Source organism: Papio anubis, chromosome 14, assembly GCF_008728515.1.
Source record: "Papio anubis isolate 15944 chromosome 14, Panubis1.0, whole genome shotgun sequence".
Lineage (NCBI taxonomy): Eukaryota > Metazoa > Chordata > Mammalia > Primates > Cercopithecidae > Papio > Papio anubis.
In genome coordinates, this window is record NC_044989.1 from 48,504,255 (window position 1) to 49,060,748 (window position 556,494).

Consider the following 556,494-nt stretch of genomic DNA (forward strand, 5'->3'; position numbering starts at 1 on the left):
GGAAGTCACAAATCCTGTAACCTCTGGCCACATGACTCCCGGGAAGTAAGGGATTACAGAAATTATGCCTACATTTTAGCAGAATTCAGGCCCCTCTCATAATCCTAATCCTACAGCTTTTCATTAGTTTTACAAAGGTTGGTTTTGGTCCCTGAACAAGGAGTGGGTTAGTTTTAGGGAGGGACTATTGTCATCTTCGCTTCAAAGTTAAATTATAAACAAAATTCTTCCTATGGTTAGCTTGGCCTATGCTCAGAAATGGGTGAGGACAGCCAGTCTGTGAGGCTAGAAGCAAGATGGAGTCAGCCATGCCAGACTTCTCTCACTGTCATCATTTTTGCAAAGGTGGTTTCAAAAAAGCATTATGTACAACTCCCAAATGGTTCAGGAAAAATGATGCATACACGTGGAAAGAGAGGTGAAGCAAATGTTGCAAAACATTTATAGTTACTCAGTTTATACAATTTATAGAACTGACTTAGAGGATAAGTGCTAATTTTTATTTCTCCATTATTATATTAAAGATAACTAGCAGGGTAAGTCAAACAAATATTTGAATGAAGCATTAATGATTCTATCACTTGAATACTAGATATCAGCTAGAATCTCCATCTAGAGGTTTTCAACTTTTTTTTGGTAACCCATAACCTACAATATTAGGACTCAGGACAAATTTACACAGAGAGAACGGCAGAACGCTCATGATCCCCAGGCCTTCATCTATCCACAGAGAGGCTTGCAATGGTGGTACAGCTGGACCACGTACCCTGGGACAGTTTCCAGCAGAGAATCTTCTCCCTTTCCCCAGCCCCTCCAAGCTCAATCCTCTATCTATTTATAGGGACAAGTGTCAGGGAGCATGTCTGTGAGTGTGTAATAATGGAAGTTCCTTGGTAGAGAAGTGGCCTTGTGAGAAAAGAGTTCTAGGCCAGGCGTGGTGGCTCATGCCTGTAATCCCAGCACTTTGGGAGGCTGAGGCCGGTGGGTCACTTGAGGTCAGGAGTTCAAGACCAGCTTGGCCAACATGGTGAAATGCCGTCTCTACTAAAAATACAAAAATTAGCCAGGCGTGGTGGCATGCACCTGTAATCCCAGCTACTTGGGAGGGGGATAGGAGAATCGTTTACACCCAGGAGGTTGCAGTGAGCTAAGATGGCACCACTACACTCCAGTCTGGGCGAGAGAGTGAGATTCCATTTAAAAAAAACAAAAAAAAAACCAAAAAAACAAAAGACAGTGAGAGAAAGGAGCTCTAGAGCTCAGCACTTACTCACAGTCTGCTTTTCCACCGAGTTAATTCAGACCTGCTGAGCCTATTGTCTCCTCAGTTACCAAAACTGGAAAGAAGTCAGTCTCCAGGACTATCTGGATTTCTCTTTGCTCACACAATGCACAGCTAAAGCCTGTGTTTTCTGATACCATTTGTATCTTGGTGTAGTCATATAACTGAGCTGAAGTGATTGATTTTGAGCAGAAGTGACATTTACCCCATGATGTCTTTCAAAGGAAGCTGCTTGCCCCCATCTTGGTTTCTATTCCTTTGCATACAGTGGAATAAAGATGTGGTGACCATGAGCTAGCTTCAACTAAGCGGATGAGGACAACGCCCAGGAGAGAGAGGAGCAACCAGATAGAAGGGACCTGGGTGCCTGCATGGCTGCATGAAACAGAGATGCCTACAAGCTCAGACGTGTATGGAAGTGAAATTAAGCTATCGTTACCTAAGTCTCCACTATTGGGTCTCTGTTAAGGCATTAAATCAATATCCTAATTGATATGATACACATACACATTACTGAAAGAAAAGTTTCACACAAAAAATTATCTATTCTCGTAACTTGAAATGCCTCCGACATTTTCTATTCTAGTCTATTTCATTTTTAAAAAATACTGATCTCAGCTGGGTGCAGTGGCTCACACCAGTAATCCCAGCACTTTGGGAGGCTGAGGTGGGCAGATCACTTGAGGACAGGAGTTGGAGACCAGGCTGGCCAACATAGCAAAATGTCATCTCTATTAAAAATACAAAAATTAGCTGGGTGTCATAGTACATGCCTGTAATCCCAGCTATTCTGGAGACTGAGGCACGAGACTCACTTAAACCCAGTAGGCAGAGGTTACAGTGAGCTGAAATCATGTCATTGCAGTCTAGCCTGGGTGATACAGCAAGACTTTGTCACAAAAAACAAAAAATGCTGATCTCAATTTATTTTATTTTATTATTGTTTTTTTGAGACAGAGTCTTGCTCTGTCGCCCAGGCTGGAGTGCAATGGCGTGATCTTGGCTCACTGCAACCTCCAGCTCCCAGGTTCAAGGGATTCTCCTGCCTCAGCTTCCCAAGTAGCTGAGATTACAGGCGCACGCCACCACGCCCAGCTAATTGTTGTATTTTCGGTAGAGGCGGGGTTTCGCCATGTTGACCAGGCTGGTCTCGAAATCCTGACCTCAGGTGATCCACCCGCCTCAGCCTCCCAAAGTGCTGGGATTACAGGTGTGAGCCACCATGCCTGGCCCTCAATTTATTAAATTGATTTCATTACCCACTAATAAGTGTAAAGACCACGAAGTTGAGTGACATAAAATTGCAGGTTTTATATTCTAGAAACACTCAGATATTGACAATTTCACATAGTTGAATAAAATCTATGTCTATGACTCAGACAAATAGCATTTGCATTCTACAAGTTTATAGTCTCAAATGGACAATAACAACAAGTTAGTGAATGTGTCCTCACAAGTGACTCTGCAATTCCTAGACAGTGGACCTATATGTGTCGTGTATACATAGACACACAGACTTGTGAGCACACACAGGGGAAGAAGTTTGTTGGTATAAGAGTGTTCATTATCCAAAGGTTGCTTGTTAAAGCAAAAGTAATCAAAACCTGGAAATAGTCACTAATAAAGTGACCACTTATAAAATCAGTTCCTATTCCAAACAGCCTTCCTTTTGTACTAATAATGCCTAACCCTTCTTGGTCAGTATCTCACATGTTGTTAGATACAGATTTGACAATGCATTACAAATATGAATGGAAATCAATGGCAAAGTGAAGTGGCAATCTTATAGAAGATACAAAACTCCATTAACTGAAATAAAATGAAAAACAACTACCTGAAACACAAGCAAAGCCACTGTTAAAGCAAGTAGTAATTGATACAATCCACAAAGATAGTAACAAAATAAGCCTTTTAAAATATAAGAGAAATCCTTGGAATACTACTGAGGAATAAAAAGAAATGAGCTACAAATGCTCAACAACATAGATATATCTCACATACATTATGCTCAGTGAATGAAGCCTAACACAAAAAAGCTATATTTTGCATGAATCCATTTATTTGCAATTTGCAATTCAAGAATAGGAAAAATTAACCTACGGTGATAGGAATCAGATCAGTGATTACTTGGTGCTGAGAAGGTGCAACAAGGAGCTTTCTGGACTGATGGAAGTGTTCTGTCTCAATATGAATTCCTGAAAACTGATCGAATGGTATATTTAAGATTTGAGCTTTTCACTGTATATAAATTATATCTCAATTAAAATTTTATTTATTTTTAGCATACCAAGAGAGAAAGAGAAGTACTTAGAAAAACTGATAAAACTTCAAATATGTTTGCAAAAGATAACCCTTTTTTATGGTTATACTGTGAAAGTCAAATAGCTAAGCTGGCCAGGCTTGGTGGCTCACGCCTGTAATCAGGAGGTCAGGAGATCGATACCATCCTTGCTAACATGGTGAAACCCTGTCTTTACTAAAAATACATAAAGAAATTAGCTGAGCATGGTGGTGGGTGCCTGTAGTCCCAGCTACTCGGGAGGCTGAGGCAGGAGAATGGTGTGAACCCAGGAGGCGGAGCTTGCAGTGAGCCAAGATCGCCACTGCACTTCAGCCTGGGTGGCAGAGCGAGACTCCGTCTCCAAAAAAAAAAAGAAATTGGTCTAAGTTATATCATGCTATCAAACAATTTTCTGAGAAAAATTTTGTCTGGAACACAGCCTTCCAAATAAGAAACACTTGGTTCATTCTTTGCTCTAATAATTATAATAATTATAATTATAAATGACATTTTTATGAAACATATATTAAGAGACACTTATAATTTTTCTCTTTTTAAAGGTAAATTCTCAATCAAATTTTGTTACTCATTTTAAGTAGATTCAACTTAAGATTCATTTACTCAACAAATATTTATCGAGAGCTTACAATGTGCCAGGCATTGTTCTAAGTGCTTGTGATGTACCAGTGAACAAAACAGACAAGGAGCCCGGCCAGTGTGGAGCATATATTCTCACAGGGAAACAAACAACATACATTCTCACAGGGGAAAAAACATACATTCTCACAGGGGAACAAACAACATACATTCTCACAGGAAACAACATACATTCTCACAGGGGAACAAACAACATACATTCTCACAGGGGAAACAACATACATTCTCACAGAAAAACAAACAACATACATTCTCACAGGGGAAACAACATACATTCTCACAGGGGAATAAACAACACACATTCTCACAGGGAAACAACATACATTCTCACAGGGTAACAAACAACATACATTCTCACAGGGAAACAACATACATTCTCACAGAAAAACAAACAACATACATTCTCACAGGGGAAACAACACACATCTCCTACAGGGAATAAACACATACATCTCCTCACAGGGCCAAACATACATCTCCCTACACTGAAACAAACAACATACATCTCACAGGGAATAAAACAACATAAGACTCACAGGGAAACAAATAACACATATCTCCTACAAGGAAATAAACAAATATACATTCCTACAGGGAAAATAAATATTACATTCCTTACAGGAAAATAACATACATTCCTTTACAGGAAATAAACAACATACATCTCGCTGGAAACAAACAACATATATCTCCCTGAAACAAACAATATACATTCTAAGAGGGAAAATAAATATACATTCCCTACAGGGAAATAAATAAATATACATTCCCTACAGGGAAATAAATATACATTCCCTTTACAGGGGAAACAACATACATTCTCACAGGGGAACAAAATAACATACATTCTCACAGGGAAACAACATATATTCTCACAGGGAAACAACATACATTCTCACAGGGGAACAAACAACATACATTCTCACAGGGAAACAACATACATTCTCACAGAAAAAAACAAATAAATATCTCATGAGGAAATAAACAACATACATTCTCACTAGGGAAATAAATACCATACATTCCCTATAGGAAACAATATACATTCTCACAGAAAATGATCTCCACACAACCCATCATGCAACGTTCCAACCCCCATGTCACCAACCCTCATGGAAATAAATATATTCTTTACAGAAAATAAACAACATACATTCTCACAGGGGAACAAACAACATACATTCTCACGGGGAAACAAACAACATACATCTCATAGGGAAACAACATACATTCTCACAGAAAAACAAACAACATACATTCTCACAGGGGAAACAAACAACATACATTCTCAAGTAGGGGAAATGTAACCATATACATTCTCATGGGAAAACAACATAAGCATTCCCCTTTAAGCAGGGGAAATGCAAACTATACATCTCCAAAGAGGGGAACAAACAACATACATTCTCATAGGGAAACAAACAACATACATTCTCACAGGGAAACAACATACATTCTCACAGGGGAAACAATACATTCTCACAGGAACAAACAAACATGGCCCCTGTTATAAAACAAACAACATACATCTCACAGGAAACAAATATACGTTCCCACAGGAACAAACAACATACATTCTCACAGAGAAACAACATACATTCTCACAGGGGAACAAACAACATACATTCTCACAGGGGAAACCACATACATTCTCACAGGGAAACAAACAACATCCATTCTTACAGAGGAAACCACATACAGTCTCACAGGGGAACAAACAACATAAAATAGATGAGTAAAATAAGAAAACAGAGGGGAATGAGGGGGATGGGAGTGTGATGTGGGCAGGCACTGAGATTTCAGGAATGACTTGAGTGAAAGGAGGTTAGGAAAGTGGCCGTCTGAGGGAGGCCTATTCTAGCAGAGGGAACAGCTAGAGCCAAAGCCCTGAGATGGGAGTGCACTTGGCATGTTCAAGAAACAGGAAGGAGGCCAGCATGGCTGGAGCAGGGCAAGCTTCAGGGGCAAACAGGAGAAGGGTCTGAGAGGGACCAGAGGCCACATCATATGAGGATTTTTTGGCCTTTTCCAGGTATGGGTTCCTCAAACTTCCTATCCAATTAGCCTTGGAAGATGGGTGTGTGTGTGCATGTGTGTGCGTGCATGCATGTGTGGGTGCACGTGTGCACGTGTGCATGTGTGTAAATTTCTTCCCTTTCTCGTTAGATACATTACCTTGAGGTCCTGCAGTCACCTCAAAGCAGTAGGTGTGAAACAGAATTCCCCAACCATTCAGAGCTTTCCTTCCTCCTCTACTTTCCCTCTCTGTTAAGAGCATAAACTTCTACCCCACTAAACAAGCTAGAATCTTTCTTCTCTCTCATTCCCCAGAGTCCTACCAATTCTTCTCCCACCTGACTCCTGAATTCACCCCCTGTTCCCCATCCCCATCCCCACTGCCTCTGCCACTGTCATCTCCTGCCACAACCTTTTACAGCCATCTGCCTCCAGTTTCTCCTTTCTTAGCTGTCAGACTGACCTCTCCCAAACCTCAGTTAGATTCCATAACTCCCCTGCTTAAAACCCTCTGTGGCTCCTCACTGGCCATGGGACAAAGCCCTCACTCATTAGGATGGCTCCCAGGCCCTTCTCCATCTGACTCCTGACCACGTTTGTGGTCTCATCTCCATCATCCCAGCCACCAGCCACCATAGACAATCACCATCTCGGGAAACACTTTGCATTTTTATGCCTTCGTGGACGCGATTTCTAAATCTTGAAAACTCCCCTAACACCTGTGACCATTTGTGCATCCTTCAGGATCAGGCTCAAGGGAACGCCACTGTGACTCCCTCCAATCCCGTGATCTTCCTAGCCAGCGAGTCCACACCACCAGCACACTTGCACACGCCTCTGTTCTTGCCCTTACAATTGTGAGTGTAACCACATTTCACTACTGTATGCCCTCCCCTGCTAATACAGGCCTCAAGCCTTTGCTGCCTCCCTGCGTGTTCCTACTATACCACACCCATATTTCTAGCACTTCCCAGGAGCTCAAACAAAGCTTAAGTCCAGCTGATGCCACTGAGGGTCCGAGGTTTGTTTTATTCCACTTTTCCTGCTGCAATGAGTACAATCCTTCCATGAGCACAATCATGTACGTGTGGGGTGGCAGAATTGGAACTTGAACCAATTCCCAAGTCTTGAGTTCTACTCTCAAGATGCAGATGTAGATCTATATTTATGTATTCATTTATGTATATTCAAAGTTAAAAAAACTCAAGATATATATGCTGCATAGATATGTATAAATATACATTAATGTATCCTAGAGGAATTCTATAGCTTACATGTGTATATACCCACATATATAAAAGGAAAGTTCCATCCTTAGACGGTTGTTTATATATAACACTTCTGCCAATAGATATTTATAGATATTGTCATCACTGCATTAATATGTAACTACATATTTATTGCCATATGAATATACCATAATTTTGGGATCTCAGCCACTACTACTAATCAGTGACTGCTAATACATCTAGATACATAAGTATAATTTTAGAGTTCCAGTAATAACTAGTAATCTAAAAATTGTCAATCATTCTATCTCTAGACACCCAGTATCCAAAGGAAAATTTGCTTTTCAAACAAATGGTGTTTCTGTCTCCCCAGTGCAACAGAAATTTCTCTCACTATCTCAGCAGACTCAGGTCCCCTGTCCAGCTCCTCTCTTTGAAGGGATGACAGCTGTGTTCACCAGTGGGGAGATCTTCTGCTCATTTCCCCTGGGGTCCTAAAAGATGAGAGGTCATGCTAGTGCTGGGCCAGCTTCCTGGAAGGCTCCATAGTGTCCAGGAGGGGCCTCCGGGGAGGAGGGCAGTGGCCTGAGGCACCTCCTCACACCTCCACTTCTGCTGTTGTCAGAGAGCTTCCTGGCTTCCTTTTGTGATCAGCTGGTCCTGGAAAGACTGCAGCAGATGGCTGATTACCATAATGCGCAGAGCTTTAGAGGGTCCTGGGTGCAAACCCAGGCGTGACCAAGCCAAGAGCAGCTGCATCTAATGCAGCATGTGGAGCCAACATTAGGCTTTACCCACACACCCATTCTGACCTTTCCAATGAGAAGCCGATGGCGCAGTTCAGAACAGATGGCCAAGAGAAACACTAGGGAAAAGCCCTCCCAACCAGCTGTAGTGTCCCTTTTCCAGCCTCCTAACCTAACAGCTTCAGAGCTGACATGAAGCTCATTATCCCCATTGTGTCTTTCTCCATGGCGTTTATTCTCAGGGCAAGCACAAGCCCTGGTAGTTCCATTCTTAGCAGTCCCAGCTATTGGGAAACTTGGTTTCTAAACCAAATGATGCTTGCAGCGGGTAAGAGTCTGCCAGACCCTACCTGGCGCCTGACCTTGGCAATCATCTCTCCCCACAGGTAAACTCCAGGACCCCCACCAGCTGAATTGGCCCTCCTGGTTGTCACTAAAACTGACTCTGAACTTGGAGGGATGAAAGAAGCTCTTGCCCATACTTGGGATTTAACATCAAATAATATTAGCTACTCAGCTGGTGTTTAGAGCTGAAAAAGAAATATATTATTGTAGCAGAGTAAATAATTGTTTCTAGAAAATCAGGATTCCTTTTAAAGAATGAAACCAAATTTTTGCTTAGGAGAACCCCTTGATACTTGTCAGTGGGTGGTCTGGATAAAATTACAAAGGAGGCCCGCATACTATAGTTGTAACTATTTAAACTTATAAATAAGTTAACAAACGGTTAAAATTCTTAACAGCCTCAAAGGCCCGGTTTGAATTTGGACTGCATGAACTCCTCAGGGTTCTGAGTCAGAACACGGTGTCCTGCGGGGAGCTCCTGGCCCTGGAATCCCCACCTCCATGCTTTCTTCCCCAATTCCAGCCCTCACACAGGGAGCCTCTTGCACACATGTGAGGACACCCCATCCTTCACAGCCAAGCTCTGAACACACTTCTGCCCACTGCAGCCACTTGGCTGAGGAGGCTGCACACAGGCACCAAGAGTTGGGAAAGAGGGCCCTGGCAGCAGGCCCAGACCATTCTGGCAGGAAAGTGTTGTGTCCTAGGTACCTGGCAAGTGGTCTAGAACAGTGATCAGAAACTACAGTCCCTGGGCCAAATCTGGTCCATTGACTATTCTTATCAATAGTTTTATTGGAATATAGCTATGCCCTTTTATTTTTTTATTGTCTAGGGCTGCTTCCATGCTATCATGGGATAATTAAATAATTGCAATGGAGACCGTAGGGCCACAAAGCCTAAAATATTATTATTTGGTCTAGAAGGCGGGAGGAAGGTAAGCTCTGGGCAGGCAAACTCAAGGCATCCTTGGCCAGCTGGACACCTCAGCATATAGGCATGGGCACAGCTGTAGGACAGCCAGAGCAACCTCCTCTAGAGCACAGTGCCCAGAGCTAGGGCCTCTCTTCTCTGGGTCTAAAAGCAGTACTGCTTCTGGATAAGCCTCTTGTGGTGGAAAAGTGCCTCAAACCTGGAAGGCATGAGAAATTAATAGCAATTTCGGTGTTAGCAGAGAAGGGAGGGGATTGAGCATCATGCCAGAGTAGTAAAGAACTTTTAAAAACAGCAATAACATTTTCTTACCATGAGTTACATGCACTGCTGCAATGTAAACCCTTTGTCACCCCAAGTCTTCAGTAAAGTCTGCTATACACACAATAGCTTTGTACTGGCCAGGCGAGGTGGCTCATGCCTGTAATACCAGCACTTTGAGAGGCTGAGGGGGGCAGATCACCTAAGGTCAGGAGTTCAAGACCAGCCTGGCTAACATGGCAAAACCCCATCTCTACTAAAAATACAAAAATTAGCCAGGCATGGTGGCACATGCCTGTAATCCCTGCTACTTGGGAGGCTGAGGCAAGAGAATTGCTTGAACCTGAGAAGCAGAGGTTGCAGTGAGCCAAGATTGTACCACTGCACTCCAGCCTGGGTGACAGAGCAAGACTCTGTCTCAAAAAAAAAAAAAAATTGCTTTGTACAACTCAGTGGTGGTGAGCAGGTGATAGGAACCAAGGACGGGGGCTGGTTGCAAGTCTTATAGTAACAGAGGCAGTATGTCTGGAGTGGCAAAATAATCCCCAAACAATTAATTCTGCAGAGGCAGAAAATGGGAACTAAAATTGACTATTAATTTGCCCTTGGGATTTTACCAGAAAAATTGAGGAAGACGCTGAACTTTAAGCAATTTGAAGAATGAGTCAATCTTGCGCAGCTGTAAAGGGCAGGGTGACCGCAGTAACATTATAGCATACATTTTAATACTTAGATATTTAAAAATACACCTTTCTAAAACATGTCTAAATTATGTCTATTTGACATATTGAAAGTACAAATCCTTTTAAAAATATGTAATCTGTGTCTGACAATGGGACCTCCAGTTTATTCTCCCAAGTTTGATCCTTGCTTTAGGGACCCATCCAAAACTCTGATCCTCTCCATCCAGGGACCTTCCTGGCTCTTTCCAGACCAAGATCCTGCTACAAGATGATAATTTCAGAGGTGACGCAGCTACCTGCTCCCCGGCTCCTGACCATCAGCAGTCTGGATTGCCCTGGCTGTATTTGACTAGGATTCATGTCTCATATCATCATTTCTGCAGTAACTCACACAGTCCCTAGCAGATAGTATGCACTTAATAAGCGTTAGATGAACTGACTTGAACAGAATTCACTCCTCCCCGCTTATAATGATACAACACAATTCCAATCTGGTCTAGCTGTATCTGCTTTCTTAGGGGCCCCAGCCTGCCTCACTTTGCTTATCTCCTGCTGACAACACCTCCTGCTTAAAGGCCTCCATCCAAAGGGTTAACTGGACCCTACTATTCACCCAGAATAAAGCCTGCGCTTATCATGTCCCTCGGGACTCCACACCTTTAGGCTGCGCGCCTATCTCAGTGCCAGGGGTTTCCTGGAGTAGTGCAGTGCATTCCCTGTTTTCTACCTCTCTGTCACAGTGAGCTGTTCTTTGCAGTCGACTTCTTTCCCACCCGGCAGTGACCAGCTCCCTGGCATTTACTTCCCCTGATGCTGGTGCTTATCCAGCTTTAGTTTTAGGCTGGCTCCAGGCTATGAGTCCTGCTCCTTGGTCCTAGGCCTAATAATTTCCATTTCTTCCTCGGCTCTCCTCAGTGAGTATGATACAAAAGTTCCACTGGGGGCCAGGTGCAGTGGCTCACACCTCTAATCCCAGCACTTTGGGAGGCTGAGGCAGATGAATCACTTGAGGTCGGGAGTTCAAGACCAGCCTGGCCAACATGGTGAAACCCCATCTCCACTAAAATACAAAAATTAGCTGGGTGTGGTGGTGTGTGCCTGTAATCCCAGCTACTCGGGAGGTTGAGGCAGGAGAATCGCTTGAACTCAGGAGGCGGAGGTTGCAGTGAGCTGAGATCCCGCCACTGCACTCCAGCCTGGGCGACAGAGTGCAATTCTGTCTCAAAAAAAAAAGTTCCACTGGGTAAATGCCATTGTCTTAGGATCTCATTCTTTTAAAAAAAATTTTATTTTTTGATACAAAAGAAAATAATCTAAGTGACTTTATATTTTGTGCATATATCTTGGTTTCATACGTGACAAAACAATCATTCATGACCAGATAGTTGTGTGCTAAGATTCTTCCCAATCAAATTATTGTTTCTTAAAAATCTAACATCCATTCTATCACAAGAATCTAAAAGTATTGGTCTTCTTCATTGCACAAAATGAATTTCATCTGGTCTCTATTTCTAGACCTTCCAACTTCTTGAAAAGTCTCATGGAATGTCATCAACTTGTTCATATTTTTAGGGGGCTAAACAGGACACTGACCAAATTGTCAAACCTAAATGCTATGTGTGGAGTGAAAAAAAAAAATTGTATCACACCAAAAGTGTGTTTAATTGCTTTACCTTAGGGTGATTGGAATTTCAGTACATAAGCATAACTTTTATGCAATCTTGGTTGCATATTTAAATGTTTGTGAAGGCTTTTTAAAAATACAAATTCTAAGGCCCCATCCTAGGAAAACTGAATAAGAACCTCTAAGAGTAGGGCCTGGGTATTTGATTTTTAAAAGCTCCTCAGTGGATCTCCATGGGCAGGTAAAATACAAATAGGTGAAAAGAAAAACATATGGATACACAACTTAGTCATGGCACTCAGCTTTACTTACCTTAAAAATTAAGTCAGGCTTTCCCCTCAGCTTCTCAGTGAGTCACACCAAAACCAGTCAGTTGCTCTCTTTTTGTTCCTGGTTTTTGACAAAAGCAAGGTCCTTTCTGGCTTATCTCAGGTAAAACCTCTGAGTTGAAATGGAAACTGCTCACTTCCTACATCACATTGTTGTGTAGCTGTGAAATGATTTTAAACATTTACATCGTTTTCTATGACATGTTTTACTGTGAAACATGGAGTATAATCCCCACCCCTTTAAGAATGTTACATTATACCTTATCAGACCACATATGTGAGCTATTGGCTTCAAAAACTAGACTCCAAAACACATATAAACCCAAGATTTTGAGTGAGCTTAGGCTGTGTCAGGGCTACCCTCTGCCAGTCTTTGAGCTTGTCACTGAAGCCTGGCCTGCCAAACCTGGCACCACTCTCTAGCGTCCAGGAACCCTGTGAGTAGTCATGGATCTCTGCTGTGTTGGTCAAACTGTGTGTCTCTTCCAAGAATCTCTCAAAAAAATCTCCTCAAACTTCCATTAGACTTGACATCCACAGAGGCTTGCTTCTATCCTAATTGAGCAACTAGACTTTAATAACGAATGACTCATTCACTACGTGGTCAATGTACCTCATCCATTGGTACAAATCCCTGTGAGATTTGTTCTCATTATCCTCCCCCTTTTCAAGCATTGTGAAAATAAATTAAAAATGTCTTCATATAGCAATAAACTGTGTGATTTATGAAATCATACATTCATTATCTCCTTACTTTATTTATTTAGAGACAAGGTCTTGCTCTGTTGCCCAGGCTGGAGTACAGTGGCACGACCATGGCTCACTGCAGCCTCAACCTCCTGGGCTTAACTGATTCTCCCACTTCAGCCTCCCTAATAGCTGGGATTATTAGGTGCATGCCACCACACCCAGCTAATTTTTAAATTTTTTGTAGAGATGGGATCGTGCTATGCTGCCCAGGCTGGTCTCAAACTCCTGGGCTCAAGTGATTCTCTCACTTTGGCCTCCCAAAGTGCTGGGATTACGGACATGAGCCTCCATACCCAGCTATCTCCTTATTTTAATCATGTCAAACAAAATGCAAACTGAGCTTTTTCTCTTTCCCAATCCTATTCCCTCTATCCCCATTGGGTAAAAGACAAAGTCTTTTAATTGCTTTACCTTAGGGTGATTGAAATTCCAGTACATAAACATAACTTTTATGCAATCTTGGCTGCATATTTAAATGTTTGTGGAGGTTTTTTACAAATACAAATTCTGAGGCCCCATCCTAGGTCAATTGAATGCCGAAAATGCCAATCAGTCTAAAGTCATGCTTCCTCATGCATTCTGTTAGCACCCTGTTAATTAAACTGCCTTTCTCTTCTTAGATAAAAGTCTTTGATTTGAATTCCTGGCTATAATTTTTTTTCTTTCCTAAATGCTTCCCTCAGCACCTGTTATCTCGAGTTCTTATTTCCTACCTTGATCCATTTTTGCCCCAAGGTGCCTATCCCACAATTTTAGTAGCCCCAACCCCTTGACTTCTGTTTTGTTATAGCATTGTAGGGGAGGGGAAGCTTTCCCTCTACACTCTGAGGGCTCAATAATTGAGTGCATGAAATAAACTGACAGCAGGCAGATTAACAGGAGAAAAGGTATACAAATTTATTACATGCACTGGGGTATCACATGAAAGAAAAGCGAATATTCAAAAACTCAATGAGATCTAGAACCTATATACCCTCTTCATAGCAGACAGGGGAGGGGAGATATAGGCAACTTAGGGGAAAGTAAATGAATTGGAGAAAGATTAGTGGGTCCTGAGAAGAATAGGTGACAGCTAGTGACAAAGTCTCTCTGGGTGTAGTGTCACCTCCAGTCTCCCATGATATGAGCCAATCTTCCCTAGTTGAGGAGATTTTGGGGATTCAGGACAATTTTTGAGTGGCATTTGCTGAATTCCTTCAACACGTACTTTTAACTTTTCCATTGTTTTTTCCAAGTATTTTAGTGCTTGGGGAGAAAAATCAACCATTAAAATAAATATATGAAAACTAGTATAAGGTGCCTATTTTTCTCTTTGCCATAGTCTCCAGTATGAGTTGGCCCAGCATTGTTGGATTCTATCTTTATTTAAAATTTTGATATTTTGGGCTGGGCACAGTCGTTCACACCTATAATCCCAGCAGTTTGGAGGCCGAAACAGGAGGATTGCTTGAGTCCAGGAGTTCGAGACCAGCCTAGGCAACATAATAAGACCTCATCTCTACAAAAATTTAAAAAGTAAAAAACATTAGCCAGGCATAGTGGTGCATGCCTGTAGTCCCAGCTACTTCGGACTGAGATGGGAGAATCACTTGAGCCCAGGAGAGCAAGGCTGCAGTGAGCCATGATCGCACCACTCCACTTTAGCCTGGGTAATACAGCAAGATCATGTCTCACAAAAAAGAAAAGAAAAACTTGATGCTTTATTTATCAGGCATTTTTGCATTAACTTTTATTTTTAAAAACATTGCATTAAAATATTATTTATCTTAATGACTTTTTTGGAGCTTCCTGAAATTTTGTACCAGAAACAAGTGCCTTATTCCCTTCACTCTAGAGCTGGCCTTGAATCACAAAAGTCCCAGATCTGCTTAGGTAAAAATGAATACTTCAGAGTTGAATTGGAGAATATCAGTAGGAAAAAACATCCTTTTAATCAGGCTAAGAGTAGGGAGGGAAGAAAGTCTGAAAACATTTGCACATTAGTAATTTCTTACTCTGTCACATGTTTACTGGGGTTCCAGGTAAGAGTTCAAAAGTTAAAAAAAGTTTGAAAACCTCTGATTCCAGCTCTGCTCTTGTTATTAATAGGTTAAAAAGTTAGAAACATGGGTTACATAAGAAATTAATGGGCGGGCTGGGTTAAAACCCATTGTCCTAATTGAGATTAGCAAAAGCTATGAAAAATAATATTCCTTCACAAGAATAATTGTAACTAATAACTCTCAATTTCTCCATCCTCCACCCACCCCTACCAGTAAAAGACAATTAGGACACCTCTGCAAAGGCTTTTAATGTATTAACTTTAAAAAAAAAAAAAATAAAGGCTGACTGTGTACTGAGCTAAAAAGTCAAAACATGGCCCTTGGCTGTGTGTGGTGACTCACACCTGTAATCCCAGCTCTTTGGGGGGCCAAAACAGGAGGATCATTTGAGGCCAGGAGTTCAAGACTAGCCTGGGCAACATAGCAAGATGCCTGCTTTACAAAAAATTTTAAACATTAAAAAATTACCCAGACATGGTGGCATGCTCCTATAGTCCTAGCTACTTAGAGGGCTAAGGCAGGAGGATCACTTGAGCCGAGGAGTTCAAGGCTGCATGAGCTATGATTATGCCACTGCATTCCAGCCTGGGCAACACAGCAAGACCCCATCTCTTTTTTAAATTCTTTTGAGACAGGGTCTTGCTCTGTCGCCCAGGCTGAGTATACTGGCACAATCTCAGCTTTCTCATCTCTTAAAACACACACACACACACACACACACACACTCAAAAAGGCCCTTGTTCTTAAATTTGTAATTTTGTAGGGGACACAGATACATAACTATACCACCACCACCAATTAAAGCACAGTGCCGTCAGTGCCATGATAGAAGGATGCATACAGAGTACTGAGAACACACTGAGAACAGGTAGTGTTTGAGTGGAATTTTGAAGGGTATTCCATGCATTTGCCTATTACATACATTTCCCTGATAATCCAGGCTAGCCTTCTACTATTGATTACAGACACATAGCTCCAGTATACTTGTGACGCTGATGGGGAGGAAAGGTTGACCATAGGTGAGTGAGGTGGGCCTCGAACCTGGAAATATCACTCTCAGTGGGTTGGAGCAGTTGGAGGAAATCCAGTTGAATGGGCAGCCAGTTTATAGACCAGGCTGAGACCAGCCTCAGGGATGTCCAACACGAGATAAAGGATGGATGGGGAGAAGGGAAAACTTGGAAATCAAGGAAACTGCTGGAAAGCTCATGGTTCATATCAGCAGTGGGAAAGGGAGGTGGGTTAGAGAGAATAGAGGTAGAATTGGTAACAGCAAGGCATAAACTTACTCTTAGAAGGCCTGGCATCCTGGGTGGGTCAGGTATCAGAGTTGAAATATGAGGCAGAGACTGGATACTCAAGGAAAGTCACTATCCAGTCACTAAGATGGGGCACTGAGCAAAGCAGGACAGGCAGCAGGGAAGCCCTGAGGGTCCCCTGAGGATCAAACCAGGGTGACTTTAATCTCTCCAAACTGAAGCCAGGGTTTGGTCCTGGAGAGCCTGCAGGGAGAAGTCACCTGGCCCAATTATGGGAATAAGGGAGGGTGTGAGCTGAGGAACCAGGTAGGCTCTGACACCACCATGAGGCTTCATACCTTCAAGTTCCATGGTTTTCGAAGAAAAAAATTGAGATCCCAGAAATAAGTTTATTGACTTCTAATAGCTGATGACCAGCTCTGCCTATGGTGTCTTAGTACCATTCAAGAGTTCAAAGACAGGCTCCACCCAGCTGAGAGCTGTTGAGCATAGCTGTGCTGTATATATAATGCGATGTAATGACTGGTTGGGGTTAATCAAATATAATGCCCAACCCAGACCTATTAAATTTCACCACAAAAGAGGCTTTAATCAGTCTTTTATCAGCTTGGTGCTTTGGCCTAAGAAGACTGCTTTTGTTTGCCCATATAAGAGACAATGGGAGAGTCAGGATCAGCCTGCACGCTGGAATACAACAAGCGAATTGTCCACAAACAACAGACCATTCAAGGCCATGAGAGAGGAAAGGCAGGAGAGGCCGCATGAATCTACAAAAGTGTCCACTGTTAATGGTTACGGCCCAGTGTTTAAATTCGGGCCACATTCCTGCTGGAGCTTCCAAAATATAGAGGGGACAGAAACAAAAAGACTCCAGTGTGCTTCATGTAAGTCTATCTGGCTTTGGCCCTCTGCAGGACATTCTTGTTTGCTGCCTGCTGAAAGGGGAAAGGAAAACTGACATTTGGTTCTCTCCCGAAGCAAAGCTCAAATCTGTTGGGGGTTAGATATGCTTCACAGGGCCATGGATTAAAGTTATGAGTACAGGTTCTACGCGAAACTGCACCCGTCCTACTACCCAAGACCTCTTGGGCTACGGAAGGAACAGGAGGAGAAGGGAGACAAAAGGCAGGGAAGGAGAGAGAGAAAAGAGGGGGACATTCCCTGCCCCAAAGAGGGAATAACATTTAAGCCATCCAATTTAATTCTGTTCAACAAATATTCGAATACTTTTTAGGAGGCAGGCTAGGATGTACCCAGATACAGAAAGAAACACATGAATTTAAAAATCCACTATTTCTGCTCAGAATCAGAGAAAGTTAATACTGGAAAGCTCCTAGGTCATCCTACTTTATATTATGGTCTTCTAATCAGAATAATAATTTTTAAACCCATGAGAGCATAAGTTAAAAAAAAAGGAAACAAAGAAAGAGGAAATGAAAAGACTAAAAACACTGTCTCATTCCACAAGAGTAACCTCAAATTCTGGTATGATCATGGGACTGTTATGGGAATGTGTCATGCATGATGTGCCACTGAGGGAAGAATCCTTGAGAATGACTGATCTAGTCTCACTTAGGAACTTAGAATAGAATTTTAAGGAACAAAGTGGCAGGGCCAAGATCACTATGGCACTTACTAGCAGAGACAGGATTACAGCCCACGTCTTCTAATGCCCAACCGAGGACTCAGCCACTTGCATCATAGTGTTGTACCACTAAGGTTAACTGGGAAGATGCAAATCCTGAAAATCCTTAAATACATAATTGAGTATCGTAGATCTAGCTATCCTCACTGATATGTCGCCCATTCACTGCCAAGCTTTGGGTCCAACACTTACAGTCATCAGAGTTTAGATCTTGTCTGTAAACCAAGATTTCCCCTTCAGCTCTAAATGGAATTTTGCTTGGACCTGGGAGTCTTTAAAGGAATAGGAGGAAAAAGAGTAGATGGAGTTAGATTGACAGCAAAGGGAAAAGAGGAAATCTTTCCTTATAAGACCAAATCTGTGGTGCCTCAGCTTCCGTTCAGTGTGGAGGCAGGAGTGGCAGCTGCCTAACTTGTTCTTTCTCATTCAAATATGCTGCATTTAAATACGTTTGGGGGCTGACAGTGATAGGAAGACATTCCTATGGCCAAGTAGGACAGAGATCTGGGAATGATTCTGTTTATGGAAGGTTTACTGGATGCACATATCTGAAGGTAAAATAAAAATGCCTAGTCTGGATGGTCATTTGGGGTGAGATGGAAGGGAGATAAGAAAGGGACCAGGGAAAAATGAAAGTCATTCTGTGCATTGTGAGGGGTGCCAGTGGTCAGAAGTATTTTGCCATTCTCATTTGTCATCCAGTGCTGCTGACCCGTGCTTTGAAATGGCTAGAGATATTCTGAGCTGCAATTGCAGATTTCCATTTTAGGTTCTTGTTTTCTCCCACTCTGCTCTACACAATCAATTCAAAATCCTTCCTCAGGCAATGTGCAAAATGCCTTTGCAGAGCTGATGAAGGTTCTGTGGTGTGGCCCATGTGAATGTATCAATTTTTTTTTCTGCATGTAAATAGGAGTGGTTATGTTAAAGTGGTTATTTGCTACATTAGATCAATGATTTGGGCTGCTGGGGCTTGTTGACAAACCTTCTTTGATAATAACTTTTTTATAAATTATGTTAATTATGACTTTGCCTTGGACTGCAGTAATGGGACTGGAAGCTTTCTATTTTCTTTCAGGCTTCAGTAGTAATTCTGCCTTCATTTTTTTTTTTTTTTTTAGCTTATGTTCCTGGCAATTAAGTGCTATCCCAAAACATAAAAACAATTTGCTCTTTTAAAAAATCATTATGCAAGAAGTGTCATGTAAAAGCTGCTGTTACTTAAAATATGATCTTGTAAAATAACTATAGGAAGTTCTCCTATTCAGGAGTTATTAAAAATCTTAATAGAGGAAACTATGCTTATAGATTCTGTTTTCTTTTCTTTTCTTCCCCTCGTCCTTCTGAAAAAAAAAAGAAAAAAAGTAGAATCCTTCCCTTTGGGTTTTTTTGTTTTTTTGAGACAGAGTCTCACCCTGTCACCCAGGCTGGAATGCAGTGGCACAATCTCTGCTCACTGCAAACTCTGCCTCCCGGGTTCAAGGGATTCTCCTGCCTCAGCATCCTGAGTAGCGGGGATTACAGGCGCCTGCCACCATGCCCAGCTAATTCTTATATTTTTAGTAGAGACAGGGTTTTGCCATGTTGGTCAGGCTGGTCTCGAACTCCTGACCTCAGGTGATCCACCTGCCTCAGCCTCCCAAAGTGCTGGGATTACAGGCATGAGCCACCATGCCTGGCCTGGATTATTTTTAACTGAAGAGGAGAAAAACAAACAAAAAGAAACAAATGTTTTGATAAGTTTGACTATGTTTGTTAAAATATGACCTATAGAAAAAATAGAAATAAAAGAGTGATCACATGCTCTCTCCACACAATGAACAGTGAACTTTCAGGGTTTACCTGCTTGAAGCTCCAACTGTGGCTCTCAGCACATCTGCACCCTCAGCTAAGTGACCTGATGCATCACCCTGCAGGTGTGCCCTGCTCCCCACCCAGCCTTCACTCTCCCAGGCTCTTGCCATCACTTTACTTCAGCTAGTCAGGATTAGCTCTTCCTCCCTACACGGAGCAATACTGACCTTGGAGTCAGACTGACCTGGTTTAAATCTATTAGGTAGAACTAAATAAAATTGCTGTTTTTAATACACCAATGGTGGTTAAATATTGGCAATTTCATGCCATTCAACCTAACACCACCTTCTCATTATCATGTTCTCTAAGATAAGATATTTTAAATGCCTTACTTATTCCATGACACAGGTTAGTCACCATTTACTGTAGACATGCTATGAATGATAAGAGGCTGCAGTGGCATTTCATTCCAGAGTAGTTTAACAAAAAAATATTTTTTGACTCCTTCTCTTTACCCCAGGCACTGCGTTTGTGCTGAATACCTGGTTGAGGGGAGGTCTCAGCTCAGTGGGGCAGACACATAAACAGAGATCTGTGATGTAGGCAGGAATTGGGCAGTATACCCACAGTACAGGGTAGCATGGAGGAGGAGGCTGGAAGCTTTTGGGGGACATGGGAGGATGAGGAAAGCCTTTCTCCCAGGAGAAATGCCTGGGTGCTGAACAACACAGTGTCATGGGCAACTTTCCAGAGAACCTTTGGCTGGTGGGAGTGTGAGAGAGAGCACATTATCATAAGATGAGACTGGAGAGAAGCTTTGACAACTTGGGGACCCTCTTTACAAAACTAAATACAAAATGCCCATATAAACACATCACTAGGGTTCCTTCCAGGCCCCGAGTTTGAAGAGCCCAGATATTTCAGCTTCATAATCTAAAACATCTGCCTCGGCAGGGCCACACTGTAAGGGGCCTTGCTAAAGAGCAGGGGCATCCTGGCAGACAACAGGAGCTGCTGAAGGATCTCAGACAGGAAAGTGACATCATCAGATTTGCTTTTTAGAAAAAGCACCCCCAGGGCTGTCTGGAAGATGGATCAGAGAAGTTTGTGTTAGGTGGCAGAAAAGCCAATTAGAAAGCTATTTTAATAATCCAGAAGACAGCCAAGAGTCTGAAAATGGCAGAGTTCATGAAGGAGTATATGAAGCCTCATTTAGCAAAAGTATCTCAGGGATAGTTGCCCCAGGAGGTCTGGTCCTTCTGCCTCAAAGTCCATATTGAGTAGGTGGTAAATGCTTTCAAAATCAGGTTCTCCACCTGGGAAGGTCTATGTTTATTATTTATTTATTGAGACAGAGTCTTGCTCGGTCACCCAGGCTGGAGTACAGTGGTACCATCTCGGCTCACTGCAACCTCTGCCTCCTGGGTTTAAGTAATTCTCCTGCCTCAGCCTCCTGAGTAGCTGGGATTACAGGTGTGCGCCATCACACCCAGCTAATTTTTGTATTTTTAGTAGAGATGGAATTTCGCTATGTTGGCCAGGTTGATCTCGAACTCCCGACCTCAGGTGATCCACCCACCTCGGCCTCCCAAAGTGCTGGGATTACAGGCGTGAGCCACCGCACCCTGCCTGTGAAGATCTTGAATGGGCTGCACACCAGAGGCTTGTCACCCCATGCACCAATGCTAAACCATGGCACCTTCATGCCCACTTAGGCCTGATGATTCTTCATTCTTCTCTGCTCTGTCATATGCCTGGGTTCTGCCATAATTTCCTCTTTAATAAATCAGTCATCTGCTCATCTTGGGGTCTGGTCCTGAATACCGGACTGCTTGGCCAGGGCTCTGTCAACTGCTTAATTCCTGCTATACTCTCCCTCTTTCCCCCAAATCTTGGGCTGAGCCATGCCCTCCATGTTCTCCATTCTCCTGAGAAAACCTCCATTCATCTTGTTCATCTTCCAAGATGCTGTACAGGAGTGTTCTCCTCAGCCATCTTTCTCTGGCTACTTCCCTCTGTCCGCCCCCCCAAAACTCAATGACTTCCTCATCTCTGTGTCTTATGCATGCCTTTATTATTACCTGTATTATACTTTATCATATTTCTTTATGTGTTTGTTTTTCCACCCCCTCTTTAGATTCTTGAGATTAGGATCCATGCCTCATATTGTCTTTTCCCCTAGTAACTCACACAGTCCCTAGCAGATAGTAGGGACTTAATAAGTGTTGGATGAACTGACTGGAACTGAATTCACTCCTCTCTGTTTATAATAATACAACACAATACCAACCTGGTCAGAGTCTAACTGTTCTTGTCTTCTTAGGACAGCAGTGCCCCAGCCTACCTCGTTTTGCATATCTCCTGCAGTTCCTGCTTTAAGGCCTCCATTCACAGGATTGATTGTCCCCTGCTATTCACACAGGATCAAGCTTGAGTTTATCATGCCCCTGGTGCTGCATATCCTGCCTGGGTATCCTCCTACAGCTGGGCCAGACACCCCCTGGTCTGTCCTTGCTTAGTCCCCACTTCTTCCAAGTCTCCTTCTGAGGCTAAGGGTCCAAGATGCTTTGTGACCCTCTGGCCATGGTGTTTAGATAAGAGGGAGGTACTTATTCCAAAGACAGCCAATTCATGGGCTAGACCATACCTATGGGGCAGCCCAGTGGGAAAAGTGTTGACCAAAAGGATTATATGGGCCAATCAGATTGACCGATTATATGGTGGAGAATATCACTTTCAGACATCTTCGTTCAGCAGGAGAACTGTAGATGGGGTAGTTTCTCTTTGGAGGGGACTGGGTAGGCCTCATGATTGAGCTCTTTGGTACAATGCTCCAATCTATGTGCCTACATTTTTCTATTCTCATTATTGTCCACCCTTGACAAGAGTCATCTGAGACCCCAAACCCTGTCTAGTTGTACCTTTTATCCTAGCTCTTCACCTAGCCATTAAGAACTGTAGTGGGGTCTAAAGTTTTACCATATGAGCTAACAAATTATTCTGACATAGTTTCCTTCATGCTGGCAAACAACATGAGATTCCCGGGTCAGAGACTCTCGGCACGGCAAGTAGCGTGAACGTTAGCTTATTTGCGTCCATTGCCCTTTCTCCCTAGTCCCATGGGGACAATGCCAGTGAGCTCAAATGCCTGCAGAGGCTACAGATTGTGTTACAGTAGAGGAGCTCTGAGCTTAGGGAAGCTAAATCTTTTATAATGGGCAGTAAATATGCCTGCTCTTTGCTCTGGAAGGAGACACTCTCTTTATTATATTAGGCAGTAAGCATGGCTGGCTTTTTCTCTAGATGGGGGTACTATCTCCATCTTCTGAGGCTGTTTCACAAGCATCCTTGAAAAGGTAGTCTTGAATGAAGGGCAGTCAGCTCACTTGTGAGATGTGCAGAGATGTAACTTATCTATGGGGAGCCGTCTCAACACTAAGCAGCAGTCTCTGTTCACCCATGTTCTGGCACTGGCATGTTTATTCCACAGGTGACAGGCAACTTTGCTTTTCCGATCCGAATCCCTCTTCCTAGCTATCATCACAAATTTCCTGCTCCATTGGGACATTTCAACCAGATATCTTCAACAGTTAAGTTTAAAATGTCTAACACTATATGCATCTTCCTCCCCCAACTTTTCAGTTTTTTTGCCACCATTTTCCTTGTCTCATCTGTTCAGATCCTAGGAGTCATTTTTAAATCCCATCTTTTTCCTTATCACTTATAACCTAGTCAATCCCAAAGTTCTATCAGCTTTTCCTTTGGAATATCTCATCCTCATTTCTTCCTAGCTCAGAAAGAACTTTATACTGTCATCTGCTTAGTTCAGAATCTTACTTCATTCCTAGACTGCTCAAGGAATGTCCTGACTACTTTTCTAAATTCCTACCTCCTTTCCTTCACAATTCTTAATTCTCTAAAGGCACAGTTTAGATTAAGTCACACTCACTTAAAAATGTTCAGTTTCTCATGGACTGTTTGATAGAAGAGTCTAACCTTTTCTCCCGAATACTCAAGGCCTGCCCAAATCTGACTAGGCCTTGTGTCCTGCCACTATGTTCTGGCTGTGCAGGCACGGTCTCCCTTCTCTATCTGCTGAGTCCACATGTGACAGGTCTAGCTCCCTCCCCATCCCCATCACTCAGAGTTCTGAATACTACACCTTTGCAAACCCATTTTGTTCTTCGGTCCTAGTTCTTTTACTGGTGCAGCCTACACTGATTTCCTTTGCCCAATTATATTTATCTTAATATTTAACCTCATGCTGCCCCATCAGTCTCCTTAATTGCTTTAGGTCTTATGTTCCCAGCTAAGTGTTAAGTTCCTGAAGGTGTAAAACTATCATTTGCATATTTTTTATACCACTCAGTGATCACTTAGCATATACGTGGGCAAACCATAGAAAAACGACTCTCCCATTTCCTGGCCATGTGACTGGATAGTAATATATGTACCTTAGTCTCCTCATTTGAAAAATGAGATAGAAATAGTATCTATATTACAAAGGTGTTGGGATAATTAAATTAGATAATATGGGAAAATCTTAGCATCTTTCTTGCCATATAGGAAGAATTCAATGTTGACTATTATTATTAATCTTATAGTGATACACAAATAAATGAACAAATAAACCAATGATGAAATACATAGTTCTCTTTCTTGGAGGACTCCAATTTAGTGAAAGATGATCAGATAATCTTGAAAAAATATTTATGATAGCATTAAAGTGACCACGGTAAAGGCTACTGGAAGAGGGGGAGTAGCACCTTGCAAAGGGCCTAACTTAATCCTTGAAAGGATGTGTTCCTAGGAATAAGAGAGAACCTGATAAAGTGCATTATCAACTTACGATATTTTCAACTTATGATGAGTTTATACAAATGTGGCCCCATTATAAGTCGAAGAGCCTCATGAATGTATATCACTTTTGCATCATGGTAAAGACAAAAAACCATAGGTCAAACCATCCTAACTTCACCAGCACAGCTGGGGGCTGTCTCTTCTTGTAGGATCCAAATGAGCCAGGCCTTCGGTTCCTACCCAAGTTTACTTCCAGCTGCATCCCACTAACTACCTTTTACTATTTGTCAACCATTAACACAACTGTGTAAATGAGATTATCAAATGCTTTTCTGAGAGTGGGTTTTCATGGGCTGGAGGGGGAAGACAGATGGAATATTAAGTCGCTTAGGAGCAGTGGGGAAAGAAACCAGCTGTGTGCAGGTGAAAGCAAACTAAATCAACTTCACTGGTTAGCTGCAGACCAGCTTTCCATGTAGCACAAAAAAACAATAATAAAAATTTAAATCTACTGCCAGATAAAACTTCTGTTACAGCTTTTCATGTCACAGTAGGGAAATATGGGCTCCTCCTGGAGCTCCTGATTCTAAATCTGTTACTATACTTTTAAAATAATGTTAATAGATACAATAAAATGGAATCCTAACCACAGTTATTTTGCCAATTCTATGAAAATATTGGCTCTGGAAAAGGGATGGCCTAGTAAGAAACCAAAGACATAGAAATATGTTTTGAGAATCATGTTCCTGGCCTAAAACAGATCTCTCATTAGGGAAGGTTGGCTAAGGCCAAGTTTCCCAAGGGCAGAGAAGGGAGAAAAGCTGAGTAGTTTGTTTTTCTGCAGTCACAGTGGAACAGGACAGTAGAGGGAGGTATATTTTAGTTTCTACTACCTCTTCCAAGGGAAAAAGCAGACCGGGTTCATGTCTTCTCCATAGAAAAGTGGTAGTATGCCTTAATCACAACAGGCCCTCCTTGAAACATGAAGTTTCCTGTTGCCACTATCCCAGATCTGTAACCGCCCAATGGTTCACCTCGCCCGTTGCCTAGATAGAGCCGATTTCTCAAGACAGGGGAACTGCAATAGAGAAAGAGTAGTAATTCATGCAGAGCCAGCTGTGCCAGAGACCAGAGTTTTATTATTACTCAAATCAGTCTCCCTGAGCATTCAGGAAGCAGAGCTTTTAAGGACAACTTGGTGGATTGGGGGAAGCCAATGAGCCGGGAGTGCTGTTTGGTCAGGAATGAAATCACAGGGAGTTAAAACTGTTTTCTTGCACTGAGTCAGTTCCTGGGTGGGGGCAACAAGATCAGATGAGCCAGTTAATTGATCTGGGTGGAGCCAGCTGATCCTCAAGTGCAGGGTCTGCAAAATATCTCAAGCAATGACTTTGGAGCAGTTTAGGGAGGGTCAAAATCTTGTAGCCTCCAGGTTTGACTCCTAAACCATAATTTCTAATCTTGTGGCTAATGTTAGTCCTACAGAGGCAATCTAGTCTCCACGCAAGAAGGAGGTTTGCTTTAGGAAAGGGTGTTACCACCTTTGTTTTAAACTATAAACTATAAACTAAGTTTCTCCCAAAGTTAGTTCAGCTTACGCCCATGAATGAACAAGGACAGCTTGGAGGTTAGAAACAAGATGGAGTCGGTTAAGTTAGATCTCTTTCACTGTCTCAGTCATAATCTTCCAGACGGTTTGAGATCCCCTTCCAGAGGTGTCTTTCTCTCCTGGGTGCCCCAAGCTTTTCTACTACTCCTGACAATCCAAGCCACCAACTCATGTAATGCAGTTTCTGTGCACAGTGCTACTATAATCTGGGTCAGTGGTGGGTCCAATAAATTTGATGACTCTACCACCTCTTATTCCAATTGTCTCCATTCCCATTTGACTCAATTAAATACTTATTTAATTAGCCAACTCTTAAAATTACATTTTAAAACGAACTTGCTAAGAACACAGCTAGGTGTGTTCTGATTAACACATTTTTTCAGCCTCATATTTTGATAAGTGCTGTTGTAGATTGCATCATATCCCCCAAAAGGATATGCTGAAGTCCTAACCCCCAATAACTGTAAACTTGACATTATTTGGAGACAAGGTCTTTGCAGATGTAATTAATTTAGGATGAGGTGAAACTAGATTAGTGTGTGCCCTCGGTCCAATGACTGGCGTCCTTGAAAGAAGGCTGGGAAGAGAAACAGCCATACGAAGATGGAGGCAGAGACTAGGACAATGCAGCTATAAGTGAGGGAAGTGAAAGATTGCAGACAACTACTAGAAACTAGACAGAGGCAAAGAAGGCTTCTCCTCTGGATCCTTCAGAGGAAGCATGGCCCTTCTGACAACTTGATTTTGGACTTCTAGGTTCCAGAACTATAAGAGAATACATTTCTATTTTTTAAAGCCAATTAGTTTGTGGTGGTTTGTTACGGCTATCTTAGTAAACTAATACAAGTACTTTCATGTGCATTAATCATTTCTTCCTGGTATTGCTACCTAATGCATTCCCAGCACTTATCAGAGTTCTTGGAAGCATAATAGGAGTTCAATTAACACATGTTGAATAAACAAGTAAATTGATTATGTGTACAATCTGTTTCAGTAGAAGTATATGGGTATTTTTTAAAAATCTATTTCATTTGTTTACTATTTCAAAGGGTCCATGAACCTATTAATCGGTGCATGTGGACTTAATACATAATTTCTATCACATACATGTGCTTCTTATATTAACTGAAGAGTTATACAAATAAAGCTAACAACTGATGAAAATTGCTCCCAAAAATGTCTGAATAGATTTATACTTGTTAATAGAAAAATATGAAGATTTACAAAAGGAAGCATCTGTCATCTTCTCTATATTCTCTCTGAAATTGTCAGAATTTGGTTAGTCATGCCAGAGGTGCTTTATAGCCACTACTACAGCCAAATACTCAACTGTAGATTCTGGTCTGTATAATAGTCAATATAATTGACTTGGAAAGTAGGGCCAAGGAGGATATAATCCATTATCCTTACATAAGTCTTGCTGCTGTCAAGATGTAGGAGTTGCCTCAGATTTGTGAAACAGATGGATCTATTTGAATCATGAAATCTTCACGTTTTCCAAATGTTATTCACTATAATAATTCTATTCTGCACAGGACTGATACTGTACTAGTCCCTACAACAGCGTTTCTCAAAGTATGCTCCATGGATCACCTGCATCAGAACTGCCTTTTAAAGCTACTGTAATTAAAACAGGCCGGGCACAGTGACTCACGCCTGTAATCCCAGCACTTTGGGAGGCTCAGGTGGGCGGATCACGAGGTCAGGAGATCGAGACCATCCTGGCTAACATGGTGAAACCCTGTCTCTACTAAAAATACAAAAAATTAGCCGGGCGTGGTGACGGGCACCTGTAGCCGCAGCTACTCAGGAGGCTGAGGCAGGAGAATGGCGTGAACCTGGAAGGCGGAGCTTGCAATGAGCGGAGATCACACCACTGCACTCCAGCCTGGGCGACAGAGTGAGACTCCATCTCAAAAAACAAACAAAAAAAAGCGTGGTATTGGTACATGAAAAGATAGACAAAGTAGTCACAGAGAGAAAGTTCAGAATTAAACATCAATCCCCATAGAAATCTAGAATATGATATAGGGGGCAATTCAAATCATGGGCAAAATAATGTGGTGAAATAGATTATTCAATAATTGCTGTTGGGAAAACTGGGTAGCCATCTGCAAAAAAAAAAAAAAAAATTTGGAAACAAATTCTGTATGGATTGAAGTTTTAAATATTTTTTTTTTAATCTGTAAAGGCATTAGAAGAATCTGTGGGATAACGTTTTTGTGATCTCAGAGTGGGGAAGGCCTTTCTAAGTATTACATAAAACCCAGAAGTCATTCAATAAAATATTAATGAATTCAATAATAAACATTTTATAAAAAGCTGCCCTGCAGAAGTCATCAAAAGGTAAGTGAAAACATAAATGGCAAGCTAGGAAAAATATCTCATATCACAGCCAAAGGCTTAATTTTCCTAATATATAAAGAGCTCCTACAAGCCAATAAAATAAAGATAAAAAGATTCAGTAAAATAGATGTGAGGGTGACCTGGCTGTGACATCTGTCACCCCATTGATTTCCAGGGTTGATTCAGCTGATTTGGCTGGCTAGGCAGGTGTCCCCTTCCTCCCTCACCACTCCATGTGCATCTCTCCCAAAGCTGTACACTCAGTCAAAAAGAACGACCATCCCCTATAGAGAAGGAACAGTCTTCGGTCAAGGGTGTACAAGCAGCCGTACCCCCTGCTAGAACTTTCAAACAAGCTCTCAAGAGATTCAGTAAAATATGACTGGGTGCAGTGGCTCACGCCTGTAATCCCAGCACTTTGGGAGGCTGAGGTGGGCAGATCACCTGAGGTTGGGAGTTTGAGACCAGCCTGACCAACATGGTAAAACCCCGTCTCTACTAAAAATACAAAATTAGTTGGGTATGGTGGCACGCACCTGTAATCCCAGCTACTCGGGAGGCTGAGGCAGGAGAATAGATTGAACCCAGGAGGTGGAGGTTGCAGAGAGCCAACATTGTACCACTGCACTCCAGCCTGGGCAACAAGAGCAAAACTCATCTCAAAAAAGAAAGATTCAGTAAAATAATGGTAAAAGAAAATGGAACAGATTTCACAAAAAGAAAATATTAATTACTCTTAAACATATCAAAGAACGCTCATTCTCCTTTCTCATAACAAAAGAAATGTACATTTAAACAGCAATGAAATACTATTTTTGATCATATTGGCAAAATAAAAAGTTTGATAACGCACTTTGTTGGCTGTGTTGGCTTAAGCTTGTGGGAAAGTGGCACTCATGTTTGTAGGAGTGTAAATTGATGTAACTTCTGTGAAGGGCAATTTGGCAATATCTATCAAAGTTACAGAATCACTTGTCAGTTAGCCCAGCAATTCCACTTCTAATAATTTATCCCGATATAATCACTAGTTTGTGAAATTACATATATACATGGTTACTCATTGTCACATTGTTTATAGTTGGATTGGAAGAGATTAGAAAGAACCTACATGCTCATCAGCAGTGGACTGTCAAATGAATTATGTATCCTCCTACAGTAGTATACTATGTGTTATTGACAAAAGGAGGAAAATTTATATACTGGTATGGCTTTATCTCAAAGAAACATTGTTAAGTAGAGGGAAAAATTAAGACTGAGAATGGTGTGTAAGGTATGTTACCATGTGAATGAAAAGAGAAATGCAGTTTTTGCTTAGTATACATAAAATATTTCTGGAAAGGTATACAAGAAAAATGTAAGATTTCGAGACTGCAATTCCTACCCCAGACCTACTGAGGCAGAATTTGTATAAGCACTGGTTCTGAAGCTTACTAAAGTTTAGGAACCTTAGGGAGAAAAAATTTGAGAAACATTTTTGAGATTTGCTGCCCTAGTTCCAACAGATAGAATTTTATCCTGTTTTCAAACCGAGTCTACCATTCCTAGTACCTTAGTTCCAATAACTAGGCTCCTACCCCTATTACCTCATTTTTGTCTCAGTAAACTACTTAGTTCCATCACATCCAACCTCTTCTTTCAAGTATGTAGGGGTCCCAGGGTCAAGGTATCTGGAAGCAGGATGGACCTAAGCATGCACAAGGCTGGCCAACAGTTCCTTCCTTACCTTTGAGATGGACATCCTGGGAAGGAAAAATAACTCAATGGTCAGTTCCAAGGAGTGAGTTAAATGTAAAATCAAGCCCTATGGTTTGTGTTGATAGCAAAGTACAGAGAAGATAGAGGAGCAGGTTTGGAGGAGGTAAACTAGTGATGTCCCCAGAGGCAACAGAATTGAAGAACGCTTTAAAGGAGAGTCAATAAGCAAGCCACTGGTTGGGGAAAATTCCAGACTCCTGGTTCTTCCTTCTCTTTCCAAGCACCATTGCCATCACCAATACCCAGACCTGAACTGAATCACGTGGCTGGGCCCTTGCTACGCAGTCTCAGACTTCCCTGAACTGCCTACCATCCTGCCTAAATTTCTGAAGGCCTCCTATTCCCACCAATCATGAGGTACATGCATGTACCTCCAATAACCAGCACTCTGTGGCCATATTTTTAGGATATCTTTGCAGGACTGGATTCACAGCTAGCAGCTGTAGCTTTATCACTTCTCCAGTGAGCCTTCCCCCCATTGATTTGTTCTGGCTTCTAGATCCCAGCTTCCCAGGTCAACACTGTTAACCAAAGGGATCCACACCCTATGGGGCCTCATAAGCTGGTTGCTATATCAAATTTGTATTTTAAATTAGATAGCAGTTCCTGCCTAGAGTGACTTGTCTGTGAAAACAGCTAACCTGAAACCACATAAAAAGTGGATCACCATATTGTTGCAAATTTAATTCAGAGTGATGAACACCAATGGTACAAATATTTGGACAGTATCAGGCCAACACAAGTACAGGCTCTGTTATCAGATGTCAGAAAAAGAGGGCAGGTAGGTTAATGGATAACAACTGTCAGAGGTTAGGACAGATCAAGGATATGTCAGGTTAAGCAATCAGAGTCCTGTGATATATAAATCTGATTCTGAGGCAAAGTCTGCCTCAGAATCTGAAGCTTACTAAAGTTTAATAACCTTAGGGAGAAAAAATTTGAGAAACATTTTTGAGATTTGCTGCTGTAGTTCCAGATAGAATTTTATCCTGTTTTCAAACCCAGTCTACCATTCCTAGTACTTTAGTTCTAATAACTAGGCTCCTATTACCTCATATCACACATTACCAAGGCAGCATATGATTGGAATTGAACTATGCTCAAAACTTCCCACTCAACTAAATAATTATAGGTGGCCAAAGAGGGAGCAAGGGAGTGGCAGAAGGTTCTAAACCTAATAGTAGGTACATATGCAGCTTGGTGTAGTGAAGAAAGCACTTGACTAGGTGCTGTAGACCTGAGTATGGTCCTGAAGTCCTCTCTATGTCCCTTATTCCAGAAAACTCTATCCTGATCCCAAACCTTGCCCAGTGGGGTCTCCTTGCTTTCAACTTAGCAAGCAGAAGTTTGTTCTACATCAATCCTCCACTGGACTTTGATGGCCTAGAGTAGGTATTTGGCCCCTTTAGATCTGTTTGGTAAGGGAGCATTCCCAGGATTATTGACAAGCCATCACCATTAGTGATCTTGGCAACACTTCCATTCCTGAGAGCAAAGAGCATGTGTCCTTAGCAGCTGAGGCCCCCATCTGAGGTGTTTAATTTCCAAAGGGAATCATGGTGCATGTTGGGCCTATAGAAACTGCTAGCTAAGAAAAGAGAACCAGTTCTCTATATATGAAATGTCCTGGTCGTATAACTACAATGAGACGCTTTTAACCAGTTTCTCTTTTTAATAAGGAAACAGAAATTTATTTTAAAAGAGGAACAAACAGCATGCTGGCTTTTGAGGACTTTACTTTTCCCCAATTCTGAAGGTCCTCTATTCAATCGGTGTATTGAAAACTGTGTTTTACTTTTTCTGGGGAAGTGGCCTCTGCCATGGTTGTCCCTAAAATGTCAGCAATGTGGGTAAATGCTAGCAAAGTAGCTGTCTTCTGCTTTAGATAAAATTCTACCTGATCTTTTTTCTCCTTTGTCCCCAACACAAGTCAGCAGTTAGCATAAGAAAAAAGAATTCAGAATTTTCTAAACATTTGACACATTAAAAGTCTCAAAACTCATTTGCTATTGAAATGTTGAGGTTTTTCTATAATTCCTTAACACACCTCCCTCCTGACCAGTCATCTTAAAAAGTAACTTTCAGCCGGGTACAGTGGCACATGCCTGTAATCCCAGCACTTTGGGAGGCCGAGGCAGGTGGATCACCTGAGGTCAGGAGTTTGAGACCACCCTAACCAACATGGTGAAACCCTGTCTCTACTAAAAAAACACACACAAAAATTAGCTGGGCATGGTGGCAGGTGCCTGTAATGCCAGCTACTTGGGAGGTTGAGTTGGGAGAATCACTGGAACCTGGACGGCGGAGGTTGCAGTGAGCCGAGATCACGCCACTGCACTCCAGCCTGGGTGACAAAGCGATACTCCATCTCAACAACAACAACAACTACAACAACAAAAAGTAACTTTCGTTATTTAACTTCCTGCCTTAGAAATCTTTACATGTCAGGTGTGGTAGCACATGCCTGTAGTCTCAGTTACTTGGGAGGCTGAGGCAGGAAAAATCACTTGAACTCAGGAGTTCGAGGCTGTAGCGTGCAATGATCATGCCTGTGAATAGCCACTGCACTCCAGCCTGGACGACTTAGTGACATTCTGTCTCTAAGAAAATAAAAATAAATTAAACCTCATTGCTATTTTAAAAAAAAATCTTTAAGAGTGCTCAGGTCTTCAGGGTAAAGTCAGATTCCTTACCCTGGCATTCAAAGCCCTTCACCGTTAGAGCTTATTTCCTACTAGTCTCCTAAAGGAACTCATAGTTCAAGCCAGAGAGATCTGATCACTGCTTTTACAAAATATCTTACGTGTTTCCTGATCTTCATCTCTGCTTCTGTCATTTTTCCTTCCTTTCCACTTGCCCAACAGTTACAATTCTTTATATATCTAGCTCAAGTCCTTTCTCCCTCATAATGGAAGATTCCAGAGCCAGTGAGCTCTTCCTCCCTGCTATATTTACATCATGTATTTGCTATCTGCTCCCATCACTTGGCATGTTGTCTTATGACAGGCTTTGTGTGTATTTTTAACTTGTTTTCTACTCTGCTCATGTACATATTTACCTTTTCAACTTTGATGTTTAACTCTGAGGTCAAGGATCGTATCTACTATTGTGTTACACATCATGGACTCACAATACTTACTAATTTCAACTGATTGACAGCTAAAAGAGGAGCCCGGGTGCAGTGACTCATGCCTGTAATCCCAACACCTTGGGAGGCAGAGGCAGGTGGATTGCTTGAGCCCAGAAGTTCGAGACCAGCCTGGACAATATAGCAAAATCCCATCTCTACAAAAAATACAAAAATTAGCTGGGCATGGTGGTGCACACCTGTAGTCCCAGCTACTCAGGAGGCTGAGGCAGGAGAATCGCTTGAACCTGGGAGGCAGAAGTTGCAGTGAGCCAAGATTACTCCAGGGCACTCCAACCAACCTGGGCAACAAAGCAAGACCCTGTCTCAAAAAAAATTTTTTTAATTAAAGGGGAAAATTTTTTGCTTTCATCTTTTCTTATAACCTTCCCTACTTGCTTTGTATCATGAACCATTCCAGTTGGAAAAGCCAACATTGTTCTTTCTGGTTGGAACTTGTGTGGAATTCCAGGTTTTTGCACAGAAAGGGAACACTCCAGGAGAGAGGAAAGCTCTTGTAATACTAGGATGGCTATCTCCATGACTTCCACCTTTCATCTGTAGATGTCCTCTCCCTTCATGAGCACACTGGTGTCTCTTAAACACTCTGGCTCAAGGTAAACAAACACAAAATGCCTTCCCTTGGACGACCTTCCCACAAAACAGACACGCTTTATTGGACCCTAAGGGAGGTCAAAAGAGAAACAAATGCAAAGAAAAACAAAATAAAGACAGACTCCTCTAATATAAATTTTGAGTCCTTCTAACATGAACTCCATCCCAAGGTTCTCATGACTTGTCCTATTCTACAAGGCATCTACAGTGTCTATAGTCTATCCTCAAATAACAACAGCAAAAATTTTAGGCATACTCAGGGTCTTGTTTCCTATTCTCCAAATTGTGTCAGACTGAAGTGTGACATTTTACGACCCACTATTCCCTTTTTGGCCATATGTCCTATACTCTCTGTTTGCCCAATGTGGCTCATCTATAAAACAAGGATAGGTATAAAGCTGATGTGAGGATTGAATGAGGTAATCTAGGTATAGCACTCAGAAAGCATTCAGTAAATACTATTCATTACTATTTCACAAGCAAGACTGACAAAACTGACCTGCGGGTGAGAAAAGAATGGGTTTGACCAGGTATGGTGGCTCACGCCTGTAATCCCAGCACTTTGAGAGGCCGAGGCAGGTGGATCACAAGGTCAAGAGATTGAGACCATCCTGGCCAACATGATGAAACCCCATCTCTACCAAAACTACAAAAATTAGCTGGGCATGGTGGTGCACACGTGTATTCCCAGCTACTCGGGAGGCTGAGGCAGGAGAACCGCTTGAACCTGGGAGGCAGAGGTTGCAGTGAGCTAAGATCAAGCCACTGCACTCCAGTCTTGCAACAGAGCAAGACTCGGTCTCAAAAAAAGAAAAAAAGAAAAAAAAAAGGGTTAAAAGGCTTAGGGAGAGAGAGGAAGAGAGAGAGACACATTTCAATTTTAAAGCTACAACCCATACCACTCATCTAGGGCACCTCCACATCCTCTTTCTATTTTCTTCTTTTAAAAACATGCCTCTCATGCACAATGACTGTTTTCAAGAGCACAGCTCTACTCCTTCAGTCCCAGACAACACTTATGTCTTAACGTAGTGCAGCAATTGTTACACTCAACATGGTAACAAGAGTCCATTTTTCTAATGGTTAATTTCTACCAGTCCAATAGTCTCAATATTTCTTCTCACTGTGATATAATCATGCTAATTGTCCCAACTACAACTGTTCCACTCCTCTGTCCTTAATTCAAGATGGAAGATCACAAGCATCTCTTCACTTTCTTCCCGGAATGCTTGCAGAACTCATAAAATTGTTCAAACAGATCACCTCGTGACCTTAATAAAATCCTTTTCCCTATCTGTACCTCGGGTTCCTCATTTGTAGGTAAGTGTATCTGACAAGATGATCTCTAAGGTCCCTTCCAACTCTCACCTTCTCTGTTGAGAGCTTTGAATGTTGGATTATGGAGTTTACTTAAACTCATAGTCAATAGGGAACCACAGAAAGAAGTTGAACAAGAAAAGTGTGCAATTGAAATTATTAACAATGATGTTTAGAAAGAATAGGAAGCACAGGGGAGACAATTAATGAAGCTTCAATAGGAGAGATGGGTGATATAATGGGAAAGCAAAAACTTCTCAGGCTTGGCAATCAATTGGATACAGGCAACAAGGGAGGCTGGCAGTCAAAGGATTGGTGATTGGGGTGTTACAGAAACAGAGAAGTAGAAAGAAGGCATGTTTTGAGGGTAACAAAATGAGTTCTGTTTTGGACATACTCTATACCTCAACAATTCCACTTCAAGGCATAAGCCCCAAGGAAATTCTTGGACCTGTACAACAAGATATGTATGGAAGAAGGTTTATTGTAACATTATTCACAATAGCAATAACCAGGCCAGGCGTGGTGGCTCACACCTGTAACCCCAGCACTTTGGGAGGCTGAGGCAGGAGGATTGCTTGAGCCCAGGAGTTGAAAACCAGTCTCTACCCAAAATATAAAAGTTAGCTGTGCATGGTGGTGTGCGCCTATAATCCCAGCTACTAAGGAGGCTCAGGCAGGAGAATTCGCTTTAACCCAGGAGGTGGAGATTGCAGTGAGCCGAGATTGCACCACTGCACTCCAGCCTGGGCAACAGAGCAAGACTGTCTCAAAAAACAAACAAACAAAAACAATAGCAATAACCAATAATGGGAAATAATTCACATTGCCCATGAACAGGAAAGTAGATAATAAACTGTGGTATAATCATGCCATAAAATAGTATACAGTAGCCAAAACAGGTGAACTACCATACAGCAATATGGATATCTGCAATACAACAGAAATTAAAAAGTTTCTTACATATAGAATGGTATCCTTTTTATAAAGTTAGAAATAGCCAACATTAAGAAGATATATATGTGTATATATATATAATTTTAAGGAATATATGTTGATATAATAACACAGTATTTAAAAAACAAAAGAATGATGAACACAGGATTTAAGATAATGCTTTTTTTTTTTTTTTTTTTTTAAATGCGGAGAGACACTGGGATGCAATGAGGGAGCCATATAGTTAGATACAGATTACTGTCAAGGACCTAGTTTTCATCTTGGATTTTCAAGTGTTTATTACATTATTTAAAAGTAACTGACGAAATAAACACATAAATGATCAGGAGAACAAAATGTATTAGATATAAATCATTGCTCTAAAAACGGATCCTAAGGAATATTACAGAAATTTTAAAAATACAACAGAAGAAGATAAAAGCAAATTGGTACAGGAATAAATTAAAGAGAAAATAAAAACATCTCATAAATGAGTGCTACATTAGCAACAACCAAAAATTGGAGGAAAGTGTGATAGGAAACAGATTAAGACATGAGGGAAAGGCTAGACAGACAGAATGAAACAAAGAATATGTATAAATGATAGAGAAAGCATACAAAGGAGCTTCAACTCCTTAAGAAAAAGAAAACTCCTTAAAAAGGAATCAAGATTTTAACTAGAAAATTGCCATCAGCAAAAAGATCACATATTCCATAGCCAGGTAATTTTTAACCAATGACATACAAGCAGAAATGTTGTATGTCACTTCAGAGATGTTTCCTTAATAAAGGGGTAGGCCTCTTTATTTTTCCTTCATCTTGCTGCCTACAGTATGGACATGATGGCTGGTACTCAAGCAGCCTTCTGAACTACGAAGACAAGGACCATTCTGTAAGAAATGGTGGAGCAGTGAACTGAAAGGGCTGTAGGTCTGTGATGAGTTTGTGGAAGCATCAGGCCAGTTCTGGATTTCTGCTGTGTGAGAGAGTAATAAACTTCCAACTTGTTAAACTCTGTGTGTATGTGTTGGAAGGCTCCTTATAATCAGCCAAATTAAATACAATAATTATGACAGTGGCTGTCATTTAGATCATATATACATACATATGATCTAAATATACATATTATATATATATTTAAGGGACAGACCTTCTCAAATTTGGGAGGAAAATTAAATGATGAAACTCAGCCAGAAAAAGTCAAATCAAAATAATATAGAAATAGGGACTACAGAAGCTATTAGATAAGTATTCATAAAGAAAATTTAATTTACGTAAATATGTAACTAAGATTAAATAACTCAGAATTATGATTACAGATAAAAGGTGATGAGATTGAGAGTACGGTACAATGGTGAATATGCTGATTTTCTCATCTTGCATGACATTGGGTCAATAAATAGAGTTGAAAATTGAATTTTAAAAGTTTTTTGAAATGATTCCTAGTGTTTTTTATAATATTTTTGGAAAAATATCTTAGAACTTCCATAGTGAAGCATTTTTCTGAAGTTCAGTAATTCTTACAGCTTCTCTTCAATTTTCTTTGACTTTCTTAAATGCAAGTGTAACCAGTTATTATACCTTATTTTGAAATAGTATATAAAGATTCTCATTTTTGTCTGCCAATCTGTCTCTATCATTCTACATATATTTACCTACTTACCTCCTCATCTTTCTGACTATATCTTAGAAGCACATAGAACATTTTGACAGATCTTCAACAAACATCATTTTGTGTGGGTCTGAATGGTGGAATTTATTTTTCTGTTTCCATGTTTTAATAAGGATCATTTATTATTTAGATAAAATAGATCAACTCTGTAAAACCAATTTTTTTTTTTAAACAAAGGAATTCTCCCACTTTCTTCTGGAAAAGTTTTATAACTATGCACAAATGAAAATGAATACCTGCTCCCATAACCAGGCACTAACAGAAATTATGCCCCAATATTTTGATTTTGCTATAATTATGAAGAGGTAGTAACTGTACAATAGCAACTTTGGAATAAGAAGTCAATATCACCACCTCTTGTCGTACACCTTCCTGAAGGCAATACTTCACAATTGTACTCTAATTTTATTTTTGTCAAAGGAAATGTTTAACCTCACAAGCAAATGTGTTTAAAAATAAAGTAGGTAGGGCATGTTTTATCCTCATTTCATAGATGGGCAAACGGCATCCAAGGTAACAGACCAAAATAATGGCAGAGCAGGGACTAAAACTAAAATATTCTAATTTCCAGACCAGATGTTCCCAGAGAAAAGCAGTTATTGTTATTTTCCCCTTGTTGAATATGACTGGTTTTCATGGCAATAAGATAACCTACACATACCCAACAGAGCCATTGGTTCATAGAATTTTAGACTTGCAAAGGACCTTAGGGATTGTCTTAGGTCGGAATTCTTCAGGGGGGCCTCCGCAGCCTCCTCTCAAGCTGGAGTGAAGTTGACATGCCTCCAGGCTCCCACTGCAATAGCCAGATATTTTTTTCTTCTTGCCTGATTTACATACTAATATTCCACATAAGATTTCATTTGAAAAAGTGGCATGACTTCTACAAAGAGGTTTAAAACCGCTGATAGCCTAATCTTACAGAAATAGAGAGGTGATTTAATATAATCATTGCAAAGAGAGGAAGTTTTAGGATGTACCAACCAATTCACAGGAGAATAAGCAATCTTGAACCAAGCTTTATTTTGAGACTGTGTGATATCATTCCATTTAGGAGCAGCTGCTTTTCTGAATTCACACTTCTCTTTTTTCTAAACCACTAGCTAACTTACCCAAGTGTACAGGCTGTACAAATCTTATGTGGTCAAGAAATTGTAGATTTCATGCACGAACAGGAATGGAAGACAATTTTCAAATGTCTTGCCTTATAATGTCTCATGTTCTAACTTTGAAAACTGTCTAACCAGGAGCATCTGTCTACAGTTAAAAATGCGGATTCATTTTTAAGGTAGCAGGAGTGTTTTTTATTAGATATAAATATCACTATGCTTCTGAGATTGATGAAGTCAGTTAAATGCCAGTTGTAGGCAATATAATTTACATGTATTAAGTGCTTTACAAATTATAATCATTAAAGTAGAATTTGCTCCATTAAGAAGGGCACACACTTTACAATGAGATATGCCCAGTCTTAACACTTAGTAGCTGGGAAACCTCAAGCGAACCTACTTAGCCCACTGATACTCAGTCTTGTCATCTGTGAAATGGAACTATTGTGAAGATTAGTGTGTAATGACAAATACTAAGTGCCTACTTCTCTCTCAAATATACCTGTAGATTAATTTGTACTTCTTAAAAATAGAAGTACTTATAACCATAGTAAATATGAAAGGAAATGTTTTTTTTGAGACAGGGTCTTACTCTTTTGTCCAGGCTGGAGTGTAGTGGTGCAGTCACAGCTCACTGCAGCCTCTACCTCCTGGCCTCAAGTGATCCTCCCACCTCAGCCCCCAAATGGTTGGGACCACAAGCACATGCCACCACATCCAGGTAATTTTTTTTTTTTTTTTTTTTTTATTTAGTAGAGACAAGGTCTTACTATGTTGCCCAGACTGGTCTCAAACTCCTGGCCTCAAGTGATCCTCCTGCCTCAGTCCCCCAAACTGCTGGGATTACAAATGTGAGCCACCATGCCTGACTCCGTAGGAAACCGTAAATGAAAGGATTGAGGGTCCAGTAGGGCACACACAGCATCCATGGAGAAGAATGGAGGGAGGAAAAAAAGAATTGCGGTGGTTATATCAGGAAATACATTTGGCTGCATGTAATGCAGAAATACTAATAATAGTGGTTGAAATAAGAAGGCGTTTATTTTTCTCATGAATAAGGAGTCCAAACTCAGTTGCTCCTGGACTAGTCTGGCACTACAATGCCTCAGGGAAGGCCGCCCTCAACCATCTTTACCATACACTTGTGGATTCATTGTTGCAAGATGGCAGAGGGAACATTTCAGGTAGATAGAGGCAAAAAGTAAGGGGTAAAACTTGCCTCCTTTTTTTTTTCTTCTAAGACAGAGTCTTACCGTATCACCCAAGCTGGAGTGCAGTGGTGTGATCTTGGCTCACCGCAGCCTTGAACTCCTTGGGTTCAAACGATCCTTCCACCTCAGCTGCCCAAGTAGTTGGGTATACAGGCATGTGTCACCACGTCTGGCTAATTTTTTAACTTTTTGTAGAGACAGGATCTTGCTATGTTGCCCAGGTTGGTCTTGAACTTGAACTCCTGGGCTCAAAGCAATCCTTCTGCCTTGACCTCCCAAAGGGTTGGGATTACAGGTGTGAGCCACTACGCCCACCCAATTTGCCTCCTTTTAAACAGTTTTCCCAAAAGCCTCACCCAACAATTTCCACGTACAACTCAATAGCCAGAACTGGACCATCTTGATATTTTCCAATTGGGTATTTGATGATACGGTTTGGTTCTGTGTCCCCACCCAAATCTCATCTTGAATTGTAATCCCTGCATATCCAGGGAAGAACCTGGTGGGAGGTGACTGGATCATGGGAGCAGTTTTTTCCATGCTGTTCTAGTGAGAATGAGGGAGTTCTCACAAGATCTGGTTGTTTCATAAATGACTGGTGCTCTCTCTCTCTCCTCTCTCTCTCTCATAATACGTGCCTTGCTTCCCCTTCACCTCCCGCCATGACTGTAAGTTTCCTGAGGCCTCCCCAGCCATGCAGAACTGTAAGTCAATTAAACTTATTTTGTTTACAAATTACCCAGTCTCAGGTAGTATCTTTATACTGCTGTGTGAGAATGGACTAATACACATGGCTACCCTAAACAAAATCAAGATCATATCAGTAAGGAGGGGAGTGAGGATGAGTACTGGCTAATGACCCAGTATCTACCACAGAGATGGACCAGACTTCACTAAGAAATATGATTCTGAACATCTGCAAGACAAATATTTACCAGGGATAACTATTATTACTACAAGAAACCTTTGGCATAAAACTTCTTACATGTAGTGTTTGGCACACAAGTGATCTCCAATTATCTTCTCTAAGCTCTATGGCTATGTTTGCTTAAGTTCCACTTTTTATTATTTACTAAAGTCCACCTGTCATATCAACCCCAGGGCTTGGTTTGAATAAATATGGAAGCATCCATTTATTTTAAATAATTTTCTGTTTTATTCATTCCACATAAGATGTAAGAATACTTGTAAATAAATAACACTAAATGATAAAATAAATAGCTAAAGAGGTCAAGTTGGAAGAGAAGAGAAAGAAAATAAAATCCAAGGGGCATGATAGTCATACAAGGACACACAAGGCCCTGGGATTATTGGAGGGTTCCACAGGTATGGAGATCCCTTACCATGTGAACTCTAGCAATCTAAATATGTATATAAAGTCTGGTTTAAATGTTTATGAAAATTCACTATCCAAATAAAAAATTGGCCAGGCACAGTGGCTCATGTCTGTAATCCCAGCACTTTGGGAGGCCAAGGTGGGAAGATCACTTTGAGCCCAGAAGTTCGAGACCAACCTGGGCAACATGGCAAGACCCCATCTCTACAGAATTTAAAATAATTAGCTGAGCATATTAATTATTGGTGGGTGGCAAGCGCATATAGTCTCAGCTATTCAGGAGGCTGAGGTGGGAAGATTGAGTCTGGGAGATTGAGACTGGCCTGGGCAACATAGCAAGACTCCGTCTCTACAAACAAACAAACAAAAAAACCTAAAAAATTATCTGGGCATTGTGGCATGCACCTGTGGTCCCAGCTACTCAGGAGGCTGAGGTGGGATGATTGCTTAAGTCCAGGAGGTTGAGGCTGCAGTGAGCCATTATCATGCCACTGCACTCCAGCCTGGGTAACAGAGCAAGACACTGCCTCAAAAAAAAAAAAAAAAAAAAAAGGTTATAATGAATACACAAATGTGCACCAAGTAAAGTTTTATGGTCGGTTGAGTGCTAAGGGTTCTTGTGGGCATCCCTCACATTGGTGTTTAGAGGTACCCCAGAGCAGAAAGTAAGAGGTACAGGTACATAGGCTCATTGCAAGGTCACCCTGCACGGAATTGTAGAAGCTGTGGAACTGGACTCTGTGGCAGTGGCTGGAGGAGGTAAAGATGTGAAGTGGTGCTCAAGAGGCCATCAATTCAACACCCAGCCCTTCTGAATGAGACTTTCTTGGGTTGAAGGATGGGGATATACATTGTTAACAGGTTTCCAGGTAATTCTTATGAACACTGACATTTCCAGAACCACAGCTCTAGATCGGGGTTTCTCAAATGGTGGTTCACAGACCTGCCATGTTACAGTCCCTTCGGGTGTTTTAAAAAATAAGGGACCGGTGTTTTAAAAAATAAGGGAGGTCGAGGCTGCAGTTAGCCAAGATTGTGTCACTGCACTCTGGCTTGGACAACAGAGCAAGACTCTGTCTCAAACAAATAAAAATAAGGAGTGGGGCCAGGCACAGTGGCTCACTTCTGTAATCCCAGCACTTTGAGAGGCTGAAGTGGGTAGATTATTTGAACCAAGAGTGTGTCACTGCACTCTGGCTTGAACAACAGAGCAAGACCCTATGTCAAAAAAATAAAAATAAAAATCAAGAGTAGGGCTGGGCGCAGCGGCTCACATCTGTAATCCTAGCACTTTGAGAGGCTGAAGTGGGCAGATTACTTGAGGTCAGGAGTTTGAGATCAGCCTGATCAACACGGTGAAACCCATCTCTACTAAAAATACAAAAATTAGCTGGGTGTGGTGGTACGCACCTGTAGTCCCAGCTAATTGGGGGGCGGGGGGCTGAGGCAGGAGAATCACTTGAAACCTGGGAGGTGGAGGTTGCAGTGAGCCAAGATCATGCCACTATACTCCAGCCTGGGTGACAGCATGAGACTCTGACACAAAATAATAATAATAATAATGATGATGAGTGGACCACAGATAATTCAAAATCATGTTTTCTGTTAGAAACTCAGCAGATATTTGCCACAGACCTCAGGGGCAGGTCCAAATACTTTAAGACTGAGCCAGGTAGACCTAGTGACTTGGTTCTAACAAAAAGAATGCAGCAAAGATGATGGGATGTTACTTCTGAGATTAGATTACAAAAAGACTGGCTCTGTCTAGCTCACCCTTGCTTGCTCACTCTTGTTTGCTGACTCTGGGGAAAGCATGCTGCCACGTTTGTGCCGCCTACCGAGAGCCCCACATGGCAAGGAACTGAAGGAGGCCTCTGGCCAACAGCCATTGAGAACTGAGGCCCTCAGGCCAACAACCCACAAGGAACCAAATCCTGCCACTAATGCGTGCGTTTTTGGAAGCAGATGAGTCAACAGCACCGAATGACACCTTGATTGAAGCCTTATAAGAGACTCAGTTAAGCTGCAACTAAATTCCTGCTCTACGGAAACTATAAGATAATAAATGTGGTTTTAGGTTGCTAATTTTGGGGGGTAAATTTGTTATCTAGCAAAGGATAATACAAAAAGACTTCGTGAAAAAATTTTTACTAGTTTTAAACGTGTTGGCACATCAAAGAATGTCTTGGTCATAGGAGATTTTCATTCAGGTAGAAAAACTTATTCCTTGATATTGTCAGTAAATAAAAACATCAGTGTGCAATAAAAAGTTTGACAAGTTCGAACCTAGCCAGAGAGCAAATGTACATCCCCAACACATAATAGGTGCTTACTAACTATAAGCAGAACTGAGTTGATAGACCAGAGGGAACAAAAAACCTGGAAAGATAGAAAAAGAGATTCCAATGGATCCAGTAGGCCAGAGGTTCTCAACCTCAGCATGAATCAGAATCACCCACAGGGGAGGGCTTGGTTTAACCACTGATTACTGGGGCCCATCATCAGAGTTTCTGATTCAGTAGGTCTGAGGTGACAACAAAGAATTTTCATTTCTGAGAAGTTTCCAGGTGATGTCAAAGCTGCTGGTCAAAAGAGCACACTTTGAAAACCACTGCACTAAGCAATAGTTTTCTGCTGGGGGATGACATAGGAATAGTATACACAGACCATTTGTAATGCATCAGAGGACAGCAAGGCTGAAGGGAGACAGACTTGGGGCAGTTTTGAGTCTCTTGCTCAGGTAGCCAGGTGGTGGTACTGGGGAGCAAAGAACTTCACGGCCAAGGAAAATTAAACAGGAAATATTGAAAGGGCTTGCTGAGTTCACCAGTTCTCCAAATATTGCAGTTTAGGACAGGCGCAATGGCTCATGCCTCTAATCCCAGCATTTTGGGAGGCTGGGGCAGGCAGATCTCTTGAGCTCAGGAGTTCGAGACCAGCCTGGGCAATATAGCAAAACCCTGTTTATACAAAAAAAAAAAAAATACGAAAATTAGCCAAATGCTAATTAGTTCCAGCTACTTGGGCGGCTGAGGTGGGGGGATTGCTTGAGCTTGGGAGGCGGAGGTTGCAGTGAGCTGAGATTATGGCACTGCACTCCAGCCTGGGTGACAGAGTGAGACCCTGTCTCAAAAAAAAATTTTTTTAATTGCAGTTTAAATAATCACTCCAGTTACAGAGGGAGGAAATAAAATTACTGTCAGTCCTAATGAAACAGCCACACAGCCAGGTTTGCCAGACAAACCTGGAGATGAAGTACCATTCAGTATAGCTTCTACAAGTCAGGTGCTCTGAGCTCTATTTACTGCTATAATTAATTATACCGGTTCTGTTTACCAGATAGGATTGTCTTTGGGCTTTCAGATGGTCCTGGCTTCCTCTAGGATCAGCAGCTGGAGCACCTGAAAGCCATTCAAGCTCTTTAGATTTGTGCTTGATCTGATTTACAGATCAGAACACAGTGCAATTTTCTCTACTGGCATCCATCGATTCTGTGTCCAAGTTGAAAATCATTCAAGTAGTCAAAAGAGTACATGATTGTATTTATTCATGGGCTGTTTTTGAAATGCACTTTTTCCTTGATGTTCCAGAGACAGTGGTGTTAATAGAGTGCTTTCCAAAACACACAACCCATGGGGATAACAATTTCCAGGTTTATGGCATCTATTAGCAGATGTCCTGAGCTATGGGTGGGGGTGGTGGGGCAGTAAGTGGAGAAGGCCTTCTTTTCATCTGCACCTTGGCATGCTTCCCTGAAGACTTGGTTACTTTTGCATTTTTCTTATAATTTTTGGCAAATTGTTCAAGCATTCTAATGTGACTAGCATAATGCCTAAGTAACAATTTGAGAAGCCAGCTTATTTTTGCTATTTGGGACTACGGCTGCCTTCCAGCAATTTCTAATACCAAGACAATGCCTCTATGATCGGCAGCATTAAAGCACTGTCCAAATATACTCATAGTTGATTTATAGGGAAGAGAGGAGGCAGAGCATCTCCAGGGTTACAAGGATGAAAATTTACACCCAAAGAACTTCCAGTCTAGCTTGGAGGCGGGGATGGGAGCGGGTAGGGAAGCAGGATGGACATTTGTGAACAACTGAACAAGCAGGCTGGTATAACATTTCAGGGCCAAAATAAAGCATCCTAAGTTGAAAAGCACACATTTTAAATCTTTTTAAAAATGTAATTAGCATAATTGAGCTAATTTCCAGGATTATCAATAGTTGTTTCCGTAACAGAAATGAATAGAGTCTTCTGGATCCGAAAAGTGAACAAAAACAGAGGGAATATTTTTCTGCCTATTTACTTAGTTACTAAAATTATTTCTTGAGTAAACATTTTAATAAGCAAGTGCCCTGGTTTCCCCGTCTCTTCTCTGTGGGCCTCCTTGGCACGGAGCTAAACATCTACATGCTCATGGACTATAAGCAAAGAGTTTATGGATAGATACAGAAATTACCATATTTTGTTTTGTTTTGACTTCATATTTTAAAATAAAAACTCTACTTAAAGGTGCTAACAGGTGTATTTTCAACCTGAACTAAAGCAAATACGTGTTTTTTTGGTTTATGTTTTGTTTTTTGAGACAAGGTCTCACTCTGTCACCCAGGCTGGAGTGCAGTGGCACAATCTCGGCTCACTGCAACCTCCGCCTCCCAGGTTCAAGTGATTCTTGTGCCTCAGCCTCCGAGTAGCTGGGATTACAGGCACATACCACCATGCCCAGCTACATTTTTTTGTATTTTTAGTAGAGATGGGGTTTCACCATGTTGGCCAGGCTGGTCTCGAACTCCTGACCTCAAGGAATCCACCTGCCTTGGCCTCCCAAAGTGCTAGGATTACAGGCATGAGCCACCGTGCCTGGCAAATATGTGTTTTTTAATTAAAGTATAAAACCCTTTTAGACCAAGATAATAGGAGTACTTACTGGCAGAATTGCCATATAGTAAAACAGGTTTCCCACCATATTATGAGGCCAGGCTAACGTTAATGTGTCTCCATTCTATCTGCAAGGTTCAGGGTAAACCTGCTCCAGATGTCTGTATTTAGTTTCCCTGGGGTCAACCTCCTCTGCAAGATTAAAAGCTTACAAAATGACCAAAAGCTATCAAAAGCGTAGCTATCCCCAGGTCTTTTAAATACTTATTCTTTCCATTTTCTCATACTCATCAGATTTTTGCTTATGGCAACCCAGACCCACAAGTTCATTTACTCTAGTCAGGTTGTTTACATCCACTTTGAAGGTCTTTTCAGTTAACCTTTTTCCTGACCCACCCCACAATTTCCTCTAGTTTGTTATTTGACAACTATCCTAATATTTTACTTAAGTTTGCTTCCTTCCTATTGCAAGCTTTTTTTACTGCTACCACCACCCTCTTTCAGAGAGCTCACGTCTGTCTTCCTGAGCAAAGATCCAAGGTTTTCTTCAATCTGGACTCTGCACTACATGGTTTCAGTTAATAGCTCTTAGTAAAACTCCACTTTTTGAACTGCTGGTTGGGGGATGAAGACAGTATGAATTATAAACTCAGTTATAGAGATTATGTTACACAATTATGTAACATAATTGTGAGCACTTAGAAGAACAGGGTTTAAAGCTAATAAAACATTTCAAGGGAAGGGCCTTCTAGGCCTGTTATAATTAACAGGTAAGCATCATTTCATTTAGTGTGTCACTTGTTTCTGTGAAAAGAGTTCATTCTCTAAAATGGTTTTCTGACCAGGCACGGTGGCTCAGGTCTGTAGTCCCAGCACTTTGGGAGGCCAAGACAGGGGGATCATCTAAGGTCAGGAGTTCAAGACCAGCCTGGCCAACATGGTAAAACCCTGTCTCTACTAAAAATACAAAAATTAGCCAGGTGTGGTGGTGGGCACCTGTAATTCCAGCTACTTGGGAGGCTGAAGCAGGAGAATTGCTTGAACCCAGGAGATGGAGGTTGCAGTGAGCTGAGATCACGCCATTGCACTCCAGCCTGGGTGACAAGGGCAATATTCCATCTCAAAAAAAAAGTAATAATAATAATAAAATAAGATGGTTTTCTTATTTTCCTCTGAAGACTTCTCCTTGTAGTCAATTACAGTCATGTACTGCATAATTATGTTTGGGTCAATGACAGTATATATGACATTGGTCCTGTAAGATTATAATAGAGCTGAAAAACTCCTATTGCCTAGTGACACTGTAGACATCAGGACTTAATAGCACAACTCATTACTTACGTGTGGATGGTGATGTCCCTGCAGACCTTCCAATGGAAGAAGTTGTGGAAGACAGGAATACTGATGATGCTGACCTTGTGTAGGCCTAGGCTAATGTGTGTGCATCTTAGTTTTTAACAAAAAAAGCTTAAAAAGGAAAATAAATAAATAAGAACCTTGAAAACAGAAATATAGAATATAAAGGGAAAATATTTTTATATAGCTGTACAATATGTTTGCATTTTAAGCTAAGTGTTATAACAAAAGAACCAACAAGTTTTTTTCATAAGTTTATAAAATACAAGCTATAGTAAGTTAAGATAAACTTATTATTATCAATTTATTTTTCAGATGTGGTGTCCCTCTGCCGCCCAGGCTGGAGTGCAGTGGTGCAATCATGACTCACTGCAGCCTCAGCCTCCCCAGGCTCAGGTGATCCTCCACCTCAGTTTTTGTACTTTTAGTAAGAGATAGGGTTTCGCCATGTTGCCCAGGCTGGTCTCAAACTCCTGGGCTCAAGCAATCCACCCACTTTGGCCTCTAAAGTGCTAGGATTACAGGTGTGAGTCACCACGCCCAGCCAAAATTTGTTATTAAAGAAATTATTATTTTTTTTTTTGAGAGACAGAGTCTTACTCTTTCACCCAAGCTGAAGTACACTGGCATGATCATGGCTCACCGCAACCTCCACCTCTCAGCCTCTTGAGTAGCTGGGACTACAGGTATGTGCCACCATGTCTGGCTTTTTGTATTTTTCATAGAGATGGGGTTTCTCCATATTGCCCAGGTTGGTGTCAAACTCCTGGGCTCAAGTGATTCACCCACGTCAGCCTCCCAAAGACTGGGATTACAGACGTGAACCACCATGCCCACCATGAAAAAATAAATTTTTAAAATAAATTTAATATGGCCTAAGTGTACAGTGTTTATAAAGTCAACACTAGTGTACAGTGGTGTCACAGGCCTTCACATTCACTCACCACTCACTCATTGACTCACCCAGAGCAACTTCCAGTCCTGCAAGCTCCATTTACAGTAAGTGCCCTATACTGGTGTGCCATTTTTAATCTTACTGTACCTTTTCTATGTTTAGATATACAAATATTTACGATTGTGTTACAGTTGCCTACCAGTATTTAGTAGGCACGCTGTATAGGTTTGTAGCCTAGAAGCAATAGTCTCTACCATATAACCTAGGTGTGTAGGAGGCTGTACCATCTAGGTTTGTATAAGTACACTCTATGATGTTCCCAAATGACAAAATAGCCTAACAACAGAATGTATTCTCATCATTATGCAACGCATGACTGTATTTAATAAATCTTATTCTCATCACCAGTGCAAAGGCAAAGTCAAAAGATCACTAACTCCAAAATAGTAGATTCTGAATCTAAAAGCTCGAGGCATCCTTTGACTGCCCAAGGCAGAGATGAGGTGTACATTTTAGTTTTTACAAAGAGCACTAAAGGCTTCCCCCTATCCTATCCCTAAAGCAACCTAAAGTAATCATTTTACACTTCACCACTTCTTGTTCTGGGCCTTAGAGTCTAGGGCATTACTCAGTATTTGCCCTTTTCTCTCATGGAAAATACCTCTTGTTTAACTCTACTTCATACCTAAAATGTGCTGGCTTCTCAAGTCAATCTTTCTGAAAATTTTCCCAGTGTGAAAATGGCACCTAGAAGTGTTTTTCTTTTCTTTATTATTATTATTATTTTTAATGTGTAGCCACACAGGCCCAACAGCAAGAATGGCACCAAGAAGTGTTTTAACAAATGCTGGCAAGGATGTGGCAAAAAGGGAATCCTTGTACACTGTTGATGGGAACGTAAATTAGTACAACCACTATAGAGAACAGCTTTGAGTCTCCTCAAAAAACTAAAAATAGAGCCACCATATGATCCAGCAATCCCACTGCTGGGCATATACCCAAAAGGAAGGAAATCAATACATTAAAAAGATATCTGCATTTCCATGTTTATTGCAGCTCTGTTCTCAATAGCCAAGATTTGGAAGCAACCTGTACTGTTCAGTCATAAAAAAGAACAAGATTCAGTCATTTGCAACAACATGGATGGAACTGAAGGTCATTATGTTAAGTGAAATAAACCAAGCACAGAGAGACAAACATTGAATGTTCTCACTTACGTGTGGGATCTAAAAATCAGGATATAGAGAGTAAAAGGATGGTTACCAGAGACTGGGAAGGGTAGTGGAAGAGTGAGGTGGAGGTGAGAATGATTAATGAGTATAAACAGTTAGAATGAATAAGGCCTAGTATTTAATAGCATTATAGGTGACTATGGTCAATAATAATTTCATTGTACATTTTCAAATAACTACAATAATATAATTGGATTGTTTGTAACACAAAGGATAAATGCTTGAGGGGATGGATACCCCATCTTCCGTGATGTGATTATTATGCATTGCATACCTGTATCAAAACATCTCATGTACCCAATAAATATATATGCCTACTACGTACCCACAAAATTAAAAAAAAAAAAAAAGTAGTTAAAATTGCCAGATGAAACAGACCCGGGAAAATTACCATTAGTTCCCCAAGTCAGTTTTCCTAGTGACCAGGTATGAATTTGGCAGGTGACGTAACCTGTGTTGACAGACTAGAGCTCTGCACCATAAACATACAAGCTGACCACTATGCACATATTCTAGGCTTAATAATAAAAATATAAATTAATAAAGCTCACCTTTCAACTCTATGACAATAGCGTCTGAACATGGGCTGAATGTCAAGAGATGTGAATATAATACTGCCCCATCATTAATTATAATCTGTATTATAGAGTAATTCAATGGAATGGTAGGCTAATGGAACCTTCTGCTCAAAATCAGGTGGAGGCGGGGCGGATTAATTTCACCATCTGTTATTTTATCAGTAAAGTTCTACTCTTTAATTTTGAAACCTTTTCAGTTTAGATGAATCCTCTATTGAAATGCAAATAACTCTTGAAGGGGTTATACCAGTCTTTTATCAGTTGACATTATAAACACTTTGTATTTCAGCAGAGACAGGTACAAATGCCACACAGGCTGGGGAGAGAAGGAAAAATTGGGGCCAATGAGGGAGGAAGGAGGACACTGAAAAAAAATGTGTTACCTTTACAAAACTGCTTGTTGAGGACCACCTTAATTCTACTTGCAATTACCCCTGCTGACCATATCTGGATCAAGGTTGATGGCTTTCTTGAACACAAGGTCAGTGTATTAGTTCATTTTCACACTGCTATAAAGAACTGCCCGAGACTGGGTAATTTATGAAGGAAAGAGGTTTAATTGACTCACAGTTCAGCGTGACTGGAGAGGCCTCAGGAAATTTACAACCATGGAGAAAGGCAAAGGGGAAGCAAGGCACCTTCCTCACAAGGCATCAGGAAGCAGTGCCGAGTGAAGTGGGAAGAGCCCCTTATAAAACCATCAGATCTCCTGAGAACTCACTCACTGTCACGAGAACAGCACGAGGGAAACGGCCCCATGATTCAACTACCTCCACCTGGTTTCTTCCTTGACATGTGGGGATTATGGAGATTATAACTCAAGATGAGATTTAGGTGGGGACACAAAGCCTAACCACATCAGTCAGGCTTCTTGGATAACAAACAATAGCAACCTTGCCACTTGCTGGCCTTGAATCCAAGGCATGTCCCTCTTCCTTATATCAGTAAATAAATCCATATTTGCTTAACTTTCTAAAAGTGCTCAGCTGTCTAGCTGTAATTTTCACCTGGGACACTCATCTTCACAGAAAAGTGCAACACATGACCCTTTTTTGCTTTTCTCTTTTCAGTAATATCAAGACTATCCTGCAATGCCAGAAGGCTGGAGATCTGCATTTGAAAATAATGAAGGATAGGGAAGACCTATTTGAAATTTTCTTCTTGGCAGTTCAAAATTTCTAGTCCAACCACTAATTGAATTAACAGACAAAATGAACCCTAAATAACAGAATTGCTGGTACAAAGGAAAGAAGTTATGAATACAAACTGTGGCCTCATGACCAGTTGCAGAAACAACCCAATACACACATAATTACAGATAATAACCAAAAATAGAGATACCGAGCATGTTTTCATTTGCACAAAGGATCATGGCATTTTGTTAGGTGAAAGCATGATTGGATTGCTACTGTTGTTTAGAAATTAAAGTATGGATAGAAGGATATGTAGAGATGTTAACTGGCCAAAGGAGCAGAATATGTTAGTGTTAGTGGGTCATTTTTAGCATTGATTCCAAACTCCTTACAGAGGACCTTCCTGTATTGCAGAAGCTGGAGAGCTTAAAACCACATTTCTGATTTCCTGAATTCTAAGATAGTAAATTGGATACACATGTCTTATTTCTCTTCCTCTTGAAACCCTACAAAAGGTACAATAGATTTATTTTTGTAAAAAGATGTAAGCCCTCTGCAACTGGGTAAACAAGAGAAGAGACAAGAACAACAATATTTCAGAAGCTGGATAGTGGCAGTGAAGAAAGCAAAGAAACAAATCAATTTACATTGCAAAAGTCTCAAAAGTTTCAACAACTATTTATACCAGGTAACAATGGAATTGTGGTGAAGGGGGCATCATGCTGAAATAAAGAGGATTGTGTGAAAGATGATTGAAAAGAAGTGAACCCCTTAAAGCTGCTTCCCCCACTCTATACTGCTGGGGAACTGTCCTCCTATATCCTAGTATAGCCTGGATGTTTATTCCTTTTGAAGGAGAAAGAGAGTATTAGGACAGGGGAATTTCAGACCCCACTGAGGGCTGGGTTCTGTACCAACAAATGGTACACCCAGATGGGCCAAAGGTCAACGTCTAGGTTGGTAAGTCCCACTTACTTGCCCAGAGCTTCTAGTGTTTTCATTCCTCATTTGTTTTTAGTTTTTTTTTTTTTTTTAAATTGGGTGGGTTTTTAAAGGTATAATTTATACAGTAGTGCAATGCACAGATTGTAAGTATACAGTTTAAGCAGTTTTGACAAATGCGTACACCCATGTAACTCACATCCCTACCAGGATATGGAACATTTCCAACACCTAAGAAAATTAGTTACTCACTTTAAATCATGAACAGACAACCAAGGATTACCAGACATCTGAGGAAAGACCCTAACATGGAAAATGAACATCACAACAAACAAATAGAAAAAGACAACTTAGAACAAAGAGCCTTTTAGGAAAAATAAACTATATATTTTAAAAAGTATATTAATATCCTCAGAGAGACAAGAGAAGATCTTGCACATAGAATGCTATGAAAAAAATTCAAATAACAACAAAAAAAGAGCTCTTAAAAATTGAAAACATGATAACAGTAATGAAAAAAGTCACTGGAAATGTGGAATATAAATTTGAGAAAATTCTCCAGAAAATAGAGCAAAAAAAAAAAAAAAAAACAGAAGAAGGAAAATAGAAGAGAAAATAGAATAAAAGTGGAGCCCAGTCAGGAGATCCAACATCTAAATAACAGAGAAGAAGAAGAAAGAAGTAAAGAATAATTCAAGATAATTTATCCAAGGTTTCTAGACTGCAAGGGCCTTCTGGATGCCCGACAGAACGAGTGAAAATTTACAAAGGCATATCATTTTGAAATTTCATTGGATACAAAGAGAAAATCCTACCAAAAAACTGGTCACATACTAGGAATCAGAATAGCTTGAGATTTCTCAATAGCAGCACTTGAAACTAGACATCATGGAGTAAAGCCTTCAAAATTCTAAAGGAAAAACATTCCCGATCTCAAATTCTTTATCTAGTTACTGCACCAGTCAAGCAGGAAGGTACAATAAAGACATTTTCAGACAACCAAGATCTCAGAGAATTTACCTTCTGCATACTCTTTTTCAGAAAACTACTGGAGAATGTGTTCCATCAAATGAAGGGTCTGGCCTGTGTCTGTAGTCACCAGTACTCGGAAGGCTGAGGTAGGAGGATCACTTGAGCTCAGGAGTTTGAGACCAGCCTCAGCAACTTGGTGAAACCCCATCTCTACAAAAAAATACAAAAAATTAGCCAGATATGGTGGCTTATATTTGTGGACCCATCTACTTGGGAGGCTGAGGTGGGAGGATCACTTGAGCCCAGAAGTTAGGCTGCAGTGAGCTATGATTGTGCCACTGTACTCCAGTCTGGGAGACAGAGTGGGACCCAGCTTCTAAAATAAATAAATATTAAAAATGAAGGGAGTAAACCAAGAAGGAAGAATATATGGGGCTGCATGAAACAGGAGCTTCACCACAGAAGAGAGGCAAGGGGAATCTGTCAAATTGTGGAGAAGGTGAATCCCAAGATGGCTGCTGTACACAAAGTATAGATCTTATTAGAAAATGTGAGGCCAAGGACAGTGGAGGGCCCATGACCATAGCTGCCCTTGCCTCCACAGTAACTCATGGGCATAGTGAAAGCCCATGCATGGACAATAAAGATGAAATGATGAGACAGTAACAAAGGACGTTTCTAACACACAGGATACACTGAAGTCCGGGGTCTCTCTATGTCTTAGCAAAACTCTCCTGACTCTCATAGACTATCATAAAGCAAAAGATTTAAATCTGCCCAAAGAAGATAATTTCCCCCACATATTAATATGCATGTGTATATGTTGTGTCTGTGTGTATATGTATACATGTGTGTCTATGTGCTTGGATATATATTGAATATCTCTGGATGGATTATGGAAGCAGATATGAAGAAAATTTACTTCCCACTTTCTTCATCTTCCTCCTCCTCCTCCTCCACTTCCTCTTCCTCTTCCTCTTCCTCTCCTCCTTCTCCTTCTCCTTCTCCTTCTCCTTCTCCTTCTCCTTCTCCTTTTCCTTCTTCTTACCATATGCAGTCATTAGCTATTCAAAAGGATGAATTTATGCCCCAGCGTGCAGGTCTTGGTGGTGCCGTGGTGCGATCGGCCATGGTCTCCTCTAGTAGATGGGCTCGGGGGCCTAGTGTCTCTGTCACCACCATCCGTGATCGCCGGCAGAAGCCCGCGAGGCATCGCCACTGGATTTCCACCAGCCTGCAAGCAAAAGCAAGGCAGCCAGTCCCTCCAGCGGCTCCCTCGTGGCCACACAACTACTACTGGAGCCACCTGGGTTCCACTTGCAGTAACATGCAGAGGAAGTGCCAAGTATCCTGGAGAAGCCATATCCCTGACTTCCTGGTGTTCCCAAGATTGACCCAGGTCACTGGTGGAGGAGCTTCTTTTTAGGGAGGTCCACTCTCCCATTTATGGCCACGGTGTTGGACTCCCCAGAGCACGCGAAATCCCCCCAGGCCTCTGACAACATGACCACCTGAGGCCTGACTCAGGAAGCCACAAGGAAGCAGCTCTATGGCCAGCTTCGCAAAACCAGTACAGAGCACCCATCCTGACCTGAGTGGCTGCCACCAACCCAGGCTTCGGAGGTGCTAGGTCATCAGAGCCCCTCCCCACCCGGCCCCACAGCCCACCCTGTGCAGGCAGGCTGCAGCAACAGAGAGGCAGTTGGATTCTTTATATCAACACAGCAAACACCAAAAAGGAAGTAGAGAGAGTCCAGCTCTTTACTGTCCAAGCCACAGGCGGGCTTTCCTAACACCCTGTAAAGTGTTCGCCTTGCACCAAGTGGAAAATAAACTCCAAGCAGCCAGCAAAAGAAAAAACAAAGAAAGGAAAGGAAAGGAAAGGACGAAAGAAAAGAAAAAAAGAAAGAAAATGGTTCGTATATAAAATACATTCTCTTTTAAAATTACATGCAACATGCCCATTGCCTTAACAATTTCCATAGCAGTGTTAGGAATTTATTCTGTGGGTACACTTGCACATACGTGAAGTTATATAAATGAAAGGTCATTCATTACAGCATATTTGTGATAGCAAAGGACTGGAAACTGCCTAAATGTCCACTGAGAGGGGAATGGTAAAATAAATTATGTACATCCATACTACAGAATACTTTGTAGTCATTAAAAAAAAATGTAAAAAACTCCTCATTCAATGATATAGAATAATATCCAATTATTCTATTAAATGAAAAAGGCAAAGTATAGAAGAGAGTTATGTTCAAAAATAGGAGATAAATATCTCCGACCCTTGCAAACTAAGTTAGACACGTTGTTGTCATTATATTCTGTGCTTTGCCTATGTGATGCTCATGACAACAATAATTAATGATTATTGCTGTTAAAAAAAAAAAAAGGGAAGAAAAACTTCTACTTCTCATCCTCCCTTGCAGCTGGTTCTGGATGTAAAATAGATTGCACCCATCTGATGTATTATGCAAGATTTGGAAAACAGAGAAGCCGGCACCACTTTTTTGTGTTCTTGGCTGTTGCTGCTGCCAGTCATGGTCATAGAGTTATCGGGGTTTTCCGCAAAACCTGTGTCCAGAGATTAGCTACACATATGTCAAGATGCAGTTGCAGTGGTGCTTCCTGATCCCTGAATCTCAGCCTCTGTGATGTCCTCTTAAACTCAAAAGTCCCAGAGAGGGTGCCAGATTTCCCACCTTTCTGACTCTGGTGCCCCCATGCCAGGATGGTTTAGTGATGATATTCTAGTGGTCATTAGGAAGAGCCAAGTCTACCTGACTCTGCTATAGTCTGAATGTTTTTGTCACCCCCAAATTCATATGTTGAAATCCTAGGTATTAAGAGATAGGGCCTTTGGGGAGTGATTAGGTCATAAGGGTAGAGCCCTCATGAATGGGATTCGTATCCTTATAAAAGGGACTCCTCCAGAGAGCTAACTAGCTATGTGAGGACACAGTGAGAAGATGTCTGTCTATGAAGGAAGTGAGCCCTCATAAGACGCCAAATTGGTTGGCTCCTTAATCTCGGACTTCTCAGCCTCCAGAACTGTGAGAAATGAATTTTTGTTATTTATAAACTACCCAATCTAGAGTATTTTGTTATAGCAGCCTGAACAGGCTAAGACCAAAATTGGTACCAAGGTGTGGGAGTGCTGCTGTAACAAATAGGTAAATTGTGGAAGCAGCTTTGGACTGGGTAATAGTAGAGACTGGAAGAATTTGGAGGTTCATCCTAGATTAAAGCCTATATTACCGTGAACAGACTGTTAAGGGGAATTCTGGTGAGGGCTCAGAAGAGGAAGAGAAGAGCTGTAGGTAAAGCTTCAATATTCCTAGAGAATCCTTAAGTGGTCATGATCAGAATGTTGGTAAAAATATGGATGGTAAAGGTCATTCTGATGAGATCTCAGATGGACATGAGGAACACTGGAAACTGAAGGAAAGTCAATTCTTGTTATAAAGTGTGAAAGAACTTGGCTATTGTGTCCTGGTGTTTTGTGGAAAGTAGAGCTTATGAGTGATAAAATAGGAAAGTTAATGAAATAAATTTGTTAGCAAAATGTTGAAGGTACAGCATGGCTTCTTTTAAATGCTCATAATAACATACAAAGATAAACAAACAATTAAAAAATATAATTTATTGGGGTAGGGGGGTAAAGGGAGGGAGAGCATTAGGACAAATACCTAATGCATGTGGGGCTTAAAACCTAGATGATGGGTTGATAAGTGCAGCAAACCACCATGGCACATGTATACCTATGTAACAAACCCTCATGTTCTGCACATGTATCCCAGAATGTAAAGTAAAAATAAATAAATAAATAAACAGAATTTCTTCTCAAAAGAAAAATATAACTTAAAGATTTGGAAAATTAGCCTGTCTATATTGTAACTGATATATAAGATCAGTTAATATAAGATCAGATAATACAAGAAAGCATGGTTAGAAGAGAACACCAAGGATATGGCCATCATTTAATAAAGAGGTTAGTATTCATTAGCCAGGTACTATTCATCAAGACAATGGAAAAATGACCCAGAAGGTATTTCATAGATCATCACTGCTCCCTTTTCCATCACAGGCCCAGAATGAAAAAGCACTGAGGACAGAATGATTTCAAAGGAGGAGTCCAGGGAGCCCTCACCCTGGCATTGCCCCAGTGATTTTCTTTCTGCAATCTGGTGCAGCCCTCTTCTGACACCCTAGATGTGGTGTGAGCTCCAGAGGACACAGATGGTAAACCTTGGTGGCATCTTCACAGTGCCATCTTCCACGGTGCATGGGGTACATGAGCCATGTGGGCATGGCTACCTACACCTAGATTGCCAAAGATGGAGCTCACATAGCCCAGCCAGAGGGCCATGACAAGGGCAGGGCCAGCAAAGGGAATCCCCCCTAGGACACTGCCTAGTGGAGCTGTGGGGTCAGGGTTCAATTGCAACCCCAGATGTGTAGAACTACCTGCATGTGATTCTAGCCTCAGGAACCTCAATTATAACCCATGAAAGCTGCACCGTGGACTGTGACCAGCAAAGTCATAAGGGAAGGGCCACCCAGAGCTTTAGGGACCCAACTCCTACCCCAGTATGTCCAGGAGGCAGAACACTGAGTCAAAGAAGATTATTCTTGAGCCTTCAGACTTAATATTGTCGCTATTGAATTTCAAACTTACTTGAGCCCTGTTATGCCTTTTTTGTTTCCTATTTCTCCTTCTTGGAACAGAGGGAGAAATGCCTATTCCACCACTGTATTTTAGAAGCATATAACATGTTTGATTTCATAGGTTTGCAGCTGGAAAGCAATTTGCCTCAGGATGAATCATACCTTGAGTCTCATCCATATCTGATTTAGATGATATTTAGCTGAGAATGCAGACTTTAGACTCGTGAGTTGATGCTGGAATTATTTAACACTTTGGGGACTACTGGGATGGAATGAGTGCATTTTGTATGTGAGAAAGACATAAATTTTGGCAGGGGGGCAGGGCCTGAATGCTGTGGTCTGAATATACAGTCCCTCGGAATGTATATATTGACATCCTAACCCTCAAGTTCGTGGTATTAGCAAGTGGGGCCTTTGGGAGGTGATTAGGTCATGAGGGCACACTTCTCACTATTAAAATTAGTGTCCTTATAACAGAGACCCCAGACAGCTAGCTAGCCCTTTCCACCATGTGAGGACACAGTAAGAAGATGTTCATATATGAAGGATGGTCTTTCTTGATCTTGGACTTCCCAGCCTCTAGAACTACAAGAAATTAATTTCTGTTGTTTATAAGATACTAAGTATATGGTATTTTGTTATAGCAGCCTGAACAGACACACTCCTAACAACCTCCCCAGCAGTTCTGAGAGCACCCAATTCCATTTTATATGCTCTTCTGCCTATTTTAATAGCAGAGTGGTTTGTTTCCTGAACTCATATAATTGATAATAAAAATTTTCAAACAGAGAAACTGCAAACCTATTTTAGAATATTAAAGTAATTCATTATATTTGTATCTATCCTATACACTGAATGCTACTGAAATGAGTGTTAAGTGGTTTAAAAATGGAAAACTATCTAGGAGATTCTCTTCTGTGTGTGCTAACTACTGGCACATTAAAAAAAATTACACATCAGGCTGGGCACGATGGCTCACACCTGTAATCCCAGCACTTAGGGAGGCCGAGGCAAGTGGGTCACTTGAGGCCAGGAGTTCAAGACCAACCTGAGCAACAGGTGAAACCCCCGTCTCTACCAAAAATATGAAAATTATCCAGGTGTGGTGGCATGTGCCTGTAGTCCCAGCTACTCAGAGGTTGAAGTGGGAGAATCACTTGAACCCTGGAGGCAGAAGTTGCAGTGAGCCAGGATCATGCCACTGCCCTCTAGCCTGGGTGACAGAGTGAGACCTTGTCTCAAAAACAAAACAAAACAAACAAATAGAAACAAACAAACAACAACAACAAAAAAACACACATCAAATCATGGGCAGCATGTTTAACTTAATTTTTTAAGTGTATCCAGAATATAGAATGACTGAATGAGCAGCTATTAAGGATTATTTTCTATAAAGTAATATTTTTACTTTAAAAACTGACAAAAATGAACATGACTGGCAGAAGTACAGTGGCTTACTCTACTATCTAAGAAATGCCTGGTGACATCAGTTAAAAGGTATGTCAGAGACTAACAGCTGGGTCACTTCAGGTTTCACTCTCTTTGACTCAGCATCCTGAAATGACTCTCAACAGGCTGGGAAAGCCATTAAAACAGCTCCTGGCCCATAGCAATGACAGGTTTTTTACCTTTCAATCCTGGTGATACTCTGGGAGCTGATGACAATTCTGAATTTTGTCTCTTTTTACATTGTTTGCAACGTGAATTTGACAGTGAGTAAATGAATAAAAGGGAGTGAAACATGGGAAATTATAGCCTTTGACTACCACTGAGCACTTGATATTATATATTTGCTTCTGAGGCAGCTTTTCATATTTACAGTTAATCTGGTGACATTTTTGGGTGTGCTTTTAGAAGAGAAAAATTTTTGGCTAAGAGGGCAAATGACTGAGAAGTCACAGCCCTCTGCAAATGCAGACACGCAAATTTACAATTTTCTAGCAGAGGACAAACAGCAGCATTCAAGCCTACGTTTCCAGAGGTTTACTCTATATCAACCAGGCCACCATTCAGTGCAGAATAAGATAGAATTGCTTTGACTCTCAGGCCTTTTAAAGACTGGTTGGAGCCTTCTAATGCTTGACCATATGTGAATTACCCACTTGGTGGATTACTTGAAATTCAGCCAGCATAACCCCAAGTGAACTGCTCTGCCTAAGTTATATTTAGAAAACCACTAACTTATTTAAGCATTAGACTACACAAAATTTTATGGGTTGAATATATCCGAGATAAAGTGTGTGTGTGTGTGTATATATATATATATATATATATATACACACACACATACATACACACATAAACATTTCTAAAAGTAAAAGGATTTATTTTTTGGATCACTCAAAGTTTTGGAATTAAAATTATTTAGAGCTGGCAGGGTCCTTAAGACATTTTGTCCAAGAGTTTCATTTTATAGCTGAAAAAACAGACATGATGAGGTTTACTGGCTTGCCAAGCAAAACAGTTCATTGTTAAATTAACATTTTTAAATCATAGCGTCCCTTCCATTATCCTGCACATAAGGAAGTTTTTGGAAATATTTTTAGAATTGTTTGTGATATGGAGGAAATAATCCAAGGCCACACCAAAGCTCCCTAAGAACAGAGGTGGACTCCAGGGGTGACGGGCTGATAGGCTGGGGTATGCAGTTGTGGGAAAGAGCCTGCCAGGTGTTCCTTCACTCATCCTTGTTAGCCCATACTACAAGAAGTCCTCAGAACCTGTCCTCACTTTCTTTTTATTTTGTTTTATAACTCACTCAGACTGCTTAATTGTCCTTATGCTATCTCTTTTCTGCAAGTAAACTTCAGTTGCCTTCTGTGAGCTATGGAATTTTAGGGAGGAGTTGGACCCATGAGTGTGGAGAGGCAACCCCACACACTGACAGAAAGTAAGCACCAGGGCTGCTGGAGAAGAGAGGAGAGGAAAGTTCACAGTGTATATTTAATGCTGCTGAGCAGCTGGGCATCAGGGATTGTGAGACTTTACACCCCAGAAGCTGCTCAATAGTGGTCTCTGGGGCTCTGCTAGAAACCAGCAAGGGAGCCAGCAGAGAAAAGGCAGTGCAGCCAGTGAACAAATTCCAGAAGCTCATCTCAGGACTGCTGGCTACCTTTCAGGCTAATGACCTACAGTTGGGGGCTTGCAGCTATTTGCAGATGTACTTAGATTTTAAAATGCAGTCTGTGCCACCCGACACCCATTAACATGGCTACTATTTTTTTAAAAAAGAAAAAACAGAAAATAATTATTAGCGAGGATGTGGAGAAATTGTAGCCTGTGTGCACTATTGTGGGAATGTAAAATAGTGCAGCCACTATAGAAAACAGTATGGCAGTTCCTCAAAAAATTAAAAAATAGAACTATCATATAATCAAGCTATTCTACTTCTTGATATATGCCTAAAAGAATTGAAAGCAGGGACTTCAGCCTGGGCAACATGTCAAAACCCTGTCTCTACAAAAAATACAAAATTTAGCCGGGTGTGATGGCATGCGCTTGTAGTCCCAGCTATTCGGGAGGCTGAGGGGGGAGGAGTGCTTGAGACCAGGAGGTCGAGGCTGCAGCGAACTGAGATCATGCCACTGCACTTTGGCCTGGGTGACAGAGTGAGACCCTGTCTCAGAAAAAAAAAAAAAAAAAAGGAAAAGAAAAGCAGGGACTGGAACATATATTGGCACACTCATGTTCAGAGCAATATTATTTACAATAGCCAAAAACTGAAAACAACTTGTGTGCATTGACAGATAAATGGATAAGCAAAACATGTACACACAATGAAGTATTATTCAGCCTTAAAAATGGATGAAATTCTGATACATGCTACCACGTGGATGAACGTTGAAGACACTATGCCAGTCACAAAAAGACACATATTTTATTATTCCACTGATAAAAGGTACCTATAGTCAAAATCATAGAGAGAAAGTTGTATCATAGTTTCCAGGGACTGGGGAAAGGGGGAAATGAAGAGTTATTGCTTAACAGTTACAGAGTTCCAGTTTTGCAGATGAAAAGCGTTCTGGTGGATGGTTGCACAACAATGTGAATGGACTTAATGCCATTGAGCTATACAGTTAAAAATGATTAAAACTGTAAATTTGTATGTGCATTTTGCCACAATTTTTTTTTGAAAAAAGGAAGTTAATTCTAAAGGGTGTGTTAACTGAATTTGTAAAGTATTTGATTTTTTTTCATTGAAAGGAAAGCCATAGCCTATCTTTCATCACTCTTCCCTTAGTTCCTTCCTCCTTCCTTTCTTCCTTCATCCTTCCCTTCTTCCTGCCTTCAAACATCTACTTGATGTTTGCCAAACATTGTGGGAGGCCCCTGATAAAACATACCATGGTTGGGTGCTGTGGTTCACACCTGTAATTCCAGCACTTTGGGAAGCCAAGGCAGGAGGATTGCTTGAATCCAGGAGTTTGAGACAAGCCTGGGCAACAAAGTGAGAGCCCATCTCTACAAAAATAAAAATTAAAACATTTGCCAGGCACAGTGGCATGTGCCTGTAGTCCCAACTACTTATGTGGCTGAGGCAGGAGGATCACCTGAGCCCAGGAGTTTGAGGCTGGCTGCAGTGAGCTATGATCACACCACCCCTGTACTCCACTCCAGCCCAGGCAACAGAGCAAGACACTGTCTCTTAAAAAAAAAAAAAATAAAATAAATAAAATACTATGCCCTGCTGGTAATCCAGCAGGGAATCTCCCCAGGTAAACAAACATTATCATCTGACCCAGGTCTGCTCTGTGACAGAAATGTGCTCAGTTTCCCACGGGAGCTTAGAGAGGGGACACTAATGTAGCCTTGGAGACAAAGGAAAGCTTGTAGGATTTTGGGAATTCTAACTGAAGTCTTGGAGGGTGAATAGAAATTAGCTACTTAAAGAAGGAAAAACCTGAACTAACATAACAACATCAGTAATAACATTTTATAGTAGCAAAGCTATAATTAATGTATTATTTATACAAATAATGTTTGTTAAACACTACATGCCAGGCACAGTTCTAGGTGCTGAAAATATGAAGGTGGACAAGATAAAATTTCTCTCTCATGAAGCTTAGGGGCAGACAGTCAATAAATACATAGATAATATATGGAATTATCAAATTGTGGTAAGTGCTATGGAGAACAACAGAGCAGGGGAAAAGGAAAGGGAGGTTTGGGTTAAGGGAGGGAGAGGACATTACTAATTTTTATAGGGTAGCTGGGGAAGGCCTCACTAATACAGTGGCATCTGAGCAGAGGACCAAAGGTGGGAAGGGAAGGACCCTGGGGAAAGAAGTAGAGACCAGAAGAATAGCATAGGCAAAGTTCCTGAGGTGGGAGCATGCCAGGTGTTTTTGTAGGACAGTGTGGCTGGAGTAGGAGGAAGGAGGGAAAGAGTATTTGGAGAGGAAGGGGGTGAGAGGAGGGCAGCGTTCCCATCATGTAGGGCATTTGGGACCACAGGAGGACGTGAGCATGTGCTGCCTATCAGATGGAAGCCACTAGAGGGTTTTGAGCAGAGGAATGGCTAAACATTTGGGTTTTAAAGGGATCATTTTGTTTACTCTGTTAAGAAGATTGGAAGAGGCAAGACTGCATACAGCATCACTAACAAGGAGACTATTACAATAATCCAGGAGAAATTGATAGTGGCTTGAACCAGGATGGCAACAGTTGATGTTGTCATATTCCAGATATATGTCGAAGGTGGAATCAACAAGATTTGCTGACAGACTGGATATCAAGTGTGAACAAAAGCAAATAATCATGAATGACTCCCAAGTTGTTGGCCTAAACAACTAGAAGCACAGACCTGTCATTTACTAAGATGAAAATCCTGTAGGACAAGCAGATTTGGGGTGGGAGTAGACAGGTAATCAGACATTTGGTTTTGGACACATCAAGTTTGAGATGCCTATCAGATATTCATGTGGAGATATCAACTGCTGTTATATGTAGAAAGTTCCATAGTTTAGAAGTATAGCTAAAGACATAAGTTAGAATCTCCCTGCTTGGATTGCTTCAAAGCCATGACCCTCCCTGGGTGAGATTCCCAAGCGGGGATGTATAGATAAAGAAGATGTCTAATGGTTGGGCCATTGGGTACTTGGGACACTCTGCTAGTCAGGGGGATGAGGTGGACCCAGCAAAGAAGACAGAAAGAACGGCCACAGAGCTAAAAAGGAGAACAAAGTGAGTCTCCAAAACTAAGTGAAAAAGACATGTTTTGAAGAAAAGGGAGTGAGCAACTGTGTCAAGTGCTGGAGACAGGTCAAGTATAATGAAGGCTGAGATTGGACCACTGGATTTGGCAGCATGGAGGTCAGTAGTGACTTCAAGAGCTACTTCAGTGGAGTGGTAGGGGTGAGTGCTTGGTTGGAGTGCATTTGAGACAAAATAGCTTTTAGCTATTTGAATTCTCTATGCCTTGGTTTCCTTGTCTATAAAATTTGGAGTAACTCAGTACTATTCTCATAGAGTTTTTTGTTATAAAAATTAAAGGAAAAAACATACCTGAAGTGCCTGATTAAGGTCTAGTATGTAGTAAGTCCTTAATAAACATAAGCTATTGTTATTATTAAAATATTATTTTTATTTCAACCATCCAAAGGAAAAATTGACATTCACTTTTCTTTACCTTAATCAACTTTATTATAAAGCTCAGATAAGAATTGTCACATTTAATGACCATTTTTCTCTTTTTTACATTTATTTTCTCTAAGTACAGAAATAAAATGAGGGTATATAGACAAATACCATAAGAGGGGAGGAGAGCAAGTGGAAACAGATATAGATAAGACACCTTTAAGGAGTTTTGCTGCAAAGGAGCAGAAGAATCAAGCGGTGCTGGAGGGTATTTTTGTTTTTGGTTTTTAAGTTGAGAAAAATAACAATGTACGGCAGTGAAAATGATCCAGTCAAGAGGGAAAAATTGATTAAAAAGATGGGAATGTGTTTGAGAGGGAAAGAGGAATGGAATCTGGTATTCAAGTGAACAGGCTGGCCTTAGGAATGCAGTCAGTTCATCTGTCACCGAGGGACAGGCAGCACCTACAGGTGTAAATGCAGGTGGGTGGGCAGATGTAGCAGAATTTCTCATCTAAGGCTTTTTGCTGCTTTCTTAATAAGACACGAAGCAAGATCCTCAGCTGAGAATAAGGAGGGGGAGAGGTGTTGGGGGTTTGAGGAAAGATGTGAAAAGTGAAGCAGTCATCTAAGAGATGAGGAAAATGAATATATTAAGGAAAGGTAGGAGGATTATCTTGCAGCACTGAGGGCCTAATTGAGATTGGTGTTGTCTTAGTCTGTTTTTTGTTCCTATAACAGAATACCTGAGATTGGGTAGTTTATAAAGAAAAGAAATTCAGTTTTTACAGTTCTAGAAGCTGAAAGTCCAAGACTGAGGAGCTGCATCTGATGAGGGCCTTCTTGCTGATGGGGACTCTCCAGAGAGTCCTGAGGTGGTACAGGGCATCACATGACAACAGGAAAAGAACATGCAAACTGGCTTTTAACAGACCCGATCTGTTGATAACCTATTAACCTATTCATCTATTAATCCATGAATCACCTCTTAAAGGCCCCTCCTCTTAGTATTGTTACATTGGAAATAAAATCTCAACATAAATTTAGAAGGGACAAAACTGAATCCACAGCAGTGGTGATGAATTTAATATGGCACAGTCAGCATGTTTTCCAATCATGTTTATCTATGTGGATGCTCATTCAGAGGAAGTGGAAAGTTGGCATCATCAGGAGGGATTTCATCAGGTGAGTACAATGAAAGGAGAGAGGGGTAAGAGATTAGGTGGTATGCAAGGGGTGATTGTAGGAAAGAAACATGCAAACTAAGGTGGAAAAGCAAGGAACTGAAGCAATGAGGAAGTGAGGTATAACGCAATGGTAGAATCCTGACAAGGTACTAGAGGGATGGCATGGGAAAATTAGGAGGGGTCAGAGAGTGGGTTATATGGAATTGAGATGGAAAAGAAGTTGCAGCTATTGGTAATGACAAGGCATGACCATGCAGTTGGAGCTAAGGTAGGTTGGAAGACAAGACCACTGGAGGAGAGGAAAGGCAGAGGTCAAAGACTTGAGAGGTCAGTGCACGGAAAGGATTATTTGCATGTCATAGAAATTATTCAGAATTAAAACAAGATTACCTTTGGAGACAATGACAGTTAGACAAGAGCTAAACTCTTCAAGGAATGAAGTGGAGTGGTCCAAGATCTGCAGATGGCTGCAGAAAGAAGGGCTGGCAGTTGTTTAATGTAAAGAGATTCAAATTTTGTGGGGAGGGGTGGTGCAAGTTTAGGAAGAGCAAGGGAAAATGGTCTTAAAGCAGCAATAGGAGCACACAGGTTATGTATCCTGCCTCCAGGCCCAGTGGAACATGGGATGTGACAGAAAAGCAGCCACCTCTTGAGGGAACTGCAAAGGAAGCAGTGCCCTAGCGGACAGCTAATTTTCAGTTAGGCCAAGAAGGTGAAGAGAATATAGGAAATTTTGCTAATGGTGAACTACACATTCCAGGGGGCACAATGAAAGTTCTTGTGTTATGGAGGGTAAGGAAATAGGATCAGGTGAAAAAATATACAGAGCATTATGGGCATACAGTCCTGTCTTGTGGCAATACAAGGCACACATATAAGGATAAGGGGCAGGACGGGACTTGTAGCAGTGGTCTCCCAGGTAGACTGCGGCAGTGAGGCCATACATAACTCTGGTGGGAGAGGAAGGGATGAAGGTTTTACCAGGAGCACAAAGGCTCTAGGCTCTGTCTTTTCTCCTGTAGGGAGGAGGCTAGGGGAGGCATGATGCCACAGAAGCATGGGGCTATTACAGGAGCCCAGGTAAGGGATGATGATGGCTTGGGTTATTGTAATAGTGGAGCTACTAAGGAGTAGCTGAATGAGTAATGTATTTTTGAGTAGAGCTCAGAGGACTAGCTAATGGATTGATTGATGAGGCAGAACTGGAAGCAGGCACTGGGAGAAAGGGAAATCAAGGATGGTTCTAGGTTTTGGTCTGAGAAATGGATGACTGAGAAACAGGGATGGCAATGAGTGACTAAAGAAAGAGTTTTCAGATAAAGTTTGAGGTGCCTATTTGACGTTTAGATGGCGATAGTGAGTAAGCTGTTGGATTTATGTCTGAAGCTGTAGGTAGAGGAGCTTGGTGACCTTGAGCAAGTTATCTAATTTCCCTAAGCCTATTTCCAACTGGAAAATATAACTATCTATTATTGTTATCTATGTGATGTGAGAATTAAATATGGTAATACTGTAAAGTGCTTAAGCTAGAGCCTGGCTCTTGTGCAGAGTGATGCATAAGAGACATTTAATTATTCCTGAGAGAAAAATGGGGGTTCATTGAACCTAAAGTTACTCTTCCAGAGCTGCTGAGTAGTGAGCCCCACAGTCATGGCTTGAATACCAGTCTATGCTCTTTCTACTATACTAGCAGCACAATTAGAAGTAATATTTATTGACAATCCTCTGCAGCCAGGACACAATTCTTACCATAGTATCAAAGAATACAAAGAGATATAAACCATTCTTAGAGTGTTTTCATATCAGGCATCTCATTTGTTTTTCCAGAGAGTTATGATATAAGGAAGAGGAAAGTATAGGCTATGAAATCTGAACTGACCTGCTTCAGATCTCAGATTATAACTGTGCTCTTAGATTATTCAATGTAACAGCAGATTTGGGGATCTTCATTTTCTAAATAGTAAAATGATTAAATATTTACTCCTTGGCTTTCAGTAGCAACCAAATTCCATTGGTGTAACCTGCTTTTTAAAAATGTTCTTAAGTAACTTAAGATCTACATTTCCAGTTAAATAATTACACACACCCTATCCCCAGTAATTACTATTTTCTGAATACTAGTTCTAGACTATTAGCCTTCTTATGTCACCTTTGGAAATCCTAGTCTTGTTAAGTTTCTCTATGAAAGAGAAGAAAATTGTCCTCCCAATCAGACTTACTACCACTGTTCAATATCCCATCTGAGACAATCTGCCTCATTTTCCTGTGAAATAGAGCTTAGTTCACAGAAGATGATAGAGCTTACTCACAACAGAAAATGAGCTCTTAGAGGTCCTTGGGAACATTAATTGCAATGGATTAATAATTTACCTTTAACAGTTTTCAACAAATACTTCTTGAGAAAAATCTTATCAAAATACTATAAGCTTTTGCTTCTGGTTAATGCTGTCTATAGCATGATGAACAAATGGGCTCAGCTTTCATAACTTCAGGAATACATTATTCAACTTCCATCCATGGCTTTAGTACACAAAGATAAAGGGATTCTGCCGTTAAGGTACACCCTGACTATAGGGGATACAGGCAAGAAAACAAAGAGATGTATAGTACAGAGCATAACAGATGCTTAAGTTGTAACAGGGTGGAGGCACAGAAGTGGAACAAGGCTTTGTGGGGATGATGTTGCTGCCAGGGATCATTTCAGAGAATGGTATACCTTTGCTGCAAAGGACAGGCCTTGAAAAACCAAACCTGGCACAACTTGCATTTTCAAACTGTTTTATTTAATGGAAATGCCTTTTTATAACTTCTATTCATTTATTTAACATTTACTGGGGGCCAGGCAGAGTGGCTCATGCCTGTAATTCCAGCAATTTGGGAGGCCTAGGCAGGCGGATTACCTGAGGTCAGGAGTTTGAGACCAGCCTGGCCAACATGGTGAAACCCCGTCTCTACTAAAAAGACAAAAATTAGCCGGGTGTGGTGGCTTGTGCTGTAATCCCAGCTACTTGGGAGGCTGAGGCAGGAGAATCACTTGAAGCTGGGAGGCGAAGGCTGCAATGAGCCCAGGTCGCACCACTGCATTCAAGCCTGGGCAAATGCTTTTTTTTTTTTTTTAAGATTGATCTCACTCTGTCGCCAAGACTAGAGCGTGGTGGCGCGATCTTGGCTTGTTGCAACCTCTGCTTTCCGGGTTCAAGCTATTCTCCTGCCTCAGCCTCCCAAGTTGCTGGGATTATAAGCACCCATCAGCATGCCCAGCTAATTTTTGTGTTTTTAGTAGAGATGTGGTTTTACCTTGTAGGCCAGGCTGGTCTCCAACTACTGACCTCAAGTGATCCACCCGCCTCAGCCTCCCAAAGTGGTGGGATGACAGGTGTGAGCCATCGCGCCCGGCCACTTCTGCATCTTCACCATTCTGAAAATAAATGATCTGTACAAATGTAGAGTTTAATCAGAACTCTCCCAGATAGCAGTTTTTTACTAAGTATTCATGAAAGTCTTGACTGGCTAAGAAGGATGTGAGACTACAGTTCCTAATATTACTTAATTTCACATTGAGAAATTCCTGTACTTACAACCCTAACTCTAGCCAGCTGACTTACAAATGGCCATCATTGGTCATGACAGGAAAAGTATTCACTGCATAATTCTTACAGAAGGTGGGTAAGAGGCGCTATCACCAGATGTCAAGGATGGTATACTAACAGACTCCCGCTTACCAACTTCCACCTTACAAAATCAGACAGATATAACCAAAGCCCTGAGCCAGGGTAAAAGAAGGTTAATTCTGCCCACTGACAGATGGCATTAGTAGTAGCTGCAAGCCTTTCAGTACCTGCTACAGCTGCACACTAAATGACTGTGAAATTCTTTGAAAATAAAGTCTGCTTTCCAAACCCCAGAAACAAAGAGCACTGGAGCTGAAAGGGATCTTAGAGGTCATCTGGTGTAGACTTTGCCAGTAGATTTTAAAGCTTTATCTGGTAACTTTCACCACAATGAACCTTTCACATCTTGTCAACTTCTCTGATTTTCCTGAAACCTCAACCCATGTTGAGAATTCCACCCCATATTCCTCTCTTACTCCTTCCCACACTCATGGAATGGCTTAAATATCATCACCCTACCCTGTGTTGGGATTTTACAGTTGCAAAGAAATTTAAAAATGGCAGAATAATGAGAAAACGTTCTGGAGTGATGACAATATCCTATATATTGATAAGAGTGTGGGTCATACAAACTTGTGTATTTGTCAACACTTTGGAATGGTACACTAAAGATTTGCAAAAAGCCCCAAAACACTGTTAAAAATATATTGAACTCTAATAAATGATAGACATGCTGAAGTATTTTGAGATGAAATATATTGATGTCCATAAATGTATCAAAAATATAAGATGGATGGATGGATGGACAAAAGGATAGATAGACAGGACAGACGTCCCAATCCATACCCCAAGAGAGGGCTCTCAGATCTTGTGCAAGAAAGAATTCAGGGCGAGTCTGCAGTGCAAAGTAAAAGTAAGTTTATTAAAAAAGTAAAGTGGTGAAAGGACAGCTACTACATAGACAGAGTAGGATGTTCCCAAAAGTAAGAGGAGGAGTGCACCTACCCTAGGTACAATGCTTGTATATATGGGGAGATGTGCTATGCTGCTAGGGTTTGTGATAGAGAATTAATTTTCTTAATTACTATATTTTGCAAGAATCAATATTATTTATTATCTTTAAAGCAAAATTAGGAATGCCTTTATTCTCCAGATTTGGGATATCTGGACACTCCCAAGTCAGAGTCTGTTTTAGTAAACATTATTAATTTGTTCCCTTAACCATAAACATCTAGAGGCTAGGAATGCCTAACTTTCTGGGAATGCAACTCAGCAAGTCCCAGCCTCATTTTCCTAGCCCTCACTCAAAATGGAGTTGTTCTGGTTTGACTGGCTCTGACAGATAGATAGATCATTATGTGAGAAGGCAAATATGGTAAATGTTAATTGCAGAATCTAGGTGGTTACATGAATGTTTACTATGTAATTATTTTAATTTAATTTTTCTGAAAACTTTTCATAAATTTAAATAATTTATAATTTAATAAAACATAAAATGCTAGTAAAAATAACTAATTAATAAATACATTGTTTAAGTAGTAACCAATAAACATTTAAAATTTTTTACAATAAAATGTTTGGTAGGGGAAAGTGGCAGAATGGTTCTTCCTAGGCCAACTTGTCATTTTACAGATGAGGAAACTAATGATTAGAGAGCGTGTCTGATTCTATTACTCCACTGTTTAAGATCTCCAAAGGCTCCCTCATTCCCTTCACAATAAAACCCAAGCTCTTTGGCTTGGCACACAAACCATTTCATAAACTGTCCCTGACTTTTTCTCTGATCACCTCTTCCATCCTACATGCAGAAGAGCACAGCCATAATGAGACACTAGAGCAATGGAGCAGGCTAATAATTTGTTACCCTTTTAATATGATAGCTTTTTTAAAACTAATTTTTACTTATCAAAGCAATATTTGTACATAGCTTACAATGTCAGTAGTTCAAAAGGTTTATAACAAAAAACAGCCGTATTTTCATGCAACTCTATCCCACCCCCAACATCCTATTATCCAGAGACAATCACTTTCAGCTGTATTAGCTGTTTCTATTTGCCTCCAGTTCCTGGATTTGTGATTCTCTCTCTATTTATCAAGTTAGATATTACCTATTGATTTCCTTTTGTTGGTGGTGAGGCTATTAACACTTCTACTCCCTCTGCCCCTTCTCCCATTCTCCCAATGTAACTGTATCACATCTTTTGGTAAAAATCCATATTCAGTTCAATTAATATGACTGGAAATATTGTTTTCTGATGAATCAAGAAAGATGTTGAGATTACATTTTTTCTTGCATATCTTTTAATTTATTTGGAAGTTGGTAATTGCTTATGTTTTTTCATTTGCTTAGATTTCATAGAACCAATTGTTCCCACAATAAACCAACAGCTGTGTAAAATGCTTCTCAATTAAAACTTTCACATGGCCAGCCTCTTAGGTAATCTAATAGTAGTTCCATTTTCTTCCTCCTGGCGGCATCCTTCCTGGAGCCCCCTGTCCCACCTAATTCACACAGGTTACTTTCTGGGCTTGCCACCTGGCCTAGTCTTATCTGTTGGTCTTCAGGGACTTCCTTTGGTCATCATTCTGGAGATGTCCTTCACCTGACTCCTGTATGTAATCCCCTGTTCCTTGGATCTTTCTTGGTTTATTTCATCATTTGGTGGAACAAATCATCCAGTAGTTTCCTGAGAAAGGATATGTGAAAAGAACATCTTTTTGTGATGTTACATGTATAAAAAAGTGTATATCCTATCCTCACCCATAATCAAAGGTTTGTTTTGGTGGGTGAGTATAGAATTCTAGGTTAAAAATCATTTTTACTCAGATTTTCAATGGCTTTCAGATATTCCATTAGCTTCCAGCTCTCAATGTTGTTGAGAAGTCCAGTAGTATTCTTTTACTCCAATCCTTTGGAATGATTTTTTTTTTTTTCTCTCTCTTTGAAAGCCTTTTGTCTTCCTCTGAATTTTTGTCTTTATTCTGCTGGCTTCCACCTACGTTATTGGGGGATTTAATCACATCTGCAGTGATTTTTGTGTATCTTTTCTATTCATTTTGTGAAATGAAAATAAATCTCAGGACTCCCGAAATCACTAAGCCGAAGGGAAAAGTCAAGCTGGAAACTGCATCAGAAAAACCTGCCTCCCATTTTATTACTAAATAAGATAAAGAGGGGTTTTTTTTGTTTGTTTTTTGTTTTTGTTTTTTATTTTAAAGCTACATACTTCCTTCACAATTTGCTCACAAGGAAAGTCATCACTCTGTTCACCTGAGACAACTGCCTATCTGACTGCTTACTCTGCCCTATTGTTTCACTAAGGTGGACTAAGGCATAAGTGTCTATTCCTGTACTCTATTCTCACATGTAAATTGTGTATTCAGTGAAAGGCTAATCAGAAACTCAAAAGAATGCAAACTTTTGTCTCTTATCTATCTATGACCTGGAAGCCCCTTCTCCCCCTTTGAGTTGTTCTGCCTTTCTGGACCAAACCAATGTACATCTTACACATATTGATTCATATCTCATGTCTCCCTAAAATGTATAAAACCAAGCTGTGCCCTGCCCACCTTGGGCACATGTCATAAGGACCTCCTAAGGCTGTGTCAGGGGCACGTCCTTAACCTTGGCAAAATAAACTTTTGAAATTGATTGAGATCTGTCTCAGTTACTTTTGGGTTAACAGATTATATTAAATAAAACAAGGCATTTGAAAGATGTTTGGAAGCTATTTATATGTTGGTGGCCCTGTCTTCTGGTGGCCTTTACTAGAATATAAACAGATGGCCAGCAAACTTTTTCATTTGGTATCCCTACAATTAATGTAAGTAGGTCTCTTCTCTGGTGGTATTCAGTTTCTCCAGAGAAGGATCACCCCATCTCTATGGGCGGAGGGGAAAGAGGGAGTGCCGCTAAACCTGGCAGAGAAGGGCACGGAGGCTCTCACTTTCCTCTTTCCAGACTCTAGCACCTCACTGCCAGCTCTCCTTTGTTTGGTACCTGATTTCCTAATACTTTCTGGTTTAGCTTCTCCATAAACCCATCTTCCTATTTTATAGAGTGGGTGGGAACCTAGACGTCTAGGGGCTTCCTACACACTCTTACTCCCGATTTTCACTCCTTCACCTAGGCTCTGTCTTCCCTGTACCTGATGCCACCAGCTCCTGAAGTTTTCTGCTGTTCAGTGGAGTGGACTATCTCTTTCAAATTAGCCTGGCCCTGGGCAGGTACGTTAGTTTGACCTTCCTCCTCTTTAGTTCAGCACTGCTCCTAAATGGACTTCTCCTTGGAGGAGATGGCTAGAAAACATAAAGTTCATTGATTATATCTATAAGCACCTACTGAATACCACTGGGTACTGGGAATAAAAAGATAAATAAGATCCAGTCCCTGACCTCAAGGAGCTCACAGGCGAATTTTCAAGAGAATCACATAAACAAACAATTGCAGTACAGTGTTATGAGTGTAGTGGTCCAGATGCTTAGAAGACATAGAGAGAAAAGAGGCTGTAATTTCCTCGGCAGGAGCAGTGTTTCGGAGTGGTGACACAAGCTGAGTTTTGAAAAACATATATATGAGTTTACCAGCCAAATAGGAAGAGGGAAAATATTCCAAGAAGAGGGACAAAAACATGTGCAAAGCTTCATTTCTTCATTTGTTTAAACATATTTATTAAGAGCTTGCACTGGGTAGGCATTGGGGATCCAATTCTTTTGTTGTTGTTGTTGAGACAGGGTCTCACTCTGTTGTCCAGGCTGGAGTACAGTGGTACAATCACAGCTCACTGCAGCCTCTGCCTCCTGGGGTTAAGCAATCCTCTCACCTCAGCTTCCTGAGTAGCTGGGACTACAGGTGCACACTACCACATCTGGCTAATTTTTTCTAATCTTTAAATTTTTTTTGTAGAGACAAGGTCTCACTATGTTGCCCAGGCTGGTCTTGAATTCCTGGTCTCAAGCAATCCTCCTGCCTCAAACTCCCAAAATGTTTGGATTACAGGTATGAGCCACCGTGCCTGGCCAGGGATACAATTCTGAACAGAACGAAGTCCCTGTTCTTGAAGTTTGCAGAATGACAAAATTAGGCAATCAAATTATCAAACAAGTATCTAATTACGAACTGTGATAATTGTCACAGATGGAAGGTAATAAGAATGGTAGGGTTGGGAGGGAGGGGTCCCAGCATGGTGTATTCAGGGAACCATAAGCAATTCTATATGGCTGGATAGGAGCAGAAGTCCCAGCTATCTTGGACGGGGCAACAAGTCCATTGTTCCAATTTTACCCTTGGGCTGATCCATACTCGTAAACAGTTCTTCAACCCCTGGACAGATAATTATGAATTCTAGAGTTCTTCCCTTCTTTCAGCAAATTTAGCTTTTCTGAGAATTTCACTTACTTTTAAAAAATTATGAAGACTCAAGTCAGACTTAATCTATCATACGGCTGCTCGCTGCCTCTCTCAACATGTTCGAGTCCATCTGGAGTTTCTCAGAATCTTTCCGTGTTTTTTTTTCTTTTTTTTAACTTCTCCAAACAATTTAGCATCATCAGCCACCTTCTCCAACTTAGAGTTCACCTTTTCTTGCCAAATGCATCAAGCACACTAACAGTTAGAAAAAAAAAATTTTTTTTTTAAAGAGTCTTACTCTGTCACCAGGCTGCAGTGCAGTGGCATGATCTCGGCTCACTGCAATGTCCGACTCCCTGGTTCAAGTGATTCTCCTGCCTCAGCCTCCTGAGTAGCTGGGATTACAGGCATGCACCACCATGCCCAGCAAATTTTTGTATCTTTAGTGGAGATAGGGTTTCACCATGTTGGCCAGGATGGTCTCAATCTCCTGACGTCATGATCTGCCCACCTCAGGCTCCCAAAGTGCTGGGATTACAGGCGTGAGCCACTGTACCCAGCCAGAGACATTTTTAAAAGCTGACTTTGTATATACTCTCTCTTCTCCTATTAGAAATGACTAATATGTTTTATTCTCATTTAGCAAACCAAGGCTGCCAAGATTTCTGCTTGTGTGATATTATCAAGTTGTGGTGTCACTGGCACTGGCTTCCAGGTTACACCAGGCTGCATTCCTGATTTGTACACTAACATCTACAGTGTCTAGATCTACATTTATAGAGGATACGCACCTAGAGTAGCCTATTAAATGTTTCACCTAGAAATGATTTCCGGGGAACCCCACTCAGACTAACTACCAAAGGCCCTCAGCAAAATGGCCAAGTAGGTAGGTATAGTTAGCCTTTGGTGCCTACTCATAGCCCCTATCTTTGCCTCATCCCCATGTCCCTTCTCCCCAGCCACAGTTTTTTTTTTTGCTCTCAGCTGTACTGCAAAAAATATTTAGAGGCACAAGGGAGGCATTGAGAGAAATGAAGATAATTGTTTTTTGTTTTTTGTTTTTTTAAATGACTCTGACAGTAAATGATTCTTTCGTGGGGCACACGGATGTTTATCTGTCCACACCCAAACTGCTCTTACACATCTTCAAAGAGGCCCTCAGAGAAAGAGCAGGGGATCTGTGGGAACAAGATAAGGGAGGGAAAAGGTTCAGAAAGGAGAAGTTCTGATGACAGCCTTGCCCTTGACAGCAGAAGAGAAGCTATCTACATTTCTGGGTAACAGATACAGATAAAGTTGAACACCATGTCAGGTTTTTTGGAGACTTTGTACTTCCCCATGTTGTTATTTTTGTTATTACCTTCTGTTTTTCCATGATAATTAGTCCTAAACAAAGCCCTTAAAATGGAAAGGGCCTGTGTATTTATTTTGGTACACAGCAAGAAGGGAGTATATCCCACCCTACATTCACTCTTGAAGAAAAATGAGAATCAAGAACTTGAAAGTTTAACTGGGAAGTCTGAGACTTCCCCAAAAATCCTTAGAGCAATGCAACCCTCCTCACCCCCAAATGCTCCACATTTTAACATGACCTTTCCTTTCTTACCCTTAATCCAAACTTCTATGTGGGCAAAACAAGAAGAGAGAGTACCTGGATCACCATGGCAAAATCAGAGAAGGCTTTACAGAAGAGGAAGATACATATGTGTGTCTTAATGTGGCATCATCTCTAACAAAATACTTGTATAATGCACATAAATCAGCCATGGTGCCTGGGTCAGCCTCCACAGTATCTTCAGAGCAAGCATCATTTTCCATTTCCCAATAGGAATAGCTACTTTCTATTTTGTTTTTGAAAAAGGAAGGTAGGGCAGAGCCAGCCCTAATAGAAATATCCAGTGGAAACATGTTTTAGAGTCTGCTAGATTCACTTCAGAGCCCATGATTCTCTTGCATGTATTCCTGAAGTGATTATATTAATCAGACACAAATGGGAAATGTTTTACATTAATGACTACAGCTGTGTTCCTTTTATCTTGCCAAAGAAAGTGTCTACATGTTTTCCTTTCATTCTGTTAATTATTCAGCATCAATGAAAAGTACCCTTGCAACAGTTTTTACCAAAACCAGGTTTCCTATGTCACTTTCATACACAATAGGAAACAAAGACACTGTATCTGTCCATCAGAAGCAGGAGATCCCTTTCGTCGACCTTCTCATTCCATCTCTAGCCCTGAGCATTCTTGTGACCTAACCATACTGAAACTGCCTTTGCAAACTAATAATCCCAAATTGGGTACCCCACTTACACTTGTCGGTAAAGATAACTGACAGCCCTAATCCTGTGTGGGCATTTCACCTGAGTGGGAAGACAACACTTCTAGCCAGCCCAACACTTATATAATATGTAATCAATAAAGCCAGATATTGCCAGGCAATAAGAGGCACTCTGGGACTTGGTTTTTTAATATGGAAGACAGCTAGTTTGTAGTTTCAGCTGTAGAAGATGTGGTAGCCAACCCCAAGGTGGTCCCCCAGTGATCTACACCTCCAGGTATTCATGCCCTTGGGTAGTTCTCTCCTACATTGTATCAGAGTTGGTCTATGTGATGGATAGAATATAGCAGACATGATGAAATGTCAATTACAAGGCTAAGTTACAAAAGATATTGTGGCTTCTGCCTTGTTTTCTCTTGTACTACACTTTCTCTGGGAAGCCCCTTGCCATGGCTTGAGGCCTAGAGAAGAGGCCCATGAGGCAAGGATCTGAAGTCTTCTTCAGTCTTCCTACATCCAGCAAGGAACTCAGGTCTTTTCAATGAGTGGAGTCAGCTACCACTCTTGCCAAGAGCCACGAGTGTCAGTCATCTTAGAAGCCAATCCTCCAACCCAATCAAGCCTTCAGATGACTGCAGCCTTGGCCAACATCTTGTCTACAACTTCATGAGACAGTCTAAGCCAGAACATTCAGCTAAGCTGCTCCTAGATTTCTTACCCTTGGAAACTGTGAGATAATAAATGTTTGTTGTTTTAAGCTGCTAAACTTGAGGTAACTGTTGGGAGTACTCAGCAATACACAACTAACATAAAACACTTTATCTATTTTTTTTTTGAGACAGTGTCTCACTCTGTCATCCAGGCTAGAATGCAGTGGTGCAATCTCAGCTCACTGCAATCTCCACCTCCTGGGTTCAAGTGATTCTCCTACCTCAGCCTCCCAAGTAGCTGGGATTACAGGCATGCACCACCATGCCTGGTTAATTTTTGTATTTTTAGTAGAGATAGGGTTTCACCATGTTGGCTAGGCTGGTCTCGAACTCCTGACCTCAAGTGATCCGCCTGCCTCGGCCTCACAAAGTGCTGGGATTACAGGCTTGAGCCACCGTGCCGGGCCCACTTTCTCTCTTGAACTCTAGCCCCTAGAGCCAAAATTCCACTGTATGCCTGGTCAACAGTAAAAGAAATTTCCACTCAGATCTCACGCTGTGGCAATAATATACCTATTTCATCAGGTTGGGAGGATTAAGCAGATAGTACATGTAAAGTGTTTAGTATGAGCCCAGTACAAGGTAAGAACTCAACTAATGCTATTTACCACTATTATACAGAGACATAGGCCTGTGGGTGATTGCTCTGGCTCTTGGTGTTCAAGAGGCTTAAGGCACAGCATAATTAATGAAGACTTAGAGCTCAGGGGACAGGGAAGGAAATTTGAATGGATCTTCCCCACTCCTAGTAGCTCAGAGGGAGCAAGCCTCTAGCTGCTACAGCCAGGGCTCCCTTCCATGGGGGCAGAAGGAACAGGTCAGAGAAGAAACATCCCCTTTTCTTGGTCCCTAAATTGACTAAAGCAGTATGTAAAATGATAGAAAAAAACTGTACCAAGTGAGGAAAGGGAAAGAAACAGGAAGTTAAGGTATGAAAGTCATCTTCATCTGCTTCTTGATTTTGCCCTGGAACTACCTTGTTTATTTTCAGCTTTCCCTGCGCCAAGCAGAATCTGTGCACAATCATGCATTCTAGAGCTTAGGACAAAGCACAAGTCTACTGTCTAGCATCTGCTTGTGGCCCAGGCCATCTCCGGTATGTATGGGCTGTAAGAAAAGTGGTAGGCTCTGGGGGTGCAAGTCACGAGGTTTATTATGGGGTCATTTATTGTCAGGGGAACCACGCCAGAAGGGAAAGGTAGTTGCTTGGAATACAAAGAACAAAGTGCAGACTCTGATCTGAAAGTCTGTCAATCCATGTGCCAAACTAAAGTAACTAGGCAGGAAATAAACTGAAGAACAATTGAGAGCCAAGAGTGGTCAGAGACAGACTAAAGTAAAATGGGTCACTTGGAGCAATCATGGAATTAATTTGGTGAATGTTATTTATATGCTGAAGCATTATTGTTAAATACACTAAATGTAAGCCTCACAATTTTCATCTTTTTGATCACAATTATATTCCTAGTACTTAGATCAGAGCCTAGCGTGTAGTAGGTGCTTGATAAATACTTGTTCAGTGAATGAATGAATGAATGAATGCAAATGTGATTCAACACAGCTCGAGAAGTTGGGGTAAATTTAGAAAGACCTATTATTTAAGTATACACACAGATTTATTTTAATTTATACAGTTATGATTCACACGTTTTTTAGGGACAATCTCCCATATAACTCTGTAGTCAATGTGCATTATGCATTCTGCTTGGAGACTTGGTCAGGTTTCAAGTTCTTCCTGACTAAAAACTTTTGAGTTCCACTCACTAGTTAGACAAATTAGAAAGAGTGTTCTAGCTTCGTGGGCTATGGAAATAGAAGGGAGAAGCAAGCTGGCTGTTACAAATATGTCATATGAGGAAATTATAATTCAAATTCACAGGTCAGTAGCAACATATTAACAGAATTAATTGTCCTTCAAGGGTTGTAAGCTGCCATATCTTTAGGGGGTAGAAATACTCAACTAGCTGTCTAACATATGGGCCCCCAAATGATCTACTCTTAGAGAAACTCATTTGATGAGACCAACTGTTTCTCAGCCTAAGACTCTCCAGGATCACTGCATTTCTGTTGTTCCATTTGTATGAATAAAGAAGAAACCTAAGAAATGTCTATATTTTCTCTGCTCCTCCTGGTCTGGAATAGAGATGTGAACTCTACTTGTTTGACAAGAATCCTTTACTCTCTACCTTTAGGACTTTGAATCATTTCAGAAATCTCTTGCTCAGTAAACAAATCTCTCTCCGCAAGGAGATAATGCAGCATAAAGTTCAGGTCGGAGTCTATGTAGGAAATACTGCAGTTACCCATCAATTGTCCATAGTCGACTTGGTTTGAGTTTGCCCAGAGCTCAACTTGGGAACAGTACTGTCATCTGGAGCCATTCTGTGCTGAATGACAGCCATCTGCTTTCCATGTGCCCTTTCTATTTGGACAAACAAAAATAATCACCCCACATGACAATCCATACATTTATAGTTCTTCAAACACACTTAGCCCCACTTCTGAGTAGTAAGACCTCTGACAGCAATTCTTTGGGTATCAAGAATAAATCACCTAGAGCAAACCTGGGAAATGTTGAGAATGTGCATTTCTAACAAGAAAAATGCTCTTGATTCCTGTTTTGGAAACTTTTATTTTCCCATCTGTCTGTAATTGGATTACTCAGATGATGCACAAAGAGTGAGTGAACAATTATTCACATGAACCCTGGCTTAAGACCCTAAATTCTGACCATACTCATACTAGTTTAAAATAATGTATGATTTGTTATAATCCTATTACTATTCCTATTCATAACATGTGTCTTATCTTCAAAGATAATCCACTATTGAAGTATTAGGGATTTGGGAGTTGTGGATAAAAGAAGTGAATTAAATGTATTTAGTCAACAAGTATTATTGTACCTACTATCTTGGCCTGATACCAAGATAGTCACAAAGATTGCCCTCAAAAAAAAGTGGGCTGCATCCCACTGCAGGGGTGATTTTATATTTATTGAGGGCAATCCTTGTGACTTTCCCACTTTCATCTTCATTCAGAAGGTACCTGTATCCTTGTAGATATCTATTAATTGATTTATAACATTATATGCAGCACTATACCAATGTGCACTATAATTACTTTTTTAAAGCTAGAGTTTTATAACTCTTATATTGTGTGCATCATGAAGTTTGGGCAATTAGCCTGGAACAAATATATTCACTTTTTTAGTTCTCCTTTCTGTCAAAGATTATCTTGTCAAAACAAATATAACCAGGAAAACACATATTTTGAGAATCAGTATTACTGTTGTTACAGTGCTATAAAATTTGCCATTCAACACTACTGATGACCTAAATAACAACAGTTGAGAAGCAGCCAGATTCCCAGGCTTCCCACATACCATTATTGCTTAGACAAATAAAAAGCAGGTGGTGAGAAAGTTCCAGCATCAAAAAAGAGAATCAAAAGCAAAGGTTTACAGCTTTGATGCTGCCCTGCCTTTGAGAAATCCCTCCAGAGGACAAAGGGCACTGGGGTGACTACTGTTTAAAATAAAAGTCTCCCTAGAACCACTATGAATGCAGGGAAGAGAAACAGACTTTAATACACACACATAGCTGGGCATGGTGGTGCACGCCTGTAGTCCCAGCTACTCAAGAGGCTAAGGGTGGGAGGATTGCTTGAGCCCAGGAGTCCAAGGCTGCAGTGAGCTATGATGGTGCTATTACACTCCAGCCTGGACAACAGAGCAAGACCCCAGCTCTAAAATAAATAAATAATAAAAATACACACATATGTACATCATATACACATATGTATACATATGTCTACACATATATACATACATATGTATACACATATACACATACATATATGTATGCACATATATACATATATAACTATATTATATAAAATAGTATATGTCTGAGGGAAAATAATGGGAAAAAGTAAGGGAACCAAAGGGAAACTGTGTGTGAACTCCTCCCACCTCAGGACTTTGAAAGGTAATACCTGGCTTTTTGAAATAAGCACCTCACTGAAGGGGAGAGTGATCAGAATGAATTCACACCTGGTGAGCCTGCTTTGTTTTGTTTTGTTAGCATAGCACTAAGCAGCAGAATGTGCTGGAAACTTTCTTTGTACAAAGTGCACCTTAACCTCTGCTACTGCTGTGAAGTTGGTCATTTTAGGATTCATAATTTGGAAAAGAAAATGAAAGTACCCTGGTGTTTTTACTGATACCAACCACTACAGTGGAAGTTTCAGGAAAGCACAGATGTGCTCACAGCTGTAACCCCACATCTATAAATTGATGGTCCTTAATAAATATTTGTCAGTTGAAGGCCAGGCGCAGTGGTTCACGCCTGTAATCCCAGCACTTTGGGAGGCCAAGGCAGGCGGATCACTTGAGGTCAGGAATTTGAGACCAGCCTGGCCAACATGGTGAAACCCCATCTCTACTAAAAATACAAAAATTAGCCAGGCATGGTAGTGGGCACCTGCAATCCTAGTTACTCAGGAGGCTGAGGCAGGAGAATCACTTGAACCCGGGAGGTAGAGTTTGCAGTGAGCCAAGATCGCACCACTGCATTCCAGCCTGGGCAAAAGAGCAAGACTCCGTCTCAAAAAAAAAAAAAAAAAATGTCAGTTGAATAAGCGGATGAAATGAAGGATCAATCAATGAGATCAATGAGTATTGAGTGTTTTCTATATGTAATGGAGAATACAGGAATAGAAGACCTAATTGCTGCCTACAGAAAACTTGGCAACCAGATAGAGACACAAAGTTAACCATCATAAAGTGATTGGGAAACAATGTTCAATAGTAATAATGACAATAATGAAAGCTGGGTTATGAGCAGTTCCATTTGTAATGCACTTAAGGTACTTGTAAACAGAGAGATGATGCTGAACCAGGCCTTAAAAATTGACAGGATTTAAATAACACTGCATGCTTACTAACCCTAGTCCTCCAAGTGGCACTGTGGGGATTCTGGGGCACATCCTCAGATTGTCTGGGTCTGGTTCTAATCACTTAAAAATTTTAAAAATGTATTAATCTGTCAGATCTACCTGTAAGAGTGACACTGCTTTCATTAGAGGAAGAAGGAAAGACAAAGAATTATTTTATAATGTATCTATGCTGACCATATATTTAGAGCTTCAACTCCAGTCATACAATAGGACATATTTGGAATTGAGACTCTGTAGAAAAATCTATGCTCAATAAATACTTTCAAATTGTCTGATTGATACAGATCCCATGGCCCTCATCTCACTCATCACAGGTAATGAGTTATTGTGATATAAAGTGGATGCTGTTTCTTTGCTTTAATGATACTTCAGGAAAGTTAGCTTTCAGAGAGAGCTTTGCTGAAGACTTAGAGATTGATAAGGGTAACAAATTGATCTCCGGGTAGCCCCTTAACATCTTAAAGTCAAAAGATCAATAGATAGAATGAATCAAAGCTGTTTTGTTTGCCTAATCTGAATAGAGTTGAGGAGGTAGACCTGAGAAGATAGTGAAGGATCCTCTAGCTTCTCAGAAAAATTTTGTGATACCACCACACTAACACTGCCATACCTATACATATACATTCCCAGGAGTTTCATTTAATATTTTTTGCAAGAATATCTTGAATGGCAAGACTTTTTATTTCCTACTTTACTGACCTCTTTCTTGTTTTCCTCCTACACTGTCCTTAAGTCAGGCTGCAGATAAAATGTGTGTTTGTCTGTTATTCCAGGAACAGTCCTGGTTGAATTTAATGGAGAAATGGGGTCACACTAGGACTTTTGGAAGACATTGACAAGTGTCCTAAAATGAAAGCAATATACAGCAAAAGTCTCTTCCAAAGCTCTCTGTGTTTTGCACTATTCTTAAGGAATATAAAAACAAAGAGAAGACAAACCTTTTGACTGAGAAACAAAAGACAGGCACAGAAAAATATACACAAAAAATGTACAGCATAGCTTTATGAGTCATTATGGCAAACACCTTTGTAACCACCATCCAAGCCAAAAAACAGAACTCTGCCAACCCAATCCCAGCCCAGAAGCTTCTCCAAATGCTCATTCAAATTATAACCTCCTCTTTCCCCAAAAGCAACCACTATCTGGGTATTAAAGCAATTTACTTTCTTTACAGAATTATCACCCAAATGCAGTAAAACATTCCATGTGCATTCCTAGACTATTGTTTTGTCTTGTCTGTTAACATTTTTTTTCTTTTAATTCTATTCCAAGTTATAGGTTCCTTTTCCAATTCTCTTCTTTACACCCTATCTGTTGAGGAACACAGACCATCTATTCCCCTACACTCTGAATGTTGCTGATTATGCGCTCATGAAGCAGTTCAACCAGTTTCTCTGTCCTCTTTATTTCCTACAGGTTGGCAGCTAGATCTGGGGGTATGATCATACTCAACTTTGATTCCTTTGAGAATACTAGGCAACGGTGTTTTCTTTCATATGGAGACATGTCTGCCTGTCTCTTTTTGTACCATCAGCGGCTGTTGGTGCTCAGTGCCTATATCCATTAAATCATTGGGGGTTAAAAAGTGGTGACACTTTAATTCTATCATTTCTTTTTTAATTTACTAGTTGAAATAGTTTTACATAAAGATGGTTCCCCTCATTAACTATTTAGTAATATAATGGTACTGATAGTATAAGGTAGGACAAATGCTTAATTCTTTTTCATTATCAATTTTCAAGACATGGAATTAGTTGTCTATCATGTTCTAAAGAAGACCAACTTAAAACAAACACCTATATTTATCCATATATATATGTGTATAAATATATAACTTTGAACACATGTATTTAATTATAATTGATGAGTTTTAATAAATTATTATCAACTTTGAAGCTCAAATTGTTATCATCCTGTCTTTGGCCAATGGAAACCTCTTTAGGCTGGCTCCTGGGTCTTTGGACATGACCCTGGTAAGTCCTTGTTTGTTTGTTTGTTTGTTTGTTTTGAGACAGCCTTGCTCTATCTCCCAGGCTAGAGTGCAGTGGCATAATCTTGGTGCACTGCAACCTCTGCCTCCCCAGTTCAAGCAATTCTTGTGCCTCAGCCTCTCAAGTAGCTGGGATTACAGGCACCTGCCACCTTGCCCAGCTAATTTTTGTTTTAGTAGAGATGGAGTTTCACTGTGTTGGCCAGGCTGGCCTCAAACTCCTGACCTCAAGTGTTCCACCCGTCTCAGCCTCCCAAAGAGCTGGGATTACAGGCATGAGCCACTGTGTTCAGCTAGACCCTGGTAAGTCTTGATAGGTTCCCCACTATCTAGTATGACAAGATATTTGAGGCTCATCTTGTATACTGACTGCCAGTTATGAGTTGAATTATATTCTCCAAAATTCATATGCTAAATTTCAAACCCCAAGTACCTCAAAATATGACTTCATTGAAAGAGAGAATCCTTTTTTTGGGGGGGGAATTATTATTTTATTTTTATTATACTTTAAGTTCTAGGGTACATGTGCACAACGTGCAGGTTTGTTACGTATGTATACATGTGCCATGTTGGTGTGCTGCACCCATTAATTGGTCATTTACATTAGGTATATCTCCTAATGCTATCCCTCCCCCCTGCCCCCACCCCATGACAGGCCTCGGTGTGTGAGGTTCCCCACCCTGTGTCCAAGGGATCTCATTGTTCAATTCCTACCTGTGAGTGAGAATAGGCGGTGTTTGGTTTTTTGTCCTTGCAATAGTTTGCTGAGAATGATGGTTTCCAGCTTCATCCATGTCCCTACAAAGGACACGAACTCATCCTTTTTTATGGCTGCATAGCATTCCACAGTGTATATGTGCCACATTTTCTTAGTCCAGTCTATCATTGATGGACATTTGGGTTGGTTCCAAGTCTTTGCTATTGTGAATAGTGCCGCAATTAACATAAGCGTGCATGTGTCTTTATAGCAGCATGATTTATAATCCTTTGGATGGCTGGGTCAAATGGTATTTCTAGTTCTAAATCCTTGAGGAATCACCACACTGTCTTCCACAATGGTTGAACTAGTTTACAGTCCCACCAACAGTGTGAAAGTGTTCCTATTTCTCCACATCCCCTCTAGCACCTGTTGTTTCCTGACTTTTTAATGATTGTCATTCTAACTGGTATGAGATGGTATCTCATTGTGGTTTTGATTTGCATTTTGAGAGAGAGAGAATCTTTACAGAGGTAATCAAATTGAAGTGAGGTCATTAGAGTGGGCTCTAATCTAGTATGATTGGTATCCTTATGAACAGGGGAAATTGGGGCACAGAAATACATATAGAGGAAAGACAATATGAAGAAACAGGGAGAAAATAGCCTGGAGCTGTGAGACCATAAATTTCTGTTGTTTAAGACACTCAGTTTGTGGTACTTTGTTACAACAGCCCTAACAAAATAATACATTTCCCAAGATTTGAAATTAGCCATTTCTCCAAGAAGTCCTGGTTTCTTTAAATGAGAAAAGCTATTCAAAAATCACAGTCTGGCTTTTATGGGTGCTGATCACTACAGGATTGTTCACTGTTTTTAGGCCTCTTCCATGGACAGAGATATCAAGGTTAAAAAAGAAAATCTCCTTTAAAAACCTGTTTTTAAAACAACACATACAGAAAAGCACACATTTTAAATATAAAATACCTCTGAGTTAATAGTAACATTTCCAATTCAGATTCAGGACCACAGTTTTTTTTTTTGTTTTTTAATCCTCCTGTATTCACACAAGAAAGCCTGGTTCTCACCAGGCACGGTGGCTCAGGCCTGTAATCCCAGCACCTTGGGAGGCTGGGGTGGGTGGATCACTTGAGGTCATGAGTTTGAGGCCAGTCTGGCCAATATGGTGAAACCCCGTCTCTACTGAAAGTACAAAAAATTAGCCAGGTGTGGTGGCAGGCACCTGTAATCCCAGCTACTCAGGAGGCTGAGGCAGGAGAATCCCTTAAACCCAGGAGACGGAGGTTGCAGTGAGCCAAGATCACACTACTGTACACTACCCTGGGTGACAGAGCAAGACCCCCTCTTAAACAAACAAACAAACAAACAAACAAAACCTAGTTCTCAAGGGCAGAGAATATCTGATAATTGCTGTTTACTTTATCCTGTATTACACATATCACAGGCTCAGAAAAATATACATTTACTGAGAAAAGCTAAAATTGTTTCCATATAGTCCCTCCCCCTTCTCCCCTAAGATTTAATAGTTGTACTGTATTGACATTGTCAGATAGCCATTACGTACTATGCTTTCCCTATTACCACTTGTTTAATCTTAGTCCTACAAGTAATTATTTGTTAATGCTTATGAGCACTCCTCATGTCAATGTCTCTAACCATTCTGCTTGTTTAAAGTTCATTTTCTAGCAGATTCCTCAGGGAAAGAAAGTGAAAGCAATGTTCCTTGAGTTTTGCATGTTGATAAATGTTTGTCATTTATATTTGAAGGTCAGCTTTGATGGATATAAAATCCTTGGCTCACGTTTTCTTTGAGTATCTCAAATACGGTACTCCATTTTTATCTGGCATGAAGTATTATTTACAAATTTGCTAATCTGTATTTGCCTCATAAAATCACACGGGTTTGAGGGTTTTTCTATTTTTGTTATTGCCTAAATGTCTAAATATTTTTTTCCATTTTTTTAAGTCCATGAATTTTACTAAATTATGTATTGGTGCTGGTTATTCTGAACGACTATTCTCAGACTATGGTGTGCTCTTTCAACATGTAACTTAAAATATTTTTTTTTCTTGTTATATCAGGAAAGTTCTTGAATTATGGTTTTGAGTATCTGTTCAGTTCTCTTAGTTTAATTTCTCATATGGGGGACTTCCTATTATCTATATGTTGGATCTTCTTTGTCTTCAATTTTTTCCTATTCTATTGAATTGTTTCTCTTTTAACTTTTTTATTTTTAAAATCCTTATTCCTTTCACTCTCTTTTCTCTTACGACATTATCTGTAGCTTATTCTCTTGTATTTTTGCTAGTTAAGACTTTATTTCTTAAGTAAATTTTGTTTCTAATTCTCCAAGTTCTATCATCTCATTTCTGAGTTTTAAAAATCTGATTTATAGATTTTCCCATGTCTTATATTATTTTCTTAATGCTTTTTAACTTACTTTGAAATTGAAAGCTACACTCTTGATATATTCTGTGGACACATGTCTCCAGTGTGCTTTTGTTGCCTGAACAGATGCCATTCTGCTTTTTATTTTTGCATAGTAACTGATTCGTTGCTCATTCTTATGTGAAAAAGGTTTTTCTGAACTTTTAGAAGACATGGTTGAAGGTAGTTTTGCTAACTTCAGAAAGTTCCTTGTTTTGTCTTCATAAAGTAATTTTTAAAAGTAACTATTTGCCTCCTGAGATTTTCTAACTGTGCGCCTTCTTTCCTTTGTCTCTATTGTCTTTATCCTGATCCATTTTGATTCCAGTTTCAGAAGCCTGGGTCATGCTCCATTTTGGAAGGAAGCCCTGTCTGGTCAGTTTTATAAGTTCATTGGGGCCCAACTGTTCTAGCTCATTCCACCCTTAATGTGGGCCTCTTGTATTCATCTGCTTTTGGAGTGGAAGAAAATGCCTCCTAATTTCAGCTACTATTCTCAAATTGGTCTGTTGCACTTTGCACTCACTAAATATCTGTTGGCTATTCTTCCTACTCTGTCCTCGGGTTTATCAGGGGCTCTATTGTTTTCCTCTGCTTTCTCCTACACAAATGGCAGATCTTGCAGATATTAATGATTTGTTCTAATTTGCTTGTATAGTAGTCCCCCTTTATCCATGGAGGGTATGTTCCAAAACCCCCAGTGGGTGGCTGAAGCTGCAAGTAGTTCCAAACCTTATATATATTATGTTTTTTTCCCTTACATACATACCTATGATAAAGTTTAATTTGTAAATTAGGCACAGTAAGAGATTAACAACAATAAAATAGAGCGATTATAAAAATATACTGTAATAAAATTTATGTGAATGTGGTCTCTCTCTCTCTCAAAATATCTTATTGTACTGTGCTATGGGAAATCACAAAGAGCAAACCTGTGGTTAAGTGGGGGACTGCTAGTATTTGGGGTTTTCCAGGGATGCTTTATCACCTGATTTTATTGTAAATGTTTTTGGTTTTGCTATCTAGTGGATCTGTTTGTTGTTATGAAAGGATTTTGAGAGACTAAAAAACTGTCATTGCTGTTGCAGTCCCAGAATCTTCTCAATCCTAATACATTTTTTAGATATATATTTAAAGCACAACAGAATTCTCCTGCGCACTGCCCGAAACAACATGACCTCCTGACACAGCAGGTTGCATCAGAGATCTTGGAGCTGAAAAAGCCTCAAGAGATCATCCGGTTCACCTCCCTGTGGTTAGGCAGGAAGAGCACCATCCTAAATTCAGAATAGATAACAGAAGCACTCAGAAATTAAGTAAGAAGTAGAACCCATTATTGTTTAATGGTTTTAAATTTTGGTGTTTTTTTATAGTGTTCATACAATTGAAAATCTAAATGTATAAATATATACCACAGAATGTTACTCAAATTAAAATAAACAAACAATTCCAAAGTATAAACATCAAGTTTATCGTACATTTGGGTATGAATGAGTGTTAAAATTTCTGTATTTATTATAGCCATGTATTGGAAATATTAATTTAAAATATATACTTTTCAAAATAAATCTGAAAATCAGCTAAATGCAACATCCAATTCAACCAGTTTGTGAATAGCTTTGTGAGTGAGCCAGAATATTTTAAGGCAAATTCTTGTGAATTAACTAGGGAATAAAATCTGATGATGGTAAAATACTGAACTAACAAATGATAGCTTTTTTTTGAAGATGGTCCTCCATAATAATGAAAAGAAATAACTGTGATACAAGATGAAAATAACCTAAAAGTAAACAGAACATGTCATTAATAGAGTCCTTCATTATCTAGTGTAGCCTGTAATGGAGGAAACGGCAAGCGTAATTCTCTTATCTTACCATAGGCAGTAAGCACACGCTGTAAAATCCATCTCTTCATTTTCTGGTTGAAAAGATCATTGTAGAAAAGGCCTGCCAGGGAGTAGAGGTCATGCTGATTTATTGGCAATTAAACCTGCAGGATTTCTGCACTCCCTTCAAAACAAAGTATCTGAGGCTATTCAGCCAGTACGATTACATAGTGGGCTATCTACTAAAACTCAGGAGTCTTTCTGTTAGTGCACAACAGATACAATTGACTTGGTTGTATTTAGAAAATTACTGCTATTTTCTGTGCAGACTCTTGTTGTATCTTCCTAAAATCGCCTCAGCCCAAAGAATTACCTTGTTAGTCAATTTAATAAAGCAGAATCTTACCAAGTGATATATGATTCAGCTTGGAGGCATAAGAACTTTGGTAAAAAATACTAGCATGGACTCACTTGAAGCAAATGAATACATTGCTGAATCTATGTAATCTGTCTATGGTGACTCAGACCTAGATTTCTGAATGTTGACTAGTTTGAGGTGATGTTTTAGAGTTTGATACTCAAAATTAATTAGTTTTTATCCATTTCATGTCTAGACACAAACCAAGTTACTTAGGTTAGCTGTTAAACCATGGACACTACTTACATATAGACATTTTACACAGACACATTTTACATATAGACATTTACATATAGACAGGCAGGCTCAGGTGCTAGGAATGATGGAATCTCAGCAATACAGGTAAGGTAGGAAAGAGGAAAGAGGAAGAAGGTAGAAATAGGATGGGTGAGGATGGAAAAAGTGACCAAATCAACATTTCTGCCTCTGCCCAACCCCATCTACCAGAATGAATATGTTTATCCCTGAGTTAGTTCTCCTTAGAAACAGGAAGATGGCTACTGTACATTGTACCATACAGGACCACCTGCGTCAGGCACCAGCCTGCCACCACCATTCCCAGCTTCCTCTTCCTTCCTGCCAGCCTGTGTGGCTACTGAATATTTACCTATTCAGTAAATATTTTTTGAGATTTTAATATGTGCCAGTTACTGTTCTAGGCCCTTGAAATATACCTTGTCTCTGTAATGCACTGTTTTCTTCTTTATTTTTTTACTTACAAAATTTTTTTTCTTTTTTTTTTCTGAGACGGACTTTCACTCTGTTGCCCAGGATGGAGTGCGGTCGCACGATCTCAGCTCACTGCAACTTCCACCTCTCGGGTTCAAGAGATTCTCCTGCCTCAGCCTCCCAAGTAGCTGGGACTATAGGCACCTGCCCCCACGCCCAGCTAATTTTTATATTTTTAGTAGAGACGGGGTTTTACCATATTGGCCAGGCTGGTCTCAAACTCCTGACCTTGTGATCCTCCCACCTCAGCCTCCCAAAGTGCTGGAATTACAGGCATGAGCCACCGCGCCCAGCCTTTTACTTATAAAATGTTAAATAAAAATGATACATTTATTTTAGAAAATAGAAATGAATATAAAGATGATATTTTAATCCACATATAATCCCAACAAATACTGTTAAACATTTCACTGTATATCTTTCTGATCTTTCTACCTCTTCTGATGTTTTTAAGCTGAAATATCCAGGCATATAAAATATTAAAGATCAATAAAACAAACACTCATGTGCCCATTACACAGTTTAAAAACAAAATATTACACAGTTGAAGACCCCTTCCCAGTTGTATTCAACTGCCTTACTGTCAGGAGCTACCACTATGGTAAATGCTTTTTTCTATTTTTATCATATACGTTATGTAGCATATTTTTATTATATATGTGTGATATATAGGACTGTTTTGCATATTTTTAAAACTTTATGTAAATATTATTCTGAATATATTCTCCAGCAATTTGCTTTTTGTCTCTCATCATTTTTGAGATTTATTAACATCAATGTATATAGCTCTACTTTATTGATTTTAACTGTTGTATCACAGATACTCCAGGGATGAATATGCCATGATTCATTTATTCTTTCTCCTACGGATCGGCATGTAAGTGGTTGCCAATCTTTCTGTTAAAAACACGGCAATGACTGTTCTATTCCTGTCTCCTTGAACACATGAGGGAGACTGTCTCTAGGGTATATAGCTAGGAATAAAATTGTTGAGAAAAAGGATGCAAATTAAATGGACATTACCAAATGGCCCTTTGAAGTGGTTGCATTGACTTACAGTATTACAAGTAATGTTTGCATAATGTACTCTTTATGTATAAATAAATATATACATGCCCACATTCACACATATGTCATATGTATATGATGTGAATAAGGTATATGTATCAGAGCCCAGAAGTTCCAAGGCCAGATGGTCCTACCAGCATTCCATTTTTTTCTTCTTTGTCCTGATCCACGTCCTCTCACCTTCCTGTCCTTCAAGATCCAGTTCCAGTCTCTCAGAAGGCCTTGTTTGTCACCAGGTTCCACATATCTCTCCTTTCCCTGACTTCCCGAGGCTGCCCCTCACATGCACTCACCATCCAGAAGGTGTATTTAGTGTTTCAGGACCTATGCTCCAGCTCTACATCATAAAATCAGCTCCTCAAAGGCAGGAACCATCCTGAGGATCTATTGGCCTCTCCCAGAATCCAGCGCCACATTCATGATGAACCCACCATGTTCTTGATGAGGTTAGTGAATTGTTGATGGAGTGAAGGCAGTTTCATTTTCCTCCCATAGAGAAGTCGGGTCATATTCTTGGAGCAACTTCTTAGGAACAGCTGTCCTCTCCTATATTGGTAGTACTTGGATCCACTTAAGATGCTCATCTTCATACCCTTTGTCCCAACAATTTCATTGCTGTTATATACCCTAGAGAAAACCCCTCACATGTGTTCCTGCCTTTCTCTCACACTCTCCTCTTGGTGAATTCCCAAGGCAGCAACATGCACTTAGGCTAACCTTCTTGAAGCTACTACAAGTGATAAGACTATTCTTTCAAAGCCACAGCCACATTAGGTCAGCAAATACAGACTCACAATTCATGTTTGTTCAACTTAGAAGAACTCTATTACTGAGAGCCTTCACTCTGTTCAGTCACCCAAGTATATTCTATTCTTAGTTCTGGGTCTCTAAGGAGTCTGGATTCTCCTGTTTCTATTTCTAGGTATCCTCTAGTCTTCTGCAATATCCTGAGCAATATACCCTTTCTGGCATGTCTAATCCCAAACCTTGTTATGTTTCCCTCAATAGGATATCAAATATTCAAATGTATTTTCTTATCAGATTTTTCTTTCTTTCGTTTTGACAGCAACATGGTGTAGTGAAAAGAAAGGAGGCTTTAGAATGGATAGAACTGTACTTGAATCTCTGCTCAATCACTTTATCATGTTACGTTAAGCAAGTTATGGAACCTCCATCATTTGTCAGGTAGGGAAATCTGTCTTATGGTTGCTGAGAGAATTAAATGAGACAACATAGGTTAAGTGTGTTTATAATAGTGTCCTGCATATAGTAGATGCTTGATAATGATTCGCGTCATTCATTTCATTTTCCTCCCTCCCTCTGAATTATCAACAGGTATTTCTTCTTGAATAGAGATGGAGTAGGAAGTCATCTAAGTAACTGGAAAGGACTCCATTACAGCCCACCCAAAATAATCTCTACTCCTATTTGCATCACAGAAATTCTACCAGTACTAATTACCAATTAATTATTTTGTACTCATAATTGATGAGTATTTAAGTCCCTTCATCACCTTAGGAAAGTTTATTAGGCAGTTTGTCCCAGGACAGAGAAAATCAATGCAAACCTGTTGCCAAGAAATTTAGTGGGGCGCTAAAAGGGACACTCATCTAACCATTTGGGCTAAGAGACTTATTTAGTATTTGGTATCTCCTAAAGATATAAATGTTTCTCTTGGATAATTATATACCTACCCTTATACTGGCACACATATAGAAACCAGTGGTGTCATTACACCAGAGATATCTGCCTCTTTGTGAATGTGTTTTTTATCACAGGCTTTCTAAAAATATTTTTAGAATATTCCAAAAAAACATATTACATAAAATGTTTAATTACATTTTTATAATAAAAATCTCTATTATCAGTAAGATTGCCATCAATAAGATCCATTCCTTCCTCTGTATATCCACATCAAGGTAAATGCTTTGAATAGTAAATCAGTTAGAAAAAGAGTTAGTTCTTTCTGAACTACTTACCCGAAAAAGCTATTGGAAGGCCCCAGACACACTTAATTATCAAAGTAGAGCTATCCTAGATCACCGCTGGACTTGGGTAACTTGAGACTAAGAAAAAAGGAATCATTCATTAGCAAGTGTGAGAAATGTCTTAGGGTTGATTTTGTTTAAATGCCAATGTGAATTGATCATTAGCATTTGCGAGAGCTGTGCAAATAACACCACCTAAGGGGCTAACTAAACCAATGAGGAATTGTTACAGAGCAATTAATTCACTTCCAAGTCTTTTGTATTACCACCACCTTATTTCCCTAGTGTAGATAGACAATTTGTTTTTTAAAAAATCCACCAAAAACTGTGATATTCTGCCAACAAGATTACAGGGGTGAAAGAACAACCCCCTAGTCAAATGCAAATTGTAGTCATATTAGCATGTTAATGAGCTAAGTGATAAACTGTGGGTCAAATTTCCCCTTCTTCAGCTTAAATAGCACTCCAGAAGGGCTTATTTTAAAATGTTTGGGAACGGCAGCAATTAAGGATTATTATGTGAACATGATCTGTTCAGCAATATGAAAAATTAATAGATGGGACTTAACTAAAATGAGACATAATTCTTCCTAATGATTTACAAGTTATCAAGAAACATAGCTTAAAGGAGATATATTTAACTATTCTAAATTTGGAGTAAAGTCTTTTCAAAATTTCTTATATTGAGGTTTTAAAAATTTAGATCTGTTTTATCCAGTCAAAGGAAATTTAAGGAAAAGCTAAAAAGGAAAATAGAAGACAATGACATATTTAGGGATATCAATTTATCTTTCTTGACCACTTATCAAAGAAGTCTTTCTGGATTGAACCTACTCCCATCACCTGATTTCACCCTTACAAAGCAGCTTTGTGCTTTCATAGAATTTTTCATATTCACTAGTTTTTATGTGCTCATGTTCATTTTATAAGCAGGTTTCATTGTATTTTACAGTGCCTAACTCAGCTTCTCACCTGCTGGTTAGGCTCTGGAAAGCTGAGTGAAAACAGAAGGCAGCCAGAAGGTGCAGTGGGGACAACTTGCAATAGTGTCACATAGGCCCTCCTCCCTCTTTCTGTGTGCCCATGTCCACCTCTATCCTTGCTGCCACTTCCAGAAGTTTTGTAACCATGGGCAAGTTACTGAATCTCCCTGGACTTCAACTTTTACATTTGTGAAATAGAGATGATAAAGCTTTAGGTCCAAGACAGTGGTCTCAACCTTGGCTGCGTAATGGAATCATCTGGAGAACTTTTAAAAATACTGATGACTATGTTGGATACAGTGAATTCTAGATTTCTCTTCACAGAATCAGTGTGTCAGTATGTTCAGTTCTTTATCCTCCATTTTAAAGTTTAACTTCCTCGCAGTTTCAGTAAACAACCTTTTCCACCAGTTTTAATCAGTACTTCACATCTGTTCCCCTGGTCACCTGCTCTGTCCTGACTCATCCCAGTCACCTGCTTTGACCTGAGTCACCCCTGGTCACCTGCTGTGACCTAAGTCACCTTTAGTTACCTGTTCCTAACCATCCTTCCCACCAAACTACTCACCCTGCCACTCTGGCTTATACCCCTGCTCTCTTTAAAATAGCCAATCGGAATTAGCTTAGACTGTGCAGTCCAACCCTTGCCAATAGGGGAAGGACACAGCAGTAAGGGGCTACCTGCGTCAGGAATAAGAACCCCTTCCCGTCCCTTGTTCAGGTATGCTCTCGCCATTACTCCATTCGTGAGTCACACCCTTCTATAGAAGTAAAAATTGCATTGCTGAGAAAATTAAATTTCTGTTTGAGTGCTATTTATTTGCGGCTCAGAGGAACGAGCATTTTGTTTCCAACAATCGAGGAACAGGCATTTTGTTTCTAACAACTGAGTGCATCCCAGAGCTTCTAAATTCATCAGCGTGGTTGTTGCCAGGGAATGGGAAGCTTTAAAGCTCCCCAGGGGATTGTAATGTCCAACTGAGGTTGAGAACCGATATTCTAGGAAGTGTTATGATAATTAAATAAAGCAGAGGAGGAAAAAGCATCCTATAAGTAGTAGGAGGTAAAAAATCATTTGTTTCTTTCTTTCTCGTTAGTTTTACTATTTATGTTGGTAGCTGTATTTGATCCTAGCTAGAAGCTGAGGGACAGAGAAAGAATTTTGTTCAAAGATTTTTTTTAACTTTCTATTTTGAAATAATCTTAAACTTATAAAAAAGTTGCAAGAACTGTGTAAAGAATTCCCATATACCCTTCACCCAGGCTTACCAATTGTTAACAATCTACCACATTTGCTGTATCACTCCTCCATTCTCTGTATGTACATATTTTTTTTCTGAACTAGCTGAGAGATAGTTATAGAAAATATGTCCCTTTGCCCCTAAATAGCATATATTTACTAAAAACAAAGAAATATAACCACAGAGACAATTATTTGGGAAATTTAATATTGAAACAATGTTAATATCTAATCTACTGTCCATGTGTAATTATTTCTAATTTTCCTAATAATGTCCTATGGCATCCCACCCATCACCCTTCCCCACCCCCACCCCCTTCAGGATTCAATCCAGGATCATACATAGTAGTTGGCTGTCATATCTCTTCAGTTTCTTTTAATCTGGAATAATTCTTCTCCTTTTCATAACACTGACTTTTTTTTTTAAAGAACAGGCTAATCGGTTTGTATCCCATGCCATCTTTTTTGGTAAGTGTACAATTAAATGATTTTTATTAAACTTAGAGGGGTGCAATCATCACTAAAACCCAGTCTTGAACATGTTTATTACCCTCAAATGTTCCCTTTTCCCCCAATCCCACCCCCAGTCCTAAGCCACCACTGATTTGCTTTCTGTCTCTGTAGTTTTGCCTTTTTCAGAATGTCACATAAATGGAATCATACAATATATGATCTTTATGTCTGGCTTATTTTACTTAGCCTAGCATGTTTGAGGTTCACCTACTTGTAGTATATCTCTACAGGTTGTTCCTTTTTTATTGCTGAATAATATTCTAGTGTATGGATATGCCACATTGGTGAACAGCTTCTAAGATAGTGCCCAATGATTCCCACTTCCTAGTATTCATGCCCTTGTGTAATTCCCTCCCAGTGAGTATGGGCTGGACCTAGTGCCTTGCTCCTAATGAACAGGATGTGGCAGAAGTGATGGAATGTCACTTCTGAGACCTGGTTATACAAAGACTATGACTTCCATCTTGGGAGCTCTCATTCTCTCTCACTTTCTCAAGCCCCTTGGACTGAGTAGCCATGTTGTGAGCAGCCCTATAGAGAGGTCCACATAGCAAGCAACTAATTTTTCTGGGCAACCACCAGTGAAAGCTGGAGGCCTGCTAGCACCACATCAGTTAGCATGGAAGCAGATACCCCTTCTCTATAGTACAGTCTTCAGATGAGACTATAGCTCTGGCCAACACCTTGACTTCAACCTCAGGAGAGACTGAGTCAGAATTACCAGCTAAGTAAGGTAGATTTCCTGTTGTTTTTAGCCATTACATTTTGGGGTGATTTGTTCACAGCAATAGACAATTAATATACCACATTTAAAAAATCTATTCTCTGGTAGATGGGCATTTGGATTGTTTCTAGGTTTTGATTCTCATGAATAACTTTGCTATGAACATTTACACACGTGTCTCAAAGGATTTTTTCTTTTTAATGGCACCAAGCTCACCTGGCTTGTACTACCCCTACTGTTCCAAATACAATATTGTTCTTTTTCAACTTGTTTGCTTGTTTAAAGCACTTTCTTATTCTGTCAAATAAAACTGTGCAATCTACCACCTATGCCCTTCAGTAATATCTGAAATCAGAACACATGCTGGAGAGTAAATTGACAAAATTTTAAAAGCCATTCAAGTCCAATCTATATAGAGCCCCTACTACTTCTTGGTAGGGTATTAATGTTTCAGGATATTAAAATATTATTTGGGAATAGTGGTGACAAAGCATACATCTCTTAGAAAAAACATGTTTAATCTACTACACTTGCACAGTAGGCCTGCATTCCTTTAACTCTTAACAGGATACAGTTACCATGACGTGTGTCTTAGTCTATTTTGTGCTGCTATAACAGAATAGTCCTCACTGGGTAATTTATAAAGAACAGAAATTTATTTCTCACAGCTCTGGACACCGACATCTGGTCTGATAAGGGACTTGTTGCTGCATCCTTCCTGACAGAAGGGCAAGCGAACTGACCATTGCATGAAACCTCTTTTATGAGGGCCTTAATCCCATTAATGAGCAAAGAGCCCTCATAGTCTAATTACGTTTTAAACACCCTACTGTTTAAGACTAGCACTTTAGCAACACCTGAATTTTGGAGGACACACATTCCAATCAAAGCAACATGCATTTAGGATTTTCTTTGCATAAGCACGACATGAACCATTGTATTAGTTTGTTTTCATGCTGCTGATAAAGATATACCCAAGACCAGGGGAAAAAAGAGGTTTAATTGGACTTACAGTTCCACATGGCTGGGGAGGCCTTAGAATCATGGTAGGAGGTGAAAAGCACTTCCTACATGGTGGCTGCAAGAGAAAATGAGGAAGATGCAAAAGTGGAAACCCCTGATAAAATCATCAGATCTCATTGGACTTTTTCATTACCATGAGAATAGTATGGGGGAAACCACCCCCATGATTCAAATTGTCTCCCACAGGGTCACTCCCACAGCATGTGGGAATTATGGGAGTACAATTCAAGATGAGATTTGGGTGGGGACACAGAACCAAACCATATTAACCTTTAATAATAGGTAGCACCTAATGAGTCCCTACCATGTACCAGGCACTATTCTAAACCCTTGCAATGCATTACATTTTATTTAATCTTTATGACAGTCTTAATCATCACAACTTCATGAGGTAGGTCCTCATCACAGGATGACCTTTTTGCATAATTCCATGAGATGCCATTCACATTGTGATCTTTGTGAATGAGATCCCTGAAATTGTGTACTGCTAGGCGCCTATTGGTATTATCTATTGCCATCTCCACTTTACAAATGAAGAAGCACAGAAAGGTTAAATATCTTGCCCAGGCTTCCCAAGCTTGTAAGTGGAAGAGCTAAGATTTGCATTTAGGGTATCAGGCGTCTTCCAGGGTGATATGGTTTTGCTGTGTCCCCACCCAAATCTCATCTTGAATTGTAGTTCCCACAATCCCCATGTGTTGTGGGAGGGACCTGGTGGGAGGTAACTGAATCACAAGGGCATTTACCCTTATCCTGGTCTCATGATAGTGAGTGAGTTTTCATGAGATCTGGTGGCTTTAGAAGGAGATTTTCCCCCTTTGCTCGGCACTTCTCTCTCCTGCTGCCATGTGAAGAAAGGTGTGTTTGCTTCCCCTTCCACCATGATTGTAAGTTTCCTAAGGCCTCCCCAACCACGTGGAACTATGAGTCAATTAAACCTCTTTTCTTTATAAATTACCCAGTCCTGGGTATTTCTTCATAGCAGCATGAGAACAATCTAATACACAGGGTAAGAGTTCTTAACCACTGCGCTCTTGCATAGAATCTTACTGTTTGGCTAAAATGAAAAAGGTTATGTTAGATATACTACTCAGATGATTATTTCTAGGGAATTGTTTCTCAAGGGGTGGTCCGTGGACTGGGAAGATTATCATCATGTGGGAGCTTGACAGAAATTTGAACTATCATGACCTAGCTCCGTCCCAGATGTATTGAATCAGAAACTAGGGGTAGGGCCCAGCAATCTGTGTTTAACGAGCCCTCTAGCTGATTCCACTGCATGTTAAAGTGTGAGAACTATTGTTTTAGGAGATTACTTAGTTTTTTAAATGAAAATATATTTTTAAAACATGTTTTCATTTGTTTTAGAGCAATTTTCCTACTCAGATAAGTTTAAGTATTGATTATACTCTTGATCTGTACTTTGAAATCCAAAACTCACAGAATTCAAGGAAAAGGCAAGGGTGGGACCAGGGCAATCACCCTCTTGGGCTCCTCTTTAAAAATGATGTAGCTACTCACTCCCTAGGTTTCTGTGTCTCCTCTCTCAAATGTTGAAACAAGGAGAAATTAATTTGTTTAGCTATGCTGTGGGGTGCATCTTCTTGGGGCATCAAATTGTTCATCCATGACTGCTTACCTAAGTCCAGGGGAGGGGGTAGGGTCACATAGTACAAATGGGCCAGTAAAGTCTCTGTTGTGATGGAAGCAGGAGTCAAAATCTTTTGGAATAGAGGATGGATATAATTAATTCATCTCCAATACACAATTTATGTTTTATATTATATAATATCAAATAGACAAGAATGTATTTTATTCCATCACACGTTTCTGCTTAACATATTGCATTTGAGTTTCTAAATTGGTTTGGGAAAGGAGGAAGACATAGGTGTGGCCAGAGAGCGGAAGTCCAATGCAATACAGCAATTGGTAAGGTATTCAATGCATTTCTCTATTAAATGGCAACACAGACACCAAAGAAAGGCCCAGTAAATAAAAGGGATAAATTATTCCATTAGCCAGATTAACTGAATTAAGATTGGTAATTTTTCTTTTAGGGATCTGAAGATATATTTTAAAAGAATGTGAATGCAGTATTTGCTTATAAGAAAATAAAGTCGGCCAATCGCAGTGGTTCACGCCTGTAATCCCAGCACTTTGGGAGGCTGAGGCAGGCGGATTACCTGAGATCGGGAGTTCGAGACCAGCCTGACCAATGTGGAGAAGTCCCGTCTCAACTAAAAATACAATATTAGCCGGGCGTGGTGGTGCATGCCTGTAATCCCAGCTACTCAGGGGGCCGAGGCAGGACAATTGCTTGAACTGGGGAGGCAGAGGTTGCAGTGAGCTGAGATCGTGCCATTACACTCCAGCCTGGGCAACAAGAACGAAACTCCATCTCAAAAATAGATAAATAAAAATAAAAAATAAAGTCAATGGTAGTTTACACTTTCTCAAGGTGACATCATCAGTGGTGGAATTATATACTGTATCTAGCTATTTCCTGAACAATCTATCACCTTTGAATAAATCCTGCCTGGGCCTTTTTGGTCCTGGCTGCCCTATTTCTACTACACCGCATTCTCACCAGCCACAGTTGATTGGATCAGAGGTGGATACCTGACGGAGGAGAAACAAGCTACTTCAGCCAATCAGATTCTCTGACTCAATATTTTAGTACCTGAACTGCATTAATGACGCGATACTGGACTGCTTGTACTGAGAGTCCAGAGCTGTATTGATTCTTGTCTTCCTGAGATTGTTTCATTTCCTTTTCCTTGTAGACCATGAGATGATTTTTTATAATGCTCCTTTTAAAGTAATTTATTATTTAAGGACACATGTACAGATGGTAAAATCTATAAAGAATAACAAGAGAATAATTACCTCAAAGAGCAGCGTAATGGTTGCCTCTGAAGGAGAGGGAGGGAGATATTTTCAGACAGGGGCAAATAAGGGCCTTTTAAGGCACAGCTGTGCTGTATTCTTTACCTGGTGGTGGTTACTCTAGAGTTATTTTTAATATCATACATGTATGTTTCATATACTCTTGCTCTATATGACACAATTTCTCAAAAAAGATTTTTAACTTGAGCTAATGCAGTGGGTTTCTATTCCTTTCAAGCAAACGTATTTCAAGACCCATAATTATTAAAGATAATTTACTAGTAGTGGTATTCATTCAAATAAATAAAGTGTGTGTGTGTGTGTGTGTGTGTGTGTGTGTGTGTGTGTGTTTAAAGCATGCTATTTAAATCTAACTGAACTCTAGGATTAGAATAAATCTTAGGAATATTCTACTTTGTTCAAGGTCTAACAAAATAAAAGAAAATTGAGAGCCAACTCAGAATCCTGAGTTTTTTCTACCAAGCTACATCACTTTCCTAACACAAGAGACAGCAATCATATCAGCAAGAAATGCATATTTCAAAGATTCAATTATTTTTAATGTTTATTTTATTCTTAGAAAACTTAACTGCCTCAGTACTGAAAATAAATTATCTTATGTAATATAACATCTGTACACAAGCAACATTTTATATCATGATTGCTAGATATCAAGAACATCCAGAAAAGAAATTACTGCAATTTAAAATGGAATTTTACTGACTACTAAATTTTATTTCCTGCTTATTAGTGTTAAATCATATAATAAAGTGAATTTAATGACACAGCGAGTCTTATGAGTATGAGAAAAATTGCTTCCCCTTTGCTAAACCCATCACATGTAATCGAAGATTAATAATACTATGTGTTGTAAAAATTGGCTTATTTTCATTAATGGAAGGCATATCACCATTTCTGATGTTACGTCCTGTTACCTAGAAAGAAAAAAGAAGCAGAATGCCTACAGACAAGACCTGCTACATAATTTGCAGGGCCCAGTGAAAAATGAAGATATGGGTGCCTTATTCAAAAAGCAGAGGTGGGAGTGCCATTAAGGGTACTAAAATAAAAAATTCTTTCTTCAGATGTTTCTCTTTCTCTCAACTTATCATGGTGTGTTTTATTTGCTACTTAATGTTGTGCTCCCTTGCAAGGGGAATGCTTAGAGGGCAAATGGAGACACTCACAGGTGCACGGGGCCCCATTCCTGGATTTGCTATGTTTTCACTGTCTACCAGCTGCCAGGTTCACCCGCTTATCAGCTGCAGGACCAACGTGCTGCACCCTGCAAAGAACAGGAAGTCACCCTCCCCTTCACATGGCCTGCCACTCAACCCACAGGAGACAGGCACCCTCTTTCAAGACTATAACCTCCATACCAGGAGATATTCAATGTCCAGCTCATGGGTGGGCTAGAGACTTGACCCTGCCAAGACACCCATCAAATGTACTATGGTGCTAACAACCTAGAGCAGGGATGCTACAGTCATGCCCTGGCCCAAGATGCTACTAGGTGCATGTACCCTACTCAGACCTTTCCCAAACATACCATGGTCCCTGCTGGAGGCATAGGGTGCCAGCAGATCGCAACCCCACCTCCATGACCTGGTTGCTACCCTGGGTAGAAGTGGTCACTTGGCAGGGGCAAAAAGAGGGAGGCTGGGCAGGGTTTTGGCTGCCGGAACATGGTAGAGCCAGCAGCTGAGAACCCCTCCTGGGAGGCAAGGAGATGGCAAGACGGGGGACATGTGTGAGCCAAGGTTCCAAGCCCCCATCATATGCTCCATTGTCCCACCAAACTTCACTTAAAAACACGAATTCAAAGATAAAGATTACACAGATTTTTAAGGAGACTGCAGACATTAAACCCCAAAAGCAGGGCCCTTCTGAGCACCGGGTCCTATGGAACTGTACTGGTTACACCTATGAAACCAGCCCTATCTATTGAACTATATAGTTACTTCCTGGGCATGACAAAAATGAGATCACAGATACCTGTGTATATTTACAGGGATGTGTTTATATCTGCTCTGAAATGTCTTTTCAGATGAAAATACTATGACTGGTAGGATTCAAGACAAGGTACAGTGCCAACCAGTCAAAATGATGAACGTAATTCTTCCATAAACATACAGCTTTGATAAAGAAACAGATGGGAAAACATTGTGTACAAAAAAACTTTAAAATTTCTAAGCATTTTTTGCTATTACATGAAATACAGATAATTATGTGTCTGATTTTTGGAGTCTCAGTCAGTTCTTCAGTCACAAGGAGTCATCAATTTATTCTACTACCTAAAACGTCATTTCTTTTTCTCTTCCACATTCCATTTAGTAGTAATCCTCACCAATCCTCAATGCCCAATCAAATTTCACCTTTTCTTTAAGGCCTTCTCCAGCTATCCCAGTGTTATCCTTCGTTTGTTTGTCTCTTTTTTTACCACTGGTTATTGCTGATACCTTCCAACAATATGTGTGTTGTGTTTCCAAACTAGACCTTTACTTTCTTTGAGGAGAAAATTCAGATTCTCTAGTATTCTCTGTGTTCTTTATTTCTTTATCTCCCTACTCAGGGTTTAACAGTCTGTCTTGCATTGTGTATACCTAATCACATTCTTTTTTTAAATTAGGGCTCCAAATTCTCTACATTGTTAAGAACTTGCTTAAATGACAGCAAACTCTCCATTGGAAATAAGAGGCCAGCAGGAGATGAGGCTGTATGTGAACGTAAAACCTTAGACCAAAAATCATATTAGGCAAAAATGTGATGCAATCTAAGAGAACATGATCCAGTCTCTCACACAAAGGGCCAGCACCTTCCACTCCGTCCTCTCCCCATGGCCCTGAGCACATGCTGTGGTGCCAATGCCTGTTTAACCGTGTTGGCAATGTACTTGACCTCCAAGCACTTCTGAAACTCCACTTTCATGCTAACTATGAATGCTTTCCTTTTGCCTTCTTTTCTCAAGGCTTTGCTCACTGTTTATTAAGGAAACTCACCTCAATAAGTGAGTTAATGAAAGATGGAACAAACCCTACCGATTTCTCCCTTCTTAGGTGATGTTATACATTTGTAAAAGATGTTTTGGGGAGTCAGATTCTTCACCCAAAAGGAGCACTTCCATTATGCACTTTTATGGTCCCTCTCCCAACACTTACCTTGATTACTTGAACAGGTCCTTATTAATTCTGCTAATCCAACACCTAACATTTTTCTTATGTAACCCTGCCATGGGAAACCTCCATGTTTGCTCCATGCCTACCTTAAAGTAAACATCAGAACATGTTCAAATTCCTTCAAAAGAAAACCCACCCTTTGGCCGGGTACAGTGGCTCACACCTGTAATCCCAGCACTTTGGGAGGCTGAGGCGGGTGGATTGTGAGGTCAGGAGTTCAAGACCAGCCTGCCCAATATGGTGAAACCCCATCTCTACTAAAAATACAAAATTAACTGGGTGTGGTGGCACACACCTGTAGTCCCAGCTACTTGGAAGGCTGAGGCAGGAGAATCGCTTGTACCTGGGAGGCAGAGGTTGCGGTGAGCCGAGATCATGCCACTCCACTCCAGCCTGGGTGATGGAGCAAGACTCCATCTCAAAAAAAAAAAAAAAAAAGAAAACCCACCCTTCAAATATTTATAAACAATGGAGATTTTACTGAAGATTTTGTAAAGGAGCCAAGGGAGGGCTTTATAAACCACACTCTACAGCACACAACTTTATTAATACCCCTTCATTTTTCTTCTTTTCCCTGTTCCACCAGCGGGGTGGGGTGGGTAGAGAGTTTTCTATGTTTTCCCATAGAGGGCCAATTCACAAATCATTCCCTATGTGCTGCTATTCCCCTTCTCTCATTTCTTCACTGCAATAGTCCCTACATAGGCTACTGGCCTGAGGATGAGTGCCTCTCAGCCAATGTATCAGACCAGGCAGTCCTAAAAATAATGCATATTTGGAAATAAAGTTCTGTTCTGTTCACAAATTGGGGATTGCTAATGACTAGAAAAGGAGTGGAAATGGTATAAGTACTATCATACAACATGACGAAGATGAACACTTAGGTGAGGAAATGTGCACATCAGCTTAAAGTAGAGTTATATTTAGGACATATGGGAATTTTTATGTTAGTATGAAGAAGAAATTAAAAACAGGAGTAGAAAGAAAATGGAAAACCCCTCAATTCATGTAATTATTTGCTTTCTTAAATGATTGTCAATTTGGCTTAGTCTTCGTTCAAATAAGACAGTACAACAAACACATGTAAAACTAGTAAACACAAAACTAATTAATTGAATCAGCAAATATTTGTTGGGTGTATATTATAAGCCAAACAGTGTTCTAAATGTTTGGAACACATCAGTGAAGCAAATAAACACTGTAGCCCCTGTGAGGCTTATGTTTTAGGAGGGGAGAGAGAATTAACCAAAATATAATAAATAAGCTACATAATGTGTTGAAAGATGATTGCTGTGGGAAAAATAGAGTACAACAAGGAAAGGGGATTGAGATTCCTGGGTTGTGGTTGCAGGTATTAATAATTTGCAGTATTAAATAAGAAGGGCAAGGCAAGCCTTATTGAGTAAGTAAAATTTGAGCAGAGACTTAAAAGAGATAAGAGGGTTAGCTAAGCAGGTATCTGGAGGAAGAACATCCCTGGCAGAGAACATGGCTCATCTGGCAGGTTGTGCCTGGCACTGTCAAGAAAGAGCAGGGAGGCCAATGGTGTGGGGAGAGGTAGTCAGATCATGTAAAACTTTATGGGCTATTACAAGGACTTTGGTAATATTATTCTGAGTGAAATGAGGAGCCTTTGAGGAGTTTTGAGCTGAGGAGTGACATGAACTGACAGATTTTAAGAGGATCACTCTGGCTGCTGCGTTAAGAAAATACTGCCTGGGGGCAAAACTGGAAGTAGGGAGTTAGGAGGCTATTCAAGTGAGAGGCTATTCAGGTGAGAGATGACTGTGGCTTTGACAAGGGTGGTGGCAGAAGAGGTAGGAACAAAGGGTCAGATTCTAGATATAATGTATTTTGAAGGTCTGAAAGAAACCAAGATGGCTCCAAGGTTTGAACCTTATACAACCAAAAAGACAGACTGAAGCATTTGACCATCATTACTAAGAATGCCTTACTCTAAATAAAATGCAACATCACTGTGAAGCAAAAAGTTGTATTTATTATAATTTGAAATCTCTTTAATACTCACTGCTTTTCCTGAACATTTAGCCAGGATTCAAACCCTATTCTGTCTAGGTCGAGGGCTTTTAAAAAACTGCACACACTGTCTCTCCATTTGACTGCTAATCATGGAGGGATCAGAAAAGGGATATTGAATTTTAGCATTTTGTTGTCCCTAAGATTTTAAATGTATATACTTTAAGTTCTGGGATACATGTGTAGAACGTGCAGGTCTGTTACATAGGTATACATGTGCCATGGTGGTTTGCTGCACCCATCAACCTGTTATCTAGGTTTTAAGCCCCGCATGCATTAGGTATTTGTCCTAATGCGCTCCCTCCCCTCGCCCCTCACCCCCCTGACAGGCCCCTGTGTGTGATGTTTCCCTCTTTGTGTCCATGTGTTCTCATTGTTCAACTCCCACTTATAAGTGAGAGCATGCGGTGTTTGGCTTTCTGTTCCTGTGTTAGTTTGCTGAGAATGATGGTTTCCAGTTTCATCCATGTCCCTGCAAAGGACATGAACTCATTCTTCTTTAGGGCTGAATAGTATTCCATGGTGTATATGTGCCACATTTTCTGTATCCAATCTATCATTGATGGGCATTTGGGTTGGTTCCATGTCTTTGCTATTGTAAATAATGCTGCAATAAACATACGTGGCCATGTGTCTTTATAGTAGAATGATTTATAATCATTTGGGTATATACCCAGTAATGAGATTGCTGGGTCAAATGGTATTTCTGGTTCTAGATCCTTGAGGAATCACCACACTGTCTTCCACAGTGGTTGAACTAATTTACACAGCCACCGACAATGTAAAAGCATTCCTATTTCTTCATACCCTCTCCAGCATCTGTTGTTTCCTGACTTTTTAATGATTGCCATTCTAACTGGTGTGAGACGGTATCTCATTGTGGTTTTGATTTGCATTTCTCTAATGACCAATGATGATGAGCTTTTTTTCATGTTTGTTGGCCACATATGTCTTCTTTTGAGAGGTGTCTGTTCATATCCTTTGCCTACTTTTTGATGGGGTTGCTTTTTTCTCGTAAATTTCTTTAAGTTCTTTGTAGATTGGATATTGGACTCTTGTCAGATGGATAGATTAAAAAATTTTCTCCCACTCTGTAGGTTGCCTGTTCATTCTAATGATAGTCTCTTTTGCTGTGCAGAAGCTCTTTAGTTTAATTAGATCCCATTTGTCAATTTTGGCTTTTGTTGACATTGCTTTCATTGTTTTAGTCATGAAGTATTTGCACATGCCTATGTCCTGAATGGTATTGCCTAGGTTTTCTTCTAGGGTTTTCATGGTTTTAGGTTTCACATTTAAGTCTTTAATACATCTTGAGTTAATTTTTGTATAAGGTGTAAGGAAGGGGTCCAGTTTCAGTTTTCTACAAATGGCTTGCCAGTTTTCCCAGCACCATTTATTAAATAGGGAATCCTTTCCCCGTTGCTTGTTTTTGTCAGGTTTGTCAAAGATCAGATGGTTGTAGATGTGTGGTGTTATTTCTGAGGCCTCTGTTCTGTTCCATTGGTCTACATGTCTGTTTTGGTGCCAGTACCATGCTGTTTTGGTTACTGTGGGCTTGTAGTGTAGTTTGAAGTCAGGTAGCATGATGTCTCTGGCTTTGTTGTTTTTGCTTAGGATTGTCTTGGCTATATGGGCTCATTTTTGGTTCCAAAGAAATTTAAAGTAATTTTTTCTAATTCTCTGAAGAAGGTCAATGGTAGCTTGATGGGAATAGCACTGAATCTGTAGATTACTTTGGGCAGTATGGTCATTTTCATGATATTGATTCTTCCTATCCATAAGCATGGAATATTTTTCCATTTGCTTGTGTCCTCTCTTGCCTCCTTGAGCAGTGCTTTGTAGTTCTTGAAGAGATCCTTCACGTCCCTTGTAAGTTGTATTCCTAGGTATTTTAATTTCTTTGTAGCAATTGTGAATGGGAGTTCACTCATAATTTGGCTCTATTATTGGTGTATAGGAGTGCTTGTGATTTTTGCACATTGATTTTGTGTCCTGAGACTTTGCTGAAGATGCTTATAAGCTTAAGGAGTTTTGAGGCTGAGACGACTGAGATGATGGGGTTATCTAAATACACAGTCATGTCATCTGCAAACAGAGACAATTTGACTTCCTCTCTTACTATTTGAATACGCTTTCTTTCTCTTGCCTGATTGCCCTGGCCAGAACCTCCAATACTATGTTAAACAGGAGTGGTGAGAGAGGACATCCTTGTCTTGTGCCGGTTTTCAAAGAGAATGCTTCCAGCTTTTGCCCATTCAGTATGATATTGGCTATGGGTTTGTCATAAATAGCTGTTATATTTTGAGATAAATTCCATCAATATCTAGTTTATTTGGAGTTTTTAGCATTAAGGGAAGTTGAATTTTATCGAAGGCCTTTTCTGCATCTAATGAGATAGTCATGTGGTTTTTGTCATTGGTTCTGTTTATGTGATCAATTACTTTTATTGATTTGCATGTGTTGAACCAGCCTTGCATCCCAGGGATGAAGCCAACTTGATCGTGGTGGATAAGCTTTCTCATGTGCTGCTGCATTCGGTTTGCCAGTATTTTATTGAGGATTTTCGCATTGATTTTCATCAGGGATATTGACCTGAAATTTTGTTGTTGTCCCTCTGCCAGGTTTTGGTATCACGATGATGCTGGCCTCATGAAACGAGTTAGGGAGGAGTCCCTCTTTTTCTATTGTTTGGAATAGTTTCAGAAGGAATGGTACCAGTTCCTCTTTGTACCTCTAGTAGAATTTGGCTGTCAATCAAGTCTGGTCCTGAGTTTTTTTTGGTTGGTAGGCTATTAATTACTGCCTCAATGTCAGGACTTGTTATTGGTCTATTTAGAGATTTGACTTCTCCTGGTTTAGTCTTGGGAGGGTGTATGTGTCCAGGAATTTATCCGTTTCTTCTAGATTTTCTAGTTTATTTGCATAGAGGTGTTTATAGTATTCTCTGATGGTAGTCTGTATTTCTGTGCGGTCAGTGGTGATTATCCCCTTTATCATGTTTTATTGTGTCTATTTGATTCTTTTCTCTTTTCTTCTTTATTAGTCTGACTAGTGGTCTATCTATTTTGTTAATCTTTTCAAAACACATTCATTGATTTTTTTGAAGGGTTTTTCGTGTCTCTATCTCCTTCAGTTCTGCTCTGATCTTAGTTATTTCTTTTCTTCTGCTAGCTTTTGAATTTGTTTGCTCTTGCTTCTCTAGCTTTTTTTTTTTTTTTTTTTTTTGTTAGTTTTTGATTTTTTTTGCTCTTGCTTCTCTAGCTTTTTTTTTTTTTTTTTTTTTTGAGATGGAGTTTCACTCTTGTTCTGAAGCTGGAGTGCAGTGGTGTGGTCTTGGCTCACTGCAACCTCCGTCTCCTGGGTTCAAGCAATTCTCCTGCCTCAGCCTCCTGAGTAGCTGGGATTACAGGCATGCACCACTATGCCCAGCTAATTTTAGAGACAGGTTTTCTCCATGTTGGTCAGGTTGGTCTCGAACTCCTGACCTCAGGTGATCCACCCGCCTTGACCTCCCAAAGTGCTGGGATTACAAGCATGAGCCACCACACCCAGCCTTCTCTAGTTCTTTTAACTGTGATGTTAGGGTGTCAATTTTAGATCTTTCCTGTTTTCTGACGTGTGCATTTAGTGCTATAAATTTCCCTCTAAACGCTGCTTTTAGTGTGTCCCAGAGATTCTGGTACGTTGTATCTTTGTTTGCATTGGTTTCAAATAACTTACTTATTTCTGCCTTTTTTTTGTTATTTACCCAGTAGTCATTCAGGAGTAGGATCTTCAGTTTCCATGTAGTTGTGTGGTTTTCAACGAGTTCCTTAATCCTGAGTTTTAATTTGATTGCAATGTGGTCTGAAAGACTGTTTGTTATGATTTCCGTGCTTTTGCATCTGCTAAGGAGTGTTTTACTACCAATTATGTGGTCAATTTTAGAATAAGTGCTATGTGCTGCTGAGAAGAATGTATATTCTTTTGATTTGGGGTGGAGAGTTCTGTAGATGTCTATTACGTCCACTTGGTACACAACTGAGTTCAAGTCCTGAATATCCTTGTCAACTTTTTGTCTCGTTGATCTGTTTAATATTGACAGTGGGGTGTTAAGTCTCCCACTATTATTGTGTGGGAGTCTAAGTCTCTTTGTAGGTCTCTAAGAACTTGCTTTATGAATCTCGGTGTTCCTGTATTGGGTGCATATATATTTAGGATAGTTAGCTCTTCTTGTTGCATTGATCCCTTTACCATTATGTAATGCCTTCCTTTGTCTTTTTTTATCTTTGTTGGTTTAAAGTCTGTTTTATCAGAGACTAGGATTGCAAACCCTGCTTTTTTTTTTTCTTTCCATTTGCTTGGTAAATTTTCCTCCATCCCTTTATTTTGAGCCTATGTGTGTCTTTGTACATGAGATGGGTCTCTTTAATACAGCACACCGATGGAGTGTGCTGTATATTTTATCCAACTTGCCACTCTGTGTTTTTTAGTTGGAAATTTAGCCCATTTACATTTAAGGTTAACATTGTTATGTGTGAATTTGATCCTGTCATCATGATGCTAACTGGTTATTTTGCACATTATTTCATGCAGTTTCTTCATACTGTCATTGGTCTTTATGTTTTGGTATGTTTTTGCTGTGGCTGGTACTGGTTTTTCCTTTCCATATTTAGTGCTTCCTTCAGGAGCTCTTGTAAGGCAGGCCTGGTGGTGACAAAATCTCTCAGTATTTGCTTGCCAGTAAAGGATTTTATTTTTCCTTCACTTGTGAAGCTTAGTTTGGCTGGATATGAAATTCTGGGTTGAAAATTCTTTTCTTTAAGAATGTTGAATATTGGCCCCCACTCTCTTCTGGCTTGTAGGTTTTCTGCAAAGAGATCTGCTGTTAGTCTGACGGGCTTCCCTTTGTAGGTAATCTGACCTTCCTCTCTGGCTGCCCTTCACATTTTTTCCTTCATTTCAACCTTGGAGAATCTGACAATTATGTGTCTTGGGGTTGCTCTTCTCGAGGAATATCTTTGTGGTGCTCTCTGTATTTCCTGAATTTGAATGTTGGCCTGTCTTGCTAGGTTGGGGAAGTTCTCCTGGATAATATTCTAAAGTGTGTTTTCCAACTTGGTTCCATTCTCTGCATCACTTTCAGGTACACCAATCAATTGCAGGTTTGGTCTTTTCACATAGTCCCACATTTCTTGGAGGCTTTGTTCATTCCTTTTCATTCTTTCTTCTCTAATCTTGTCTTCACGCTTTATTTCATTAAGCTGATTTTCAATCTCTGATATCCTTTCTTCCACTTGACCGATTCAGCTATTCATACTTGTATATGCTTCACAAAGTTCTCGTGCTGTGTTTTTCAGCTCGATCAGGTCATTTGTGTTCTTCTCTAAACTGGTTATTCTAGTTAGCAGTTCTTGTAACCTTTTATCAAGGTTCTTAGCTTCGTTACATTGGGTTAGAATATGCTCCTTCTGCTCAGAGGAGTTTGTTATTAACCACCTTCTGATGCCTGCTTCAATTCATGAAGCTCATTCTCTGTCCAGTTTTGTGCCTTTGCTGGAGAGAAGCTGCAATCATTTGGAGGAGAAGAGGCATTCTGGTTTTTGGAATATTCAGAATTTTTGTGCTGGTTTTTCCTCATCTTCATGGATTTATCTACCTTTGATCTTTGAAGCTGATGACTTTCAGATGGGGTTTTTGTGTGGGCATCCTTTTTGTTGATATTGATATTGCTTTCTGTTTGTTGGTTTTCCTTCTAACAGGCAGGCCCCTCTTCTGCAGGTCTGCTGGAGTTTGCTGGAAGTCTACTCCAGACACTGTTGCCTGGGTATCACCAGCGGAGGCCGTAGAACAGTAAAGATTGCTGCCTGCTCCTTCCTCTAGAAGCTTCATCCAAAAGGGGCACCCACCTGAGGCCAGCTGGAGCTATCCTGTGTGAGGTGCCTGTCCACCCCTGCTGGGAGATGTCTCCCAGTCAGGAGGCATGGGGGTCAGGGACCCACTTGAGGAGGCAGTCTGTCCCCTAGCAGAGCTCAAGCACTGTGCTGGGAGATCTGCTGCTCTCTTCAGAGCCAGCAGGCAGGAACACTTAATTCTGCTGAAGCTGCGCTCACAGCTGCCCCTTCCCCCAGGTGCTCTGTCCCATGGAGATGGGAGTTTTATCTATAAGCCCCTGACTGGGGCTGCTGCCTTTCTTTCAGAGATGCCCTACCCAGTGAGGAGGAATCTAGAGAGGCAATCTGGCCACAGTTGTTTTTCTGCGCTGCAGTGAGTTCCACCTAGTCCAAACTTCCAAGCAGCTTCCTTAACACTGTGAGGGGAAAACTGCATACTAAAGCCTCAGTAATGGTGGATGCCCCTCCTCCCACCAGGCTCGATTGTCCCTGGTTGATTTCAGACTGCTGTTCTGGCAGCAAGAATTTTCAGCCAGTGGTTCTTATTTTGCTGGGCTCGGTGGGAGTGCAAACCTCTGTGCAAGACCACTTGGCTCCCTGGCTTCAGGCCCCTTTCCAGAGGAATGAATGGTTCTCTCATGGGGGTTCCAGGTGCCACTGGGGTCCAAAAAAAAAAAAAAAAAAAACTCCTGCAGCTAGCTTGGTGTCTGCCCAAACAGCTGCCCAGTTTTGTGCTTGAAACCGAGGGCCCTGGTGGAGTAGGCCCACAAGGGAATCTCCTGGTCTGCAGGTTGCAAAAACCGTGGGAAAAGCATAGTATCTTGGCCGGACAGCATAGTCCCTCACGGCTTCCCTTAGCTAGGGAAGGGAGGTCCTGGCCCTTGCACTTCCTGGGTGAGGCAATGCCCTACCCTGCTACTGCTCACCCTCCATGGGTTACACCCACTGTCTACCCAGTCCCAATGAGATGAACAGGGTATTTCAGTTGGAAATGCAGAAATCACCCGCCTTCTGCATTGGTCTTGCTGGGAGTTGCAGACCAGAGCTTCTCCTATTTGGTCATCTTGCCAGGTCCCTGTCCCTAAGATTTATTGAATATTAGGTTTGTTTCTTTTGTTAGCAATTAGTATAGCTTTAAATGTAGCTGTGTTTTGATGAAGTTTCATTGGTCACCTTCTGAGCCCTAGATGCTTTATTTACTTATTTTAAGATGAAGTCTTGTTCTGTTGCCCAGGCTGGAGTGCAGTGTCGCAGTCCCAGCCCACTGCAACCTCTGTCTCCCAGGCTCAGGCAATTCTCCTGCCTCAGCTTCCCATGTATCTGGGATTATAGGCATGAGCCACCATGCTCAGCTAATTTTTTGTATTTTTAGTAGAGAGGGTGTTTCACCAAGTTGGCCAGACTGGTCTCAAACTCTTGACCTCAAGTTATCTGCCTGTCTCAGTCTCCCAAAGTGCTGGGATTACAGGTGTGAGCCACCGCACCTGGCCGCTTTATTTTTGAATTGAAAAATGTGATCTATATCAGTGATTCCCAAGTTTTTAAAGATGTGTACTCTTTCAAAACAGGATATGTCTCATCCCTAACATGAATTCTTTGTAGTAGTTCTCAATGAGGTGGAGCTGGAAAACACCCTGGGAGTTTAACAGACCCTGGGCCTGAAGATTCTATTACTTCTGCTCATTCTGTGAGATCAGTGGTTTCCAAACTGCGTTCTTGGAGGAACACTGAATAGACATGCCTGGGCTTTTCCAGCCCTTCCCTGCCTTCCAGCATCCTCCCATCTTCAATCAGAACAGGTCTACTTTGATCTATTTTATGAATTGGGCTTTATGAAAGATTTCATTCAAAGAAAATGAAGCAAAACAACTGTTCCATTTTAAACCATCTGAAAACTACTGTACTAATTCATTGCTTCTCTTACTTTAATGTATATAGAACTGACAAAAATTCTCTGCTCGACCAAACTTCTTTCAGCATATTTGTACACTTCCTTGTAAAGTCCATTTTTAGCAAAGAACTCTGCTAAGTCAGTTTAGCAAGAACCTCCCCCACCTTTAGTATCTGACTGGATTCCTCATCCTCTGCCATCCTCCAGAGGATGTCTGATTATCCTGGCCTGTCTATAGCAGAAGAAACCTTCTTAGGTCAGTTTAGCCATAATCCTCCTTACTGCCGATGTTTGCTCTTAGTAATTTTCCATCCACTGACCACCTACCTGCTCCTTGGCTATAAATTCCCACTTGTCCTTGTTATATTCTGAGTTGAGCCCAGTATCTCATCCCCACTGAAAATCTCATTGCAGTGGTCCCTATACCTATCATGATGGTTCTGAATAAAGTCTGCCTTACCATGCTTTAACAAGTGTCATTGAATAATTTTTTCTTTAACAGAATCATCTATGGGATTTTTAAAAATGCAGATTCTTATTCACTGGGTGTAGAATGGGTCCAGGGATTTTGCATTTCTTTTTCTTTTCTTTTTTTTTTTTTTTTGTTTTGAGACAGGGTCTCACTCTGTTGCCCAGGCTGGAGTGCAGTGGCATGATCTCAGCTCACTGCAACCTCCGCCTCCTGGGTTCAAGTGATTCTCCTGCCTCAGCCTCTCTAGAAACTGGGATTACAGGAGCGTGCCACTACCATACTCGGATAATTTTTGTATTTTCAGTAGAGACGGGGTTTCATTATGTTGGCCCGGCTGATCTTGAACTCCTGATCTCAGGTGATCCACCCGCCTCGGCCTCTCAAAGCGTTGAAATTACAGGCATGAGTTACCACACCCAGCCGGGATTTTGCATTTCTAATAAACTTCCTGGTGATGCCAATACTGCTGAGTGTGCTGGGGCCACAGTTTGAGTAGTAGGGATCTGAACCTCAGGGGTTTGTTTTGTTTTGCTTGAGACAGAGTATTGTTCTGTCACCCAGGCTGAAGTGCAGTGGTGCAGTCTTGGCTCACTGCAATGTCTGCCTCTCCGGTTCAAGCGATTCTCTTGCCTCAGCCTCCCGAGTAGCTGGGACTACAGGTGTTCGCTACCACACCTGGCTAACTTTTCATATTTTCAGTAGAGATCAGTAGAGATGGGATTTCACCATGTTGGCCAGGCTGGTCTCGAACTCCTGACCTCAAGTGATCCACCTGCCTCGGCCTCCCAAAGTGTTGGGATTACAAGCGTGAGCCACCGCGCCTGGCCATGAATCTTAGGGTTTTTTAAAATCTAGTATTTTTTCTACTCACCCAGAAAAAGTGTTTCTTATCAAAGATTTCCCCACAATGGTCTTAAATTTAACAAAATAGTAAATTCTAGAGTTTGTCGTCTCCTGCCTGACCAAGTCTCAATCTATCTGCCTGTTTCTATTTATCTGTCTCTTTCTCTCAGTATCTTCTCCCTCTTTCTCTCTCTCTCTCTCTCTCTGGAAGGTAAACAATATTTAACCTTGTGGATATGCATTTAAAAATCTTTGTACATTCAGCAAATATTATGCCTCAGCCAGTTCACCTCAGCAAGAGCTATGCTTGGAGGGTCTGGGAAATTTGCCACAAGTGAGTTATTTAAAGGCAGTTACAGGTGACATGCACTCCTAAATTTAGCTTCTTAATGAATTTCTCCAGAGTAAGAAGTTACTGTCTTGCACCCTTTCACCCTTTGTGTAAAAAATGTAGCATACACTTGAGACTGATTATTTTCTTTCCTGTGTTAGTTTGCAACCTGTTCCTTTCTCAAATACTTCCTCAGCCACTGTTTCTTTCCCCGATATTATCCTTTTTTTTTTTTTTTTTGAAGAGACACAGAGGGGTTATCCACTTTCAGAGCTTCCATTACCAGAACTGACTCCCTGTAAATCTTTATACAGCTCTACACCTCCACATGACCTGTTTACTGCAGGGTCAGCAAACTTTTTCCTTTTTTTTTTTGAGAGAGTCTAGCTCTGTTGCCCAGGCTGGAGTGCAGTGGGGCGATCTCGGCTCACTGCAACCTCTGCCTCCCGGGTTCAAGCGATTCTCCTGCCTCAGCCTCCCAAGTAGCTGGGATTTACAGGCACGCACCACCATGCCCGGGTCATTTTTGTATTTTTAGTAGAGACGGGGTTTCACCATGTTGTCCAGGCTGGTCTTGAACTGCTGACCTCAGGTGATCCACCCGCCTCGGCCTCCCAAAGTACTGGGATTACAGGCATGAGCCACCGTGCCTGGCCAGCAAACTTTTTCTGTAAGGGTCTCCGTAGTAAATGGTTTCAGCCTACGGTCCATTGGTTTTCTGTCTCAGTTGCACAATTCTGTCTTTGTAGTGCCAAAGCAGTCATAGATAGTATGTTAATGAATGTGTGTGGCTACGTTCCATTAAAACTTTATTTACAAAAGTGGAAGGCAGGCTAGATTTGGCTCCCAGAGCCATAGTTTGTTGACCCCTGATGTACAAGCATGTAGAAGCTGCATCACTCTGATTACAGCTCCTGGGAATTTGGAAGTGGGACCCTGAGGCTGTGTTAGGTAATAACTGTGGGTTGCTAAGCAGGAAAGTTAGACAAAGTGGGTTGGTGGCAGAGGTGGAGAGCCAAGGCCCGTATCTGGGACAGCCATAATGGGCCACATGTAAGCATATAAGTGAGCAGAGAGTGAAACAGACACACAAAGAAAAGCCAAGACTAGATGATGAGAGAGAGAAAGGGGAGAGTTCTTGTAATGTTGGCTGTGCTTCCCACAGTTGTGTCTCACATAATCCCTGCCTATTTTTATATTCATTTCTCCTTTACTTTTAGCCAGCTGGCATGAGTTTCTGTTTCTTGCAACCGGATAATCCCTAACTTGAGCAACCTTTTATATTCCAGACATTCCAAATGACTGGCAGTTCTCTGACTTGAATAATCATGCTCTTTCCCCACTAGGCTTTGCTAGATATGGTTCCACCCCTCCTTCTACCACTCCCATTCCTACCTCTACTCTATATTCTTCTCTCTTCAGTCTTTGTTCAGACATCTCCCTGAGTTGAGTTAGGACTTGATTCCCATTACTACTTATGTGAAGCTCTATCACTACACTTATATACCACAATTATATTTTCTGATTTACTTGCCTGTAGTTTTAACTACTGTTTTCATCTCTGTACTAAGTGCAGGGCCTGGAACATAGTTGGTAGTTAATATGTTTATTTAATGAATGAGGTAAAGGTACACAATCTATCTGTAAAATAGGGATAGATTCTAAGTAGCCTGAAGGCTCAGGATCCTCTGATATCCTTACCAGCTTCATGAGCCAAAGCAGAAATAACATAAACTAATGAATTTCTTCGTATGTAAAGGACTAAAGAAAAGTATTCCATATGTCCTTATACTTAACTTTGCTAATAGCGCTGTTCAGACGTATAGTCACTGAATTTTTCGTCTGCCTGTTTTATCAGTAACTGAGTATGATAACATCTCCTCCTAATATTCTGGATTTTTTATTCCTCGTAGTTCTGTAATTTTTGCTTTATATACTTTGAGGCTATGTTATTGGAGGAATACAAATTTACAATATTATTATCTTCCTGGCAAATTAAGTCTTCATTATTATGAAGTCTCCCTTTCACTCCAGCAGAACTTTTTTTTTTTTTTGAGACGGAGTCTCGCTTTGTCACCAAGGCTGGAGTGCAGTGGCATGATCTCGGTTCACTGCAAGCTCCGCCTCCCGGGTTCATGCCATTCTTCTGCCTCAGCCTCCCAAATAGCTGGGACTACAGGTGCCCGCCACCACACCCGGTTAATTTTTTTGTATTTTTCACTAGAGACGGAGTTTCACCGTGTTAGCCAGGATGGTCTAGATCTCCTGACCTCGTGATCCGCCAACCTCGTGATCCGCCTCCCTCTGCCTCCCAAAGTGCTGGGATTACAGGTGTGAGCCACTGTGCCTGGCCCCAGTACTTCTTGTCTTAATATCTACTTAACTTAGCTATTCTAGCGTCCTTTTGGTAATTTTGCATGGTTTACTTTTTTCCTATTTTTTACTTTCAAACTTTCTGTATTTTTATATTCTAGATTATGTCCCTTGTAAACAGCATGTGGTTGGGTTTTTATTTTTGCCCAGTTTGACAATCTGTGGTAGTTGGTTACAGCAATTGGTGGCCCCAGGTTCATCCCACTTTCTAGTATTTACACCCTTATGTGGTTCCCTCCTGACTCTAGGCCTGTTATTTCCTTTATCTGATAGAATGTAACAGAAGTGACAGTGTGTTAGTTCCAAGCCTAATCTTCTTGGGAACTCTGAGCTTGCTTGTAAGAAGTCTGCTATCTTTCTGGAGAGGCTACATGGATTTGCCATGTGGAAAAGAAGTCCTAGAGCTACTTGTAGAAAAACGAAAGAACCCAATCAATTGTGAGAACCAAGTCCCCACATATATGATATTAGTCAAGCTGTTCTAACCCCTGGCCATTGGAGCCATCCTAGCTAGGTGCTAGACAAAGAAGTAAAGAAGCTATCTAGAACATTTCAGCCCCAGTGGACATCACCCAGAGAAGAGAGATCCTTCTCCATTATGCCCTGTTGAAATTTCTGACCCATAGAATCTGGAAAAATAATAAAATGGTTTTGATTTTAAGCTACTAATTTTTTTTTTTTTTTGGAGACAGGGTCTTGCTATGTTGCCCAGGCTGGAGTACAGTGGCGCCATCTCGGCTCACTGCAACCTCCACCTCGTGCCTCATCCTCCTGAGTAGCTGGGACTACAGGTGGGTGAAACCACATTTGGCTAACTTTTTTGCATTTTTAGTAGAGATGGGGTTTCGCCATGTTAGCTAGGCTGGTCTCAAACTCCTGACCTCAAGTGATCCACCTGCCTAAGGCTCCCAAAGTGCTGGGATTACAGGTGTAATCCCACCGTGCCAGGCCTAAGCTAGTAAACTTTGGGGTAGTTTGTTACATAACAATAGGAAACATAAACAATCTTTGTCATTAAATTAGGATCTGTTTTCATTTAGTGTAATTAGTGATATTTGGGTTTATGTCTATCATCTTATAACAACTTTCTATTTGTTCTATCATACATTCTTATTTGTCTTCTATCTTGCATTTAGATTATTTTTTATTACTCCATTTCCTCATACCCTCAAATTAGATTGGAAATTGCATAGTGTCATGGTTTATTTTATGAATCAACTGCCAGTGCCACTGGTGTACAAATGTTCGGTCAGACACGATTCTAAATGTTTCTGTGAAGGTATTTTTTGGATGAGATTAACATTTAAATCCATAGACTTTAATAAAGCAGATTACCTTCCATAAGGTGGGTGGATCTATCCAATGCCTTAATAGAACAAAGATCTATCTTCCACAGGCAAGAAGGAATTCTGCTAGCAACTGCTTTTGGACTCAAACTGCAACTCTTCCTTGGGTCTCTAGCCTGTTGTTCTACCTTACAGATTTTAGGCTACTAAGGCTCCACTTCTATTTCTCTGAAGAATCCTGACTAATACACAGTTTCTTACTGTTTTCTCAGTGATTATTCTAGAGTTCATAAGATGCATTCTTGACTTACCAGAGTCTAATACTAACTATAACTTCTTCCATACTTCTAGAAAATGCACAGATTTTAGAACACTTGATTCCATTTACCTTCTCCTGACATATACCATTATTTCGTGTGTGTGTGTGTGTGTGTGTGTGTGTCTTAAGAGGGTCTCTGTCACTCAGGCTAGAGCGCAGCTCAGTGGTGCAATCATGGCTTACAGGGCTCAAGCAATCTTCCCACCTCAGCTTCCCAAGAAGCTTTCCACTACAGGAATGTGCCACTGTGCCTGGCTAATTTTTAAATTTTATGTACAGATGGGGTCTCATTATGTTGCCCAGGCTTGTCTCTAACTGCTGGGCTCAAGTCCTCCTGCCTCAGCCTCCCAAAGTGCTGAGATTACAGACATGAACCACCACACCCAGCCTATTGCATATTTTCAAATACAGAAGACAAGACTATTATAGTCTTATATAGTCAGTATCAATATTCTTTTAGACTTACCTATATATTTATCATTTTTCTTGATCTTTATTTCCTACCATATCTATGACCTTATAACTGGGATCATTTACTTCCTGCCTATGGAATGCCACTGTGAATACTGTTTTGCTCCTTTGGAAATTCCTTAATCTTACTTTCTTTCTTAAAAAATATTTGTTTCAGCCCTTTAAAGTTATCATTCCATCATTTTCTGGCTTCAGTTATTTCTGTTAAAAAGTCAACTGCAAGTCTAATTTTCTTTTTTTTTTTTTTAAGTCCTCTCTTTTCTCTGGCTGCTCTTAAAGATTTTTCTTTTGGTCTTCAGATTTTAGCAATTTTTTCATGATGTGTCTATATATCAGCTGTGTGGATTAAAAAAAATCCTGACGGAGATTCACTGGTTCAAATATTATTTAGGCTGAACACCTTTTCCTTTCCTTTTGGAATGTCATTTATGTTCATATTAAACTTCCTTACTATATCTTCTATGTGTTCTATATTTTCCATCTTTTTTCCTTTTTGTGCTTCATTCTGAATATTTTCTTCTGACTTACCTTCTAGTTCACTAATTCTATCTTTATCTGTGCCTAATATGCTCTTATACCCATCATTGAGTCTTTATTTTCAGTTAGTAATTTTTGTTCCAAAATTTTCATCTGGCTCTTTTTTCAAGTTTCTAGTTGTCTGCCCAAATATTTAATCTTGTGTTTGATTTATTTGAACATAGTAGGCATTGTTATTTTTACATCTGTACCTGATAATTTCACTATCTGACCCCTTTTGGGTCTGTCTTTGTTCTCTGTTGTTTCTGCTATATTTTTCTTATTTCCTTATGTAACTGATTTTAAAACATTGTGTACAAGGCATTGTGGTTTCAATATTATCGTAGAAATTATTTGAGGCCTAGAATGATATTATTTTGCTCTGGAAAGGATTTTAGTTTGCTTCTGCCAAGTGCTTGTGGGCATGAGCTCAAAGGAATTATCCTAATCCAGTTTCAAGGTTGAGGTGATCTGAAAACGAGCTACAGACCTTTTACTTTTATGATGGAACCCTTTGAATTCCTAGTGCAAAGCAAGGGGCCTTCAACAGAGTTCACCTCTTTCTCCCTTAATATGCCCTGAATTCAAACCTCTGTCCCCCATTCCTGCTCATCCTCTCAGCAGCCCTCTATGGAATGGATCTCCATCATTCTCCAGATCATGGCCTGGTAATTCCTCATTAACTTTTTAGCTTTCTCATGCCCTCAAGCTGACATCTTTCATATTTTGTTGAAGATTCATCCAAATTGCTGTTAATACCAAGGGTTACAAAAATGTAGATATCATTAAATATAGGTAGTTCAAACATTACTGAACATCACCACTGTACCTGAAACTCTTCTAAGAAATTAGATTACAGAAAAACATGGTTCTTGACCTCAAGGGGCTTGAAGTCTAGACTCCCTATTGACAAACTGGTTTTTTTAGAATCATCAATTCATGATCAAAAAGTCTTCTGTTAAATTTATGTAGCATTATACAATGATAAATACATTTAAAACATAAACAAATATTTGAGCTTCTGTCACTTTTTAGCCTAAGCACGGGGGGCATTTTAAACAATATATTTTCTTTTTTGTTTTTGTTTTTGTTTTTGAGACGGAGTCTCGCTCTGTCGCCCAGGCTGGAGTGCAGTGGCCGGATCTCAGCTCACTGCAAGCTCCGCCTCCCGGGTTTACGCCATTCTCCTGCCTCAGCCTCCCGAGTAGCTGGGACTACAGGCGCCCGCCACCTCACCTGGCTAGTTTTTTGTATTTTTTAGTAGAGACGGGGTTTCACTGTGTTAGCCAGGATGGTCTCGATCTCCTGACCTCGTGATCCGCCCGTCTCGGCCTCCCAAAGTGCTGGGATTACAGGCTTGAGCCACCGCGCCCGGCCTAAACAATGTATTTTCTAATGCATTTGTCTTCCAGTAAAGTTTATCACTGAATATGTTTCTTTGAGATATTTTGGAGACAGAAGAATAGTAAGCTTCACAAGAGATCTTAAATCCAGGATCATCTTTTTCCTAGAGTTCACTTCTTGTTTCCTAGCTTTTTTACTATTGCAAACTCCTGGGAAAAGCTACTCACTCTGACTCGTCATTTTCTTTAATCAGGGCTTTTCCTTGGCAGATGTTCAAAGTCCTCTAAAACAACCTGTAGGTATACAAGTATCCCTGGACTCTAAACTAAAGGCATAACAGATTTGCTGAGACCTCAGCCTTACTCACAAAGATTATTTAAATACGTCCAGACTTTCTGGGTTGAACTAGTCGGTAAAAGGATTAGGAGAGGGAATTTAGAGAATGGGGGTGTAGTAGATTCATCATTTGATCTTGGACAAATTACATAACTTTTCTGGATTTGTTTTCTCATGATAGATTGAGTTCCTGGATGATACATCTCTGAAGTATCTTCCAGCTCTCAAATTCTGTGATTCTCCTACAGTTAAAGAGGACTGCTTAGCCACTTGATTTTAAAATAGATGGACGGCACGGTGCAGTGGCTCATGCCTGTAATCCCAGCACTTTGGGAGGCTGAGACAGGGAGATCACCTGACCTCAGGAGTTTGAGACCAGCCTGGCCAACATAGTGAAATCCTATCTCTACTAAAATTACAAAAATTAGCTGGGCATGTTGGCGCACGCCTGTAATCCCAGCTACTCTGGAGGCTGAGGCATGAGAATCGCTTGAACTCGGGTGGCGGAGGTTGCAGTGAGACGAGATTGCGCCACTGCACTCCAGCCTGGGCGACAGAGCGACAGACTGTCTCAAAAAAATAAAAAATAAAAATAATAAATAAATAAATAGATGGAGTAAGAGCAATGAGGAGAAAGATAATTAAAGTTCAATATATCAAGTAAGATATTAGTAAAATAATTTGAAGAAGATTAAGATATATTATGTGAGTAGCCACCACAACAATGGCTGGCAGAGATAAAACAAGACAGGTGTGAGGAGGCTGTGGCTCCTTTGTGGTTCTTTCAATCTTCCCTTCGTTCCTTCCCCTGCTCCCTCTCTACTACACCCTCCTTCCAAGAATTTCCTTCAGTATGTCCACATGAGTGGGCAACAGTGATTGCTTCGAAGGGAGAAGTCACAGCAACTCCTGCTCCAATTGAAGGACGCTGTACATTTGCCTTGTGGCCTCCGAATGCAGCTGTGAGGCCCTTCAGGACAGTGCAAGGAAAGACAAATGGAACTGGTAGATGACTAAACAAATTATACAAATGTAGCAGCGTTCCATCTGTGGAATGACGGGATCAAATGTTTACATTTTAAAAATATATTCTGATGTCCATAATTCTTCTGTGGCTGTCAGCCCCACAGCCTGACTTGTTTTAGTGTCAGCAGGTAGCTTGTTTCATACACAGCTCACCTTCTACTCAGAGCCTGCACACGCAGTGAACACGCTCAGTCAGTATCCAGGCTTCGTATACCTTTTCTTTTAGTCTACTTAACACCTTTGTGAGATAGGTATCACTACTCTAGTTTTTGAAGATATTGATAAAGAAACTCAGAGATTTAATTATCAGGATCATATTCGCAGCAAACGAGAGCCTTAGTGCTGCCACTTCTCATACATTTGACGGGTCATTTTTCTAAGTCTCAGTTTCCATATCTGTAAAGTTTCCACTTCTAAGCCTCAGTTTCAGTATCTGTAAAGTTTCCATGAGTTAGATAGGGTTCTCAGATTTAGTAACACAAACCAAAACAAACAGGAAGTATATTCCAAACGGGATGTACTTATATTAAAAAAAAAAAAATCTCCAATTATATGAAATTCAGGTTTAAATGGGCACTCCTGTATTTCATGTGGCAAGGCTATGTTATTATTGTGGATATGACAATGCATGTGAAGTCCTCAGCTTCTGTAAATGCTATGCATACTAAATTTTGGTTGATCCCTAAGTCTTTTTTTCCCTACCGCAAACACACTGACTTGTTTTCACAGAACATTTCAGTCAAGCAAGAGTAACACTATTTTAAGTCACAGCAATGCTTTACCGTTCCTAAAGCGCTTTCAAAGCCTGGGCAATAGCGGAAGGCTCTTGCGGAAACCCACGTAACTTGGGGTGTCGAGGCCGCTCTAAGCAGTCGGGGCACAGGCAGCGAGGGCCGTCCTGCCCTGCGGTAACTTAGCCCCGCCCCGCGCCTCCTCGGCCACTCAGCGCCCGCGCCGCGCCGCCGCCGCACTCCTATAGGTCCTTCCTCGGACAGGCGAGGCCTTTCCATTTTCCCGCTTTCCCCTGCCCTGCTCAGCCCGAAACCCACACCGGCCTACAGCGCCTCCGCCCTACTTTCCGTGTGAGCCCCGCCCTTCCGGACCCTGCATTTCACCCCAACCCCAGCCGCCGTGCCGGGCAGCCAGCCGGATCCCAGGCCCGTCCCTTCGGTAGGAGGTGGGCGGGAACCAGGAGCAGTCGGCCGAGCCCCCTTCCTCGGGGTCCCGGGAGGCGGGACTGGAGGGAGAGGCGGGGCTAATCTCCTTGGCGCCGCGTTGCCATGGCAGCGGGGAAGGGGAAGGGGAAGGGGAGGGAGGGGGAGGAAGCGAGCGGGAGGGGGATGTGGTGCTGCCGGAGCCGCCACTGCAGCTGCTGCTGCCTGCTCGTGGCCGCGTCTCCCCGGAGGCGACTGCTGGAAGCTTTAGGGAGCAGCTGCGGTGCTCTGCCATATTGTGTCTTCCCTGGCCGGTCCCTTGCCTCCCGGCCGGTCGGCCGAGCTGACGGTGAGTCCCGAGCGGAGCCGTGCCTTCCTGGGTCGGCGCCGCCCGCGGTCGGCGCTCCCCGCCTCAGCCCGCGGCGCAGCTCCCGGGCGCGGAGGCAGCGCGAGCGACCCGCGCCAGGCGTGGGGCGCGTAGGCGGCTGTCCCGTGACGCGCCCGGACATTTTTGTCCCATGAGGAATTTGCGCCGGCGCGGGGGTGTCCCCGGCGCGCGTATCGGGTGGTGTGTGGGCTCCGGGGGATGTCGAACTGAGGGGAGTGTGGCTTGTGAGGAGTTAGGAGTTTTTCCTGAGAGGTAATGACCTCCCGGGAGGGGCTGTCGCGCGGCGGAAACCGCGGCGAAGGGTGTCGTCTCTCCGGGAAGGGGTGGAGGGGGTCCCGAGGACCCTCAGGGCTCGGCTCGGGACTGGAATCTGCTGTTAGGAAAGTACCCGAAGCACCTCGGAGCCTTTGCAACGCCCCCTCCTCTGGCTTGAAGTGGAGCGAGACGTGCCGGGCTCGGAGTCCTCGTCCGGCCCCAGTTGGGACTGGGTGAGCCCCGCCAAGTAGTGCCCGGGGAGGTGCCGGGGGCGGCCGGGCGTTGTGGTGGGCAGAGGCGGGTTCTGGGTGTGTGTGTGGGGGGGCGACCCCAGCACCCTCTCGCCCCTCCACCGCCTCTTGGGGGCCTCCGAGGGTGGCTGTCTTGAGAGGGAGCTAATGTTTCAGTGCTGCAATATGGACACTTCCTGATCGCCGCCTCCTTTGGGGCCGTGGTTACCTTTGCCTTTCAGTCCTCTCTTTCCTGGCAAGGTGAGAGGTCTGAAGTGGGAGAGGCCCTTCAGCCTTCCGAGTTGGCCCCACTGCAGCAGCAGCCTGTGTGGAACCCGGCAGGACGGTGGTAGTTAGGGGAAAGCAGCCCAGGTCTATGTGTTCCGTGCTCCATCCTCCACTCCTGCTTAACTCCACCCGCTTTTGCACCTTTGCAAAATGCCTCTGTTCCCACCGCAGCTCTCGGGAGTTGGGGTGTCTGCTTCGCTGAGGAGCCAGAAGCAGCCACACTCTCGCAGTGTTCTTGCACTGGATTTCTGCTTTAAAGTCTCTTTACAGCAGTCTCTGAACTTCATTTTCTTCCTACTGGGAAAAGAGTTTTAGCGTGCAAAGAAATGACACAGACTTTCTTCCACCCCAACTCCGAGGTGAGGGGAGGAGGGCGGTTAAGTATTTCCAGGTTAGTTGAAGCTGTTTCTCATATCTTTTTTCTGATTGTGACAGCCACGTGGTCGGCTGAGTGTAATAGAGTGCACTGGCGGCACTAGGGGCTGAGGTTTCTCTGGTAGCCAGGGGCTTTGTAACTGTGCTGTCGCTTTGCTTGTACATTTATCTTGGTGCTTTCTTAGATGGCGAAGAGGAGGAAGCTGAGCCATTAATGCCTGTACCTGTTCCATCCGAATCTTAAGACTTACCTGTGTTTCCTTGCGGGACTTCTAAGGTGTATACTGACGTTTTTTGCCATTCTCTGCTGTTTTGATGATCCATCTTTAAAACCTCAGCATTATTAGGTACCATCATAGAGTGATGGGGAATAGTAGAATAGTGCATTATGGAGTTTGCCAACTTTGGGAAAAAATATTACTTGAATTTCAAAACCATTAATGAGAGATTCTAATGTAATCAGAAATAATTGCATTATCTGGAGGATTTCTTTTTGATAGTTTTAGAAATATCTCAGGTTTTTTTTTTTCTTTTTACGTAAAAATTGTGATCTAAACATACGTAAATAACATTAACAGTGAAAATACTTTTTTAGGGATGAAGTAGTGATTTGATTGGTGTATATGTATACTTTTTAAGGCTTTTTTTGAAAAAATGTGAAGTTAATATGAATGTTAACATGAACTGATTTTAAGAGAATAAAATATAGTTTTTAGACTGTATAAAAGTAGAAGGTCAAAGAGTTGGAGATAAAAAATAAACTTTTGGAGAGTTTGGAAAATTTTTGAATTTAAGGACAGTCCTTGTTTACTAATGCATCGTTTCATTTTGTGAATGCTTTGATAGATTTGAATTATTTCTGTAATGTATGTTTTTATTTGAATCAGTTTTACTTGAAGAATGTTAAACCACAGGAACCATTTAAAATCTGCGCAAGAAGAACTGTATAGAGAAGTTATAGCAACATCATTTTATTGGAATTTTAATTACCCCATAACGATGGTGCTCAATCAGAGAAAATAGATAAAGCTATTGAAGTGGTATCTAGGCCTCAGGGCAGAAAAGACAATACAATTGAGAGATAAGTATATGTGTTAACCACTAAGAGCAATTTTTAGTTGAGAAAGAAAAGTAAATGAGGTCATAAAATACTTAAAGACTAAGGCAGGAGGATCTCCTGAGATCAGGAGTTCAATTCCAGCCTGTACAATGTAGCCAGGCTCTTATCTCTTGAAAAAAGGATTACTTAACTCGTGCCTGTAATCCCAGCACTTTGGGAGGCTGAGATAGGAGGATCACCTGAGGTTAGGAGTTTGAGACCAGCCTGGCCAACATGGCAAAACCCTGTCTCTACCAAAAATGCAAAAATTAGCTGGGCCTCATGGGGCATGCCTGTAGTCCCAGCTACTCGGGAAGCTGAGGCAGGAGAATCGCTTGAACCTAGGAGGTGGAGGTTTCAGTGAACTGAGATCATGCTACTGCACTCCAGTGTGGGCAACGGAGCGAGACTCCGTCTCACACAAAAAAAGAATTTTTGAAGGGTTAAAAACAAAGATTGATGCTTTGGAAAACTAACATTTAAAGGAGCTTTTGCTTTGGTCATATGTGACTTCAAAATTCATACTACAGATATGTACAATGCATATAGTATTGCTGGAGTGCAGTGGCGTGATCTTGGCTCACTGCAGCCTCCACCTCCCGGATTCAAGTGATTCTCCTGTCTCAGCCTCCAGAGTAGCTGGGATTACAGGCGCCCACGCCTGGCTGATTTTTGTATTTTTAGTAGATACCGAGTTTCATCATGTTGGCCAGGCTGGTCTCCAACTCCTGATCTCAGGTGTCCCCCTGCCTCAGCCTCCCAAAGTGCTGGAATTATAGGCGGGAGCCACCACGCCTGGCTTATGGTATCGTTTTATTAGTAATTTTATTTCATAAATGAGAATGCTATCCCTATCCTTTCACTAAAGATAAAGGAATCAAAAGAATGTTTATTATTATTTGCTTCCAAGGGATTTTGATTCATATATACTTTATTTCCCTTACCCTAACTTTTCTATTTAAATAAACTTTTTATTTTAGAATAGTTTTATAGTTACAGAAAAGTTGCAAGCTAGTAGACACAGTATACCTCACCCAGTTTCTCCTGTTCAATTTCCTACATTGCAATGGTACATTTGTCGCAATTAAGGAAACAAAATTGTTACAGTAGTATTAACTAGACTACATACTTTATTCCAATTTCACTAATTTTTCCCTAATGTCTTTTTTTGTTGTTCCAGAATTTCACTTTCTGTGACTTTTCTTTGTTTTGATGACTATGACAGTTTTAAGAAGTACTTGTCAGACATTTTATAGAATATCCCTCAATTGAGATTTATCTGGTATTTTTCTGATGATTAGACTGGGATTATGAGTTTTAGGGAGGAAGATAACAGAGATGAAGTGCCAACCTCATCACATCATATCAATGATACAAACTAACAACATGATAAAACTGATGATAATTACCTTGATCACATGGTTGAGGTCTTTGTGGAGTTTCGCCCACTTTCCTGCCTCCTTCCAATCTACTCTTTTGGAAGCAAGTCGCTAAGTACATGCCATACTCAAAAGCCTTAACCTGATTTTGATTCGTGTATTTTTTAATTTCCCTCAACCTAATTTTCCTTTCTATAAACGAATATTTAAAGTTGGACAGATATTTATTTAGTATCTATTGTATGTAGTTGCTAAGAATACAGTGGTGAGCAAGAGAGACATTTCTCTTCTTCTGGAGCCTGCCTGATTTAAATATCACATAGGATGTGTCTCCTCACCTTAGGTCCTGATTTCGTTGACAGTTTATAAACATAAAATTACTAAAGCCCTAAAAGGCTAAATAATAAAAGCTCTTGAGTAAACATTTAGAATATATGCTATTAGCATAAAGGTTAAATAGACGTACCATAAAAATAGACATCTCTTTGCTCCCAGCACAGATAATGGAAAATTACTTTGATTCTTCCCAAGTAGATATATTACTGTTAAATCACTGGGATAGTTTAATTACTGTTAACTATCTTCCTATCTTAAAAATGTTTACAGGTGTTAGAAGAAAATTCTTGCCTTCTTGCTAGTATTTTTACAGTTATTGGTGCTTCTGCTACTCAAAAGCTTTTTTTTTTTTTTTATGAGAAGTTTTTTGAAAGGTGTGTTGGAGAAAACACATGGGGAAAACAACAGGGACCCTGGTCTCTCTATGAGAAGCCATGCTTATTTATTTATGGAAAAAGAAAATGAGGCTGAGGAAATAAAAAACATTAACCAAAGTTTTCAAAGTGATAATAAACGTTTTTGGAGGGAATTTACTGTATATTTAATAGAAGAGTAGAACAGTGCTGCTATCCTAACATTGGAAATGTTTTTGGGAATGTTTTTAACCAAATAATACCAATTTTATTGGAGAATAAAATTTTATTAAAGACTTATTAAGTAAAGATTCCAGTTAATATTTTTCTGGTAAACTGGGTTAACTACAAAACACTCTTACTTTGAACTCTTAATTGAAATTCTTTCTAAAATATGTCATTAATACACTTTAAATTGTATAGCCCATTGAACAGAATTTTTATATGTTTAAAATCTTTTTTTTTTTTTTTTGAGGCAGGGTCACACTCCCCAACCCTGCTGGAGTGCAGTGGTACAATCACAGTGCACTGCAACTTCCACCTCTTAGGCTCAAGTTGCCTCCTGCCTCACCTACCAAGTAGCTGGGACCACAGGGATGCTCCACCACCCCTGGCTAATTTTTTAATTTTTCTTTTTTTTTTTTTTTTGTAGAGGGGAGGTCTGACTATGTTGCCCAGGCTCTTCTCAAACTCCTGGGTTCAAGGGATCCTCCTACCTCAGCCTCCCAAAGCGCTGGGATTTTAAGCATGAGCCACCTCATCGGGCCAATATTTACATTCAAATTTTGCATTGATACTGGGTTAGTGTGGTTATTCTGAGTTTTGTATATAACTTTGGAGATAGAGAATTGTGGAAATTGACACATTTACATCCTTGTAGTTTTTTTCTTTTCCTTACAAGAGGAAATAGGAAAAAAAGGAGAAGAGATTTCTTATAATTAAGATTTTACTGATCCTTTTAACTGCCCCATGCCTTTGTCCAACCCTTCCATCCTTAAAAATTCAGTTTAAATACTACCTCTTTCTATGCTGATTGAACAATGATTATTAATAATCATAGCAACAACTGCAGTCTTTATTGTGTCTGCTGTGTACTGGCATGGTTATACTAGACACATGAGTATATAATTTAATTTTTTTTTGAGATGGAGTTGTGCTCTGTTGCCCATGTTGGAGTGCAGTGAGTGGCTCCATCTCGGCTTGAACGCCTCCCGGGTTCAAGCAATTCTCCAGCCTCAACCTCCCGAGTAGCTGGGACTACAGGCATACACCACCGTGCCTGTCCTGGCTAATTTTTGTATTTTTAGTAGAGATGAGGTTTCACCATGTTGGCCAGGCTAGTCTTGAACTCCTGACCTCAAGTGATCTGCCCACCTCAACCTCCCAAAGTGCTGGAATTACAAGTATGAACCACTACACCTGGCCATAATTTAATTATCAATAATGCTGTAAGGAGTGTCATATTCTCATAAACAGATAATGAGAAATTGTGTAAATGCAATACTGGGTATTTACCCAAATCTCTCAGACTTGAAAAAAATCATTAATCTTTGTATTACAATCTGAAGTCTTTAAAAAAATGAGTAGTTGTTAGGATGAGATGCTTACATCTTGATCTGTTCCTAAGAAGGAGTAGGGAAGAATACAAGGTAGGGAGAGAAACTAATATTTATAGAATGCTTACTCTGTGGCAGGAATGTTGGTACTTTATTGTTTTAGCAAGTTAAGTAAGTGGTATTATTCCCTGGGACTCAAGGAGGTTAGGTCATTTGTCAGAGATTGCATAAGTATGTTGGTGGCTGGTCCATCAGTTTGACTTGAGAGCCTTTCTGTTTCACGTTTCTCTCTTTTTTTTTTAACTTGCCCCAAAGCAATGAAGATACCGTTTCAGTTCCCTAGTACAGCATCTACTATATTTATTCATTCATTTAAACATTTAAATGTTCACTACATGTTATGGTCTGTACTAGAGCATACAAATGAATGTATTGAGTTCTGCCAACAAGGATTTAGACTCTAGTGTAGTATTTCTTAAATGGGTGACTGAGTTGGGGTGGAAAATTGTGACCAGCTTTTCTTAAAGAACAATCTAAAAAAATTTTGATACATTTTATGTGGTAAGGGTAGAAGTATTGTTTCATGAAATTGTGACCAGCTTTTATTAAAAAACAATCTAAATAAATTTTAGTACATTATATATGGTAAGGGTAAAAGTATTATTTCATGAAATTTTTGTTTTAGTTATATGTGTATGTATATTGTGGGTCTCCATGAAAAAAATACATTTCTTATTGTGGGATAACATTGAAAGTTTGAGAACTACAGGTCTAGTGGCTGAGATAGAACTGTAAGCAAATAATTATACATAATTATAATAGCAAGTAAGTTCCTTTTTTATTTTGAGATGGAGTCTTGCTTTGTTGCCCGTCCTGGAGTGCAGTGGCGTGATCTCGGCTCACTGCAATCTCCGCCTCTGGGATTCAAGCAATTCTGCCTCAGCCTTGGGAGTAGCTGGGACTACAGGAATGAGCCACCACGCCTGGCTAATTTTTTCATCTTTTTAGTAGAGATGGGTTTCACCGTGTTGGCCAGGCTGGTCTCGAACTCCTGACCTCAGGTGATCTGCCTACCTCAGTCTCCCAAAGTGCTTGTATTACAGGTGTGAGCTGCTGTGCCTGGACTAGAGGTAGTTTTAAATTAATGTCAGCAGCAGTTTGTTTTCCTAAATTCTTTTTTTTTTTTTGTAATTGTAAAGTGAAACAAATGCAGAAAACCACGCTAAACAAATGTGTAACTTAGTGAATTATAAGGCTAGCACCTGTGTAACCCTGTCCTTTAAAAAGTAACCACTGTCCTGGTTTTTCTGAAAATGAATTACGTTTTTGGTTTTATTATTCAAGTATGTATCCCTAGATGCTATAGTTAAGCCTGCTTTCTTGCTCATGTTCACGCTCATGCAGATTCTTGCACTCCCCCCTCCTTTTTTTATTTTTCATTAAGCTTGCTTTCTTTACACCTTCTGTTTCTCTAAGATTTTATCCAATACATTTTTTCTCGTAATCCTTTAAGTCTTCGTTTCTGAAATGATTTTTTCTCTTTTATTTTAAATTCTTTCTTGAGCACCTCATTTCTTCTGAGCTTTTCTAATTCTGATATATTTGATATATATATAATACTATGTATATCTGATATATGTATTTCTCATATAATTTTTTTAAAGTTTGCTTTGAAATAGGAGTTCATTTTTATCTCTTCTATGAGTATCTCTTTCAGACTTGCTTTTATTGTTTATAGAGATGTTATTTTATTCTCTGTTTCTTTTTTTTTAGTTGTAACTTTGGGATTCAATCTCTTGAAAGTATGAATGCTTTCATTTATACTGTGCTAGGAATAAGATGCATGTAAGTAAATAATTGCATTATGAGACATATTCTTCTAAACATACATTAAAGGGTATTATGAGAACACAGAGTAGGAACTTACTTTCCCCAAAGTGTAGGGATTGGATGAGGTGGACTTTAGTCATAATGGAGGTTTATTATTGGTATATCAATATTTTAAAAATATTCTGTTTTTTTCTTTTTTATAATTGATATATTTTTCAGGGTACATGTGATATTTTGGTACAACATATAATGATCAAATTAAGGTAATTAGAATTCTCTGTCACCGGAAACGTCATGGTAGTTCTGATTTTAGTTTTTGAGGAACCTCTATACAGTTTTTTGTAATGGCTGTATTACTTTACATTCCCACCAACAGTATATGCTCATTCCCCCTTTCTCCACATCCTTGCCAGCTTTGTTATTTTTTGTCTTTTTGATAAATAGCTTTTCTGACTGGTGGAAGATGGTATCTCATAGTAGTTTTAATTTGCATTTCTCTGATGATTAGTGATGTTGAGCATTTTTTTCATGTTTGTTGACTGCTTTATGTCTTGAAAAGTAACTGATCATGCCCTTTGCCCGCTTTTTGATAAAGTTGTGTTTTTCTTGTTGAGTGTCTTGTAGGTTCTGGATATTAGTCCTTTGTCACATGTATAGTTTGCTAATATTTTCTCCCATTCTGTGGGTTGTCTCTTTATTGATTATTTCTTTTGCTGTGCAGAAGCTTTTTAGCAGATTAAGTCTCATTTGTCTGTTTTTGGTTTTGTTGCAGTTGCTTTTGAGTTCTTAGTCATAAATTCTTTGTTTAGGCCAATGTTCAGAAGAGTTTTTCCTAGGTTTGCTTCTAGGATTTTTATAGTATAGTTTCAGGTCTTACATTTAAGTCTTTTCTATAGCTAATTTTTGTATGTGGTGAGAGATGGGTCCAGTTTCATTCTTTTGCATATGGCTATCAAATTTAGTAGTGCTTTTTACACAAATTAATTTACTGTTGACTTCCTTCAATTACTACTTTGAAATACTGTTCAGATGGAATTAAAATCATATTTTAAAAGTTTTCTTTTGCTATACTATTGTCAGATATCATCAACTGTCTCTTAAGTAGAGACCTGAAATTTAGAAAGTGAAAAGATCACAAAATAGAACGGAAAACATAGTATAATGTGTAGTATTCTGTATGTGAATGATAAATTGCTCAGTAATTTTTTATTTATTTATTTATTTTTGCGACAGAGTTTCACTCTGTCAGCCAGGATGGAGTACAGTGGCACGATCTTGCTCACTGCAACCTCCTCCTTCTGGGTTCAAGCGAGTCTCCTGCCTCAGCCTCCCAAGTAGCTGGGATTACAGGCACCCACCACCTTGCCCGGCTAATTTTTGTATTTTTAGTAGAGACTAGTTTTGCCATTTTGGCCAGGTCTTGAACTCCTGACCTCAAGCGATTTGCCTGCCTTGGCCTCCCAAAGTGCCTGGATCAGTAAATATTTGAATGAATATCATATTTCATCCTTCAATTTTTTTTTTTTGTTTCATGTAGTTTGATTAAAATGGCTTCTTTGATTAGTTAAAACAATACTTAATGATGTGGTATGGTTTGGGTATAATTTTCCCTTTCTATTCAAATTGGCAGCAAGTTAGAGCCAGGTTGTGCTTGCTTTTGAAGTACTCTGTTTAGGGATATTGAGTCCATTGTTTTCTATTTTCTTTCTTTGGTTAACAATACTTTTGACTTGGTGTGTATTAAGTATCTTATAAAATAACTTTAGTGTTTATGAAGTGATCTCATGTCTATTGTTTCTTTTGCTCTCTTAACATAAATAATTACAGTAAAAAGAAGAAATGTAAATACAGTTGGAACATGGAGAGATTTAAAGACTCTTAACAGAAAAAAGCTGGGGGTGGGAATTATGTGGAGGAGTTGTTACTAGGCCTTAAATATTAGGGTTTGACTGAATGATGATAGGGAAGGTAGACAATCCAGTTGTTAGAATATCAAAAGCAAGCATGTAGAGAAATGTATTTGAACAGGATTAGTATAGTTTGGACTGACTTCTAATACAGAAGCATTAGCTTGAGGATGTAGATACTGAACCATATATTGATTTTTGCTTGTTTGTTTGTTTTTGGTCTTTGGTACTTATAAAGCAATCTAGGCAGGATGTCAGGCTAGTGTAGTAGTGAATAGTGTGAACTCTGGAGCCGTTCTTCCAGTTTGGAGCACACTGTTTAATCTTTCTCTGTATGTGTTTCTGCATATAAAATAGACACTAATAATGGCAACTACTTGATAGGGTTGTTATGAGTAAGATTAAAAGAGTTAATACTAGTAAAGTATTTACAACAATACCTGTTACCAATAAGCATTCAATGAGTTTTTTTTAATTTATGAAAGTAGTAGCTCTTTCATTCTCTGTGTGTGTGTATTTGTAATGTACACATACATCTGTAAATATGTATGGAATATAATGTGAGTGTATGTGGAATAGATACAGAGGGGAAATGTAGATCTCACGTGTATGTATCTATAGGAAAGCTAGTAATATTTGAATTTCAGTTTTGATTAGAATTTATATTATTATTATAAAGTCTAACATCTCATTTTACAGATGACAAAATTATGTACTAGCAGAACTAGAGCCAAGATTTGCCGGACAACAAATATTTGAGCAATAAACAAAACAGACAACTAGCTCTGCCCTTATCAAGCTTTCAGTTAGTCAAGAAAGATATGTATTAAACCATCTCAGGTGTGGCAATTGTTATCAAAAAGAGCACTGTGGGAGAGTAGAACTGGGGCTCCTCCATACTCTGGGATTTTAGAGAATTCTTCCCCCAAGATTTCTTTTTTTTTTTTTGAGACGGAGTCTTCCTCTGTCACCCATGCTGGAGTGCAGTGGCGCGATTTTGGCTCACTGCAACCTGTGTCTCCCAGGTTCAGATGATTCTCATGCCTCAGCCTCCCAACTAGCTGGGATTAGAGGCACACACCACCATGCCCAGCTAATATTTGTATTTTTAGTATAGATGGGGTTTTTGCCATATTGGCCAGGCCAGTCTCAAACTTCTGGCCTCAAATGATCTGCCTGCCTTGGCTTCCCAGATTGCTGGGATTACAGACATGAGCCACCGTGCCCGGCCTTCTTCTCCCAAGATTTCCAAGCTGAGGTGCGAGTAATAAATAGCAGTTACCCAGGGTTAGGTGGAATGAAGAGTCTTCCAGGCAGGAGTAGGATGTGTATAGGCTCTGAGAGAGGAGAAAGCATGGTCTATTCAGATATATGAAATGAAAAGAACAAGGAAAAGGGTGGCAAAAAATGTGTCCTGAAAGGTTAGAGCATGGCTAAAATACACAGGGTCTTGTATACAAGGTTAAGGATTTTGACCTAAGGGTCCCCATGATGGATTAAGCAGGAAAGGGACATTGCTAGATTTGCATTTGCAATATTACATTAGCTATATTACAGATAACAAATTAAGAGAGAGTCTGGCATAAGTGTAGGGAGACTTAATTTAGGAAGATACTGTAGGAGCTACTGTGTGTGGTTGTGCAGAACACACCATAGGGGTTTCCATTCATGTATACTGGTTGAGCATCACTAATGCAAAAACCCAAAATCTGAAATGCTCCAAAATCTGAAGTTTTTTGAGTGCCAACATGATGCCACAAGTGGAAGATTCCATCCCTGACCTAATGTGATGGTTTGTAGTCAAAATGCAGGTGCATGGTTTATTCAAACCAACACATGGTTTATTCAGCATCTCTAAGGGAAAAATAAAATTACCTTCAGGCTGTTTGTATAAGATATATATGAAACAAATGAATATTATGTTTGGACTTAGGTCTCATCCGTAAAGTATCTCATCATATATATACAAATAAACATTCCAAAGTCCCCAAAAATCCCAAATCCAAAGCATTCTGGTCTCAAGAATTTCTGATAAGGAGTGAGTATTCAACCTATACTACCTTTGCAGTGGTCTGGATGAAAGATAATGTTGACCTAGGCTATAGTTGTGACAGTGAAAATGGAGAAAAGTGGACAGATTTGAGAGCTATTTCAGATTTAATGACTCCAAAAGTTATCTCCAGACCAGACCTCTTTCCTGAACTTTAGATCATGTATATCCCAAATGCCTGTCCTACTTGGATATCTCACAAACATCTCAAACTGAACAGGTTTAAAAAAAAAAAAAAAAAAAGCAAAACAAAATACTGCAAACATTAATCTGTCTCCAAAAAGAAAAAAAAAAATAGTCATTTTCTTTTCCAGTATTTATAGTAGCAAATAGAACTAACATCCACTCACTTGCTAACCATGTCTGCTAGTAGTGACCACTAGACTACTTAGCTATATGTAACTGCAGTTGATAATGGCTTTTTAGAATTTAGGTTATATTCCATGTAAGTTTATTTAGAAACATTTATTTTAGAAAGTATTACTTTCTAAAATGATCTGGATATAGTCTTTTTTTTTTTTTTTTTTTTTTTTTTGAGACAGAGTTTCACTCTTGTTGCCCAGGCTAGAGTGCAATGGCGCGATCTTGGCTCACCGCAAACTCTGCCTGCTGGATTCAAGCAATTCTCCTGCCTCAGCCTCACAAGTAGCTGGGATTACAGGCATGCGCCACCACACCTAATTTTGTATTTTCAGTAGAGACGTGGTTTCTCATGTTGGTCAGGCTGGTCTCAAACTCCCCACCTCAGGTGATCCACCTGCCTTGGCCTCCCGAAGTGCTGTGCTGGTATTACAGGTGTGAGCCACCGTGCCCAGCTGGAGATAGTCTTTAATAACATGAATATCTTTAATAATTTTTTAGCATAAATATATTTTTAAGTCAGGGTACGTATGAGGTTAATGTAACCCTATTTAAAATCAACTTAATTTTGTGTTAATTATATTTTTGCTTTTAGAATTACATATAAAATCAATATATTAAACCAATCAGTATAGAGTCCTAAGTTTTACTCTTGCTTTCCAAATTTGACATTAGGGCTGTTAGTAAGATATTGTCTGCATTTATTAGATTTATTTCTGATCACGAATATACTTTTAAAAGATGCTTCTTTTCAGTGGAGCAATTCAATTGGCTATAGATGATTTACTGCATGACTATGACTTATATTCAAGGCATTGAAATATTATACATAAACAAATTTTGATGACAAGACCACTTGTTTATATTCAAATGCCAATCAAATTTGTCCTTTAGGACATTGGATCTGTTGACTTTTTAGGTTTCTGTAACTTTGTTCCTTTCAGTGTTGTTTTTCAAGTCAATATAGTCATCCCTTGATATCATGGGGGATTGATTCTGGGACCTCCTGAAGATAGCAAAATCCACAGATGCTCAAGTTTCTTGTATTACCTGGTGTAGTATTTGCATATAACCTACCCACTTCCTTCCATATACTGTACTTTAAGTCTCTAGATTACTTATAATACCTAATACAATGTAAATCCTACAAAATAGTTGTTATACTGTATTGTTTAGGGAATAATGACAAGAAAAAAAAGTCTATATCTGTTCGTTACAGATACAACCAACCTTTTTTTCCCCCCAAATATTTCTGATGTGCAGTTGGTTGAATCCATGGATACAGAACCCACAGATGGAGAGGGCTGACTGTACAAGTCTGTCAAAAAACCAAAGTGCTGGTTGGCTAATAATTGGTCACTGTATGACTTATAGTACAGGTGATATTACTTCTGATTCTAGATGGTAAGTATATTTTTATCCTTATATTTTTGTTCTTTGATTTCTGTGCTGTCAGTTTTTTTCTGCTTTTAACTTAGTTGTGTTTAGATGTGGCATTGATAGCAATCCTGAAGTTTAAGTAGATGGGTTTTCTAAGTCAGATTTACTCTAAGAGCTAGTAGTGGTTCTTTTTTGTCATATTTAGTAACGTGTAGGGTATGTAAGTGCTATGTTTGAGATAATAGAAGTTTATGAATTATTTAATCACCAATTTTTTTTAACATTTATTAAAAATAACCATTTTTCTTAAAACAGTTCACTCAATTTAGATCTTTTGTGGTACTGCTTTTTGAAATCGGTGTTTCTGTGAAAGGGAGGAGGATTATGTGCTAGGGACTCATTTTAATGTATTTGGTCTTTATGCAGAAAATATCAGGTTTGTAGGTTATTGGTTCATTTTAACTTCCCCAAGAAAGGGACGAATGACTACACTTTTCTTTTTGAGACAAATACTGCAACATTGTGTAGAGAAAGTCTATATACTATGTACAATTGACAGAAAATTATTAATATTTAAATAGAAGTGGCATCTAAACACATGGTTTACAAATTGAATCTGGGCAAGTTAGTATAGGAGAAAAGTGAATTCAGTGGAAGGTTTCCACACATATTTTTTTTATTTTGTTTTAGTTTTAAGGGTATCTGCTTTTAGTGTGAGTTGGAGAAAGGTTTCCCCCCACTCACTTTTATTTCATTTTTTACTCTCATTTGAGAAGCAATTTCTCCACGAGACAGATCTTTGACCCTTTTGTATTCTGCACTCCCATCCCCCTTGACTAGAAAATGCAGCTGCACACATTTTTTGTTTAGAGACAATGGATCACATGCTGTGTCACCTAAATCTATGACCAAGAGGCAGTTTTATCCCTAAGAGACCATAATGCTTCAGTTCTCCTGGATGCATGACATCATGTAGCATTATAATCAAATACACATCTTTTTGCAGTACATTTGGGATTTGATTTTACCATGTAATCTCAGTATTGGATTTTATGGGGATAGACATTATTTATAATGGAGAATCTTAATCAAAACAAAAATGTATTGTTAAATCAGTAGGAAAGGTTGTGAGTTCCTTCCTTTTATATGCCTTTTTTTCTTACATGAGGTTTACCAATGTTTTTAGATATTCTGAGATTATGGAATATCTTTAAAGCTGTAGTGGCTGTTAAGTTTATTTACACAGTGCATTGCAGATAATGTGCGTTCAGTAAATGCTAGACTTTATTTTTGCTACTGACTCGACAAATTAACAGGAAGAAAATTGTTTTCCTTTTTTGAGTGAGAACCAACCTTAATTACAAGGAAAAAAAAATAAAAAATTGTTTTCCCTTTTAAAAATGAGGAAGTCTTCAGATTTAGAAAATATTAGTATCTATAAACTGCTAAAATATATTATGTCAAGTTTATTGTAATCTGATTATACTTTTGAATAAATCTGGGAAATACAATGCTGTGGCTTCCAGGCTTGAGAAATGGTACCTTATTATAATTAATAAATATGATTCATTCCTAAGAATATTGGAGGTGAGGAAAGGAGAGGAAAATTGAATGGAAATTTATTTGATTATATATTAAATCTTAGTGGCAAAGCTTAAATAAATTGCAGTGAAGAATTGAACTAATTGCTAGGCAGTTTCCATAAAATTGACGAACATTTGGATTTCTGGGCTTTGCCATAGCTCTGTAGTAGACATTTTTCTGTGAAAAACATTGGTTAGTGATCTGAATTCAGTGAATGACTATCTCTTTCCCTTTAGTAGGGTTATCTTAGCCTAAGTCAATTTGTTTTTTTAATATAGGTTACTTGAGAGTGATTGGATAAGAAAGCCACAAATCTGAGATGATGCCTGCTTTCTGGTTGCTCTTTTGACATTTGTGAAATTGATTTATTTGCTGATGACATGCAGTTAAAGTTTCCAAATATCTTAAGACCACCTAAAAAGAATTAGAGATTGTAAACTTTTAAATTAAGTGTAACCAAAAAATCCTATTTTTATATGCTTCAGGATTGACATGTTTAAGTATTAAATGGGACTGATTTTAAGTAAGAAGCTGGAGTAGTAGGGTCAAAATGGTGAGAAACAATTTTGTCTGTAGGCTAGATACAGCCATATAGTTTGAGGTTAATTATTTCTTGCTTAAAGCCTGGGACTGACTACAGTCTTCCTCAGGCCTCTTGGTACAGTTATTCAAGTGTTGGTTTCAACTTCTTTCCAGTTCTAGTAGAAATAACAGATGGCATGGTTCTTTTTCACTCCATGTAGTAAAGCTTATTAGAAACAGCACAATTGATGTTCGTCATTACCCAAAGAGGTAATAAGGAAAGATATTCAGTGACTGGCCCAAGGGTACAAGGAAACACTAAATTTGCCTAAGTTTGCTTTGGGCTATCAAGAATTGACTATCGTATTTTGTTTTGATCTGAGTCTTTTCTCAGTGCTATATTTTATTTCCCAGTAAGAATTCTTAGACAATATAATGGATGAAATATAAATTTTAAAAAATTAAACAATTATTTAGAAACAACATAGATTTAGGACCCTAAGAACTATAGTATACGTAAGATAGAAACTTAAATAAAATTGAAAATGTGGCATGAAGAGATTCAATAATAAACCTTTAAAAGCACTTTTTAAAGGTATTGAACCCATAATTAATCGAACCGAGTTAATTGCAGCTATGCTTTATTTGCTGTGGACCTATTTAAAGAGTACACTAAAAATCATTTATGTTGGCCAGGCACAGTGTTTCACACCTGTAATCCTTACAATTAGGGAGGGGCCAAGGCAGGAGGATCCTTGAGCGCAGGAGTTTGAGACCAGCCTGAGCAACATAGGGAGACCCTGCCTCTACAGAAATAAGAATATTAGCTGAGTGTGGTGACACACGCCTGTTGTCCCAGCTACTCAGGGAGCTGAGGTGGGAGGATCACTTGAGCCCAAGAGCTTGAGGTTGCAGTGAGCTATGATCATGCCACCACACTCCAGCCTGGGTGACAGAACCAGAAGAAAAAAACCCAGAACCTTTATGTTCATGAGAATTTCTTAACTGAGCTGGATTTTTTTTGGTCATTAAATAAATTTTATATTCATATACCTGTATTTTTAATGTACTGTAGTTGCTAGGCTGGAATTAACCATGTTATTTATATATTTTTCATAGATCTGCCTCATTTGTTAAAAGTATTATCTCAAAATGGATAGAAAATTATTATTTTGAGTATTTTAACTTAAGAATTCTGAAACAGAATAGTACATCTAAATTAGTTGGATACAAATGAATGTAACTAGGAGATATTTATATTCTTGTCCAGTTTTGATGATGCCATTACATTTGTTGCTGTGTCTTTTCTTTTTATTATTGAGAATGGCATTAATAGTGAAAACTCATGATTATTTCAGAGGTAGTATAGTTATTTTTATTGTTCATAAATTCTTTTGTGTGTGTGTGAGAATGTTGGCATCAGACAAAGCTGTTAATAAAGTAATTTAGACCTTTCTTGGCCATTAATAACAAAATATTAAAAGTTTATGTATTTTAAGTTCTTTTGGATTATTTAAACTACAAGGATTAGAAGAAGGGTTCTATCATGTTGCATGATTGGCAAAATATCTGCAAGCAAAGTGCATGGAGACAAATATAATAAGGAAGTGAAAGTGGAATAATAAAGAAAATTATGAAACACATATTGTGGCACTCTTCCAAGAAGTCCTGATCTCATTTGGCCACCTCGTCAGTGGATATCATTGGTCGTGAGGGAGATCTATCCTTAACACTAGACAAATATTTTTTTAATTTCAAAACTTCAAAATATAAAGCCTTGTTACTGATTTTGTACCCTAAGCTTTATATTTAGAGGTTATAATATTTATACATCTACTTTAGGAAGAAAGCTAATAATTTTAAAATTTATAATAGTAATAACCATCATTACCAACTCTGCAGCTAGTATTCATTGTATACTTACTCTGTACCTCTGTTCTAAGTGCTTTATTTTTGTTGTTTAATTTGTACTAAGAATCTTATGAAAGTAAGTAGTAGTATAATTCTAAATTGATAAGTCTCATAGCTTAGTGAAAGGCAGGGCTGGGATTTGAACCCAAGCAGTATTTCTTCACAGCTCATGCTGATAATCCCTTGCTTCACTGTCTCCAGATGTAATTAATATCAAGATAAATGATTTAGATTTTACTTTTCGAATTTTTTAATTAATGGAGTTCCTTATCCTTCACAATTTCAACTTCAAATATATTGCCTCCTCAAGTTTCTGCCCAATATCTCCTAGTATTATGTATGTTAATTTCTTTCTAAAGGAAGAAGACTTTCATTTTATAAATTATATAATATTTACCATAGACTCTAACTATGACAACAGAGCCATGCATGTAGTAGATGCAAGAAGTTTCTGATTTGAAGTCTCTTAGAAAAGAACCAGAAGAGGTTCTTCTGAATAGTATATCTCTTATACATCTCTTTCTGTACCTTTTATCTACATTGCTAGATGCAGAGATACTATAATCATGGTCCAATATAGCTAATACTTTAGCATTTAAAATTCCTATATACATTTTATATAGATTTAAATTTCTATATTTAAAATTCCTATGTACATTTAGGTACTTCTGACATTATAGTAATTCATAATACATTTCCTTACCAGGAGATTACTTACTCTGTATCCTCAACTGTTAAACCACAGATAGACAAAAAAGAGACTTATAAGTATTTGTGGGGGTGGGGGAATCAGAAAGTTTATGCATTAAATTCATGTCCCTTAAGGTGAGCTCTTTACCATTATTAAGATTTTATTCAGATCTGTGGTGGTATGTGAAATTCTAATGAATTTTACCTGGCTTTCCATTCTGTAACAGATAATAAATCGGTAAGTCCATTTCCATGATTTAGAAATCCAAAATCCTCCGGAAACCAAAAGTTTTCTTAACCCTTATAGTGGTAAAACATGATCTGAGTGGATATAAGGGTATTGGTGGTCTTTACCCCCTTCTTAGTGTGAATATCCATTTTGCCACAGAAATATTAACATATTTATTTTGGGGTATTGCCTTAGACTTCACTAGGATGTGAGAGAAATATATGTATATATATATAGATATCGTATTACCTTTCTGAAATCCAAAATAATTCTGAATTTTGAAATATATTTGGCCCTAAGATTTTTAGATAAGGAATCGCAGACCTGTATAATCAGGTACATTGACTACATACAGTACCATTGAGGACTAAGATATGGAAGTAAGGTTTGTTTGGTAACTTAAATATAGCAATGTGAGACCTTTCAGTATGGAGCAGTGCCTCTCTCAAATAATATGGATCTCTTTTAAAGAAAAAAAAATCTCATTTTGAGAATCTCCAACTTTAGTTCTTAGAGCAGTTTTCTTTAAAAATGTCTCTCACTTTTCTCTTTGAAAATGGCAAAATACATTTTTTATTATTGAAATGAAAGCACAAAATGAAAATTTGCAACACTTGTGACCTGTAGAATGTATCCATTAATCATTTACCTCCAGGGATATGTACTTTACCTACTTCCGATTGGGATTCGTTGTCATAATGAGCAACTCTTGCTAGAAGTATGTCAGACTTCTCAAGTGTGCTGAGGCAGAAAGGAAAACATAAGAAATTCTGTGCTAAAATAAAGGATAATGTACTTTAGTGACACTGTCATCAGAAATTAATGTAAATATCTGTTTCCAGCAGCATGGTGAACCACGTACCTGGATCAAGGTACCAAGTACCTTCAGCTTTCTGCTGAAAACAACCTAAAATGCTGGATAAAATAAAATCTTAAATGCATCAGTGCTCTGGCGCAAAGGGGAGAGTACTTAGGGCAAGCTGAGTTCTGAACCTGGCTATTGCCTTGAGGATATTTGCCATACAGGTGAGCTTCTCTGTTCTTGGCTTTGTGGGGCTCAGGGATCAGGAAGCAAAGCCTAGACCCAATCAGGGTGGAGCATTTAGCAGGAAATAGTCTTCCTCATTAATTTGGAGCCCCATTGTACTGCACTTTTGTAAGAGTAATATAGAAATTCTTTCCCTTTATGCCCCCAGGGTTTCTACAGGTAAATTTTTTTCTCGAATATTGCTGTAAATCGAAAAAATGTCACTGAAAATGCGCTACCACAAACCAGTTCTCACACTAGTTGCAGCATGAATTCACACTAAACCTTAAGAATTTAAAATGATCCTGGGCTGTTACTACTCCCAAGGGCCTGATAAAACCTAACGTGTAATCATCATTATCAAAGAATTCCCATTGGTAAAGTTCTAATGAAAATAAGTGGCTTATAATAAAAACTGCAGACCATCCAAGGAAAAAGGCACAATATAAGAGAATCATTTGAGTCAGATCTGCAAATAGTTCACATTTTGGAATTATCAGATGGAAAATAGAAAATAAATACATTTAATATGTTCAGTAAGAGGCTTAAAAATAAAAAGAGCAAACATGTTGAAACAGAAACAGAAGTTCTGGAAATGAAAATAGTAATTGAAATTAAAATTCAGTGAATAGGTATAAAAGCAAATATACTGAAAAGTTAGCATAATGAAAGGTAAATCTTAGGAAATTTAGAGCGCAATATAGACAAGAAATTGGAAAATACAAAAGAGGTTAATAAAGGGAACATTTTTAAGAGAAAAGACATTGCCTCCAAAGGATTATCAGGTTTCGATAACAGTAATGGAAATAGTAATGGACTATGAAATGATATGTGAGACAAAATAACAGTGTAGAATTCTATAGCAAAAACATCTTTCAAGATCATGGACAAAATAAAGACATGTTCATACAAACAAAATGTGAAAGTTCACTGACTATTTTTTAAGCAGAAGTGAATGATCATAGGTAGAAAATCTGAGATTTAAGAAGAAACGATGAAAGAGAGTGACAATTATATGGGTGAATAAAAATGGACTGCATAAATAGTAATAGCATCTTATGAAGTTAAGAAAAAGCTATATTGGGTGGGCGCGGTGGCTCACGCCTATAATCCCAGCACTTTGGGAGGCCGAGGCGGGTGGATCACGAGGTCAGGAGATCGAGACCATCCTGGCAAATACGGTGAAACCCCGTCTCTACTAAAAATACAAAAAAATTAGCTGGGCATCGTGGCAGGTGCCCTGCGGTCCCAGCTCCTCAGGAGGCTGAGACAGGAGAATGGCATGAACCCGGTGGGGGGCAGAGCTTGCAGTGAGCGAACATCGTGCCACTGTGCTCCAGCCTGGGCAACAGAGCGAGACTCCGTCTCGAAAAAGAAAAAGCTATATTATATTATAAACAAGGAGAAGGTGATTGGCGCTAGCATGTAAAGATCTTTTTATTGTTGCTGGGCACAGTGGCTCACACCTCTGATCCCAGCACTTTGGGAGGCCGAGGTGGGCAGATCACTTGAGGTCAGGAGTTCGAGACCAGCCTGGCCAACATGGTGAAATCCAGTCTCTACCAAAAATATTTTTGGAAAAAAGCCGGATGTGGGGGTGCACGCCTGTAGTATCAGCTACTCAGGAGGCCGAGGCAGGAGAATTGCTTGAACTCGGGAGGCGGAGGTTGCTTTGAGCTGAGATTGTGCCACTGCACTCCAGCCTGGGTGACAGAGCAAGACTCTGTTTCAAAAAAAGAAAAAAAAAAAAAATATATATATATATATATGTATATATATATTTATTGTTATTGTTTAGGAGCAGACTAAAGATAACTGGAATTTTAGAAGTATATATCAAAAATTATAAGGTAACATTTCAATGATAGAAATATGTATATAACTTCCACACTAATAGAGGATTAAAAGAAATGGAATGAGAAAAAAGAATCATACCAAAGAAGGCAAGAAAAGAAAGATAAAAATTAACATGGAAAGAGTGGGATACCAAAAAGGATGGTAGAAGTAAATCCAAATACATGCATGCCTTTAAAAACAATATTCATTTATATGGGATATAGAATAGAGACTACAAGAAAACAAAAATGTTGAAAGTAAAATGATGGAAAAACATACACCTGGCAATTTTTTTTTTTTATGTTTTTAAATTTTAGTGTGTACATAGTAGGTGTGTATGTTTATGGGGTACATGAGATGTTTTGATACAGGTATGCGATGTGAAATAAGCACCTCCTGGGAAATGGGGTATCCATCCTTTCAAGCATTTATCCTTTGAGTTACAGATAATCTAATTACATTCTTTAAGTTATTTAAAAATATACAAATAAGTTATTATTGATTATAGTCACCCTATTGTGCTATCAAATAGTAGGTCTTATTCTTTTTTTTTTTTGTACTCATTAACCACCCCCACCTCCCTCCCACTAATCCCCCACTACCTTTCCCAGCCTCTGGTAGCTGTCCTTCTACTCTTATGTTCATGATTTCAATTCATTTGATTTTTAGATCCTACAAATAAGTGAGAACATGTGATGTTTGTCTTTCTGTGCCTGGCTTATTTCACTTAACATAATGATCTCTAGTTCCATCCATGTTGTTGCAAATGATTGGGTCTCTCTCTTTTTTTTATGAGACTGAGTCGTCTCCCTTTGTTGCCTAGGCTGGTGTGCAGTGGTGTGATCTCAACTCGCTGTAACCTCACTTCCCAGGTTCAAGTGATTCTCCTGCGTCATCTTCCCAAGTAGCTGGGACCACAGGCACACACCACCATGCCCCACTAATTTTTGTGGTTTTTTTTTTTTTTTTTGGTACAGATGGGGTTTCACCATGTTGGCCAGGCTGATTTTGAACTGCTGACCTCAAATGACCCGCCCACCTCTGCCTCCCAAAGTGCTGGGATTATAGGCGTGAGCCACCACCCCTGGCCTGATCTCATTCTTTTTCATGGCTGAAGAGTACTCCATTGTGTATACGTACCACATCCATTCCTTTCATTGATGGACACTTAGGTTGCTGCCTGGCTAATATTAATGGGAAGAAAGCTAGTACATCATTTCAAATAGACTTAAAGACAAAAAGAATTGATACATAATGGGAAATGGCTAATTTGGTAGGAGTATATATGTTTTAAAGTTACATGCAATTAATAACCATAGCCACAAAATGAAGCAAAAAGTTAACAGACGTACAAGGAAAAAATTGAAAAATTTTACCAGTATAGCAGGAGATTGTAATATATCTGCCTAAGTATTTGATGTAGAAAGCAGATCCCAAAAAAAGATTAGTAGGAATATAGAAAATTTAAACAGTGTGGTTAACAAGCTTCATCCAATGGACTTACATTTCATCCACACACCATAGAAATATCAAGTGAATCATTATGAAAATTAATCATGTACTGGGCCATGAAACAAGTTTCAACAAATTTTAGAGATTGATACCTTATACACTATTGTAATACCAACTCAGTTAGGTTAGAAATAGGTAACCAAAAAAAACCTTTTTTAATCACATGGAAATTAAAAAAATTTTTTTTCTCAGTATCTCATGGATGAGAGAAGAGATGTTGGAAGTTAGCCTGTTCTTTAGTAGGAGATGTTAAATCATACCTCAGGTTTGCTTGCAGCAGACAAAAATTGAGAAATGGCCCAGATAAAAGGCCTTGCATTCTTAACAGATGAGAGTGTACAGGGACGCTAAGGACTGATGGTGGATTGGTTCTTCTAACAGGAAGAATGAATTTTTTTTTTTTTTTTTTTTTTGAGACGGAATCTCAGAATCTTGCTCTGTTGCGGGGGCTGGAGTGCAGCAGCTCGATATCGGCTCACTGCAAGCTCCGCCTCCTGGGTTCACGCCATTCTCCTTCCTCAGCCTCCCAAGCATCTGGGACCACAGGCGCCCGCCACCACGCCTGGCTAATTTTTTGTATTTTTAGTAGAGAGAGGCTAGCCAGGATGGTGTCGATCTCCTGACCTCGTGATCCGCCCGCCTTGGCCTCCCAGAGTGCTGGGCTTACAGGCGTGAGCCACCACGCTCGGCCTGAAGTTTTTAATAAATGGTGCTAGAACAATTTTATGTTTATATGTGAAAGATGAAATTGGATAAAAAATACGTGTATACATTTTTGGTGAGTTGAGGAGGCAAAAACTATAAAACAAACTGCAGACCATAAAGAAAAGGGTTAATAAATTCCACCATATGAAAGTAAAGAAGTTTCTTATTAAAAGACAACTAATAAAGAAATTGAAAAGACAGCTCATCTACTGGGGAGAGATATTTGTATCACATATAAGTATTAGTATCCACACATTACAAATCATTAAGAAAACTCATAGAAAAATAGGCACAAGGCTTCAATAGATGCTTTATGGAAGAGGAAACCCAAATGGTATATAGATAGGTATATATTCATAGCTGTATGTTCGTATATATCTATATATTCATATTCTATATATCCATATACAGATATAAATGAATGAAAAGGTATTCCACCCTGTTACTAATCTGGGAAATGCAAATTAAAACTACAAGGAGATAGAGTTTCATAGTTGATATGGTCTGGCTTTGAGTCCCCACCCAGATCTCATCTTTAATTGTAATCCGAATTGTAAGCCCCACGTGTTGAGGAGAGACCTTATGGTAGGTGATTAGATCATGGGGGTGGTCCCTTCAAGCTGTTCTTGTGATAGTGAGTTCTCACGAGGTCTGGTGGTTTTACAAGGGGCTTTTCTCCAGTTTGCTCAGCACTTCTCTTTCCTGCCACCATTTGAAGAAGAATGTTTTTGCTTCCCCTTCTGCCATGATTGTAAGTTTCCTGAGGCCTCTCCAGCCGTGCAGAACTGTGAGCCAATTAAACCTCTTTCCATTATAAATTACTCAGTCTCTGATATGTCCCTCTAGCAGCTTAAGAACGGACTAATACAGTAGTCATCAGATTGGCAAAAAACAATTTTGGCAAGTACATGAAGCATTTGGTATATACATTCCTGGTTAGTGGTAACTGATTCAGCATATTTTTGGTAAGCAGTTGGTCATCAATTAAAGTTGAAGACTATTCTGTGACCAAATAATTCTGCTTCTTGACATACGTTCAACTTTTAGATGTATACTCGAGAAATTTTTGGCACTTGTATTCCAGGTGATATGAACAAAGACTTCTATAACAATAGTACTTGTGGTAGTCCCAAACATAAACAATTAAATGTTCCTTAAGAGTATAAGAAATTACTGAATATTCATAAAATGGAATACTAGTCTCCCTAAAAATGAATTACTGCTGCAATAATGTTAATGAATTTGATGAGAGAAAAAACAAGTCTCGGAATGTCTTCCATGTAATTTTATTTTACATGATGTTTAAATGTGGAAGGCTAGATAACGTTTAAGGGTTCTAACATCTGGAAAAATATAAAGAAAAAACCTTTTGTTAACTCAGTCTTTAATATAATCAGTTAAAAGTGTAGAAAAATAAGTCAAAATTCTGTTTGGTTAAACCAACGTTTTGTGTTTAGTAGGTTTCTTAGTTATTTTGGGCAAAAAAGGCTATCACAGTGACACATCTAATTCTCTGTAATGCAGCATATTGTGTTTTAGGTAATGCTGAAAATTCTGTGGCTTTGTTTCCCTTTTCTTATGTAGTCTCTGAAGCGTTTCTCTCTTACCGATGTTAATACCGACCTAAGCAAAAATGCTCTTCTATGACCTTTTGGGAAACGCTCAGAGAATTCCAATATGTAATTTTATTTTTCTTATCCTAGAGTAGGGTATCACTGTAACATTGAACATAATACGCAGATGTGCAGATCTCTGTTAGACACCTTCGGAGATGCATGAGCTGCACAACGGTGGAAAAAAAAATAGTACATTTAAATCCCAAGCCTTCTTCTCAAGATACCGCCATGGGAGGCACACAATCAAGCTCTAGATGGGTTCCAGAGTGATTGTACTGGGTTGGTTTGAACTCTCCACTTTTATTTTTATTTATTTTTCATATTTTATTTGTTTGTTTATGTCTCCATAGAGACTATCAAAAATTGCCAGTGCTGACTATATTGCAAGTAATTGCAGTGGGGTATTGGGAAAAGTTTCCAGTTAGCAATAATTGTGCTCAGATAAACCTCATTGGCTGTAATACTGCCACTGCACAAAGCTTTAACTCTCCACTTTTAAAAATCTCCTTGTGAATAATTCTTTTTCTTTTTTAGAATATAGAAGATGGGAGCCTTAACACAAATTTGTACTTTGCTAAAGTGTATAGTCCATTTATCTACTTTTTTGGATAGCAGTGTCTTGGCTTTAGAAATTTTTTTATTAGTGGTTGTATTAGTTACTTGGATTAAGCTAGTTATACTCCTAAAAATTAGAATATATTTTTTAAATCCCACATCGTATTATTTTGGCTTTTTTTAAAGTAATATTTGTTATGTACCACAATTTTATATGGTTTGTTGAAATACTGTTCTTAAAGGAGTAATAAAATGTTATGTTACAAGCCCAGGTTTCCTTCTATTTATGCATTTGGCTTTATGAAGCAAATTGACCATGCATATTATTAATGCTCTGCTAGTGAATGGTTTCAGTTCATTTTAAGATGCAGTTTCTCATAAGACTATAATTTTTAAAATAAATAAAATTGAAAGTTTTCTTGATTTTATTGTGAAATATACAGATCTTTTTGTAGTAATAATGCATATTTATATATTCCTGAAAACACTAAAATTGTGCTCAGCTGATGGGCCAGCTCACTCAAAAGTGAAAAATATGCAGCTTTGTATCCAGAATACTAACAAAAAAATCTTAATGAGAATACTAGAATATGTTAAAACATATATGAAATTTGTCACAAATAAGTAATATGGTCAGTTTAGGATTTTTAAAAGAAGATGAACACGGTGCGAGGAAGGGTTGAAGCTACAGGATTATGAAGGCCAGGGTAAAATGCATAAAGATTTGGAAAGAAGAGCTCATTAAACACTTGCAAGAAAGAGCATGTGGCCAAACTGTGCCAAGAAGAAGAACATGGGTTGAATGAGAATTGTGTACCATACTGTCTTTTCAGCATCTTGCTGCTTTCCACTGTGTTAGCCTATTTTGGGTTCAGCTGTTGTTATTTGGTAGTACAAAAACATAGGCTGAGAAGAATCATCTACAAACCAATGTGACTTACATTGTACTAAAATCATTCCTTTATTTACCAATGGGCTAATTCGTGTTATGTAAGATTTGTAACAGAACAGGCTGTACTAAGAATACAAGAGGTGGCTTCTGTTTTTGACTTGAGCTCTCTGATAAGTCCATGACCTTTTTAAGATTTGATTTTTGTGTATGAAATGGAAATACTACAACTAAAAATAATGTAGCACAGCCTTTTCTCCCTTGAGCTTATTGTTTTAATTTTAAACTATAATAAGCACATTAAAGAAAAACTGGAAAACAGAACAACAAAGACAAAGATTACTGTTAGTAATATAAACCACTGTTTTCTTTTTTGTATGTATTTTTTACTTTTTCACCTGTTTTTAATTTATTCACATTCTTCAAGTCAGTCATTTTTAATGGCAACTAAATATTAGATTGAATAGATGGGCTTTAGTTTACCATTTCTCTGTTATAGAAAATGTAAGTTGTTTATAGTTTTCCATTATCTTTAATAATTTTTGGATGAATATCTCTGTGTCCCTCCACACATCGTGGGCTGCAAAGGGAGTATCTTTTTCCCTACATAAGATTATTTCACAAAAGTGACACATTTGGAATTGGTTCAAAGAATGAAATTTTTAATAATTCTTAATACACATTTCCAGTTAGCTTTCCAAAATGGCCCTAGGTCCTTGCCCAAAATTGTTTATATTTTTTAAAATAAGTTTTTAATATAATTTTTAAATTTATGTATTTGTTTGCTGTTTGTATTTAATATGTGAGAAAAGATCATTTGGCTATTTATCCATTGTGGTGGACTTAGTATTCTAAGTGGGTAGTGCTCTGTCTACAGTCGTAGCACCCTGAACATGTCTGATCTCATCTAAATGGATAGTGCTCTAAAGTGCTATATAAGGATAGTTTAGAAACAGCTTTTTTTCCTCCTTGCAAACACAATGACAGTTCAAACCTTACTAAGATGATGTCAGTACTTGGTTTTTAATAATGTCAGTACTTGGTTTTTTAAACTTTGCTTGGATTAACACTCTGTAACTCTTTGGCATATTTGTTGCCATACTATTTCTTTACATCTTAAAGTAATGAAATTTTATTATAAACTTGTAATTCAGAGGAATAACATACTTGCAACCATTTAAATTACTTATGAGAAGAAAATTTAGTCAATAGTTATCAAGAAACTGATTTTTTGAGTATGTTACGTTAACAAAACGCACTATTTCTGTTTTAAGCAGTATTGCTAAAAATGTAAGTTACTTGAGCGATTGAGAGTGACTGTAATGGCCAGAAATTTGAATATTGAACTTAGCCTTGTTTATAATTTTGGCTCTGCTTTTTATTAGCTTTAGTACCTTAGGGAAATGGCTTACTTCATTTCCATTTCCTTATTCTTAACAATGAATTTCAGTTTTTTTTATTGTTACCACTTAGGATGTTTCCTACCATTAAGCATTCATTTCTAAAATAAATTAACTCTTAAAGGCAGTTAGTGCAGCATTTTATAGAATAGACATACAATTTGTATTATGAGTTCATTTCCGTCTGAAATAATTATGATTTGAGTGTCTACTCATACTCAACATTTTGATAAGATTCATTAGGAATACAAGAGTAAAAGACTTTTATCCCAGCTGGGCATGGTGGGTCATGCCTGTAATCCCAAAACTTTGGGAAGCTGAGGAGGGAGGATTGCTTGAGGCCAATTGTTTGAGACCAGCCTGGGCAACCATAGCAAGACTTTGTTTCTATAAAAAATTTAAAAATTAGCTGGGCATGGTGGTGTGCACCTGTAGTCCTAGCTACTTGGGAGGCTGGCGCAGGAGGATCGCTTGAACCTAGGAGGTGGAGGTTACAGTGAGCCATGATACCGCCACTATACTACAATCTGGGTGACAGAGTGAGACCCTGTCTCTTAAAAAAAAAAAAAAAAGACTTACTCCCCATGGAATTCACAGTTGGAAAGGAAGGACACATATTGAACTAAGGAGTAGTTCAGAGTAAGTAGAGATGATGCATTTTAAAGCCTATGACATAGAATCTGTAATGTAGTAGAATCTCAGCAAATGTTAGCCACTGCTGTTTGGTACTTTCTAATTTCTAGATGTAATGACAGATGAATGGAGATTTAAGTGACAAGGCAAAAGTGACACATTAGAAATTAATCACTCCCTTCTTTAATTGAACACTGGGTACACCAAAGAGTGGGTTTTTTTGTTTGTTTTTTAAGGAAGGAAGACACTATTCAACCAATTCTCATTCATCATGTTTTTAAGTCCCTATGAATAGAGAGACTTTGGTGATAAAATGAATAATTTGATCACTTATATAGTACAGGATATCAGTTCTGAAATACATTGTGTGCTCATATATGTGAATGCTTATGTATGTGGTTTTCATAAGAGATTGAAACAGAAACCAAATCTGTTATCGTTTGATCTTTTCCTTTTTACAGTGTCGTGATGTTTCAAGTTATGGGTGCACAGGAGAGAGATAAGAACTGGATATGGAAAGAATGCTGTTAAGATTTAAAATGAATAGGATTTGAGTCATTGGTGCTCATAGGTGTTGTGTACATACTGTTGCCAGCACATATTGTGGTTAGAATTTTGTTTCTGGAGTCAGTCTGCCTGGTTTTAAATTCTGACAGTTCCACTTATGCTTAACCTCTCTGATTAATTTTCCTCATCAATAAAGTTGAATTAATAGTAGTGCCTACCTTATAGGATTTAATTGACAGTTAATTGAGATATCATATGTAAATTGTTTAGCAGAATGCCTGGGCGCTAAAGTATTATCTTAGGCTGTTGCTAATGGAGTGCTCTGAGGCTAACTACTTCTGGTGGTAGCTCCCAGAATTCAGATAAACTGTTCTACATCTAAAATTAACCAGTTTTCTCTTTTACATAACTGACATAAAAAATAGAAATAAAATAAAATTAGCCGGTTTTCAGAATTCTTGAAGTAACCTGCCATCTATGTTCTAAGCAAAATAAAACTCTGGAGGTACCCCCTCCCCCCAATTATTTCAGTTACACAAGCATAAGTGGGTTGAATAGTATAATAGTTGGTTTTTCACTGAGTTTAGAAATGAGTTATCTTTGTGAGCCATTGAAAATTAATTAAATAGCACATTAGCCTATTGCTTTCTTCTCTGGTCTGTTATTCTCTCATGATAAAGTTTTTGAATAGAACGGTGTTTAAAATGCAAAACAAAAATCATTTGAGAAAATAGAAATGAAAAAAGAATAGTAACAGCTATTTTTCGCTCTCCTTGAAAGTACAGGGACAGTTCAGACCTTACTAAGAGAATGTCAGCCTTGAAATGTCAGTACTTGAGATGATATAGAATGCAGAGTTTAAAAGTACTGGAATTTTAAAAAGAAATGATAAACTTACAGTGAATTTAATTTAGCTAATAATAAATTTAGTGAATAAGAAATGTTATCTTGTTAGACTTACAGAAGTATAGAATAGAATGGTTGGTAACCAGATATGGGTGGTGGGGGTAGGAGGAGGGTGTAGGGAAAGGGGAAATGTTAGTCAAAGATTACAAAGTTATGGTTACACAAGAGGAGTAAGTTCTAGTGACCTATTGCATAGCATGGTGACTATAGTTAATAATAATGTATATTTCAAAATTCCTAAAAGAACATTTAAAATATTCTCACCACAAAGAGAAATAAGTATGTGAGGTGATGGATATATTAATTAGCCTGAGCTAATCATTTCACAATATATACATGTATCATAATATCACATTGTACCCCATATGTATAATTATTATTTGTCAATGAAAAATAAATAATGAAATAAAAATGTTATCTCTTTTTAGTATGATATGCTGTAAAAATAGTATACATAGTTACTTTTTATAGTAAATAGTTGAGATTTGAGGAAAGGGTTTATTTTAAAATATTGCTTAAATAATATTTCAAATGTATTATTTTCAGGATTCAACTATTTGTAAAATCATAGATTTTTAAGATACATATGAAGTCTTATAATTCAAAGAAATAGCCTGTCCGTTTTAAGTAATAATAGCTACTTCCTATTAGGCGATTAGTGTGGGCTAGGTGCTTAAGTACTAAGTATTTAAAATGCATTATTTAATTGTGTTACTATCACCCATACACCTGGTCCTATAAAGCTGCACTTTATTTACAGCCATTTCAACTAATATAAGTTATTTTCCTTGTTTTATAACCAGTAGTATCTTCATTATACAAATGTGATGCTTAAATATTATGTGGGATAATTGATAGCAAAATTTCTCTGATTTGGGGATATTTACATATGTATTTTCTTTTTCCCAGAGTTTAAGATTCTAAAGTATTACATTGATAATTGTTTCCTTTGTTGCAGAACTATAAGAGTAAATGGGTCCAGTAATTGGAATGACTCCAGATAAGAGAGCTGAAACCCCAGGAGCTGAAAAGATTGCAGGATTAAGCCAGATTTACAAAATGGGAAGCTTGCCTGAAGCTGTTGATGCTGCCAGGCCAAAGGCCACTCTAGTGGACAGTGAGTCAGCAGATGATGAGCTCACAAACTTGAACTGGCTTCATGAAAGTACTAATCTTCTAACAAACTTCAGCCTCGGAAGTGAGGGTCTTCCAATTGTTAGTCCATTGTATGACATAGAGGGAGATGATGTGCCATCCTTTGGACCAGCTTGCTACCAGAACACAGAAAAAAAATCAGCAACTTCAAAGCCCCCATACTCCTTTAGTCTTCTCATTTATATGGCTATTGAGCACTCTCCAAATAAATGTTTGCCTGTCAAAGAAATTTATAGCTGGATTCTGGACCATTTTCCATATTTTGCTACTGCACCAACAGGCTGGAAGAATTCTGTTCGACATAATCTGTCCCTGAATAAATGTTTTCAGAAAGTGGAAAGAAGCCATGGCAAGGTCAGTGTTTATGAATTATATTTGGGAAGTGGGGGAACTAATTAACATGGAGCCCTTAAAATATCTGCAAACCGGGGAGACAAAAAGTAGTCAAGTCAAATCACTTCAGCTGAACTGAATTATATTAGTTCATCATTTATTTTTGCTTGAGATGTTTTAAAATTTCTTAAATATTGATATAAATTTAGCAGAATTATGTTTTGTCTACTATAGGTACCTAGATTAGTCTTTTTATCATTTTAGCTATTTGTTTCTAGTTTCTGTAGTGTTCCTATAACTATCAGTATTTGATTCTTTATTCAATATGATAATCTCTGCCTTATAATCAAAGTATAGACCATTTAAATTAATGAAATTGATATGGTTGGGTTTAAATCTATCACCTTGCTATTCATTTGATTTTCTTTTCCACTTTTCCTGCCTTTTTTGGGTTGAGGTATTCTTCATTTTGGGTTTTGGTTTTTTGGTGGGTTTCTTTGTTGTTTTTTTGGGGTTTTTTTTGAGACAGTCTCGATCTGTCGCCCAGCCTGAAGTGCAGTGGCGCGATCTCCGCTCACTACAATCTCCACCTCCTGGGTTCCAGCGATTCTTAGGCCTCAGCATCCAGAATAGCTGGGACTACAGTTGTGTGCCACCATGAGCAGCTAATTATTGTATTTTTAGTAGAGATGGGGTTTTGCATGTTGCCCAGACTGGTTTTGGAACTCCTGACCTCAAGCACCACCCACCTTGACCTCCCAAAGTGTTGGGATTACAAGTTTGAGCCACTGTGCCCGGCCAAGGTGTTTTGTGTGTGTGTGTGTGTGTGTGTGTGTGTGTGTGTGTTTTATGCTTCAATTTTATCTCTACTATTGGCTTATTATTTATTTATTTATTTTAGTGGTTGCTATATAGTTTTCAGTATACATCTTTAATTTATCATTGGTCCACCTTCAAATAATATTACACCATTTCACTTAACTGGCTCTTTACAGAAAAGGTTGCTCGGCGCCTGATGCCCTACTGGATTAACTCCTTTTGCCTGGAGAAGTTTATTTAAAATTTCTCATCATTCAGTTTTGCTGGCAATGGTTATTTTAAACTTTTTTTGTGGTGTACGAGTTTAGAATTTAGGTTAACATTTTTTTATTCTGTGTATTTTAAAGATGATTTGTTGTCTTCTGGCTCCCATAGTTTCTGGTGAGAAGTCTGCTGTCATTCCTGTTTTTGTTCTCTGTATGTAATGTTTCTTTTTTTAATTGCTGTCTTCAATATTTTTTCTTTATCTCTTTATCACTGCTTTTCAGCAGTTTGATTGTAATGGGCCTAATTGTGGTGTTCTTTATTTTTATCTCGCTTTGGTTTCTCAGTGGTTCTTAAATATATGGTTTATTGCCTGTCATTAAATTTAGGAAATTTTTGCTCATTATCTCTTCAAATATTTCTTTTGCCTCACTCTTACTTTTAGGACTCCAAGTAAAAATATATTAGACCATTTGCTAGTTGTCTTACTTCTTGATTGCTTTGCCCTTCCCCGACTCTTTCTCTCTTAGTTTGGATAGTTTTTACTGATTTTTCTATGGGTTCACCCTTTTTCTTCATTGTGTTCATTCTGCTGATAAGCCCCAGTGAAGGACTTCTTCACATTTTTAATTTCTAATGTTTTCATTTTCCTTTTAAGAAAGTTTCTGTCTCTGATAAAATTCCCCACTAGATCCATAAACATATTAATTATAGTTATTATGTAATGTCTGTCAGTTTCAATATCTGGTCTGTCTCTGGGTCTGGTTTTGTTGACTGTTTTAATCTCTTGTTTTTGTATGTGTTTTATAATTTTGGAATGAATATCAGACATTGTAAAAGAATGGCAGGGACGGAAGTACATAATATTTCTACCCAGAAATAGGCATGCCTCTACTTCTATCAGGATGTTAGTGTGAACAGGTATTGGTCAGTCTAGTTAGTAATTGAGAAGAGTTTTGAGTGTTTGTGGTTGCAGTAATTACCATCGGTACACCACAATCTTCAGACTCTTACAGAGATGGACTGCCAATACTTTGTGTTTAAAAGCGAGGTCTGGAGTAGTATGATTTTTTTGTCTCGGCATTACTGCTACAACTTCATCTTCCAGCTTTTGCCACATTTGAAGGTGGGAGAGAGGTAAGATAGTTCTCCCTGTTGCCCTTCCTACAGCATTAGATTGCTATTGCTTGTTACTTGGAGCAAGGCTTTTGGAGGGGGCAGAGTGGGATCCTTGGTTCTTCTCCGGCATTAGTCTTAAACAGGCTCAGGATGCCTGTGCTTCAGGTGTGAGTCTTTCTCTGCCTCCCCCAGGAGCAGATAGTCTCTCCATCTACTTAGTATAGAGTCTAGAGCTGCATTCTTCAGTAGCAAAACGTAAACTGTTTCATGCCAGGACCATCTTACCACTGCACTTCAGCCTGGGCAATAAAGGGAGACTCTGTCTCACAAGACAAAACAAAAAACACTGGATTCAACTTTGGCCAAGTGCAGTGGCTCACACCTGTAATCCCAGCACTTTGGGAGGCTGCGACAGGTGGATCACTTGAGCCCAGGAGTTTGAGACCAGCCCGGGCAACATGGCAAAACCCTGTCTCTACTAAAATTAGAAAAAATTAGCTGGGCGTGGTGGTACACGCCTGTAGTCCCAGCTACTCAGGAAATGGAGGTAGGAGGATTGCTGGAACCCCCGGAGATTGCAGTGGGCCAAGACTGTGCCACTGCACTCCAGCCTTGATGACAAAGTGAGACTCTGTCTCAAAATAAAAAAATAATCCGGGCGTGGTGACTCGCACCTATAATCCCAGCACTTTGGGAGGCTGAGAGGGCGGATCACCTGAGGTTGGGAGTTCAAGACCAGCCAGACCAACGTGGAGAAACCCCATCTCTACTAAAAATACAAAAAATTAGCCAGGCGTGGTGGCACATGCCTGTAATCCCAGCTACTGGGGAGGCTGAGGCAGGAGAATCGCTTGAACCTAGGAGGCGGAGGTTGTGGTGAGCCTAGATCGTGTCATTGCACTCCGGCCTGGGCAACAAGGGTGAAACTCTATCTCAAAAAAATAAATAAATAAAAATAAAAATAATAAAATGTGACAGGCTCCATCCTGTGAGGTGAGATGTAATATATGAACTCTTACCTTTGGCAGAGCACGGAAATGGCAGTCGTGCTCTGCCTTTCTTCTAGTGCACATGGCACATTGCCTTATTAAATATGGGGATAGCTAGGTTTTATACTTTTCTTTTAGCAACAGCCATCCTTTGCCTGGGACTAAAGTGGGCGAAGGATTTTGTCTCTTCCTCAGTGGCAGACAGCTTTTGTATTAGAGAGGAATCTGGAATATAGGCAGATTTGTGTCTATTCTACAATACCACCTAATCTTCACCTTGTGCTTGTTCAAGGTCTAGAACATGGATGATCTTTGCCTAAACTTTGGCAGATTCTGTACATCTGTCTTCATCCATAAGGGTTTCTCTCTTAGGCTTCCTGGCCTGCCTGCAGTCTTCCTCTGGAGCACCAGATGGAGTCCAGTGGAAAAAGACCTTGCCTAGTGGAGGCAGACCCTTCTTCTGGGAATGTCAGGGATTCTCAGCTGTCATGCTAGCTCACATTTGGTCTTAAATAATTTGAATTAAAATTTGCGTGGTTTTTTCCTTAATTTTTTTACTACTGCCATTTCTGTACTCTGCCAAAGGTAAGCGTTCATATGTTACATCTCACCTCACAGGATGGACCCTGTCACAATTTATTTTATTTTTTTATTTTGAGACAGGGTCTCACTTTGTCATCAAGGCTGGAGTGCAGTGGCAGTCTTGGCTCACTGCAACCTCCGGGGATTCAAGCAATCCTCTTACCTCCATTTCCTGAGTAGCTGGGACTACAGGCATGTACCACCACGCCCAGGTAATTTTTTCTAATTTTAGTAGAGACAGGGTTTTGCCATGTTGCCCGGGCTGGTCTCGAACTCCTGGGTTCAAGTGATTCCCTGTCTCAGCCTCCCAAAGTGCTAGGATTACAGGTGTGAGCCACTATACTCGGCCTAAGTTGAATCCAGTGTTTTTTGTTTTGTTTTGTAAGACAGAGTCTCCCTCTATTGCCCAGGCTGAAGTGCAGTGGTGAGATGGTTCCTGGCATGGAGTTTCAGTTTTAAAAAGTAAGGAGGCAAACAGTTAATCATAATACAAAATAGAAAGAAATATAGTAATAGTAACATGAACAAAGTCAGAGAGGAGTTGATTAATTATTACCTAGTACAATGGTCCCCAAACTTTTTGGCAGTATGGACTGGTTTTGTGGAAGACAGTTTTTCTGCAGCCTGAGGTGGGGGCATGGGATACGGTTTTGGGATGAAACTGTTCCACCTCAGATCATCAGGCATTAGATTCTCATAAGGAACGCACAACCTAGATCCCCTCACATGTGCAGTTCACAATGTGGTTCCAGCTCCTGTGAGAATCTAATGTACGGGCTGATCTGACAGGAGGCAGAGCTCAGGTGGTAATGCTTCTCAACTTCCACTCTCCTCCTGCCCCATGACCTGTTTCCTAAGATGCCACGGACCTGTACCGGTCTGCAGCCTGGAGGTTGGGGACCCCTAACCTAAAAGATTTGGGAAATGTTTATGGAAAAGTTTGCCTTTGAAGCGTGCTTTGTGAAAAAAAAGAACAGGTTTTAGAAGGGTAACATATGCCAAAGGGCAATGGTACATTCTGCTGGGAGTTTGGGGCAGTAGGCATATTCTCTGTGGGTGAGGAATGTATGAAAGCAGGGTGGAAAAGCAGAGTGATCCAGAATAGAAGTGTGGTGAATATCATGCTAAATTGTTTGGACTTCAGTTTTGAGAGCAAACCAGTGAGAGTTTTCAAGCCAGGAGCATGATAGAGTTTCCCTGTATTTGACTTGTGACAGTGTGAATGATAGAGCAATATATTGTCTTAAACAATATCTGAATTCATTTGCCAAAGGAATGTCACAGTTACTAGTACCATGCAAACGGAGATAGTTTCAGTGAAGATGTGGGATTTGAACACTTTATAATCACTGCCCTCCTTATGTCTAAATCCACTGACTTCTTTTCTATTCTTATTTAACCTGAAACTGCGTTATATGATGTGATTAGCTCTGGGAATTCATCTTTTCTTTGATTTGTATAACACTGTGCTTAATTCTTTGTTTACTTGCCTGACTCTCCATCTTTTTCTTCTACCACTTGCCATTTAAACTTTAGTGTTCACTATTTTGTCTTTTTTGTTGATTTAGTGTTTTCTTAAATAATCTCATTAATTCCCATGGCTTAATATGTCATCTGTAATCTAATGACTTCTAGATCTTTCTCCTGAAGCCCAGACCTGAATTTGCAACTAATTATTAGATCTGGAGGTATCTCAAATTCAGTGTGTCCAAAATTGGACTTTATTCCTCTCTCTTCTCCTAGGATCTCTCTGGGTCTCAGCTAGAAATCTGACTCATCTTGGGTACCTGCTCTTTGCAATGCCTAAGTTATTTGAATGTCAAATTTGAAAGGATTGTAGATATTATCCTGATGAACTTCCTTATTTTATAACAAAAAAGTGAGATAGGTGGTATTAATTGATCCTGGTCTACAAAGCCTGTCAAAGCCAGGGGTTAGACTCTAGAAAAAACAGTGTCTAGTAGCACCTGTAAATACCTACAAGTTGCTTTCTGATTCTGGCCATTTTTTTTAGTTTCTACCATAACATTAGCCTTAGTTCAGGTCTTCCCCTCATTTCTCATTGAATTGAACTATTATATAAGTTGAGGAGTCAGCATGAAGGATTGGGTTCAGTTATGTTCCTAGATCCAGATAGATGTGTGACTTGGTAAAGATAGACTCTCTGAGCCTCATTTTTACTTCAGTTTTTGTAACTAGTAGCCTTTAGTAAATATGACATACTAAATAAAAGCCAGACTTGTTAATATGGTTTTCAAGACCCTCCCCAGTTTGGCCTCTGCCTGTCTTTGCAGCTTTTTTTCTTCACTACTCCATGATCTGCCCCCACAAGACTACTTGCTATTGCAGTATACTATAAATAGTCCTTGTTTATTTTGTTCCTCTATCTACACTGCATTTTCGTAATTCACTGTCAGTGGAGATAACACTTCCTCAAAGCCCAGCTCAGAAGTCACCTCTCAAGCATTTCCTGCTTCTGTGTACTCATTTTGTGTTTTTATAGCATTCTGTTTGTTATCTTTATAATATACATATCCCAGTTATGTATAGATTTGCTTCTCCCGCTAGGGAGGATATGAGATCTCTCTGAGGTCAAGGCCTTAGTAGAATAGTCACGTGTGTGTGTGTGTGTGTGTGTGTCAGAAAGAGAGAGAAAGGGGAGAGTGATATTATTTAATAACCTTTTAAAAGCTCAGCGTCTTTTTTTTCATCTTAATGCATAATTCTCTTTAGTTGTGATGTGGATGAACATTTAGGTTTCTAATTTTTTTTTTTTTCGGAGACAGTCTCGCTGTGTCGCCCACGCTAGAGTACAGTGGCGCAATCTTGTCTCACTGCCAGCTCTGCCTCCCAGGTTCATGCCATTCTCCTGCCTCAGCCTCCTGAGTAGCTGGGACCACAGGTGCCCACCACCACGTCGGCTAATTTTTTGTATTTTTTTAGTAGAGACAGGGTTTTACTGTGTTAGCCAGTATGGTCTCGATCTCCTGACCTTGTGATCTGCCCACTTCGGCCTCCCAAAGAGCTGGGATCACAGGCGTGAGCCACCACACCTGGCTGGTTTCTAATTTTTTGTTATAAACACTGCTACAGTGAAAATCATCTCCCTATCCTTCATTCTCTTTGCCTTCTTTGAAATTGATCCCCCTTTTATTCTTTTCCTCTATTACTTTGGTATTGTTATCCTCTTTTTTTTTAAACACTATACATATTTCATAATTGTTTTATGTAGTCTCTGTTTAAATTTACCCTTATAGTTACCAGTGTCATTGTTTGCTATTGTTTATGCATTTAGAATTTCCTTAGTGATTTTGTTCTTGAATTGTGTCACTTAATTCTTTTATACTTTTAGAACTATTGTGTTTATACTTATGATGGTACATAAAAGGTAACCATCTACTAGGTACTTAGAAATATAGGCAGGGATAGAGGTGATGTGGCGAGATTACAGCTCTAAGTTTGGAATTTATCAGCATTGCTTCTGAGTGGAAGAATCTAGGAAAAGTATGGTGTAATGAAGCCAGGGAAGCTAAGCTTAAGTGTGAATAGCCAAGGGTGTCAAATATTGCAGAACACTTGAAAATGATTGGCTAAGTTGTTGAAAAAGTAGCAGCCAAAGGATTAGGATTCAAAATACATAGTAAGTGCTGTGCTGGTCGGGCGCAGTGACTCACGCCTGTAATCCCAGCACTTTTGGAGGCCGAGGCGGGTGGATCACGAGGTCAGGAGGTCAAGTCCAGCCTGGCCAACATGGTGAAACCCCATCTGTATTAAAAATACAAAAGTTATCCGGGCGTGGTGGTGCGTGCCTGTAATCCCAGCTACTTGGGAGACTGCGGCAGAAGAATCGCTTGAACCCAGGAGGCAGAGATTGCAGTGAGCCGAGACCGCGCCACTGCGCTCCAGCCTGGCAACAGAGTGAGACTCTGTCTCAAAAAAGAAAAAAAGTGCTGTGCTGATAAATGTTTTAACAACTGTCTAGGGATGGGCTGTTTAGCTTTTGCAGATTTCCATAGTATAATATTTCCATCATGGCCAATTTCAAACTATCAACATCATATCATTAAATGTGGAGTTGAGAAGCAATGTTTACTAACAACAGTATACCATTACATAGAAGAAACTCATAATTCAATAAGAAAATGAAAATCTAATAGAAAAATGGGCAAGTATATGAATAGGCAGTTCACAGAGGAGGAAACAAATAGGCAATAAACGTAAATAAAGATGTTTATCTTACTAGTAATATGTGTAAGGGACATACAAATTAAAAGAACAAAAAAATGCTTTTTTATCAGAATTCAAAAATTTTAAATATTTGATAATATCAAATCAGATGGGGACATGAGTAAATATTGATACTTTCACACCATTGATAGGAGTATGTTAATATGGCCATTCTTGAGGGCACCCTGGCAGTAGTTACTAGAATTAGAAATGGGCTCTCCTTTGATCTAGCAGATCATATTCTGATTTCTCCTCTAGAGTAGCATTCATACTTGCACACAAGAAGATGTGTGTGAAAATATTCACAGTGGTATTATTTTTAGTAAAATTTACAAAACCAGATGTCCAATGGTATGATTTGTGGTAGTACTCAAAAGGGAATTGTTGCATCCATAATTTTTAAATGTGTACATTTTTAATGTAATTAACCTGAGTGTTTTGAATTTTCAGAGAAAGGAAGAAATTAAGGAAGTAAGAGCTAGAGAATGGGAAAGGATATAGTCCAGAGTATAGGTAGAATTTGATAAAGAAAAGGAGAGAAATCATCTTATAATTTAAAAAAAGGGATAAATATAGAAATGGTAATATATTGGCATAAAAATTGGCAAGCTGTCACCACAAGTCAGGGTCGGGGGGAAGGAACTTTTAAATCGTCTTCAAAGAAATCAGTTAACTATTTTGCCTAAATGTCTGAGTTTTAGACAGAAAGAGATACATTCAAGTAGATTTGGGAATGCATGTGGATTTTTTTTTTTTTTTTTTTTTTTTTTTTTGGTGAAACATTTCTTGGGTCAGTGACAGAATGACAGTATTTTTCTTCCAATCTGTGGAAGTCAAATAAATTATACTTAGTTGCATTAAATGTTAGAATTGGATTTGGCAAGCTTGACAACACTTTTCTGATGAATGGCTGTTATCTAGAGATGATAATCCCAATCGAAGGTAGAGTGGCAAGGTCTAGATCAAACTATGAAGTGGTAATGATACTCAGCCAGCTGATACAGCTGCTGATTAGTTTTTTTTCTCTCTATCATCAGTACCATTTTTACTCCTCTGAAAAGACAATCTAATAATACTGGTTTGGTATTTATTGGTCTCTGGATTTTAAATTTCTTAAAGTTACATATGGTTGTCTTTTGTTTTGGTTCAGCTTGCTTTGGTTGGGGCTTTATGTTTTAAATGTTAACATCTGGCTGGGCACAGTGGCACGTACACCTGTAATTCCAGCACTCTGGGAGGCTGAGACATGAGAATCACTTGAACCTGAAGGCAGAGGTTGCAGTGAGCCAAGATCGTGCCACTACATTCCAGCCTGGATGACAGAGCAAGACTCTGTCTCAAATTTAAAAAATAAATAAAAATAAAAATAAAAATTGGCCAGTCGTGGTGGCTCACACCTGTAATCCCAACACTTTGAGAGGCTGAGGCAGATGGATCACTTGAGATCAGGAGTTCGAGATCAGCCTGGCCAACATGGTGAAACCCCATCTCTACTAAAAATACAAAAATTAGCCAGGAGTGGTGGTGCGCACCTGTAATCCCAGTTACTTGGGAGGCTGAGGCAAGAGAATTGCCTGAACCTGGGAGGCGGAGGTTGCAGTGAGCTGAGATCGTGCCACTGCACCCCAGCCTGGGTGACAGAGCAAGACTCTGTCTCAAAAAAAAAAAAAAAAAAAAAAAGTTAACATCCAAGTCTTGTATGTACTCTTCTAAATTTTTATAAAGCCCAACTTAAACATTATTACTGTGAGATTTTAGCTGGGAAACATGGAATTAAATTTTTTCCTAGTGTGGTAAAATTTTAATCAGTTAATTATTTTTAACTCAGAGGTTCTAAAAGCCACTGAAAATCTTCACCACTTTATAATTTTGTCTAGGCCTTGCCATTTTGCCTTCTTTTTGGTATTAGACAAGGTGAGCAACTCTATTAAAATACACAGATACAATGAACGTTGCCTCTTCTCCCAATCTAGTCTTTACAACTTCTGTTAAGTCTTTTTAAAGTTCACCTTTTAGTACATTCAAAATTTCTTCAAAACCTTTAGCAGTTCTCTACTAAGTAAGTTCAGAAGTCTTAGAGTTCTAAAATGCGAAATAATAAAATGAGAGAATGCTCATTTCCTGTTTCCGTTGCACAGAAGACCATTTTGTTACAGGCAAATTTAGTTTTAAACAGTACTTCTAAAACTTTTATTATTTGTATTCTTTCATCTAAGCTCAGTAATATAGGAGCAAAGGTTTTAAGTGGAAAATTAGTTAAAAATAAGTTTCTTTTTGCTGTGGACTCTAAAATGTAGATTAGCAAATACAGAGTTTTATCTCTTGTTCGTGATAGTTCATGAACAGACCCAGTGAAAGGAAGTGCTGCCATGGTAACATAAACCAGACTGTTACTTGAGACCATACTCAAGATACTTAACTGCCCTGAAACTGCGCGTTTTCAATACCAGTTTTTCCAATTTGCTATTTCAAGGAAATAGCAACTCTACTCTGATCAAAACAATTTGCAGTCCCCTCACAGTAGAATTTGTAAAGTAGACTTGAACTAAACAATTTCTAGGAGTGTAATCTCAGGAATTCCAAGGTAGAGCATGGCTAGCATTATTGAAATAATTGTCTTGGTCTGTGTATGAAAAGTAACGCATGCGTATCTTTTGTATATGAAACTGAATTGGCTTTGGGGCAAAAGGTGTTATAGGTGCTAACAAAAGATGTTATAGATGCTAACTTTTTAATTCTTTTTTTTTTTTTTTTTTTTTTTTTTTTAGACACTGTTTCCCTCTGTCACCCAGACTAGCCTCAGCCTCCTGAATAGCTGAGACTATAGGCACACACCACCACACCAGGCTAATTTTTCTATTTTTGTAGAGACAGAGTTTTGCCATGTTGCTTATGCTGGTCTTGAACTCCTGAACACAAGCAATCATCTGCACTGGCTTCCCAAAGTGCTAGGATTACAGACGTTAGCCACCACACCTGGCCTGGTGCTCACATTTTCCCTGTCATCAAAACACATTCATCATTTGGTCCAGGTGACTGAACATATAGCTAAGTAAAGTTTCATTTAATCCAAAAATACATTTGTAAAACTTGTCTTTTCTTGAAAAAGAAAAAAAAGAAAATGTCAAATACTTGTTCAGTATAGTTAATGTGATATCTTGCTGCTAAACACCAGAGAAAAGTTTCTGCTGATAATCTGGTGTGTTTCTTTCCTTATGACAGTGTGGTATGACAGCCATGGTTTTTCTCTTTCTTCATGACAGTGTGGTATGACAGCCATGGTTTTTCTGTTTATAGACATTGCCAGCATGGTAAAAAACTGCCTTACACTCAATTGCTACACCTTTCCACAGGCAAAAGGTTTTATTCTCTCCTAAATTTATTTTATCCCTTGTTTTTTTACCATCTAACTTTTGCCTTTTTTTCAGAACTAATTGATTTTTTCTTATTGTTGATTTTTTTTCAAAATTCCCTCCTCTGTGGAAAGTAATGGAGTAGGAATATACCATTATTCAACCAATATGCCGCAAACCCTTACGTAAGTCACTTTCAGAATGGCCCCTTAATATTCACCTATTTTGCAGCTATGTGTCTCTTGCGGATAAATCCTCTTATTTGAATCTCATTACAATTCAGTGAAGTGGACTGCATTGTTGTTTTACTTTACGGGTAAAATGTAAATGAGAAGTCTGACTCTCAAAAATTAAATGATTTGCCCAATATCACATAGCCAGTCAATAAGTAGGGATCGGGACCTCGGTTTTTGAACCTATATAACAGTGTTCTTTCATTTTGCCATTCAGCTATAAAAATTATGACACAATATTCAGAGATAAAAGAGCCTCAGTAATGGACTAATATTACCTTGAAAAAGACTGTGGGAAATGGAAGGACTCTGGAGATCATCACATTAAATCTTAATAGCAATCATAAAAGCTTATATCATAGGAGATTTCATACATGCAAAAAGGAGTGTGAGAATGAGAAACAAGTAAATTTTGTTGTTATCTAAATCATTGTTAATGTAGTCGTGAAGGTAATTTAAATTTTAAGGAAGAGTTTTTGAAGTAGAAAAGGCATAATATAAAACCAGAAACTAATAACATTTGAACCTCACTAATCTTGTGAGTTAGAGGAAGGTGACTTTTAGTCGCTACAGTGCACACATAGCAAGCTCACTTCAACCTTAGTTTCATACTCAAAAGGTACTAGAGATTATTTCCCCCTGCACGTTTATTTAAAACATTTAGACACTGACTGTTTATGTATAAAAGTTCCTAGTTATTCTTGTGCATTTTATTCTAGGTTAATGGAAAAGGTTCCTTATGGTGTGTTGATCCGGAATATAAACCCAATCTTATCCAGGCACTGAAGAAGCAACCTTTTTCTTCAGCATCTTCGCAAAAGTAAGGATCTTCCATATAACTGTCAGTGGTAATTTATAGGATTTCATTGTGTGAGACGGAGAAACTTAAAGGTCTAGGGTATTTTGTTTCTGTTTTTTTATTGTATAAAGAAGTATTTATGTTTTATTTAGTTTTTAGTTTTTGTTTCTGTTTTTGTTTTTGTTGTTTTGTGAGACCAAGTCTTACTCTGTCACCTAGGCTAGAGTGCAGTAGCGAGATCTCAGCTCACTTTAACCTCTGTCTCCCAGGTTCAGGTGATCCTCCCGCCTTGGCCTCCCTATTAGCTGGGACTAAAGGCACGCACCACCACTCCCAGCTAATCTTAGTAGAGACGGGGTTTCACCATGTTGACCTAGCTAGGCTCCAACTCCTGACCTCAAGTGATCTCCCACCTCTGCCTCCCAAAGTGCTGGGATTACAGGCATGAGCCACCATCCTTGACCTGTTGTTTATTTTCTTTTCTTTTTTTTTTTTAAGAAGTCTTTATGGATAAGACATTAGCCTAAGTTAGTTTTCCTTATGGTCTAATTTGTATTTCTAGAAAACAGGAAATTGGTTAGTTGAGAACATACACTCTGGGAAATATAGTCAGTACTGAATATGTTATAAGTAAACCCTAAAGAAAGTTGTAATATAATTTCAACTACAAACAGATCAGATCATTTTAATTGTCTGCAATACTAATGCTAACCTAAAAATGAAGGAAATTAAAAATATATTTAAAATTTTTTAATAAGATGATTAAGTTTGTCATAACATTTTATATACATATGTAGGTTTCTTTTTCTATTTTAGGGTTTTTTTTCATAGTACTTATAATATTTGAAAAGTATGTTCAAGTCTAAAATTTTTAAATGTTTGGCAAATAAAATAATGCTTTGAACTTTGTTTTTATTTTTTCTGGTAAATATAATTGTACTGTATTTGCTTATAATTTTCCTTGGCTTTGTTTTCAATCCCAGTAACCCCTATTGATCTTCTAGCTTCCTCATTTTAAGTTAAATCTGAAAATGCCCTGACCTTCTTAAATCTGATTTTTGTTTCCTTTTTCTAAAGCAGACTTTAGAGTCTTCTACAATTTATTATCTACCTTCATTTGAATTGAAAATCCCAGATTTGGTTAAAATACTTTTAAGGGTAGTTTATAATGGCTAACTTGTTTTTTGAAAAATTTAAAAAGATTTTTAATAAAGTAATAAATGGAAATTTTTAAACATATGCACAAAAGTAGAGAGAAAGTTATAATGAACTCCCAGCTGCAGCAATCATCAACATTTCATATAGTGGTTAATTTGAATTATTAAAGTATCATTAGATAACTTGCAGAGGAGTGGTTGTAGCTGAAATACAGTAAATAGCTGGGAAGGCTAAAGTTGAAATATCAGTAATATATTCACTCACTGAGATTTTAAGCTTCTTTACCATATTTGTAGATTAGATGGATCATTATCAAAAGAATAACTGAGGATTTATCTTTATGAAATGAAACCTAGAAAAGAAGTTACCAGATTTTATATTCTCATTTGGAAATTGATATCTTTATTAATTAATTTTGGTTATTATGAGGCATTCTAAATAATAATTTAGAAACTAATGGTAAGTTCTATTGATGTTCACCTATGTGTTTTACTTAGCTGTGTTGGTTTTTTCTTTAACTGAAGATTAAGCCTGGGCAACATGGCGAAACCCTGTCTCTACCAAAAATACAAAAATTAGCTGGGCGTGGGTAGTGCACACCTGTGGTCCCAGCTACTCAGGAGGGTGAGGTGGGAGGATCGTTTAAGCCTGGGAGGCAGAGGTTGCAGTGAGCCAAGATGGTGCCACTGTACTGCAGCCTGGGTGACAGACTGAGACCCCATCTCAAAAAAAAAAAAAGATTATATGAAAGAATTGGCACCATTTTTTCTAAACCATCACAAATATATTTTGCTGTCTTTGATATATTGCATTTTCATGTTTCTTTTAGCCTTAATTATAAGTTTAAATGTTAAAAGTGATCTTGTGGCTTTAAAACAAGATAAAAACTATGGTTGGGCGAGGTGGCTCAAGCCTATAATCCCAGCACTTTGGTAGGCCGAGGCCAGTGGATCACCTGAGATTGGGAGTTTGAGACCAGCCTGGCCAACATGGTGAAACCCTGTCTCTACTAAAAATACAAAAATCAGCTGGATATGGTGGCACGTGCCTGTAATCCCAGCTACTCGGGAGGCTGAGGCAGGAGAATTGGCTTGAACCCAGGAGGCAGAGGTTGTAGTGAGCCGAGATGGTGCCACTGTACTCCAACCTAGGCAACAGAACGAGACTCTGTCTCAAAAAAAAAAAGATAAAAACGACAACATAAGGGTTATATATAACCGTTGACTTTAAACCCCTAATATAAAATGAAACATTTTCCCCTTTGTGATATTTGGCAAAATAACAGTTCCATCTGACATGCTTTTGTGTAGCCTTGCATATAAGAATTTGTAAGTCTGAGGAAAAGAGTGAGATACAGTATATGTAAAACTATGAATAGGAAATAAACTTTTAAGTTAGTTAACAAATAGATTTTTTCATACTATCATAAATTCCAAAGAAGAGAAGTAGTTTTTCCCAAAAATATTTTAATTCCTGGATTTAAAAAAGAACTGTTGATGTCTTCCCATGAATATAGAAAGTTTAATTTTATATTTATTAATAAAATCAGGAACATACCTGTTTGCTATCAGTACCAAGTGTTCCTTAACCATGTGTTTTGGTAAATGCTTTTATTTCTGTGGTAATACCTATATTAGTATTATATCAAACTTAAGCATCCAATACAAAACCAAACAGTAACTATCATGTATTATCTATTGTTTCAGGCATTTTAAATGCATTATTCTTATTTAATTATCACAACAGCCTGTGTGGGAGATTTAATTATTCCTGTTTTACAGATGAAAAAACTAAGAGATGAATTATTTTGCCTAAGAACATCCAAATAGTTGTGATTTAATTTTGGCTCCTATGCTCTTTCTGCTTTGTCAGACTTTCTAAATTAAGTAGTATTAGCAAAGAAAACAAGGTAATAGTTTGTTTTTTATAGTACAAATTAGCTGTATTTGTGACTAAGTTGTATAACAAGTGAAATAGTTGGGTGCGAGTGGCTGACGCCTGTAATCCCAGCACTTTAGGAGGCCAAGGCAGGTAGACTGCTTGAGCCCAGGAGTTTGAGACAGTTTGCACAACATGGTAAAACACTTTCTCTACCAAAAAAATTACAAAAATTAGCCAGACATGGTGGTGCATGCTTGTGGTCCCAGCTACTCGGGCAGCTAAGGTGGGAGGATCACCTGAGCCCAGAAAGTCAAGGCTTCAGTGAGCTAAAATCACGCCACTGCACTCCAGCCTGGGCAACAGAGTGAGAGAGAACCTGTCAAAAATTAGGGGGAAAAAAGTGAAATAAAAATTTTTATAAGCACATTTGCTTTTCTGTTTGTTTTTCAGTGGTTCTTTATCACCTCACTATTTAAGCTCTGTACTCAAGCAGAACCAGATGCGAACCCTCAGAGGTATGTGTGAATATCAGTACAGTCAAGCACCACACAACAATCTTTTGGTCAACAGTGGGCTGTGCATATGATGGTGGTCCCCTAAGATTATAATGGAGCTGAAAAATTTCTATTGCCTGATGACCTGGTAGCTTGTTGTAACATTGTGGCACATTTACTGAAGTTTTTACTTCAGTAAAATGCATTTACTGAAGTTTGTGGTGATGCTGGTGCAAGCAGACTCACTGCACTGCTAGTCATGTAAACGTATAGCATGTAGTTATGTACATACATTAATACTTGATAATGGTAATAAACAACTGTGTCACTAGTTTGTGTATTTACTATACTTTTTACTGTTATTTTTGAGTATACCCCTTCCACTAATTTAAAAAAGTTAACTATAAAAGAGCCTCACACAGGTCCTTCAGGAGGTATTGTAGAAGAAGGTATTGTTATAGAAAAATGACAGCTCCATGTGTTTATTGTCCCTAAAGACCTTCCAGTGGGACAAAATGTAGAGGCAGAAGACAGTGATATTGATGATCTTGACCGTGTGTATGCTCAGGTTAACGTGTGTATTTGTGTCTTTGTTTTTAATTAAAAAGTTAAAAAAATGTTAATTTAAAAATAGAAAAAAGCTTATAGGTTATAAGTAAAATATTTTTATACAGCTGTATTATGTATTTTATGCTGTTATTACAAAAGAGTAAAGTTTAAAAAATTAAAAAGTTTATAAAGTAAAAGGTTGGGCCGGGCGCGGTGGCTCAAGCCTGTAATCCCAGCACTTTGGGAGGCCGAGGCGGGTGGATCACGAGGTCAGGAGATCGAGACCATCCTGGCTAACATGGTGAAACCCCGTCTCTACTAAAAATACAAAAAACTAGCCGGGCGTGGTGGCGGGCGCCTGTAGTCCCAGCTACTCGGAGGCTGAGGCAGGAGAATGGCGTGAACCTGGGAGGCGGAGCTTGCAGTGAGCCGAGATCGCGCCACTGCACTCCAGCCTGGGTGACACAGCGCGAGACTCCGTCTCAAAAAAAAAAAATAAATAAAAAAAAATAAAGTAAAAGGTTACAGTAAACTAAGGTTAATGTATTGTTGAAGAAAGAAAATCAATTTAGTGCAGCCTAAGTGTATAGTGTTTATAAAGTCTACAGTAGTGTACAGTAATGTCCTAGGCCTCTACATTCACTCACCACTCACACTCTCTGACTCACCCAGAGCAATTCCAGTCCTTCAAGCTTCATTCATGGTAAGTACCCTATACAGGTGTACCATTTTAAATATTTATGTAGTGTTTTTGTTGTACCCCTTTTTTGTCCCCTGGCAGAAACTAATAGAGCATTTACTGTACCTTTTCTGTGTTTAGAGACACAAATACCATTTGTGATACAATTGCCAATAGTATTCAGTACAGTAACATGGTGTACTATTTTGTAGCTCAGGAGCAATCCTAGGTGTGTAGTAGGCTATACCATTTAGGTTTGTGTTAAGCACACTCTAGGATGTTCACACAATGACAAAATCACATAACAGTACATTTCTCAGAACATATTCCCTTCATTAAACAAAGCATGACTGCATTTTTTTTTTTTTTAAGAGATGGCGTCTTGCCGTATTGCCCACACTGGTCTTGAATGCCTGGGCTCAAGTGATCTCCTGCCTAAGCCTCCCAAGTAGGTGGGACTACAGGCACACATGACTGTATTTTAAATCATAAAAAATTCAGATAAAAATTCGGGGTATTTTGTTGTTGCCGTTTAACATTTTTCTATTTTAAAAGATATTATATATTTATTATAGGAGATTTGGGCAATAAAAACATTTATAAAAGAGAAAGTAAAGTCATTTATACCATTGTTAATATTTTGTTTTTATTTATTTATTTATTTATTTATTTTGAGACAGGTTCTCACTCTGTCACCCAAGCCAGAGGGCAGTGGCACAGTCCATGATTCACCACAGCCTCAAAATCCTGGCCTCAAGCCATCCTCCCACCTCAGCCTCCCAAGTAGCCAGGACTACAGGTGCCATCACACCTGGCTAATTTTATTGTTAACATTTTGATATAGTTCCTTTGGGGGTTTTTTAATGCCATATATGTAAATAGATACATTTGCATGCATGTATGTACAGGGACACATACATAAACACACACATACTTTTTCTCCAAATACTAGATTCACACTGTGTGTATAGTTTTATATCCCATTTCCATTTATTTTTATGTGTATTTTTCATTGAAAATAGGATTGAATTTTTTAGTAATATCAGTAGAGTTATTACCTTTTCAGGTCTATCTTAGACTAGAATAGGGGTTGGCAAACTATGGCCATGGCCATATCTGGCCTGCCATCTGTTTTTGGGTGTCCCATGAGCTAAGGATGGTTTTACATTTGTAAAATGGTTGGAGAAAACAAAATCAAATAACAGTAACATTTCAAGACTATGAAAATTCGTTGCAACAGAGACCTACATATTATATCCTGGGTTTTGCCTTTTAGCCTGCAAAGCCTAAAATGTTTACCTTCTAACCCTTTACTGAAGAAGTTTGTCATCCCTTGAATTAGAATATACTTGAAGATATTTCTCCTATAGGTTATTTAATCTGAAGAACTTTAATTTTAAAAGGTAGTAAGTTGACTTTTTAAAAGCATATCAGAAGTCTGAATTAGTGGGGTTTTTTCTTCTTGTAGATTAGTAATATAGTAAAATCAGTTTTTCTAGTCTTGCTTTGGAGCCTAGAGACATTTTCATAACCTTTACAAATAGAAAATTTCGGATGAAAACCTTTCTGTGTATCAGAAATTTTTTGGCTCTTTGGAACTATACTAAACTGAGCCTCAGAAGCATTGTGCTGATATCTTTTAAAACAAAGGAGGAAAAGAATATGAAAAAGTTCTAGAGAACCCTACAAAGAAGTTAAATGGATAGGGGATCTGTTTCAGATAATGTTCTGTCTTAACATAAGACAAATATCTGTGTTCCTGTTACCGACATCAGTAAATGTAGTTTCTCTTTACATTTAGGTATTGCCAAAACGCCTTTATCTTTGTATTGCCTCAATAAAGTCTGACACTTATTCTCTAAAACTCAGTTTATATACATATTTTGAGAACATTTTCTTTGTGAATTCTGGAGTTTACTTAAAATCTTTTCTTCCTCTTGTTCTATTCTATCCAAATTCTTTCTTTGGGGAACAGACATTTCCACGAGTTTCTCCTGCTAATTTCAGCTGCATATTTTTCATTATTAGGGCACAGGTACTTCTTCTTCATCTAATGACTTATACGTGTTATGCATCATCTCTCTCATTGCTACCAGCACCTTACCTCCATTCCTATATGCATGGGTCTTAGGCCTGTTCCTCTAGTAATAATTAACTTAGTAGGGAGGTGGTTGGTATTCTAGGTTAAAACAAATGCACATCTGTCCTGGAATATAATACAAAATTCTCCATGAATTTTAAGGGGAAAAAACACAAAACCTCACAAATTTAGGAAATTTTATTTTTGAACTTGGTTGTTTTGGGGTATATTTCTGAGGAAATTTTCTCTTGCCTCTTTATATTATTTCTAGGGAGAAGTTTAAAAAACACCAAGTGGATTAGACATTCATTACAGCTAATACTGTTGAGCCTCCTGCCAGACTCCTTGTGCCAGAAACTGTTGTAGGTTCCTTGGGATATGCATAGATGAGGCCTGCTCTTAGAAAATGTATACTTTGGCTGGGCACAGTGGCTCATGCCTATAATCCCAGCACTTTGGGAGGCCAAGGTAGGTGGATCACATGAGGTCAAGAGTTCGAGACCAGTCTGGCCAACATGGTGAAACCCCGTCTCTCCCCATCTCTACATGTGGTGGCACATGCCTGTAATCCCAGCTGCTCGGGAGGCTGAGGCAGGAGAATCACTTCAACTCAGGAGGCGGAGGTTGCAATGAGCGGAGATCGCACCACTGCACTCCAGCCTAGGCAACAGAGTGAGACTCCATCTCAAAAAAAAAAAAAAATTGGTGGAGAACACCTGATTATCAATGATTTGTCCAAGATACAACCTCAAACTCTGTGGAACAAAAGTTCTCCCTGGCAGAGAAAATCATAACAATAGAGAAAGTTGTCTGGCAGTTGCTAGGAATCTGTCTGGCATGTTGATATAGACCAGGTAGATGTGGTCATTAGCCCATGTTGATGTAGACCAGGTAGATGTGGTCATTAGTGTGGCAAAGCAAATATAGAAGTTTAAGAGCTTATTTAGCATAATAAGGATTTTGAACATCCTCCTCTGCCTAGAACAATTAATAAGCCTTAAGTTGCTTACTTGATGCTTTGCATGCATTATCTAATTTAATCCTTAAAACAACCTTCTGAGATATTGCTGCCCCTCTTTTACAAATAAGCAAACTGAAGTTCGGGGAGATTAAGTAACTTCTCAAGGTCACACAACTAGTAAGTGGCAAAGAAGGATTCAGATTCAATAATTCTTATTTCAAAGGCTGACTCCTACTAGATAAGTGGCACTGGGAGACCTACTGAAGAACTTTAAATAGTGAAGTGACATTGTGAGTTTTATGTTTTATAAAGATCACTTAGGTGTTATTGTTGGCCTCCAATATTAAAACATATATTCATCTAACACTTCACAGAATTATTTACTGGTCATTATATTAGAGCTACCTTTAGACATATAAGACTAAGGCGAGAGATTAGGCTTAGAACTCCAGAAACTGCTATCAGCCTAAACAGATGCAGCAGTGTGTTTGTTGTCTCTTGATCAACTTATAATGACTAATTTTATGTGACAATATCAGTGTTACAGCATTGTATAATAGATAGCAGGAGACACAGGATTCTCATATTGAGATAGCAGAACAAAATTTTTTTTGGTTAATAGTTTGGTTTGGTGTGTATTTAGAGTAAATTCACCTGTTTAAAAATATTACTGAGCTGTTCTAGACACCAAGGTACATCAGTGAACAAAGCAGACAAAAATGGAATTCATATTCCAGTTAGTAAATTTTAGTAGTTATGCTAACTACTAAAAGCATCTGGTATACTACAAACAGATATAAAATTAAGGTAGTTGATGGTGATGTTAGGGCTACATGTAAATCTAAGATTTGTGTCTGATTGAAATGAAACTAAACCAGTGGTCCAGAGAGCTTAAAGTGTTGGTAATTTATTGAAAGTGTTCTTCTGCTTCAGAGAATTACAAGAGACAGCTTCTCCATCTGGATGCTCTGCAAATGTATATATTAATTTTGATAGAGACAATAAATCCTTTTTTAGTTACTACAAAGCTTATACCATTTAAATTATTTCTATAATTCTCCTATCATTCCTTACACAAATGGACTGAGAATCAAACAACAGAAATATGCTCGACTTATAACCTTACTCTCATATGGCTAAAACTGGTGCCTTTTAATTAATTATTTTTAATAATTTCCCAACATCAAGGTTAAGGAAATAAAGATCAACAGGCACAAATTAACAGGTTTTTTAAATTGTTGTTTATTTTTTGTTTTTTGAAACGGAGTCTTGCTCTGTCATCCAGGCTGTAAGTGCAGTGGCACGATCTCCACTCGCTGTAACCTCGACTTGCTAGGTTCAAGTGATTCTCCTGCCTCAGCCTCCCAAGTAGCTGGGATTACAGTCACGTACGACCTCACCTGGCTAATTTTTGTATTTTTAGTAGAGACAGGGTTTCACCATATTAGCCAGGCTGGTCTCAAACTCCTGACCTCAAGTGATCCACCCACCTCAGCCTCCCAAAGTGCTGGGATTACAGGCCTGAGCCACCCTGCTTAGCCAGATTCACAGTTTTGACACGGTTTTGTTTGAACCAGTTATGAAATCAGTAGCATGTTTGAAACTACCAAATTTTGGTTCCTTGTGAACTGGATATGTTAGATAATACGGCTAATAGTGTTATTGTTTTTAAAAACAGAGCCACCTTTAAAATAGCATAAAGTACTTTATCAATGAAAAAATACCATTATGAAGTGTTTTCAAATGTGACAATAAACAAATGAGTCTTCAGTTTAAATTTAATAGCAAAATTGACTGAGCACAGTGGTTCATGCTCGTAATCCCAGCACTTTGGGAGGCTGAGACGGATCCCTCAGGAGTTCAAGACCAGCCTGGGCAACATGGTGAAACCCCATATCTACAAAAAATATGAAAATTAGCTGGGCGTGGTGGTGCACACCTGTGGTTCCAGCTACACGAGAGGCTGAGGTGGGCAGATCACTTGAACCTGGGAGGTGGAGGTTGCAGTGAGCCATGATTGCACCATCGCACTCAAGCTTGGACAACAGAGTGAGACCCTTTTGATAAACAACAAACCAGTCAACAAAAACAGATTGGGTACTATAATTAAAAATTGTTTGTAAGTTCTACCCAGAGAATTTTTATTCCCTTTGTTCTACAAAGTTCAATATTGTACCTTGGACAAATCATTGATAATCAGGTGTTCTCAATTATGATGGTGTTTTGGGTTATTTCTCTATTGCTTATTTTTAATGTTGAAGTTAAACTTTTTTTCACAGTTAATTGGCAAGGCATTGTAGGAAGCATATTTATAAATGTTTTAAATAAGATACAGGCAAATTTTTTTTTTTTTTTTTTTACAAAGCTACTTTTAATACTTTGGGGTGAGCCCCACAGGAATAAAAGACACTGGGAAGGGGTAACCCCCTCACCCCTGGGAGTGGCCCAGCGGGAGAGAGGCTACCTGAGGGGAAGGAAGCACAAAAGGGACCCGCTGCAGACTCAGGGCAAAGGGAATGCTATCGGTGCTGGGACCTGTGAGCACTACAGGAGGAAAGGCGAGCGTGGTGGGACTGGCTCCAGGCACACAGGCGAAGGGCAAGAGGGTTGGACACGAAGCCACAAAGCTACTTGGGTTCCTCCTTCTCATTTGCCTTTTTCTGCTTCTGCTGCATGATCTCCGAGTCCCTCGGCTTGCGGGCGGCAGCAGAAAGCCCGTCATCATCTCGGCGCTTTCCCTTAACCAAGTCGCTCTGCTTTTTCATATTCTTCTGGCGGGCGAGCTTACACTGGTTACCGCGGGTCATGGCGACGGCAGCGGCTCCGACCTGCCTCCGTTACGTCCCCTCGTTCTGTCCGGCAAAATTCTTTTGTAAAGAAGTGTTTGGTTTCACAAAGTTAATTTCATGTTGGAGAATTCAAATTAATTTGGCTGTATAAGTTATTTACAATAAATAAATACATTTAAGGAGTATTTTTCGTACCATTCTACTGTTATAGAAACAGTACTTAATTTTGTTATCGCTTTAAAATATTCAGAAATGGTGTTCATGTAGCTTTCTTATGTTAACAGGATAAGCCTCTTAATCAGTTTTAGGTGTTGTGTTTCAAAAATATGTTCCTTGAATCATAATGGATGCTTGTTAAAAGAAGTCAAGTTAGGCCGGGCAGGGGGCTCATGCCTGTAATCCCAGCACTTTGGGAGGCCAAGGTGGGTGGATCATCTGAGGTCAGGAGTTCGAGACCAACCTGACCAACATGATGAAACCCCATCTCTACTAAAAATACAGAAGTTAGCTGGCATGGTGGCAAGTGCCTGTAATCCCAGCTACTCAGGAGGCTGAGGCAGGAGAATCACTTAAACCCAAGAGGCGGAGGTTGCAGACAGCTGAAATGGCGCCGTTGCACTGCAGCCTGGACGATGAGTGAAACTCCGTCTCAAAAAAAAGAAGTCAAGTTAGAGATACACTAATTTTTTAGTAAGTAGATTTTATAGGTGCTTCATTTATAAGACAAAGTTTCTGTAATTGGTTTCTCATTATAATGCATTTCCTTGTTAGATTATTTTACCATCACCTTCCTCTTTTATAAAATTGGAAACAAGGTAGATCCTTTTTTATTAAAAAGAAGAATTAGGCTGGACACGGTGGCTCACACCTGTAATCCCAGCACTTTAGGAACCTGAGGCAGGAGGATCAGTTGAGCTCAGGAAACATAGTAAAACCGTATCTCTACAAAAAATAAAAATAAAAATTAGCCGGGTGTGGTGGTACATGCCTGTGGTCCCAGCTACTTGGGAAGCTAAGGTGGAAGTATCGTTTGAGCCCTGGAGGTTGAGGCTACAGTGAGCCATGATTGTGCACTACACTCCAGCCTGGGTGACAGAGGAGACCTTATGTCTTGAGAAAATAAAAGAAAAAAAAAAAAGAAAAATTAGTTTATGGAGAAGTAATCTCTCTGTTGGGGCTTTTGTATAATGCCATGCATGTTGTACCCTCTGCAAGTTCGCCTGGCTTAAGACAGTGAGTGGGGCCTGAAATTCAGCCCACATTCCATTCTTCTAGCTGTGTGCCTTGAATAGGGAACCATTCACCTAGAGGAAGATTTGCCTTTTTTCCAACTCACACAGAGACACATTATGGGCTAGTGGCTGCATCTTTTCTTCTTCAGATGTGATAGAATACTGAACTCAGAACAAATTGTCTCAGCCTTCATCCTAAAAAACAGGAATTGGAGAGGTCATTTTTTTTTTGCTAATCTCTTGAATGTGGCATGTGGACATCATTGATTCAAATCCTTTGTACTTGCTCTTCTTTCTGCCTAATACTCTTTTCCCTCAGATATCATTCTTTCCCTCCCTGAGGTCTTTGCCCAACTGTAGCCTACCTTCTCCTTCAGGATTTCTCTGACCTCTGTATTTAAAATTGTAACCACTTTCCCTAACACTCTATTTCCCGTTCCTCTTAATTTTTTAAAATTTCTTGGCCATTTGTATGTCTTCTTTTGAGCAATGTCTGTTCTGATAATTTGCCCATTTTGAAATTAGAGGGTTTTGGTTTGTTTGTTTTCCTGTTGAGATGCTTGAGTTCCTTTTGTATTATAGATGTTAATCCCCTGTCAGAGTAGTAGTTTGCATGTATTTTATCACATTCTGTAGATTGTCATTTCACTGTTGATTGTTTCCTTTGCTGTGCAGAAGCTTTTTAGTTTGATATAATTCCGTTTATTTTTGCTTTTGTTACCTGAGTTTTTGAGGTCTCATTCATAAAATCTTTTCGCAGACCAATGTCGTGAAGTGTTTCATCTTTGTTTTCTCCTGGTAGTTTTATTGTTTCAGTTCTTACATTTAGGTCTTTGATCCATTTTGAGCTGATTTTTGTATAGGGTGAGAGGTGGGAGTCTCGTTTCATTCTTCTGCATATAGATATATATTCAATTTCCTTTGTATCATTTATTGAAGAAACTGTCTTTCCCCCAGGAAGCGTTCTTGGCACCTTTGTCAAAAATCACTCCGCTGGGGTGGGCACGGTGGCTCATGCCTGTAATCTCAGGACTTTGGGAGGCCAAGGCAGGCAGATCACTTGAGGCCAGGAGTTTGAGACCAGCCTGGCCAACATAGTGAAATTCCATCTCTACTAACAACACAAAAATTAGCCAAGTATGGTGGCACACCTCTGTAATCCTAGCTATTCAGGAGGCTGAGCACAAGAATCACTTGAATCTGGGAGATGGAGGTTGCAGTGACCCAAGAACACTCCTCTGCCCTCCAGCCTGGGTGACAGAGTAAGACTCTGTCTCCAAAAAAATACATATTAAAAAAAAATAGTTGGCTGTAAATATGTGAATTAATGTCCAGGTTCTCTATTCTGTTCCATTGATCTATGTGTCTTATTTTTATGCCAGTACCACGCGTTTTTGGTTACTACAACTTTGTAGTATATTTTGAGGTCTGTTAGTATTTTGCCTCCAGTTTTGTTCTTTTTGCTCAAGACTGTTTTGCCTATTTGGGGTCTTTTGTAGTTCCATACAACTTTTAGGATTATTTTATATTTCTGTGAAGGATTGGTATTTTGATAGAATTTATAGATTGCTTTGGGAGTAGTATTGTCATTTTAACAATACTAATTCTTCCTATCCATGAGTATGGGATGTCTATTTGTATTGTCTTCAACTTTTTTGTAAGTATTTTAATTTTATTTTTTGTAGCTATTGTGAATGAGATTACCATCTTGATTTCTTTTTCAGCTAGTTTGTTGTTTTGTGTATAGAGATATTACTGATTTTTGTGTATTGATTTTGTACCTTGCAACTTTACTGAATTTATCAGTTCTAAGAGTTTTTTGGTAGAATCTTTAGTTTTTTCTATATATAAGATCCTGTTGTCTGCAAACAGGGACATTTGACTTCCTGTCTTCCAACATGGATGCCTTTTATTTCTTTCTCTTACCTAATTGCTCTGGCTAGGGCTTCCAGTACTATGTTGACTAAGAGTGGTGAGAGTGAGCATCCTTTTCTTGTTCCATTTCTTAGAGGAAACGCTTTCAGCTTCTCCCCATTCAGTAAGATGTTAGCTGTGGATCGTGAGGTCTCATTTTACTTGGGGAAAAAGAGGTATAGTATTATGTGCTGTCTCATAGCGGCCAACATCTGATTTACTTAAGCCTGGATAACAATAGCATTTCCTGCTTAAGAGAGTTTATGGTCTAGTTGGAGAGAAAACAAGTCAATATCTTCATGGCTTTATTATCTACAATACCTTTTAAATTAGACATTGAAAGTAAATAGGAAATCTTTATGCTAATAAAAATTTCCACCTTTGAGATATAGATTACAAATTTCATATCTGAGTCTTATTTTAAATGTCTTTTTGTAAGCTAAAATGTATAAATATTTTCTAACTTTTCTAATTATTAATGGTGTAATTTAGATTATACCATTTTACTTTTCTTTAGTTACTCAGATGAATATATCACCAAGATGAAGAACTTACAGCAGTAAATATAAGTAGATGTGAGAGCATAACTTTATCTGTTGTAGAACCTGCTGATTTTACCAGTCTTTTAAAGCCCATTTTTAATGGAGTATCCATTTGACTTCATGAATATTATATTTATTTGTGGTACTTGCAGGCTTGTGTATAATTATGACTAAAACAATACTAATTGTTTTTGTTTCTGCATATTCACTTAGCATTTATAGGTTTACATGATCTAGACTGACGAATTACATATTTTTATCTCCTGCAACTGACATGTAATTAACATAGTACTTCATAACTGCAGATATGCATAGGTAATGATAGTATTCAAGGTAAAAATGCAAAAAATAAATAAAAGGAGTAATGATGTACATTCTTAGCTAATTTAGTCTGTTTAAGGGGAAACCTTACTGAAATAACAGTTTAAGTTTTCATTTTCATTGTGAATAATTAAAGAAGAGAACTTGTATTATTTCTGGTACCTTTCCATTTCTTTTATACAGTGCTGTTCGCAAAACTGTTTCATGATTTTAAGTGAACAAAATCAGACTTCAGAATAATATATAATATCCCGTTTTTAATGTATGTTTATGCTTTCTTAGAATATACACCAAAATTGTAACACTGGTTATCTTTGGGTGCATGCAAATACTTACAATAGCCTCTCTTTTATAAAGAACATTAATATTATTACTTTTTCCCTTTTCAGAATCTGATATCGATGCTGCTGCTGCAATGATGCTTTTAAATACTTCTATAGAACAAGGAATTTTAGAATGTAAGCAATTGTGCCTTTTAAAAAAAAAAATTTTAGTGCCTTTTCAAATTTAACCTAGACTATAAAATAACTATTACAAAATTACTTCTTTCCAACCAAATTTTATTTTGATCTAAGTAACTCAGTTTCTGTTTTATTATACTTTCATTAATTTATGTGAGCAATTGAGAGATTGAAGTTAATGCTGTGATTTTTCTTACATTGACCAAGAAATGAAGAAAAATATATTTAGAAAAATGAGCTCGAAGAGCTAAAAGTAAAAATGAAAACTATAAACAAGAAAATATAGTAAGTAAAGTATATTTATGAACTTGGACTAGGGAAAACTTTAAGATACAAAATGCAAAATCTATAAAGGAAAAAAATGGGTAAATTTAATAAAACATCAAAATTTTAGCATCTGGTCAGGTATGGTGGCTCACGTCTGTAATCCTCGCACTTTTGGGAGGACAAGGCAGGTGGATCACTTGAGACCAGGAGTTCCAGACCAGCCTGGGCAACGTGGCAAAACTGTCTCTACAAGAAATACAAAAATTAGCCAGATGTGGTGGTGCATGCCTGTAGTCCCAGTGACTCAGGAGGCTGAAGTAGGAGAATTGCTTGAACCTGGGAGGTGGAGGTTGCAGTGAGCCATGGGCACGCCACTGCACTCCAGCCTGGGTGACAGAGTGAGACTCTGTGTCAAAAAAAAAAAAAAAGAAAAAAGCATCTGACAACAAAATATGTCTAAGAAAAGTGACATAAAATGCTGGAGATGTGTTTTTTCCTTATATAACAAAGGATTAATATCAAGTATATACATAAAAGGATTCTACAAGTAAGAAATAAGAAAACAGTTCAACCGAAAAGTCAGCAAAATGTATGACTAGGTGGATCTTAGAAGAGGAAATATATGTGGGCAATACACATGTGAAAAGATGTGCAACTTCTCTAGAAATTGGGGAAACACAAAATGAAATACTACTGAGATAACTTTTTTGTCCATAAAATTATAAAAAATTTAAGTAATTGAGACTGGTGTTAAGTAGGGAATAAGCTCTATCATACACTGTTGGGAGTAAAACCATTTTGGATGGCAATTTGAGAATACCAATTATAATTTTAAATGTGTATATCCCTTAGCAATTTTTTCATATCTCTTTTTAAAAATTACTTGCATATATTCAAGAAAAGGCATCCAGAAGGATTTGTATTGCAGCATGATTTATACTAATGAAAAATTGGAAACAGGCTAAATATTAACACAGAAGTGATTAAACAGTGCTACATTCATATTGAGGCATTCTTTGTAAGCAATTCAAAATATATGTTCTATGGAAAAGTCAAGACACTGTTAAATTTTTTTTTTTTAATGTTTCAGATTAATGCTTGCAGAATGATGTGATCTGGGTAAAAAAATAAAAAATCTACAAAGCATCATTAATCTAAAACATTTACTGCTCAAGAGTAATGTAGTAGTTTAAAATTGGTCTGTTTTTGCAACCAAACACATTTGACCTATTGATGGAACTTTTATTTTCCACAGGTGAGAAACCTCTTCCTCTTAAAACAGCATTGCAAAAAAAGAGGAGTTACGGCAATGCATTTCATCATCCCAGTGCTGTACGATTACAAGAGAGTGATTCTTTAGCCACCAGCATTGATCCAAAAGAAGATCACAATTACAGTGCAAGTAGCATGGCAGCACAGCGTTGTGCATCCAGGTCTAGCGTGTCTTCCCTGTCTTCTGTAGATGAGGTATATGAATTTATCCCAAAGAATAGCCATGTGGGAAGTGATGGCAGTGAAGGATTTCACAGTGAAGAAGATACAGATGTTGATTATGAAGATGATCCTCTTGGAGACAGTGGCTATGCATCACAGCCTTGTGCAAAAATCTCTGAAAAAGGGCAGTCAGGCAAAAAGATGCGAAAACAGACATGTCAAGAAATTGATGAGGAGCTCAAAGAAGCAGCTGGATCTCTGCTCCACCTTGCTGGAATTCGTACATGTTTAGGTTCCCTAATAAGTACTGCAAAGACGCAAAATCAAAAGCAACGGAAAAAATAGAAATACTTAAAGTGTGGCAATACTCTTTCACTTAATTCTTTACAAGGGATATCAAAGCCATAATGGACTTCATTAGTTTTAGGGTAGGGAAGGGATACGAATTACTTATTTCTTTCAAAACATTTTTGGTTTTTGGTTTTTAAAATTTTTATTAAACAATTGCTGTTAGGATCATGCCTGATCAGAAATATATGATGTGAAGTCCTGAAAGCATAATTTTTGTGGTAAGTGTCTCCAAGATTTGGAAATTTTTGTATAAGAAAATCCCCAGCCTCTGTCTTAAACTTGTGGGACAAAAATCCTTTCTTCTGTTAATATGTCAGAATGTAAGATTTGGCAACTCTATAAATTTTTTTCATTTTCTTTTCCAATCTGTAACTATAGTTACTGAACCAGCTAAAAATTTTGCTAATGTACTTTTCATATACTTCTCTCCTGACACACAATCCGGTAACATAAGATTGAAATTTTTTTACTTTGTTTTAATTTGTTTTTAATTTTTTTGTTGTTGTTGTGGTGTGGGCAAAGACAAACATAAATTGAAAAACATCCTGATGTTTAGAAAAAGTTTCTTTTGGTTACATAGGTAGAGAATGCAACAAAGAGTTCTAAGGTTTAAAAAAGACAATTTTGTGGTGTTATTTCATCCAAGAACATTCCCAATTCCTATTACAATGGTAGCTTTGAAGTGTTTTTACTTCACAGATACTGCATAGCATTTATTGGGGCCTTTTATTCTTGCCCAAAGTGCTTTGCAAACATTAAGTTTTAGCCACTAGCTGTCTTTGTTGAGTATAAGTTATCCAATGAGAGGATATAGCCAATTAAGTGTGTTATGTAGCACACCCATTTTGACACACTTGTAATAAGAGAATCTTTCATTTGCCTGCCACATGTACTGCATTCTGAGAATCTTGTAATAGGAATGGAGTGTAATGAAACATTGTGAGTACTAATTGCATATGTATCATAAAGTAGGTCATTTAGGAAAAAACTTCTGTCCAAGCTTTGTATGAATTAAATTTATAAGTATAACAAATTAAATCTTAATAGATTTAATGCAATTTTGCAAACAAAATTACCTTCCTGAATTTCAAAATTCATATAAAATTAGATCTTATACAATACACCCTTTTGAGGAGGCAGTGTAATAACCTATAGTGCCATTGATCCATGAGAAAAAGATTTTCTGGTACTACTCCAAAAGTGCTTTGACTGAGTATCTTATTTGAACAGTCTGCTTATATGAGACAGCTTTTCATAGTATCATTTGTATAATTTGATTAGATCATTCAGAAACAACAGGATGCTAAACTACACTTATTCATTCTATCTTTTTTTTTTTTTTTTTTTTTTACAATGATGGGAGCAACTTTCCAGAAGTTCAGTCTTATGCTACATCCTAAGTCATAGACAATGACCTTGTTTTCATCATTCTGATAGATTGTATTCATATGTACACATACATACACACATGCACAGTCAAGGTCATGATGTTGATTTGCTGTTTTCAGCTGTTTCTATGATTATAAAGCATTTTTTAAGAGACAGATATTTTAACTTTTAATTTTTATTTTGGCAAAACTGTCAAATGAGAAAAATGATTTTAAAAACTTTTTTTTTCAATTGACAAGACTTTAAGTCAGGGATAACAGTATTAATGTTCTCTGTTCCATTTCCATGTTTAATTTAACCTGGATAGCCACATTAATGAATTGGTGCTATCAAAATATAGTAATTTTTAAATTTGTTAATAATGAAAAATAACCCTTAAGCATGCAGGATGAGGTATTTGGGTTTTTTCTTTATATCGATCACATCTACAGAAAATGGCTAAACCAAGTTAACTTTTATTATAGACAGTGAATAAAACACCAAAAACCCAAAAATGCTTTAACCACAGTGTAAATAATAAAGAGATTACACTCATCATTTTAATAACTGTTTTTAAGTTTTTACCATAGCCTTCTGGATAGACCTTAGGAACAGTGTTTCAGTAATCTGGCACCAATTTATTTTGTTCTGCTGAAATTCTGTATCACAAATGTGCTACCTGGTTTCTGTCCATAAGATAATTACTGTTTCTTTATAAGAAAAGGAAAGTGATCTAAGAGAAGCAGAGTTAGTTCCAGCTCTAATAGGGATCTTCAAAGTTATTTTGTCTTGATGTATGTAACAGTAATTCTTTACATCTTTTGATTTTTCTCTTCCTTTTTATTCACTCTTCCCACGAATTTACATGTTTAAGTTATATTCATCACTAGCAAGGACGATAAACACTTCTGCACTGAAAGCTAACAGGGAGAGATTACACAATATTTTACAGTTTCTTAAACTTAATTTAGTGCATCACCTTCCACTTGCTAACATACCAAGCCAGTTATTTTCCAGGGGAAGCACCTTTTAAATTGTGGTCCTCCAGTTACTACTTCCATTGAGATCATGCTCTCATTCCTCAGGTGTTTTGAGAAACATGACTAATAACCATATAATTAAGTAGAATCATTCCAAGTCCTATGGCCTGGAAATTGTATTCCCGATAATACACAAGTTTTCCTGTAATAAAGTCAATTTAGAAACTCCAAGGTGATTACATGTTTTCCAACATATTCTAAAACTGTGATATAAGCTAACATATATTTTGCCTTACGTCAAAAGAATATGTTTTGTTGCAGCTGATTCCAGTTTATAATAGATCCCTAGTAAAAAGCTTTGATTCAGCACGATTGTTCATCTTCACATCCCAAACAGAATCAGTGTTTCTTGAATATATATTTTTGAAGTTTTTTGTGCAATATATTACTAAATCAGTTATTATTTTACTTTTCAAATTCAGAGAAAGAAAACAGATTACCTGAATTCATGCAAAAGGTGGATCACCTCCCTTTTTCCACCTTCAAAGCTTTTCCTGTCCTCATAGCCAGCATGACTTCTTTTAACTTGGATTCCTTTGTATATAGTAAAGTTTAGTATATATATTTTTTCTTTTGCTACTTTTGGAGGCATTATGTAAAGGGCTCATACTAGATGTTCAGTTAAATATGCTTTAGCACAAAGTCAAACTAGAGAATGTGTTAAGGAGGGAATGTATGTGTCTTGGTAGACCAGGAGGCCTTTCCCAGCAATTTAAGCAACAGATGTGAATACTTCACAAAGCTGTAAAGACCATTGTCTTAAATACTGCAACAACTTAACACCCTTTTGTGAAGATCATAGCATTTATCTAAGAAACTTTGAGGCTTTCTGGTTTACATATATCTTACAGGTTTTTTTTTTTTTTTTTTTAGTTTGAAATGTGCAAACTTTGATTTAAACCAAGTTTACTTCAGTATGTTAATGATGTAGTAAAAATATTTATTGAAAGGCGAATTAGAGTATTTTAATGTTATACCTGCCATTTTTTTCTTAAAGCATATTCTTTGCATCTAACTGCCAGTGCCATTGTCAAAACTTATTTTTTAAATCGTTGTACATTTCTTATTAAACTAAGTGCTTAATTTTAAAGTATTATGTTGCCATCATATAGTGTATAAAAATGTATAATTGCCAATTGATTGTTAACTATTATTTATTTTTAAATGAAAGTGTAAGAATGCTTTCCGATTCAACAAATTTGTTATCAAACTGTTTCCTTATCCTCTTTTCTGATGTAGCATAAAAATTGTTCCGGTTTGAGTTATAACTGCCAGTAGATGACCAGTCACAAGTGAACCACTTTTCAGTTGCCAGTCTTTGCTCATATTAAAAACAACTTACAAATGCTTAGTTTTTGTATCTAATCTCTGATTATTAAAATGTTTATAAAGTTTATTTTTACCAAAGAGATGCAATTCATTATGACAAAGTATTGCATAATAAATTTGTTTTATAACATTTTTTTGTGCTCTGATCTTTTGTAGGATAGGGTGGGGACAGGAGAAGGGTGGTAGGGCAGATGTGATGGCTTATACTTCTACACACACTTTCCATCCAAATTGGAGTCAGGGAAATGAAAAATACAGGTAAATTTCAAAAAAAAATTTTTAAGTTTTTTTTTATGGTTTTTAGATGTTATCTTAATTATTGAAAGCTAAAACAACATTAATTAAATTACTGTCTTCCTAAAGTTGAACTTCTTTTCCTGTTAATTTACATGTATCTGAAATATTTTGAAATATAACTGGGAAAAATGGAGTAGAATATGAAACCAGCCTGGCCAATGTGATGAAACCCCATCTCTACTAAAAATACGAAAATCAGCCAGGTATAGTGGTGAACGCCTGTAATCCCATCTACTCAGGAGGCCGAGGCATGAGAATTACTTGAACCCGGGAGGCGGAGGTTGCAGTGACCTGAGATCCCACCACTGCACTCCAGTCTATGTGACAGAGTGAGACTCCGTCTCAAAAACAAAAAAAGTCATCAAGAGCTTTATGCCAATAAATTCAACCACTTCGGTGAATTAAAAGGCAACAATAAGAAAACCCAATCTAAAAATGGGCAAAATACCTGAACGGACACCTCACCAGAAAAGATAACAGATCACACTCATTGATACTTACCCAAATGAGTTGAAAGCATGTCTAAACAAAAACCTGCACACAATTGTTATAGCAGCACTGTTCATAATTGCCAAAACTTGGAAGCAAATCAGAAGTCCTTCAGTAGGCAAATGTATAGACTGGTAAATCCAGACAGCAGACTATTATACAGCAATTTTTTCAAAAGCTATCGACATCCCAAAGAAGATATACAAATGGCCAAAAAGAACATCAAAAGATCCTCAACGTCACTAATTATTAGGGAAATGCAAATTAAAATCACAATGAGATACCAAGTCATATCCATTAGAATGGCTACTATTAAAAGGTTAAAAACACCACCAAAACTAAATGACAGATGTTGGCAAGGATTGGAACACTTGTGCAGCCACTACAGAAAGCAGTATGGAATTCAAAATAGTACAGTCACTGAAAAGCAGTATGGAAGTTCCTCAAGAAATTAAAAATAGACCAACAATTTTACTTCTGGGCACATACCCAAAAGAATTGAAAGAAGGTTCTCGAAGAGATATTTGTCTACCCATGTTTAGAGCAGCATTATTCACAATAACCAAAAGGTGGAAGGTACACAAATTTTCATCAATAGATGAATGAATAAAATATGGCACATACAATGGATTATTATTTCACCTCGGAAGGGAATTTTGACGCAAGCTTTACAACATGGATGAAACTTGAAGACATTATTCTAAGTGAAACCAGTCAGAAAAAGAAAAATACTGTATGGTACCTACAGTAGTCAAACTGATAGAAACAGAAACGAGAAAGATGTTTGCCAGGGGCTGGAGGAAAAGGGGAATGGGGAGTTGTTTAATGGGCATGGAATTTTGAATTTTGCAAAATGAAAGAGATGTAGAGATTGTTTGCACAACAGTGTGAATATACTTAGCACTATTGAACTGTACACACAAAAATAGTAAATGTTGTATATATTTTACCACAATTAAAAAAACAAAAACGCGGCCGGGCGCGGTGGCTCAAGCCTGTAATCCCAGCACTTTGGGAGGCCGAGGCGGGCGGATCACGAGGTCAGGAGATCGAGACCATCCTGGCTAACATGGTGAAACCCCGTCTCTACTAAAAATACAAAAAACTAGCCGGGCGTGGTGGCGGGCGCCTGTAGTCCCAGCTACTCGGAGGCTGAGGCAGGAGAATGGCCTGAACCTGGGAGGCGGAGCTTGCAGTGAGCCGAGATTGCGCCACTGCACTCCAGCCTGGGTGACACAGCGTGAGACTCCGTCTCAAAAAAAAAAAAAAAAAAAAAAAAACAAAAACGAAAAAATGAGACATCAAGCTATGATGGAAATTTAAACACGTATTACTAAGTGAAAGAAGCCAATCTTTGACTTAGTTGAAAGGTTCACTTACTGAGCCTTAGAAGGCTCATTTCTGTGATTCCAACTACAATCTTATATCGCTTACCAACAGGAATACCTTCTGAGAAAAGTGTCAGGCAATTTTCTTACTGTGGGAACATCATAGGGTGTACTTACACAAACTTAGGTGGTATGGCCTACTACACAACTAGACTATATAGTAGACAGCCTATAGCCCATAGGCTACAAATCTATGCAACATGTTACTGCCCCAAATACTGTAGACAGTGGTAACGCAATGGTATTTGTGTATCTTAACCATATCTACATATAGAAAAGATACAGTAAAAACACAGTATAAAAGATAAAACATGGTACACCTATATAGGGAACTTATCATGAATGGAGCTTGCAGGACTGGAAGTTGCTCTGGGTGAGTCAGTGAGTGTGAGTGGTGAATGTGAAGACCTAGGACATTACTGTACACTACTGTAGACTTTATAAACACTACTCTTAGGCTATACTAAATTCATTTTAAAATTTTTTCTTCAATAGTAAATTAACATTAGCTTACTGTAACTTTATAAACTTTAAATTTTTTTTAACTTTTTGACTCTTTTGTAATAACACAGCTTAAAACACAAACACATTGTACAGCTGTACCAAAATATTTTTTCTTCATGTCCTATAAGCTTTGTTCTATTCAAGTTTTTCTTCTTACTTTTTAAACATTTTTCTTAAAAACTAAGACACAAACACACACATTATCCTAGGCCCACACAGGGTCAGGATCATCAATATTACTGTCTTCCACCTCCACATCTTGTCCTACTGGAAGGTCTTCAGGGGCAATAATACGTATGGTGCTATTATCTCCTATGATAGCAATGCCTTTTTCTGGAGTATCTCCTGAAGGACCTGAGTTTGTTTTACAGTTAGCTTTTCTTTTTTTTAATAGGAGTATACTGTAAAATAATGGTAAAAAGTAGAGTAAATATATAAACCAATAGCATAGTCATTTATTTTCAAGTATACTCTACCTTATTGTATGTGCTATACTTTTATATGACTGGTAGTGCCGTAGGTTTGTTTATACCAGCATCACCATAAACACAGAATATATTATTACAATATGAGGGTTAAGGCATCACTAGGTGATAGGAATTTTTCATCTTCATTATGATTTTATGGGACTGCTGTCGTCTATGTGGTCTGTCCTGGCCTTCGACCAAAACATCATTATGCAGCTCATGGCTGTATATGACATTCTAGAAAAAACAAAACTATGGAGACAGTAAAAAGATCGGTAGTTACCAGGGGTTGTGGGGGAGCATGGGCTTTTTAGGGCAGTAAAACTATCCTTTATGATACTGTAATGATGTATATATATCATTATACATTTGTCAAAACCCACAGAAATTAAAACCAGACAGAGCGAACCCTAATGTAAACTACGGATTTTAGTTACTAGTGATGTATTAATGTTGGTTCATCCATTGTTGTAAGTGTACCACACTAATGCAAAACATTAATAATAGGAGAAACTGGGGCTGTGGTAGAGGGCACAAAGGAGGGTATAAGAGACCTCTTGGTACTTTCCACTCAATTTTTCTGTAAACCTAAAACTCTTCCCAAAAAATTAAGTCTATTAATTCGAAAACAAAACCTAAAACAAAACTGGCACTTGAAAGTACTTCCAGTGGCCAAAGCTAGAAAAATATGGGCACCAAAATAAAAATGCAGTCTTCACTGGGTGCAGTGACTCACACCTGTAACCCCAGCACTTTGGGAGGCCGAGGAGGGCAGATCACAAGGTCAGGAGTTCAAGACCATCATGGCCAACATGGTGAAACCCCCTCTCTACTAAAAACACAAAAATTAGCTGGGTGTGGTGGCGCGCACCTGTAATCCCAGCTACTCAGGAGGCTGAGGCAGGAGAATGGCTTGAACCAGGGGTTACAGTGAGCTGAGATCATGCCACTGCGCTCCAGCCTGGGCTACAGAGCAAGATTCCATCTCAAAAACAAAACAAAACAAAACAAATGTAGTCTTAAACCTTAATGTATCTATGAGTCCATACTGATATAAATAAATGATTGAATATGTTAATACATGAGGGAAAAGAGACAAATCTCCCATGCAGAAGAATAACACATAAATTATGCAGCTACTCCACCCTAAAGGAGGAAGCATAACTTCCCATTTCTTAAATGTGGGCTTGCATAAGGGCTTCCTTCCAGAGTTTAGTGTGGAAGGGACAGTGATGGGGATAGTACCTTCATGATGGAGAAACCTGACAGACACTACTTCAGTCAGGCATCCTAGGTCAACATCAGCAGTCATGACTCATGTTGATAGTACGTGTTGTTGATATTATATACAAATGGACTTTACCTCTGTGATCTGCATCCCAAAACTAATAGCCTAATTTTTAAAAAGAGATCAGACAAATTCTATTAGCTTGGCGTCCTACAACAAGCCTGACAAGTATTCCTCAAATCTGTCAAGATCATTGAAAACAATCAAAATCTGAGAAACTTTCATAGCCAAGAGGACCCTAAAGAGACACAGCAACTAAATGGGATGTATCCTGAATGGGGTCCTGGAATAGAAAAATGGTATTAGGTTAAAAACTAAGAATACCTAAATAAAGTATAAACTTGTGTTAATAATAATGTATCAATAGCAGTTCATTAATTGTAACAAATGTACCATACTAGTGTAAGAGGTTAGCAGCAGGGAAAACTGTAAGGCAGGGGGCATATGGAAAGTATCTGTATTATTTGCTCAAATTTTTAAACTCTAAAATGGCTCTTTAAAAAGTCTAGTTTAAAAAAAAAAAAAAAAAAACTCAAAGCAAACTCCAAGTCCAGATGGCTTCACATAAATTATATTTATTATTTAAGGAAGAAATAATACCATTATACCCAAACTCCTTAAAAGCAATAAGAAAAAAAGAAGACAAGAAAGTATGTCATAACTTGCTTTATGAGGCTATAGGTTTAGCATTAACCTAATACTAAAACTGAGTAAAGACATTACCTGCTGGGTGCGGTGACTCACGCCTGTAATCCCAGCACTTTGGAAGGTCGGGGCAGGTGGATTGCTTGAGGTCAACAGTTCAAGACTAGCCTGACAAACATGGCAAAACCCTGTCTCTACTAAAAATACAAAAATTAGCCAGGTGTGGTGTCACATGCCTGTAATCCTAGGTATTTGGGAGGCTGAGGCAGGAGAATCACTTGAACCCAGGAGGCAGAGACTGCAGTGAGCCGAGATCGCACCACTGCACTCCAGCCTGGGCAATAGAGTGAGACTCAGTCTCACAGGGGGAAAAAAAAAAAAAAGACATTACCAAAAAACTACAGACCAATACGCATCACGAATGTAGACACAAAAATTCTTAACAAAATAAAATTCAGTAATATACAAAAGAGACAATAACCAATGGGGCTGGCCCTAGGAGTGCAAGTTGGCTCAATATTAAAAATCACCATTATAATTCACCATATCAACAGAGGCAAGAAGAAGAATGTTGGGAACTGGCTCCAAAACTGGCTATAAACAAAATCTCTGCAGCACCATGACATGTTCGTGATGGCCGTGACACCCACACTGAAGGTTATGGGTTTGCCGGAATGAGGGCAAGGAACACCTGGCCCACCCAGAGCGGAAAACCATTCAAGGCATTCCTGAACCACAAAGAATAGCATGAGTGATCTGTGCCTTAAGGACATGTTCCTGCTCCAGATAACTAGCCAGACCCATCCCTTTGTTTCAGCCCATCCCTTTGTCTCCTGTAAGAAATGCTTTTAGTTAATCTATAATCTATAGAAACAACGCTTATCACCGGCTTGCTGTCAATAAGTATGTGGGTAAATCTCTGTTGAGGCTCTCAGCTCTGAAGGCAGTGAGACCCCTGATTTCCCACTCCACAAGCTATATTTCTATGTGTGTGTCTTTAATTTTTCTAGTGCCGCTGGGTTAGGGTCTCCATGACTGAGCTGGTCTTGTCAAGTGGTGCCCATATGTGGGGCTCAAACCCAGGTTGAACGGTTGCCAGAGCGACAGTTGGAGAACGTGGAACTAAGCTGGAGAACACCTGAGTAATCTTAAGCAATCCCCACAGTGAGTAAGAAGGGGAGCTCGGAAGCATCAGGGTAACAATGGGACAAGTGTGGGCTCTGGTTCATTCCACCTTGGAACCTTTTCACACTGATGATGAGGAGGAAGGAGAGTATAATGAAGTAATACAGCAGGTTTGTTTGCCAGCTAAAGCTAAACTGGCAAAGGAGGGAGAGGTTCATTCCTACCCTTCTGCACCCCCTCCTTATTTTGAAGAAAAAGAGTGGCCTCACCCTCCAGATCTTTCTTTTCCGGAGGACTCTGGGCAAAAGGTAGTTGCCCCAGTGACTGTTCGAGCAGCACCTCGAGTGACCACTCTCAGTTCTATTCAGGCAGGAATCCAGCAAGCTAGAAGAGGGTGATTTAGAGGCTTGGCAGTTCCCTGTTAGAATACACACCCCAGATCAACAGGGAAATATTATAGCTACATATGAACCTTTTTCTTTTAAATTAATTCAGTTACAGGAGTCTCTTAAAAAGGTGATTGCAGGCTGGGTGTGGGCTCAGTGGCTCATGCCTGTAATCCCAGCACTTTGGGAGGCCAAGACAGGCAGATCATGAGGTCAGGAGACCAAGACCATCCTGGCTAACATGGTGAAACCCCGTCTCTACTAAAAATACAAAAAAAAAATTAGCTGAGGGTGGTGGGTGCCTGTAGTCCCAGCTACTCAGGAGGCTGAGGCAGAAGAATGGTGTGAACCCAGGAGGCGGAGCTTGCAGTGAGCCGAGATTGCGCCACTGCACTCCATCTCAAAAAACAAAACAAAACTAAACTAAACTAAAGGTGATTGCAGATTGCAGATTTGGCTGCTCAGGATATAGTGTTGCAGTTATTAGCTTTCGACAATGCTAATCCCGATTGCCAGGCTACTCTGTGACCTATTAGAGGGAAAGCACATTTAATTGATTATATCAAGGCCTGTGACAGTATCTGCATCAGGCTGCTCTGCTAGCCCAGGCGATGGCAGGACTGAGAGTGGATAAAGGAAATACATCGTTTCTGTTTTAACTGTAGGAAGCATGGTCATGCTAAAAAATGTAGAAAAAATCAGTGAGTCAGGCCACCAGATAGGGGAAAAAAGAAAACTGCTGAGCCTGAAGTATGTCCAAAATGTAAAAAAGGAAAACATTGCGCTAATCAGTGTCATTCTAAATTTGATAAAGATGGGAACCTGATTTCAGGAAACGCCATGGGGGGCCTGTCCCAGGCCCTGTTCCAAACCTGGGCATTTCCGGCTCAGGTCATTCCCTCACCCCTGTACAATGTCTGTCCCCTGCCACAGCCGGTAGTGCTGCAGTAGATTTATGCTACATAAAAGCTGTGAGCCTTTTGCCTGGAGAATCCCCGCAAAAGGTCCCATCAGGAGTCTGTGGACCCTTGCCAGTGGGGATGATAGGATTACTTCTAGGAAGGTCTAGTTTGCATTTAAAAGGAGTACAAATACATACAGGAGGCATTGATTCAGATTACAATGGAGAAATTGACATTGCTGTATCTACTTCTGTTCCCTGGAAAGCAGAGCCAGGAGAGCATATAGCACAGCTCCTGATTGTGCCATATGTGGAAATGGGGAAAAGTGAAATTAAATGAACAGGAGGATTTGGAAGCACAAATAACCAAGGCAAAGCAGCTTATTGGGTAAATCAAATTACGGATAAATGTCCTACCTGTGAAATAACTAATCAGGGAAATAAATTTAAAGGTTTGGTAGATACAGGAGTGGACATTTTAACCATTTCTCTACAGCACTGGCTGTCTGCATGGCCAATTCAACCTGCTCATTTTAACATAGTTGGAGTTGGTAAAGGCCATGAAGAATATCAAAGTAGTTATATTTTGCATTGTGAAGGGCCCAGTGGACAACCTGGGACTATTCAACCAATTATAACTTCTGTACCTATAAATTTATGGGAGAGAGATTTATTACAACAATGGGGAACACAAGTTCTAATTCCAGAACAATTATATAACCCTCAAAGTCAACATATGATGCATGAAATGGGGTATGTCCCTGGTATGGGACTATGAAAAAATTTGCAAGATTTGAAGGAACTGCTTCAAGCGGAAAGACAAAATTCCCACCAAGGTTTAGGATAGTTAAGCCTAACTAAATTTTTTTTTTTTTTGATGGTGGCCATAGTTAAGCCTCCAGAACCTATACCTTTAAAATAGTTGACAGATAAGCCAATTTGGATAGAACAATGGCTGCTAAGTAAAGATAAACTGGAGGCTTTAGAAGACTCAATTACTGAGCAATTAGAAAAAGGACACATAGCTCCAACATTTTCCCCTTGGAATTCTCTGCTTTTTGTAATTAAGATAAAACCAGGTAAATGGAGAATGTTGACAGATCTTAGAGCCATTAATTCAGTTATACAACCTATGGGGACATTATAGCCAGGATTGCCTCCTCCTACTATGATTCCAAAAAATTGGCCTTTAATCATTGTAGATTTAAAAGACTGTTTCTTTACTATCCCCTCAGCTGAGCAAGACTGTGAATGGTTTGCATTTACAATTTCTGCAATAAACAACCTGCAGCCTGCTAAGCATTTTCATTGGGAAGTGTTGCCACAAGGCACATTAAACAGTCCAACAATTTGCCAAACGTATGTGGGGCAAGCAATTGAACCTACTTGTAAAAAATTTTCACAGTGTTACATTATTCATTATATGGATGATATACTTTGTGCTGCCCCCACTCGAGAAATATTACTCCAATGTTATGATCACTTGCAAAATTCAATTTCTTGCACTGGTTTAATTATAGCTCCTGACAAAATTCAGACTACTACTCCTTACTCCTACTTGGGGACCTTAGTAAATGACACTACAATAGTGCCACAGAAAGTAACCATACATAGGGATCAATTGAAAGCATTAAATGACTTTCAAAAATTACTAGGAGACATTAATTGGATACGACCTGCTCTAGGCATTCCTACCTATGCCGTGAGTAATCTATTTTCTATCCTTAGAGGAGATCCTAGTCTCACTAGCCCTGGACAATTAACAAAAGAAGCTGAGACAGAGTTACATTTGCTTGAAAAGCAAGTCCATAAGGCTCAAATAAATAGAATAGATCCAGAGAAGACTCTAGATTTGCTAATTTTTCCAATTCAGCATTCACCTACTGGTGTTATTGTCCAAGAGCAGGACTTAGTAGAATGGCTTTTTCTTTCACATACTAATTCACAGACTCTAACTCCTTATTTGGATCAAATCGCTACTAGGATAGGAAATGGGAGAACTCAGATTGTTAAATTACATGGATATGATCCTGGAAAAATTATTGTCCCTCTCACGAAGGCACAAATACACCAAGCTTTTATAAATAGTCTTGCTTGGCAAACTCATTTAGTTGATTTTGTGTGTATTCTTGATAATCATTTTCCTAAAATGAAACTGTTTCAATTTTTGAAATTAACTGATTGGATCCTCCCTAGAATAACTAAATTTAAACAAATTGAAGGTGCTGAGAATGTTTTTACACATTGATCTAGTAATGGTAAAAAATATTAAACACATTACTGGCATCCCATATAATTCTCAAGGACAAGCCATTGTAGAACAAATGAATCTCTCCCTGAAACAGCAGTTGCAAAAACAGAAAGGGGGAAATAGGGATTATGGGACAGCCTATACACAATTGATCTAGCATTATTCGCTTTAAATTTTTTGAGCCTGCCTAAAGGCCAGATGTTAGCAGCAGCTGAACAACATCTACAGAAACCAGCTGCAAGGACAGAAGCAGAACAACTGGTTTGGTGGAGACATCCAATAACAAAAAGTTGGGAAATAGGTAAAATAATAACTTGGGATAGAGGCTATGCTTGTGCAGCTGATTTGGATAGCATCAAGACAGCTGAAGACTTATCATGAGCCAGATGCCAAGGAAGAGATTCCAGGAGGATCCTGAGGAACCCCCGGTTGCGGCCATGTCAAGACTGATGCTGAGGAGGACCCCAACTGTCGTGAGCAACACCCATCAAACACAGCCACCTACTTGGGGACGGATCAAAAAGTTGTCACAGATGGTGGAAGAACACCTGAGGAAAACTGGACAACCAGTCACAACGAGTAATTTAATGATAGCTATGATAGCGGTGATCCCCATTGCTATGAGTATTCCTTCAGCAAAGGCTGACATAGAGAACAGTTATACTTGGCATATTTATCAATCTTGGCTGGCAATAATGCCTGGATGTAATCACTCTATGACACATTTACACATGCTTTCTGATCTCATTATTTACCATAATAAATCTGCTCCTATAATTGAGGCATACCGCCCTCAAAAACCTATTCGTAAACAGAATTGGACCTGGCCAGACAAAATGAACGTACTTGTTTAGGAAGATTGCACTGCAGAACAGGCAGAGGTTCTGCTCAGCGATTCCTATGGAATCATTATAGATTGGTCCCCTAAGGGGATGTTTATCTTAAGTTGCACCACTCAGTCTGCATGCCATGGCCACACTATGTTCAGCTGGTCTGAACAAAATGGTCAGATGGTAGACATGGTAGAAATGGTAAGAAGTATGGCAAGTGTTCCTATTATTTGGATGGAAACATGGCATTATAGTGGCACCTCAACCTCAAATGGTATGGCCTGCTGTAGGAGCTAAACATGAGGATTTGTGGAAACTCTTAATAAGATCAAAATTTGGGAAAGAATAAAAGAGCATCTAGAAGGACATTTGTCTTTGGATATTGCATAATTTTTTTAAAAACTAATATTTAAAACATCCCAGGCACACATGACCTTAATGCCAGGAACTGGAGTGCTTGAAGGAGCTGCAGACAGATTAGCAGCTAGTAATCCATTAAAATGGATAAAAACACTTGGAAGCTCTGTGATTTCAATGATGATTGTGTTATTAATCTGTGTTGTTTGTCTTTGTATAGCCTGCAGATGCGGATCCTGACTCCTGTGAGAAGTAGCTCACTGTGACAAAGCTGTCTTTGCTTTTATCACTTTGCAAAACAAAAAAGGGAGGCATGTTGGGAACAGGCCCCCAAAACTGGCCATAAACAAAATCTCTGCAGCATTGTGACATGTTCATGATGGCCATGATGCCCACGCTGAAGGTTGTGGATTTACCAGAATGAGGGCAAGGAAAACCTGACCCACCTAAGGCAGAAAACCACTTAAAGGCATTCCTGAACCACAAACAATAGAATGAATTATCTGTGCCTTAAGGACATGTTCCTGCTGCAGATAACTAGCCAGACCCATCCCTTTGTTTCGGCCCATCCCTTTATTTCCCCTAAGAAATGCTTTTAGTTAATCTGTAATCTATAGAAACAATGCTTATTACTAGCTTGCTCTCAATAAACATGTGGGGCAAATCTCTGTTCAGGGCTCCCAGCTCTGAAGGCTGTGAGACCCCTGATTTCCCACTCCACGTGCTATATTTCTGTGTGTGTGTCCTTAATTCCTCTAGTGCCGCTGGGTTAGGGTCTCCATGACCAAGCTGGTCTTGGCAGAATAAAAAATATGATCATTTCAATGGATAGAAAAGCTTTTAACAAAATTCAGTATAATTCATAACAAAAATTCTAACCAAACCAGAAATTAAAGGAAGTGTTTTTATTGGAAGACAATTTTCTATGGATGTCTTTTTTTTTTTTTTTTGGCAATGTTTTAATTCTAGCAAAATATGTAACATAAAATTTTAATCATCTTGAAGTGTACAATTCAGTAACATTAAGTACATTCATGATGTGATGCAACCATCACCAATATCCATTTCCAGAACATTTTCATCATCCCAAACAGAAACTGTATTCATTAAACAGTAACTCTCCATTCCCTGCCCCACCCCTGTAACCTCTTTTTACTGTTTGTCTCCATGAGTGTGCCTATTCTATGTACCTCATTGTATATGCAATCAATCATACAATAATTTCCCTTTTGTGTCTGGCTCATTTTCACTTGGCATAAAATTTTCAGGATTCATCCATATGGTAGTATGTGTCAAAATTTTATTTCTTTTTAAGGCTAAATAAAACACCATTGTTTGTATACAATATATTTTGTTCATCCATTCTTCTGTTGATGAACATTTGGGTTGTTTTCACCTTTTATCTCTTGTGACTAATGCTGCTATTAACATTGATGTATAAGTGACTGTTGGAGTCCCTGCTTTCAATTTGTTGGGGATCTATCTAGAAGTAGAATTGCTGGATCATATGGGAATTCTGTGTCTAACTTTCTGAGCAACCACCAAACTGCTTTCCATAGCAGTTAGACCCTTTATATTCCCACCAGCAATGCACAAGTGTTCTACTTTCTCCGTATCCTCTTTAACACTTAATTTCTGTTTTTATGTGTTTTATTTTCATAATAATCATCCTAATGAGTGCAAAGGAGAGTGTCATATTTTTGCATGTCTTGCAAATAGAGGCACTGGCAGTGTTTTTTTTTCCAGACTATCTTTTCAAGGATGTTTGTATAGAGAACAGCCATGAAAAGTAGATATAGTATCTCTCTCCAGAGCAGATAACAAGTTTGTTTGCTGTCCAGTATCATAAAGATAATGGCTTCCTCTGGGGCAAAGGCTGGACAAGTTTGCTTGTACCCTTTGTAAAATATTTGGATTTCCTAAGCAGCCTCCAAGTGGGCTACTCCGCATAGCCCCAAAGGAGTGATGAGAACCAATGTGATCATGAAGCTGATGTTGCTTGCTGAGCTATAATAAATTCTTTGGTCTTTGACCCAGAAGTCTGATGTCTTTTGCCAGCATCCATGAAACTATTGCAGGCTAGCCTGTTAGCTTGAAAGTAATATAAAAGTTCACACCCTTCACAGTTCCGGACATTCTTCTGCCTGATAAAAGCCATCTATTGAAAATCTATAGTAAACATTATACTGAATGATGAGAGACTGACTCCTCCTTTTCCCAATAATGAACCAGCCGAGTATGTCCATACTCACCCCGTCTATTCAATATTGTTCTGGAGGTCTTTGCCACTGCAATAAGGTCAAAAACTAAAAAAGAAGGAGGAAGAGGAGGAAAAAGAGAAGCAGGAGGGAAAATAAAAGGCATACAGCATGGAAAGGAAGAAATAGAACCATCTTTATTTACAGACACCGTGATTATGTATGTAAAAATTCCTAAGGAATCTATAAAAGGCTATTAGAACTAATAAGTACATTTAGTAATGCCACAAGATACTAGGTCAGTGTTTTAAAAATCAATTGTATTTATATTAGCAACAAACTTCTGGAAAATTAAAATTTAAGAAGCAATACCATTAACAGTAATGTACAAAAAATGAAATACAAAGGGATAAATTTAACAAAATATGTGCAACACATGTACAATGAATGAAAACCACAAAACATTGCTGACAAAACTTTAAAAGATTTAAATCAACGGACAGATAAACACTGTGTCCATGGATTCAAAGACTTAAATATTGTCAAGATGTCAATTCTTTCCAAATTGATCTATACATTCAATCTCAATCAAGATCCTAGCTGGCTTTTTTTTTTTTTTAAGAAATTAGCAAGCTGAGTTTAAAATTTGTATAGAAATGCAAATGACTTAGAATAGCCAAAAATTTTTTGGAGAAAAGGAAAACAAAATTGGATGACTTATACTACCTGACTTTAAAATTTGCTATAAAGCTACAAAAACCAAACCATATGGTATTGGCATAAATCTAAATATATAGATCAATGGAACAGAATAGTTCAGAAAATAAAAACTCACATATACATAAGCAACTGTTTTTTGACAAGTACCAAGTTAACTCAAAGGATTAAGGATAATTTTTTTTTCAACAAATGGTGCTAGAACAATTAGATATATATCAACAATGAGCCTTGACCACTACCTCTCACCATACATAAACATTTATTTGAAATCAATCACAGACATATATGTAAAAAAAAAGCTAACAGTGTAACACTTTTAGAAGAAAACATAAGAGAAAATCCTTCTGATTTTGAGGCAGGCAAAGATTTATTAGATAGCACACACACACATAAAAATTAAAAATTAGCCAGACATGGTGGTTGTGTACCTATAGTCCCAGCTACTTAGGAGACAAAGGATGTAGTGAGCCGTGATCACACCACTGCACTCCAGCCTGGGCTACATACTGAGACCCCATCTCAAAACAAAACAAAATAACAATTAAAAAAAAAAAAAAAAAGGAAAGGTGAATAAACACATTATGCTGAATTCCTACTATGGAACAAAAAACGTTTAATTTTTTTTCAGAAATAAAAAGAAACAAACTGCTGATACAATGTATATGAAACCAATCTCAAAAGAACACACATATGTGATTCCATTAACATGAAATTTTTAAAAAGACAAATCTAATCCTCTCTATAGTGACAGAAAGCAGATCAGTGATTGCCTAGGACCCGGGCTTGGGTGGGGAGCATTAAGAATCCTGCACATACAGCAGAAGGGAGAAGAGAAGAGCTTCTTGGTATTCTAATTCAGTGTCGGCAAAACAAAAATAATTTGTCCTGCTTGACCTGTAGAGTAAGAGAAATAATACAAATTTGCTATTAACATGAAAAATTGAAATAAATTGGACAATTTCTATTACTTTCAGAGCTGATGGTTGAATAAAAAAACCTTCAAGTCATACTAATGACTCCCATGTAGAATAGAGATGGATTAAAACGTGGCTGGGTGTGATGGCTCATGCCTGTAATCCCAGCATTTTGGGAGGCCGAGGTGGGTGGATCACCTGAGGTCAGGAGTTGAAGAGCAGCCTGGCCAACAGGGCGATACTCCATCTCTACGAAAAATACAAAAATTAGCTGGGCGTGGTGGCGTGCACCTGTAATCCCAGCTACTTGGGAGGCTGAGGCAGGAGAATTGCTTTAACCTGGGAAGCAGAGGTTGTGGTGAGCCAAGATTGCGCCATTGCACCCCAGCCTGGGGGACAGAGCGAGACTCCCTCTCAATAAATAAATAAATAAGAAAAAGAAAGAAATATTAAAAGGTGAGGAGGGTTGGGTGGATGTGGGGAATCAGTCACTAGAAGTTTAATGGCCTTTTTTAAAAAAAACTTCATTAAGAATATTAATGGAATGTAGGCTGGGTGTAGTGACTCACACCTGTAATCCCACCACTTTGAAAGGTCAAGGCAGAAGGATCACCTGAAGTCAGGAGTTGGAAACCAGCCCAACCAACATGGTGAAATCCCATCTCTACCAAAAACACAAAAATCAGCCAGGCATGGTGGCAGGCACCTGTAGTCCCAGCTACTCTGGAGGCTGAGGCAGGAGAATCGCTTGAATCCGAGAGATGGAGGTTGCAGTGAGCTGAGATCATGCCACAGCACTCCAGCCTGGGTGAGAGAGAGAGACTCCATCTCCAAAAAAAAAAGAGAGAGAATAAATGGAATGGAATGGAAGAATAAGTACTACTTACTGAGTATTTACCACTTGCCACTTGCCAAGCAGGGCAATCACCAAGCCAAGCATTTATATATTGTTTGTTATTTCATTTAATCCTCACATTGACACTATGAAGTTAATAAGGTAAATGTTACCATTTATAGATGAAGAAACGCAGACTCGAGGAGTTTCAACTGCCCATGGTTACACTAGTTAGTAAATGATTTAAAAAAACAAGTCTGATTCCAGAATTTGTGCCTTAATTACCAGGCTTTACTGCCTCTGGGTTATAGGAATATACAAGCATGAGAACAAATTTGGCCATTGATTAATTTGCTAAACAAATCAGCAGGAAGCACTTTTTGTTGTTGTTGTTGTTGAGATGGGGTTTCCCTCTGTCACCCAGGCTGAATGCAGTGGTGCAATGTTGGTTCACTGCAACCTCCACCTCCCACATTCAAGCAATTCTCATGCCTCAGCCTCCCAGGTAGCTGAGACTACAGGCACACACCACCATGCCTGGCTTTCTTTCTTTGTTTTTTGTTTGTTTGTTTGTTTCTTGTATTTTTAGTATAGACAGGGTTTCTCCATTTTGGCCAGGCTGGTCTCAAACTCCTGGCCTCAAGTGATCCACCTGCCTCGGCCTCCCAAAGCGCTGGGATTATAGGCATGAGCTACCGCACCCGGCCAGAACACGAAGCACTTTTTTTTTCTTTTTGAGATGGAGTTTCACTCTTGTTGCCCAGGCTGGAGTGCGATGGTGCGATCTCGCTCGGCTCACCACAACCTCCTGCCTCCCAGGTTCAAGGGATTCTCCCGCCTCAGCTCCCTGAGTAGCTGGGATTACAGGCACACACCACCACGCCCGGCTAGTTTTCTTGTATTTTTAGTAGAGACAGGGTTTCTCCATGTTGGTCAGGCTGGTCTCGAATTCCTGACCTCAGGTGATCCGCCTGCCTTAGCTCCCAAAGTGCTGGGATTACAGGCGTGAGCCACCACACCCAGCACATGAAGCACTTATTAAAGCCCCACCACTGTATTGAGCCTTGGCAGTTGGTAGTGAACAAAACAGACAAGTCTCTGCCCTCGTGGAGCTTATATTCTAGTGGGAGGATAACAGACAAAATAAGAAATTGAAATAAAATATCAGAAGTCATAAATGCTATGAAGAAAACTAAGGTGAGGAAAAGGAAGTAGAATCAGGGTGACAGTTGCTATTTTAGATGAGTTGGGCATCTGAGCAGAGCAGGAAATGGAATGATGTGCAGAAGCCTGTCTGCCAGTATCTAGAGGAGGAGGCTCTAGGCAGGAACCAGGGAAGGTAAAGGAAATGCAGCCCTTTGATGTGTTTACAGGAACTGCAAGAGTAGGAGCTACTGCACCCAGAGGAAACTGCGAAGGAAAAACTGGTAGGAGATGACAACTGAGAAACATTCAGGTTCCAGGGACCATGTCATGTGTGGAGCTCTGCAGGGGCTGTGGTAAGAACTTAGAACCTAAGATTAGGGGAGCAAGGAACCAAATGTACACTTCAAAGAGTCACTATTGTGTCATGAGATTCGAAGATTGCTCATAGCAAATCTTAAATACAAAATCTTGGTCAAATACCTTCTGACAAAACATAGTATACCCTATGTACTATAATCTGTTACAGTTACCCTTCAAGCCAAAATAACTCCTACATCACGAAACATATAATCCAGAAAACTAACAAAGAAGGAGTTGTTTCTCTAAACTGGTATCCATATTACTGCACCTTATTTAATTATTTACTTATTTTTTTTTAGAGATAGGGTCTTGCCCTGTTACCCAGGCTGAAATTCAGGGGCACAATCATAGTTCACTGTAACCTCACACTCCTGAGTTCATGCAATCCTCCCACCTCAGTCTCCTGAGTAGTTAGGCCTACAGGCATGCATTGCCATGCCTTGCTAATTTCTTTTTTATTTTCTTTTTTATTTTGTAGAGATGGGATCTCTCTGTATTGTCCAGGCTGGTCTTGAACTCCTAGCCTCAAGCAATCCTCCTGCCCTGGCCTCCCAAAGATTACTTTACTTTATTAACAAATGGTTTTATAAGGTAAAATCTTACCTATTCTCATTTGTATAAAGGTCAGCCTACATTATTGAAAAGTATATTAAAATATATACTTACTGCTTTTAAATGTAATTGGAACTAAACCATCCAAGTTTTTTAGGACTTTAAGGGAACAGAGAAGAGTAATGTTATAATTAGCCTATCTGATAGATTTCATTAAGCAATTCAAGCATTCTCTTGAGGTCTTGCTTACAGTATTGCATCTCTTAATAAGTAGAGTAAAAGTAAGTAAGAAGCTGAATCTTGACCAAATTATAATACTATCAATTCTACAACAACATAAGTTAGCTGAAACACTTACTAATCTTTCAAGTAACTGCCAGCCAGCACACACTTTAAGAACTCAGATGTTTTGGTGTCTTTCTAATCAAATGAACAAGAAGCAGTAGGAAGTTTTCAGTAGGAAAACTTCCCCTCACATCATATTGATTTAATTTAAAGGACTCCCACCCACTTTCTGCCTTCACTTGCACACCATTCTGAATTTTTATATTTTAAAATATAAATTTTTTCTCCAATGAAAATATTTGATGGTAATTCTGTGTTTCCTTGTAATTTGATTCTGTGTAACTACTATCTTTCCCTTCTTTTAAATGAATTTTCCCCAGGAAATGTATGGTCAGCTTTAATTCACTTTAAGAACAATCGTTGATTATTCAAATGAGAAATTGCAATGTTTAAATACTTTCAGCCAGCTGTTGGAAGAGGCAATGGTGTACCGACACATTTCAGCTGATACACTACAGGCTCTTTATCAGCAGAGGTAAAAGCATGGCCATATATAATTCATTAGTATTCTCTCTCTCTCTCTAATTGCTTTCTAGTAGAATTGCAGAAAGGAATTCTCACTCTCTTCTGTTTCCCTTGGGGGTTTGCCTTTGTTACGACTCGACTATAAGCTTTATATGGAGTTGCAGCTTTTGAAATAGAGCATTAATTGGAAGCAATTATTCAATTATAGCAGCTGTGGCTATGCTGTATCCTGAATATTTACCAAGAAAAGAAAGCATTTAACAGATGATTTAATATAGCAGCTTGGCAATAATGAACCTGCAACCAACACTGCAATTGCATAACTAATATCTTCAATGGCTAAAATATTCAAGAGTACATGGTATAAATTTAAAAATAAAATAAGACTATCAGGCTTAATTTTCGAAGCACTGCAAAATGTGTGAAGTCAATTCAAAAGTAATCAAAGAACTTATGTTTGTTTATTATCTAAAAATGTGTGAGATTTCTCCAACTGCTTGATTTTAAAAGTAGATATGTTTTCAATTTTAATCGATTTTTTTTTTTCTTTTACTCTTTCGATGCCTCATGTATGTACTCTGAAGTCTTATTATAACGCTGCCCTTGAAATTGGTGCTTTGGAACCACTTTAGGTACTTCTCAGATAAGCACCAAGAAGAACCTGCCCTGTGTGAAATTCCACTCTGTAACCAATGGTGTGATAATGAGCTGCCAGCTAGTCATTTTCTGCCTGTAATCTATTCAGCTTCTCGAGTGCTGACCAAGTGCTTGGCAGGGAATGGCTTTGGCTGGGCTAGGATTGATTAAATGGATGTGAAGACAATCCATATGCTGTCAAAAAATATTTTTATGGGCAAAAATCCACTACTAATACCTGCATTATTGGTTCTGAAAGAAATGGAGAAAATGTTTCATCAAATTTATTAGCTCTACGTTAAAGAAACGAAACAAAGGAACTGAAACACTTTGCTACCAACTCTTGTGTCATCTTATTGGTGCTGTCTTGACAAAGAGATGCCATTCTTTTATTTGCTATGATGTCACCTTTGTCCAATCATAACCTTCCTTATGAGAGTAGGATAACTCTGGAGACAAGGTGAGTGACAGCAGCAAGCAACGCAGCAGTCACTAGGCAACAAGATCCAGCCTTTAGCGGAAGAGAATCTTAAAACATTTAACCCTCACACTGTCTGGGTGTCTCATTGCTGAAATGGCAGTAATCTCTGGACAAAAGCCTAATGTGAATAGGCAGCTTGTTTCTAAAGCCATGTTTTTTCAGGCACTGTGAGGAAACTTCCTTCTTAGACTAAGAACATTACTCAGTTTGAAAAGATTGGTAGAGTTAGAAATCTTTAAAACTGCTTTTTCACAGGGTCACAGTTTAAGCCACATGAGGATCCCCCCAGTGTGTTTAGAACTGTTATTCAATTGCTCCCCATAAGGCAGGCTGCCGCACAGGTCTTGTAGTCTGTGCTCTGCACAAAGTCACACTATAGAAGGGGTGAGTGGGACTGAAATCAGCCTGTGCCCCCTTGCCAAGACATACCCTTGCTAGGGCAGTGTGGAGAAGGGTGTCTTTATTTAATTGGTTGCCCTGATGGGGCACCATTTTGTAATTTGTCTGCCTGGAGGAGGCGCTTTTTCCTAATTTGCACAAAATTGCTCTGTGAGCTCTTAGGTGGGGGGCACTGCAAATACATCTTGTGTCCCCCACTAGTCAAAAGCTCTCCAAGATTGTCTCTCCTGTTTCACTTGACTCTTGATGTAGAATTTAGCACAGGCTGGACAGACCCAGGTGTGGACTGGTGGTGGTGTTTCCAAACTGGATTTCCAGAATTGCCTCATTCAGATTGTTTTGGTTTGTTTCCAGAAAAAAAAATGTCACTTAAAATTTTTCTCATGAAGCAAATGTTTTGTCAGTTTTTGAGAGCTAATAGTTTAGTATTATTTTCTGCCCCCAAACAGTTACACAGTGTAATGATTTTCTTAAGATAAACCCTTCTGTTTTTTAGTCAGATCAAAAAGTGATTTACAGGCATTTATTAAGTGGGCTCTTTCAGAACAGTGGATACCATGTTTCTCTAACAGTGTCTGGCACAGAGTAAGTGCACATATCTCTTTGCATGAGTGCATTAATCAATTGATTAATTAACAGTATTCACTTGGTGGAATCCAATAGTAGAGTTATATAATACTTTGGAAGTATTAGAAAACCTACAGGGTTTTTCGGTTTCTTGTTTTTGAGAAAAGGTCTCATTCTGTTGCCTAGGCCGGAGTGCCGCGGCATGATCATAGCCCACTGCAGCCTTAAACTCCTGGGCTTGAGCAATCCTTGCCCTTAGCCTCCAAAGCATCTAGGACTACAGGCATGTGCCACTATGCCCAGCTAATTTTTGTAGAGATGTGGTCTTACTATATTGCCCAGGCTAGTCTCAAACTCTTCACCGCAAGTCATCCTCTTGCCTCAACCTCCCAAAATGTTGGGATTAAAGACATGAGCCACTGTACCTAGCCAAGAAACCTCACAGGTTATCCAGTACAACAGTTGTTATGCAGTTGAGGAAACTGAGAGCCAAATAACTAACCAGTTCGTATATCTAGTTAAAAGCATAGCCAAGTGTCCCTATAATTAGCACAATGTGGAGACTAATTTAGATTGTAATCATGTAGAGAGCAAAGATCATTTCCATTGACTTTGCTATATGCCTAACCTATAGTATCATTAAACCTGTATTCAGTGTTGGTGCCAATACAGTTCATGACTATAATGAGTTTGCAAAAATAAAAATTGGATCCTGTTCAGAAATAACCATGCCGTGGTTGGCTCATTGTGACCACTTTTCTTCTGGAATATAAAAATCTCATATTATAGTGATTATTGCTTTGCAACCTGTATTTTGTTCTGTCACTGAAAGTTTTTACAATCTAATTAAGGAGACAGGACTAACACAAGATAAATTAGAGAAAATACAGCCAAAGACTTACTAAACCAGCCATTTTACATCTTATCCTCACAAAGGGCGGATCCAGCATATTAAACCAGTTTTCTTATTCTGAAACGTTTTTATCCTGAAACCAATACTTCCCAAACTTGTCCTTCATATTTTTCATACTGTCACCTGTGCTATTTCTTTAATATTTTTCTTTAGATTAACCCACTTTTATCTTAGCGTTATTCTAAGTCATAATACTCCTTAATATGTATAACAAATACATATTTTTCCCAATGTACATGAATATATCTAAAAATGTTTATTTGTGTGCCTTCAGCAGTACAGGGTCACTCCTTGGGAAACAGCAGACTACACAGTGCTTTTAAATGTGCAATGACATTAAACATTATTGAGTGCCAAGCAGTGCCATGCATTTTCCAAAAAGGAGGAAAGCCAGTACTGACTTATAACTGATTTAATTTGACCCTAACAAGATCTTCATGAAATTATGTTAGATATCACAGTCTTATGTTCAAATTTAGCTGCTAGTTCAAGCTTTGTCATTAAATGGCATGATCTGGTATCCTTCTGTTTCCTCATAAGTCAAAGAGAAGATGGATTAGACAAATTCTGAAGGCCAACATTATAGGAGCTCAAATCATCTGCATTACTTACTTGTCTCTCCAGTTAGACAAAGGATCCCTGTATGCTGAGAGATCCCCATGCAGGAACTTAAAATGTGATGGAAACACAGTGGCCATAGTAAATGTGAATATGCTAAAGTTCCTATTAACGACTTTCAAATGATTTCTTTAAAGACCAAAATTAGGTATGTTGTTAACAAGACATATTTAAACAAAATGAAAAACACTAAAAATAAAAATAATGGACTAGACAAACATAGCAAACAAGCCTCCCCCTGGAAAAAATAAAGGTGGTAAAATTAATATCAGACAAAACAGCATCTAAGGCAAAAAGTTAGAATAAGAAGGGGTATTTCTTTAGAATAAGAAGGAGTACTTCTTTTTTTTCTTTTTCTTTTTCTTTTTTTTTTTGAGACTGTCTCACTGTCTCCAAGGCTGGATCTCGGCACACTGCAACCTCTGCCTCCCAGGTTCAAGCGATTCTGGTGCCGAGTAGCTGGGACTACAGGCGCGTACCCAACATGCCAGCTAATTTTTTGTGTTTTTAGTAGAGATGGGGTTTCACCATGCTGGCCAGGCTGGTCTTGAACTCCTGACCTCAGGTGATCCGCCCACCTTGGCCTCCCAAAGTGCTTGGATTACAGGCATGAGCCACCGCACCTGGCCAGGAAGGATATTTTATTTTGACAAAAGTATAGTCCATGTAGAAGATGTTATAATAGTTGTGAATATTTATAGACAAAACAATTAAAGTAAAAATTGTTAGAAATACGTAGAAAATTTGACTAAATCGCAATTAGAATGGAAATGTTAATAAATCTTCTTCTGGATTTACAGAATACATAGAGCAAAATAAGATAGAGTCTGAATTATGTATATACTTAGTAAGCTTGAAAATATATATATTCTTGTCAAACAAATATTTGAAAAGGTAAAAATTACATCTTTTTTACTGTCACATTCTCTGACTGTAGTGAAATAAAACACGAAATCAATAAGAAAAGGCAAGTTTCCCTCCCACCCAATTACATTACTTGGCAATATTCATACAAATTTAAGTCAAAGAGGAAATCAAAACTGAAATTATAGATAATTTAGACATTAACAAATGAAAATATACAGTAAAAGATATTAATATATTCAGGGGAAAATCCATAAAGTTAAATGCATTTATTAATGAACATGAAATGTTGAAATACTTGAAAGAAAGTAGAAGGAACAACAAAATAATATGAAGGAGAAATTAAGAATTAATGAAAGGATCAAAGCAGAATCTAATTTATTAGAAAAAGAAAAACAGGCTTCATATATAAAACCAGGAGTTGTTAGTCCGAAAAACAATGAAATAGAGAAACTTCTTACAAGTGTGATTATGAGAAACCACAAATACACAATGATAGAAGTGGAAAGGGAGTGTAATGATAGCCACAACAGAATTTTTGTTACAAGAATGTTTATAGTTTTACACTGATAAATCTGAACATTTAGATAAAATGAAAAATTTAATAGAAAAATTGAAAATCCAAACAGACCAATTACCATAGACAAATGAAAAAGTTTGTCAAACACCTACTACTTCCATTCCCAGCAAAACACCAGTCCAGGGACTTCACAGTGAATACTACCAGTTTTTTCTAGGAGTTTCTCTCTTGTTTCAGCTGTTCCAAAGAATAGGGAAGGAAGGAAGGAAGGAGAGTGTCTTAGTTTATTTTATAAAGTTATAAACACCTGGTACCAAAACCAACAAAACATCACAAAAATGCTACAGATCAATCTCCAGAACTGGCCTTTTTCACGTATAAAACTGGCATGGCCAATGTAACTTAACACTGGCTCCATGTTGGCACGTGTACACAATGGTACAACCTTTGTGTCAATGAAATTTTGCGTGTTCACATTTAACCTAGAAATTCAGTTTAAAGGAGTTTATCCCAAGAAAATAATAAGGCAAATGTGCAAAAACACGTAAATATTTTAAAAGTTCATTGCAACATCCGTGATCTGTTAAGTGCAAAAGGAGATTTTAAACAGAATGTGTAGCAGTTACCTATTTGTTTAGCAAAAATCTAACAAATATGTGTGTTTATACATGAAGAAGTCATGTTCTAATTCCTGGAACCTATGAATGTGTTACCATTATATGGCAAAGAGGAAAAGAAGGTAGCAGATGAAACTGTTAGCTAATCAATGAACTTTAAGAAAATTATCCTGGATTATCTGGGTGGGCCAGATGTAATCACAAGGTCCTTAAATGTGAAAGAGTAGGGCAGGAGAGGGAATGTCAGAGTGGTGTTATATGAGGAAGACTAACTCTGGCATTGCTGGCTTGAAGATGAGCCAACGTAGCCTCTAGAAGCCGAAAAGGGAAAGGAAACACATTTCCTCTTAGAGACTCCAGAAGGAACACAACAGCCTCGCCAACACCTTGATTTCAACCCAGTGAGACCCCTTTCAGACTTCTCACTTCCCAGTAATAAATTTATGTTGTTTTTAAGTCATTAAGTTTGTGGTAATCTGTTATAGCAGCAATAGGAAACTAATATGATAAATGCCTTGATTTCTTAGTAAGAAAACACATTTTCTAAGATTTCCTCCAAGGGTATCCTGGAAGTATGGGACAGGATCACTTCTTGAGTGGTATTCTAAACGTTTTTCCAGTAGAGTTAATGCAAAAGATAAACACATATTATCTGTAATCACCTATTTCAGGGATCTTAAAATGATAGTATGGCATCAAAAGAAATTATTTGCATGTTGAACTTTTCATTTTTCCCTATTTTCCAAAATTAATAACATTTTGCATCAGCCAACGACACAGGTTGAAACCTTCCCCTTTTGCCAGCGGTAATTGGAACCCAGGTCCTGGCTGCCTGAATGTCCCTAAGTTCCCAGTCTTGGAGGGATTTTTTTTTTTTTTTTAAATGAAATGGGGTCTCGCTCTGTTGCCCCGGTTGGAGTGCAGTGGCGCGATCTCGGCTCACTGCAAGCTCAGCCTCCCGGGTTCACGCCATTCTCCTGCCTCAGCCTCCCGAGTAGCTGGGACTACAGGCACCCGCCGCCAGGCCCGACTAATTTTTTTTTTTTTGTATTTTGAGTAGAGATGGTGTTTCACAGCGTTAGCCAGGATGGTCTCCATCTCCTGACCTCGGAATCCGCCCGCCTCGGCCTCCCAAAGTGCTGGGATTACAGGCCTCAGCCACCGCGCCCGGCTGGATCATCTTTTTTAAATGAAATTGTTAGTATTGAAGTAGAATTGGGCTGGGCGTGGTGGCTTATGTCTGTAATCTCAGCACTTGGGGAGGCAAAGGAGGGTGGATCACCTGAGGTCAGGAATTCAACATCAGCCTGGCCAACATGGTGAAACCCCGTCTTTACTAAAAATACAAAAATTAGCCAGGCAGTAGTGGCATGTGCCTATAATACCAGCTGCTCTGGAAGCTGAGGCAGGAGAATCATTTGAGCCTGGGAGGTGGAGGGTGCGGTGAGCCGAGATCACACCACTGCACTCAACAGAGTGAGAAGTTGTCTCAAAAAAAAAAAAAAGAAAAGAGAAAAAAAGAAAAAGAAAAAAGAAAAAAAGAAAAGAAGTAGAAAGTAGAATTGATTTCACTTCTCCTGAATATATGATGGTAAATCAACATCATTGCCAATATTTCCAGGGATTCTGAGCCCACAGGGTTGAGTAAAGATGCTTTTATTTTTGCTAGAGGTACTGATGATCAAATTTCCACTGATTTTTCTTGATCTCCACTGTGCATTTTGCCTCTCATCTCTGTTCACCATTTTTTATACCTTGTTACTCAATTAGATATTTTCCTTTCCAATCTCTTCACTCTCCCAAATACTGCTATGACTTACGGCAATGGCCATAGCAGGCTTTATTAAACATTTAGAGCAATGGAGGGTTGCACTGCATAAAACATAGACAATCACTTCTTAACATTGTATATTAGAATTCCTTACTTTTAAATGTGTGTTGGCCATTTTCAGGACTGGGGAACAACATCACTTTGACTTGGGCTCCAGCCTCCTGCTACGATGCTGGGTCTTCTCTCTTCTTCCCTTGATTGCTCCTTTCCTCTTTAGTTCAAAGTTCTCCAAACCTCAAATTACTGCTCATTTCTCAGGGAGAACAGTTTACTTTCATCTCTGTCCCAACTTAGGTCACCCAGCTACTTTACAAGAACCTTATTTTATTTTATTTTATTTTTTGAGACAGCGTCCGGCTCTATCACCCAGGCTGGAATGCAGTGGCACAATTTCAGCTCACTGCAACCTCCATCTCCCAGGCTCAAGCAATCCTCCCACCTCAGTCTCCCAAGCAGCTGAGACTCCAGGCAGCCACCACCACGCACAGCTAGCTTTTGTATATTGAGTAGAGATGGGGTCTCACTATGTTGCCCAGGCTGGTCTCAAACTTCTGGGTTCAAAGTGATCCACCTGCCTCAGCCTCCCAAAGTGCTGAGATTACAGGCATGAGGCACTCTGCCTGGCCAGCCTTTTTTGTTTTGTTTTGTTTTGACACGGAGTCTTGCTCTTGTTGCCCAGGCAGGAGTGCAATGGCATGATCTCAGCTCACCGCAGCCTCCGCCTCCCGGGTTCAAGCAATTCTCCTGGCTCAGCCTCCCAAGTAGCTGGGATTACAGGCATCCGCCACCATGCCCGGCTAATTTTGTATTTTCAGTAGAGACAGGGTTTCTCTCTGTTGGTCAGGCTGGTCTAGAACTCCCGACCTCAGGTGATCCACCCACCTCGGCCTCCCAAAGTGCTGGGATTACAGATGTGAGCCACTGTGCCCAGCCCAGCCTTATCTTTTTAATAAAACTTTTTGAAGAACAGATGTTCCAAGACAAGACATTTCTTCCTGAGGGAATTTTGTTTCGTCAGCTTGCTGCAACAGTTGTTCTTCTCCCCCTACCCAAGTAATTTAGTAATTTAAAATTTCTTAACACTTATACTAAATGTCTATTTCATAGTATATGGAACGTATCTCAATTTTTGAAGTAAAACGAGAAATTAAAAAGAAAAAACAATCTCTCCTGGGCTGGGGCTATTTCATACTACAGCCCCAGGCCCCAAAGGAGGCATGTGTACCTTCACTCCCTTTCGTGGTTAGGGGTACTTAAGTGGAAGCTTCAGAAGCACTGGTCTCTTTCTGTTTCACTTTTTCATAATAAAAGTTTTCAAGTGAATGCAAAAGTAAGTACAAAAAGATAATAAATTTTTATGTATTTATAACTCAGTTTCAATAATTATTAACATATGGCCAATGTTATCTCAAACAAATCCCCCTCATTCTCCACACTCTCTCCCACTAGACCATTTTGCAGTGAATTCCAGATGTTATATTCTGTCCATAAATACTTCATTATTTATATCTAGAAGATAAAGACACGGGACCCTAATTGTCCCATGAAAGTCATTTGACAGTTGTTGAGAAGCACTGTTTTCAGGCATTATGCCCTCTTACAATCCGAAAATGCATACATTTATTAGATCCTTTCATGGGAGTAGTTGGCACTCAGTGATGAAAAAGAGATATTGTTCGAAGACTAGTTCAGCTTTGCTTATTTTATTTTTTTCTTTTTCTGGAGCAAGACATCTCCAGAATAGTCTATTCTCCAGACTAGCTGAATGACATTTTAATTTGCTCCATGAGCAGTCTCAGCCTTACAAACAACCAACGAATGACTTAATCATACACAAGGCTTCCTCCACACCTGGACCCTCTGTTGCCGAACAGGGGAGGTTTTAGAGAATCTGTGCGTTCAGGAGCCAAAGGAGAGAGAGTTGTGCAAAGGAAGGCCAGCCAGAGGATGGACCCTCCAGAGAGGGATGACTACTACCAAGTCAAGGCTTCCTCACTACCTGAACTGCCCAGCTACTGTGCACCAGAAATCAAGTGATTCTACCCAGTGAAATGCAGTCACTGTTTGCTGTGAGCCCCCACGGGACAGACGCTTGTCTTGCTGACCTTTGTATCTCCGGCGCCTAGCTCCAAGTCTCGCAAACTGTGGACTCTTAGGAGACTGAGGCTCCAAGTTCAGACTAGTATCTTCCTGAAACTGGCAGAATCAGGTACACTGGGGGAACTGGGTGCCTTGTTGGTGAGGAGGACGTGGTAGCAAGGGTGGGCAATTTGAATTGCACAGGCCTGGGGAGTACGGCCCAGAGAGGCGCCTCACAGCTCCAGCTCTTTGTGGCGAGGCAGTTAGAGGTGAAATATTGATGCAAAGTGAACGGTCAGAGGGATTTGCTGACAATGTTTGCCTGTTTTAAAGATGTGCCCTGATTTGGCTAATTTCTGGGGACAGAAATTTTTTCTTTATTCTCTCGCTCCTTATTTCAAATGTATGCTGTATGGTCTTTTGTTGTTAAATAGGCTGTTTAGGGACGGCCCAGGAACTGCCAGAATCAGGGTTGGTGGGCCAAACTGGAGAAGGCAAAAGCTGGGAATCCAGCCTGACATGCCAGGTATGCGGGGAGAGTTAGTTGAGAATCCTCTGAATGAGAGTTAGAGGCCTTTCTCACCAGATATAGAAATTTAGATGAATGTGCTATACTTCTAAAGTTCATGCCATTAAATAAGGTAATTCTAATACGGGTCCCAGGGCTAAAAAAAAAAAAAAGCAAACAAAAATATCTTGGAGGAATGTAGCCTTTGCATCTTCGGGGATTGGTGCAGGACTTAACACATAGTAGGTGCTCAATAAATATTTGTTGAAGGGACAAAATGGTAAAATTAAAGAATAGACACAGAAATGCATTTCAGTTCTCCAAGCTTTTGTTACATGGCAGATTTGCCTGTATTTGGCTATATTTGCTACAGTCACATGAACCAGTGAACAGAAGGTGGTTTGAAGTCTTGTGAGCTCTTTTAAGCAGCCAATAGATATGTAAAATAGCACTCGTCCAAACTAATCCCAGAGAAAGCCTCGCAATGAAAATATCATGGTAGGGTAATACACTGTTTAAGGACGCGTTTGGGTGGATTAAGTCTAAAATATTCTTCAGATTTATTTATTTATTTATTTATTGAGATGAAGTCTCACTCTTGTCACCCAGGCTGGAATGCAGTGCTGCAACCTCGGGTCACTGCAACCTCTGCCTCCCAGGTTCAAGTGATTCTCCTGCCTCAGCCTCCCAAGTAGCTGGGATTACAGGTGCCTGCCATCACATCCAGCTAATTTTTGTATTTTTAGTAGAGATGGGGTTTCCCCTTGTTGGCCAGGCTAGTCTTGAACTCCTGACCTCAGGTGATTCACTCACCTGGGACTCCCAAACTGCTGGGATTACAGGCGTGAGCCACCATGCCAGGCCTATTCTTCAGTTTTATTAATTTTAGTCTGGTTGACTAAGGTTTCTTAGAAGTGAACCTTATAAGGAAAGTAAAAAAATAAATGCATAAAACAAAAACCTAATGTGCCAAAATGTATGGGATGCAGCTAAAGCACTGTTTGGGGTGGGAGCAGGGGGAAATGTATAGCTAAAAGCCTATATTAGAAAAGAAGAAAGATCTCAAATCAGTAACCTAATCTTCCATCTTAAGAAACTAGAAAAAGAAGAGCAAACTAAACTCAAAGCAAATAGAAGATGGGTAATCATCATGATAACAAGGGAAACAAATAGAATAGAAAAACAATAGAGAAAAGTAATGAAACCAAAAGTTGGTTTTTTTAAAAGATCAAAAAAATGGGTAAACCTTTAGCTCTCGTGATCAATGACTAGAGAGAGAGAGAGAGAGAGAGAGAAAAGACACAAATTACTGAAATCACGAATGAAAGTGGAGACATCACTCCCAACTTAGAGAAATTAAAAGAATTCTAGAGGAATACTGTGAACAACAGTATGCCAATAAACTAGTTAACGTCGGGAAACATTCCTAGAAAGATATGAATTACTGCAACTGACTCACGAAGAAATAAAAAATATACGTGGGTACATGAACATTGTTTTCTGGAAGATTATTTGCCCTTTAAGAATTATTTTTCTTCTAACACATGTGTAACGCAGGTAAAGAAATGAAGTACAGATAAACAAAAAAGAGGAAATAACTTCATGACCAAAGGTAAGTACACTGATAACTTTTTTTTTTTTTAAGAGGCTGAAGTGCAGTGGCACAATCACAGCTCTCTGAAGCCTTGAACTCCTGGGTTCAAGCAATCCTCCTGCCACAGCCTCCCGAATAATTGGGACTACAGGTGTGCCCCACTACGCCCAGCTAATTTATTTTTATTTTTTGTACAGATGGAATCTTACTATGTTGCCTAGACTGGTTTGAAATTTGTGGCCTCAAGTGATTCTCCTGCCTTGGCCTCGCGAAACATTGGGATTACAGTTGCAAGCACCCAGCCTACTGACAACATTTTGAAATGAAACCTGCAAATATGTGAACCTGCAAATGTATATAACAGGGTGCTAAAATTGGACTCTTCTCGCTTACTTTTGGTAAAAGCTCTAAAGGCTGATAACAACACAATAGACACCCAAAGATTCCCACATCCTAAATATCCAAATTGGGTGCCTATTCCTCCTATGTAACCTATGTAGAGCGGACTTGAGAGATTATGAACCTGATTCTGCAGGAAATAAGCGGTCAATGAAAAGTGAGGGCTGAAGCATTAGTGAGTGAGGATTTCATGGACAGCCTGTGAGTGAGCTGGGTCCCACCTTCCTCCCAGGGGAAGAGGAGGGAATGCATGCCCTCATCCCAAGCCAGTGAGAGGGCCTTCCAAAGACCCCCTTAGAGAGCTTCACATGGGCTCCCTGAAGTTTGGGGACTGGTGTCTGCCTTTTGCCAAGAGAAGCTAACAGGTGAGACTGTGGCTGGAACTAAATGGGGGTGGCAACAAAGAGATAGAAGTGGCTGACAAAGATGCATGAGTTTTACTGAGAAGCCATGCAGACCTGGGGAGGGAGCTGGCCTGGGTTGTTTTAAAGGAGAACCGCACAAGAGGACTCCTGAGGAGAGGGTAAGGGCCAAAACAAGAGGGTTAATGTAAGGGACGCTGCTGGAAAGCCTGGGCTGAGGGGAGAAGTGGAAGCTTCCAGCTGGAGGAGAGACAGCCTCCTCCATAAAGGATTTTGGGGACAACTTGCAAAGCCACCTGCCAGAGAAAGAGCCTGCAAAGGTGCCTCTGCCACACCCTCAGGAACCAATGGTGGCTTAGGACAGTGCCCGCCAGGAAAGATGGCGTCTTTTGCCCCATCCCCATCCTCAGGGACCCACCTTGAGGGGCCAGAGACTGAAGGGAAGAGGACAAGCTGTGAGGGGGAGGATGGCAACCACTAACCCTAACTCCCAACTTCTTCAGCTTGCAAGCTTGAAGTAGGTTGGCCTGGAGGAGGAGAGTCCCTTTCAGTTGAAAGCGGTTCAGATTGGGCTGGACATTTTAATGACTGAAGACAGTCCAGCTGACTGAAAGGGACCAGAAGGCTCTGAGATCTGCCTGAGATTTCGTCCAGGGGCAGGAAAAGGGCAAATCCCGAGAGTGAATTTGAAATAAATGTAGGAGAAAGGAAATCGTTGCTTTATTATTGCATTTGTGCTTGTCTTGTTCAACAAAGTAGTAACAAATATTTTTAAAAAGGTGTGTTTGTTTGTTTTTGTTTATTTTGAGACAGGGACATTCTGTCACCCAGGCTGGAGTGTAGTGGTGCAATCTCAGCTCACTGCAGCCTCGGCCTCCCAGGCTCAGGTGATCCTCCCACCTCTGCCTCCTGAGGAGCTGGGACTATAGGCGCCTGCCACCACACCTAGCTAGTTTTTATATTTTTAGTAGAAATGGGTCTCGCTAATGTTGCCCAGGCTGGTCTCAAACTTCTGGGCTGAAAGTGATCTGCCATCTTTGGCCCCTCAAAGTGCTGGGTTTACAGGCATGAGCCACGGTGCCTGGCCTAGAAAATATTTTAAACAAGTTTTGAATCCTACTGGGTTCTTGTGTAAATAAAATGACTTAGCATATGTAGCGCTCCTGGCACGATGTTTGGCACATAATAAATGCTCCATAAGTGTTAGTATTATTATTACTACTACTGTTTTGTAATCTGCCTTTTTTCACTTAATATACCCTCAATATATTTTATGTCAATAAATACACTTATGGCAGATAACTAGAACATGAGTTCCACACCGTTCCGTTTACTAATATATCCTTCTATTTACAACAGTGCTTGGCACATAGCAGGTAATCAATGAACAGTTGTTAAATGAATCATTTCAAGTGGATGCAATGTGGTGCTGTATGGAATGTACAATATTTATTGATTGATTGGTTATTTTTGGTTAGAATATGTTGGAAACAACCACATCAAGGTGGATTCCAATCTTTCATTATTATAAACCAGACTCTCACAAACATCCTTATTTTTGCATCTTTGTGGATATCCTTAATTGTCTTCTTGGTATAAATTCTTAGGAGAGGAACTGCTAGGTCAAAGGGTATGAACATTTTATTCAAACTTGGAAAATTGTCGCCAAATTGTCCTCCAGAGGGATTTTGAGGTTAAGGAAGAAATAGAAATTTATTAAGTATAGAGGTTATTTTTATTATCTTGGCATATCTCTGGATATTTCCCAGTTCCAAGAGTTTGGCATGGCTTTAGGCCAAAAAGGATTTCTGCAAGAAAATCCTTGCAGAAATAAAATAAAAACATATTTCAGTAACTTTTTCTAGGGCATAGTTGATGGGATAAAATGGAAGGGAAAACAGAGCATTCAGCAACAGAAGCAGCTGTGAGTAACTCCTCAGCCCAAGAAACCTTAGCTCTGAAAAGAACAGAGTCCTCTCCTGGCATCACAGAGAAGAATTACAAGTCAAAATACAACTATTTATTGAGCACTTACTAGGTATGGCACTGTGCGGCTGTCATGGACAGACAGTGCTTGCCATATTCCCCCCTCTCCCTCTGCACTGACTTCAGAGTGCACTGGCCTGTCTGTGTTCCCACTCTCTCCCCTTGCCCCATGCCTGGACTGTAAGCTCTCCAGAAAAGGGAACTTGTTGGTTTCATCTTGCATCCCTGGCATGCAGCATTATATGTTTGCAAAACTGAACAGAACTACCCTAGGAGAACTCCAAAAGGACTGGTGCAAACTCTGGAAAACACACAAACTTATATGCATATGAATGACGAAAGTAAAAAGTGTGGGAGTCTAAAACACCGCCATCTTGATTTCTCACACAAGAGACTGAAGCAATTTGGGGGATTTTGAGCCCCTTATCCTCAGATGGGCCTGCTGTCCCAAGATTTAGTTTAGTACCAGTATCTAGTCACCATGGATCATGGTGACCAGATCCTTCCCTCTGCTTCCTTGCATAAAACAGCAGCCTAAGATTGAAGCCCACGTGAGCTTGAGCCCATAACTCAAGCAACCCAAAAGACTGCCTACCTCTCTTAGAACCTGTGAGTTGAATCTGTATTTGGGGGCTGCAGGAGGTTCCCCAGACATTGTCAGTGGGTGAAACAATGTGGTAGGGATGGCTAGCTGCCTACCCAATATCCCTTCACTTTGGCTTTCTCGCTATAGAGACCAATATTATTAGAGACAGCAAAGCACCTAACTAAAAACTTCTATTTCCAGGCTTGTTTTGAGGACAGGGATGGCCAATGAGATATAAAGAGAGTTGTTGGTGGGGTTTCCAGGGATACTCCTAAAGGAGGTTTATTCATCTACTAGGTGGCTTTGCTCTTCCTGCCTTCCTCCTTTTTTACTTCTTCCTACCTAGATCACAGATGCAATGGTTGGAGCTTTAGCAACCATTCTGTTACCAGGGATTTGAAGATGGAAATCAATGCTAAATAGGGGTGTTAAAGCAGAAAAGATAGGAGGCTTGGAAAAACCAAGCTAAGACTGCTAACTGCCAAGTTTATCTTATTTGAGAGAGAAACAAACTCCTATCTTGTTTAAGCTATTGTCAGTTGAGGACTCTGAAGTAATGACCCAAGGTAATTGCTAATGAATGGCTTTCTATGGGTTGAAGGACACTGTACTAAGGGCACTTTGGAATTTTTTTTAGAGAGATTGCATTTTTGGTTGTCACAATGAATGGGAAAACTACTTGGATTTAACAGATGAGAGCCTAGGAGGTTCCGTCCCAGATGTTCATGTGGATTCAAAGCAACAACAAAATGTTTATAATCAATTACCTGTGCCTTGAACCTAACTATATTTTCCATGTAAAAGCAACATATTTTTTTGCAAGGATTCAGACGTACCTAATTTTCCATGAATTTAACTGTCACGTAAAACAAATAAATCTTGAACTTTGCTTTTTGGACCTTTACTAGGATTTGTTCACTATTTACAGAGTTATATCACCACTGGCAACACTAGCTGTATTCAGTATAACACACCTGTATTAATCTGTGTTTATAGTTGTCCTGTTTATGGTGGATGTATGAATAAGTATAGAATTTGACCCCTTCATCATATCTTCTGCGGTAGCTGGTTCTAAGCATTTCTGTATTGAAATACATATTACTTGATTTTAAATTACCTCCCTTTTATTTCTCCTTTGCATCTTTCCAGGGAAAGCCTTATGCTGATTCTCTTTTTGAGAAGGTATGTGTAGGTAGATTATATTATCTATAAATTTAATTTCAGGATCATAATAGTTGCCCTACAAATTTAGCAGGGAGAGCGCTTTGCTCTTGACCATGCCTGTTGTCCTAACTGATACCGATGAATAAACACTCAGCCCTTTGTCTGCCTTCTTTGCTTTAGTGCTAAGAGGCAGAAAGGACTGACAATAGCGAGCTAAGCATTTGGGGTCTGTATTTCAAACAAAACAGGAGTGATTTTAAATTCATCTGTGGCAAGCCTGGGTTTGGACACAAATGCAAAAGATGCCTCCTATGCAATGTCATTGGAGAGCTAATTCTCTCTGAGGGTTAAATATTAATCCAAGATCTTCCATGAACTATTCTGTACACATTAGTTTATTAGAGGACACATATTGGGATAGGACTCTCTGTTGATACGGGGGAGGCAGGGCCGACACAGCTCTGGAACTCCAGGGGCTCAGAAATGGAAAGAGGGGGAGGTGAAGAAACCACACTGGCCATCTGGGGGTAGGAAGGAGTGCCAGGGGAAGCAGCATGCACAAGGCCACTGAGAGGACCTGAGGCCAGTGATGCCAACCTCACCGTTTGCCATGGTCAGCTCGCTGGGGTGACTGAATTAACCACATCTCTCTCTCCTTAATTGGAGCAGATAATTGGCAAGCTGGCTTTGTGCACAGGAAGTGTGTTCAGATAGATTTGGCGGAGTGTGACAGGAAGAATGGGGACCACCTGATTTCATCTTGTGCCAAGGAGAGCGACACAAAGCGGCAGTGTCTCCTATGGAGCCTGGCCCAGGCAGAGCAATGGGGGCAGAGAGCCCTGTGCAAACCCATAGGCCGGTGCTCCCTTCAGGAACCTCAGCTGGCTGGGCTGAACCGGGAGGATGCTGGAGCAGCTGACGCCCAGGAGCCCTGGGGCGGGCTCTGTGATTCAGCTGCTTTGTGACTTTGGCCATGTAATTTAACCTCTCTGTCGGTTTCCTCATCTGCAGAACAATTGAAAAAGAAATGTTATAACGCCTTTAAGATTATGTCACTCCATGCCATGCAACCTACAGATGCTGCCTGAACGCCTCCTCTGTGGGTAGAGCTGCTCTGGGAGCTCTGCCGACTTCCTGGTGATCCCTTGTAGGAGTGAGAGGAGTGTAAAACACAAATATAAACAATAAACAAATCACTGCAGGACCATTTAAATCTTCACCTTCTCCCCAGATAAGTCTTCAGCACTTTCACGTCAGGTTGGAATATATGGCCAAACCTCCTCCCCCAGCCCTTTGCCCAACTTTTTTCAGAGATACCCCCAGGAGAGGGACTGTTTAGAGATAGTTGTTGCCAGGGTGACAGAAACCAAACACTGACAGAAGTGTCACTATTTCTAAGGATATGTTGAGTGAAGTGCTCGCCTGATGACCCACCCCATGACTGCCAGAGGCTCTTTTCCAACTACTTTTTGGAATCTTTATCTTAGGAAACCCTTTGTTGTTGTGAAATGATCTCAGGTCCAGAAAGGAAGTGAGGGTCAGTCAGCAACGCAATCGCAACCCCCCAGCGCACACATGCCGGTACTTGCACACAAACAGCACTGTGGAATAGCAACTGTTTTTGAAGGACTCATCTTCATTTGCCCCTGGCTTAGAGTCGGTCTGTGAGGGCTGTTTCCTGGGGATTTCCACTTGAACTGCAAAGAGCCCTGGCCCTAGCTCATGCCATGCGAGGGACAGAGACAGCTGTATTTCTTGTGTGACTTTCTCTGTGTGACAAGAGGTAGATGAAGGGAGTCAAGGACAGAGCAAGTCTCTCTACAATCCTGAGCATCAACATAGCAACAGAAGCATTTTGTAACTTGTGTTCCTAAGGGTAAGTTTAGGACAAATTACCAAAGCACATAGAATACACATTTGTAGCTGATATTATTATCATTATTTTGCTTTTAGCTCAAGATTTATTCTTCATGATCTAGCAGTTATTCAAATGAGGATTTTCTTTTAGTAAAATCATTTGGCTTAGAGCTATCCATCTATTAATATTACCATTTATTACAAACGTTTGAATGCAGACATGCATTTGTATTTTTTTAAATTAATCTTAGTTATCATGGATAGTTGGGTTTGAATTACAGACATTTGCAAGCTCATAAAAACTGTAAGGGGGATAAGTTCATAAAATTTATTTTGCAGATAAATAAGCTGTAAGAATCATCAAATATCTCCAAAGGTAAAATGAATCAGGGTGTCACATGTCATTCTCATGACCAGCTTGTTAATCAGAGATTCCATAATTACATTCTCACTGAGCTGTTGTTGTGAGGCTTCAATAAGGATATCAAGTTCTTGGTGCCCAGTACGCATCTAATAAAGGAGAGTTGTTATTAATATGTTTAATCCTCAAAAACAGACATACCTACAAAGACACGCACACACACACACACTTCTGGTCCTTTTACAGGAATTCCGTCTTTGGTGGAGACAGATGGATACCCCCTTCAGACTCTGAGCATGAACACTGAGTATCTATTCTTTGCTTTTTCGGAGCCTGGGTCACCTGAATACAATAAATGTCCCTGAGAGCCTCTGTGAGTTCAGCCCTGGCTAGGTCAGCCCTGAACACACGCTACCAGGCTAACTGGGAAAACAAAACATCTAAGTATGAAAAACATCCCAAGACTGCATCTCAGTAAGTAATAACTATTCCGTGGCATAGGTGGGGTTTGAACTTCAAGATCCACCTGGAATACAATTGCAAGTGCTGTGCGGAAAGACTCTGTGGGGCCAGGCGCGGTGGCTCATGCCTATAATCCCAGCACTTTGGGAGGCCAAAGCAGGCAGATCACTTGAGCTCAGGAGTTCAAGACCAGCCTGTGAAATATGGTGAAACCCCATCTCCACAAAAAAATTAAACAGTAGCCGGACATGGTGGTGCACGCCTGTCATCCCACCTGCTTAGAAGGCTGAGGTAAGAGGATCACCTGAGCCCAGGATGTGGAGGCTGCAGGGAGCCATGATTGTGCCACTGCATTCCAGTCTGAGCAGCAGAGTGAGACCCTATCTCAAAAAATAAAAATAAAATAAAATAAAAAATTCTTCCTCCTGGCCCTGGAGGAGGAATATCTTCAAAACTGCCTGGAAGTTCTGGCTCCTGTCTGGGGTACACCTGAACAGGACCCTCTTTTCCAACCCTGTCTGCTGCCTCTGCCCACCTAACTGGTTCAACAGCCACACTCCTCATTTCTGTCCCCAAATAGAATGTGTGCTTATGGGCGTGGCTTTTCACATGCTGTACCCTGTGCCTAGAATGCCTTTCCTCCCATTTCCCCTAAAACTGCTATCAAAGCTTGGAGCCACCCTGAATTGCTCTCGTCTCATACCCCACATCCTGTCTGCCAAGACATCCAGGTGGGTTTCTATATGCTGCCTTCAGAAAACACCTAGAATCTGCCTTTGAGTCACCATATTAGTAGTGAATACCTAATCTCTGAACATGTCCTCTCTTACCTGAAACACTGCAAGAACGTCCTAAATGTTCCCTGCCTCTGCCCTTGCTTCCCTGGCCCGGTCTACTCTCAACACAGCAGCCAGAGTGATCTCTTTGCAACACAGTCAGATCATGTCATATCTCTGCTCAGAGCTCTCCAAAGCAGAGGTGGGCTGGAATGGCAAGCACCGGTTAGTGAGGGCCAATCCTGCACATCACTTCCCTACTCTGTGGTCAGGAATGCCACACTCATGGCTTGAAATAGGCCAAGGTGGGAGATTTACACCACAGAAATTGGCAAATGCTACAAAGCAGGGTTGTTTTTTTTTTTTAATTATACTTTAAGTTCTAGGGTACATGTGCATAACGTGCAGGTTTGTTACATATGTATACTTGTGCCATGTTGGTGTCCTGTAGCCATCAACTCGTCAGCACCCATCAACTTGTCATTTACATTAGGTATAACTCCCAATGCAATCCCTCCCCCGTCCCCCCTGTTTTTTTTTTTAGACCTAGTTTGCCAGCATATCGCTGCTCCTATGATGGCGCATTTCTCTCAGAACCAAAGTCCAAGTCTTTAAAACTCCCCACAAGGCCCTCTGCAATCTGACCTTATCTCCTCCTTCCCTGCCCTCTGCTCCAGTCACACTGACCTTGCTGTTCTTCAAACATGCCAGCACATTGTGGCGACGGGGATTTTTGCCCTGGCTGCTCCCCACGTCTGGATCACTGTCCCTAGATAACCATACCTGGGCTCTGCTTATTTCTTCTCTTATGGTAAGTTCTTGCTCAAACGTCACCTTCTCCATGAGGCTTACCTGACCACCTCCCCAAAAATGCTAACCCCTCTCCAACTCTCCTGTCCTCCTTACGCCGTTCTATTTTCCCCTACGGCATTCTAACCTGCTATCGAATGCGCTTACTTACTTATTCTGTTTTTTATTAATATTTATGCTCGGCACCCCCACCGCCACCCCACTAGAATGCCACCTCCATGTTTTCTTTCCCTGATGCATTCCAGCACCTATAACTGCCAGGCACCCAGAAGGCACTCAGTAAGCATTTATTAGCTGACCAGCTAACCTGATCTTCAAATGCCCACCTGCTCTGTAAATCTTCCCTAGACTTAGCACCTTCCTATCTTCCTCTTCTCCATCCCCAGAAGGTCTAGGCTCTTGTGCCCCTATGTTAGTGGAGCCCTCTTTGTACGTGAAGCTGCTAAATTGCTTCTGTTGCGCCATAATGTTTTTCTTACTAACTGCCTCCCCGTCAGCTGGCTGTGTCTGAGCTCTTCAAAGGCATCTCCAGCACCTATCCCAGTGCCTGGCGCACGCACCACCCCATCGGTCTGTTAAATGAACACATGTATAGATGAACAGTAGCCAGAATTTAATTTTTCACATTGATTCCTTTTCTCCTCCAGAGGCCCCCTCTGGTGACAGCTCTGCTAGGAAGGCCTAGAGCAGGGAGGGACTGGGAGATATCATAGAGGGAGGCAAAAGGGGTGCTTCTGGACTCCATGCTCTGAGCAGTCTAGTTATGACTATCATGCTCCTGACACTTCTCTGCTCAGCCCTTACTCCCGCCTTCCATAAGCTCTGATCTCCCTTGATCCCAGGCTAGGGTCAGCTTTATGCACAGGGAAAGGAGACTGCTGATGGTGGTGTGATACCAAGGACTTCAGGAAGGTTCCTCATTCTCAAATACTTTATTTTCCCTTGTGCCACTTTCCTTGGGGTCTTCTTGGAAAGCAAAGCCTCAGCTACCTGGTTCACTGCTTGAGGTCGTGATGGATGTGTGGAGTATTTTCAGTTTTTCAAAAGGTTTTATGGAAATGCTGTCATTTCTGTGTTGCTCAGAGTCTAGTGGAGCAGTCAGGAGCATGGGATTATGGTTGTGGCAGAAGCTTCCAAGGAAAAACTCAGGATGCAGGAAGAATGCCTGAGGGGAGGCCTTTGGCTGGGAGCATGGAGGGGTCCAGGAGAGGAACTCTTCAGGCAGAGCCAACAGCACCTCGGTGAGCACAGGGCAGTCGGGACCCAGAGGGCTGGAGGGCAGTGAACGCGGGCAGCGCAGAGTGGCACTAAGGAGGGAGGGCCTGATTGTGTAGGCCCCCTAGGCCATGACAGGGCATCTGCTTTTTACTGGAGGCCACAGGGAGCCATCCGAAGCTGCCTCCTCTAAAGGATTTTCTCGAGCGGGAAGCAGCAGGATCAGATCTGCAATTGAGAGAAACCCTCCCTCTCTCATCCTCCCCCTTAAGCCCTGTGTCCTCTGAAGGCCTGGCTCACGGAGCAGGAAGGTGGCCTGGAGCCCAGCAGGCACTCAGTGCATGGCCGGAGGGAACGGGAGGCCCAGGGGTGTGCAGGAGAATGGGCGCTGAGCCTGCAGAGCGACTGGCAGTTTGGAGCGGTCCTGCCATCTTCGGGGTCCTCCCTGCCACAGAGGCTTCTGAAGGTCAAGGCCCCTTGTCTGTCCCCAGTGACGCCCCTGTCCACACAGGCCAGCTCACTCCTGCTCTGACAGCCAGGCCTACTCAGGACAAAGAAGGGGCCGTGCCCCTGCAGAGAGGGGTGACTCGACTCCCTTCCCAGCCATCAAGTGAGGAGGAAGGGTCCACACCCAGAGCTAAGCCCCAGGGGAAGACAGGATGTCCCAACACATCCTGTAGAAGCACCTAGTCATCTTCCAGTTACTAATTTGCCTTACTTGTTCTGTTCAAACAGGGTAATTGTTTCCCCAAAAAGACTCGGGTATAGTGGAATGAGGTCACCAGAGACGTGCCTAAACAATGACAAACTCGGGTCCTGGGCGCGCCGAAACCCTAGTAACCAGTTACTCAGACTGCGGGGTTGATTTTATCTTTCCTGAAGCAGCCGCGGAGCAAATTCAGTGAGGGCGCGCCCCCTGGTGGTAATACGAGGTTCTACCAGGCAGAAAGGGCCGTTCTGGGGAGCGATTCCTCTGGGTGGAACGGAGAACGGGAGGAGGAGGAGGTTTCCGGACGTTCTCAGCGGCATATATTCATAGTTAATACTCAATAAATACTGATTTGTTGATTGAAATATGAAATAAAAGTGATTAATATAACCATTAGTAATCAAGGTCTTGGAATGTGAGAATTTTAATAAAAGGTAAATCAACAGCCAAGGCAGGAAGAAAGCAGGGAGAGTTGGTCTGATAAGAGAAATAACTTTGAGAGCGTCCATATACTTTCTGCTTTGACACTGTGGGCATTATATACTCTCTTTGTTTACCTAAGGCAGCCTATCTTTTTATTTTGAAATTTTTCAAATATATACAAAACAGTGAAAATAGCTATAAATCCCCGTATACCTACCACCCAAGTTCTGGAATATCAAGTTTTTGTCACTCTTGCTTTATGTATCCGATTTTATTTTATTTTGAGACAGAGTTTCGCTCTTGTCCCCCAGGCTGGAGTGCAATGGCGCGATCTCGATTCACTGTAACCTCCGCCTCCCAGGTTCAAGAGATTCTCCCTCTTCAGTCTCCTAAGTAGCTGGGACTACAGGTGCATGCCAGTCTAATTTTTGTATTTTTAGTAGAGACAGAGTTTCTCCATGTTGGCCAGGCTGGTCTTGAACTCCTGACCTCAAGTGATCTGCTCACCTCGGCCTCCCAAAGCGCTGGGATTACAGGCGTGAACCACTATGCCAAGCCGGCATTTTCTTACATAGCCACATGCCATTATTTCATCAAAAACATTTTATAATTCCTTGGAGTCATCTAGATCAAGCTCGTCCAACCCGTGGCCTGCGAGCCACATGCAGCCCAGGACGGCTTTGAATGCAGCCTGATGGAAATTCGTAAACTTTCTTAAGACATCGTGAGATTTTTTGATGTGATTTTTCTTTTATCAGCTCATCAGCTATCGTTAGTATTAGTGTATTTTATGTGTGGTAAAAGAATTCTTCTTCAATGTGGCCCAGGGAAGCCAAAAGATTGGACACCCCTGATCTAAATGACCATATAAACAGTCTACATTTAGGTTTTCTTGAAAACTTATTGCAGTTATCTGGTTGTTAGGTCTCTCTTTCTCTCTTTCTCTCCCTCCCTCCCTCTCTCTCTCTTTCTCTCTCTCCACCTCCCATTCCTTGTCCTTCCCCTTCCTCCGTCACTGACTTATCCTTACATATAGTGAAACGCACAGGTACTAAGCATACAATTCAATGAGTGCTGACAAACGCACACACCTGGTAACCCACACCCTCATCAAGATAGCCAACATTCCCACCACCTCAGAAAGTTACCACCTGTACATTGGCAGCGACCTGTGTCCTCACCCCCCAACCACTTCTCTGATTTCTTTCACCATGGATAAGTTTTGCCTGTTCTAGAATTTTACATTAAATGCACACTTGCAGTATGTAGTCTTTTTGAGTATGGCTCTTTGTGCTCAGCATGATATTCTTGAGGTTCATCTGTGTCGTTACTGAGGTGCATTCCATTGCTTGCATTTACTACAATTTGTTTATGCATTCTCCTCTTACTGAGCATCTAGATTGTTTCCAATTTGGGCTATTATGAATAAAGCTGCCATAAATATTTTTGCATAAATCTTTTTATGGACATATGTTTTCAGAGTGTATACTTATGTTCAGCTTTATGAGAAAACCTTGTCTCATCCAAAGCGCTTCTTGGTCTCCCTTTTTGTTCAGTTGTCCAATAGTTCAATATTCTGCACATGCCCATCAGCTTCCTTGTGGTATCACTTACCTGGTCCCTCCTCTGATTTCTAGATTTTGTTTGTTTGTTTTTTTGTTTTTTAGAGACATGATCTCACTCAGTCACCCAGGCTGGAATGCAGTGGTACAATCATAGCTTACTGCAGGTTTAGACTCTCCTGAGCTCAAGTCATCCTCCTACCTTAGCCTCCCCAAGTAGGTAAAACTACAGGTGTATGCCGCCATGCCCAGCTAAGTTACAGAAAAAGGTTCTTTTTTGTAGAGATGGGGTCTTGCTATGTTGTCCAGACTGGTCCTGAACTCCTGGCCTCAAGCAATCCTCCTGCCTCAGCCTCCCAAAGTGCTGGATTACAGGCATGAGCCACTGAGCCTAGTCAAAATTCTGAAGGAAAATGCTGGAGTTTTTATAAACTGGAAAGTTGGATCTAAAACCTGGAAGAGGGAGGCAGAGGTTGCAGCCAGCTGAGATCGCATCACTGCACTCTAGCCTGGGTGATGGAGTGAGACTCTGTCTCAAAAAAATAAATAAATAAAAATAAAACCTGGAGAAGATTCATGTTAGTCACTCTGGCAAGAATGACTCAGAAGTGATGCTATGTAGTTTATTCTGCATCTCATCAGAAAGCACGTAAGTGGCACGCTTGCCCCAGTTGCAGTTAAGACAATAAGACTGATCAGTAGATCTAAGGAGTGGAGGCCTGATTCCTCACTGTACCCTGCATCGACCTCTCATCTTTTGGCTTCAGATGATCTTTGCTTTGAATCAATTCCTTTGTTAAGAATTACAAAATGGTGGTTTTTAAAATTCTGTCATCCCTCCACTTTTTTTTTTTTGGAATTTTTCCGTGAAGAAGCTTCCTTTATCAACTTTCCCTCGTTGTCATTTGGCAAAGGCAGGAAAATGTGTAACTATTTGTCTTTAATTGCATGTGCCACTAGCAGTTTTAATTCACTAGCAATTCTAATTGCTAGTGAAAATTTTTAATCTGGATTATTGATTGTTAGAAACTTTCTAAAAGCTAAGACAAGAAAAGCTCTCATAATGAAGCATTATTCAAAATGTAAATATGAGAGCTCCCTCATCTTGCTTTAAGAAAAAGATACATAATACAGAAAAACATTGATGTATCAATGGACTTGGATCCACTCTGGGCTAAGCAGTTGTAACTGTAATAATAATAACGACTAACATTTAGGGAACATTTCTTATTGATTTAAATTAATTCATAATTAAATTGAATGAATGTTTATGATAACAGTTATTGAGAAGATAAAAGTGTTAGTCTAGAGGGTTTTAATCAAGTTAGATTTAACTTTTCCCCTTGAGGAAATCATGGATTCGTTTCATTTAGTTGACATTTATTGAGCATTCACTTCGTTGGTAAAACAAAGATGAATTAGACTCAGACACTATGAGGCCTCGAGGGACCTAGTAGATGAATTTTGTCTCAGTGGTTCCTGGGACTTGCTTTGGCCAGATATTTATGGTCTTTGTTGTGATATGTGCAAAGAACACCCTGAAGCTCTTGGCAACACCCCAAGGTCAGATATCACCTGCCCTATATGCGGGTGACAAATAACCGGCTCTGGGATGGGGGAAGGGAGAAGGTTTGATTGGTATCATTTGCCTATTTCCATGGTGCAAATACTCCCACCATGGCCTGTTTCAAGCTGCCAAAATGATGTCACTGAATGCAGAGTTGCAAAGATATGCATAGCACACCATTATATAGTATTTCCACTACACAGATGCAATAGAGGTAAATGACTTCACAAGCACAGATAATGATTAAATAGAGTAAAATAAGGAACAGATGAGCTTTGAGTATTTATTATCTTTGTAATATAACTTAATTGTAAGTTTATATAATTTAAGTTTTAATGATGACTATGTTTAACAAGTGGTTTGCACGATCTCTGAAAATTTAACGATTAGCTCTAGAGAGCCAGTATGTATGGGCCTGCTCCAGCACACCACTGCTTACACTCATGCAGTAGTACAAGATAGACACCGTAATATACTCATGGAGCTGGGGACTTGGAACAATGTGGCTGGGATGACACTCTGAGTGGGGGTGGTCAGTGGCCTTAGGGCATGGTAGAAGAGAGGAGCTGGGTACAGTAATATGGGTTATTTCCTTGTCTCTTCTGTGGGGGTTATTTAGTTTCCATCTACTGGTGTAACAAATTATCCCAAACTTAGTGCTTTAAAACAATAAAAGTTTATTATCTCACAGTACTGGAGGTCAGAAGTCAGACAGGGTTCTCAATGGGCTAGAATTAATGTGTTTGCAGGGCTGTGTTGAAGGCTCTGAGGGAGAATCCTTTTCCTTACTTTTATCAGCTTCTAGAAGCCACCCACATTCCTTGGCTTGTGCTGTCTTTACTCCATCTTCAATGTTGGTAAAAAATTAGCAACATTAGTCAAGTCCTTTCCCATTGCCATCTCTTTGATTTTCAATTTGGAGAGCTGATTAGCAACCTTAACTCCATGTGCAAACTTAACTCCCCTTTGCCATGTAACCTGACACATTTTTAGGTTCCAGGAACTAGAATGTGGCTATCTTTGAGAAGCCATTATTCTTCCTAACACAGGGGTGCTGACAGATATCTCCAGCTGGCTCTGCACACATTGTACTCTGGGAGAACCTTCTGGAGAAGGTGCTTGGAGCCCTAGAAGGTAAGATACAATGAGAATCCCATGGAAGCTGCTGATTTGCCTTGGGTAATCAGCAGGTATAAAAAAGTGTTAGGAAGAAAATAAATAGCAGGCAGAGAGAGAGAGAGATGGAGAAGTATTTTAGTAGATGGTAAGGGAAGGTCTCTCTGAAGTGTTGATATGTGAGCTAAGACCTGCCATGCCAAGATCTGGGAAAGGCCAGGCGAAGTATAGTGGCACCAAGGAAGTGCTGGTTGGGGCTGGAGTTTAACTGCCTTAATCATCCTAAATAAGTAAAGCAATGTGTTTACTATGCACTCAACTTGTAAGCTATGTCTGCCACCTCATTTCCTCTTCCAACCAGGTCTATCCTGTTAAATCTCTCCTAATAGAAATTGTGGCATGCCACTGGAGAAAAATGAGTACAAAGTTTCTGAAGATTGGCATGTTTGAAGAACAGAAAAAAAGAGCAGTGGAGATGAAGGCTAATAGCTTGTTATAATAATGGCACGCAGAGAATCATGCTTCCCTATGTCCATGCCCCTGTACAATTGATGTTCTGCTCTTTCTGTCAAGAGATATTATCTGTTTTTCCACCCCCTTAAATCTGGGTTGGCCTTGTGACTTGCTGGTTCAGTAGAAAATAGCAACAGTGGTAGTGTACAATTCCAGAGCCTAGACCTTAAGAGGCCTCGGGGCTTTGCTATCATCACCCTCTTTGAACCCTACCATGCCACGAAGAAGCTCTGTCTAGCCCACTGGAGAATAGGCGGACACAAGGAGAATAACTGAGGAGCCCAGCCAATAGCCAACACCAACTGCTTCACATACACATGAGGCTGTTTAGACCTTCCAGCCATAGGTGCACCATCAAGATGGCTGTAGCTGTGTGAGTGCTTTTAGGTGAGACCAGCAGAAAAACCTACAGAATCACAGGAAATAATAAACCATTGCTGTTTTAAATCACTATGTTTTTTTGGTGGGGGCGTTGTTACACAGCAATAGATAACTGTTACATGAAATGGGGAGGCCTGAGGGACCAGATCACATAAAGGTTTATTAGCCATGGTAGGGAACTTGGATTTTATTCTAAGTACTCTGAGGAATCATGGGGTTTTAAGAAGGAGAGTAACATCCTTTAAAAGATCATTCTGGGCTGGGCACGGTGGCTCACGCCTGTAATCCCAGCACTTTGGGAGGCTGGGGTGGGCTGATCACTTGAGGTCAGAAGTTCGAGACCAACCTGGCTAACATGGCAAAACTCTGTCTCTACTAAAAATACAAAAAATTAGCCTGGCATGGTCGCAGGTGCCTGTAATCCCAGCTGCTTTGGATGCTGACGCAGGAGAATCACTTGAACCCAGGAGGTGGAGGTTGCAGTGAGCTGAGATTGCGCCACTGCACTCCAGCCTGGGTGACAGCAAGACTCTCAAAAAATAAATAAATAAAAGCTGGGTGTGGTGGCTCACACCTGTAGTCCCAGCACTTTGGGAGACTGAGGCAGATGGATCACCTGAGGTCAGGAGTTCGAGATCAGCCTGGCTAACGTGGTAAAACTCTGTCTCTACTAAAAATACAAAAACTAGTCAGGCGTGGTGGCACGTGCCTGTAGTCCTAGCTACTCGGGAGCCTGAGGCAGGAGAATTGCTTGAACCCAGGAGGTGGAGCCTGCAGTGAGCCGAGATCACGCCACTGCACTCTAGCCTGGGTGACAAAGTGAGACTTTGTCTCAAACAAACAAACAAACAAACAAAAGATTATTCTGGGGTTTATGTGGAGAAAGGATTGTAGTTGAGCAAGAATAGAAGCAGGGAGACGAGTCAGAAGGCTTTTTCAGGCATGCAGACAAGAGATGATAGCAGTGGAGATGGAGAACAGTGGACAGATTTGGGTCCTGCTAATGGACTGGCTTAGGAAAGAAATAGTGAATAACAATCTTCTTCTTTGAAATTCAGAGCTATATAAATAAATGTGCTTTGGACTGGGCATGGTGGCTCATGCCTGTAATCCCAACACTTTGGGAGGCTGAGGTGAGAGGATCACTTGAGCCCAGGAGTTTGAGACCAGCCTGGCCAACATAGTGAGGCCCTGTCTCCACAAAAAGCAAAAAGAAAAAAATTGTCAGATGTGGTGATGTGTGCCTGTAGTCTCAGCTACTCCTCAAGAGGCTGAGGCAAGAGGATCACTTCAGCATGGGAGGTCGAGGCTGCAGTGCACTGTGATTGTACTACTGCACTCCAACCTGGGTGACAGAACAAGACCCTGCCCCAAATAAATAAAAAAATATATGTACTTTGCATTGTCTTTTCTTCCTTTGGTGGACAGGGCAGTGCTTGACAAGTGACAGTAAAGAGACAGAAGCTTGGAAGCCCGATGAGCACTGAAGTTATGTTTTGAGATGCGGTCAACATTAACAAAACCTTTTTTTTTTTTTGAGAGAGAGAGAGAGAGAGAGAGTTTCATTCTGTCACCCAGGCTGTATAGAATGCAGTAGTGTGATCTCGGCTCACTGCAACCTCCACCTCCTGGGTTCAAGCAATTCCCCTGCCTCAGCCTCCCGAGTAGCTGGGATTACAGGTATGTGCCACCACTCCTGGCTAATTTTTGTATTGTTAATAGAGATGAGGTTTCACCACGTTGGCCAGGCTGGTCTCAAACTCCTGACCTCAAGTGATCCACTTGCTTCGGCCTAACAAAGTGCTGGGGTAACAGGTGTGAGTCACTGCGCCCCTCCAACAAAAAGTTAAAAATAAATTAAGTTAAAAAGCAATTGTCTTGTAAATGCTTTGCTCTGAAGGATCTGATAGGCAAAAGACACTGATGGGCTCATGGACAGTACCACTGCCCCAGTAGATTGGGAAACCAGAGCCTTGGGAAGTGAAAGCCATGAAAGTATGGGGGAGGGAACACAGAGGAAGAAGATGAAGGGGAGAGAGATCAGAAGGAGAAGGTGAAACTGGAAACCCATTCAGAAGTGGGTAGAAACACAATGGGAAAAGTAAGAAAACCACCCTGTGTTTGTGGGAGTGTCATGTGGCTGCTTTCTTTCTGATGATGGACCGCCCTGTACCCTTCCAGATGCTGCAGGCACATTTGGGGGCTTGCTCAGGCATCCCTGAGTGTAGAGGGCTAAATAAGATGCAGTCCTAGATGAGCATGGTGGCTCATGCCTGTAATCCCCCCAGGGAGGCCAAGGTGGGAGGATCACTTGAACCCAAGAGTTTGAGACCAGCGAGGGGCAACATAGTGAGATCTCGTCTCTACCAAAACAAAAGACAAAAATAAATAGCCAGGCATGATGACACATGCCTGTAGTCCTAGCTACACAGGAGGCGGAGGTGGGAGGATCGCTTGAGCCTGGGCAGTCAAGGCTGCAGTGAGCTGAGATCACACTACTGCACTCCAGCCTGGGCAACACAGCAAAACTGTCTCCAAAAAAAAAAAAAAAAAAAAGAAAAGATACTTCTCATTACTTCTCATGCTAAGATTCTTGAAGTTTAGGCGAGGGCACATGACTAAACATGGTATAATAGGCATTTAAATGTAAATAATGGTCTACATTTTAAAAGTGCTAAAGTGCCAAATGATCTCCAAAAACGAGGAGGAGATAATGTTTGAGAAGGAGTTGTGGAGGTGACGGGGAACAGGGAAGAGGGTGTGTGCAAAGACACAGGGGGTGCTGGAGAAGCTGGTTGAAAATCAGAACTATTGAAGCTGAGTGCAGGAAGCAGGGTGGGGTCCAAGAATTCGGGTCTTTTCCCCTGGGAATAGAAATTTGTTTTTAATCTATGAAGCTAGTAACCTGTGGCAAGAAAGGGGATGGACTGGAATCAGGGAGCATGGTTGAAAGGCTGTTTCTAAGTAGACCAGCAGCCTCAGATGAGGCTCATCATTGCTACTATTTGCAGAGCTGTGGAGTAAGGCAATACCACCCTGCACCTAAAGGGCTACTTACAGAGTCCAAAAGACCTGTGCCCTCACTCTGCCTCTTTATGTGATACTGACAAGGAAGAAAATAGTGACATTTGTAGTAGAATAAGAAGATAAACCGTAGACAATGGTAAAGCATCTTTAAAGACTGAAGACACAAGTGGGTGGGTGATGAGAAATTGCTGAGTGGGTACAATGTATGTTATTCGGGTGACGGATACACTGAAAGCTCAGACTTCGCCACTACGCAATATATCCATCTAACAAAATTTCACTTGTACCCTTTATATTTATACAAATTTTTAAAAATCAGAAAACAACCCTGAGGACATAAACATGCACATGAAAGTATGTTCAATGTATGCACTAGCATGTTCATCGCAGCATCATTCACAATGGCAACGAAATGGAATCAACCCAGGTGCCCATCAGTGGTGGGCTGGATAAAGACAGTGTGGTACATATACACCATGGAATGTTACCAGCCATAAAAAGGAATAAAATCTTGTTCTTTGCAGCAACAGGCATGCAGCTGGAGGCCATTATCCTAAGCGAATTACAGCAGAAATAGAAAACCAAATACCGCACGTTCTCATTTATAAGTGGGAGCTAAACATTGGGTACACGTGGACACAAGGATAGGAACAATAGAGGCTGGGGACTATAATATTGAGGAGGAAGGGAGGAGGGCAAGCTTTGAAACACCACATACTGCGTACTATGCTTACTGGGTAACAGGTTCAATCATACTTCAAACCTCAGCATCACGCAATATACCCTGTAATAAACCTGCACATGTATGGCCTGAATACAAAATAAAAGTTGAAAATTTTTAAAAAGCATGTTCAATATTACTAATTTTCAGGGAAATGCAAATCAAAACCACAATGAGAAAGCACATCTCACCCTCTAGTTCAGCTACTATTAAAAAAATTAAAAAGCATGTTCAGTATCACTAATCATTAAGGAAATGCACATCAAAAACCAGTAAGAAAACACTTCTCACCCAATCGGTTGGCTATAATGTGAACAGACAAACAAAAAAAGATAGCTAAAGAAAGTAACGAGTGTTAGTAAGGATGTGGAGAAACTGGAACCCTTGTACATTCCTGGTGGGATGTGCAGCCACTGTGGGAAACAGCATGATGGTTCCTCCAAAAAAAGAAAAAGAAAATTAAACATAAAATTACTATATGACTTTGCAATTTCACTGCTCGGTATATCCCCAAAACAACTGAACATTCTCGGTATATCCCCAAAACAACTGAACACATGAACTTGAACAGATATTTGTACACCCATGTTGCTAAGAGCATTAGTCCTCATATCCAAAAGTTGTAAAAAAAAACGAATGTTCATCAATGAATGGATAAACAAACATGGTATATACATACAATGGAATATTATTCATCTTTAAAAAGGAAAGAAGGCCGGGCGCGGTGGCTCAAGCCTGTAATCCCAGCACTTTGGGAGGCCGAGACGGGTGGATCACGAGGTCAGGAGATCGAGACCATCCTGGCTGACACGGTGAAACCCCGTCTCTACTAAAAAATACGAAAACTTAGCCAGGCGAGGTGGCGGGCGCCTGTAGTCCCAGCTACTCGGGAGGCTGAGGCAGGAGAATGGCGTAAACCCGGGAGGTGGAGCTTGCAGTGAGCTGAGATCCGGCCACTGCACTCCAGCCTGGGTGACAGAGCGAGACTCCGTCTCAAAAAAAAAAAAAAAAAAAAAAAGGAAAGAAATTCTGACACATACTATGACAGGGCTGAACTTTAACGACAATATGCTCAGTGAAATAAGCCAGACACAAAAGGACAAAACATTATATGAGTTCACTTATATGAGGTCCTAGAATAATGAAATTCATAGAGACAGAAAGTAGAAGAGTGGTTGCAAGGGGCAGGGGGCAGGAGGATGACGAGTTTTCATTTCAGGGATATGGGGTTTCAGTTTGGGAAGATAAAAAAGTCCTGGATGGATGGTGGTGATTGCACTACAATATGAATGTACTTGATGCTATGGAACCATACACTTAAAAATTGTTAAAATGGTAAAATTTATGTTATATATTTCAACATGCACATACGAACCCCCTTCTATACACACACATAAACTGAGGACTATCCCCTACCTCCCCACTCTCAAGGGCCAAACTTAACAATCCAATACATTCTACCCTCCTATATCTGATCTGGTCACTCATTGCTCCTCAATACACATCTTTTGTTTTACAGCCAGTAAGTAGAAAGAACAAAATCAGAGTTTAAGAGCCTAGCAATGGAAAAAGGGAAGACATGACTCATGCTTAAGAAAAGAGAACTCTTTAATATCTAATTTTAATTCAAGATTAATATCTATTGGGTGTTGAACTATATAACAGAGTGACTCTCCAAAAGAAAACAGTGTGAATTTGGGAATAGAACATTGCAGTGTGGCCGGGCACGGTGGCTCAAGCCTGTAATCCCAGCACTTTGGGAGGCCAAGATGGGCGGATCACGAGGTCAGGAGATCGAGACCATCCTGGCTAATACGGTGAAACCCCGTCTCTACTAAAAATACAAAAAAAAAAAAAAACTAGCCGGGCGACGTGGCGGGCGCCTGTAGTCCCAGCCACTCGGGAGGCTGAGGCAGGAGAATGGCATAAACTCGGGAGGTGGAGCTTGCAGTGAGCTGAGATCTGGCCACTGCACTCCAGCCCGGTCGACAGAGCGAGACTCTGTCTCAAAAAAAAAAAAAAAAAAAGAACATTGCAGTGGGAATACGTAAGAATGCCATAGTTAACTATGTGTGTGTTCAGGGAGGTAAAGGAAGACAAAGGTTTTTAAAAGAAGAAAATGAGAAAGATTACACAGTTGTTTCAAGAAAATTATCTTTGGCTACAAAGATCAGTAACAAGGATAACGCCCTAACACCAGTCCAGGTTTGGGCAGACAGTTGCTGGGCAGCTGTCCCCACAGAACTATTTTTTGTTTAATGTTGCGATGGCATCTGTGTAAGGTCGTGGTTTTTCCAGAGTCTTTTTTGCTACCAGGTATACAAGTGTGAGAACCCTCTTTTCAAGGTCTCCCCGGTCTTTCTTTGTTAAGGTTTTTTGTTTTTAAGTACTAGTGACTCTATTTTGATTGTGACAACATTCACATAGGTTATCAAGATTATCAAGATTAACATGTTTCTAGTATGTGCCCTTAATATAATATATTGAAAATTATACTTTATCTGTTTTTCCTCCCAAAAATTCGGCCCCAGTAATCATAGGGAAACATTAGCCAAATCCCAACTGAGGCATGCTGTACAAAATACCTGACCAATATTCCTAAAAACTATCCAGGTCAGCAAAAATAAGGAGAGTCTGAGAAACTGTCATGGCCAAGAAGAGAAAAAAGATGTCAGGAAAAAAACAACAAAAACACCTTACGGAATATGAATAAAGTATGCACTTTAGTTAATAATTATGTAAAAAAGGGGGAGCTCGGGCTGGGCGTGGTGGCTCACGCCTATAATCCCAGCACTTTGGGAGGCCGAGGTGGGCTGATCACTTGAGGTCATGAGTTTGAGAGCAACCTGACCAAATGGTGAAACGCCGTCTGTACAAAAAAAAAACAAAACAAAAAAATTAGCTGGGTGTGGTGGTGGGTGCCTGTAATCCCAGCTACTCAGGAGACTTACTTGAACCCAGGAGGTGAAGGCTGCACTGAGCTGAGATGGCGCCACTGCATTCCAGCCTGGGCAACAGAGCCAGACTTCCATCAATAAAAAAGGGCCAGGGGAGCTCTTTTCTCTTAGAGATGTATACTGAAATATTTAAGCATAAAATAATGTCTGAGATTTATTTCAGATGAATCAAGTCGGGTGAGAGAACGTGGATGGAGTTATAGACCTAAAGTTGGGAACTGCTGAGACTGGGTAATGGGTACATGGGGTTCACCACACTCTTATTTTTATTTTTGCACATCTTTTAAAACTGTCCATGATAAAAAGTCATAAACTTAAAAAAATCTAGTATGCTAATTTATATAAATCTGGGTGCTGTAGGTGGCTATTTCCTGTCATTATATAGGGAGGCAGGAAAAAAAACCAGTTTTGGGAGAAGAGAATAAATAAGAATGAAGCAGAGATAGAAGGAGAGAAGTGGAGAGAGATGAAGTTCGAGCTGTAAAATGTCACTGTGTCTGCTTCCCACCCACTCCCTGAGACCCTGCTCTTGGATTTTGTGAGCAAAAAAAGTACTGGATACTTTTATCAGCCCCCACCCTGATCCCCCGATCCCCTCCAAACAACTCCAATGCTATGTGTTTGTGAAGGTACAAGTTCAAACAAATACTGAGAAATATAAGGCTCGCTTTGGCACTTCACCCCAGTCTAGAACTCATTCTTCTTCTTTTTTAAGCTAAAGAGTAAAGGGTTTCCCACATGGGGGCACTTAGCCTAACTTAGGGAAAGTACAATCTGCAGTAGAGGTGGAGGACCTGGGTCCTGGTTTCGGTTCTGCTGTGCCGCCATGTGACTCTGGACAAGATACGTCGGGACTCTGTGCTTGCTCAGTTGGTCTTCTGTGTTGCTGTAACTGAGATAGGAAAAGCACTGGGGTAAAGTCAAAAAAAAAAAAAAAAAAGTTGCAAAACTTCAAAGTACTGAATTCCTATTTTTAGTAGGACTCCTCAAAGTTGCAAATCATCAGAATTTGTTCAGATTTTTGCCTCAGAGAGCACTTATTAAACCTGAACTTTGGAGCTAGTTGCTCAAGAGAAAATCACGTGAAGGAAAGTTCTTTTCTTCCTTGCCCACCCCTCTCCTCTTTTCCTTTCAATTTAAGATAAGAGTGACATGCATTTTTGCACTGGATTAAAAACAAAAATAACAACAAGGACAGTGTGTTGTCATAAAAAGCCCACCAGGTGCCTTCCTTAAATCTTCCCCTACGTCCTTCCATATATACATCTTAGTTGTTCGTTAGCCCAGTAATCAAGTATGGTAATCAGCCATGGTGACTGTAAAACCAGGCCAGAGAAAATCTTCGCTTAGTCATTTTAGTGACTGTTTGGGGAAATGCTAGTGGGGCTAACTGGTCTTCCAATATTACTGTAGTAGCGGCCACATTCAGCAAGTTACTATAAGTAGAATGCATGATTTAAAGGACGTGGAGAGAGCCCTGAAACTTGAAAAAAGCTCTTGATTTTCAAGTGTGCGCAAACATGGAAAATGTATCCCACAGCCAAGATAGTAAACACACGACTCTACTGATGGCATAATCAATCATTGTTTGTGTGACCAAGGGAAGTTCCACACTGTTCTCGATCTATAAACAATTGGATCTCATTACTTATAGTAGTTGTACTCTAAAAATCGCAGCAAACATTGAATCAGCAAATCACATTACTCCTAAGGAAAATACAGGGTTAAGTTCCTGTGACCCTCTGGTCATAGCATTTTCGTCAGCCGATCAATATATAACTTTGTTTTATGTGTGTTTCTGTTTAAAGATACCTTACTAATAGATATTGTTAATTCATTAACATCAAACAGCACTATAACTCATGCCTGAATAAAACTTATCATACATCTGTATTTTCTCCATAAGGCACACCACAGCCTTTTGGTGCTTAGGAATACTGGACGGCACTTCAGCACTTTGGTTGCAGGTCATTTTAAACAGCAAAATCACCAACAGAAATGCAAAAAACATGATCAGTAAAAGGATCACACATTTACAATATGAGAGCTAAAACAAGAAAGTGAGCATCGTCTTCTCTGACCGCAGCTGGGAATGTGGGCTTCCAGTACTCAAATCTTTTCCCTGCTCTGTGCATGTCTACAAATGACCATGAAAGTACTGTGAGTATTGGCCGGGCGCGGTGGCTCAAGCCTGTAATCCCAGCACTTTGGGAGGCCGAGACGGGCGGATCATGAGGTCAGGAGATCGAGACCATCCTGGCTAATACGGTGAAACCCCGTCTCTACTAAAAAATACAAAAAAAACTAGCCGGGCGAAGTGGCGGGTGCCTGTAGTCCCAGCTACTTGGGAGGCTGAGGCAGGAGAATGGCGTGAACCCGAGAGGAGGAGCTTGCAGTGAGCTGAGATCCGGCCACTGCACTCCAGCCTGGGTGACAGAGCAAGACTCCGTCTCAAAAAAAAAAAAGAAAGTACTGTGAGTATTGATTCGGGGGTTACAAATAAATTTTAGCTAGTAGGCAAATTCGCAGATACAGAGTCCATAAATAATAAGGATTGACTGCAAACACTACATACCAGAGCCTGCTATAAGTTGGCAAAATCCCATTTTTTGCCCCCATTATGTGAATTTTTAGGGATGTGAGGGGTTAAGTGTGCAATGTATTCAAATATGAGTCACTCACTGTTAGATTGGATAGATTATGTAGACAATGGTATTGCATTTAAAATAGTCCTCAATTAAGAGTTCAAGACCAGCCTGGCCAACATGGTAAAATTCCATCTCTACTAAAAAAAAAATAATAATAAAATAAATTTGCTAGGCCTGGTGGTGCACACCCATAATTCCAGCTACTCAGGAGGCTGAGGCACGAGAATTGCTTGAACCCAGGAGGTGGATGCTGCAGTGAGCTGAGACTGCATCACTGCACTCCAGCCTGGGTGATGGAGTGAAACTGTATCTAAAATAAAAGAAAATAAAAGAAAATAATAAAATAGTCCTCAAATCAGGAGCTATTCTTTCATCTTAAAGACTTGACACCCATCCTCCAAATCATGGGTTCCCAAGCTTCACTCAGTATCTCACTTTTCATCTTTGTATCAGCCATTATCTACGATAATAAAATAGGTATGTACCCTTCGACTACTATGCAGTTTTCATTCTACCCACCCACCTGCCACATGGCTCAAAAGTATCCAATCTTTGTGGTATGGAACATCCTCCACATAAAAGTGAGGTAGCCTTTCAGACAGGACCTGGATGGTTCCCATCTTAGTCCCCTTTTCTGCCCCAGGGCCCAACTTAATCTTGCACAGTCTCCTACATGAGAGCTGGCAAGCTCTGTTCTCCATCACTATCCCTCCATGATGCATAAGGAACCAAGTCCTGTTTTATGCCAGATCTATTGTTCGGGGTGATATACGAACAACACAAGCAAAACTTTTTTCTTGCTCATGCTGTGTGACCACAATTGATTCATATTATGCTTAGGTATGCAGAGAAAATGCAGCCTCTCCTTTCTCTGTGACAGATCTAGCCTTCCTCAAAAGTCTATACTTCACTGGAAGGGCAACAGCTAACTCGGTTAATACCATCCTAGTCTCTTCAGTGAAAACAGTTTTCTTTTGGTTGACAACAGTTCCTTCTTTCATGAATGCTCATTTGTTCTGAGTTGTCTTCACCCTCTCGCCTCCCAAGATGGCTTCTAGGTATGTGCCTTCAAGGGAAGGGCAGGGAACCTTGATCTGCATCATGCGGGGCCTGATGCTGCCTTCTGACCCTTGCTGGCCTCTGTGGTGGTGTGTTCCTTGCTTACCCTGGTGGCATCTGCCACAGAAATGTTCGTTCAGGGAAAGAGTGATCTAGTCTGTCTTGGCTTGGTCAGGACCTAGGGGTCCTCCCAGCTGACTTGCCTGCCTGTGTAACTAAAACCTCAAGCTAGATCTGACTGTTCCAGGGATAGGCACCTGACTGAAGCAGGGCCAATCAGAGACCCTCCCTGAAATTTTTTCAAACTGGAGCTAAGCAATCTGGTTCTTCTCTGGAGGGAATGGAAGCAAAACTATGAGATGGAAGGCTCAGTGCAGTGGGCAACTATGCTTGCTGCCCTGTAGAAGCTGATATAGACCTGCAAGAAGAGACAGAGAATGTGAGAGCTGAAGAAACATTTAGATTTCTGGTCTAGGCTGTGTCTGAGGTCCTGTATCTCCTAATTTCTTCCTGTTTTTCTGCGAAATAGCCACACATCCTTCCAGTAAATTCCCTGAATCCAAGCTAATTTGAGTTCAGCTGCTGACACTTGCAACTGAAATTTTAAAAACCCAAGCAGTATGTTTTTAAATGACTTAATGACCATTCTAGCACTTGTGTATTTATAATTCCCATCAACCTTCCTTTACACCATTCCCCAAAGTATACTATGTTTATAGGTTGAAAATTATTGCTGGCAAACATGAGACAATTGAGATTTTAAAAAATTTCATTGGCCAGGTGCAGAGGCTCATGCCTGTAATCCCAGCACTTTGGGAGGCCAAAGCAGGCAGATCACAAGATCAGGAGTTCAAGACCAGCCTGGCCAATATGGTGAAACCCATCCCTACTAAAAATACAAAAATTAGCTGGGTGCAGTCGCAGATGCCTGTAGTCCCAGCTACTTGGGAGGCTGAGGCAGGAGAATCACTTGAACCCAGAGGCGGAGGTTGCAGTGAGCAGAGACTGCACCACTGCACTCCAACCTGGGCGACAGAGTAAGACTCTGTCTCAAAAAAAAAATATATATATATATATAGTGAAATGTAATACCAATACAAAAAACTACACAGAACATATATGTAACTTGCAAGGAATCATCACGAAGTTAACACAGCCGTGTCATTATTACACAGGTAAGAAATAGAACACTGCCTATACCCTTGAAGACCATCTCATTCCCCATACAAATAGTTACCATTTCCTCCTCCCCAAAAGTAATTATGCTCCTGACTTTTATGGTTATCACTTCCTTACTTTTCTGTTTTATCACCCAAGCATGCATACTTGAACCTTTACTTGAGTTCTACCATTCTTTGAACACTATGTAAACAAAATCATACAATGTAATTTGTTTTCAAAGATCAGACTTTTGCTTTGGATTATTTGAGACTTATCTAAAATTTACTATAGCTGTAGGTCAGTCTTTTTTGTTGCTGTTTAGTATTCCATAACACGAATGAATGAATACTCATTTACCTATCCGTTTTGTTGATAGACATTTGGAGGTTTTTTTGTGCATTTTTGGCTATTATGGATAATGCTGCTGTGAATATTCTTGGTGAATACACGCACATTTTTACTGGCCATTTACATAAGAGTAGAATTGCTAGGTCATGAGTGTGTATCTTTTCTCTTCTTTTTTGAGACACAGTCTCACTCCTGTTGCTCAGGCTGGAGTGCAATGGCGCCACCTCGGCTCACTGCAATCCCCGCCTTCAGAGTTCAAGCGATTCTCCTGCCTCAGGCTCCTGAGTAGCTGAGATTACAGGTGCACGCCACCATGCCCAGCTAATTTTTTGTATTTTCAGTAGAGATGGGGTTTCACAATGTTGGCCAGGCTGGTCTCGAACTCCTGACCTCAGGTGATCCACCCGTCTTGGCCTCCCAAACTGCTGGGATAACAGGTGTAAGTCACCACGCCCAGCAGTATCTTTTTAAATGGGTAGATAACACTGATTATTTTTTGTAACTGACTGTTCCAGTTTACATTCCTACCAGCATTTTATGAGTTTCTCTTGTTTCATATCCCCACTAACACTTGTCTTTTTAATTTTAGCCATTTTTGTGTGTGTGCTGTGGTGTATCACTGTGGTTTGAATTTCACTTCTTCCTTATTATTAATGTAACTGAACACCCTATTGCCTGTTTATTGGCCATTTTTCTACCTCCCTTTTTGAAGCCCATTCTACAGGCTCTCATGATTCTCTTCTCCTCTGGAAGTCTCTTGGCCATTTTTCTATTTGTTTGCCTTTTTTCCTTAATGATTTGTAAGAGCTCTTTATATATTTGGATAAGAGACCTTTCTACGTTGGATATACATATAGAAAACATCTTTCGCCCTGTGGCTTGTCTTTTCACTCGCTTAATGGTGTCTTTTCAGTAAGAGATTCTTAATTTAAATGTATTGAGATTTATCAATTGGGAGTTTAAAACAATGCATCTGATAGAGCAACTGGATTCAGTAGTGCAAAATAAAATTCTAAATTCAGTAAAATGAACTTATACACTCTCTGGCTAACCTAACACTGCACATTCTTTCCTTGGAATGTCATTTCCGGAATGGCAATTTTTTTTTTGTTTGAGACTTGAGTCTTGCTGTGTTATCCAGGCTGGAGTGCAGTGGCGCCATGTCGGTTCACTACAACCTCAACCTCCTGGGTTCAAGCAATTCTCCTGCCTCAGCCTTCCAAGTAGCTGGGATTACAGGCGCCTGCTACCATGCCAGACTCATTTTTTGTGTTTTTTGTAGAGACAGGGTTACACCATGTTGGCCAGGCTGGTCTTCAACTCCCGACCTCAGGTGATCCGCCCACCTTGGCCTCCGAAAGTGCTGGGATTACAGGCGTGAGCCACAGCGCCCAGCCGGCAATTTTTTAAATAATAAAAAATTCCATTATTTTACATAGCATTGAGATACACTTACAATATTTAATTCTGCCTCTTGGTGGTGCCATAGAAAACTAAGAGTAATAATTTTTAAAATTATTGTTCTGAAAGTTTGCTAGACAGTGGGATCTGACTATGAGCAAATTGAAAACTATGAACATTTTTAAAAAGTTTGTAATTCTCTTACACACTACAATGGCTGAAAATTCACTATAAAATTCCTGGCTAATAGTCAAATAAAAATAGCATTAATACTTTTTTACTCATGGAAATTTTCAAGCATTCTAAAGTGCCAATATTCCTCTACCTATTACCTAGATAATAAACGTTAAAATGTTGTTATACTTACTTTAAAAAATTAAAGAAATAAGGAGAAAGTTTATGCTCCCCTCATCTCCTTTCCCCACTAAAGGCAACTACTATCCAGAATTTGATGTGTTCCCTTCCAGTTTTTGTTTCTGTATTTTTAGTACATATGTCCATTAACAACAAAAATGTTACTTTGTATTTTAAAAAGTATCCTTTCATACTATAGTATACTGCAATTTGCTTTTTACATTTGACATGGTTTGCCATGTTTATATACACATATATAGATCTAGGTTATTAATTTTAACTGCCACATTGTAATTTATGGCAAACATATACCCTATATTTACTAATTTCTCTATTAATGAACATTGTAATGCTGCAACGCATCCAATACCTAGAACAGTATCTTTAAAACATTTAAATGAAGGAGGCAGGCTTTTAATTCAAGCAATATCCGCATAAAATTTCTCAGGCAGACTATTTTTGCTTCAATTTTTTTTTCCCGCTGTTCATATCTACTCTGCATGCATAGAACGAATAAATACCTGAAATTTCCTAAAGGTCTTTTACTCAGTCCCCAGAAAAAAGCTCTGATGTGGTATGTGTAATGGGGGAGGAGTGGGCGGATGAGGTGGGTAGAGACGGACACAAAGAAATGTCAATGACAATATACAGGACAGTAAAACTTTGGAGCCGGGGCCAGTGGCAGCGGCAAAAGTTACCAATTTGGGGGAGGTCTGAGAGTTTACAGTGCAGGTGCTATAATATGCGGATAACAAAATAGCCGAATACACAAATCTTTCCATGCTTGTGAAAGACGTAACGATCTAGCGACAGACGGTTGCCATGGAAACCCGGGGCTGCGGGGAGTCGGCCAGAATTCTTGATGCGCTTAGAATGTTTCTTCTTCCGGCCCTCTGCTCTTCGCAATTATCGTCCCTCTCCTAGGTCCTACGCCCATTTTATAGGCTCTCATGATTCTCTTCCCCTCTTGGTTCTCTCGTTGTGCGTTCCAGGTCGCCATCTTGGACCATGCGTCAAGATGGCGCCCCACGGTCCCAGAGGTACAGCCCAGGCATGCCGGTGACGCTACGCACGCCCGTATTCGGGTGCGAAGGGTGGGGCAGTGACGCCAGACGTCGCCCCGCCCTCTGTAGTCGCTCCGCCCCCGGCCCCACTCCGCCTTCCTCCCACCCCGCGAACCCGGAAGTGGAGGAGGAGGCGCGGCGGCGGCGGTGGCCAAGCAGGCAGACTCCCTGAGCCGTTCCCGGGAGCGTGTCTGGGTTTGGGGGCGGGAGACAGGCTGAGCCGCCTGGGCGGCCTGGCCTGTACGGGGAGGGGGAGGCCATGGCCTCGGCTGAGTTGCAGGGGAAGTACCAGAAGCTGGCTCAGGAGTACTCGAAGGTACCCATCGTGGTCTGGGAGTAGGGGGTCCCCCGCCCTGCGGCCTCGGGTTGCCGTGGCAGCGACTTGTCGGGACCGAAGGGTACCGCGGGAGGGGCACGCGAGCGCGCCCCACCTTTCCCCTCCGCCGCCTCCGTCCACCATTACGGTGCCTCCACCTGCAGCTCCTAGGAGATGGGGCCGGGCGGTGTCTGCGTCCGTGAGCGTTTCTGCAGGAAGGAGCTGGAGTTTGATTCTTGCTTTTCACTGAAGTAGCAGGCTTGGGACTGGGATGTCAGAAATTCTGGCTTCTTGCCTCTAATGCTGGCCGAGAAGGGAAGGGAAAGGTGTGGACCACTCCTCCCCTCGCTGATTCCTCAATTTTCTCAGCCTAGGGATGGGGAAGATCAACCCTTCTCCCCTCCCACAGGGATGATATGAGGTTAAAGAGATTTATCTTCCCCCGAATCAATTCGAGAGGGTGGAGACATTCGGGTAAACTGCTTCACTAGGGATGGGTGGTTATGAATGTATTCACTGCTTTGGCAAGAGGTTGTCAGGAATGATTTTGAAAGCTTGAGTGCTACGGCTCTATTCTTTCTCTTGTCCCTCGGTCACCTGGAATGGGGTAGACACCCAGCAGGTGCTCAATACATGTTAAGCAACATGGGGACCTGCCCCTTTGTCGTGTTTATGGCATCAGTCTCTTAAATGATAGAACCCTTTCCTTGGAAAAGGATGCTGCAGTTTCTGGGTAGGGTGTTTCTAGTTTAAGAATATTTTAATGAAGTTATTAAAGCAGAATTTTACATCTTTGGAAATTGATTCAACAATCATTAAGCTTAGTTTTCCGTGATCTTGGCATTCATGGAGTCAATGGGAAGATGGTAATCCCTTTTTGCAATTTGGAGAAACTGAGACACATTTTATACCTTAGGATTTCATTCAACAAATAGCAAGATGAAATATTCTTTGAAAAATAAAACCAGTGCCTAAACATACACACTTAAGTCCTCACCATCAAATAGGAATATTTTGAGATACTATACTTATTTCAGTGATGCTACCATTAGCAAAACTTTGTTGCATTTCCATTTTAAATTGTCTTAACAGCCTGTGGCACAATGTTAGTGATGGCAAGTCTTCATTTTTTGAAGGAGTATTTCCTTGCTTGAAGGGCCAGAAGTTGTTTGGAACAAATCCATGTGATGAAGGGAGGTGGGTGGAGGTTGGCAATGCTCAAATTTGGCTCTCCTATTTTTGGTTGAAAATGTTTCATGATCAACACCTGTGAAAAGAAGGAAAAAAATAAGAAAATGTTTCGTGAGCATAAAGGGAGGGGACTGATTTTCTTCTCCAGAGAGCCAGCAAGCTCAGAAGGCCATTCCAAATGGCAAGAGGGGCGTTCGAAAAATGTTTTGAGTAGGGACTACATTGCTGAAATAATTGTATAGCCTCCCAAAGTAATAAAAACTGAAAAGTTTTTGGATATGTAAGCTTGTTCAACACACAATATGTGCCCCCTGTGAGCAGTCTGCCAGGATCTGTTGAGTGAGGCAGGGTTCCAGCTTAACAAGTCACCTTTAATGGAGTATTCTAATGTAGTACATAGTTATGATATAGTATGACAAGTGTCAGTTCAGTGGGACTACCGAAGACATTGGGTAAACGTTGAGGTTATAGTGGGGATTAGAGAAGAGGAAATGAGGGAGTGGTAGCTTTCCAGGCAAAGGGAACAGTCCATGTTTGCTGGTATGAAAGTTCATTAAGATTAATCTTAATGAGCCTTCACACGGCAGAGAGTGGTGAAATGAGGTTGGAGAGATAATTTGGACCCCATCGTGAAAGGTTGTGAATGTCAAGTAAGAAGAGTGAACTTCACCTTTTGAGTAATGGAGAGACACCAAAGGTTAAGCAGGGGAGTGACGTTACTTTTAGGACACTGATAACTGTGAAGGATGGATTGAAATAGGGAAAGATTGGTGGGGAAAAGAGCAGACAGTAGACTGTTGAAATAGATTTTGGGAGAGTAATGTAGGTTTGTATAAAGTTAATGACTTCTGGGCTGTAGAGAAGGGGCTTGATTCAGGAATTATGGTTAAAAAATGCTTTTCAGCTTTCCTTTTTTTCGAGTGCCTGCTATGTGCATGGCACTAATGAAAGATATAAGGCATTCATCCTTGCGTCTCATTCATTTTGGGACTTGGTGAGTGTGGGAAGACTCAGAGTTGTCCCTGTAGTTCTGAGCCACTGACACAATGAGGGCCGGCGGGAAGAAGAGCCCCTTCAGAGTGAAGGGCTATAAGGGAGGTTAGATACAGTCTAGGAATTTTAGGGTTGGAAGGCACACTAAATTTGTTATTCACGTATGAGGTGATGTTGGAAGTAATGACTGAAACTTTCTAATGGAGATGGACTGACTAAAAGTCAGGACAAAGGCTAGCACTTTTGGAGTAAGTCCCATCACGATGCACTTTGAGAGTTAATTAGGGTGGAAATTGGGAAACACCTGTGGGAAGGATGTGCCTGGAGGAGGAAGAGATGCTAAGGAGACTGTAGGAGGCCTGCCAGACTTCGGGTCATCTCCCCTATTGGACCATCCCAGTTTTCATTCTTTTAATTGCAATGTGATGGGAATTTCAGAACACAAGAGAACAGATCCTGAAAAAAAAGATTTCTTGTGTTTTTTATTCCCTGTCAATTCTAGTAGCAGACAATTTCTGGATAAGATCTGTGCTCTCTCCAGCCCTGTGCCTAAGGGTATTCCGCCTTTTTATTACCTTCCCTGGTACAAGTATCGTGGGCTGATGTTGAAATCCAGTTGCATAATTTTTCTGCCTTATTTAGGATACAAAGGAAAAAGATGTCCTCGTAATCTGTAGAAGGAAGCCCATCAAGAGAGCAGCAAGCATGATCTCTAAGCCAAGGACACTGGCAGAGTCTTACTCTTCTTTAATGCAGATTTCAGCCTTTGTTCCAGGAAAGGTCCCACCACTCAAAATCTTTCCTCTTGAAAAGGAAGAAAAAAAAAAAAAAAGAAACAAATAGTGGTCTGAGCAGCTCCCATTACAGAGTGTCCAGTTAGATAAAAGATGAACTGTGGAGGTCAAAGCAGATGAGAATTGCTGAGGCAAACAGGTTGCTAAAAGAAAGTGTTATGGAAAGGTTAGTAAAAAGGGAGTTTAAGACCGAATGGTTTGGGCAATTAGAGGGTCATTTGAGGTTTTTAAAATTTCAGGTTCAATTGAGTTTGGGGAGGGAGAATGAATGTGTGTAGAGGTTGGTTTTCAGACGTGTGTGATGTTAATAAATAACAGATGTGAGTTACCTCCTTGAGATGTGAGGGAAAGTTAATCAAGACCTCACTTGCTACGTTACGGATTAAGGATGAACAACCATTTCTGACTTACTGTTTCTTCCATGACCTGCTGAGCTTCTGATGCTCTGTTGTATCTCATTGTGGAGAAGAGAGGCAAAAAGTGCTCAGTTCTGGCTCATTTGATTTTAGCCTGCTTTCTTTATGGGAGCACTCTTGCCTGGCACCGTGGTATGTGTGTAAGCAAGTTTCAAGTTCTAACTGTCTTCCCAATGTTTGTGTTACCCTGGGTCAGTGATTCTCAAAGTGTGGGACCTGAAACAACATCATCTGGGAGTGGGTTTGAAATGAAAATTCTTGGGTCCACCCTGCACTACTGCCTCTGAAGTTGGCAGTGAGACCCAGCAATCTGTGTTGTAACAAACCTATCCAGTGATTGGATTCATGCTAACATTTGAAAATCATTGCTCAAGGAATGGTATTGGGAGAGTAGCCTTGGCAGAAATAAAGCTAATCTTTTTAAAGTTTTTTTTTTGTTTTTTTGAGACAGTGGATGCCAGCAGGAAAGCTAAACATCCATTATTTCTCTACAGTTTACTTTGCAATTGATGCTTCCTTTACTTGCAAAGGGGATTGCCTTTGGGAACTCTTTAGACTTCTACTCTTAGTACACAGCTCCTCATATTGAGAAAGGATCAGTTTTGATCCAGCATATTTGCTCTCCAGATAACAGGATTTGGCAGTACCTGATTTATCACCCACTTTTATAGACTCAGGAGCTGGATAGGATTCAAATTGAGTATGAGCTTTTTTTTTTTTTTTTGACCCTGATGTGTAGGTAGAATTCACTAGTAAAGTTGGATTGGAAAACAGGTTTGTGTTCAGTGCTATCCAATGGAAGTTTCCAAGAGAATGAAAATGTTCTGTATCTGTGCTGTCCAGCAGGGTAACCACTAGCCATGCATGGCTGTTGAGTGCTTGAACCGTAGCTAGTGTGTGACTGAGGAACTGAATTTTAGGTTTTATTTAATTTGAATAATTTAATTTAAATAGCCACATGTAGCTATTGAGTACTCTGTTGGACAGTGCTAGCTTAGACCCTGGGTCTGTGCATCACAGACATAAATGTCTAAATTACTCACTTGAAGACCTTGTTAAACTGCAGATTCTGGGTTAGTAGGTCTGGGGTGGGGCCTGAGATTCTGCTTCCAGGTGATAGTATTGCAGCTGTCCAAAACCGCACTTGGGACAAGGCCCTGGAAAGACAAGGGGCAACGTCCTCTTCCTCTTTAGTTTAACTGATCTACTCACCGGTTCACGGAGGGTCAGCTAAACTGCAAGGCTTGGGGTTTTGTCCTAGTGAGTTTCCCTGCATGGGAGCAGGAGCAGGAGAAAGGATGCCATTTGAGGCAGATGTGAGTTTTTTCCTGCCTCAGTGACAAAGTAACCCCAGCTACTGCATAAAATGTAGCCTGCACTTACTTCATCCCTGTCCTGGAATAGGAACAAGTAAGTAGGCAGAAAGAAAGGCTAAGTAGGATTCCCAGTAATTTGGAATACTTAAAATGTTAGAACTGGAAGGAGTTTTAGGGGTCATCCAGGCCAGATACTGCAGCTGGGGTCTGCACATGACTTCAGTATTCTGAAGCTTTGAATCATGGTTTTAGTGTGGCCTGGGGTTGTCTTGCACACATCACTGTATATTGAAGAAAAGACTGTATGTTTAAATGTTTATTTTATAGGGTTATAAAATATGTATAAATGTCAAAAAAAAAAAAAAGTCCATTGCATGAAGACGGTCATGTAAAAGTGGTTCTAACACAGAAGATTTTGAGATTAGCTGAGAAAATGCATATGAGTGGTTCATCTCACTTTCTCCACAAATTCTTCCAACATTTTGTGATTGAAGGTAATAAATCCCCAATCTTGGGCCATTATGCCTATCACATATTGTCAGAGTGGCATGAGAGAAGTCATGGTGAGCTTACCACCACTCTCTGTCCTAGGAGAAACAGCTGTGTGATAGGCCTGACTGAAGCTGGGCTATTCCAGAACGAGAGTTATAGAGAGCAGGTCTGGGCACTGGTCATTAGAGAGTTAGACTCAAGCCTTTTAAGGGTTCTTGGTGTCCAATAGGACCATGAGGTTCACATTATTTGGAGAGTCTTCAAAGAGAACTGTTAAAGTAATGGCAATCTCTTATATAATGTATTACATTTAAACACCTTTATATGTAGTGTAACTTATTAATTTGATTTGATTAATTTGATTAATCAAATTAACTGATCTGATTAATTAACTAAAAATTTATTGAGTTCCTTCTCTATCCATAGCATTGATCTTTCATTGCAGGCAGGAAATACAAGGAAGTATACTGTAGTCTTTACCATGGAGAACAGTTTAAGTTGGCAGGTGGGAAATGAATACAGAAATTGATTGATTGATTGATTGATTTGCTCTGTCTCCCAGGCTGGAGTGCAGTGGTGTGATCTTGGCTCACTGCAACCTCTGTCTCCTGGGTTCAAGCAATTCTCCTGCCTCAGCCTCCCGAGTAGCTGGGATTATAGGCACCTGCCACCGTGCCTGGCTAATTTTTGTATTTTTAATAGATACGGGGTTTTGCCATGTTGGCTAGGCTGGTTTTGAACTCCTGACCTCAGGTGATCTGCCCACCTTGGCCTCCCAAAGTGCTGTGATTACAGGCGTGAGCCACCGCGCCCAGCCTATACAGAAATATGTATATTAGTAAAATGTAAACTTTACTGATTTTAGAAGTAAAATTAAAACTGAATAGTTTAATAAGAGATGTTTTGTTGTTAGTAAGTGCCAAAGGAACTGAGGCACAGACTCTCTGTGGGCCATAGGGAGTCAGGGAGTGATTAGGAAAAATTATGGAGGACGTAGGGCCAGAGGTAAAAAGCAGGATCCTAGTGAACAGGTGGGATTTGGTTGGCCAAACTGAGGAAGGGCTGTGCTTTCAAAGTAAGGGTAAAATGAATCAGAAGATTACAAAACAAGGAAATATGAGATTTAAAAGGATTAAGAGCGATTCAGAGGTACTCTTCCCCCACTGAATGGCACAGAAGAGCTTGGTGCACAGCTGTTGAAAATAAGCTCTATCATCTGCCGGAGAGTTTTTCTGAGACTTCAGGGCAATTGTTTCTCAGTTATGTCATATGCATTGGAGTCTCCATTCTGGACTCCTAGAGGCAGTAGTGACCATCCGGTAATCTTATACCTACATCTGAAAGAGAAACAGCATTCATTTGCCTCCCCTCTGTGGTGAATACTGGTGCAGAGAAAGATAGATTCTAAAAGACCAGGCTGGCTGGATGTGGTGACTCACGCCTGTAATCCCAGCACTTTGGGAGGCTGAGGCAGGCAGATCACTTGAGGCCAGGAGTTCAAGACCAGCCTGGCCAACATGGTGAAACCCTGTCTCTACTAAAAATTAAAAAATTAGCCGGGTATGGTGGTGCATGCCTATAATCCCAGCTTCTCGGGAGGCTGAGGCAGGAGACTCGCTTGAACCCGAGAGGTGGAGGCTGCAGTGAGCTGAGATCACACCACTACACTTCAGCCTGGGCAACAGAGCGAGAGTCAGTCTCAAAATAAATAAATAAATAATTTAAAAAATCAGGCTAATAAGAGCAGCTCAGCATTTTATAAGCTACTCATTCAGTAATGCAGTAGGAGTGGCAGAAGTGATGCTGAAATGCAGAAAAACGTCAAATGCCACAAAGAGTAGTTAAAATGGCAGTAGAGTATGCAAGCTTATCATCTTCCTCCATTTCTACCTACTAAGTAATAGAAAGGTGTTTCAGATAACAGTTTCTTAAAAAGCTGCATTGTGTGTTAAATGGTTTCATTGAAACCGTGTTTGAGTTACCAGTTTAGCAAAAAATATTTTCCAAAGGAAAATCCTAATTTTTTTTGTTATAATCAGTTATATTAAATTCCTAACAGCAATAGCTTGAAAGTTTCATTTTGCTTTTTAACAAAGCAGTCTGTTCAGTTTGCTTTAAATACTCTTCAGTGTGCCTTAGGAATGAAAGATGAGGTTATTTTTCTTAAAATTAATTGCTGTCGTTCTGGTCCTACAGGAAATTATCAGTTCAGTGAACTTCAAGCTTCGTTCTTAGTCCTTGAAGTAGTCATTAGGAGCTTCTAAATACCACACAATGAAGACATGTAAGAGATTACAGATCGCAGCTAAGACAGGGATATGAAATAAAATCTAAAGACTTTAGATTTATGAAATAAAATCTAAAGACTAGGTTTATAAAATAAAATCTAAAGACTTTAGGTTTATAAAATAAAATCTAAAGACTTAGTAGAACACTGCTTCATGGAAATCAACATTAAAGTGGTATTTCTCTCTTTTGAACTTCTAGAGCAGAGGTTACCAAACTCTGTAAGAGGCCACACAGTAAATATTTTAGGCTTGAGGCTATGTGGTTTCTGTTGCAGCTACTCATGTCTTCCATTGTACCTCAAAAGCAACCATAGACAGTACGTAAATGAATGAGTATGGCTGTGTTCCAATAAAACTTTAAAAATAGCATGCCAGTTTGGCCCTCAGACCTTAGTTGGCCAACCCAGGTCAACTAGTTGGCCAACCCAAGTAGAAGAGAATTTAATATCTTCTACTTTTTTTTTTTCAAGCAGGAAATACTAGTATTGCTAGTTATCTTTTAATATTTTATCTTCCCTTTTAAAGTGTAAGTTCTTTGAAAATAGAGACCACATCTTTTACATCTCTCCCCCATATCAATCAAGGTGTACAATGACTTACACCATGCAAACTATAATAAAGGTATCTGTTGTCATTTTGAATCTGTTCTAATCATAAGTGTTCTGTTTCCATTTGTGGAGCATTTTATAGTTTAAAAAGTGCTTTGACATAGGTTTCTTATCTGGTTCTCACAGTAGCCTCAGAAGAAGGAAGATGGGGTAAATGAGTTTACCCATTCTATAGACCATATAGCTGAAGCTCAGAAAGATTAAGTGAATTTACCAAGTTTATATTGTCTAATAAATGGCAGAGCAAAGATTTGGATCTGCTTTCTATTGTGGTAATGAATTGTCATCTCTAACTTTCTAAAAATAGAAGAATCTCATCTTTTTAGTCTGTCTTTTGCTTAAAGTGTTGAATATCCTGCAGTCTTCTTGCATTTTATCTCAGAATCTTAGCTAAATTTTCCATTGAGTTTTAAATACTCAGTTTAAGATTTAGCATGCAAATATGCCTGTTCTTTTGGCACAGAAAAGGGTCGTTTCTGTTCTCTGTTCTCAGGAGACAGATCTGAGTTATGCAGAATTAGAAAGATTTTTAAAATTTTTTTATTTTTAATTTTAGAAATAGATTTTTTTTTTTAAAAGCTCATATAGAAGGATGTCTCATTCTTTCAGTTTCTCAGAGAAGAACCTGGTCTTTCATGATATCTGCACTGAGCCCTGGGAATATTAGTCTGTAAACCTCTTGCTTCAGCTGCAATGAACTTGTATATTTGTACTTAAGTGCTCTATGTTCTTTTCGCTGAGAATATTTTCCTCTTACTACAGAAGTAAATTTTATCTTTTAAAACCCTGTCAGTGGTGGTTGTATAGATGCATACATAAGTAAAAATGCATTTAGCTGCATAATTTCTGATTTGTATACTTTATTTAAAATAACGTTGTTTCTCAATATTTAATAATTAACTGTGAAAAAAAGCCCAAGTTTTACCTCTTTCTCGAAAGGCATCTCTCACCTCTCCAGCTCACTGCTTTTTTCACTTACATGTAGCTTTGTGAAATAGCCAATATTGTCTAATTGGCATTATGACTTTGGAGTCCAAACTGGTAGAGTCTGAATCTCAGCATTGCTAATTAACTTCTCTGTGCCTCAGTTTCCTCATCTGTAAAATGGAGGTAATTAGAGTACCCACTTCATAGGATTGTGAGGATTAGATGAAGTAATACATGAAAGTACTTAGGACGGTGCCTGGTTTGTAGTGAGCATTCAAATGTAAGTGGGTATTATTATTAACTTCTGAATGGAGCCTGCTTCTTAGTTGCTTTTGTATACTGCCCCATGTATGATGCCTGAAGCCATTGTCGATGATGACATTTGCATGTCTAATATTAGGCACAGTCTCCTGCTGGGTATGGTGATGCCCCAACATTTTTATTTTCTGTGGAATTCTTACTTAATAATTAGTCCAGTTGTATGTATTTTACAAATGAATTGTGTGTCAGAATTTCAAGGAACATGGCATATTCAGTACCCTATTATTTATTGTATTAGTTTTTATTTAGGGATGGGACTTGGTTTTATAGAAAGAGTGACACACTAGAATTTAGGAGACTGGATTGTAGTCCCAGTTTTGCCATTGATTTTTGTTATGTCATTGGGCAACTCAGCCTGTGTGTCCTTATCTGTAAAATGGTGAATTATTCTATCTACTACCCTCTTTGGGTCTAATACTTTTTTGTTCTCATATATTTGTGAGAAGCTACTTAGTTACTCAGTGTAATGTAATGTTGCCTGTAAAATTGATGTGATTTCCTTGATATAACCAATTGCTTTATATGAAAAATTAATTATTGCTTTCTCTGTTTTCAGCTTCGGGCTCAGAATCAGGTTCTGAAAAAAGGTGTTGTGGATGAACAAGCAAATTCTGCAGCTTTAAAGGTGGGCAACAGGATATTTGTGTTGTGAGGGTTGTTAGCATTTGGTGTTGCTCAAAACAGGTTCATTGGGTTTTCTGGGTTAAAGTTCCAACTCTGACACTGATTCACTAGGGATAAGGGACAGTAATACAGTTTTTTGTGGTTAATTTTCCTACTTGCTTAGGTAAGAATATGAGGTACTTTACTTTCCTTAGCTAAAAATTATAAAAAAGATATGTGACTTTGTCTAGTGCCTTACTCCTGTGCCTCAAGGCCTTCAATTAGCTCAGTTTTTCTGGATTATTGAGGCTTCTTATCAGTTGTCATCAGAGAGCTCTCTGAGGGAGGCTATGTCGTATTCCTATTTGAATCCCTCTCACTCAGCAGATGGGAAGTCTCTAATAAGTAGATTCCATTGTGTGAATCATTTAGTCCCTAAATCTTGCCTTTAGTTGAGCCATTTAATAGTAATAACCTGTGTTAATCAGGATACTCTGAGCGATACATTTTACCGTCAGCACTTTTGTTAACTGAGGGGAGAAATATGATAGACGAAGGCATTTGTTTCTGCCTCATTTCTAGTAGGCATGTAGTAAATATTGCTTAGTGATATTTTTAAATGGATAAATTAATCCTAGGATTTGGATTTCTTCTTGGCCAAGTTTCAGTTAAATATACTGTCTAGCTCACTCTTTTGCTCTTTCCCTTTCTTACTCCCTCTGCTCTCTTTAGACAGATGGGATTAGGATTCTTCTTACTCCCATCTCTTTCTGGAGAAGCCCCTGATCAGTAATATGTCTAAGGTGGCTCCACTTAGGCAACTAAGCCACAGAAATTGTCGTTTTACGTAGCCAGTTGTTGGATCCTATAGGAGAGAAATCTGTCTCTGAGTGTCTCCTCCTTAGGTGCGGTTAGCACAGTCTCAGGGCTGAGATGGTTCTGAACACCCCACCCATACTTCCAGGCTCTCTGCATCCAAGCCAAGATGATTAAAACAGAGGCTTTATAGTCAGGATTTATTAGTCAAGTTATTATTTTACCAAAATTGTTGAAGAAATGATCATTATATCTCCCAATAATATTTAAACTTATTGCTGGGGAAGGTCTTTCCTAGTTTGTCCTAGTAGCCTGCACTGGTGTTTCATACCCTCCTGTTGCTGGTTGTGTTTGATTAACTCTGTGATGGCAGCAATGGTAGGAACAGTGGTAGGAGTGGTGACAGCTGGTTTTATTGATTGAGCACTCACTATATACCAGGCATTGTGCTAAGTACATTATATCCATTATCTCATTTAGTGTTCACAACAACCCTATGAGGTCAGATAACATTATCATCCCCATTACAGAAACTGGAGTTTAACGAAAGGCTGGAATAGATGTTTTCTGAAATTAATGATTGGCTAATGGAGTTGGAGCGTTAGTTCATTTTAAGAACTAGAAGCATAATTGTATATTATAATTATAAGAATATAAATTATGAGAAAAAATAAATTGTTTTTTATTTTAATGTTTATTACAGTAGTCATTGTAATTATAGTACACCAAGTGACAATATGCCAGTTTGCTAGACAGGAATATTAGGATGTCCTGTGTTACAGTAGGCTTTTAATTTTATTACTGGGTTTACCCCTTCAGTGAGGTATAATCAGTGTTCATTGATTTGAAGTTTTAAAATTTGAAAGACATGATGGTTTGGACATGGGCTCGGCCTAAATTTACCTTTGAGCTACAAGTGAAAATTAAGGTTTTACTAAACAAATGTAGGAAAAAAATGATTTTCTCCTTAACAGGAGCATATTCTATCCGTCTAGCACTGTTCTCAACATGCAGGTAATGTCAGTAGAGTGTAGACACTAGTCTGTGGTTTTTAGGTTGCTGTTCCTTTTTTTTTTTTTTTGAGACAGAGTTTTACTCTGTCACCCAGGCTGGAGTGCAGTAGCACGATCTCGGCTCACTGCAACTTCTGCCTCTCTGGTTTGAGCGATTCTTGTGCCTCAGCCTCCTGAGTCACTGGGATCACAGGCATGTACCACCCTGCCTGGCTAATTTTTGTATTTTTAGTAGAGTCGGAGTTTTGTCATGTTGGCCAAGCCAGTTTCAAACTCCTGACCTCAAGTGATCCGCCCACCTCAACCTCCCAAAGTTCTGGGATTATAGACGTGAGCCACTGCACCTGGCCTAGGTTGCTGTTTCAATATAGTTAAATCATCTGTTCATTAAAGCATGATCTTCATGTTTTATAATTGTTTCAGTGACACTGGTAAACATACAGTTCTTTATTTTTTTATTTTTTATTTTTTTAAATAGAGATGAGGTCTCACTATGTTTCTCAGGCTGGTCTCCAACTTCTGGGCTTAAGCAGTCCTCCTGTCTTGGCCTCCCAAAGTGCTGCGATTACAGGCATAAGCCACCGTGCCAGTCCAGTTCTTTAAATATACAGTATTATATGGCCATCTGTGTTTGATAATCAGTGAATAAAAAGTTGTCAGAACATCGTAAGTAAAATATAGTTAGAATAATTCTTTTAAAAAATAGAGTAAAAGTAAATATTTCTCATTAGTTTCCCATTTTCTTACCCCATTGTGGCATAAACAGAACAAAGTGGTCAGCAGAGGGTGTGTCAAAAAGGTTAGCAGAATATTTTAGATTTTGTTTCTATTGTCATTTAGCTTTAAAGTGAATTATTGTAGGACAGCATCTGAAAATATTTTTGGTATGATACTGATTTTTATCTTTGATATGTCAGAATAGTTGAAGAAAAATTAAGTGTGTTGCAAAGACTTTATTTTGACTAATTTAAATTTAGGGAGGATTTACAGAAAAACTGGAATACAGATATATTTCTTCCCATTCTTGTTCACTGAAGGGAATCATCAGTAAATCGGAGGTTCTTTTTAAATACCCAAGTTCGGCCAGGCACGGTGGCTCGTGCCTGGAAACCCAGCACTTTGGGAGGCCGAGGTGGGTGGATCACCTGAGGTCGGGAGTTTGAGACCAGCCTGGCCAACATGGCGAAACCCTGTCTCTACTAAAAATACAAAAAAGTTAGCCAGGCGTGGTGGTGTGTGCCTGAAGTCCCAGCCACTTGGGAGGCTGAGGCAGGAGAATCACTTAAACTCGGGTGGCAGAGGTTGCAGTGAACCGAGATTGTGCCACTGCGCTCTAGCCTGGGCAATAGAGCGAGACTCTGTCTCAAAAATAATAATAATAATAATAATAAATAAGCAATGTCTAAGTTTATAAACTTGTAGCCTCAATCTTTGTCTCTGTTCACTGTCACAGGATGTTTAGTTGATCATGATCTGTTACTTTAGTATAGTTGCTCTTATTTTTATGTTTACTTGGTTTAGCCAAAAGATTATCTTTTCACAAAGTGCTAAAAACTTAAGAACTGAAATGATGTATATACAACCTGAATTTCCTGAAGCAAGAGGTTTTGATTATATTTTGGTGAAACAAAAATAATTTTTAATAAAATTTCTAAACCTTACAGCTAAACTGTGAGGACCAATCTGTTTTCACTTTGATATAGGAGCAACTGAAAATGAAAGATCAGTCATTGAGAAAACTACAACAGGAAATGGACAGTTTGACATTTCGAAATCTGCAGCTTGCCAAGAGGGTAGAACTACTTCAAGATGAACTAGCTCTAAGTGAACCACGAGGCAAGAAAAACAAGGTAGGTTCAAATACAGGCAAGTTAGTGTGACCTTGTCATTAGTAACTGACACCTACAGGGCATCCTGGTTTTAACAGAAGACCCCACTGCTGAATTATTTGTTTGTTTGTTTGTTTGAGATAGGATCTTGCTCTACCACCCAGGCTGGAGTGCTGTGGTATGATCTTGGCTCGCTGCAACCTCTGCTCCCAGGCTCAGTGATCCTCCCATCTCCGCTCCCAGAGTGGCTGGGACTGTAGGTGTGCACAACCATGACCGGCTAATTTTTGTAATAGAGATGGGGTCTCACTATGTTGCCCAGGCTGGCCTTGAACTTCTGGACTCAAGCGATCCACCTGCCTTGGCCTCCCAAAGTGCTAGGATTACAGGCGTGAGTCATCATGCCTGGCCCTGATTTTTTTTTTTTTTTTGAGACAGAGTTTCACTCTTGTTGCCCAGGCTGGAGTGCGATGGCACGATCTTAGCTCACCACAGTCTCCGCCTCCTGGGTTCAAGTGATTCTACTGCCTCAACCTCCCAAGTAGCTGGGATTACAAGCATGTGCCACTCCCAGCTAATTTTGTATTTTTAGTATAGACAGAGTTTCTCCATGTTGGTCAGTCTGGTCTCGAACTCCCGACCTCAGGTGATCTGCCCGCCTTGGCCTCCCAAAGTACTGGGATTACAGGCATGAGCCACCATGCCGGGCCCTAGCCCTGAATTTTTTTTTTTTTTTTTTTTTTTTTTTTTGAGACGGAGTCTCGCTCTGTCGCCCAGGCTGGAGTGCAGTGGCCGGATCTCAGCTCACTGCAAGCTCCACCTCCCGGGTTCACGCCATTCTCCTGCCTCAGCCTCCCGAGTAGCTGGGACTACAGGCGCCCGCCACCATGCCCGGCTAGTTTTTTGTATTTTTTTTTTTAGTAGAGACGGGGTTTCACCGTGTTAGCCAGGATGGTCTCGATCTCCTGACCTCGTGATCCACCCATCTCGGCCTCCCAAAGTGCTGGGATTACAGGCGTGAGCCACCGCGCCCGGCTTAGCCCTGAATTTTTAATGTTCCATTATTACACCTGGATATTAGGTTGAGAAAGCAGACATTTATTATTAATATATATTAAATGTTAAAAACATTTTTATATGATAGTCAATTTTAAATAATTTATTAGGAGCAAATATACATAGTTGGTTAGTGACCGAGAAGAGACAATGGAATATCTTACATTGCTAAAATTGTTGACGTCTTTTGGTTTTACCAGATTGCCATTAATCCAAGGTTGAGCAAATAGAATGAGGGAGATTGTCAGTGTTACTACTCTTATGAAAGTAGCAGTTGAAACACTCATACCTTAGGTTTGTAAGTTTACTGCAGATGTAATTTCTTAGCATTTATTCTTATGAGGCCAGTTTGGTGTTCTCGTCTTGAGATTTAGAGATGAGTTTTTTTCCCTTATGGTTTTATATGGTGAGGCAAGATTGTTATTGCTCTAAGGTGGATAATCTGGTACTTTCGAACACTGTGATTAAGAGGTTGCTGCTTTTTTTTTTTTTTTTTTTTTTTTTTTTAAGGGGTAGAGGTAGTGATTGAGTCTTTAAGTCTTGTATGTATATAGACTAACACTCTACAAATGTATGTATTGAGGCAGTAACAGTAGAATGGGTAGAAGGGAAGGAGAAGGCACACAGTGACTCTGAAGGAGTGCAGTATGGCCAGAAGAGCACTGGCTTCAGATTGAAGCCCAGGCTTGAATTCTTTGGTTGCCTTTAATAAATCTATGATTTTCGGCACAATTTTTAACCTTGTAATCTTAGTTTCTCCATCAGCAAAGTGACAATGAGCCTTTGAGGTTTGTTGTGAGGATTCTATGGGATCATGTAAAAGTGCCTAGAGCCATATTTCCCATGTAATGAGCAGTTGCCATAGTTATATGTTAATAGTTTTCCTATATACATTTTCCTACATAGAATAATTCGCTTGAGTGTTAGTGCTCAAATAAAGGAGGCAACAGAGAGGGTATAACACGTATGTGTTAGAATCACTCGGGAAACTTTTTCAAGATATACGTGCCAGGCCGGGCACGGTGGCTCACGCCTGTAATCGCAGCACTTTGGGAAGCTGAGGCGGGCGGATCACGAGGTCAGAAGTTCGAGACCAGCCTGGCCAGCATGGTGAAACACTGTCTCTACTGAAAATATAAAAAATTAGCCCGGCATGGTGGCGGCGCGGCTATAATCCCAGCTACTCAGGAGGCTGAGGTGGGAGAATTGCTTGAATCCAGGAGGTAGAGGTTGCAGTGAGCCAAGATCATACCATTGCACTCCAGCCTGGGCGACAGAGCAAGACTCCATCTCAAGAGAAAAAAAAAAAAGATGTACATGCCCTGGAAATTCTGAAAGACCCTTGGGGAGACAATAGTTATTTGTACTTCAAACATGTTCTTCAGATTCTTAATATCCCTGCCTAGGACTGTTGAGCAGAGGTTTGGGTGTGATACTTGAGAATTAATTTTAATTAAAGCTCATCAAATTTGGAAGCACTGAGGACCCCGAATATGTCATTCTGCAGTGTTCCTTATGCACTTGTTGTTTTTCAAACATGATGGATATTTAATTTCTTTTTATATGGCTACTCCATTTTCAAAGGGCTTTTAAATCACTGATTCAAATTAGATTAGTAGGTGACTTCTTTTTAAGTGAGAAGTGAGACTACAAAAAAGGCAGAGAAAGGGTGGTGATTGATGTTTGAACACAGTTTCATTGTTAGGCTGTTCCTTGAATAGTCTCAGTTCTATGTATTACATGAAAACAAATGCTTATTATTAGATCTTTTAAATAGTGCTATTCTTCTATGTAGAATGAGTTCATATTAGTAAAAAATTAAAAGAAAGGGATTTTTAAATAATCTTTGAGAATTTTCCTGTTCATTTATAATAGCTTTATTTTATATTTTTTTAACTTAGAAATTTGTATGAACTTTTGTATAAACTTACCTTTGTGGATGCTGTTACAAAATTTAGTACAATTTCTTATGGAGTTTAGCAACTCCGACTCATGAAATTGCTGTAACTCTGATTTCCCAAACCAAAAGATCAAATTGAAATTATGTTTATGAGCTTATTTTATATTGCTGGAGCTTTCTAGGTCTGCTCCGTCCTCCAACAGAACTACTCATGAATTCATCGGCAAACAATAGTAAGCCTTATCTGTTCTTTTCTCTCTCTTTTTAAAGCTTTCCTGCTCATTACGATATTTGCAGTTTCAACTTGTGTCGCATAGGAAGAGTTAAATGATGAACTGTATACCTTTTGCAGGATTGTTTGAGAATGGTGAACACGTAGAAGAGACAAGCTTCTAAGGTGATAGAGAATCTGTGTACCTTAGGATGTTTCTCTAAAGGATGAAAGTTATGTGGACATAACTTATTCTTTCCATCAGAAAAGTGGAGAATCTTCTTCTCAGTTGAGTCAAGAACAGAAGACTGTCTTTGATGAAGATCTGCAGAAGAAGATCGAAGAGAATGAACGGTTGCATATACAAGTGAGAAAATCTGGTTTTCCATATGAATTAAAAAATAGGTCTGTGATCTGTTAATGTGGAAAAGCGAATGCAGCTGGAGTGTTTCGTGTCTGCGTGGGTGTTTTAATGTCTTCTGTGATCTTCAAGTATATATGTCAGTGTCACTTATTCATTTCTTAAATATCACACAATCTTAATGTGGGTGTGTGCTTTGAAGTATATTCATTTGTTCAGAAGACAGCAGAATGGCTTTATAATTTAACAGTGCAAAAGTATACTGAGCATTATTCATTTTATATAGGAAGTGATTACATGTATCATTTAAATGGGAACTTACCAATAAGTGGTGTTTGCTTTTTTCCATCCCCGCCCCCCCCCCCCCTTTTTTTTTTAACTGATGTTTAGGTCTTTAATTTACTGGTGTTTAGTTGGTTTTTATCCCTACTCCTGTTAAACTGTAAGGTCTCTGAGGGTATGAACCATGTATGTTCTCTGTGTCCAGTCCCTGGACAGTGTCTTACTTATGTCAGGTGCTCAGATATTTATGGAATGTTGGAAAGTTAGTGCCTGCCCCCAAACCATTGAGCATATTCTAAGATTCATAGTGGGCCAGGCGCAGTGACTTACGCCTGTAATCCCAGCACTTTGGGAGGCCAAGGCGGGCGGATCATGAGGTCAGGAGATCGAGACCATCCTGGCTAACATGGTGAAACCCCGTGTCTACTAAAAATACAAAAAATTAGCTGGGTGTGGTGGCGGGCGCCTGTAGTCCCAGCTACTTGGGAGGCTGAGGCAGGAAAATGGCGGGAACCCGGGAGGCAGAGCTTGCAGAGATTGCAGTGAGCCTGGGCAGCAGGGTGAGGCTCTGTGTCAAAAAAAAAAAAAAAAAAAAAGATTTGTAGTGTAGTGTATCCAACTATAACCTCCTGATTTTTTTTTTTTTTTTGTCAAATGGTAGGAAACACACTTTTCAGTCTTTAAATGTTAATAAAGTTTTTGACCTCAGTGTATTTTATATCTAAGTATTCATAATTCCTTATTAGTGTTGGACTCTAATTACAGGAAAGAGCTTTACCTGTTTTAGGAATAACACCTGTTTTAATTTTGATTATTTTATGTGAAAGTTAGCTTAGTAGAAAAGTTATACTCTGATCAATTGAATTCTATGTATGCCAGACATTGTTTAAAATAGAAATTCATGAGACTAAGAGGTAGGAGGTGCAGGCTTTAGAGTAGGTTTCCTGTGTTCACATCTAAGTTCTACTATATTTTAGCTGTGAGACATTAGACTAGTTATGTAACTCGTTTAAGCTTGAGTTTCCATATCTGTAAAGAGGAATAACAGTAGCTACTTCTGATATACTGTGAGGATTTAATGAGATAATGCCTGTGTGGGTTTAACATAGTCAGTGTATGGAACCATATGGAAGTTGCTCAGTGAATAGTCACTGCTGTTATTTTTCTCATTTATGTATATTAGGATATTGTGAGAAGAGAAAATGGTCTTCTCTTTTTAGTTTTTTGAAGCTGATGAGCAGCACAAGCATGTGGAAGCAGAGCTGAGGAGTCGGCTGGCCACTCTGGAGACAGAAGCAGCCCAGCACCAAGCTGTGGTTGACGGTCTCACCCGGAAGTACATGGAAACCATTGAGAAGCTGCAGAATGACAAGGCTAAACTAGAAGTAAGCCCCATTGTGAGAGCACACTAAAAAATAATTATGACTTTTATATTAATAAATTGTCTGTGCACTTAGAGTTAGTCATTTCTGGTGAGACTATTGCCTGCAAGGTCTTACTAAGTGTGCTCCTATCTGTAGCCTGAGCCATCTACTTTTCTTTTTCTTCTGAAATTCAGGTAAAATCTCAGACTCTAGAAAAGGAAGCCAAGGAATGTCGACTTCGAACAGAAGAATGGTATGTGGAAACTTGAATTCCAAGAGGGTTCTGAAGCAAGACTCAGAAGACATGAGTTTTGGTTGTAGCAGCTCCTCTGTCCTGTCTTACATTTAAAAGGAGGAAATGGGAGTCATCTCCAGGGTCCTTTTCAATTCTGGGATCTCCGGGGCCCTAGGCGTTCTTGATAGGGTGGCCTGTGTATTAGTCCTCAGCCTGCAAGGGTTTGGGGCTGTGGCAGATAGTGTTCTGGAGCTCTGTACTGAAGACTGGAGACTTTCTGTTTGAAACTACTCTAAACAGAAGGGGCCTCTGATAGTCCCAGGAAGGAAAACTCATAATCACCATATCAATCTTTTAATGGTACATTTTGAATAAAATAGAGGTTACATGATCTAATTTGAAGAGATATAAGTCTTAAAATCAAAATACTAGTAATGTATGGTAAAGGTATACTCCAACGTTTATTTGATAATAATATTGTAGTTTTTAATAGGATCAACTAAGTGAATTTCTCTCATCAATTTTGTTGCATTGTTAGAATTACATGCATGATTTAGATGTGTACCTGTGTGCATAATTGAACCAAACCCAGAAATTACCAGCTTTTGAGTTCAAGGGGAAAAGAAGGCTAATATAATATGTACTTAAAAAAAGAGTCTACAGTGATACTAGGGTGAATACTTACGTGTTGTAATGAGAACATTTGTGACTTTGAAGTGGCTCTGAGATTACTTTGAGCCTGGGGAAATAAATGCAAGGTTGGCTAAGACACTGGAACCATGATAAATTCCTCCAGACTTCCACATCATTCTCCAGGAGTCCCTGGGACTTGAGAAGCCAGGTTAGCATTTTTGTTATCTTCATCTTTTAACAACTCTCTGCCAAGAGTATCCCAAATGTCAGGTGCAGTTCTCTGGAAGTCTACTACCAGCTGTTGAGGTAACAGATAAATGGGGATTCACTCAATGATTGGTGATAATGTGGTTTTGCATTTTTTTCTTGCAGTCAATTACAGTTAAAGAATCTTCATGAAGATTTGTCAGGTAGATTAGAGGAATCCTTATCAATCATCAATGAAAAAGTACCTTTTAACGATACAAGTAGGTATTATATATAGTTTTCCATTATTTGTAACTTTGAATCTCTCTGTGGTAGCCAACTAATTAATTTCTGATCTTTTGGGCAAAAAATTTAATTGGCCCAACAGAGGATTGCTTTCTTTTTGTTCATTTGATCAGCCATGGCAATCATATTTAACAAGAAGATTTTAAATTGTCATATAACTACTCCAAAGCCGGTCTGCTTGGAAGAAGCCCAAATCCACATTTTTTGATTGCATGTATTTAGCATTTCCCAAGGTAAAAAACAACCTGCACATAAAATAGTTGAATATTTGTACAAGAAAAATTGTTGATTGGGGTAGGGGAAATGAGGCTTGGCGGTGGGAGTTAAATCTTCTCAAAGTGATGTCTTACCCCTTGGTCAATTCCCAGCAATAGCTAGGAAGCTAACTTGGTTAAGCCTTGCTTCCTGTGCACCCTGGGAATGGTTTGGTAATTTACATTCCCAAGAACAGCAAAAAAGAAGTTAAAAAATACTACTTTACTTGTGTAATAGGTGCCAAATTTGCAGCCTTTAGGTAAGAAGTCAAAACCTTAAAAGCAAAAGAAAATATTTGCTTGTTTGGATTTTGAAACTTACATTCAAATTGATGCACATTTCCTTTTTCTGTAATCACATGATTGAAATTAATATTTTACTTCCCCTAAATTTGTTTAGGGAAGACCTAAAAAAAGAGGAAAAAAAAAAAGAAAAATAGCAGTTCGATTTAGGATTAAAATCAGCCCATGTCATCATTATATCAAAAATTTAAACTCCCCCTTGAAAATAACACCTGTTTCTAGCTTCTACATTAATGTAAATACTACTGGATTCACTGGATTTGAAACTGTGGCATTACATTTTCCCTTTAAGCCTTGTCTCAATCATTAGGTTCTAATAATTTCCTTCTGAATCATGGATTTATCCTTCCTTTTGTAATACTAGTTGTCACCCTGTTTTAGGTCCCTTTCATGTCACATGTGGATTATTACTTTTAGTCCTGAAATATTTAAAGATCATTTGCCGAGTGTCTAGACAAGTCCGTAGCTGGTGGTGTGGTGTGGGGAAGCCTTCCCAGAGAAAGGGTGCTTTGAGCTGGGCCTGGATGTGTGAGCAGGTTTTATTGGGCAGAGATAAGGGTAAAATCTAAGGAATTACTTGAAGTATGGTATATAGGACAAAAGGTGTCATCATGCCCTCAGGAGCAGTAATCCAGTATGACAGGAGGCTTAGGGTGGGTGGGATGTGCAGGGCAAGGACATGTTAAGTTCTGAAAGGTATGGTGGGACTGGACCCTCGTGTTCTGGTCTAAGGACTGGGAACTTAATTCATAAGGCCATGGGGTTGTTGGAGAAGTTTTTGAGCCAGGGAACATCATGTTGCTATATGTGTACTCACAAGGTTAATCTGGCAACAGAGTGTAGATTGCCTTGGAGTGGGACAAGGGAGTCAAAGACTATTGTGATGATAGTTCTGGTGTGCTATTATGGAGGCTTAGCCTGGGTTGTTAAGGAGACGTGGAAGATCTTGTGGAAGAAGAGGGAACAGATTGGTCCTTTCAAGACACGGGAGAAGGAGGCAGTGATGGGGAAGATGGTGATGCAGTTGACTGAAAGAAAAGAGGTAGACAAGGAACAGGTTTGTGGGAGAGACGAGGTTAACTTTGTTGTTGTTTAATGTTCTGACAGATGGGTTCATATGTATCTATATAACTGTTGATGTATGCCTTTCTAAATGAAAGACTAGACTTCAGGAGAGAAACTGATGTCAACACTATTGGGCTGGAGAAGCCCTCATGTTGGGAGTGGTGGGTGCACAGTGCAGTCAGGCTTGTGTAGGGTCCTTGGTGAGTTCTCCATCCCAGTGATCAGGAGGCGGAGAGGAGCTGTGGAAACGGGGTGAGGTAGAAGCTGGAGAAGGGAGTTTCAGCAGTTTCAGCCTGATGGTGCAGGTCATTCTGCACATTGCTGTAGAGAGGTCAGAGGGTGATGCAGCAAGGTGACTGGGTTTGGTGACTGGATTTTGTGGCCTCGAGAGGACTAGTATACTTTGCGAGGAGCGCTTCTATGCAGGGTGTAGGTTGACACTAGATTGCCAGGACAGGGAGTTGAGGTGAGTGGGTGCTGAGGAAACAGGCAGAGCAATGCTATTTTTTGAGCAGTGGGAATGAAGGAAATGGAGAAGCATGAGAGCCTGACAGGCAAAGTGAAAGAAAAGGCTGCGTGTGCTGGGGACAGGAGTCAGGGCAGAGAATTAAGTGTGATTAGTAATGGAAGAGACTCACTGTGGAGACAGAGTTAAGTGAGCTGCAGCAAACGCTTTATTTGTAATGAGGAGATACTGAAGATAGAAGCAGGGAGTGATTATGTCCTAAGGTCCTGAGGGGATCAGAAGCAGAAGGGCCCAGGAGGACGGTTAGCTGAGGAAAGGATATGCAAGCAGTAGACCAAGGTGGAGGGTGGGGAGTGTAAGAACTCTTTTGCTTTGGCTGTGATTTTTTTGGTAGAGTAGGGAGAGGCTGTCCTGTCCATTGGGTAGCAGGGAGTAGAGGAGGAATGATATTAGGAGCTTAAAACAGAAAAGGTTTGGGATAGATGTCATGGGAAATAAAATAGGCACACGGCAATGAAATTGTGGATTACTGAGTAGAGTTGAAGCCCCCTGGAGTTAAGCAGAGTAAATTGTAGTGGACCTTACTTGGGATTTGTGTTAGCAAAAGCATTGTTGAAGTAATGGACCAGGCTGGGAAGCAAAACAAGCAAGGCTGAAAGATGGCTGATAGAAGTGTCCTGAGGTGTTGATGGACAGGAGACCAAGCTGGTAATGCATAGCCCAGTGAGTAGCAATGGAGACATAAGAGGGAGCTGTGTGAGTATGCCACAGGAACATTCCGAATCATATTTTGGCACTGGGGTCATTCTGACTGAAAACCTGGGCAGAGAAGGGCAGGTTTGAGTGGCTGAAGGGATGAGTAGAGATGAGGAAAGATGCAGCTCATTAAGGAGGAGGTTGAGGAGGTATGGCTAGGTGTGAGGAAGCTACCAGAGGTTAGCGACAGACCAGGATAGAGAGGAAGACTGAGAAAGATAGTGATGCCATCCAGGAAAGTTAGGATTGAGTCATTGAGATCCACAGTGGCAGACAGTGATAGATTTTTCCGGTAGTGTACTGTCAGGAAAACAGTGGTATTTTTTGCTGATTAGTGTGGTGGCTTTGTGGAGGGTTATTTTAGAAGGGAGAATGACTGAAAACAGCAAGAACATCATGAGCCTTTCTAAGTAGTCTTGATAAGCCCGAAAGCAGTGTTTGAAATGATTTCTTAGAAATGGAAACACCGGATTTGTTTGGGTTTTTTTAAGCCTGAAGTTAAAAAAAGATGGGAAGTATTACTTTATCTGAGAAACCACTGATTCTGTGTAAATTCGGTTATTCTGTATTGTTCATTATTTTAAATTCTTATGCAAAGCTGATTTTGCTTCAGAGCATTCATTATATTGCATTTAAGCTATTTTCTGGTATATGTGAAATGAGAGACTTAATGTACATTATTTTTCTTTTGTAGAATATAGTCAGTATAACGCTCTGAACGTTCCACTCCACAATAGGAGACACCAGGTAAAGAATGAAGTACATGTTTTTATTTTCAGTTATGTATACATCAAACTTTCCAGAAACAAGAATTAGTTGTTTGGACCTCTGTTTAGTGCATTCAGTCATTGTGTTTAACTGTTGCTTTACGTGTTTCTCATACATTTATTCAAATGTAGCTTGCTTTTTATTACATTCATAAGTAAAACAGATTTTTGCTCTCTTGTCTGATAACATTAGAAATAAGTAATGAGATGCATTAATGGTTTGAGCCATACTTTCTTGTAGGTTGGTACGCCTATATTATACTTAAGTGTTCTGGGTTAAGTACAGGAGGTGTATTTGCCAAACTGGTGGCTTTCTAATTTAGTTAGATAGGAATATTAAAATTCAAGTGGGAGCAGATGAATTTAAATTAAGGAATAATCACGCTAGGATTCAAATGTTTTCTCCAGAAGAGACTCAATAAAGTTCTTTTAGGATAATAATTTGAGAGTTGGCCTTAACTGTGTATTTTTCATTTTAAAGCTAAAGATGCGAGATATTGCTGGGCAGGCCCTGGCTTTTGTTCAGGATCTTGTGACGGCTCTTCTAAACTTTCATACCTACACAGAACAGAGGATTCAGATTTTTCCTGTTGATTCTGCCATCGACACTATATCTCCATTGAATCAGAAGGTAAATTTAATTCAGAATACATTTTGTTTGCCCTGAAAAAAATAGGGAGATATTATTTGTTTTCGGACCTCTTCTGTGCACCATCCAAGAACTGCAAAGGACATGAAAAAAACCCAAAGTCATAGTTTTTACTCTCAAAATAAAATATGGCAAAAATGGAGATTCTTAAGAAATTACATACTAGGGAAGTGTATTAGTCCGTTTTCACACTGCTGATAAAGACATACCGGAGACTGAGCAATTTACAAAAGAAAGAGGTTTATTAGACTTAACAGTTCCACATGGCTGGGGAGGCCTCACAATCAAGGCAAGGAGGAGCAAGTCACATCTTTCGTGGATGGCGGCAGGCAAAAAGAGAGCTTGTGCAGGGAAACTCCCATTTTTAAAACCATCAGATCTCATGAGAACCATTCTCTATTGTGAGAACAGTGCAGGGAAGACCCACCGCCATGATTCAGTCGTCTCCCACTGGGTCCCTCCCATAACGTGGGAACTATGGGAGCTAGAAGATGAGATTTGGGTAGGGACATAGAGACAAACCATATCAGGGAAGTTTTTTTTTTCCTTTCTTTCTTTTTTTTTTTTTTTTTTTTTATTGAGGCAGAGTCTTGCTCTGTCACCCAGGCTGGGGTGCAACAGTGTGATCTTGGTTCACTGCAGTCTCCGCCTCCTGGACTCAAGTGATCCTGCCACTTCAGCCTCCCAACTAGCTGGGACTACAGGCGTGCACCACCACACTGGCTAATTTTTTTTTCTTTTTTTCCCTATTTTTAGTAGAGCCAGGGTTTTGCCATGTTCGCCAGGCTGGTCTCAAACTCCTGACCTCAAGTGATCCGCCTGCCTCAGCCTCCCAGGGATTACAGGTGTAAGCCACTGTGCCTGGCCTTAGGGAAGTTTTAAAAGACCTCAGTGTGAGCGAGTGAGTGGTATGGCCAGTAAGTGGTATGAGATCACCAGAGAATGGAAGTCGCTGTAGGCGGTTCTGTCTGGGAAAGATTCTTTGGGGATTTGAATGGGTCTTGAAAAATTAGCAAGGTTTGAATAGGGGAGGGGAGAAGTGGGATACGCTTTTTCCCCCGGAAGAGAATGACATGAACGAAATCATGGAGCAGGAAAGCATAGGGAGTGTGGGTGTTGGGAACAGGGGAGGCATGCGGAGGGAATAATGAGCAAACTGTCTTGACTGGAATGTGAAGTCCTCGGAAAGGGAGGAATGGGAAGTAAGGTTGAAAGAGAAAAAATGGCTCCAGATTCTAAAAGGCCTCTAAGGGCAGGCCAAGACATAGACCTTTACTTTGTTTGTAGGATTGAGGCCTCTATAGCTTTTTGATCGGGGGTGACATAAAAGTGCCATTTTATTGTTGGAAAAATTAATTTGCTGGCATTTCTCTCCCCGATGTAGTGTAACTTTCATCATTGGGCATGTTTAGGAGTAAAACAACCTGTGTGGTGTAGTTGACCTTTTTCCTTCCTGCGGAGTTATGGAGTGGGAGACAAACTACTTATCCAGTTGAGCTTGGGGGGCATTTTCAGGGTTTGTGAAGTTCAGACAGGGTTTAAAAATGTCACTTCCTTCAGTCCATGTGCTTTTTTTTAGCCATTAGATTTTGCTTCTTTTTTCTCCCCTGCTAAGTCTAAAAAACAATAAAAGGTAGCTTACAAAATTTCATTTAACTGAAAAGGATAAAATAAATGTTGTGAGTATATTAGCTATGTATTGCTATGTAATAAATTACCCCAAAACTTAGTAGTTTAAAACAACAAACATTTACTATCTCACAGTGGCTGCGGGTCAAGAATGGAGGAGCTAGCTAGCTGGCTCATGATCTCTCATGAGATTTCAGTCAGGATGTCACTGGAGCTGGGGGATTTGCATCCCAGGTGGCCCACTCACAGGCCTGCTGAGTTAGTGCTAGTTGTTGGCTGGGAACCTCAGTTTCTTATTGCCTGGCTCTTTGAGTGTCCTCATAAATGGCAGCTAGCATTTCTCATAGCGAGCGATCTAAGAGCAAGGTGGAAGCCACAGTGCCTTTTATGACATAGCCTGGGTAGTCACACATCATCACTACTCCAGTATCGTATTGGTCACACAGACCAGACCACCTTGAAACAATGTGAGACGGTAGTACACAAAACCAAAAATACCAGGAAGTGGGGACAATTGAGACCATCTTAGAAGCTGACTCTCACAGGGTGGAAATTGAGGGAAATTGCTATACATGTGTGCTCTAAGTGCCTCATGATGTGGCAGTCTGAAATGTGAGTCATGCCGTTCGTCCTACAGAACCTCATTCTTATTCCCTGCTTCTTTTGTGCATCATGCAGTATTTTCAGGGTTTGAATAGTGTTTATGTCTGTGGTTCCCAAGACTTGGACTTAGGAGTCAGACTTCCTGGGTTCCCAGTCCATTTCTGCCACTTTCTCAGTTATGTCCTCTTGGGAAATAAACTTACTCTCTCTGTATTCAGTTTTCTCATCTTTAAAATGGGAGATAGAATACCTGCCTCACAGGTAAATGTATTTGAGGATTCGATAAGATAATACATGTAAAACACTAAAAACAGTGCGTGGTGTGTAGTACTAGCACCCAATAAAGATTTGGTCTTAGGATCATCATCATTATGCTTTACACATAGGAAGCCATCAGTAGGTGCTTGGCTTTCATCAGTTTTGGTCTGACTCTACACATCTATTGAAGTTTGTAAAAATTAAACAGTGGGCCTTTGAAATGTTCTTTAATATCACTGTGGGAGAAAGCTTTCAGAAGACCTGGATAGGGAAGACAGTACTGCAACAGTTTAATGTAGTTATGCTTTCTTTTATACTTCCTGTAATATTAAAAAATATTTTCTGACCAGACACAGTAGCTCACACCTGTAATCCTAGTACTTTGGGTGGCTGAGGCGGGTGGATCGCTTGACCTCAGGAGTTCAAGACCAGCCTGGGCAACATGGTGAAACCCCATCTCTACAAAAAAATACAAAAATTACCCAGGTGTGATGACTTGTACCTATAGTCCCAGCTACTTGGTGGGCTGAGGTGGGAGGATCCCTTGAGCCCAGGAGGTAGAGGTTGCAGTGAGCCAAGATCGTGCCACTGCATTCCAACTTGGGCAACAGAGTGAGACCCTGTCTAAAGAAAGAAAAAATAATGTGTGTGTGTATATATATATGTGTGTGTGTGTGTATGTGTGTGTGTATGTAAAAGTCCATCTTCACGCTGCAGATAAAGACTTGAAAGACATATCCAAGACTGAGAAGAAAAAGATTTAATTGGACTTATAGTTCCACATGGCTGGGGAGGCCTCAGAATCATGGTGGGAGCAAAAGGCACTTCCTACGTGATGGCGGCAAGAGAAAAATGAAGAAGAAGCAAAAGTGGAAACCCCTGATAAACATGTCAGATCTTGTGAGACTTACTCACTATTGTGAGACTAGCCCGGGAAAGACTGGCCCCCATGATTCAGTTACCTCCCACTGGATACCTCCCACAACATTAGGAATTCTGGGAGATACAATTGAAGTTGAGATTTGGGTGGGGACACAGCCAAACCGTATCGATATATTGAATAGTGTATACACACACACACACACACACACACACACACACACACACACACACGCTAACCAGTGTTGGATAGTATATTCCATCCAATACTGGTTCTTTGTCCATTATTGGAATTTTATTTTAGCTTGTTGCCATGTTATACCCACATAGTGAGAATCAAATATATTAATCTTAATTTGTTTGAAACATTTCATTACTTTGAATAATTCATATATTTCTCAATACTTTACCTTTGGTGCTTTGACCTATAACATCCTATGTGATTTTTCTAATAAGTCTATATTATTGAAGGAGATTCAGAAACCATTTGTTAAAAGACGACTGGAGTGCTTAAACCTGTTCATAGCATCATAAAATAGACTTTTAGACTTGTAAGCTTAGAGTGCATTGTGTTATACAGCTCTAAAGATTGAAGCCCAGAGAGATTAAGTAAGTTACCCGGGGCCATGTATCTCTGTAGTTTGTAGTGGATGGGGTCAGTTGAATCACATTTCTGCAAAATGAGATCTTATATTTCTATACTGAGAAATTGAAATTTGAGCTATTATATAATATTAGATAATTGAGATATTTAATAAATGAAAATAATCTTTTTGCCTATAAATTTTCCAAATGCCTATAGGATTTTTTTTTGAAGCTATTCTTCATACTGAATTAGTCCCTTATAAATATTAAGGTTATCAGTGACAGTTATAAAAAGTTTTTAAGCTGGGCATGTTGGCTCACACCTGTAATCCCAGTACTTTGGGAGGCTGAGGTGGGTGGATCACCTGAGGTCAGGAGTTCAAGACCAGCCTGGCCAACATGGTGAAACCCCATCTCTACTAAAAATACAAAAATTAGCTGGGCGTAGTGGTGTGCATCTGTAGTCCGAGCTACTTGGGACGCTGAGGCAGGAGAATTGCTTGAGAACCCGGGAGGTGGAGGTTGCAGTGAGCCAAGATCCCACCACTGCACTCCAGCTTGGGGGACAGAGTAAGACTCTGTCTCAAAAAAAACAAAAGGTTTCTATATCCTCATTTTGATAATTACATCCTTGGAATTTGTTAACCCCAAATATTGTATACATTTAAAATAAGCTGTCCTCAGTAGGCTTGTTTTTTAAAAATTGGGTATATAACACAAACATTTTTGTCATACAGTCTTGATTTTCAAGTCTTTTTTGTTTGTTTGTTTTTATACTGGGACCCCTATGGAGAAGCAGGTGTTCAGGGAAGCTGACCTGTTGGTCCTAGGTTCTAATGCAGTATTCCCTCCCTATTTCCTCTGATGCCTGGTTATTAATTGTGTCACCCCTCTTCTAGTTCCTCGATTTAGAATGGGATAGGGACTGGGGCGTATCATCTGGGACTATCAGAGGGGAGCATCTGTGTTTGGCTTTTAAGCCAGATTTCCAAAAAAAAGTTTCCAAAACTTGAGCACAGGAGTTTGAGGCTGCAGTGAGCCATTATCAGGTTTATAATTTAGGTTTATAATTTGGTGGATCCATTTAGAAATGTGTTGATGTTTGTTACTTTCCAGTGATTTAATTCACAATACTTTCCCTCCTGTTTAGTTCTCACAATACCTTCATGAAAATGCGTCCTATGTCCGCCCTCTTGAGGAAGGAATGCTTCATTTATTTGAAAGTATCACTGAGGATACTGTGACTGTCTTGGTAATTTTCTTCCTTGTTTTACTTCTGGGAACTGGGAGCTCCTCTTTGTCCAGTAGCACTTTTAACCTTGAAACTATTTTTCTTTTCCAGGAGACAACTGTGAAATTGAAAACTTTTTCAGAACACTTAACCTCCTACATATGTTTTCTTAGGAAGATTCTTCCCTATCAGTTAAAAAGGTAGTTACCCCCAGAGGCCGGGGAACTTGGGAAATTATGGGTGTAACCTGATCTGGGCTGGCATTAATAAAATAGTAAAATGTGCCTCTTGTCATCTGCCTGACTTTTCTGCTCCACAGTTAATTCGCACTTCTGTGAAAAAGGAAAGCATGGTTGAGCAGCATAAAATTAAATTTAAGAAAGCTGAATTTTAGCCTGTCAGTTATGGATTTTCAGTTGTTCTGTACTGTGGTTACCATTATTATCCTTTTGCAGTTAACATCTAGATGGGCGTTAATAATAGTTTCCTTCTACGTTAGGATCTATAAACTTTAGGTTTCTTTGAAATGGCATATTTTCTTGTTTTTGTTATTAGTGACTTGTTATATACTAAAAACCTTATCTACTCTAGCCCTTAAAGGATATGTCATTTAGTAACCTTTGATATTCTACCTTGAGTATTTCTAGAAAGGCAGAAAAGATAATACATATTTTTGGAAATTTGATAATATTGCTTGTAAGTTTTGATACTTTTGGTTTAAAACTACCAAGACACCTATTTCATTTAAATCTTTCCATTCTAAGATTTAGCCCTTGTTTAAAAAAAAAAAAGGTCAGGCACAGTAGCTCATGCCTGTAATCCCAGCACTTTGGGAAGCTCAAGTGGGTGGATCACCCCTGGTCAGGAGTTCGAGACCAGCCTGGCCAACTTGGTGAAACCCCATCTCTTCTAAAAATACAAAAATTAACTGGGCACTGTGGTGCATCCCTATAGTCCTAGCTACTTGGGAAGCTGAGGCAGGAGAATTGCTCGAACCCGGGAGGCAGAGGTTGCAGTGAGCCAGGATTGCGCGAGTGCACTCCAGCCTAGGCAACAGAGTGAGACTCCATCTCAAAAAAAAAAAAAAAAAAATCAAAGAACAATACAACTGGAACATAAGAGAAGTAATATTTTATAATAAAATAAAATTTAGAAAATAAGTAGGTTGGCCAGGTACAGTGGCTCATGCCTGTAGTCCCAGCACTTTGGGAGGCCAAGGAGGGTGGATCACCTGAGGTCAGGAGTTTCAGATCAGCCTTGCCAACATGGCGAAACCCTGTTTCTACTAAAAATATAAAAATTAGCTGGGCGTGGTGGCACACGCCTGTAGTCCCAGCTACTTGGGAAGCTGAGGCAGGAGAATCACTTGAACCTGGGAGGCAGAGGTTGCAGTGAGCCAAAATCACATCACCGCACTCCAGCCTGGGCAACAGACTGAGACTATGTCTCAAAAAAAAAAAAAAAAAAGGTTAATTACTTAAAGATACTGAAAATAGGCCAGCATGGTGGCACATGCCTATAATCCCAATACCTTGTGAGGTCGAGGCGGGAAATCACTTGAGGCCAGGAATTTGAGAACAGCCTGGGCAGCATAGGGAGACCTGTCTCTACTGAAATAAAAAGAAAACTAACTGGAGGTGGTGGCGTGTGCCTGTAGTCCTAGCTACTTAGGAGGCTAAGATGGAAGAATCACTTGAGCCCAGGAGTTTGAGGCTGCAGTGAGCTATTACTCCAGTCTGGGTGATAGAGTCCCTGTCTCTTTAAAAAAAAAAGAAAAGAAAATATATAAGTAATTATATCATAGCTCCTTGTAAAACTAAAATAGTAAGCTTAGCGTCTCAAACAAAATTTTGTTAAAAAAATTAATATATATTAAGAGACATCTCTCCTAATTCTAACCTTACAAGGTATTTCAGTAACCAAATTCTATGATTTGTACATATGATAGGACATTGGGAAATACTGGGAATCAGATAATTATGGCCTAAACTAATCATTATGAGCTAATAGTTTTATTTTAGATCTTTATATGTTATAGTTCAGTATAAAGATTTTTTGAAAATCGACTCTAGAAGTTTAATATTAAAGTTGAATGTAACTTTGATTTGGCTTATGTTGAAGAAGAATCTGTTCAAGAACCATTGCACAAGTATTTACTATTTGAAAGAGTTATGAATTTTATCTTGCTTCATTTTTTCCACGATTATATTTTTTAAAACACTGGATGAATTCTTTCTTAAGCTAAGATTTCTACTTTTGGAATGTTCTGTCCCATATGCTTTCAGCCTTGCTTCATGAGTTATTAATATTTTTCGGCAATTTTGGGGGCATTGGTTTAAATACCACTGTAATTGACAAGAGGACCTGTTGTTTAGCAGTAAATGGGCTTAGAATGGAATGAAGCTATCTGCTGTAAATAAAGTAGAAGAGAAGTTGCAAGGGAGAGGAAATGAATATGATTATGGTTCCTATGTTACTTTTTCTGGCTTTGTCTAAAAACTTTTTTTTTCTTTGCTTGATTACCTCCACATTTTAAAATGAATAGCTAAGATACTACATTTTTAAAAAACCTTATAATTAAGTTTTCCCAAGTAACTATTTAAAATAAAAAAATGGTAAAATGCATTTTATGAATGTTAAGCATTTACTTTTAAGTTTGAACCTCTAGATTGTAAATCTGTTTGGCTTTTGAAAAACTGTATATACTGGAAAAGATTTTCTAGATTCTCTTGCTAGTGTAAGTGTTAATAATACCAGTTCCTGTTTAATTCATTTTCTTTAGGAATTTAGTCTGTGAAATTTTTTTCCTGTAAATATTTTAATGATTTTTAACATTTTGAATATTTAAAAATATGGCCGGGCACGGTAGTTCATGCCTGTAATTCCAGCACTTTGGGAAGCTGAGGCGGGCAGATCATCCGAGGTCAGGAGTTCCAGACCAACCTGGCCAACACAGTGAAACCCCATCTCTACTGAAAGTACAAAAATTAGCTGGGCATGGTGGTGGGCACCTGTAATCCCAGCAGCTCAGGAGGCTGAGGCATGAGAATGGCTTGAACCTGGGAGGCGGAGGTTACAGTGAACCAAGATTGTGCCTCTGTACTCCAGCCTGGTGACAGAGCGAGACTCCGTCTCAAAAAAAAAAAAGAAAATTAAAAATATTCTAATGTTTTGTGCTGCTCTCAGGATGGAAAGATAATGGACATGTGCCATTTTATCTGTTACTCCATTTAATTCTCTCTTATTCCATTGGTATTTGCAGCAAACAGTGTATGTATCATGATGTAAAAAAATGGAGCCATACAAATGAGATCAAGTTCCTTTTTCTGCAGTTTGTCTCTTTGGATACAGTTATTTGAGAATTCAGTTGACTGCTAATAGCTAATTGAAAATTGTTTGGGTTGCTCACTTCTTGAAAATCTGCCTATTCCTAGTTTAGAAGAAGAATGTGAATCCTCTCTTTGCACATCTGCGTTAAGAGCCAGGAATCTAGAGCTGTCCCAGGACATGAAAAAAATGACAGCTGTGTTTGAGAAGCTGCAGACTTACATAGCTCTTCTTGCCTTGCCAAGTAAGTATGTTTGTTGCTTAGGGGTCAACTTCAAGGACTTAAGAGTACAAGAAGCTGGAAAAGGGAGATGGTTTAGCTAAGTAGAGTGAGAGGAGCATAGGATCTGGTGTCAGGAAAACTTGAATTCAAATACGTTTATGACCTTAGGCAAAACTCTTGAGCTCTCTGGACTTCCGGTTTTCCATTTGTATGATGGAGTTAAATGTTGTGATTATTGAGTTAAATTAAGAATGTACGGCGGGGCCAGGTGACACACACCTGTTATCCCAACACGTTGGGAGGCTAAGGTGGGAGGATTGCTTGAGGTCAGGAGTTCACGACCAGCCTGGGCAACACAGGGAGACCCCATCTCTACAAAAAATTTAAAAATTATCCAGGTGAGGTGTGGTAGCACTTCCCTGTAGTCCCAGCTACTCTGGAGGCTGAAGTGGGAGGATCACTTGAGCCAAGGAGGTCAAGGCTGCAATGAGCTATCATCACACCACTGCACTCCAGCCTGGGCAACAAAGCAACACTGTTTCTGAAATAAATAAGTAATAAAAAGAAAGTGTGTAAAATGTCAGGCATTGAACATGTATTAAATATTAATTTCCTTCCCTTCCTTCCTCTTTTTTGTATGGAAAGGAAAAAAATCATAAGAATTTTTAGCAGCTTTCCAACAAGTAGCATAGGGGAGCTTTAGTAGTAAAAATGCCATTTGTTCCTGTTTGGCCTAACTTGAAAAAAAAGTATTTTCCGGGCTGGTCGTGGTGGCTCAAGCCTGTAATCCCAGCACTTTGGGAGGCTGAGGTGGGCAGATCACCTGAGGTTAGAAGTTTGAGACCAGCCTGACCAACGTGGAGAAACCTTTTCTCTACTAAAAATACAAAATTAGCCGGGCGTGGTGGTGCATGCCTATAATCCCAGCTACTCGGGAGGCTGAGGCAGGAGAATCGCTTGAACCCGGGAGGCAGAGATTGCAGTGAGGTGAGATTGTGCCATTACACTCCAGCCTGGGCAGCAATAGCGAAACTCCATCTCAAAAAAAAAAAAAAAAAAAGTATTTTTGGGTAACTGAATGGAGCTCAGTTTAAATGACATTTTTTAAAATGCCATAATTTTTCTGGTACTATGATTTTTTGTTTAACAGCATTACTGTGATGTATTGGTATTACATACCATACAATGTATTAATTTAAAGTTTACAATTCAGTGGTTTTTAGTATATTCACAGGAATGTGCATTGTCACTACAGTAAATTTTGGAACATTTTTATCACCCAAAGAAGAGACCCTGTGTATTTTAGCTATCGACCTCCTATTCCCCTGTTCCACCTCTCCCTAGCCCAAAAGCCCTAGTAATTTACATTCTGTCTATATATTTGCCAATTCTACCCATTTCATATAAATGGAATAATATAGTATGTAGTCTTTTCTGACTTCTTTCACTTAGCATCATGCTTTTTTAAGATTCATAGAAGTTGTAGCATGTATCAGTACTCAATTCCTTTTTATTGCAGAATAATATTACATTTTATGGATGTATCACATTTTACTTACCCATTTGTCGTGTAGTGGACATTTGGGTTGTTTCTACCTTTTGGCTATTACAAATAATGATGCTATTGACATTCATGTACAGGTTTCTTTGTGGACATCTCTTTTCATTTCTTTGGGGTGTATAACTAGGAATGGAATTCCTGGGTCATGTGACAGCTCTGCTTAACTCTTTGAGGAGCTGCTGGAGTGTTTTCCAAAGTACTGTACCATTTTGCATTCCTACCAGCAGTGTTTGAGGGTTCTAATTTCTCCACATCCTCTTCAGTGCTTGTTATTACTTGTTTTTTTTATTTTAGCCATTCTGGTGGGTATTAACTGGTATTTCGTTGTGGTTTTCACTTGCATTTCCCTGATTACAAGTGATGTTGACTATCTTTTAATGTACTTATTGGCCATTTGTATATCTTCTTTGGATAAATGTTTATTGAGATCTTTTCTCCATTTTTCAGTTAGGTTGTCTGTTTATTATTGAGTTGTAAGAGTTCTTTATGTATTATACATACAAGTCCCTTACTGGATATTTGATTTACAATATTTTCTTCCATTTTATAGGTTATCTTTTAACTTTCTTGATAGTGTCCTTTGAGGAACAAAAGTGTTCAATTTTGATGAAGTCCAATTTTCCATTTTTGTTGTTGTTGTTGTTGCTGATGCTTTTGATGTCATATCTAAGAATCCACTGTCAAATCTGAGGTTATGAAGACTTACCCTATGTTTTCTTCTAAGAGTTTTATAGTTTTAACTCTTACACTTAAGTTTATGATTAATTTTGAGTTATTTATTTATTTGTTTATTTATTTTTAGACAGAGTCTCACTGTGTCACCCAGGCTGGAGTGCAGTGACACACTCTCAGCTCACTGCAAACTCCGCCTCCCAGATTGAAGTGATTCTCCTGCTTCACCCTCCTGAGTAGCTGGGACTATGGGTACGCACCACTGCACCTGGCTAATTTTTGCATTTTTAGTAGAGATGGGGGTCTCACCATGTTGGCCAGGCTGGTCTCGAACTCCTAGCCTCAGTTGATCTGCCTGCCTCAGCCTCCCAAAGTGCTGGGATTACAGGCGTGAGCCACCACACCAAGCCTCATTTTGAGTTAATTTTTGTATATGATGCCTGTGGCTATGCAGTTGTCCCAGCACCATTTGTTGAAAAACCTATTCTTTCCTTATTGAATGGTCTGGGTACCCTTGTGGAGAATCAGTTGACTGTAGATATATAGATTTATTTCTGGATTCTCAGGTCTGTTTCATTGATCTGTCCTACATCAGTACCATAATATCTTGATTATTGTTGCTTTGTACCAAATTTTGAGATCAGGAAGTGTGAGCCCACCTACTTTGTTCTTTTTTTCCAAGATTGTTTTGGTTATTTGAGGTCCCTTGCAATCCCGTATGAATTTTAGAATCAGCTTGTGTCGATTTCTACAAAGAAGTCAGTTGGGATTCTGGTAGGGATTTGCATTGAACTTGTAGATCATTTTGGAGAGGGTTGTGAGTTGAATTGTGTCCCCCAAAATAATATATGAAGTTCTAACTGTCAGCACCCGTATGTGTGATCTCCTGTGGAAATAGGATCTCTGCAGATGTCATCAAATTAAAATGAGGTCATATTGGATTAAAGAGAGTCCTAAATCCAATGAATGGGATCCTTATAAGGAGAGAGAGATTTGGAGACAGAGACACAAAGAATTTGGGATTTGGAGACAGAGACACAAGGGGGAAGGCCATATGAAGACAGATGCAGGGATTGGAATTATGCTACCACAGCCAAGTAACACCTAGGGCCAACAGAAGCTGGAAGAGGCAAGAAAGGATTCTCCCTTAGCGCCTTTGGGGAGAGTGTGACCCTTGCCAACACCTTGATTTTGGACTTCTGGCCTCTAGAACTGTGAGAGAACAAATTTCTGTTGTTTTAAGCCAACTTGTTTGTGGTACTTCATTAGAGCAGCCCTAGGAAATTAATACAGGGAGTATTGCCGTCTAAGCTTAGTCGTCTGATTCATGAACATGGTATGTTTTTCCATTTACGTAGCTCTTTAATTTCTTTAAACACATCTTCTAGTTTTTAGCATATAAGTTTTGTGCCATGATGTTGCTTCTCAGAGGATTCAGCCTTGGGCATGCACACAGTCACCCTGGGATGACGATGGTGGCAGGGCTCTCCTTCACTGTCTCCTTCCTTGATCACACCCAGGTTTAAGCTCCGCTGATTGCTGATTGATTGCTCTCATTTTCAATATGCTGTGGGGCATCAATTGTCTATTCAGGGAATCAATTAAGTTTGGGCTCTTTTATAGGTATACTTATAGACCTAGCGTACACCTAGCAGGGATAGTTTTTTGAGATCAGTGTTTGAGCTTCATTCTGACCCCAGGAGGGCTCTTCTTAGCTATTTCTGTTTCTGGTTCTCTCTGGTAAACCAGCCAGCCCACAGTTTAACTTATATCTCTAATAAATCTATCAATTTCTTCTTCATTGCTTTCACCACAGCTGTAATTTTTTAGAGTACACCCTTAGGCTTGAACTTCTCCACACACTATTACAAATTAAGTCAGTTCCTTAAGAAGAGATTCAGAGCTCTTGTTCTAAGGCTTGCTTATCTCCTGGGCTAACTGGGGGCTGGGGACAGTGATCATACTTTTCTCTAAGTGGCACCCCCTTGTTAGAAACTGAGCACTTAGTGGAGGGGGTAGGCAGCAGCCCCTGGTCTCCTTGGTCTGCCTCTTTCAGGGTGGAACGCCTGTTGATGAGCTGGGGCAAGGGTGATCAGGGCCCCACTTTTCTTGTCAGCACCATGCCCAAGGTAGAGCCTCCATCCTAGGAGTAGGGGCTGGGTGAAAGAAGGGGAACATTCCCCACCTCTGTCCACACTTGCTCAGAATTTAGCTTTAGTAACACGTAGCTGGGAGCAAGAGGAGAAATCCGGACCTCTCTAGGAGTTGGGAGAGAGGAAGTCCTGTATTCTTGGTTATACCTATTGGGAATGGAGTTTCTTTCTCCCTGAGCTGTGGGAGGGAGGTAGTGATTCTTGGTTTAAATACCATAGACTCTCACTGTTATTACCGAGTTGTTACAGCTTTTCTTGAGTAAATCATGTGCTGTGTTGCCCTTAGAACCGTTTCCAGAGACTTTGTCCTTTTTGCAAATTTTACCGGTTTTGCACAGGGCAAGCAGGTCCACAGAGCTCCTCATGCTGACATGGCAGAAGCACAACTCTGTGATATTTGGGTAAGAGTGTTTTAGCGATGTTCAGCAAATAATGTGTAGGGAATGAAAAATGTCTTATGTAATAACAAGGTAAAAATTCACAAAGACTTTCATTTTACAAAGAGTCATGACAGACTTAATCCTGCCTAACAACTGAATTTTGTTTCTCAACCATTAAGAATTATTTGTGGACGTAGGAGATGCAAATCATTTAAATGTGTTTATGTGTATCACCATTATGTCTGAATGTATCTGCCAAGATTTTAAGAGCCATTATTTCTAGCATATGACAAGCAATCTTCATTCTCTATCTTCTCAAAAGTAGAGGGGTACAGTGGACAGTCCATTTTTCAGGAAAATGCTTAGATTTGTGATTTTGATTTCCCTAGGTACAGAGCCAGATGGACTCCTTCGGACAAACTACAGTTCTGTGTTAACAAATGTTGGTGCTGCTCTGCATGGATTTCATGACATTATGAAAGGTAGGCCTTGAAAAAGAACGTAAGCTTAAAACCTTTGCCCGACTCCCTTCGATCTGCCTGAATAAGGTTTAAACAAACCCTGCCAGGGGTAATAGACCCCAGATAAAGGCTTAGTAGCATTCGGCTTATGTTGAGTGCACAGCTCACTGCCTTCTGCTTTTCCCTTCTGCTTTATTTCTGGAGGTAAACAAAGTGCTGAAGAGAAATCCTTGTGTACTTTAGGCAGAAATACATTACACTGACTTTAGGCAGGTGTGTGAATTGTACCAAACCAGACATGCTGTTCAGAGGCCTTTTGCAAAATACATTGCACTTCTTAGAGCCCAAGCACAAAGGAATTGAGGAAACCAAGGCTTCAAGTCCCCAGAAGGAGTACACTAACTTTCCACCATCCTGTGCATTTTAATGTTTTAAATGCCTTTTAAAGTCCTGTCTTGTTGGGCATAGCCATAAGAAATGAAAGTCTGGTTTTACATTTTGGTCAGTTTTCAATTGCTTCTGTGCTCCTAAAAATGTAGTCTGCTGAAAGGCTGAGGGGAACCTTTTAAAGCATTTCATATGCTTCTTGGCGTGTGATTCTGAGTCCTGACTAATCTACAACTTTGCAATTGCTTGTAGGTTTTTTTCCCTTTCTTTTCCTTTTAGAGACTGTTGGGGTAGGGAAAGCAGGGGAAGGAGAAGAGGGACAGGAGCAATCATTAAGGACTGTTGGAAATAGTCCAAGTGCTTAGATGAGTCATTGTGTTTAGTTAACAATTAGTGACCAATTACTAATTGCACAGAATTTAAAAATTATTTTTAAAAACCTAAAGCTGTGTTTCATAACATGGAAAAGAGGGATATATTGGGGGACCTGATCTGTGGCACTGGGATTCATTCTTAGTCTCAGCAGTATTACCAAGCACCAGTTTACCATTCACACTAGAGTATGGGCCTTTCTATGGCTTGTATTCAATTATAAGGAACTTTATAATTTTTTTGAGATTGAGTTTCACTTTATTGCCCAGGCTGGAGTGCCGTGGTGTGATCTCCGCTCACTGCAGCCTTTGCCTCCTGGGTTCAAGTGATTCTTCTGCCTCAGCCTCCTGCGTAGCTGGGATTATAGATGCACACCACCATGCCCGGCTAAGTTTTGTATTTTTGGTAGAGATGGGGTTTCGCCATGTTGGCCAGGCTGGTGTTGAACTCCTGACCTCAGGTGACCCACCTGCCTTGGCCTCCCAAAGTGCTGGGACTACAGGCATGAGCCACTGTGCCTGACCCCAATTATAAGGAATTTTGAACGTCACTGTGCTTACAGAATTAACCTTGGTTTCAGAAATCACAAGTTGGATAGGCAATATGGGTGGTAGTTAATGATATTCAACTCCAGTCCTACAGAATTTAGTTTGGCCTATAGAAAAATCCAAGAGATGTTGCTTTTTTCCTGTGTGGCTTTTGGTTTGAGGAGCTAAGACTTAGTTGTAGTCCTCTCTTCCAGAATTTTACTTAGCCTAGAACCAGGCCATTGAAACCTCAAGTACCTCTGTAGCTACAAGTTTTTTAGTTTTGTTTTAAAATTTTTCCTCTGCTGGCTGGGTGCAATAGCTGACACTTATAATACCAGCATTTTGGGAGGCCGATTGGGAAGATTGCTTGAGCCCAAGAATTTGAGACTAGCCTGGGCAACATAGGGAGACCCTGTCTCTACAAAATGAAACAATAAAGTGAAAAAAAAATAAATTTTCCTATGCTAATACAGGTTGAGCATTCTTAATATGATAATCTGAAATCCAAAATGCCTCAAAATCTGAAGCTTTTCAAGTGCCATCATGACACCACAAGTGGAAAATTCCACACTTGCCCTCACGTGACATGATAAAGTTGTAGTCAAAACTTAGTTTCATGCACAAAATTATTAAAAGTATCATACAAAATTACCTGCAGGCTATATGTATAAGGTATATATGAAACATAAATGAATTTCTTATTTAGACTTGGATCCCATCCCCAAGATACCTTCTTATGTATATGCAGATATTCCAAAATCTGAAGAAATCTGAAGTCCAAAACACTGCTGGTCCTAAGCTTTTTGGATAAGGGATTCTTAATCTATTGGATGATAGGTTGGTCTCAGTGTAAACAGAGGAATTTATTAAAATATGTATCCTACATGGAATTAAAACAGAAGTGACTTAATTGTTTAACAAGTGGCATTTTGTTTTGTAAAAGAGGAGTATATGTAGTCACTTCCAAATGTTGAAGGAACTGAGAAACCAAAGAATGAGGCAGACAGATCCACTTCGTTGGTATAGGGTGATTTACTGGGGTAGCTTATAGACAGAAGAATGGTGTTGAGGCAGTCATAAGATAAGAAGGTCTTTGTACTGCAACCTCCCAGGCACAGGGCTTATATCTTGAGGGAAAAGTACATGTGCTCTGGAAGGAATGTGTAAGTGGGTATAGCATCACAGCCTATGATTTTTTGTAACAGTATCAAGGGTTGTTTTGGAGGAAACTTATATGGAATACATGTTTTTATATAAAGAGTAATATATCAACTAGACATTTTGGAGGTATTCCCAGACTCGGGGTTAGCCAGAAGTTATATAGCAGATTAGTATTTAAAAGAAAGACACTGTTTGTTTGTTTGTTGGTTTTTTATGATTTCTACTTTATTCTAAAGTGACTATAGTATAGTCTGTAGTTGTAGTTATGAAAATATATAGACCAATGTTTCCCAAAGTTTAGTATGTATACACATCATCAGATGACTCTTTTTTCCCCCCCAACTTTTATCTTAAGTTCAGGGGTAAATGTGCAGGATGTGCAGGTTTGTTACATAGTTAAATGTGTGCCATAGTGATTAGCTGCACAGATCATCTCATCCCCTGGACAGTAAGCCCAGCATCCATTTGTTATTCTTCCTGATGCTGTCCCTCCCCCCATCCCCCACCCTCCATCAGGCTCCTGTGTGTCTTATTCCCTGGCATGTGTCCATGTGTTCTCATCATTCAGCTTCCATTGACAAGTGAGAACATGCAGTATTTGATTTTCTGTTTCTGCTTTAGTTTGCTGAGGATAATGGCTTCTAGCTCCATCCGTGTACCTGCAAAGGACGTGATCTCATTCCTTTTTATGGCTGCATAGTATTCCGTGGTGTATATGTATTACATTTGCTATAAAATAAAGATACTTTTTTTTGAGATGGGTCTCGCTCTGTCACCCAGGCTGGAGTGCAGTGCTGTGATCTTGGCTCACTGCAACCTTTGCCTGCCAGGTTCAAGCGATTCTCCTGCCTCAGCCTCCTGAGTAGCTGGGACTACAGGTGTGCATCACCATGCTGACTAATTTTTTTGTATTTTTAATAGAGACGGGATTTTGCCATCTTGGCCAGGCTGGTTTCAAACTCCTGACCTCAAGTGATCCGCCTGCCTCGGTCTCTCAAAGTTTTGGGATTATAGGCGTGAGCCACTGCACCTGGCCCAATGTCAAAATCCTAAAATTCACAGGAAACCATAAAAGGGGCCTGAATAGCCAAAGCAAACAGCTCAAACAATAAAGCTGCAGGCATCACATTAACTGACTTGTACTGCTTTATAAAGTCATTTAGCAAAGTAGTGCACATAGTATTTTACCCTTCTCTGCCCTCTTCCTTGTAACGTACAATGAGAAACAGAAGAGAGTACACATTGTTCCAACCCAAAGTGCTGGGATTATGGGCGTGAGGTACCGCACTGGCCAAGAGTGTCTTTATTTTAAATTTTAATCCACTGTGTAACTTCTGACTAACCCTGAGTCTGGGAATGCCTCCAAAATGTCAATTTAATATATTACTCTTTCTTATTTTTTATTTTTAAAATTTCTTTTTTTTTTTAATAGAGGTGGGGTCCTTCTGTGTTTTCCAGGCTGGTCTCAAACTCCTGGACTCAAGTGATCCTTCTGTTTCAGTCTCCCAAAGTGCTGGGATTACAGGCATGAACTACCATGCCCAGCCTAATGTATTACTCTTTATATAGGAATACCTATTCACTGTAAGATTCCTTCAAAACGAACTTTGACGCTATTACAAATCATAGGCTGTGACTCCTGTAGCCACCCACACATTCCTTCCAGTACACACATACTTTTTCCCCAAGATATAAGCCCTGCGTTTGGGGGTTTGCCATGCAGCGATCTGTTTTGCAGCCACCGAAGACCATGCTTCTGTCTGTAAGTTCCTCCTAGTAGATCTTCCTATACCAATAAACTGGATTTGCCTGCCTCGTTCTTTGATTTCTCGGCTCCTTCAGCATTTGGGGGTTGTGTTGCAAATACAGCCCTTTCAAGGAACATATTCTAAATGATAATTGTTTGATCTTTAGTCTCAGAGGTGTAAAGTTGGTAGACTCATGGGAAACGTAAAAGGAAAAATCTATGGTCTAAGCCACATGATTCTTTTGTACATTTTGGAGTTAAAATTTAATGTCAAAAAGCACTCTAAATAATTAAAAATAAACTTTTTTTTTTTTTTTTTTTTTTTTTTTGAGACAAAGTCTTGCACTGTTGCCCAGGCTGGACTATAGTGGCATGATCTTGGCTCACTGCAACCTCCCACTCCTGGGTTCAAGCAATTTTTGTGCCTCTGGCACCCAAGAAGCTGGGATTACAGGCACATGCCACTACACCCAGCAATTTTTGCATTTTTAGTAGAGATGGGGTTTTGCCATGTTGGCCAGGCTGGTCTTGAACTCCTGACCTCCAGTGATCTGCCCACCTTGGTCTCCCAAAGTGCTGGATTACAGGCGTGAGCCACTGCATCCTGCCAAGAGTAAACCTTGTGATTGCGAGAATGACTATAATCAAGCTACAATAGCATTGTTCTTAGTATTGTACTTTTTTCATGAGTACCTCAATTACCATCAACCAAGATTGCTTACCAGCCAAATTGTATTATTATAACGTTGTATACTTCCAGTAAAATATTGAGTAAAACTGATGTGTAGAAAAAAAAATGTCTGTTAGGGATGAGCAAGTTCTGTATGCAAAAAGCATTCAGTACTTATAGACTGTTGGTGGGATGTCAATTAGTTCAACCCCTATGGAAAGCAGTATGGAGATTTCTCTCATTTTTAGAGTTCTAAAAATAGAATTACCATTCGACCCAGCAATCCCACTACTGGGTATTAACAATCCCACTACTATGTTCACCATTTGGCTGATGGGCTCAATAGAAGTCCAAACCCCAGTATTACACAATATGCCCGCGTAACAAACCTGCACATATACTCCCTGCCTCTAAACTAAAATATAAAAAACATAACAAAAAACATTCAGCATCCTAATTGAATTTTTATACACTTGGACATCTTATGACTAGAGGATAATAATTTCTTTTCAAAAATATATTGAATGTAATAGTAATGTGCCAATTGGTTGGTTCCTTTTCTGTGACAGCTGTACCATAGTAATATAATATGTTAACAATAGGAAAAACTGGCTAACGGGTATAATGAAACTCCATAACTTTTCTATAAGTCTAAAACTATCCTAAATCAAAGGCGTATTTATACAAGTGTATATAAATATAGGAATATATTAATTATTTTTAAATTCCCTAGTTTTAAAATGTTAGTGAAAATAATCTCATTCATGGACCATAGTAATTTTGAGTTAAAATATCATGATCATTTCAGGTTAAATCTCAAATACTATTTCTTTGCAAATAGTCTTATTTCCTCCATTAATTATCTATAGTCTAAAATCAACTAAATGTCTTGATTCTGAATGAATGATATTCTCTGTGTACAAAATGGCTATAAAAATTTTCATGTTTTGTGATTTACATATATAAATATATATAATTGTATGTATTAGCTGATATATACAATTGTATATACAATTAATATATTAACTAATATGTGCAATTATATACAATATAATTAATATATATGTGTATATATGTATGCCTCTTCTATGCTTTCCTAACTACAGGCCTTTATTGTAATATCCTTGGACTGGAGACAGTTGCACAGGAAGCCAGGCACTGGAGTATCCAGTCCGTATTTGGCTGTGCAGATATTTCTCATTGCTAGCTAGGGTGTGCACTAGAAAACTAGCTATGGTCCAGTAAGGATTGTGAGACATTGTGGTTGTGTTGGCTATTCCTTTCCAGCCTCATGGGTTGTTTATATAAGTACAAGATCATTTCTCCTTAATGCCTATTATACTATCAAAACAGTGGTTTTTAACTGGTAAGTACTGGTCAGGATCATTTACCCAATGTTAGAATTAATACTCTGATGAGGAAATCTTGGTAGCTGTAGTAAAGACAACCAAGATGGTGTTCAGAGATCCTTACTTCTCTCTGTTCTTTCCATGTAGATTTGTGACCTAATTGATATTCAGTGCAATCCTGACACTTGAGACCATTCTTTGTCAAATTTACTTTATAAATTTAGAAGAATAGATGTGAGAAATGAATGGGCTGGTTATTTGTATGTGACTTACATATAGACAATAATGAATTTTCTTTTAATTGCTTTTATAGATATTTCCAAACATTATAGTCAAAAAGCTACAATAGAGCATGAACTTCCAACAGCAACACAGAAGCTGATAACAACTAATGACTGTATCCTGTCATCGGTAGTGGCATTAACAAATGGAGCAGGAAAGGTAATTCTTTTCTGGCTTGTATTGATGTTAAAACTCTTAACTATGTGCTTTTTTTCTGAATGACATAAGAAAATGGATCTGTAAAAGGATTTTGGAATATAAGGGTTTAAGGTAAAATAAAGCTGTCTCCCTTTCCTCTGCTTCCTACCCAGTATTTACTCTGACGTATTATTTTAAGAGAGGGATCTCTCACTATTTTGCCAGGCTTGACTCAAACTGCTGGACTCAGGGAGTCTCCTGGGTGGCGGGGACTATAGGCACATGCACTGCATGCTGCTTCCCTACCTAATGTTTAAAGCAATATGACAGTGACTGTTGAGCATTTGTCTTGAGTGTGTAGATCAGTCCCTGTTTATGTTTTAATGCAGTATTGGATGATTAGAAGATTCTAGGTAGTCTCAACATAGATCCTTGTGTATATGAAGGGTCTGCCATATACAACACTGGGAACATACAAAAAAAGAAAACAAACCCACCACAATATACGTTCCATTAATATTTTGTTTTTTTCCTCCTAGTGTTTTTGTATTTTTTTTTTGGTAATACTTGTGATAATAGTACCTCTGTGGTTTTGTATCTTAATGAGCACTTTAAAGTGACTTCAACGTGTGTCTTTTCGTTGAACCTTTAGTAGTAGGTCATGATCGTCTGGATCATTAAATACTTAATTTTCGCTGTAAACTGACTAAAGTGCAGTTTCTTTAAGAATCCTTTGATAAGCCAGATGCAGTGGCTAACACCTATAATCCCAGCACTTCAAGAAGCTGAGGCGGGAGTATTGCTTGAGCCCAGGAGTTCAAGACCAGCCTGGGCAACATGTCAAGACCTCATCCCTACAAAATTAAAAATTAGCCAAGCATGGTGATGTGCGTCTATGGTCCCTGCTACTTGATTGACCCAGGAGGTTGAGGCTGCAGTGAGCCGTGTTTGAGCCACCACACTCTAGCCTAGGTGACAGAGCAAGACCCTATCTCCAAAAAAAAAGAATGTTTTGATCATGGATTTTCCTGTTTCAGCAGAAGGTATATTCTCAGAGTATGCGTTCATGTGGCTGTCATCAACAACTTTAATGATTAAGATTTCTCTGAGAATGTCCTACATGTATAAAACCAAAAGGACTGTGTTCAGAACTATCTTAGCCCATTTATTTCAGCAGACTGAGCATGATTTCCAAAGGAAATGCTTATCTCTGTGTCTGTCTTTATATACTCTTCTGCTTCTGACAGGTTGACCATAATAGGAACAAATATTCTTCAAGTGATTTACAAGTCAGAAATGATCATAGATCATGTTAGACATTCCAGTGTCATCTTTTTCAAAGTTAGACTGGTCCTGTGACCACTTGCTATACTGTGGGGTCGTGATTAAAACATGTTATCTTTAGATTCCATCAGCTTACAGATCTATGTGGACAGAATTCCTGAGCCAGAGGACCATCCCCTCTACCTTCTCTTTCACCTCCTTCATTCACAGCATGCCAGATGCTTTCGGAGGATAATCCTAACTTTGATTCAGTTGAGAAAAATTATATAAAAAGAGAATGTTGGTATTTTATGAGTCTCTGTATTTGCCAACTGTTTTGTTTTTTTTTGAGACAGAGTCTCACTCTGTTGCCCAGGCTGGAGTGCAGAGGCGCCATCTCAGCTCACTGCAAGCTCCACCTCCCGGGTTCACACCATTCTGCCGCCTCAGCCTTCTGAGTAGCTGGGACTAAAGGCGCCAACCACCGCGCCTGGCTAATTTTGTTTTTGTATTTTTAATAGAGACGGGGTTTCACTGTGTTAGCCAGGATGGTCTCGATCGCCTGAGAACGCTGAAATAATTAAATAGTTGTATATTTCATAGTTTATTTTAGCTTTACTTTGCCTGAAACCATAAAATGTCATCTCAAGGAAAGATATTTGATCTTCACTCTGGAATTTTAATAAATGGTTTTCAACTAAAATATTTGAACTAATGTTAGTTGGTGTCAGCTTAATACTAAATACTTAGCTGATATGATTTGATTAACCTAATTTTACAGTTCATAATTTCCTTAAGAACCTAGTAGAAGAGTGTAGTATATTCATATTAAAAAAAGTCTGGAAAATGTAGAAATATTAGAAAAAAGAAAATAAACCTCACAATATACTACCATGATCCAAATGCAAACAACTGCATGAATCCATGTCATTCACAAGGACTATATAGCTCAAGATTTTTGGAATCCTTACTTTATTGAATACTACCTAACATAGAATTTCATTTGATATAGTAAAATATCAGTGAAAAATATAACCTTTCAGACCATTAGTAATTAATTTTTGACCAATTTTTGCCAAAGTAGAATACTCTGTTTTACAAATTACTTTTTAAAATTTACCAAACTACAATATTCTTTAATGTATACAAGACTGTAACTTTTCTGGCTAAAGCATTTAGCCAGAATGGGAGCCTCAGGCAAGAGGATTACTTGAGTCCAGGAGGTTGAGGCTGCAGTGAGGCCTCCTACCTCAGTCTCCCAAGTAGCTGGGACCACAGATGCACACCGCCATGCCTGGCTAATTTTTCAATTTTAAAGAGGTGAGGTCTTGTCATATTGCCTAGGCTGGTCTTGAACTCTGGGCTCAAGCAATACCCCCACCTCAGCCTCAAAGTATTGGGATTACAGGTGTGAGCCAACGCACCTGGTTTATCAAAGGATTCTTAAACTGCACTTTGGGCTGGGCGCAGTGGCTCATGCCTGTAACCCCAGCACTTTGGGAGGCCGAGGTGGGTGGATCACGAGATCTGGAGATCGAGACCATGGTGAAACCCCGTCTCTACTAAAAATAAAAAAAAAATTAGCCGGGTGCGGTGGCAGGTGCCTGTAGTCCCAGCTACTCGGGAGGCTGAGGCCAGAGAATGGTGAGAACCGGGGAGGTGGAGCTTGCAGTGAGCCGAGATCGCGCCACTGCACTGCAGCCTGGGGCGACAGTGTGAGACTCCATCTCAAAAAAAAACAAAAAAAACCCTGCACTTTGGGCTGGGCACGGTGGCTCACCTGAGGTCAGGAGTTTGAGACCAGCCTGGCCAACATGGTGAAACCCCATCTCTACTAAACGCACAAAATTAGGCCAGGTGCAGTGTCTCACGCCTGTAACCCCAGCACTTTGGGAGCCCGAGGCGGGCGGATCACGAGGTCAGAAGTTCAAGACCAGCCTGACCAACATGGTGAAAACCCGTCTCTGCTAAAAATACAAAAATTAACTGGGCGTGGTGGTACGCGCCTGTAATCCCAGCTACTGGGCAGCTGAGCCAGGAGAATGGCTTGAACCCAGGAGGTGGAGGTTGCAGTGAGCATAGATTATGCCACCGCCCTCCAGCCTGGATGACAGAGCAAGACTCTGTCTCAAACAAACGGACAAAAATACAAAAATTGCCTGGGTCTGGTGGCAGGCATCTGTAATCCCAGCTACTCAGGTGGCTGAGGCGGGAGAATCGGTCAAACAAACCTAGGAGACGGAGGTGGCAGTGAGCCGAGATCGTGCCACTGCACTCCAGCCTGGGCAACAGAGCGAGACACCGACTCAAAAAAAGAAAAAGAAAAAAAAAAGAAACCACACTTTGGTCAGTTTGTAGTGAAAATTAAGTATTTAATGATCCAGATGATCATGATCTACTATTAAAGGTTCAATGAAAAGACACATGTTGAAGTCACTTTAAGGTACTTGTTAAGATACAAAACCACGGAGGTAGTATTATCACAAGTATTACCAAACACTATAGATTCAAAATCATGGCTCAGAAAGTTATAGCAATAGATCTTTGTGGCTGCTTACATAGAGTTAACAAATGTTAAATCTGTAAATGACAGTCTACTGAATTTTCAGTCTTTCTTTTCTGTATTTGTAATTTATAAATTAAGATTTATAGAATTAAATTTAAATGGAGGTTACATATTCAAGATACTGTGCTATATCTTCTGTTAGAATATGAAATATTCAAAGTTAAAATATAAATGGAATCTAGAAATCCAAACATGGATATTTTAAGAAGAGCAGCAGAAATCAACGAGGTAAAGAGCTCATGAAAGTCACCTACAGAATCAATGAGTATCAGTCTTGGTTTTCAGGAAGAATAGAAATTGTCTAGAAAAGGACATGTCAGAAATTTGTTCTATTTATACTGTTGTCCTCTTTTTATTATAATCCATTGCCTAGGTATTCTCAAATAAATAAGTGTGGGCTTTGGGGCAGGTGTTGGAATTTCATTTCCATTTCCGTTCTCAACATCTTTAAACTTTGCTGCAAAAACTATTAGATATATATTTTAGATATATTGTTGGAAAAAAAAATCTGTTTTCTTGTCACACTTTGTTTAGATTGCATCCTTCTTCAGCAACAATTTGGACTACTTCATTGCTTCACTGAGCTATGGACCTAAGGCAGCGAGTGGATTCATTAGTCCTCTTTCCGCTGAATGCATGCTACAGTATAAGAAAAAAGCTGCTGCCTATATGAAGTCTTTGAGAAAGGTTTGTTAGCTGCTGTTAATGGTTAAATCACAGGAAACATCAGGAATCATTCTATAGAATGGCAAGAGTTTTTCTGCAGTTTATATTGCTGACATTTTATACGATATTGGGGTGCAGGTTGTTGGTGGGTGTTGGGGGAGGACTGTGGGGAAGAGGAGGTGACAGGACCCGGACTTTACCTGATAAGCAGCATTGCCTATATTCATAGGCCATGTTGGACTCATGTCCCAAGTGCCTGATAAAGTGCCTGGGGTGAGGTAGCCAGGCAAACAGTAAATATTGAACTTCAGAAACTCGTAAACTTGTGGAAACAGAACAAAGAGAAATATGTGTGTGATTTTTTTTCTGAATAAGAATATGCGGTTGTTGCAAAAAAAAAAAAAAAAAGATACTACAGTACATTAAGAAGAAAATTGTGGTCACCTGTAATCCTACCACCCAACTGTAGCTACACTTGACTTTGTTAGAAAACAATGTATTTATATCCAAAAAATGTTAGTATATGTTTTGAGTGCACGTGCACACACATACTATAAAAAGCAGAATGTATTTAGGTGCATAGACTGTTTTAGAATTTGTTTTCTCTTAATGCATTGAGGATATATTTATATGTATCTCAAAAATTGTATCTATAAAATACATGACTCAAGGGACATCATTAAAAAAGAATGAAAGAAATAGGAATAATAAAATATAAAATATAATATAAATTACTATTATATTTTTTTATTTTTTAGCTGCTCCTTGCGGAGCAGGGCTAACTTATAGACAGTGCACCCAGAGTTGCCAGCTGTCATCATTATTTATAGTGTTTCCTTCTGTAAATGTATAATTTAATTCATTGCTGGTAGATATTTAAGTTGTTGCCTGTTTTTCACTGTTACAGTGGAGTGCTACAGTGGATATTCTTGCACATGCAATTTGTGCATTTTACTTTTTTCTCTTCATTTCTTTAAACATTTTAACTATGCAGTGCATAAACACGTTCTTATATTAAATTCGATCATTACAGGTAAATTATAATCCCTAATTCCAGTTCCTCTCTAGAGGTAACCATAGTTTTCAGTTTGATGTGTAAACTTTCAGGCTCTTTGAGCATTTATAAGCATGCAATCTATAAACAATACACAGAATTTTTCTTCCTTCCTTCCTTCACTTTTCTTTTGTTCTTTTCTCTTTTTTTCTTTTCTTGTCTTTTTTTCTTACCAAATGCATGTTTCATTGTGCAGTTTGCTTTTTTTCTTTAAAATAATGATTTAGAGACTGTCTCTATCATTACATGTGGTACTCACTATATTCCTTTTAGATACGGCATAGAATTCTATAATATGGATGTTCCATAGTTTGTTTAGGTTTCCCTTAATTGGTAGGCATTTAGGTTAATTCCGCTTTTTTACCGTTACAATAATACTGCAAGGGAAGCCTTGTAAATGGTTCCTTGGGCACATGGGTGGAATATGAGAAGTAGAGTGTTGTAGGCCATGTGGCTTGTACATTTTAAGTTTTAATAGTAGTTGCCAGTTGTCCTTCAGAATGGGTACTCTGAAGGATACTTCCCACAGTATAAAAGCTACCTATCTCCCTATGTGAATTGCTGGTTCAAAGTCTGTGAATGTTTCAAATTTTGGCATGTTTTTCCAGACTATACTCCAGGGAGGTTACCTATTTATAGTTTGCCAGTAGTAGAAATATGAATTTAACCCATGCATTTAATATTTGTCCATCTCAGAAGTTTCTTGCTGTTGTTTTGGTTTATATATCTTTGCTTGTTAATGAGATGGAACATCCTTTCATGGTTATCACTTGTGTTTATTGTATAAATTCTCTATTCAGGTCATTTACCTATTTTTAAATAAATGTTTCTAAGTAGGATTGAAAGAGCTCTCTCTATATTAAGAATGTTAATTTTGTGTTTATGTGGGAAGTATTTTTCCCTAGTTTGTTGTAGTAGTTTTTCAAAATAGAAGTTTTTATTTTTGTATCATCAAATAGGTTTTTTTCTTCATGGTGATCATTCTTAGCCAGGGTTACTTTCCAAGGTAGTCACCTCTATTTTCTTCCAGCATTTTGCAGTCTAAATTTTTACATTTGGACAGGCAGCCTGTAGTAGCTGGAAAAAAATACATAAATAAATTTTTAGATTTGGATCTTTAATTCAACTAGAATTTATTCTGATACAAGATGTCAAAGAAGGATCTACATTTTTTTTTCAGTAATTAGCTGGTTGTTTTTGTATCATTTATTTAGTCCATCTTTTCTTCAGTCAGAAATGCAGTATTTGCCAGATAATAAATTTTTATGTATGCTTTTGTTTGTTTCTGGATTTTCTATTCTGTTCTTCATCTGTCTATATTGGTGCAAGTCCATATGGTTTTAGTTAGTGTAGCTTCTACTGATGCCCCGTGACTTATGATGGGATTACGTCCTGATAAGCCCATTGTATGTTGAAAATATTGCAGCCGGGTGCAGTGGCTCATGCCTGTAATCCCAACACTTTGGGACGCCAAGGTGGGAGGATCACTTGAGCCCAGGAGTTGAAGATCAGCCTGGGTGACATAGGGAGACCTCGTCTCTACAAAAAAAAAAAAAAAAAAATTAGCCTGGCATGGTGGTGCATGCCTGTAGTCCCAGGTACATGCTTGGGAGGCTGGGCTGAGGCAGGAGGAGCCCTTGAATCTGGGAGGTCAAGGCTGCAGTGAGTCGTGATCACAGCACTGCACTCCAGCCCAGGGTGACAAAGTGAGACCTTGTCACAAAAAAGGAAAAAAGTCAAAAATGCATTTAATGTACCTAATCTACCAACCTAGCCTGCCTTAAATGTGCTCAAAACATTTACATTAGCCTACACTTGGGCAAGTCATCTAACATAAAGCCTATTTAATTTAATTAATTAATTTATTTATTTTTGAATCAGAGTCTTGCTCTGTCACCCAGGCTGGAGTGCAATGGCACGATCTTGGCTCACCACAACCTCTACCCCCTGGATTCAAGTGATTCTCCTGCCTTAGCCTCCCACAGGCTCCTGCCACCACGCCTGGCTAATGTTTTTTGTATTTTTAGTAGAGACAGGGTTTCACCATGTTGGTCAGGCTGGTCTCAAACTCCTGACTTTAGGTAATCCACCCGCCTCGGCCTCCCAAAGTGCTGGGATTACAGGCATGAGCCACTGTGTCTGGCCTTATTTATTTATTTTTGAGATGGCATCTCACTCACTCTGTCACCCAGGCTGGAGTGCAGTGATGCAACCTCTGCTCACTGCAGCCTCTGCCTCCGGGATTCAATGGATCCTCCTGCCTCAGCCTCCTGAGTAGCTTGGATTACAGGTGTGTGCCACCACGCCCGGCTAATTTTTGTATTTTTAGTAGCATCAGGGTTTCACCATTTTGGCCCAGCTGGTCTCAAAGTCCTGACCTCAAGCCATCCATCACCTCAGTGTCCCAAAGTGCTAAGATTACAGGAGTGAGCCACCAATCCTGGCCAATTTTGTAATAGTGTTGAATGTATCATATAACTTACCGAATACTGTACTGAAAATGAAAAACAGAATGGTTGTATGTATGAGTATTCAAAAGTATGATTTCTACTAAATGCACCATTGTAAAATCATCAGTTGAACCAAGGTAAGTCAGTGACCATTTATAATTGTTATAAATTCTTTATTATTTTTCCCTTTTTTTTTTTTCTTTTTGAGATGGAGTCTCCCTCTGTTGCCCAGGCTGGCATGCAATTATGCAATCTGCTCACTGCAACCTCCGTCTCCCGGGTTCAAGTGATTCTCCTGCCTCAGCTTCCCTAGTAGCTGGGACTATAGGCGTGTGCCACCACACCTGGCTAATTTTTATATTTTTAGTAGAGACAGGGTTTCACCATATTGGCTAGGCTGGTCTTGAGTTCCTGACCTCGTGATCTACTCGCCTCGGCCTCCCAAAGTGCTGATATTACAGGCATGAGCCACCACACCTGGCCTATTATTTTTCTTTTAAAAAATTATCTTTCTTTTCACATGTACTAAAGAAAATAGTCTACTTTGACATACATCTGAATTTATTGTCATACCTCGTTTAGCATTCTTTGTGTATGTTGGATGCAGGGGAGGGGTGATACAGTATTTTTTCTTTAATTCTTATGATGCTTTTTTCATAGCCCCTCTTGGAGTCTGTGCCTTATGAGGAAGCACTGGCAAACCGCCGCATCCTTCTCAGCTCCACTGAAAGTCGAGAAGGCCTTGCACAGCAAGTATGGCACTGGGAAAACCATGGAAATTGTTAAAGAACAGAAATGTTAAATCCCCCAAAGAAAGTTTTTAAGATATGTAGAATGATTCAAAAGTCTGCATAAACATGTGAAATGAATTGTTTAATACATACTAAAAAGCAAATAGACATAATTTATTGAAAAACATGTTTACACTCTAAGTCATCTTGATTCAATTGGTGTTATAATTGGAACTAAAGTACTATCAGCATACTTTGGCCATGATGATTAATTCTTTTTTTTAGGTACTAGATTTAAATGTCTGAAATACTAAAGTACAAGAGGGGGCAAGAGCTAGTGACTCTGAGTTATTTTCATTTCTTAAAGGAGCAGGAATGAAAAATTTGCAGTATTTAGTAGTCAGTTGAATTTGGGGAGTGGGTGGGAGTGGGAGGCACCGTCTTTTTCAGAAAAAAAGGAAAAAAAAAAAATGTATATATTTGTCCATGGTTGCTGGCTCATAACTCCCATAGTCCTTGTTGCAGTAAATGGAATCTCTCTCTCTGATCTTCTCTTGCCCTCTTTTTACTTGCCTAAGGCAGGACTCTAATCTGACTATATGGCATTATAGGGCATAAGACCTTCATTCCAGAGGAGGTCTTGCCCCATACCTTAGAGGAAGAAATGCTGCTGCACAGAGAAGAATCTAAACTGACAGGGCTTATTGGGTTTTGTGGGGTTTTTTTTGACATGGAGCCTTGCTGTGTCTCCCAGGCTGGAGTGCAGTGTCATGATCTCAGCTCGCTGCAACCTCCGCCCCCTGGGTTCAAGCGATTGTCCTACCTCAGCCTTCAGAGTAGCTGGGATTACAGATGCATACGACCATGCCTGGCTAAGTTTTGTATTTTTAGTATAGACAGGGTTTCACCATATTGGCCAGGCTGGTCTTGAACTCCTGACCTCAGGTGATCCCCCTGCCTTGGCCTCCCAAAGTGCTGGGATTATAGTCGTGAGCCACTGTGCCCAGCGGGGCTTGTTGGATTTAGATCCAGTCACATTTCTTCATGGTTGTCAATTATGCCTATCCAGTGCAGTCTCCATAAAATGCCCAGGAGGGCAGGGTTTGGGAGCTTCTGAATAGCTGAACACATAGAGGCTCTTGGAGGGTGGCATGCCCAGGGAGGGCATGGAAATTCTGCACACCTCCCTCTGCTTCACTCTAAATCTCTTAATCTGTATCCTCAGTAATAAGCCAGTAAACATGTTTCCCTAACTTTTGTGAGCCACTCCAGCAAATTAATCAAACTCAAAGAGGGAGTTCTCAAGGTCCAGACTTGCGACTGCTGTCTGCAGGGGAGGCATTTTTGGGAACTGAGCTCGCAATCTGTGGGATCTAACACTATCTCCATGTAGATAGTGGTGGAATTAAATGGGAGGACATCCAGCTGATGTCCACAATAAAACTGGCTACTTGTTTGTTGGTGGGGAAATATCCCCACATATTATGGGGTCACAGAAGTCTCCTGTATTGATTGTTAAAGTGTGAGAACAGAGAAAAAACGATTTGAGAGTTTTTTGTAGCAAAGATTTACCTTAAAAATTACTAGGACCTTAGAAGCCTTCCTCATGCCCATTTCCAGTCACTACTCTCCTCTCTCCCAAAGGTAGGAGAGTAGTGACTGCATAGTCTCCTGATACTGAACTTTTTTTTTTTTTTTTTTTTTTTTTACCCGATACTGAACTTTTTATTAAATGCAATTATGCTCTTTCTGATCTGGCTTTTTGCATTCAGCACAGTATATGGTATTAGGTTGGTGCAAAAGTAATTGCAGTTGTTGATATTACTTTTAAATAAATGGCAAAACTACAATTACTTTTGCACCAACCTATAGTTCTAATTGTTCACAAATATGCCCATTTTTGTATTCTCTATTTTTTCTATTTTAGTTAAGTAGATGGTTGAAGTTGCTGTGCTTTGATAATTAGTGACATTGCATACTTTTTAATTTGCTTATAGTCTTGTTCAAGTCTTTTGTTGGGTTTTTTTTTTCTTTTCTTTTTTTTTCTTTGCCTTTTTCTCTATTGAGTTGTCTATCTTACTGGTTTGCAAGAATTCCTTGTATGTTCTGGTTATTGGATCTCTGTTGGATAAATGCTTTACAGATTCTAATTTGAATTTGAGTTTTCTTTTCACTCTTGATGTTTTTCAATGAGTAGAGTTTTTTTTTTTGTCTTACTATAGTTTAATTTCTCGATTTATGATTGTGCTTTTTATATCATGTCTAATAAATCTCTCCCTATTCTAGGGTCAAGCTTTATTATTATATTTTTACCTCTGTGGGGTAGTTTTGGTTTACATTCTGTAAAATAGTTTTTGGCCACTAAGTTTTATCTATATTAGTCTCTAAGATACAACACTGTTATTTTTCAAGGTTCAACAGAGTTTGGAAAAGATTTCTAAACTGGAGCAGGAAAAAGAACATTGGATGTTGGAAGCACAATTAGCCAAAATCAAGCTAGAAAAAGAAAACCAGCGAATTGCAGATAAGCTGAAGAATACAAGTAGTGGCCAGCTGGTTGGGCTGGCCCAGGAAAATGCTGCCGTGTCAAATGCTGCTGGCCAGGATGAAGCCACAGCTAAAGCTGTGTCCGAGCCCATTCAGAGCACCAGTCTAGTAAGTGTCTTCTTGGTTGCCCTCAGTTTTCTTTTTAAAATGCTGATTGGTAAGGATCTAATATTCAACATTAACCATTGTCTTAGTTCATTCAGGCTGCTATATCAAAATACCATAAACTGAGCATCTTGTAAACCACAGAAATTTATTTCTCACAGTTCTTGAGGCTGGGAAGTTCAAGATTCAGGTGCTGGGAGATTCACTGTCTGGTTAGGGTCTGTTTTCTGGTTCATAGACAGCAGCCTGTGTGAGATTGTAGGTACTGTCATAACTCCGTTTTATAATTGAGGAAACCAAGGATCAAAGAGAAATAACTCACATGAAGTCACACACTTGATAAGTGATGTGATGTCTCATCCCATCCTTGCCCTCTTAACCAAGATAGCCTTGTGTCTTACCCATGTCAGAAAACAGATTAGCCAACATAAACTCATTTGTTAGCCGGGTGTGGTAGCCCACACCTGTTGTCCCAGCTACTCCGGAGGCTGAAGCAGGAGGATCTTTTGAGCCCAGGAGTCTAAGGCTGCAGTGAGCTATTATTGTACCACTATACTCCAGCCTGGACAACAGAGTGAGGCCTTGACTCTAAAAACAAAAAACAAAAATAAAAATCAAATAAACTCGTTTGCTTACTGCTTGCCTTACTGAGGTGCTGGAATTGGTAACACTGGCATATATATATTTTTTATAAATTAATAAAAATTTTTAAACGTGGATTGCTTCATGAATTTTCATGTCATCCTTGAGCAGGGGCCATGCAAATTTCCATATCGTCCCAATTTTAGTACATGGGCTGCTGAAGCAAGCACAATGCTGGTATATTTGAGTTGTTAATGTCAATTGCTGAAAGTTTAGAATTATCTTTTTATTTGAACATTTTCAGTGGAAAGCCCTATTCTTACATATGTAAGTGAAAACAATTTCTAGGGACATGAAAAATCTTTAGTACTGAACACTATTGGGCCATGAGTGATAATGACCTTAGTTGGGTTTGGTGACTTTAGAAGTTGCTATTTAAATCAACTAGTTAGTGTAGGGGTGGAGAGGACCTGATACCTTTCCTCTCCTTCATAAGGGTCACAGCCAGCACTCCTATAACAAAAGACAGGTTAACTACCAACAACAGACTTCTGCCAAAAATAACCTGGAGTCTTGCCTTGCACACAGTGCGCAACAGAAATAAAAAGAGATGGAGTTTTCTGCTTTCCTTGATGTTTCTACTTTTCAGCCTTTCTTTTAACCCCTGTGTCCTTTAAGTGACCTTAAGGGAACTAAGTGTGTGACTGTGTATGTGTGTGTGTCTTTGTGTCTTTTCTGTCTTCTTCCTCTTGGGTGCTGGGAGCAAGTCTGTGCTCATTTCAGTGTTAATTGATTAACAGAGGAAGCTCATCTTACTGGGAGATTACTTTGGTTCAACCACTTTGAGGCAGAGGAAGTAACCTCAGATAGAAACTTATTTCTAACTCTGTAACATTTCAAGAGTAAAATGCTTGTAATTTTTAGCAAGATGTCTAGTATTATAATGTGAATATTCAGCCATCTATTATATATTATAAAAAAAGATAGCAATAACCTTAAAGTAAAAGCACAAAACAATACACATTTCTGTTTTTTGCTGGAATTGAAAAGCATTGCTTAAATTAATAGAATTTTTAAACATATATTTTAAGTATAAAAATGACATTATCCTGAATAATCAAGCCACCAATGTTATCATCTTTTTCTACTAAATTTCATATACAGTTGAGATTGTACTACATAAAATTTCAAATCTTTTAGCAAAATGTGAAAACATAAACCTCCTGTTATGAGAAACTTAGTATAAACTAACTGATTTCATAGTATTCCATATCTCTCATACCTTAGTTTACCTATGATTAGACATTAGTGATAACTTTTAAATAATGTCTCATTTTTCTGTATACGATTATTTCTGCATGTTAAATGATTACCTCAGGATGTATTCTCAGGGTTGGAATTACTACATCAGAAGGCATGAATATTTTCAAATTCCTTGATCTTTATTACCAAATTATTTTTTAAAAGGACTGTATCAGTTTATACTCTTGTTAGTATCATATGAGAAAATGTTGAAGTAATCTGTGTTAAGAGTTTTCCTTGCATTGCTGGGCGTGGCGGCTCACGCCTGTAATCCTAGCACTTTAGGAGGCCGAGGCAGGAATTCGAAAACAGCCTGGCCAACATGGTGAAACCCCATCTCTACTGAAGATTAAAAAGAAAAAAAAATTAGCTGGGCGTGGTGGTGGGCACCTGTAATTCCAGCTACTCAGGAGGCTGAGGTAAGAGAATTGCTTGAACCCAGGAGGCGGAGGTTGCAGTGAGCTGAGACCGTACCATTGCACTCCAGCCTGGGAGACAGGGCGAGACTCTGTCTCAAAAAAAAAAAAAAAAAAGTAAAAAGTTTGCCTTGCATTTAAACAATACCATTCCTTTGAAGGACTTGGTGCTGTACCACATTTTCAGATCATAACCCGGGAGTAAGGGGGTGAGGATGAGCAGGTGAAATAGATGTTTCCTTGCAGTTTATTTTTATAAACTACAGTCATATTTGAATATGTAAAATTAAATGACTGGAGTATTATTCCAAGCAATTTTTAACTAAAAGAGAGTAATTGCTACTTCTGCTTCATTGAGTAGAAAAATTATAGCTCTTCTATTTTGAAAGGTCTTATCGAAGACTCTTTTACAGCCAGGTGGGCATAACATTCATTAGTACACATTCAGTTTATATACTCTCAGTGTTGAGAACAATACTCCAGAGAATACTATTTAGAATACATTAAAACTGTCTGTTGACTGGGCATGGTGGCTCTTACCTGTAATCCCAGCACTTTGGGAGGCTGAGGTGGGTGGATCAGGAGGTCAGGAGTTCAAGACCAGCCTGGCCAACATGGTGAAACCCACCTCTGCTAAAGTTACAAAAAATTAGCTGGGCGTGGTGGCATGCGCCTGTAATCCCAGCTACTTGGGAGGCTGAGGCAGGAGAATTGCTTGAACCTGGGAGGTGGAGGTTGCAGTGAGCCTAGATCACACCATTGCACTCCAGCCTGGGCAACAGGGTGAGACTCTGTCTCAAAAGAAACGAAAAAACAAAAAAAAACTGTTCATTGAATATAATCTCTTATTTACAGAATCCATTGACACTGAGTTTCCATTAGTTTCCTTGTCATTGTACCCAAGCACATGCCCCTCCACCTTGAACAATAACCAGAATTAAGTAATCATGACCATCTGTTTTTGAAATCTTAAACTATAGAAACAAACTTTTAAAAAATCTAGCAGCACCCAAGCACGGTGACTCATGCCTGTAATCTCAGCTACTCAGGAGGCTGGAGATGGAGGATCTCTTGAGCCCAGGAATTTGATGCTGCTGATTGCACCAATGTAATGCAGCCTGGGTGACAGAGGGAGACCTGTGTTTAAAAAAAATTAGAAAAAAATCTAGCAGCATTTTAATGTGTTTAAAATTACATTTTTGTTTTCATTAATTTACATCTAAAATTTATACTTACTCATGTCATAATAACATTATATCAAAAGTGTATTTATTTCTTCTCTCTCCTTTTGAGCTTTCAACTAGAGTGTTTATTATTTGCATTTTCTGTTTCGAATGTTTAATTATTATAGTCACCGTAAAACTGTCTTTACCCCTTCTTGGCTACTGGTTTGGAAATAGGCGTAGAAATGGCAAGCTGTGGTTAAAAGCTGATCTCCTCTCTCCTGGATGATTTGTTGGGTTTCAGTGAGAATGACTAATCAGCATTTTGATAGAAGATTTAGTGATGATCATTATTGGTTACTGCCTCATGGCAGAAATAGTAAATGCAGTTAGCTATCTTCATGTCCTTGTAGTAAGAGACAGTCCGAGGATGATCTTCTAGTACTGTACCCTCAATGCTCTGTAAAATGGTATGAACGGAGAAGAGAAAATATTACAAGTGTTTGACCTATTGTGCTTGAAATGTACACATTCTGTTCTAAAAGATTTTTCCCCTTATGTTCTAGATTGGCACTTTAACGAGGACATCGGACAGTGAGGTAACGTGTGCTTGTCATCATGTTGTTTGTTAGTAAATATCTGGCAGCGTGTTTGTCGACAAAGTCCTGTAAAAGCCGTCTTTGTCCAATTGTTGTTGTTGTTTTCTGACACTTCTAGCAAATGTGGAGCCAGTGTTTTCCACCTTCATTGATGGATCCATGTACCTTTTCTCTGGTTCTGTTTTGACAGTCACCAACAAATTATAGCCTGTTTTTATAGTTGCCTTGTTGACTGACTTGCCATGGAGATTTGACAAGGTGTGGTTCCTGCTTGGGTCTTCATTCGCTGGCATACTACATGAGGCTGAGAGCTGTGTTAGTCCTCGCAGTGGGCAGCCAGGAAAGCAGGGCTTAGCAAGGGCTATCCAGGGCCTTGACTAAGTACAATGTACTTGGTAGCTGTTTCCTGCCCTCAAAGCAAGTGAACCCAGGTCAGATTTGGCCTGTCGGATAGGTTTGCACTTTTGAATTTTGAAATAATCTAAGATGTAACCCTGTCTGTCTGTCTGTCTGTCTGTCTATCTATCTATCTTTCCATCTATCTGGAGACAGAGTCTCGTTCTATTGCCCATGCTGAAGTGCAGTGGCATGATCTCAGCTCATTGCAACCTCTGCCTCCGAGTTCAAGTGATTCTCCTGCCTGAGCCTCCCAGGTAGCTGGGACTTCAGGCGCATGTCACTACTCCCAGCTAATTTTTGTACTTTTAGTAGAGATAGGATTTCACCGTATTGGCCAGGCTGGTCTCAAACTCCTGAGTTCAGGTGATCCACCTGCCTCGGCCTCCAAAAGTGCTGGAATTATAGGTGTGAACCACTGTGCCCAGCTGCTTTAAGATGTAACTTTATAAATAACTGTTAAATAAACACCAAAGTCATCCAACTGACCACTCAGTATGGCAAACTGGTTAATATAGTTCAAGTAAGCTTGTATATTCTTTGATTTCTGTATTTATTCTTGTAATATAGATAATCATGAACTTCTGTGTGTGTTTTTAAACTAAACTCAACAGGGTGTTATTGTTAGAGTAACTAGTAGAAATACCAGTCTGGGACAAAGGCCACAAACTCTTCAATATAGAAATAGTTTAATTTATTAGTATGTTTACAAGTATTAGTGTTGTCTTAAGATAATTTTGGAGAAAACAAGAATGTTTGATTTTAGTGGTTCCAATAAATATGCCCCTTTCCCCTGCCCTCTTCCAGTTGGAGGAGGGCATAGGAGTCAGACAGATGTACATTTTGAAAGTCAGGTTTGTGTTTCGCCGGGCGCAGTGGCTCACGCCTGTAATCCCAGCACTTTGGGAGGCCAAGGCAGGTGGATCACGAAGTCAAGCGATCGAGACCATCCTGGCCAACATAGTGAAACCCTGTCTCTACTAAAAATACAAAAATTAGCTGGGCATGGTGGCGCGTGCCCGTAATCCCAGCTACTTGGGAGACTGAGGCAGGAGAATCGCTTGAACCCGAGAGGCGGAAGTTGCAGTGAGCCGAGATCATGCCATTGCACTCCAGCCTGGCGACAGAGTGAGACTCCATCTCAAAAAAAAAAAAGAAAGTCAGGTTTGTGGCTAATAAAAGCTGGATGGAGGGGCATGGTTCCGGTGGGCTTCTCAATACTTTAGTTCTGTTCTCTTGAAGCCATAACTTCATTCTGAAATAGAAAGGATGCTAAATAAAATAAATTTGAAATATACACTTCCCTGCTATGTCTGAAGTTTCTTTGAGGGGTAGGAGAACAGTGATTCCTCATCAAACTTCAAGTGAAAATGTCCAAAATGTCTTTTTTTTTTTTTTCTGGAAATGCTTCATCTCACTGGTACTTGTTTATTTATGTGTATTTGTGTTCTATTTAGATTCCAGATGTGGAATCTCGTGAAGACTTAATTAAAAATCACTACATGGCAAGGATAGTGGAACTTACGTCTCAGTTGCAGCTGGCTGACAGTAAGTCAGTGCATTTTTATGCTGAGGTGAGTGTAGATTTAGATTGGTGGTTTTTTGCAGGAATTAGATCACTGTCCTGTTTTCCTACTACTCACTGTAAGAGAGAAGTCAGTTTCCCAAGTAGTTGGGACTACAGGCATGTACCACCACACCTGGCTAATTTTTTGTATTTTTAGTAGAGACGGGGTTTCACCATGTTAGCCAGGGATGGTCTCGATCTCCTGACCTTGTGATCCACTGGCCTCGGCCTCCCAAAGTGCTGTGATTACAGGCGTGAGCGGAGTTAATATTGACTAGTCTGTATACCAACTAAAAATCTCTATTTCAATAATATAAGACTGATTTGAGCCAGGCGTGGTGGCTCAAGCCTGTAATCCCAGCACTTTGGGAGGCTGAAGCAGGTGGATCATGAGGTCAGGAGATCGAGACCATCCTGGCTAACACGGTGAAACCCCGCCTCTACTAAAAATACAAAAAATTAGCCGGGTGTGGTGGCGGGCTCCTGTAGTCCCAGCTACTCGGGAGGCTAAGGCAGGAGAATGGTGTGAACCTGGGAGGCAGAGCTTGCAGTGAGCCGAGATCATGCCACTGCACTCCAGCCTGGGCGACAGAGCAAGACTCCATCTCAAAAAAAAAAAAAAGCCCCCGCCTCCTGGGTTCAAGTGATTGTCCTGCCTCAGCCTCCTGAGTAGCTGGGATTACAGGCACCCGCCATCATGCCTGGCTAATTTTTGTATTTTTTTAGTGTTGGGGTTTCACCGTGTTGGCCAGGCTGGTCTTGAACTCCTGACCTCAGGTGATCTGCCTGACTCAGCCTCCTGAAGTGCTGGGATTACAGACATGAGCCACCACCCCTGGCCAAGACTCTGCCTTAAAAAAAAAAAAAAAAAAAAACTTATTCCACTATGCAATATCATCTATAAAATTGTACACAATTAATAGAATTGAGGGGGGAAATGAAGATAGAAAGTAGAGATACCAAGGAGTAGGAAACAAATGGTAAGATAGAATGGATGCTGCTCAACGTGAAAGAATGCCTTCAAGGTCTCTGACTTGAAACTTTATATTGAAAGGTCAGTTATGGATAGCAGATAGATAATTATAATGCTTAAAGTTGTTAAATAAATTGAAAAAGAAAGGAGAAACCCTTTATTGAGACCTGACTTTTTGATTTTCTTTTATACTAGAGTTGAAGAGGTTGATAGGAGGCCAGTTGCTAAAAGTGAAGAGGGGCTTTGCATCTATTTCCTGCTAAAATAAGTCATGTGCTTAGCTCAGTGTTGTTCACAAGCAGCCATCGCATACCTGTTTGATAAGCTGATCAGTAGTGACAGCTTGTTGGAATGCAGGAAAGCGGGAGGACAGCAAACTGAATGACTAGCAGTAGAAATGCTGAATCACTAAGCCAGCAGTCCAGCAGGCGTGGATCCTCATTGTTTGATTCTGAGTTAGTGTCTCAGACTCGATTGTCCTTTTCACAAGGACCTGTGCCTTGCATGTCTGTCTTCCTCTTCGTCAGGTTCATTGCTGAGCACAGAGTAGATGTTTGGTTAGTAGGAGGCAGTTGATTTGGTTGGCTGAACTGCCCTGAAATTTTGTGAGAAATGAAATGAGTAACTGAGGAATTTTTTTAGGCTGTTTTATTTCCAAGAGATTTGGTTATTTTAGTAAATATCTTCTGTGCAACTGTGATTCAAGAATTTTTAAATTGTCCTACTTTTTCCTTATTGGTAAACAGGAAGTGGTGACCTCCCCCCCCACATGACTTTACTGCTCTGAGAGCCTTATGATGACATAGCATTTGCTTGTGTCTCAACAGATCCTCCTTGTCAGTAACCTTATCAGAAAGTTTAGTGAACCTTTTAATCTCATACCCTCTTTGAACAATATTGTGAAATAGGATTTTTCTTTTATCGTTTTGATCTGCACACTCTCTGGATAGAGTTGGTTTGGTAGAACCCCTAAAGAAAGCAGCCTGGAATTTTTGCAATCTTGTGCTCATTTTCTCCCTTGGAAGTAGTGCATAATAAAAGTAAAGCTTTTATTGCTCCTATAATGTGGTCTCTAATGAAGGACTTTTAAAACACAGGAAAAGTACCTTAGGATCCGTAGTGCATGGTCAGGAGCTCCTGATAATTTTTGTAATAATCACTTTTCTTTTTATCTAGTATAAATATAAATGAATCCTAGATAAATGTAGAAAGTTCTTATGTAAAGAACGGGTGCTGTGGCTCACACCTGTAATCCCAGCACTTCAGGAGGCTGAGGTGGGCAGATCACTTGAGGTCAGGGGTTTGAGACCAGCCTGGACAACATAGTGAAACCCGTCTCTACTAAAAATATAAAACTTAGCCGGGTGTGGTGGTGCATGCCTGTAATCCCACCTACTTGGGAAGCTGAGGCAGGAGGATCACATGAACCCAGGAGGTGGAGGTTGCAGTGAGCCAAGATCATGCCACTGCACCCCAGCCTGGGCAACGGAGTGAGACTCCGTCTCAAAAAAAAAGAAAAAAGAAAGTTCTTATGTATTATATATAACCACTGGTCATCAGGCTAGAGCGAAGAAAAAAACATTGATCTTAAGGTGGTAGACTTTTTTCCCCTTACTGAAATGACAAAGGTGGGGGCCACTTCTTTCTTACGTGTACTCTAATGTGTGATACAATGCCTATAGGTATTCAACAGATTATTTGTGGAATGAATGAGTAACTTTGCCTTTGGGAAGTGTTTTTAACAACCTTTCCTGAAGCACATTTAGTTTTAGAAAATGCTCCCTTAGTAATGGAATGTTTTCTGATTTTACAGTGCCGAGCACTCTCTAAAAGACTGGCCTTGGCTGAAAAGTCTAAGGAAGCATTGACAGAAGAAATGAAACTTGCCAGTCAGAACATCAGCAGACTTCAGGTGAGTTAAGTGTTACCTAAACGGTTTTAATGTGTTTTCATTCAAAGTTCTTTGGTAGCAAAGCAGCATTTCTTTTCCAAAGGCATTTGATCTCTAGATATGCTTTTTAAAATAATCACTGTATTTCTAATTTATTAAAAATAACATCTTATGTTAGACAGAAAGTAGTTGTATTGTTTCTCTGACTTGATTCTAATTTTAAATCATTTTATAGTCAGCATTTGCTTAAATAATACTTATTTACCCAGAATCTTTCCTTCCTTGTACATACCCGTCATGGTGAGCTGTAGGCTTGTTCTGTACATATTACTCTGTTCCTTTTCTTTCCTGTGTCATAAAACGGATCTAAACTGAAAGGTGGGGCTATAATATATTCTCTTTTACTCACTGCCTGGTTTTAAATCTTTGTTTTCAGAAAGCCTCTGTTAATGAAAACATGATGCCAGGCAAGGAAAAAACACAGCACTACAGCAACACCCACTTCCTCTTTGCTTCAGATTCATTTATCAGATTAATTAGGCACACAGGATTAGATTTTAGGCAGCAGAAGAGAGCATGAGAGATGGGAAGAGAGATGAAGGGTGCTTCTTTCAGGGACGGTGCTGCCGGGAGGGCTGTAGGCCATTGAGGCGTAGGATGGAGGCAGTGTGTTGTAGGCCTCACCTATGGCTCAGCAAAACCTAAGGGAATTTGGAAAGATAATGATGGCTTTTCTTATAATTTTATACCTGGCATAGAAAGAAACCCTTAAATTTTTGCAAAGAAATTATGAACATATTTTGAAGACTGAGAAAAACGTTTTCCCATTTCTTTTAACTTTGTTCTCTTGTTAGGCCTGTGCCTTAACCTTCATGTTAATTGATCAGATAGACCATCTTGATAGGTTGCTTTTCCAATTAAAAGAATTTTTTAAAAAATTGATGTAAATAGTTGTACATGTTTTGGGGGGATGTGGTATTTTGATTATTATGATACCTTTGTACAATGTGTAATGATCAAGTCAGGGTAATTTGGATGTCCAGCACCTCAAACATTTACCTTTGTGTTGGGAACATAACAATTCTTCTTTTGTAGCTATTTTGAAATACACAGTAAATTATTGGGAAACTATAATTTCCCTGTTCAATTTTTCTTTTGTGAATTAAAAAAGCTTCAGAGTGGTATGACTAGTGGGATGTTGATTTTTCTCTTTTTCTTTGCTATTTAGGATGAACTGACAACTACCAAGAGGAGTTACGAGGATCAGTTAAGTATGATGAGTGACCACCTGTGCAGCATGAATGAGACATTATCTAAGCAGAGAGAAGAGATTGACACACTAAAGATGTCCAGTAAGGTATGTGAGGTGAGGTGAGGTAGTCTCTCTGTAATATAATATTTAATATGAGGCATTTTATTGTCATGCATTTCAGGAGCAAGAGGACATAAGATTTAAAGTGTAAAGGCCAGGTGCAGTGGCTGAAGCCTGTAATCCCAGCACTTTGGGAGGCTGAGGTGGGAGGATCCCTTGAGGCCAGGAGTTCGAGAGCGGAGTGGGCAATATAGTGATACTTCATCTCTATAAAAAAAATGAAAAAATTAGCCAAGCATGAGGGTCTGCGCCTATAGTCCCAGCTACTTGGGAGGCTGAGGTGGGAAGATTGCTTGAACCTAGGAGTTTGAGGTTACAGCAAGCTATGATTGTGCCACGGCACTGCAGCCTGTACAACAGAGTGAGACTCTGTCTCTAAAAAAGAAAAAAAAAAGTATCTATAAATAATTTTCTTTAATATCATTTGTCCTTTTTTCCAGAAGTATTAAGTGTCTTTGGCTGAGTTAAAAGCTGAGAAAGTCTGGCCTCTAAGGCTTTAATACTGTATCAGCTGCTTTTTGGCATTTTTGGCATTTCTCCTACTGTTGCATAAGAGTTAGGGGGACTCACAAAACGCTTGAAGAAAGGGATTGCTCTTCATTTATGTAAGACCTGAAATGGTACTGTTGAAGAGTAAACTTGAGAAAATTTATTCTCATAAATATTCATATAACCTTGGAATGTCTTACCCTTTTAACTAGATTTCCTTTGATTTCCTTTCCCATAATCCCTCTGCTTGCCCAGACTGAGAGAGTAGATGTTGGGTAGTAAGTTTAGGCTGAAATGCAGATCCACATACCGTGTCCATATTACTATAACAATGTATATACCATTTTGCCATGAAAGGTAAACTTTGGGAGGCCAGGGGCTCACTCAGTTGGCATAATCTCATGTGCTTAGCCCATTTTCATAACAATATTATACCACCACCAGCTGGGATTTACCATCTCCATCCTGCACTCTTTGAGATCTGCTGCCACCCCTTTTTGATTCAGCAGGCGTTTATTGAGTTCCTGCTGTGTACACTGGGGAGAAATAGAGATGAAGAAACCATGGCTTTATTTTAGCATCTGCTATTGGTGTAAGGACAGGATTTTGTTCATTTAGGGTCTTGGAAAATATATCATGTTAATGCATTAGAATCTGCATTATATGATTTTGTTTATCAACATAGTTTCTTGATATCCATTGATTGTGCTGCTTTGGAGGCTGTCTCTGATGCTTTTCTGGCTGTTTCTGTGATTATTGTTACCACCCAGTATGATTCTCATTATGGTTCTCCAGTTACTTGTGGTTCAGGAAACTTGAGCTTGGGGGTAAGGGAGTTGGGGGGCTGGTCCTTTTAAGGAAGCCTCCCTTAACCTTTTGGTTTCTTGATATTCCATATTCCAGCAGAGCAATATCTAATTCACAAGTTACATTCTTAGTGGTAGAAAACACACATTGAAGAGGTAGTGTTTTGGGTTTTCTTGTGATATGTATAATTTGTTTTAGTGTAGTAGTATGAGAAAGTCTGTTTTAGCACCTAAAATTTGAAAAGAAGTAGCAATAATTTTTGAAAACTTTTCAATATCTGGAACTTCAGAAGTATTTGGTTTTGAATTGAGAGGGGTACATGTTGAGTACAGCAAACCTCATTGTCCTGAAGGTAATTGGATTGCAGCTACTTCAGAAATTAAGGAATTTTCAAGTTTCCTCTGACTTTTTTTTTTTTTTTCTTTGATGGAGTCTCGCTTTGTCACCCAGGCTGGAGTGCAGTGGCGAGACCTTGGCTCACTGCAACCTCCACCTCCCAGGTTCAAGAGTTTTTCCCACCTCAGCCTCCCTAGTAGCTGGGACTACAGGCATGCACCACCACACCCGGCTAACTTTTTTTGTATTTTTTTAACAGTTTCACCATGTTGCTCAGGCTGGTCTCAGACTCCCATGCCCAAGTGATCTACCGGCTGCAGCTTCCCAAAGTGCTGGGATTACAGGCGTGAACCACTGCACACAGCTTCTTAGAGCTTGTTGATAAAATACCAGCCATTAATAAAACTCTAAGAGACCCTTCTTCAGTTTGAATTGATATCATTAACCTGTCTTTGATCATTCTGTAATCCTATATTTTGCTTTTCCCCCGTTTAGTAATTTACATTACTGTAGCATCATCTTATGGCTGACATTGTCTCCATTGGATACTAAGTAAACACCTTCAACCATTTGTTTGCTATGATCTTGCTCTTAATGTTTGTATTCTGCAAGCATTTCTTCCATGAAGAAAACGTATTTATGCCTAAGAGTTAAATACAGGCATTTAATTAAAATGTATTCCCAAGAAGGGAGCCTCTCCAGAAAGAAGAAAAATTACACAAAACTAGAAAATTCAAATCTCCATATTTGAGGAAGTGGAGTAAGTTGTCTTCCCTGATTTGTTCTCAGCCAGTATCCAAGCTGACTTTTGACAGATAATCCGTGCCGTTTGGGTGTTAGTTGGCACATATTCAGAGTTCTTACCTATTAAGACCTTTAAAAGGTGTTTATTTAAACAATGATGAGACATGTTTAGGCTAACTTTTTTTATTCAGCTTCTTGAAATCTTAGACTCTCTTGTCTTTGGAACAAAATGAATGTTTGTAGTTTTGATAAATCCAAGATAGTAGCTTTCTTTTCTCTCTTTATTTCCTGTCCTCAGCCCCGAGAGGGATAGGGTCTGTAGAAGCAGAGAGGAGAGAGAGTATCACAAACTGCTTTGTGATTATTGAATATAAATTAATGCAAGGTTATCAGCTATTCTCCCATTTGGAAGTGTTCCAAAGTGAAATATAGCTTTCAGACAGCTTGGTTTAGAAACTATGTGAGTTATTTTTTTTTATGTTTGTGTTCTTATTATTGATATTTTTCTTTGCACAGGGGAATTCTAAAAAGAACAAGAGTCGATAGTTTTCAAATAGCTGGTTGGCGACTGTTCTTTCCAGACCTGCTCCTGCTGCACAGAGCTGCGGGGCTGAGACCACGTCCATGCTGGCTGCCTTCAGGAAGCTGAAGTATTGTCGGACCTAGTAAACTAGTCAGTGTTGGAAATGGCCTTGAAATATTTAAAACATACTTGTAACCAATGAGGCAAATACAGAAGTTGATGTCGGCAGTAATTGGAAAACAATACATATATCATGGATATTGTAGGTTTCCTTATGCTGTTTTTACTGTGCACTTTTTAAAATTAGGTTTTAATTTCAGTATGTAAGAACAACAAATATTTTGTATACTTTCAAACTTAATTATATGGTAATTGATTTGGTATCTATGGAATAGATATATGTTTCTGGAAAAAAAAAATGCTTAAATTGTCAAACTGTCATTACTTCTTACTATAGTTGAAGGCATTCTCCAGATTCTTTTTAAAAGATTTGTTCATATTTCCCCCTCTCTCTCTCTTTCTTTCTGTCTCTCTGTTTCTCTCCTTTCTCTCTGAGGGGGAGGGAGCCCTGCAAACTTCAGATCCTGTGGGTTTAGTATCATTATCTTCAGCTCTTTGATACCCTGTGTTAGAGTCATAGCTAAAGGAAGTTCATGTCAATAAATTCATACTTATATCACACTTTCAGTCTCTCTATGAAAATTTGATAAAGGAAACTGAACCCTATTAAAGTTGGCTTTTACAAAACATATCAAATACCAACCGACTTAGGTGTAATCCTCTGATTCCTCAAATTGGAATAATTCTACAGTTAATCCTTTAGGAAGGCTGTTGAGTTTTGCCTTGAAAGCTACTTAAAACCACACTTCAAGCAAAAAGCCTGAGCCCTTAGGGCTCCTCTTGGCTTATATCATAAACATTGTGTTGTATCAGTGTCAGGAGTGGCTCTGCCAGCACTCTCTACTCCTACTCCCAAGGCCCTAAATATATTACTCCTTTCTGAACTGCTTACACAGGCCCATTTCACCCATGTCCAGGTCTCCACATTAGCTGAGGGGTTCCTGAAACCCCCTTCTCCTTACCTCTCCACCTGTGGCACCATCTTTCTTGAGGCTACTCTCTAGACAGTTGTGAGTCACCCTCTAAAATGTTTTATTCCGGAGTTTACCTGAGAGCCCATCACCGGCTTCCCTCTGTGCTCAGCACAAAAGCCAACTCCTTGGCCTCTGCCCGAAGTCCTCAGCAGCCCGCCATGCAGAGAGACTCTGGTTATTAGGCCCAGTCCTCACAGTGAAAGCATTCGGATCCTGAGTTGGGGAATCTCTGGGTTGGTTCAGTTCCATTTTTCCCAGCCCTTCATGTCCCTAGCCTACTTGCCCTTTCTCTTTTCTCTGCCCTGTGCATTGTTAGTTTCTATCAACTCAGCCAGCTGTTTTCACTGCAGCTGTATGTAGACCCCCAAACACTGTGAGGGAAACATCAAAGAGCCCTGCTGGGCCTGGCACAGTGGCTCACACATGTAATCCCAGCACTTTGGGAGGCTGAGGCAGGTAGATCACTTGAGGCCAGGAGTTCAAAACCAGCTTGGTCAACATGGTGAAACCCCATCTCTACTAAGACTACAAAAAATTAGCCAGGTATGGTGGCATGTGCCTGTAATGCCAGCTGCTTAGGAGACTGAGGCAGGAGAATCACTTGAACCCAGGAGATGGAGGTTGCAGTGAGCCGAGATAGCGCCAGTGCACTCCAGCCTCAGTGACAGAGTGAGTGAGACTCTGTCTTAAAAAAAAAGAAGAAGAAAAAAGAGCCATCCTGATTAGCTCTGTCAAGAACTTAGGGTTTCGAGCCCCCGCCAGCCTTTCATTGTTCCAGGACAGTCCTTGGGGTATTTTTAGTCCATTTTTATTCCGAATTTCAATAATGGCTACACCACTTCTCTCCTTAAGGACTGCCCCCTTCAGTCTTAGGATCTGTACCATCTGTACCATCAAAATCACTTCTCAACTGCTCCACTGCTTTGCATATTTACCCATGCTTCCCATTCTCCCCTGCTTCAGAGGCGGAAGCGTCTCTGCTACCCTTAAAGCTAGGGTATTTCTGATGCTCTGAATGCCATGCTTTTTGTAGTGCTTGTTTTTTCACTTTTAGATCTTCAGTGTCTCACTCTACTGATTTTCTCTCCCTCAGCTTCCAAATAGACCGAACTTACCCCATACTTTTTTTTATTAATTGAATTTTTTTGAGACAGGGTCACACTCCGTCACCCAGACTGGAGTGCAGTGGCGTGATCACAGCTCACTGCAGCCCCAACCCCCTGAGCTCAAGCAATCTTCCTGCCTCAGCCTCCCAAGTACCTAGGACTACAGGCATGTGCCACCATTGATACAGTTTGCTGACAGATTTATCTAAGATTGCATCTCCTTTCCCCCGCACTTCTATTACTTTTCTCTGCTTTATTTTACTCCTTAGTACTTATAATCTAACATATGATATATTTTGCTTATGTATCTTATTTATAACCTGTTTCTCCCACTAGATGCAGCTTCAAGAAGTCAGGTGTTTTTGTCTTGCTGCGTTCCCTGTGCTTAGAACACTGTCTGGCATCAGTGAATATTTGTTGAATGAATGTTGATTGGACGGGATGTGGGGTGTGAGCGGAAGAGAGGAGTCAAAGATGAAGCCAAAGGCTTTGGCCTGAACAAACTTGACTGAGCATGAGGATTGAGGGAGGAGCAAGTAGCTTCCACCTGCTTGTAATGGAAGCCAGAGACCTGGAATCACTTTTGATTCCTCTTCACCTCACACATTTCATTGGTCATCTTATTGAATCTTCCTGTCTTTGCAGTGCCACTCACTTCTGGTCTCTCCTTATTCAGCACCTTAAATTGAGCCCTGTTTACCAGTTGTCTTCCTGTACTCCAGTCCTTCCACCCCTTCTGCCAGGCCATCTTTCTTTCTTTCTTTCTTTGAGATGGAGTTTCACTCTTGTTGACCAGGCTGGAGTGCAGTGGCGCAATCTCAGCTCACTGCAACCTCCGCCTCCCAGGTTCAAGCAATTCTCCTGCCTCAGCCTCCCAAGTAGCTGGAATTACAGGCTCCTGCCACCATGCCTGGGTAATTTTTGTATTTTTAGTAGAGATGGGGTTTCATCATGTTGACCAGACTGGTCTCGAACTCCTGACCTCAGTTGATCCACCTGCCTCGGCCTCCCAAAGTGCTGGGATTACAGGCGTGAGCCACCGCACCTGACTAGGCCATCTTTCTCAAACATATCTCTGCCATAGCCATTCTCCAGATGGAAAGCCTTCACAATGGCTCCTTGTTGTCTGCTGGGCAAAGTCTAGTAGTAGTGTGTATGTGACACTTGCTTAGCTCACTTTCTCCTCATTCTCTTCCATATACACAGTGTACCCTCCCTCTACTTTTACTGCTTACAGTAAAAACTCTTCAGACCTCTGGATCAGGAAAGTTTCATGTCTCCTGGGCAATGAGCCTGTTTTTCCCTTAGACACAATGTGAATCTTGGGATTGTTTCCCTAGTTGCCTTGGTGGCTGAGAGTTGTATCTCCCACCATCTGTGACAGCTGTCAGAGTTCCCAGACCAGACACCTCCATTGTCTTGCATGGTGTGTGGCCCTATAGGTTCTGAGGCAGTGCTTGTGGACTGCTTGGCCATTTTGTAGGGGACTGTTCCCCTGGGAGCTTTCCTAGGGCTGAGGGATAGGGCAGGACTGTAGAGGGCACAGTTGGATCCCTGGCAAAATTGTGCTCTGCTGACTTAACTTAGGTCTTTGCTCTCTTGGCAGTCACCTCCCAAAGCATATAATAACCACTGTTTATTAATCACTTACCATAAGTTGGGCATAGGTCTGACTTGACATGTATTACTTCATTTAGACTTCCCAGCAAGCATATCTCATACATACTATTACTATGCCCAGTTTACAGATAGAAAGCCAAGGCTTAGAGGGACTAAGCAACTTTTCCACAGTCACACAGTACCTGTTGGAGCCAGGATTCAAACCCAGCCTAGCCTGACTCAGCTTGGATTATTCACTACTGTGCTATGAGCCTTTTAAATTGGGGGTTTTCAACTCCTTCAGGTTCTGTATATTTGGAAGACAAAATACTAAATTTTGGCGGGGTGTAGTGGCTCATGCCTGTAATCCCAGCACTTTCGGAGGCTGGGTCAGGAGGATCACTTGAACCCAGGAGTTTGAGACCAGCCTGGGTAACATAGTGAGACCTCATCTCTACAAAAGTTTTTTAAAAATTAGCTGGGGGTGTTGGTGCACAACTGTAGTCTCAGCTACACGGGGGGCTGAGGCAGGAGGATTTTTTGAGCCCAGGAAGTCAAGGCTGCAGTGAGCCATGTTCACACCAGTGCACTCCATCCTGAGTGACAGAGCAAGACCCTGTCTCAAAAAAAAAAAAAAAAAAGAAAAAACCTACATTTCTTAGCAACTCCAGCAGTGTTTCATTCAACATCCCCTTTCTACATCTTCACTAAGTGCCCCTGTGCCTCCTTTCAGTCAGCTTTTAGTGAACTTCTTGGGCTAATTTAAAGTCCCTGGCATATGGTTTGCCTTTGACATAATTTTTTCCCCTGATCCCTCATTTTTATGTACATATTCCTTGTTACACCAGCCTTGCTGAACACCAGATTCTGCATTTTATATATTTATGCCATGATGCCATCCCTTCATTCTGGTCCTCTTTCTGTGTAAATGTCCTTGTTGTTACTGTTTTATTATGGGAATTTTCTAACATGCACAAAAATAGACTCATATAAGCCCTATGTCCCCATCACTCCTTATGAACATTTTGCCAATCTTGTTTTTTCTTTTTTCCACGCTTCTTTTTTTCTGCAGTATTTTAAGGCCATTCTCGGACACTGGGTCATTTCATCTGTAAATACTTGAGTTCTGCGGGTGTTTGTAAAGATGGGAGCCTGTCTTACCCATGTCACCATTTATTTGGCAAGTGGGTGCCGAGTGCCTGCTGTGTGCTCAGTGCTGAGCAGACTGTGGCATGCACACCAGACGTGCTGACTGCCCTTGAGAAGCGCTTACAGCCTGTTTTTAGTGAGACAAGGGAGTGAACACGCAAATTATAATCATGAACTCATTTGTTCACCCTGTCCTGGGATTATCTCAGAGCACCAAGGAAGAGATAATACATGGTGGCTTTTTGACAGGGCACCGTGGCTCACACCTGTAATCCCAGAACTTCAGCAGGCAAAGGCAGGCGGAGCACCTGGTCAAGAGTTCGAGACCAGCTTGACCAATATGGTGAAACCCCGTCTTTACTAAAAATACAAAAATTTGCCCAGAGTGGTGGCCACCTGTAGTCCCAACTACTCAGTGGGCTGTGGCAGGAGAATTGCTTGAACCTGGGAGGCAGAGGTTGCAGTGAGTTGAAATCATGCCACTGCACTCCAGCCTGGGCGACAGAGTGAGACTCCATCTCAAAAAAAAAACAAAAAACAAAAAATGGAGGCTTTTCTTTTTAAAGTAGTATCTGTATAAATGTGTGTGTGTGTGTGTGTGTGTGTGTGTGTGTGTATTTTTGTTCTTCTTGTTTTGACAGGGACTCACTCTGTTGCCCTGGCTGGAGTTCAATGGCACCATATCTGGTGGTACCCCCACCTCCTGGGTTCAAGTGATTCTCGTGCCTCAGCTTCCTAAGTGGCTGGGATTACAGGTGCCTACCACCACGCCTGGCTAATTTTTGTATTTTTAGTAGAGACGGAGTTTCACCATGTTGGCCAGGCTGGTCTCAAACTCGCGACCTCAGGTGATCCACCCGCTTCGACCTCCCAAAGTGCTGGGATTACAGGCGTGAGCCGCTGCACCCAGCCTGTATCTGTATTTTTAATTAAGTTTTGAACTTAGTTTGTATTAGGCTGTTCTTAAACAGTTATTACTAAGATAAAATAAGGCAAACAAACAAAATAGACCCCTGATCCTCCTGCCATTTCATGTTCCCCACAGAAAAACCTCTTCCATTCACTATTTTGTTATCTATATTTCCAAATGGCATGCTACCTTTGCTCTTCTTGTTAGGCATTATTAATTGAATTTACAGTTGGAAGATGAGTATTTGTTTCATCTGCCTCCCCTTTGCATCACTCACATACACATACATACACTCACTGTTTAAACTAGTTACATTGACATTTGGGTCTAGCCCTGTGGCTCATGTCTGTACTCCTAGGTACTTAGGAGGCTGAGGGGGGATGATTGCCTGAGCCCAGGAGTTCGAAGGCTGCAGTGAGCCGTGATTGTCCTACTGCATTCTAGCCTGTGCAACAGAGTGAGACCCAGTCTCTAAAAAAATAAAACTAAAGGCCGGGCATGGTGGCTCACACCTGTAATCCCAGCACTTTGGGAGGCCGAGATGGGCAGATCACTTGAAGTCAGGAGCTCAAGACCAGCCTGGCCAACATAGTGAAACCCCGTCTCTACTAAAAATACAAAAATTATTCGGGCATGGTAGCGTGTGTCTGTAATCCCAGCTATTTGGGAGGCTGAGGCAGGAAAATCACCTGAACCTGGGAGGCAGAGGTTGCAGTGGGTCAAGATTGCGCCACTACACTCCAGCCTGGGCAACAGAGCAAGATTCCGTCTCAAAACAAAAAGCCAAAAACATTTGGACTGGGTCAGTATTCAGCATGTACTTCATTATGACTATTCAAATACTGGTGATAGCTGAGTCATGTAATTTACTGTGATTAGTTTTCCTTTCTTGTACAACTGTTTTCCCTGGAGTCTTTTTTTAAAAAATTACTCACAATGTTTTCTATGGTACTTATCACTAGTTTATTCCTAACTTCTCTCCCGGGTGTATAATGCTCCTCGCAGTGTGGTCAAAGTCAGTTGGGTGTTCAGCCAACTTCCATCTTCAGGAATTCTCTCCCAGAACCATCTGACTTGCTCCAGACTGTCTCATTTGATCTCTGGGATGGCAGCACTGCTGTTATCTTGGGATCTGCCTTCCTCAATATCCTGGGCATCAAGTGCCTCTCATCCTTAAAACAACCCTTTCTCAACTCCATAAGCCCTTCTAGTGACTGCCCTGACCCTCTACTTGTGTTCACAGCCCACCTCTTGAACAAATTCTCTCTCTCTCTTGTCTGGGCCTCTTGTGGCATGGAAAGTGAAAGAGGAGATCAGCCAGGCATGGTGGCTTATGCCTGTAATCCCAGCACTTTGGGAGGCCGAGGCAGGTGGATCACCTGAGGTCAGGAGTTTGAGACCAGCCTGGCCAACATGTTGAAACCCCATCTCTACTAAAAATACAAAAAATTAGCCTGGCATAGTGGCGGGGACCTGTAGTCCTAGCTACTCAGGAGGCTGAGACAGGAGAATTGCTTGAACCTGGGAGGTGGAGGTTACAGTGAGCCAGGATCGCACCATTGCACTCCAGCCTGGGCAAAAGAGTGAAACTCCGTCTCAAAAAAACCCAAAAACAAGAGGCTGGGTGCGGTGGCTTATGCCTGTAATCCCAGCACTTTGGGAGGCTGAGGCAGGCGGATCACGAGGTCAGTAGTTTGAGACCGGCTTGGCCAACATAGTGAAACCCTATCTCTACTAAAAATACAAAATTAGCTGGGTGTGGTGGCACCCACTTATAGTCACACCTACTCGGGAAGCTGAGACAGGAGAATCACTTGAACCCGGGAGGTGGAGCTTGCAGTGAGCCGAGACCACACCACTGCACTCCAGCCTGGGTGACAGAGTCTCACTCTGTCCCCTCCCCTGCCCCAAAAAAGAGGAGATTCTCAGTCTATGCACAGAGTAGGGATTGAAATCTGCATAGGAGTGAAAAACAGAAAAAAAAAAAAAAGACTTTTAATTAATCCTTCATTGCAGGCCAGGAGTAGTGGCTCATGCGTGTAATCCTAGCACTTTGGGAGGCCAAAGCAGGTGGATCACCTTAGGTCAGGAGTTCAAGACCAGCCTGGCCAACATGGTGGAACCCTGTCTCTACTAAAAATATAAAAATTAGCAAAGCCTGCTGGTGCACTCCTGTAATGCCAGCTACTCGGGAGGCTGAGGCATGAGAATTGCTTGAACCCAGGAGGCAGAGGTTGCAGTGAGCCGAGATCATACCACTGCACTTGAGCCTGGATGACAGAGTGAGACTGTGTCTCCAAAAAAAAAAATCATTCATTGCTTTCTGGAGAAGATGGAATTTTCAAAATTGAAACAAAACTTCCTGCTTTTTCCTGATTATATATTACACAACTATTGTTGAAAATCTGGAATACTGGGCCAGGTGTGGTGGCTTACATCTATAATCCCAGCACTTTAGGAGGCCGAGGCAGGAGGATCACTTGAGCCCAGGAGTTTGAGACCAGCCTGGGCAACATAGGGAAATCCCATCTCTATTAAAAAGTATATATTAAAATTTTTAAAAATTCGGAAAATGAAAAGTATCAGGAGCAGAGATTTAGCTATTAACGTTTTTGCTTGTTCCTGCTTTTTATTTCATGCATATATAAATATGTTTTTAATTAAAGTGGGCTTACGTTACAAGAAATTCCGAGTGAGAAAAAAAGTTGGAATTGTGTTATAAGAAATTTCAAATGAGGCCTGGCTCAGTGGCTCATGCCTGTAATCTCAGCACTTTGGGAGGTTGAGGTAGGTGGATCACTTGAGGTCAGGAGTTCGAGACCAGCCTGGTCAACATGGTGAAACCCTGTCTCTACTAAAAATGAAAAAATTAGCTGGTTGTGGTGGCGCAAGCCTGTAATCCCAGCTACTGAGGAGGCTGAGGCAGGAGAATTTCTTGAACCCAGGAGGCAGAGGTTGCAGTGAGCCGAGATTGCCTGGGCAACAGAAGGAGACTGCATCTCAAAAAAAAAAAAAAAAAAAAAAGAAAAGAAAAAAGACATTTCAAAGGACAAAAAAAAGGTATTTAATAGGAAGAGGGGGAGTAAATTACCTGGTTGCAGAGCTCTGGAGGGCACCATTCACACTGTGTTCATAGCAAACCCAGTGATCTTGGGTTGAAGGGGTAAGAGCCTCCAGGCACACTTTAAGAAACTGATAAAAAACCATTGTTTTGTCATATCCTTGGTTGCCACCACCCCCCTCCCCCAATTTAGTTGTTACACGCAATACTACTCAATTTGGAAAGCTGATACAACTGGATTCTCCATTGTTTTTTGTAAGAAACTGTATCAGTTCAACTAACACAGATACTTTTTTTGGGGGGGGGGGGAAGCGGGGAGGGGGAGGCAGGGGCAGAGTCTTGCGCTGTCACCCAGGCACCCAGGCTGGAGTGCAGTGGTAAAATCTCAGCTCACTTCAGCCTCTGCTTCCTGGGTTCAAGGATTCTAGTGCCTCAGCCTCCTGAGTAGCTGGGACTACAGGTGGATGCCACCATGCCTGGCAAATTTTTTGTGTTTTAGTAAAGACGGAGTTTCACCGTGTTGCCCAGCCTGGTCTTGAACTCCTGAGCTCAGGCAATCCACCCAATCCACCCGCCTTGGCCTCACAAAGTGTAGGATTACAGGCATGAGCCACCATGCCCGGCTTAACTAACACAGATACTTTTTAACAACACGAACTTTCTAAGTTCATTACCCTTTGAAACAAAACAAAACAAAACTCAGCTACACCATTTCTAAACAAAAGTGAAAAATAATTGAAGACCCAGTTAGCTAAGAAAGCCACCAAAAGAGTTGGAACAAAAGGCTGTCTCCAAATGGCTATGAATTTAAGCCTTTATAATTCATAAAGAACATATGAATTCAGAAAGAAAAACGTGCAGTTTATGGTTTGATGTAGCATTAACCCTGGAAGTTGCTCTCAGATCTTAAAACGCTTCAAACTCTTCTGTTACTTTTACATATGAAGATAGCGACATATTTGATGATGGCTAAGAAAACATCTGGCAGAGCCATATTAACAAGGGAATAGTTTGTTTTATGATAGAAGAGGAAGCTTCTGTTCTCGGCTAAGAGCCATGTCCTCAGATACCATGGCAATAAATGGAAAGCTTGTCAGTAAGTGGTTGCCTCTTTGTCTTAAATTTTTAAGCAGTTTAGTAGTTAGCTCCAAATTAGGAAATTAACTGGCAATCAAAGCATTGGAGCAGGAAAACCCATTATAGCTCTTCCAAATCTCAAAAAAAAAAAAAAAAAAAAAAAAAAAATGGTTAGAGAGCATTAGGATAACTCTTTATAAGAGGAGGAATATGCAGGGCGCAGTGGGTCACGCCTGTTAATTCCAGCACTCTGGGAGGCCGAGGTGGGGGGATCACTTGAGGCTAGGAGTTCCAGAGCAGCCTGGGCAACATGGCAAAACCCCGCCTCTACTAAAAAATGCAACACCACCAACAACAAAACTAACTGGATGTGGTGGCATGTGCCTGTGGTCCCAGCTGCTCAGGAGGCGGAGATGGGAGAATCACCTGTGACCGGGGAGGTGGAGGCTGCAGTGAGCCAAGAATGTGCCACCACATTCCAGCCTGGGTGACAGAATGAGAACCTGTCTCAAAAAAAAAAAAAAAAAAAGGGATTAGAAGAATCGAAAGAATCGACTGGTAGATGGAAACATACTGGAATTTGTTGGCTTGTTTGCAGGTATAGGGGCCTCAAAAGGTATCTCCTCATATAGAACCTTTGTGTTTGTTTTACCAGTGGCTTTAATTATCTCTCAGCTCAACCCCACTGCTTCCCTAAACTCTAGATAGTAGTGGGATAGCTTAGCGGTGACATCTTATAGGCCCAAGAATAGAAATAGCACGGATCAGTTAACTAAGAACAAAATGTCATTCACATACGTCTTGCTGAGATGGTGGAGAATATTCTTCCTTTCTTCAGCTTTCCTATATTTCTTTAGGAGACCTCTTGTATTGTGGTAAATTGTCAACATGTCTCATGTAGTTATTCTCATGCATGCCATCTTCCTTAACAGCAACAGATGCTGTGAGGCAGGAACTGTGCCTTATACTTACTCCCCCACAGTGCCTAGGAGAATGTCTTGTACACAGTAGGGTTTCAATAAATGAAAGCTGGATACATTTTAGGAATCAAGCCAAGGGACTGGCCAGCTGAAGCAATGATCAATGTGGCTCAACTACACTCAAGAGTATCCCATCTCAGGACAAAGGACAGTCAATCTTGAGCCATTCTGAACTGATTATCATACTCCTAAGTATCATTGATTTCATTTGGCATTTTCAGTGAAGATGTGGGCTTTTTATTTATCTTTGGAATTTTCCATCCAAAGAGTATTTGGGTTTACTTATAGCTAAAAAAAAAATAAATAAAAATAAAAAAAAAACCAGTGTGTTTGTTTATCAAACATCAGAGCAAAATGTACCATGTACTCAAGATGGTGATTTTTAAATTTTTTCGATTTCATTTTAACTATTTTAACTATTATATATATATATATATATATATAGAGAGAGAGAGAGAGAGAGAGACAGAGACAGAGAGATGGAGTCTTGCTCTGTTGCCCAAGCTGGACTACAGTGTTGCTATCTTGGCTCACTGCAACCTCCGCCTCCTGGGTTCAGGTGATTCTCCTGCCTCAGCCTCCTGAGTAGCTGGTATTACAGGCGCCCGCCACCACTCCCTGCTAATTTTCGTATTTTTAGTAAAGATGGGGTTTCACCATATTGACCAGGCTGGTCTTGAACTCGTGATCTCAGGTGATCTGCCTGCCTCAGCCTCCCAAAGTGCTGGGATTAAAGGCCTGAGCCACCATGCCCAGTCAAAAAACCAGAGTTTGAATGAGTGTTATAATGTAAATAGAGATTTGCTCTTGCCAAGTTTTTAGAGAGGAATGTTCCTACGAAGCATTTAGGACTTAGCCCTCCCCTTGAATGTATATTAAATGATCCTGACAGCTTCAGCTGATGTGAGTTTTGAGGAATTCCAAGCTAATCACCTATTAGGTCATTATCTACAGATACTTTGGGTATGTCTTGTTAAACAGTTGGGAAGTTCTAAATATTTCCATGAAAAAGCTGCCAGGAAAGAGAAATCTGCTAATAAAAAGGAGAATGACATAGTTTGAGGGTCTACTTATTGTAAAGCAAGAGACAGAACAGTAACTGGAGTAAAATGAGGTCACAGCTGTGATGAACGGCTGTGGTGGCTTAACTATTGAGGCCAGGCTAAGCTGTTTACCACCAGATTTTGATACAAAGGGACACTACCAGAAAGGATCCTTTGGAAATACGTGGTGGAGTTGCAAGAAATAAATCTTCATTCATGAAACTGGCAACCTTTGGGGCAATGCTGCATCACACAGAGGGGGAAGGCCTGTCCTTTGCAAAAGACAAAATGGTTTTCAAACAACTGTATTTAGTCTTTAGAAAATTATGGGCCTATTTGCTTTGCAGAAGTGTCAAAGATTCCAAAAGAGATTTCTTTCACCAGGTGGCTACCCACTAATAAAGGCCCTACTGCTTCTTTCAAAGATGACAGAATTTAAAAGGTGCATACAGAACGCTGTAAATGCAGTGATGATTACTGTTTATCAAATGTGGCGTTGCTTCCTGCATGAGTCCTGTCTCCGTTAGCTGTGGCGGTTTCTGAGATGAGCTGACCTCTGTGGAAGACCCACTGGTGAAAGGTGGGCTGGACATAGGACCCAAAAGGTTCAATTTGGGGGTTCAATTTGGTGACCCCAAAATGCCTGGGGTCAAAGCATGAGGACGACAAAGAGGAGTTGCCACTTCTCTTTTTCTTCCCTTCCTCCTCGTCCTGCTTCCTGTGTCCTTCTTGCTCCACTTCTCTCAGCTCCTTACCAGGGTCCAGTACCTGTCCGTTTCCATGGGACAATCTCTGACAAGTTAACCAGCCAGTCAGTTGACTTCCTATTCCCTAGGCTCTCACCTGCCCTTCCTCAACTCTTAACCATTACTGGAAGGTAGCTGGAGGAAATGAGAAGCTGAGGAGAAACCAGTGCCTTTTTCTGTGTTTAGGATATATTAAGCATAAGCACAATTAGTAGTTTTATCTGAGAATAAAAGTATCCTAAATAGATCCTGGCTGTGTGATTTCAGGCTCTCGAGAAGTGCCCTCTTGGAATGTCACTTTCCTTCCTCAAAGCCCTGAGGGCAGGTTCTTAACACTGGCTGGGGGTCAAATAGGGTACTGACTATATTTCCATTTCACCAGGGAACTCCAAGGTCAAAAACAAGGCTACACCTGAAAGAACATTTAAAAGAGAATTACACTGCTATGCAAAATACAAGGATGTGTTCACTCATTTTCACCAACTCTGGATGCACTGCCTATGAGTTAGCTCAGCTCCTCAAGGAAATCTATGATTAAAAAAAAAATTCATTTCCTTTCCACTTTCCAGCATAGTACTTCAAGTTGAGATGCTCACCGGGACCTCCTAACCCCTCTCCTTGGATGCAACCGCTTTCTTCCCAGGTAGTCCATCCTGCACACTGTTAAACCAGTATTTCTTATTTGTCATTTCGAATCCTCAAGGATTCACTGGGTGCCTATTGTACACCTTCGCTTAAAAACTTTCAGGGATTTCCTATATTCTGCTTCATTCCCAGCTCCACCTTCCCATCTAAACATTGCCCACTTCCCCTAAGCCTTCCAGTCCTGCCAACCTCCAAAGCACCATGCCCTGGGACCTTAAATGCCCTTTTCTCTCCCCTCTGAGCCTGTTCAAACTCAGCTCAGTCTCTCGTCCTAGGTTTTGGGGAGGGTGCCTTCATTCTGACTGGCTCCCACTGAGGCAGCCCCACTTGAGGAAGAGGCTGAGATGCCAAGTGACTTGCCTAGAGTCATTTGCCAGCAGGTGATGGAATAGGGACTACGAGCCACCCTGCAGCCTCTCCTGGGAGGACAACGCCCCTTCTCCCTCTCCCTGCACTCTGCAGGCAGCACAGAGGAGGCATCTGGACGCGTTTACCTCCTCCCCGCCCCCACAGCTTGGCCCTCGCTAAGCTGTCTTGTGTCCTTCCTCCTGCTGTGATTGATTCGCCCAGGAAGGTGGGGCTTTAGTAATTCTTTAGTTCTCCTAATCACAAGGTGGGGGGTAGGGAGTGGGGAGTGGGGTGAGGCGGGGGGTACAAAACAAAACAAAACTCCATGAATCAACTTAGAAAGCACGACCGAAAAGGCCCTCCATCATCCCCATCCAGAGGTGAGGACAAGGCCTGGGGGTGCTGGGTGACTTCAGACCTCCCAAGGGTCCAAGCTATCTGCTTCAAGGGGGTCATCGAAACGTAACTCATATACTTGCCCCCCCGCTCCGCCCCCCGACTTTTGCGGGAGGGAGCGCTCTCCCCTCCTCTGGGAGGCTGGAGACTCGGGGACAGAAGATGCGCTGGAGGGAAGAGAATGGAGCGTCGGACACCAGAAAAACTTTGGGGGATTCGGGGTGGGAAAGAAGGCGTGAAGAGAGAAGGGAGGCTCAGCAGGGGAGGAGGGGCGGGGGCGGGAGCGGGAGGAGTCACTGAGCTGCGGCCGCCCCTCCCCGCCCTCCACTCGGCGGCCCCGGGCCCTCCTCCCCCTCCTCCTCCTCTCCCTCCTCTTTCTCCTCCTCCCGGTGTGGATGGCTGCGGCCAGAATCGGAGCTCCAACCGCGCTGCCGGTGAGTGACCAGCCCCGGGGGACAGAGACGGAGAGGCCTGGGACCCCCCTCTCCAGGGTGGGGCCTCCTGCCGTCTCTGGGAAAGTTTGCGGGCGCCCCGGGACACGGGCGTCTCCAGGGCCGCTCGGCGCCTCCCCATCTCCCCGCGCCCGCCCTGGCTGCCCCCAGGGGCGCCCTGGGGCCCGCAGAGGGGTGGCCCCCCGGCAGGGACTCCTCGCCTCCCCTCTGTTCTGAGGCTGCTACTGGGACCGGGGTCTGACTCTAAAGAGAAAACTCAAACAGAGAAAAAAAAAAAAAAAAAAAAAAAAAAAATATCGACTAAGTTCGGTGGGCGAGGGCCGGGGCTCGTTCTCACCCGCGCGCGGCCCCTCGACCTCTCGGACCCGGGCCACCAGCTCTGCGTCCTTCACGCCTCCCTCGGGGCCTCTGTGTCTCTCTCCCGCCCCCAGACTCCCTCCTCTTTCTGGCTGCTGTTATTTGGGCTGCTGCCCCCTTCCCGCTCCCTGGGACCTCAGCTGGGACCTCAGCCGGCGCCTGCAGCCCGGAGTCCCCACCTGACTTGGAAGGCAGGCAAGGAGTCAGGCCACCGGGCCACAGCCGCGGGGGCACCACACTGGCCCAAACATTTCCTGCAGGTAAGACCATTCACTGGGTATCGGGGTTGGGTCCCTTGGGCCCACAAACCTCGTGGGTACAGGGAAAAATTAAAATATATTCCTCCTTAGGAATGCACTGTTTCTGTTGGTTTGGCATCTTTTTATTTTTAACCCCTCTAACTGTGCTTTCTTCTAATAATAATGATACTTCATGTAATTAGCGTTTCTAATATCTAAAGACAGAAGAAGGAAGAAAATAATAAACGAAAGAGAGAGAATACTTGCTAAAAATACTAATTTTTGACTTCAGTCCACACCCGACTGTTTTCCTGGGAGATAGAAGTTCAGTGTAGTTTGTTTTCAGACTAACCGCAAACAAGATTACAGCCTCCTCCAGGCTAGAAGTTTTAATTTGCCTGACATGCACCACACTGTTGGTATTCCCAGCCTGGCATTCCCGTCTGCATAGCTCCAGTCTCCCTCCCAACTCCCCCACTCTCACTTTCTTTCTCATAAAAGGGAGCTGTGAAAACAAGGCAATGGGAGAGGCTCAAATGAGCTGGACCACATAATAAAAACAGCCCTACTTATTTTAATCCTGAAGCTATGGCCTCCCCTAGACTCTGATTGGGTGGAAGAAATGTTTAGTTCATTTATGTGGTTTTTATGTCAGTAGTTATTATGATTGAATCAGTGTTTCCATGACAGGCTTGCTTCTCTGGGCACGATGGGGAGCCTATTAATTCTCAGATGGGTCTGGACAGATCAAGTCTGGAGTCTGGAGAGATTTTTCAGGGCTTGACCTGGGGCTGGTATTGCAAACCTCTGCACACTCAGAACCAGAGCAGCCGGGAGCAGCCTGAGCTGGGGTTTTCTTCCACGTGAAGTGGAAGCTCTACCAAGGAGCGAACTGTGTGAGCGTGGTTGCTGGGGGATGTTGAATTTTTACGTTTTTAGGAAGAACACACTTGTCAAAACTTTAGCCACTCCTGTTTCCATACAAACAATAAATGTGGTAGTAACAAATGTAGTAGATCAGATTCTGAACAACTCCTTAAAAAACAGGTCCAAGTATTGGACCATTTGGAAATAAAGATTTTATTTTATTTGAGTTCTACTGGAAATAAAAGTTTATGTTAAAAAGGATGTAATTCACTTCTCTCCACTGATTCAGTTTGACAGTTCCCCATTGGTATGAATCAGTTATGTTTTACTGTGGTCTCAAAACATTATTAAGGCAGGGCACGGGGACTCATGCCTGTAATCCCAGCGCTTTGGGAGGCTGGGGCAGGCAGATCACTTGAGGTCAGGAGTTCGAGACCAGCCTGGCCAACATGATGAAACCCCGGCTCTATTAAAAATACAAAAGCTAGCTGGGCAGCATGGTGGGAACCTGTAATCCCAGCTACTCGGGAGGTTGAGGCAGAAGAATCGTTTGAACCTGGGAGGCGGAGGTTGCAGTGAGCTGAGATTGCACCACTGCACTCCAGCCTGGGCGACAGAGCAAGACTCTGTCTAAAAAAAAGAAAAAAATAATAATTGATAGGCAAATGTTGTGACTTCCATTCAAAAAGTAAATCCAAAAAAAAAGAAGAAAAAAAAAAGTAAGTCCGTAAATTCTGAACTTGTTTGGCCCTGTTGCTTAGAAAAACAATGTACTGTGCTCAGATAAAAATCTTTAGTCTCTTCCTCTTCCTGAGAATTTTTAATAGTTCACTTAATATCCTGGAAGTCAACCTTATACAGTTTAGAGAAAAGTTGCCTCTCTGCCTTGTCCAGCTTTTGCACCACCTCATGAAATATTGTTAAACTGGATGGTTTGCCATGGGCACAAGAGTCTGCCCAGCAGTCCGAGGAGAGGCTGGGGATGTAATGAAGACCACGGGGGCCTGGACCTAAGGAGCAGGTGGTCAGGATGGTGAGATGAAGGCTGTATCTCCAGACAGCCACAGAAAGCAGCCACTGATCATCTGGACAAGTCAGATGAGTTGGAAATATCAATACATGAAGTGTGGGACTGGTGGAGAGCAAGGAAGGAAGAGATGGTTAAGAAGCAAAATGATACAAATAAATAAAAAAGGAAAAGGCCAGGCACAGTGGCTCATGCCTGTGAAGTGCCAGGTGTGGTGACTCATGCCTGTAACCCTAGCACTGTGGGAAGTGGAGGCCAGAGGATCGCTTGAGGCTAGGAGTTAAGACCAGACTGGGCAACAAAGTGAGACCCCATCTCTTAAGAAAAAAAAGATGGGCTGGGTGCAGTGGCTTCTGCCTGTAATCCCAGCACTTGGGGAGGCCGAGGCGGGCAGATCCTGAAGTCAGGAGTTCGAGACCAGCCTGGCCAACATAGTGAAACCCTGTCTCTACTAAAAATGCAAAAATTAGGTGGGCATGGTGGCAGGTGCCTATAATCCCACCTACTCGGGAGGCTGAGGCAGGCGAATCACTTGAACCTGGGAGATGGAGGTTGCAGTGAGCCGAGACTATGCCACTGCACTTCAGCCTGGGCGACAGAGTGCGACTCCATCTCAGAAAAGAAAAAAAAAAGATGTAGACCAGGCTCAGTGGCTCACGCCTGTAATCCCAACATTCTGGGAGGCCACACGGGTGGATCACCTAAGGTCAGGAGTTCAATACCAGCCTGGCCAACATGATAAAACCCTGTCTACTAAAAATATGGAAAATTAGCTGGGTGTGGTGACAGGCACCTATAATCTCAGCTACTCAGGAGGCTGAGGTAGGAGAATCGCTTGAACCTGGGAAGTCGAGGTTGCAGGGAGCCAAGATCGTGCTACTGCACTCGAGCCTGGGCAACAAGAGCAAAACTCTGTCTCAAGAAAAAAAAAAAAGGAAAAAAAAGAAGATGTAAAATAGCCCAAAGGAATACTATGTGACCTTTTAAAATCGTGTTGTATAAGAATGTTGAATTACACAGGACTTTTGTGTGTGTGTGTGTGTGTGTGTGTGTGTGTGTGTGTGTGTGTGACAAAGTTTTGCTCTGCTTGCCCAGGCTGGAGTGCAATGACGCGATCTCGGCTTATTGCAACCTCTACCTCCTGGGTTCAAGCGATTCTCCTGCCTCAGCCACCTGAGTAGCTGGGACTACAGGCATGTGCCACCACGCCTGGCTAATTTTGTATTTCTAGTAGAGACGGGGTTTCTCCGTGTTGGTCAGGCTGGTCTTGAACTCCCGACCTCAGGTGATCCACCCGCCTCAGCCTCCCAAAGTGCTGGGATTACAGGTGTGAGCCACTACGCCTGGCCTGGAGTTAATTTTTAAAAGCAAATTATAAAATAGAAAGCACTATAATTTTACTCTTTGAAAAACATCCAGAAAATACTGGAATTATATGCATCAAAATGGATGGTGAGAGTATAGTTGTTTTTTTATTTTCTTCGTACTTGCATTTCTCAAATTTTATAATAATAATAGCTAACATTTACTGATAACTAAGCACTTACATATGGTATTTCATTTGAAAACTCTTTGAGGTAAGTAGTACTATTATTTTCATTATGGAGTTTCAGAAACTAGAACCAGAAGGGTAACTCATCTGAGGTCACACACCACTAAGTGCTGGAATCAAGTGTTGAATTTAGGTCAGTGGCTAAAGTCTATGCATCTCTATCACTACTGTCTACCATCTCCCTGCACATGTATTATTATTATTTTAATTATAAGGAAAAAGTAGAAAAGGAAAGTGAAAATGTTTCATGCTTTAGTAAGAACTGATGGGCACCGTGGCTCGTGTCTGTAATCTCAGCACTTTGGGAGGCTGAGGTGGAAGGATCACTTCAGTCCAGGAGTTCAAGACTAAGTAGGGCAAATTAGTCAGGCATGTGGCACATGCCTGAGTCCCAAGTACTCAGGAGGCTGAGCTGGGAGGATCACCTGAGCCTAGGAGATGGAGGCTTCAGTGAGCTATGGTCACGCTACTGCACTCCAGCCTGGGCAACAGAGCGAGACCCTGTTTCCTAAGGGGTGGCGGGGGGGGGGGGGGGGGGGGGGGGGGGGGGGGCCCCGCACCCCCCCCGGGGGGGGGAAAAGGGGGGGGCCCCGGTTCCGGGGGGGGGGGGGGGGGGGGGGGGAGATGGGACGGTGGGGAAACAAACAAAAGCAAAAACAAAAACACACTGATATGTAAAATGTAAAATGCCTCCCATCTCTTCCAGCTCCCCCAGTCACTTCTCTTAAGAAGTCTTTGGTAACTGCTCCAGATTTAGAGGTAGCTCACCCCTTCCTTGCAAGCTAGCTCTACTCACCAGAAGAATCCAGAATTCCATGGAGGCTTCCTGGCCAGCCTGGAATTCCAGGAACCTTAGGGATTCTGGATCAATCCTCAGTACAAGGCAAGATTTTTAAAGTAGATCAGGCAAATTATGTCTTCAGAGCTCTGCAAATTACAGGGTGTCATTGTTCTTTGCGGCGGCAGGAGAATATGATGGGTGAAAAGCACCCCCAGGCTTAAATGTACCTGTGTGTTACATGGAATGTCAGGGTAAGTCAAGGGTTTACCATGGAATAAGAAAGAGGGAAAAAAGCTCATTGCTGGATGCTTATTACTGTGAAAACACAGCAACAGATTATCTTTCGAAAGCTTGGCTATGTGGCTGATCCCCTGCATTGGTGAGTTTGACTGATTGGGTGAGATGGAAATATTTAGTGTGAGCGATTCTGGGGAGAGCTCTGGGGAAAAATGCTGACATCCTGTACTACCATGTCCCCTCATAGGCAAGCTCCTCCTTGAGAAGGGATCACTCATCCATTCTCTTTGTGGAAGGTACCTTGAGATCCCTAGAAGGATCGGCATTCTTAGAGCCCCTGGCCCATTACATAACAAACATGCCTTAAGAGGAAGGCTTTCAGCTGGGCACGGTGGCTCATGCCTGTAATCTCAGCACTTTGGGAGGCCGATGTGGGGGGATCAACTGAGGTCAGGACAAGAAATCTGATCACATATGGTTGTCATTTTATTATAATCTGCCTTCTCCCTGGTAGCTTGTAAGATTTTCTCTAAAATGTTCCACAGGTATGTCTAGGTATGGATGTAGAAAATTTATCCTACCCAGCAGTCAGTGAGCATTCGTGATTATACAAATTTGTGTAGCTGGGCATGGTGGTTCACGCCTCTAATCCTAGCACTTTGGGAGGCTGAGGCGGGCTGATCGCTTGAGCACAGGAGTTTGAGACCAGCCTGGGCAACATGATGAGACCCTGCCTCTACAAAAAATATAAAAATTAGCTGGGGATGGTGGCATGCCCTGTGGTCCCAGCTACTTGGGAGGCTGAGGTGGGAGGATCACTTGAGCTCGGGAGGCAGAGGTTCCAGTGAGCTGAGATCAGGCCACTGCACTCCAGCCTGGGTGACAGAGCGACATCCTGTCTCAAAAAATAAATCAAAAAGCCTAAAAAACAAATTTGTGAGGATTTGTGATTACCCAGTGAGCTGTGTGACCTTGGGTAAGTTGCTAGTTTCTCTCAGTCTCATCTATGAAATATAAATAATGATAGTATCTATAACAAAGATATTGTGAAGAGATAGTGCATGAAAATGTTAGAGTAGGTCAGGTGTGGTGGCTCATGCCTGTAATCCCAGCACTTTGAGAGACAAGGTGGGCAGATCACCTGAGGTCAAAAGTTTGAGACCAGCCTGGCCAACATGGTAATACCCCATCTCTACTAAACATACAAAAATTAGCCAAGCGCGGTGGCGGGTGCCTGTAATTCCAGCTACTCGGAAGGTTGAGGCAGAATAGCATGAACCTGGGAGGCAGAGGTTGCGGTGAACCGAGATCGTGCCATTGCACTCCAGCCTGGGTGACAGAGTGAGATGCCATCTCAAAAAAAAAAAAAAAAAAAAAAAAGTTAGAATGATACCTGCTATATAAGGAAGAACACAAAAATTGTTAGCTATTATGATTACTTTTATATTTTTTCAGAATTTCTGAGCCATCTTGGATTTGACCAGTTTATATAAACGTTAGTTTGTCTAGTTGCACACACATAGAAAATCCTGTTGAGATTCTCTTTGAAATTGCGTTCAATTAATACTGACATCTTTTCAATGCTGGCTCTTCCTAGCTTCTCATTTTATTCAGGTGAATGATTACTGGTGATTTCCCCTATAAATGTCTTCTACAACTTTTGCTGTATTTACTTCTTATAGATTTTGTTGATATTTTAAACAATACCTTTTGTCCTAGTATATTCTCTAGTTTACTTGCTGGCCCATAGAAGCAAACATTGCTGATTTTTGATTTTGTTTTTTACCCAGCATCCCAGCTGATTCTCTTATTAGTTCTAATAGTCTGCATATAGATAATTCTTGAATTTTCTATATAGACAATCATAAAACAACAATAATTTATCTGTTCCATTTCTGTGACTCCTACATCTTTTTCTTACCTTATTGCATTGGGGTAGATGGTCCAGGACAGTGTTCAATAGAACTGTGGTGGCAGGCACCCTTGTCTTCTTACTGTCTTTAACTTTAACTGCTCTTAAAGTTTCTCCATTAAGCATGAAGTTTGCTTAAGGTTTCAGTAGATAGTCTTTATTAAATTAAGAACTTTGCTCTTTTCTTAATATTTTGTAACAAGGTAAAAATTCTATAATGACTGAGTATAGATTTTACTTAATACTTTAATGTCTTTTTCATAACTATATGAGATGATCATTTTTTTCTTGATATTACAATGTGATAAATAAGTGTATTAATTATGTTGAAACATATGTACATAAATATACATATACAGGTATATTATTCTGTAGGGTATCAGTTGCTAGTATTTTATTTAGGATTTTTGCAAATGTTCGTAAGTGAAGTTGTTCTAGAATTTTCTTTTTAAAATATTGCTCTGACTGGGTGTGGTGGCTCACGCCTGTAATCCCAGCACTTTGGGAGGCTGAGGCAGGCAGATCACCTGAGGTCAGGCGTTCAAGACTAGCCTGACCAACATGGTGAAACCCTATCTCTACTAAAAATGCCAAAAATTAGCCGGGCATGGTGGCATGCACCTGTAATCCCAGCTACTCAGGAGGCTGAGATTCGAAAATCACTTGAACCTGGGAGGTGGAGATTGCAGTGAGCTGAGATTATGCCACTGCACTCCAGACTGGGCGATAGAGCAAGACTCCATCTCAAAAAAAAAAAAGAAAAGAAAAAGAAAATTGTTCTTATATTGTTTGGTATCAAGCTTGTATTACCCCTATTAAGTAAGTTGAGTGGCTTTTCCTCTTTCATATATGTTTTTCTTTTTTTTTTTCCTTTGAGATGGAATCTTGCTCTATTTCCCAGGCTAGAGTGCGGTGGCACGATCTCTGCTCACTACAACCTCCGACTCCCGGGTTCAAGCAATTCTCCTGCTTCAGCCTCCTGAGTAGCTGAGATTACAGGCATGTGCCACCACACCCAGCTAATTTTTTGTATTTTTAGTAGAGACAGAGTTTCACCATGTTAGCCAGGATGGTCTCGAACTCGTGCCCTCATGATCCCCCCGCCTCGGCCTCCCACAGTGCTGGGATTATAGGTGTGAGCCACGGTGCCTGGCTGGCATATATGTTTTTCTTAACTAGTTTGTAAGAGATAAAGATTATATGTTTCTTAAAATTTGGTAAAACTCATTATGAAATCATCTGAACTACTTATAAAGGGTATATGGGTCAAGTTTTTGGTGATTCAGTTTCATAAATGATTAGTGATGAATTTAGGTTTTTTTTTTTTTTTTTTTTGAGACGGAGTCTCACTCTGTCACCCAGGCTGGAGTGCAGTGGCGCAATCTCGGCTCACTGCAAGCTCCGCCTCCCGGGTTCACGTCATTCTCCTGCCTCAGCCTGCCGAGTAGCTGGGACTACAGGCGCCCCCCACCACGCCCGGCTAATTTTCTGTATTTTTAGTAGAGACGGGGTTTCACCATGTTAGCCAGGATAGTCTCGATCTCCTGACCTCGTGATCTGCCCGTCTCGGCCTCCCAAAGTGCTGGAATTACAGGCGTGAGCCACTGCACCCGGCTGGATTTAGGTTTTCTATTCCTTCTTGATTCAGTTTTGGTAATTTAGTTTAGATGATCCATTCATGTGTTCTTAGACTTCTTAGCATAGTTATTTGTAATTTTCTCTTAGGGCTTTATAAATACTGCCTCTATCTTTTTTGTTTTTTAATTTTTTTAATTACCTTTCCTATGGTGCTGAGAATCTAGCTTATATTTCTTATTATTTATTTGAGACAGAGTCTGACTCTGTTGCCCAGGCTGGAGTGAGTGGTGCGATCTCGGCTCACTGCAACCTCTACTTCCAAGGTTCAAACAATTCTGTTGCCTCAGCCTCCCGAGTTGCTGGGATTACAGGTGTTTGCCACCACACCCAGCTAATTTTTTTGTATTTTCTGTAGAGATGCAGTTTCGCCATGTTGGCCAGGCTGGTCTCGAACTTCTGGCTTCAAGTGATTCGCCTGCCTCGGCCTCCCAAAATGCTTGGATTATAGGGATGAGCCACTGCTCTCGGCTTATTTATTTATTTTTTAGAGACAGGATCTATTTTTTAGAGACAGGTGACAGCAGTGTCACTCACTGCTGGAGTGCAGTGACACCATTGTAGCTCACTGCAGCCTCAAACTCCTGGGCTCAAGCTATCCTCTTGCCTCAGCCTCCCTAGTAGCTGAGACTACACGTGTGCATGCACCACTATGCCCAGCTAAGTTTTGTATTTTTTGTAGAGATGGGGAGGTCTTGCTATGTTGACCAGACTGGTCTGAAACTCCTGTCCTCAAGTGATCCTCTTGCCTCAGCCTTTGAAAGTGTTGGGATTACAGGCATGAGCCACCACTCCTTGCCCTTTTATTATTCTTAATATTGTTTATTTGTGACAACTCTTTTTCTTTATTAATATAGAGGTCTACTACTTAGTCTTTTCAAATAAACAGCTTGTTCTTGTCTATATTTTTTGTTTTTCATGATTTTTACTTTTATCTACTTTTCTTCTGTTTCTAGCTACTTGAATTCATGCCTAGCTTACTTTTTGTTTTTCAGTAAATTTATTTAAATCTATAAATTTACCTCTAAATACTGCTTTAGCCACATCATACAAGTTTTAACACGTGTGTGGTGTTATGATATATGTTTTCTCTTTTGAGATGAAGATGGAGTCTTGCTCTGTCACCCAGGCTGGAGTGCAGTGGTGTCATCTTAGCTCACTGCAACCTCTACCTCCTGGGTTCGAGCGATCTTCCTGCCTCAGCCTCCTGAGTAGCTGGGACTACAGGGGCATGCCACCACACCAGGCTAATTTTTGTATTTTTAGTAGAGAACAGGGTTTCGCTCTGTTGGCCAGGCTGGTCTTGAACTCCCAACCTCAGGTGATCCACCTGCCTTGGCCTCCAAAGTGCTGGGATTACAGGCATGAGCTACCTTGACTGGTCCTTTTTTTTTTTTTTTTTTTTGAGACAGGGTCTCAGTCTGTTGCCCAGGCTGTACTGGAATGAAGTGGTGTGATCATGGCTCACTGGCTCACTGCAGCCTCGACCTCCCTGACTCAAAGTCATCCTCCAGCCTCAGCCCCCACAAGCAGATGGAACTATAGGTATGCACCACCACGCCTGGCTAATTTTTGTGTTTTTGTAGAGACGGGGTTTCACCATGTTTCCCAGGCTGGTCTTGAGCTCCTGGGCTCGAGCGATCCACGGGCCTCAGCTTTCTAAAGTGCTAGGATTACAGGCGTGAGCCACTGTATGCATTTAACCTCATTTCTTACATGTACTACAAGCCTGATTTCCAATTTTATAGGCCACTCATTTTCTACTGTTTGCCCAGGCAGATGAGAAGCTTTCTGGCTGTTTTCTCAGATTAGTAAATGATGTTCCTCTAGACCTATTTCACATATGGAGCAGCTTTTTATGACCTCCAGCTTTTTGTAAGTGCCTCACTGACAGCTCATGGTGTAAGGTGACCATCTCCTGGACCCCTCTCACTGCATATATGGTCATTAAAGCCCCAGCCCCCAGCTATTCAGGCCTCTTGCTGCTGTGGATTTCTCTGTGAGCCCCTTGGCCTCAGCTTCCATGCATTGACCTAACTTCCACTTCCCTGTAGTTCTGGTACCTGGAGATTTCTACTTTATCTAGGTTTTAGATGATATTCTTGTTATCATACTTTTGTTCAGTGTTTTGAAGTGTTTGGATGGGAGGATATGGTGTTAGGATATATACTCTTTTTTGTCCATGGTTCCTGGCTCATAACGCCCCATAGCCCTTGTTACAATTTTTTTGTTGTAACGTTGGATGTGTTAGGCCTCAGAGGCAGCCCTCTGAGCTTCTCCTGCCCTCCTTTCACTTACCCCAAGGCAGGAATCGAATGTTCTGCCTATGACAGTGTTGTGCCCAATGCCCCGGAGGAAGGAATGCTGACATTGTGAAGCTTCCATAAAAACCCGGGAGGACTGGGTTCATGGAGCTTCTGGATAGCTGGACACAGGGAGGTTCCCGGAGGATGGTGCACCCAGGCAGAGCACGGAAGGGCCGTGCCCTTTTCCTCATACCGCCCTACACATCCCCTCATCTGTATCTTTTGCAGTATTCTTTATAGTAAACCAGTAAACCTAAATAACTTTCCCTGAGTTCTGTGAGCCGCTCCAGCAAATTAGGTGAACCCAAAGACCCCGGTCTTGAGCCTCAACTTGAAGCGGGTCAGTTAGAAGTTCCTGAGGCTTAGACTTGTGACTGGCATGTGGAGAGGGGCAGTCTTGGGAACTGAGCCCTCAGCCTATGGGATCTGACACTATCTCACGGTAGACAGTTCATTAGAGGACACCCAGCTGGTGTCTGTTGCTTGGTGTACTTGGAAAAAGCCCCCACACATTTGGTCACAAGAAGTCTTCTTCTGTATTGGTGATTACTATGGTGTGAGAGTAGAGGAAAAACACGGTTAGAGAGTTTTTCCTATACGGAGGGATAGTTCTACCCAATCTGTCATACTGACTGAGATTCTTAACTCCTAATTTAAAAGTTTCTTTTGGGCTGGGTGCGGTGGCTCACGCCTGTAATCCCAGAACTTTGGGAGGCTGAGGTGGGCAGACTGCTTGAGGTTAGGGCGTTCAAGACCAGCCTGGCCAACATGGTGAAACCCTGTCTCTACTAAAAATATAAAAATTAGCTGGGCATGGTGGTGTGTGCCTGTAATCCCAGCACTCAGGAGGCTGAGGCAGGAGAGTCACTTGAACCTGGGTGGGGGCGGAGGTTGAAGTGAGCTGAGATCCTGCTACTGCACCCCAGCCGGGGAGACAGAGTGAGACTCCATCTCAAAAGAAAAAAAAAAGTTTATTTTGTTATATGTGAAATAGAATACAGCGAAGTAGGCCAGGTGTGGTGGCTCACACCTGTAATCCCAGCACTTTGGGAGGCTGAGGCAGGTGGATCACTTGAGATCAGGAGTTTGAGATCAGCCTGACCAACATGGTGAAACCCCATTTCTACTTAAAAAATAATAATAATAATACAAAATTAGTCAGGCATGGTGGTGCATACCTTCAGTCCCAGCTACTTGGGAGGCTGAGGCAGGAGAATCACTTGAACCTAGGAGATGGAGGTTGTAGTGAGCCGAGATCACACCACTGCACTCCATCCTGGGTGACAAGAGTGAAACTTCGTCTCAAAACACACACACACACACACACACACACACAGAATACAGCAAAGTAAATACATGTACATTGGCTCCTGCATGTGAAATCTCCTGCTACTAAGAGAATGTGGCAGAGAAGAGGTCTGAATAAATGATACTGTGTGCCACTGCCACCATCTGAAACCCTGCACCCTTACTGTGGTGTCTCACCCTCATCTGTCCAATGTTTTTAGTCCAGAAAAGATCTGAATTTCCCAACCATGCTCTCCAGTCCCTAAATGCTGTCCTTTAGATCTATAGTAGATCAAAACCTCATGCTCAACTACCATCTTAACTTACATCTATGTTGAAAAGAAAAAACCTTTGGAAAAGTTCCTATTGTCCTTGGATATGAAGACAATGTTCTGTTTCTGCTGGGCATGCATGTGTACGTGTGTCTCTAACAGTGCAGAGGTTTACATTGAGCAATTGATTCTTTACTTGTGGCTGATTCCATCTCTGGGAATGTTGATCAATATCTGTGGAGCCTATTTATAATGCCAAAAGAAGTCTACACAAATATATTTTCCCCATAGCCCTTGGCCTTCTCCTCTGGCCCTTTTAACAGCTTTATCAGTGTCCCTCTGTCAGTGACAATGGGAAAGAAATGGGCTTTGGAGTCAAGCAGATCTGGGTTTGAATCCAAGCTTTGCCACTAATTAGATATGTGACCTTTGGCAAGTTACTTAACACCTCTGGGGCTAAATTGTCTTCTTTGTAAAACAGTAATAACAAAATCTACCTCAAAAGTTTCTGAAGATTAAGTGAGATAACTGGAAATAATATAACCTTATTATAAGCATTATGTTAATGCTCACAAATGTTAATTTCCTCCCATCATCCCCACTCCCCTACTCTGATTCTTTCAAAGTAGAATTGTGCTTCAGGAGGCCTAATTAGGCTAGGTGTGGTGGCCCAAGCCTGTAATTCCAGCACTTTGGGAGGCCGAGGTGGGTGGATCACTTGAGGCCAGGAGTTCGAGACCAGCCTGGCCAATGTGGTGAAACCCTATCTCTATAAAAATACAAAAATTAGCCAGACATGGTGGTTCATGTATGTAATCCCAGCTACTCAGGAGGCTGAGGCACAAGGATTGCTTGAGCCTGGGAGGCGGAGCCAATATCTCACCACTGCACTCTAGCCTGGGCGACTGTCTCAAAAAAAAAAAAAAAAAAAAAAAAGGTCTAATCAGAGACCTTTTGGGGAGTGGCCATGGATACTCCTAATATCTTGACTTTTTTTGGGGGGGGGAGACAGAGTATCACTCTGTTGCCCAGGCTGGAGTGCAGTGGTGCAATCTCCGCTCACTGTAACCTCTGCTTCCCGGGTTTAAGCGATTCTCCTGCCTCAGCCTCCTGAGTAGCTGGGATTACAGGCACCCGCTACCATGCCCAGCTGATTTTTGTATTTCTAGTAGAGATGGGGTTTCACCATGTTGGCCAGGCTGATCTCAAACTCCTGACGTCAGGTGATCCACCTGCCTCGGCCTCCCAAAGTGCTGGGATTACATGTGTGAGCCATTGCACCCGACCATATCTTGATTTTTTTGGTAATCAATTTAGATTTATTTTGGATGAATTTCCTGAAACTTTTTGGACAGCCAGTTTATTTTGCTTCTGTACGAGCTGTTAGTAGGCCTCCCAGCCTATTGCTGGATCTTTCTATAGAGTAGCTGCGTTGTTACTAAGAACCATGTCCCTCTTAACCAGAAATAGCTCTTTGCCTTATTTGTTGGTGCTCCTGCCTTTTAGGAGATAAAAACTCTTTATTTCATTTTTAAAGATACCTTTTTTTTTTTTTGAGATGGAGTCTTGCTCTATCGCCCAGGCTGGAGTGCAGTGGTGGGATCTCGGCTCACTATAACCTTCTGTAACCTTTGCCTCCTGGGTTCAAACAATTTTCCTGCCTCAGCCTCCCAAGTAGCTGGGACTACAGGCATACACCACCACACCCAGCTAATGTTTGTATTTTTAGTAGAGATGGGGTTTCTGCATGTTGACTAGGCTGGTTTTGAACTCCTGGCCTCAGGTGATCTACCCGCCTCGGCCTCCCAAAGTTTTGGGATTACAGGCATGAGCCACCGCCCCCGACAAAAATAACATTTTAAATGCAAAGACCCCAGAGAGACTATGTAACATGTAAATATCAGCTAGATCCACTTCTGGGACTAGGTTTTCCCAGGAGGGATCATGAAGTCCCCAAGTGATTGAGGAGTAGGTGGGGGTAGGGAATCAGCAAAGGGGTGGCTGGAGGAGATAGAAAAACTGAAGGTATTTTTTTGAGAATTTTACAAGACCTAAAATCTGCCTGTTTTATAGCAGTCATTTATCTGGGCCCTGTGGAATCTGTATTTGGCTCAGAGCATGTTGCTTTTTGCAAGTGTCTCATCAGAAATAATAATAATGACGATAGCTATGACTATTCTTTTTTTTTCTTCTTTGGATTGTGTGTGTGTGTGTGTGTGTGTGTCTGTCTGTCTGTCTGTCTAGACCTCTGATCATGACTTCTTAAGTAGAGGAAAAGACTATCATGAAAATAAAACATAATTAGAATTATGGATTTGCCTTCATGTAAATATCTGTGGCTCAGAGCACAAAAATAGCTTTTCCATTGCAGAGCTAAGTCAGGAGTTTCATGAGAAATTGAGCATTGATAATCTAATTTAAAACAGCTATGGCCCAGAAATTCAGAGAAAGGGCTGACACGTTGGCCTCTGTTCATACCTTTGAATGTTTTTTTCCTAGTTTATGGTAACTCTTATTCAGGGACAGTTTGGAAGGATGATAAGGCCATAAGGTTTTTGTTTTGTTTTGTTTTGAGACAGAGTCTTGCTCTGTTGCTTAGGCTGGAATGAAACGGCATGATCTTGGCTGACTGCAATCTCTGCTTCCCGGGTTCAGGCGATCCTCCTGCCTTAGCCTCCCTAGTAGCTGGGATTATAGGCGCCCACCAACATGCCTGGCTAGTTTTTGTATTTTTAGTAGAAATGGGGGTTTCACCATGCTGGCCAGGCTTGTCTTGAACTCCTGACCTCAAATGATCCACCTGCCTTGGCCTCCCAAAGTGTGGGGATTACAGGCATGAGCCACTGAGCCTGGCCATAAGGTTTGATGCTACAAACCTTGTTTTTGTTGGCTTCCGTTTAGTGTTAACACGAACGTAGAGAAAAATTTTAATCTCAATCCTTTGCAACCAGGAATCTCTCCTACTGCAGCTCCCGGCCTGTTGCTCATTTGTGGCTTAAGGCAGAGCCTTAAACATCTTGTGAAAATCCCGATGCCTCTGTTAGTCTTGGCTTCAGCAGAAGGTGCCTAGTTGAGGTCATTCTCAGTAGAACACTGAGAATGTGCTCAGGTGCTCCTGATTTTCAGAAAAAATTACCTTGTTAAAAAAAATGTGATCAGGCTTTCCTGGGAATTGTCTGATAGGCTTGGACTTGCCTAGGTCAACATTTTTCTTCAGTAAGGCAGGAAATAGTTATTTTGGGCATCTGACATCATCTTTATCAATCATCTGACTATAAACTCCAAGCGAGAATGGCTCTATACCACATGTGATGGGGTTTTGCCAGCTTTCAACAGCCCCTGCTTGTCGGTATTGGCCTCCTCCACACCCACATATTCCCATCCTTGCCAGATGTTCTGACTTAACTGCTCACATGTGCGCACCCACACGGGTGTGCAGACCCTGGCCAGCCATGTGTCCCTGCTGCAAACTCCTGCCCCTAGTGGCCGGCTTGCTGTCTGTCTAACCAGAGGGGCCATCTTTCCGTGATTTTCTGAGGGCTGCCTCAGTCACTCTCTGCCTTCGGAGACGGAGACACACAGAATCTCCTCACCAGACAGGCACTGGCTCCTTTACTGGTTTCCTCATCTGCCTGTGCTCCTCACTCCATGGCTGTGTATCACCTAGTTCCTTTAACCTTATCCTTCCTGGAAATTTTCTGTTTGTCTTCTGATTTGTTACTTTGCTTGGACTTGACTTCTCTTTCCTTCCCGGCAGTGACCTCACTTTGTTTAGGACTTCTCTACCTCCACCCCCTTGTGATGTATATGGCTCATGTCTTTAGCCCCACTTACTGAGCAGCTGCTCTGATTCAGGTACCTACATATCACGATTGGTCATGATGCTAAGGCTGCCATCACTTTCTGGGGCCACCAAGTCACTGTGGAGAATGATGAGGGTGATGTTGCAGTTCTGCAAAGCTTTGGGGAAATTTCCCCATGCCATGAGAGATGTATATGAAAAACAATTCCTTCTCTCCTCTTATATTTCATATTTAAAAAACAAATGTGTGGGGGCAGAGTTGTCAGGTTTCAACCCTCGTGTCTTACCTGAGTTTCTGCCGTAGCCTCCTATCTAACATTCTTGTCGTTGGCCTTGCCCATCCTCCAGTCTGTCCTCTGCTCTTTCTAAAATTCTGATTTGATCCTGTTTATTGTCTCTTTTAAGTCTTTTCACTGCATCCTCATTTTCTTTTGGATAAAATCAAGCTTTAACATGAGACAGAATGGCTTCTTCAACCTCACTTGCCTGTAGTTCTCTCCCTGTGTCACCTGCATTAACTCCTGGCTCCAGCCCGGCTGTCTCCCTGCAGTCAGATTCTCTCCTCCATCGTCTTTGCACACACACTCAGCTCTGTGCACTCTGTTCTGCCTGAGCATATCAGCCTTCAAGATTTAGCTCGGAAGCTCATGCCTCCATGAGGTCTTTGGAGTCCTCCAGGACCTGCAGTTTTGTCCCCCCATCACAATTATGGACACTTGCCACCATCATTCCTGCCAATCTTGATAAGGCATCTGGCTTTGCGTCCCCCACTGGATTTGGCTTTATCACATGAGCAAAGTACTTCAGAATTGTCTCCTAGACAAAAAATGCCCTAAGCTAAAGGACTATGATGTGTTTTTACTTGCAGCAGTGTATGGCATACTTGTAAGAGTTCTCAGTTATTGCTGTTGAATGAATGCATGAAAGAATTATTATTTTTAGAGATGGGGGTCTTGCTATGTTGCCCAGTCTAGTCCCGAACTCCTGGCCTCAAGCAATCCTCCTGCTTTGGCCTCCCAAAGTACTGGGATTACAGGTATGAGCTGCTGTGCCTGGCCATACAAGAATCAATTCACACACACCTTTCACCACTCTGCATGAACACACACCAAGACATAGATCCCAATGGGAAGCTTACTTCAAATCTTACTGAGAATATTTACAAAGCACATAGTAGGTGCTTAGTGAGTTTCTGTTGAGTCAAATAAAGAATGAATGCACATCCACACAGACTATGGAAAATTTACTCCAAAATACACTCAGAAGAGAGGCATAATATAACCTTACTTCCTTTTAACTACAGTGTAAAGAATATGGGGCTGGAAAATAAGATTAGAGCTCGTGTTTATCTTCTCAGCTATGTTACTCCAAATGAATCAATTGATCTCTCTCTGTACTCTTATTTCCTCATCTCTCAAATGAAATGTTAGAAAAGATAATATTTAATGCCCACTGAACATTCTAACTTCAATTATTATTAGGCTTAAAGTCAAATGAACAGTGCTTTACAATCAGTAACGTGAATTTGGGACTCTGATTTTTAAGCCTCACCATGCAGTGTGTTCATGACAGGCCCTTAGCACTGGGCAGAGCTGCAAAGATGAAACCAAGAGATGGACCAGAGTTTGCCTAAAGTGAGGCAGGAGGCCACGACTTGGTTGTTAAGCAAACACAGAGCTACAGGGCATGGCCAGGATGAGAAGCCTTGAGGCAGGGACAGCAGTCAGTGTCCCATGGTAGTGTGGGGTCAAAGCTGGCCTGAGATCACCAGGAAACAAGCATGGAAGCGAGCTGGGCAGTGTGCTTTCAGGGATACACTGAAAATGTGCCCTGATCTCAGGGAAGACTTCTAGAAATCTCAGTGCAAACCATCAATGCCAGCTGTTTATCTCAAGTTATCTGAAGGATGGGTAAGTGAAAAGTGTTTAGATTTAGTTGATATCTCCCAGAGCGTAGATAGAAGCCAGAAGGAGGTTAATTTGGGGTTAATAGGAAGGAGAAGAGTTTAATCTTGTCTACAGGATAATGAGATGAACTCACGTATACAGTAATGAGGTCTCCATCATTGGAAGAGTTTACACAGCACAGGGTAATTCCCCATCAGGGACGCTGTATTAGGGATTCCTGAATTGTGAGGGTTGGACTAGATGCGGCTTAAAGTTTTTTTTCTGCTTCTCATGTCCTTACCAAATCAAGTCTAGGTAAACATTTTCAGATCCCGTAGCCCTTCCTTTTGTGAAATGATCTCAGCATGCCCTGATGTCCTGGTGACCAGCCTTTGGTACCTCTTTAGTCTTTGAATGTCCCCCTTGAAGTGGAGCTCCTTGAATGGGACCTCATTTGCCAGGATGTGGCTTGGCCAGGGCCTTTCTAGGGACATAACACAATTTTTAGAGGTAATGGACTTCGTTTATTATTTCCTTATCTGTTTTCTCGCTCTGAGCTGAGCTGTAAAAGCACATAGCATTGAGCCTCGGCTGCTTCTGGTACATGCTTATGCCACCTCAGGTGTTGGGAGACTTCCTTTCCTTCCATTCCACTTTTATCTGCTGGAGAACCTGGGGTAAATGTAATCTAGACACTGACTCTGAGGCTCTGTCCTGGGAACTTCCATGGCGTTCCATTCTTGCTTTCTCAAGAGCCTCATGCTTTACACAAAAATGCTTGCTTTCTCTGTCTTTTGTTTCTTTTCTTCTTTCATTTTTCATTTTGTTTTTCTTACTTTCTTTCTTGAGACAGATCTCCCTCTGTCGCCCAGGTGGAGTGAAGTGGTGCGATGTCGACCCACTGAAGCCTCCACCTCCCGGGTTCAAGTGATTCTCAAGCCCCAGTCTCCCAAGTAACTGGGATTACAGGTGCACACCACCACACTAACCTAGTTTTTGTATTTTTAGTAGATATGGGGGTTTCGCCATGTTGCCCAGGCTGGTCTTGAACTACTGACCTCGGGTGATCTGCCTGCCTTGCCCTCCCAAAGTGCTGGGATTACGGGCATGAGCTACCATGCCTGGTCTCATTTTTCTTTTTTATCTCTTCTTTCTCAACCCTCCGTGCCCACTGAAAACTACAACATCTTTACTGTGCAGTGTTTTTTTTTTTTCAAACTCTTGGCCCTCTTGGTATCCTAGTGAATAGGAATGTGGGCGGCTTCTAAGCTCCTTTGTGCACATGAAGAAAAACGCCCAGAGAAGTTAGTGACTTGCTTAATTTACTGGCAGAGTCAATGAGCCCGGAACCCAGATTTTTTGACTTCCTTCTCAGCCTCTGTCCTGGAGATCACAGTGCATTTGCTAATAGCACTGGAGTCACAAAGAGCAGCAAGCTGTTTTCCCTCTGTGTGGTCATTGTACCAAAAGAATTTATCTGGGAAACAATCCCAGGCCTCCATAGACTTAGTAAGACCACACTGAAATAAACTAAAAAGAGTAACAAGAGCAGTAGAATTTATCAAGTGCTTCCTATTTTTCAAAGAAACTTTCTAGTCCATCACCTTATATGATGCTCCCTGAAGCACTTAAGGTAGAAGAACCCATAGGAACCTCCTTTTGTAGGTAAAGGTCAAGGATGGAGTCCAGGCCTGGAGTGGGTAGAGGAGGCTGCTGGTCCACAAACCTTCCATGAAGCTATGCTTCAGAAAACCAAGGAAAGGGAATGAGTTGTTTCCATCTGGTATCAAAGGTGTGGAGGCCCTGAGGACAGACCTAGGGCTCTGGTTTGTCAGTGGTTCAAGAAGCAGCCTAGGCCGGGCGCGGTGGCTCACACCTGTAATCCCAGCACTTTGGGAGGCTGAGGAGGACGGACCACTTGAGGTCAGGGGTTCGAGACACCAGCCTGGCCAACATGGTGAAACCCCTTCTCTACTAAAAATACAAAAATTATCCGGGTGTGGTGGTGGGCTCCTATAATCCCAGCTACTTGGGAAGCTGAGACAGGAGAATGGCTTGAACTCAGAGGGGCGGAGGTTGCAGCAAGCCGAGATCACGTCACTGCACTCCAGCCTGGACGACAGAGTGAGACTCTATCTCAAAAAAAAAAAAAAAAAAAAAGAAAGAAAGAAAAAGCAGCCTAGTTCCAGGTTTGGAGGTAGGAACTTGACTAGGGGTAGGCGGGGTGGTGGGGCAGACTCTTGTCCTCAAGACCAGGCCAGCTCCAGCTGAGCAGGTTGGGAGAATATAAGTCCAGACAGGAGGGAAGAGTGCTGGCTTGGGAAACCAGTTGTTAAGACATGGGACAGCTGGGCAGTGGCCCCCAGGCAGTGAGGTAGCTTCTAGGATCCAGTAGATGCTCTAGTTGGAGATTCTGAAGTGTGGAGCAAGACTTGGGAGTCTTGTCAGAATCTTAGGTTACTCAGACATTTATTCAGCACCTATCAACAAGCACTCAGTGAATATAAATATATCTCAAACATATTTTTATACTGGGCGCTGTGGCTCATGCTTGTAAGCCCAGCCCCTTGGGAGGCTAAGGGGAGTGGATCACCTGAGGTTAGTAGTTTGAGAACAACATGGTGAAACCCTCTCTCTACTAAATACAAAAAATTAGCTGGGCGTGGTGGTGCATATGTTTAATCCCAGCTACATGGGAGCCTGAGGCAGGAGAATTGCTTGAACCAGAAGGCGGAGGTTGTAGTGAGCCGAGATTGCACCATCATACTCCAGCCTGGGCAACAAGAGTGAAACTCTGTCTCAAAAAAAACAAACAGAAACCTCACATATTTATAGTGTTTCTTATGAGAAAATATATATGTGTGTGTGTGTGTGTGTGTATATAGATATATCTCATATATTTATTCTTTTTAATGCACATAACCAAACCATGGGAATACATAACATTATCCTCTATTTTATGGATTAGGAAACTGAGGCTCAAGGATGATAATTGGTTTGCTCAAAGTCCAAAGTTCCCGTTTTCTGAATTCTTTCAATGGTGTTTATAGCTGCTTTCTACATGTTAAGCAGTTCCTAAATTTCAAGGTGTATGCCTGGAAGAAAATAGAGAAAAACACCTTCGCAGTTACTGCTCAAGGCATTACTTTATCTTTAGGGACTGGAAAACCTAAATACAGAACTTAAATTCAACTTGAGTCCTTTTTGTTAAACCTCCAAGTGAGCATTTGTATGGTTGGCATTCACTCTTTTTCTTTTCTTTTTACTTAAAAAGTTTTTTTTTGTAACTATTTTTTCTTTATTTTACTGGTTTCTGTATTTTTTATTATTATTATTTTTTCAACTTTTAGATCATTTTAGATCTAGGTGGGTACATGTGCAGGTTTGTTACCTGGTTGGCATTCACTCTAAGTCAAGTGAGAACAACTTCTTCTTAAACCTGGAATTAGCATCTATGCTCTGTTGTGTCCTGAGCTGTGTCAGGCACCCTAGTTATGTGGCCAAGCGGAACATCGCAACAGAGAGAGTGGTTTGGGTTGTAGATGGGTGTTTCCTGGGTAAATCTGGTATGGGTGAGAGGCTTGGGGACATAATGCAACTAATCTGAATCCTCCTTCAGTGAAGGAAGGTCACTGCCCCAATGCTGCCAGGGCTAGGGTATGCAATTGAGCTCATAGTTCAAGTGCCTTTCCCTACCTTCCATGCCTGTGCCATGATCAAGGACCAAGCCCCTCTGACCCTGCCCCTGCCCCTGGCCTTGTCCTGTTGGCTCAACTTGATGCCCTAGATACCTTCCTAACCTCCAGATGGTAAAGCCTCTGCCCCCTGTGGCTGCCTGCCTGATTCTGGGGGCAGGGGCACTTTGATGGAGATCCTGAGCTGTCTGGCAGTGAATTTTTCTCTGACAAAATGTCCTTTTGCTGCTTCCTCTCCCTTCCTTTCCCAGCCAGAAGCAGCTAGTCTCCCGCTCTTTCCTTGGCATGGCTCTTGCCTTGCAAGGAGCATGTAAAAAACTCTGGGATGAGTCAGAACCTGGTCGAAGTGTCAGGTACATTTACCAAACATTGATTGGACTCCAGGCCCTCAGCCTATGCCAGGGCAGAGAACCCAGGCATGAATAAGATCCTACCATCCCCTGTGCTGGAGTTGCTCCCAGCCTAGAGACCTGAGGAGACACCCAGCCCACTGTGACAAGTGCTGTTGGGAGCTCCAACCTGGATTCCTGGTCAGTCACCAACTTCACTTGCTCTGAGGGTTAGTTCTTGCTGTCCTGTGTTTTGGGTGGACTCTCCAGGTCCTGACATCTGCCATGGGAACCCAGCTCTGCTTTCTGTGGCTGCACTGCCTGCTGCTCCAGTGATCTGTTGTTGCAGAGCAGCTACTCCAAAATGTTGAGGTTTTCATCAACAGATGAGTAGAAAAACAAAATGGGGCATGTCCATACAATGGAATATTATTCAGCCTTAAAAAGGAATGAAATATTGATGTAAGCTTCCGTATGGATGGGCCTTGAAGACATAATGCTATGTGAAATAAGCCAGACACAAGAGGACACATACTGTATGATTCCATTTGTATGAGATACTTAGAGTAGACAAATTCATGAAGACAGAAGGTAGAATGGTGGTTGCAGGGGCTGGAGAGAAGATGAATGAGGAGTAATTGTTTTATGGGTGCGGAGTTTTAGTTTGGAAAGATGAAAAAGTTTTAGAGATGGATAGTTGTGATGATTATACAACATGAATGTATTTAATGCCACTAAAGTGTACACTTACAGGCCGGGCATGGTGGCTCACTCCTGTAATCCCATCACTTTGGGAGGCTGAGGTGGGCAGATCTCCTGAGGTCAGGAGTTTGAGACCAGCCTTGCCAACATGGTGAGACCCCATCTCTACTAAAAATACAAAAAAATTTAGCAGGGTGTGGTGGCGGGCGCCTGTAATCCCAGCTACTTGGGAGGCCAAGGCAGGGGAATTGCTTGAACCCGGGAGGCAGAGGTTGCAGTGAGCCAAGATGGCGCCACTGCACTCCAGCCTGGGTGACAGAGCAAGATTCCATCTCAAAAAACAAATAATAACAACTAAATAAAAGTGTACACTTACAAATGGTTAAAAGGGTAGATTTTATGTATGTTCTATCACAGAAAACATATAGAGGTTGAAAACCACAATTGAATATTTTCTCTTCTGGTGCTGTGGGTTGTATGGGCTAGGCTGAGTGATTCTTGCTTGAGGTTTCTCATGTAGTTGCAGCCTTATGGCAAATGGACATCCAAGGTGGTGCCTTGGAGTGGCTGCTCCATGTGGCTTCTTTATCCAGCAAAGTAGCTGGGCTTCTTACATGGCATCCCAGACTCTGACAAGTCAGAAATGGAAGCTTCTGGGTCATTTCAGGGCTATGACCAGACTTGTCACAGCATCATGTTTGCTACATTGTACTGGTCAGAGCAGTGACAGGGCCCACCAGGTCCAAGAGGAAGGGAAACACTCTTCCTCTTAATGGAAGAGGTGCAAGGTGACATTTCAGAAGAGCAGGGGATGAAAGATATTGTTGCTGTGCCTTGAAAAACCTCTGGCCTGAAGGCTCAAGAGTTTAGGCAGAAAGGCAGCTTCAGGGGGCACATACTTCTCTGTAGGCCATTCCCTTCCCTTCCCTTCCCTCCCCTTTCCTCCCCTTCCCTCCCCTCCCCTCCCCTCCCCCTCCCCCCTCCCCCTCCCCTCCCTCCCCACCTTCCCTCTTCCCCACTCCTCCCCCCTCCCCCACCCCTTCCCTCTTTCTCGCTCTCTCTCTCTCTTTTATTTTTTCCCCCTGTGCTGTCCTATCCTTTCCTCTTTCCTTTTTTTTGAGGTAGAATTTTGCTCTTATTGCCCAGGCTAGAGAACAATGGCATAGTCTCGGCTTACTGCAGCCTCTGCCTCCCAGGTTCAAGTGATTCTCCTGCCTCAGCCTCCCAAGTAGCTGGGATTATAGGCACACTCCACCATGCCCGGCTAACTTGTATTTTTAGTAGAGACAGAGTTTTTTTTTTTTTTTTTTTTTTTTGTTGAGACAGAGTCTCGCTTTGTCGCCCAGACTGGAGTGCAATGGCCGGATCTCAGCTCACTGCAAGCTCCGCCTCCCGGGTTCACGCCATTCTCCTGCCTCAGCCTCCCGAGTAGCTGGGACTACAGACGCCCGCCACCTCCCCCGGCTAGGTTTTTGTATTTTTTAGTAGAGACGGGGTTTCACCGTGTTAGCCAGGATGGTCTCGATCTCCTGACCTTGTGATCCGCCCGTCTCGGCCTCCCAAAGTGCTGGGATTACAGGCTTGAGCCACCGCGCCTGGCTGAGACAGAGTTTTATCATGTTGGCTGGGCTGGTCTCGAACTCCTGACCTCAAGTGATGCACCTGCCTCGGCCTCCCAAAGTGCTGGGATTACAAGCGTGAGTCACCGTGACTGGTGGTAGACCCCTTCTTAGGAGAATTGACCCTCATAGAATGTTTGAGTTTGAAGGGACCTTGGAAACTGCTTGCTAGCAGTGACTTGTTCAAACTTACAAAGGCAGAGAGAAGTAGAGTTAGAAGAAAACCTAAATACTGGCCTCATGGTTCCTGGGTCAGGCAAATAACTGTGGGGACTTCACCCAAAGGACTTATGTGTGCTGTGAGCAGGCGTACAAAGTCTGTTGGAGAGATGGGTGTGGGGAGATAGCAGAACCCTGGGTGGTGTCCAGTGGAGACCAGCCATCACCTTAGAGGTGGTGTGAGCCCCTAGTTCTGCTGGGCTGGATCCGTTGGGAGCTAGTTTGCCTTGCTGGGCTGGTCTGTGCAGAGGCACCTGAGATGACTTGGGCTTCCTGAGGAGGCTGGGTGTTACTCCTTTATTTTATTTTATTGATTGATTGATTGATTTTTGAGACAGAGTCTCTCTCTGTCGCCCAAGCTGGAGGGCAATGACACAATCTCAGCTCACTGCAACCTCCACCTCCCGGGTTCAAGCAATTCTCCTTCCTCAGCCTCCCAACTAGCTGGGATTACAGGCGCGTGCCACCACGCCCAGCTAATTTTTTGTATTTTTAATAGATACGGGGTTTCACCATGTTGGCCAGGCTGGTTTCGAACCCCTGACCTCAGGTGATCTGCTCGCCCTGGCCTCCCAAAGTGCTGGGATTATAGGCGTGAGCCATTGCGCCCAGCCTTTTACTTCTTTAAATTGGACTCAGAGTTGGGAGGAAAGAGGTTAGCTTGCCAGGAGCTCAAGTGCCCAAGGTTGAGAGTTAGAGATCTGTAAATTTACATATAGGCTAATGTTGAGAATGTCAGTTGGCAAATCCAGTCACTGGCTCCCACTTATGTGTTTCTACTCAAACTTTAAGTGCAAAATTCTTTGTTAAAGCCTTTGGTGGTCTTTGAAATTCAATAAAGTTCACAAGTATTTTGCAAGCACTCCCCATAGACTTTGAGACATGAATATTATTTTTTTGTGGGCTGAATTCTGCATTCGAGACTAAGAGATTACTAAAGTAAATGCCAATCTTTTCCAACTGGTTTGTATATAGGACCTTAATAAAGAATTTAAAAAATCTGCTAGGTTGGGTGGCAGCTCACACCTGTAGTCCCAGCACTTTGGGAGACTGAGGTGGGTGGATCACCTGAGGTCGGGAGTTCGAGACCAGCCTGACCAACATGGAGAAACCCCATCTCTACCAAAAATACAAAAATTAGCTGGGTGTGGTGGCACATGCCTGTAATCCCAGCTACTCGGGAGGCTGAAGCAGGAGAATCACTTGAACCTGGGAGGCGGAAGTGGCGGTGAGCCAAGATCGCGCCATTGCACTTCAAGCTTGGGTGACAAGAGTGAAACTCTGTCTCTAAAAAAAAAAAAAAAAACTTTCTCTGTTTAGACTATTGTTCAAGTTGTTACGTATTTATACACATATATATCAATGGAATTCCATGGAAGTAGAGAGGAATAGAAGCAAACATGCTGTTGTTATGTTATCTGTAGTTCAGCAGTACTTGCCTGTGTCCATAGTGATGTGGACATTTCCAGGTGAGCATGATGGTCAACAACAGCCTAGGACTGGCCATGGACAAACCAATATGCATTTGATTTTGTGACACACACACAATACTGCTAATCTCTGCTCAGTGATTTGTGGCCCAGTTTGGGCAGCCAGCGAAGAGATCTGCCATAGCTATGATCATAGTGTGTGTAATTGGATTTTGTATATGCTTACTGGCATGAATAAAGCCAGGTGGGAGAAATTTTTTTACACTGGTGTTAACTGGCACATGACCCAAATCAGCAGAAACATGAGCAGAGGGTATAGTGGCGAATGACTGGTTTGCTGCCTTATCTTTACTCAAGCAGATGTCCCTTCCCCATGAAGCCTTCCTTGCTCCTGAGCCAGGGCTGCGTGTGATACTGTTCATTCCTAACCTCCCAGTGCGCTTTAGCAGAGGAGGATGACCACATTTTATCTTTCATTTGTTGTTTTCTCTGGCCTTTCCTACCAGGTTATAAAAGCCTCGGGAGCAGGAATCTATACAGGTTGAGTATCCCTAATCCAAAATCTGAAATCTCGAAAGTTAGGACCTTTTTGATTGCTGACCTGAGGCTGAAAGGAAATGCTCCTTGGAGCACTTCAGATTTTGGATTTTCAGATTAGGGATGCGGAACTAGTAAGTGTAATACAAATATTTCAAAATCTGAAAACCTCTGAAATCTGAAACACTTCTGGTCCCAAGCATTTTAGATAAGGGATATTCAACCTGTAGTAACAGGAGCTTCTATTTAACATCTTTTCCATGTTCCTAGCATTTTACAGATGTTACTTTATTTAGTGTATGCAAGAACCCTTTAACATAACTGTCTTACTCCCTTGAGGTTGCTATAACAAAAAATAGCTTAGATTGAGTAGCTTATAAGAACAGAAATGTCTTGCTCACAGTTCTGGAGGCTGGGAAGTCCAATATCAAGGCTCCAGTGGACTTGATGTCTGGTGAGGTCCTGTTCCTCACAGATGGCACCTTCTATGTGTTCTCAGATGGTGGAAGGGACGAACAAGCTCTCTGGGGCCTCTTTGATAAAGACACTAATTGTGTTCATAAGGGCAGAGCCCTTATGACCTATTCACCTCCCAAAAGGCCCACCTCTTGCTACTGTCACATTGGGGATTAAGTTTCAGAATATGAATTTTGGAGACATAAACATCCAGAGCATAGACATAACTAATGTTATCTTTGTTTCACACCTGAGAAGACAGAGGCTCAGGGAACTGAAGTAACTTGCTAGGCAGTGGCAGGGCTAGGATTCAAACACAAATCTCTCTAACTTCTAAGCCCTTTCCCTACCATACCACCAGGGAATTAGACCTCTGCGATTTCCATGGTGCTTAACTCAGAACCCAGCACTTAGGGGATGTGGTCTTTGCTGAATGAATAAGCCTGGGATGTGTGAGACAAGCATTTGTACCAACATTTCCCCAAGGCTTAGCATCCAAGGATAGAGATCCTGGGTGACTCTCTGCAGACGGTGGTCCTTCGCTTCTCATACAGGCCATTCCAATCTGAATGCAGCTTGTTTAGTGCGTGGGAAGGAATTACATTTTAGGGTATTAAAAATCCTTTCTGGGCCATGTAGTTACCTGTCCCCTCTCAAAACACTAAAAGTGGTTACATAGTAATTGAGATAAATTACTTGACCAATTTTCATAGCAAAGTGATTGGTTTCACTTATCCCCCCACTGAACTGTTAAGACCTGAGGGAGATCCTTTTTATAGTTCTTTAAACTTCCAGAACTTTCTGCTTATCTTCAGGAAGGACAGGGGTGGGCCTGCAGGGGAGAGAAGGAGGAGATTTGAGTATTTAAAATGTGTGGTCTGAGCCAAACGCCCTTCAGCTAACTTTATCTCACATTATTTTTCCAGCTTCCTTTGAGAATTCAGAATCAAAATCCAGGCATCACCATCTAGTGACCACAGGGCCCTCCACCCCAGCCCAACCCTGGAGACCCCTTGGGGATAATGCCCTTTTTCATTTGTCTTTGAGTGCCCTGCCCTTTCCACTGAAGAGCCCACGGAACACAGATGCCAGCAGGCAGCCCTGAAAGCAAGCCTTGTTTGCAGGTCTTTGCCTGAACGAAGGCTGCTTGTCTGCCTCCTTCTGAAGGCCAGGGGTGGGCTACATTTTTTGGAGAGTAGGAAGCCCTGGGGTCCTCTTTGTGCTGCTCCTGAGAATAGAAGGTAGGTAGGGTATGAAGAGGCTGGGGCTGCCAGAAACCAGTCCACCCAGGAAACAACACAGCTCCATAGCTGCAGTGAGCACAGCTGCAGAAACCCAGGAGCTGGGTGAGAGGGTGGAGGGTAAGATCCAGGCCTCTGCCCTGGGCCGCAGCATCCATGCTGGGCGAGAAGGCCACGTGCGCCCTTGCTTCCAGACTGGCAGCCTGGCCTGCTTGAAATTGACCCCCACTCTATCCCCACCCACCTAATCAGCAAGCCCCAAAGTCTCCCCTTGTCTCTACTCTCTGCTGTTCTTCAAGGGCCCATGAGGAAACTTTTCTGCCTCGGGGGCTCCTCCATCTCCTGGTTTCACTTTAGCCTTTCTGGGTGTGTCATACGTTCTCCTTTTCATTTCCTCCTCTTGTAAAATGTGTGGAGCTTTTCCCATTGTCTTGCATTCAGCTCTCACTTAGCCCTGAAAGACCTCCACTCTATACCTCGAGCCCTTGGTTTTCTCTCTGGGTACTGTCTCTTGTGTCTAGCTTCTTGGATGAGGCTTCCATGTGGATGTGCCTCAGACCTCACCAATGTGCGTAAAACCAGCTCCCTGTCCTGTCTCTCCTGTGGCTCCACTAGTCCAAGGGCCAGATGCCCCATTCTCCTTTGTTTTCTAGATTACATTTGGTGTCCAGGTCCTGTCAAGTCTTTAACAATATTCTTTTATCTGCCCTTTCCCCCTTCCGATTTCCATCTTGGAAGTCAGTATGCTATAGGGCAAAGTGTAGAATGTGGGGCTATGGACAGGGTTCAACTCTGACAGCATCATTTTCTGATTGTGCAAACCTCAGGAAAATCGTCGAATAGAAGCCTCTGATACATTATCTACAAAGCAGACGCATGCAGAAGGGTGGACCCCAGCTCACTGACCTCCGTGCTTTTGACATTTTGGGCTGGTAAATTCTTTGTTGTGGTGCTGCCCTGTGCATTGTAGAATGTTTAGCAGCATCTCTGGCCCCTACCTACTGGGCGCTAGTAGCATCCCCGACTCTTAGTTTTGACAAAGAAAAATGTCTCCAGACACTGCCAAATGTTTCCTGGGGAGTCAACTTACTCCTGTTTAAGACCCACTGGTGCAGAGTAATACTAAGTCCTGGGTTGTGGGTAATGAATATGAACCCAGGTTTTCAGGTGTTCACCTTTCAGACGTCAGCCATTTGTATGAAGTGCCCACATTACTTTTTTTATTTTTGAGACAGAGTCTCACTCTCTCATCCAGGCTGGAGTGCGATGGTGCAATCTCAGCTCACTGTAACCTCCACTTCCGGGGTTCAAGTGATTCTTGTGCCTCAGCCTCCTGAGTATCTGGGATTACAGGCATGCGCCACCATGCCCAGCTAATTTTGGTATTTTTAGTAGAGATGGGGTTTTACCATGTTGGTCAGACTTGTCTCTAACTCCTGACCTCAAGTAATCCACCCACCTTGGCCTCCCAAAGTGCTGGGATTATAGATGTGAGCCACCACACCCGGCCTCATGTTACTTTTGATTAGTCTTTTTCCCAGTTAGTTTTGACATCTCTAGGTGCTGTTCTGAATTGCTTGATTAAGTAGTTCCTTTCATTTTACACATTTTTCAATTCAGGATACACTAGGATTGAACCTCGATATTCTGTTGTTGGAGAATGAGAGACCAATTCAGAGTTGTACAGAAACCTCAGAACTCAGTGGGGACGCCTGCAGGCTTGGCACCGCCTTGCTGCTCAGGGCTCCCAGGCTTGTAGCAATGACGAATGCTGATTTGAGCACCCTGCCCATACTTGCGACAAACATTTGTTTAAAGTGCCTACTATGCAGAATTTTACTAACATTAATTTCTTTGGTCCTTGTGAAGTAGGTGTTATTTTCACTTTACAGAAGAGGAAATTGAGGCCAAAAGATATGAAGCAACACTGCCTCAGAGATACTAAGTAGAAGAACTGCCATGAGACGTCAAGTGACTTTGGCATGAAAGCTGATGATGCTAAATCTCTGTGCTCTTCTGCCTTCTTGGGTTGAGCCTTTGCTGTGGCTACAGCACAGAAGCCTACGAAGGAGCAGCTCCTTTTAACTGGGGTTCAGAAGTTGCCCATCTTGCCACCTATAGGTTCTGTGGGTGGAGAGCAGACCTATAGTCCAGACAGATGGCTGGTTGAGACCATGAGCCCCAGCACTGTGTCCAGCACAGGGAAAGCCCCCATTAAGGGAGCTTCCTCCTTGATAACTTGGAGAACACTTGGTTGAACAACACACTGGGTGCTCACTTTCCTCAGAGAGAACAGCCCAAGAGTTCAGTGCTACTTACTCAAATTGTAGATGAGAGACTGACTGACCTCGCCCTCTGTAGTGGAAAACTGAGGAGGGTTCCCAGAGGCCTGTGAAGGGAAGGTGACCAGTAGTGGTGACATGGTAAGGTTGAGTGGAGACAGACTGTGGCCCCATGGCCCTTGGCAGAGTGCACACTGGGCATCCTGCAGCATTGCAGAGACCCATTCCCATGGGGAGATCCCCTGATTTCCCCACCTTAGCCAGGAAAGGCCTGGGGCCTATGGGTGCGAGGCTTGAGAGTTGACGGTCAGAGGGGCTGTGACGACAGCTGCCAGGTGCCACTCTCAATGCCCAGAGGATGCTCTGGGAAGAAAGCCCTCACATGTTTGCCAAGGTCAAAAGCAAGAGCTCATACCAGTCGTGGTCTGTGTGGAAGCTCTTTGGTCTGCTGTCTGAGAAAGCAAAGGCAGGAAGACTGCTGGTGTCCCAGGGAAAGAATCTGTGGCTCTTACTTGTCCTGAGTGATGCTGAGACCCTGCTAAGTGAAAGAAGCTGCTCTAGGCACAGAGCCAGTCCTCATGGTCATAGCAGACAGTGGGCAACAGACTATGAAAGGCCGAGGGGTCCAGAGGTCCAGAGGTAAAGGTGGACTGTGTGTTCCCTAGGCTCAGACTCTTGTATCTTCAGCATGCTCCTGACGGTTCTGAGGCAAACCCTGCATGTAGGTTTTTGTTGTTGTTTTTGAGACAGGGTCTCACTCTGTCATCCAGGCTGGCGTGCAGTGGTGTGATTTCAGCTCACTGCAGCCTCAACCTTCCAGGCTCAAGCAGTTCTCCCACTTCGGCCTCCCAAATAGCTAGGACTACAGCCACATGCCACCATGCCTGGTTAATTTTTTTTTTTAACTTTTAATAGAGATGAGATCTCACTATGTTGCCCAGGCTGGTCTTGGACTCCTGACTCAAGCGATCTACTCATTTCAGCCATTCAAAGTGCTGGGATTACAGGTGTGAGCCACCGTGCCTGCCCTCCACGTGGGTTCTTAAGGAAAACTACCTGTTTCTTCCTCCTCTTAGAGGCCCGTGACAGGCTCTGGGAAGGATTGCCATGAAGAGACCTGTAAACCCTTTCTGATAAGGATTTCTCAAAGGCATTTTACCATGGGTATTTTCTCCACAAACCTATTAACTTTTCTCCATTTTGAGAGATGGTATCTTCAAGAATGTCTTCAAGTTTGAGCTACTATCACAAAATACCATAGACCAGGTGGCTTATAAGCAACAGAGATTTATTTCTCACAGTTCTGGAGGCTGAAGTCCAAGATCAGGGTACTGGCATGGTTGGGTTCTGGTGAGGGTTTCAGATGGCTGATTTCTCATTACATCCTCACATGGCAGAAAGAGCATGAGCTAGGTCCTCTGGGCTCTGCCGCTGCTGCCGCCGCTGCCTCCACCACTCCTCCTCCTCCTCCTCCTCCTTCTTCTTCTTCTTCTTCTTCTTCTTCTTCTTCTTCTTTCTTCTTCTTCTTCTTTCTCTTCCTCCTCTTCCTCCTCTCCTTCTCCTTCTTCTTCCTTTTTCTTCCTTTTTATGCCTAGGCTGGAGTGCAGTGGCACGATTTTGCTCACTGCAACCTCTGCCTCCCAGGTCAAAGTGATTCTCCTGCCTCAGCCTCCCGAGTAGCTGGGATTACAGGCATGCATCACCATGCTGGGCTAATTTTTATACTTTTTAGTAGAGACGAGATTTCACCATGTTGGGCAGGCTGCTCTCGAACTCCTGACCTCAGGTGATCTGCCCGCCTCAGCTTCCCAAAGTGCTGGGATTATAGGCGTGAGCCACCGTGCCCAGCCTGCCAGCTTCTTCTTATACAGGTACTAATCCTATCCATGAGGGCTCTACACTCATGACCTCATTACCTTCTAAGGGCACCACCTCTACATATCATGACATTGAGATTCAGGTTTCAACATAGGAATTTTGTGGGGACACAAACATTAAGCCCATAACAAAGGAGGATCCCTGAGCAGGGAATTGGGCACAGGGATCTAAGACAGGGAATTGTATGATCAGATCCCCAGGGCAGAATAGAGGCTTGGTTGTAAGTTAGGCAGAATGGAGACACAGTTCTAGAAAAGGATTCGTAGCAAGTTGTCTTGATGGTAAACCAAGGTCCAGAGTTGGGCCTCTTTAGCTTCCTCCTGACTGGAGAAAGCAGGTGTTCTAAAGGCTAGAGTAGGGACAGAGGAGGAGAAAGGAAAACTAACATATATCGAGTACTTGTATGAGGCAGTTTATGTATGAGGTAAAATTAATATTACTGTTTTACTGATGAGGAAACTGTGGCTCAGTGACCTGCTTAGCAAATTTCTATAGCATCTATGGCAGTGACATGAATATGGCATGGATACATCATAGAAAAGTCATGATATTAAGGATAAAATTCTAAAATCTGAATATCCATCCAACTCTAAATCTTTTCTTTGTGCATGTAATGACCATTTTCTGGGACTAGCCAGTTTGGGTTGGATTCTCTTCGTATTACTGTCAAAGATAAAAGCAGCTGGACATCAGTTAAAGTGCTGAGAATAGATTTTAATTGGTAATAACTATTGCAACAGGGAAAAGAGTCTAGCTTGAACCAAACTTATTTTCCATTTGTGCAGAGGTGACTGGGCATTTTATTTTTTATTTTTATTTTTTATTTTTTTGAGATGGAGTTTCACTCTGTTGCCCAGGCTGGAGTGCAGTGGCACCATCTTGGCTCACCACAACCTCTGCCTCCTGGGTTCAAGTGATTCTCCTGCCTCACCCTCCCAAGTAGCTGGGATTGCAGGTGCCCACCACCATGCCTGGCTAATTTTTGTATTTTTAGTAGAGACAAGGTTTTACCATGTTGGTCAGGCTGGTCTCGATCTCCTGACCTCAGGTGATCCACCCACCTCAGTCTCCCAAAGTGTTGGGATTACAGACATGAACTGCCACACCCAGCCTGTGACTGGGCATTTTAAAGAGTGAATGAGCTCAAGGGAGTTGGGGAAGTGAAAAATTACAAAAAGTGGGAAGGAGGGGTTGGTCCATGTGAAATCCATCTGGGTTTGCAAACTGGCATTTATCAAAGTTAGGCTCCTACCCTCCTACTGAGGCTGGAAGGCAGAGACCCTATCTTCAGGCGCTGATTGAAACAAACATTGAATTCTTCAGGCAGCCTTGCGTTTTCGCAGGCAGGCACTTTAAGAGAGGCTGGTGTTGTAGTGATGTGGCCTCGAGCCATTAGAAGCTATATTAGTGTTGTTCAAGTTGTTACAGGCTGAGGTTGAAAGGCCTGCTCAAGAAGCAGGCTCCGAGCCTGGCTAGAATTTGGTCAAAGGGAGAATCCATGTCACTATTCTCTAAATTTAGGAAATGAACAGATTATGACAACAACGTTTAAAAAAAAAAAAAAAAAGCTGGCACCCAAATTCACGCGGGAAAAATGAAGGTTAAAGGTCATAGGGAAGGGGCAGTGTTGGGGAATTCAGCTGGAACCAGCACTGACAATATTTGAAGGTATGGTTAGGTTTTGCTGTGGTTTAATATTTTACAAATGTTATTCCCTGTCACATAGCTGAACTAAATACCACACATGTTTGCAATAAAGCATTGTGAGCTGTAGAACATATGTGCTAATAATATGGTTCATGCAGCCTGTGGGCACTTCCCCCATGACCTAAGATGAAGGCGAGGCTTTTAAATTTTCCTCAAGGTATTGTGTTTTCTGATGGTTCCTTTTTGTTCCAAACTTTTGCTTTCCCCTTTAGAAGGAAATGGATTTTATTTTTATTTATTTATTTATTTTTGAGACGCAGTCTCACCCTGTCACCCAGACTGGAGTGCAATGGTGTGATCTCGGCTCACTGCAACCTCCGCCTCCCGAGTTCAAGCGATTCTCCTGCCTCAGCCTCCTGAGTAGCTGGAATTATAGGTGCCCTTCAATGTGCCTGGCTAATGTTTGTATTTTTAGTAGAGATGGGGTTTCTCCTTGTTGGCCAGGCTGGTTTCGAACTCCTGACCTCAGGTGATCTGCCCGCCTGGGCCTCCCAAAGTGCTGAGATTACAGGCGTGAGCCACTGTACCTGGTCAGGAATGATATTTTAAATACTGTCATAGCAAGCCCTTAAGAAAATGCTTCACAGCTGCATGTTTACACACTGGCTTGTCCCTGACTGGCTTTGTCTCCAGGATGTACAGTTGTTTCTGGAATGCACAGTAGCTGGATTGCAGCCCTCCAATCATGCAAAAACAGACTGAGGGTTTGGAAATGCTGCTCCAGTCTGGTTACAATGTTGCTCTTGAGGAGTCTGGCGCTATAGGGAGTCTGAGAATTCCTTATTTGAGAAACAGCCAATGGAACCACACAGACACACTGACATTAAGACATTCTTTCTCTAGATTATGCAGCATTATTACAGAGCAAAGAGAAGCCACAGTCATGAAGTACTCAATTCAGCCCTCTGCTGAAGGACAGGGTGTTCCTGAGGCTTAAGTAGGAACTGGCCCAACAGGGACAGTTTGGTTGGGCTGATACCCGGAGGCTACTGAGAGGTGTTGATGCCTTCCTGAGCTCTGCTGAATACCTCCCCAGCATCAGTCCTCCCCCGACATCTGGCAGAAACAGCGGAGCCAGACAGTAGGGACCACACTGGAGGGTGCTTTTCCCCACAGATGCATACTGAAGTGGAGACAAAGTCTTCAGCTGCAAATGACCTGGATTGCTGTTTCACCTATCACATGTATCTAATCTGACTTCAACAATCTACAGGAGAAGGCAGAACTTCATATTTACATTTTATTTGAGTGGTTTATGAAGAAGAGTAGAGGAAAACTGCAAAGAATGGCAGAAGTAGACCCTTGAGGATGGAGGAGAGTAGGGGATGATGGTGTGGGAGGGATGGACTTTGCAGGGAGTTACACAAAGTTTGGAAAATTACACAGAATACCAGAATCGCCACTAAAAGAGAGGCGGGGCACCTAAATATATTTATTAGACAACAATTCTGAGAAATTGGTCATCACTAAGGGTAGGACAGCCAATTGATGCAGTCAAGAAGGGGCAGGAAATAGGGCGAGCTGAGTTATGAAAGCCATTCTCAGAAATGACCCAAATTTATACTGAGCTGTTGTTCTTGAGCAACCTTGGGGAAAATTATCACAGAGTCTGCTTTTCCCACAGCCTGATGTCCAAGGGGCAGATACGTGTGGTGGGCTTGCTGGAGAAATAGGCTCTTCTCAGGTGAGAACAGCATCCTTCCAATCTAGAGCTCCTGGCTCCAGGAAGTGGTGGTGGCTCTGCCCTGGTGCTGTTTCATTAGTAAAGGGTGGGGTGGTGGAAAGTGCAGAAAAGCCAGGACCCCTGACACCAGCAAGGCATTGGATCTCTCTGGATCTCCAGGGTGATGGACTTTGGGATTGGGCAGACCTGGTCACAGTCTAGGTTCTACGTCTTACTGGTCGGGCAACTTTAGGCAAGTAACTTAACTTCTTTGAACTTATTTTCCTCTTCTACAAAATAATGATAATATTGCTTCATGAGATTGTGAGTATTAAATGAGATCATGCATATATAGCCTACAGCCCTGAGCACACCATGAACACATAGTTATTTGATAAATGTTTGTTAGTGTGGTTAATTGAACAGAATGCCGTCAATGTCTTCCTAACCCTAAAATCCAGTGATTCTTTGAACTGGGGAGAGCAGTAGAGAGATTTAATTTGTGGAAAAACGAAAAAACCATTTAAAATTATTCAATCAGAAATGTATTAAGCTTTGTGTATTTGTGTCAGGCATTTGTAGACAGTGTGGAAAATGTCTTATCCAGTGATTCTTTGAACTGGGGAGGGAAGTAGACAGATTTAATTTGTGGGAAAGTGCAAACAACATTTAAAATTATTCAATCAGAAATGTATTAAGCTTTTTGTATTTGTGTCAGACATTTGTAGACAGTGCGGAAAATGTCTTAATAAATGAGACATGCTCTTTCCTTGAAAAAGCTTCAGTCTGATTCTCAAAGAATATATTAATTTTTTCCTATGATAGCTTGAAAGATTTTATCTTTAAATTCCTTTTTGTGAGATTGTTTTTCCATACCAGTGCTTCTTATTTGTAGGGCTTGTTGCAAGTAATTTGCAATATTATTACAGGTTGAGTACAAATGCTTAGACCAGAAGTGTTTTAAATTTTTTTGGATTTTGGAATATTTGCATCCCCAAATCTAAAATGCTGCAGTCAGCTTTTCCTTTGAGTGTCATGTTGGCATTCAAAACATTTTGAATTTTGGAGCATTTCAGATTTTGGGTTTTTGAATTAGGGATAATCAATTTGTAATAATATTTAAGGTATTGCTGTTTGTGAAAGATGTGTTTTTAAACGATTTAGAGTCAATTCATGATAATCTCCATAATACTCTTACAAGAATTCCAGGCTGGGCATGGTGGCTCATGCCTGTAATCCCAGCACTTTGGGAGGCAGAGGCAGGCAGATCACTTGAGGTCAGGAGTTTGAGGCCAGCCTGGCCAACATGGCTAAACCCCGTCTCTACTAAAAATACAAAAATTAGCAGGGCGTGGTGGTGTGCATCTGTAATCTCAGCTACTTGGGAGGCTGAGGCAGGAGAATCACTTGAACCCGGGAGGTAGAAGTTGCAGTGAACTGAGATTGCACCACGGCACTCCAGCCTGGGTGACAGAGTGAGGCTCAGTCTCAAATTAAAAAAAATAATAATAATAATTCCAATATGATTTCTTAAGTGGGAGAAAGGGGTGGAGTGTACGAACTATATGCGAATGCAGCCTTTGTTCATGCTTCGTGTGAACCCTCCTATCACCACTTAAAATGGTAGGGACAATGAATTAGTTCAGGGCTTCCCTAAATATGGGGAATGCTAAATTCCAGGTACATCCAAGAGCATGTGCTAGGCTTTTGAATGACATTTGTCTCACATGTTGAGGTCTAAGGTTGCAAACCATTGTTTCCTAGATCCTTGGTATTCCTGGTGTGAATAGGCATGTGTGTCTTCTTTTAATTTCTTCTTGAGTTCAGTACTTTGAAAACAGGCAGCTGAAGAAAATGTCTAATAGTCTAAAGAGGAAGCAAACACTTCCCTAGAAACCTTTGAACCTCCAAAATGGTTTTCTAGAAATTCTCGCCATAATACATTCTCCTTTTCTTTCTTGGCTTCATTCAGAGTCTTGATGTCTTGGGCTGTCTCTAAGTTTTTTTTTTTTTCCTTTACCCAGACAGAGTATTGCTCTGTCCCCTAGGCTGGAGTGCAGTGGAGTGATCTTGGCTCACAGCAACCTCCACCTCATGGGCTTGAGCGATTCTCCTGCCTCAGCCTCCTGAGTAGCTGCGAGGAGCAACACCACACCCAGCTCATTTTTGTATTTTTGGTAGAGACAGGGTTTTGCCATGTTGGCCAGGCTGGTCTTGAACTCCTGGCCTCAAGTGATCTGCCTGCCTCGGCCTTCCAAAGTGCTGGGATTACAGGCATGAGCCACCGTGACTGGCCTTGTCTCTGAATTTTGTGTGCAATTGTCCTCTAGGAATTTGCAGGGTATTCCAGATTGAAAACAGACCTTTGAAAAGTATGGGGCATGCAGGCTGGGATGGAGTCCACAGCTGAGGGAAAAGCCAGGGACTCAGAAGAGAGGAATCTTTGCTTCAGAGGAAGGCAGCTGGGGACTTGGTGCCAGGAGTCCTTGGTTCCCAGCTCTGCACTAACTGGATTTGAGACTTTGGGGAAAGTGCCCAGATGCTGTGGTCTGCTCTGGATTGTCATGCAGTTTAAATGAGATGTTGCCTGTGAAGGGCTTTCTGGGAGGAACAGTTACATATCTAGACCAACCCTACTTGTAATGCAGGAACAGAACAAAACAAAACTGAAGTTACATAGATGCTGCCACTTGAATACTCTTGGATTACAATGTCTCAAAGTGCATAGGGTAAAGTAGCAGATGACTGAGGAAAATGCATCTAAACTTCTCTGAGCCTTCTTATCTCTCAGAGACCCAATAGGCTTCTAACAGACCAAGGCCCTGGACAGGGTGTGGCCCCCTTTCCTACGAGAGGATTAGGAGGGAAGGAAAGGGAAGGAAGGTGATGCATGGAATTGATCTTAGTTGTTGACTTTGTGCCAACTGGCTGGTGGGTTTTGAGACCAGAAGAGAAAGATGAAGTCATAGAGAAGGAGGAGGTGAAAGAGGTGAGAGAAATGGAAGCAAGTGTAAAAAGGATTGATAGGCTGGGCGCAATGGCTCATGCCTGTAATCCCAGTACTTGGGAGACTGAGGTGGGTGGATCACTTGAGGTCAGGAGTTTGAGACCAGCCTGGCCAACATGGCGAAACCCTGTCTCTACTAAAAGTACAAAAATTAGCCTGGCACGGTGGCAGGTACCTGTAATCCCAGCTACTTAGGGGGCTGAGACAGGAGAATCACTTGAACCCGGGAGGTGGATGTTGCGGTGAGCCAAGATCGTGCTACTACACTCTAGCCTGGGTGACAGAGGAAGATTCTGTCTTGGGGAAAAACAAAAAGGATTGATAAAGGAAGATAGCAAGAGATTGAAGAGGGGAGGAAGAGGAGCACAGTGGGAAACAGGCCTCCCCTCCACAATGGTGAATCAGAGCTGCTGACTCCAGAATAGTATCGAACTTCTAGGATAAAGGTTTGGGTTCCTATTGGGCGTCATATGAAGTTCCATTTGGTTCAATAAAACTCACATCACATTTGCTGACTGCTTCCTTTGGAAGAATCCTGGACAGGGGTGAAATGTGGACAGTGAGGGGGTAGGAGTGCACTTTGCATAGATCTGGGGTTCAAGTTAGGAGATTTTTGTGTAAGGTTTGCTTTAAAAAAATTCAGGGCTGCTTACAAAGTAATGGGCTTGATTTCTTTTGTCTTGCTTATGGAAATCAGTTTATTTGTCTCATAATAAGCAAAAACTGAAGAAACCAACACCACTGTTGCTAATTTTGAAACTACAAGGAAAACTGATGAGGTGAAATTTTTGGCATACATCAGAATCTTATTTGGTCTGAAATGGAATTATTTCCTCTTTTTCTTTTCTTTTTAATAAACCCACCTAAAGTAAATATTTTCCTGAGCTGTCATCCCATAGGAGGAGTTATTTTGGCTGGATGCCTTCTGAAGAGGGTGAGAAATAGTGCTGCTGATTTCCCACCTCTGAGCCTCCTGGTGCGTCCCAACGAACCCTGCTCTCCCTGCTCTGAGGGAAGGTGCTTCACAGCAACTTCAGCCTGAGGGCAGTGACAGTGAAATGGCCTCCAGAGAGCCAGCAGCCTGGGCTGCCCTCCGCTGTGTGTTTTTGTGCCCTCAGGAATGTGTGGATTTAGCAAATGACAACAGTGAGTGCTCTGTCCCTAGCAGAGCCCCAGGCCCTCTCACTCTTTATGTTGGCTGTTTTCCAAGGTTGAATGATTGCATTGGTGGAAGCTTCATTATCCACAAGGGGAGGCAAGACAGTGGGCTGGAGAGAGAAAAATAGGCCTTTCCCAAGGGCATGATTCCAGCAGGGTTTGCATTTTTACATCAGTAGATCTCAGGGAGTTTCATTTTCTGTCAGTTTGGACGTTAGCGCTATCCTAGCCACTTGGGAGGCTGAGGCAGGAGGATCACTTGAGCCCAGGTATTTGAGACCAGCCTGGGAAACATAGCAAGGTCCCACCTCTGAAAAATAAATAAATAAATATCCCAGCACTAAAGCCCATGTATTTAGTGGTAATACAATTTCTGCTTTTGACAAAATTTTCCACTGGATGTCAACTACCATAGCATCACTTTGCAGTTGGAAAGGACCACAGAGCTCATTCTAGTGTAATCACTGAATGTCTGGAGAGGCTGTGCACACAGCTAGTGAGTGACAGAGCAATGCCTAGAATTTGGGTTATCCGAGCCCCACATCAGTGTTGTGGTCCTTACACTTCATTACCTCTGGTGTCATTAGATTAATTTCAGTAATTTGTTGTATCAGGTTGAGCTGAAGTGACCTGTATTCAAATCCTGTTTTTTCTCACACCTAGGTGTATACTCAAGAGAAATGATCACACGAAACTTATACACAAATATTCAGAGCAGCATTATTCAAAATAGCTAAAAAGTGGAAACAAACCAAATGTCTATCAACTGATAAATGGATAAACAAAGTGTGATATTTCCATGCAATGAACTACTATTCAGCCTTAAAAAGGAAGGAAGCAGTGACATATGCTACAACATGGATGACCTTGGAAACATGCTAGGTGAAAGAAGCCAGACACAAAAGCCATGTGCTGTATGATTCAATTTATATGAAATGTCTTGAATAGGCAAATTCACAGAGACAGAAAGTAGTTTAGTGGTTTCCAGGGCCTGTGGGAAGGGGAGTATGTGGAGTGACTACTAATAAGTATACAAGGTTTATTACTGGGATGAAAAGAATGTTGTGGAATTTGGCCAGGCACAGTGGCGCACGCCTGTAATCCCAGCACTTTGGGAGGCTGAGGCAGGTGGATCAATTGAGGTCAGGAGTTCAAGATCAGCCTGGCAAACATGGCGAAACCCCATTTCTACTAAAAATACAAAAATTAGCCAGGTGTGTTGCTGTGTGCCTGTAATCCCAGCTACTTGGGAGACTGAGGCAGGAGAATCAATTGAACTCGGGAGGCAGAGGTTGCAGTGAGTCGAGATCGTGCCACTGCACTCCAGCCTGAGCGACAGAGCGAGACTCCATCTCAAAAAAAAAAAAAAAAGAATGTTGTGGAATTTGATAGTTTTGATGGTTGCACAATTCTGTTAACATACTAAAAGCCACTGAATTGACACTTTTTTTTAAAAGGGTGAATTCATGGTATAGGAATTATATCTCAATAAAACTGTTATTTAAAAAATTCTGGCTCTACCTCTTACTGGCTGGACGACTTTAGGCAATGAACCTGAAGCCAAGGCATCTCAGCTATGAAACAGGAATAATAATACACTTTACAGGGTGTTTTTGATAAATGAGATTGTGAATTTGAAAATGCTTCTAAACTGTAAACCTCACATATTTTTGGACTGTCAGTGGGTTATAAGTTCATTATAAATTGGATTTTTAATCTTCTCCTCCTGTGTTTTTCACAATACTAACAAGGTCTGGGTACATAGTGATCACTCAGATAAAGATTTATTGAGTTGATTCAAATGTATTCCAGTTTTATTCAATTGTGGCAAATGAAACTACGTAACAGGAGATCTACTCTCTTAAAAGTTTTTAAGTGTACAAAACAGTATTATGAACGATATGCACATTGTTGTACAGCAAATCTCTAGAACTTTTTCATCTTACATAACTGAAACTATATCCACTGAACAACAACTTCCTATTTTTACTTTCTCCCAGTTCCTGGCAACTACCGTTTTACTTTCTGCTGTATGAGTTTGACTACTTTACATACTTTGTATAAGAGGAGTCATGTAGGATTTGTCCTTCTGTGATGGGCTTACTGCACTTAGCATAATGTGCTGAAGGTTCATGTATGTTGCAGCCTGCGTCAGACTTTTCTTCCTTTTAATACTGAATCATATTCTCTTGTATGAATATACTGCATTTTCTTTATGCATCCTTCCATCGATGAACATTTAGGTGGTTTCTATCTGTTGACTATTGTAAATAATGATGCAGTGAATATGAGAGTGCAAATATTTTTTCAAGACCTTGTTTTCAATTTTTTGAATAAATACCCAGAAGTGGGATTGCTGGATCATACGGTAGTTCTATTTTTAATTTTTTTTTTTTTTTTCCCGAGATGGAGTTTTGCTCTTGTTGCCCAGGCTGGAGTACAATGGCATGATATTCCATTCACTGCAACCTCCGCCTCCTAGGTTCAAGTGATTCTCATGCCTCAGCCTCCCAAGTAGCTGAGATTACAGGTGCCTGCCACCATGCCCTGCTAATTTTGTATTTTTAGTAGAGACAGGATTTCACCATGTTGGCCAGGCTGGTCTCGAACTCCTAGTCTTAGGTGATCAACCTGTCTCAGCCTGCCAAAGTGCTGGGATTAGAGGTGTGAGCCTCCAAAGCTGGCTCTATTTTTAATTTTTTGAGGGCCTTCCATATTATTCCTCATAGTGGCTGCACCGCTTTACGTTCACAGCAACAATGCACAAGGGTTCCGATTTCTTACATCCTTGCCAAGATTCGTTGTTTTCCTTTTTTTTTTTTTTTTTTTTTGAGACAGAGTCACACTGTGTCTCCTAGGCTGGAGTGCAGTGGGATCTTGGCTCACTGCAACCTCTGCCTCCTGGGTTCAAGTGATTCTAATGCCTCAGCCTCCTGAGTAGCTGGGATTTCGGGCACCCGCCACCACACCCAGCTAATTTTTGTATTTTTAGTGGAGATGAGTTTTCACCATGTTGACCAACTGGTCTTGAACTCCTGACCTCAAGTGATCCTCCTGCCTCAGCTTCCCAAAGTGCTGGGATTACAGGCGTGAGCCACTGTGGTTGGCCATGTTATCATTTAAAAAAAAAAAAAAAAGAAAAAAGAAAATAATGGCATTCTAGAAGGTATGAGGTGATACCTCGTTGTAGTTTTGATCTGCATTTTCCTGATGATTAGTAATGTTGAGCATCTTTTCATATACTTTCTGGCCATTTGTATGTCTTTTTTGGGGACATGTCTATTCAACTACTTTTGCCAATTACTAAATTGCATTATTTATTTTCTTGCTGTTGAGTTTATTGAGTTCCTTATATGTTTTGGATATTAATTCCTTATAAGAAATGCCGTTTGCAAATATTTTCTCCATTCTTTATGTTACCTTTTTTACTCTGTTGATTGTTTCCTTTGCTGTGCAGAAAGTTTTAAGTTTAATGGTGTCTCACTTCTCTGTTTTTGCTTTTGTTGCCTGTGCTTTGCTGTCATATCCAAGGAATCATTGCCAAGACCAATGTTATGAAGATTTTCCTCTGCGTTTTGTTCTAAGAGTTTTATAGTTTTCACTGGACGCGGTGGCTCATCCCTGTAATCCCAGCACTTTGGGAGGCCAAGGCGGGCAGATCATGAGGTCAGGAGTTTGAGACCAGCCTGACCAACATGAGGAAACCCCGTCTCTACTAAAAATACAAAAATTAGCTGGGCGTGGTGGTGCATGCCTGTAATCCCAGCTACTCAGGAGGCTGAGGCAGGAGAATCGATTGAACCAGGGAAGCGGAGGTTGCAGTGAGTTGAGATCCAACCACTGCATTCCAGCCTGAGTGACAGAGCAAGACTCCCATTTCAAAACAAAAACAACAACAACAACAACAAACAAGAAACAAACAAAAAAACCCCAGAGTTTTATAGTTTCAAGTCTTATGTTTAAATCTTTTATCTTTTTTTTTGAAACAGAGTTTCACTGTGTTGCCCAGGCTGAAGTGCAGTGACACAATCTTGGCTCACTGCAACCTCTGCCTCCCAGGTTCAAGCAATTCCCCTGCCTTAGCCTCCTGAGTAGCTGGGATTACAGTTGCATGCCACCAGGCCTGGCTAATTTTTTTGTATTTTTAGTAGAGAGGGGGTTTCACCATGTTGGCCAGGCTGGTCTTGGACTCCTGACCTCAGGTGATCCACCCACCGTGGTCTCCCAAAGTGCTGGGATTATAGTCGTGAACCACTGTGCCTGGCCTTAATTCTTCTTCTTCCAATGTGGCTGAGGGAAGCCAAAAGATTGGACATCTCTGGTGTAAGATTACAGTTTAGTTTCACTCTTTTGCATGTGGATATCAAGTTTTTCCAACACCACTTTTTTTTTGTTTTGAGAGAAAGTTTCTCTCTTGTTGCCCAGATTGGAGAGGAATGATGCAGTCTCTGTTCACGGAAATCTCTGCCTCCCAGGCTCAAGCAATTCTCCTGCCTCAGCCTCCTGAGTAGCTGGGATTACAAGCATGTGCCACCATGCCCAGCTAATTTTTTGTATTTTCGGTAGAGACAGGGTTTCTCCATGTTGGCCAGGCTGGTCTCGATCTCCTGACCTCAGGTGATCTGCTCTCTTCAGCCTCTCAAAGTGCTGGGATTATAGATGTGAGCCACTGTACCCAGTCCTCTTTCTTCTTCTTCTTTTTTTTTTTCTCTGAGATGGAGTCTCGCTCTGTTGCCCAGGCTGGAGTGCAGTGGCACATTTTGGCTATAAAATTCCCTCTGAGTACTGCTTTTGCTGCATCCCATAAATTTTGGTGTGCCATGTTTTCATTTTAATTTGTCTCAAGATATTTTCTAATTTCCTTTTTTATTTCTTCTTTGATCCATTGGTTGTTCAAGAGTATGTTAATTTTCAAATATTTGTGAATTTTTTAGTTTTCCTTCTATTATTAATTTCTGGTTTTATTCCATTGTGGTTAGAAAAAATGTTTGTGTGATTTCAGTCTTCTCACATTTGTTAAGATTTGTTTTGTAACCAAACATGTGATCTGCTTTGGAGAATATTCTGTGTGTGCTTGAGAAGAATATGTGTTCTGCTGCTGTTAGGTGGAATGTTCTGTATTGGTCTGGCAGTTTAGTTTAGTTTATAGTGTTCAAGTCTATTGTTTCTTTAGTGGTCTTCTGTCTGGATGTTCTGTGTATTGTTTAAAGTATGATGTTGAAGTCTCCAATTATTAATGAGTGGCTATCTGTTTCTCCCTTCAATTCTATTAATGCTTGCTTCATATATTTGGATGCTCTGATGTTGGATATATAAATATACATATATTTTGAGATGGAGTTTCACTCCGTCACCCAGGCTGGAGTGCAGTGGCACTTTCTCAGCTCACTGCGACATCTGCCTCCCAGGTTCAAGTGATTCTCCTGCCTCAGCCTCCCGAGTAGCTGGGAATACAGGTGACCACCACCATGCTTGGCTAATTTTTGTATTTTTTTATAGAGACAGGGTTTTGCTATATTGGCCAGACTCGTCTCGAACTGCTGACCTCAGGTGACCCGCTTGCTTCGGCCTCCTGAAGTGCTGGAATTACAGTTATGAGCCACTATTCCCAGCTGGGTTAATATATATTTATAATTGTTATGTCTTCCTAGTGAATTGACTCTTTTATCATTATATAATGTCCTTCTTTGTCTCCTATGATAGTTTTTGACTTAAAGTTTATTTTGCTTAAGTATGGCTACTCCTGCTCTCTCTTAGATAACATTTGCGTGGAATATCTTTTTTTATCCTTTCGCTTTCAGCATATGTGTGTCCTTAAATCTAAAGTGAGTCCCTTATAGACAGCATATAGTTGGATCATGGTTTTTTTTTTTTTTTTTTAAATCCACTTAGCCACCAACAGAATTATAATTTTTAAGCATTTCTTTGAACTTGGTTAATCTGTAAATCTGGATGCTTTTACATCCAAATATTTATCAGAACTAAAGACCTTTAGTAATGATTCCCCCCTTCATTTTGTATGCCTATTTTCTCTTTATTTTATTTTTTTAACAGAGACAACCTATTTGATTTCTTGACAAGACCACAATCTGATCCCAAAGATGTGCTCCACAAACCCAGGCAACTGGGTCACCTTTGATGATGATCCTGCTTTCCAATCTTCTCAAAAGTCAAAGAATTTTCCTCTGGAGAATCAAGGTGTCTGTAGACCAAATGGACTGAAGCTGAACCTTCCTGGCCTCAAGGAATTTCCCAGTGGATCTTCCTCCACCAGCAGCACCCCTCTCTCCTCCCCCATTGTAGACTTTTATTTCAGTCCAGGACCTCCAAGTAACTCTCCTCTTTCTACACCTACCAAAGACTTCCCAGGTTTTCCTGGCATCCCCAAAGCAGGGACTCATGTGCTTTATCCTATTCCAGAATCATCTTCAGACAGCCCACTCACAATATCAGGAGGAGAATCTTCCTTACTGACTACCGGACCAACATGTTCATCCCATGGCTTGTTGCCCAGTGACCACTCATGTACACATCCAGCTCCCAAAGTAGGTCTTCCAGATGAAGTTAACCCTCACCAGGCTGAAAGCCTAGGATTCCAAAGTGATGATCTCCCCCAGTTTCAGTATTTTCGAGAGGACTGTGCTTTTTCAAGTCCATTTTGGAAAGATGAAGGCAGTGATTCCCAGTTTACCCTTGACCCACCAGGAAGCAAAAAGATGTTCTCATCAAGAGACAAGGAGATGCCTAATGATCAAAAAAGCCTAAATAAGTGTTCACTCAACTATATCTGTGAGAAGCTTGAGCATCTCCAGTCAGCTGAGAACCAAGACTCACTTAGAAGTTTGTCTATGCACTGTCTATGTGCTGAAGAAAATGCCTCTTCCTTTGTCCCTCATGCACTCTTCAGGAGTCAGCCAAAAGCTGGATGGTCTTTCATGCTGAGAATTCCTGAGAAGAAGAATATGATGTCTTCCCGGCAATGGGGACCAATTTTTCTGAACGTTTTGCCTGGAGGAATTTTGCAGATGTATTATGAGCAGGGATTAGAAAAACCTTTTAAAGAGATACAGCTTGATCCATATTGTAGGCTTTCTGAACCCAAGGTTGAGAACTTCAGTGTAGCAGGAAAAATCCATACTGTGAAGATTGAACATGTGTCTTACACAGAAAAAAGGAAATACCATTCTAAGACAGAAGTAGTTCATGAACCAGACATAGAGCAGATGCTGAAGTTGGGGTCCACATCGTACCATGACTTCCTTGACTTTCTGACTACTGTGGAGGAGGAGCTGATGAAGTTGCCAGCTATTTCAAAACCAAAAAAGAACTATGAGGAGCAAGAAATTTCCTTAGAAATTGTGGACAACTTTTGGGGTAAAGTCACAAAAGAAGGGAAATTAGTTGAAAGTGCTGTGATAACTCAAATTTATTGCCTCTGCTTTGTGAATGGGAACCTGGAATGCTTTTTAACCTTGAATGACCTTGAGCTGCCGAAGCGAGATGAATCCTATTTTGAGAAGGACTCAGGAAAAAAAGGGATTAATATTCTTGACTACCATTTTCATAAGTGTGTGAAAGTACAAGAATTTGAGCAATCAAGAATCATTAAGTTTGTGCCTCTGGATGCCTGCCGGTGTGAGCTGATGCGTTTCAAGACTTTGTATAATGGGGATGATCTTCCATTTTCCTTGAAGTCTGTAGTGGTTGTCCAGGGAGCATATGTGGAACTTCAGGCTTTTGTCAACATGGCCCCATTGGCGCAGAGGTCATCCCATGCTGGTTCCTTAAGGTCCTGTGACAATATAATGATACACTTTCCTGTCCCATCGCAGTGGATCAAGGCCCTTTGGACCATGAATCTCCAGAGGCAGAAGTCTCTGAAAGCCAAAATGAACCGCCGGGCCTGTCTGGGGAGTTTACATGAACTTGAATCTGAACCTGTCATTCAAGTCACTGTGGGGTCAGCAAAATATGAGAGTGCCTACCAGGCAGTGGTATGGAAGATAGATCGGCTTCCAGACAAAAATTCAAGTAAATATTCAATACCCCAAGTTTATTTTCATGGGAAATAGCTTAAATATTCTCACCTTCCTCTTTGGGTTGAAACCAGATAGAGACAGATGGCAATTTGTCAGCTGAGGCCACGCTTTGGGGTGGGAGATGGAACATTTAGCTCAAGAGCTGGTTTATTTGTTTCCTTTTGCACCTATTCCTACCAGATAAGTTTAACTGTTTAACATTTTTTTAATGTCATATGAAATACCATGCTAGGCTAGGAATTTGTTGTGGATGGTGGCACTAAGAGAAAATTCGTTGATATCCATGGTTGAGATTAACTCATCAACTTCAAATGTTAAAAATGTTTCTAATATAGCTGAGATTCCCTAATTAATCTTTAAAGATCTATCATCCATGAATATACCTGAACTTTTTTGCATTCTCAGCCAATACCACTTCTTCCTTAGGTTTGCTCCCTGCTCTTTGAAATAAGACTGCTTTCCTTTTTACCCAAATTGATTTTTGTTGACTGAATTCACCCATTTGGCCATCTCAACTGGTATGGTTTTTGTTTTTGACATGGGATCTCAGGCTGTTATCCTGGCTGGAGTGTAGTGGCATGATCATGGCTCACTGCAGCCTCCACTTCCCAGGCTCAAGTGCTCTTCCTGCCTCAGCCTCCTCAGTACCTGGGACTACAGATGCATACCGTCATGCCTGGCTAATATTTTGTTTTTTAGTAGAGGCAGGGTCTCCCAATGTTGCCCAGGCTGGTCTTGAATTCCTGGGCTCAGGGGATCCTCCCACGTTCGCCTCCCAAAATGCTAGGATTACAGGTGTGAGCCACCTCATCTGGCCTCAACTGGTTGTTTTAAAAGAATGAGGTGGACATATTTGAGTGTTAAAAATTCAGTTAATTTTTAAAATTTTGTAAAGAAAAAATTATCTAGAAGTCAGAACTTGAAAAGACAGTTATAGTACCACATTTATTTTGGAGTAGTAAGTTAGTAGTGGGCATAATATAATAAAGTCAAAAACCAAATTTTAAAACTAGAGCTCTTCCCTATTTAGTTGAGGTTTTTTTTTGTTTTGTTTTGTTTTTTCTTTTCCCCTAGCAGAGCACTGGTTACTGGTCTCTAGAGTTAAACTGGGGGCAGAGTTGGGGGACCTGAGTTGTTGCATTCATCCATCCATCCATTCATCCATCCATCCATCCATTGATCCAAATCATTTTTTCTTTTTCTTTTCTTTTCTTTTTTTCTTTTTTTTTTTTTTTGAGACGGAGTCTCACTTTCTCACCCAGGCAGAGTACAGTGTCACAATCTCGGCTCACTGCAACCTCCACCTCTTGGGTTCAAGCGATTCTCCTGCCTCAGCCTCTCGAGTAGCTGGGACTACAGGCAGCCACCACCATGCCTGGATAATTTTTGTATTTTAGTAGAGACAGGGTTTCACCATATTGGCCAGGGTCGTCTCAAACTGACCTTGTGTTCCTCCCGCCTTGACCTCCCAAAGTGCTGGGATTATAGGCGTGAGCCACTGCACCTGGCCCATCCATCCAAATCTTTACTGAGCACTTACTGTGTACCAAGTGCCACATCAAGTGCTGGGGGTAAAGATAAATAAAAATCTGATCCCTGTTTCCAGATGGCTCATAGCTGCTGTAGTCCTTCAGAGAAATTTAAGCTCATCTAGCTCATCTAGGACCCTCCAGGCTGTGGACTTCAGAGGAAGCATTTTTCTTTGGGGTGGCCTTATGGCAGTATTTCTCAAACCTGGCTATATTATTATTATTATTATTATTATTTTGAGATGGAGTCTTACTCTGTTGCCCAGGCTGGAGTGCAGTGTGATCTCAGCTCACTGCAACCTCCGCCTCCCAGGTTCAAGTGATTCTTTCGGCTTCAGCCTCCCGAGTAGCTGGGACGACAGGCATGAGCCACCATGCCTGGCTAATTTTTGTATTTTTAGTAGAGACATGGTTTTCCCATGTTGGCCAGACTGGTCTTGAACTCCTGACCTCAAGTGATCCACCCGCCTTGGCCTCCCAAAATGTTGAGATTACAGGTGTGAGCCACCATGCCTGGCCAAACCTGACTATATTAGAATAACTTGAAAGCTTTTAAATAATCTCAGTGTTCAGGCTTCACTGCATGCTAATTAAACCAGAATCTCTGGCAGGGGTTGGGGGAGGGAGCCAGGTATTTGTTTGAAGATCTCTCTAGATATAAGGTGTAGCCAGAGGGAAGAACACTGCTCTCCAGGTGTTGTAAAGTTGTAGAACCAGAAGAGCAAGCCCCAGACTACAATTGACTTGAGGGGCAGCACTGCCCGCACCCTGGAGGCCATGGGACCTTGTCCATGACTCTCTGTTTGTTGGTTTAACGTCTGTTGACTGATGAGAGCTTGAGCTATGGGCAGGATCCTTCAGGTGAGAGACACAGGCGTGGTGAGCTGAGGAGCTCCAGGACCCTGTGCGGAAGGGAAGTTCCTACATTGTCTTTCTTCCTGACACCCCACACCCTTCTTCATTAATGCCAAATTTCACCCCACAGCATTCTCAAGAATCACATTAATTATGTTCAGTTCCCCCAAACTAGCAAGGATAGCTCAGCCTTAGGGCAGAGTGAGGTGGTGATGGTGCAGCGTGGTCACAGTGAATGGCTTCAAACAGCACATTCTGATCAACTCTGCTGTGATGGGAGGGAAGGTCGGTATCTTCCATGATACCATGATATAATCCACTGAGATAATGTTTCCTGCTTTCTGTTTTTTTTTTTGAAATGGAGTGTTGCTCTGTTGCCCAGGCTGGAGTGCAGTGGTGCTCACTGCAACCGCTGCCTTCTGGGTTCAAGCAATTCTAGTGGTTCAGTCTCCCAAGTAGCTAGGATTACAGGCCCACACCACCACACCTGGCTAATTTCTTATATTTTTCATAGAGATGGGGTTTCACCATGTTGGCCAGGCTGGTCTCGAACTCCCGACCTCAGGTGATCCACCTGCCTCGGCCTCCCAGAATGCTGGGATTACGGGTGTGAGCCACCGTGCCTGGCCCCTGCTTTCTTTTATAACTTAGCTAGAGAGGCAAATTGAACCATTTGCATCTTCGTGCCAGAGAAACCAGTTTGGAGGTCTTCATACAAGGTTCCAAATGGTCTATTCTAAAAGTTATTTGTGCTAGTTTTAGGTTAGAGGGTTTAAACGAAATCAGAGTATTAGCTTTTGTTTTGCTAAACAAAAAGGGAAAGAGAGGCAGGCAGAAAGTCAGGCAGGCTGGAATGCCTGTTGGAACCTCCTGGATCTGCAGGTTTCCCCTGAAATCTGGGTGATAAACTAACTCCTGTTGTTTTCTGTTGATCCTAGAGATGGTCACAGGGACTGGAACAAAAGGTCCAAAGCAGTTTTTGCATAGACTTGAAGTGGTAATTATGCTTTTGAGAGAGAAGCACAATAGGCTCAGGCTGTGGGCTTGTGCACGTGGTGTCAGAGGGACAAGAGCACAGGCCCCCTTTGTAGTCCATTCCTATTGCTCTACTTAGAGCAGGTGCTCCGAGAGGCCCTGAAGGAACTAAGCACTTGGCTAAAGCCTGGCCAGGGTAACCACATTTAATTTTCAAACTGAGAAACCATACCAATCACCTTTTCTAACTTTGGGAGTGCAGACATGTATGAAGCTTTTTGTGAAAATGATCCTGTTTATAACACTGCATTTTTTTTCAGAGTTAATGGGGTAGTTAACTGATTCAATCAACAAGAATTTATTGAGAAGGAGGCTCACTCATTTACTCCACAAACATCTGCGAAATTTCTTCTAGGTATAGGCTCTGTGCTGAGTGTTTAGGAGATACAGACACAGACATGATTCCTACTCTATCAGAAGCTTAACAGTCTAGAAGGTGAGACAGACGCTGAAGCAGCCACCCAAATGCACTGTGGAAAAGTGCACAGCTCCAGGCTTAGACAAACAGACGCACTTAGGGATCCCAGAGGAAAGGGTGATAAACTGCCTGGGGACTAGGGAGGGCTTCGCTTAAGAGCTGATGGCTAGGAGAGTCAATAGAGTTTCCATCAAAGAAAGAAACAGCAGAACCACAGGTGTGTAGGTGGGGGCTCTTACCTAAGTTTTGGGGCTGAGGGAGTGGTGAGTGAGGAGACCAGTGTATGAAAACCTTGTGGGCCGTGCTGTGGGGTGTGAAGTTTATCTGTCAACAGGGCCTCAGGGTTGTTTTCAGGCGTGACTGCTACAGAATCATATCTTGTTTCAGAAATGCCGGCGTGCAGTGCAGAGGAAAGATTTAGGAGTAGATTATAGACACAGGGAAGTTGGGAGGAGGTGAGGGATGCTGAGCAAAGGCAGTGGCAGTGAGAGAGGCAAGAGATGGGTGAGCGAATTCAGAGGAGGTGCCCCTCAGTGATGATAGATTCTCTATGGGCATGAGGGAAAGCGAGGGGATGGGACAAGGTCAGGGGCTCTGGCTTTGGTGGATAGGTGGGCAATGGTGCCATTAGCTGAGATCACCTGGGATCTTCTCATCACCTATCCTTTTACAATCTGTTTCCCAGCCCTGGCCACATGATAGCATCATTAAAGCTTCAAACACATACCCATATTTGGGCCCCATCCCCTACTAATCAGGCTCTGTGAAGATGAGGCCCAGGTATTGATATTTCTAAAGGCTCATGCAGCCAGGGTTGAGAACTACTGACCTGATCCCCTCGGCAGGGATCATTCCTCCCTGCTCTGCATATACCTGTGTCTTCTAGAGCTCTATTATTGCTCTCCTATGAGCATTTATTTATTTATTTATTTGTTTGTTTATTTATTTATAAGACAGAGTCTCGCTCTGCCACCCAGCCTGGAGTACAGTGGCATGATCTTGGCTCACTGCAACCTCCATCTCCTGGGTTCAAGAGATTCTTCTGCCTCAGCCTCCCGAGTAGCTGGGACTACAGGTGTGCACCACCATGCCCGGCTAATTTTTATATTTTTAGTAGAGACGGGGTTTCACCATATTGGCCAGGCTGGTCTCAAACTCTTGACCTCATGACCTGCCCGGTTTGGCCTCCCAAAATGCTGGGATTATAGACATGAGCCACTGCGCCTGGCCTCCCATGAGTATTTATTAGCAGTGGAGCTCACCAAGAACAATGACAAGAATGGGCATTTCCAGGGAAACTGACTGAACCTGATCTTGGCCTTCAGGAATTCTTTTGTAAAACTGTCATATCACCAGGCCCACACAGGACAACATTTTACAGGCATTTCAGTCAATTACACAGTGATAATTCACTGAACAAATCCTTTGGGATCACAGCTGCTTTATTGAGATCAGGTCTGTGCACAAAGAGGAGGCCCAGGGAAAACACAATGGGGCTGTGTCAGGTGGCGTCCAGAGGGCATGGTGCAGCTGTGGGCCTGGCTTGGGGCAGGACATAACTGGGATTACAGGGCCCTGCACCAAGCTTCTCCACTGAGGGGGTGGGGAGGGCAATGCAGAGAGTGAGAGGGTGCCAGGGCAGGCTATAACCTAATTTGCCTCTTGAGAAGTATGGTAATAATAAGATTGGAGCAGAAAGGAAATCTTTGTCCTGAGGCAGTGCTTCTCAAACTTGTGTGTGCCGAGATATCACCTTGTTCAAATGTGGATTCTGACTGAGCAGGTGGGATCTGAAATACTGTGTTTCTAACAAGTGCTGATGTGATGCCAATGCATCTGGCCCAAGGAACACACCTAGAACAGCAGGATCCCAGAGTGCATCTCTATTTTTCTATATGACTTTTAGATCAGTTGTGTATTTAGAGAACAAAAAGTTTTTAAAAAGTTCTTTAAAATTTTATCATTTTCAAGATAGTTTCTGAAAAACATGCATTATTTGAAAAGATACTTCGAAAATGGAAACAGAATGAATAGCACTGGAGTGCAGTGGGGAGATCTCAGCTCACTGCAACCTCTATCTCCCAGGCTCAAGCCATCCTCCTACCTCAGCCTCCCAAGTAGCTGGGACCACAGCATGTGCCACCATGCCTGGCTAATTTTTTGTATTTTTGGTAGAGATGGGGTTTTGCCATGTTGCTCAGGCTGGTCTCAAGTTCCTCAGCTCAGGCAATCCACCCACCTTGGCTTTCCGAGTGCTGGGATTACAGGTGTAAACTACTGCACCTGGCAAGAACATATAAACTAGTCTACTATGCTCTAATTACAAAACTTTTTTTTTTTTTTTTGCCTTCCTGAGAATTCGAGGGATTAGGATTGACATTTTTTATTGAGGAAATCACCTGTGATTTCTGGAAAAGTGGGAAGGGGTACTGGTCCCTTAATGTCCCTTCTAACCAGCTTGTCAATGTTTAGTATTCCTTCAACAGTGGGCAGGTCTCTCATTTTACAACAAAGGTTTGCCTGAGGCACTAGCTCACAGACTTCATTCATACTAAGGTGTGAATGACAGCAGAGGAGCTTAGGCTTTGTTGGGGTGGTAGAGAGAGAGACAGAAAGAGAAAGGAAGAAAAAGAAATACAGCTGAAGACAAATGAGGATGCTGGTTAGCCAGAGGAGGTGTGTATATGGTGGCACAGAATTATTAAGAGGAATGAGAGTGGTGGAGGATCAATTAAATATATCTACCTCTAATTTCCAAATTTTTCTACTTTTCTGTTTTTTTCTCTGCCCTGTCATCAGCATATTGGTTGCTCTCTCCTCCTCCACTTCTGTTATCCTCTTGCTATTCATTCCCTTCGGCCCTCTGACAGTTCAGTTTCAGATGTAAAATATTTTGGTTCAAGAGGGACTGGATAGCAACTAGACCTAAGATTTTGTGATTTACTGATCCCCCGTCCTAAGAAAAGGAATGATGTTGAGAGAACAATGACCAAAGCTGGACAGTTCCCCCTGGTGGTCAGCACTGAGATAACATGATTTTCCTTTATCTTTTATTCATTAATTGGTGAATTTGACAAATAATCCGTGAAGCCCCAAACATGACAGACATTGTGCTAAGGACAGACATGACACCTGTCCCTATGGAGCACAAAGTCTGAAGAGGGAGTGTGTTACTAAACATTGTAGAGCATTTAGCATTTTCAAAAGCCATAAAAAATAAGCCGGAAAATTTGAAAGGAAAAAGGCTTTCTTTTACCATTTTTAAAGAAAAGCAGGTAGAAAGGTTTTGTTTCTGACACTTTTGTAGCACTGAGTCTTCAACTTGGGTTTAGTTCTTTTCTTCAGTTTTCGTCGTAAAATTTCCTCAAATAAGTTTTTCTTATAAAGTGTGAGTATCAAATCAGATCATGTCTAGTATAATTTTTGACTCTGAATGTGTAGCATTCACAGTCCCTTTATTAGCAAAATTATAGTAATTAAATAATTCTGGCTTTATAATTGAATAGCACTTCACAAAATAATATATCTAGCTCATCTATATTGCTATAGAATACTACTGCCCCAGTGCTGTATGTGTATGAACTGGTTAATCCTCACAACAGCCCTTATAAGGTTCAGGTTATCCTCATTATCCACATTTTCAGATGGAGAAACTGAGGCTCAGAGAGATAAGCAATTTGTAACCCTAGCCTTAATCACTTTGCCATAACAAGACTGAGGAGTGCCTGCAGTAAGTGTAAATGAACTTACTGTATCCTCACTGCAGGCAGAGGACTAGAAAGAGTAATGGAGTGGAATCTCTCTGGGTGTGTGTGTATGAGAATGAAGTTATCACTTGCCTGCAGTGATCTGGGTTGTTAAGAGCACGTCAGAGGCCACTGTTGTCCTACCCTTTCTGTAAGTGGTAGAGATGGCTAATGAGCATCTGTTAGTTAATTGATTGATGACTTCTCAAGGCTTTTTACAGCCTTAGAATTCTATTAGTCACTCTACAAGAAACAGGTTGTATGGAAGGAAAGGTAATTTATCTTTTAAGAATTAAGTGAAATCCTTTAAACTCTTGTTTTTGTGCCTAAAGCTATATTCTGATGGGAATGCTGTTTCTCCAACTATGTCAGTGGTACAGTAATTTAATTTGGTTCTTGAAATTACTCTTATGTCATACATTTATTTAAGTAAAGATAGCCACATTGGATATGGAGATGCCATGAACAATGCAACAGGATCACAGAATGTTTGTAAAGCTGCTACAGTGATTACAATGAAAATATTTTTCATTTCTTTATAACACACACACACACACACACACACACACATACTCTATGACCCCCATCTAAAATCTTTGAATATATCCAATATCTCTGGGTCTGGCACTGAACCTGGCCTGGCATAGCATAGATGCTCAGTAAGTGACAAATTGAGTGAAAACCAATATTAGATTAAAATATTCAAGGCCAATATGTCCATTTCCACTCTCTATAGCTGTTTCAGTCAAAGTATTTTGGAAAGATGAGTGAGAATTAGAGTAGGGAAAAATAATTTGTTCCACTGAAAAAAGAATTCTTGGCCTGGAACATTTTCTGAAAAGTTAAATTTAGCTTTTAAAAATCAGAATTTAAAAATATGACTTAATTTGGGATGTTTATTTTTGAGTTATCTATAAATAGATTGTAAGAAAATGAATAAATTAATAATTATAAGATGTGAGTCTAAGAGAAAGAGGCTTGTACAGGTCTTGAGCACATTGTGGCCAAATGATTATGTTTAATATAAATATTACTCATATCTTTTAATTAAGGAAAACAATTAAGTTTAGCAATATTACTATATTGTTTAATATAAATTAAACATTAATATTAAACAATATTGCTTAATATAAATGTTTAGCAGATTATATTAGTATTATAATATAGTAATAATATGATTATATTATATATTATATACTAATATAATCTGCTAAATATAGTAATATTTCTAATTAATATTAGTAATATTTCTAATTGAAAACGTTTTTAGGAGTTCATCTGTGCCTGCGTATAGTAATATATTTTTTATTTTTTCTATTTTAAAATTTTTACCACTCATTCAAAACAGTAATAAAGTCATACTTTTAAAGCTAGCACTTAAAAATCGCAGACAGCTTTCCCCTAGTTAGTGCAAAATCATAGATTTTCATGGTATGTTGTTTAAATGGAATTTGCACTGCTGCAGTGCTAATGAAATTCCTTAGTAAGAGAGATGAATGCCTTTTATGTTGAAGAGAAATGTTCAATGGCCATTAAAATACTTTGACTATTTGATTTTTTCTTTCCTCAAGGTCTTGATCATCCTCATTGTCTGTCATACAAATTAGAGCTTGGATCAGACCAAGAAATTCCCTCTGATTGGTATCCATTTGCTACTGTTGAGTTTTCCGTGCCTGACACCTGTGCCTCAAAGACAGAGGTCAGGTCTCTGGGGGTGGAGAGTGATGTCCAGCCACAGAAACATGTTCAGCAGCGAGCTTGCTACAACATCCAGGTACATCCCACAGCTTCCAGAACTGTGATCTGCTTTGGCTTTAAATATTTGTTTTGCTGTCTTTTGTGATCATGTGTGTGTTGTGTGTGTGTATATGTGTGGTGGGATTTGCCCTAGAGAGGATCTCAGCTTTGGAAACTTGATGGCCACCATTGAGCTTAGCACTTCCTCTCCCTTCTGGAGAATGTTGGGAACACTTAATAATTTAGCTCTCAATGAAAAACAGTATGTTAAAAATGAATCTACATTTTAGAAGTATATTTATAAGAAAAATTATGATGTTAGGGCACAATTTCTCAAAATATGTGCTGCAGAACACATATCCCAAATAATTATCCAAGAAAAAAATAAGTTAGGGAATGCCATATACTAAATTAATGTTAAATAGAGGCCCCCAAGAAGTCCTGCAATAAGGAAACTTGTTAAACTTAGTTAACCCAGTTTTTCCAATTCATTGGCTATTGTGTCTTGTCTATGTGGGTGTGTGTATATAAAACACTTATCCCTATCTTGTGGAATAGTATTCTGTGCAGCATGCTTTAGGAAATGCCGAGTTTCTCTATTACGGTAGTTTTCAGTTTTTTTTTTTTTTTTTTTTTAAGATGGCATCTCACTGTGTCACCCAGGCTGGAGTGCAGTGGCATGATCTTGGCTCACTGCAACCTCCGCCTCCTGGGTCCAAGCGATTCTCCTGCCTCAGCCTCTCAAGTAACTGGGATTACAGGCGCCACCATGCCCAGCTATTATTATTATTTATTATTATTATTATTATTATTATTGTATTTTTAGTAGAGATGGAGTTTCGCCACGTTGGCCAGGCTGGTCTCAAACTCCCGACCTTAGGTGATCTGATCATCTCGGCCTCCCAAAGTACTGGATTACAGGCATGAGCCACCATGCCTAGCCTATTGGTAGCTTAAAGTTTTATTTAAAATTTTTAAATAGAGATGGGATCTCACTATGTTGGTCAGGCTGGTCTCAAATTCCTGGTCTCAAGTGATCCTCCTGCCTCAGCCTCCCAAAGTGCTGGGATTACAAGTGTGAGCCACCATGTCCAGCCTGGTATTATGGTGGTTTTAAATGTTTGCCATCAGCTCTTCTGATGAACTTAGGACAGACATTCTTAGGCAGATGAACTAAAGGAGGACATACACTTACATCTGTTTCTAAACTTGTTTTCCCTCCTTATCCTCAAGTTTCGTACATATATGGATGTCCTCTGCCACATATTTCCCACAGTATCTTGAAATGGTGATGTATCTTGCTGGTCTTGTTTAAAAGTTTTTTTTTGTTTGTTTTTGGTTTTTTTTTTGAGACGGAGTCTTGCTCTGTTGCCCAGGTTGGAGTGCAGTGGCACGATTTTGGCTCACTGCAACCTCCACCTCCTGGGTTCAAACAATTCTCCTGCCTCAGCTTCCCGAGTGGTTAGGATTACAGGCTCCTGCCACCACGCCTGGCTAATTTTTTGTATTTTTAGTAGAGATGGGGTTTCACCATGCTGGCCAGGCTGGTCTCAAACTCCTGACCTCATGATCTGCCTGCCTCGGCTTCCCAAAGTGCTAGGATTATAGGTGTGAGCCACCACACGTGACCTAAACGTATTTTTTAACTAGAAAATATTTCAAAAATCACAAAAATTAGACATTGCATTACAGACAGGTGGTTCAGTTTAGAATTTATGTTTCCCTTCTGACTTTCACATGAGCAACATTTTATAATTTCTAGTATCATTTATTTTATTTTTTAAAAATTTAAATTTTGCCTGTGACACAGCCCTCAGGAGGTCCTGAGAACATGTGCCCCTCGAATAGCATTTTAAAATCTATGTGTTGCTTGACTTGCAGCAATGATTAATGCCATTCTGATTTCCTACTCATTTATTTCTATTAAAAATAGTGATATTATAGATGACATCGTTAATATCAACTGGGTTTCCTATACTATAGTAATGTGAGTCAGGATTTTTCTTTATTTTTGGACTATCTGTTTAGAAGTCTATGTTTGGGTCCAGTTACCTTTTTCTGCTGATAAAGGTAGTGATCGGTAGTGCTGTGACCTGAAGGATGTATTTCCCCAGCATGTGGGAATTGCCTCGGCTGAAGATAGCTGCCTTCCCCGAAGTCATGTCTCCTTCCTGGAATCTAGACAGGGGTGGACAGACACCTTTGCATCAACTTGGGCTAACTCTGTAGGTCAGCCCAGCTTCAGCTCTCCAGGGCATGGGCAGAAGCCTTCATTCTGACTACATGGCAGCCCAGCTTCTCTCTCTGCCCATTTAGCTTCATTTCCTGCAATGTTTCCGTGAATGTTGAACTCAACAGCACTCTCCAGTAAACTTTCTGCACACGGATCTCCATCTCAGAGTCTATTTCTTGGGGAACCTGACCTGTAACACTAGGTATATAACTATTATGTGTGACTGAAATGTAGGTTAAGTTCGCATGGAGACTACATTTATACTTATTTTCCTATTCACAGGACGTGCCAGCTTCATGCAGTTTTAGTGGACAATTAAAAATTACAAAGTATCTCTAGCTTTAATGGCATTTACTAGTTGATCTGCACCTGGCGGCAGTTTCAAAATGTTTTCTTCCATTCAGTAATTCTCTGTTACAGTTTCAAAGTGCCAGATACCGCTCCACATGCAGGGACACAGCAGTGTGAACAGAGAGACAAAGTCCCTGTCCTCATGGAGCATAGTTTCTAGTGGGGGGAAATGAAAAACAGTTAGTAGGTAAATAAATAAATAATATGATTTCAACTAATGACAAATTATAAGAAGATAATAAAATAGGGTAACAGGATAGAGAACGACTGGAGGACTTTACCTGGGGTAGTCCTGGAGGACCTCCAGGAGGATGTCACGTTTGAGCTGAGACAAAAATGATGAAGAGCAGATGGTTTGGCCCAGCTGGCTTACTATTAGTTTGCTGCAAAAGTAATCACGGTTTTTGCCATTAGTTTTGCACCAACCTAATAGTTTGTAAGCTGGTTTGTTTCAGTTAGATAATTTGGGTGCATTATAAATCTCAGGGGAGCCAATGGCTAGATATAAGATACAGCCATATATTCAGGGGGAGGGATAATTGGTCATATGTCTAGTCAGATCTGTAAATGTTTTTCTCAATATATATATTCTGTACACATTTTATAAAAACTATGTTTGACTTAGAAGATAGTTTTGGTGCTCTTGAAGATTTGACCCTGGCGGGGAGGATTTGTGGGGGGGGCTCTGTTGTTCAAAAGGAGAGCAGAGTGCCTCACTTGGAAGCTGCTGTAGGAGGGTAGAGGGCTGTGTCTGTGTCCAAAGGGTGAGGTTTGTGCAGTCTGTGCCGCATGTATAAAATAGGACTGAAGAGGTGTGAGTGCTGCGTTGCATCTGTTAATGCTGCCTGTGTTTTGCTTTTGCATAACAGGTTGAAATAGAAAAGAAGTGGATTAAAATCGATGGAGAAGACCCAGATAAAATTGGTGACTGCATAACTCAGTAGGAGTAGCGAGAGTTTATGATGACAGCCCACTTGTCAAATATGTAATTCACCGACACCACACCAAGTCCTGCTACTGTAGAGTGGAAATGACTTCTGAACAGTGGTTTTAAGACAGGTCTGATGACTGTGTTTAGAGAAGTTTAGACCTAAAACTGAACAATCTGTGTTTTATGCTTTTCATATGTTTTTGTCCTAGGGGTTCGATCGAAAATGTTTCTATAATTTGTGTGATGTTTTGCTTCCTATTGAAACTCAAAGGCACAGTTACTCATTGTGTGACCCTGCAGCCAGTTTGATTTTTGATTACTCAGTGGCTGATTGTTTTGCTCCCTGGATTACTGAGGTGCCGTCTTTATTTTTTCCCATCTCTTCTTGCTGGTTAGTGCCTGTACTAGAGGGTGAGGGAATCAAAGGAGACATACACCAAAATACTTAATTTTCCCTCTTGCTTGCCTCTGAAATGTGGCTAGGTATAGAATGATGTTGAAACTACAGGCTAAAATGTAGATTTGGAAGTATCTGTGCTTTTGAATTACTTATTTTCCTGTCCTCTTACCACATTGGTAAGTAATAATTGGCTATATTTGGTACCTGTCTCTCTCCTACTGTATTGTCATTTTCAAAATGTATTTGTATTCTAGTGTGTGCTGCAAAGAAGCTAATTCTGTTGTCCTACATATTTTAGTATAAATCACTAAGACGTATTTCCTTTCACTTGGCAGGATTCCTTTCAAAATGGAATCTGAGTATTAGACACTAGTTAAAATATTTATAGATATTAAAGAGGAATTTTTAAAATTTATAAATACTATTTTCCAAAAGTACAGACTCTAAGGATATATTTTGATAAAGTATTATTTGTAATGAACACAAGCCTCTCTTGAGTAGAAGTCTAAATCACATGATGATTATTTTATACTAGTTCTGCTATCATGCTATTTTATGCTAATTCTGCTTATTTTGGAGTATTTTTCATTAAGGTGAGCAAAGTGAAAGATACTTGGTACTTTACCCAGATTTCTAAGAGGCAACATTTGTATTCTTCAGAGTCAGGTAAATGACTATAAAGGTTTGGTTTTTAATGAAAAGTCAATAGCATTAGTAGCTATAATTCCATTTATAATTTCCTTTTAGCATTTACAGTGAAAAGTGAGAATTTTAAAATGTATGGAATCTATTTTCCAGATTTATTTTTAGTCTGAAAAACAAACTCCCCCATGTGGTATTAATATGCCTTCAATTTATGTTGAATCTTAAACATAATTAGGAGATTTTTTTTCTATTTGCTAGATTTGTTTTGAGTCAAAACTGATTTAATGTTCTTCCAAACAACATTTATGTGTTGGCCTACAGAGTTTATTTCATGTGTTTTATTTAATATTATGTTACATCCATTGCAATCTGTTCAAAAACAGATTAAGACAAACATTTATGATGGTCTGTATCAATCAGCAGATTTTATTGCTTTTCATTATTTTACTCTAAAGGCAAAGGATGCAAAAGGTGATGGTTGGTTGAAAGGAATTGCTATTACTGTTTTTATTTTTTACTTTTTTTGAAACAGAGTCTCATTCTGTTGCCCAGGCTGGAGTGCAGTGGCATGATCTTGGCTCACTGCAACCTCCGTCTCCTGGGTTCAAGCGATTCTCCTGCCTCAGCCTCCCAAGTAGCTGGGATTACAGGTGCAAGCCACCATGCCCAGCTAAAATTATTTTGTATTTTTAGTAGAGATGGAGTTTCCCCATGTTGGCCAGGCTGGTCTCGATCTCCTGACCTCAGGTAATCCGCCAGCCTTGACCTCCCAAAGTTCTGGGATTACATGCATGAGCAACCATGCCCGGCTGCTATTTCTCTTTTAAACTACATTTGATGCCTTGCTTATAATATCATATGCTTGAGGCTCACTGTTGATATAGAGTAGGGCAAATCTGTGTATGTCATTTAAAAAAATTCCACCATCTTTTCTTATCATCTGATGTGGGCGCACTCTAGAGTGACTTCAGTCTGCTCAGAACAAATACGGAGGCAGGCCGAAACTGATGCTACCCACGGTCCCAGTGAAGTTAGCTGGGTTAATTACTGCCATTCTTTTCTGAGTGTGTTTTATGGCATCCTGCGACAAAGAACTCACAGTCTGATTAGGATGAACTTAATGACTATTTACACCTCAAAATATATTCAGCAGAGGGTTCACTTAATTGCCCCCCATGCTTCACAGGTCGACTAGTATCCCTCCCTGCCAGGGTTATTCACTCACAAGCCACCGGGCCTACAGACATCTCAAGATTCAGTGTTGACAATATAAAAAAGCTGGACTAAAGCCCAAATGGAGTGTCTGTGGCAATGCAGAGGCTGAAAGCATTAACAGTGGGGTGTTACGGCATAATTGTTAATTCGCACATCTATTAGGATCCTTAAATATTCATTACTTAGTGTTAAATTAACATTCTGTGTAGAGAGGGGAGGCTTATTCAATTCTTCTGACCTCAGAACTGGCAAGAGGTCAGATGTGACTACAGAACTCTAGGTGAAAAATCAGGTAGGATTCAAATTAAGTAGAACTGCCCTTGCCGGAATAGTGATCTTCAAAAAACCCTTGCTTTTAAGGAAGGGAAGCGGGGAAGGAAAGGAATGAGGGAGGAAAGATTCCTTTCTAGCATTCATTTTGCTTTAGATCATTCCATTGTGAGTTTGGCCATTTTGGAGTCAAATGAGCAGACTTCCAAGGAGCTGACCAGTTTGTGACTCGTCTGCTCACTTTTCCAGTTACAGGATCACATTAACAATGTAAATGAATTCATGGGTAGATCATTTGTGCATATCTAAATTTAAGGATATTTCCTTTTTCTGTGGGAATCACAAGAGTTCATCCATTAAAAAAGGATATGTAAAAAAGATACTTTCCAGCACATAAATAAAGGCTGGAATTTTACAACCTGATGTATATATTAGACAGTTCTAGGATGTTAGTTCCCTTCATTCCAGAGCTATGCTTGTGATACAGCCCCTTTTCTTATAAATTCAGTTAGAAGGCCTTTCTTAACAATGACTATTATAATGTTTTACTTAAAGTATGGTTTTATATTCTGTCAATGCAAATACAAAACAGGTTGAGCCTTAATAATCATGTAACAAAATATTTTGTAGATTAAATATTGATTTTTCAAAAATTAAAAATGTATTTCAAATGATTCTTACTGTGCTGTGAATGTATATCTTCTTCTGCAAGACCTGGGGTTCTTTTTTTTTCTTAAGGTATGAAATCAATTTCAATAACCTTAAACAATTGACTCTCTGTCAGGCATATGTCAGACTCCAATCTTAAGGAGTCAGTGACCATGACCTCTTGGCATATCCTGGAAAAATGACATCATCAAAGTATAGTTGATAATGTTATAAAAGATGATTTTAAAAATAGGGTATAATCATGACTCATAAAGATGAGAGGCCGGGCGCGGTGGCTCACGCCTGTAATCCCAGCACTTTGGGAGGCTGAGGTGTGCGAATCACGAGGTCAGGAGATCGAGACCATCCTAGCTAACATGGTGAAACCCTGTCTCTACTAAAAATACAAACAAAAAAAAAATTAGCCAGACATGGTGGCCGGCACCTGTGGTCCCAGCTACTCAGGAGGCTGAGGCAGGAGAATGGCATGAACCCGGGAGGCAGAGCTTGCAGTGAGCTGAGATTGCACCACTGCACTCCAACCTGGGCGACAGAGCGAGACTCTGTCTCAAAAATAAAATAAAATTAAATTTAAAAAAATGAAATGAATACATGCATAAGATTACTACTACTCAAAGCCTTTCACAAATTTTCCTTGAAAATAGGAAAAACTTTGTCCACAGTATTCCATGGAATTTTCAAACTTTGGCAACTTGTAGAGTAGTCCTGTAGAATTAATGTGCACCTAAAAGCCATGTTTTTAAAGTTTAGAAAACCAGTTTTACATAATTGTACAGAATATATTTCAGGTAAGGTATACATGTGGGTGGTAGGGAGTTGCGGGGGTGGAGGGAAGTTGTGGGGGAGTGGAGGGAGACCATAGGAGATATGAAGGTAAATCAGTGCTTATAAAGGACCGACCTAACAACCTCTCCACCCTCCTTTTTACAAGAAATCTGCCTTGTGTTGAAATTAAATTTTTATTTAGCTACTAAAGTTAATATTTCAAAATGGCATCAGTACTTCATAGAAGACAGAAATGAAGCACCATTTTAGCCACTGCTAGGACTCACAAGGCTTGGTCCTAGTTCTTCAGGAACGACAAAAGGATTGAGTGGCAAAAACTGACTGTATTTGTAACAACAGTCCTCAAAATCCCATCCATCAATTCTTTCCTGTTTTGTCTCAACTCTGGCTAGACTGTCCCACCACTTTTGTGTAGACACAGGGTAGATTTTGATGTTGTCTCTCCTAGACCCTACCCATCCTCTGCAGCTACTGTATTCCAAGGAACTTATACCCTTAGCCAGGGCCCTAAAACATAGGGCTATATGTATTCTGTTGAATCATATGTAATCGCCAATATTTACCTTTCTTGATGGGAATTTCACGGGCTCAATCTAATTATCCCTATATTTCCCTGGGTCATATGATACAAGCATTTTTCGTTATCCTGCTTAGAAATGGTATTGAAATATGAATTTGACTCTAATTTTTAAAGGAAGACAGAGTTGCTAGTCAAGAAGCAAATAGTTGAATTACAAAAAACCATAGATACAAGCTACAAGTAATATTGTGCCTTTAAAATCATGTTTCATCTGTAAGGAAAAGGAAAACTGATTAGATTAATTGCCCCATGTTTTAAAATATTTCAGTTCATTTCCATGAGACTTCCTGGGGAAGAAAGGCACAGCATCATTAGACTCTGGGTTTTGCTGCTTCCCCTTCATGTATCTGCACTCGCACAGCCTTCCAAACTTCAGAGGGAAGAGTGGCTTCTTTAAATAATATGATTACGTGTGTTGCCATTTTGCTGAGAAGCCCCTTTTGTAGAACCCAGCATTGTGAACTCCATGAAATGTAATTTGCAGTACATTCTTGAAACAGAAGAGGGTGCTCTCAGGCAAGCTGATGCTACCCGGTGCTAGAAATTTAAATTTGGTGTGGCTTGTATTATGATTAGTACAAGATCTTGGGGGCATTCAATAAAGCATTTCAAAGCATGTGAGTCCAGTGGAGTATAATTAAAATTAATGCAATAGACAAATACATTAAAGTATTCTTAATGCCTAGTCTAAAAATGCTGTCAAATACAATTTTACATATCCCAAAGATTTAAATACTATGCTCATCTCTAAACATTTCTAACTATTATAGAGAAAGAAAAACAGCGTCTTCCTTCTCCGCAGGTTTCAAACAAAATTTTTCTAATGAGAGTTAATAAACTCAAAATCTTCTTTCTTTAAAATATTTGTAAGATATTATAATTAATTCATCCTGTTTTGGCATGTGTCAAGGTCAATGTGGTCTCTAAAAATCTCCAGTCCAGGATTGCACTTTCAGCTTCTTAGGTAAGAACAAGCAAAGATAATATGCTTTCAGGAGAATATTTCGTGCTGCCTTGACTCAGGGACAAGCCTTGGTACTCTTTCAGTCCTCAGAAAGCGGTAATGAACAATGTCCTTTTCAAGATGGGCTCTGTGTTTCTCTCCGAAATCTTCCTGGGTGGATGTTGTCATTCTTTCATAAAGCCAGTTAGGACACTCTCTTTCCAAAAGCCTTATATCATGAGTAAGTCTATGAGTGTAGCTGAACGCATGCAGCATTCCCAAAGCATTCTGAACTACAGAAGGCTTCCTTAACACATTGGCTGCCAGTTTGCCTCTCTGAATCACCTCAAAATGCAGTGTGACCTTTGTTCCAAATAATCATCTTGCTGGTCATTCTAATTTTTTTAAGTGCTTACTATACGTCTGCAGTTTTCTAGGTACTGGGGATCAGCAACTCCAAAGACAGTTAATTCCTGCTCTTATAGGGAGTATATAATAGTGGGGGAAGTCAGATGATAAATATCAAGTTGTGATTATTGCTATGCAGAAAAATAAAGCAGGGTAAAACAATAAAGAGGTGTAGAAGAGTGCCATTTTAGATAGGTTGGTAAGGAATGTTCTCTTTGATGAGATGACATTCTAGCAGCGAGACCTGAAAGAAATGAGGTAGAGTGCCTCCCAGATCTCCAGGGAAGAGTGTGTCCAGCAGAGGGCTCTGCTAGTGCACAGGTGGGGGACTCGGGGTGCTAACCCATCAGAGGAACATCACAGAGGACAGATGGCCGCTGGGTGGCTATATCGGAGTGAGCAAGGGGGTGGGATAGAGGTGGAAAGAGATCAGAGAGATCGTGGGGAGGTGGGGGAGGCAGACCACCTAGGGTTTTGTGGGCCATGGATTTTATTCTGAGTGAGATGGAAGCCCCTGGAAGGCTTTGTGCAGAGGAGGGATAGAACTTTGTTACATGTTAAGATGATTCTGTGGACATAAAAAGGAGGTAAAGGCAGCAGCAGAGAAAGTAGTTAAGAGTCTATTGCAATATCTCAGGTGTCTTAGTCCTTTCTTGCTGCTATACCTGAGACTGAGGGATAGCAAAAATTTCTCACAACAGAAATTTCTCACAATCTGGAGGCTGGGAAGTCCAAGGTCAAGTGCCAATAGATTCAGTGTCTGGTGAGTGCCTGTCTGTTCCTCATAGTAGGCACGTTCTTGCTGTGTCCTCACATGGCAGGAGGGGCAACAGGGCTCTCTGAACCCTCTTTTATGAGGGCACTAATCCCATTCATAAGGACAGTGCCTTCACACCTAATTACCTCCCAAAGGCCCCACCTTTCACTACCATCATCTTGGGGGTTAGGTTTCAACATATGAATTTTGCGTGGGACACAAACATTCAGATAGCATCAGGTGAGAGGTGATAGAGATTGAGAGTGGTGACAGGAGATGAAAAATGGTTGAATTCGGAACATATGTGAAACATGGAGCCAATAGTATATGCCGATGGATTAGATGTGGGGCGTGAGGGAAAGAAGGGAACCAAGACCACTGCCAGATTTTTGGCCTGAGCAGCGAAAGAATGGAGTTGATTTTATGGATGAGGGGAAGAGTGTTGTAGGAGCAGGTTTTGGGGAGAAAGATCAGGAATTCATGTTTGGATATGCTAACTTTGAGATGCCTATTAGATATACAATGGAGAGAGCAAGTAGCAATTGAATGTACAAGGCGGGAAAGAGGGCTGTGATAGAGATGTCCCTCTTGGAGATATCAGCACTTTCAGCCATGGGACTAACTGGGATCACCTGGGGTGAATATAGACTAGAAGTGGGCTGAGAATTGAGCCCTTGGGCTCCCTGGAGTTTAGAGGTCAGGAAAATGAAGGCAATGCCATAAAGGACACTGAGGAAGAGTAGCTGGAGTAGAAGAAAAAAGAGAATGGTATTTATTTCAGGGGTCAAGTGAAAAAGGATGTAATGAGTTTCCTCAAATGCTGCTGCTAGAGTAAGATGAGAACTGAGAGTTGACTACTGGATCTAGCAACATGGAAATCGGTGACCTTGACAGAAACAGTGTCATCGAAGTGACAGCAATGGAAGCAAACTCAAGCAGGTTTGGACCCAGTGAGTAAATGGCTTTGTAGGGGAAGCAAAATCTTCTCCTACCCTCTTCAGTTCTGTGGTTGGTCCAAGAATTAAACTGACATAAGACAGATTAACAGGAGAAAAGCATATCGATTTTATTAATATTTTTACATGTACATGGCAATCTTCAAAAGGGAAGTAAAGACGCTAGGATGTCATTAGGCCATGAAGCTTATATACCTTTTCACGCAAAGAACAATTAATTATGGGGATGTGACAAGACAAAGGGGCTTGGGCTCGGGGCATTAAATTGTAGGACAGTGCCTAGAAAATACATGGGGGAAACTAATGAAAGAGGGTCGTTTTAGGAGTTTGATGTGGAGGTCCATTTCGGCATCAACTCCTAGTATTTGGTGATAAGAATGTTCTTCTCTTCCTAGTACAGGAAAGTCACCTTTTTTATGGAGAATTTTATGATATGTTTTTAGGTAGAAATGAGGAGGTCAGAGAGCCTGCGCTAGTTTGTTTTGCATCGCTACAAAGGAATACCTGAGACTCAGTAATTTATAAAGAAAAGAGGTTTAATTGGCTCACAGTTTGGCAAGCTGCTCAAGCATGGAACCAGCATTTGCTTGGCTTCTGGTGAGGCCTCAGGAAGTTTTTGCTCATGGCAGAAGGCGAAGCGGGAGCACGCGTGTCACATCGTGAGAAAGAAGCAGGAGCGAGAGGAGGCGCTTCCAGGCTCAACTCTGCATGAACGAACGGAGTGAGAACTCACTCATTATCGCAGGGGCAGCATGAAGACATTCATGAGGCATCTGCCCCCATGACCCAAATACCTCCAACTAGGCTCATCTGTAACATTGGAGGTCACATTACAACATAAAATTTGGAGGGGAAACACATCCAAACCATATCAGAGCCCTTCTGCGTGTTCTGTTTCTCAAGCACCTTCAGCTTAAAATAATCAATATAGCAAAACAGCATATTTTGGGATGGCATGAATCCCTTCAGACCCCTTTTTTCTGGAGATAGAGTTTTGCTCTTGTCCAGGCTGGAGTGCAGTGGTACCATCTCAGTTCTCTGCAACCTCTACCTCCCAGGTTCAAGTGATTCTTGTGCCTCAGCTTCTCAAGTAGCTGGGATTACAGGCATGCGCCACCACTCCTGGCTAATTTTTGTATTTTTGGTAGAGATAGGAGTTTACCATGTTGGCCAGGCTGGTCTCAAACTCCTGACCTCAGGTGATCCACCCACCTCTGCCTCCCAAAGTGCTGGGATTACAGGTGTGAGCCACCATGCCTGGCCACCTTCAGCTGTTTTGAGGAGTTTTGCTGTCAATATGAACACTGGGACAGTAGCTGGGGAGGATGAGATCTTAATACTTCCCTGACATCCCTTAAGACCCAAGTCTTGATACTTTGTCTGCTCTTTGGCTCCTTCTTCGTCATTACTATTATTTTTATCTGCTTGATGTTGACTCTTGCTAAAAGTTTTTCTTTTCCTTATTGTTAATGCGTATGGAAAATGATTTCTTGTTACCTTTTAGCCCATGTCATCTGAATCATTTGCTGTTTCCAGCATAGGTGCTTTGACTATGCCAGCTTGTATTTCTTCAGAATTTTCATTAACTGTATGTGTGGTGTTGTAGGCATTACATATTTTAAAATAAATTTAGCCATTGCTTTAATCACATCCTGCTTTGTTTTAAAATTTTTCTTGGTTGAATTTCACCAGGTCAATGTCATTTCATATTAGGATGGTAATCCCACTTCAAATTTTGTTATCAAATTCAGAATAATTATAAACCAGTTGCTGGTTTCACAATCTTAAGAATGCCTACAAAGTTCCTGCAGGATGAAAAAGCACACCTATTTATTAATAGTTTTTGTATCTACCTAATAGTTTGAACTTTGATTCTTTATTATAGTTGATATAGTAATATTCTATGTAAATAATTGTCCAGTAATTAAGTGAATCTTAATAAAATTAAAGTATCTGTGAAAGGTACAATTTAGGCAACTGTGAAATCATGCTATTAGTGGGATATTTTATTGTTTTATTATTTTAAAACTGTTTTGTATGGTTAAAATAAGGAGGTGATCAAAATATGATTTCATGAGTCACATGGCTTATTGTCATACAAAAGAATTTTTTTCCCACAATGCTTAAAGATGGAGAATCACAAGAACAAATCTCACAGGGAATACACTCGATAGATGAAGTATATTAACCATGTAATGAGTGAGTTCCAAAATTACTAAAGTCTAGTTCACCAATTAGGATGAATGCAGGCTCTGTGGAAAGTAAAAGCTAGTGCACGTGTGAGGTATGAGTGTAAGAGAGGATTTTGGGAGACATGGCTTGACCAACACAACAGAGATCCATGCAGACACAGGAGGTCCCTCCATGCAAGAGTGCGGGTGTTGCTGCTGAGGCTTCGGAGATGACCCCAAAGGCTAACAGAATGTAGCCCTGCCACACCTGGTGCTCACGATCTTTGGAGAAGCAACTCAACAGAGTGCAGTCATGCCATGACCTAAGCTCTCAAAGTGTCTGTCAAACTATTAGGTTTGTAGGTAAGTCATGCATTACTTACCAATGGGAAGATGTACAAAATGAGAAACGTGTTGTTAGGAGACTTCATTGTGCAAGCATCATAGAATTTACTGACACAAACCTAGATAGTATAGCCCACTACACACCTAGGCTATACGGTATGGTCTATTGCTCCTAGGCTACAAACCTGTTTTCAGTAACAGCATGTTACTATACTGAATACTGTGGGCAGTAATAATACAATGGTTTTGTGTGTCTAAACATATCTAAACAAATAAAAGATACAGTAAAACTACGGTATTATAATTTCATGGGACTACTGTTTTCTAAGGGGTCCCTCATTGACAGAAACATGGTTATGCAGCACACCACTATATTTTGGAGTCCAGTAGTTGAAGTCAATAGCTCAAATATGGGGTCTGATAAGGTGTGATGTAACATTCTCGAAGGAAGTGGGAGTACATTGCAAGTTCTTATCACAGTAAAACATATGTCACTCACAGCAAACTATATATGTGTTTGGAATCATTTCAAAGCTATGTAACAAAACAGTTCACAATTAAAATAGAAGAATAAACTTCAATTTAAAAATATTATTACTCAAAAATGGTAAATATTTAATATATAAAGTAACGAAACAAAACTTACTAAACAAAAATATTACATCTTACAATTCACACTCCATTTTAGTCTTTTAAATTTAAAGATACAGATTAAAACTCCAAATGGTCACACAGAATGACAGAATTGAAGTAACCTAAGTTTGGCTGGGCATGGTGGCTCATGCCTGTAATCCCAACACTTTGGGAGGCTGAGGCAGACGGATCACCTGAGGTTGGGAGTTCAAGACCAGCTTGGACAAGATGGTGAAACCCTGTCTGTACTAAAAATACAAAAATTAGCCATGCATGGTGGTGGGCATCTGTAATCCCAGCTACTTGGGAAGTTGAGGCAGGAGAATCCCTGAACCCAGGAGGCAGAGGTTGCAGTAAGCAGAGATTGTGCCACTGCACTCCAGCCTGGGAAACAGAGTGAGACTCTGTCTCAGACAAACCAACAAACAAAAAAATTGGCCAGGCGCGGTGGCTCACGCCTGTAATCCCAGCACTTTGGGAGGCCAAGGCAGGCGGATCACTTGAGGCCAGGAGTTTGAGACCAGCCTGGTCAACGTGGTGAAACCCCATCTCTAATAGGAAAAAAACAAAAAACAAAACAAAAAACTAGACAGACATGATGGCAGGGTCCTGTAATCCCAGCTACTCAGGAGGCTGAGGCAGGAGAACCGCTTGAACCAGGGAGGTGGAGGTTGCAGTGAGCCAAGATCGCACCACTGCATTCCAGCTGGGCGACAGAGCAAAACTCCGTCTAAAACAAAACCAAAACAAAACAAAAAGAAGAAGTAACCTAAATTATATTTCTTCATCTTTACTGTTACAGTTTATTTTAAATCTATCATTTAAATCCAAGAATACATGATACCAAAGGAATGGAGAGACACATTGCACCTAGACCATTATGAATCCCCAGATGACTGTGGGTATCAGTCCACCTGTGTCAGAGGTCCAAGTGTGTAACTGGGAGGCCTCCAAATTAACCTCTATGTGGGATACAATGCTTATTATATGCTAAGAATCTAAAAAAAAAAAGCTGATTTGAATCTTTCATTTGCAATATTAAAACTCAACAATAATTGCATTGATTTGTTTAGAATGTATGCCAATATTTAATAAAAAATTGGTGGGGAGGGGAGATAGAGTATATAACTGTGGACATTCCTTTGCCAGAGTTGCCAGAACATGGTGATAATCAAAAGCAAAATGATTTTCCGTTGTTTTATCATTGTGTTTAAATTATCAAAAAACAATGCTTCTCATTATTGCCTGTGCCCAGAACTGGCCACTTCCCCATACTTGGTACACCACTGGATGATGAATACTTCCACAAATTGGCAGTGATCCAGTGGTGAAAGAAAAATTAATGATACAGCAGGTCACGGTGGCTGACGCCTGTAGCCCCAGCACTTTGGAAGGCTGAGGCAGGTGGATTATCTGAGGTCAAGAGTTCGAGACTAGCCTGGCCAACATGTCAAACCCGGCCTACACTAAAAGTACAAAAATTAGCCAGGTGTGGCGATGCACACCTGTAGTCTCAGATACTCTGGAGGCTGAGGCAGGAGAATCGCTTGAACCCGGGAGGCGGAGGTTGCAGGGAGCTGGGATCGAGCCACTGTATCCCAGCCTGAGTGACAGAGTGGCGGGGTGGGGGGGCGGGGAAGAAAAAGAAAATTAATGATGCAAAGGAGAGAGGGAGACAATTGCTAGGGCCATATCTCTGAGCAGATGAGAGGAGAAGGGACCCAAGGCACCAGCAGAGGGACTGACAGACAAAAGCACAAACAGTTCATACACGGCAATGAGGCAAGACAGAGTCTATGGGTACAGATGAATGCAGGCCTATTATCTAAGGTGCTCTTTCTTAGTTTTCTTCCCAGAAGTGGAATGGGGGATTCAGAGACTTTTCACCGTCCCAGAGACGGAGAATCCTGTTTAAGGATACTTTATTACCAACTTTAATTTTCTTTTTTTTCCCTTGGGATTTTTTTGTTTGTTTGTTTTTGTTTTTGTCTTTTTTGAGAGGGAGTCTCACTCTGCCACCTAGGCTGGAGTGCAGTGGTGCGATTTCAGCTCACTGCAACCTCTGCCTCCTGGGTTCAAGTGATTCTCCTGCCTCAGCCTCCCAATTAGCTGGGACTACAGGTGCCTGCCACTATGTCTGACCTATTTTTATCTTTTCAGTAGAGACAGGGTTTCACCATGTTGGCCAGGCTGGTCTCAAACTCTTGACCTCAAGCGATCTGCCCACCTCGGTCTCCCAAAGTGCTGGGATTACAGGTGTGAGCCACTGCACCCAGCCTAATTTTATTTTCTTGAAAAGTTTGATCACTTCTTTTAATATGTGTTCTTTGCTGGCGGTTTTTTTTTTTTTTTCTTTTTTCATGACAGAGGTTGCTGTGGATGTCACTGGTATTAATGCTTCAATATTAACTATACTGACTCAAAAAGGACATTATTGTGATTTTGGAATTGAGATGATCAATTCCCTCTAACAGGGAATAAATGGTTAAGGCAGCTCTGATTTGGGAAATCCATTTGTGAGCACTCTAGAATTCAGTTTCTTTTTCTGCTTTTCATCTCTGAGAGAGACACTATAGAGCTGTGAGTGGCCGGGCGGGGGTGGGAGATGCCACCTCAGAGCAGTGCTTGTCCTTTTCCATAGAGTTTTATTTTGATATTTTCACACTGCTCAGAGAGAATTCCACCCAAAGGTCCTCAAGTGCCATGAAAAGGACAAGGAAAGAGCATCTTTGAACAGTGGCATTGTTAAATGCCAAGAGCCTGCCTCTCTAGTGGATAATTTTGAGATATTCTGAAACACTTTTCAAAGGCTTTGCTAAGTACTCATCGTGGAAAAGGACACATTCTATATTAAACTCACACTGGGATCAGAGATGGCCTTGGGTAAGATTGTGAACTAGACGATGTTTGTAGCCCTCTTTTTATTGCCTCTTCCTCCGTCAGTGATGCTCCAGCCCCTTCCCCCATACCTCCTCAAGGCTTTTAGGGCCTCTCCCCTGCCCTCGTTTTGCCTTATGTGGTTGAGTGCCATGGAAGGGTAGATATCAGTAACTTAGATCTTGGTGTTCTTCTGCTGCAGGCTTTTCCAATGGAGCTACTTATTCCTCCAAACCCCACAGACCTTTAACTGCTTCTCTGCCTTCAGTGTGGCTGTCCTCCATCCTCCAGTCCACCCTTTGTGCTGCAGTCAGGAAAGGACACATTATCTTGCATTTGCTTACCAGTGAGCCTCAGCTTTCACCACAGCTTGCCTTATTCTCTCTCCTTTAGCCAAACCAAACAAACTGCTCTCATTTCCTCAAACCTATCATGTTCTCAAACCCGCCGTGTTCTCAAGCCCCAAGCTTTGGCTGATACAGTTCCCTCTCCCTGGAATATTCTTTCTTGCCCCCTTCCTCTGTCCCCTACTCATTCCACAGACCTCAGTTTAGGGGGCCAATTCTAAGAAGCCTTCCCTGGCCCTCCCCATTCAGGTTAGCTGAACCTCACAGGTATACACACACACACACACACACACACACACACACTGTATTGTACCTCACAGGTGTAAACACACACACACACACACACACACACACATATTGTAATTACTTGCATTTTTTTCTTTTTGCCCACCCTCTTTGGGGTTTTGACTGGGGTGGCTCTGCCCACAGTTATTTCTCTTTTTCTGGGAAGAGAACCTTCTGCAAGGGTAGTGGTGGGTGATGGTAGGTGCAATGCCAGTGGTATGGGGCTAATCCCCTGGCCAGAGATTATGACCTATGTGTTCAATAAGAAACACTACATGAATGAATGATCAGATAAATTTAGATAAATGCACTACTTTTCTCCCTATGATAGTTGCATTTTAATCCCTAATTTTCCCCCACCTATAGGCTAGAAATTCCATTTTATAACAGCTTAAGAATAAATTCATATCAATAACTTTTAACGAATGTTTTTCATATTTGAGGTACTATGCTAGGAGCTCAAGGGGCATATAAGAATGAATAATACACAGCCTAAGTCCTCAAGAAATTTAAAATCTATTACACTTATGGTTGCAAATGCCCTTTAAAAAGTAAACACACACACACATATCTGAGGGGTTGGAAAATATTAAAATGTTTGTTTTAAAATTTGATTTAACCTTGGTTTTGAAAGCTGATAAAAGTGAAGAGGATGCACCCTTAGCTTTTTGGCACCTATTGCTTGTCTGGGACTGTGTTTTCTCATTTAACACCCAGCAACTTATCAAGGAAGTGTTATTTCTCTCTCTCTCTCTTTTTTACTTTTTCTTTTTTTGAGACAGAGTCTTGCTGTGTCTCCCAGGCTGGAGTGCAGTGGCCTGATCTTGGCTTTCTGAAATCTCCCCCTCCCGGGTTCCAGTGATTCTTGTGTCTCAGCCTCCCAAGTAGCTGGGATTACAGGTATGCACCACCATGGCTGGCTAATTTTTTGTATTTTTAGTAGAGAAAGAGTTTGACTATACTGGTCAGGCTCGAACTCCCGGACTCAAGCAATTCACCCGCCTCGGCCTCCCAAAGTGCTGGGATTACAGGCGTGAGCCACCGTGCATGGCCAAGGAGTGTTATTTCTCATCGTGAAATGAAAACATCTGTCTCTTGTTCAAGGTATCTTGGAAACCTTGTGTGGCTGTAGATGGCTTTTTTTCTTGTACTTGAAACAATATCCAAATGCTTAATTTCCTTGACCTGTCCACATAACAATAACATGTAACTTCAAATGGAAAACATTCACATAAAGAATCGTTCACTAGCTCATCCCATGTAAACACATATAAGCAAACACAAGTATTCGTTAGGAATCTTTTATGTGGCCAGTACAATCCTAGGTACTATAATTTAGGGAATAAATGGAACTCTACAAATTACAGTGTACTTAAATTTATGGGACCATGACATTGCCACTTTCAAAGCCGAAAGAAAATGCAATCACAAGTAGGGATGATAGTGGTAGGAAAGGGGCCACAGTGGTTTTCTGTGGTGTTTGGACAGAACAGAGTGGTTATTGTCTAAAAGTTTTCTGCCTTGATGACCCTTTCTTGGTCCTTTGGCTAGAAAAAGCAAGCTTTTTTATATTTCCTTTCTGTGACCATTGGTATTTCTGGGTTGCCAGCTTCCCCAGCACCCAATCTAGGATACGGGAGGCAAAAAGAAAATCGGAGAACTCACTGCTATGTGGCTCTTGGGATTGCGAGGTCCATAATTGATCTGCCATATTCTCCCCACTTTTCAGAGTCTTCTTATGTTTAGACACATAATATTTCAGCTGTTCGTAGCAGGATGAATAGGAAGAAGTGTGTTTATTTTATGTTGCCCCTGCCTCTCCCAATATTTGAGGCATCTAAGACAATAGAATAGAACAGTCAAGATGCTGCCACTTACCTCTTATAAAATGAGATAAATTAGGAAAGAAGAAAAGCACAGTTCTTGAGGGAAGAAAGCTGGTTGGTTTTCTGCAGGTTATAGCCTTAGGTTCAGATTATTTGTCTTTATCTCCACCTTGTCTAGGTTGGAGAATTAACTGGAGACAATAAACATTATTCTTGCTAATACTTTATGTTCATGTATGATTATACGCATTATGATTAAAGAAATGAAAGTATAACCATTTGTTAGCTAGGAAATTACTGAATCCTTATCAAGACCTTGATGAGACTGTTGAAAAAGTAGTGATGAGGAAAATTGTGTTTGAAGACATCCTACATAGTTTTTACGGGTTAATTATAATTAGTAATACATGCACAATATATATGTCTCTCGAATATTAAAATATTTTGAAGTAGGCAGTCACATACTCATTAACAGTGTTCCATTGCATTGTGTCATACAGGTCACTTTAACTGAAATCTTGTTGGAGTGGGAGGAGGAATTCATCATGGTGGAATAGAATCTGATGTTCAAATAAAGCAAGTTGATTTTGGAGCTGTATTAGAAAATGGAAAATGTTACAAAAGTTCAGAGTATAAAATAAATCAGAACTGCCAACACTGTAACCATTTCAAAGTTACAGGGTGAGGCAGAGATTATCTGGATTTTCATTTCCTGTAAGATGTAAAGGATGAAACAGAGTCAGAGAAACACAATACTGCTGGGTTTAGTGCACTGGTTGCAAAGTGTTCAGAAGTTAATTATGAATATTTGCTGCCTTAAGTCATACGCTCAAATACTAACTTGCATTTTAATCACTAATAAATAATTATTTAGAGTCTATACAATTATTGAAATACTTTGTAATTGACTGTAAAGTTTAATATGTAAAAAATAATGGGCTGTCTCTAAAATATTTTTCTTTACTGTTTTTCGTTTATGAGACCGAGTCTCACTTTGTCACCCAGACTACAGTGCAGTGGTATGATCTTGGCTCATTGCACCTCTGCCTCCCAGGTTCACGCCATTCTCCTACCTCAGCCTCCTGAGTAGCTGGGATTACAGGTGTGCACCACCACCCCAGCTAATTTTTGTATTTTTAGTAGAGGCGGTTTCACTATATTGGCAGGTGATCTGGCCACCTCGGCCTCCCAAAGTGCTGGGATTACAGGGGTGAGCCACCACTCCTGACCTTTCTTTACATTTTTATCCAACAAAAGGACTTCATAAATATGGCTTTTGCTCACAATAAGCAAAGCGAAATTATTTCTTTACTTTCAGAAGAGTATCACTAACACCTCCAGGCAAAAGTAATAAGAACATACGGGGAGGAAAATTAATCTGATTATTAAGATTTGCTTAAATGTTGCAAAAACTGGTATTACCAGTAATAAATATATATTATATATTATGGTCTCTAAACAAAGTAGGAGAAAAATGAAAATCTGATGCTCCAAATTGTGTTGGCCAGTTAAGGAGGAGCTTTATGCTTTGGCAGAGGTGTAATTTCAAAGGAATAAGTACTTAAAAAAGAACTAAGTTTCGGCATTTCTTTTTTATTCTTTATTTACTAACAAAAAATAGTCACTGTAAAATTGCCTCATTGAGGCTGTAGGATCTTGAAATTTCAATTTTAGTGTCAAAAGTACCTTGTGGGCTGGATGCAGCAACTCATGCCCAGCACTTTGGGAGGCTGAGGTGTGAGGATTGCTTGAGGCCAGGAGTTCGAGGCTGCAGTGAGCTATGACCATACCACTGCACTCCAGCCTGGGTGACAGACCTAGACCCTGTCTCTCTCTCTAAATAAAGTGGTTTGTGTATGCAATGTACTTCCTCTCTGAGTTTAAAAAATTGACAAAAGAAATGTAACCATTATGACTATAATATTCTGCATGTTTCATGATAATCTGATAAGCTGTCAAACATAAGTGTTAAAAGATTCTTTTACATACTTTTCAAATGCTCTTGTGACTGGTGAGGGCATGCAAGACACTTGAGATTACAATGAGGGACAGTCCGATCAGAGAATGGGCACTGGTTTAGTTATTTCACACTGTGTAACAAATTACCCAAAATGTAACTGCAAATAAAATTACAAATATTCATGATCTCATACAGTTTCTGAGGATTAGGAATCTAGGAGATGCTTAGAGGGTAGATTTTGTTCAAGATAACTCAAAGATATGTAGTCAAGCTTATCAGGGCTTCAATCATCTGATAGCTCAACTGGAGAAGGATTTATTTCAAAGCTTACTTATGTGACTGTTTGCAGGTTTCTCATACTTGCTGACTGTGGGTTGGAGTCTCAGTTCCTTGCCACACAGACCCTTCCATAAGCTATCTGAGTATCCTCATGACATGACAGCTGACTTCCTCCAAAATGAGAGAGTGAGCCCAAAAAAGAATCCACAGCTATGAATAACCTTATCTCAAAAGTGATATGCTACTACTACTTCTTTATTTTGCTGGTAAACCAGACAAACCATGGTACAAGGTAGGAGGGGACAACATCAAGTGGTCAGTACCAGGATGCAGGGATCACTGGGGGCCATCTTGAAAACTGACTACCACAGGTCCATGTGGCAGATTTGCAACTTGGATTCACCTAGAACTTGTGTTAAAGCATACCTCCTCTAGTAGTCATTGCCTGTTACTGGGAAGAAATGACTAGTGACCATTCAGACAGACCACAAGGGGCAAATGGAAATTTGCTGACATTTCTCAGCTAACATTACATAGCCTTTCCATAACTTGAGTATACTGAGTGTACTAAGAAATAACAATTCAACTTTTAGTTACACTTTTTATGGGTACCAAGATCCAAGAATAATTTAAAAAATATACATGATCTACAGTATAGTTCTGAGAAGGGTAGAATGCATAATAAAGTACAACAGTATGCTGTCACAGAAAGTTAGGTGATTACCAATCGTAAGCATATAGAAATAAAGCTTTAAAACCTTGCTATGAAAAAGATGGAAAACAAGAGACCCTTTTAGCTTTCTTATTTCCCAGCTTGAATAATTTAATTGGATTTTATAATATCAGTAGGAATCATTGACTGCTTTTAGGTTTCCTACTTTGGGTGAAAGATAAGTCACTTTGAACACTCCTGGTAGTAAATTGCCAGGTAGAGAGATATAACCATTAAAAATTACCATATATACTTCTTGGCTTTTTGTAAAAGATATTTCTAATAGTTTTCAATGTAGGAAACTTTTCTAAAGATTGTCATATAAATCAGCTACTTGAAACTCACAAACCATAAGGTACCTGACCCAGGGAAATCACATACAGAGTGGTAGGGGATAAACAGCTCTACTGCACTTACTTGCACAAATAAATACATACACAGCCAATTTTAAATCTAATAGGGTTTTTAATCATCAAATAACTTATCCATCTGGTTAGGTCAAGACCTATTTGCAGGCTAGAAGGGTTCTTTAGAAGAGTTGTGGCCAAGTGCGGTGAGTCATGCCTATAATTCCAGCACTTTGGGAGGCTGGGGCTGGTGGATCACTTGAGACCAAGAGTCTGAGACCAGCCTGGGCAACATGGTGAAACCCTGTCTCTACAAAATACACACACACACACACACACACAAAATAGCTGGGCGTGGTGGCACACACACCTGTAGCCCCAGCTCCTTGGGAGGCTGAAGTGGTAGAGCCCAGGAGGTAGAGGCTGCGGCGAGCTGTGGGCATGCCTCGGGCAACAGCGTGAGACCCTGCCAAAAAAAAAAAAAAAAAAAAAAAAAGGCAGAGTTGTGGCAACAGATGGTGACTTCTTCCCTTTTTGAATCCTCCAGGTTATCTGTGCTTACATCTTCCCTCAGCTTAGCTAGGTAAGGTACTCCCCAAGATGCTCTGCCCTTCAGGAGAGAGAATCATTGTAGGTAGACAGCTGGTGATTTCTGCCTAAGGAGGAAAAGGAGATAGGAAGGTATTAGCTGATGACTTTATTTTAGCAGTGGTTTTCCACCTTGGCTGCATATTAGAATCAGATTCTGCCGAGTGGGATTCAGGCACTAAGCTTTTTTTTTTTTCCCCCAGCTCTCCAGGTGATTTTAATGTGCACCCAAAATTGAGACCCTTTGTCTTACGTCAGTGGGTCTCATTTCAGCGCCCATCAGAATCACCTGGAGAGCATGTTAAATTTACAGAATGCTAGGCTCCATCCTCCAGTCTGATTCAGGAGGGCTGGGGTGGGACCCGTCATTTGCATATTTAACAAGTTCCCAGATGCTGCTGATGCCGCTGTACCATGCCGACAAGTCTTAGAAAAATTTGGCTCTTGTTATATTTTTATACAACAAAAAATGGAGTTCAGCTGTGAGTGGGGTGTAGGGGCAAGAATGAAAATTGGGAAATGCAGAGGACAGATACCACTAGTCTCCCCTCTTTGCTTTCCCCATCTTCTTCAAAGTTGAAGTTAGACTGAGATCTACCCCTGCATTGCCCCTCCTCGATTTCCTTCATCTTTCGCAGATTGAGGAAACAACCTGTGAACAGCCCCAAACCGGCTAGACCCAACCTATCCATCCGTTTTAGCGGGTCTTTTTTCCCACACAGGCCGACCGCCTCTCCGCCCTGGCCCCGCCTCCAGTTAAGCCGGCTCCATCTATTAACGTTCTCTTCTGCCCAGCCACACCCCTGGCGTTCTCCGCGGTTGCGCACCTGGCGTACATCGTTCAAAACGTGCCCAGTGTTTCCCTCCGCGTGCACTGAGTGCCGCGCAGGCGCAAAGGGCCAGGTGCTGGAGGTGCTGTCATGGCCTGCTTCAACCCGGTGGTAAGGAGGACCTCAAGCTCTGTGTAGAGGGAGCGCCCTGGAACTCCTGGTTCACAGCAGCCGAACCCTGCACACCCTTTTGTTTCCCCCTGACACTTTACAGATTGTCATAAACCCTCTTCTTTAGCGGCTGGGGCTCTTTCTCACCTCTGTGTTGGAGGAAGCTGATGAGGGCCAGTAGTTCAGCAGGAAGTTGGGCCAGCTCCGCCGAAACAAGTGTCCTTTTTCTCTTTTCACCAAAACTGAGGCTATCTAGTTGGGGTGTTTAGAGGTGGAACTCCCCCTCAACCCTCTTGGTTTCCTAGATGTTACAAAACCCCCAAGTTCGGTTGTGTTAATTTTACCGTGGACATTGTTAATTCCAAGCTGTATTATTTACTGCTTGAAATAACAATGTGATTCTCATGTTACCTCCCCACATGTTTTTAGTATCTTTCCCTACCCGCCCATTTCTTTGTCCTTTAACAACTTAATGCTTAAGTGTACAACCTACATTACCCTCCTACCCCTAACGGACACTTAATTTGCACAGTGAGAATTTCTAGTCTCAGTGGCACTTAGGAAACCATCAATCTTAAAAACCTGAATCCAAGAACAAAAATGAAGGATTCATCTGTATTACCAATTCATCTCAACAGACTTCACATTTCGTGAAAGGCAATATGCTTGTCCAGATCTGTGTAATTTTATGGGTTCCAGTTATCATATATGCAGTATAAAAGCTCTGTTTAATTTAGAGACATGCTACTGTAATTATATCTGTTTTATGATAGTGTGTTTTAAGATACCTAAAATACCTATACTCTGCCTGAATATAAGCTTACTAGGTTTGCCAATTTACCTGATGGTGAATTCTATGAAGTAGTGTCTGTTTTAAAGAGAGGAGTTGAGATGGACTAGACATAGTTTTAATAAAGATAACAGGGAAAGCAATACAAAGTCTGTGGTCCTAGAAGAGAAAATAAGTTCAATACGTGTTTTGATTTTTGAAAAATTGTGTTCTAATGGTACTTTTTGACTACTGCTGTGTTAAGATGTTTTTAGCCCTAAGAGTTTTTTCCTTCAGTGTTAAGCTTGATCACACTAGCTGGGACTACCACTGAAGTATCAATTTAGTATGCCTTTATCAGGATAAACTGTTTTAGAAGACGCAACGAATTTAGGGGCATTTAGTCTTAATGCATGTGCTTGTGAATAACATTATTTAAATGTTACTGATTGGCCTATTCATATAGGCTTACCCTGGGTCTTTAGAAGGATTAGTTTAAAGCATAGCTTTAAATACTAAATACTCTTGGGGGCTGGGCATGGTGGCTTAGACCTGTAATCCCAGCACTTTGGAAGGTCGAGGTGGGCAGATCACTTGAGCCTAGGAGTTTGAGACCAGCCTGGCCAACATGGTGACACCCCATCTCTACTAAAAATACAAAAAATTAGCCAGGTGAAGTAGTGCACGCCTGTAGTCCCAGCTACTCTGGATGCTGAGACAGGAGAATCACTTGAACCCAGGAGGCAGATGTTGCAGGGAGCCCAGATTGTGCCACTGCACTCCAGCCTGGGTGACAAAGCAAGACTCCGTCTCAAAACAAACAAACAAACAAAAAAACAACAAAAAAACCGTATAGCTACTCTTGGCATGAACAGGAGTATTTAAGAGTATTTATTTAGTGGGTAGTATGAAAAGGCAATCCTAGAGTGCCACAATTTTCATTTTCATTTTGGCCTCATTAAGCAATTTGAAATAAGAGCAACTCAACTAAATTCCTGCTTGCTGTTTCTTGCCCGTGGACCTTCCACTAGGTCAGTATTGTCAGCACATAGCATTGCCGTTTTGGCCTGGGGGCATAGTTTATGTAGATTTGAAGGGCTGAGTTTTTTCACATACCCTCTTTTGTTTTGCTATAACTAGTGTTTAATCTGGGAAGAAATCTGCTTAACTTTGTTGTCATGGCACGTTTGACTAGGAGGTATTTTAGAATGTTATTTGGTCTCTTCAGTATGCACACTGGACGGGTAAGGTCGTTCGTGCCCTTCTTTGGTTCTAGTAGGAAATCCATTTTGGAGCAGTTGTATTTGACAATGGTCCAGAATATATATTTTTTGGACTTTGTGTATTTTGGAAGTGAGATGGGCTTTGATTGCTCTATTTTAAGTGCTTACCCCAGTCTTCTGGCTTGGAGTTTATTTATATTTGTGGAAATAATATAGTGAACCCTAAAAAATTCTCCGTTGGCCACTTTGATAAAAAGGTAAATTGAAAACAGAAGATCTATTTCCAGCTGACTTACATTAATTTCCCTTTTAAAAGGAGTTGGGGAGGTTAAATATTGACACAAAAGGCAAGTAACATGACAATAACCATACATCTTTGAGATTATTAGCTCATATGTTATTGTAGTCCTGTAATTCAGTCTTGTAGATAGGCTGAAACTATGGGTCTGAAGCTAATACAGTTTATGGAAAGCTAAGACTATATTGGGAATACGAATGTACTTAGTAAAAGTTTTTATGGTAACTTTACAAGACTAGAAGGTATACACTGCATATCTTTTAAGGCTAAATATGTTCAAACTTGAGAAGTCAAAACTTGTAACAGGCTGGGTGCGGTGGCTCATGCCTGTAATCCCAGCACTTTGGGAGGCTGAGGCGGGTGGATCATGAGGTCAGTAGTTCGAGACCAGCCTGACCAACATGGTGAAACCCCGTCTCTCTAAAAATACAAAAATTAGCCGGGAGTGGTGGCGTGCACCTGTAATCGCACCTACTCAGGAGGCTGAGGCAGGAGAATTGCTTGAACCCAGGAGGTGGAAGTTGCAGTGAACTGAGATCGTGCCACTGCACCCCAGCCTGGGCTACAGAGCATGACTCCGTCTCAATAAATAAATTAAATAAATAAATAAATAATAAAATAAAATAAAACTTTGACAATTGCTTTTATATAGCCTAAACTCTACAGATCTGTAATTGAAGATGTAATTGAAGGAGTTCGGAATCTATTTGCTGAAGAAGGTATAGAGGAACAAGTTTTAAAAGACTTGAAGCAGGTTTGTAGCCGATACAACTTTTTCTTCCTGTCTTTTGTTGTTTTTTTGGCATACAAAACTGATGCAGTTCTGATCTCTCAAATTATAGTTTAGTACTTACCCATTCATTGTGCCATCAGGATGACAAGTTAGTTTTTAAGAAACTGAAAAAAAAAGAAGTATCATTATATATGTATATATTATTTTACAGCAAACTTTTTTTTTTTTTTTTTTCCTCTGCAGCTCTGGGAAACCAAGGTTTTGCAGTCTAAAGCAACAGAAGACTTCTTCAGAAATAGCATCCAATCACCTCTGTTTACTCTTCAGTTGCCACACAGCTTGCACCAAACATTGCAATCGGCAACAGGTTGGATACCGTTAGTAAATGAGTACTGTTAGTATCTTCAGAACAAATTCTCATTTGGGGTTTTTTTTCAGTTAGACAGAGTAATGTTCTTAGGGTGAGAAGGCTTGGACACCTAAATCATTTCTATTAAATGAACACAGTATAAATCATTGCCGCATGTAATTATTGGTTAAAAACTCGGGTTATTCAAACTAGTTTTTATTTTAAATATTAAATTTTACAAAGATGATAAAGCCTTTCTTTAAAGGAAAGTCACACAGTTTGTTGGCTGTTGGAAACACCCATTGGTAATTTCAGATAATTTGATTGGGTCTAGTCAAGGATTACAAGTGGCAGAGGGAAAGATGAGAGCTCACAAGTTTGTGTGTTCTCGTTCTCTTATTTTTTTTGTGTGTGTGTGTTATAGATCTGATGTATTGGGAGCAGAATGTAGAGTTCAGAATATGGAGATTATTCAGGCTACCTCACTGTTTTGGATATATAAAATGGTGGCTAGAAATTGATCATGTGCATTTATCTTTATTCTTGGACTTAGCAATCTAGACTTCTGCTTTTAAGGGAAATATTTGTCCACGTTATGCTTATCAATTTAAACTGGAAGGGGCTAGCTAATAAAAGATAAAACTTAGAGTTTTCTATCTTTGTATGCTTGATTCCTTTGTTTCTCCTCTGATTCTTATAATCTTTATGTTACTCGTGTGTATACATAAATGTATACTCACATACAAACAAGTTTTATTGGGTTTAGCTGAAATTCAACAGAGTAGTCTGCAAGAAGTGAGGGTAGATTTTGGGTTAGATTATCAATAATAAGTAGATAGTTCTTTGCATGCTTGGAAAAATTCACATGAACATTACATGGGCCAAGGTGAAGAGAACAGTGTAAGGATGCTTGTACTTCTTCTATTACAAAGTGGGAGAATTTACATGTGGCAGCAGTTCTGACATATAAAACTGAATAAATTAACAATGAATGTTGAATTACCAAATACAAGTTTTATTGAATACTGCGTTTATAAAGTATAATTTTGCTCTGTAAGAATTAGTCTTGGCAGTTTTAATTGTTGACACATTGAAACATTTTTCATCAGTTGGGTTTTTGGCTATGCTTTAATTTTTAACTGCTATTTCATTGGGACATCCCCTTCTCTGTTTAAATAACATTCCTTTGGACTTTTGTTTTCTTAATCACTGTTTTACTTATTACAGAATGCTAAATGTGTTTTTTAACTTATAGTTGGCATGAGGGTGTGGTAGATATGGAAGAGGAAAATACTTGACTGTCTTTTATCAAAAGAGGCCGAGGTGGATGGATCACCTGAGGTCAGGAGTTCTAGACCAGCCTGGCCAACATGGCGAAATCCTGTCTCTACTAAAAAAGAAAAACACAAAAATTAGCCAGGCGTGGTGGCTCAGGCCTGTGATCCCACGTACTTGGGAGGCTGAGGCAGGAGAATCACTTGAACCCGGGAGGCAGAGGTTGCAGTGAGCTGAGATCACGCCACTGCACTCCAGCCTGGGCGACAGAGTGAGACTCCATCTTAAAAAAAAAGGCATGGTGAACACTTCTAAGATTCTGTCATTCAAAATTGCAATACTAGATTTTGCCGCAAGATGGTAATATTACCAGTGATTTAAATAACAAAATAGTCTTGCAACTAATGTATCTAGTTTGTTTTTACTCAGCACCTTATTCTGTATCTTAGCAGTTAGAATAATAGAAATAATTACATTTTAAACAGTTTTTCTCCTTATTCTCTTCCACATCATTTATAATGAAGAGGTTTAAGAGGAAGTACATGTATCCCTTAAAAGTGCTTTATAGTCTTGTTCCTGTCTCCCTTCATCTTTAGGTACCCAACAATAAGATTCTTGAAATAAATAGCCTCATAAAATTGAAGTACTTCTTAATTATATCTTCTCATGGTTTGCTTTTAAAAGCCTGATTAAAATAACTTAAACTTCTAGAACCTTTTTATCTCTTTTGATAACACGTTCAAATTAAATCTATAATTCAAGAAATCATTTGCCTTTGTCTGTTCCATCTTAAAACTTGTTTCCTCTATCAAAATCACAATAAGATACCATCTCACACTAGTCAGAATGGCTATTATTAAAAAACTGAAAAACAGCTGTTGGTGAAGCTGCAGAAAAAAGGAACCACTTATGCACTATTGGTGGGAATGTAACTTTGTTCAGCTTCTGCGGAAAGCAGTCTGCAGATTTCTCAGAGAACTTAGAGCTACCATTCAACTCAGCAGTCCTATTACTAGGCATTTACCCAAAAGAAAATAAATTGTTCTAACAAAAAGACATCCACACTTGTATGCTTATTGCAGTACTATTCACCTTAGCAAAGATGTAGAATCAACTCAACCCATACATGGTGGATTGGATAAAGAAAATGTGGTACATATATACCATGGAATACTATGCAACCATGAAAAAGAGAGAGATGTCCTTTGCAGCAATATGGGTGTTGCTGGGGCCATTATCATAAGTGAATTAACATAGGAACAGAAAACCACATACTGCATGTTCTCACTTATAAATGGGAGCTAAACATTGGGTACATATAGACAGAAAGGTGAGAACACTGGGGACTCCAAAAGGAGAGAGGGAGAGAAGGGGGCAAGTGTTGAAAAACTACCCGTCGGGTACTATGTTCACTATTTGGGTGATGGGATTAATAGAAGCTTAAACCTCAGCATCATGATATACCCCTGTAACAAACCTGTACACATACCTGCTGAACCTAAAAAAAAAACACCCCAGAAACTGGTTTGCGCTATCATATGTTCTTCGTTTTTTATTTGTTTAGTAATTTCCTGTATCTTCAGTTCTCAACTTTGTTTGGTCTCAGGACCCCTTTAAGCTCATAAAAATTAAGGACCCTAAATAGCTTTTACAATGTGGGTTGTAAGTATCTATTTACTATATTAGAAACTAAAACACAAATTTAAAAAATATTGGGTTATTAAAAAATTTAATTACATTTTAACATAATAGCATATATTTATGAGTAATAATTCTTCTAGAACAAAAAAAATTTAGAAAGAAGAGTAGCATTGTTTTACTTTTCTGCAGGTCTTGTTAATGTCAGCTTAATGAGGTCTGCAGAAATGAGCTGGGTTCTTATCTATTTCTTTTTATTTAAATTTTATTGTATGTATTTAAGGTGTTGAGCATGGTGCCTTGAGATAGATAGATAGATAGGTAGATAGTGAAGAGGTTGGTATAGTCTAGCAAATTAACCTGTCTGTCATCTCACACAGGTGCTCATTTTAGGTACTTTTAGTATGCCTGAAGTCTTCTCTTTTAGCAAAAATCGCAAATGCAGCACAACAATATTAAGTATAGCCCTCATGTAATCTATTAGCTATTTAAACTTATTGATCCTATGTATCTGTGACTTTGTATCCTTTAACCTACATCTTCTTATTTTCTCCCTTCCTGTCCCTCGTAGCTGCTATTTTATTCTCTATCTCTGTGTATTTGACTGTTTTTTTTTTTTTTTTTTAACATATAAATGAGATCATGCAATACTTTTCTTTTTGTGTCTGGCATATTTCACTTAGAATAATGTCCTTCAGATTCATCTATGTTGTGACAAATGGCAGACTCTCCCTCTTTTAAAAAGCTGAATAATATTTCTCTGCGTGAGTGTGTGTGTGTGTGTGTGTACACAGACACACCACGTTTTCTTTATCCATTTGTCCATTTGCAGACACTTTGGTTGTTTACAAATCTTGGCTATCGTGAGTAATGTTGCAATGAACATGGGAGTGTAGATATTTTTATGAGGTAGTAGTTTAATTTCCTTTGGATATATATCCATAAGAAGGATTGCTGAGTCATATGGTAGTTCTATTTTTAATTTATTTAGGAATCTCTGCACAGTTTCATACAATGGCTGACCATTCTGCATTCCCACCAACAGAGTATAGGGGTTTCCTTTCCTCTGTACTCTCACCAACGCTTGTCATCTCTTTTCTTTTTGGTAATACCCATCCTAACAGGTGTGAGTTGATAACTTAATATAGTTTTGACTTATATTCCTCTGATGAATAGTGATGTTGAACACCTTTTCATATACCTGTTAGCTGTTTTTATGTTGTCTTTGGAAAAAGATCTATTCAAGTCCTTTGCCAATTTTTGAATAGGGTTATTTGTTTTTCTGTTATTGAGTTGTGTAAATCTTTTAATATATTCTGGATATTAAGCCCTTTATCAGATATATGGTTTGCAAATATTTTCTCTCAGTCTGTTGGCTGCTGTTTTATTTTGTTATTTGTTTTCTTTGCTGTGCAGGAGCTTTTTAGTTTGATGTCTCTATTTTATTTTATTTTTTATTATACTTTATGTTCTAGGGTACATGTGCACAACGTGCAGTTTTGTTACATATACTTACATGTGCCATGTTGGTTTGCTGCACCCATTAACTCGTCATTTACATTAGGTGTATCTCCTAATGCTATCCCTCCCCGCTTCCCCCACCCCAGAACAGGCCCTGGTGTGTGATGTTCCCCTTCCTGTGTCCCAGCGTTCTCATTGTTCAGTTCCCACCTATAAGTGAGAACATGTGGTGTTTGGTTTTCTGTTCTTGTGATAGTTTGCTGAGAATGATGGTTTCCAGCTGCATCCATGTCCCTGCAAAGGACACGAACTCATCCTTTTTTATGGCTGCATAGTATTCCACGTGCCACATTTTCTTAATCCAGTCTGTCATTGATGGACATTTGGGTTGGTTCCAAGTCTTTGCTATTGTGAATAGTGCCACAATAAACATACGTGTGCATGTGTCTTTATAGCAGCATGATTTATAGTCCTTTGGGTATTTATCCAGTAATGGGATGGCTGGGTCAAATGGTATTTCTAGTTCTAGATCCTTGAGAAATCGCCACACTGTCTTCCACAATGGGTTGAACTAGTTTACAGTCCCACCAACAGTGTAAAAGTGTTCCTATTTCTCCACATCCTGTCCAGCACCTGTTGTTTCCTGACTTTTTAATGATCGCCATTCTAACTGGTGTGAGATGGTATCTCATTGTGGTTTTGATTTGCATTTCTCTGATGGCCAGTGATGATGAGCATTTTTTCATGTGTCTGTTGGCTGTATGAATGTCTTCTTTTGAGAAATGTCTGTTCATATCCTTTGCCCACTTTTTGATGGGGTTGTTTGTTTTTTTCTTGTAAATTTGTTTGAGTTCTTTGTAGGTTCTGGATATTAGCCCTTTGTCAGATGAGTAGATTGCAAAAATTTTCTCCCATTCTGTAGGTTGCCTGTTCACTCTGATGGTAGTTTCTTTTGCTGCTCTTTAGTTTAATTAGATCTCATTTGTCCATTTTGGCTTTTGTTGCCGTTGCTTTTGGTGTTTTAGACATGAAATCCTTGCCCATGCCTATGTCCTGAATGGTATTGCCTAGGTTTTCTTCTAGGGTTTTTATGGTTTTAGGTCTAACATTTAAGTCTTTAATCCATCTTGAGTTAATTTTTGTATAAGGTGTAAGGAAGGGATCCAGTTTCAGCTTTCTACATATGGCTGGCCAGTTTTCCCAGCACCGTTTATTAAATAGGGAATCCTTTCCCCATTTCTTGTATTTGTCTGGTTTGTCAAAGATCAGATGGTTGTAGATGTGTGGTATTATTTCTGAGGGCTCTGTCCTGTTCCATTGGTCTATATCTCTGTTTTGGTACCAGTACCATGCTGTTTTGGTTACTGTAACCTTGTGGTATAGTTTGAAGTCAGGTAGCGTGATGCTTCCAGCTTTGTTCTTTTGGCTTAGGATTGTTTTGGCAATGCGGGCTTTTTTTTGGTTCCATATGAACTTTAAAGTTGTTTTGTCCAATTCTGTGAAGAAAGTCATTGGTAGCTTGATGGGGATGGCAATGAATCTATAAATTATCTTGGGCAGTATGGCCATTTTCATGATATTGATTCTTCCTGTCCATGAGCATGGAATGTTCTTCCATTTGTTTGTGTCCTCTTTTATTTCATTGAGCAGTGGTTCGTAGTTCTCCTTGAAGAGGTCCTTCACATCTCTTGTAAGTTGGATTCCTAGGTATTTTATTCTATTTGAAGCAATTGTGAATGGGAGTTCACTCATGATTTGGCTCTCTGTCTGTTATTAGTGTGTAAGTAGTGTATAAGAATGCTTGTGATTTTTGCACATTGATTTTGTATCCTGAGATTTTGCTGAAGTTGCCTATCAGCTTAAGGAGATTTTGGGCTGAGACAATGGGGTTTTCTAAATATACAATTATGCCATCTGCAGACAGGGACAATTTGACTTCCTCTTTTCCTAATTGAATACCCTTTATTTCTTTCTCCTGCCTGATTGCCCTGGCCAGAACTTCCAACACTATGTTGAATAGGAGTGGTGAGAGAGGGCATCCCTGTCTTGTGCCAGTTTTCAAAGGGAATGCTTCCAGTTTTTGCCCATTCAGTATGATATTGTCTGTAGGTTTGTCATAAATAGCTCTTATTATTTTGAGATACGTTCCATCAATACCGAATATATTGAGTGTTTTTAGCATGAAGGGCTGTTGAAGTTTGTCAGAGGCCTTTCTGCATCTGTTGAGATAATCATGTGGTTTTTATCTTTGGTTCTATTTATATGCTGGATTATGTTTATTGATTTGCATGTATTGAACCAGTCTTGCATCCCAGGGATGAAGCCCACTTGATCATGGTGGATAAGCTTTTTGATGTGCTGCTGGATTCGGTTTGCCAGTATTTTATTGAGGATTTTTGCATCGATGTGCATCAGGGATATTGGTCTAAAATTCTCTTTTTTTGTTGTGTCTCTACTAGGCTTTGGTATCAGGATGATGTTGGTCATAAAACGAGTTAGGGAGAATTTCCTCCTTTTCTGTTGATTGGAATAGTTTCAGAAGGAATGGTACCAGCTCCTCCTTGTACTTCTGGTAGAATTCGACTGTGAATCTGTCTGGTCCTGGACTTTTTTTGGTTGGTAGGCTGTTAATTATTGCCTCAGTTTCAGAGCTTGCTCTTGGTCCATTTAGGGATTCAACTTCTTCCTGGTTTAGTCTTGGGAGAGTGTATGTGTCCAGGAATTTATCAATTTCTTCTAGGTTTTCTAGTTTATTTGCCTAGAGGTGTTTATCGTATACTCTCATGGTACTTTGTATTTCTGTGGGGTCAGTGGTAATATCCCCTTTATCATTTTTTATTGCGTCTATTTGATTCTTCTCCCTTTTGTTCTTCATTAGTCTTGCTAGCGGTCTATCAATTTTGTTGATCTTTTCAAAAAACCAGCTTCTGGATTCATTGACTTAATGAAGGTTTTTTGTGTCTCTATCTCCTTCAGTTCTGCTCTGATCTTAGTTATTTCTTGCCTTCTGCTAGCTTTTGAATGTGTTTGCTCTTGCTTCTCTAGTTCTTTTAATTGTGATGTTAGGGTATCAATTTTAGATATTTCCTGCTTTCTCTTGTGGGCATTTAGTGCTATAAATTTCCCTCTACATACTGCTTTAAATGCATCCCAAAGATTCTGGTATGTTGTGTCTTTCTTCTCATTGGTTTCAAAGAACATTTTTATTTCCGCCTTCATTTCGTTATGTACCCAGTAGTCATTCAGGAGCAGGTTGTTCAGTTTCCATGTAGTTGAGCGGTTTTGAGTGAGTTTCTTAATCCTGAGTTCTAGTTTGATTGCACTGTAGTCTGAGAGACAGTTTGTTATAATTTCTGTTCTTTTACATTTGCTGAGGAGTGCTTTACTTCCAACTATGTGGTCAATTTTGTAATAAGTGAGATGTGGTGCTGAGAAGAATGTATATTCTGTTGATTTGGGGTGGAGAGTTCTGTAGACGTCTATTAGGTCTGCTTGGTGCAGAGCTGAGTTCAATTCCTGGATATCCTTGTTAACTTTCTGTCTCGTTGATCTGTCTAATGTTGATAGTGGGGTGTTAAAGTCTCCCATTATTATTGTGTGGGAGTCTAAGTCCCTTTGTAAGTCTCTGAGGACTTGCTTTATGAATCTGGGTGCTCCTGTACTGGGTGCATATATATTTAGGATCGTTAGCTCTTCTTGTTGAATTGATCCCTTTACCATATTATATAATGGCTTTCTTTGTCTCTTTTGATCTTTGTTGGTTTAAAGTCTGTTTTATCAGAGACTAGGATTGCAACCCCTGCCTTTTTTTGTTTTCCATTTGCTTGGTAGATCTTCCTCCATCCCTTTATTTTGAGCCTATGTGTGTCTTGGCATGTGAGATGGGTATCCTGAATACAGCACACTGATGGTCTTTTATTTTATTTTATTTGAGACAGGGTCTTGCTCTGTCATCCAGGCTGGGGTGCACTGGAGCAATCACAGGTCACTGTAGCCTTGACCTTCGAGGGTCAATTGATCCTCTCACCTTAACTTCATGAGTAACTGGGACTACAGGCATAGCCTATCATGCCTGGCTAATTTTCAATTTTTTTGTAGAGATCGGGTTTTCCTGTGTCATCCAGGGTGGTCTTGAACTCTTGGAATGAAGCAGTCCTCCTGCCTCGGCCTCCCAAAGTTCTGCGATTACAGGTGTGAGCCAGTATGCCTGGCTTATTTATTTTTACTTTTGTAGCCCAAGCTTTTGGTGTGATATCCAAAAAATCATCGCCAAGGCCATTGTCAAAAGAGGTTTTCCTCTGTGTTTTTGTCTTGGAGTTTTATGGTTTAAGGTCTTGTGTTTAGGTCTTTTATCTATTTTGAATTGATTTTTATGTAAGGTGTAAAAATAAAAGTCCATTTCAATCTTTTGTGTGTGGAAATTCACTTCTCCCAGCAGCAACCATTTATTGAAGAAACTATCCTTTCCCCATTGTGTCCTCTTAGCACCCTTGTTGAAAATTAGTTGACCATATGTGTTTGGGTTTATTTCTGGGCTCTCTGTTCTGTTCTGCTGGTCTGTGTGTCTGTTTTTATGTCAGTACCATACTGTTTTGATTACTACAGCTTTGTAATATAGTTTTAAATGAGAAAATGTGATATTTCCAACTCTGTTTTTTCTCCCCCTCTGAATTGCTTTGGTTATTTGATGTGTTCTGTTGTTCCACATGAATTTTAGAATTTTTTAAATTTCTATAAAGAAAGTCATTGGAATTTTGATAGAGATGTTGTTGAATCCATATTTTGCTTTGGGTAGTATGGTCATTTTTAATGACATCAGTTATTCCAGTCCATTAACATGGGTATTTTCCCATTTATTTTTGTCCTTCAGTTTCTTATATCAATGTTTTATAGTTTTCAATATATGTATCTTTTTTTTTTTTTTTGAGACAGGGTCTGACTCTGTCATCCAGGCTGGAGTGCAGTGGCACAATCTTGGCTCACTGCAGCCTCTACCTCCTGGGCACAAGCCATTCTCCCACTTCAGTCTCCCAAGTAGTTGGGAGTACAGGCATGTGCCAGCACATCTGACTAATTTTTGTATTTTTTGTAGAGGTAGGGTTTGTCCATACTGCCCAGGCTGGTCTCAAACTCCTGAGTTCAAGCAGTCCACCCACTTTGGCCTCCCAGAGTGTGCATATCTTTCACCTTCTTGATTAAATATATTCTTAAGAATTTTATTTTTTAAGATGCTATTGTAAATGAGATTTTTTAATGATTTTTTTTGGATAGGTAGTTATTTGTGTACAGAAATGCCACTGATTTTTTATGTTGATTTTGTATCCTGCAACTTTACTGAGTTCATCCTCTTTGAATATTTGGTAGAATTCAGCCTTGAAGCCATCTGGTTCTGGGCTTTTCTATGTTGGGAGGTTTTTAATTACTACCTCGGTGTCTTTATTTCTTATATCTGTTCCTAAATTCAATCTGTTGTGATATGTTGTTTTTGTGAAAGTATATGAAGAAAATCTAGCCTTCCACAGATATATAGTTGGAAAAAAGGGAAGCATTTTAATAGTATTTTCAGATAATTGATACTACACTAAAACTCAGCAAATGGTACTTTCTGAGAGGTTAGCTGCCTGATGGAATCTGGAACCACAAGGAACTTTTTGGAATATTTCATTAGGGTTTATTGGTATACCTCGCACTTTGAATGGCTCTTTAACACATGTGTGATGTTACAGCATACATTGGTTATTTGCAAAATATTGGTTTGCTGTCATACAGATGAAACATTGTTCATTATAGAAGATAAAAAATCATATTCGTTGATATAACTAAGCATCTCATCCATTGTGGTTGATATGAATTTTCCAAAATTAATTTTTTGCTTGAAAACTTAAGTTTTACCATTGGCAAATACATGCTGTTAGTTTTTCTTGAAGTGATGGGCATGCTTAGTTTATGTTTAAAAAAAAGTCTGCCAGATACCCAGGTTGAATAACTATAGTTGCTGTCAGTTATTCTTTCAAGTAAAAATGGTGTTTCTTGAAGGAAGAGGCCATTTTTTTTTTTTAATTCTTTTCAACTTTTATTCTAGATTCAGGGGTACACAGACAGGTTTGTTACATGGGTATATTGCATGATTCTGAGGTTTGCGGTACAAATGCATAGTACCCCCAGGTACTGAGCATTGTATCCAATAGTTAGTTTTTCAGCCTTTACCTTCCTCTCACCCTCATCCCTCTTGTAGTGCCCATTTTCTCTTGTTGGCATCTTTATGTCCATGGGTACTCAATGTTTAGCTTCTATTTGAAAGTAAGAATATGTGGTATTTGTTTTTCTGTTCCTGCATTAATTCACTCAGGATACCAGCCTACAGCAGCATTTGTGTTGCTGCAAAGGACGTGATTTCTTTGTTTTTATGGGTGCATAGTGTTCCATGGTGTATATATACCACATTTTCTTTATCCAGTCCACTGTGGATGGGCACCTGGGTTGGTTGCATGTCATTGCTATTGTGAATAGTACTGTGAGGAACATGGGAGTGCGTGTGTCATTTTGGTAGAAAGATTTCTTTCTTTTGGATATATAGCCAGCAATGGGATTGCTGGGTCAAACGGTAGTTCTATTTTAAGTTCTTAGAGAAATCTCCAAACTGCTCTCCACAGTGGCTGAAGAAATTTACATTCCCACCAACAGTGTACAAGGGTTCTTTTTTCTCTGCAGCCTTGCCAGCATTGGTTGTTTTTTGACTTTTTAATAATGGCCATTGTGACTGGTGTGAGGTGGTATCTTCTTGTGTTTTGATTTGTATTTCTCTGGTGATTAGTGATGTGTAGCATTTTTTCATATATTGGCCACTTCTATATAGTCTTTTGAGAAGCATCTGTTCACGGCTTTTGCCCACTTTTTAATGGGATTACTTGATTTTTTTGTTGAATTAAGTTCCTTATAGATTCTGGACATTACAACTTTGTCAGATGAATAGTTTGCGAATATTTTCTACCATCCTGTAGGTTGTCTGTTCACTCTGTTGGTAGCTTCTTTTGCTGTGCAGAAGCTCTATAGTTTAATTAGGTCTCACTTGTCAATTTTGTTTTTGTTGCAATTGCCTTTGAGAATTTAGTCATAAATAATTTCCCAAGGCCGATTTCTAGAATGGTGTTTCCTAGGTTTTCTTCCAGAATTCTTATAGTTTGAGGTCTTACATTTAAATCTTTAACCTATCTTTGTAACTGAATGCAAGTTCATTCACTCACTACTTGCAGAGTCTTGTTAACAAGAGGGAGGTGTGGTAGAAAGAAAGTGACTTTGCAGCTGGGCGCGGTGGCTCATGCCTGTAATCGCAGCACTTTGGGAGGCCGAGTGGGCGGATCATGAGGTCAGGAGTTTGAGACCAGCCTGATCAACATGGTGAAACCCTGTCTTTACTAAAAATACAAAAATTAGCCAGGCGTGGTCGCGCGTGCCTGTAATCCCAGCTGCTCAGGGGGCTGAGGCAGGATAATTGCTTGAACCCAGGAGGTGGAGGTTGCAGTGAGCCAAGATCATGTCATTGCACTCCACCCCGGGCAGGGAAAAAAGAAGAAAACCCAAAAAAAAAAAAAAAAAAAAAAAAAAAAAAGTGACTTTATTTCCAAAGCTGGCAGGGAGGAAGTGGCTTGATTCCTGTCCAAAGCAATCACTTTGAATTTTGATGGGGGAAGTCAAGGGTTTAAAAAGGTAAAACTTGGCATGGAAGGCATGCAAGAATTCTGCTGAGTACAACGTCTGTGTGTCTTGTTCTGTTGGCTTTCTTGGGTTGCAGTCTACCTGGATTGGGGACTGGAGTCATCTCAACAATGGCGAGGTGTTGGACAAGCTGCCTTGAGTTTATCACTGCAGTTTTGCAGCTGGGTCTCCAGGCTTGGTCTGTTTGTCTCAAGATTAGCCCCTAGAACTTCTAACTAGGCACATAATTAGATATTGGCATACAGTTAGATAAATGTGAAGGGACTATATGCAGTGAGAAGGGGAAGGACATGAAGTCTGTTTTCAGGCTAAGGGAAAAGGCTTCTGTAGTTTGCTTCAAGGTTAAGTCTTGAATCCAAAGGGAAAGGAAAAAGAAAATTTTTAAAATGTATTTTGAAGTTAAGCTGCCCAGTTACATCTTGAGTTAATTTTTGTATATGATAAAAGGTAGGAGTCTAGTTCATTCTTCTGCATGTGGCTACCAGTTACCCCAGCACCATTTATTGAATAGGGAGTCCTTTCCCTATTGCTTATTTTTGTTGACTTTGTCAAAGATGAGATGGCTGTAGGTGTGTGGCTTTATATCGGAGTTCTCTATTCTGTTTCATTGGTCTATATGTATGTTTTTGTACTGTTGCTATGCCATTTGGTTACTATAGCCTTATAGTATGTGTTGAAGTTCTGTAATATGAAGCTTCCAGCTGTATTCTTTTTTGCTTATGATTGTTTTGGCTGTTCAGGCTCCTTGTTGGTTGCATATGAATTTTAGAATAGTTTTTTTCTAGTTCTGTGAAAAATGACATTGGTAGTTTGATAGGAATAGCATTGAATCTGTAGATTGCTTTAGGATGTATGGCCATTTTAATGATATTGATTCTTGTATTCCATGAGCTTGAGTGTTTCTCCATTTGTTTGTGTCATCTTTGATTTCTTTCAGCAGTGTTTTGTAGTTCTCCTTGTAGAGATCGTTCCCTTCCTTGATTAGATGTGTTCCTAGGTATTTTATTTTTGCGTGTGGCTATTGTAAATGGGATTGTGTTCTTGATTTGGCGTTCAGCTTGAACGTTGTTGGTGTAAAGAAATGCTACTAATTTTATACATTGGTTTTGTGTCCTGAAACTTAACTGAAGTCATGTATTAGTTCTAGGAGTCTTTTGGTGAAGTCCTTAGGGTTTTCTAGGTATAAGACCATATTATCAGCAAAGAGAGATAGTTTGACTTCTTTTCCTATTTGGATGCCTTTTACTTTTTCTCTTGAGTGATTGCTCTATACTTCCAGTATTATATTGAATAGGAGTGGTGAGATTGGGCATCCTTGTCTTATTCTGGTTCTCAGGGAGAATGCTTCCAATTTTTGCCCATTTAGCATGATGTTGGCTGTAAGTTTGTCATAGATTGTGCCTATTATTTTGAGGTATGTTCCTTCAGTGCCTAGTTTCTTGAGGGTTTTTCTTTTATCCTGAAGTCATGTTGGATTTTGCCAAAAGCTTTTTCCATGTATTTTGAGATGATCATAGGTTTTTGCTTTTAATTCTGTTTGTATGTTTTAATTCTGTTTATTGTATTTGTCAGTAAATCATATTTATTGATTTGTGTGTGTTAAACCAACTTTACAACCCAGGAATGAAGCTTATTTAGTTGTGGTGAGTTAACTTTTGATGTGCTGCTGAATTCAGTTTCCTAGTATTTTGTTGAGGATTTTTGCTCTATGTTCATCAGGGATATTGGCCTGTACTTTTCTTTTCTTTTCTTTTTTTTATCATGTCTTTTCCAGGTTTTGGTATAAGGGTGATGCTGGTTTCGCAGAATGAGTTAGAGAGGAGTCCCTTCTCAACATTTTGGAATAGTTTTCAGCATATTTGGAGTAGTATCAGCACTGCTTTGAACATCTGGTAGAATTCAGCTGTGAGTCCGTCTGGTCTGGGGCTTCTTTTGGGTGGTAGGTTTTTTATTACTAATTCAATTTTGGAACTCGATATTGGTCTGTTCAGAGTTTTAATTTCTTCCTGATTCAATCTTGGGAGATTTTGTTTCTAGGAATTTATCAGTTTCCTCTAGATTTTCTAGTTTTGTATGTAGAGGTGTTCTAATAGTCTCTGAGGATCTTTTGTATTTCTGTGGGATTGGTTGTAATGTCATCTTTGTCATTTCTGACTGTGCTTATTGGAATCTTCCCTTTTTTTCCTTTGTTAATCTAGTTAGTGTTCTATCAATTTTGTTTATCCTTTCAGAGAACCAGGTTTTGGTTTCATTGATTCTTTTTCTCCCCCTTAATGATCACTGTCAGAAAATCATTGATTCTTTATATGGATTTTTGGATCTCAATTTTGTTGTATCTCACTCCGATTGTAGTTACTTCTTTTCATCTGGCTCTAGGGTTAGTTCTTGTTTTCCTAGTTCCTTTAGGTGTGATGTTAAATTGTTAATTTGAGATCTTTCCAACTTTTGGTAGTAGGCATTTAGTACTATACAGTTTCCTCCTAACACTGCTTTTGCTTCATCTCAGAGATTTTTGGTGTGTTGTGTCTGTTTTCATTTATTTCAAAGAATTTTTTGATTTCTGCCTTAACTTTGTTGTTTACCCGAAAGTCATTCAGGAGCAAGTTTTAAAATTTCCATGTAATTGTGTGATTTGGAGAAATCTTGGTATAGTTTTGTTTTAGTTGTTTTTTGCTTCCAACTGTATTAGTCTGTTTTTATTCTTTTGGTAATGTCTTCCAGAGTTAACTACTTCTGTTGTAGGTGATAAAATGTAAAAGGCCCTACTTCAGATGTTGATACTGCTATGAGCGTGGTCTCTTCCTTTACTCAACTGAGAATTAAAACTTTTGATTCTTTTTTATATCCCAGTCCCAGAAGTAATTCCTTCTATAGAAGTTATCTACTGATAGTCTTATTCATCCTATTAGTGGCTTAAAACCGGGCTCTAACCTCTACAGGAACACTGTAGGATGCATTTAGCATAAACATATATTAAATTAAAAAGGATTCTTTAAGTGCATTTTATTTTTAGACAACCTACATGACAAGTTTTTTTTTTTTGGAGACGGTGTCTTACTCTGTCACCAGGCTAAAGTGCAGTGGCATGATCTTGGCTCGCTGCAACCTCCGACTCCCTGGTTCAAGCGATTCTCCTGCCTCAGCCTGCCAAGTAGCTGGGATTATAGGCATGTTCCACCAGGCCCAGCTAATTTTTGTATTTTTAGTAGAGACAGGGTTTCACCATGTTGGCCAGGATGGTCTCCAACTCCTGACCTTGTGATCCGCCCACCTCGGACTCCCAAAGTGTTGTGATTACAGGTGTGAGCCACCATGCCAGCTGACATGTTTTTCTTAAAAGCAATGCTTCCACTCCAAATATATAATGGTCAAAATAAATGAAGAGCTTGAGATGACATCAGTCTAATTTATCTTAAGTCATTGTGTCCTGTGGGTGATAGGCGGCAGGCAGTTATGAAGACAGGTGATAGAACTAAAGAAATTGCCAATTGGTTAACATTTTTCCATTTCTAAACCATCTTTAAATAAAATCATATACAGGGTCACACCATCCTCATGGCAGAGCAACCATGCCATCTGGATTCACATTTTTACCAGTAAAAAACTGGTAGTTGTTGAAATTAATAAGATGTGCTTGGTTTGTTCTACAGCCTCTGTCATAAAAGGTTTTACTGTTTAGGTCTCTGTTCTTCAAGTTGGTCTTTGATTGATTTTATGTAATCTTTGATGTATTTCTTGTAGGCTTCTTTTGTGAAGTTTGTTTCCTGCAAGCGATGGTTCATGACAGTATCAACATAAGTGATTAATGTGCTTTCGGTACCTTCACCCTCAGGGCCTTCTGCGGAGGCATTTCTGTCAGTGTCACCCTCTGTCCTACTGACCGTCTTCCTCCCCACCCCCCATCCCACTTACATGCACAGACCGCTTGCAATCTCCCAGATATTGTAAATGTTGGAGAACAGCTCATCATGGCTAATAAGGTCCGGGTAGATAACATGATGGCGGCTGAAGGGAGACGCAGTGATGCTGGCTTAGCAGGATTCCAGAGATCAGAGTGAACATGATGCAGCTGGAGCAGTGCTTGGTGGGAGGCAGGAGTGGGTGGAAAAGGGGATTTCTATTTTTATTCCTCTGTGGTCCATAAGTATGGTTGGTATGATGTTCATTTTTTGGAATTTATTGAGATTTGCTTTATGGCTGAGCCTGTGGTCGGTTGTGGAGTATGTTCCATGTGCAGATGATGGGAGTATTATTCTGTGGTCAATGGGTGGAGTATTCTGTAGATGTCCATGAGGTCCAATTGGTCAAGTTTAAATTCAGAATTCCTTTGTTAGTTTTCTGCCTCGATGATCTAATGTTTTCAGTAGGGTGTTGAAATCCCCCACTATTATCGTGTGTGTGGCTGTATAAGAGTTTTGTAGGTCTAGAAGTACTTGTTTGTGATTCTGGGTGCTCCAATTTTGGATGAGTGTATATTTAGGATAGTTAAGCCTTCTTGTTGAATTGAAGGCTTTATCATTATATAATGGCCTTCTTTGTATTTTTTTTTTATTGTTGTTGGTTTAAAGTCTGTTTTGTCTGATATAATAATTGTGACCTGTGCTCTTTTTTGTTTTCTATTTGCTTGGTGGATCACTCTTCAGCCCTTTATTTTGAGCCTATGGGTGTTATTACGTGCCTCTTGTTTTTTATACAACTTACCACTTTGTATCTTTTTAGTGGAGTGTTTAGATCATTTACATTCAAGGTTAATATTGATATGTGAGGGTTTTTTTATTCAGATGGAGTCTTGCTCTGTCACTCAGGCTGGAGTGCGGTGGCACAATCTCAGCTCACTATAACTTTTGTCTCCGGGTTCAAGACATTCTCCTGCCTCAGCTTCCTGAGTAGCTGGGACTGCAGGCGAGCATCACCACACCTGGCTAATTTTTGTATTTTTAGTAGAGACAGGGTTTCACCATGTTGCCAGGCTGATCATGAACTCCTTACCTCAAGTGATCTGCCTGCCTCGGCCTCCCAAAGTGTTGGGATTACAGGCATGAGTCACTGTCTCTGACTGATATGTAAGGTTTTGATCCTATCGTGAAATTGTTAGCTGATTGCTTTGTAGTTTCTTTTGTGTGGTTACTTTATAGGGTCTGTGTGCTTAAGTGTGTTTTCATGGTAGCTGGCATTGGTCTTTTGTTTCCATGTTTAGAGCTCCCTTAAGGAGCTCTTGTAATGGTGGTCTAGTTGTAACTAATTCCTTTAATGCTTGCATGTCTGGAAAAGCTTTTATTTCTGCTGTGCTTATGAAACTTAACTTGACAGGGTATGAAATTCTTGATTGGAATTTCTTTTCATTAAGAATACTGAAAATAGGCCCCTTGTCTGTCCTGGCTTGTAAGATTTCTGCTGAGACGTCTGCTTTTAGCCTAAAGGGTTTCCTTTTGTACATGATCTCACCTTTTTCTCTAGCTGCCTTTAAGATTTTTTCTTTAGAATTGATCTCGGACAGTGTGGGAGGGCAGGGGCCATGAAGAATGGGGCCAGACTGGGCACATCCATCTACAGGTCCCTCAGTGGCAGGTACAAGAACTGATGCTGAGGGAGAATCCACTGGGCAGCCACCAGGTGCCCAGAGGTGTATCTAGGCATGGAACTGGAGAACCTCCTTGCCCCAGGTTCTCTGCACAATGATGGGGGGCAGCCTAAAATTCTAATCCAGGGAAGTGAGTGCTCCAGATACCTGGAGATCTGTCTGGGCATGGAGTGGAGAGGGCCTCCCTGCATCAAGATCTCTGCATAGGAGAGGTGGGATGACTCAGGCTACTGGACCAGGCAAGCAGGTGCTATGAATACCTGGAGATCTGCCTAGGTGTGTAGCAGACAGAGCCCCCTTGCACCAGGATCTCTGCACAGGAAGGGTGGAGTGGGTCAGGCTGTTAATCAAGGTGAGTGGCTGCTCCAAAGGTCTGGACATCTGCCTGGGCATGGAGTGGAGATGACCCTGCTGCACCATGATCTCTGTCCATGAAAGATGAGTGATTCAGGCTGCTGGTTCAGGCAAGTGAGTGCCCTGAATGCCTGGATTTCTGCCTGAGGGTGGAGCAGAGGGGACCCCACTTCACCTCGATCCCAGGGGAACAGGCAGGGGTACCAAGTGATGGCACACGCAGTTCAGTTTCAGATCGCCAAGCTGGCCATGGTTGCAAGTCTCATTGTCCAGGAGAAACTGCAGTGGTAGCAGCTCTCCTCCCACTCCAAGCTTGCAATAGGGAAGAGTATAATTCCAGTACCTACTTCTGAGGTGCTTTCCACCTCAGAAGTGGTGGAGGCTGTGGAGACTACTATCCTGCTCCCGAGCAGGTGCTCTAGTCTCTGGCCCAAGAGTAAAATGCTTGTATGGCCATGCAGCTGGGTTGCTTAGAATGGCTGACTTTGTACGCACCCAGATTAAAAATGGCATCCTGTGCTTGGTCCTATGTCTGGGAAAGTGTCTGCAGCTTCTTCTAGTGTTTTTCCCTCACAGTGTCTCCAGCCCTCTCCCCAGGTTAGCTTCAGGGCTTGGGAGAAAAAAAAAATTCTCCCTCAGCCTCAGTTGCTCTGATCCCCAGTGGAAAGGTGAGTCACTGAGGGAGGCTGTCTTTCTCTCTCATGTACTGGGACTTCACTTACTTTCATCAGCCAAATGCCATCACAGTGACTGTTTGGTGGGATTCTCGTCTCTGGGATTTGGAGTATCCTGCATGATTCCAGTGGATTCCCATTTTCCTTCTTGAATTAAAGCTCACACCATTGATCTTTATTTACTATTTTGTTATATCCAAATGGCGGAGGCCTGCTAACAGGCGTTAATCTGCCACCTTAGAAAAAAAAGGCTATATTAACTCTCAACTTAAACAATGGCACAAATGCTTTTCCTTGTACTTTTTGTACTTCTGTATGCTACAGAAATGCTTTATCTTTCTATTTCACCTCATAAAATATTAAAAGGAAGTATACTTGCTAGTTGAAATTTAGTATAATTAATAATTCTTAGATTATGCAAAGGACTTTCTTATCTTAAGTGAAATATCTTTGTGGTTGTTCATGCTGTTTTTGTCTGTTGTGTTATTTTAACGGTGAGTAGCAATGGAGAATAAAGAGACCACTTGCAAGGTTTGGTGCTACTACTTTAATTCATGCTAAGATGTCTACAGTTTTACTTGTTATTCCTTTTGCATCATCAGTTCAAATGTCAACAAAACCAAATACAAATACTAAATGAGAAAAAGGCATACTTTGTCTTGGTATTATGAAAATAGTTTTGACCTTATGAACACACTGAAAATGGTCTTAGGTACCCTCAGTGGTTTGTATATTACACTCTGAGAACTGTTGTTCTGCACTTAGGGTGACTATATGTAATTTATAATCTAGTTTTGAGAGAGAGAGAAATGGGATTCTATTAATAATTACCTCAGAATAACTAACAGGTGTAAACTGGGACTGTCCTGGGCGAACTGGGACGTGTAGTCACCCTATGATTACCTTATTTCTAGGGGACTTCAAGTCAGCTTCTGTGTTTGGTCTTCATGTCACATGATCTTTTTGAAATGATACTATCAGTCATGATGGAAGGAAGGGAAGGGAAGAACAGGGACACTGAGACTTTTGTGGTGGCTTTCATATTTGAGCATTAAAACTCTTAAAATATAGGTGTTAAACTATATGTCCAATTGTTCTTCAACTTAGATGTGTTGAAAATTTCAGCAATGTGGTTGGTTCTTTAGGTGATTTGAGAGTTAGAATATTGTTTGGTCATCAGGAGACATCTTTTATGCTAATGAGTATTCACAAAGAAGAAATTCACCTGTTTCTGTATTTCGTGAATCATGTAATTTTATTTGGATTGGTTCAAAGATGATCCAAGAATCACAAAACTATAACTGCCACAATGTATCAAAGGATTTTTGATGGTGAATAAGAAACAGTACACTTATGAATGTGGATATTGTTATGCCATGTTAGTGTATTACAACATTCTTTAAATTATGTTTGTAGAATTGGATTCTTGCTATGTTAAAATTTATTGTTAAATTTACTATTTCTAATGAGAACAAAGGTACAATGCACCAGAATCTCTGGGACACAGCTAAGGCAGTGTTAAGAGGGAAATTCATAGCACTAAATGCCCACATCAAAAAGTTAGAGAGATCTCAAATTAAGAATGTAACATCACAATTGAAAGAATCAGAGAAGCAAGAACAAATCAGCCCTAAAGCTAGCAGAAGACCAAAATTAGAGCGGAACTGAAGGAAATCAAGGCACAAAAAACCATTCAGAAGATTAATGAATCCAGGAGTTGGTTTTTGAAAAAATTAATAAGATAGATAGACTGCTGACTAGACTAATAAAGAGAGAAGATCAAAATAAACACAATTAGAAATGAAGGGATGTTACCACTGACCCCACAGAAATGAAAATAACCATCAGAAACTATTGTGAAAAACACCTCTATGCACACAAACTAGAAAGCCTAGAAGAGATGAATAAATTCCTGAACAGATACATCCTCCCAAGACTTAACCAAGAAGAAATTGATTCCCTGAATAGTTCCTTATTGGAACTCCAAAATTGAATCAGTAATAAATAGCCTACCAACCAAAAAAAGCCCAAGATGTGATGGATAAACAGCTGAGTTCTACCTGATGTACAAAAAGAGCTGCTACTATTCTTACTGAAACTATTCCAAAAAATTGAGGAGAAAAGACTCCTCCCCAACCAATTCTGTGAGGCCAGCATCATCCTGATACCAAAGCCTGGGAGAGACACAACAAAAAAGAAACCTTCAGGCCAATATTCCTGTTGAACATCGCTGCAAAAATCCTTAACAAAATACTTGATACTTGTAAACCAAATTTAGCAGCACATCAAAAAGCGAATCCACCATTATGAAGTAGGCTTTATCCCTGGAATGCAAAGTTGGTTCAACACACTGAAATCAATAAATGTGATTCATTACATAAACAAAACTAAAGACAGAAACCAAGTGCTTATCTCAATAGATGCAGAAAAGGCTTTAGATAAAATTCAACAGCCTTTCATGTTAAAAACTCAAGAAATTAGGTATTGAAGGAACATACCTCAAAATAATACAAGCCATCTATGACAAACCTACAGCCAACATTATACTGAATGGGGAAAAGCTGAATGCATTCCCCTTGAAAACAGCACAAGACAAGTATGCCCTCTCTCACCAGTCCTATTCAACATAGTATTGGAAGTCCTAGCTAGAGCCATCAGGCAAGACAAAGAAATAAAGGACATCCAAATAGGAAGAGACGAAGTCAAACTGTCACTATTTGCAGATGACATGACTCTATATGTAGAAAACTCTATAGTCTTGGCCAAAAGCTCCTTCAGGTAATAAACAACTTCAGCAAAGTTTTAGGATGCAAAAATCAATGTGCAAAACTCACTAGCATTCCTATATATCAACAATAGCCGAGCTGAGAGGCAAACCAGGAGGGCAATTCCATTGCCACAAAAAGAATAAAACACCTAGCAATACAGCTAACCAGGGAGGTGAAAGATCTTTTTTTTTTTTTTTTTTTTTTTTTTTTTTTGAGGTGGAGTCTCGCTCTGTTGCCCAGGCTGGAGTGCAGTGGCCGGATCTCAGTTCACTGCAAGCTCTGCCTCCTGGGTTTATGCCATTCTCCTGCCTCAGCCTCCCAAGTAGCTGGGACTACAGGCGCCTGCCACCTCGCCCGGCTAGTTTTTTGTATTTTTTAGTAGAGACGAGGTTTCACTGTGGAAAGCTCTTTACAATGAGAATTACAAAACACTGCTCAAAGAAATCAGAGAAGACACAAACAAATGGGAAAACATCACATGCTCATGGATAGGAAGAATCAATATTATTAAAATGGCCATACTACCCAAAACAATGTACAGATTCAATGCTATTCCTATCAAATTCCAATGAAATTCTTCACAGAACTGGAAAACACTATTTTAAAATTCATATGGAACTAACAAAGAGCGTGAATAGCCGAGGCAATCCTAAACAAAAAGGACAAAGCTGGAGGCATCACATTACCTGACTTAAAACTATACTACAGGGCCATGGTAACCAAAACAGCATGGTACAGGCACAAAAACAGATCCATAGACCAATGGAACAGAATAGAGAGTCAGGAAGTAAGGCTGCACATCTATAGCCATCTGACCTTTGACAAAGTCAACAAAAGTAAGCAATGGGGAAAGGACTCTCAATTCAATAAATGGTGCGGGGATAACTGGATAGCCATATGCAGAAGACTGAAGCTGGACCCCTTTCTTGTACCACATACAAAAATAAACTCAAGATGTATTAAAGACTTAAATGTAAAACCCCAAATTGTAAAAACCCTAGAAAACAACCTAGGCAATACCATCTTGGACATAGGAACAGGCAAAGATTTCATGACAAAGACACCAAAAGCAATCACAAGAAAAGCAAAAATTTACAAGTGAGATCTAATTAAACTTAAGAGTTTCTGCACAGTGAAACAAACTATCAACAGAGGAAGCAGCCTACAGAATGGGAGAAAATATTTTCAAACTATGCATCTGATAAAGGTCTAATATCCAGCATCTATAAGGAACTTAAATTTACAAGAGAAAAACAAAAGAAACTTAAATTTACAAGAGAAAAACAAACAGTCCCATTAAAAAGTGGGTAAAGGACACGAACAGATACTTTTCAAAAGAAGACATGCATGCAGCCAACAAGCATATGGAAAAAAGCTCAATATTACTGATCATTAGAGAAATGCAAATCAAAAATACAAGGAGATACCATCTCACACCAGTCCGAATGGCTATTGTTAAAAAGTAAAAAACTAGTAGATACTGGTGAGGTTGCAGAGAAAAGGAAATACTTATATACTGTTGGTGGGAGTGTAAATTAGTTCAGCCATTGTGGAAAACAGTATGGCAGTTCCTCAAAGAGCTAAAAGCAGAACTGCTATTTGACCCAGCAATCCCATTACTGGGTATATACTCAGAGGAATATAAAGCATTCTACCATAAAGATGCATGCGAATGTTCATTGCAGCATTTTTTCACAATAGCGGAGACAGGGAATAACCTAAATGCTCATCAGTGACAGATTGGATAAAGGGAATGTGGTACATGTATACCATGGATACTATGCAGCCATAAAAAAGAATGAGATCATGTCTTTTGTGGGAACACAGATGAAGCTGGAGGCTATTATCTTCAACAAACTAAAGCAGGAAAGACAACCAAATACTGCATGTTTTCACTTACAAGTGGGAGCTAGATGATGAGAACTCACGAACACAAGGAAACAACAGACACTGGGTCTGCTTAAGGGTGGAGGGTGATAACTACTGGGTACTGGACTTAATTCCTTGGTAATGAAATAATCTGTACAACAAACCCCTGTGACATGAATTTACCTGTGGAACAAACCTTCACATGTACCCCTGAACTTAAAAGTTAAAAAAATGTAGTATTTCTAGAACATATATGTGAAGATCAAAGTTATGACACTTTTAGTTTGAGTAAAAATACATACTCATTTAAAACTTACTTTGTTATTAAAACCATCTTGAATATTAAAATTTGTTTCACATACATTTAAAGGTATAATATGAACATGTAAAAATAACTTGTTATTTTTATATGATTTATATAAGACAGTCAGTGCTACCTTGACTTACTAAGGACAATCTAGGTGTTTTGTTATGGATTTCCAAAGTACAGTGTGGTTGGTCACAAGTTATTTTTATACGTTCAATTATATAACTTGTTAGTTTAGTATCAAAATTAAGTAGGAGCTGCATGAAACTTCATTATAAAACTGTTCAATGCTTTTATTCCAATGTCTATAAAGAAACTTTAAAAACTCTCTTATAGTCCTGTTTGATTTATTTAAATATAGAGAATTATCTTACAGGATTTATTGCAAGTATTTAAAAGAGGATGATTGTTGCTATTTTTTCTCAAGGAATTTGTTTAATTGCTTTAGATAATGTGTTAACAGATTTTTGTTTCCTCTCAGGCTATTACTTAAGCTGTAGCAGCTTAAGCTTTGCTCACTTCAGCTAATGAAGACTAATACCATTGTGTTCCTGCCAGTTCAATTCTTTCTAATTTAGCTTTTCTAAGATAATGCCTGTTAATAAGCAAAGTCATAGATGAACAGAGGATAAAAACAATTCTGTGCTTCATTAACCATCAATCTGTAGCCTTTCTTCTGTTGTCTTAACGTGGAAGGAATGGTTAGTTTAAAAAAATGTTAGCTTTTATGAGTTGTTTGTTTATGAGTTGTTTTATGTGATGGAGTGATTCTAATGTCAGGAACAGATCTTTGGGGCAATTTTCCTTAATGCAGTATGTGAAAAACAAGCCATAATAAATATTACATTAACACATAAACATGCTAAAGTTTGTGTTTTTATTAAAGATGAGGGAAAATGACATTCTAACCACCATATTTAGTCACGTTTAGGTAAAATGAACCTTGAGTATCTAAGGTATATGATTACATTGATCAACTAAGATCCCTCTACTGTAGTTACTATTTTTTCTTTACACTTATTTTTAAATGATAGTTTACATTTACAACTAGCTGGTCAATCTTTGAGATGTATTATAAATGAAAGGCTGGTTAGCACAGAAAAACTGGTAGATAATAAAGGAAAGATATATGGGATTGTAGCTCTAATGTAGGTTGAGTTGTCAATCTGGGGATTTGTTTTTAGCAGTTGTACCTGTTTTACTGCAGAGACTTGAGGAGACATGTTCTTATTCTTTTGTTCCTAAAACTATTCAGGTGTGCTTGCTTACTTGCCCAAAGTACTGTAAATAACTTTTCATAAAATAATGAATTGGAATTTATTTTGAACCTATACAATTTAGAATGGGTTTATGTTGGGTTACAAATTTATGCTCAATATGATAGTCTCTTGGAAATGTGCCTCTTTAATAAATACTACTTTTTCTCTCCAGTGAAGGGTTGTAAGAGAGATTTAGTGCTACCTTGACTTACTAAGGACAATCTAGGTGTTTTGTTATGGATTTCCAAAGTACAGTATGGTTGATTACAATGAGATATTTTCTTTTGGCACTTAAAGGAGTTTATTTGTAAAGTCTTTATCTGAAGTTGTTGCAAAAAATATAATTACTTTTTACCTCACTTGGAATCAGGAAGTTTAGAATTCACCATGGTTTAACCTGTTAGTGATAGAAAATGTTTTTTAAAAATAAGCTATATTTAGTGATTTTATTAAATTGGTAAATTCTAATGAACGCATATTTATTTTGTTTTCTATGCAGCATCATTAGTTATTCCTGCTGGTAGAACTCTTCCAAGTTTTACTACAGCAGAACTGGTATGTAGCTTACTTAAAATATATTTTAAAAGATATGCCCCACTGTTAGTGAGTGGTGGCAAAATGCTGAACGTAGATGTAATTTCTTACCCTCCAGCTGAAAGTGAAAAAATGTGGCTGGGCGCGGTGGCTCATGCTTGTAATCCCAACACTTTGGGAGGCTGAGGCAGGTGGATCACATGAGATCAGGAGTTTGAGACCAGCTTGGCCAACTGGCGAAACCCTGTCTCTACTAAAAAGTACAAAAATTAGCCGGGCCTAGTGGCGGGCACCTATAATCCCAGCTACTCAGGAGGCTGAGGCATGAGAATCGCTTGAACCTGGGAGGTGGAGGTTGCAGTGAGCCGAGATCATGCCATTGCACTCCAGCCTGGGTGGCAAGAGCGAAATTCTGTCTCAAAGGAAAAAAAAAAAAAAAAAGAAAAAAAAGAAAAGATGTGGTAAAGAGTGGGGCGACAGAATAACATCTATAGCATAGATGTAATAAAACTCAGAAGTTTCAGAATTGACATTTTCTTGCCAAGTTTTCCTGTCTTTCAGAGAAGTCATTAGCATCTTCCAAGACTATACCTACAAGGTTAGGAAATGTCTGAAGTTACGTTGTATGAGGTTTTAATACACTGTATAATGTTATATCCTTGTTACATCCTAAATAGATAATTTTGAGTTTTTTTTTTTTTCTGATTTTTTTTCCCTTCCAGAATGGAGCAACATCATAGTTTTTACTTTAATTAAACTGGAATATTTTTGTCATTTTGTACCTTTGTGAAGTACAGCTTGTTAATATTTTTCCCCTTAGTACTTGGAGGCAGAGGATAAATGTACATGTTAACATAGAAAACCAAGTAGTCTTTCAGGTGGAGAAGAATAGCAGCTTTTCACTTTTATCTTTCTTCCATAGTACTGAGAGTATATACTAACTGTTTTTAATTTTCTTTCTGCCCATAGGTTGCCTTTCTAGGGCAAATGCTTAGTGGGCTAGTTATTTCCATTTCTTCACTAAGAACAGCCAAAACCACACACCTTAATAGGATTTTTGGAAAGAATGGTGCTGCTTTTGATAGGAGACCAATGAAGAAATACCTCTGCCTTTGGAATTCAAGGAAATATTTTTTCCTGTTTAAATAAATAATAAGCTTATATTAATAAAAAGTAAAAATAGGCTGAGCACAGTGGCTCACACCTGTAATCTCAGTGTTTTGGGAGACTGAGGTACTGGGCACCATAGCAAGACCATATCGCTACAGTTTTTTTTTTTTGAGACAGAGTCTCACTCTGTCATCCAAGGCTAGAGTGCGGTGGCATGATCTTGGCTCACTGCAACCTCTGCCTCCCAGGTTCAGGTGATTCTTCTGCTTCAGCCTCCTGAGTAGCTGAGATTACAGACGCCTACCACCACGCCCAACTAATTTTTTGTATTTTAGTTGAGGCGGGGTTTCACCATGTTGGCCAGGGTGGTCTCAAACTCCTGACCTCAAGTGATCCACCCGCCTTGACCTCCCAAAGTGCTGGGATTACAGGTGTGAGCCACCATGCCCGGCCTGTACAAAATTTTTTTAAAAAAATTAGCTGAGCGTGGTGGTGTGTGCTTGTAGTCCTGGCTACTTGAGAGGCTGAGGCAGGAGGATCACTTGAGCCTAGGAATTGGAGGTTACAGTGAGTTATGACTGCACCACTGCTCTTCAGCCTGGGCCACAGAATGAAACCCTGTCTCTTAAAAGTAAAAAAGCAAAACATTTATAAATAAAAGAAAGAGCTCTGTAGTCTTATACTCCAAGAATAAATGTTTTAACTGTTTGATGTTTATCCATCCAGAATTCTTTCATGAAAGCTATATTAGTTTTCAGGGTAAAAAGTATGAATACTCTTTTTACTGTTTCTGTAATTTCTGTTTTCTAATTTAGTAATACAGACGTACTGCTTTCAATTTCAGTTAGTACACATTGGCCTTAGTGGATGTAACACAGTTTAATTAGCAAACTTTTGTTGGTGAACATTTAAATTATTTCCAGCATTTTTCTAATATAGTATTCCATTGGTTATGCTTGTATATAGTTCTGCGTGTTTGTGTGATAATCAGGACAAATTTCTAAAAGTAGAATTCCTGGGTCAAAGGTCATATGTATTTTCAATTTTGGTATATATATTGCAAAAATTACCCTCCAAAAGGATTGTACCAATATACATTCATACAAACAGTGGTTTGAGAAAACCAATTTTTATCACATTCTCAACAACACTGGATGTTATCAATCTTTCAAATTTTTGCAGATCTGAGAATCAATGGCCTTGCAAAGCTATGTCTTGGGCAAGTTTTTTGAGTCAATGTTTATACTGTTCATTAGGACTTACTGACTTCTTTGCTAGTAACTGTAGAATAGGATTCCTCTTGATCCTTAATGGGATGATCAATATCGAAAAACTGTTTTATTCAAAGAACTCAGCCCTAATGTTAAATGTTAAGTATTGTCAAACTATTGTCCACAATCAGATTTTTTGACTCCCTATGAGATCAGGGAAAAAAAGATACAAGTAAAGTCCTTTTCTAACTTTCTGATATAAATTTCTTATATCTAGGGTACTTCAAACTCCAGTGCAAACTTTACTTTTCCTGGTTATCCCATTCATGTACCAGCAGGTGTGACACTACAGACTGTATCTGGTGAGAGTATATTCTAAGAATATTTTTGTTTTTAGCATTGGTACTATTTTTTGGACGTTAAGCTTCATGATTTTTTAATAGATTATATACCAGAAGTTATAAGAACTTTTAATAAAATAGATTTTAGAAGTAATGATAAATGGTGGTTTTTATTGTTATGGAGACAGTCTACCATAAAAGACATTGTACTAGGCCTGTCCTGTATTTCCTTCCCAGTTCTCTTTCCCAACGTTGTATAGGGGTTCTTTGTATGTATTTTTTCTAATTCAAGTCAGTTATCTAAATTTTAACAAATACAAAATAAAATAATTTACCTGCATTCCTGCTAGCTCTAATTACGGACTAAAGATTAGGTTGATCCACCTTTGTCCCCTTTCTTAGTAGAGATTGCATGGTTTGATAGAACAAACAACAGTTTTGAGGTTAACCAGTCTCTGCTTTTCAGAGCACCATCTCTTGATTTTGAAGAGGATCATACCTCTTCTTTGGGTTGTTGTAAAGTTTAAGTAAAGCACCTAACTCAGTGCTCAAAAATAAGTTCTTTATTTTTTTTCTTTTTTTTTGAGACGGAGTCTCGCTCTGTCGCCCAGGCTGGAGTGCAGTGACTTGATCTCGGCTCACTGCAAGCTCCGCCTCCCGGGTTCACGCCATTCTCCTGCCTCAGCCTCCTAAGTAGCTGGGACTACAGGTGCCCGCCACCACGCCCGTCTAATTTTTTGTATTTTTAGTACAGACGGGGTTTCGCCATGTTAGCCAGGAGGTTCTCGATCTCCAGACCTTGTGATCCAGCCGCCTAGGCCTCCCAAAGTGCTGTGATTACAGGCATGAGCCACCGCGCCCAGCCTTTTTTTTTCTTTTGTAGTGTTATTGTAAAGGAAGAAAGGAGAAGAAATTTGATTACTTTTGAAATCATTAAACTCTCTTTTGGATAGCATTTTCTTGTTATATGGCATTTTAAATATATGAAGTTATATTTTACATGATTATGTTTGTTAAAATCCAGTTTTTGGTTGATAACATTAATTTATCGAACAATGGAAGAGGTTCATGGATTAAATATTGGTGGCCTTTTTGTATCTCAGAGTGTGACATATAAACAATTGTGGGAGAAGTCTGGACTTAAAGCTAAACATACATAATTAAAAAATAAGAATTTATATATTGATTGTAGAAAATCCAAAAATGTCTGAAGAATAAAAGAAAAACCCCTAGAGATAACCACCATTAACATATCAGTATATTTTTTTCCAGCCTGTTGTGGATGAGATTTTTTTTGTGATTGTTGTCAAAGGAAATTTTAATTCTATTATACTTACAAGATTGTTTCCTCCTTTTTAAGGTCACCTTTATAAAGTCAATGTACCAATTATGGTGACACAGACTTCTGGAAGAGCAGGTATTCTTCAGCATCCAATTCAGCAAGTATTTCAACAGCTTGGCCAGCCTTCAGTAATACAAACTAGTGTTCCACAATTAAATCCATGCTGTCTTCAAGCAACTACTGAGAAATCACAGAGAATTGAAACTGTGCTACAGCAACCCACAGTTCTACCTTCTGGGCCAGTAGATAGGAAACACTTAGAAAATGCCACCAGTGATATACTTGTATCTCCTGGAAATGAGCATAAAATCATGCCTGAAGCTTTGTTACGTCATCAGGAAAGTTCTCAGTATGTCAATCTTCCAGGTGTTGTATTTTCTCCACAGGTCTCTCAAACAAATCCTAATGTGGAGTCAGTGCTCAGTGGTTCAGCTAGCATGACTCAAAATCTGCATGATGAGTCCCTCTCCACAAGCCCTCATGGGGCTCTCCACCAGCACGTGACTGATATTCAGCTTCATATTCTTAAAAATGGGATGTATGGATGTGAATCTGTAAAGCAACCAAGAAATACAGAGGAACCCAGCAACATACCTGTATCAGAGAAGGTATAGTTCTGTGTCCAACTTCTTGGTATCAGGACAGACAGTGGCCAGTGATTGGATATCCTGAGTATTTTCAAGCTATAATGTTAATCAGAATTATATATATTTTGTTTTGTTTTTTCCTTTAGAAGATTATTTCTTTTTTCTATTGATTAAAAAAATTTTTAATTGTGATAAATACACGTAACATAAAATTTACCAACTTAACCATTTCTAAATGTACAGATCAGTAGTGTTATATACATCCACATGTGGTACAACCAAGAAGATTGTATCTTTATTGTTGTTTTTAATATAACCATCAGTTCTTAAAATATTCATGCTTAGCATTTCTGAAGTTTTCATTTCAATAGATGAATTAGAATACTTCTTTAGAGAAAATGCATTTGTTTTAAAAGGTAATCTATTTACCAGTGTCTTACATTGGGAAACTTGTTTTTTGTCTGCAGATAAAAATTAAAAGACCCAGAAATCCATATCAGTAGTTTATGGAATGTTTTGAGATAATTAATTATCAAATGTAATATACAAAAGAAGCCCACAAAGTATTTTTTTTCCTGCTCTACCTAATTTTTCTGAATTCTTATATGGAAACTTTTCCCTACATGAGGGATTATGTTGCTAGTAATTTTGTTTCTCCCTGCCTACTAAAGTACTAGTTTTACTTAATTTCTTTTGGTATTGAAACTACAAAAAATTAGCTTATAGTTAACTTTTGATACCAAAAATAGGTCTGAATTATTAATTTTCAAGGAATTAATAGTAGTGGCAGAAAGATTCTTGGATAATTTTGGATTATAAAAATTAAAAAAATTACATTCTTTTTACAAAGATGAAATACATCTTGTGGCTAATTCTAGTTATACAATTTAGGACATGTGAAAAATACTTAAAGGTTTTTGCTCCAGCTAATGGTTTAACCATCATCCAGAGCCACTGTACAAGTCTGTAGCAATGGACAGTTAAGCACCACCTTAATATTTTATCTTCAAGATATTTAAATTTTGCTACTTAGGAAAAGATATAGGGCATAGTGAAAGCCCATAAACAAAGAAAATGATGATCAGAAACTATTTGACCTGTTTTATAATGTTTCAGATATTTAATGAAACCTGTTCAAGATCTCTGAGCAAATCTGTTGTTAGTTTTGCTGTAAGTGTTCATATTAAAATGTTTTATTGACTTAAAAAAATTTTTTTTACGTAATATATAACATTTAGTAAATAAATGTAGGCTAAACTAATAATTATGAAACATTTGGTTTTGAGGTAAAACTAACTACAAATGTAAAATGTTTGTTTTCATCACTACTACTTTTGGAGGCACTTTTTGCCTGGATTCTGTGTGAACTTTGCAGACGTTTGGTGTGATGAGTCAAGGACTTATTCTACTGTTATGTGTTGTATGTCATCATGCCCTTTTTCTGATATGGAGAAATAGATTAGTTAAGGGATATTAATCAAGGATTGATTAGGGGTAGTGGTTGAGAACATAAGCTTTGAAACCACAGTAGGTTCAAATTCTAGGTTCACTACTTGCAAGCAAACTGTGTAACATTACTCACTGAAATTCAGTTTTAGTCTTTAAATTGGCCCTAATACCAACCTTGTAATTTTGAGAATTATCAGAGATAATATATATTGAGTATTTAAAGCTTCTGGCACCATAGTAAGCTTTAGATTAGTGCTATTATGCTCTATGAGCTTGTAATATATTGGGTAACTTTTCATGTAACTTATTAGTTTTAAAAAAGGTCTATATCTAAAACACAAAAATATAAACATATGAGAGTATATATAAAATGCTGATTGATTTATTGTAAGTTACCTTTGAGACAGTAAGCAGTTTGGTAAGTTTATGCTGAACTAATTTTCAAAGACTTTACAAGTAGTTTTTCTTTTTATAAGTAGCTTAAAGCAAGTTATAATCAACTCTACTCATTTACTTTTCCTATGTTGTAAACTACTGGAGAGCTTTTGGATCTATAGGTTTAAGAAGTAAGGATCTATGTGGGTTTAACATTCTGTTTCACAAAATATATTCTTGATAACTTTTGATTCTGCCCCTTGTAACTTCTGTTCCATTTTCTTTGTCTGAATTTGACTCTTCTGGGTACTTTAAAGATGGAATCATACAATGTTTGCCCTTTCGTGACTATCTTATTTCACTTAGCATAATGTTTTCAAGGTTAGTCCATATTGTAACATGCGTCAGAATTTCATTCCTTTTTAAGGCTGAATTATGTGAGTTTGATAATTTTTAAATTTTGTAAATATTCCTGGAATCTGTTTCTTCTTCTCCACTCCTAGTGCCATTGCCCTAATTGTTTCTCATGTGGGATAATTTTATCTGACTAATTTATCAGTGTGTAGTCTCTTCTACCTCTTACTCTGCTCCTGCCAATCCATCCGTCCTAGAGGTCAAAGGCCTAGGCTTCAGGGATCAGAATTGTTTTGAATCCCTTCTCTATTCCCTAATAATTATATGACTTAGAGAAGTTACTCATTTGTAAAATAAAGATAATAGTATCTACCATATAATTGTGGTAGGATTAGTTAAGACAATCAATGAAAAGTGCTCAGCAGCACACTGGCACCGTGGTAAATGCTCAGTGCATGTTAGCACTCTTTTCCTGGTGGCTTCCAGAGATCTGTCCCAAATGCAGCCTGATTGTGTCTTTCTCCACTTAACACATCACTGACTGCCCTTCACCTATAATAAATAAACTTCAGGCACCTTAATATACATACACAAAGCATATTACACGTTCTTTCTCTGCCAAAGTTTCCTATTTATTCTTCCTTCCTCACATGAATATTCTTGATTGGGAACTGGTAACCGTGAGTGATTCTTGGTTTTTAACCTTGTTGTTTCCTACTTTTCTTTTTGCTTTTGTCATCCCCCCTATTTGATGCCTAGAGTTTCTTCCCACCATCCTTTCCTCTGGTTAATTGCTGCTTATTCATTACTTCCTTCAGAAATCTTCAGTACTTCTCCACCTAATTTTTCCTTCATTATTAAATTGGATGTAGCTCTTCTGTTTTGTCGCCTGAAGCATGTCTGTCATAATGTAGTTCAAAGATATATTGATATGTTTTCTTTGCATTGACAGGTACATTTATCTTTGTATATGCAGTAATCTAAGAATATATACACACTCGTGTGTACTAGAGTGTAAGCTTTTAAGGATGGGATCTAGAATTAGTTTATTTGGCTCAGTAGTTCTCAATCCTGGCTGAATGATAAAATCACTGGGCCATTAAAAGAAAGTGCACATCTACCCCAAGAGATTTAAATCTAATTGATCTGGAATGGGGTTCAGTCATCAATATTTAAGAGCTTCTGAAGTGATTGTAATATATAGTCAAGGCTAAGAACCACTGATGTAGCTCAAAATCAATGTATGAGTGAAAAATGGAGTGAGAGGATAAGAGAATATGTAACTCCTAAGTGAGAGTTTTCATTTTTCTTCTAAGTCCGCACGTATTCCTCTAAAAGATAAAATGTCCTATCAATAATTATTTGACTTTATAATTCATTTAAATTGAGTAAATACTTTTTGAGTCTCTGTATGCCATTATGAAATTAATATATCAAAGTCAGAGATATTTAAACCAGATATGTGACTTTTTCTTCATTATAAGAAGAAAGCCAATTTAACAAAATAATTTTTTATATCTGTCAAAATATATTAAGATATATTTCATTCCAAATAAGAGTGAAGTAGCATGGGATGCTACTGTACATGGTCGGGTAATATATAATTATCATTGTTACTATATTGTAATAGATTAAATTCCTGTTAAGAATAAAAGAAAATATGCGCTGCCATTACAATTATAGGCCACTGAATTTGACATAATTTAGGCTGAAAATGTGAAAAGAATGTGTATTGTAGCTTAGGCTTATCTTGTTTTATATTTATCCCCACATATGGGTATAAAGTTCTGCAAATTTTTGCTAGCCATTGGAAAAATATGGTTCTTTCATTGGAGGGAAGCTTAAATGGCAAAGACTGGAAGCTGGATTTGGCAAACAAAGCTTTATCATGAAGCATCCTATTTACTTGCTTATTATACTACCCAGTCATGGAAGCCACATACAATCAAAGACACCATGGTTAAGCTGAGAATATTGGACATTATTGAGCTGGTTTGTTTTAGAGCAGAGAAAAAAAACGGAAGCATTTCCTCTGTCAGATGACATCATCTGCATTAGAATTGTTGACATTTCTTTCAGGTTTGGCTGGAATTCATAGAAGTATCAGCAGCGACTTTCCTTTAACATTCAACAGGCTAAAAATACCGATGTTTCTTAGGGCTGCCAACATCTGATTTTAATCATTATTTGTACATTGATACCATCAAAGAATTTTTATGTTGTGAGCTCTTTTTTTTTAAATTGGAAACTGACATCTTTCTAATAATGAAAAGTTTGGCTAGTAAAATTTGGTACTCTGCACCATTGGAGCTCCCGAGATGCTTGGCAAACATGGTTTTGCTGCTTTAGTAAAGAAAGCGTTGCTGTCTATTTCAGCACATGGCATGCATTAGTGCTAAGACACGCCAATAATTCTAAAAGAAGTCTCATCTGCTGACATAAAACTCAAATATATTAGAGCCATGGTTTTGAATTATTGTGTTTCCCAAGACATTTTTCAAACAATGTAGGCAGAATATTAAATTCTTCATGCAGAATTTTTCTGGCTGTTGAAAGGACAATGCTTGAAAGGACCCTTGCTTGATCCTTGGGGAGACGTTTACTATTTTTGAGAGGGAGCAAAAGCCCCCTCATAACAATTTGACCTAGAGGAGTTCACTGATGATCTATGTGGTGGATGTTTGGCTATATGAAAGACTTAAATCTTTTCATGGTCCTGCGGTATCAATTATGGATGTTGCTGCACAACTCCTGGCTATTTTGGTCAAATTACCACTTCAGAAGAGATTGGAGTCAGATAATCGTGAATTTTTCAATACCTGGTGGAAGTGCTTCTGAAGAAAAAAGTTGAGAATGATAACTCTTTTGCTGTTATTGAAATTAAATTTAGATTTGTAATTTTAATCCTCTCCCAGAGTAAAGAGGGCCTCACTGATTGAAGGAAGATGGTATGAGGCTACGTAAATTCAACTAGAAGAGTCCTAAAATCTTCAGTATTCCTTTATAAGCTTATGCTCATCTGGCAAAGTAACACAGAAGCTCTGCTTCATTTTTCAACAAAAGATCTTATGGTTTAAGGTTTTCAGTACTTGTTGCTATTAAAATGAAAAGCCAGGCTGGGCATGGTGGCTCCTGCCTGTAATCCCAGCACTTTGGGAGGCCAAGGTGGGCGGATCACTTGAGGTTAGGAGTTCGAGACCAGCCTGGTCAATGTGGCGAAACCTCGTTTCTACTAAAAATACAAAAATTAGCAGAGTGTGGTGGCAGGCACCTGTAATCCCAGCTGCTCGGGAGCTGGGGCAAGAGAATCACTTGAACCTGGGAGGCGGAGGTTGTGGTGAGCTAAGATCGTGCCACTGCGCTCCAGCCTGGGCAACAGAGCGAGACTCCATCTCAAACAAACAAACAAAAAAACCAATTTCAATGTGTGGTTTAGGCCTAGGAAAAATCTTATACTAATTGACTTTATTATTATTATTTTTTATATATTTTTGAGATGGAGTCTCACTTCGTCACCCAGGCTGGAGTGCAGTAGTGCGATCTTGGCTCACTGCGACCCTCGCCTCCCAGGTTCAAGAGATTCTCCTGCCTCAGCCTCTCAAGTAGCTGGGAGTACAGGCCTATACCACCATTCCAGCTAATTTTTGTTTTTTTGGTAGACACGGGGGTTTCACCATGTTGGCCAGGCTGGTCTCAAACTAACTGGCTTTAAAATAACTCAAATTTAAAGAGGCATGATATATATACAATAAAATTCATCTTTTAAAAGGTAGTTTTTAGATGTACCATATGAATTTTGACAAACTGAAATTATACAACCCTACCTGAGATAGAGAACATTTTCATTACCTCAGAGTTTCCTCACATGCCTTTGTAGTCAATACCTTCCTTCAGCCCCCAGTTCCTGGCGGTCACTCACTGATCTGTTTTCTTTTGGGATAGGTTTACGATTTCCAGAACGTTAGACACAATCATGCAGCTTGTATTTTCAGCACAATACATTGGAGATTCATCCATGTTGTTGCGTGTATGAGTACATTCCATTGTATGGTTATACCACATTTACTTACCAGTTTGACATTTGGGTTGTTTCCAGTTTTTGGTGTTTGTGAATAAAGCCCCTGAAAGGGCCAGACGCTGGGTAATCCCAGCACTTTAGGCAACTGAGATGGTTGAATTACTTGACGTCAGGAATTCGAGATCAGCCTGGCCTATATGGCGGAACCCCATCTCTACTAAAAATACGAAAATTAGCTGGGCATGGTGGTACACGCCTGTAATCCCAGCTACTTGGGAGGCTGAGGCAGGAGAGATAATTGCTTGAACCCAGTGAGCTGATATCATGCCACTGCACTCTAGCCTGGGAGACAGAGTGAGACTCTGTCTCAAAAAACAAACAAACAAACAAAAAACAAACAAACAAAAAAAACCCTGAAAACATTTATGTGTAGGTTTTGTATGTGTAAATATCTAGGAGTGGGGTTGTTAGATAAGATGATAAATGTATGCTTATGAGAAACAGTCAAACTCATTTCCAAGGTGGCTGTATTTCCACCAGCAATGTATGGTGGAATTTTGCATTTCTACCAGCAATGTATAAGATTTGTTGTTGGTACACCACATCCTTGGTAGTTAATGCTATCTTTTGGTAAGGAGAAGTTTTTAATTTTGATGAAGTCCAGTTTATTATTTTTATCTTTTGTTTTCTTTTTCATGTGTCTTATCAAAGGCTGCAGAGATTTTCTTATACTTCTAAATATTGTATAGTTACAGATTTTACATTTAGGCCTTTTGCCCAGGCTGGAGTGCAGTGGCATGATCTCAGCTCATTGGGTTCAAGCGATTCTCTTGTCTCAGTCTCCCGAGAAGCTGGGATTACAGATGCCCACTGCCATGCCTGGCTAATTTTTTGTATTTTTAGTAGAGGCAGGGTTTCACCATATTGGTTGGGCTGGCCTTGAACTCCTGACCTCAGGTGATCCACCTGCCTCAGCCTCCCAAAGTGCCGGGGAAACAGGCATGAGCCACCGTGCCTGGCTGGCTCATTTTTTTTTACATATGGATATTCAATTGTTTCACCATCGTTTGTTAAAAAGACTGCCCTGTCTCACTGAATTAGCTATCTGTGCACATTAAGTATCTAAAGCACTTCACCTTTAGTGAAAATTATTACATCTGTGTTGGTTTATTACTGAAGGTTCATTCTGTTTTATTAATTCACGTGACTATCTTTTTGCTAGTACCACACTGTCTTGATTATGGCAACTTTATAGTAAATCAGAGAGTGTGAATTTCTCAAATTTGTTCTTTTTTCCAAATTATTTGGGCTATTCTAATTCCTTTGTATTTCCATATAAATGTTAGGATGTGCTTGTCAGTTTCTAAAAAGAAAAGTTGCTAAGACTGCTTTGGGTTGTGTTGAATTGGTAGATCAGTAAGGGGAAGTGATGTCTTCACAATATTGAGTCTTCCAATTCAGGGGCATAAGTTTTTTTTTTTTTTTTTTTTTTAATTTAGGTTTTTGACTTCTCTTACTAATGTTTTCTAGTTTTTAGCATATGCATATTTTATATATTCTGTTATATTTTTATCTAAATATTTCATGGTTTTTGGTGCTATTATAAATAGTACCTAAAAATGCCATCAAGAACTTTTTTTTTTCCTTCATTTTGTTTTTATTATAGCATGTTTGCTTAATTTACAGCAAGCAGAAAATAAGCTGGGTCTTGTTTTGATCCAAACATTGATGTTTTAAAGGTTATATACAATATTTGTTAAAAAGAACATAAAAATACCTTTTTAGAAGCCTCTATAAGAAAGAAAATATAAAGTTTAATCCCACAACTTTCCTCTTTGCTAGAACTGCAAACTACTGCTACAGTTTTAAATAGACTTTTTGTTGTTTAAACTATACATCCAGGAAAATCTAAAAAAATTAAAGAAATATGCATATAAATGATTGCATAGCAGAACATGAACATTAACTGCAAACAGCAAAGAAATGAAAGTTAGAAATACTATCAAATATGCGAACGTTCTAGAATCAATCCTTTAAACACATTCCACAAACAGTATTTAAAATCCATCATTGTATTTTTTACAGGCAAAGCCTAGATTACTAAAACCAAAATTGAAAAAAGTAATCCTCTAAAAGGAACTGTTTCTCCGTAATTCTTACTTATATCTGTAAGCAAGCAATCTGAGATTTTTAAAGATGCTAGCTTTTTATTCTGAAATGAAATTGGACATGTCAAGTCACTTTTGTCCCCAAAACGATCTTTCAGAGAAATACTAGAAATTATAAATGGTTAAGGGTATTACTTCATTTTTAGTCAGGTACTACACTGATAATCGAAAGCTCAGAAGACGTGACTTTTGCTTACAACTGGCTAATCCTTTTTCCCAAATTATTTTAAATTTTATGGCACCACAGAATCACCTAGAATGAGTGTTATCTTTCATCTTGCCTCGTATTAAATAAACTGAGGTGTGAAAAGCAGGCCTCCCTCATAAAGAGGCAGACAAATTTTGATACAAATCCATGAGCCAAGTGCTGTAAGCATCAAACTTTCAGTTCTTTTACACTATGCACACACACACGAAACCTACTTGGAAACAACTGCCTCTAACAGCAGTAAGAAAACTAAGCAATATTATGGTCAACAACGTTCCTTAAACTTTAGAATAACTACATAAGAATATTTCTTTCTCCTTAAAATTATTTTTGCCATCATCGACCTGCTCAAATTTTAAGGTGAGTTTTTGTGTTTTCTGTGTTCCAAATCTTCATAGGAATGAGAAGAAAAGCAGTCAAGCCTCCATGTTTCAGTCAAGAACTCAATTACCCAGCTGGTATCATTCCCCAAGACAGTGGGGTTAACAAAAGAACTAATCCACACTGCATCAAAAATAATTATCATTGGCCTAGACATCTTTTTTTTTTTGAGATGGAGTCTCACTCTGTTGCCCAGGCTGGAGTGCAGTGGCATGATTTTGGCTCACTGCAACATCCACCTCCTGGGTTCAAGCGATTCTCTTGCCTCAGCCTCCCGAGTAGCTGAGATTACAGGTATGCGCCACCATGCCTGGCTAATTTTTGTATTTTTAGTAGAGACGGGGTTTCACCATGTTGGTTAGGCTGGTCTCGAACTCCTGACTTCATGATCCACCCACCTTGGCTTCCCAAAGTGCTGGGATTACAGGTGTGAGCCACTGCGCCTGACTGGGCCTAGACATCTTGACAAGACATAAAGGTCCACCCTGAACCTAAATGTGTCTGAGCAGTCAGTGTTGTATTGTGGCTACTACTACACTTTTGTATCACTCTATCTTATTAGCAAGCTACATTTCTAGGTTAACAATTCTACCAAATATGAATATGAAAGTTTATTTTTAATGAGACAGTATTGCAAATTGTGGTCAACCAACATCTTTTCACCAAATACTTCAAGCATAAAAAATGAGAATCTTTACAAAAATATATAGAGACACCACAAATTGGTAGCTGCCCATAACATTAGACAAACTGGACTCTTAAGAGTGGCTTCTCAACAGCATATCATTTAATTATAACTGTTGCCTGGTACAGGGAAAACTAACAAGTGTTTTTAAAGCATCATTGCAACATTGTATTCCTGATAATTTAAGTAAACCAAACTATGAGTAAATGAATGATACATGCCTAAAATTGAGCATGGTCTATACTGTCAGTGGCCACTGGACTTAGGACTAGTCCAAGACCTTGATCTAGATTTTGACCTAGACCTAGACTGTGATCTTGACTGAGATTTGGATCTAGGTGATTCTTTTTTCCTTGATTCCTTTTCATATCTTGAGCCAGACTTATAATGTGTTTTGGAATCTGTTTTAGAGGTGCCTCTAGTTTTAGTGTGAGATGCAGACCTAGAACATGATTTAGCCTTCATTTCTTTCTTGGGCTGGGACTTGGACCGTGATCTTGAATTGGATTTTGATCTGGAAAAAGATTGATTTCGGTGTTTGAATCTGTCATTGTTGGAATGGCTTCTGCTACGCCGTGGTCTTCCAGTCCGTCTACTGTTTCTAGGATGGTATGATCTTCTATAGTTGTAATCAAAAGACCAACTTCTTGATCTCCTCCTTTCATAACTTTGGCTTCTAGAATGCCTGTATCTGTCATAATCATCATAGCCTGAAGAACTGTACACATTCCTCTCTTCCTTGGCTTTCATCTGATTTGGTGTCTTTCGATCCCCCTGGGCAAACTATTTCAATCTGCTGTCCACAAATTCACTTTCTGTCCAAATTATGTAAATCGTCTTTAGCATCACTAACATCCCAGAGACGTGTTGAAGGGATGCAGGCAGTGGGACATGGCTGCGGCATGTCTCAGCCAGACACACTAACGGGCTCAGCAAACCGTGCATGCCAAGACCATTTTTATTCTTATTTTAATCTTCATTTGCATTGCATTTTTAAAAATATATTTTTAATTAATTCATTAGTTTGTGGAGACAGACAGAGTTTCATTGTGTTATCCAGGTTGGTCTCTAATGTCTGGCCTCAAGCACTTGTCTCACTTTGGCTTCCCAAAGTGCTGGGATTACAGATATATGAGCCACTGTGCCCAGCCTAAAATACATTTTTTTAAAAGGTAGAAAAAACTAAAAATTTCTAAGGCATTTGCAGTACATTGCCACAGTATTTTAAAAAGAGGTTGTGCCGATTTTTCCTGCCACCAGTACTTTGATCAGTTTTGCCATATAGTTGACACTATATCACTACTGACTTTTACAAATTTGATTTTTCTTTCATGCTAAAATACACGTACAATTAGCCATTTAACTATTTTATTTTTAAATTATTTTTACAATTTTTAACTGTATAGCTTAGTGACAGTAAGTATATTCACATTGTTGTACAGCTATCACCACCACCTGTCTCTAGAAATTTTTCATCTTGTCAAACTCCATGCGCATTAAACATTAACTCCCCATTTCTCACTCTCCCAGTCCCTGACAAACAACCATTCTACTTTCCGTCTCTATGAATTTGACTACTTTAGTTACCTCATCTAAGTGGAATCAGACAGTATTTGCCCTTTTCATTTAGCATAATGTCTCAGGGTTCTTCCATGTTGTAGCATGTGTCAGAATTTACTTCCTTTTTAAGGCTGAATAATATCCCATTGTATGCATATATTGCATTTTGTGTATTCATTCAGGTGTCTGTGGATACTTGGGTTGCTTCCAGCTTTTGACTGTTGTGAATAATGCTGCTATAAACATGGTGTACAAATATCTCTTCAAATCCCTGTCTTTATTTTTTTTGGATATATATGGAGAAATGGAGCTGCAAAATCATATGACAGTTCTACTTTTAATCTTGTTAGGAACTGCCATACAGTTTCCATAGAGGCTGCACCATTTTACATTCTCAACAGTAGTGTACAAGCGTCTGATTTCTCCACATCCCCACCAACACTTACTTTCTGTTTTTGTTTTTGTTTTGTTTTTTTAAATAATTGCCACCCTAAGGGATTTGAAGTGGTATCTTGTAGTTTTGATACGTATTTCCTTAATGATTAGTGATGTTGAACATTGTTTTATGTACTTCTGGCCATTTGTATATGTTCTTTGGAGAGAAGTCTATTCAAGTCCTTTGCCCATTTTTTTTAATTGGACTGTTTGCTTTGTTGTTGTTGAGTTGTAGTTCTTTATATATCCTGGATATTCACCTCTTATCAGATGTATGATTTGCAGATATTTTCTCCCATTTCATGGGTCACCTTTACTCTGTGTTAATAGTGTCTTTTGAGCACAAAAGTTTTTGATTTTGGTGAAGTCCATTTTATCTATTTTTTTCTTTTGTTACCTATGCTTTTGGTGTCATATCCAGTAAATTATTTTCAAATCTAATGTCATGAAATTTTCACCATGTGTTTTCCTCTAAGAGATTTATAGTTTCAGTTCTTATGTTTAGCTCTTTGATCCATTTTGAGTTAATTTTTGTAGATGGTGTAAATTTAGGGTTCAACTCCATTATTTTCAATGTGGTCCTAGTTTTCCCAAAATGATTTGTTGAAAAGACTGTCCATTCCACATTGAATGGTCTTGTTACCCTTCTGGAAAATTGACCTTTTATGTAAGGGTTTGTTGCTGGGATCTTTATCCCATTGGTATATACACCTGTCTTTACATTAATAACACACTGGTTTGATTTTTAAATTTTTATTATTTATCACTTCAACTTTTATTTAAGATTCAGGGAGTACATGTGCAAGGTTTGTGACATAGGTATATTGCATCATGCCGAGGTTTGGGGTGTGATTGATCCTGTCATCCAGTTACTATGCAGAGTACCCAAAATAGTTCTTCAGCCCTTGCTCCCACTTCTTCTCCCTTTTTGGAGTCCCCAGTGTCTATTATTTCCACCACTGTGTCTGTATGTGCTGAATATTTAGCTCCTAATTTATAAGTGACAACATCTCGTATATGGTTTTCTGTTCCTGTGTTAATTCACTTAAGATAATAGCACTCAACAGTATGCATGTTGCTGCAAAGAACATGATTCCCCCCCCTTTTTTTTTGTGGCTGCATAGCATTCCATGGTATATATGTAACACATTTTCTTTATTCAGTCTACCATGTATGGGCACCTGGACTGATTCCGTGTCTTTGCTATTGTGAATAGTACATCTGTAAACAGAGATAATTTTAGTTTAGTTTTTCCTTTCTAATTTTGATGTCTTTTATTTATTTTACTTGCCTAATTGTCCTGGCTAGTACTTTTTTTTTTTATTACTGTGTTGACTAGAAGTGGTGAAAGTATTTGTCCTTTCCTTCTTTCTAATCTTAGAGAAGAGATTTCAGGGATTTACCATTCAGCATGATTCTTTTTTTTATCTTGAACTATCCTTGCATCCCAGGAATAAATCTCATTTGGCCATGGTGTAGGATTCTTATAATGTGCTATTATATCTATTTGCCAGTATTTTGTTGAGGATTTTTACACGAATATTCATCAGAAGTATTGGTCTGTCATTTTTATGTTTTGTCTTTGTCTGGCTTTGGTATCAGGGTAATGCTGGCCTCGTGAAATAAGTTTGGAGATATTTTGTTCTTCCATTTTTTGGAAGAGTTTGAGGGTGATTGGTATTCATCTTTAAATATTTGGTATAATTTTCTAGTGAAGCCATTTGGTTCTGGATTTTTCTTTGTAGGTAGGGTTTTGATTACTTATTCAGTCTACTTTCCAATCAATATACTTACTAAGATTTTCTATTCTGATTCAGTCTAGATTGTGTATTTCTAGGAGTTTGTTAATTTTTAAAATAGATTATCTGATTTGTTGTGGTGTAAGTGTTCATAGTTTTCTCTTAAAGTTCTTTATATTTCTGTAAAATTGGTAATGATGTCCCCTCTTTTATTTATAATTTTGTTTTATTATTATTATTATTATTATTGAAACATTCTCTGTTGCCCAGGCTGAAGTGCAGTGGTGTGATCCCGGCTCACTGCAACCTCTGCCTCCTGAGTTCAAATGATTCTTGTGCCTCAGCCTCCTGAGTAGCTGGGATTGCAGGTATGCTCTACTATGCCCAGCTAATTTTTGTATTTTTGGTAGAGTTGGGGTTTTGCCATGCTGGCCAGGCTGGTCTACAACTCCTGGCTTCAAGTGATCCACCTGCCTCAGCCTCTCAGAGTGCTGTGATTACAGGCGTGAGCCACAGTGGCCGATCCTCGTTGATAATTTTAGTTGAGTCTTCTCTTCTTCTTATCAGTCTAGTTATAAAGGTTTATCAATTTTATTGATCTTTTTGAAGAAGCAACTCTTGGTTTTGTCGATTTTTCTCTGTTGTTTCTCATTTCTGTGTTTTCTTTTTCTCTAATGTTATTATTTATTTCATTCTGCTAGCTTTAGGTTTGATTTGTTCTTTATAGTTTTTTAGATGTAAAGTTAAACTGTTAGAGATTGATCTTTTAAAATGTAGGCATTTATAGGTATACATTTCCCTCCCCATTGTTTTTACTTCATCCCCAGACTTTTTTTTTTTTTTTTGAGACAGAGTTTCACTCTGTTGCCTGGGATGTAGGCAGTGGCACAATCTTGGCTCAGTGCAACCTTTGCCTTTGGGTTTAGGTGATTCTCCTGCCTCAGCCTCCTGAGTAGCTGGGATTACAGGCACCCACCACCACTCCTGGCTAATATTTGTAGTTTTAGTAGAGACAGGGTTTCACCATATTGGCCAGTCTGATCTCGAACTCCTGACTTCAAGTAATCCGCCTGCCTCAGCCTCCCAAAGTGCTGGGATTACAAGCGTGGGCCACTGCACCCGGCCTGTTGCATATATTTAGGAGATCTAATGTTTGGTGCACATGTATTTATAACTGTTATATCTTCTTGGTAAATTGATTCTTTTTTCATTATGTAACTTAATTTTTTTTTTTCCTTTTTAAATAACAGTTTTTGACCTAAAATCCATTTTTTCTAGTGGTAACATAACCATTGCAGCTCTATTGGTTATCATTTGCATGGACTTTATTTTTCCATCTTTTCACTTTCAGCCTATTCATGTCCTAGATATTTAATCTCTTATAGAGAGCATATAATTGGATCTTATATTTTATCCATTCTCCTAAACTATGTCTTTTGATTGGGGAATTTAATTCATTTGCATTTACAGTAATTACTAATTGGGAAGAACTAACTCTTGCCGTTTTGCTGTTTTCTATATGTATTTAGGTTTTCTGTGATTTCCTCCTTTGTTACCTTCCTTTGTGTATAATTGATTTTTGGTTTCCCTTCTCATTTCCTTTGTGAACATTCTATAGATATTTTCTTTGTGGTTACCATGGGTATTACATATAATATTTTAGGCTTGTAATAATCTCTTTTAATCAGATACCCACTTAAATTCAATCACATACAAAAAGTTTACTCCTTTACAACTTCGCCCTCCCCCACTTTGTCTTATTGTTGTTACAGATTACTTCTTTATATATTATTTACCCATTAACATAGATTTTTTTATGCTTTTGTCTTTTAAATGATGTAGAAGAATAAAATCAATTATAAACTAAAATTATGTTAACACTGATTTTTGTATTTGTGCATCTATTTACCTTTACCAGATAATTTTACATTTTGTGTAGCTTCAAGTTACTATCTAGTATCTATTTATTTTAATTTAAAGGACTCCTTTTAATATTTCTTGTAGGGAAAATCTAATGATAATGAATTCCCTTGGTTTTTATCTAGGAATGTCTTAATTTATCTTTCATTTTTTAAAGGATGGTAAGGCAGAATTTATTCAAGGAGATCCATGGCAATAGGAACTACTCTAGCTGGGTTTTGCAGTGGGAGAGAGAGATTGGAAGCAACTCCCTCCCTTATTTTTGAAAAATAATTTTGCCAGATACAGAAATCTTGGTTGATTTTTTTTTTTTTTTTTAAACACTTTAAATATGTCATCCCACTGCCTTGTGGTCTTCAAACTTCTGCTGAGGAATCTGCCAGAACACTTATTGGGGATTCCTTATACGTAGGTGAGTTGCTTTTCTCTTGATGCTTTAAAGGTATATAATTTTTTAAATTTATTTTCAACTACCACATGTTCTCATTTATAAGTGGGAGCTAAACAACAAGAACACATGGATACTAGGAGGGGAACAATGAACATGGGAATAATTGAGGGTGGAGTGTGGGAGGAGGGAGAGGATCAGAAAAAATACCTGTTGAGTACTGTGCTTATTACCTGGGTGAAGAAATTATCTGTAAACTAAACCCCCATGACACATAGTTTACCTACATAACAAACCTGTACATGTACCCCTGAACCTAAAGTACAAGTTAAAAAAAAAAAAAAGAGAAGTTCCATTTAGGAAAGAGGTTTCCCTTGTAGATGTATTAAAATATTACACATTCTAAACTGAAACTTGGCTGGGCATAGTGGCTCATGGCTGTAATCCCAGCACATTGGGAGGCTGAGGAAGGAGGATTGCTTGAGTCCACTAGTTCAAGACCAGCCTGGACAACATGGCAAAACCCCATCAATATAAACAATACAAAAAAATGAGCTGGGCATGGCGCTCCCCTCCTGTAGTTCCAGCTACTCGGGAGACTGAGGTGGGAGAATCGCTTGAGTCCAGGAGGTCAAGGCTGCAGTGAACTGAGATTGGGCCACTGCATTTAAGCCTGGGCAATAGACTGAGATCCTATCTCAATCAATCAATCAAAACTGAAACTTAATCCTTCAAATATGTTTATTTTACTTGTCCTAAAACAATCTGCCTACAAGTATTAAAGTGTAAAACATTGTTATTTTCCCATTTTGAGATCTCTAATGTAAAAATGGATTTTATAAAAATAATTTTTTAAAACATAAAATGCTGTATAATAAACATTTTTAAAATTATTTTTATTTTTATATTTTGAGACAATGTCTTGCTGTGTTGCCCAGGCTGGAGAGCAGTGGCAGGTCATAGCTCACATAGCTCACTGCAGCCCTAATCTCCCAGGCTCAAGTAATTTTCCTGCCTCAGCCTCCTGAGTAGCTGGGACTGTGGGTACACAACACTATACCTGGGTAATTTTTAAACATTTTTATTTTTAGTAGAGATAAGTTTGGTCTTGAACTCCTGAACTCAAGCGATCCTTTTGTCTTGTCCTCCCAAAGTGCTGGGATTACAGGCATAAGCCCCCACACCTGGTCTAAAGGTAGTGTTTTAAAATTTCAATTTCTAATTGTTTATTGCCACTATATAGACATGCAGTTGAATTTTGTAAATTGACCTAATATCCTGTGGCCTTGTTAAACCCACTTAATAATTTTAGTAGTTGTTTTGTAGACCCTTTGGGGTTGCGTTATGTAGACTGTAATCTATTTTGATGAATAAAAAAATATTTCTTCTGGGGTCGGGAGCAGTGGCTCACGCCTATAATCCCAGCACTTTGGGAGGCCGAGGCGGGTGGATCACGAGGTCAGGAGATAGAGACCATCCTGGCTAACATGGTGAAACCCTGTCTCTACTAAAAATACAAAAAATTAGCTGGGCGTGGTGGTGAGCGCTCGTAGTCCCAGCCACTCGGGAGGCTGAGGCAGGAGAATGGCGTGAACCTGGGAGGCAGAGCTTGCAGTGAGTGGAGACCACACCACTGCACTCCAGCCTGGGTGACAGAGCCAGACTCCGTCTCAAAAAAAAAAAAAAAAAAAAAAAAAAAATACACACACACACACACACACATTATAGCATAAATTTAATGCTATAAATTTCCCTCCAGGCACTACTTTGGGTACATCTCAAAAGTTTGGACATTATGTTTTATATATATATGTTTATAAAGTATATATATAAATATGGGTGTATATATATATTTCTTGGCTTATTGCACTGATTTAGGACTTGCGGTACAAAATTAAATAAGAGTGCTGAGAGCAGAAATCTCATTCCTGATTTTAAGGGGAAAGCATTCTGTCTTTCATCAAGTACTATGTTAACTGTATGGTTTTAATTTTTTTTTTTTTTGTAGATATCCTTTATCAGATGGAAAAAGTTTTCTTTAATGTAGTTTATTTTTTTAAATCATGAGTTGACGTTAGGTTTAAACAATTTTCCCCTATATCTATTGAAACAAATGGGTTTCCTTCTTTCATGTTTTGATATGGTGAGATACACTGATTGACTTTTGAATGTTCAACTTTCAAATGCATTCTCAGGATAAACTTCCTTTTGTAATGTTGTGTTATTCATTTTATGCGTTGCTGGATTCAATTTGCTAAAATTTCGTTGTGGATTTTTGCTTCTGTGTTCATGAGGAGTACTGGTCTGTAGTTTTCTTATTTTGTGCTGGGTATTAGGATAATGTTAGTTTCATAAAATGAATTGCTATATATCTGTATCTCTCCTGTTTTCTGATAGAGTTTTTAGCTTTCTGAATTTAGAATTTTTCTTTGTGGGAAGGTTTTTAATGGAATTAAATTTCTTTAACTGATATGTCTCTTTAGGTTATCTGTTTCTTCTTGAGTAAATTTTGGTAATTTCTTTCAATGAATTTATCCATTTTACTTAAGTTGTAAAATTTATTGAAAGTTGATAATATATTATTTTAATGCCTCTAGGATCTATGTAACATCCCTTCTTTAATTATTAATACTGTTTGCTTGTGTCTTCTGTCTGTCTGTCTCTCACTCTTTCTCTCTCTGTCATGCTAGAGGTTTTTCAATTTTTTTTTTTTTTTTTTTTTTTTTTGAGACAGTCTGGCTCTGTTGCTCAGGCTGGAGTTCAGGTGGTGTGATCTTGGCTCACTGCAATCTGTACCTCCTGGGTTCAAGTGATTCTCATGCCTCAGCCTCCCGACTAGCTGGGATTACAGGTGTACGCCACCACACCTGACTGATTTTTGTATTTTTAGTAGAGACTGGATTTCACCATGTTGGCCAGGCTGGTCTCCAACTCTTGGCCTCAAGTGATCCGCCTGCCTTGGCCTGCTAAAGTGCTGGGATTACAGGTGTGAGCCACCCTGCCTGGCCAGGTTTTTCACTTTTATTGATAATTTCAAAGAATGAACTTTTGGCCTTACTGATTTCTCTCTCTCTCTCTCTTTTTTTTCTCGGTTTGTAATTTCACTGTTTTTCCCTTTTAAAATTTTTATTATTTCCTTCCTTCTGTTTACTTTGGACTTATTTTAGCCTTCTTTTTCTAGTTTCTTAAGGTGGAATATTAGGCCATTGATTTGAGACATACTTATTTTCTGATATAATAATTTAATGATATAAATTTCCCCCTAGGCACTGCTTTGGGTATATCTCAAAAGTTTGGACATTATGTTTTCATTTGCATTCAATTACAATTATTTTCTAATTTCTTCTATGATTTAGTCTTTGACCATTGGGTATTTAGAATTGTGTTGTTTACTTTTTAAATATTTGGGAAATTTTTCAGATATCTTTCTGTTATTGGTTTCTAGTGTAATTCTTTTGTGGTCAGAGAATATACTTTATATATTTTAAATTTGCCAGGGTTTGTTTTGTGTTTCAGAATATGGTTTATCTTGGCAAACATGATGTGTGCTCTTGAAGCTATTTGGCTATTTTTGGGTGGGGTATTCTCTAGATATTAATTAGGTTAAGTTGATTGATTGCATTGTCTAGGGTTTCCGTATCTTCACTGAATTTCAGTCCACTTTTTCTATTGACTACTGAGAGAGGAATTTTAAGCCTTTACCTGTAATAGTAGATTTGTCTATTTCTTCTTTTACTTTTATTACTTTTTAGTTTATTTTTGAAGCTATGTCTGTAGGTATATAAGTATTTAGGATAGTCATCTTCTTCAATTGATCCCTTTATTATTATTTAATGTTTTTTATTTATCTCTGATAATATTTCTGGTTCTGAAGTTTACATTTTCTGATATTAATAGAGCAGTTTTAGGTTTATTTTGATTAGTGTTCGCATGGTATGTGTTTTTTCTGTTCATTTACTTTTAACCTACCTGTGTCATTGTATTTAAAGTGAGTTTCTTTCTTTCTTTCCCTTTTTCTTTTTTTTTTTGATAGTGTCTTGCTCTGTCGCCCAGACTGGAGTGCAGTGGCGCGATCTTGGCTCACTGCAAGCTCCGCCTCCTGGATTCAAGCAATTTTCCTGCCTCAGCCTCCTGAATAGCTGGGATTATAGGCATGTGCCACCATGCCCAGCTAATTTTTAAAAAATATTTTTAATAGAGATGGGGTTTCACCATATTGACCAGGCTGCTCTTGAACTCCTGACCTTGTGATCTGCCCACCTTAGCCTCCCAGATAGACAGCATATGGTTGGGTCTTGCTAATTTAATCCAGTCTGATAATCTCTATCTTTTAAATGAGATGTTTAGGCCATTTATATTTAATATAGTTGTTAATCAACTTGTCAGGGTGTGTGTGTGTGTGTGTGTGTGTGTGTCTGTGTTCTTCCCTTTTTTTGTTTTCCTGAATGTTTTTGATTCTTTTTTGCTCTGTCACATCTACTGATGACCCCTTCAGATGAAGTTTTTACTCTGATATTGTGGTTTTTATTTTTAGAATTTTTTGTTAAAATTCTTGTTTTTCTTTTTTCTTTCTTTTCCTAACTCCCCAAACTTGTTATCTGTGCTGAAATTATTTATTTGTTCATGGATTTTTTTCCACTTTTTTCACTAAATTATTTGGTGTATCAGTCATAGTCTGACATTTCTAACTATCTCTGAGTTTGATTCTCTTGATTGCTTTACAGTGTGATGGTTGGTTTTTGTTGCTTTTTCTTTGTATTATTATTTTTGAGAAGGGTCTCACTCTGTCACTTAGGCTGGAGTGCAGTGGTGCCATCACAGCTCACTGTAGCCTCAACCTCCCTGGGCTCAGGTGATCTTCCTGCCTCCACCTCCTCAGCATGCACCACCACTCCCAGCTAATTTTTTTTTGTGTGTGTATTTTTGGTAGAGCTAGGATCTTGCTATGTTTCCCAGACTAGTCCTGAACTTCTGGGCTCAAGCGATCTGCCAGCTTTGGTGTCCCAAAGTGCTGGGATTACAGGCATGAGTGTCTGTGCCCGGGCTCATTTTTGACTGAATGTCAGACATCTTATATAAATAAAGGAGAGATTGAGGTAAATAGTATTTATAGTTGGAAATAGGCATTACTCTTCCTATAGAGAGTTATGTTTGTATGTCCCATCTGTAAGGGGTGTCCCTCCTTGGATTTCAGGCTGCTTCAAGAAAAGTTGTGATTTTGTAAATTTATCCAGCTTTTGTTCATTGTTAGTGTGATAGTAGCATTCTTTTCAGCTTTTACATTATGGGCAGTGGGCCCTCTAAGATTTCTCTAATTTATTCATAGCAGAGTACAAATTTATCTTACTTATGTAATTTGGACTTATTTTCATTTTTGAGCACATAGTCACTAATTTTTGTATACATGTGATATTCCTTATATTTCATCTGTGAAGGAAATCTGTTTCCAATATAGTAAAATTAATTACATGTAAACTTACATAATTTTGGTCTATTAATTTGAATTTTTCTACACAGCATTATTTGTTGGGTATACTTTTTTGAGAGTTCATTATTGGTAATATTCATATGGGTTTGAACCCTAGAAGGGCAGTTGTCCACTCAAAAACTAAGTTGAGTATATGCATATTATTAAAGTTGTATCTTAAGTTATTGAGATTATTAGAGTTGTATCTTAAGTATTATTGTATTAAACATCACCTATGACTTGCAAACTCAGAAGAAATAAAAATAGAGGGCATCTGTTCAAATCTTAGTAAAACTTCTTGGCTTCTGTTAGTAGCCTTCTTGACTCTTAAAATTCCCAAGACTTTCCAGGCTGATTTGATGAAGGCTCTTTGGGTGCTATATCACTCTTCATTCCCCTCTTCATAGCACCTGTTAACCTTGATTTTACTTTCTGTTTTTATGAATTTGCCTGTTCTAGGTACTTCATATAAGTGGAATCATATAAGATTTGTCCTTCTGTGTTTGCCTTATTTCACTTAGTATGACCTTTGTATTTCTGATTGTAAAGGATGGAAAGTCATCTTTTCCATGTACTTGGGCTACACTTCTATACTTCAGTCTTAAAGTTAATGTAACCTGTTGTTTATGCAATATGTGTGTCAACATATGTATGGATTTCCAAAACAACCAGCATTATAGCATCTGGAGCTTTCATCAAGTTTTCAAGGGGCCTCTGACTTTTCCAAAGTGGTTAAGAACTACTGCTATAGATTCTGTAGCATATATAATCATAAAACAGCCCCTGATCTTAAGGAGCTTGACATTTTATTGATCTTTGTCCTATCTATGACAAATTAATTGGGGGGTGGGTAGTATGGTATGACCAACATAGAACCCTACATTGAAGAGTGAAGAGTGCAGGCCAGGTGCTGTGGCTCATGCCTGTAATCCCAGCACTTTGGGAGGCCGAGGTGGGCAGATCATGAGGTCAGGAGATTGAGACCATCCTGGCTAACACGGTGAAACCTCATCTCCACTAAAAATACAAAAACTTAGCCGGATGTGGTGGCGGATGCCTGTAGTTCCAGCTACTCAGGAGGCTGAGGCAGGAGTATTTCCTGAACCTGGGAGGCGGAGCTTGCAGTGAGCCGAGATTGTGCCATTGCACTCCAGCCTGGGCGACAGAGCGAGAGTCTGTCTCAAAAAATAAATAAATAAATAAATAAATAAATGCCTATAAAATACTTAGCAGAGGGGTTTATTTGTTAACTGTGCTGGATGAAGGTAATGATAAAATAATAGCCATCTACGTGACCAGAGGTGATTACTAAATTTCCTTTATATATTTTTTACTTTTGTTGCAGTGAATTATCTATAACATAAAAATTTGCCATTATACCCATTTTTAGGTGTACATTTCAGTGGTACTAAATACATTCACAGTGTTGTACAACCATCACCACTCTCTATTTCCAGTACTTTTTCGTCTTCTCAAACAGAAACTCTGTACTCATTAAACAATAACTTTTCATTCCCCTCTTCATAGCCCCTAGTAACCTCGATTTTACTTTCTGTTTCTGTGAATTTGCCTATTCTAGGTGCCTCATATAAGTGGAATCATCTAAGGTTTGTCCTTCTGTGTTTGGCTTATTTCACTTAGTATAATCCTTTACATTTTTATTTATCCATTAAGCACAATGACATTTGTCTTTTCTATTTCATTGAATTATTGTTTAAAGTCAAATGAAATAGTTAAATCCTAATAGGTACTATATAAATTTAGATGGTATGTATAAAAACTGGTAAATATTATCTGAAAGTAATGAACTGATTTGCTGTCTCCCTATGATTGTAAGTGGGTGGTTACTCTATTTATAATTTAAAAAATTATTCCTACATTACATAGAAATGCTAGGCTTATTCAGATTTTAATGTCATAAGGCAGAAATTTGCTTGAAGTGACCATTTGTGGAATGTCTGTTAATTTTAAATTTGGATTCAATATTTTATATGCCTTATTTGACTTGAACTTTAGTGTATTTCTTTCTCTATTTAGGATTCTAATTCACGGGTAGATTTAAGCATTCGGGTTACTGATGATGATACTGGTGAAATAATTCAAGTCGATGGAACCGGTGATACATCTTCCAATGAAGAAATAGGAAGTGCAAGAGATGTAGATGAGAATGAATTTCTAGGGGTTATTGATGCAGGAGATCTGAAGGTACTTGAAGAAGAAGCTGACAGTATTTCAAATGAGGATTCAGCCACAAACAGTAGCGATAATGAAGATCCTCAAGTAGACATTGTAGAAGAGGTAAGGATGGCTTTTCAGCTGAGACTTTCTTTATTAATTTATAACATTTCTACTTTATTATGCTTTGGAACCAAAAGGAATAGCAAGATTAATCTTTTCTTTACTGTTTTGAAATAAGACTTATTTGGGGCTGGGCATGGTGGCTCAAGCCTGTAATCCCAGCACTTTGGGAGGCTGAGGCTGGTGGATCATTTGAGGTTTGGAGTTCGAGGCCAGCTTGGGCCAACATGTTGAAACCCTGTCTTTACTAATAAAACAAAAATTAGCTGGGCATGGTGGCACATGCCTGTAAACCTAACTACTCAGGAGACTGACGCAAAAGAATCACAGGACGCAGAGGTTTTAGTGAACCAAGAAGCGCCACTGTATTCCAGCCTGGGCGACAGAGCACGACTCTGTCTAAAAAAAAAAAAAAGACTTAATATATCCTTAGATTTAAACTTTTAATCTTCAACTGTAATTTAAAACCAATAATAAATATTTGGGAATGGGCTTTTGTATTGGTCTTAAGTAGGTGATCTAGGGAATGGGAATGGCTGTTAAAGAAGGCAGCCTGGTAGAAACATATAGTATCTGCTCTAATTCTAATAAATGTCATAAACTCCAGGTAGAGTGTGATTATTAAAAAGTATATAAGTAGTATTAGCTATCATTTATGGTAGCCTTACATATGTGCCAGGCATCATATTAAGTCTTACCTGCCTTATCTTAATAGTCCCAAAGTCCTATGGTTCTTATTCCTATCCTGATTTTAGATATGAGGAAACTGAGATATGGAGAGAATTAGTAACTTGCCTAAGGTCAGTCTTGTAATTATTAAATGGCCAAACAGGGATTTATTTTTTATTTTTTATTTCTTTTTTTGAGACAGAGTCTTGCTTTGTTGCCCAGGCTGGAGTATAGTGGTGTGATCTTGGCTCACTGCAACCTCTGCTTCCTGGGTTCAAATGATTCTCACACCTCAGTCTCCTGAGTAGCTGGGATTACAAGCATACCACCATGCCCAGCTAATATTTATATTTTTAGTAGAGACAGAGTTTCACCATGTTGGCCAGGCTGGTCTTGAACTCCTGGCCTCAAGTGATCCGTCTGCCTCGGCCTTTCAAAGTGCTGGGATTATAAGTGTGAGCCACTGCACCCAGCTCAAACAGGGTAAATTTAAATCCAGGCTGTATGACTTTTAGTACAAACAAAAACTTTTAGCTGCTCTAGGTTCCTTTATTTCTTTGTTTTGTTTTGGTTTGGTTTTCGAGATGGAGTCTCAGTCTGTTGCTCAGGCTTGAGTGAAGTGGTGCGATCATGGCTCACTGCAGCCTCAAGTTACTGGGCTCAGATGATTCTCCTACCTTACTCTCCCGAGTAGCTGGGATTACAGGTGTGTGCCACCATGCCAAGTTAATTTTTTGTATGTTTGGTAGAGATGGGATTTCACCATGTTGCCCAAGTAAGTCTCGAACTCCTGGCCTCAAGCAATCTGCCTGCCTAGGCCTCCCATAGTGCTGGGATTATAGGCATGAGCCACTACTCCCGGCCAAGTTCCTTTATTTCTATATGTCTCTTTATCTTTAAAAAATTTAAAGCATCATAATATTCCTTAATGTGATCATCTTTCATCTTTAGGACCCTTTAAATTCTGGAGATGATGTTAGTGAACAGGATGTGCCAGACCTGTTTGACACGGATAATGTAATTGTCTGTCAGTATGATAAGGTACTGTATTTACCTTTTGGACTTTGGGTTTATTAATTGCATTTATAGTAGAAAGGTATGTAAAATGATGGGAAATAAGATGGTGAGTTACACTTCACAATTAATCAAAACAGCAGTGTAATTCTAGAAATTCTGAGTGTGTATTTTGGGTCTAGCACTGTACTATATGATCTCAGTGATACCAGAAAAGGTGATAGTCCTTAAGGAAGTAATGATCTTATTGAAACAAGATGTTTCTTTTGGAAAACTAGAAAGACATGCAATGAGATGGTAGGTAAACCAACAGCTAAAATATGTGACAGGTAAATCAAATGCTAAAATATGTGGAATGTAAATCAAATGCTAAGATGAGTAGCACGTAAATCAAATGCTAAGATATGCAGCACAGATCGTAAGTGCTAGAGGTGGCTAGGAAATGTAACAAATCATTGGTAGTTGGAGTTCCCCACAAATCCTTCATGGGTGATGTGGGGTTTTGAAATGAGCCTTGAATGATTTGTAGGATACAGGTAAATATGGAGAATAAGCATCAGAATAGAATAGCCCAATAAAAAGCAGAGAAATGAATGGATGTAGTATGTACAAGGGACACTGAAGAGATAGCTCTGGCTTGAACAAAGTGTTCTCTTATTAGATGTATAATACTAGGAAATGAAGCTGGGTTGGGAGACAGAGTAGAAAGCAGATTAGAATATCCTGAATGCTAGTAGGAAAAATCTAAACTTGGTCTGAGGGACATTAGCCTTCTGAGAAGGTTATTGAGAAAACCGTAATTGGGTTTAAAAGCTAGATGTGTTTGATTTGGAAAAAGCAAATGGTAAAAGTGGGCAGGGCAGATGTGAAGTCCCCAGAGCCCAGAGCCCAGACTGAGGATGGCAGTGTAAGAACATGGAAAAGTCAGAGGTTATGATGGAAGAATCAGTGGGACTTGGTCATTAGCTGAAGGTGTCTCTCAGGTTTCCAGCCTAGAGATTATAGCAACTCTAGCAACTAAAAGTAATACTGCTTTTTAAAAAACACTACAGCTGTGATTATATAGTCAAATGGGGAGTTTTTGTCCTTCCTTCATGAATATTTATATTCTTAAAGTGGCTTCGAGATATAATTAACACAGTATACGATTCACCTATTTAAAGTATACAATTCAATGGTTTGTTTAGTATATTCATGGATATGTATAACAATTATCACAGTCAATTTTAGAACCATTTTGTCACCTCAAAAAGAAACCCCATACTTTTTAATTCTCAGGGCAGTATTCTCCCCATTTCCACTACTCCAAGCCCCTAGGCGTAAGAAACCACTGATATACTCTCTCTTTCTGTGGATTTTCCTATTCTGGAATTTCATATGAAAGGAATTATATAATATGTGATCTTTTGTTACTGGCTTCTTTCACTTAGCATAGTGTTTTCAAGAGTCATCCATGTTGTAACATATATCAGGTCTTCGTTTTTTTAAAAAATTGCTGAATAATAGTCTATTGAATGGATATACCACATTTTCTTTTTCCGTTTGTCTGTTGATGGATATTTGGGTTGTTTCCACTGTAGGGGAGAAAAAATCAATACCTTTTCCTCACCCATTGCTATTTCTGGTTGAGGCACCTAGAAAAAGACAGATTAACGAGAAAATCATTCAAATTTATTTTAATGTACATTTTACTGAAACAGGAAATTTTTTTTTTTTTTTTTTTTTTTTTGAGACGTAGTCTTGCTCTGTTGCCCAGGATGGAGTGCAGTGGTGTGATCTCAGCTCACTGTAAGCTCCACCTCCCGGGTTCATGCCGTTCTCCTGCCTCAGCCTCCTGAGTAGCTGGGACCACAGGCGCCCGCCACCATGCCCAGCTAATTTTTTTGTATTTTTAGTAGAGACAGGGTTTCACCGTGTTAGCCAGGAGAGTCTTGATCTCCTGACCTCGTGATCTGCCTGCCTCGGCCTCTCAAAGTGCTGGGATTACAGGCCTGAGCCACCGCGCCTGGCCGACACAGGAATCTTTAGAAATGAAGACCCAAAGAAACAGGGAAAAGTATTTTCCTGGACAGTCATATGGAAGTATGATCAGAGGAAAAAAGTATATGATATAATGGCAATAAACTGGAGGGAACTTAGTAAGACTTGTTTGTTCAGATTTTTGTGTCTCTGTGTCTTCAGAAATAAGGACACTTATTTTCCTTTGTGTACAGGGTAGGGACCTCTGTAATAAAGGTTTTATGACTTACTTTAGAGGAAGGTCAGATAATTCTTTCATGGCTTGGTTCAGGGGAGAAGGGTGAGGGCAAGGTCAGAAAGACTTTCCTGCTTCTGCCATTTTTTCAAATGTCAGGATGCCAGAATACATATGGGATAATGTGTTCTGAACCCCACAGATACCTTTTTGCTAGTATGAATAATGCCTCTATAAGCATTTGTGTACAAGTTTTTGCATGGACATATGTTTTCATCTGTCTCGGCATATACTTAGGAGTTGAATTCCTGGGTCATGTGGTGACAGTTTAAGGAGCTACTAGACTATTTTCCAAAGTGGCTATAATATTTTACATTCTTATTAGCAGTGTTTGAGGGTTTCAATTTCTCCACATCCTGGCCAGCACTGGCCATGATCCGACTTTCTAATTCTAACCATTCTAATGGGTGTGAAATAGTATATTATTGCAGTTTTGATTTGTGTTTCCTTGATAACTAATGGGCCTTTTATTCCAGTCACAATTTGAATATATTTAGGGGAAACAAAGGATAATGTTTTGAATTGCTATAAAAAGAAATCTTTTTCTCTGAAAATAAGGCCACTTTCTCCCCTATAACATTTTATACAAATAGAAAATGGCAATTTAGATGCTGAATAAAAATATAAACATAAGAAGGAATAGGGGATAGAAACTAAAACTAAAACTTGTTTTAGTTTCTTATAAACAATATATTGCCTTCTATGAAAAAAACATTATAAGGCACTTAATTATATATACATTCCATAAAGTCTCATGAAGAATTTTCTAGACCATTATGGATATGGTATCCTTTGTTTGCTGCAATGTGGGAGATAGCTTGTAATTAATTACATAGTACTTTGTATTTTTTCAGTGTGTTTTCTCATACATTATCTTTTGTTTCTTATAATAATCTTATGGAATAGATAGAGGTGATATTAAATATACACTGCTAACAAATCTAGTATCTTAGAACACTTCTACTTACTGAATATTTTAAGAACAGTGGTAACAAAGTTAATGGAAAGCAGGGCATTGGGGAACCACTGAAACATTTTTAAAAAGGGAGTGATGTAGTCAGAAGATAGCCAAAAGAATGTATCTATAAGGTCAAAGTGGGGTGAGGAACACTGTTATAGTGAATCTTTATGAAAGGAAAACTTTCCAGTGCTGGTCACTGGTTGATTTTTTCAAATAGTATTGAATGTAACCCAACTCAAGTCAATTGAAAGAACTTTCAGTAGTCTTTTTTCAGAGCTTTACTAATTCAGTGTGTTTTATGATCTCCGCACGCTTTTGCTGTGCCACTCTGCTGACTTACTCAGCTTGTTTTAAAGGCAGGTAGTACCAGTTCCTCTGGGAAAGTATTACAAACGCAGAATCCTGAGTCCCACCCCAGAGTACTGGATAAGAATGTACATTTTAACAAGACTCCAAAATGATTTGCATGTCCATTAAATTTTGAGAAGCACTGTTTGGCTTCTTTAGTATATTTTATTTGGATTTGATTAACAGATGGAATTTATCTTTAAAATTTAACAATTGGGGGAAAACTTTGAAAATGTAAACAGGTACAGTGGAAAAGAGCTAAATGAAAGTCACTGGTTTACATACTGGATGAGAATTAGTTAAATGGTGTAGATACTTTGTTTCAGAGGCCTAGAGAATGTCTAAAATTAATATAAAGATTTAAATAATGAAGACATTATAGGGAAAATTAATGGTGAAATGAAACCTTTTACTACAGATGGAAATGTTCTGTGCTACAAATAGGACCCTATTTATAGTGGAATGTGAAACCATTTGAATATCCTATATCTTCATCTGACAGTTTAGCAGACTTGCTTATAGCTGACTTTATCCCTTAGATGCTATACAATGATTAATTTCTAGGGGTATAGCATGGTTTCTTTATATATACAGAGAGATATGTATATATGTGTGTATATATATGGTCTCTTTATATATATCTATGTGTCTAATAGTCTATATATATGTACATTTCCTTCTTTGAATATACAGTGCACACACATGATTGAAAAATCAAAATACTATAAAAAGGTATACAGTGAAAAGTCTGGTTCACATTCCTTCACCATGTGTGCTTTCTGTTAGTAGCTCCTTTTCCTGTCTCGAATGCAAATAAGTAGTTATATTAGTTTTCATAGAATTTCTTTATTCAAATACAAATACAAAAGATAACATAAATAACACTATATTCTTCTGTACCTTGCTTTTTTTCTTTAAACAACATTTCTGTCAGATCTTCCCATATAAGGAGGCTTTCTTTGTGATGATATTTTAATAGCTGTATAATATCCTATTGTAGGATTACTAAAATTTAACCAATCCTCTACTGATGGATATTTGTGATTTTTCAGTCTTTTGATTTGAATTACTATGTACATAAGACATTTTCATAATGTGTGCAGATATATCTATTAAATACCCAGAAAGGGGATAGCATAGGTCCATAGGCCAGTGCTACTGTGATCTAATTATTAAGATTTTTAATATCTGGTAAGGTTAGTAATTCTTTACTATTTTTTTTTTTTGCAGAATTTTCCTGGATATTCTTGTTTATTTTTCATATTAACTCCAGAATCAACATGTCTGGTTCAAAATAAAACCCTGTTGGTATTTTCATTGAGATCATATTAATAAAATTTGTTATTTTAATGATGTTGGGGAGGAATAGGTTGCAATTTTAGATGGAGTGTCTGGGGGGCCCTTATTGAGAATGTAATAGGGTAAAGATCAGAAGGAAGTAAGGGAATGAACTGTGAGGATATTAGGGTTTAAGCATTTTAGACAGAAGGAACAAGAAATACAAAAGTCCTGAGGTAGGAGTTTGCCCATGTGTTCAGGGAACAGTGCAGAGGCCAGAGCAGTAAGTTAGGAAAAATGAAGAATCTTGTAGTCCATTGTAAGGGCTTTAGTTTTTGGATGGGAGGTCATTGGAGAGTTTTGAGAAGAGAAATGACATCTGATTTATGTTTTTAGCAGACACTCTAGGTATGCTGTTTATAGTAGACTGAAAGTGGGTGTTGTCAGGGAGCACGGGTAAAAACAGGAACTAGTTATGAGGCTATTGTATTAATCTGGGCAAGAGAAGATGATGGCTGAGATAAGAGTAACAGTAGTGGTAGTGGTAGAAGTTTTTGGAATATGAATATGTTTTGTAGGTAGAACTAACATGTACTGATGGATCTGGATATGGGACATAAGTAGCAAGCATAAAGAATACCTCTGAGATTTTTGACTTGAGCTCTTAGAAGAATGAGTGATCATTTCCCAGTGAGGTGGGGAAGATTGTGAGGTTTGGGGAAGAGAGTATAAGTGTCATAGTTTTAAACTTGCTTCAGATATCTACTTGACATTCAGGAGAGGATGCTGAAGCAGTTGAATGAGAATCTGGGATTTAAGGGAGAGGTGTGAGCTAGACATAAATTCTTGGAGTCAACAGCATATAAATGGTGTTTAAAGTCATGAGACTAGGATCACCAAAAGTGAATATAAGCAAAAACAAGAATCCTGGTGTACCTTAAAATTGAGAGGTAAGAGATATAAGGAGGATTCAGTAAAGGAAACTAAGGAGTGGTCAGAGAGTGGAAAACCGGTGGATTTTAGAAGCCAAGTGAGAAGAATATTTCAAAGAGGAGAGAGTGTTGAATGCTACCAGTAGGTCAAGTATTTCTTCAGTGTATTCCTATTTATCTCTTTGGTTGTGGTGCTAATTGGCTTATTCCTCTGGAATGTCTTCTAACTGTTGATTCTATGCATGAAGGCTATGAATTATTTCTGCATATTAATTTTATATCAGCATTCTTAGTAATTTGTCATTGATTATTTTGGATTTTTGAGACATGCAATCACTGTATTTATAAATCTATTCCTTCTCAATTTTTATATCTCTACTTATTTTTTCTTGTCTAATTGCATTGGCTAGTACCTCTAGAGTGTTTAGGAAGTTGGGTAATAGTGGATATCCTTGTCTGTGTCCTGACTTTAGTGAGAATGCTTTCAGGGTTTTTCCCACTAAGTGTGTCACTGGCTTTTGGGCTGAGATGGGTGATGTGTGTGTGTGTGTGTGTGTGTGTATAATACAGTCTTTTAATCTTTTTTTTTCTTGAGTTTTAAAAAATCTAAAATGCAATAGCTTTATTAAATACTTTTTCAACACAATTAGAGGTGATTATACGATTTATCAGTAACTCAAGTAATATGATGTTTATATTAATAAATTCCTAACACTGAACTATTGTTGTATATCTAGAAAAAATATAGTCACTAGATAAAGGTACCACAATGAATTGTTGCTTCTGTTGCTGTTCTCCTGCTAATTCTGGTTATATTTTATTACCTGTGCTGAGTTTGGGATTTTTGTTGTCACTATTGCATTCCCAAGGGATTTTTAAGACATGTGCAAGTGCCTGTGCAAGACAATTTGGGAATAAAACTCAGAAAAAATTTACTAGGACTTAAACCACCCCCCCCCCACACACACACAAAAATAGGGGTTTATCTTGTGTGTTTTCTTATGCTTCACAAAATGCATCTGAATACCAGTCACAGCTTTTCCTGGACTTGACTATTTGTAGTCAACAACTAGGTTTAAATTTTACTCTTGATCTCAGATCATATATTCCTAGGGCTTTTAAATAGTCACTTGCAGTTTACTTAGAGGTAGCAATGATTTTATGGCTTGTTACCTCTTGAAGTAGTAAAATTTCGTATTTTTTATTTTGTCTGTGTCTAGGCTGATTTATGGAATCTAGAAAACAGCCAGCAGAATCTAACAGATTATAAACTGTATCTTCTGACCTTGTTCAGTGCTTTATTGTGACTTTCTTCCTCACAATGAAGTATCAGTTTTTCATTTCTGGTAACATTACCTACATCCTTCCTGTTTATTCCTTTGCAGACATACTGGACTCTTTGCTATTCTTGAACAATCCAGGCATGCCCCTCTTCAGGACTGTTCACTTCTGTTCCTTTTATCTGGAATGCTTCTGAGTCAATATCTGCCTGGCTTTATTCCTTACCTTTTCAAGTTTTTGCTCAAGTGTCACCTCAAATGGCAGCTTAATATTCTATACAATTTACTTAAGTATTAGGTTTCTGTCCTTCCCTATTAAAATGTAAACTCTTAAAAGGCAGGGATTTTTTTTTTTGGTTTTACATATACAGGATGTGTGTTTTTATATATAAAATATACAGTATAGAAATATATGTATCTTAATATATTTCCAGTGCCTAAAACAGTGTCTAACACACAGGAACTCAAATGTTTGTGGAACGAATAAACTATCTTGAGGAGGTTTTAGTTTTAAGGCACTCACATTTAGGGTGAGAATAATCCCATTTACTGTAGCAAAGAGATGCAGGTGATCCTTTAACTTGTAAAATTAATTAATGTAAACTACTTTTCTCCCTCCAGATTCATCGAAGCAAGAACAAATGGAAATTCTATTTGAAAGATGGTGTTATGTGTTTTGGAGGGAGAGACTATGTATTTGCAAAAGCCATTGGTGATGCAGAGTGGTAAACCTTGTGAGCTCAGTACAGCTATTTTGTGAACATCAGTTGGACTATATTGCATATTGTGAAATTCATTTTTATTTTAAATATAGTCCAGCAGAGAGCTGTTCAAATTTGTAGTTCACTGTATGGAATTTAATAAAATTATAATTCAGATGCAGATACAAATACACAATTTTATATGTATTTCGTTTTGTGCCTTAACAGGGTTTTTAAAAACTCTCATTCTATACCATTACAAAGCATAGATGCATCAGGATAATGGAACATGAAAAAGTATCACATTTCTTTTTTCTTGAAGTAAAATTTAAATCACATTTCAGTTCCCCTTCATGGTAAAGTCAGTATCAGTTATTAGATTGGGACCAGCATTCCTCCCACCTCTCACCAAACCATGTTATAGAACGTCCTTGGGAGTCTTTTAAGTAGTGGGATATTCAAAAAGGCTTCTTTGGGTTTTAATTCTGTACTGATTACTGGAAATATGTTGATTGTTTAAGCCCAGATGGTCCCTTGGAGGCAGATGCCTATACTATTATTTGAACATGAAAATTTTTGCCGAGGCTAGGATCCCTATAGCTAAGGATCAGCCTCTCTGAACTTACCATTTGGCTAGGCCATTCTTCTTTATATTTCTGGTGAATTGTGAGGAAGTGGGTTAGGTTCCTATTCTACTTCTTGAAATTTTATACTTCTTTATTTTGCCTAATCATGGTGGGTTTTTCTCTCTCCCTACTTTTTCTGTTTTTTGTGCAGTGGAAGACCCCTTTGCAAACCCTTTCCCCTTCAAAGGCAGTGCCTCACTCTCTTTTTCTTACCAGGATCTCCTTCATTGATGTTAGGCTTTCTAAAACAAAAGTCAAGAAGATATGTTCTCTTCAGGAACTTCTGCTTTGGCAATTTCATTTGAGATACGGAGGAATGGATAACTGTCTTGAAATCACAGAGAGGAAACAAAACATCAGATAAATAGCCCTCATTTTCCCGTAGCAATAAAAACAAAGCAAATTAATATTCCAATGTTATTCTATAATACTCTCTTCCTTAGTAGATTCACATCTCTCAAAGAAACATTTTCCCCCATCACTCTGCTGCTCTTAACAGGTGGGGCACATATGCTCTGTAAGTCTAGGAGCTCTGTTTTTATCCCTGAATGGTGTTTTTAAGGACAGTAACTGTCACACAAAAAGCAGTACAGGGATGAGTAGGTTATGGCCTATTAAAGCTCCTTAAGGATTCGATATCTGGATCTGACTGGTTACAGGGCAAATTCCCCAAATCTTTTTGGAAAGCAACCCTATTGGGGAGTTTAATTTTTTCCAACACTTTTGTGTCCTACACAAGAGGCTCAGCTATTGGTATATCTTCTCGAAATCTGGATGGATCTCCTCTGAGCCCTGGGCAACATGGATGGGGTATTGTCTCTGGCCTAAAGTTGGCAGCCGCATGAGGATTCAGTTAGTACTAGTGAGTGGGCTGGTCCCCAGCTGTATTCTCCCACTAGACCCTCTTCATCCTTAGTGATTGACCTTCATCCAAAAGTGATTGACCTTTTCCTTATTACCAGTGCTATTCCAGATCCTTCTCTGGATCTTGAGAACTCCCAGGAGCTGTGCGTTCTTTTCAAGAGTGTTGCCTTCCATGAAATGTCTGTATTCTCTACATGGAAAGTAAAAAGAGAGCCCTTTGCATCTGTCTCTGAAATGTACCCACTCCAGGGCTGAGGAGTGTACTTTCTTTTTTTTTTTTTTGAAGACAGAATCTCTCTCTGTTGCCCAGGCTGGAGTGCAGTGGTGCGATCTCGGCTCACGGCAAGCTCCGCCTGCCGGGTTCACGCCATTCTCCTGCCTCAGCCTGCCGAGTAGCTGGGACTACATGTGTCCGCCACCATGCCTGGCTAATTTTTTGTATTTTTAGTAGAGACAGAATTTCACCGTGTTAGCCAAGATGGTCTTTATCTCCTAACCTCGTAATGCGCCCGCCTCGGCCTCCCAAAGTGCTGGGATTACAGGTGAGAAGTGTACTGTCTTCTTCCTGTTTTCTTTCAGGCCCACCCAGTCATTCTGTATTTTCCCCAGGCAAATTTTATTGCAAATTAAGGGCTGAATTTATTGATATGGTATACACACCTGGGAGCTGGGAATTAATGTGTTGGTTCAAGTGCCCGAGGGAGGCAATAGTATTTGTTTCTAAAATTCTTTTCCTCTTCTTCACTGTGAACTTTAAAATCTCATTTTACTTTGGTGATTTTTTAAATGGCATATTACACATACTGTTATTATATTGGGCCTCTTTATTTGTGTAGTGTATTTTATCATTAAAGATTAAGTCATGGTTGTTCCATTTGTGTCTCTGCTTGCTCTCATGCCCCTCATCTTTTAAAAATGCAAAAAATCAATTTAAATGTATGCTTATCACAAAACAATAATAATTTTCCTTGTGTGCTAACATAAACCAATTACATAGTTTTATTGGTGACTACAGAGATAATTAAGAGATCACCAAATTATTTTGGATCTGTTACCTTTTTATTAGTCTCAGATAATGCTAGGAAAAATCCTAGTTCTTGAGAAGTCATCTGAACAGTGACTTTAACATTTTTTGGCCTGAATCTACACTAAGAAATACAGTTTAACAACTCAGTATATATTTGCATGTCGACTGACACACATAACACAAATGAGACAAAAGTTTCAGAAAATTATGCTTGCCTTTAGCATATGATAGCCTTCCCAGCATCATCTATTTGATTCTGTTTTGTTTCATTAAAAAAATTGATCGTGTTGACCCACTAAATTGATTTCACTACCTACATTTTTAACCTGTGTAGTAAAGATAGAGTGACACACTAGTTCATTTTAAAAGAGAAAATTATTCTTTAAGCCCTGTAAGTCAGGAGAGTTTACCTGAGACTTGGTTTTGATATCATATTACTTTTCCTTTCAGGAACATCTTTATTATGTCCAAGGTAAACATTTCCTATTGCATTTTTATAACAAAATACTCTAAGTTTCTTAAGTTCTTATAAAGACAATCTCTTGGTAAATGTCATTTCTAAGCTCTTTTATAGGTAGAGAAATTTCTATGTCAGTATACTTTGAGAATTTCTCAAGTGTTTTTGTTAGCATGCTGTAATTCTTTCTTCCCTTTCTCCCTCCCTCCCTTCCTCCCTCCCTCCTCTCCTCTCCCCTCCCCTAGCCCTTCCCTCCCCTCCCCTCCCTCTCTTCCCTTTCTCCTCCCCTTCCCCTCCCCTCCATTTCTCCTCCCCTTCTCCTCCCCTTCCCCCCCTCTTTCTCCTCACCTTCTCTTTTTTTGAGACAAGGTCTGGCTCTATCACCCAGGCTGGAGTGCAGTGGTGCTATCTCAGTTTACTGCAACCTCCACTTCCCAGGCTCAAGAGATCCTCATGCCTCAGCCTCCCAAGTAGTTGGCATTACAGGCACTACCATGCCTGGTTAATTTTTGTATTTTTTGTAGAGACAGGGTTTTGCCATGTTGCCCAGGCCTGTCTTGAACTTGGGAGCTCAAGTGATTTGCCTGCCTTGGCCTCCCAAAGTACTAAGATTACAGGTGTGAGCCACCACACCTGGCCTATGCTGTAGCTCTTTCTTGCATACTTTCTTCTTCTCTCTGTAGACTAAGAAGATCTTGCTGAGTTTGCACAGTTAGTCTCTTAGGGACTGACCAACTGACCTTGTCTGGTACATTTACCTATTTTATTCAATGTGCAGAACACCTCAGTCATGGCTGTAATATATGTAAATAATCACCTCTATAGCTCAGACTTCATAGAGGAGCAAGAAATCTAATTGACACACTCAGTTTCAGTCACTTAGATTGTGTAGGAAAAAGGATAACTTTTAGAGTGAGTAGCATCAGTTAATTGTGGTGGGTAAAAAGGGAGGGGATTTAATGGGAGATTTTATTTTGACTCATATTAGTAGGTTAATATTATCCTGATTTTCAGGTAAATACACTCTAAGCCAGTGGGAATGTTGTGATTTATAACTAGAAGGGTAAATTATGAGTAGAAAGCCCTAGGTAATAACTCATAGGGGAAGAAAAAGATAAAAATATTGCTCATTTTGAAGAAATCATTATTTCTAATTATAAACACATTTATTGAAATCTTTGTGACAGAGATTCTTAATTACATGTGGACTCACTACAATTTGAGGAAACCAAAATCATGCCCTTTACAGAAAATGTTATAAATAGAGGAAAAAATACCATTGCCTTTTAAAATCATTTTGTAAATTTAGATGAGTTATTCCAGATGAATTAACCCCTCTTAGCCATTTTGCAGCCTACCAGTGAAAATATCAAATATTAATCAAAAAATACAAAACAGAAATATAAATTTATCGAGTATTGCATTTTGATGATTTAGGTATCAAAATCATCAAATATATAATGAGAGATTATACAGAATAAGAATACACATGTTTTCTATGAGACCGTCTCATAGGAAATGCTTCTTAAGTAGGACAATTTTTATTTTCAGTTATAAAAGTGAATCAGCTAAAAAATTATGAATCATCTATGATGTGTAAGACTCTAGATATAGTTGGAAACAGAGATGAGTGTACCACTAAAAAAACTCCTATCATAGGTGAATAAGAGGTGTACTTGTAAAGATAATTAACCCAGCAGTGTAGGGTAAGAGACAAATGCGTGACGCAGAGGACAAATGCTAAAGAAGTCCAAAGAGAGAGATCACTGTGGGTTGTATATTATTTGTGTCCTACTTTATTTTGGATAAAGGAAGAGTCTTGACTATAGCAGATTAAGGAAAAAGTAAGGAGAGTTTAATTTAAAAAAAAAAAAAGGCTGGGCATGGTGGATCATGCCTGTAATCTCAGCACTTTGGGAGGCCAAGGCAGGAGGATTGCTTGAAGACAGGAGTTCAAGACCAGCCTGGGCAACATGGCTAAACCCCATCTCTACAAGAAAAAAAAAAAAAAAAAAAAAAGCCAGACATGGTGGTGCACTCCTGTAGTTCCAGCTACTTGGGAGGCTAAGGTGGGAGGATCACTTGAACCCAGGAAGTAGAGGCTGCAGTGAGCCATAATCGCACCACTGAACTCCAGCCTGGCTTACAGAGTGAGACTCTGGTTGTTTTGTTTTGTTTTAAGAAAAAAGATAAAAAAGATAAACCTGTGGTTGTTTTAGGGCCTTAAAGGATGCAGGGAAGGACAGGTAAGGGATAAGGTGTTCAGACAGTAAGAATGGCATGGCTCCAGCATGGAGATTCATACGGCATGGCTAGGGAAAAGTGATTAGAACAATTTGTTTCATGTAGAAAATCAGCACGAAATACAGTTAGTAGATTTAAAGTAGATCAGTAGAAATAAAGTTAGGACTCTCTGAATGTTAGGCTAAGCTCTAAAATGTAAATTTATGGTCCGATGAATTGCTCAGGATTTTTTTTTTTGCATGTATATAATAAGGTGAAATAGGATTTTATGACGATTAATCAGTGGTAGTGGGTATGAGAGTATGGACATGGGAAAGATTGGATAGGAATAAAAATTAGGGAGATACTCCAGGAGTAAGGGGAAAATGATCTGAGATGTGGGTGTGGCAATAAGAATACAATTTTTTTTCAGTTTACATTTACATGGGAATTTTTTTTTTTTTTGAGACAGGGTCTCACTTTGTTGCCCAGGCTAAAGTACAGTGGCATGATCATAGCTCACTGCAACCTCGAATTCCTGGGCTTAAGTGATTCTCCTATCTCAGTCTCCTGAGTAGCTGGTACTACAGGCACATTACCACCACACCTGACTAATTTTTTAATTTTAATTTTTGTAGAGATGGGGTCTCACTATGTTGTCCAGGCTGATTTTGAACTTTTGGCCTCACGTGATCCTCCTGCCTTGTCTTCTCAAAGTGCTGGGATTACAGGCATGAGCCACCATGCCTGGCCCTGGAATATAAACTGGTGTAGAAGACAATTCAGAAGAATAACTGGTAGATCTTAGCAACTGAAGAATATGGGAATGAGAATGAGGAAGACAATATACTGTACCTCCATGTGTTAAAACTTATAGTGTAGAAAATAAACATCAGTTTTTGTGCAAAGGTTATGCAAGTTATTGTCAGAGTATATGTAGAAGTAGCTTGGTCTCAAACTGCATTTGAGTGTGTAAAGTTTCTCCACAAGAATAGATTTTATTTCCCTTTTTTTCCTTTATGCTTTTTTTGCTTTCTTAGCTGTTTTGGTTCTGGGATTTATATATGAATCAGAAAGTTTGTGTTAGGTATACAGCAACACGACTAATTAGTATTCTTTTATATTGCTGAGACAAATTTTGGAACACTAGCTTACGAGAGAGGCCTGCATATGAATAAAGACAAGTAACTTGTTATGCAGCAGAAAAGTCAGAAATGTGAAAAACACAATACAGAGAAGAGATTTTATAAAATTTATAATGTTATGATCCTTTGAATCACTTTGCACAGTGGCATAAGGATTGAAAACAGATTGGATGTGTAGAGTGTCTAGTTATGTCTATACATTTATATCATAAAATCTCAAAGGAGCTAAAAATGGGAAATAGCACAGATCATTAATAGAAGAATAGAAACAATGTTCTATTCATACCATGTAATACTAATCAGCAATATTCAAGCAATAACATGGATAAGTAGCAAATACATTGGGTTGAGTCAAAGGAGCCTTATACAAAGAGTATGTCCTATATGATTCTGTTTATTTGAAGTTCTAGGACAGACAAACTAATTGGTGGGAGAAAAAATAAAAAACCATCCTTCCCTCTGGGGCTGGGGGTCAGGAATTAACTGGGAAGGGGCATGAGGGAACTTTCTGAGGGTGATGATATTATATTACTATGCCTTGAGAGAAGTTTGGGTCACATGGTGTATGCATTTCTCAGAACTCATTAAATGGCATGCTTAAGATTTGTCCATTTCATTCTATGTAAATTTTATCTAGAAATGTAAATAAATATCTTGGTTAGTAGTAAGAGTGCTAAAATGTTTAGGGCTAAGTTCTGATGTCTACAAATTACTCTGAAATGTATCCAAAATAAGATGAATTGATAAATCATGGATAATTACATACATATGTAATGAAGCTAATATGGTAAAATATTGTTGAACCTAAGTGGTGCTGTATGGGTGTTCACTGTACAATTCTTTCAATTTTTCTGCACATTTGAAAACATAAAATGTTGGGGAAAATTTAAGGAACTTTGAATGCATATTAAACTCTTAGATGACTGTTTTACTAATATGGGAATCAGTAAAATACAGTGATTAAGAGGCTGGGGTCCTGAATCAGAGCTTTGAGTTTAAATTCTATTAGTTGGATCTTTTATTTGTTTTGAGAACATTGACAAATTGTAGGTTCTGCTCTCCTATAAAATGTGAATAGTATCTACATCATAGAGTTTTATGAAGATTAAATGGGTTAAATTATATAACATTTATCAAGATGTTTGGTATAGAATTAGCTTTCAATGAGAGTTACTTTAAAAAAGTCAAAGGAGCATACAAAAAACACTGTAGTTAAAACCATAGTTTTGTTGTCCTATAAGAACCAATTCTAATAAGTAAAAATATCTTCTAGCAAATACTGAATGTATTTTCCTATACTCTCCAAAGGATAGAAAAGATGAAACTTAATTATTTTTAAATATTTAAACATTTTATTTCATTCAAATAAAAATATAAGCTCTAGAAAAAAATTGTTTTCATTATATGTTTCATAACTTCAGAGTAATTCTAATTCAGCACATTTGTAGTGTACCATTGCCAAGATCTTGAGGTAGGAAGCAGGAAAACAAAATGAACTGAGACAGGGTTCCTACTCACGAGGAGTTTACAGTCTACAGCTTAATGTTTCACTAAGCAAATAGGCTGAAATGTGCTTTTAGATGTTTACCTTAAATTATAAATAAGTAGAATCCAGATAGGGGATAGATAAAAGTCTCTATAATAGAACAAATAGAACTTTCTGTGGTGGTGAAAATATTCTGTGTCTGTGCTGTCCAGTATGGTAACCACTAGTCACATGTAGCTATTGAGAACTTGAAATGTGGCTAGTGCAACTGAGAAACTACACTTTTCATTTTATTTAATTTTAATTTAGCCACATGTGGCCAGTGGCTACCAGATTGGACAGTGCATCTCTAGAGTGCGTTTTTCAAACTACCTGAGGAAAAAGGCCAGTTATTTTAAATTTCTGATCTGTTATGAACTAATATTTTTATAGAATGCCATACAAATTATAAAAATGCAAAAAAGTTATGCAAAATACCTCCTCATTTTTTTTAATAGATTCATCAAACAAAATTACTGTGGCAAAATTTCTATAAAGATTTCTAAATGCTCCCAACTTGGGTATTGATGCCCTATAGCAATGACAAATAGTTTTTAGTATGGCAGTGGTCATAGACTACACTTTCTGTTAGGTAGAGGTCTCTTGCCCAATGTACCTAACAATAAATAATTTCCTAAATCCAACCCTTTGTGTTAAAATTACTGGTACAGGTATTTTTTTTGTATAGGTTTAAAAACAATTCGATAATGCAGTTGCTCATGTAACAGTTAACACTCTGTGTAGCACGTCTTGTCTAGGAGAGCTTTACCTTGACAGTGCAATGTGGATAGCTTCAAGGTGGACTGAGAAGGCTTATTTGATCCAGTGAAGCCATTTTTGCAGTTGGAGGTATAAGCTGAAAAATCTTTCCTTCGATAAAGTTCAGCCCGATGTTTACAGCATCCAAATTTGCTCAGCAACAGAAAGAAATCTCTTTGGAATGTCTTAGTGAATATTGCATACAGAAATGGATTGGCACAAGAATTGATGGGATAAAAAAGAACCAGTAAAACTTTAGAGTTGGTTACTGTGATAAGAGGCACTTTGAAGGCAGCTGAGATGGCAAAAAAAGAGATAGGTGCCATGCAGGTGAAATCGGTGAAGATGAGGATTGCCATTTTCTTAGCAATCTTTGTATCTTTGTTGGTAGCCATTAATTCTGGGTTTTGAACTGCAAAATAAATTTTAATGTAGCAAGCACAAATTATGATGAAGGCCACCACATTGAGAATCAGGATGGTTAATATATAGACTTGTGAGAGAGTGGTTTCCACATCCATGGGGAAACATATACTGACCTTCATGTAATTGCTGACACCCACAAGGGGCAACATAGCTATTAGAGAAGAAAAGAGCCATCCTCCAAGCATAATCAGAATGGCATGTCTTAATCGCAGCTTTTGGTCCAGGTGAATAGCATAAGTGATGGTGTGCCATCTTTCTAGAGTGATGACGGTGAGGGTGTAGACAGAAAGTTCACTTGCGAATACAGTGAAAAAACCAGCAGTGCTGCACCCACTCCCTGTCTGCCAGTCTATGGCATGGTTATAGTACTGGCCCTTGGTTTGGGAATCAACTGAGGCTATGAGCAGCAGATACAGTCCCATGCAAAAGTCTGCAAAGGAGAGATTGCACATGAGAAAACGAGGCACTGTAAGTTTGTAACGACTTGTCAGGAGAACAAAAAGAACAGTCATGTTTCCCATGATGGCTAGAATATTAATCAGCCAAATCAGAACCCTAAGGAAGTCATAGCCCATAATATCTTCACAGGGATTAAAAGCATCTGGTTCAGGAGCACATCGGGGTGTCTTGGGTAAGCAGAAACCATATTCATAGTCCCAGCCACTCAGTTCACTCTCAGCAAGCATGGCAGAATAACTGTAAGAAGAATTATTGGCTTGATGTAAGAGATTTTCTCTGAGTATTAAAAAAATTCAAGAATTATGTTTCTTTAAAGCCAAAGAAACAAAAGCAAACAAATCCATAATACCCTCAGCCTTACGTTTATTAAATTATTTGAGAACTCTGATTTGATGTAGGAGTTCCTTAAGAAGGGAATGAAAAGCCATTAGACTATATATACACATATCTACACACATGTATATATATTTACACATATATACATACATATATACACATATGTGTGTGTATATATACATAGATATACATATGTGTGCATATATACATACATATATACCCATATGTGTGTATATATGTATGTATATGTATATATATGTATATACATGCATATACACGTGTGTATATATGTAAATATGTTGTGTATATATACACACATATGTGTGTATATATACATATATATAAAACATTGATGCAAAAAGTTAATGAAGCTGTTTACAAAGGATGATTTTCTTTTGAAAACAAGTTTAGAAAGACAATGTATGCTTGGTAAATCTAAAATAATCCTTTCTTGTCATTTTCTTAGCTATTTATCTCTCATTTAGTTGCCACCCAAACTGCTACCAAGCTGTTTGCATGTAGTAGAACACAAATGGAAGGCTCATGTTATTGAAAGTCATTTGCTACTGGTGGACTTGTTTGCATTTAAGTCCCTGGCTAATCAAATAGTCCAATCGAGAAATAGAAACCAAAGATAGATTATTAGAAATTTAGGAGCAGAGGAAGAATATAGTTGTGAACAAGAGGAAGAGATGGTGAAAACATTGCTCTTTAGGGGCATGAGTCAAAGACAGAGGGAGGCTTAAGAGGTACTTTGTCCCTACTGAAAGAACAGTCCTTCCTTTGCCACTCCTTTCCAACCCCACTGATACTTCCTGAGTTTAGGGTTTTTTCTGCTCTTTTTTTTTTTTTTTTTTTTTGAAACGGAGTCTGGGTCTGTCACCAGGCTGGAGTGCAGTGGCACAATCTCGGCTCACTGCAACCTCTGCCTCCCAGGTTCAAACGATTCCCCTGCCTCAGCCTCCTGAGTAGCTGAGACTACACACACACACCACCACCCCCAGCTAATTTTTTGCATTTTTAGTAGAAACGGGGTTTCACCATGTTGGCCAGGATGGCCTCCATCTCCTGACCTTGTGATCCACCTGCCTCGGCATTACAGACATGAGCCACTGTGCCCGGCCTGGGTTTTTGTCCTTTCTTATGGAGCAATTAGTTTTCTTCCTGATATCCTTTCTCCAATTTTAGCCCTCTCCCTAGTCCATTCTGTATGTTCCTTCTAGAACGGCCTTTCCCAAATACAAAGTTACTAATTTCACTTACTGAACTCAAACCTGCCCCAGGCTCTCATTGGCTATGAGATAAAATCCAAACTCATTGTGATGACTTCCAAGGCCCTCCTTGGTCTGGGTTCTGCTTATCTCTCCAACCTCATCTCTAAGAAGCAGTAGTGCTGCAGAATTCAGAGAATGGGCTCTGGAGCGAGACTTCCAGGACCCAGTTCTAGCACAGCTCTTACAGACTGTGTAATCCCAGGAGAGTTAATTAATATCTGTGTGCCTCAAGTTCTTTATTTGCCAAGTAGGGATAATAATCATACCTTCTATGTTACAGTTGTGCTAAGAATTGAATGCATTCATACATGTAGAATGTTTAGAATAATTCTTGAAGCAATCAATATTAGGGATTCTTAAAATTAGCTCTTGCAGATCCCTTGGGCAACTTTCTCTTTGGTCACATAAAATGACTTGTAGCTCTCTGAATAAGTTCTACTGTTTCACTCTTCTGTCTTTGTACATACTTCTGCCTAGAATTTTCTTCCTTTCCTCACCTCTCTGGTGAATTCCTCCTCATCTGTAAAGATAAGCTCTTCTATGAAGGCTTTCTTGATTATACTCCCCAAGTATTATTTATCCTCCTGCCAGAGCTGAACTTAGTGCAATTGCAATTATCAAAACATATTGCAATTAAGTGATGATGCATGTCTATCTTCTTTAATTGTCTATTCACTTCTTGAAAACAGAGGACTAGGTTTTACTCATTTCTGAAATCCCAGTGTCTTGCACAGTTTTGGCTCAGAGTGTTCATTCAGTAAATGTTTGTAGAGTGAATAATTCTAAACCAGGATGATTCTAGCTCTGAAAGGAATTGAGAGGATACAGGGACAGTGAGCACACAGCATGATGCATGTAGGCTCAACAAACATTTTTGTTTTTACCTATCTTCTGCTAATACAATCTTAGGAACTGGAGAAATGGGCATATTTTTTCTGTCAAGGCCATTACATATATGTATTTGTAATACATTTTTGTATAATACATGAGGAACCTTATGGTTCTAACACACTAAAAGGATATTTTTCTGTACTTTCGAAAGCTAACTTCTCATGTTTTGTATTTTAAGTGCATACCTAGTTCAGTGAGTGGAGGAAATAATAAATTGGAAGAACACAATACTGAAGGGAAAGAACACAGATTTTAAAAAAGAAAAAAATCTGTGACCTGGGACTCTGAAAATATGTTCGAGTATTGTGGAGCCCAATTTGGAACTAGAGAAGGGCTGCTGCTATGTACAGAAGACCGCATAGGAACCTCCCGTGTTTTATTATTAAATATTGTTATAACCAGCACATTTGTTTGTCCTCTTCTCATAGACATAAATATAATTACCATTTTTTAATCTTTAAAGGGGGAAGATGGTTATAAAGAACTATTAAAGAAAATAGATCATTAATTTCTTAGCATTAGAAAGGTTTTAAGGCCAGGCGCGGTGGCTCATGCCTGTAATCCCAGCACTTTGGGAGGCCGAGGCAGGCACATCACCTGAGGTCAGGAGTTTGGACCAGTCTGGCCAATATGGCAAAACCCTGTCTCTACTAAAAATACAAAAATTAGCTGGGCATGGTGGCATGCACCTGTAATCCCACCTGCTTGGGAGATTGAGGCAGGAGAATCGCTTGAACCCAGGAGGCAGAGGTTGCAGTGAGCTGAGATTGTGCCACTGCACTTGAGCCTGGGTGACAGACCGAAATTCTGTCTCAAAAAAAAAAAAGATTTTTAAAGACCATCTCATTGAATCATTTCATTTTATTGGTAAGGAAACCAAGATTAAAGGAGGACTTCTCCAAGGTCTCTCGGGGATAGTGACAGTAGCAGCATGAGGTCTTCATAACCACAGTTCAGAGACCTTTCCCCTAACTTCACTCTCATTGTTTTTCAAAGTGTGGTCCTTGAACCAGCTCCATCAGAATCACCAGGGTGTTTGTTAAAATGCAGACTCCTGGCTTTCCAAACCCTGAATAAAAAATCTCTAGAGGCAGAGCCCAGGATTTTGCATTTTAAGTAAGCTCTCTGGATGATTCATAGAAAATAATAGCCTTTGTTAAATTAGGTGAAAACGTTCCAACTGTTCCTGATTTCCTTTACTCCTTTCCCCTTTTCAAAACTACTTCAGTTCTTAGAAGCACTATTGTAAAACTTCTAAAAATTCTGCCATGATTTCTGATTAAATTTATATCAATAAGAGGTCAAACATGTTTTCTCACTTCTTCTCGCTGTCTGGTCCTTTGTCCTTTCTTTTTTTTGCCCTACTGGGCATATGTCTAGCAATTTTTCTCCCTGGTGATTTGTCTTCAGACTAAATGCCCACCTGCCGTTACTTACGTTTGTGTCCTGGGATGGCTCCTGAGGGCAGCATCACGCTTATTGACAAAGCCCAGCACGGAGCTGTCTTTAGTATTGGAGGCTATACAGTGAGTATGAATGGACTCACATGGGCTTCGTAATATTGAATCAGAGGAAGGAGAGCTGTAGTACGGCTGCTCCAGTCACAAGAAAGAAAGGAGAAAAGATGGGAATTTTAGGAGGACAATGGGGCCAGCCATAGAGGTAAGGATGCATTATCTAGGGGAGAATAGGTAAGGCTTAGCGGCTGGCTGCAGAATTTCTAAACTCTAGGCACTGAGGAATGGCTATCTGGTGGGAGGCAGGAGGTAGGAGATTTAGCATAAAATGCTTTCACAAGGAGAATGCTCTTTGTATTTAGATTTTATGTTAATTTCGGTTAGTTTTGAAGATGCTAGAGATTAGGGACTTGTCTTAAAGCAGTGATAGCATAGCATAGCAAACTTAAGGTTGTTTATGCTCATTTGGGAAGGTTTACGGTGAGGACTGGTGAGGATTATATGGAGGATGGTTTGAAGTCTTCCTTCCCCTCAAACCACTCCTTGGTGCTGTTATTAACTATACCCATAAATGTTTTCTTGTTGATAAGAATAAAGTCATGTGGTTGCAAAAGAGTTACATAGAAGGTTACTGATAGAATACTGAGTAAGATGGTGGGAAGGGAGAAGAAAAGGCCACTGGAGGATATGGGTGCCAGACCTACTGTGAGAAAAGGAAAAGAAGGAGACAGTAATACTTATTTACCCTTGGTGTTGTCACATTGCTTAGCAACTTCCTTCATTCTCATGGTTCTGAAAGCCAAATGGTATTTTCTGCTGTTCCTTACAGATGAGGAGAAAGGTCTCAAAAAAGATAAATTTTGCCAGTGATACTCAGTGTTACAGGAAGGTTACTTCCAAGGATTCATATCCTTGGAATGGAACCCCAAAGTCCAGGGTCATTCTACCACATCACCCTGAAGCATTTGTCTAACTTGGAGACTGATAGGAAAAGAAAAGAAGAGAAAATTTCAGAAAGAGATTGGCAAAGTATCTCAGAGGGACCTCTAGTTTTGTAGTCTGGAGGACTCATGGGGGCATAATAAAATCTAAATCTTAGTAAATGTGCCATAGGGACACTGGGATTATCTTCTGAGGCATGCTGTTTTACAGTTGAAGATAAGTGAAATGCCAAGGCAGTCAGCATTTATAGCAGAAAAGTGTTAAAAGTTAGTCAGTAAAACAGCAATGTAGCTTCCATCCAGTGTATGTTAGCGATACCATGAAGACTAATTTTAAGCCCAGGAGCATAGTTGTTGAGGTAGCCTAAGTCTCCTTTAAGGGAAGTGGCTACTTTTAAGCTACGTTTGCAATTAGTTAATCTTTGTGGAATGTTGACCATGTGACTAGGGGAAATTCTTACAAATGAAGCTATCAGTTATATCAGCCTTTGGTGACATCAGAATACCTGCAAAGTTTTAATTTTTGAGGAGGCTTTAATATAATTTTAGAATAAATATTAAGGAACATTTTAAAATAGTTTTTTAAACAGTTGAAAGAGATGCTTGATCAACTTGATGTCAATTGCAAAGAAAAAATTCCCATTTTAAAACTATTTAAAGATGCTTTGCAACCGCTCCCCAAGACTGTATCAAAAGAAAAAATTGATGCTGATAATAAGGTACATACAGAACAAGATATGACTTCTGAGTTTCCTTGCATGCAAATACTTACAATGTTTTATTATTCAGTTTCGTTACTGTGCTTTCACATTGTTTGGAAAAGTTTTCAGAAATAGAAAGTGAAAAATTCTGTCTGAAAGAGAAGAGGTTAAAAAAAGCATTTGAGCTTTTGGTCTTCAAGCTAAACCTGATTGTGCATCTATTTATGCTTTGTTCATGCAAATTCTTTACCTATTACACCAGCATCTTGTTCTGCACCATTGTCCTAACTGAAATGCTTCCTGAGGAGAGAGTAAAGGCTTCTGAATTGTCATTAAAGTGCTTCCAGCTTAGATAAAATGCTTCTGAATACTAAGCATTTTGTGTGGGCACTAGAGATGAAAAAACTTAAATTTGTCATATTGAATCAAGGCTTTTTCAATGATTATAAAAGCTACTTTTATGGTATATTAAGGTTTGCTCCTTACCACTCTCCTTTCCACATTGGCCTTAACAAATAATCATTCTGTGTTCATGGTTTTGAATTATAACTGGGCACCTTTTTTTTTGTAAGGATTTGAAGATGCCGGACCTGACATCATGATGTGAATTTCAGGTTATTTTTTCTTATGTGCAGAAACATATGTGGGTGCTCCCTACTCCTCCATCTTTCCCTCTAAGAAGTTTAGCCTATGGAAATTGGAGAAATACCAATAAAATAAAATGAGGCCTGTTCTTACCTGAGGGAGCACTTACCTAGGGATGGAATTTAAGGGAGATACAAATGAGTAAAGAAATAGGATATAAGCATTCCCTTTTCTTCCACAGCCTTGCCAGCATCTGTTGTTTTTCTCATTGTGGTTTTGATTTGCATTTCTCTGATGATTAGTGATGATGAGCATTTTTTCTTTAGAAGACATACAAGCAGCCAACAAACATATGAAAAAATGCTGTTCTATTCATGCCCTTTGCCCACTTTTTAATGGGGTTATTTATTTTTGTGCTTGTTGATTTGTTTAAGTTTGTTATAGACCTTTGTCAAATGCATAGTTTGTGAGTATTGTTTCCCATCCTGTAGGTTGTCTGTTTACTCTGTTGATAGTTTCTTTTGCTGTGCAGAAGCTCTGTAGTTTAATTAGGTCCCACTCGTCAATTTTTGTTTTCGTTGCAATTGCTTTTGAGGACTTAGCTAAAAATTCTTTGCCAAGGCTGATGTCAAGAAGGGTATTTCCTAGGTTTTCTTCTAGGATTTTTACAGTTTGAGAAAAGGGAACGCTCATACACTGTTGATGAGAGTGTAAATTAGTTCGTCCACTGTGGAAATCAGTTTGGAGGTTTCTAAAAGAACTTAAAACAGAGCTACTATTCAACTCAGCAATCTCATTACTCAGTGTATACCCAATGAAATAGATCATTATACCAAAAAGACACATGCACTTGTATGGTCATTGCTATGCTATTCACAATAACAAAGGCATGGAATCAACCTGGGTGCCTGGATTGGATAAAGAAAATGTGGTACAGGCTGGGCGCGGTGGCTCACGCCTATAATCTCAGCACTTTGGGAGGCCGAGGCGGGCGGATCACGAGGTCAGGAGATCGAGACCATCCTGCCGAACACGGTGAAACCCCATCTCTACTAAAAATACAAAAAAATTAGCCGGGCGTGGTGGCGGGCGCCTGTAGTCCCAGCTTCTAGGGAGGCTGAGGCAGGAGAATGGCATGAACCCAGGAGGCGGCAGAGCTTGCAGTGAGCAGAGATCGCACCACTGCACTCCAGCCTGGGTGACAGAGCGAGACTCCGTCTCAAAAAAAAAAAAAAAAAAGAAAATGTGGTTAATATATACAATATAATTCTATGCAGCCATAAAAAATAATGTCTTTTGCAGCAATATGGATGGAGCTGGAAGCCATAATCTTAAGTGAATTAATTCAGGATTAGAAAACCAAATACTGCATGTTCTCACTTATAAGAGGGAGCTAAACACTGGGGACATATGAACAGAAACATGGGAACAACAGGTGCTGCAGAATACTAGAGGGGGGGCAGGGAAGGAGGGAGGCATGGGTTGAAAACTACCTATCGAGTATTATGCTCACTTCCTGAGTGCAATATACTCATGTAACAAACTGGTACATGTACCCCTGTAACTAAAATAAAAGTTGACTAAAAAAATAATGGTTGTCCACAGAGGAGATCTACAGGAAAAAAACAGTGGTTTCTTCATAATTACAAATGCCCTTGATTGTCTCTTATTTCTTCTCTCCTCATATTCACTGCCCTGATGGCATCCTCATGACAGTCAATCTTTATTTTTAGAGAGAATGAAATTTGCATCATCTCTGATGGGACAATGCATTGTTTCTACACAGTTCATGCATATTCTATGCAAGAACTATCATGCTGTTGATACATTATTACAAGGTTTATCAACTGCATTCATTAAGAATTTGGACATGATGGAAAAGGACAGGCTCAGAAGGGGCTAATTCCAAAAGGCTACTTGGTGACGTCAGATCAAGGTTCCCTGAGGGCAGTGGGGTACAAGGCCACAACCAGAAAAGATATATGACATTTGCCTAGTTTCCTTTTCATAAGTTTCAAATAGACTTATATTGTAATAGCAATTTGTAAAACATCAGAAAATTAAATTGTAACACACAGAAAGCAGGTAAAACATGAATGTACAGCTCAATGATTTCTCACAGAATGATCAGCTATGTACCCATTAGTCAGGTCAATAAATGAAAATAACCAACACCCTTACCCCTGCCAAGAAAAAAAGAAAAATGGGAAAAGAGAGCAGGCTGTGAGGGCCTCAACCTTTACTGATGAGGAAGGAGAAATGAGGCAATTCAAATTGGACGTTTCTATGTATTATTCTTCTCCAATATTCCTTGCAGGAATATTTTTTCTCTTTCACCTACTGGAATAAAAATCCCTGAACTAAAATTTTCACATGCTAGTAATTTCAGGAAGGGATGTGATTTCTTTGCCACAAAATGTGGGTATCCAGAATCAGCTTTATCATAAACCAATATCTCTATCCTTTTCCTAACTGGTCTCTCACCAGTTTTGCTCACCTCCAAACCATCCTCCTTGCTGCAAAGTGGTATTTTATAAAAGCAAATTTGAGTAATCTTGCTTAAAAGTCTTCATGGCTCCCCATCCTCTAAACAGCTGGGCCTGGCCCTCAGATCATCATGGCCTACATCTCCTTGGCTTCCTCTTCGGTTTCATCTTCCTCCATGTGTCCATGTTTCACTTTTTCTGAGAGAGTTTCATCTACTGTCTCTTGACTTTGTGTCTTCATATGAGCCATTCTATCTTCTTTGCCTGCTTTTTCTCACTCTGTCTAGACAACTCTTGCCTGTTCTTCAAGACTCAGCCTAAATCACTTCCCTCAGGAAGCCTTCCATAATCCCTGCTACCATTAACAAACTCTTCCTCAGTGCTCTCAGAACACTCTGTTCTGTTCTCAGATCTGTCATAACATTTGCTGTGTTGGACTTAAATATTGGCTGTCTTGTGTGTTGCCCCCATACAGCTGTCTGTGACTTATCTTTGTACCTTCAGGCTTTCACACAGTGTTTGGAACATAGTGAGTGCTCAGTTAATGTTTTTGAAGCTCAGTTAATGCTGCATGACTCTCTGAATACAGCAAGTGTTTTTATCTTCTCAGCTATCCCAAAAGCCTCAGGTGGAGCTGAACCTCCTATATGCGAGGTACAAATAATGCATACTGGTTGATTATAAATAATTCATTTTGGTTGATTCCAAACAAAGACAGCAGCATCTGGTGTCACTCTCTTAGTGCCTTATCTGATTAACTGAATAGAGCCTATCTCCATAGGCTACAATAATAACGCTTCAGGGCAGTGTTGTCCCAACTGTAAGTTGTGTGACCCATTGGTGGGTCATGAAAGCAATAGAGTGCATCAAGACTGGCATTAAAAATAAAAAAAAGCATAAAATAGTGTAAACAAGAAAATATCAGCATATTACATATTAAAAAGTTAAGTATCACTCTGCATTATTTCTGTTACATATGTGACATGTACTGGGTTGCAATACAAAAGTATTTGTTACTATGCATCTCAGTCAAAAAAAGTCGGAAAACAATGCTCTGAGGAAAGAATGAAATTCAGCCACCGTGTCCCCGACCCTGGATGAACGGAATCAGTACGATACCGACCACTGGATGCAAACCATCCAGGAGCTCATTCCCTTTCTGTTCCCATACTAAGCTTATCTTTAGCTATAATTCTGTCCTGAAATGGAAGATGCTTGTCTACTAGGAGAGAAATAGTTTTGAAAACCTTCTGTAGTGTTTTGTGTCCATTTTTAAATTAAAGATTAAAACATTAGGTAAGTTTTGCCATCCTGAAGCTTTTTCCTCTGCTTAAAAAAATGATGCTCTCTGATAAGGATTAGAACAAATCCTTTGAGATGCCAGTTTTGTACTCCGTTCTGCAAATGCTAAAATGGACTCTAATTCAGTATACCCAGAATTGACTATGAAGGTCTTCTAACTTCAGGGTGAATCAACTATTTGGCAGCAGTTTCCACAAGGAAACAGAACAGTTTGTTTTCTCCTTATCTATTTGAAAGTGACCCCATGTCTATGGAGTTGGGCGAGAAGGCAGGGAGTGAAGGGGAGTGGAGCTGTCTACTCATTGACTTGAAATCTGAATTTCGGCCACAGCTTGGGTAGGCTTTACCTTTTGTTTTTTACTTACTCTTTTGTTGGCAAGTTTCTAAAAGCACAGCAGTGGCTGGGGTAAGTCAGCGTGGCTTCCAGGAGATTGGCAAATTTTTCTCTCGATGGCAATTTTTTTAGAGAATAGGATGACGTGGCAATTAGCGTCTGAATGGACTCTAGGCCATAGCTCGGCAGGGCCTGCAATTTGGTGGAAGAAATATCCCTGAACAATAAAGGGGAGAAATGCTTTTTATTTATTTATTTTATACATTTTATTCAGAGAATGGAACCTCCCCTCAACAATATTATCATTATAGGCACTGAGGAATCTTCTCCATCTTGCTTTCCCCTTAATTCTCCATTTCAATTACTCTCACTAAGATCTGAATTCAAAAAAGCAATTCTGTATTTTTTCTCATGTGCGCCTCATTATTTTTTTCAAGGTTAAGTATAACTCCTTGCACCTACCATACATTTATTAGCATTTCTCTGTCTCTCCCCTCTTCCAACTCCTTTTCCCCACCCTCTCTCTTCCTCTACTTCTCTCCACTTAGCAGAAGTGAAATAACCACTTGCTTTATGCGACAGCCAGCACATGCAGTTACATCAGCTTTTGTGCTCTACCCCAGGGGAAATTATTCAGGGCTTCAGATGCTTCAGTCTTTGATTGATTAAGCCCTGCAGGAGAGGTTTTCATGAAGCATAGGCTGGTTACCTTATTAAGAGCTGCTATGTGGCATTAGCCATCATCTACCTAGAAAGCAGAATGCATGTTCTCTAATGCAAACTTGATTCATCTGTTCAAAGCAAGCAAACACAACCTTGCAAGTCAAACTGTGTGGAAAGGTCAGGCTTTGTCAACAAGGTCCTGAACTCTTTGGTTTTACTAGACTTGAGGCAATGTCCAAGAAAATTCTAAACACATTAAGTGTTAGGAGAAAAGAGTCAATGGGAATTAAACAATTCTGCTCATCTTCTAAGTGGCTGCTGCTGATGCCCCACAAAACTTTTCTAGCAGCACAGCTCCCCTCAGCAATCATCCCCAAGACTTGGTGTTCAGCACATGGGAGGGGAGCAATAGGTGACCGATGGAAGATGAACTTGATGACATGGAATGATGATGTTGTAGGACCTCAGTGGAAAAATTAAGGCAGCAAAATTTGTCCCAGGGGCTTCAGACTTTCCTGCTTTTGTGTCCCTATTGATTCAGGTAACCAGGGTTCTCATTCTGCTTTATAGGGTTTTTTATCTCAGACATGTTAGGGATTGAGCTCTTTGAAGATCTGGTGACTTTTTTGTTTGTCTTGTGAGTGAGTAAATTTAAAATTAGGTTCTTTGAAATGGTAGGGCCTCATTATAAGGGAGTGAACCTCTGATAGTGAGTTTTCAGTCTTAGTAACAGACTAGTTTGAGAAATACTTTTTGAGTAAGGGTGGAGTGGATGCTTTTAGATACGATTCAAATCCTAGGGGTATAATGAGAACAACCTCTTGGGAAGGAAGAGACCTAGGTCTGGTGCTACTGTTTTGGACATGAGAGTGTAGGGATCTGTAGTGCCCACAGTCACTTCTAAGGAGCTAACCAAGCATCTCTTCAAGCCAATACTGTCATGCAGGGGCCTTGGGAACACAGTGGCTTGGTTGTGTTTTGCACCTGAGCCAGAGGCAGCTTTCTTTGTTTGTCTAGTGACCAAGTAGATGGACAGCTTGCTATAACAGCTCTGCCTACAGGATGTGCTAAACTGAAGAGTATTCAGTCAACCTACAAGATTTGGAGTCTGGTGTGCTTTGCATATGATACATGTAGAAAAAGACCCCTAGGATAAGGTTGCCAGAATTTGAGAGCAGAGAAAGCAGTGGGCAGGAGCCACAAGGTAGTGGAAGTCATAAGTAAACAGAAGTTATAGGGTTGAGTGGAGATTAGAGGGAGTTAGGATTGATAGTGGCAGAAGTTAGGAAACAGAAAGATGTAGGAATTTTAGTGGTGGGAGTTAGGAAGTAGAGTCAGAGGTCGATAGTGGCAGGACTTATGAAGTAGACAGAGAACTGGACAGTGGCAGGAGCTAGGAAACAGATGAAGTCAGGGGTTGACAGTGGGAGCTAGGAACTAGCACAGTCAGGGCTCACAGTGGCAGGAATAGGAAGTAGACAGTCAAAAGTGGATAGCAGGAAGGAGTTAGGAAATAGAGAGTGAGGGGCTGATAGGGACAGGAGCTAGGAAATTAGACAGACTTTGTGTTTTACACTGGTGGAAATAGAAAGTAGACAGAGTCATGAGTTGATCTTGGCAGGATCTACATTATGAAGAATAACCAGGACAGCTCATTTCCTTCCCTTGCTCAAACCCCCAAAGCCTCCCCATCTCACTTAAAGAAAAGACAAAGTCCATATAGTGACCATAGGCCCCACCATGATCCAGCTCTCTGCCACGTCTCTGTCCTTATATTCTATGATTCCCTTCTTTGCTCACTCTGCCATATTGGCCTCCTTGCTGCTCTTCAAATACACAAGGCAAGATTCTGTCTCAGGCCTTTGCTTTTGCTGTTCCCCCTCCTGGAACACTTTTCCTGCAGATAATCACATAACTTGCTTTCTTACTTCCTTTAGGTATTCATTCAAACGACACTTTTTCGGGATAGTCTTCCCTCACTATCCCCTTTAACATAGTACTCCCCGCTCCAGAACTCCTTTCCCCACAACCAAATGAGTTTTCTCCTCTACAACCGATAGCATTTGGATGACTACATATTTTATTTACTTATATGATCCTTGTCTGTGTTCCCCATTCTATGAAGGCAGAAGTGCTTATCTCTTCTTATTCTCTGCCATTTCTCTGATGCCTAATCCAGTGACTACTGCAGAGTATGGGTTCATAAGAGTTAGTGAATAAATGGATGAATAAACAAACAAATGAACTGGGTTACCTTGCTCACCATTTTTCTAGAACTTTTTTCATTGTAAAATGACATGCCTGTTTATTGCTTTGCCTGTTTGTTGTTGTCTCCCTTATGTGACTGTCATCTGGTTAAGGGCAAGGTCCAGAGCTATTTTGCTTACTACAGTCTGTTCACCACGGTGCCTGGTATACAGGATAGGTTCAATCAATGTTTGTTGGATAAATAACAGCTGCTAGAGTAGGTTAGTGGTGTCGTGGACTGCCCCTTCTGTGATGGGATAACCAGTTGCCCTGTGAGAGCAGCACAGGAGTTGGAACGCTGTTGCATTTATCCCTGAAACCTGACTGCAACTTCAGGTCTCTGCAGGATGTTGGATGTTTCATGTTGGATGTTTCAGGCTTTGTCAGATTCAATGTTCTAGTTCTCCTAACTTTCCCATGTATCCTTTTTTTTTGTTTTTTAAATACTTTAAGTTCTGGGGTACATGTGCACAACATGCAGGTTTGTTACATAGGTATACATGTGCCATGTTGGTTTGCTGCACCCATCAACTCATCATTTACATTAGGTATTTCTCCTAATGCTATCCCTCCCCCAGCACCCCCACCCCCCAGCAGGCCCTGGTGTGTGACGTTCTCCTCCCTGTGTCCATGTGTTCTCATTGATCAACTCCTACTTATGAGTGAGAACATGCAGTGTTTGGTTTTGTGTCCTTGTGATAGTTTGCTGAGAATGATGGTTTCCAGCTTCATCCATGTCCCTGCAAAGGACATGAACTCATCCTTTTTTATGGTTCCATAGTATTCCATGGTGTATATGTGCCACATTTTCTTTATCCAGTCTATCATTGATGGGCATTTGCGTTGGTTCCAAGTCTTTGCTATTGTGAATAGTGCTGCAATAAACATACGTGTGCATGTGTCTTAATCCTTTGGGTATATACCCAGTAATGGGATTGCTGGGTCAAATGGTATTTCTAGTTCTAGATCCTTGAGGAATTACCACACCGTCTACCACAACGGGTAAACTAATTTACACTCCCACCAACAGAGTAAAAGCATTCCTATTTCTCCACATCCTCTCCAGCATCTGTTGTTTCCTGACTTTTTAATGATCGCCATTCTACTGGTGTGAGATGGTATCTCTTTGTGGTTTTGATTTGCATTTCTCTGATGACCAGTGATGATGAGCATTTCTTCGTATGTCTGTTGGTGGCATAAATGTCTTCTTTTGAGAAGTGTCTGTTCATATCCTTTGCCCATTTTTTGATGGGGTTGTTTGTTTTTTTCTTGTAAATTTGTTTAAGTTCTTTGTAGATTCTGGATATTAGCCCTTTGTTAGATGGATAGATTGCAAAAATTTTCTTCCATTCTGTAGGTTGCCTGTTCACTCTGCTGATAGTTTCTTTTGCTGTGCAGAAGCTCTTTAGTTTAACTAGATCCCGTTTGTCAATTTTGGCTGTTGTTGCCATTGCTTTCGGTGTTTTAGTCATGAAGTCTTTGCCCATGCCTATGTTCTGAATGGTATTGCCTATATTTTATTCTAGGGCTTTTATGTTTTTAGGTCTTACATTTAAGTCTTTAATCCATCGTGAGCTAATTTTTGTATTAGGTGTAAGGAAGGGATCCAGTTTCAGCTTTCTACATATGGCTAGCCAGTTTTCCCAACACCATTTATTAAGTGGGGAATGCCATTTGTTTGTGTCCTCTTTTATTTCGTTGAGCAGTGGTTTGTAGTTCTCCTTGAAGAGGTCTTTCACATGCCTTGTAAGTTGGATTCCCAGGTATTTTATTCTCTTTGTAGTAATTGTGAATGGGAGTTCACTCACGATGTGGCTCTCTGTTTCTTATTGGTGTACAGGAATGCTTGTGATTTTTGCACATTGATTTTGTATCCTGAGACTTTGCTGAAGTTGCTTATCAGCTTAAGGAGATTTTGGGCTGAGATGATGGGGTTTTCTAAATATACAATCATGTCGTCTGCAAACAGAGAGAATTTGACTTCCTCTTTTCCTGGTTGAATACCCTTTATTTCTTTCTTTTGCCTGATTGTCCTGGCCAGAACTTCCATTACTATGTTGAATAGGAGTGGTGAAAGAGGGCATCCTTGTCTTTTGCCAGTTTTCAAAGGGAATGCTTCCAGTTTTTGCCCATTCAGTATGATATTCACTGTGGGTTTGTCATAAATAGCTCTTATTATTTTGAGATACATTCCATAAATACCTAGTTTATTGAGTGTTTTTAGCATGAAGGGCTGCTGAATTTTGTCGAAGGCCTTTTCTGCATTTATTGAAATAATCATGTGGTTTTGGTCATCGGTTCTGTTTATGTGATGGATTACATTTATTGATTTGTGTATGCTGAACCAGCCTTGCATCCCAGGGATGAAGCCAACTTGATTGTGGTGGATAAGCTTTTTGATGTGCTGCTGGATTTAGTTTGCCAGTATTTTATTGAAGATTTTTGCATCGATGTTCATCAGGGATATTGGCTTAAAATTCTCTTTTTTTGTTGTGTCTCTGCCAGGCTTTGGTATCAGGATGATGCTGGCCTTATAAAATGAGTTAGGGAGGATTCCTTCTCTTTCTATTGATTGGAATCATTTCAGAAGGAATGGTACCAGCCCCTCTTTTTACCTCTGGTAGAATTCAGCTGTGAATCCATCTGGTCCTGGACTTCTTTTGGTTGGTAGGCTATTAATTACTGCCTCAATTTCAGGACCTGTTATTGGTCTATTCAGAGATTCGACTTCTTCCTGGTTTAGTTTTGGGAGGGTGTATGTGTCCAGGAATTTATCCATTTCTTCTGGATTTTCTAGTTTATTTGTCTAGAGGTGTTTATAGTATTCTCTGATGGTAGTTTATATTTCTGTGGAATCAGTGGTGATATCCCCTTTATCATTTATTTATTGCATCTATTTGATTGTTATCTCTTTTCTTCTTTATTAGTCTTGCTAGCAGTGTATCTATTTTGTTGATCTTTTCAAAAAACAAGCTCCTGGATTCATTGATTTTTTGAAGGGTTTTTTGTGTCTCGTGTGGGTCTCCTTCAGTTCTGCCCTCATCTTAGTTATTTCTTGTCTTCTGTTAGCTTTTGAATTTGTTTGCTCTTGCTTCTCTAGTTCTTTTAGTTGTGATGTTAGGGTGTCGATTTTAGATCTTTCCTGCTTTTCCTTGTGGGCATTTAGTGCTATAAATTTCCCTCTATATGCTGCTTTAAATGTGTCCCAGAGATTCTGGTACATTGTGTCTTTGTTCTCATTGGTTTCAAAGAACATCTTTATTGCTGCTTTCATTTTGTTATTTACCCAGTAGTCATTCAGGAGCAGGTTGTTCAGTTTCTATGTAGTTGTGCAGTTTTGAGTGAGTTTCTTAATCCTGAGTTCTAATTTGATTACACTGTGGTCTGAGAGACAGTTTGTTGTGATTTCTATTCTTTTACGTTTGCTGTGGAGTGTTTTACTTCCAATTATGTGGTCAGTTTTAGAATAAGTGCGATGTGGTGCTGAGAAGAGTGTATATTCTGTTGATTTGGGTTGGAGAGTTTTGTAGATGTTTATTAGGTCCACTTGGTTCATAGCTGAGTTCATGTCCTGGATATCCTTGTTAATTTTCTGTCTCATTGATCTGCCCAGTATTGGCAGTTGGATGTTAAAGTCTCCCATTGTTATTGTGCGGGAGTCTAAGTCTCTTTGTAGATCTTTAAGGACTTGCTTTATGAACCTGGGTGCTCCTGTACTGGGTGCATATATATTTAGGATAGTTGGCTCTTCTTATTGAATTGATCCCTTTACCATTATGTAATGGCCTTCTTTGTCTCTTTTGATCTCTGTTGGTTTAAAGTTTGTTTTATCAGAGACTAGGATTGCAACCCCTGCTTTTTTTTGCTTTCCATTTGCTTGGTAGATCTTCCTCCAGCCCTTTATTTTGAGCCTATGTGTGTCTTTGCGTGTGAAATGGGTCTCCTGAATACAGCACACCAATGGGTCTTGACTCTTTTTCCAATTTGGCAGTCTGTGTCTTTTAATTGGGGCATTTAGCCCATTTACATTTAAGATTAATATTGTTATGTGTGAATTTGATCCTGTCATTATGATGCTAGCTGGTTATTTTGCCCATTAGTTGATGCAGTTTCTTCATAGCATCGATGGCCTTTACAATTTGGTATGTTTTTGCAGTGGCTGGTACTGGTTGTTCCTTTCCATGTTTAGTGCTTCCTTCAAGAGGTCTTGTAAGGCAGGCCTCGTGGTGACAAAATCTCTCAGCATTTGCTTGTCTGTGAAGGATTTTATTTCTCCTTCACTTATGAAGCTTAATTTGGCTGGCTATGAAATTCTGGGTTGAAAATTCTTTTCTTTAAGAATGGTGAATATTGGCCCCCACTCTCTTCTGGCTTGTAGGGTTTCTGCTGAGAGATCCGCTGTTAGTCTGATGGGCTTCCCTTTGTTGGTAACCCGACCTTTCTCTCTGGCCGCCCTTAACATTTTTTCCTTCATTTCAACTTTGGTGAATCTGACAATTATGTGTCTTGAGATGGCTCTTTTGGAGGATTATCTTTGTGGTGTTGTCTTTATGTCTCGAATTTGAATGTTGGCCTGCCTTGCTAAGTTGGGGAAGTTCTCTTGGATAATATCCAGGAATGTTTTCTAACTTGGTTCCATTCTTCCCATCACTTTCAGGTACACCAATCAAACATAGATATGGTCTTTTAACATAGTCCCATATTTCTTGGAGGCTTTGTTCGTTTGTTTTCAGTCTGTTTTTCTCGAATCTTGTCTTCTTGCTTTATTTCATTAATTTGATCTTCAATGACTGATATCCTTTCTTCCACTTGATCAAATTGGGTATTGAAGCTTGTGTATGTTTCACGAAGTTCTCGTGCTGTGTTTTTCAGCTCCATCAGGTCATTTGTGTTCTTTTCTACACTGGTTATTCTAGTTAGCCATTCGCCAAACCTATTTTCAAGGTTTTTAGCTTCCTTGTGATGGGTTAGATCATGTTCCTTTGGCTTGGAGAAGTTTGTTATTACCCACCTTCTGAAGCCTACTTCTGTCAACTCATCAAACTCCTTCTCTGACCAGTTTTGTTCCCTTGTTGATGAGGAGTTGTGATCCTTTGGAGGAGGAGAAACGTTCTGGGTTTTGGAATTTTCAGCCTTTCCGCTCTGGTTTCTCCCCATCTTTGTGGTTGTATCTACCTTTGATCATTGATGTTGGTGAGCTATGGATGGGGTTTTGGTGTGGATGCCCTTTTTGTTGATGTCGATGCTATTCTTTTCTGTTTGTTAGTTTTCCTTCTAACAGTCGGGCCCGTCAGCTGTAGGTCTGTTGGAGTTTTCTGGAGGTCCACTCCAGACCCTGTTTGCCTGGGTATCACCAGCAGAGGCTGCAGAACAGCAAATATTCCTGACTGATCCTTCCTCTGGAAGCTTTGTCCCATTGGGGCACCTGCCGGATGCTGGCCAGAGCTCTCCTGTATAAGATGTCTGTCGGCCCCTACTGGGATGTGTCTCCCAGTCAGGCTACATGGGGGTCAGGTACCCTCTTGAGGAGGCAGTCTGTCTGTTATCAGAGCTTGAACGCTGTGCTGGGAGAACAACTGCTCTCTCAGAGCTGTCAGGCAGGGACATTTAAGTCTGCAGAAGCTGTGCCCACAGCTGCCCCTTCCCCTAGGTGCTCTGTCCCAGAGAGATGAGGGTTTTATCTATAATTCCCTGACTGTGGCTGCTGTCTTTGTTCAGATATGCCCTGCCCACAGAGGTGGAATCTAGAGAGGCAGTCAGCCTTGCTGAGCTGTGGTGGGCTCCACCCAGTTCGAGCTTCCTGGCAGCTTTGTTTACACTGTAAGCATAAAACCACCTACTCAAGCCTCAGCAATGGCGGATGCCCCTCCCCCGCCAAGCTCCAGCATCTCAGGTCTGCTGCGCTAGCAGCGAGAATTTCAAGCCAATGGATCTTAGTTTGCTGGACTCTGTGAGCATGGGACCCACCAAGCCAGGCACAGGAGGGAATCTCCTGGTCTGCTGGTTGCAAAGACCATAGGAAAAGCACAGTATTTGGGCAGCAGTGTACCATTTCTCCAGGTACAGTCTTTCACAGCTTCCCTTGGCTAGGAAAGGGAAATCCCTGGACCCCTTGTGCTTCCCAGGTGAGGCAATGCCCCGCCCTGCTTCAGCTGGCTTTCTGTGGGCTGCACCCACTGTCCAGCCAGTCCCAGTGAGTTGAACCAGGTACCACAGTTGGAAATGCAGAAATCACCCATCTTCTGCATCAATCTTGCTGGGGGCTGCAGACCAGAGCTGTTCCTATTCGGCCATCTTGGAAGCAATTTCCCATGTATCCTTTAAACCCTTTTTAACTGAGAGAGCCTGGTCCTAATCCTTGCACCCTCAGAGAACCTGACAGCACCTCAGCCCTGTCCAGCCAAGTGCCAGGGGCAAGCCAGATCTCTGGTCTTAGATTCCCATGAATGGATTCCAGGTGGGTAGCCAGCCTCTTTGCCAGCACATGAGGCCACCACCCCCCATATTTGGTGTTATGGGTTGAATTTTGTCCCCTGTTCAAATTCGTATCTTGACGTTCTCAGTACCTTAGACCTTATTTGGAGATAGGGTCTTTACAGAGGTAGTGAAGTTAAAATGAGGTTATTATGGTGGGCTCTAATCCATGACTGCTATTCTTATTAAAAGGGGCAATTTGGAGATATACACATACACACACACATACATGCACACACATACACAATACCATGTGAAGATTGGAGTTATGCTGCCACAACCAGAAAGAACTAGCACAAGCTAGGAGAGGCCTGGAATAGACGCTTCCTTCACAGCCCTCAGAGGGAACCAATCCCTGCTGACACCTTGATTTTGGACATCTGTCTTCCAGAACCATAAGACAATTTCTTTTGTCTAAGCCTGTCAGTTTGGGGTACTTTATTATGGCAGCTGTGATACACTTGGTCTTTCCAACAGCAGCCTTTTCAGGTGTAGAGGCTGATGTCTCACATATCAGCTTGGGGATGATGTGGAGGGATCACCCTAAGCAGCCCTGTTGGGGTACAATGGGCAGGGAGGGGAGGCAGCACCACTCTACTCACAAGATTTTCGGCCCTGTGGCCCCACGGAAGGCTCCATTGTGCATCTTCTCCAGATGTATGTTTTCCTTTAGCTCCCTGTGGGGAAGGACATTTTCCTTAGTGGAGTTTGTACCTCATGTGTAAGCATTCATAGCTGTGTGTACACATATTTAGACCAACCTATGTGCACGGTGGTAGGGTTAGAAGGGGAAAAAGGGGGAAGTGGAGGGAGAGTGGGAAAAAGACGTGCTAGTCCTTAATGAAATAATGAAATTGCTGGCATGTGTGTTTGGCCGCTCCTTTTTTCTTCCACTACCTCCTCACTTGGTAGAACTCTGTCCTGTAACTTAAAGTACTCACCCGCTCCTGTCTTGGAGTTATGAAAGTTTACCACCAGACAGCTGGGTAAGGTTGAAAATGCTGCTCCAAGAGGCCAAGGCTTGAAGGGCTGAAGTGCAACCTACTCTTTGTTAGCCTCTCGGCCATTGTGACCTTGGAGGTCTCAGAGTGTGCTAATAGTTATATATTGAAGTTTGCAAATACTTGAAAAAGTAGGGTCCGTTCAGAGTTATCCCTTTTGTAGTGTAATTTGTATTCTTTTTCTTTCAGATATGCATTTCTCAGTGGGTGAGAAAGAGGACTTACAGCCTCTGTAGAAAATTGCCCCATGGAGCTGTGCAGTGTAAATGATCATGGCCAGGTGTGTGTGTGTGTCATGGAAAAAGTGTTGAGGGCCACTACTCTCAAGGCCATGGAAGAAGCCAAAAGCTGTTATGGAAGTAGCTCCCTGAGGGCTCTGCTGCCTTGAGTTCAAAGTCATTCCGGCTAAACTCCTTAGGAGCAGCACAATCTGGTCCTCCTAGGCAGCCTCCTTTCTGGGTCCTGACACTGGTATCTCTAAGCACAGGCCCTTCTCTGAGTAGTCGAGGGAACTAGAAGAGGAATCCCTGGGCGCAAGCCTGCCAGCCTTCTTTTGAGCACTTCCTCTCTATAAGAGAATGGTTGTGATTCACAGAGCATCTGGAAAACCCTGGATGGTGGGCACAGTGTGCATCTGTCGTTGGTGTGATGATTTCAAGCATGGGAACATGATTCTCTTACCACCATTACAGTGTACACAGCAAAACAAACATACTAACATCCATTCCCCACCCTCCTTGCTGTTTCAGAACTGCAAAAGCCCCTGCATTTCACTCTCTGGGTGGCTGTTTTCCACATTTCTACTAAGCATTTTCTTTGGAAACCCTCAGCCCTTTCATCAGAATCTACCTGTCAATCTCACATTGTCTCATCCCCTGGGTGTATTTTCACTTTCAAAGAGATGTGATTGTCAGAGTCAATTGCTATTTAAAATCTAAATCAAAAGAAATTTTTCTTCCTAAACCTCCATGACTCTTCTTCCTGATGTGTTTTGTTTTAATTATATTCAGTTATAGTTATACATCATTGAAACTGGGCTCTGTGAGCAAATTATTCTTGTGTTAGCCCAGTCAGATTAATTGTTCAAATTTCATGACAGAGCATTTCACATGTTTTACTAAAACCCAGATCTTTCTGTATACTGGTAACTCTGTATTACGCAACTTGGTCAAAAAATAAATTAATTTCCCACATTGTCCTGGGGATCACTTTTGAGAATTCTCCCAATGACGTGACCTTGCAGGCGTGAGAAGCACAGGCAGGATGACCTTTTGAAGCACAGTGGAAGAAGCCACAAGTTCCACCAAAGTTTTCCCAGCTGGGGTGCTCTGGGGACAGTAGGGACTGACTCCCAGACCCCTCAGGTGCCTCAGGGCCACCTTCTAGGGCTGCTCCTGTCTTTCCTGTGTCCTGTGCTGCCTTAGTAAGTCAGGTGTTTGCGAACTTTGCAGGACTTCGGTATCATTGTGTTCTGAACAACTTTGGACAGGCCTATTTATGAGAAAGGCTGAATGTATTGTTTGAAAATTTTGCTTGACAATTTTGAAAACTGCTTCTCCCCTGCTACTTAAACTCTTTAATGTGTGACCTTGCCCTTAGAAGAGAATTCGGACTCCTTTCCCATGGCTGCTCAATCCTGCTCCATCTCCTTCATCTCCAGTCTCCCCCTTGCTAAAGACCCTCCAGCCATACGGGCCTCCTCTCAATTCTTGGGACTTACCAACTTAGTTCCTTTTCCAACTCAGGACCTTTGCACATCTGCTCCCTCTTTCTGTAATGTGCTTCCCTCACTGTTGCCACAGTGGAATCCTTGTCATCCTTCAGGCTCAGCCTAAATATCACGTCCTCAGTGAGGCCATCCTGGGTACCTTGCCTAAGTTGGTCACCCCTCATACTCTCTCAGATCTCAGTAACAGGTTATGTCCTTCTTAGTATATATTACCCTTGTAATAATTTTATCTATTATTTGCTTTTTTTGTCTGTCTCTTTTGATAGATCAGAAACTTCAAAAGGGCAGGGACTGTGTCCTCTCTACCATCGCAGACTCAGTACCTAACACAGTGCTTAGTATATCAGTGGTGCTTAATAAATGTTTGTTGAATGAAACTAAGTTTGTTCTTGGCAAACTGACTCATGTCCTTGGTTTCCTCTTTCTTACAACAGTGAGATGCAGGGCATACAGAATGTTGACTAATTGGACTTTTCATAGTTCATACCCATTTTGGTATCTCTGTAACAGTTGAAATGCTGCTGACCACCTGAAATCTTCCCTCCTAAATTTCTATTTTTCCTGACCTCACACAGACATACTGTGTTGGTTTTCCTCCCATCTGTTTTATTTTGCTCTTGCTTCTCATGCTCATCTTGTTTCCCTTTAATTTAATATTCACTTCTTTTGTTTTTCCCCCTGTTCAGGTAACCTCAGCCACACAGGATTTCAGCCATCCCCTCTATTCAGATGACCCTGGCACTTGTGTCTCTAGCCCTGCCCTACCCCTTCCAGCCTTCCATCCTTCCTGCTAACAGATGAGCCTTCTTTAAGCACTCATCTCGTACTTCCAACTCAGAACTTTCAATGGCTTCTCGTTTTCTGGAGAAGAAAGTCTAAACTCTTTACTATGGCATCTGAGGCCCTTCCTGTTTTGTCCCTAACTTGTATCTAGAAAGTACTATTTGCTGGTCTCTGAATACATGCTATACTTCCTCTTCTGGACCATTCTTCTTGCTGTCCTCTGCTTGGAAGGTGTTTTTCCTCTATTTTTGCCTAAGTTATGCCCAGCTCAAAGCCCACTTTCCCAGATACTTTTTATACTTTCCTTTCCTCCTTCCTTGAAGTCCCAGAGAACTTTACCTCTCTCTGGGGAGGCTTCATGCTTTGCTTCTGTTTTAGTTAGTACTTAATGTGTAGTTTATACAGCATTTGGAGATGCTTCCTCCTATGCTGTAAGCTCCTGTAGGGCGACACTAGGACTTAATCATCTTCATTTCCCCTCAAAATATGACATGTTTCTTCAAACACAGCTGATGCTTCATAAACATTTGTTGAGTGAATAATGGAATGAGGCATCTGAGAGAACTGTGCCAGGAGATGATATAAATGCCTCTGATTTAAGTTTGGCAGAAATCGATTCAATTGGCCTGAATGAACCCTTCATTAACTTAAGGATGCTTGTTGATGAACCTTTCATTAAGTCATCAAGTCAAAAAGAACATGAGGGCAAATTCACCCCATGATAGGAGAACAACTTTAAAAATTCTACCATTTCTTGAACACTTAGTATGTGCTACTATGCTGTGCTAAGCACACAAAAATATAATCTTGTTTAATTGTTTACTTATAATTAATTATATTGTATAGTACATAATAAATAAGCACCTACTATATGCCAGGCACTGTGTTAAGTATTGAGGATATGAAACAGATCTTTTCATTTCGGTGGGGTATCTTCAAAAAAAGCCTATTAGTGGATCTACTTTATGAATGAGGATACTGTGGCTTAGATAGGTTAAGTAACTTGCTCAAGGTCATACCAGCTGTTAAATAGTGGGACTGGAGTTTGAGTCTTACTCATTGTCTCTTAAGTCTATTCTGTTAGCCACCAAACTATATAGCATGTATCAGTATAATAGAGGCTTTGGTTAGATACCTATCATTAAAAATAAATAGCATATTGTACAGAATTTTGCTACCCAACTTTAGACTGTGCTACCCAACTTCAGACTGACAGCATCAGCATCTCCTGAAGCTTGTTAAAATTGCAAATTCTCAGGCTCTACCTAGATCCACTGAATCCAAGTTTCTGGGGGTAGGGCCCAGGAATCTGTATTTTAAAAATCTGCAGGTTCTTCTTAGGTGTGTAAAAATTTGAGAAGCATTAGTCTAGATTACAGCTTACACAACTTATTTATTTTAAAGGCCTTTTTGTTTATTTTCCTTAATTTTGGCTTTAATTGAACTTTTCATGTGCTCTCAGTTTTTATTATGAACAAATTGTAGGGTGACTGTCACCTCACCCTGTACTTGCTGTGGTTCAAATGTCCACAGCCCCACAAACTTTGTGAATATGCCACTCTTTTAGAAGAGGATCCATAGAAGGAAAGAGAGGTCAAGAACAATGAGGGAAACAGTAGCGATGCTCTTCTTGAGTTAAAGGCTGTTAACATGAAGAACTGGGTAGGGTGTGGTGAAAACACAAGGCTCCCTACCTTGTGGAAAATGAGCTTCCTCCCGCACTAGCAGTACAGAGATGGGACTCCCTGAGTGGGTCTGTTGTGGCTGATTAGACTGGTAAATGGTAGTGTTATCTGATTTCTCTGCAGTGGGGCCAAGGGAAGAATTTCTTTCTGAAATTCTGCTTCCTCTAACACACCATCAACCTGAGTGAGGGGGCTAGAGAGGGAGGCACTGAGGTGGAGGAGGCATAAAGTAGGGTGTTGAATATTTCAGTAAACTGTCAACTTCAATGTATCCAGGCTGCATCTGCCTTTGAAATCAGGGTGCTGTGGGGTTTCTAGCCAGCCAGTTGCCTAGTAACATGCATGAAACACTGAGGGCTAGCCACTTGAAAGTTTATTTTTGCCCTGAGTTAGTTGCTGAAGATTGAATGTGATCTTGTAGCCAGAGTAATATTTCATTTTTATTCGTGAGCTGGGGAAATGAGCAAATACTTACAGTGAAATCAGTGTCGTCCCATTGAACGCATGACTTTGTACTTCTTCAAATCCATTTCCATATAGTTTGCTGAAGGAGGGAGGAGAGGGTTTAGGAATGGGAAGAAACTGAAAGAAACAGTTTGGAAACACATTTTTCCTCCTGTAACATATATTACTAAGATTATTACAGGCATTCATAATATCTAGTTCTCTATCGTCACCGCCACCATCAATTTATTAAGTGGCTATTAAGTGCTAGATACTTCATCAGCCACTCTATGTATATTTTATGATTTAATCCTCATCATCATTTCCATTATACTGACAAGAAACCTAAGCCTCAGTGTGGTTATGTAGCTTGCTTAATGTCAAAAGGAAAACAGTGGCATAGCTGGGATCCGAGGCCAGAGCTGTTTAACACTTAAGCCTTTCCTCTGGTTTTGCAGGCCTGTGTGGGCATATGGGTTTTCTGGGTGTTGAAAGCTGAGGGCAGAGGAAGCCTCCAGCACTGAGCCAGCTTTTTTTTTCTTGGGTGAGTGTGTGGTTTTGCTGATGTCAAATTTGGCTTCACAACCAAGAAGATTTCACTGTCTGTAAACAGTTCTTTAAGACCATTAGTGGGTAGTGAATCAATTTACTTGGGCATAACCAGCATTTAAAAAACTACATAGAAAAAATAAAAAGTATTAGAGCATTTTGCAAGTAATTAGGGTATTAATTTTTATGAAATTTTATGCCACCATTTTTTATAGTATATATCTATAAATACACATACACACATACATACATATATACTTCTACCCGGAATAAGACATAAGAGGATCCTTAGAACACAGATACAGGGAAATGTTTGAGCCAAAAAGGAGTCTAGAGGGAATCAAGCAGCACATCGTCATTTTGCAAAGAAGGAAATAGACTCAGTGAGGGAAAGTAACTTGTCTAACAAGTTTGAAAGCTACTGACTTAGATGGAAATATTTGTATAAGTTCTTTGTGAATGATGATGTAAAACCCACGTGAGAAAGGGCTGTGGTGTGACGTACTGTTAAGCTCCTTATATCTGCCAAGACCCTAACTTCCCTTTGCAGAGTTGCTGGCTGGCCAGGGACAGGCTGTGGGGTGTGACTTGAGAAATGGTTCAGAAATGTGCTTCACTTATTCCTGCTCCAGGTAGCTGTTGTCTTCAAGGCCTCTCTAGTCTTTGTTAAATAAAATGAGCATGGAACTTCACTTTACAGGGAGTGTGAGTGTGTGTGTAACATCAATAGCATGTATGTACTCTGTGTGTATGTATGTATGGTCTCCTCCCATCAACCCACAACACAGCTGAGACAAACCAACATATAAATAAAGGTGTGACTCATTTTGGAGAATATAATGGCTTCGGAAATTCAGAAAATACTCTTCTGCTTACAAAATAGTTCTTAAGTCTCCTCATTAGATTCAGTTCAAAGAGGGCAGGGGAGCATATTTAATTCATTTCTTAAAGCCCTGGGGCCTCACAGAATGCCTGGTACCTAGCTCAGTCAATAGCCTGGGGAAAGCAGCAGCTTGGCCCTTCCCTGGGAGGGCCATATGGCTTCCAGGCTCTCATATGCTCTTCTGAAGCTTCTTAATAACCAGAGTTCTGGCCTTTAAACTCTCCCATATTGGATTACTGGATGCCACTTTCAATAGTTTTCATTCCCTTCTATATTGTAGAATCTGAGGCTCGTTTCTGAACCATTTCTCAAGTCACCCTAGCTGTCCTGGCCAGCTTCAGCCCTCACAAGAGAAGCTAGGGTCTTGGCAGATTCAAGCAGCTTAATGCATGCCTGCAGTATTTTCTCAAAGAACTTATATTTCCATCTAAGTCAGTAGCCTTCAAACTTGTGTGGTTATGATTTATGGTAAGAAATTCATCTTACATATTCCCATTTGGTCATCCATTCATTTAATGCATATTTACTGTAATACTCTCAAGTGCCAGGCACTGTTCTAGAAATACAGGAGGATATGTTTCTCTGGAGGAGGTAAACAAGAAAACGTAAAATATAATCATGGGTCAGATGACGATAAAGCAATGGAGGCAGAGCCAATCAGCTTCACATATTAGCTCTCCCATATTGGATTACCGGATGCCACTTTCAGTAGCTTTCTTCCCCTTCTATATTGTGGAATCTGAGAACATAGGGACAGGGTTGATGCTTGTTGTCTTGCATAATTATACACAACCTTGTTGCCTCCTTAGAAGCTCAGTTTCACCGGAATTCTTTTTTATTTTACACTTAAGATATTATTCTTTGGCAGTCTCCTGCCATTTTAGGGGCTGCATTCCTTTATAGCAGTCTCTTTTAGATAAAGGAATCACACCCTTTTTTCTGAACTTCCTTAAGTTTGATGTCTTAGATGCTTGCCCAGTATTTGTCAAAACTTTCTCCTCCATCCACTGAATTAGAATCACCGGGAGTTGCTTGTCAAAAATGCAGACTCAGACCTACTAAATCAGAAACTAATAGTGGCATCCCAAAAATATGCACTTTTATAACAAGCCCTCCCAGTGAGCTGTCATATGCCAGTTTGAGAACCCTTGCCCTAGGGTATATCATAGGATGATACTGTTCTTATCACTTCCATGGGGCAAATCAGATGGTCGTTGGCTTAGAATTGTATCCAGAGTCTAGTTCCTGAATTGCTTTCTCTACCTTCTAAGTGGTGGCACTACATGTGTAGTAGATGAAGAAAAAATAGCCCTTGCTTTGTTTTCACCAAAGCTGCTAATAGTTGTCTAGATGCCCATGAGCCCATTACTCGTCACAGCTGCATGCTGCCCTGATCCTTGTTTTGATACATGTTAGGATTTTATGCTTTTCTGTTAGACTCACAATGTCATTGCTGTAAGTGTACCCTTGTGGTTAAGTCTGCAGGCACTGAACCCAACTGCTTGAATCCCAGCTCTGCTGCTTACAATCTGAATTACTTTGGGCAAGTTACTTACCATCTCTGTACCTTGATTTCCTAATCTGAAAATATAATAATAGTATCAACCTCATAAAGCTATTGTAAGGACTAAAAATGTAAATATGTGCTTAACATTTCTAAGTAGGTTCTGGAATACAATAAATGCTTCATGTGTTGGTCCTATTATTATTATTATATTTTGCAGTAGCCTCCAGCCTTCTGACCAGAACAGAGGGAAAGGATCTCCCTTTCCATGCTCTGGACAGGATTTCTGTCAAATACAGGCATCTTGTTTAATTGAACTATCATCCTTCTCCACTGAGGTAGGGGGTCTTTCTCTTCCTGGGCAGAGCAAGTCAGGTCAGTGGCCTGGACTTCCCCAAATGTACTCACATGCTGAAGGCTCTCAGATACCTTTGGTCTGTACTAGCATCATGGCTTTTTTGGCTTTAGACATTTTCCATGTCTTTTTTTTTTTTTTCTGAATAGCCTCAGTCCTGCTTGTCTCAACTTTCTAAACAATGTGGCCCACTGTTCCAGTTGCTCTTGTCTCTTTTCTTACCAGTCACACACAATAGAATGTGCTGCCTTGTTTTGATTAAAAGAGAAGCTTCCTTACTCTGGAGAAATTACAAATGTGAGTGGGAGACCTCATGCTGTCAGGCTTGCACAATGCTTTTAATGCCCTTAAAAAAACATCTGGAGAGTCACTTCAGATAACTTTTTTACAAAACATCATGGTGTCAGAATTAAATGAGGAAGGCTTCCTTTGCTTTACTTTGACGATTTTGTTACAGGCACAAAAATGAAGATTTTCACCTCCCCCAACTTCTCCTCTATTACAATAGCTGTACCTAACTTTAAAGCATTGTCTAGGTTCTCTACTCAAATGTCAGTAATTGTGAATCAGACAGAATGGCACCTTTTTGTTCAAAATAAGATTTGGGCTTTAGATATTAATCACAGATGATACTCTAATTCTGAATGCTGCTTTATGATGAACCCCAAGTATTCCTGGGGCTCTACAAGCATTTCTGGGGTTCTAATATTAACAGTATTAGAAATTCTTCTATAGTTCCCTTTTGGATCACCTGGTTTCTGGATGATTTTGAAGAAGAAAACTTAATTTATGTTTACAGATACTCAGGGTCTCAAAAAAGTGGCCCCATTGCTAAAAGGCAAAGCATGCTGTTTTAGAAGATATCTTTTAGAAAATATGGTGGTATATTTGTAAGTACATTTTTTTTTTTCAAATGACTATACAAAGAGCATTCTAAAGAAAGGAAATCCTAAATTCACCACTTTCTTCCCTGTGTGGAACTTTGCTGAAGTCCTTTTATAGCTGAATAATTCCTCATGTATGAAGACACTTCTCTAGTGGATGTGCTGGCAGTGGTTAGATGGGTACCTGTGACCTGGTTACTATGTGCTGCTGTAACCCTAGTTATGCATCAGGGTCCCCCCACTTCTGGGGCCTCACAGTCTCTATAGCAAGGGATCCCTGTCCCTGGATTGCTGTGCCTCCTGCCTCTCAGCAACACTGAGTTTTCATGTTTCCTTCTATCTCAGCCATGTTCATGTCAACTTATATGTCTTTACTATATGTAATAATAAAAAGGGTGACAGGCATCAGAAAGAATGATAGCAATAAAGGATTCCAATATGTTGAATAAATTTTTTGAAAAATTCACATTCTATAGTGATACTCAAAAAGAGACAGACTAAGAGAGAACAGGGAAAAGGGGGAAAAAAGTAAGCATCTTCTTTACAGAAAGGTGTTGGCTAATACATGTAGAAGAATGATAGCATGTAAAAAACTACCATTTTGTTTAACTCCCCTTGTAACAACCGTGTAATCAATGGAGGCTGAAACCATTGGATGAAAAGTTGTTGGCCAACTGAATAGTCACACAAACTCACAGTGTACCACCATAGTTTACTTGTTAATGACAGAGGAAAATGTGCTCTTACAATAGAGATCTGGCAGTCACTGCCTTAAGCGAGCAGCCAAGTAGTGTGACAGTGTGACATCCTGGTTTGATGTAGTGCGAGAGGCACAGCACCCCCTTTGCAGTGTTCCTGTAGAAATATTTGACCTGAATCTAGTCATGGCAATATAGTCAGCTGAATCCAGACAACTGTCTTGGGCTCCTCAAAGGATCCTATGTCATACAGAACAGAGGAAGGAAGCTGGACAGTTTGGGATATGGGGGAAGATGTGGGAGGTGAGGTTGGGCGTACAAAGGGAAGTAACAGCAAAAATGCAATGCATAAACTTTGATTGGATTCTTAGTTCTAAGAAAATCTATAAAAGACATTTTCATTTGAATATGGACTGTAGGTTAGATAATATTATTCATGTTTATTTTCTTAGGTGTGATGGCATTGTAGTTATGTAGAATGTCCATGTTTTAGAGAGATACATGCTCAAGTATTTAGGGATGAAATGCCATGATGTGTATAAACTTCTTTTGGATGGCTTGGCAAAAGGGCAGTGTGTGGTATATACTCACATACACAGAGATGGAGTGGGTGCGGCAAGCTGCTAATAGTTGATGAATCTACATAAGGTGTATGGGGTGTTCATCATACTGTTCTTTCCATCTGTCAATGAAAAGACAAATGGAAAGTGCCTCAATTTGTCAGTTAAAAGTTTCAAAAAAAAAAAAAAAACATTTAAAAGGAGATGATGAGATGTGATGTTTTTAAGATGGTCTAAAACAACTGGCCTGCTCCAGGTTGCTAAGTATGAGCTTTTTTTTTTTTTTTTTTTTTTTTACAAGTATGAGCTTTTAACTGTGATTAATTGTAATTGTGATGATTGTGTAGTTGACGCAAAGTGATTTGATTCACGGGAGGCAGTAATCCCTTTGAATAGACAGAGAGAGAGGTATGTCAAAGTGGGATGACCTGACTAAGGCTGCTTGGCTGGTTAGACACAGAGCCAGGACTGAAGCCCAGCCTCCCTGTTTCAACACAGTAGAGAGACCCAGCAATCTCTCTACTGTGGCTTGTCATGGGTACAGCCTGGAATTGTCATGCCTTTCCAGACATCACTTCTCTGTAGGGTCTTAGGAAATTAATTGCCGTGACCTTTCCATTTCTTTGTGGAGTTGAGATGTGAATCAAGATTGTCTCTTTTTTTTGAGACTGGTATGACCAATCACCTAGCATATTTTAAAGGTAGTGCAGCTAAATTCTGCTTATTTGGGAAGGAGGGACATTTCAAGGTGGCCTCTTGAAGAGATTTAATAAACAACCAAAGTGGCTATAAAGGGACATAAGAGCATAATGCATAGTTTTAGCATTAGCCCCACTGAGTTTCTCCAGCATCAAGTGAAGTGTTTTGTTTTCATTAAATGAGCTCACAGTTGGTAAAGATTTGGGTTGGGGGAGGGCAAGACAGGTTCTACAAAAGGCAAAATCTCAAATACCACTAATAATGAAAAGAGAAGGCTTGCTTTCATTATTTTCTAATTAGAGAGTTGAACTTTATAACTGAGAAAATAAGGCTTTCCTCTTTAAGTGCAATACCCTTTTTCCAGCAGGGTGCTCCACATGATCCTTTGCTTACAGAGGGGCCCATTCAGCGAGAACAAGTGCCAGGCAGCAGACTCATCACTCCCCTTCCAGATGAAGGGCCAAGAATGAGAAGGGGGATGGAACCACAATGTCCCACAGGCTCTCTGGGAGAGACAGAGCCTTAATCTTTATTAACTTCAGAGTGGGGGAAATTACACCCTACTGGCATGAACTCTTTTTCTTAAAATCATGAGCAACATAAGTTAATGTCCCTGTCATAAAGAAAACCATGAAGCTCTCTGTCTCTGTGCACATACTGAAGTATGATGTGTGAGAAGGAATCTTTGGTTACTCCTTGAGTCTGGTGGGGTGTCCCAGTCTTGTGAGCTCATAGTTACCTATGGGTTATCCCAACATTGATTTTCTTCTTCACCCTCCTCCATGTCTTCTGCCCTTTCATTCCTACTTTACTCCACTCCCATCATTATACATTTACCTGGGAGGAGTACCTGTTGGTCTCTGATTATTTTTAGATTTAGATCAAAATAGAAGGGAGTTGTGGATATTTGTGATCTTTGAATAAAGTCTACTCTATTGAGTAGATTATTTTGTTACTTTTTCCAGAGTTACCTCCAAGCCTGCCTCCTTGTTCTGGCACTTAAGGGTCTCTGCAATTCAATGTCCTCTCTATCTCAGCCAGTTATCTAAACTCACTTTCCGTTCCTTAAATAGCATGTTTACTCCCAAGTAGTAGCTTCACCCTGTTCTCCTCCTGCCATGCTTTTACTCCTACTATCTCTTCACTTGGATTCCTTACTCTGCCTTTCTCTGTATGTGGTACCACATAAATGTTAAGAACATGATTCTGGAGCCTGACTGCCTGGGACCACATCTTGGCCTGAGATAGAGATACTTAACCTCTTGGTGCCCTGGTCTCCTCATCTAAAAGTAGGGTTGATAGTTCCTACCTCATAAGGTTGCTATGAGACTTAAAAAGTACTTAAAAACAGTACAGGTGTTTAATAAGGGCTACATAAATATTAGATGCTATTATCACACTTACCCATATAAATGTTACTGATTCCATAGGTCTGATTCAAGTCTATCAGCTCCACTATAAAGCCTCTTCTGACTCCCCCAGCCCAAGAGGACTTCTCTAAGATCTTATTTCTAGGTACCACACACTCTGATAGTGAATATCTACTATCTTGTATTATCCTTTTATTATTTTATGTCTTTCCCCTCATTGAGATTATGAACTTCTTGAGGACATGAATCTAATCCTATGTATTTTGTATTCTTGATATAGACATGGGGAGACCCCAAATCCTAAGGCATGTGATATCACCTCATTTGGAGTTTATTTGGTGAATACCTTGTTTTTTGGTGGGGGACATGATGAATGAGTAGTTCCAGATCCAGTGGTGAGTTGAAAACACTTTATAAGCAGCAGGCAGAGCTGTGGTGTATGAGGGAAGTGGCAGGAGTGGAGAGACTGTTGAGAAATATTTCTAGGATCAATAGAGTCTCCTTCCCAGTGTTCAAGAGTTGCAAGTAAAGAGTATGGGTTATTTTTGAAATTATTTGTGGTTGCTGCTCTGTATTCTTTTGATTGCAGTAATCTGAGATGAAGCTACATAGTCACAGCTTTGTAACATGACAACTATACATGTAAAATTACACCTACACAAAGTAAAAGTACTATACAAAGGCAGTGTACCAAGGATACCAATTTTTAGAATCCAGTGATATAAAAGAGAGTCCTCTGAGATGGTCTCTTCTTTTGCTTCACATCTATCTCTTCATTTCAGAGTCATTCCAATCCATGTTCTCTCTTTTTTCTTTAAGGGTGAGCTCCTTTATTGCCTCATCACAATTTTGCCATGGGCTGTAACCAAAGCAGAAAGAGTGAGAGGGATATGGATTTTAGGAGCAGAATTAAATAAGGGTCGTTGGGCTTTAGGTATAAAGAAATGAGGCCGGGTGTGGTGGCTCACGCCTGTATTCCCAGCACCTTGGGATGCCAAGGTGGGCAGATCATGAGGTTAAGAGATCGAGACCATCCTGACCAACATGGTGAAACTCTATCTCTACTGAGAACACAAAAATTAGCCAGGTGTGGTGGCATATGCCTGTAGTCCCAGCTACTCGGGAAGCTGAGGCAGGAGGATCACTTGAACCCGGGAGGTGGAGGTTGCAGTGAGCTGAGATTGCACCACTGCACTCCAGCCCGGTGACCGAACGAGATTCAGTCTCAAAAATAAAATAAAATAAAATAAAGTAAAATAAAATAAAATAAAATAAAATAAAATAAAATATGGTGCCCAGGATGCTGCTTCTGAATGGTAGGGCAGTGGAAAGCTCCCATGTGAAGATGTATGGCAGGGATTCCAGAGGAAAGGAAGTCTGGCAAGTGTCCTGTGAAGAACATGGGTTGAGTTACCTTAGTGTAGTGCTCCTCAAACTTTAATATACATGTGAATCACTTGGGATCTTGTAAAAAGCATATTCTGAGTTAGTAGGTCTGTGGTGAGCCATTTCTAACTAGAGGATACAGTTTAGATCTATGTTTCCACAAAATCTTATTGCAAATTATAATCCCCAATGTTGGAGGTGGGGCCTGGTGGGAGGTGACTGGATCATGGGGGTGGTTTCTCATGAATGGTTTAGCACCATCCCCCTAGTGCTGTTCTTGTGATAGAGTGCTCATGAGATCTGGTTGTTTAAAAGTGTGTGACACCTCCCTGCTCTCTCTCTTCCTACTGCTCCTGGCCATGTGAGGTGCTGGCTCACCCTTCACCTTCCATCAGGATTGTAAGTTTCCTGAGACCTCCCCAGAAGCTGAGCAGATGCCAGAATCATGCTTCCTGCAAAGCCTGCAGAATTGTGAGCCAATTAAAAGCTCTTTTCTTTATAAATTATCCAGTCTCAGGTAGTTCTTTATAGCAATGTGAGAACGGACTAATATACCAGTTCTCAGAAGATGCTGAAGATGATGGTTCATACTTTGAATAGTGAGGCCTTAGGAAACACCATGAAAGGATAGCCTGGTAACCTGAAGAGTAACTGTCAAATAAAAACACATTATTTTTAAGTATTAAGGGATAGAGAGAATGGGTATAGATAGTGTTGCTTCGGAAGCAAAGTGGGAGGGACCCAAGAGGAAGGTGAAAATGAGAGACAGAGCAAGGTCCATTGATAAACTACTTTTCCTACTTGGAGAATATCCTTCCAAACTCTTCCCTGTTGAAATCTTGAAATTTCTGTGCTATTTTTTAGCCAGGAAAGCCACACCTCTCTAGACTGTGTCTTCCCAGCCTTAGAGCATTCTTCATTAATGCAGTGAACAACTTCGTAAGTTTGAGACTCTGTCACTAAAAATCCTTGGGGCCTAGGTTACCTTTAAACTGAATTGTTTGGTTGCTTGTCATGTGAACATATGACCCAGCTGTGATCTTACACAACTCCTTTCACCCTTAGCATTTTAGGTCAAGAAGAATGTCACCAGTGAGTGAGGAATGTGGTAAAACATGAGAAAAAGCTCACCCCAACCTAGTAGTGAGAATAGCAGGAGGCTGTACGGCAGAACATGAATCTGGGAGTTTACTCACAGTGTTACAGATTCATTATTCATCCCTTGAAAAGCATTTCCTGGTATGGTGGTTATGTGTAAGTTATCACAAATTTCCCTTGAGAAAAGAAATAAGAAATATTTACTTTCCAAATTTTAGCAGCAAATAGGAAACTGTTATGCATAGCAATCAGCCTGGTACTTACAGAATGAAATTTAATTCAGAGGACAAGATCTTCGTAACATCTGGAAACTTTCTGATGCCCGTGTTACAGATGCTCCTGTGATTAGGGACAGGGTAGTGGTGTGGGCAGAGAGTGGGTAAAAGTGATTGTTAGTAAGACATAAAGATAAAAAGGGAGTACAAAAGCATTTTGCAAATACGACTTTCACATTAAATTTAAAAATACTGAGTTTGGTGTTATCAGGACTACTTTTAGCTGAGAAAGATTGTTGGAATTCAGAAGTCCCTGATGCTACAGGAGAAGATGCTCTAATGACTCCTATTTAGAGATTTGGGGACTGGGGCCAAATTTAAAGGTCTTTTTCATTTATATTTCTAGCCTGACTTTTCTTATTAAATCAATCACATTTTCCTACTGTATTGTGTTCCATTTTCTTTTAGTAATTAGTTTATTACATGCTCTTGATAGTTCTAGAAAGCATCCTTAAATTTTGGAGCAGATTTTAATTCAAATACTTCCAGAAGATTAATCTTTTATGATAAATCCATATTGCTCATTATTAAAAATCTTCCCTTATTTAGCTACCTTGCAATTCAGGAAGTTCTTCTTTGCATCTCATGGAAATCACTAAAATTTATTTTGGTGTTTGGAGCTATTCAAGACTCTTCTTTTCCTCCCACCTTTTATTTAACCTCCAAAGAGGAGACAGGCTTAAGTGATAGGTAAAATTGAAGAATATTTTATTACAAGAATGGGGCTCCTTCAGAGTCTGGGCATCTGGATTTCCACCGAGTTGTAGATTCACCAGTCTTGGACTCTGGACAACTAATGTGAACTGCTTGTCACCCTGGTGACAATGAAACAAAGCCAGGTTTCTCTTCTGGCTCTCTCCGGTTGTCCTCCTTATCCAAAAGCCCAGGTCACACTGGATCTCTGCTCTGTCTATAGCTGGGGATAGCAGTGTGGGATTAGACTACAATGTGTACTTGAGTTGGGTGAATATCACAGTTTTGGATGAAAATACTATTTAATAAATACAATTATTCTTAGATAATAAGGGCTGCAGTGGTCAAATTAGGTTCTGGGATTTCCTTATGTTCTTTCAAAGTAGTTGATGCTACTGTATGCTTATATGCCCTATAGACACCCTGTAGGTTTGGAAAAGCAGAACGCCTGAGTTTGGAATTGTTCAGTGTTAGGGTTAACAAAGGAGCTATGCCAGTTCCAGTAGCAGCTCTTGTAGAAGGCCCCAGGGCAAGACTGATGACGTGAAATACCAGAGAGATGTCCCTTCTCTCTGTTTTCCTTTTTTTGGGCAGTGATGGGAGGTGGACTTTACATTCTCTGAGGAGTTTATGAAATTTAAAGAAGAAAGAGAGGATGTCTGTTTTAGGGAGGCTTACATTTTTCTTTATGTATAGGGATGACTTGATATGTGAGAAAATCCATAGTGATAAATTCATAGATTTCAGAAATTTTGGTATTGCTGGCAAGGCAATGATTGTGGAAGGCTACAGTGGTACTCAATTTCTAATGCTAACTGACAGAGTTAATGGGAAGTGGAAAATAATGATTTACTTTGTATGGCATAGTGTCTACTTTAAGGCAATACTTAAAAAGTTTTCATTTAATGAACAAATGAAAAAACATGAGATGCAGGAGATCAGTAATTCTCAAACAGTGATGAGAGTCAAATCAGAATTGCCACTCTCACTTTCACCTATTCTCTATTCACCTCAGAGATTCTGATTTACCCTCTTTAAAGTGTTATGACCTCCATCTCCCATACCCACTGTCAACCTTGAAAATCACTGCAAAGGGGTGATGTTCTTCCCAGGTGTTTAGGACAGATAAAATGTTGGGAACCACTTATATGTATACAAAAGCACCCAGCACGGTGGCTGACAAGAAATGCCAATTAAATTTAAATCAGAAGGCTGAAGAGGAACATGCAAATAGTGCCGTGTATATGGTTAAACAAAATCTTTCCAACCTTTTCCTTGTTTTGATTTTCATCAGATGCCCATCTTCCCCTCCCCAGTTGCTTAAAAAGGAAAATTTCTCACAAGTATTGTAATCGGGGAAGATTTATAAATGCTCCAGGCTCAATGTATCTCAGATTTTTGGTGTTCTGGATCAGTCTGTAAAGAGAGAGGGGAAAAAATAGAGCAGCATTTAATAGATATGTATTGTTTGGAATGGGTGAGATTGTGGTCACCAGAAGTTGCTGGCTGAAAATGGCATCAGCTAAAGCCGGTGACCTTCAGATGCTTTGGAGGACCCCTAGTGACTCTAGGGATGGAAATGGCTTGGTGAGAGCCAGTTCGCTATTTCCAGGAAGCACTGCTCTCAAGCTTCTAAAGAGGCCGGTATGAGGATCAGAGCAGGGAGTCTGTCTCTGCACCCTCCCCCGCTCCCCCACCACAGACAGCACCGACACCCAGGGCTCCTGGCCAAGTAGATTCTGCCCCACTGTGGACCCCGCACACTGAGGGTGATGAGAGATTCCTCTCTCAGGAGAGATGAGCAAATTACCTACTCTCCCTTGTAAGCAAACTGGTCCTCTTCATATTGGCTGGCAATCACATGAGCAGTTATACCGAGGGGCACCAGTCTGTGGAATGGCACAGGGCAAAGGCCAGAGGCTTGAATTTGGGGGATTTTATATTCATCCTGAAGATAATTTGCTGTGTGTTGATGCCCAGCCTCCTAACTTCCCTGAGCTAGTGTCTCTTCTGTAAAATTGGTATAATAGTATTATATAGTCTTCCTGCCTCACAGGTTAGTAGGTTTTAAGTAATAGAATAGGTAGAGGTAACAAGAGGCAGGGCTTTGCAAAGTATAAAGGTACAGCCATACACCACTGTGGTGTTATTGCCCTCCCCGCCCAACTCCCCCATTCCCCTAATTACTGTGACCCTATAAAAAGTAGTCACCATTGCTAAGTCCTGTCTACTTTGTATTCAATAAAAGGCCAGTAAATGCCTTTGGCTTCCTTAATCCAGGTGACAGCCACCTGAAGAAATAATAATTACCTTGTTCTATAGAGAAAATGTAGTGTATTGATTAGGAGCATGGGGTCTGGAGTCAACTTGGTTTTTCATTCTGATTTTACTGATCATATGACCTTAGATATATCACTTAAAGTTCTCTGTGCCTTGGTTTCCTCATAGTGTTGTTTTTGAGGAATAAATATATGTGTCTGGTTCGCAGTAAGGCCTCAACCAGTGTTAACGATAGTTATAATAGTTGCTGAAATTAGGAAGTTGAATGATTTGTCTTTAGTCACACAGCTGAGAATTAGCAGAACTTGGATGTGACCCAATTTTTCTGACTGTCAGTTTAGTGTTTGTTCCACCACACTACAGTTACCCATCACTTGTGCCTATTTCCATCTTCTCAGCCCTTTTGATTCTCCAGATGTGAGTGATATTTTGTTGTATTTATTTCTATAACAACTGAGTCAAGCAATCATAGGCCATATACGGCCTTATGTGGGTGGGATGGAAGGGACTTTTATCTCTAAGATCTTTTGGGCTGGGTGTGGTGACATGCATCTGTAGTCCCCGCTACTTGGGAAGGAGGTGGGAGGATCACTTGAGCCCAGGAATTTGAGGCCAATCTGGGCAACAGAGTGAGACCCCTGTAACTAAAATAAATAAATAAATAAATAACTAAAATAAATTTAATAAAAGAATTTTGGGGCCTGACCTTAGCTCAGTCATTCATTCAACAAACATTTATTGGGAACCTACATGTGGCTACATGCTAGGAATACAGCTGTGAACGAAGCAAAAAGAGCCTTCATGGAGCTAGCGTGCTAGTCTTAGGGCCTTCTTTGGGAATCCATAAACTTTCCCTGAGAGTGCTTTATATTTCTTTCTGTTGATGAATGCGGCTTTGCATCATGGGAAGCTTTATTTATCATTAGCTGCCCTGGTGGTTCTCAATATAAGCTGTGTTTTAGCATTACGTGGGAAGTCTGTTAAAACTGCAGCTTTCCAGGTCTGAGATAGGACTGTCATTCTGCAATTGTAATGAGCCCCACGTGTGATTCTGCTTCTCAGCTAAGTCCAGACTATGTCTTTTGCACTTACTCATTATTTTGGATTTCTCCGTAACTGGTGAGTAGTCTTACTTCCCTGGCTACACTGTCATCTCGTGGTGGACATTTATATTTTATCTCCTCTGTATTCCAATAGCATTTAGCCCTGTATTGGACACACGGTAGTTGCTCATGTACTTACCTATTAATTATTCTCTTTAGGTAATTATTCATTGGATCATTTATAGGGGGACCTTGTGGTATAATGGAAAATGCAGGAGCTTTGAAGAAAGACAGTCTGGGATTGAATCCCAGTCCTGCCATGGTCTAAAGCAAGCTTGTTGAACTCACAGCCTGCGTACCACATGTGGCCCAGGATGACTTTGAATGTGATCCGGAAGTTTGTAAACTTTCTTAAAACATTATGAGTTTTTAAAAAACTCATCAGCTATTGTTAGTGTAAGTGTATTTTATGTGTGGCCCAAAACAATTATTCTTCCACTGTGGCCCAGGGAAGCCAAAAGATTAGATACCCCTGGTCTAAAGTGTCACATTGGTCAAGTTTCTGTGCCTTTCCAAGCCTCCATTCCTTCTGCTGGACAAAAGGGATAATTACCCTGACTCTGCATGGTAGCTGTCAGGATTAAATGACACAACATAGAAGAAATGCCAAGCACAAGAGCTCAAAAAATGTTTGATGCTAATACTTTTCCCCTTCCCTTACTTTTGAAACTCCAAAGTAGGTGAAGTTTGAGTGCTCTTCTGGAAGCTCAGGTTTGGACCACACAAAGCAGCAGTAGGGGGCCTGGTTTAGAAGTCACGTGAATTGATTTCTAATTCCAGCTCTGGCGCTGACTTGCTGCATGATGTCAGGCAAGTAAGCTAACCTCTTTAGGCCACAGATTCATCACTTGAAAACTGAATTGAACCAGCCTTTTCCCATCCTTTTTGTGATATTTTGGGCAAATGATACTTTGGCAAGTGTTCTGTTTCTAAGAGTTAATTCCAAAACATCACAATAACAACAACAAAACCCAACAAACTCAACACACACATGCCTATTAGAGAGCTTTTACACTGTAGGTATTCAAGAAACATTTACTGAATGAGTGAATGTGCCAAAAACCAATTTATGATCTCTAAGCTCTTTTCCACATTTTCCCACTATCCCAAGTACTCCATACCCTCCATAGGCAAGAGCTACTTGGCAGGACTTCACAATGTCAATTTTAATTTCTATCTTTGTGTTGTGATGTTTCAGAATTTATACAGCTCCCAGGGAGAAGCAGTTGTCACCATAGCAACCTACAGGCCACTGCCGTGAGAAAAATTATTGCCTGCCCAGACCTAGTAATTGCTGTAGTCTTTTCCTCTTGGATTCCTAGCAGTGGATGCTTGAATACAAATACCAAGTGGGCTCCAGCCAGCGAGGGTAATAGTGTACAGCAGTAAACTGTCTATTAGCTGATGCTTACATTTCAGACAAATTGAGGAGGTTGTCAAAGGCATTAGCTTCTATCCTTTCCAGGGAATCAATCTGAGAGATTTCACTAGGGAAGAGAGAGGGGGGAAAAAAGAGAAAGAAACATGAAAGAAATGACTGTGTCTGCATGATAATGAGATGTGTGTGTGACCCAACAACTGGGGACTCCACTGTGTCCCCCTAAAAAGAACAAGGATATGCAAGTTGTCCCCAAATCATACAGTGCTAACACTGTATGATTTAGAAGCACTGATGGGCACCTACAACCCAGGTGCAGTTAAAATGCAAGTTTTAGTAACCCCTGTTTATGTGACAGGTTTTTCTCTTATTTATCTCTGGCTCAGAGTCACAGGTTGTTAGAACTGCATAGGCCCGTTGAGAAAATCTAGTCAGATTCCCTTGTTTTACAGCTCTGGAAATTAAGGCCCTGAGAGGAGAGTCAAATAGTATTTATATTAAGGTTCAAGACTAGGATATGGATCTCTGGGTCCCAATTCTGTCACTCGAGTGAGGCTTTAATATGGGTTGAATTGTTTCATAACTCTTAACCCTTGGTTTCCCAAAATCTCGTGCTGAAGCTATTGCAAGGTGGTCAACTCCTGCAAATGGTATCCGTCCTGAATTATAATTATCTACTTCCTTGACTGTTTTTCTCACTTGTGAGCAAATTGAGGACAAGGAGTATATTCTATTCACTTCTGAATCCCTGGTGGCTTTATGTTGCTTGGCACAAAGTTAAGAGTACAAATGAATGAATGAATAAGTGAATGGAGTAATGAATAATTGAATTTTTTGAAAACAACACAAAAATAAAGGAACCAGTTTTGTCATATATGATTCGCAAGCATGTAGGTAACGTCAGTGTTACCCTAAAATCCCAACATAAGCTACCATTTCCTGCCAGCTGAAAAAAAATGTCTCAAATTCACAAACTCTACATTTGCTTATTTCTAAGGTTAAGGCTCACTGAAGACTTCAGACTGATGAGAGCATTAGCCCACAGAAAAGCAGAGCCTAAGGTAGCTAATGTCTTTTCTGAACAACGCAGGAATGGATTGTTCTTGGGCTGATTCATCTTATTCCCACCTATTGGTTTGCTTATTTAACTGTAGCTGCTTTTCTCAGTAGGAGGTCTTAATGCATTAAAGGTTATCAAAACTCAACATTCCAACTTGAGAGCAGAAGAGCGTGGGTTAGGCTCAAGTAAACTGACAAGTCTGTAACCGGCAGTGAATTTCCTATAATACGCAGTAGTTCTTGAGGCATTCTTTTAAATATTCTAATTGCTTACTAATACCCTAAGGGCAATAGAGGTTCCCAAAGGAGCTAAGATCGATGCTGTAGCATCTTCTTTAGAGAGGCAAATCTGCTTCCAAAGTCCAGTGGCTTGTTAAGATTAGAGATGCACTGTGGGAACTCAATGGCCATGAAGTCCTTTGACTCAAGCTAATACTAAGAAAGATGCTGGAATCCTGGGCCCTTGAGAACATTCTCTCTCCAAGTATGGGAACTTTGGTCCTGGAAGCTGAAACCCAGGGACAAATGATCGAAGTTATGTCTGACAAACATGAGATCATACTGCATTATCCGAGTACTTTACACTTTTGATGAATACCTTTCATCAATATAGTTATAAATACTGTGTTTTTGTTATATACTTATATTTTAGATATAAAGATTATCTTCTGATGCACAATAAACTTCCAACACATTTTTTTTTCCTATGTGGGTGTTATCTAAAAATGTGACACAAGGGAATAGCTGCTGCAGCAGAAGGAGAATTTTTATGATTGGAATCTATCTTTTTTTCTCCTTAAAAGATATATCATCACTTACAAAATGCATTCAGTTCTTTGAAGCAAGGTTAATTATCTGGATTTTAATGACTCTTAAAAATCATACCTTTTCTTCAAAGGTCTCTAGTTATTATTTGTATTACAAAGATAAAAATATGCGAGTATCCTAAACACAATTTCTTTCCTAGAAAAATTATCCCCTTTCAAATGTGTTTTCTCTTAGAAAAAATTCATTATTCCAATTACGAATGTCTTTTGATATGCAGTAACTTACTTACATTTTTACGACCTCATTAAGTCCTCTGAAAGCTTGAGATGGGATCACTTTGACAGGGAGGTAGGCAAGTGATCTAGAAAAGAAAAAAGGAAATCCAAGAGTTTAAGACTTATGATAGGTTGCCTTTTAAGTTCATGAATAAAGTGTGCATGTATATGTGTATGAGAGACAGAGACTTCAGAGTTACCGAGAACTGGATTCAGGCTGAGGATTCTGACTTAAATCAATGAAGAGATGTGCCATGACTATTCTTGGTTTTTATCAAAGAGTGTATAATTTTGTGGTTAAGATCATGAATGTTGAGATCAGAGACACCTGGGCTCAAATCATCGCTGTCCCACTACCTGGCTATGTGATTCTAAGCATGTTATTTAAGCCCTCCAGCTCAGTTTCTTTGTCTGTAAAATTGCACTAATAATTCCTGCTTCACAGGGTCATTGTGATGAATAATCTGGATAATCCATGTAAAGAACAGGGCTTGGCACCAAATATATAGTTAAACAGTTGTAGAGTGATCCTATAGACTTGGTTGGGAAAATGGACAACAACTATGTTGAGCAGAGTGGAGAAATGAATGATGAAAATACAATTGGAAATTATGCAGGCAGGAGAACAGGAGATTCATTAAGAACATATTCCCATCTTGATCTCTACTATCTTTCCCAGGTAGCCTATTTCAATGTTATCCCAAACAGACAACTTTGATCCTATGGTTAACCCACATGGGCATCTCATGTCATTTGGGGGGGAATATCTATGAGATCATTTCCTTCAGGCATTCACTTATACCCACAGGAACAATCTAAATATTATTGAAATTGAAATAAAAGCTATGCTGTACTTAAGATTTGAGAAAAGAGTGACACTCAGAAATGCAAAACCAGTATAGGATGATGTGTGAATGCTAAAGGAACTGGAGGTTAAGATAACTCAGGAGAAAACAACTGCAAGGCAGGGATGAACATGCAGCCAACATTTATTGAGCATCTACAATGGTTTAATGTTTTGGCCCAAGGACTGGCAGAGAGGAAGGGAGTGGGCAAGGATATTTCAGGTGGGAAGTGAGTATGTGAGTATCAGGAATATGAGAACAAAGGTGAGAGATGCTGTCTTGTTTTTAACATGTCTATGCAGCAGAGACTGCTTTAAGCTGCTAAGAAAGAACACCTCCATGATGGGCAGATGAAAGTCAGATTTCTTACAGTCCCAGAAGGGACTTGCTACAGTTCTAAGCTGTGGTGTGAGTTATACACACCCATTTGTGACCTTATTTTACTCACTCAACAATGGTGTGAGGTGAGTATTTCCCTTACATAGCAGAAGAAATTGGGTTACAAAGAGATTAAGTAACCTGAACAAGGTTACAACCAGGCAGAATGACTCCAGACATCCTTTCCCTGTGCAATACTGGCCAAAGCATGTCATTCTTAATCCAGTGTCTTGGTGAGCAAGGTGGAGGGACAGGCATTGCAACCTTGCTTCTCCTGAGAGGAAGCATGTCACATTCTATTTCTTCCGCAAAGCAGTTTACCAGCCATACCTCCCTAGGTGCTAATGGAGAGGAATTTCAGAAATTTCATTTCAGAAAAATGTTTTCACTCAATAATCTCTTAGAAATGATATAACCTAGAGAAAGTAATCCAACTTTGGTCTCTGATTCTATTCCCAAAGACATTCTTACCAAGGACATTGTTTAACACCTAAACTTATTTAACAGAGGATCCTAGAAGAACAGGGACAGTGTGGGGAGAAATCTTCTTTTGATGGCATATTTGCTTCCTGTATTTCTTCTGGAATCATGTTCGCTTGGCTTCCTGATTAAAAACACAGTTTTATTGCTCTCTGCACTGCCAAACCAATAAATTTCCAGAAGAGAAAGCTGTATTCCACTGTACCCCTTGCAGCATCAATAAAACTGACAGCCAAATTCTGATTCCAGCATCTTTATTGCTGGGGATAATGCAATGTGGAACATATTTTGGAGAGTGTTTACATAAAAGCTTCAACAGAACCCTTCAGAGCTGTTTATTCACGCACATGGAGCCCAGAAGCTGGAGTCTCTCAGCAGGCAGCCTCCTCCTCCAAATAGGGGCATGGTGCGACTCCCAGAGGAGCAGTTTGGTTCAGATTTGACCAGGGAGGTTGCCTGAGCTTTTGATTGATGTAGGGAGGAGGGATGAGGAGCAAAGGTCAGACAGAAGTGCAAGAAGCTGTAGATCATGCAATGGCAGTCTCCAGTGGCTACAGAAGCAGCCCTGGTGCAAGCTGAAATTTTGCAGAGTTGATGTTGATGCTGCAGAGCAGGAAGGGCAGCAGTGGGGAGAGTGAAACTAGAGCCTCCTCTAAAAAGAGACACCAAGTGAACAGCAGGTGACTTTGTTGATGTGGTTGGGTCAAGAAAGAGTCCAGGGAATGGGGAGAGAGGTGGGGTTAGGCAGGTGCACTGTGCTTTTCACAACAGATGTGTTCCCATGAGGCAACACAGACAATGTGGTCCTGTGAATCCAAAACCATTTTCCCTACTGACTTATATTTTTTATTTCAGAAATGTCACATCTTCATTTCTGATTCGTCGTTGATTGGTAGCAGTTCCTAAACATTCAAGTGTCTGTCTCCAGAATTTATTAATAAAGTTTATGATTTGTTAATAACTGTTTGAATGTACTCCCTTTGAAGGTGCCCCACTCTCTAATGGATGCATCTATGATTCTTTCCATGATGCCAGAAACTTTTAGCAATGTGAACAATGATCTTAATAACCCTGCAATTCCACTCCTATATACATACATTGAGAAAAATTCTCAAACTGATACTTAAAGGAATCTTTTACAAACGTTTTCTTCACAGCATTGTGGCATCAGGGGATTGGAGGCAACCTGGGTGTCCATTACTAGGTGAGGGAGTAGATAAAATTTGGACAGTGCACACCTAACTGAATAGGAGAGCATGTAGAAGTGAGAGTCTAAAGGCACACAGAGTAGCATGGGTGGATCTTCAAATCATGGGACTGAGAGAAACAAGAAATTACTGAGATATAATATACTGTTTGCAGAATTAAAATATATGTACACCAAACACTAGACATTAACCTCCTCCTGCACATGAACATATGCTAGGATTGTTATCTAAGGCGAGTTGAGAGGAACAGAAGTGGGAGAAGGAGATAAAATAAATAACTAAAAACAGAGAGGGACTTTGAATGGACTAGTGATAATGTTACTTAAATGAAGAAATATGACCAACTTAACCCTCTGTACTAGAGAGACAAATGGAAAATAGAAAGTTTTATTTTGACGTATTGACTGCCTGCTTGCTTACTTTTCTTCCTCCTCCTTCCTCTCTCCCTTCTTCTCTCCTTCCTTTCCTTTCCTTCATTTTTTTTTTTTGAAGTTAGGCGTACTTGTATTCCGGTAGTTTTGTGAACTATTGTGGAAAGGTCTAGTCAGTATCATTTGATACAGAGCAGAAGCCAAGGAGAACTGAGGGCAAAAATGCCTAAGGCAAGGACAGTTCAGCGGCTCTGCTCTCCAGGGTCAAAAGAGGAATGAAAGCTATGCATAAAGCAAAGAAAATAAAGGAAGGACAGAGCCCTTTCCGTCTCAGCAAAAGAGGGTGACACACCACAACTATGCACCTCAGATGGGTGGTAAAGAATTAGGGTTACTGGGCAAATATGAGGTTAAACTTGCAGGGTGGAGAGTTCTCTCTTGAAAGGTGAGATAGCTGTGGAAAAATATGGCCGTGGAACTATGCAGCTACTTAAATTTATTATATTTTCACAGTCTTTTTTTGCAGTTTAGAACTTTTATTTTTAAATAAATTGATGATGCAACGCAGGTGGCACCTTGCCCGAGTGCCTTTGCCACAGATGTTGAAACAAATGCTTCAATTGGATTACAAAGGCTGCATTCGCTTCATCAGCTTGGAGCCTCCATCTACTCATTAATCCCATCTGCAGGTCCCCAACCCTTCTAGTTGTGGGTTAAAGTTGAAATGGAAGCAGTCTGTACTCCTTAGGGCTGGAATTAAGTCATTCACCCTAGTGCTGGGATCTTGTGATTGGTCATGACTCTGGCGAGGATTGTGCATGGTCTAAACTGGACCCAATAATATTAATATTTGGAGGGCAGGAGTGCACCTGCAGTGCCTCCCCACATGCTATGCTGATGTTTGTTTTTTTCTTGATTTCTTATCCTGCAGCTTGCTTGGTCTCCCCAGAATCCATCCAGGAGTAGGGCTTCTCTTAGTTCCTGCCTTCTCTTCTCAATCACCAGATCCTGATCCCTGTGTCTCTACCCCTTAGGGGACACCGCTGCCCTAGACCAGTTCCTGGTTGCTCTCTGGTTAGGATCAAGCTAGTATCTCTTACTGCTTCATTCTAACTTTCAAACTGGGTCCCTTGGCACAGATGGTGACCCTGTGTTGTGACTACCCAGTAGCGTTGGGTTACTTTCTGTAGTGGATACTGTGGTGGGCTACCCAAATCACTCTGTAGTACGGAGGCACCAATTTCACCAACTGCTAGGAAAGAGTGGGTGGCTGAAACTCTCAGCTGAGTTGCTGTCCTAGAATTATGCTCACAGACTGATGTGTTTTGTGTCTGTGTCCACCCAAATCTCGTGTCAAATTGTAATTCCCAGTGTTGGAGGTGGGGCCTGGTGGGAGGCAATTGGATCATGGGGCAGACTTCCCCTTTGCTGCTGCTCTTATGATAGTGAGTGAGTTATCATGAGATCTGGTTGTTTAAAAGTGTGTAGCACCTCTCCTCTTTCTCTTCCTCCTGTTCTGGCTACGTGAAAATGTGCTTGCTTCCCCTTTGCCTTCTGCCATGATCGTAAGTTTCCTGAGGCTTCCCTAGTCATGCTCCCTGTACAGCCTGCAGAACTGTGAGCCAATGAAACCTGTTTTCTTTTTATTTTATTATTTATTTATTTATTTTATTATTATACTTTTAGGTTCTAGGGTACATGTGCACAATGTGCAGGTTTATTACATAGGTATACTTGTGCCATGTTGGTGTGCTGCACCCATCAACTCGTCAGCACCCATCAACTCGTCATTTACATCAGGTATAACTCCCATTGCCATCCCTCCCCCCTCTCCCCTCCCCATAATAGGCCCCGGTGTGTGATGTTCCCCTTCCCGAGTCCAAGTGACCTGTTTTCTTTTTAAATTACCCAGTCTTGGGTATTTCTTTATAGCAGTGTGAGAATGGACCAATACACAGACCAAGATTGCTACCTTACCCAGGATTATGTCTTCTCTTTTGGGCAGCCCTCACCCAATGACTGGACAATGTATAGAATAAAGGCCCAGCCCCCTTGCCTCCAGGTGGGACTACTCAGAAGGACCATCCTATCTTTAGAGCTTCTTCCTGTCAATTCTTACCTGGGCCCTGACTTGATCCCCTTCCCAGCCAAATCCAATTGCCAAGCACTCAGTGCAGCTGTATCAGAGTCCAGTGACAGGAAAATTTACAGCATCCAGATAAATCTAGTTACCTTAAAGAAGATAATGCCACCTTATCATGTCCTCCTTAGTGGTTTCTAATGTCTCCTGGGTACCCAGGATTGGGGCTTGGGCCCCTCTTCTTTTTTCTTTTGAGTTTAATAACACAGATGGCCTTGGAAGGAGCCAATTTGTCGGGTTTAATTTTTGTTAACTAATCCTCAAAGTAATGTTACCTGGAGAGCTTCAATCAGGAGGGCTCTAGTGTCCTCCTTTAAGAAAACAGAAGATTTGTTTTGTATGTTATATGTATTAAAAATTTTAAAAAATCTGGAAATCCTTGCTTATAAAGACCTATCAATTGGGAGACATATGCACTATCAAAGATTTCTTTGTTCTATAGAAGGATTTACTGCAGGGTTACTTTAAATAGCAAATTCCCTGGGTGATTGGAAAATAGAGTTCAATTGACACACTCTCTCTTTTTAGGGACAGGTACTGCATAAAGCAAATTATAACTGTAGGTTTCTCACCTCCCCTTGGTTTTTCAGAGCTTGAGTACAAGATGTTTCCCAGGGCAGGGCGGCCTTCTGAGGCCCTCAAGCTGAGGAGGCGCAAAGGGAGAGAAGAGCCAGGGAAGAAATACAGCACCAATCTGGAGTCCCCAAAGACTGTATAGGGTCTTTTGGTCACTTGCCAGAGCTTTTACTTTTCCTTCTGCCCAACACATGGCAGAAGTGAAATGTTTTTATTCACTACCTTCTAATTGTTTTTTAAAATGCCAACTATATTATTGATTTAAGAAAGCTACAAACATTAATTCATTTTTCCACAGATAATGAGTTTATTGCTAGAGCTACATGCTGAATTCTAAAACACTACAAAAATCAGATGAAGGGAAAAAAGAGAGAAATCAGAGACAGTTAAAGCTTTTTTGCCTAATGAACTTGTTGAAATGGGAGGAAGTTTATTTAATTATTTAAATTCAAAAGAATTTGGTGTTTTTGTATTTATTAAGATCTTGCTCTACACTTAACAGTGTCTTAAGAAGTTCCGTGTTCTTTTCAAAGCTGCTCACAATTGTAATAAACTTGCTTTCATCTTAGAATAAAATAAAAATAGCTTTCCTCTTTTCAAATGATTTTAAATCTCTGAGCTTTCAAAGGCATCAGTCTATTTGGTGGCTTCATTACAGGGAGTGTCTTCACTTTTGGCCTATTGTCTTCAGCATTTACCTAGAGGGAGCTGAGGCTTCAATGTTAACTGAAATATGAAGTCAGTATAGTTGAACATCCAGTATGTTAAGCTTTACACCAGAAAACTTTGGAACAGGCTTTAAAAATACATCCAGGTGGTTTTGATTATTGTTGACTGCTCCCTGCAGTTATTGTATTAGGCTAAAGGAGTCAGAGTGAAAGGGCTGCTTACAAGTCATTTGGTCCAACCCTTCACTTTACAGAGAAACAATCTTAACTTAGGAAAAGGGAAATGACTTTTTTGAAACCACATGGCAATTCAGAGGCAGATCTGGACTAAAGCATTGGTTTCTTCCTTCCTGGTTTGGTGCTGTTGTCCTCCAACAATCAAGTCACATCAGTTCTGTTCATTTGGATGTTTGTTGATACACTCTATTACATGACCCTCTGTTTTTTGTTTGAAAACTTAGCCTCCTGAAAAGAGCCATCAGCTTCTTGAGGACATAGCTCAGTTTCAAGATGTAGCTCAAATCCCTGCTTCTCCATGAAGCTTTGGAGCCTACCAGAATGATTTTTCTCTTCCTCTATCCTCCTCTACACTTAATTACTATACTGTTTTTTTTCCTTCAATATTATTTGAGAATTTACCAGATGCCATGCGCAAACATTTCTGCTGTTCTCCCATTGAACACCCAGTCTCTGGTAGATTCTACTTTTCACATTTTCTCTTGCTTCCAGCCCCTTTATTCCTTACCCACTGCTACTTTTGGCCATTCTTTTCTCCACTTGGACTATTCTAGAGTCCCCTAATTAGTTTCCTCTCACTCCATCGTTGCTTTCCCCTGACCAATCTAGATTACTCTTCCTGACAACTCCTACTATGTCATTCTCATGTCAAACAGCTTCTGTGCCTCCCCCTCGGCCAACCTATCTACAAATGAGCCTTGCATTCAAGACTCAATCTTTATTCACCAGTTGTATCACCCACTCTTGCCCTCATGTAACGAACACACTAGACTTGAACTGTCTCATATGGCAGCCATTAACCATATGTGGCCACTGGGCAGTTGAAACATAGGCCAGTCTGAATTGAGATGAGCTGTAAGTATAAAATGAATACCAGGTTTTGAAGACTTGGTAAGAAAAAAGAATATAAAATATCTCAGTAATTTTTGTATTGATAGCATATTGAAATGAGAATATTTTGTACATACTAGACTAAATGAAATGTTCTATTAAAGTTAATTTCACATTTTGAAAACTCTTTAAATGTGGGCACTAGAGAACTGAAAATTACTTGTGTGATTCACATTATGTTTCTACTGAATAGCACCTCCCTAGACAAATCAAACTATTTGTACTTCCTGAACCTGACTCACACTTTCCTGATGCCATTCACAGTTCCTACTGTTTGGCACATCTCCCTTCTCTGCTGGTCAAATTCTACCCTGGATTAAGGGTCCATCTCAGGCACTATATACTCTATGGAATGGGTCTTCATCACCAGTGGCACTTGCTTTCTTTCTTGAAGTCACATAGTGTGGTAGTTAAGAGTGCACACTCTGGAGCCAGCCTGAGTTCAAATCAAAATTTCATTCCACATCTTTAAAATATGTATAATTTAAAAAATCTATGTTTACATGATACTAATATAGCATGCAGTACAAGGTAAGGACTCAATAAGTATTTTTATTAATAACTCACAGCTGCTTACTGTGAACGATTTAGGCCACCTAGGCTATATTTAATGACATCTCTATTTCCTTGGCAGGGGGTAGGGGTGGGTAGGTTCCAGATTTTGGAATTGATTCTTCTGTTTGTCATGGGTCAGTCCCCTTTAAGTCTATAGCATGCTTATGGCTTGTTCCTAAATCTTGACTTTCCTCTGATTAGGACAACTGAGAGGGAGAAGAAATATTCTCAATTGGTACCTTTCTTTTGGGCTCAGATATCTCTTTTAGGCCTCGTCTGATAGCCTTTTTAAGATGTGATAAAGAACAACCTTCCAATAAATATTTCAACTCTAGAGAGCCACTCTGCAGATTTTGCATTTGAGCATTGATTGTTTTAATGTTCAGTCAGTTGAAACTTTCCCATTGGAGAGTGCAATTTGAGTGACTCTCCTCTAAGACAGCCATTCCAGAGCACCCAAGAAGGTGTGAGGAGTTTATGTCTTATCATGTAAACCAAGATGTTAAGAAGATTCCTGGATAATGGATTTTTCAAGTCATTTGTACAACAAGTAAATTAAAAATATAAAGCCTTAGAGGAAAATGGTAAGTATATCTAAGCCCTTACTCAAAACCCATTTAAAGTTTTCTAAAGAAACAAAGCAAAATAACCTAATCTCTATCTCCTTAAACTAGAATTTGTCTAGCAATAATATAACATGACAAGAATAACTCTGGTAAATAAAACTACATGTTGGATTCTCCCTGGGGAATGTCTACATCACCTGTAATAATTTCTTGAAAATATTTTTCAGAAGCAGAGAATATTATGTTGTCAAGGCAGAGACATTGCAGATATGCTTCAGGAAGCTCTTTCATTAAAAGCTTCTCTTTCTCAACACTTAAAAACTTTTTTTTAAGTAAATGTGTAAAAGCTGGTTGAAACTGATATACTACGTACTTTTATTTATTATTATTTTTTCTTATTTTTCTTTCTTTTTATGAGGCAGAGTCTTGCTCTGTTGCTGAGGCTGGAGTACAGTGGTGCAATCACGGCTCACTGCAACCTCTGCCTCCCAGTTCAAGGGATTCTCCTGCCTCAGCCTCTCAAGTAGCTGGGACTACAGGCATGAGCCACCACGGCGGGCTAATGTTTTGGTATTTTTTAGTACAGACAAGGTTTCACCGTGTTGGCCAGGCTGATCTCAAACTCCTGACCTCAAGTGGTCCACCTGCCTCAGCCTCCTGAAGAGTTGGGATTACAGGCGTGAGCTACTGTGCCTAGAATGGGTTTGAAGTGCCTGAAATTACTGGCATGTGTGCCTTCACTTTTTACTAGCTCATCCCCTCTGGTAGCCACCATTATGAGGTTGCCTGTATCAAAAATGCCCCCTTCTCTGGAAGTACCTCGGAGCTGGTCGCATTATGGTGGAAGAATCTTGCTGGCTGAGCAGATTGATTCTATGCTGAATGTGTCTGGGTCAGTCAGATTCTCCTTTTGGGAATTTGAAATTTATAATAGAGGGACAGAGAGGAGTCGTTTTTGGAACTGACTCCTTGTAAATCTAGGGAGAAGCTCCCTGAGCTCCTTTTGCTAAGATACCAGATATTATCCTTACATCTTCACAGCATACTTCTACCTCCTTATCCTTCTATTAAGTTAATCTCTTATGATTAAAATGTTGAGAATTGATATCTAGTGCATGCAAATGAAAAAAGACTTACCCAGAGCCCCACCCAAGGTTTCCAGGGTGAAGTAATCCACTATTCTCTGGACAGCCCATAACACAGGGCATATGCTGGTGCTCAGTGAGAGGACCAAAGGCTTTGAATAGTGATTCCTCAGTGGCCTCTCTAAGCTGGCCAGAACTGAGCTTATGGGATAACCATGTTAGCCCAGCTGCCTCTATAGAGAATGAGCCTTAGAGCACTACACAGTTCAAATGACACTTCCTCTGAGGCCTCTTTGTTACTCTGGCTAGAAGAGATGATTCCCTGCTCTGAACGCCTATCTTGTTTATAACCTTTATCTAGCATTTATCACGTTCTCCATTTCCCTGTAGTCATTAGAGAAGATACCTCTTCTACATCTGGAAGACTATAAGCTCCTGGAGGGCAGAGATGGTGTCTTTGGATCCTGCATGCTATCTTATACATTTCAGTACGTAGTTCCGAGGTGGCCAACAAGTCTCACCTGAAGGCTTTCTGTGTGTCCAGTCTGAGGCTTAGGGATGGGGAAAGAGGGGAGGAAAAGATCCAGAATGGGTTTGGATGCTCTAGCTGGGCAGACATGACCAAAAACAGCCTATAATCAGATATTAGGAGGTATGTGTCTGAAGCAGCTCAGTCTGGGCTGAAAAGGCCAGAAATTAGACTCAAGGCAATAATAAGCTCTGCTATTTTGGGATTCTAATGTATTCACTTTCCAGGTTGAGAAGACCTAGTAGGTCATTTTCTCTAATTAACACCTCCCAGGAACAAAACTGTTCCATCAGGCTTGCCCCTTGGATGATAGATATTTACTGTTCAACCTCACATATGGGCTGTGGGTTTTTTAGTCTTCTCTGCATTATCAGATTATTACAATAATACCTTGTAACTATGTGAAAACTTTATTTCCATACTTTTGGCTTTTTTTGTCTCATTTATCTTCACTATATCTGGCCCCACTCAGGGACAGGAATCTTCACGTTCCTTTTACAGACAGCAAAGAGATTTTATCATTGAGTCAATACCTACAGCGCAAATTAGGCAAAGGAGACCTGGTGCTAGAACCCAGTTCTGCCCAGTCTGTCCTGTTGATCAGTTTGAATAATTCGGGGACTGCATTGGACCCCACCCTGTCACACCAGAGCATCCCCACCTCAGTGGGCTCAGAAATGCTGTCTGCTGCTACTCATGAGGTGCAATTAGGAACCCAGGCGTAGCGTAACCTCATTACATCAGAGTCAAGGACAAATGTAACAGCAGCAAGGGATTAAATCTTCATGCTGAAAATTGAGTTTTATTTATAAATTGTACTTTTCTGAATGTGGTTGAGGCGGCATTAAGGAGCTGAGGTTCAGGGCCACATAGAGAGCAGCTGTGAGTGGTTTGCCGGGAGGTGGTGTCATCTCCCAGTGAGGCAGAAGCTAGGAGTAAATGAGGACCCTGTGGAGAAGCAGCTAGAAGCTGCCCACCAAGTCAGAAAGCCCACCTGCCTGGTGGGAGGGATTATTTTAATTCCCTTCATAAGAGAAAAAAGCTGGGTGGGAATTTGCTAAAATCTGCATTAAGTATGATTTTTCTGCAGCCAAGGGGAGCTGCCGGAACAAAGCACATATGCTCCCGTGGAGCCAGCCCTCTCGGCTGTGGAAGTGAGCAGCAGGGCTTCTCTTCACCACTGTGACTCAACTGGCTTTAAAACCTCAAGTGTAAGATCAGAGTTACACATGGCCAAGACACCATTTGGTGCAGCTACTCTGGGAGATTATATTTTGGAAAGAGACCTTTGTTGCCTCATTTCAAGACATGAAAAGAAGCCAACTGAGGGGCTTAGGAGGAAGATAGAGGTGGGCAAAAGAGCAGAACTGGAGCCCTGAATTAATCTGATTTACTGCTTTTGAAATACAAAAAAATGAAGAAAAATCGCAAGGAATTGTTGCTCTCCAAGGAGGAAGCTGGGTCCAATGCCAAAGGGATCTGTGTGTGAACCTTTTGGCTCTACACTTGCGTTGAGATTTTGGGAACTCTGTTGCTTGTTTTTTAGTCTTGCTAGTGGCTATCATTCACTTTCCCCAACAGGGTGGTTTTTAAACAAATAAAATCTAGTCCTTCCTGAGCTTCTCCCGAGGAGTCTGTGTATCAGCAAGGTCAGGTTTAAGAGTTGCCTTGAAGGCATGGCTGGGAGAGCTGAGTCAGAACTAAGGTTCAAGATTAACCTCAACCTTGGGCCTTTGTTTCTTTAGGGGTGGTTGTGGTGGTGGTGGGGGTAGGCTAGGGAGGTAGGACATAAACTTTCTTAATTCTGAGAGTTTTTGGCTGGCCCAGATTTAGGAAAGCTGAGGGTAGGGCCAAGCTGTCTTACTTGCAAGAGTGTGGTAGTCTTCTTTCTGTCTGTGGATTCTTTCCTGGGGGCTGCTACCTTGTGTCCTACAACAGGAGCCCATCTGTCTCAATTCAGGCTGTCTTGGTGGTTTTTGTTCTTCAGTTTGTTTTTATTAAGGAATCTTGGGGCTGGGGATTGATTCTTCCCTACTGAGTGAGTCTAAAAAAATAAAATGGAAACAATCTAGATGGAATATACTAATATAGGTAAGCTTCAGGTCTTGCTTCCCTGAAGTTGATATGTCTGCTATTTCCCATTCAAACGATAGACTGGAAGCCTACAAATTCTATTATAGGACCTGGATGCTGAGATAACACAAATAACTCCCTTCAGAACCTATAGCATTTTCTCACTTCCCCATTTTCTAAAATGGAGATTTTTAAAATAACATTTAGATGCAATGCATGCTAGCTAATGTAGACATGCTTCTTTTTTGCACAAGTTAATTGTTCCTATTCAGCTATCTCAGTTTAATCATGAAACTCAGTAAACACTTTAATTATACTACATGTAAAATTCTGGGAACCCTGAGTTGAATGACACTTCTTCAGGTGGTTCTTACTCTAGCACGATGATTCAAAACCAAGGGGTGGGGAGTAATTGCCTCCTGCCCCCTCCAGGGGTCATTTGGCAAATGTCTAGAGATACTTTTGGTTGTCACAATTTGGGAGGGCAGTGCTTCTGGCCAGGGATGCTGGAAAATATTCTACAAGGTACAAAACAGCTCCCATAACAAAGAATTATCTGGCCCCAATTGTCAATATTGCTAAGATTTGGAAACCTGCTCTGACAGAAGAGGCACATGTTGAACAAATGGTTGCATTTTGGTGGGATATGTACAAAAATGTATGTAAGCCCAGGATATTGAAGTGAGTATGTGGATGGGGAAGCTGGAGGTGGAGTGGGGGTGGGGCAGTGGGCATCAGGGAAGGCTTCATGGGGAAGTGACTCCTAATCATGGTTTTTATTTAATGCCTTTGCCACAAATCATCAAATAATGACTTTCACTGGAAGCTTATTAGTCAAGATTGGGAATTTTTTTTCTTTTTGCACAACCTCTGAGTAATCAAAGCTCCCAACTTTATGTCTTCTCTTGAGAAATATTTCCTCCCCAAAGTCTGGGAAGAATTTATTCAACCTTGTTCCTTGGTTCTCAGCAAGGAATCTCTAGTCGACTTTAACCTGTGGTTCTTCCACCAGGACCCCTCTTTCCTTCTTCACACTTCAGCTTCTTAACACTTGGCCCATGAAGCCTTCCCTTGGAGACTTCACAGTGATTAATTCATTCTGTGAATTCCTTAGAGCCTTGTTGTCTCTCTCTACACCTATACCAATCTCTTGGGGTGGGGCGGTGTTTCCACTTAGATTGTGGGCTTCTCAAGGACAGGAACCACACCCTTCACATGTACATCCCTCTATGGCATTGAACACTGTTTTGGACCCTGATTTACACTGCAAGTGGGAGGAAGACGAAGACACTCAAGAAAGATGTCAGGAAACAGTAATGCTGGATTGATATGAACATTGTATTAGGTTGGTGCAAAAGTAATCACGGTTTTTGCCATTGAAAGAAATGGCAATTACTTTTGTACCAAGCCAATGTCTTGCCAAGGCCTCTGGATTATGTCTTGTATCAAAGTCTAAAAATTTAATTTCTGTTCAGTAGGTACAACATGCAAGAAAGAAATTGCCATAATTATTATTAGCATTTTCTTACTAACATATTTTTCAGAAGCTATTTCCATATCAAGCAGATCAACCTTTCTGTTGTCATAGAGACAAAGATCTTTATATAACCATGGGCAAGGTGAGATTTTTTTCTTCTCCTCTTTCCAGTTGCCTAGAACTAATATGAAAGGAAAGGAAATTTTTTAAATCAATTTTTTCTTTCATTTTTTTCCCCAATTAAAATGAATGAAATGTGGGAGGTTATTTTTTGTATCACATTTTAGATTTTAAATACCTATGTTTTTCATAAAATATGGAAGGGGAGTAAAGATTTGAATGATGCCATTTTCAAAATTTGTAAGCAGTGGGCTTGCCAGTGATAAGCAGCTATAATCCATGTACCTTGTTTTTATTCTTCTTCTTAAACCAAATAGTGAACTTCAGATGGAAGTCTTAGAAGGTAAGGTTACTAGGACCCCAAATGACTAAAGCATAAACTAACATCTATTGAGGGACTGATGCTGAATCCTAAGGTGCTCTGTGGTACTTGCCTCCTCCAACCCTGAGAACTTGGAGTGCTCCCCTTCTCTCTGCAGAGGCAAAGTCTATTATAATGTAGTGCAAGACCACATCCTCTCCTCCTGGAAGACTTACCTCATAATTTAAGCTTTCTTTTTTTTATGAACTGATAACTTGCCAATAGCAGTTTTCTGTCTCATAATTACTGTTTATCATTTCATGCATTCATCATCAAGAAAAGAGGATTTCAGTATGAACCTGTCCACTTTTCCTGTCCTTTGTTTTAATATTGAGTTATTCCTTTACCCACGGTCTTCTTCCCTCAGGACTCAAAACTATCCTTATTCTTTCTAAGATTAATCTTTCCCCTCTGTTGTTAGACTGATGCTCTCCTCCTACCCCCACTGAGATCTGACTCTAACAATTAACATTCCTCCCTCGTTCCCTGTATCTTCAGTCTGTCCTCCATGGATTCCTTCCTACAGTCCTCTTTGAGGAAAAATAAAAAACTTTCTTCAATTCTGCTTATTTTCCATCTGCCTCTGGGTTTAGGATTTTAGTTTTATGCCTTTTTGCAATAAATAGGTGTTATGCATGTTTTGGGGGGGTGGGGAAGGGAAGTGTACGGCACAAAGACATTTAAAATATACTTTTTTGTCTCTAAGATGATACCCCCCTGGAGAGCTGTGCCTTGGTTCTCAAACTTTAGTATGCATCAGAATCACCTGAGGAGCTTGTTAACATGTAGCCTGCTGGACCCACCCCTGGAGTTTCTGATTCAGTAGGTTGGGGCTGGGGCCTGAGAATATGCAGTCTAACATTTCCCAGGTGATGTTCATACTGTTGGGCTAGGACCATACTTTGAGAAATATTGCCTTAAAGTAACAACCCTCCCTTTGCTTAACATGCACCTCTCTTGTCATATGGATGTTGGTGTCACTATGTTGTGCCAAAAGTTATCCTGTTTCAGCCTGCATAGGCTCAACCTCCACAGAGTGACAAGGGCATCTCTTGAAAGAGGAGGGCATCTCTCAACCATCTGGTGCTCAGGAAATGCAACCTTGTGAGGGTCACCACGCTTGGCTAAGGAGGCTAAATGACTGGCAGAGGATGTTCCTGGTGGTGGATGCTCAGGGTCTCTACCCCCAAACCTAGTCAGCCCTATCAAATATTTTTGAGGGGTTCTAGGATTCTTGAAACCCTGCTGAAAGGCAGCAGGAGAAAGTGGGATTTTTTAAAAAAATTAACTTCAGCCTTTTCCTGGGAAGGGGGTCCCTTCCTGAGAACAGCACGTGGCAGCAGGAGCCCTTGAGAGATCTCACTGAAAAGCCAAATTGAAAAGGAACTGGGACTTGGCCCACCCATTCATGCCCCCAGTGGGAGTTCTTTGCTCAGTACTAAGAAATTGAGAGTGTGTGTGTGTTTTATTAAGAAAGCAGTAGTTTTTTTTACAAAGATGAGCAAATTTAAAAAGATAATTAATAGATAAAGTCCTGAATTGCTACTCAATAGTTGTGGGACCTTGAGCAAGTTATTCCATCTCTTTGGATCTCAGTTTCTTCTAATCTGTATAATAAGTAGCAGGCAAGTGAGAAAGTCTATTCATAGTACAGTCATTCTTCAGAGCAACACGGCAGGCTTGTCGGGGATGGACCAGGGCTGGAACTTGGAAGGCCTATTCCATGGATTTGTGGATTGATTGAAATAAATTCTATCAGCATGGTCCATTCCTTCAGGGAATGGAGCTGACAAGATAATTAATGGAAACTAATTAATATAAACCCCTCAACCCTTAAACTGTATCTCTCAACCTCAATTATTCCCAGAAGGCCTTTAACTTTTCCACAGGAAGAAGCCTGGCTTGGCAGGGAGGGTGAGTCTCCTCTATGAAAGGGGTCCCTGACAGACTCTTGGGGCTCAAAGGAAATGGCAGAGGGGGTGGTCTCCTTCCTTCCCCAGCACAGAATTCCATCATCTCTAATTGTTAGAACATGATCAAGACCGCTACCAGCCTTTTAGATACTCTTGTCTTTTGTCTTTTTTTCCTTTCTTTTTTCCTTTTCTCAGCTGTATTGAGATGTAAATCCTATACTATAGAATTTAAAGTGGACAATGCAGTGTTTTTTAATATGTTCACTTGCAACTGTCACTACAATCTAATTTTACAAAATTTTCATCAGCCCCCCACAAGCCCATACCCACTGATTAGTAGTCACCCACTGTCCCTCCCATCCGCCTCGCCAGCCCTGGCAACTACTAATCTACTTTCGGTTTATCTGGACATTTCATGTAAATAGGATTATAAAATATGTAGCACTTTTTTTCTAAATGGGAGAAAGGAGACCTGATGACACCCTGATAGACGAGTAGTGCTAAAGGTCCTCCTTCTCCTCTTTACCCCATCACTCTGGAAACAACAGCTTCCGCCTGCTTGCTGATGTATACAATCCTTCAATCAGGCCTGTGAGCGTGGAGGGGGTGCGCGAGTGCCAGCGGCAGGGCACAGGGCCTTTGGTCCATTAGACCACGAGACTGAAGTTCAAGCACATCTGGGCACGGCGGAGCAGCGGCTTGTATGCTCACTAAGATGCCCGTGTGACCGCCAGCAGTCAGTTGACAGATGAGGTCACCCTTGGTCATAGGGCCTGAGCACTCCATTCCTAGAGGACGACAGGGTGCCAAAGCCCACATTCACCTTCCCTGACGTGGCTGGCCCAAGGCTCAAAGGCCTGTAAGATTTCTCTGGCAGAGACCCCTGCTAGAGGAGTTGAGGAGCGTCACACCCATATTCCCTTCAAGCAGCGGCAGAGAGCAGGCCTTCTCCTGAGGCTCCCGAATAGTTCTACTCCCCCAGCCGCAGCCCCAAACAGGGGGAAAGAGCGGGGCTGGGCTCTCAGGGGCATGGGGTGGCAAAAACAACCACCAAGCTTTGGGTTCTCATCACCCTAAAACGGGGAAATTGGATAGGGCACAGTGTCTTTCTCCAAGCTTCCAGGGAAAGAGGACCAAAGGAGTAGGGAGGGAAGATGGCATAGGCGATTGAGGGTCCTGTATCGAGGGGGCCGCGACAGCAGCGCTGTGTACTCACAGTCGAGTGAGACCGGCCGTCGGGCCGGGGCAGCGCAGGGCGCCGTCGGGCGCGCAGTTGCAGGGCTCAGGGCAGCGCGCCTCGCGCAGGGCTCGTGGCAGCAACGGCTGCAGCAGCAGCAGCTTCAGCAGCTGCAGCGCCGAGAACCGCTGCTTCATGGCCGGCGAACTGGGCTTCTGCGGCTTGTCAGTGTCTTGGACGGCCTCTGAGTGCGTCCCGCACCCCTCTCCCCGCCCCTTGGCCTGCCCTTCCACACACCCTTCCCTGCCGGCCCGCCCCTGCCCTCCGCCTCTTACCGCGCGCCCCGCTGCGTCTGCTCTGCCTTGACCTGTGACAGTGCCCGGTGACCCCATCACCTCCTTCCTGCTACTTTCCCCTGTCTTGCCCCCTACCATCTGCAAATGGCCCTAGCTATAGGAGATAGATTTAATGGCAAATGTTTTGGATTAGAGGTGGGGAGTTCTGAGTTGAGTGAGTTGTGATACTTCCCGGAACCCCTTTTATTTCATTTGTGAAAGGGTCCCATGGATACTCGCTATACCCACATCAGAAGGCGTAAGAGTGACTAGCTCAGCTATTTCTCCTCTCTTTTATACTTAGCCAGCCCCTAGTCCTTTCCCCTTCTCTCTTACCAAATCCCTCCACTCTACAAGTAATCCCCACCCATCCTCCCAACTACCCCAGTAATTTCTCTTGGTGGTAAATGCTTTCTTCTTTATGGTATAGCTATTTGGCTTGGTCCTATATCTCTTCTATAGATTGGGAGGTCCTTGAGAGCAAAATCCAATTCAGATTTATTTTTGTATTTCTTCTGGCTTCTACTTGGTAAGTCCTCAGTAAATATTTGTTGAATGAATGAACGAAACTGTGTAATACTGGTAGCAGCTGCCCCGTAGAAGGCCCAGGATAGGCTAGACCTTGTAACAGGTGCTCTGCCTCACATCATGTCTAAGCTCCACATTGAAACTAGCAGGGTGTTTACGATGAGAAAAATGTCCTGAGAGATATGTGGCTTCCCTGAAGTCACACGGTTTTAAAGTAGTGAAACCTGGAACTCATGTCTATCACCTACTATCTCTTACTAGTGCAGAAAAGGGCTATGATCTACATACCAAGGGACTTAGAAAGGAGACAAAATTTTATGGTAATCATGGGGATGCATGTCCCCTCTTTGATTTGATCATTCCTTCCTTTCAAGGACTCTGTTTGGATTCTGGAAATCCTAGCAGTTTTGCTGGAAGAGGACTTTGAAAGCTGGGAAGGCATCTAAGGCTTTAAAGAGAGGAAATACAAGAATAAGTTTCTTTCATTCTGAATCCAGCTCTCAAGGATGGGCTCCCTCATTCACCATTCTACAGTATGTTGCTCAAGGAGGGTAGATTATTATTATTTTAAAAACTTGTTTGGCTTTGCCCACATTGTGCTAGATGGCACAAAAACAATGCTCATGTCTGTAATATTGTCTTCTCTGGATCCTCTCTTCAACTGCTTATAGATGACTCCTCACCCTTTCATACCTCTGCATGGGTTGTCCCCACTATTTTCTCTTCTTTTTCTATTATTCCATTAGATAAACACCTGGTTGTCTTTCAAGACTCAGCCCAATGTCATTTCCACTTTGATTCTTCTCTGAGTCAACCTAGTTGAGTAGTTTTGGCCATAACACCTGGTTCTACAGATTACTGTTAGATTGTTACAGTAATCCAACACACTGTAATTGTGGGTTTAATTTTGCTTTCCCCTGTCTATTCATCTTAATATCAACAGAGCATGTCATAGCTTCTAGCTCCTAGTAGGTGTTCCATATGTGTCTATTGAATAATAGAGTGAATAAGTGAAACCCAGGCCCAGATTTGTAGTAGATGCTCAGTAAACTATCTGAGAAGAGCTTAATAACCTCACTTGCTTTATTCTCAACTACGCTGGATCTATCTGGATATGTGTAAAGTAATTATACATGACTACTTTGGGTGTCATGTTCTCTGTTCTCTTTTAGTTTTGTCATATTTTGGTAGGGAAATTGGGATAGGCACTGGGATTTTTAAACATTTTCACCATGTATCTTGAATGGAAGGAGAGAAAGAATGAATAACTCAAGGTGACTGAATGGCATGTCTTTCAAGTCTCATGTTTTACGTGACTCTTTTTTTTTTTTTAAACTCTGTAGCATACCTGTTACATATAAAAAAAGTTTGCTCCCACCCACCCCTGAATCTTTGAGAACAATCGATATTCCAGAAGAATCATTTAATTCTGTACTCCAGTAGGAGGACTAGGCAATCAGAACACTAGGATTTTCCTTCTGTTTCTGCTGTCAGTCATGAGATTTGCCCTTCAGTCTCTTTATCTGTAAGAAGGGTTGAAGTTCACTATCCCTAAGGCTCTTCTGGCTCTAAAGATGCAAAGACTTTCTTTTTTTTTTTTTTTTTTTTTTTTTT

The 556,494-nt window shown here is 40.1% G+C and overlaps 5 protein-coding genes, 3 long non-coding RNA genes, 2 other non-coding genes and 3 pseudogenes across 23 annotated transcripts in view; 6 read left to right on the top strand and 7 right to left on the bottom strand.

The window, feature by feature from the left end:
* Nucleotides 1-124,915: 124,915 nt before the first annotated feature.
* Nucleotides 124,916-190,116, top strand: FOXN2 (forkhead box N2). 8 transcript variants are annotated; one of them, XM_031655141.1, is made up of 8 exons: nucleotides 125,183-125,364; nucleotides 138,685-138,825; nucleotides 144,580-144,763; nucleotides 156,282-156,832; nucleotides 169,057-169,157; nucleotides 172,626-172,690; nucleotides 184,126-184,194; nucleotides 185,720-190,116. In XM_031655141.1, exons 4-8 carry the CDS (start codon nucleotides 156,296-156,298, stop codon nucleotides 186,241-186,243), a joined length of 1,296 nt encoding a protein of 431 aa, XP_031511001.1. In that variant the 5' UTR covers nucleotides 125,183-125,364; nucleotides 138,685-138,825; nucleotides 144,580-144,763; nucleotides 156,282-156,295; the 3' UTR covers nucleotides 186,244-190,116. The 8 variants fall into 8 exon arrangements, with proteins under 8 accessions (XP_009182427.2, XP_031511001.1, XP_031511002.1 ...); XM_031655142.1 differs by having other exon boundaries at nucleotides 144,583-144,763; XM_003908637.5 differs by lacking the exon at nucleotides 144,580-144,763.
* LOC116270473 lies at nucleotides 150,775-150,914 on the bottom strand. Its single transcript, XR_004178500.1, has one exon. It is a non-coding gene; the product is annotated as a U4 spliceosomal RNA (small nuclear RNA).
* LOC101008441 lies at nucleotides 179,279-179,789 on the bottom strand (annotated as a pseudogene). Its single transcript, XR_162253.5, has one exon. The product of XR_162253.5 is annotated as an uncharacterized LOC101008441 (transcript).
* A 17,456-nt stretch (nucleotides 190,117-207,572) lies between the features above and the next one.
* LOC103876932 lies at nucleotides 207,573-212,433 on the top strand. The gene is made up of 2 exons (XR_002516631.2): nucleotides 207,573-208,459; nucleotides 209,034-212,433. It is a non-coding gene; the product is annotated as an uncharacterized LOC103876932 (long non-coding RNA).
* A 16,388-nt stretch (nucleotides 212,434-228,821) lies between these two features.
* On the top strand, nucleotides 228,822-321,603 carry PPP1R21 (protein phosphatase 1 regulatory subunit 21). 4 transcript variants are annotated; one of them, XM_017947520.2, is made up of 22 exons: nucleotides 228,822-228,840; nucleotides 261,284-261,352; nucleotides 264,863-265,009; nucleotides 268,421-268,522; nucleotides 270,019-270,183; nucleotides 270,357-270,415; nucleotides 271,403-271,497; nucleotides 275,061-275,113; nucleotides 275,615-275,764; nucleotides 280,887-280,988; nucleotides 281,079-281,167; nucleotides 284,402-284,538; nucleotides 289,673-289,765; nucleotides 296,274-296,401; nucleotides 300,744-300,896; nucleotides 305,040-305,132; nucleotides 307,523-307,765; nucleotides 311,792-311,824; nucleotides 313,678-313,794; nucleotides 316,574-316,672; nucleotides 317,880-318,008; nucleotides 320,916-321,603. In XM_017947520.2, the coding sequence occupies exons 1-22, from the start codon at nucleotides 228,838-228,840 to the stop codon at nucleotides 320,943-320,945; spliced, it is 2,289 nt and encodes a 762-aa protein (XP_017803009.1). In that variant the 5' UTR covers nucleotides 228,822-228,837; the 3' UTR covers nucleotides 320,946-321,603. The 4 variants fall into 4 exon arrangements, with proteins under 4 accessions (XP_017803009.1, XP_003908688.1, XP_003908687.1 ...); XM_003908638.3 differs by lacking the exon at nucleotides 228,822-228,840 and adding an exon at nucleotides 251,159-251,381; XM_003908640.4 differs by lacking the exon at nucleotides 228,822-228,840 and adding an exon at nucleotides 251,192-251,381 and having other exon boundaries at nucleotides 264,824-265,009.
* On the bottom strand, nucleotides 308,471-308,574 carry LOC116270393. Its single transcript, XR_004178434.1, has one exon. It is a non-coding gene; the product is annotated as a U6 spliceosomal RNA (small nuclear RNA).
* Nucleotides 321,604-335,407: 13,804 nt separating the features above from the next.
* Nucleotides 335,408-399,689, top strand: STON1 (stonin 1). The gene is made up of 5 exons (XM_009184165.3): nucleotides 335,408-335,510; nucleotides 335,960-336,145; nucleotides 381,666-383,642; nucleotides 392,805-393,007; nucleotides 396,424-399,689. Exons 3-5 carry the CDS (start codon nucleotides 381,713-381,715, stop codon nucleotides 396,496-396,498), a joined length of 2,208 nt encoding a protein of 735 aa, XP_009182429.2. The 5' UTR covers nucleotides 335,408-335,510; nucleotides 335,960-336,145; nucleotides 381,666-381,712; the 3' UTR covers nucleotides 396,499-399,689.
* Nucleotides 399,690-416,233: 16,544 nt separating this feature from the next.
* LOC103876933 lies at nucleotides 416,234-417,305 on the bottom strand. Its single transcript, XR_002516633.2, has 3 exons — nucleotides 417,203-417,305; nucleotides 416,459-416,552; nucleotides 416,234-416,362 (listed from the first exon to the last, which is right to left on the bottom strand). It is a non-coding gene; the product is annotated as an uncharacterized LOC103876933 (long non-coding RNA).
* A 9-nt stretch (nucleotides 417,306-417,314) lies between these two features.
* Nucleotides 417,315-483,902, top strand: GTF2A1L (general transcription factor IIA subunit 1 like). The gene is made up of 9 exons (XM_009184168.3): nucleotides 417,315-417,425; nucleotides 420,368-420,469; nucleotides 420,692-420,815; nucleotides 446,199-446,254; nucleotides 448,832-448,916; nucleotides 450,256-450,845; nucleotides 474,009-474,269; nucleotides 475,890-475,979; nucleotides 483,627-483,902. The coding sequence occupies exons 1-9, from the start codon at nucleotides 417,405-417,407 to the stop codon at nucleotides 483,732-483,734; spliced, it is 1,437 nt and encodes a 478-aa protein (XP_009182432.2). The 5' UTR covers nucleotides 417,315-417,404; the 3' UTR covers nucleotides 483,735-483,902.
* LOC103876936 lies at nucleotides 436,148-446,088 on the bottom strand (annotated as a pseudogene).
* LOC116270277 lies at nucleotides 460,410-461,870 on the bottom strand (annotated as a pseudogene).
* Nucleotides 483,903-491,377: 7,475 nt separating the features above from the next.
* On the bottom strand, nucleotides 491,378-554,261 carry LHCGR (luteinizing hormone/choriogonadotropin receptor). 3 transcript variants are annotated; one of them, XM_003908644.4, is made up of 11 exons: nucleotides 554,057-554,261; nucleotides 536,382-536,453; nucleotides 534,300-534,374; nucleotides 530,846-530,920; nucleotides 528,801-528,875; nucleotides 528,635-528,712; nucleotides 518,582-518,650; nucleotides 513,511-513,585; nucleotides 503,556-503,741; nucleotides 498,889-498,969; nucleotides 491,378-493,454 (listed from the first exon to the last, which is right to left on the bottom strand). In XM_003908644.4, the coding sequence occupies exons 1-11, from the start codon at nucleotides 554,212-554,214 to the stop codon at nucleotides 492,302-492,304; spliced, it is 2,097 nt and encodes a 698-aa protein (XP_003908693.2). In that variant the 5' UTR covers nucleotides 554,215-554,261; the 3' UTR covers nucleotides 491,378-492,301. The 3 variants fall into 3 exon arrangements, with proteins under 3 accessions (XP_003908693.2, XP_009182430.2, XP_009182431.2); XM_009184166.3 differs by lacking the exon at nucleotides 534,300-534,374; XM_009184167.3 differs by lacking the exons at nucleotides 536,382-536,453; nucleotides 554,057-554,261 and adding an exon at nucleotides 531,315-531,393.
* LOC108581631 overlaps nucleotides 554,198-556,494 on the top strand; it is a 23,352-nt gene continuing 21,055 nt past the window's right edge. The window contains exon 1 of the long non-coding RNA XR_001894096.2: nucleotides 554,198-554,265. This is a non-coding gene — a long non-coding RNA (uncharacterized LOC108581631). The remainder of the gene's footprint in view (nucleotides 554,266-556,494) is intronic.

Excerpts from the sequence above, each read along its gene's own strand:
- LHCGR (XM_003908644.4), bottom strand. The coding sequence starts at position 554,214 with ATGAAGCAGCGGTTCTCGGCGCTGCAGCTGCTGAAGCTGCTGCTGCTG. Across the intron at positions 513,586-518,581 it reads GGGACGACACTGATTTCACT|GGAGCTAAAGGAAAACATAC; the intron begins GTAAGTATTTGC and ends CCTTCCCCACAG. Across the intron at positions 493,455-498,888 it reads AAACTGAATAATAAAACATT|TTATTCTGCCATGCTTGCTG; the intron begins GTAAGTATTTGC and ends TTCTTCTTACAG.
- PPP1R21 (XM_003908638.3), top strand. The coding sequence starts at position 251,325 with ATGGCCTCGGCTGAGTTGCAGGGGAAGTACCAGAAGCTGGCTCAGGAG. Across the intron at positions 296,402-300,743 it reads TAACAAATGGAGCAGGAAAG|ATTGCATCCTTCTTCAGCAA; the intron begins GTAATTCTTTTC and ends CACTTTGTTTAG. Across the intron at positions 318,009-320,915 it reads CACTAAAGATGTCCAGTAAG|GGGAATTCTAAAAAGAACAA; the intron begins GTATGTGAGGTG and ends TTCTTTGCACAG.
- GTF2A1L (XM_009184168.3), top strand. The coding sequence starts at position 417,405 with ATGGCCTGCTTCAACCCGGTG. Across the intron at positions 420,470-420,691 it reads TTTTAAAAGACTTGAAGCAG|CTCTGGGAAACCAAGGTTTT; the intron begins GTTTGTAGCCGA and ends TTTCCTCTGCAG. Across the intron at positions 446,255-448,831 it reads GTTTTACTACAGCAGAACTG|GGTACTTCAAACTCCAGTGC; the intron begins GTATGTAGCTTA and ends TCTTATATCTAG.
- FOXN2 (XM_009184163.4), top strand. The coding sequence starts at position 156,296 with ATGGGTCCAGTAATTGGAATGACTCCAGATAAGAGAGCTGAAACCCCA. Across the intron at positions 156,833-169,056 it reads TGGAAAGAAGCCATGGCAAG|GTTAATGGAAAAGGTTCCTT; the intron begins GTCAGTGTTTAT and ends ATTTTATTCTAG. Across the intron at positions 184,195-185,719 it reads AGAACAAGGAATTTTAGAAT|GTGAGAAACCTCTTCCTCTT; the intron begins GTAAGCAATTGT and ends TATTTTCCACAG.
- STON1 (XM_009184165.3), top strand. The coding sequence starts at position 381,713 with ATGTGCTCCACAAACCCAGGCAACTGGGTCACCTTTGATGATGATCCT. Across the intron at positions 383,643-392,804 it reads GCTTCCAGACAAAAATTCAA|GTCTTGATCATCCTCATTGT; the intron begins GTAAATATTCAA and ends TCTTTCCTCAAG. Across the intron at positions 393,008-396,423 it reads GAGCTTGCTACAACATCCAG|GTTGAAATAGAAAAGAAGTG; the intron begins GTACATCCCACA and ends TTTGCATAACAG.